This window comes from Oncorhynchus keta, chromosome 23 (assembly GCF_023373465.1).
Source record: "Oncorhynchus keta strain PuntledgeMale-10-30-2019 chromosome 23, Oket_V2, whole genome shotgun sequence".
Lineage (NCBI taxonomy): Eukaryota > Metazoa > Chordata > Actinopteri > Salmoniformes > Salmonidae > Oncorhynchus > Oncorhynchus keta.
This window is the reverse complement of record NC_068443.1, coordinates 31,672,470-32,231,259: the sequence shown is the minus strand read 5'-3', so window position 1 is coordinate 32,231,259 and position 558,790 is coordinate 31,672,470. Positions and strand designations below refer to the sequence as shown.

The following is a 558,790-nucleotide window of genomic DNA, read 5'->3' as shown; positions in this document are numbered from 1 at the left end:
TCATGAGTGTCAAATGCCCCCCTTCTTTTATCTCTCTCTCTCTCTCTATCGCACACGCGCGCAGACGCACTTCCACATGCACGCACACACATACACAGCCACCCCAGCTAACATATATGTTTGTTTTTTTAAGTTGTGGGAACTTATGTTTTGATTTTACATTGGTTGTGGGAACGAATCCACGTTCCCTTACTGGTAAAACTGAACGTTTTTTAAACGTTCTGAGAACAGAAGTGAAAATGTTGCCTGTTCTGCGTAAGTTAATTTTTAGGTTGCAGGGAGGTTCTGAGAACGTTTTACTCTGGTTCTGAGAACGTTTTCCTGGGAGGTTTTATTAACGCTCTGAGAACGGGTTTTGAATAATTCCCTTAATACTTTCACTGAATGTTTCAATATGACTTTTAATAACACTGCTATCTTATTTTGGATTAACTTTTTTTTGAAACTCCAAGCACAGATAGGACACATGGAAATTCATTTCCATAGTCATCAATCATGCAAGCACTTATCTTTTTTATTGTGACACGGAATCACTGAGATTCAAACCTATAATCTTATGTTCGCTATCCATGGAATTAGTCCACTGCACTATGAAGATGGAGATAGCATGCAATGTTCTTTTAAGCATACAATTCTGTTAATTTTTTATCTATTCAAACAGAACCCATTTCAAAGGAAACAAGCACTCATTATTAAGATCAGGTGTGGGCAATTCATGGGCGCAACCGACACACCTGAACACACTTAACAAGATAGAGGATAGAGAGAGTTTCGTTGATGCTGAGGACTGAATATACATGTTTTTAAATAACATTCGTAGAACGTTCTTTGAAAACTTTTCTTGTGGTTTTTATGGAACGTTGTCTTCAAGTTCTGAGAACGGAATGTATGTTTTTAAGTAACATTCTTAGAATGTTCTCCGAACATTACTATAGTTTTCTTGTGTTTTTTTTGTGGAAAGTTTGCTTTAAACGTTCCCGAAATAATTTGAGAACATGACTTTAAATAGAACCATGAGAAAACTGATAGTAAACATTATGCTGAAGTAGCCTACTGAAATTCCCATAAAAGAACATTGTTTCTAAACTTTCTTGGAACAATTTGAGAACATGACTTTAAATAGAACCACGAGGAAAACTGTAGGAAATGGTATGGTGAAGTACTGATATTACCACAGAAGAATGTTGTTGAGAAGAATGTTCTCTGAACCCTTCGAGAACATTCCCAATGTTAAACCAGTTGGTGAATGTTCCTGGAACATTACCAAAATTACAATTTAATGTAACCATATTTTAACTTTTAGGAAACGTTCTGTAAAAATCCATAGGACTCTATTGACACACCTGTGAGTCAATCTAATTAACATGATAAACAAATCCCCTTCAAAATCTGCCAGTTTAAGCTGGAGATACGTTTTTTTTTTGTTACATGGTCTGTGTCCCAATCCACCACATCTGCCTATGTTGGCCTTCAGCATCTGCGGTGGAAAGTGGCAGGGCTACAGCATTGTTTGTCAGACCAGGAGACATCCCTAAAATCTGACATTTGTAGCGACCCCCACAAGCCCCACAGGACTCATCTGAAGTCGGTACCGGTTGATGTGTCAACTTCCGGTTCGTAGCGTCTGAACCGTTTGGGCTACAAACTAATATGACCCCCACTATGGAAACGGGGCACTCCGTTTTGCTCTACGACCCCACAAGTGTCACAGGACTCATCTGAAGGTAACCCGGGTACCGATTTAAAATACGAATGGAAGTATGAAGGTAGTTTTGAAGCAACAAAAGAAATTGGTTAACTATGTGTCCAAAAAACGAAATCCCCCTCCCCGGCTTAGCCTTTTAGTGGTTAAGGTAATGAAATACCCAAGATTTTTTTTGTTTTTTTTTGTCAAGTTCCTTAAGTCCTTAAATGTGCTGAGAATGCCTGCACCGTTCCCAGAACGTTGTGGGAAGGCAACAATAACCATAGGATGACCACGTTCTCACCAAGCTCTAAGAAACATATGGTTCTCAGTACGTTATGTGTGCTAGCTGGGACTTGTACCCCATTCAGAAGTTTTTGTGGAGGCTCATTGAACAAGTCATGTCAGTCAAAAAGCTTCTCCCATTCACCACTCCAATCAATCAAAGGTATGGAGATCATTCCAAGCGAAGCCATTTGAGTTCTAACAAAACAACGATTTTTTCCCCCTCCAAATTCCACATTGATACTTACCCTAATATTAGCCTACCCACCGACTGTTAAGGTCACATTTCCAATCAGTGAACTGAACGAAAATACAGTTTTGTATTAGGATACTTATAAGAGAGGTATAAACTACTTACTTGTGATAGGTCGTGGCTGTTTTACGGCCTGGGATATAGTAACCGATCAACAATTCATAATCACATGGCGAAGTGCATGAAAGGGCAACATGTCAAGGCATGTCAGTTGATAGAAACTATGAATATAGGCTATTCTGTGTGATTTTACAGGCCTATAGGAATTTAGTCAATCCCAACAGATTGAGCCCTACAACATTACTGTGGTTGACATTAACCACAGTTTAATTTTGTTGCCAAGAAGACTTCTATGTATAAACAACAGAAAAGTTCTAGAGTGGTTTTCCTTTGGAATATTGTATGGCATCATTGCCATCTTCACGTCTATGTGTGCGCACGCGGGCGCGCCGCGACCCTTAATAACCGGTGATTATGGAGCGTTTCGGTCCCAGGTGCTCTGTAACCAGATTAGGGCCGCCACACCACCGGGCAAACTGGAAGCTCTACAAGGGAGAGCGTCATTAGTTATGATTTTAATTGACATTGCTGGAATAGCTGAACAATAATAAATGCTTCTGATGAGAAGGCCCTATGCCTAAAGCCAATCATAGCCTATTTGCATAATGGTGTCACCTTTTTATTAATGGAAATAATTTAGTCCTGCGTCGTTTTTAGCAATGTCCTTGAGTTGTTCAAAAATAGCAACTTATTGTTTCTTATTCATATTTCTATATATGTATAAATAAAGTGGCTGTTATTGTTATTATACTTATAATTAATATTATTATTGTAGTCCTTATTATTATTTAATAATAACCATTTGTATTATTAACTTTATTCTCACAATGATAACAACGGAGATAAACTAGTCTTAATAATAATCGTTAACATTCATATTGAATAACCATTACCTCTACTACGTTAAAATCATTAGGTAAATATTTGGACCATAATAAAGTTCGTTTTTCACTTATATCTTTTAACCATGTGGCTGTCGTGTTTCTCACCTGAAATCTAATACATCTAACAGGCGAAGAATTATGGTAAGCCAAACGACATTTTAGAGATGGAAATGTGGTATCCCACAGTTAATGAAGGCCTGCATTGACATTCCGCTTTTTGGTAACCGAAAAGTCTCTTCCAAATGTTTTCTTTCTACAGGAACGCACGGACAACGGAACGCAGGAGGGAAATATGGTTTGGACACGGGAGTCCTTTCACATGCAAAAGGAGGAATTGCTCTCTTTCTCTCAGTTCCAACACACAAGTCTACATGCGGAACTTCTTCCATGGTCGCCTAATGTTCGCCTAATTCAACATTAGGACCATGCATGACCCGCGGTTCAACCACACGTTGGTGTAACACATGCGTGCAAATGGTCGATTATTGACACAGAGACACGAGAGTTCATTTGACTGTAGCCTTGTTGAACTGTGACAATTAGCCATGTTTGATGGTCAGAGACACATGCTGCTCAGGCATAGGGCCTATTCCAAATAGGTCAATGGAGAGCGTTAGGCTATTTGTGATCATGAGGATTGTTAGAGCATTTGTTGGTAGGCTACAATGTACTAATATGGTAGAAGTTATATAGAATTGTCACAATATCTGATAATACATTATTGATATTTTGGCATAGGCCTTCAATTAGAAGTTGTAAAAAGTGACCTTCTGACGTTGCATTACCAAAACAATTTGGACTGTTAATTAAGTAAGATGATACAATGATAATGATATACCTAATAATAGGCCTAATAATACTAATAATATGCCTAATAATAAGAATAAGCATACATTGTAAATCAAAACAAATGTTAAAGAAAATAACAACCTAACTAGAATTATAATCGTAAACATCCAGCGAGATAACTAAAACTGTATCTCTGCAGATTTAAGAAATGGTGTGGCTACTTTTTACAGAAACAACCCCATCATGCAGCCTGATAATGTTTTTCTTCACAGGGTTTGAGGTGGGATACATTCCCCTTTCCTCCTACAAAAATACGTCCACGGGACATAAATGACTTGCTGAAACTCTATATCGTCATAAAAGAGGGAATGGGGCAAAAACAAAGTTATGATACGAATTTTGATTATCATGAAAGGGATACTGGATATCCGTGTCAAATCAATTAGTGAAGGGGAAAATCCAAGTCAGAAACTCGCTCGATCAGTGAGCAAAATGCATCGAAAAATAAAGACCAAAATGCCTGTGTAGAAAAGAAAACGCAGTCGCGTTCAGTGTCCTCAGAACCAAAATAACCTTAGGATGTATCAGAGAGCAAAATAAGGACGAGCAGGCCTTATCTCTGTCACTTATAGGCCGGGAGTAAAGAAGATCATTAGAATACCGGATTCGGTCTGGTTCTGGTTTAAACATTCTGTAATTTTCGATAGGTCCACATCTCAATGGTATTTTGATTAAGTTATTTCTTGACGAGTTGTTCTTTTAATTATGAATGCTGACTCGTTTGTGGACATCATGGCCAATTGCAGCCTAATATAAATATTATATTGTTCAAAGGTCTAGTGCAATTTTATCCTTTTATAGCAACATTAAATCAGTATAAATCAGAAAGATGTCGCTATTGGAGGTTTGGAGTTTTTCTTTTTGTTTTGATGACCCCTCTAAGTCAGTATTTACAATGTGGGAATCCTGTCATTCCCACATTACGATGACAGATGACAACTGAATGCCCTGCGTTTACAGTGGGCACTTGTTGCTGTGATTGCTTTACAAACTGTTTTCAGGTCATTCAAATAACTCTGGAATGGTTGTAAAGCCATTTCCCATTTACTTTGAGTGTAAAACCGATTAATTAGCCCACAGAGACATGTTTGCCACTGTGACAGGGGACGTAATTCCCACAGGAAATAATAACATTATCTTATCTACACCAACTCGCAGCCTATTGTTGTGTATACTGTCCTCGAGATATGAAAATATATTAAAACGATAGCATATAGACCTACCAGCATAGTCCAGTCAGAACGTTAGCTATATATGCAGACGTGGGATCTTTTCAAAAAGATTGCAAACAAAGAATAGTTTCTAAGGATTAAATAGTATTATGGTTACACTGTATTTGAACCATTTGGTCATTTGTCAATTAGTTACCCATATAGCCTGTAAGCTTATTCAACAATGGCTAATTTATCTCTGATTCTTTGAAATGGTCAATTATATGCAATCTGAGGTTCTACAATCGAAGCTCATATTTTGCATCAGTGAGCCTAAAGTGCCTTCAGAAAGTATTCATACCCCTTGACTTATTCCACATTTTGTTGTGCTGAATTAAAAAATGGATTAAATGTATGCTTCTCTCACCTGTCTACACACAATACCACATAATGACAAAGCGACAACATGTTTTTAGACGTTTTAACACATTTTATAAAATACATAAATATCTATTCACACCCCTAAGTCAATACATGTTAGAATCACCTTAGGCAGCGAGTCTTTCTGGGTGTCTCTAGGTACCTTGAACACCAGGATTGTACAATATTTGCACACGTTCTTTTTTAAATTCTTCAAGCTCTGTCAAGTTGGTTGTTGATCATTGCTAGACAGCCATTTTCATGTCTTGCCATATACTTTAAAGACGATTTAAGCCCCAACTTTAACTAGGCCACTCAGGAACATTCAATGTCATCTTGGTAAGCAGTTCCAGTGTAGATTTGGACTTGTCTTTTATATTATTGTGGTGCTGAAAGGGGAATTCATCTCCCAGTGTCTAGTGGAAGCAGACTGAACCAGGTTTTCCTCTTGGATTTTTACTGTGCTTAGCTCAATTCCATTCATTTTTTTATCCTGAAAAACTCCCCAGTTCTCAACGATTACAAGCATACCCATAACATGATAAAGCCACTACTATGCTTGAGTATTTGGAGAGTGGTACTCAGTAATGTGTTGTATTGGATTTGACCGAAACATAACACTTTGTATTCAGGACAACAAGTTAATTGATTTGCCACATTTTTTGCAGTATTACTTTAGAACAAGATGCATGTTTTTTAATAGTTTTAGTCTATACAGGCTTCCTTCTTTTCACTCTGTCAATTAGGTTAGTATTGTGGAGTAACTACTTTCTGAAGGCACTGTATGTGGGACTAAGTGAGTGGGAGAAAGAGAAGAAGAGAGGGAGATGGGTAGAGGGGCATTTGTTACCCCAGAGCCCTCAGGCCATGCAGCGGGATGATTAAGGATGATGACTGGCGACAGTGGTGAGTTTGTAGTTTATTGTCCCTATGGTGAACTCATATGGCTACCTACATCCCCCATTCATAGCCCTCCATCCCTACCCCCAGGCTACTGTGTGAGCCCCTTGGTCGTCCTCCTGTACCCTAAACTAAACCATAAGCCCTCAGGTGACCTTTAGCCCAGTAGGAGCCTGAGTCATTCTCTCTCTGATGTTGGCACCTTGATGTCAAATGTCATTGTTAACTGGTTAACTTTGGATTAGTGACACTACTGTAATACTGAATCACATTCTGTAGGCCAATCACGTGCTGTATGTCAATTTTATTCAGCAAATGGGCTAGTGTGTGTGTGTGTGTGTGTGTGTGTGTGTGTGTGTGTGTGTGTGTGTGTGTGTGTGTGTGTGTGTGTGTGTGTGTGTGTGTGTGTGTGTGTGTGTGTGTGTGTGTGTGTGTGTGTGTGTGTGTGTGTGTGTGTGTGTGCGTGTGTGGTGGATAAGGTCAGCTCTTGCCTTTTGGGGACCCTAAGCGAGATTTGGTTGGGGGGCCCACCAAGCTGGTAAAACATTACTGTGGCCCCTCTCTTGATTGTGGAAGGAAAAATCTAAGTTTAGCAATTTTATAACAAGTTTTATGCAATTCTACTCATGTTGTCATGGGACAAAGATACATTTTTGTAGTTTTAAAGCTAACTTCATGCAATTATATTGCAGCCTCATTATTTTGGTCTCCTGAGTGGCACACTGGTCTAAGGCACTGCATCTCAGTACAAAGAGGTGTTGCAACAGTCCCAAATAGCCCAGCATTGGCCGGGTTAGGCCGTCATTATAAATAAGAATTTGTTTTTAACTGACTTGCCTAGTTAAATAAAGATTACAAAAAAATACAAATGTCAATTTTGCCATGGGGTGGAGAGATTTTTTGGCAGTTTTAAAGCAAATTTCATGAAATTCTACACATTTTGCCATGACTTATGCCCTGTTAATGATATCTGAGTGAGAGTGACTAACAAAATCAATGGGGCCCCCGGGCACGTGCCCTGCATGTCCGGTTAGTATTCGGCCAATGTTACTACAAGTTTAGATAATGAGCTAGACTAAATTACCAATCTAAAAATTGTTAGCTGGGTGACTGTCAATGACTGACAAAACAAGAGAAAAACTGCTGAAACACAACCAAAATCTACTATTCTCACTCTCAACAGTAAGTTGAGTCTCCGACTGAGTTCCTTTGGGTCTGGAGCCACCGGTCACTAAGCGACCATTTACGACACTTATTCCTGGAGCCGGCCCTGTGTGTGCCTGTGTTTTCTTCATTTGTGGGTGCACATGTGTGTACAAAAAATACTTATGTGTTGAAGTGCAAATGGAAATGCCCCACCATTTAACCAGTTCTGCCTCTCATTGACCTGTAACCTCATACCTTTCACCATTGTGGGAGTAGATTTCCTCCCATCAACACTGAACCCCATATCTCTCCCTGATCTGATTGTGAATAATGTCATTATTACACCTCTCCACCTAGGGATCTCCATGGAAAACGTGTTATAATGTTGACAATATTGACTTTGACAGGGAATTTATTTCCCACCATGAGAATGATAAATGATATCAAGTAAACAATGTGGGTAGCCTACAATATGTGCTTGATGATGTGGAAAACCCTACATTCACAGGAGGTTGGTGGCACCTTAATTGGGGAGAACGGACTCGTGGTAATAGCTGGAACGGAATGGGTGGAATGGCATCAAATACATCTCAAACATGCCATTCCATTAACTCTGTTCCAGCCATTATTATGAGTCGTCCTCCCCTTAGCAGCTGCACTGCCTGCATTGGTCTCTTTAGAAGACCAGATCATGGGGCCTCCTGAGTGGTGCAGTGGTCTAAGGCACTGCATCGCAGTGCTAGCTGTGCCACTAGAGATTCGGGGTTCGAGTCCATGCTCTGTTACAGCCGAACGGGAGACCCGTGAGGCGGTGCACAACTGGCCCAACGTCGTCCAGGTTAGGGGAGGGTTTTCCTGGCAGTGATATCCTTGTCCCATCGTGCACCATTGACTCCTGTGGTGGGCTGCTGACACAGTTGCCAGGTGTTTCCTCTGACACATTGGTGTAGCCAGGTTAAGTGGGCATTGTGTCAAGAAGCAGTGCAGCTTCTTGACTTTCTGATCTTGACCTTTGCCTCTCCTGAGTCTGTACGGGAGTTGCAGCGCTGAGACAAGACTGTAACTACAGTACCAATTGGATACCATGAAATTGGGGAGGAAAAAAAAGGGATTTTTCTTTTTATTATATTAAAAAAAGAAGTCCAGAACATAAAACAATGCATTCTGTCAGTGTGATAAGCACATTGGGATTCATGCAGCATCACTGAGCTGGACAGGATTCAGTAGTTTTATTTTCGAATGTTGTAAATGTATGAGCCACCGGAGGGTGCCAGTGGTAAGCCTAATTCTTATGTGAGCCTGAGATTGAGGGTGACAATGTAGACATACCAATCAATATGAACTACAAATACACATTCCCTTATTCAATAATGCCAGATCAGAAAGGAGAGAACGGACTTGCAAGCCATGACTCAAGGATCACTTTTATTAAAACGATAACACTTGAGCTCTGACGGAATCAGTGTCATCTGAATGGCTAAATGTACTCTTAAGTCTCCAGCCGGTACAGCCAGGGACTGGCTACCCCCCTGGAGCCTGGTTCCTATCTAGATTACTTCCTCGGTTCCTACCATCTAGGGAGTTGTTCCTAGCCACTGTGCATCTGCATTGCTTGCTCTTTGGGGTTTTAGGATGGATTTCTGTAAAGTACTTTGTGACTACTGCTGATGTAAAAAAGAAAGAAAAAAAGGGCATTATAAAATACATGATTGATTGATTGATTGATTGATTGATTGATTGATTGATTGATTGATTGATTGATTGATTGATTGAAGGGCTACAGACCAGGGTTCGGCTGACTGAGAAACTGCTCTAAAACCTTTCTGTCATCAAGTAGTACATAACAGTCAGGACAGAGGAAACATTATTCTTTGTTTAATGTAAATATGGGTGACACATTTGCGTTTAGACAGGCAACCCAATTCTGATATTTGTTTCACTAATTGGTCATTTGACCACTCAGGTCAGCTCTGAAAAAGAGCTGATGTGAAAAATCTGATGTGATTGGTCAAAAAACCAATTAGCGGAAAACATATCAGAATTGTGCTGCCTGTGTAAACACAGCCAGAACACGCAATCTGAATATGAGTCATGATGACCTAGCCTACATTCATAGTGATATGACAGGCCCACCAGAGGCGGAACACAATACCTGCATTTACACAGGCAGCCAGCCCAGTTCTGATCTTTTGCCCAATTATTGGCAACATATCTGATATGATTGGTTAAAAAGGCAATAATTGGGCAAAAGATCAGATTTTGGCTGCCTGTGTAAACGTAGCTAATGTGATGCAATACTAAATAGGGCAGACATACAACATATTATCTAATTGGTACAATTATGAAGTGGAATCACTAGCCTGTGAATCAGGCTACCCAAAGGAGTGTATAACACACCTAAGCATATATAATAGGCTATAGCCTACACTTAAACTGACCCCTCAATACATTATTACATTGAAGTGAATACATTTGAAAGGTAATCTCATAAAACATTTAAATGTCTCAGGTTGGCATTGGACATTGGACAAGGAAGAATGTCCGGGTTCCGGGTCAGGTCTGTATCTCAGCCAGCACACCAACCACGTGATAACAACAGAGAACATGGTCATGGTGCTGGCAACACTGGTGCTTTCCACCCAACATGGTGCTGAAATATGTAACACAGTGGTGCGCAGCCTGATCACAATAAAGAAACGGAGACTCTTGACTATTTCTAAAAAAAAAAGAATAGGTCCATTGTTTTGGTTTGTGCAAATAAACTAGGCCATGCAAATATGCACCTGGCAGGAGGATAGATTAGGTGTTATGCAAGGGTTATTCGTTTAAGCATGCAACAGATCTAAACGGGTTTATTAAACCTGCATAATCTGATATAGCCTAATCTGGCACTATTTCCAGGTTGTGCCAGTGCTCCAGTTGAGCCCCAGATCCAAACAGCTCTACCGGGGAAACGACTCTAGTCTAGATTCTGGTTCATGCCAAATTGAAGCAGCGGGAGAACCGTGAATGAATGCAGTTCTGTCCTATCCGCTGTGTGAGAGAGAGAGAGAGAGAGTTCCAGGGGCCGCTTCCTCTTTACCGCGACGGAATTACCACATTAAATGACCCTCACATCGTAGACCTATTATCGTATTCTAGCACTGTTCTGGTATTTGATGCTGTCAAAACCACGCAGAATGGCGGGAATGGAGTTCCCTGCGTCTGTGTAAACCCGAGGGAGAGGCGTTGGAAATCATCTGGTCACATCATCAATTATTTTGAGCAGCCGAGGCTTTAAAGCATGTAGGCGAAACATGCCCTCTCTGTCGCCACCGGAGTACCGGATACACAACCTCCCCAACAACATTACAGCCACCGACGCGTATCCGTTCTACATCCAGGATGACAGTCTCCCGCAAGACAGCCTGCCACCGTATCCTCCTCCTCTGCACCCAGTGCTCACCGCGGCGTACCACAGGGAGGAGGCGAACGCACGAACCATACGAAATAGCCGGAATGTCGCTGTGTCTAGAGGTAAAGCCGCTTCCGCGGAGTTGTATGACAGTGCAGGATACGAGAGCTGTCAGAACTGTAGGCGCATCGCACTGACTACAGGCTGTGTGAGCGCCATTTCCGCCTTCGTCTCGACGCTTGTGCTGCTGTTTCTGGGACTCATAATCTTACATAACTTCAGCAACCCCACATCTCCAGTCGGCCCTGTCTGTGTTGCTAATCAGCACAATGCGATAACACCTGTGATGTGTAATGAGGAGCAACCAGATGCTGCACTTGACACCTTTATGGAATTGCTTATTCCGTTTACTAATAATGCACCCATTAAGACATTTACTGTAAAAACTGTTAAATCTGCGTGGATTGATGATGAATAGAACAATTTGATGATTGAGAGGGATGAGGCAAAAGGAATGGCAAATAAGTCTGGCTGCAAGGCCAAGTGGTAAACATACAGTAAATTGAGAAATCATGTGACTTAACTGAACCAAAATAAGAAACTATGAAACAAAGATAATTATATAAAGAATGATAGTGAAAAGCCTTGGAGCACCTTAAATGAACATTTTCATTGAATCAGATGGCTCATTCATCTCAAAACCCATTAATATTGCCAATGTAACGGATGTGAAACGGCTAGCTTAGTTAGCGGTGTGCGCTAAATAGCGTTTCAATCGGTTACGTCACTTGCTCTGAGACCTTGAAGTAGTATTTCCCCTTGCTCTGCAAGGGCCGCGGCTTTTGTGGAGCGATGGGTAACGATGCTTCGAGGGTGACTGTTGTCGTTGTGCGCAGAAGGTCCCTGGTTCGCGCCCGGGTATGGGCGAGGGGACGGTTTAAAAATTATACTGTTACACCAAATACATAAATAGTTTTTTCATTGGCAAAATTAGCAAACATAGGCATGACATGCCAACAACAAATTCTGAACATAGAAATCCCTGCATAACTGATCCAATTATGATCGACCAACATTAGAATTTTGAATACTGTAAAGTGAGTGTGGAAGAGGTGAAAAAATTATTGTTGTCTATCAACAATGACAAGCCACCTTGTCATGGAAAATTGCAGAGGATGATAGCGGACGATATTGCCATCTCGTCCATATAAGCCTACAGGAATGTGTGTGCCCTCATGCCTGGAGGGATGCAAAAGTTATTCTGCTACCCAAGAATAGCAAAGCTACCCTTTACTGACTTAAACAGCCTACCAATTAACCTGTTACCAAAAAAAAAGGTTTTTGACCAGATACATTGCTATTTCACAATAAAAAGATTTTCAGCATGTTTATAGGGAAGGGCATTCAACATATACGGCATTGACACAAATTACTGATGATTGGCTGAGAGAAATTGTTAATGCAAAGATTGTGGGAGCTGTTTTGTTAGACTTCAGTGCATCTCTTGACATTATTGATCATAATCTGCTGCTGGAAAAACGTGTGTGTGATGGCTTTATATCTACTGCTATATTGTGGATTGACAAAACATACACTGTGTTATTTTTTACATTTATTTTTTAAATTTTATTTTTGCATTTTCCAATTAAGAACATTCAAAACAAAAGTGAAAAGATATTAGACAACGATAGGACAAAGTGACAGTAACAGACGAACGTAACAAAAATAAATTATAATTATAGTTATATAAACAAACATACAATAATAAAAAATAAATTTAAAAAATATATTAAAAAATTTAAAAAATAACGAGACATTGGATCACCTGCCGTAGGCTACATAATATACATTACGTGTGAAACATTATGTGAGGATTATATATAGATTCAATCAATGAGATGTGGGGGGAGATTCTCCATATAGTCAATAATAGGTTGCCAAATTCTGTAAAATGTCTTTAACTTATTCCTCAAGCAGTAAGTGATTTTCTCCAAAGGGATACAACTATTAACTTCCTGTAACGGCGTTCTTCGTTTGTTGAAAGAAAGTCGGACCGAAATGCAGCGTGGTGGTTACTCATGTCTTTAATGAATGAATCGCGGTACATGAAATAACTGATACAAATACAAAACAACAAAACGGAACGTGAAACCTAATTACAGCCTATCTGGTGAAACTACACAGAGACAGGAACAATCACCCACGAAATACAAAGTGAAACCCAGGCTACCTAAATACGGTTCCCCATCAGAGACAACAAGAATCACCTGACTCTGATTGAGAACCGCCTCAGGCAGCCAAGCCGATACTAGACACACCCCTAATCAACCACAATCCCAATGCCTACAAAAACCCCAATACGACAATACAATAACCCCATGTTACACCCTGGCCTGAACAAATAATTAAAGAAAACACAAAATACTAAGACCAAAGCATGATACTTCCGAAAGCCACATTGCAACTGGCAGGGAGGAATCCAATTTCCATTTCAAGGCAATACATTTCTTGGCAATCGCTAGCAATATTTCTGTTAGCTTTATAGTATGGCTTTGCCTAAGATTGGTGTTAGTAAAGTTACCCAGTAGACAGACCTCCGGGTCTAAAGGGAATGCAACCCCGTGAATTGAGGATATGGTATCGCATACCCCCTGCCAGAAACCGTGTAGTTTTGAACACTGCCAAGTGGAATGGAGGAATGTTCCTTCATCTGAGCCACATCTAAAACATAGGGAGGAGATATCTGGGTTGAACCTGTGCAGTCTAGATGGGGTGATATAGAGCTGATGGAGGAAATTAAATTGGATCAGTCTGTATCTGGAGTTCAATGTGGATGTAACCCCATCCCTGCACAGGTCACTCCATAGATCCTCATCAAGATAAATACCCAGATCTCTCTCCCATCTAAGTCGGGGTTTATCTAGCCCAGGCAGTGTTAGTCCTGACATAAGAGCATTGTAAACACGGGAAATGGTCTTGAACAGTGGTTGGTCTGCGTGGCAGAGTTGTTCAATAGGTGACATCTTAGGTAGGTTCCATTGTCCCTTGAGAGTCACCCTAATAAAGTTTCGTAGTTGTAGGTAGCTAAAGAAGTCCCTGTTAGGCAAGTGGTATTTCTGTTTCAGCTGATCAAAAGACATAAGAACTCCCTCCTCGTAACAATGTTCCAGAAGAGTGATCCCCTTATCAGACCATGGTCTAAAGTTACTATTCTGGAAAAACATAGGGATCAATCTATTGTTCCATAAAGGGGTTTTAGGGGAACGGAATCCCCTCGTCCGAACAGCTCATGCAGTTTGCACCATGCCAGGACAGAATGTATGATTAAAGGGTTGTCTGTGATGGTTTTTATAGATTTTCTGTCCCATTTGTAAAACAAATCTGCCCCAGTGTCATCATTTACCTCAAGCTTTTCAATGTTCAACCATGAGGGAGAGGGACCATTGTCAAACCTCTGAGCCAGAAACCTAGACTGTGCAGCCCAGTAGTACATTCTAAAATTGGGGAGGTTTAAGCCCCCTTGACTGTAATCAAGGGTCAGTTTATCCAGGCCAACCCTAGGGGTTTTGCCGTGCCAGATAAACCGTCTGGTCAGCTTGTCGAGAGAGGAAAAAAATGCTGCGGGAACAGGGATAGGGAGAGATTGAAACAGATATAGAAACCTGGGCAGGACATTCATTTTAATTACATTGATTCTACCCAGTAGAGTGATAGGTAAGTCCACCCATTTACAAAGGTCAACCTCCACCTTTTGCAACAAACTGGCCAGATTGAGTTTATAGAGGTTGTTCAGATTACCATCCACCATTATGCCCAAATATGTGAAGCCCATAGGCGACCATCTAAAAGGAAATTTGTGCTTGATGGTATGATGGTCAAAGACAGACAAAGGTAAGATTTCGCTTTTATCAAGATTGACCTTATATCCAGAGAAAAAACTATAACACTGTAGTAGGATCTGCAAGTGAGAGAGGGAGTGTTCTGGGTTTGTTAGGAATAAGATAAGGTCGTCCGCAAAGAGTGATAATTTATGGGTATGGGGGCCCACCTCATGTATGTCAGGGCACGTTCTAATAGCCTCAGCCAACGGTTCGATGGCGAGGGCAAAGAGGTGGGGGCTAATTGGGCAACCTTGTCTGTTCCCCCTATAAAGAGGGAAAGAAGAGGAAGTAATCCCATTGGTAGCAATCCTAGTTTTAGGAGATTTGTAGAGTGATTTTATCAAATTTACAAACACGGTACCTAAACCGAAGACGCGAAAGAGGTATGGCCATTCAACCCTATCAAAGGCCTTTTCAGCGTTGAGGGAGACTGCGACACCAGGTATTTTGTTTTTGTTAGCAAGGTGAATTATATCAAAGAACCTTCTGAGATTATTGGAGGACAATCTATTAATTATGAAGCCAGTCTGATCTGGGTTGACCAACAGGGGAAGACATGACTCCAGTCTCTTAGATAGCATCTTGGTGACCAGTTTACAATCTGTGTTAAGGAGAGAGATTGGTCTATAGGAGGCGCACTTTAGCGGGTTTTTACCTTTCTTGTGGATTACAGTAATCACTGCTTGAGAGAAGGACTCTGGAAAGCAGTTGTCTTCTATGGCTTTTTAAAGTACCTCCATAAGGTAGGGGACCAACAGCTCCCTAAATTCTTTATAGAACTCTGGAGGGAAGCCATCCTCCCCAGGAGATTTATTAGAAGGTAAGGATTTAATGGCTTCCAACAATTCAGGGACTGAGAAGTGTTCACTCAGGCGCTCGCTGTCTTCCCCTGACAGGCATGGGAGGTTGAGAGAGGAGAGAAAGGAGTCTATCTCTGATAGATCATCGCTTGATTGGGAAGTGTAGAGGTCTTCATAGTATTTCTTAAAAGTATTATTCATTTCAGTAGGGTCAAAGATATCTCTTTAGTGAGAGTTTCTATGGCATTAATTGTCCTCTTACTTTCCTCTGCTTTCAGTTGCCATGCCAATACTTTGTGAGCTTTCTCTCCAAGCTCATAATAACGCTGTTTTGATTTAGTGATGGCCCTCTCAGCTTGATATGTGTTCAGAATATTATATTTAAGTTTTTTATATACCAAAAGCCTGTATAGATCTTTAGTCGGGCCTCTTTGGTAGGTTTTCTCTAGCTCGGAGATTTCAGATTCAAGGGCACTCAGTTCTGCACCGTGTTTTTTCTTCAGCCCTTTAGTATAGGAAATAATCTGTCCCCTCAGGTAGGCCTTCAATGTGTCCCAAAGAATGAAGCTGTCAGGAGCAGAGTGTTTGTTTGTCAGAGTAAAAATATTGATCTGCTCTTTGATGAATGCACAAAATTCAGGTTGCTTTAGAAGTGTAGAATTTAGTCTCCATCTATATGCTCCATTTACCTTGGTAGGAATGGAGATTGATAATACCAGAGGAGAATGGTCACTAAGCAATCTGGGGAGATACTCGACATCTAACACTCTATGAAACAGTTGTGTCGAAAGTAAAAAGTTATCTATGCGTGTGTGTGTCTTGTGTGGGTGTGAATAAAAAGAGTAGTCCCTGTCCTGTGGGTGCAACTGTCTCCAGATGTCTAGTAAATTGAGATCTTTCATGAATGACATGGTGAGCTTGCCGGCTTTGGTAAGAAGTGAGGGTTTATCAGAAGACCTATCAAGAACTGTATCTAAGCAAAAATGTAAATCTCCTCCAACCAGTAGCCATCCTGGTGGTGCTTGAGCAACCTGAAGGAAGACATTCTGAATAAACATATGGTCATCGAAGTTAGGAGCATAAATATTCAATAGGGTCCAAGACCCTGAAAACATATGCCCCTGCACCAAAACAAACCTGCCAGAGGGATCAGAGATGGTGTTGTTGACGCAGAAGGGGATGTGTCTACAAAATTGCAGTTCCTTTTGCTTTGGAGTTAAAAGAGGATGCAAAAACTTGTCCTACCCATTCCCTCTTCAATTTCTTGTGTTCACTGGCTGTAAGATGTGTTTCTTGTAAAAACACAATGTCAGCCTTTAATTTCTTAAGGTATGTATAGACTCTTTTCCTTTTAATCGGGCTGTTAAGACCTTTTACATTGAATGTGACATATTTTAGTGGATTAAGCATAGGTTGGGTTTCAAATATGTAACTGAATAGAAATCTATCATATGCAGATAATTAGGAAATGTTTCAACTTTGGTTTGAGCACAAAAGTGACCTGTGTGTCTCTTTAAGGAAGGAAACAATAAACATAGAACAAAGGGGGAAAAAAATCCCACCCACCCCGATTGTCAGACTAGAACAACAGTCCCAACAATCAAACATGAATACACTTGTAGAGATACGTTGCTGCTCGCTTTCCATCTTGCTCTTACTAGCTAAACCTTGGCGTAAACTAAAACCTGCGAGCTCTCTAAATTGAAATCAAACGTTGTGAATAGATATTTATGGCTGAATATTTACTGCCCACGGTAAGGGCTGCTTGAGTCTCTTTACGAAAGATTAACATAAATTAGGGGGAAAGCAGTGGGCCTAAACCCACTTATTGCTTCGCCCAGTAGATATGGACTAAACCAAAATATACTCTCCTGGAAATGTAATAGAACTCACCCCGGGAAGATACGGTTAGTTGAAAATGTACAAATCAATGAAAGTAACCGGGAGATACCAGCAGTTCAATCCGGATAAGAGAAAACAAACAAACTGCATTTTATCCCCCAGAGAGACCGTCCTGGCTCAGACTCAGACGTTGCTCAGTTCTTTGAGAAAAGTGTGCACTTCTCCCGGTGTGTTGAAGAGATGGCTTCAGCCTTTGTACTGAACTTTCATCCGCACAGGGTGGATGACGTAGCCGGTGATGTTCTTCTCCTTCAGTGCTTTGGCGGCAGGTCTGAACTGCTTGCAGCGTCTGGCGAGGTCCGCGCTCATATCCGGGAAAAGGCTGACCCTCTTCCCATCGATGGCGATGTCCCCTTTGGCTCTTGCGAGTTGCAGTATCTTCTCTCTGTCTTGGAAACGTAGGAACCTGATCAGGACGGCTCGTTCAATCCCACCACACGGATATTACTACGTCTACTCTGGTTCTCCATCTGATCTACTTTGTTTTTGAGGTAGGCATTGTCCTTTTGCAGTTGTGTCAAGACCTGGTCATGTCTTGAACTGTGCTAATGCGCAGCTCTGCCTCAGTCGTTCTCAAAAGGAGATCATTCATGGAGGATTTCAGGTCGTCAATGGAAGAATGGAGTTCAGCCGATTTCTTAGTGATTTTCAGAGAAAGACCTCTGTTACCATACTGAATTTCCCGGAGGAGAGTAGCCAGCATGTCGGCAGGCTCGCAAGAGGCTGGAACTGTCGTCTGAGTTATGACTCTTTGGGAAGGTAAGTACTTGACAATTTATCAGCCGATGTTAGAATATTGTTTCAACGTTGTTATTTAGGTAAAAATAGAATAACTTTGAAGAGCTCGGTTTGTCAACGTCTGCTCAGCTCCACGGCATCACGTGTCTCCGACTGTGTTCTTTAATGGAATCCTCTCCAAACATAATCCAGGTAGAGTCAGGCATTCCCCAGGAAAGCTGTCTCGGCCCCTTACTTTTTAAAATATTTACTAATGACCTGCCATTGGCTCTGAGTAAAGCCTATGTGTCTATGTATGCTGATGACTCAACACTATACACGTCAGCTAGACCAGCAAGTGAAATCACTGCAACACTTAACCTCTCTAGGGTACGTGGGACGGTAGCGTCCCACCTGTCAACAGCCAGTGAAACTGCAGGGCTTCAAATTCAAAACAACAGAAATCCCATAATTAAAATTCCTCAAACATACATGTATTTTACACCATTTTAAAGATACACTTGTTGTAAATCCAACCACAGTATCTGATTTTAAAAAGGCTTTACGACGAAAGCAAACCAAATTATTATGTTAGGTCAGAGCCAAGTCACAGAAAAACACAGCCAAAGAAAGGAGTCACAAAAAGCAGAAATATAAATCAAATTAATCACTAACCTTTGATGATCTTCATCAGATGACACTCATAGGACTTTATGTTACACAATACATGTATGTTTTGTTCGGTAAAGTTCATATTTATATCCAAAAATCAGAGTTTACATTGGCGCGTTATGTTCAGTAGTTCCAAAACATCTGGTGATTTTGCAAAGATTTATTTACAGAAATACTCATAATAAACATTGATAAAAGATACAACTATTATACATGGAATTTTAGACCCACTTCTCCTTAATGCAACTGCTGTGTCAGATTTTAAAAAAACGGAAACGGAAAAAGCACACCATGCAATAATCTGAATAGGGCGCTCAGACGACAAAATCAAGCCATACAGATATCCGCCATGTTGGAGTCAACAGAAGTCAGAAATAGCATTATAAATATTCACTTACCTTTGATGATCTTCATCAGAATCCACTCCCAGGAATCCCAGTTCCAACAATAAATGTTTGTTTTGTTCGATAATGTCCATAATTTATGTTCAAATTCCTCCTTGTTGTTAGCACATTCAGCCCAGTAATCCAACTTCATGACGCACGAGCAGACGAAAAGTCCAAAAGTTCCGTTATAGTGGGCATGCTTTTCATCCAAAATTCCCAATGCTGCCCCCTACCCTAGAGAAGTTAAGAGCTGCAGTCAGTTTCAGAATGGGTGGCAAGAAATAGATTAGTGCTAAATATTTCAAAAACTAAATGCATTGTATTTGGGACAAATCATTCACTAAACCATAAACCCAAACGTAATCTTTTTATGAATAAATTGGAATTTGACCAAGTTAAGGACACTAAACTGCTTGCAGTGACCCTGGAGTGTAAACTGTCATGGTGAAAACATATTGATGCAACAGTAGCTAAGATTGGGAGAGGTCTGTCCATAATAAAGCACTGCTCTCTTTTCTTAACAACACTATCAATAAGGCTGGTGCTACAGGCCCTAGTTTTGTCACACCTGGACGACTGTCCAATCCTGTGGTCAGATGCCACAAATAGGGACTTAGGCAAATTACAATTGGCCCAGAACAGGGCAGCTCACCTGGTCCTTAAATGTACATGGAGAGCTAACATTAATAATACGCATGTCAATCTCTCCTGGCTCAAAGTAGAGGAGAGATTGACTTCAACACTACTTGTATTTGTGAGAAGCATGTTGAATGCACCAAGCTATATGTTTAAACTACTGGCACACAGCTCAGACACCCATGCATACACCACAAGACATGCCACCAGAGGTTGCTTCACAGTTCCCAAGTCCAGAACATAATATGGGAGGCGCACAGTACTACATAGAGCCATGACTACATAAATCCAGTGTTTCTTTGGAGAGGGAATCCCAGGCAAGGCCGTTGACAGACGGCGCGGTGACGTCAGAGACTACCCAGAACAGGTTACCCTAACTCCACACTCGAGGGCATCTTCTCTTGATGCAGATTTGGATTAGTTATGATTCCCATGGGAGTGGATGATTTTTTTTTAGGACGCACGCGAGGGAGAAGAGGATACCCTCAATGGCCTAACAGGGATCAGCAGCACCGCCGACATGGAAGAAGTGTCAGAGGGGCAAGAAGAACAGAGGAGCAAGGCCCCTATTGGACACGCAGTCAGAATGCCTGAGTGTGATCAACCGTTCTTCACGTCCCATCACCACTTCATGTGAGTTGGCCTTGAGTAAAGGTTTATCTTTCGTCCCCACTTTATCGTGTAATGACTTTGACACCACAACAGCGTTTCAGAAATTATTTTGCACATTGAGATTTAGGGAGACTTAAGTGTCCAAATGTGGATGTGTCAACTATGTCACACCCTGATTTGTTTCACCTGTCCTTGTGTTTGTCTCCACCCCCTCCAGGTGTTAACCATCTCCCCCATTATCCCCTGGGTATTTAAACCTGTGTTTTCTGTCTGTCTTCGCCAGTTCGTCTTGTATGTTCCAAGTCAACCAGCGTGATTTTTCCCGTTTTTCCTGCCTTTGCTATTCTCTTTTGTTAGTCCTCCCGGTTTTGACCCTTGCCTGTTTTCTGGACTCTGTACCCGCCTGCCTGACCATTCTGCCTGCCCCGACCTCGAGCCTGCCTGCCACACTGTACCTCCTGGACTCTGAACTGGTTTTGACATTTTGCCTCTCCACGACCGTTCTCTTGCCTACCTCTTTTGGATTATTAATAAATATCAAAGACTCAAACCATCTGCCTCCCGTGTCTGCATCTGGGTCTCGCCTTGTGCCCTTATAAACTATGGGTGAGACAAGTGTTCAGACTATGGGTGACACAATAGACATGAAATGACATTTCCCACAGAACAAATACCCCTTTTCAAGCCAAATACAACTTTTGTCCACCCAGATACAGAAATCCCTCCCTAGAAACATACTGCAGATTGGTGTAAAAAGATGTATTTTGAATGAGAAATAAGAATACAGACTCTACAATAATCTCCCTAAAGAACAGAGGCAAGCACTGGATGTTTTAAAAAACTGATTCCACTTTGTTAGTGCGTAATGTTGATAAGGTGGAGTTGTGGTGTTGTTAAACCATGATGACTACGTGAATGAGATCTGGGGACAATTGAACGACACCAATTTCTATCAAACATTGTCACGTGAACCCACACCACTGTTCAAAAATGACATTCACTGCAAGCTAAAGTCTCTTGAGGAAAGTGGAGACATTATGCAAAAATAATATGAGTTCATGAAAGTATATATCCAATCAGGAGCGTTATTTATGCCTTACCAAGAATCCACAAACAACTGGATAAGCCACCAGGGAGTCCTATTGTGGCCTCCATTGGCTGAAAATATTTCTACTTTTGTATATTTATTTCCAAAACCCAGTGTGGTGTCCCTCCCTGCATATGTACGCGATTCTATGGACATGATTAACACCCTCAAGACAATGCACTATATCAATGGAGAGATGCGTATGGCTTGCTTTGATGTTGAATCCCTGTATACTAATATCCTCCATCGGGGAGGCCTAGAAGCCATGGTACACCGTCTTAGTCAATGACCCACTGGCACACTGTCTTAGTCAATGACCCACAGGCACACTGTCTTAGTCAACGACCCACTGGCACACCGTCTTAGTCAACGACCCACTGGCACACTGTCTTAGTCAATGACCCACTGGCACACTGTCTTAGTCAACGACCCACTGGCACACTGTCTTAGTCAACAACCCACAGGCATACTGTCTTAGTCAACAACCCACAGGCACACTGTCTTAGTCAACAACCCACAGGCATACTGTCTTAGTCAACAACCCACAGGCACACTGTCTTAGTCAACAACCCACAGGCATACTGTCTTAGTCAACAACCCACAGGCACACTGTCTTAGTCAACAACCCACAGGCATACTGTCTTAGTCAACAACCCACAGGCATACTGTCTTAGTCAACGACCCACTGGCACACTGTCTTAGTCAACAACCCACAGGCATACTGTCTTAGTCAACAACCCACAGGCACACTGTCTTAGTCAACGACCCACTGGTACACCGTCTTAGTCAACGACCCACTGGCACACTGTCTTAGTCAACGACCCACTGGCACACTGTCTTAGTCAATGACCCACTGGCACACTGTCTTAGTCAATGACCCACAGGCACACTGTCTTAGTCAACGACCCACTGGCACACTGTCTTAGTCAATGACCCACTGGCACACTGTCTTAGTCAACAACCCACAGGCACACTGTCTTAGTCAACGACCCACTGGTACACCGTCTTAGTCAACGACCCACTGGCACACTGTCTTAGTCAATGACCCACTGGCACACTGTCTTAGTCAATGACCCACAGGCACACTGTCTTAGTCAACGATCCACTGGCACACCGTCTTAGTCAGCGACCCACTGGCACACTGTCTTAGTCAACAACCCACAGGCACAATGTCTTAGTCAACGACCCACTGGTACACCGTCTTAGTCAACGACCCACTGGCACACTGTCTTAGTCAAGACCCACTGGCACACTGTCTTAGTCAACAACCCACAGGCACAATGGCACCCACTGGTACACCGTCTTAGTCAACGACCCACTGGCACACTGTCTTAGTCAACGACCCACTGGCACACTGTCTTAGTCAACAACCCACAGGCACAATGTCTTAGTCAACGACCCCCACCGTCAGGACCCACTGGCACACTGTCTTAGTCAACGACCCACCCACTGGTCAATGACCCACAGGCACACTGTCTTAGTCAACGACCCACTGGCACACTGTCTTAGTCAATGACCCACTGGCACACTGTCTTAGTCAACGACCCACTGGCACACTGTCTTAGTCAACAACCCACAGGCACACTGTCTCAGTCAACGACCCACTGGCACACTGTCTTAGTCAACGACCCACTGGTACACCGTCTTAGTCAACGACCCACTGGCACACTGTCTTAGTCAACGACCCACTGGCACACTGTCTTAGTCAACAACCCACTGGCACACTGTCTTAGTCAACGACCCACTGGCACACTGTCTTAGTCAACGACCCACTGGCACACTGTCTTAGTCAACGACCCACTGGCACACTGTCTTAGTCAACGACCCACTGGCACACTGTCTTAGTCAACGACCCACTGGCACACTGTCTTAGTCAACGACCCACTGGCACACTGTCTTAGTCAACGACCCACTGGCACACTGTCTTAGTCAACGACCCACTGGCACACTGTCTTAGTCAACGACCCACTGGCACACTGTCTTAGTCAACGACCCACTGGCACACTGTCTTAGTCAACGACCCACTGGCACACTGTCTTAGTCAACGACCCACTGGCACACTGTCTTAGTCAACGACCCACTGGCACACTGTCTTAGTCAACGACCCACTGGCATACTGTCTTAGTCAACGACCCACTGGCACACTGTCTTAGTCAACGACCCACTTGCACACTGTCTTAGTCAACGACCCACTGGCACACTGTCTTAGTCAACGACCCACTGGCACACTGTCTTAGTCAACGACCCACTGGTACACTGTCTTAGTCAACGACCCACTGGCACACTGTCTTAGTCAACGACCCACTGGCACACTGTCTTAGTCAACGACCCACTGGCACACTGTCTTAGTCAACGACCCACTGGCACACTGTCTTAGTCAACGACCCACTGGCACACTGTCTTAGTCAACGACCCAGTGGCACACTGTCTTAGTCAACGACCCACTTGCACACTCCCTAGCACTAAGTGTATTGAACTTGCTGAGATTGTTCTGACTAAGAACTTTTTCATGTTTGAAAATGACATGTTCATTCAACAGAAGGGAACTGCTATGGGTAGTAAAATGTCACCGATCCTTAACGATCCATTATTGTGCCATATCAGACTCTGGAAACGCGTCATTGATGACGTATTCACTCTGTTCCAGGGCACAGCAGAGGATCTTAATCAATTGCACTCCTTCATTAATACAAGAAGTGAACATTTGAAATTCACCCTCACCTTTGATGCGGATTACATTTTGATTAAGAGGGAGGGGGGTTGATTTTAGCACGGATCTATACAGGAAGTCGATGGACAGGAACTCTCTGTTACGCGGCGACAGCTTCCACCCTACACCCCTAAAAAAGAGCCTCTCCGTTAGCCAATACAGTCGCATATGCATGATTTGTAGTACACAGCCGACTATATGGATTTTCAGACAGAGGAATTACCTAGAGGAATGGCTGCATTCATATATGCATAGTCACTTTAACCATATCTACATGTACATACTACCTCAATCAGCCTGACTAACCGGTGTCTGTATGTAGCCTCGCTACTTTTATAGCCTTGCTACTGTATATATCCTGTCTTTTTACTGTTGTTTTATTTCTTTACTGACCTATTGTTCACCTAATACCTTTTTTGCACAATTTTTTTATTTTAAATTTGTAAACATTTTTTTACCCAGTTTGTCTCCCCAATTTCGTGGTATCCAATTGTTTTTAGTAGCTACTATCGTGTGTCGTGGAAGAATCAGAATTTGTTGGTAACATATGTAAGATGTTTTATATTCATCAAATGTGTGTAAGTTACTTCTCATCAGAATGGTATTTTTGTATAATACTGTGGCGAGGTTGCAGTTATCTGCTCTATGTCAAGACTAAGTTGCATGGGCCGCAGAGAGGGGAGAGGTCAAAGTGTCATCATGTGTAAACATATCTTTTGCTCCACAATGTCTGTGTGCCAGTCAGTGTGTCTCTGTGATCTTGTCCAGGATTGGTTGTATTTAGAATTGGTTGTATCTAAATGACAATTTGATATATGCCTGTTGATATGGAGGATTGGTTTATGGTTCTGAGGTTGAGAGAGGAGACAAAGCTGAACAATGAATTATGCCGATGCTGTCTTATCCTGTGTATCTTTGCTATAAAGGATCCCATTTGCCATTGTGTTGGGACTCTCAACTTTTCATTAGAGATACTGAACTGTTCAAAGTCAAAAGGCAATGTGGAAGGGGCTCTCAGAGAATTCACTGAGAGACACTGAATTACCACAGGATTGTGATAGAGCTCATATAATTAAAGATGGACTTTGATAACTAACTCTGACACATTGGTGCGCAGTGTGGCTTGGTTGGGTTGTGTATCAGAGGACGCATGACTTTCAACCTTCGACTCTCCCAAGCCCTTACAGGAGTCGTAGCGATGAGACAAATGTCGTGGAAATTTCCTCTATTTACCAAATCATGGGAGCAAACCATGCTCCCCACTGGTTAAACAGTTTGACCACATCATTAAAAAACACTGGCACATCTTGAACACTGATCCATAACTGGAAAAGACGTTTAAAGAACCCCAGCGGGTTGTCTTCACACGCGCCCCCAACATCAGTCCAATGGTGATGAGGTCTGATCTTCCGCCAGTGCCACGTATTGCCTTTCTAGACAATGTGTCGGACTGTAACTATAGACGTGGCGGATGTACCCAATGTAACTGAACAAACAAATGCGCAAGGCAAGGCTATTAAGATGAAGGGCTTCATTAAAGGTTCCACAAAAAAATGTGATATACCTGATCAAGTGTTTTTGTGGTCTATGCTATGTAGGAAAAACAAAACAAGCTCAGAAAACAAGAATAGCAGGACACAGGAGTAAAACCCCCACTTTGAGACCATTGCCCTCTTTGGGTACAGCAAGCCCCATCCCCCTCTCCCTGTCTCCTACACACAGGCTGCTGTGGTTAGAGAGAGGTCGTATATTCCTGGAGGAGTTTATCTGCTCATGGCCACAGTATAGAGACAGAGTGAATTTTCATAGAGAACAAAGGAATTTCTTCCACCTCACAGAACTTGAGGTCCGAACAACATTTATGTTCTGGAGAAGGTATAAAAGATCGGTGAAGAATCCAGCTACGAACTGGTCCGTTTGGTACAATTTGGTGAAACTCATGTGAGACAATACGACCACATTACCATTATGCTGTTTATATAATAGCCTCAGATATGAGGTTTACATCTAATTGTTGTATAAGATGAATGAGTGAGGATGATACTGTTTGTAAAATTGTGTAATGTGATTTTGGACTGTTTAATGAAGGAAACTCCAATTCCCTTTTGAGTTTAACTAAATCAGAGGACCGCCCATGAGCCCAGTTAGGGTCTGGCATCCTGGGACAGGCCCTTTTCTGCAACTCCCGAATAAAACCCCCACTTTGAGAATTTCTCAACAGACCATGTTTCTCTCCATTACGAGAGGACAAAGGTTGCAGACCAGCTTACCTCGATAACGAGAGGGCCAAGGTTTGAGACCAGACTGCTGAATCTTTTAACCATCCCACGTGGTTAAAATCTTAGACTATCGATACCGACCGAATAAGAACAAGTCTTTGATATTAATTACTAGTCTGCAGCTAGGAATTCGGTATCATTGAACGCAAAGACCGACAACCGCCGAAACATCTATCCATAACGACATAAATGAATGTCACTCTGAACTATCCATTCTAACCACGACAGAGAGGGCGGACAAACTCTCCAACAGAAACAAACTTTTCAACAGAGACCCCGACAACACACGGAGCGTAAATATATATATTGATTGCAGTTATTCCCGAATGAGTGAGCGTTCATGTGCAAAGGATTAACATTTCAATTGTTGTAATTATCAACTGTGTGTTGTCTTATCTCAGCCCCCACTCCCCTTTTGTCTAACAAGCCGCCATGCTGGTTTAGCCCACTGGGGCACATTCCCCTATCATTTCTTGAAACCTTATTTACTTTGTTTGTTTGCGTGTGCACTTTAGTTAGTTAATAAATAAATGATTTAAGACAATTGATGTATGGATGACTCATAGTGAAGACTGGGTTTGTGCAGATAACCAACAATTTACGACGTTTGGAATGAGACTAACGTGAGGTAAAATAAATAAGTCATTAATCAGAAGACTAATCGATCATAAATAAAATATCTGAAAAGTTATATTAGGAAAATGATAACTTTGTAATCTGAATATTTTCCTTGGTGCCCCCTACTTCCTAGTTAATTACATTTGCCTGATTAGTTCATCACAAAATGCTAATTACAGAGAATCTTTGATAAAAAACGAAGTCTTCAGTTAATGATAGTAAAGACACGACAATCAGGGCCCTTGACCAGAGAAACCCTGTGGCTACGCATTTCATGGAGGCTCATCACAACATTAGCTCTTTGAGATATAATGGCATCGAACATGTTAAGACTCCTAGGAGAGGTGGACATACTGATCATCTAGTATTCAGAAGAGAATTGTATTGGATTCACCATTTGTGTACCATGTCTCCTAGAGGTCTGAACCAAGAGTTTGATATCAGACCATTTCTTACATGAATATGTCACTTTGATTGGTCTTGCCTTCCAGGTTACCCACTTTTTGTAAATATATATTCTTTTCTGGAACTACTACATGTACCTATCTCATTGTTATTAAATGATTAGAGATACACAAATTGTTTTTGCATCCACCATGTGTCATGTCCGTAATGGCCATGTTGGGTGAAATGTGTATTTTTTGGGATGTCACCACTCAGTTTGTTTGTCCGGAAGAAGATTGGTTGCGGATCGAAACGTTGTCAATAAATCGGTGAATTGGGAGCTTTAACACGGTGCATGCCTTCTTGTTCTATACTAGTATTCTTCATTAGTCTAGCACTTGTGTTTTTAAGGATGTGCGTATGACCACAAACTTAACATACGCACTACAACACACATATACACATGGATTTTGTGTTGTAGATACAGTGCCTTTGGAAATTATTAAGAACCCTTTACTTTTTTCCTCATCAATCTACACTCAATAAATACCTCATAATGACAAAGAAAAAAGAGGTTTTTAGAAATTTTTGCTAATTTATTAAAAATGAATAAATTGTAGAATAATAGTGAATACATCCAAACTATGAAATAACACATATGGAATCATGTAGTAACCAAAAACTGTTAAACAAATCAAAATGTATTTTAGATTTTAGATTCTTCAAAGCCTTGATGATAGCTTTGCACACTCTTGGCATTCTCTCAACCAGCTTCACCTGGAATGCTTTTCCAACAGTCTTGAAGGAGTTCCCACATATGCTGAGCACTTGTTGACTGCTTTTCCTTCACTTTGTGGTCCAACACATCCCAAACCATCTCAAATGAGTTGAGGTCGGGTGATTGTGGAGGCCAGGTCATCTGATGCAGCACTCCATCACTCTCCTTCTTGGTCAAATAGCCCTTACACAGCCTGGAGGTGTGTTTTGGGTCATTGTCCTGTTGAAAAACAAATGATAGTCAAACTAAGAGCAAACCAGATGGGATGGCGTATCACTGCAGAATGCTGTGGTAGCCATGCTGGTTTAGTGTGCTTTGAATTCTAAATAAATCACAGACAGTTTTATCAGCAAAGCTACCCCACACCATCACACCACACATGCAGAGATGATCCGTTCACCTACTCTGCGTCTCACAAAGACATGGTGGTTGGAACCAAAAAGGAGAGATTTCCACTGGTCTAATGTCCATTGCTTGTGTTTCTTGGCCCAAGCAAGTCTCTTCTTCTTATTGGTGCCTTTAGTAGTGGTTTCTTTGCAGCAAATCGACCATGAATTCTATCAGGTATGAAGGTAAGACCCAGATGCAGAGAAGGTCGAATTAACAATGGTTTAATAATTCAACAGGGGCAGGCAATAGACAGGTCAAGGCAGGTAGGGGTCAGTAAACCAGAGGTGGGGGCGAAGGTACCGGTCAGCAGGCAGGCTCAGGCTCAGGGTCAGGGGCATGCAGAGTGGTCAGGCAGGCTCAGAGTCAGGACAGGCGAGGGTCAAAACCAGGAGGGCGAGAAAAAGAGAGATGATGGGACCAGAGATGCTGCCGCGTTCTGTCTCCTAGAGATTAATGTCCTTTGTGCGAAAAGTGCAAATCAATCCCAGAACAACAGCAAAGGACCTTGTGAAGTTGCTGGAGGAAACAGGTACAAAAGTATCTATATCCACAGTAAAACGAGTCCTATATCGACATAACCTGAAAGGCCGCTCAGCAAGGAAGAAGCCACTGCTCCAAAACCGGCATAAAAAAAGCCAGGCTACGGTTTGCAACTACACATGGGGAGTCTTGGCTGATTTCTTTTGATTTTCCCATAATGTCAAGCGAAGAGGAACTGAGTTTTAAGGTAGGCCTTGAAATGCATCCACAGGTTCACCTCCAATTGACTCAAATGATGTAAATGAGCCTTTCAGGAGCTTCTGAAGCCATTACATAATTTTCTGGAATTGTCCAAGCTGTTTAAAGGCACAGTCAACTTAGTGTATGTAAACTTCTGACCCACTGGAATTGTGATATAGTGAATTATAAGTGAAATAATCTGTCTGTAAACAATTGTTGGAAAAATGACTTGTGTCATGCACAAAGTAGATGTCCTAAACAACTTGCCAAAACTATAGTTTGTTAACAAGAAATTTGTGGAGTGGTTGAGAAACGAGTTTTAATGACTCCAACCTATATATGTAAACTTCCGACTTCAACTGTATGTATAAATGTGCACACATTCACGCACGCACACACCCCACACACATACACACACACACAAAGAGAAACACTCCATCAGCCATCCTTATCAATGGGAATGAAACCACACAACTGATTATTCAAATTCATATCTAATATTAGGTTGTATCTGACAATTTCGAGGTAAATTAACACCATACTTTGAATAAAGACTTTAAGACATAATTGTATGCTTTCATTGATGTTCTTAATATTGTATTTTGCCAATATCACAGTGCTGAGTAGCCATCTCTTTGATAGGTGAACCTCAGGTACAGATCATTATCATGATGTCAGTCAGCCTCCCTGTCAGCTTGGAGTGTTGGGTCAAAGTACAGGTTAAGTGTTAAGATTCTGACCGAGCCTCTGAAGGAAGTGTGTGTGTGTGGCATACTCTGTGGGATGTTGTAAAGAAAGCTGTGTGATGTGTGTGCATGCATGTTCATGTATCAAATCAAATGTTATTTGTCACATGCGCCGAATACAACAGGTAACATTCAGTAACATTCTTACTTACAAGCCCTTAACCAACAATGCAGTTTTAAGAAAAATTGGTGTTAAGTAAAAAAATAAAAAATTATAATAATTAAAGAGCAGCAGTAAAATAACAGTAGGGCGGGGTACCGGTACAGAGTCAATTTGAGGGGGCACAGGTGAGTTGAGGTAATTGAGGTAATATGTGCATATAGGTAGAGTTAAAGTGACTATGCATAGATAATAAACAGAGTAGCAGGAGCGTAAAGGGGGGGGCAATGCAAATAGTCTGGGTAGGCATTTGATTAGCTGTTCAGGAATCTTATGGCTTGGGGGGTAGAAGCTGTTAAGAAGCCTTTTGGACCTAGACTTGGCGCTCCGGTACCGCTTGCCGTGCGTTAGCAGAGAGAACAGTCTATGACTAGGGTGGCTGGGGTCTTTGACATTTTTAGGGCCTTCCTCTGACACAGCCTGGTATAGTCGTCCTGGATGGCAGGAAGCGTGGCCCCAGTGATACGCTGGGCCGTATGCACTACCCTTTGTAGTGCCATGCGGTCGGAGGCCAAGCAGTTGCCATACCAGGCAGTGATGCAACCAATCAGGATGCTCTCGATGGTGCAGCTGTATAACTTTTTTAAGAATCTGAGGACCCATGCCAATTCTTTTCAGTCTCCTGAGGGGTAAATAAGCTTTGTCGTGTCCTCTTCACGACTGTCTTAGTGTGTTTGGACCATGATCATATGTTGTTGATGTGGACACTACAGCCTGTAGATGAGAATAGGGGCGTGCTCGGTCCTCATTTTCCTGTAGTCCACTATTATCTCCTTTGTCTTGATCACGTTGAGGGAGAGCATGTTATCCTGGCTCCACACAACCAGGTCTTTGACCTCATCCCTATAGGCTCTCTCATCGTTATCAGTGATCAGGCCTACCACTGCTGTGTTGTCGGCAAACTTAATGATGGTGTTGGAGTCGTGCCTGGCCATGCAGTCATGAATGAACGGGGAGTTCAGGAGGGGACTGAGCACATACCCCTGAGGGGCCCCCGTGTTGAGGATCAGCGTGGCAGATGTGTTGTTACCTACCCTTACCACCTGGGGGCGGCCCACCAGGAAGTCCAGGATCCACTTGCAGAGGGAGGTGTTTAGTCCCAGAGTTCTTAGCTTAGTGATGAGCTTTGAGGGCACTATGGTGTTGAACGCTGAGCTGTAGTCAATGAATAGCATTCTCACATAGGTGTTCCTTTTGTCCACGTGGGAAAGGGCAGTGTGGAGTGCAATAGAGATTGCATCATCTGTTGATCTGTTGGGGCGGTATGCAAATTGGAGTGGGTCTAGGGTTTCTGGGATAATGGTGTTGATGTGAGCAATGATCAGCCTTTCAAAGCACTTCATGGCTACAGACATGAGTGCTACGGGTCAGTAGTTATTTAGGCAGGTTACCTTAGTGTTCTTGGGCACAGGGACTATGGTGGTCTGCTTGAAACATGTTGGTATTACAGACTCAGTCAGGGAGAGGTTGAAAATGTCAGGGAGGACACTTTCCAGTTGGTCAGCCCATGCTCAGAGTACACGTCCTGGTAATTTATCTGGCCCTGCGACCTTGTGAATGTTCACCTGTTCAAAGGTCTTACTCACATCGGCTACAGAGAGCGTGATCAAACAGACGTCCGGAACAGCTGATGCTCTCATGCATGCTTCAGTGCTGCCACATCCAACAAGCGTCGGAGCCGGTGTAGTAAGATTCAATCTTAGTCTTGTATTGACGCTTTGCCTGGTTGATGGTTCGTTGGAGGGCATAGCAGGATTTCTTATACGCTTCCAGGTTAGAGTCCCTCTCCTTGAAAGCAGCAGCTCTACCCTTTAGCTCAGTGCGGATGTTGTCTGTAATCCATGGCTTCTGGTTGTGGTATGTATGTACAGTCACTGTGGGGACGACGTCATCGATGCACTTACTGATGAAGCCAGTGACTGATGTGGTGTACTCCTCAAAGCCATCAGAAGAATCCCAGAACATATTCCAGTCTGTGCTCCCAAACAGTCCTGTAGTTTAGTACCTGTGTCATCTGACCACTTCTTTATTGACTGAGTCACTGGTGCTTCCTGTTTTAGTTTTTGCTTGTAAGCAGGAATCAGGACGATAGAATGGTCAGATTTGCCAAATGGAGGGCAAGGGAGAGCTTTGTACACGTCTTTGTGTGTGGAGTAAATGTGGTCTAGAGTTTTTTCCTCTGGTTGGACATTTAATATGCTGGTAGAAATTAAGTAAAACGTATCTAAGTTTCCTTGCATTAAAGTCCCCGGCCACTATAAGCACCACCTCTGGATGAGTGTTTTCCTGTTTGCTTATGGCCATATACTCATCGAGTGCGGTCTTAGTAGCAGCATCGGTTTGGGTGGTAAATAAACAGCTACGAAGAATATAGATGAAAACTCTCTAGGTAGATAGTGTGGTCTACAGCTTATCATGAGATACTCTACCTCAGGCGAGCAAAACCTTGAGACTTCCTTACTATGAGATTTCGTGCAACAGCTGTTATTTACAAATAGACACAGAACGCCACATCTTGTCTTTCTGGAGACAGCTGTTCTATCTTGCCGAAGCACAGAAAACCCAGCCAGCTCTATGCTATCCATGTCATCGTTCAGCCACGACTCTGTGAAACACAAGATATTACAGTTTTTAATGCAGGATATTTGTGATCGTAGTTTGTCTATTTTGTTATCCAATGATTGTACGTTGGCTAATAGGACTGATGGTAGATGCAGATTACCTACTCGCCTTTGGATCCTTACAAGGCACCCCAACCTACGTCTCCAATATCTCTGTCTCTTTCTCATGCGAATCACTGGGATATAGGCCTTGTCGGGTGTCTGAAGTAAATCATTTGTGTCCGACTCGTTGAAGAAAAGATATTTGTCCAGTACGAGGTGAGCAATTGCTGTCCTAATATCTAGTAGCTATTTTCGGTCAAGAGAGACAGTGGCAGAAATATTAAGTAGAAAATAAGTTACAAATAACATGAAAAAACACACACATTAGCACAATTGGTTAGGAGACCGTAAAACGGCAGCCATCTCCTCTGGTGCCATTATACTGCATGTATCTGTGTGTAGTTTATAGCCTGAGGCTGGGATTAAAGAGTATAAGTATAACATCTTTCAACTCAACTAGCTCCACCACCCCCAATGTAGCCAGGCTAATAACAGCGAGATCTGGCCCCTCCTACAGTAGTCACAACCTCATCTCATTTGGGATTAACTCTACCTCAGTTCACCATGGGGTTGCCTGGGCCTGTGGAGACCATAGTGGAGATATAGGCTGATGACCCTAAGGGTATGTGAGCAAATAAAGTCCGCCTTAAAACTGAGGAGTAGGAGGTCAGAACAAAGGGTGTAATAAAGATCTTAGACAATATAGGAGGAGTAGTAGGCTAGGACCTCAGCACTACTCAAAAGTTCATCTGATGGAATTGTGTCAGATCTTCAGAGATACAATGCTCCCCTACAGGATTTTTCTGATGGATATTTTGTCATCTGGAACAATGTTGTTTCAGTGTAATGTGTTTTTTTTTCATGAATTTGCATGGATCCATTCTCTTCCCAAATTATTGGACTATGTTTTGTGTGAGGGGAAAGTCAGATGTTTGAATGAAAAAAGACCGCAACATTTTCCTAACTCTACAGCAGCCCATATCACTGTGGCCTCATGGCTCATGGCTCTGCTGCTGTTACAACTAGTGCAATATTAATGAGACCATGGAAAGGGATCTCTCTCGGTCTCTCTCTCTCTCTCTCTCTCTCTCTCTCTCTCTCTCTCTCTCTCTCTCTCTCTCTCTCTCTATATATATATATATATATATATATATATATATATATATCCTATATATATATATATCTTTCTCTCTCGCTCTCTAACTCTCTCCCTATGTATGTGTGTGTGTGTGTGTGTGTGTGTGTGTGTGTGTGTGTGTGTGTGTGTGTGTGTGTGTGTGTGTGTGTGTGTGTGTGTGTGTGTGTGTGTGTGTGTGTACAAATATTACATAAAAAGTGTTGGTATGACTGTGACTTGTTAGCAAAGTTTCTTGTCCATGTTTGGGAGGTAAATGGTGGCGATTTTCAACTTGCTGAAGTGAAAACACAATTTGTTGATCTTTGTAGTCTGTGTGAAACAAATGTTAAGTCAAACAATCACGATTCATAACAAATATTAAACAATACATCTCCATCTATTTCCATATCATATATCTCCATTGACTTCAAGGAATAACTGAAGCCCAAACTCCTTTCATTCCTCTTTTCTCTCTGACTGAGTCTGATATCGAACATGCCTAAAAGAATTCTGGCTACAAAGTGTGTTTTTGTTTCCCGTTTGGTGTTGTTTTAAGAGGAGACACCGGGCTGAAAAGTTAAAGCCTGTCTCATTCAGGTCCCTCAAAGGAGCTCCTTCATTTGGTCATCTTGTCGGTGAAAAATGCCACTTAAATGTCACCGTGACAAAAGCGTGAGAAGGAAGAGAGGGCGGCTGGCAGGCCACTGGGCTGCCATTGGGGAGCCATAGACATCATGGTGTCTGGGACAGGGGGCTTCGTTTGGGAGAGACTGCAGGGCTTAAAGTCAAAGATTACTTTGAAATCGGTACTCCCCCCTCCTCTCTGTCCTCTCTCATTCCCTCCCTCCATTCCTCTCTCCACCAGCCACCACTCCCTCCCTTGGAAAATAAAACCTGCCGCCAGAGAGCAGGGGATGAGCCAGGAGAAGATCCTCTTTGATGACAGAGAAGGATCCCTTTGTTTCACTAATCCTCTTCGCCCCTCTCCCCCCTCCTTACACCCCTCCCTTTGCCAAATGTTAAGCCCAACTGGACGTCAAAGGGGCCGCATGCTCAGGCAGGGACTCAATGGTTGCATTCTTCATCCTACTACATCACTCAGAAGAATGGGATAATTCGAGGGTTCTTTTTATAAGGTAAAAAAAGACATGAAAAACATGTATGGTGAACAGACAAAAGTTGTATTTGGGACTTCAGTTGTTTATCTTCATAATTCTGAACTGGTCTCAACTGGAGCTGGCAGTCTGATAGAATGTAACCAGCATTTAAGTTAATAGGAGCTTGGTCTTTGCACTCTTGCTATGGAAACCATACGATCATCTATTTAACACTGCCACTATGAGAACCCCCCCCCCCCACACAATATCTTGTAATGTCATCTAATTCTGTTTATTCACACAATTCCCCATTGACACTTCACCATTCATCGTGTACTTTGGAGGGAATTAGAGAAATGACAAAACACATTACCCATCGCCATCATCATGAAGCGATCCCATGACATGGGTCAATATTGGTGTTGCTCAGGGAGACTCCCAAGGGAGAGTCCGCCAGCTAGTCTAAGCCTGTCAGGGAGAAGAGGTCGTCACCTATGGTTAGGTCTCAGGATATTATGCATTTCCCTCTCTTCCTCTGTCTGCCTTTAGGGTCACCACTAAGTGAGGACCCGGGCACGAGGGCAAGCAGCTCAAGTGTGTGTCGGTGTCATTATCAGATGGGACACACATATTTACAGAGGAGATGAAAGTGCTTCCTCGGATTATAACATCTGCCCTCTGATGGTTACTGTCTCATCTTGATGACCTCAGAGGTCTAGATGAGAAAGGAAGAGCCTGGGGACAGCTATTATTTCCTCTCCTTGTACACACAGATTGTGTGTGTGTGTGTGTGTGTGTGTGTGTGTGTGTGTGTGTGTGTGTGTGTGTGTGTGTGTGTGTGTGTGTGTGTGTGTGTGTGTGTGTGTGTGTGTGTGTGTGTGTGTGTGTGTGTGTGTGTGTGTGTGTGTGGTTTACATGTGTATGATGGGGAACCTAACACCGCTGGACATATGGTCAATACATATGAAGTGAGAGGATGATTGTCTTTTTTTCAACAAATATGCCAATACCCTGGAGATGTTTGGTTGTGTTGAGTGGATATCACTAGTCCAGGGTCATGGGGTCAAGAGGGGCTAACCTGGCCATTTCACTTTCATGTCATTTTTAAGGTGAGTACATGCTCCCCCCCCACCCCCTCCCCCGTTCTCTCTCGCTCTCTCTCACCCTTCCTCTTGCATCCCTCTTCCGCCATCTTCTGTTCCCTCCTTCCCCTTTCCATTTCCTCTCTCCCAGCTTAAATAAAAAAATAAATGAGGCCCTCTTTTTTTTGGAGGAGCCACACTGCAGGAGTGAAAGCCCAGCTTTCCTAGGGGAAATGAGGGCAGGAGAGGGGAGAATAGGGAGAGGATGGAAGGGAGAGGATCAGGTCAGGGGCCTCTGGCCATCAATCGATGGGCTGATGGTTGGTCAACAGGATCTCTTCTTTCAGACCTTGTGCTGGCCATTACCAGTGAGTTACTGCAATAGCTCCTCTCCTCTCCTTCCATCTCCTCTCCTCTCCCACTCCCACTCCCACTCCCATACACCAGAGGAGGCTGGTGGGAGGAGCGATAGGATGACGAGCTCATTGTAATGGCTGGAATGGAATCAATGGAACGGTGTCAAACATGTCAAACATATGGAAACAACATGTTTGACTCCGTTCCAAAATGCCATTCCAGACTTTACAATGAGCCCTTCATCCTGTAGCTCATCCCACCAGCCTCCTCTGCCCTACACCCCTGGTGTCTGTCTCCCTCTCGCTTTCTGTTGGCCACTCAACAGCGTATCCCCATTGTATGACCATCAGCTGTACAGCTGTAACAAGGAGGGAGCATGCCACCTAGAGGTTTGAGAGATTCATTGCTACATTTCAAGCACTTAAGCAATAGAAATGGAAATCGAATTACATTTCCAACTATCATCTCATAAATCCTTATCTACTCTTAATGGATTGGATAAAGACAACAGTTTGATGACAGCAGGAGGCTTGGGAGTATAGTTATTTTGGGCTGTTTTTGCTCATTTAAATACAACTTTTACTTTATGCCTTGTCTTTCATTACATTTTGAATGCTTAGCAGGACAGGAAAATAGTCCAATTCATGCTCTCATCAAGAGAACATCCCCGGTCATCCCTATTGACTCTGATCTGCCTGATTCTAAACATATGTAAATGATGTCTGAGTGTTGGAGTGTGCCCCTGGCTATCCGTAAATTAATAAAAAAAGAACATGGTGCAGTCTGTACGTTTACTTTTGATACTTAAGTATATTTAAAACCAAATACTTTTAGACTTTTACTCAAATAGTATTTTACTGGGTGACTTGAGTCATTTTCTATTAAGGTATCTTTACTTTTACTCAAGTATGATGATTGGGTACTTTTTCCACCACTGATTAACAACAGCCTACAGTCAGATAAAATAGATTTGTAACGTTCAATCTTGTTATCCATTTGTTTCTTTCAGCCCTGTAAATAGCCCTAGCCGCCTAGCCCCATAGACAAATTATATTCCATGCACTTAAACATCCCACACAAAAGATTGTAAAAAATGAAATGAAAGAAAATGAAAGACACCAGCAAAAGATAACGTGTTTGAAAAGTCATAGCCTACTGGTATGAGGTAATGGATAGCATTATAACTCACTCTCCAAAACCTTTAAAACTGTGGGCACCGCCTGATGTCGTCATGAATCTATCAGGCATGGACAGCTGCATCAACTGGTTTGTGCTATAGAAGGCCAAAATGGCCAATGATGAGAAGATTACATCAACCTTAGATGAGAAGGCAATTGATAATAAGACTGCCCAGCCCCAAGAAAGCCCTGCTGATAGCATAAACGAGATTTACATTTACATTACATTTAAGTCATTTAGCAGACGCTCTTATCCAGAGCGACTTACAAATTGGTGCATACACCTTATGACAACCAGTGGAACAGCCACTTGCATCTAAATCTTGTTGGGGGGGTGAGAAGGGGGTGAGAAGGATTACTTACCCTTACTTACCCTATCCTAGGTATTCCTTGAAGAGGTGGGGTTTCAGGTGTCTCCGGAAGGTGGTGATTGACTCCGCTGTCCTGGCGTCGTGAGGGAGTTTGTTCCACCATTGGGGGCCAGAGCAGCGAACAGTTTTGACTGGGCTGAGCGGGAACTGTACTTCCTCAGTGGTAGGGAGGCGAGCAGGCCAGAGGTGGATGAACGCAGTGTCCTTGTTTGGGTGTAGGGCCTGATCAGAGCCTGGAGGTACTGAGGTGCCGTTCCCCTCACAGCTCCGTAGGCGAGCACCATGGTCTTGTAGCGGATGCGAGCTTCAACTGGAAGCCAGTGGAGAGAGCGGAGGAGCGGGGTGACGTGAGAGAACTTGGGAAGGTTGAACACCAGACGGGCTGCGGCGTTCTGGATGAGTTGTAGGGGTTTAATGGCACAGGCAGGGAGCCCAGCCAACAGCGAGTTGCAGTAATCAAGACGGGAGATGACAAGTGCCTGGATTAGGACCTGCGCCGCTTCCTGTGTGAGGCAGGGTCGTACTCTGCGGATGTTGTAGAGCATGAACCTACAGGAACGGGACACCGCCTTGATGTTAGTTGAGAACGTCAGGGTGTTGTCCAGGATCACGCCAAGGTTCTTAGCGCTCTGGGAGGAGGACACAATGGAGTTGTCAACCGTGATGGCGAGATCATGGAACGGGCAGTCCTTCCCCGGGAGGAAGAGGAGCTCCGTCTTGCTGAGGTTCAGCTTGAGGTGGTGATCCGTCATCCACACTGATATGTCTGCCAGACATGCAGAGATGCGATTCGCCACCTGGTCATCAGAAGGGGGAAAGGAGAAGATTAATTGTGTGTCGTCTGCATAGCAATGATAGGAGAGACCATGTGAGGTTATGACAGAGCCAAGTGACTTGGTGTATAGCGAGAATAAGAGAGGGCCTAGAACAGAGCCCTGGGGACACCAGTGGTGAGAGCGCGTGGTGAGGAGACAGATTCTCGCCACGCCACCTGGTAGGAGCGACCTGTCAGGTAGGACGCAATCAAGCGTGGGCCGCGCCGGAGATGCCCAACTCGGAGAGGGTGGAGAGGAGGATCTGATGGTTCACAGTATCGAAGGCAGCCGATAGGTCTAGAAGGATGAGAGCAGAGGAGAGAGAGTTAGCTTTAGCAGTGCGGAGCGCCTCCGTGATACAGAGAAGAGCAGTCTCAGTTGAATGACTAGTCTTGAAACCTGACTGATTTGGATCAAGAAGGTCATTCTGAGAGAGATAGCGGTAGAGCTGGCCAAGGACGGCACGCTCAAGAGTTTTGGAGAGAAAAGAGAGAAGGGATACTGGTCTGTAGTTGTTGACATCGGAGGGATCGAGTGTAGGTTTTTTCAGAAGGGGTGCAACTCTCGCTCTCTTGAAGACGGGAGGGACGTAGCCAGCGGTCAGGGATGAGTTGATGAGCGAGGTGAGGTAAGGGAGAAGGTCTCCGGAAATGGTCTGGAGAAGAGAGGAGGGGATAGGGTCAAGCGGGCAGGTTGTTGGGCGGCCGGCCGTCACAAGACGCGAGATTTCATCTGGAGAGAGAGGGAGAAAGAGGTCAGAGCATAGGGTAGGGCAGTGTGGGCAGAACCAGCAGTGTCGTTTGACTTAGCAAACGAGGATCGGATGTCATCGACCTTCTTTTCAAAATGGTTGACGAAGTCATCTGCAGAGAGGGAGGAGGGAGGGGGGAGGATTCAGGAGGGAGGAGAAGGTGGCAAAGAGCTTCCTAGGGTTAGAGGCAGATGCTTGGAATTTAGAGTGGTAGAAAGTGGCTTTAGCAGCAGAGACAGAGGAGGAAAATGTAGAGAGGAGGGAGTGAAAGGATGCCAGGTCCGCAGGGAGGCGAGTTTTCCTCCATTTCCGCTCGGCTGCCCGGAGCCCTGTTCTGTGAGCTCGCAATGAGTCGTCGAGCCACGGAGCGGGAGGGGAGGATCGAGCCGGCCTGGAGGATAGGGGACATAGGGAGTCAAAGGATGCAGTAAGGGAGGAGAGGAGGGTTGAGGAGGCAGAATCAGGAGATAGGTTGGAGAAAGTTTGAGCAGAGGGAAGAGAAGATAGGATGGAAGAGGAGAGAGTAGCGGGGGAGAGAGCGAAGGTTGGGACGGCGCGATACCATCCGAGTAGGGGCAGTGTGGGAAGTGTTGGATGAGAGCGAGAGGGAAAAGGATACAAGGTAGTGGTCGGAGACTTGGAGGGAGTTGCAATGAGGTTAGTGGAAGAACAGCATCTAGTAAAGATGAGGTCAAGCGTATTGCCTGCCTTGTGAGTAGGGGGAAGGTGAGAGGGTGAGGTCAAAGAGGAGAGGAGTGGAAAGAAGGAGGCAGAGAGGAATGAGTCAAAGGTAGACGTGGGGAGGTTAAAGTCGCCCAGAACTGTGAGAGGTGAGCCGTCCTCAGGAAAGGAGCTTATCAAGGCATCAAGCTCATTGATGAACTCTCCGAGGAACCTGGAGGGCGATAAATGATAAGGATGTTAAGCTTGAAAGGGCTGGTAACTGTGACAGCATGGAATTCAAAGGAGGCAATAGACAGATGGGTAAGGGGAGAAAGAGAGAAAGACCACTTGGGAGAGATGAGGATCCCGGTGCCACCACCCCGCTGACCAGAAGCTCTCGGGGTGTGCGAGAACACGTGGGCGGACGAGGAGAGAGCAGTAGGAGTAGCAGTGTTATCTGTGGTGATCCATGTTTCCGTCAGTGCCAAGAAGTCAAGGGACTGGAGGGAGGCATAGGCTGAGATGAACTCTGCCTTGTTGGCCGCAGATTGGCAGTTCCAGAGGCTACCAGAGACCTGGAACTCCACGTGGGTCGTACGCGCTGGGACCACCAGGTTAGGGTGGTCGCGGCCACGCGGTGTGGAGCGTTTGTATGGTCTGTGCAGAGAGGAGAGAACAGGGATAGACAGACACATAGTTGACAGGCTACAGAAAAGGCTACGCTAATGCAAGGAAATTGGAATGACAAGCGGACTACACGTCTCGAATGTTCAGAAAGTTAAGCTTACGTAGCAAGAATCTATTGACTAAAATGATTAAAATGATACAGTACTGCTAAAGTAGGCTAGCTGGCAGTAGCTGCGTTGTTGACACTACACTAATCAAGTCGTTCCGTTGAGTGTAATAATTTCTACAGTGCTGCTGTTCGGGGCTAGCTGGCTAGCTAGCAGTGTTGTTTACGTTACGTTGAGTTAAAAGAACGACAATAGCTGGCTAGCTAACCTAGGAAATCGGTCTAGACTACACAATTATCTTTGAAACAAAGACGGCTATGTAGCTAGCTATGTAGCTAGCTACGATCAAACAAATCAAACCGTTGTACTGTAATGAAATGAAAAATGTGATACTCCCTGACCGGTGATTGAATTCGAATCAGTAAACGTGTGGTGACGTTGGCTAGCTGTTAGCTGTTAGCTGTTGGCTAGCTAGCAGAGTCTCCTACGTTAAGGACGACAAATAGCTGGCTAGCGAACCTCAGTGAATTAAGATAATCACTCCAAGGCTACACACACTAAACTACACAATTATCTTGGAAACAAAGACAGCTATGTAGCTAGCTAACACTGAACTAATCAAGTCGTACAGTTGAGTGAATAGCACTACAGTGATGCTAATCTGTGTGCGTTAGCTAGCGTTGCTAGCTCCTGGGCGAATAGCAGTGAAGGCTACGTTAGGGCGACGAAATACGAAATACGATAATTAATGCAATTATCTCTGATACAAGGACGGCTATGTAGCTAGCTAAGAAGAATGGCTAAGATTATGTAGCTAGCTAACAGTAAACTAATCAAGTCGTACAGTTGAGTGAATAGCACTACAGTGATGCTAATCTGTGTGCGTTAGCTAGCGTTGCTAGCTCCTGGGCGAATAGCAGTGAAGGCTACGTTAGGGCGACGAAATACGATAATTATGCAATTATCTCTGATACAAGGACGGCTATGTAGCTAGCTAAGAAGAATTGCTAAGATTAGACAAATCAACCGTTGTACTGTAATGAAATGTAATGAAAAAGTTATACAACCTGCAGAGCGAAGTGCGAATGCGACCGCTCGCTCCAACCGGAACCGGAACAACGTTGGTGTTCAAGATGGTGTTCAGAATTGTGGGGGCCGCCCTGAAGAAGAAGAAGAGGAAGAAGAGGAGGAGGAAGAAGAAGCCTCGGGAAGAAGCTCACTCTCGACACCCTCCTGAAGATTTAGACTCTTGCAGCACTGGCAAACGGCCTGCGGGTGAAGAAACCAGAGATCTATGAGCAGATAAGATACACTAGTGATGCGCGCCTTGAATCATAACCCGCAGTCGGCGCAGGCGTGTTTAGGATAATGAAATATTCTGTGCGTGAAGGGACGGCGGGTGGAAAAGCATTGAATAAAGAGAAAACAATACTTTTCAAAATCCATAGGCCTCAATGTTTATTATTGCGAAATACACAGTGGGGCAAAAAAGTATTTAGTCAGCCACCAATTGTGCAAGTTGTCCCACTTAAAAAGATGAGAGAGGCCTGTCATTTTCATCATAGGTACACTTCAACTATGACAGACAAAATGAGGAGAAAAAAAATCCAGAAAATCACATTGTAGGATTTTGAATGAATTTATTTGCAAATTATGGTGGAAAATAAGTATTTGGTCACCGACAAACAAGCAAGATTTCTGTCTCTCACAGACCTGTAACTTCTTCTTTAAGAGGCTCCTCTGTCCTCCACTCGTTACCTGTATTAATGGCACCTGTTTGAACTTGTTATCAGTATAAAAGACACCTGTCCACAACCTCAAACAGTGACACTCCAAACTCCACTAAGGCCAAGACCAAAGAGCTGTCAAAGGACACCAGAAACAAAATTGTAGACCTGCCCCAGGCTGGGAAGACTGAATCAGCAATAGGTAAGCAGCTTGGTTTGAAGAAATCAACTGTGGGAGCAATTATTAGGAAATGGAAGACATACAAGACCACTGATAATCTCCCTCGATCTGGGGCTCCATGCAAGATCTCACCCCGTGGGGTCAAAATGATCACAAGAACGGTGAGCAAAAATCCCAGAACCACACGGGGGGACCTAGTGAATGACCTGCAGAGAGCTGGGACCAAAGTAACAAAGCCTACCATCAGTAACACACTACGCCGCCAGGGACTCAAATCCTGCAGTGCCAGACGTGTCCCCCTGCTTAAGCAAGTACATGTCCAGGCCCGTCTGAAGTTTTTCTAGAGAGCATTTAGATGATCCAGAAGAAGATTGGGAGAATGTCATATGGTCAGATGAAACCAAAATAAAACTTTTTGGTAAAAACTCAACTCGTCGTGTTTGGAGGACATAGAATGCTGAGTTGCATCCAAAGAACACCATACCTACTGTGAAACATAGGGGTGGAAACATCATGCTTTGGGCCTGTTTTTCTGCAAAGGGACCAGGACAACTGATCCGTGTAAAGGAAAGAATGAATGGGGCCATGTATCGTGAGATTTTGAGTGAAAACCTCCTTCCATCAGTAAGGGCATTGAAGGTGAAACGTGGCTGGGTCTTTCAGCATGACAATGATCCCAAACACACCGCCCGGGCAACGAAGGAGTGGCTTCGTAAGAAGCATTTCAAGGTCCTGGAGTGGCCTAGCCAGTCTCCAGATCTCAACCCCATAGAAAATCTTTGGAGGGAGTTGAAAATCCGTGTTGCCCAGCAACAGCCCCAAAACATCACTGCTCTTGAGGAGATCGGCATGGAGGAATGGGCCAAAATACCATCAACAATGTGTGAAAACCTTGTGAAGACTTACAGAAAACGTTTGACCTCTGTCATTGCCAACAAAGGGTATATAACAAAGTATTGAGATAAACTTTTGTTATTGACAAATCTGTCGTTCTGCCCCTGAACAGGCAGTTAACCCACTGTTCCTAGGCCGTCATTGAAAATAAGAATTTGTTCTTAACTGACTTGCCTAGTAAAATAAAGGTAAAATTTAATTAAAATTAAAAATTAAATTGACCAAATACATATTTTCCACCATCATTTGCAAATAAATTCCTTAAAAATCCTACAATGTGATTTTCTGGATTTCTTTTCCTCATTTTGTCTATCATAGTTTAAGTGTACCTGTGATGAAAATTACCTGCTGTTGTTGTGCTCGGTGATTAGCTGTTGTTGTCTCACCTACTGTTTTAGCTAGCTCTCCCAATTCAACACCTGTGATTACTGTATGCCTCGCTGTATGTCTCTCTCATATGTTAATATGCCTTGTATACTGTTGTTCAGGTTAGTTAACATTGTTTTAGTTTACAATGGAGCCCCTCGTTCCACACTTTATACCCCTGATACCTCCTTTGTCCCACCTCCCACACATGCGGTGACCTCACCCATTACAACCAGCATGTCCAGAGATATAGCCTCTCTCATCATCACCCAGTGCCTGGGCTTACCTCCGCTGCACCCGCACCCCACCATACCCCTGTCTGCGCATTATGCCATGAATATATTCTACCATGCCCAGAAATGTGCTCCTTTTATTCTCTGTCCCCAACGCTCTAGGCGACCAGCCTTTAGCCGCACCCTCATACTACTCCTCCTCTGTTCCGCGGGTGATGTGGAGGTAAACCCAGGCCCTGCATGTCCCCAGGCACCCTCATTTGTTGACTTCTGTGATCGAAAAAGCCTTGGTTTCATGCATGTCAACATCAGAAGCCTCCTCCCTAAGTTTGTTTTACTCACTGCTTTAGCACACTCTGCTAACCCTGATGTCCTTGCCGTGTCTGAATCCTGGCTCAGAAAGGCCACCAAAAATTCTGAGATTTCCATACCCAACTATAACATTTTCCATCAAGATAGAACTGCCAAAGGGGGAGGAGTTGCAGTCTACTGCAGAAATAGCCTGCAAAGTAATGTCATACTTTCCAGATCCATACCCAAACAGTTCGAACTACTAATTTAAAAAACTACTCCCTCCAGAAATAAGTCTCTCACTGTTGCCGCCTGCTACCGACCCCCCTCAGCTCCCAGCTGTGCCCTGGACACCATTTGTGAATTGATCGCCCCCCATCTAGCTTCAGTTTGTTCTGTTAAGTGACCTAAACTGGGATATGCTTAACACCCTGGCAGTCCTACAATCTAAGCTAGATGCCCTCAATCTCACACAAATCATCAAGGAACCCACCAGGTACAACCCTAAATCTGTAAACAAGGGCACCCTCATAGACGTCATCCTGACCAACTGGCCCTCCAAATACACCTCTGCTGTCTTCAACCAGGATCTCAGCGATCACTGCCTCATTGCCTGTATCCGCTACGGAGCCGCAGTCAAACGACCACCCCTCATCACTGTCAAACGCTCCCTAAAACACTTCTGTGAGCAGGCCTTTCTAATCGACCTGGCCCGGGTATCCTGGAAGGACATTGACCTCATCCCGTCAGTTGAGGATGCCTGGTCATTCTTTAAAAGTAACTTCCTCACCATTTTAGATAAGCACGCTCCGTTAAAAAAACGCAGAACTAAGAACAGATACAGCCCTTGGTTCACTCCAGACCTGACTGCCCTCGACCAGCACAAAAACATCCTGTGGCGGACTGCAATAGCATCGAATAGTCCCCGCGATATGCAACTGTTCAGGGAAGTCAGGAACCAATACATGCAGTCAGTCAGGAAAGCTAAGGCCAGCTTCTTCAGGCAGAAATTTGCATCCTGTTGCTCCAACTCCAAAAAGTTCTGGGACACTGTGAAGTCCATGGAGAACAAGAGCACCTCCTCCCAGCTGCCCACTGCACTGAGGCTAGGTAACACGGTCACCACCGATAAATCCATGATTATCGAAAACTTCAACAAGCATTTCTCAACAGATGGCCATGCCTTCCGCCTGGCTACTCCAACCTCGGCCAACAGCTCCGCCCCCCCGCAGCGACTCCCCCAAGCCTCTCCAGGTTCTCCTTTACCCAAATCCAGATAGCAGATGTTCTGAAAGAGCTGCAAAACCTGGACCCGTACAAATCAGCTGGGCTTGACAATCTAGACCCTCTATTTCTGAAACTATCCGCCGCCATTGTCGCAACCCCTATTACCAGCCTGTTCAACCTCTCTTTCATATCGTCTGAGATCCCTAAGGATTGGAAAGCTGCCGCAGTCATCCCCCTCTTCAAAGGGGGAGACACCCTGGACCCAAACTGTTACAGACCTATATCCATCCTGCCCTGCTTATCTAAGGTCTTCGAAAGCCAAGTCAACAAACATGTCACTGACCATCTCGAATCCCACCGTACCTTCTCTGCTGTGCAATCTGATTTCCGAGCCGGTCACGGGTGCACCTCAGCCACGCTCAAGGTACTAAACGATATCATAACCGCCATCGATAAAAGACAGTACTGTGCAGCCATCTTCATCGACATCGCCAAGGCTTTCGACTCTGTCAATCACCATATTCTTATCGGCAGACTCAGTAGCCTCGGTTTTTCAGATGACTGCCGTGCCTGGTTCACCAACTACTTTGCAGACAGAGTTCAGTGTGTCAAATCGGAGGGCATGCTGTCTGGTCCTCTGGCAGTCTCTATGGGGGTGCCACAGGGTTCAATTCCGTGGCCGACTCTTTTCTCTGTATATATCAATGATGTTGCTCTTGCTGCGGGCGATTCCCTGATCCACCTCTACGCAGACGACACCATTCTATATACTTCCGGCCCGTCCTTGGACACTGTGCTATCTAACCTCCAAACGAGCTTCAATGCCATACAACACTCCTTCCGTGGCCTCCAACTGCTCTTAAACGCTAGTAAAACCAAATGCATGCTTTTCAACCGTTCGCTGCCTGCACCCGCACGCCTGACTAGCATTACCACCCTGGATGGTTCCGACCTTGAATATGTGGACATCTATAAGCACCTAGGTGTCTGGCTAGACTGTAAACTCTCCTTCCAGACTCATATCAAACATCTCCAATCGAAAATCAAATCTAGAGTCGGCTTTCTATTCCACAACAAAGCCTCCTTCACCTACGCCGCCAAACTTACCCTAGTAAAACTGACTATCCTACCGATCCTCAACTTCGGCAATGTGATCTACAAAATAGCTTCCAACACTACTCAGCAAACTGAATGCAGTTTATCACAGTCCCATCCGTTTTGTCATTAAAGCACCTTATACCACCCACCACTGCGACCTGTATGCTCTCGTTGGCTGGCCCTCACTACATATTCGTCGCCAAACCCACTGGCTCCAGGTCATCTATAAGTTTTTGCTAGGTAAAGCCCCACATTATCTCAGCTCACTGGTCACCATAGCAACACCCACCCGTAGCACGCGCTCCAGCAGGTTTATTTCACTGGTCATCCCATGAGCCAACACTTCCTTTGACCGCCTTTCCTTCCAGTTCTCTGCTGCCAATGACTGGAATGAATTGCAAAAACCACTGAAGCTGGAGTCTTATATATCCCTCTCTAACTTTAAGCATCAGCTGTCAGAGCAGCTTACCTGTACCTGTACACAGCAAATCTGTAAATATCACACCCGACTACCTCATCCCCATATTAATACTTACCCTCTTCCTCTTTTGCACCCCAGTATCTCTACCTGCACATCTATCAGTCCAGTGTTAATGCTAAATTGTAATTATTTTGCCTCTAGGGCCTATTTATTGCATACCTACCTACTCTTCTACATTTGCACACACTGTACATAGATTTTTATATATTTTATCTATTGTGTTATTGACCGTACGTTTGTTTATGTGTAACTCTGTGTTGTTGTTTTTGCCGCACTGCTTGGCTTTATCTTGGCCAAGTCGCAGTTGAAAATGAGGACTTGTTCTCAACTGGCCTACCTGGTTAAATAAAGGTACAACAAATATAGAAAGTTGCACATCATCATCGGCACATTCGGCATCGGCTCTTTTTTTTCGTTTTATTTTGTTCGTTAATTTTTTAATCAAAAAAAATCTCACTCCTTTTTTTTGTATTCATAATACAGATCAACAACTTACAGTGCTACATCATACAAAACAGAATGCAGGTATTAACAAGAAAATACTAAAACATACAAAACACATCAATGAAATAATAAAAGAATAAACAATTGTAGTGCAATTGTAATCACTCTGAAAAAATTTTTTTTATAATGATTCAGGAAAATGTTATTTTTGCTGTTATTCACGAGGGTTAATGTTTAAATAAGATAGTTAAATTCAATCCAAAATGAGTGCAATTTTGGTATATAATTTTGTAATTTTTGTTTGTATTTGGCAACAAGAATAAAAAAAAACACACAATAATTTCAATGGTCTTGTTATCATTGCAATACTAACATATTATATCCCCCATGTCAAAAACATGGGTAGTGTTCATAATGGTAAATAGGTATTCTGCAAGGTTTTCCCAAAATTCTGACGCAAATTATCAAAGAACAAGTGAGACAGATTCTCACCTTTTTTCACAGAAAACGCAGGTATCATCAATAGCCACAAATTTGGACAACATATAATTACATGAATATATCTTGTCAAATTTTAAAGTGCACTTCCTTAAATTTGTATGGTATACAATATTTGTAAGGCCTTAACCATGCATTTTTCTAGACAATGTCAAGAATAAGCATGTTCCAGAAAATGTTTCCTCTTGGTGTACGTTGGTTTTGTGAATGGAGAATTTGTCTTATATATTTATTACAACAAGATTTCTCAAGCCTTCCAAACGAGGCAGGAGCTCTTCCTCTGACCGCCAGTAACCCTGTTGACATCACAGTTACCTCAAGCACGCGCCACCTTCAGCGATCCAATCGCAGGCAAGCGAACTGCCTTGACAACGTTTCGTTTCCCCTTCACTTCCGGGCTGATAACAAGGGCCGTTGATGCCCGCAGATTTTCATTAAAATATCTTAGTTTAATAAATACATTGGCGCCATAGCTGTGATGTTTTGGGAGTGATATGGTCACAAAGCCTACAAATGAGGTTGGTGTATTGACGAAATTATTCCAAGAGACGCAGGAATAGCGGATGATGAAGAGGTGAGGTTGTATTGTCTGGGCTCTCGATTCTTGCAGATGTGCTGCGATGTTAGCTAACGTTAGCTGGCTAGCAAATTATATTTGGTTGCTTGCTACCAGTAGCTCTCTCGACGGATAATCCAATGCTATTTGGTGTAATTGAAATGAGACTCAATGGGTTACTAGCTAGTGTCGGCTTGCTTTTCTCGAAACTTTATTTATTATTTTTGTATTAGTTTGTGTGTGTCATCCACAGCTTTAATGCCGGGCTGTTGATTGTAACGTTAGATATATTTGATTGGCACTTTCCTGTCTGGTGACGTTAGTAAGCTAGTTCACTACGGTAGTTAACGTTATCTTACTGTGGTGTTGACAAAAGGGTTTCAATCATGACATTTTGAGTGTGTTGATCTCCCCATTTATATCACGTTGTATTACACGTTATCAGGACCTGGGTAACTGTTAGTTACCTAACTATTTGGTTTGTTTGTTATATTTTTAGTTAGTGAACGTTAACTATGTACGTGTAGCATATTTAGTTAGCATAGCCTATTTTTGCATAGATATGGAACAATTGTTCATCCAGCAATGTGGTAACGTTATTGTCTTTTGGCCTGCCACACTATCTAGCATTATAGACCCTGCTAAGTAGGACTAACTGTCCTCGCCATACCCGTAACGTTGCTCAAACAACTGCGTCATGGCAACAGACAATCACAAATGTCATATGACACATGTCTGGAGACGAGCCTGTGGTGTCTCCTTTCTGGGAGAAGGAGATGGTGTGTGCTGTGCAGATAACAACGACAACTAGAATATAATGATAGAGTGAAACCTTTCAGATAGGAGGAGATGACAGATTTGGAGTCTCGTGGGTATGGGCTGACTGAACCAGTTCAGGATGTAAGGTGCTTTGATTTGATTAACTTATGCCAATACTGCTATGGCATCATTCACATCTTGTTCGTTACAAATACTTTAACTGTTGTGCAAACTGTGTTTGTTATGACACTGGTGGACAGAGTGGTGGATTCCTCCAGATGATTTAACAACACATTCTCTCTCTATCTCTCTCTGTGTGTGTCTGTCTGTTTCAAGGACTCTAGGAATGTTGTCTTTACTTTGGGGTCAAGTGGAAGTAGAGTTTACACAGCAGAGGATGTCTTCTGGGTGATTGAGAGTTCTGTTTTCCAGAACCAGGCTTGACCTAGAGTCTAGGTCCTAGACTATCCCTAACAATAACGGAACAACAACTAATTTGTTTACAATTACAGGAGTAGAACTAGCTATATGTCGTTAGGCCTACATTTCAGTTTCATAGTTCCCGTTCAGCCATGTGGTCTGCAAGCCGTTAGTACTCTGCGCTATGACTCATTTAAGTGGAGACTCAGAGTGGCCTAAAACTTGACTGGGAGATCTTTTGAGGTGTGTCCTTAAGCATTTATTAGACTCTCTACCATAGAGGCTGGGCCTGTATTTCTGGTCTTATTTGTCAAAGCCTTTGATGAAGAGCTGTGAGACTTTGCATTAGTGGCTGTACTAGTTTAGACTAGTCTGACTTGGTGACCTCTGTGGGTTATTCCACCTCAAAAGGGGATTTTGACACCCACCATCTCAGATTTCTGAAATAGTTTCTGTAGTTAGTAACAGATACGATTAGCATTCCAGAAACAACATTTTCTTGAAATATAATTTAATCTCAGAGAAATTAAGCTAATTGATTGCACCCAAATTGGCCATTTTAATTTATAGGATTCAGATAATATTCATATATTAAATATAGTACCCAACATCCGATTTACACCAAAGTTCTTCCAACCAATGAATATACACATCTAAAGCGGCTCCCCCACACCGCATTCCAATCCCACCCAACAACCAGTTCGCAGTTCTCTATGTTTGACAAGTAGTATGAAACTGTGGCTTGGAGTATTGCTTCTCCATAATATTTAACGTATTCCCCGTGAATCTGGTGATGTTTTTTTTCTCCCTTTTTTAGAGAAATTTCTAATTCAAGTCACTGGCATTATTTGCCAAAAAGTAGTGTGAAAGTACAAGGTTTTGACCACTAGATGCAGCTGTTCCTGCTATACCGCAACACTATTTTATCAATTGTGTTGGTCTCTTGTGTTTATTAAATTGATCACAACATTTCCTTTGCGACTTTGGGTAGAAAACCAATGGATTTGTCTCATTATGAAAATAAATGTTGTGGTCATACTCACAATTCAAGCCAGCAATTCAGTTTGTCCTAATAGCAACCTAATGCGTCAAACCAACTCTCCTTGAGTAGTCCAACAAGTGTCTGTTCTCTAAGGCTACCCCTATGCAATTCTCATACAAAGACTTTTCCTGGAAGCCCAAAACTTTGATGGTGAAATGTGCTAAGGACTTCATTGTTGTGACAACCCTAATAAAATAATTAATTGCATGGCAGTCTTATGTTTGTCAATACAGTTATTAGGAAACAACTCTATGTATCTGTGTCAGTCACCCATGGTATTGGGTTGGGTTTAATTCACACTACTTTCCCGAGTGGCGCAGTGGTCTAAGGCACTGCATCTCAGTGCAAGAGGTGTCACTACAGAACCTGGTTCAATTCCAGACTGTATCACAACCGGCCATGATTGGGAGTCCCATAGGGCGGCGCACAATTGGTCCAGCGTCTACCGGGTTAGGGTTTGGCAGGGGTAGGCTGTCATTGTAAATAAGAGTTTGTTCTTAACTGACTTGCCTAGTTAAATAAAGGTTCAATTAAAAATACATTAAAAAAAACACATTACAAAACACTATACAGTGTGTGTTTTCAACTATTTCCATTGAAGACCATTTGAGACCATGACATTGAGAACATTAGAACTGCTGTGGCCTAATGGTTTGCTTGTTCATCAGGAATGGTCTAACCATAACTAACCCAGACCTTTTTTTGAAGGGAATAAACCACACACAAAGTGGCCATTTCCTGGACACTGATTAAGCATAAAAGAAGGACAAACTGATTTGCTTTCACGGAGGACTGGCTTGAATTGTGAGGATGGCCACACAATTTATTTTTGTCATGGGCCAAATCTATTGGTTTTCTACCCAAAGTTACAGTTGAAACGGTGTGATCTCTTTAATAAACACTGATACCAGCAAAAATGGATAAAAGAGTGTGGCTGTATGGCTGAAACAGCTGCATCTCGTGTTCAAAACCTGGTGCTTTCACACTACTTTATGGTAAAGGATGCAAGCAACTTCAATAACTATTTTCTCTGAGCAGGAGGAAAACACTTCACTGAGAATACATTACATAGGATGAAGAAACAATATCCGAGCCGCAGCTCTATCCTACAAACATAGAGAACTGATACTATATACTGGTTGTTGGGGTGGGATTGGCATGGGGTGTGGGGGCTCCGTGGATGGCTTTTGACTATTTTGGGGGGAATCCTCATGTCTTACTTACTCATTGTTTAAGAAAAAGGTTTGGTCCAAATCAGATATTAGGTACTATATTTATTGAATATTATATGAATTCTATAAATTCAAATGGACGATTTGGGTGCAATCAATTAGCTTAATTTCTCAGAGATAAAATTATATTTTAACAAAATAGTGTTGCCGTAATGCTAATCTTATCTGTTTCTAACTAAAAAACGATTTCAGAACAATCTGAGATGGTGGGTGTCATTGTTTTCTGAAATTACATGGAACAAACCTGTGTCGGTGTCAGAGTCATAGGCTGCAAGTTTTGAAGTCAAGAATGCATGACCATTGATCAGAGTACAGTATTCTCCTTTGAAAGGTCATGGGTTAGTCTAGCTTCCCACACAACCTAGAAAAATGTTTTCAGGGAAGTGTGTGTGAGACAGGGTGATTCTACTTCCCTATGCTCAACTAGGCCTATAGTCTCCCTTGAGATCAATTAATTTCTTTGGAGCTAAATCTATTGGGAGGAAATCTAGATCAAGTCTTGCCTGCAGTTACTATCAGCGTAGTAACAAAGCTCAGTCTCAATTTGTTATCTATAACCCAATCCTAGTTGTGAATAGGGCTGTTGCGGGAACATATTACCGCCACACCGGCAGTCATGGGTCATGACCGCAGTAAAATGCCATGTGACTGAGTCACGGTATTCCCCTTTTATGCACTCTGGACATGCTTTACTAGTACCCAGCTTGCTAACTACCATCAGGTCCTGATGGTCTGGTATTCAGGACTCTATTGTTCCTCCATCAGGTCCTAATGGTCTGGTACTCATGGCTCTATTGTGCCTCCATAAGGTTCGAATGGCCTGGTTCTCAGGGCTGATTTGTCCCTCCATCAGGTCCTAATGGCCTGGTTCTCGGGGCTGATTTGTCCCTCCATTAGGTCCTAATGGTCTGGTACTCAGGGCTCTGTTGTTCCTCTAACCACTCTGACAGTAATGCAAGTGCAATCAAAAATCACATCAAACACTTATCATCATAACAGTATGGTGCTTTTAAAACTCAGCTCACTGTGATTGATTTGAAGAAAGAAGTTCAACAACAGGTTGAAACAGTATAACACATGGTTATTGTGGATGTTGTTTCAAAGCCCAACACAACGAAATGGACAGCGCTTTCTAAGGTGGTGATTCTTTCAAAACAGCCATACGCATGTTAGAGCTTATACATAGGCTTATGACCCCAAGCCCGAAAACAAACAATCAACCCTGAATTAAAATGATGATTGTGCCGTTATACAATATATAACCTACTGCATATTACGCATGGCTGAAAAACATCAAACAAAACTGATTTAAGATGTCTTTCGTGTATATAATGGGTCTAGCCTATACTCTAAAATTTAAACAGATTCTAGTAATTGCCTTTGAGTGTGGACTGTATTAATATGCATACTAGATGGACTGGTTACCTTATGCTAGGAATGGGCCAACATTCTTACTGTGGGAAGCTTGTGGAAGGCTACTCGAAACGTTTGACCCAAGTTAAACAATTTAAAGGCAATGCTACCAAATACTAATTGAGTGAACTTCTGACCTACTGGGAATGTGATGAAAGAAATAAAAGCTGAATTAAATAATTATTTCTACTATTATTCTGACATTTCACATTCTTAAATTAAAGTGGTGATCCTAACTGACCTAAGACAGGGAATTTCTACTCGGATTAAATGTCAGGAATTGTGAAAAACTGAGTTTAAATGTATTTGGCTAAAGTGTATGTAAAGTTCCGACTTAAAGTGTACGCAGCACAAATTGCTTGCTAGCTAGATAGCTAAGCTAACTACCTTGCTGGCTAGCGAGCCAGCTAACATTATCTAAGTGAGAGTGTGATGAGGACAGGGCAAGCTACTCACCTTCAGACCACCATGCCATCTCTCTCTCTCATATAGTTACCGAGGGCTGAATGATGTCCAATGAGCAGCAAGCACGTAGAGCGCCCTCTTCTGGCAACCGTTGAACATTCTAGAAATGACAGCAAATGAGCAGATGTATCTGTTTATTCTATGTATGTAATGTCAGTGCTTTGTCTGTGTAATAAAGACCGATACAGATATTTCTGGGAAAGGCTGATGTCGGCCGATAAATAAAGATACTGGGGGTGGGGGGGGGGGGTTAAATAAAAAATGTGACTAAATTTAAAAATAATGTTTTTACTGACTACAGTTTTGTTCATGAATTACTAAGGGATTAAAATGCATCACTGTTGCCAAGTCCGTGACTGAAAAATCTGTAACAGAATGACTTCAATGGAATTTGCTACAATGGGAAATCATAGTAGTCCCAACCCACAGTTGCAGTGTAGTACAGTAGAGTACATTACAGTAGAACACACGTAGAGTACAGTATAATGTAATATACTGTACTGAACCATACTCTGCTTTTCTTTACTGTACTGTGTGGACTGTACTATATTGCAGGGATCGCGTTAACACAGAATTTAGCTTTTTTTCAAGCAGACCCCCCAAAACGTCTCTTCCATCCTCTAGACCACTCGCTCTCTGCCTTTCTGCGGTGGATGGTGTGGGAGATGAGGAAGTAGGAGATTAAGAGCACATTTTACGTTGAACATTTTATGTGGCTATTTTCACACTAGTTTGTTTGCTAATGTTCGAAGTAGAGTTCGATTATTTGTTACATTGTGGTTACATCGAAGAATGGAAAAAAAAAACATATTTATAATGATTTATTCAGATGAGTGTCGCGAGCTTGTCATTTTTCCTACGCACTTATAGCTCAACAAAGTTGAGTACTTGCATATTGAGGCTATATTATCGTTCAGATGAATGATTATTGTATGTGAGTATAATAACACTATGTTTTCACATAGCACCCTCTTGAACTGACCTGGATTTTCCTGCATTCTAGAACATTGAGTGGACCCATGTATTTATTGTCCATTTGTTTAATTAGAGGGCAGGGGAATCTATTAAAACACAGATTTTTGGCGGGTCTGTGTTTTGAAAATGCAGACTTTTTAATGCTAACGCGACCCCTGGTGTTTTTAAATTATTATTATTATTTTTTTTTACATAGTGGTGCAGCCCAACCACAAGGGGGCGCAGCGGCCCTCTTACATTCTTTTGAGAGAACCCTGGTCTGATGGAGATTACACTACTTGCCTAATTTGACTATTATTCCAAGGAGATTAGAGCCATGTAGCCTAAATTCATTGCTGGGTGGTCTAACAAATGGTACATTACTAATGTGTTTCATTTTTAAAAATGCATTTGCGCTTTCTATCCCTCCCTCCCTCTCCGCTATGCCTGTCTTCATCTCTAAAATGTTTTCTGTTCTCTCACTACAGGTGAACTGACTAAAACCAAGCTGTCTGTCAGTACATCCATCAAGCGGATCTATCAGAGGAACCACCAGTGCATGAGAAGGAACACAATCAGTTTTCGAAAGAAGTGTTGGGGTGTATCCCTCACTTCCTGCCCCACCCACCTCAACTCAGACTCCACCCCGTGACCCTTGACCCCTGACATCCAAGATGAAACTAAAAGAGGACATGAACCCACTGCTGCTGCAGGTCTTCCGCTCGGTTGTCTGGGTCTACTCTGTCATCACCTTCCTGCCCTGGTACCTGCTCTCAGGCGCAGGAGCCAACCTAGACCGGGCGCGGCGGGTCAAGGCACGGTCAGTGAGCGGTCGCCCGGCGGGCCCTTACCGGGCGACCAACCATGAGGATGGTAGCCAGCAGAAGCTGGTGTCTTCCTTGCACCCAGGAGTGGACACCCTGGACAAGGTGATGGAGCATGGAGCGGCCAGGTTCCCAGAGAGGAACTGCCTGGGCACGAGAGAGGTGCTGAGCGAGGAGGACGAGCTCCAACCCAACGGGAAGGTCTTCAAGAAGGTGAGGGAGAGGGAGAAAAGTGGATTTAATTATCTTTCTTGATACAGTGCCTTTGGAAAGTATTCAAGACCCCTTGACTTTTTCCACATTTTGTTACGTTACAGCCTTATTTTAAAATTGATTTAATAAATAAAAATCCTCAGCAATCTACACACAATAACCCATTTCTTAAAAATAGAAAACAGAAATACCTTATTTATATACGAATTTAGACCCTTTGCTATGAGATTTGAAATTGAGCTCAGGTGCATCCTGTTTCCATTGTTCATCGTTGAGATGTTTCTACAACTTTATTGGAGTCCACCTGCAGTAAATACAATTGATGTGACATGATTTGGAAAGTCACACACCTGTCTCTATGTAAGGTCCCACAGTTAACAGTGCGTGTCAGAGCAAAAACCAAGCCATTAGGTCGAAGCAATTGTTCGTAGAGCTCAGAGATAGCATTGTGTCGAAGCACAGATCTGGGGAAGGTTACCAAAAAATGTTTGCAGCATTGAAGGTCCCAAGAACACAGTTTCCTCCATCATTCTTAAATGAAAGAAGTTTGGAACCACTAGGACTCTTCCTAGAGCTGGCTGCTCAGCCAAACTGAGCAATTGGGGGAGAAGGGCCTTGGTCAGGGAGGTGACCATGAACCCGATGGTCAATCTGACAGAGCTCCAGAGTTCCTCTCTGGAGATGGGAGAACCTTCAAGAAGGACAACCATCTCTGCAGCACTCCACCAATCAGGGCTTTATGGTAGAGTGGCCAGACAGAAGCCACTCCTCAGTAAAAGCCACATGACAGCCCGCTTGGAGTTTGCCAAAAGGCACCTAAAGTCTCACAGACCACGTGAAACAAGATTCTTTGGTCTGATGAAACCAAGATTGAACTATTTTGGCCTGAATGCCAAATGTCACGTCTGGAGGAAACCTGGCACCATCCCTACGGTGAAGCATGGAAGTGGCAGCATCAGGCTGTGGGGATGTTTTTCAGCTGCAGGGACTGGGAGACTAGTCAAAACAATTTAATCCATTTTAGAATAAGGCTGTAATGTAACAAAATGTGGAAAAAGTCAAGTGGTCTGAATACTTTCCAAAGGCTCTGTATAATTTGTATGGGAAAGGCCTCTTTGCTATGGTTGCAGTAGAAGGACATTAGATGTCACTGTCTAACCCTGTTTGAAGGCAGCTGGTTTTTATAGGTCATTCTGGGGTAATACTGTTGTATAAGGAGACCTACCAGACATCGGTGTGTGACAGTTTAGTGGTGCGTACTTCTAGTATTAACAATGGTATTTTTATTTTTTGGGGGTCAGCTATGAAACTAGCAGACAGATGCATAATTTCTGATCCCCCTTTTTTGCCCCTACCATCCCCTACCCTGGTTGGAGGACCTGGTGGAAAAACATTACAATTTAAAATATACAGTGCCTTCAGAAAATATTCACACCCCTTTTTCCACATTTTGTTGTGTTACAGACTTTTTTTTAAATTGACATTTTTTTTGTCACTGGTCTACACAAATAGGGCTGACCTCAGTCGATTATTCAGTCAATAGGCTGTTGGCCGCCCGAGATTTCTTTAGTTACGTTTTTTTATTGTGCACAAGACACCCACCCGCCTGTTTCTCACCTGCCTCAGTGGACTAGTGCTTTGCGGAGGCCACGGGGATGGCACAATCCATCACTCTAAGATGCTACTGAAATTGTGTATGGTTATATTATGTATGGATAATGATGCATCACCAATAAATATAATATTATTTGATATCAAATGCGCCTCTCCCACATTGAATAGTGGTTGCTGTCCGCGGTTCTGAAACACAATCTTCAGTGCCCCGTTGAATTGGCGCCTTTCCCTATATGTTGCTTTGTGCATAATAGCAAAATTATCCAGCATATTGGTGTTGAGAACAATGTGACGGAGGCAGCAGCGGTGTGAGGAGACGAGAAAACAACCCTAGCCTTAATTGTCTAAATTAAGGAGAGAGGAAACCCCAACCCAATTAGGTATATAATCAATAGCCTAACTGTTTAATGTGCCTGGCTTTATAAATCATCCATATATACATCATATACATACTAAAGTATGTGGACAGCCCTTCAAATTAGTGGATTCGGCTTTTTCAGCCACACTCATTGCTGACAGGTGTATAAAATTGAGCACACCGCCATGCAATCTCCAGAGGTAAACATTGGCGGTAGAATGGCCTTACTGAAGAGCTCAGTGACTTTCAATGTGACATCGTCATAGGATGCCACCCTTTCCAACAATTCCGTTCGTTAAATTTCTGCCCTGCTTGAGCTTCTTCGGTTAACTGTAAGTGCTGTTATTGTGATGTGGAAATGTCTAGGATCAACAACGGCTCAGCCGTGAAGTGGTAGGCCATACAAGCACACAGTGGGATTGGCGAGTGCTGAAGCGCGTTGTGAATAAAAATGATTTGTTCTCGGTTGCAACACTCACTACCAAGTTCCAAACTGCCTCTGGAAGCAACATCAGGACAATAACTGTTTGTCAGGAGCCAAATCTGGGTTTGGCGGATGCCAGGAGAACGCTACCTGCCCCGATGCTCAGTGCCAACTGTACTGTTTGGTGGAGGAGGAATAATGGTCCAGGGCAGTTTTGAATTGTTCAGGCTAGGCCCCTTAGTTCCAGTGAAGGGTAATCTTAATGCTACAGCGTACAATGACGTTCTAGACGATTTCAGCATGACAATGCCCCTGTGCACAAAGCAAGGTCCATACAGAAATGGTTTGTCATGATTGGTGTGGAAGAACTTGACTGGCTTCACCGATCCCTGACCTCAACCCCATCGAACACCTTTGGGATGAATTGGAACGCCGACTGCGAGCCAGGCCTAATCACCCAACATCAGTGCTCGACCTCACTAATGGTCTTGTGGCTGAATGGAAGCAAGTCCCCCCCAGCCATTTCCAACATCTAGTGGAAAGCCTTCCCCGAAGAGTGGAGGCTGTTATAGCAGCAAAGGAGGGACCAACTCCATATTAATGAACATGATTTTGGAATGAGATGTTTGACGAGCAGGTGTCCACATACTTGTAGTGTATTACATAAATAAATAAAAAATGGATTCGAACCAGGGACTGTTGTGACGCCTTACTGAGATACAGTGCCTTAGACTGCTGTGCCACTCGGGTGCTCAATGTAGTGTATCTACAGAAATAAGAAAGGTCCTGCTTCTGTTGCCTGTTTGGGTGTTTTGTTTAGTAGCCTACTGATTCTGTTAGTGCCAATCATTGCTATGCTGCATCACCAATCATCAGACAAGCTTATTCAAACACATAGGTGGTGTCTATGGAAAAATGCATGCATTTAAAATGTAGACAGATAGACCGACAACTCTCGCTCGCCAAAGGTTTTTCTTAGTCGGGGAGAACAAGTATTTGATACACTGCCGATTTGGCAGGTTTTCCTACTTACAAAGCATGTAGAAGTCTGTAATATTTATCATAGGTACACGTCAACTGTGAGAGACGGAATCTAAAACGAAAATCACATTGTATGATTTTTAAGTAATTAATTTGAATTTTATTGCATGACATAAGTATTTGATCACCTACCAACCAGTAAGAATTCCGGCTCTCACAGACCTGTTAGTTTTCTTTAAGAATCCCTCCTGTTCTCCACTCATTACCTGTACTAACTGCACCTGTTTGAACTCGTTACCTGTATAAAAGACACCTGTCTACACACTCAATCAAACAGACATGCTTTGTAAGTAGAAAAACCTACCAAATCGGCAGTGTATCAAATACTTGTTCTCCCCACTGTAAATGGATGTCGTACGAGGAGGCCTACCAAGCTGCAGTATATTAGTGTTAACAGTGTATGTGGTTGTGTTATCTCTAGGTGATCCTGGGGGAGTATCAGTGGATGTCGTATGAGGAGACCTACCAGGCAGCAGTGTGTTTTGGCAGTGGGCTGGCCGCGCTGGGCCAGAGGCCTCAGTGTAACATCGCCATCTTCTGTGAGACCAGGGCCGAGTGGATGATAGCAGCACAGGCCTGCTTCATATACAACTTCCCATGTGAGTGTTTATGTTAGACAGAAGGACACCATTGCACACACACACACACACACACACACACACACACACACACACACAATGAATCTCTAACTCCAGTCTGTGTCTTTCTGACAGTGGTGACGTTGTACTCTACTCTGGGCGGAGCGGCCATTGCCCACGGTTTGAACGAGACTGAGATCACCCACATCGTCACCAGCAAAGACCTGCTACACAGCCGTCTCAAGGTCAGCTCTGCTCGCCTTGTCCTGATCACTTTCTGCAATGCCATATGAGACAGTACACACTCCAGCCAGATAATACAATTTTCCCACATTTTAAATAGTCTTGCCTATATATATTACGCGTTGGAACAGTTGCCCACTTACAGCACTTGAGCAGACAGTCTAAGTGTTGACAGTCAGTGTGTTTGAGGGGATCCGTTTGTACAAGGCAATGCGTAGAATTGCTAGTCTTAATGGCATAATGAGCAGTTATTTGGAATGCGAGATGATTTGTAGATCATAGACTACATTGATTCTATTCAGTCCGACTGCAATCTCCAGTCAATAGCTACTTTCTCTCCCCCTCTCTCCTCCCTCTCCTCCTGCCATCTCCTCCCAGGACATTCTGTTGGAGGTGCCTCGGCTGCAGCACATCATCGTGGTGGACAGTAAGCCAACCAGTTGGCCCGGCTTCCCCCGCGGCATCATGGTCCACAACATGGACGCCGTGCAAGAACTGGGCTCCAGACCCGACAACAGTAAGGAGGGAGAGCGTGGGTGTGTGAGGGGCTTGTGTGTGTTTGGGTCTACGTGTTGTCTGACTTGGTACAGTACTTCTGCCCTGTGGTCTTAGCAACTCAAATGTAATCTGACTTCCAGAATCACAGTTTTTTTGTACCTGAATAGCCCTCTCTGTCATATCCTATTAGCCCTGTGCTATGTACATGCCCTCTCTTGAAAGAAAGATCGATAGCTGTTCTCTGATGCCCCCGCATTGTGCAATGTTCTGACCCAAAAGTCTCTTTGTGTGACCTCTTTAACGTCCCTGCTGCCTCCCCCGCTCTCTCTCTCTCTCCCTCTATCTCTCTCTGCGCGCGTCTGTAGTGGCGGTGGCGCGCCGGCGGCCCGTGCCCTCTGACATCGCTGTCATCATGTACACCAGCGGCTCCACGGGCATCCCCAAGGGCGTCATGATCTCCCATAGCAACATCATCGCGGGCGTCACAGGCATGGCAGAGCGCATTCCAGACCTGGAGTACGTACAGAGAACTATGGTCTCTTCTAGATTGACTGCTAATTGTTTTTGACTTTTCTCTCTCTCACTGCCACTCTCTTTCCCCCCCTGTGTGCCCTGATCACTGTTTTTCTCCTTTTCTCTTTTCCTCATTCATCTGTTTTCAATGTCTCTCTCTCTCTCTCTCTCTGTCTCTCTCTCTCTCTGTCTCTCTGTCTCTCTGTCTCTCTGTCTCTGTCTCTGTCTCTCTCTCTCTCTCTCACCATTTGCCCTACAGAATGTAAACATATCTCTTTCTTTTCTCTCTCTCTCTCTCTGTCTCTCTGTCTCTGTCTCTCTCTCTCTCTCTCTCTCACCATTTGCCCTACAGAATGTAAACATCTCTTTTTTTCTCTCTCTATCTCTATCATCTCATGAATATCTCTGAGTGTCCTGCTCTTCATCTTCTCTTCTCTATATTAGTACCAGTCAAAAGTTTGGACACCTCCTCATTCAAGGGTACATGGAATCATGTAGTAAGAAAAAAAAGTGTTAAACAAAATCAAAATATATTTTATATTTGAGATTCTTCAAAGTAGCCTTGATGACCGCTTTGTACTCTCTTGGGCTTTCTCTCAACTCGCTTCTTGAGGAATGTTTTTCCAATAGTCTTGAAGGAGTTCCCACATAAGCTGGGCACTTGTTGACTGCTTTTCCTTCAATGTGCCTTCAATTTGAAATAAATCACCACAGCGTCACCAGCAAGCACCATCACACCACCTCCTCCATGCTTCACGGTGGGAACCACACATGCAGAGATCATCCGTTCACCTACTCTGCGTCTCACAAGGACATAGCGGTTGGAACCAAACATCTCAAATTTGGACTCATCAGACTAATGTCCATTGCTTGTGTTTCTTGGCCCAAGCAAGTGTCTTCTTATTATTTGGTTTCCTTTAATAGTGGTTGGTGTATTTGCAGCAATTCGACCATGAAGGCCTGATTCACGCAGTCTCCTCTGAAGAGTTGGTGTTGACATGTGTCTGTTACTTGAACTCTGTGAAGCACTTATTTGAGCTGCAATTTCTGAGGCTGGTAACTAATGAACTTATCCTCTGCAGCAGAGGTAACTCTGGGTCTTCCATTCCTGTGGTGGTCCTCATGAGAGCCAGTTTCATCATAGCGCTTGATGGTTTTTGCGACTGCACTTGAAGAAACTTTCAAAGTTCTTGACATTTTCCACATTGACTGACCTTCACGTCTTAAAGTAATGATGGACTGTCATTTGTCTTTGCTTATTTGAGCTGTTTTTGCCATAATATGGACTTGGTCTTTTACCAAATAGGGGTATCTTCTGTATACCACCCTTACCTTGTCACCCTTACCACCCTTACCTTGTCACAACACAACTTGATTGGATCAAACGCATTAAGAAGGAAAGAAAGACACACCTGCTAAGTGAAATGCATTCTAGGGGACTAAAGCTGGTTGAGAGAATGCCAAGAGTGTGCAAAGCTGTCAAGGCAAAGGCTGGCTACTTTGAAGAATCTCAAATATGAAATATATTTTGATTTGTTTAACACGTGTTTTTGGTTACTACATGATTCCATATATATATATATATATATATATAGCTTCTGTATGTTTGGCAGTTGATTAAAATGTTTTTTTTGTTTATTTCCATTCGTGCAGTGAGACAGACACCTACATTGGGTACCTGCCACTGGCCCATGTTCTGGAGCTGAGTGCAGAGATGGTGTGTATCTCTCACGGCTGTTGCATCGGATACTCCTCCCCACAGACGCTAGCAGACCAGGTGAAAACACACACACACACACACACACACACACATACACACACACAGACAGAACGAGACAGTAAACCAAGGCTCAACAACACATGCGGTATGTAGGAACCCTCTATTGGAGCTCCTCCTCTATTAGAGAACAGGCCTAGCTGTGCTTTACTCCTAGTCTGATCCATCTCTCTCTCTTCCTCCCCAGTCGACTAAGATTAAGAAGGGCAGTAAAGGAGACACCAGTGTTCTAAAACCTACACTCATGGCTGCTGTACCGGTAAGCACTAAAGCTACCGTAGAATATATATATGCATTTAATATTCTGTAAGATGCGCACAGATTTTTACATTTTTTATTTGAAGTGGTGTTTTGTCCTCTTTCCTTCTCTGTCCCTCGTTCTCCCTCCTGTAGGAGATCATGGATCGGATCTATAAGAATGTGATGACAAAGGTGGAGGAGATGAGCAGTGTGCAGAGAACCCTCTTTGTATTGGCCTACAACTACAAGATGGAACAGATCACCAAGGGCTACAAGACCCCGCTCTGTGACAGGTCATACACACACACAGTCACACACACAGTCACACACACAGTCAATGGGTAATGATTGATAGAGTCTCCAGGAGGTTGAACTAGGACTGTGGCGGCCATGACATTGTGTCAGCCAGTTATTGCCATGCAAAAGACTGCCGGTCTCAAGGTAATTGACCGTTAATTGTGCCATTATTTTATATTACATGGTTTTATAGTAAGAAGAATATAATTGAACTTGGCTGAATAAAATAGAAAGTATATTTTTCCCTTTCCGGAGCGAGTGCGTAGATGAAGTGGCTCTGTTGAGCGTAAAAGTGATCATTTGAAACAGGTCCTATACGCTAGATTGAGTCATTTGGCAACTTGTGAGAGATACAAACCTTAGAATGTCTTATAAATCAAAACATGTAATGGGGCCTCATGGACCGGCTAAAGGCTATTGGTGATTTAAGAACGTCGCAAAGAAAAGCTTGCGCTCTGTTCCTTGTCTCAGGCTACACAAACCGTTCTCTCATCAAGTGATCATATTATCACCCATCAGACTATTCTCAGTGTAATATTGTCTTTACTAATATATTACTTAATATTTAGAGTGGCCCATTATCAAATGGGCAGGAAGAAAAAAAGACTATGCACACGAATAGGCCGCTTTCCCGCCTGTTGGTTGGGGTAGGCTACTGCAGTTATTTCACTCCAGGCATCAACCACTGTTTGAGGAGCATGCAGCCTCTCACTGCATGACAGGTGATATTGCGCCCAAACCCTATGCCATGGGCTCTCCAACCCTGTTCCTGCAGCTACCCAGGGCTTTATTTAGGAAACCTAGTGAAATCTGTTCGAGAACATCGAAAATAACACGTTTTCACAATGAAATATAGAGTATTTAATGAAACTGTCGACAGCCCCTCTCTCTCTGCGCGCTTGAGAAAGGAATGAAGGAGATAGAGGATGGAGATGGAAAGGTACGGTGGTGAGATATTCTGTAGCTGAAGGTAATTGAAGGTAATGGATCACCCCAAAAAGATCTCTATTACTTAGGCTATTCAAAATCAAATACAAATTCACTATTGTAGGTGAACTGCAATCCGCCCTGCACAATCAATGCACCAACAGCATTGCCTTGGCCTCTATGTTCTTTCCCAGACTCATGGATAGAAATGTTGGAGCATAGCATAAGGTAACCAGTCCATCCAGTATGCACATTAATACAGTCTACAATCAAAGGCAATTACTAGAATTTGTTTAAGAAGTCTTTTTTTCTGCGGTGCGTAATATGCGGTAAGCTATGTAAAGGAATACTGAATGTCATAATCATTATTTTAATTCTGGGTTTTTTTCAGGCTTGGGCTCATATATAGGCATATGCAATAATGCAACGCAACAGCCTTAATGGAGACTCGCACACCGACATTCTCGATATTGCTGTGGCGGTGCCTGCGTTAAACAGAAACCTAAGGTTCACACAGAGGTTATTATGAATGACTTGTTGTTTACCTTGGTGTTATTCTCATCCTCTGACTCACTGTCATCCTCTTCCCGTCTCTCCCCAGTCTGGTGTTTAGGAAAGTGCGCTCGTTGTTGGGGGGTCACATGAGGGTGCTGTTGTCAGGCGGAGCGCCCCTCTCTGCTGCCACCCAGCGCTTCATGAACATCTGCCTCTGCTGTCCCGTGGGCCAGGGCTACGGCCTCACCGAGACCTGCGGAGCTGGCACCATCAGCGAGAGTAAGAGAGCGGGAAGGAGAGAGGGAAGGTAGGGAATGAGTAAGGGGGATGGAACGGAGTGAAGGGGACGGGAAGGAGGAAGTCAGCCGGGGCTACGGCCTCACCGAGACCTGCGGAGCTGGTACCATCAGCGAGAGCGGGAAGGGGACGGGAAGGAGGAAGTCAGCCGGGGCTACGGCCTCACCGAGACCTGCGGAGCTGGCCCCATCAGCGAGAGAGGGTGAGGGAGGGAGGGTGGATGGAGGCGGTAGGTCCAAGAAGAAGGGAGGGAGGGTGGATGGAGGCGGTAGGTCCAAGAAGAAGGGAGGGAGGGTGGATGGAGGCGGAAGGTCCAAGAAGAAGAAGGGAGGGAGGGTGGATGGAGGCGGAAGGTCCAAGAAGAAGAAGGGAGGGAGGGTGGATGGAGGCGGAAGGTCCAAGAAGAAGGGAGGGAGGGTGGATGGAGGATGAAGGTCCAAGAAGAAGGGAGGGAGGGTGGATGGAGGCGGAAGGTCCAAGAAGAAGGGAGGGAGGGTGGATGGAGGATGAAGGTCCAAGAAGAAGGGAGGGAGGGTGGATGGATGGAGGCGGAAGGTCCAAGAAGAAGAAGGGAGGGAGGGTGGATGGATGGAGGCGGAAGGTCCAAGAAGAAGGGAGGGAGGGAGGGTGGATGGAGGCGGAAGGTCCAAGAAGAAGGGAGGGAGGGAGGGTGGATGGAGGCGGAAGGTCCAAGAAGAAGGGAGGGAGGGAGGGTGGATGGAGGCGGAAGGTCCAAGAAGAAGGGAGGGAGGGTGGATGGAGGCGGAAGGTCCAAGAAGAAGGGAGGGAGGGTAAAAGAGAAGGAAATGTGTAGACTTCTGCTGCCTGATGGAAGAGAGGAATGGGGGTCACAATAGAGAAAGCCAGGTGATTGTACACAGTAATGTGATATGTCGTTCTATGTCGTTCTCACGTGTATTATTTTCCTCTCTATTTGTCAGTGTGGGACTACAGCACAGGCCGGGTCGGCGCTCCTCTGATCTGCTCCGAGATCACCCTCAAGGACTGGGAGGAGGGTGAGTCCCTCCATAGCACTGTGACTGCAGAATTGGTGATATTAGGGGGAGGGCTGGGAGGGTGGAGGTGAGTGGGGTTGGGGGCTAGGGTGGATGAAAGTTATATTGGAAGGGATGGGCGTGGGGCTGAAGATGCTTTGGGCATAGACCGCGTCCTCTTCTCCTGATCTTCTCCAGGCGGTTACTACAGCACAGACAAGCCACACCCGAGAGGGGAGATTGTAATCGGCGGGCCCAACGTGACTATGGGTTACTACAAGAACGAGGTGAAGAACCGCGAGGACTTCTTCGTGGACAGCAACGGCCAGCGCTGGTTCTGTACAGGAGACATCGGGGAGTTTCACCCAGACGGGTGCCTCAAGATTATCGGTGAGCAGCCCAGAAAAAAGAGCCGTTTTTAGAGAGAGCCCTATGATATTTTGTCTGTCTATCTGTAGATTTAAATACATACAAGTCAGGATGAAAGCGCCAGATCCTCCAAATTTTCCCCAGGTGAATTAACAATGCATACCAGTACAGTTAACTGAGGGTGACCTTGTGGTTAAGGTCACCGCCCTCGGGCACATAGAGGATGATTCCCTTGTCTGCGTGGACACGAATCTACCAGCCATATACTCCTCCCCTTCTCTCTGTATCCACTTCACTTCATACCCATCTCTGTCAAAAACAATCACATATGAAAGGATTCACGTATATAAACGACAGATAAATGCCTCCCAAAGGCAGATGTATATAAATCTACCTTAGCAATCATTTGTGTTCCTTCTGTGTAGATCGTAAGAAGGACCTGGTGAAGCTCCAGGCTGGGGAGTATGTGTCTCTGGGGAAGGTGGAGGCCATGCTGAAGAACTGCCCTTTCGTAGACAACATCTGCGCCTACGCAAACAGGTAACAATGCACATATTATATACCGCTCGGGTGACTGGAGTCTCTCTCTATAACCCTTGAGTGTACAAAACATTAAGAACACCGTGCTATTATTAAGAACGAAAGCGTCACTCAGAGATGCCGGCCCATGTTGACTCCAATGCTTCCTGCAGTTGTGTCAAGTTGGCCGGTGGTCCTTTTTGGGTGGTGGACCATTCTTGATACACACGGGAAGCTGTTGAGTGTGAGAAACCCAGCTGCGTTGCAGTTCTCAAATCAAGTTGTGGTAGTCACATGCGCCGAATACAACAGTGAAATGCTTACTTACAAGCCCCTAACCAACAATGACGTTTAAAAAATACAAATAAGAATAAGAAATAAAAGTAAGTCATTAAAGAGCAGCAGTAAAAAAAGCGAGACTATAAACAGGGGGCACTGGTCAGTCAAGGTAATTGAGGTAATATGTACATGTAGGTAGAGTTATTAAAGTGACTATGCATAGATAATAACAGAGTAGCAGCGGGGAAGGGGGGGGGGCAATGCAAATATTCTGGGTAGCCATTTGATTAGATGTTCTGGAGTCTTATGGCTTGGGTGTAGAAGCTGTTAAGAAGCCTCTTGGACCTAGACTTGTTGCTCTGGTACCGCTTGCCGTGCGGTAGCAGAAAGAATAGTCTATGACTAGGATGGCTGGAGTCTTTGAAAATGTTTATGGCCTTCCTCTGACACCGCCTGGTATAGAGGTCCTGGATGGCAGGAAGCTTGACCCCAGTGATGTACTGGGCTGTTCGCACTACCCTCTGTAGTGTCTTGCGGTCGGAGGCTGAGCAGTTACCATACCAGGCAGTGATGCAACCAGTCAGGGTGCTCTCGATGGTGCAGCTGTGGAGCCTTTTAAGGATCTGAGGACCCATGCCAAATTTTTTCAGTCTCCTGAGAGAACTGTTTTGTCGTGCCCTTTTCACGACACAAAACGGTGCCTCTGGCACCTACTACCATACCCCGTTCAAAGGCACTTAAATATTCACCCTCTGAATGGCACACAGATACAATCCATGTCTCGAGGCTTAAAAATCCTTCTTAACCTGTCTCCTCCCCTTCACCTACACGATGAAGTGTATTTAACAGGTGACATCAATAAGGGATCATAGCTTTCACCTGGTCAGTCTGTCAAGAAAAGAGCAGGTGTTCTTAATGTTTTGTACACTCAGTACAAAACGTTGATTGACTGTTTCTCCTTGTCAACTTGTTCGGTCTCTAGTCACAATGTCTCCGTCTGCTGTCTGTCACCCACTTTCTACCTCTCTCCTGTCTCTTTGTCTTTCCGACTCATTGCTCTCTCTATCCTTCATCCTATTCTGGCCTGTCTTTCTCTCTCTCCATCTTTGCCTTTCATTATAATAATAACTAGAATGATGATGATGATAATATAAAAAGGAATTATACGAATCAACTGTGTTTTCTAAATAAAACAATAACACTGTCTCTCCATTTCCTTAACTCTCTCCGTCCCAGTGACCAGTCGTATGTGATTGGCTTCGTGGTGCCCAATCAGAAGCAGTTAATGGCGCTGGCGGAGCAGCGAGGGTTACGCGGCAGCTGGGAGGAGATCTGTAACAACCCTGACATGGAGAGAGATGTTCTCCACATCATCACAGAGGCCGCTCTGTCAGGTAGGATGGAGGGATGGAGAAGACGATGAGAGACGGGTGGAAGGAGGAATAGAGGTTTCTGGTTGTAACATATGAGTACTGTTTCTCCATCTTTTTGTCCCTTAGCGTTGAATTGTATTTCTCAACCCCAGCCCATGCATTCGTCTCTAAAGTCCGGTGTTGTTTCCCCCCTCCACAGCCAAACTGGAGCGCTTTGAGATTCCGAGGAAGATCTGTCTGAGTGCAGAGCCTTGGACACCGGAGACTGGCCTGGTGACCGACGCATTCAAACTCAAACGCAAGGAGCTCAAATCACACTATCAGGAAGACATCGAGAGAATGTACGGTGGCAAGTAACACACACACACACACACACACAGGCATACGCAAGGAATCTAACAAGCACTAATGACATGAAAACTGGAGAGAATGTACGGTGGCGGCAAGTAACACACAAACAGACACAGCCCCCCCCTTCCCTTCCCAAGACAGAGGGGCCAAACCAGTTCGAGCAGCATCAGTTGCTTGTCTTCGTCAAAAGTTTTTCGGGGTCTGTGTGTTGCTATGACGACGCTGGCATCACGGCGTGACTCGGCCTTGACACGGAAAATGACACGTTAATCTTGTCCCACTCCTCCGCTCCTCTCCTACGTTTCTCCTTCCCTTCTCTCTCCTATCCTCCATCTAGCATGGTCTTCGGCCTCTGTGTGTAGTCCAGACACCTGTTAGTAGAAAGGATGTTTTTTTTTTTTGTGTGAATGTGGCCTGGATCGTGTTCATTAGGCATCGAACGGAAGAAAACTGACTGAAACAGGGATGGACTACCTGAACTTGTCCAACAAACGTTTTGCTATGTTGTGCACTAATGAATACGACTCTGAAAAATGAGGCCCTTCGGTTTAAACGTTCCACATCCAGGTTTGAATCTATGCAGGGATCCCTTTTATTGTATAAATGTTTTGGGATGTGGTGATGTTTTGTTCATGTTTCGTTGTCTTTCTTTTTTTAACGTAATTGGTTTGTCTTGATTCATTTCCGAAACCTATTGGATGAACATCTTGTAATTAGTGTTTTGCGAAACCATAAGATTTTTGTAACGCAACTCACATTTTTTTTATTTGCTTTCCTTATTTCTTGTTTTTCTCTGAATGGTTTGTTTCTCATTTATCTGTTACCAAACTGACATTTCCCTCGTCTGCCTCTAGGTCCTGAAGGTTGCTTCTATTCTATGGAAGAGTATGTGTTTACTGACTTGACTAGATGAAGTCCTATGTCACTTTGTTACAGTGTGCCAGTGATGGAATCTCCTCCCTGCTCTGTGCCCCTGTGTGTGGCTACGGGCTGATGTGATGTGCCTGGGTTGGCTGGTGGAACCTGTTTCTCGTAATGTAGCCTGATCCTGGATCGGTTTTTACTTTAGCCACCTCCTCTTGACTATTTGTGAGATGTCATGAGTTGACCCAGGTAAGTAATGATGGTGTCCCGTAAAGCTGATCGAAGTTTAGTTTCTCTTCCCTGTGGTTGAGGCTAGGATGGGGAGAGGACAAGCTGATCCTTGATCTGTGCCTAAAGGGCAACTTCTCAGCACGTGACACCAATCCTACTGAGACCCTTATTCATTTCTACTCTGTCACTTAACCAGTAGGAGGCCGTCTCTGCCACTGGTTCATCTTTGAAACATAATCTGTATAGTAATGTCCAAATTTACAGGGGTGTGTATGTGTGATTTGTGTGTGTGTGTGTGTGCGTTCTCTGACCCTGAGCTTGTTCCCTATGTCTCTGTGAAGCCCGCTGCATGCCCACCCCACCTGACCTGTAGAAGTCTGTTACCTTTCAATGTTTCCTCCAGCAAAACGATGTTACATACACAGTGTCCTGCTAAACCAGGTCTGTGGCTCTATAAACCATGTTATCACCAGGACGATCTGGTTCTGTAAAACCACGTAGATTGTCTTTATCGACATGGGCCTAAACCTGCCGTTTTTACTCCCTAAAATGATGACCCGTGTACCGCATGGACGTCTCCTAAGAGAGCCAATGGCTCCCAGTCCAGATCTGTAGCCGTTTGCCTTTTTTAGTTGCTCTTCGGCAGACTGTGTGTTTGTGTCATCCAACGGTAGGTCCCATCTACCCCGATATCCCTGTTCGTATTACAGGAATGCATTGTCCTATTTCTTTGTCATAGCTCTAGTTACTGTTGCTATTATTGATGAAATATGAAATGCCGATTGAATGTGCAATATTTATACGAAATATAAATTTTAAAACCTAAAGTATGTAAAGGAAAAATGCACAGAGAGAGCGAGCCCCTTCACAGTGTATGAATGTGTGGGTGTGGGCCTGTCTCTTTCCAATTAAATGTACAAAGAAAACCTAGAGGACAGGCGGACGGACAGAAAACATTGTTGTAGAAGTAGTAACACATAGCCTCTTTATGGTGTGATATTAGTGGCAACAGAAATGTAATCTGAATTCCATCTTGAATTCATTCAGATTTGTTGGCAGTAATATGACTCTATACTTATTTTTCTGTATTGTGAAAGTGCTGTACCAATTATAGTAATGAAGACTAATATTTTGGCCTTGTAAAAGGAAAAATACAATGGTGAAGAATAAGGCACTACAGGTGAACAGATGTATGTCTCCGGGAAGTTATTAGGGTTGCATGATTCCTTGTGAATGCACTAATATACATTTGTGACGTATAATGTATTCAGAAATAAAGTCCAAGATGAAAAGTCATGTGGGCAATTCCATACGAGATATGTCATCCTTGGAAAGGTACTTTGGGGTAAGGAGGTTTGGCATACCTTTTTTTAAAGTTGAAATCATTGATTTAAAAGTTGGAAAGTTCATGACATTTTTGCTTTGCCCAGGCCTTTTGAAGATATGACCCATTTTATAGTGCAAATCACCAGCAGAGGGAGTTCTGAATCCGTTCCCGCGTGAACTGTGTTGTAGATGCTCCAAAAATAGATCATCATTTCAAAAGTAGCAGAGTGACCACTCTGGAAATGTTATGTACTTGTAGAGTATATTGTTTTCAAACCATTTCCAATACTGAACGAAATTCAAGTGTACTTTTTTGAGACATTTACGATAAGGCCCGGGTAAGGCCAAAATTTCACAGTTATTTCTCAATTATTTTGGGTAGAGATGTCAATGGTATTCCAGACAAAATGAAGTTTTTATTGATTTCATTTCAGGAAGATTAAAAGCATCAAATATCTCTGGGCCAATCTCGTTTGGAATTCCACGTACATTATAGGCTGCCATATATGTATTGTCTGCGTATGAGCAATGTACAGTATATACCGTAGAAGAAGAACAGCTTGGATATTTAGCACAAGGGATATTTCAGCATTTGAAAAGGACCCTCGGTTTTGGGAAGTAGTCCAAAACACTGATAATGTTACGAATGAGGAACCCAGGTGCAGGCTGGTTCCCGTTCTTCTTACAGTTCCTGATATTTCATTGGTTCTTTGTATTCAATTCCCAACCAATGTCTGTCCAGTCTGCTGCTTTGCTATCCCAGGCCACAATTGGTTAAGAAGATTTGTTCATAGGAATATACAAATTGCTGTATCTTGAGTGTTTCTCTGAGGTTATACACATATACACATACATGCATACATACACTACCATTCAAAGGTTTGGGGTCACTGAGAAATTTCCTTGTTTTTGAAAGAAAAGCAAAAGATTTTGTTCATTAAAATAACATCAAATTGATCAGAAATACAGTGCAGACATTGTTAATGTTGTAAATGTCTATGGTAGCTGGAAACGGCAGATTTTTTATGGAATATCTACATAGGCGCACAGAGGCCCATTATCAGCAACCATCACTCCTGTGTTATAATGACATGTTGTGTTAGCTAATCCAAGTTTATCGTTTTAAAAGGCTAATTGATCATTAGAAAACCCTAGAAGGCTAGCATCCCAGAGTCGCCTCTTCACTGTTGATGTTGAGATTGGTGTTTTGCAGGTACTATTTAATGAAGCTGCCAGTTGAGGACTTCTCAGGCGTCTGTTTCTCAAACTAGACACTCTTATGCACTTGTGCTCTTGCTCAGTTGTGCACCAGGGCCTCCCATTCCTCCTTCTATTATTCTGGTTAGAGCCAGTTTGCGCTGTTCTGTGAAGGGAGTCGTACACAGCGTTATACGAGAGCTTCAGTTTCTTGGCAATTTCTCGCATGGAATAACCTTCATTTCTCAGATCAAGAATAGAGTGACGAGTTTCAGAAGAAAGGTCTTTGTTTCTGGCCTTTTTGAGCCTGTAATCAAACGCACAAATGCTGATGCTCCAGATTCTCAACTAGTCTAAAAAGGTCAGTTTTATTGCTTCTTTAACAGTTTATCTGTGCTAAAATAATTGCAAAAGGTTTTTCTAATGATCAATTAGCCTTTTAAACTGATAAACTTTGACTAGCTAACACAACGTGCCATTGGAACACAGAAGTGATGGTTGCTGATAATGGGCCTCTGTACACCTATGTAGATATTCCGTTAAAAAAATCAGCGGTTTCCAGCTACAATAGTCATTTTACAACATCAACAATGTCTACACTGTATTTTTGGTCAATTTTATGTTTTTTTAATGGATAAATTGGCTTTTCTTTCAAAAACAAGGACATTTCTAAGTGACCCAAACTTTTGAACGGTAGTGTACATACATTACATGTCTTAGTAGTGAAGTCATCCACTTTAACTACTGATGTACCTAAAGACAAGGAACAAAGTTTGGTGTACAGATTAATTTGACCTCTCGCATTGTTTCTTAAATATGTTGGAAGGGGAGGGGTTAATATGATCAAATTTCCTAAAGCTATACCAGTTGTGCAGGTGTAAAACCTCATTTAAACCTATTTGGTCTTCTGTTGTTCACCAGTTTTTTGGGGGTGGGTCTTTTTCCTTCTCGTTGAGCGTGGGTTACTGGCCTTGTGATATCATGGGCTATTTGCAAATGTTTCCTTATTTATTTGGCCTTGGAAAATAAAAGTTGTGATTGGTCTAAAAATGCCCATATGTTCATTCTGTTTCATTCATGGATTTATATTGATTCTTAACGTGGATATACCTTTTTTGAATGAGAATGATTTTGATGTGTCTGTGCGTGTATGTATAACATTCCAGACAGTGTGGCTAACACAACGGCTTAATTCAAATCGTGTCCCGAAGCGTGTTATATGGCAACGAAGCCGAGGTGTGTGTGTGGAGTTACTGTGGGGTGTGTAGGATACCAGCTGGCTTGAGAGGGACTGGCTGGGGGAAAGGAGTCTGTAATAGGAACATTCTCTGAGCATTAAGGAGCTGAGACAGAGGCCCCCTTCCTCTGAGATGAAAAAGGACACTCAGAGTTCACTCCCTACCAATTCAAAGGGCTTTATTGGCATGGGAAACGTGTACATTGCCAAAGCAAATTAAATGGATAATAAACAAAAGGGAAATAAACAAATGAACAGTAAACATTACTCAAGTTTCAAAAGAATAGAGCCATTTCAAATGTTATGACAATGTACAGTGTTGTGCAAATAGTTGAAGTACGAAAGGGGAACATAAAGATAAATATCATTTATTTACAGTGGAGTTTGTGCTTCACTTTCCTTGTGGCAACAGGTCACAAATCTTGCTGCTGTGATGGCAAGATGTGTGACCTCTGAGGTGCGTGTCACTATTATTAGGGGGGTACTTATATTTGTCCTGTTAGACACAAGTTTGTAATAAGTGTTTCATACATATCCCAACTCCTCCTGAGACACCTGCAGTGACTTCTCTTACACTCCATTCATTCCAACAGCATGAAACAGTCACAGGAAACAATTGTGCGCAACAATAAGTGGCCAAGGTGCAATACCGTCAACCTACCACAGGATGTCAGTCATGTACCCATGAGTGGAAGAAATGTCTCCTGTGAGTGTGGTAATACAGTTGAAGTCAGATGTTTACATACACTTCGGTTGGAGTCATTTAAACTCGTTTTTCAACCACCACAGATTTCTTGCTAACAAACTATAGTTTTGGAAAGTCTGTTAGGACATCTACTTTGCATGACAAGTCATTTTTCCAACAATTGTTTACAGACAGATTATTTCACTTACAATTTCAGAGGGTCAAAAGTTTACATACACTAAATTGACTGCCTTTAAACAGCTTGGAAAATTCCAGAAAATGTCATGCTTTAGAAGCTTCTGATAGGCTAATCGACATCAATTGGAGGTGTGCTTGAGGATGTATTTCAAGGCCTACCTTCAAACTCAGTGCCTCTTTGCTTGACATGATGGGAAAATCAAAAGAAAATCAGCCAAGACCTCAGAAAAAACGCAGACCTCCACAAGTCTGATTCATCCTTGGGAGCAATTTCCAAACGCCTGAAGGTACCACGTTCATCTGTACAAACAATAGTACGCAAGTATAAACACCATGGGACCACGCAGCCGTCATACCACTCAGGAAGGAGACGCATCCTGTCGCCTAGAGATGAACGTACTTTGGTGCGAAAAGTACAAATCAATCCCAGAACAACAGCAAAGGACCTTGTGAAGATGCTGGAGGAAACAGGTACAAAAGTATCTATATCCACAGTAAAACGAGTCCTTTATCGACATAACTTGAAAGGCCGCTCAGCAAAGAAGAAGCCACTGCTCCAAAAAGCCAGACTACGGTTTGCAACTGCACATGGGGACAAAGATCATACTTTGTTGAAGCAGCTTTGGCAGCAATTACAGCCTAGAGTCTTGAGTATGACACAAGCTTGGTACACCTGTATTTGGGGAGTTTCTCAAATTCTTCTCTGCAGATCCTCTCAAACTCTGTCAGGTTGCATGAGGAGCGTCGCTGCACAGCTATCGGTTTCCGGGCCACTCGAAGACATTCAGAGACTTGTCCTAAAGCCACTCCTGCGTTGCCTTGGCTGTGTGCTTAGGGTCCTTGTCCTGTTGGAAGGTGAACATCCACCACAGTGAGGTCCTGAACAGGTTTTCATCAAGGATCTCTCTCTACTTTGCTCCATTCATCTTTCCCTCAATCCTGACTAGTCTCCCAGTCCCTGCCACTGAAAAAAAGCCAAACTGAAATCTTATCAGAAGCATTTTGGGTAGTTCTCACAGCTGTCTTTTGCCTTACACCCAGTCAAAAGGATGTTAGACATTTTGCACAGAAAATATTTCCAGTTTTTTGTTATTGCGCCGCGAAATAACTTTACCGGTCAACTATTTTGAAGCATTAATTCTATTGATTTATGAGAATGCATGTATACAATGCTGCTGCATGTATACAATTATAGACAAGTTGACAAAACAAATAGCCTACCAACATGTTGGAAAACATAAGCAGAAACATCTAAACCAGACTAAAGAAATATACTACATCCTATAAAAATAAAAATACTTTTTAAAACACTACGCTGTCTTTGACTGAAGCCTACAAAGCATTTTCTATATTATCGGGTTAGGGTTGGGCCTCAGATGTTCACATATAGCCGGGCGGTTATGGATGGGTTATAAGCAACAAAGACACATCCAGCCAAAAGTGGGAGGTTTAAAACAAATATATACTTAGGTCACCAAAGTTCCAGAGCATATGTCTTTAATTGATACCCAGAAATGATTTGATATGGAGATAACTGCTGCATTACTAGGGGAAATATGCCATTTAACAGACCCTTTTACACAAAGCCACTTCGTCAAGCGTGCATACATTTGTACGTATGGGTGGCCCCAGGAATCGTCATGTTCTACCAACAGCTGGAGGCCCAGATAAGCATCAAGGGTTAACTTCACCCTACTCTTTCCCACTCTACTATGACCACAACATGGAACAATGGGACGAGACAACAACAAAAAAGATACATGCTGGTCCAAACACATAATGCCCTGGGTTTTTATTTTTTGTGAGAAGATTTTTTTTTATATCCACAAAATGGAAAAACTAAAAATTGATAAATTATGCCATTGGAATGGGCATTCATATTGGTGGTACAACAACTAACTAGTAGCCTTGTTTAGTACCGTACTCTTCACAGAAGAGAGCTCGTATTTCCAAAGGAAGGCACCCGATACTTGTGGTTCATCTTGGCCTCGCAGCGTTCTGGAGATTGATCCTAAAAGCAAAGAAATCTGCCTTTTTTATACATGTTGTCCTCTGTTATGTATAAACCGGAATGATACATGTAATCAAGATGTTACTACATTCCGCTACCCGATCGCATTTCATCAACAAGTAACAAAATAATGAAGTCTTTCAACGAGGAACATACAATCGTCATCAGAAGGGGGGATACAAAAATAATTACATTTTTCACAAAATAATTGAGGAAGGGGTCTTAAAAAAACAAAAAAGAAGGTACTGATGTGAAAACAAACCAGAGCCCTAAATCATATAAAAGCAGCATTCATCGAAACAAAAATAGTGCTTAGTTAAGCAGCAGTGACTTCTAGGAACAGACTTCATTCCCATTGTGTTACTTTGTCTCGTGAACAATTTAAAATGGAAGATCTTAAGTGATTACCCTGACTGACAAACCCGATGCCTTAAATCCACACCCACCAACTCTCTGTATGAATGCATGTCACCATTTGTTTCCACATGATACAATGAACAAATACAGAGAAGTTCATCGCTACCTAAACCCAGACTACAGCACAGGAACCAATGAGGGTACAGTGGACAAATACAGAGAAGTTCATCGCTACCTAAACCCAGACTACAGCACAGGAACCAATGAGGGTACAGTGGACAAATACAGAGAAGTTCATCGCTACCTAAACCCAGACTACAGCACAGGAACCAATGAGGGTACAGTGGACAAATACAGAGAAGTTCATCGCTACCTAAACCCAGACTACAGCACAGGAACCAATGAGGGTACAGTGGACAAAAAAAAAAACTAACAAAACGTAGAAAAACAAACAAACTGTAAACACGGCACAATAAATAGATAAAACAGCAGGTTCCACACCATGCACTGACGTGATGACACTGTTGTACAACTCACACCCACCTCACACTCCAACCAGCTGCAGTTTGTCTTTTTACATTTTTTTTTTTTTTTAAATCCCAAGTGCAAAACATCAAATGAACTATTTCCGTATTCAAGTAACATTATATACAAGGGGGGTATTACAAATATCTGGTACTGTACAAATAATTGCCATATTCATCATTACAGATGTTGATATTTCTTATCAACAGTAACAAATAGGAAATGAAAAAAGTACGAGACGACCATTGCAATTAAGTCCCGACCGTCACCATGGAGACAGCGGTGTATGCTGTGTGCGCATTCCACTACCCCTTCCTTGCATTCACAACTCTACGATGCACAGCACCTAAATGAGTTCCCGGGTGAGCCCACAGTCCAGTCCGTGTTCCGAGGTCACGTGACCTCCATAGCCACTGTGTTGTCCAAAATGCTGTTTAGTGCTGGCTTTTCTTGATCCTGATTTTCCCTGGAGGCAAGTGGAGAGAATATGTACAAATCAGTCAGACACGGTTCAGTAATACCTACATTAATATTGACTCAGACGGACTCAGGTAATGTTCCTGAATCAGCGGTTTAAGCTACGGTTGTCTGAACACTGTGTAATGGTCCATTTCTATACACTTAATCCGTGTCCCAAATGGACCCTATTCCCTATATACTTCAGACAACAGCCCCATCAGAGCCCCGGTGAATAGTGCACTATAAAAAGGGAGTAGGGTGCCATTTGGAAAAACAAACACTCATCCTGTTCCTCCCCCTCTCTCACCTTGGCACCAGGTCCATTGACGGGGTGTTTGTGGAGACCTTAGGCATTTGACAGTTAGCGGTGGCAGCCAACTTTAAGGCAGATGACGACACGGCAACGGGAGCGTGGCTTAGCGTCCGGGGTATGTGGCGCTTGGTGAGGAGTCCCCCGGGGGAGGACATGCTCAGACGGAGGTTGTTGTTGTTCCCCATCAGGACCTGAGTGGTGGTGCCGTTGGTGCTGGGCAACAGGAAGGGGAAGGAGGGGGTAGTGGTGGTCAGAGGGGTAGGGGTGGGGGCTGCAGGCGACGGGGATGCTGTGCTAGTGAGGTGAAAGCCCTTGTAGACACCTGTAGGAAGGGAAGACAGAAAACAAAACCACTTCATGTGCAGAAGCTATACAAGCAGTTTCTCCTTTGATCAGTCCCAACCTTTTACGTTTGCCTCTGTGAAAGCCCTGCATTTCATTCAAAACGCACTTGCACATCAGAGGTTACTTGTTGCAGGTGCGTGGGAATAATTTGATGATATCTGGAGAGGAAAACTTGCACACTGCGCTTACCAGATTCACTTGTGTTTATTTAGCTTATATACCACGCCTCATGGCCTTTGTCAGAGCGTTCAAAGTTCTATGTGCAATTTTCTCTTCTCTTTGATGCTCTGCTTTTTTTTTTAAAGTGTATTTATTTAACCTGCTAAGGAATGACCCTTTTACAATAACCACCTGACCACAACAAATGCTTGGGTGCAGTGTTAACCTGAGGGTGGAAGGACCCCGTTGACCCCGCTGCCCGGTCCACCCTCATCCTTGTTCTTCAAGGCCAGAAGCTGGTCTGTGGTCACCAGGGCAGAGGCAGCAAACTGGGCACAGGCACAATCTAACGTCTTGGACACCAAAACCTGGTAGAGGAGGAGAACAACGTATTAACACCATCCTGAAAAGACAGACAGATGGAAAGAGCGAGAGAGGAGAGGTCATGGGGCTGTATCAAACATCTCAGAGGAGGAGTGCTGATCTAGGACCAGGTCTCTCCTATCCATTGAATCGTATTCATTTTGATCTAAAAAGGCAAAAGGAATCCTGGATCAGCGCTCGTATTCTGAGCCACTGAGAATACCAGCCCAGGTCAGAGAGCGGGCTAACTAACCTGCGTGCTGTTGGTAGTGGTGGTGGTGCTGTTGGCTTGCAGTTGCTGTTGGATCTGCTCCAGCTGCTGTTTCTGCATCAAGGCCAGCTGCTCCTGATGCTGCTGGTATTGTTGGGCAGTAAAAGCTGCAGGGGAGACAGAGAGGCGAACAGGTTACACACGGACCGGTCACATCAATTTGGGATGCATCCCAAAATGGCACCCTATTAGGAAAGTATTCAAACCCCTTGGCTTTTTCCCTATTTTGTTAAAGCACAGCCTTATTCCAAATGTATTCAATTTGCCCCCCCCCCATCCTCTCAAGCTCAGTCAGGTTGGCTGGGGAGCCACGCTGCACAGCTATTTTCAGGTCTCTCCAGAGATGTTCAAATCAGGTTCAAGTCCGGGCTCTGGCTGGGCCACTCATGGACATTCAGAGACTTTTATCCCAAAGCCACTCCTGCGTTGTCTTGGCTGTGTGCTTAGAGTTGTTGTCTTGCTGGACGGTGAACCTTCGCCCCAGTCTGAGGTCCTGAATGCTCTGGGGCAGGTTCATATCAAGGATCTGGGGGGGCTTTACTTGGCTCATCGCGCTCTAAAGACTCCTTGTGACAGGCTCATCGCGCTCTAAAGACTCCGTGTGACAGGCCGGGCACCTGCAGGCTAACCTCAGGCATCAGGTAAATGGTGTTTCCTCTGACACATTGGTGCGGCTGGCTTCTGGGTTAAGCGGGCAGGTATTAAGAAGCGCGGTTTGGCGGGTCATGTTTCAGAGCTCGCATGACTCGACCTTTGCCTCCCGAGCCCGTTGGGTTGCAGCAATGAGACAAGATTTAAATTGGGGAGAAGGGGGTAAAAAAATCAAACAAAATGGGAGGCCACTGTGTTCTTGGGGACCTGGAATGCTGCTGAAATGTTTTGGTAACCTTCCCCAGATCTGTTCCTCAAAACATTCCTTTAACCTCATGGCTTTATTTTTGCTCTGACATGCACTGTCAACTGTGGGACCTAAAAACCTATTTTCGCTTTGTCATTATGGGGTATTGATGAGGACATTTTATTTAATACATTTTAGAATAAGGCTGTAATGTAACAAAATGTGGAGAAAGTCAAGCGGTCTGAATACTTTCCCAAGGCATTTAGAGCACTATTTGTTTTTTACAAAGGCCTATCTATGCACTACAGGGCTCAACATTTTACGCTCGTCCTCTTGCCGGACAAAAACAATATTAGATTTAAGTTGTCTATTCGAATGGACAAGTAAATTATTTAAAAAAAATATATAGATATATTCTATTTAAATGTTTCATAATTTAAAAAGCCTACGTGCATATTGGCTACAGCCGCATGTCTAAACTGATGCTGACAGGAGGGAGCCGCAACAAAATGTAGCCAAACTTTAATGGGACTTTTAATTACATAAACATAGGCTACCGCCAGTCATGTTTGACAGATATAATGAAGGATAATTAACATTGACGTCGAAAGCCGGGGTGGGCAATTCCAGTCCTCGAGGGCCTGATTGGGGTCACAGTTTTGCCTCAGCTAACACACCTGACTCCAATAACCACCTGATCATGATCTTCAGTTTAGAATGCAATTTGATTCATCAGCCGTGTTTGCTAAGGATGGAGAAAAAGTGTGACAACCAAATCAGGCCCTCGAAGACTGGAGTTGCCCACCCCTGGTCTGAAAGGCTCGATTCTGTTGACATAGGAGGCACGGTGAGTTCAGACCAAAATGGTCACAAGACCGTAGAGTGAAGGACAATGCTTATTGCGCAACGCACATTAACCACCTTGAATCTGAGCGCAGGCAAAGCATTCTGAAACAATTTAACCATAAACTTAATTGTTTAAAACAGCAATGTTTTATATAATTTTATGAAGCATGTTATGTCTTTGCTTGTTTCAAAGTAGCCTAAATAAGACTACAGAAATGTTGAAGGAATTGTATAAATACTGAATGGCATTTAAACCAAAATGTCTCATGCTCCTAGTTATATTAGTAACCCATGCTGGTTGATGCAACATCTGTCACATGATCATGCTCACGTGTGCTGTGCACTTTCGAGAACGCCGTTTTCCCGCTATTGCATTTTGGACAATTCACACGTATCCTATGTGTGCATTGATGAGCTTATAATATGAAGAAATAAAACAACATTTTAAGCTAAACTCTCTGATCTGTTGCGTCAGCCTCAATGCTTTTGCAAAAAGCAGAAATGTATGTGCAGTGGTTGTATTCATTTTGGATCAGTCGTCCCAGTCTGTTTAACCATAGAAATATTTAAATCGGCCCAGGGACGACGGGACGCCCTTAAATTCGAGCCCTGGAGGGGGCATAAAAAGTATTTGGTAGTAATTGTAATGTTGCAATATTTCTAGGAGAAGTCTTGGAGAAGCTTTAAAAAAGGGGAGTGGTTTATTTTGAGACTCTGGCTTGAATAAGCAAAGAGGAGTGTTTTCTACATTTCTTGTAAAAAAGATAATGCATTTTGTTTTGTAAAGTGGCATCCTTGTATCATACAATGAACTTTTGGACAAGTATTTTTTTTTATTTTAAAATCTGTCCTACTTGTCCCAAGTGGCTAAAGGTTAATGCCCTGCATTATAAGGAATAGGGTGGCGTTTGGGATGCAACCTATGGGGGACGTAATAGCCAGGAGTGTTAAGGGACTAGGGGGAAGGGTAGAAGACAGAGCCTGGCTGAAGGTCCATTTTGTGGCTTTTAACGCTCACTGAGGCCCCGAGCTGAGATAGACTTGCTGCTGACCACAGCTGTGTGTGTGTTCTGCCCTCTCAGCACTGACCCTATCCGCCGAGGGGTTAAGATCAGGAGGCCAACCAAACCCCAGACACCACATTTCCCTATAGAGAATAAAGTATTTGATTATTCAACCACACAGTACCATAAAAATCAGTCCATCTTTAAAACCAAAGCGATCCAATATCAACAAATCTGTTCCCAATCACTCAACTGACATGTAATGAAAATTCTGGAAGAAATCAATAGGCTGACATTTCAGAGGGTTTTTTAGATTAAAATAGGGCTTAGGCTGACAGAATATTTTAGATGCCCTCCTGTTGGCCACAGGAGCAAATTTCCTACAATTCCACACATTTTCCAACGGGCTGAAAAAAACATTTTACAATTTTAAAGCTAATGTCCTGCAATTCTACACATAACAAAACCCATGACAAAAATAAGCCTGAATGTATTATTTGGAGAACTTTAGATTCTCCTTGACTGTTTAGCTTTTATTTTGGTGATTGTTAATTCTCAAAGATGATCTTATTTTTTAAAAATGTATTCAAAAAAATAAAAATACACTTTTGTCATTTAACTTTGCACTTTTTGGGGGGGTTTGGACATAGGTGGCCCGAAAATAACCTCGGACTGAGATCACTGTGAGCAGTGACATCAAGCCAACAAAGGGTTACATTTGTATGCTTGTGAAATGGTATTACTCTGAAAACAGTTTGACAAGTGGGGAACTCATTCACACTGATGCCCCAAGACAATAGTAGAAAGGACAATGGCTGCGTCCCAAGCGAAACCTTAATCACTTTATAGTGACCAAGGCCTATAATCGGGAATCGGGTGCCACTTGGTACGCAGACGATACTTTATATTCAGAGCAGCGTCCCCTCCACGTCTGTCCACCCACAGAATATATTTATCACATACATTTTTAATTGACTGTTGCTGGCCGGGGGAAAGGCAACGCTACATGAATTCTAAGCATTACAGCCATTCAAAATGTCACGCTCATGAAGAAAGGAATTGATCACATTATTTCCCTTGTGGTCAACTAAGTTAAGGTCCCAAATGTCCCCCTTTTCCCTATATAGTGACCTATGTTTGACTAGACCTTATGGGTCCTAGTGCATTATATAGGAAATAGGGTGCCATTTGGAAAGTGCCCTTAAATTCAACCCACACACACGGACAGCAGCACAAAAGCAGGGGTGGCTGGGAGAGAGAATTGATCTAACACAATGTCTTCAATAAATTCATGATTTCACAATTACCTTTCTCAAACACCTACCAAAGTAAAGGTTTGCTCTTTTTTTATATAGCTCCTGCTAGCTAGACAAACCATGATTCAGTGCCTTTCATCTGGGATGTGGAATGTATGTGTGTGTTAGAGGTCGACCGATTGGGATTTTTCAACGCCGATACCGATTATTGGAGGACAAAAAAAGCCGATATATATATATATATATACACACACATTTTTTGTAATAATGACAATTGCAACAATACTGAATGAACAATTAACACTTATTTTAACATAATATAATACATAAATAAAATCAATTTAGTCTCAAATAACAATAATGATGAATGTTGGGAAAAAAACACATTTCTATATGGAGGAAATCTTATTTTAATAATGGGCATGGTGAGAATTGACTACCAAAGTGCGGGTCATAATTCCTATGACACCTAGCGGCTCCTTCATTCATTTATTCTATAGGATATTTTTAGATTCACTTAAAATAAGGTCTGTGTTTCGTGTAGGCTTACACTACCGTGCCAATGTTATAACTGTGTAGATATCCATAGGACAAGGTAACTCTGATCAATATTGGCTAAATATAAGCGAAGAGAAAAAAAAAATTGTAGAGTGGATTTATGAAAATATGTTGACAAATGTTACCTTATCCTAGTGAGATTTACACGGGTGTCAAAACGCAGAGGTGGTTTAAGCACGAAACACAGACCTTATTTGAAAGTAGATCAAGACATTCTCGATGGAAGACATGAACGGTAAAATAACGAAGGAACCTCTTTCAAGTTCAGCCGCAAGTTATTACAGGAATTATAACGCGTCGACTATTTCTCTCTAAACCATATACCTTTGACTATTACGAGCCTGCTGCTGCCTACCACCCCTCAGTCAGACTGCTCTATCAAATCATAGACTTAACTATAATAAACACACAGAAATACGAGCCTTCGTTTCTGGATTTGACCGATCATCTCGAAAAAAGAAAAGTTTATTCCGTTACGTATTTTATGTAACGGGTGGCATCCATGAGTCCAAATATTCCTGTTACATTTTACAACCTTCAATGTTACGTCATAATTACGTAAAATTCTGGCAAATTAGTTCACTAAGAGCCAGGCAGCCCAAACTGTTGCATATACACTACGTGCAATGAACGCAAGAGGTGACAATTTCAGCTGGTTAATATTGCCTGCTAACCTGGATTTCTTTTAGCTAAATATGCAGGTTTAAAAATATATACTTGTGTATTGATTTGAAGAAAGGCATTGACGTTTATGGTTAAGTATATCATTGGAGCAACGACAGTCGTTGATTGATTGTTTTTTTATAAGATAAGTTTAATGCTAGCTAGCAACTTACCTTGGCTTACTTACTACATTCGCGTAACAGGCAGGCTCCTCGTGGTGTGCAATGTAATCAGGTGGTTAGAGCATTGGACTAGGTAACTGTAAACGTGCAAGATTGGATCCCCGAGCGGACAAGGTAAAACTCTGTCGTTCTGCCCCTAAACGAGGCAGAACATTCCAGGCCGTCATTGAAAATATGAATGTGTTCTTAACTGACTTGCCTAGTTAAATAAAGGTGTAAAAAAAAAACACTAAAAAATAAAATAAAAAACTTTAAAAAAGAAATAGGCAAAATCCGCGCTCAAAAACACCGATTTCCGATTGTTATGAAAACTTGAAATCGGCCCTAATTAATCGGCCATTCCGATTAATCGGTCGACCTCCAGTGTGTTTGTCTATGGTACGGTGTGTGTGAGTGAGAATAACCCCAGGCTCTACTCACCAGCTGTGGGGGCCGGGGGGCCAGCTCCTCTCAGGGGGCCAGTAGTGCCAGCCAGGGTAGAGGTGATGCGACTCAGGCCCCTGCCCAGCCTCCTGAACAAGGGGTCTGTGACCACGTTGTCCTCGTCGTGTAGTGATAGTGTCCGGGGCCTAAAGTGCCTCCATCGGCTCGACTTAATGTTCAACAGTATCTGACTGAGGTCTGCATAAGAGGCTGAATAAGAAGAGGTTCTGTCCGAGGTATTTGTTTGTGAGGTACTAGCAAACTTGTCTGTGACTGGAGAGTGGGGCGGCAGGTCAAGCATTTCCGAGTCCAGCCCATGAAATACATTGTCAAAGTCTGTGTGCGCCCTGTCCAGCAAAACCCTGGGGGAAAGAGGAGGGGGAACAGTGTTTAGTCATTCTGTTAGCCACGCAATTCATTCATGCTATTGGTCCCAGAAAACTAGAATTTTATTCTCATGGGTGGTCAGTACTAGCATCCATAGCTCGGTCTATGAATTGGAGGCTAGTTGCATTGCTCCTGCCCCATTACTCAGCTTTTTACTAAAATATTGGCGGGGGTGGACTGCTTGGATGTTTGAATCCCAAATTGCCCCTTTAACTCTGAAGTAACCTACCTTCCCCCTCGTCCCAGGCGTCGGCGCGCCATGCCCAGGCAGCGTGGTGGCACGGTGAGGGTGGTGAGGCAGTAGCGGTAACGAGTGTCTCCCAGGCCGCCCTCTGACGGACTGTCCCACGGCCAGCTGCCCCCGTGGTCCAACTGAGACTGGGGACAGACAAGAGCAGCCATTAGACATGACAGGAGTTAGTAACATGGCCAGACAGTATGCCACTGGGACCACTATATGGCAATGTGTGTGCTCACTTCAGCTTTGTTTCTGTTTTGAAGTACGTTGTATTGTAATTGATTGATTGTGCATTTTGTAAAAATGTTCAATAAAGTTACTGTATGGAGTCGTCTATACTCACGGCATAATATTGACAGCCTGCTTTCCTCCGGAAGGCAAAAGAACCGTCTGGGTCGTTCTCCTCCTCAGCTTCTGAGGAACCTGAGTGCATCTAGAGAGGAGTAAAGGGAGAGAGACCAGTCAGTCACAGGTCACCAACAGGGCCATTTTTATGATTAACAGATTTCCACCACAGATGTCCAAGGCCCAATCCTAAAGCGACCCCAAAGCCCTCGTGGAGATCTGAGAGGATTTGTAAGGTGAAAATAATCATAGCCATAGCGCCTCCGTCCTCTTTGATGGGCTAAGTCAGGGTTTCCCGAACTCTGTCCTCGGGACCCCACGGGGTGGAAGTTCTGTTCAAATAATCATCCAGCTTTGATCATTTGAATCAGCTGTGTAGTGTTGCTTACACCAATCAAATCCTCTCAGATATCTAATTTCCTCGGGGTCCGTTTGGGAGACAGCCCGAGTCAAAGCGCTCTGCCTACCTGGGAGTGCAGCTCGTCGTCTGAGCTGGGGAAGTCATACTGGTGGACGTCCTTAGCATTGAACACAGAGGGACCAGAGTGGTGGAGGGCAGCAGCTGACAGGGGTAAGACTTTAGGCTTCTTCTCATACTTCCTCTTCTGCCTGACGACCTCGGTCTTCTCCGGCTAGAAAGGAGATAAGGACCCAGACACATTTTGTCACTCACTTGCAGTCTAATATTTCAGTAGAATACCTTCAAGACATTGGCCCGTATTTACCAAGTATATCCGAGTAGAGCTGCTGATCTAGGATCATTCATTGGGCTCTGAAAGGCCAAACTGATCCTAGCTCTAGCAGTCTGCAGTAGAAGGCGGAAGTTTACATACACCTGAGCCAAATACATTCAAACTCAGTTTTTTAAATATTTTTAATTCCTGACATTTAATCCTAGTAGAAATTCCTTGTCTTCCTTGTCAGTTAGGATCACCACTTTATTTTAAGAAAGTGAAATGTCAGAATAATAGTAGAGAATGACTTATTTCGGATTTTATTTCTTTCATCACATTCCCAGTGTGTCAGAAGTTTCATACACTCAATTAGTATTTGGTAGCCCTGCCTTTAAATTGTTTAACTCAAATCAAATGTATTTATATAGCCCTTCGTACATCAGCTGATATCTCAAAGTGCTGTACAGAAACCCAGCCTAAAACCCCAAACAGCAAGCAAAGCAGGTGTTAGTAGCATGGTGGCTACCACTACTGCTGTCTTTTAACTTGGGTCAACTTGGGTTTAACGTGGGTCAAACGTTTTGGGTAGCCTTCCACAAGCATACCACAATAAGTTGGGTGAATTTTGGCCCATTCCTCCTGACAGAGCTGGTGTAACTGAGTCAGGGTTGTAGGCCTCCTTGCTCGCACATACTTTTTCAGTTCTGCCCACAAATGTTCTATAGGATTGAGGTCGGGGCTTTGTGATGGCCACTCCAATACCTTGACTTTCCTTGACTTTGTTTTTAAGCCATCTTGCCACAACTCTGAAGTCTTGGCTGATTTCTTTTGATTTTCCCATGATGTCAAGCAAAGAGGCATGGAGTTTGCTAACCATGTGTATGTGACAAATAAAATTTTATTTGAAAGTATGCTTGGGGTAATTGTCCATTTGGAAGACTCATTTACGACCAAGCTTTAACATCTCAAGACATCAGTCAGGAAGTTGCTTCAATATATTCACATACTTTCCCTACCCCATGATGCCATCTATTTTGTGAAGTGCACCAGTCACCCCTGCAGCAAAGCACCCCCACAACATAATGCTGCCACCCCCGTGCTTCACGGTTGGGATGGTGTTCTTTGGCTTATAAGCCTCCCCCTTTTCCCTCCAAACAAAACGATGGTCATTATGGCCATACAATTCTACAATTCAATTCAAAAGTACGATCTTTGTCCCCATGTGCAGTTGCAAACTTTAGTCTGGCTTTTTTATTGCGGTTTTGGGAGCCGTGGCTTCTTCCTTGCTGAGCGGCCTTTCAGGTTATGTCGATATTGGACTCGTTTTACTGTGGATACAGATACTTTTGTACCCGTTTCCTCCAGCATCTTCACATGGTCCTTTGCTGTTGTTCTGGGATTGATTTGCACTTTTCGTACCAACGTACGTTCATCTCTAGGAGACAGAACGCGTCTCCTTCCTGAGCGGTATGACGGCTGTGTGGTCCCATGGTGTTTATACTTGCGTACTATTATTTGTACAGATGAGGCGTTTGGAAATTGATCCCAAAGATGAACCAGACTTGTGGAGGTCTACAATATTTTTTCTTAAGTCTTGGCTGATTTCTTTAGATTTTCCCATGATGTCAAGCACAGAGGCACAGAGTTTGGAGGTAGGCCTTGAAATACATCCACAGGTACACCAATTGACTCAGATCATGTCATTTAGGCTTCTAAAGCCATGACATCATTTTCTGGAATTTTCCAAGCTGTTTAAAGGCACAATCAACTTAGTGTATGTACACTTCTGACCCACTGGAATTGTGATACAGTGAATTACAAGTTAAATAATCTGTCTAAACAATTGTTGGAAAAATAACTTGTGTCACACACAAAGTAGATGTCCTAACCGACTTGCCAAAACTATAGTTTTGTTAACAAGACATTTGTAGAGTGGTAAAAAACAAGTTTTAATGACTCCAACATAAGTGTATGTAAACTTCCGACTTCAGCTGTATATGAATATGGGCCATTGAGGTCACCCTCTTGCTCTGTTGCTATCTCCCTCTCTCACCTTGGACTTGTAGTCCTTGAGGTCCATGTGGTCCTGATGTCTGTACTGGTTGCTGTTGGTCAGCGGCACCAGAGGGATAATATGGGCAGGCTTGTCCAGTGCGCGCTGGGCCAGCACTTCAGCCATGATCTCACCACCAAAGTCAGACATGCCATTTCTGGAGGGGCAATGGTCAAAGTCAAGATATAATCAAGCATTTGAAAAACAACTGGATCTCAATCAAACCGTCAGCCACTATCAAAACCCAATTGAAAACATTGTTTAGGAACTAAATGATCGAAGGCGAACTCTCTTAAATGGATCAGAACCATTCCTATACAGTAGTACCAGAGATCCTATAGGTCGAATTGATGGTTGGCTGGCTAGCTAGCTAACAAAACACTGAGCAGACATCTACAAACGCATTGTTTTATACAATACTCTTACCATAATTTGATCAGTTTCTAGAATTGAAAGGTTTCCTGACCAAGATGGCTGGCATCCTAGCAACAACCTGTGTCTCCGAGTAGTACCCACCTCTTCTCTACGATCTCCAGGGTGAGGTGCAGCAGCTCTCTCTTGCTCTTCTCCCTCCTCTTGATCATCTCCAGGATGGTGACTGCTCGGCTCAGGTCCCTCCGCAGCTTCAGCATTTTCTCATAACCAGCCTCCTCGTTCTTACGGTTCTGAGGAGGGCCATTTCACCATTAAATTGACAGTCACCTGCTGTCAACAACCCAGCGTAGGCCTCTATTTAGTTGAAATGGAAATGTGTAGGGGTATTGGTACATACCACACACTTGGGGCCAGTTTCCTGGACACAGATAAAGCCTAGTCCTGAACTAAAAAGCATGCTCCATGGGAATTTCCATTGACCGAGACTAGGCTTTATTCGTGTCCGGGAAACAGGCCCTTAGTGTTTACCTGAGTTGGGTCAACTAGCCCCTATATGCTCTGGTCTAGAGGTGGGATCCTACCTTTCTGGTCTGCATCTTCTCCGTCCTCCTGCGGAAGGCCACGTAGGGGTCTGAGGTGCTGGATCCGTCCCGCTTCTCCTGCTTCACAGTGGGGTGCAGCGTGCCGTGCTTGTTGTTTTTCCTCTTCCTGGTCCAGTAGTCAAACACCTCCTTGATCAGCTCGTCATCCTCCTTCAGCAGCAGCTTGGCCTCCTGCAGGCTCACCGCCTGACAGGGGGAAGAGGGGAGGGAGGGTCACATTTTGGAAGAGGCAGGGTCACTGTCATGACTTAACCCAAAGATTCCCAGGACTCTAGACGCTATTAACTTAAAATTACAACGACTAGGTTCCATTTTAACAACATTTACTTCAGCGTATTTCCACAGTACATGGTTGCCATTGCAATCAGGCCAGGTCCATCAACACCGAGACTACCGCGCAGGCATACTAATAACATAGCACCGTAATAACAGAAATAGAGAGACACTTAAAACATGAACTTAAGACGCCACCATGAGTAACTAAAAAGAGTATCTCATGTACACCGCCTGGACAGGATGCTAGGCTGATGCGACGAGTACCTATTGTGGGCTACTCTCTCTTCTCCCATCTAAGGCAAGTGCATGTGATTGGGGATATGAGGGTTGGGTGGGGGGATGCCCAGATTAGCACTATGTAAGAAATAGTGTGCCATTTGGGATACAGGATCCAAGGCTTACCTGCTGCCCACTGCCTTTCTCCAGTCGGTCGATCATCTCCTCAAACTGTAAAAAGGTGATCTCCATCTTCTTCTTCAGTTTGTGAACAAAGGCCTCATCCTCTGTGTCCAGGTCATAGTCCGGCTGCTCCGTGTCCAGGCTGAAAGCTACAGAGAGAGACCGAGAGAGAGAGAGAGTTTAGACATGAGGATGTCAGTGTCCAGGCTTAAAGCTACAGAGAGAGACCAAGAGAGAGAGAGAGTTTAGAAATGAGGATGTCAGTGTCCAGGTTTAAAGCTACAGAGAGAGACCGAGAGAGAGAGAGAGTTTAGACATGAGGATGTCAGTGTCCAGGCTTAAAGCTACAGAGAGAGACAGAGAGAGAGAGAGAGTTTAGACATGAGGATGTCAGTGTCCAGGCTTAAAGCTACAGAGAGAGACCAAGAGAGAGAGAGAGTTTAGACATGAGGATGTCAGTGTCCAGGTTTAAAGCTACAGAGAGAGACCAAGAGAGAGAGAGAGTTTAGACATGAGGATGTCAGTGTCCAGGCTGAAAGCTACAGAGAGAGACCGAGAGAGAGAGAGTTTAGACATGAGGATGTCAGTGTCCAGGCTTAAAGCTACAGAGAGCGGATAAAGGGAACGTTTTTTTTTAGACTGCTAAAAGCTGGATGAGAGATCTTTAGACATGAGGATGGGAATGAAGCGGACTATCAGAGATCCTGGGAGCCATTTTAAATCCCCATCGTGATGTCAAACCCGCAAGAGATTCATGCTGGAAAAAGCTACGCGTCCATGACGCACGTCCCCAGTGTAACTCTCCCCTGTTACCACTGACCACACATGCTAATGTGAAATTCCATTTCAAGAGTTCAGATGAAGATTTTCAAAATTGCATGTGTCTCAGAGCTTAAATTAGGATCATGTATACTGTGCTAAGGCCGATACCAAAACAATATATCAGTGAACATATTGGAGTCGGACGATATTAGCTGTCTAGTTTAAACGCCGATGTCAAACTGACGTGCATACCAATAGAACATTGGAACATGGCGTAATAACGCAACGTAAAATGTTTCTCTACACGTGCAACACAGCATTCCTAACCTAGCCCACAATGTCTGCTGTGTGGATCGAGCAGTCAACAAGTCGAGCAGTCATTTGAAAGAGTAAGAACATTTCAGCGAGACAACTCTCAGCCAAACGTGAAGAACAAACGGAGCCATTTCGCCTACAAAAATAATATTTTGGGAAAAATTAACTTTGGCTGTCTACCTGAGAGTCTCGTGAGTGAAAACATCCGAAGTTCAAAGGTAAACTATTTAATTTGATTGCTTTTCTGATTTCCGTGACAAGTTTGCCTGCTGCTAGCAAGGCATAATGCTATGCTAGGCTATGATAAACTTACACAAATGCTTGTCTAGCGTTGGCTGTAAGGCATATTTTGAAAATCTGAGATGACAGGGTGATTAACAAAAGGCTAAGCTGTGTTCCAATATATTTCACTTGTGATTTATGACCAGGAAAAGATTTGTCCGTTGCGTTATGCTAATTAGTGTCAGATGATGCTACTGAAACAGATGTCGTGTTGCTATGTTTTTGGGGAAGAACGTTGTTTGCATCAATGAGCAAGCTAGCTTTTCTTATGACCAGCACTGTAGGTGCGTGAGACAACTTAACCAGCATCACAGCATACGTATCAATGACTCGTTGCAACATACGAGTGAGTGTAATCAATGTGAAATAACTACGGAAAAAATGTATGAACGCGTTAAATTATGTGACGTACAGTCATGTTCAGGTCCTGATTGGTCAACAAGTTTATTTGACAAGTCAAATAGTGTTATTTGACGTGCATCTTTTTTGACATGCAAAGACCCAAAAGGCAAAGAACAAAAAGTATTTCCATCGAAATCCTGGTTGAGGATGAACAACAAAACAGCACAGCAAGTAAGTGAAAGAAGTAGGTTTGATTATGTTTTACAGGTAATGGGGACATACAGTTGAAGTCAGAAGTTTACATACACTTAGGTTGGAGTCATTAACCTGTTACTCCTACCCCCTACTTTTTCGAACATGCTGTTAAAAATCGCGCAACATTTCAGCGCCCTGCTGCTCATGCCAGGAATATAGTATATGCATATGATTAGTATGTGTGGATAGAAAACACTCAGACGTTTATAGTACTGGTTAAATCACGGCTGTGACTATAACATAACGTGCGTTTCATCGAAAAGCGCAGGAAAATCTGATCACTGAAAATGGAAATATATATCCATCCGCCACTTCAACCCATTGATAAAGGCGAACCACAATAAATTGGGCTGAGGTTGCAATACCTACAGCTTCCACACGATGTCAACAGTCTTGTCATTTGCCTAGGCTTTGTTTCTTGGTCAAACGAAGAAGAGACAAGCCATTTGTTCAGGTCTCAGACCGGATATTTTGGTTGAGATTTACCCGGACATTATTTCCAGACGGACAGCTAAAGAATATACGTCGCCTCGTGATCAATTTGATTGCTTATTAACACGTACTAATACCTAAAGTTGCATTACAAAAGTATTTTGAAGTGTTTTGTGAGTTTATCGTCGACATTTTTAATTTTAAAAAATGACGTTACGTTATAAGACGCTATTTTTTCCCGTTTATCACACAGTCTTCATAGATCGATATCTAGGCTATATATGGACCGATTTAATCAAAAAAAAGACCCAATAGTGATTATGGGACATCTAGGAGTGCCAACAAAGATGGTCAAAGGTAATGAATGTTTTATGTTTTATTTGTGCGGTTTGTGTAGCGACGACTATGCTAATTATTTTGTTTACGTCCCCTGCGGGTCTTTTGGGGTGTTACATGCTATCAGATAATAGCTTCTCATGCTTTCGCCGAAAAGCATTTTAAAAAGCTGACTTGTTGCCTGGATTCACAACGAGTGTAGCTTTAATTCAATACCCTGCATGTGTATTTTAATGAACGTTTGAGTTTTAACTAGTACTATTAGCATTTAGCGTAGCGCATTTGCATTTTCAGATGTCTAGATGGGACGCCTGCGTGTCAGGTAGGAGCAAGAGGTTAAAACTCGTTTTTCAACCACTCCACAAACTTCTTGTTAACAAACTATAGTTTTGACAAGATGGTTTGGATATCTACTTTGTGCATGACACAAGTCATTTTTCCAACAATTCTTTACAGACAGATTATTTCACTTATAATTCACTGTAATATTAATTCCAGTGGGTCAGAAGTTTACATTCACTAAGTTGACTGTGCCTTTAAACGGCTTGGGAAATTCAAAAAAATTATGCCATGGCTTTAGAAGCTTTTGCTAGACTAATATTGACATCATTTGAGTCAATTGGAGGTGTACCTTTGGATGTATTTCAAGGCCTACCTTCAAACTCAGTGCCTCTTTGCTTGACATCATGGGAAAAATCAAAAGAAATCAGCCAAGACCTCCGAAAAAAATTGTAGACCTCCACAAGTCTGGTTCATCCTTAGGAGCAATTTTCAAATGCCTGAAGGTACCACGTTCATCTGTACAGACAATAGTACGCAAGTATAAACACAATGGGACCACGCAGCCGTCATACCGCTCAGGAAGGAGACGCAATCCCAGAACAAAGCAAAGGACCTTGTGAAGATGGAGGAAACAGGTACAAAAGTATCTATATCCACAGTAAAACGAGTCCTATATCGACATAACCTGAAAGGCCGCTCAGCAAGGAAGAAGCCACTGCTCCAAAACCGCCATTAAAAAAACCCAGACTACAATTTGCAACTGCACATGGGGACAAAGATTGTACTTTTTGGAGAAATGTCCTCTGGTCTGATGAAACAAAAATAGAACTGTTTGGCCATAATGACCATCGTTATGTTTGGAGAAAAAAGGGGGAGCTTGCAAGCCGAAGAACACCACCATTTATTTAACTGTAAATGCCATCAAAATAAGTTTTTGGTCAAAGAGGTGTGTGTATGTAAACTTTATTTAACTAGGAAAGTCAGTTAAGAACAAATTCTTATTTACAATGACGGCCTACCCCGGATGACGCTGGGCCAATTCTGCACCTCCCAATCACGGCCGAATATGATACAGCCTGGATTCGAACCAGGGACTGTAGTGATGCCTCTTGCACTGAGATGCAGTGCCTTAGACCGCTGCGTCCATGCATGTGTGTGTGTTAACTATTCAACTGTACTAGAATGCTTAATAAGGCAGCAACATTTTTTAAATATCAGTATCGGGGGGGGTTTGGCAAGAAAAATATCAGATGGCATGGAGGCCACCATCTTTATCCTCCTTCACTATTCTGACCAAAGCTACAGCTGTATTGATTGGGGGTAAAGTGATTACTTTACATTTGGTCGGTTAAGCAAATCTGAGCAGAATCAAGCTGGAGGAACATACAAATTCATGGCAGTCATTCTAGGCAACTGCATTTCAATTTTGTCAATGACACTTTCAAAGTCCAAGACGGACAAGAATCCTGAATCCTAAACACGCACTCTTTCATTTAAATAAATTACAATGTCATTAGAAGTTTGATTTGAGCTCTGGCGGCTTCTACTGCTAGACTTGCAGCAAAAACGTCAAACAAGGTGACATGAATGAACTCCGTGCTGATCATAGAAAATATGTCTCACATTGGACAAACGGCAGCAGGGACTTCTACTTTTAAACAATGACAAAAAGACATGACCAGGAAATTACATTTAGCCTAGCTCTTATCTGAATCAATCACAACAAATAATGTCATTCATGGACGATACGATAAGGTCTACTAAGGCCAAGATCCCCCCTCCCCCTACTATCTCAAATGCCACAAAATGGACAAAAACATCTTGCCATTGCCTAAGAAGCTACACCCGCAAATGTAGATGGTTGATCAACACCTCCACAATGGACACCTTGACCTAATGCCCTGTGCACTTAGGCAGATCTAAGAGGATCTGACTGCTGCAATCAATATGGAAACAGCTTCACTGTGTCTTCTGATAGGCTGGGTGGAAGTTTCATCATTGCTTATACCAATCAGATCCTGTCAGATGTCCACAAGTGACACAGGGTGTTAGGGTCGATTTGGTTGAGAGCCGTGAGAAAACGAGTTTTGATCAGTCATGGAAATAAAAAGTGCTGAAAACACGTTGGCTCACTATTTATTAAGAAGATGGAGGACAAGCTATAGCACCCGTACTTAATAGACGGACCATGGGCTGGCTCCAGGCACAGAAACGTGTTTTTATTAGATCAGGATTCGACTCCTGGTATCATACGAACACAAAAACTACATGAAAAATGTGTAGAATTACAGGAAACAAGCTTTAAAACGGCTATTTTCCCTCTCTGCCAACAAGAGGGGTGAGAACAGTTTTAACAGTTCGGGATCGCATGGGCTGCGAGGTGGGGGTTGTTCCTACGCAGACAAATGGCAATATCCATCCGGATCTTTACCACCTAGGAAATGTGTGTGACCGGACCTTCTTCAATAGTATTTGAGTACCCCTGAGCTCTAGGACGAGAAAGCATTAGCTAGCACTAGTCATGTTTTTTTAGTTATACAAATCCATACTTAGGAGTCAAATTATCAATATAATATCATCTAAACTAATACTGCACCCTCCCCATATCATTAGCAGCCAGGGCCACTTTACTCACGCTGTATGTGAATAAGCTGCTTTGGCATCTTGAAGTCCCCGGGGTAGAGGGACTCGTAGTAGGCGATGTTGCCGTCTGCCTCCGGGACGGGGATGACCATGTTGTGTTTCTCTCCATACACCGACTGGGCCGACATGGCTCTCTGGAGATGGTGTTCCTAGAGAGACCGAGAAAGAGTTTAGTAATATAATATATGCCATTTTAGCACTCTTATCCAAAGTGATTTCTAAATCATGCTTACATTTTTGGGGTGTGGCCCAAGCAGGAAACCAACCCTCCGTTGCAATCGCCATGTTCTACCGACTGAGCCACACAGGACCACAGGGAGAAGTTCAGAGATGAGGGCAAATGATTGAACAACATACCTCTGCCCAACAGGCCCTACATATGAAACAAAGTCCAAGCACTTGAATAGCTAAATTGACAGGGTCAGCTGGGAGTCTGAGGTAACGGATGCCTGGAGAGAGGAGTACTTATGTCAGAGTGAACGTCAATCACGGCCAACTGCTGCCATCTGATCCGTGAGGCCAGGAACAAATCAAGTGTCAAATCAGTACCGACAGAAACGGCAGACTTTTCAAGGAGATTTCAGGTGACAAAACTAGTCATTGTTTGAAAGTACTAGAAAAAACAACAAAGGACTGGAAAAATCAAAAGTACACAGCAGGACTTGGCAAGGCAGGAGTAAAAGTCCTGGAATGGTTAGCAGTCACACACTGACTTATTAGGTTTTTCCTCCAGGTGCAGAACCCACGTACACTCCTCCACTTATAGCAAAGGCAATTTGTAGGCTCACTCGCATTCCTGCTCCTGTTCCAAAGTCTGGGGACTAGTTTGGACGAGGCACCTTGCAGATGCACTTTACAACAACCAAATAATGACAGTCCTTTGAAATAACTACAAAACACCAGTGGATAAAACAACAGTGTATCAAGTTTGAACAGTGTCCTCTGGCATTGAAAACAGGGCCTGGGGCAGTGCTCGTCTGAGCGTACTGGCCAACAGTACTAAAATTAAAGGGCCTCTGGCTCTCAGACAAACGTGGGCACCTTGCCCTTGGCAGCCTGTCAACACAGCACAAGCACAGCGTAGGCCCAGACTTGTACATCATCTCGGCGGAGTGTGTGTTTATGGTTTCACTGCTCTGGGGGCCCTCGGCAAACTAGAGTTGTTTCCTCTGCCTTCTCACCAGCTGTGTCAAATGGAACCCCATTCCCTATTTAGTGCACTACTTTTGCCCAGGTCAAGAGATTACTTTGGCCTGATTAAAAGTGCACTATGTAGTGAATAGGGTGGCATTTGGGATGCACATTCCACTCCCATCTGGAGTCCTGAAGTGTTCCCTTGTCAGCAGCTACGGCTGTGACGATAGCAGTATTGCAATGTTTTCTCCATGCAAAAAATGAAAACAATGTAGACCAAACTCTTTGGTCCTTTAAAAACCAGCTGCATATAAAAGTGTGTGCTCATCTTAGAAACAAAATATAATGGGACTCTGGAAGTGTTTGTTTCTAACAGTTGACTAATTTTCCTAAAGAATCCGCTTCATGTTGCGTTTCCTTGCCACGATACTATCGAGTATCGCAATACTGGTATCGTCCCGGCTCTATCAGAACCAGTCAAGTCTCTCTTCATAGGCACAATGATTCATTTATGGAACAATTAGTTACCGGTTTTGAAAGAAAAAAACTATACAAAAACAAAAATGCAATAAAATATTTCCCAATGACCATGGGAAATAACCAATATATAAATAAATTTGATTCAATAGGAGGCCGACCAATATCGTTTTCCCGATATCGCCCGATATTAGCCTTTTAACGACTAGGGCCATGACGATACCAGTATCGCAATATCTTTTCAGGTTCAAACATGAAAACCTGAAGCAGACCAAACTCTGCTTTTTACAGAGGCCCAGAACTGCAGCCTTAGAAAAACACACAGGCTGCCAAACGTAATCAAACACCATTTTTATAGGCTACTTCCCTAGCGATGGCAAAGGGCTGGCAAATAATAGTCTAGTTGAACTGCAGCTACGACCACAACAAAAATAGCCAACCTGGCCTGAACCATCCACCATCGGTCTCTTCCTCCTCCAGACTGCGACAGTCTAGAAATAGGCTTTAAATTAGCGTATCGATCACTGTCAAGGTCCGTCTGCTCTGGCGGCCCACCATTGCCGTTCCTGTCCCGAATGCCTACCAGGCATCTACTGTCCCGAATGCCTACCAGGCATCTACTGTCCCGAATGCCTACCAGGCATCTACTGTCCCGAATGCCTACCAGGCATCTACTGTCCCGAATGCCTACCAGGCATCTACTGTCCCGAATGCCTACCAGGCATCTACTGTCCCGAATGATTGAGAAATGTGCATATAAAAATCGCGACTGGCACGCAGAATGGTAGGATAAATAGTAAGCCTCCCAAGCTTGAAACTTACTCACCACCTATGACATGTTTATAAAATAATTGCCTCCACATTTCCATGGTGGGATTTTGCCTATAGGCTACTTTGAAGCAAGGTAAGACAAGTTGGAATTGTTTTGATGGTCGTAACAAGGATCATTTAGCTATTTGATTTTAAGACCCCTTAAGGTATAAAAAAAACACATTTAAAAAATATTGGCTGAGACATTGAATTTGGCATTACTGCTATTAGCCAATAGATATGAATTGAAAAACAGATTCACTACATGGAACAGATAGTCACCCAAAACAAATCTAAAAGGAAGTTTGTTCTGATGTGACTGTCCTATATCTGTGAGAAGACAGATCAGGAAACTAATAACTACGCATTTATCCCCTTATTTTAGGTACAGCAGGCCACAAACTATATATATATATTTTTTTAAACTGGTACCGAGGACCAGTCTTGAGGCTTGTGGGCATCCTAGAGCAAGACGGAACTTTTGTAGGCCAAACCGTTCAGACGCTACAGATGTTTTTGTGAGAAGACCGATTGTCGGGATGTCTAATGGTCTGACAAACACCCCTCTAGCTCCGACACCTTTCAATGCAGAAGGGCGATATCGGCAGATGCAGTGGATTGAGACGCAGCCCAAGCAACAACAAAAAAACATTGTGCTTAGACAGATTTTGATAGGGCTTTTTTAAAATTATTTTATTATTATGTTAATTCGAATTCCGCAGGGCCACAGAATTGTAGGCTACGGGTTAATGGATAACAGTGCATAAGCAGTTATGCATGCGTGGCGGTGAAACCATTTTACACCGGTTAGCGGTAGCACTACCGCAGAGATTGTGGACATGTAGCCTATTGCACAACACATTCCAGGTGAAGGAGGTCAAAGCAGTAAGAAACTGCTGGTCTGCCAACATCTGTGTCTTCCGAAGGAAAACTGGCACGCAGACAAATCAACAGAGCCCACCCAATTCCCTCTGCACCCCGTCTCAGACAATGACCCAGTGATGGTGAGTTCACGTAACAAACACTGGCTGTCTGGGCTGACACACAGTTCGCACCTGTAGAAGGAAGAAATGGGGAGTCCCAAGCCCTCCAGCTGTTCTACCCCCACTAACCATAACTCAAAGAGAATTCCACTGTGGTAAACCAAAGACAACACAAAATAAAAAGGTAACCATGTATGGTAGATGTCTGTCCAACTGCTGTGCATAAAATAAAAGTGTTACCAAAAGTAGAGAAGCTAGGTTGAAAAAGTCTAATGTGCAATCACCTAGAAGGAATAGACATAGTATTAAAAGGTAGAACAGCCATTCCCTACCCCAACCAAAACATCCATGAAAATAACTGTGTGACATAAGGTGGATACCACACTCATCTCGTTTCCCATGCCAGTCACTGAGAAGCTGTCACTTGCCTGACAGCTCCTCTGACAATGTGCACAGTATTCTACATAAACAAATCACTCCTATCCTTGCGTGCCTCTTACGCAATACTAGTGCTGCACAGCGCAACAAAACTTCAGCACTTGTTAGATACTAGAATGTGAAAAACTTTCCGGTACAAGAACAGTTACTTTCGGGACTTCTGTCAAATGGGTTTCACTGATCAAGCATATATATCAGTGCAGCCAACCCCTTATAATAGCATGCACCATGACTGCTCCACTTACTCATTGCTAGCCTGCACTGGGAGTCTTGGCTGCATCATGTTAGCTCCCAACTCATGGTGCAGATAAATTAATGCACTTGAATAAAGCAACAAAGCATGTGGAAATGTTTAAACTTAATTACTGTTGGCAAAACAATGTCCATTGATTGGAGTCCACTTGTGGTAAATTCAATTGATTGGACATGATTTGGAAAGGCACACAAAAAGGATTGTGTCGAGGCACAGATCTGGGAAAGGATACCAAAACATTTCTGCCGTATTGAAGGTCCCCAAGAACAGTGACCCCCATCATTCTTAAAACGGAAGAAGTTTGGAACCACCAAGACTCTTCCTAGAGTTAACTGCCTGGCCAAACTGAGCAATCAGGGGAGAAGGGCCTTGGTCAGGGAGGGGACCAAGAACCCGATGGTCACTCTGACAGAGCTACAGAGTTACTCTGTGGAGATGGGAGAACGTTCCAAGGACAACTATCTCTGCAGCGCTCCGCCAAATCAGGTAGAGCGGCCAGACGGAAGCCACTCCTTAGAAAAAAGGAACATGACAGCCCACTTGGATTTTGCCTAAAATGCACCTAAAGGACTGACCATGAGAAACAAGAATTTCTGCTCTGGTGAAACAAACACTTAACTCTTTGGCCTGAATGCCAAGCATCACATCTGGAGGAGACCTGGCACCATCCCTACGATGAAGCATGGTGGTGGCAGCATCCTGCTGTGGGGATGTTTTTCAGCGGCAGGGACTGGGAGACTAGTCAGGATTGAGGGAAAGATGAGCGGAGCCAAGCACAGAGAGATCCTTGATGAAAACCTGCTCCAGAGTGTTCCAATGACCCAGAGCCCGGACTTGAACCAGATCAAACATCTCTGGAGAGACCTGAAAATAGCTGTGCAGCGACGCTCCCCATCCAACCTGACAGAGCTTGAGAGGGTCTGCAGAAAGGAAAGGGAGAAACTCCACAAAAACAGGTGTGCCAAACTTGTAGCATCATATCAAATAGGTCTTTAGGCTTTAAATCGCTGACAAAGGTGCTTCAAAGTACTGAGTAAAGGGTCTGAATACTTATGTAACGTGTCAGTTTTTTTTAAAGAAATTTGCAAAAATGTCTAATGAGGGAGTCAAAAAAAATGTGTAGATGAGTGTCAAACTTTGTAATCAATTTCAGAATAAGGCAGTAACGTAAAATAATGCAAAATAAGCTGATTACCACCAAAATCTTTATTAATTCAATTATTTGGTCTCTCCCAAAGATGCTCTATGGAGATAAATAGTAAAGGCGACTTTTTATAGGCACCAACTCCTCCATGATTCGTTGGACAAAGACGAGGCGGAAAATGTATGGCGTTCTTGGATAACCGCCGAAAATAAGATCTGTGATAAACATGGGCTTAGGAGATGTAGGTTTTTTTTCTATGAGAATGTTCATCAGCCAACATCACTTTGTGAATTGAAGAATTTGTGATATATACACACACACACACACACACACACACACACACACACACACACACACACACACACACACACACACACACACACACAGCTCCAAAAAATAAAGGGAACACTTAAACAACACAATGTAACTCCAAGTCAATCACACTTCTGTGAAATCAAACTGTCCACTTAGGAAGCAACACTGATTGACAATAAATTTCACATGCTGTTGTGCAAATGGAATAGACAACAGGTGGAAATTATAGGCAATTAGCAAGACACCCCCAATAAAGGAGTGGTTCTGCAGGTGATAACCACAGACCACTTCTCAGTTCCTATGCTTCCTGGCTGATGTTTTGGTCACTTTTGAATGCTGGCGGTGCTTTCACTCTGGTGGTAGCGTGAGACTGAGTCTACAACCCACACAAGTGGCTCAGGTAGTGCAGCTCATCCAGGATGGCACATCAATGTGAGCTGTGGCAAGAAGGTTTGCTGTGTCTGTCAGCGTAGTGTCCAGAGCATGGAGGTGCTACCAGGAGACAGGCCAGTACATCAGGAGACGTGGAGGAGGCCGTAGGAGGGCAACAACCCAGCAGCAGGACCGCTACCTCCACCTTTGTGCGAGGATGATCAGGAGGAGCACTGCCAGAGGCCTGCAAAATGACCTCCAGCAGGCCACAAATGCGCATGTGTCTGCTCAAACGGTCAGAAACAGACTCCATGAGGGCCCGACGTCCACAGGTGGGGGTTGGGCTTTACAGCCCAACACTGTGCAGGACGTTTGGCATTTGCCAGAGAACACCAAGATTGGCAAATTCACCACTGGCGCCCTGTGCTCTTCACAGATGAAAGCAGGTTCACACTGAGCACATGTGACAGATGTGACAGTCTGGAGACGCCATGGAGAACGTTCTGCTGCCTGCAACATCCTCCAGCATGACCGGTTTGGCGGTGGGTCAGACATGGTGTGGGGTGGCATTTCTTTGGGGGGCCGCACAGCCCTCCATGTGCTCGCCAGAGGTAGCCTGACTGCCATTAGTACCGAGATGAGATCCTCAGACCCCTTGTGCGACCATATGCTGGTGCGGTTGGCCCTGGGTTCCTCCTAATGCAAGACAATGCTAGACCTCTTGTGGCTGGAGTGCGTCAGCAGTTCCTGCCAAAGGAAGGCATTGATGCTATGGACTGGCCCCCCCGTTCCCCAGACCTGAATCCAATTGAGCACATCTGGGACATCATGTCTCGCTCTATGCACCACAGACTGTTCCGGAGTCGGCGGATGCTTTAGTCCAGGTCTGGGAGGAGATCCCTCAGGAGACCATCTGTCACCTCATCAGGAGCATGCCCAGGTGTTGTAGGGAGGTCATATAGGCACATGGAGGCCACACACACTAGTGAGACTCATGTTGACTTGTTTTAAGGACATTACATCAAAGTTGGATCAGCCTGTGGTGTGGTTTTCCACTTTAATTTAGATTGTGACTCCAAATCCAGACCTCCATTGGTTAATAAATTTGATGTAATTTGTGTGATTTTGTTGTCAGCCCATTCAACTATGTAAAGAAAAAAGTATTTAATAAGAATATTTAATTCGTTCAGATCTAGGATGTGTTATTTTAGTGTTCCCTTTATTTCTTTGAGCAGTTTGTATGTGTGTATATATATATATGACACATTTTAAATAAAACAAAGGTATCATAATTCATAAAAAGATCATGTTAATAACCTCTGCGGGATTGGTGTCCCGTCCACAGGACGGTTGAGCTAACATAGGCTAATGTGAGGAGCATGAGTTTGTAAGCAACAACAAAAAATTCCAGGACATAGACTTATCTGATATGGACAGAAAGCTTAGATTAAAAATTATTTAACTGCACGGTCTAATTTACAGTAGCTATTAAAGTGAAAGAATACCATGCTATTGTTTGAGGAGAGAGCACAGTTATGAACTTGAAAATGTATTAATAAACCAATTAGGCATATTTGGGCAGTCTTGATACAAAATGTTGAACATATATGCAATGGTTCATTGGATCAGTCTAAAACTTTGCACACACACTGCTGCCATCTAGTGTGCAAAATGTAAATTGTGCTTGGGCTGGAATAATAGATTGTCTTTCTCTTGCATTTCGAAGATGGTATTATCTTTTACCAGATCAAATGTGTTATATTCTCAAACATAAATTTCACATTTCCACAAACTTCAAAGTGTTACCTTTCAAATGGTACCAAGAATATGCATATCATTACTTCAGGTACTGAGCTACAGGCAGTTAGATATGGGTGTCATTTTTAGGCAAAATTTTAAAAATAAAAATACAAAAAAGGGTCAGATCCTTAGACTGACAAAGTCAAATTGATTGTATGTGATTCATTAATGCATACATGGCTGTCAGAAGCAATATCATTACAATTTATTACACTAAAAAAATGCCCAACTATTGAACAGGGCAGTAGCATAGTTTATGTCTGCATCAAATGCCATTCTGTGAATGGCTAACATACCTTTTTTTTTTACTGTGGTATGTTGATGGTATCAAGAATTGTGATACTAAACCTGGTATCGAAATCCAAAGTCTGTTATGGTGGCAACACAGTCCATTTCAGTTGACTGGAGTGGAGACTTAAAGAGTACCACAGTATGAGTCATAATACCTGTAAAACCTAGCAGCCATTGGAACCATTTTACTGTTGGACCACTAGGTTGTATAGGTATTATGACACCTCCACTGTGGGGCTCTAATTGTTAAGGGGCCCCCTTGCTGGGACTCCTACTGTGCTCTGCATGCCACTAGTTTACCACAGCTGTGGTGGCTGCCTAACACACAAAACCTCTGGCTGTCACCAAGCCTCAGAGAGCAATAAGATACATTGTGTCACAGAGAAATGTCAAGAAGAAATGTCCTGACCTCTGTAAATAAATTAACACATTCAAGTCAAAATGTGCAATTAATGAAAACAGATCTGCAGGGAGCAGAAAAATTTGCTTCACACACACACAGAAGGCTAGCTGAGGAACACTCAACTCCGTTCTCTTATATTGAGGCGGAGTTGAGTTTTGACAACTGGTCGCGGGATTCGCTAGCAACATTGAGTTACCATCAGCCGATTCTTATTAAAATGTCAATTCTGAAAACGCTTACCTGAACCTCCTGTACAACTGTGATCCTTCTGCGGGGTGGTGAAATTCATAATTTAAAAAAATATTTTTTTTTAAAAACTTTTTAGCGAGATTCAATTGGGTATATGCTATCCGGGATCCTTGGGACGACACACCCTCTCCCTTAAAGTTTACATTTTAAATAGTCAGGGTAGGGGTTAATATGTGGATGTCCCAGGGATCCCGGATTGCACTAGCCGATTTAATTGAGTTGAGCAACACAAATTAAGAAAAAAGTCAGTGGTTGTATTCGATAAAAGTTTTTATTTAACTTATGAATTTTAAGCACACGCGGAATGACTGCAGTTGTACAGGACACACACAGAATACATTTTTACAAGAATCGACTGATGTTGATGACTCAATGTCGTTGCAAGAAAATTGACCAGTTATCAAAACTCAACTCAAGCCTCGATATAAAGGAAGGAGCTGCTTGTTCTTCAGCTAACAGACGGCAAAACCCTAGAAATGGATTGACAGAAAATTCCAACGGTCATTAAATAAGGGCCATGTTTCAACTGAAGCACGGCATGTATATAAATACAATATAACATGTTTTTTAAAAGCAGGCTATACAAGTTTCACTGAAATGTAAACACAGACATGGCCCAAGAGGCATGATTTCTTGTTTTTGATAATTATTTGTGTACTTATTTGACATCTTTGCAGCACTGTCAGGAGCTAGTAACACATTTCTCTGCACCTGCTATAATATCTGTTAAACTGTGTACACGACCACTAAACTTGGATTTGATTACCAAAACACAGACTGACTGACATGCAATTTTGACAGGTACAAACCTCCACACCATAACAAGGCCACGTGCGTAGACAACACTCTAGACACATGGAATCTTGGGGCGAGAGCCAAATATTAACCAAGGCGGTAAGACAAATACACATTGTAAATCACCCAATCATACGTTAATTGAAAGTAAAGCAAAACAGTGTACCAATGAGTGATTGCTCATTCGTTGGTTAATACTTCAACATGACCAGAACATGCGAGTCAATAAACAATGCGTAGTTTGAGTGCACATTTAGCTAGCTTTGTTTTATCTAAAAACACGGACCTTTTTCTACTCAAGGCATGCAATGTTTACATGTTTCCGCCAGTATCGTCTTCACACAGGCACATAAAGAATGTCTGATCATTAGCTCCCCCTTGCACCGGTCCTTTGCCATTACGCCAACAGACAAGGCACATCCCAGAGACACAAAACAAAATGTCGGATTCATGGGAGTCACGTGATTCCTTTGTACTTAGAAAATCTCCTCCAGCGAAAATAACCAACTAAAACCAGAATATTGAATAATATATATAAATAATTCATCCTTAGTGATCTGGAAAATGTATCCACTTATTGTTAAGACTATCTACACAACATTTTCGTCGTGTTTTTTAAAATAAAATTGGCGGCCATTTTGTGCAAACATGCGCAGAAAAAAAAGAGGAGCGCCTCAAAATATAAAAATAAGGATAAATGTTTATTTTCATATTTTCGAACTATAAAAACATACCGATTCCTCTTCTTTCTCCATCCCCGTCGGCATTTGCGGCACTGCCCGATTAATAGATGCATATTCATGCAGGTCGGGTAAATCCTCACATCGGAAGACGGGTAGTGGCTTGGAAGCGTCCAGCGCCCGTGCCCGAAACGACAATTTACTCATTTTTTAAAATTCGAGATGCAACATAAATCTATCCAATCTCCTTAAATTCACATCGGTTTCGAGTTGAGCTTTCATGAATGATTGTGCGGTTATTCTGACATATACCGTACGGCTGATTAAAGTTAGGGCGTCGCGAACGGAGCCGGGAAGGCCCGGATCTTGATCGCTCTGTTTCGGTCTTTTTTTCAGAGGCTTCCCTGTCTATCGGTGGTTCAGTACGCCATGGCCAACATGGCGGACATTAAAAAGTCTTTAACGCTCGGTTCGCTCAAAGCAGCCCAACCCACCGATCGCCGAACAGCCATTCCCACGCGGTCCCGAGCGCGTGCGCGCTCGCGACGGTGGGGGACGTGCCCCCCAAAACTAAGCAAGTCAAATAAAACATTTACATCATTTGGGTAAGTAGCTAACCATTATATGTTTCAGGTTAAATTTGGAATCCAATTACAAAAGGGGCATGCTAAATGTCCCTAATTGGTTACAATCTAAAGCCTACATTGCCTTATCATTAGGTCTCTCTTTATGTAGTGTTGTGTCCTATATTTATATTGTATTTTTTTTATCCCAGGCCCCTTATCTGACTTGCCTAGTTAGATTTTTTTTTATCAGTGACTAATAATTCTGAATTATTGTCTCTAACATTATCATGCACCTTTTATTCCTCAGTTGTTTTACATGTGATTTGAACATTAAGGGGGGCTGTTTTTAAATTTGATTAAATATTGGGATTTTGTAAATGTGATTAAATATTGGGATTTAGTAACTTCTATTAAATATTGGGATGGGAAGACATGGATGATAACTAACAAACCATAAATGATGATGCATTTAAATTAAAATGCTCTGGCATGATACCAAATATTTGAAGTTGTTTTGCTACATCATGCATCAAGCCTAGCTCTTACAAGTTGAAACAAAAATATAAAACCCTTGAATCATAAACTACGAGTGTTATTTGAAAATAACAAAAGTAAAATATGACTCGACTTACTAAATTACTCGTCACTACCAGTACAGGGAACTGAACAGCTTCTGAAAATATTTTCAAAGTTTGAAAATGTTGCCCTCTTGTGGTGTGATTAACCCTAGAACTGTGGCCCGCTGCAACCGAACTGTGTGGTCCTCCGTTGACCAGTGTGTAAATCCTATCGTAATTCAACAGTGGTGGCTAGAAAACATGTTTGATACCATTCCGCTCCAGCCATTACCACAAGCCTGCCGTCGCCAATTAAAGTGCCACCAACATCGTGTGTAATTCAAATATTTGGAAATAATAAAAACCTCAAAACAAAGGGTTCTGGTGCCATAAGTTGGCAAGCCTTGTCCGAGCCAGAATGGTCAATATGGCTAGTCCGCTTGACACCAAACTCAGTCTTCCCACCGTCAGAGTCTAAAGGCTCCTTGATATTGTAGTCACAATGTGTCTATAATGATGTTGGCTGTGCTTTACTGATTGGTTATCCTGTGCCAAACACCCACACAGCACCCAAGTCCTACCCCCTTCTCATACAACTTTTGGATTTTCAAATAAAGAGGTCTCAACCCCCCAGAAAAAAATAACATTTGAGAGAACCAATCAAAGCTCAAGCCAATTTTGTTGTGAATATTGCACCATCAACAGGCTCCTGTCCAGACAAGTGTCACAGCTCTCCTTAGCTGTGTACCATCTGAGTCACATCAGCCATGCTACCATAGGGCATGAATCCATCTCCTGTTTCTGTAGTGTGAGGCAGCTTAATGTACAAGTACACCCCCTGGACAGGATGCTAGTCTCTCTGTGCCTTACCCCAATACCTCATGAATGCCAAGCGGAGATGCATCTGGTGCTTTACTAAAGCCCATATAAGGACATTCTCAGGGCTTACCTATAGTAATGGCAGACATTGGGTCTAACCAGGCTCCAAGAGTTGTAGGTTCCACTCGGCGTCGACCATTACAAAAGACAGCATCATTGGGATCTAAGTGGGAATAAAAAAAACAGCTCATCATTCCTTTGAGTGTTTAATTAAAATGGTCATCATGTTGATGGGACTGGGACAGTGGTTCCAATTGCAAAGAGTAACTAAAATCTCAGAGTAGGTTGTGCTTGTGTGTATTCATTACTCAGATTAGAGGCAAAACATTGTTTACGCTAGGAACCAAAAAGGGCGAACATAATGAGACAAAAAAATGTACATTACAGCCTCATTCTAAAATTGAATAAGTTAAAATTCCTCAATCTACACACAATACCCCATAATAACAAACCAAAAACAGGTAGACATTTTGAGCTCAAGTGCATCCTGTTTCCATTTTCCGCCTGCGGTAAATTCAATTGATTGGACATGATTTGGAAAGACACCTGTCTACATATGGTCCCACAGTTGACAGTGCATGTCAGAGCAAAAATAAAGCCATGAGGTTAAAGGAATGTTTCGAGGAACAGATCTGGGGAAGGTTACCAAAACATTTCAGCAGCATTCAAGGTCCCCAAGAACACAGTGGCCTCCATCATTCTTAAATTAAAGAAGTTTGGAAACACCAAGACTATTCCTAGAGGTGGAATAGCTCCCTGGTCAGGGAGGTGACCAAGAACCCAATGGTCACTCTGACAGAGCACTAGAGTTCCTCTGTGGAGATGGTTGTCCTTCTGGAAGGTTCTCCCATCTCTGCATCACTCCACCAATCAGGCCTTTACGGTAGAGTGGCCAGACGGAAGCCACTCCTCAGTAAAAGGCACACGACAGCCCGCTTTGATTTTGCCAAAAGGCACCTAAAGAACTCTGACAATGAGAAACAATATTCTCCATTCTGATGAAACCAAGATTGAACTCTTTGGCCTGAATGCCAAGTCTGGAGGAAATCAGGCACCGCTCATCACCTGGCCAATACCATCCCTACAGCGAAGCATGGTTGTGGCAGCATCATGCTGTGGGGATGTTTTTCAGCATCAGGGACTGGGAGACTAGTCAGGATCAAGGGAAAGAGCAAAGTACAGAGAGATCCTTGATGAAGTCCTGAGCACTCTGGAGCAGGTTCTCAGACTAGGGCGAAGGTTGACCTTCAAACAGGACAATGACCCGAAGCACACAGTCAAGACCACGCAGGAGTGGCCCAGCCAGAGTATCATTCAGTGGCTCAGCCAGAGCCTGGACTTGAACCCGATCAAACAGCTCTGGAGAGACCTGAAAATAGCTGTGCTGCGACGGTCCTCATCCAACCTGACAGAGCTTGAGGATCTGCAGAGCAGAATGGGACAAACTCCAAAAATACAGGTGTGCCAAGCTTGTAGCATCATACCCAAGAAGACTTGATGCTATAATTGCTGCCAAATGTGGTTCAACGAAGTTGTGAATAAAGGGTCTGAATACTTATGTAAATTTGATTTAACAAATAAAATTAGCAACATTTTCTAAACCTGTTTTTGCCTTGTCATTGTGGGGTATTGTATGTAGATTGAAGGAAAACATTTTTTTATCCATTTTAGAATTAGCCTGTAACCTAACAAAATGTGAAAAAAGTCAAGGGGTCTGAATACTTTCCAAATGCACTGTACCTGCATTTGTCCAATACAAACTCGTTTTAAACTAAATGCCGGTAGGTCCCTACGCGTTTGTCAACAAAAACTACTTTCAATTGGACAAATGCAGGTAGGTCCCACTTCCACTGGTTATTAAAGTAAACAGTTTCCATTGCAAAACCTTTTGCAACAGCCCAAACGTTTTGTAACAGAATCCAACTAATGAATACACCCCATGCTCTCTCCCCTGTCCATGTAATCTAACTCAACAAGACCTAAAAGGCAAAACTGATCCTAAAATCAGCATTCTCCGAGACGCTTCGTGATTATGACCCCAGAACAAGTCTAACCCATTCAGAGGCTAACTGCTTTAGTGCCTATTCACGATAGTATCTTCTGGGCGGGGAGTTACGTTCTGAACGTATCGCTTGCTGTACGGGTACCTTTATTGGGTTAGTGTTTCCACATGGTCATATCTCCGTGTTACAGTGCTTGTTTACGGAAGACAAAGGCGGCGACCTGTGCTAATTAGCTCTGTGTGTAAACGTAAATTGGTAGGAAGTGTAATTCATCAACTGGAGGCACACACAGTTTATGGATGTGTAAAACTGCAACTGTATAAAAGAGGCATATCAGCATTTTTTTTAACTAGTGAAAGCAATAATTGACGTTTCTAAATGTCAACACAGCATTGGGAATGTAGTTCGCAAAGCGAATAACCACTGAGGACAAGCCTAGTGTTTTGTCTCTGACATCGAGCCCAGGGCGAGTAACGTTAAGTCTGATCCAGCCACTGATTTATTGTTATTAATTACCTACATGCCAAACAACTTGGCGTAAGTCAACACTTCAAATATGAATGTGCAGTTCCTTTGTTGACCACTGGTAGTTGGTTGGCAGTGTAAGCTATCAAATATTGCCTTCCTTGCCTAGCTAGAACATGACAATTAGTTAGTAGTTATAAACTTATAAGCCGATTTACAATAATAATTGTACAGTTTACACCAGATGTGTGTGTGACACGTTGCGGTCTTTTTTTTTGGTCCGTAACTTAGCATTAGCTGGCTTTCTTCCTGACTCTTTGGACTATAATACATTTAGCATTTCGAAGGTCAGAACATTTGAAAGCAAACGACAATTTATAACACTTAAACCAAACTAAAAACGTTAGCTAACTTACTAGCTAAAAGTGGAGCTGGCTCGCGATTGTAACGTTAACGCAGTTAGTTACTAGTAGCCTAGCATGCTGATTTGACATCGGTGGTTTGCCAACTTAAGCCATTCAATTTAATTGTGATAGCTTGCTATCCAACAAACAAGACGATTTTCACACGACAGTTGTTTCGATCAGCAATACAAAGATATCTGAAAAACTTACCGTAAAATTGACTCCAGGATGGGTGATAACATTTCTTGTGATCATGAGTGATTCCCCAAAAGCCAAGGACAGACGCTGGCGGAACGGTATCGTTTTGAAAACGCCATGCAGTAAAATTATCCTGATAAGACGTCATTCAGATTTTTGTTAAGCATCGGATTTCTCTTGATCGTATCGGAAAGCCTCTCTCTCCGTCGAAGTAATACGTTGAGATCAGATAATTATACTTGTTATTTCCAAGAAGATTAGCTAGCAAAACTAGGAGAGAAGTGTTCTTGTTGGGGGTTAACAACTTTGCAATAGAAGACGCATCCTGATTGGTCGGTGGCTGGCACCAATCTGTAGAGAGCAATGAGGTAGAGAACACTGGGTTGATGAGATCACGCTCAAAAACGAGAAAGTTCCATCTGTTGTACACGGTATTCTAAACCCTCTGTATTACCTTGGGAATAGACCACCTAAACATACAAGATGGAAACAGACGCAGAAACGCAGTCTAGTCTTTCAATTGCAGTACGGAAATGATTATATTATTTGAATGCTGCCTGCTGGTGCCTGACTGCAGGTTGGGAGAGATGTCAATCTGTACACTACTTACAGTTTGATTTAAATCAGTGGAACAAATTATACAATGTATTATTAACGGGATTACAATTTTATTCTGTGATGGAACTATTCACAAAAACAAAAACATTTACCAGAAAGACCCACTAACGTCAAACTGTCTCCCTTGCAAAAAAAGGTCTAACACAACAGAAAACTAATTTTGACCATTGGGCATTCTCCCAACCTGTATTGGAACCGAGCTTCCAACTCCTGATACCAATGTTCGCACCAACTGTGTCCTGTGGATTGGCCTTGTTCCCCTACTCCGAGCTAGTGGCAGTGCTGATGCCATATGACTCAAGTATCTACAAATGCTCATTAGGCAGTGCAGCATCTGAAAACAGTGGCAGCTGTATTTTTGTTGTTCAGATCAGGACACTATCCTGAGATTTATCCGGAGTTGGAAAATGCATGAATTGGCAAAAATAAGAGGTGAAATGCATCTGTTAAACTGTAGAAAACATGTGGGTAGCATAAGATGAACAGTGAGTTGAAAGCTGGATCAGAGGCCTAGGCCACAGTGAGCCAAACATTAATTGGCATCTTTCTAACAAAAAGAAAGCAAGGACAAATGACACACACGCAGCATGGAACATTTTTGGGGTAATTTGTTTTGGAACTTTAATAAATAATTTCAGAAATAAAGTAATGCAAAATGTGAATGTGATGAAATAAAAAGGCACTTTAAAAACTGTGTTCTTACAACTAAGTGGGATGTTTGAAATTCTACAAAGACCTGAATGACGTCACTCCCTTAACACTGATCTTTATAACTGAAATGTAGTCACCATTATTCAATGGAAGAGTTTGATTAAACCATCTAATTAGAAGAGAATTATTCAACAGTAAAGAAAAACACGCTGAGGATACAGGTCAAGTAATAAACCATTCAGAACCCCATTCAGAACTCAATTTCTGTAACTGAAGCAAGACACTTAAAAATAAGGCATATTGTTTGCAAACAAGGCAGTGAGTTCTGTAATATTTGGCATCGCTATTAATTAAGAGTTTAATAGGGACCTGAGTTCTTTAAAACTATAGAATTTAAACCTGGAGCCCATAATACTACTAATGTACATTAATGTCATTTTATTTATAAAGATTTACAAATATCATGACTATCTTTAAAAAATAAACATTTAAATTGATTGTTCAGGTTGAATAATAAATTGATTAACATACCTTTGCTTCCAGCCCTTTTCTGTGACTAAAATATGGCTTTACACAGAATTTCCTACAAACTGTACACATTACAATTTACTGCTGTCCTAATGGCCAGCTCTCTCTACGTATCTTGTCCCGTATCGACATCCAATTTCACCCTCAAAAACAGAAATAATGGCTCCACAGTTCTATGAAAGGCACAACCACACCTTCAATGACCTTGCCAGTCATGTGGCAAAAATAAAATCAGTTTAAACATTCCGCCAAGTTCCACAAAAAAGTAAAAACCAAAGTTTATACATACTGTACAATTTTTCAATTCAAATGATGCATAGAAAAAAAATGGTTAGTAAAACATATTGAAATAGTGGCAAAATGCACTGCTATTATTTGGTGACTACAAAAACAAACCATGAACATGAACCCCCCACAATATTATTTTGCATACAGTGTTGTAATGACAGAGAGGATTCTCCATCATTTGCCCTCGTATTTTGGATTGACAACAGTTGTTACAGCACTCTTGTAGATGGGATTCTCACCCTGCAAAAGACAAGCAAAAAGAGTGAGAAAAAGAGCAATCATGGATACATTGTCTTAGTCCCAAATGGCAGCCTATTTCCTATTTTTTTGTTAACCTTTTATTTAACTACACACATACACACATACATACACACATACATACATACAGTGGGGAGAACAAGTATTTGATAACCTGCAAAATCGGCAGTGTTTCCTACTTAAAGCATGTAGAGAGAGGTCTGTCATTTTTATCATAGGTACACTTCAACTCTGAGAGACGGAATCGAAAACAAAATCCAGAAAATCACATTGTATGATTTGTAAGTAATTAATTTGCATTTTATTGCATGACATAAGTATTTGATCACCTACCAACCAGTAAGAATTCCAGCTCTCACAGACCTGTTCGTTTTTCTTTGAGTAGCCCTCCTGTTCTCCACTCATTACCTGTATTAACTGCACCTGTTTGAACTTGTTTGAAAGACACCTGTTCACACAATCAAACAGACTCCAACCTCTCCACAATGGCCAAGACCAGAGAGCTGTGTAAGGACATCAGGGTTCAAATTGTAGACCTGCACAAGGCTGGGATGGGCTACAGGATAATAGGCAAGAAGCTTGGTGAGAAGGCAACAACTGTTGGCGCAATTATTAGAAAATGGAAGAAGTTCAAGATGACTGTCAATCACCCTTGGTCTGGGGCTCCATGCAAGATCTCACCTCGTGGGGCATCAGCGATCATGAGGAAGGTGAGGGATAAGCCCAGAACTACACGGCAGGACCTGGTCAATGCCCTGAAGAGAGCTGGGACCACAGTCTCAAAGGAAACCATTAGTAACACACTACGCATGGATTAAAATCCTGCAGCGCATGCAAGGCCCCCCTGCTCAAGCCAGCGCATGTCCAGGCCCGTCTGAAGTTTTCCAATGACCATCTGGATGATCCAGAGAAGCAATAGGATAAGGTCATGTGGTCTGATGAGACAAAAATAGAGCTTTTTGGTCTAAACTTCACTCGCTGTGTTTGGAGGAAGAAGGATGAGTACAACCCCAAGAACACCATCCCAAACGTGAAGCATGGAGGTGGAAACATCATTCTTTGGGGATGCTTTTCTGCAAAGCGGACAGGACGACTGCACCGTATTGAGGGGGGGATGGATGGGGCCATGTATCGCGAGATCTTGGCCAACAGCCTCCCTCCCTTAGTAAGAGCATTGAAGATGGGTCGTGGCTGGGTCTTCCAGCATGACAACGACCCGAAACACACAGCCAGGGCAACTAAGGAGTGGCTCCGTAAGAAGCATCTCAAGGTCCTGGAGTGGCCTAGCCAGTCTCCAGACCTGATCCCAATAGAAAATATTTGAAGGGAGCTGAAAGTCTGTATTGCCCAGCGACAGCCCCGAAACCTGTATGGGGGAGTGGGCCAAAATCCCTGCTGCAGTGTGTGCAAACCTGGCCAAGAACTACAGGAAACATATGATCATGGTAATTGCAAACAGAGGTTTCTGTACCAAATATTAAGTTCTGCTTTTCTGATGTATCAAATACTTATGTCATGCAAATTAATTACAACAAAAAAAAAAAATCATACAATGTGCTTTTCTTGATTTTTGTGTTAGATTCCATCTCTCACAGTTTAAGTGTACCTATGATAAAAATTACAGATCTCTACATGCTTTATAAGTAGGAGAACCTGCAAAATCGGCAGTGTATGAAATACTTGTTCTCCCCACTGTACATACATAACTATTTTTGACCAGGGCCCATAGGTGCTATTTGGAATGTAGTCCAAAAAGAGAATCATTTGGTTAGAACGACTTCACATATCACATTGTATGGTTAAAATGAATTCCAGAGCAGCACGTCTCCATTTGGACAATACGATTTTCAACATTTCAATAGGGACTTGCGAACAAAGCAGTCACCTGTCCTATAATCTAGCATGTTAATGGCACACCCAACAACATGCAGTTAAACCATAACCCATTTAAAATAAGGCAGAGCGAATTGAATAGATGTTGGTGAGCTATAGACCACCGTAGTTTAAAAAAATATATATTCCGTTTTATTAAGTGATTCATTTTTAGACAAATGTGTTCTTCAGGTTGCCTCAGACAGTACTAGAAACTTTAAACTCGCTACTGAAATGAGAAAACGGTTATATTACAGCTTATGCTTTTAAGAAGTTGAATATCTGTTTTTTTCTTAAGAATGAAAATATCAGTGAAAAAGGGCGAAGAAAAGATGCAAAACTGAATCACAAAACACCACAAGGGGAAAGTAAAGTACATGCAGGAAAAGGGAAAAGAGAGATAGGCAATACAAACGTAAACTTATAGGACCACGCCTTTACGCCCATAGCTTGGATTCTGGAACTTATTTATAGGGCTCTTGTATATAGGATTCTCTTGCTGTGGTCAACAATGAGACAGACAGGGGTCAGAGAAAAGAAGAACAAGAAAGAGCATGAAAAGAAAGTAAGCAGTAAAAGATGACAGAATGGAGGGAGTAATGGTTGAGGGACAAAGAAAGCAGAAAAGGTTTACCAACTAGGGGTCTATCCATCATTCAGAATACAAACATATCCAACCCCAATGGTTTAGCAATAGCCATGCTCTTTGAGAATGAGGTTGCGTCCCAAATAGCACCCTATTCCATTTATAGTGCACTACCACTACTTTTGACCAGTACCACTATTTTTGACCAGGGCCCACGGGGGTTCTCGTCAAAGGGTAGTGCACTATTTAGGTAATATGGAGCCATTTGGGACTTGACCAGAGGCTATATTCTCTCTCAGCTGTGCACTTTCTCAGCACACAAGTGCTCTGTCATTCTACTATAAACATGGAATACTGTTGCTATGACTGTCAGAGCACACTGAGCAGCTGGATTGAGCTTTATTCTGTTGGTGACCAAGCACACCCGCTCCCTCAGCTTCATTGCCTATTATGGGCATGAAGTACTGATGAGTGGACAGATAGTGGCAGCACTCCTAGCCAGCAAAATGCCCATGGAGGAAAGGCCACTCCCTCAACAGCGTGACAGCACAGAAACCTGGCTCTGCCATTGTTGGCACAAAACAGGAGATGTAGCTAAAGAGATAGCCAAGGCACAAATATAACGGTTGGTTTTCGCACAGATAACCAAGGCAATTAAGTGCATCTCTTGAGATAAGCGTAAAAGGAATGCTGGATGAATGAGCTCTGAAATCACAAGCAGTAAGCTATATATATATATATAATATATAAGTGTGTGTGTGTTAGTTAATTTAGGACAGAAATTCATCTCACATTTCAAGAGTAGACCAGGGGCCGTATGCATCTAGTGTCTCTGAATAGGAGTGCTGATCTAGAGTCAGGCCCCCCTATCCATTCAATCTTATTCATTGTGATCTAAAGGCAAAACGGATCCTAGATCAGCACACCTACTCTGAGACACTTTGTGAATGCAACCCCAGATATCTGAACAGTGAAAAGAAAGCAAATCACTGCTAATATAAAAGTTGATATTCTTATTTGAAAGCCAGCTGTGCTGGTGTGATCCAACAGGATGCCTTACCGTGTCCCATTTGGCGTTCATCTTCTCCTTCTCGAACTTGGCGAACTCTCTGCGGTCGTGGATGATCATGAGCAGCTTCCAGATGAGCAGTAGGGCCAGGCCAATGAGCACAATGCCCGCCACCACGCCAGCCACGATGGGGATGATGTCAGGGCCCGCTGGGCACTCTGGAGCACAGCAGGGAACACACATGGCAACATTATGCATTTACAGTTAATCATATACAATGGACTATGTACTTGTGTTTTGAAAGGCGTCCGCCAAATAAAATGTATAATTATAGGCCTGCACTTTGGCTCTGTCCCAAATGGCACCCTATTCCCTTTGTAGTGCACCATGTCATTTTGTAGTACACTCCTTTTGACCAGAGATTATAGGGATTAAAGGTGTCATTAGGGATGCGGGCTGTAAAATGCCATACAGACATGAAGTCATTAGGGCAGGCTTCTCAATGGTGCAGCACCAGCCATCCACTCACCCAGAGTCTCGACCACGTAGACCTCCCTCATTGTGTCGTTCCTGACGGCGTAGGTGTAGTAGAACCAGCAGTCGTTGGCGTCCCTCTCCTTACAGTGGGATAGGGGGTAGGATTGGTCGGCTGGCTGAGGCAGCTTGTCCCGATCCTTCACTCTGATCAGGTTGAAATAGCTGCAGTCCCTCTGACATGTGTCCTTCTTCTCTCCAGTTTCAAAGGCCCGGCACTGAACACACTCCCTTTTAGAGAGAGGACAATAACATGGTCAGGCTATAGCCATACAGGTATTAAGATGAATAAAAACTGATTTATCATTGTCTGTTTTTAAAAAAAAATTAATACAATTTTTTCCCCCAGGTTATACAGTGCCTTCGGAAAGTATTCAGACTCCTTGACTTTTTCCACATTCTGTTAGGTTACAGCCTTACTCTAAAATGTATGGCCCTCAATCCACACACACACGATAAAGCACATTTTTTAAAGAAATTTCTGCTGATTCATTTAAAAAAAAAAAAGGTATCATATTACATAAGTATTCAGACCCTTTACTCAGTACTTTGCTAAATCACCTTTGGCAGCGATTATAGCTTAGTCTTCTTGGGTATGACACTACAAGCTTGGCACACCTGTAATTGAGGACTTTATTCCATTCTGCTCTGCAGATCCTCTCAAGCTCTGTTAGGTTGGAAGGAGAGCATCGCTGCACCGATATTGTCAGGTCTCTCTGTTCGATCGGGTTCAAATCCGGGTTCTGGCTGGGCCACTCAAGGACATTTAGAGACTTGTCCCAAAGCCACTCCTGCGTGGTCTTGGCTGTGTGCTTAGGGTCGTTGACCTGTTTGAAGGTGAACCTTCGCCCCAGTCTGAAGTCTTGAGCGCTCTGGAACAGGTTTTCATTTAGGACCTCTGTACATCTTTGCCTCCATCCTGACTAGTCTCCCAGTCCCTGCTGCTGAAAAACATCCCCACAGCATGATGCTGCTTTCCTCCAGACGTGACGCTTGGGATTCAGGCCAAAGAGTCCAATCTTGGTTTAATTAGACCAGAGAACCTTCTTTCTAATGGTCAGTCTAGGTGCCTTTTGGCAAACTCGAAGCGGACTGTCATGTGCCTTTTACTGAGGAGTGACTTCCGTCTGGCCACTCTACCATAAAGGCCTGATTGATGGAGTGCTGCAGAGATGGTTGTCCTTCTGGAACGGTCTCCCATCTCCACAGAGGAACTCGGGTTCTTGGTCACCTCCCTGACCAAGGCCCTTCTCTCCCCGAGAGCCTTGGTGGTTCCAAATGTCTTTCATTTAAGAATGATGGAGGCCACTGTGTTCTTGGGGACCTTCAATGCTGCAGAAATGTTTTGGTACCCTTCCCCAGATCTACGGACAATTCCTTCGACTTCAAGGCTTGGTTTTTGCTCTGACATGCACTGTCAACGGTGGGACCTTATATTGACAGGTGTTCGCCTTTCCAAACCATGTCCAATCAATTTAATTTACCACAGGCAGACTCCAATGATGTTGTAGAAACACATTTTCAAGTCTCCTAGCAAAGGGATTGAATACTTATGTAAATAAGCTAAAAACCAGTTTTTGCTTTGTCATTATGGGGTATTGTGTGTAGATTGAGGAATTATTTTTATTTAATCAATTTTAGAATAAGGCTGTAATGTTACAAAATGTGGAAAAAGGTCAATGGGTCTGAATCCTTCCAAAGGCAATGTACAAATCCACAACTCCCTGTCAGCATTGTGGGTGGGTAATAACAGAGATAAAGAGACGATGTTGTCTATGGTTAACACCCTGAACAGGGACTCACTTGTGCTCAGCGCAGACTCCGGGGCAGGTGGGGCAGATCTCACAGGTGGGGCCCTGGAACTTGGGGTTGGTGCATTTGCAGACGCCACACTCGCAGGTGCCCCGGCCATTACATATCTGCTTGTTGGCTGCCAGGCAGGTGGAGGTGTCCAGGGAACAGTCGCAGGCGCTGCCTGTGTAGTTGGCATCGCAGATACACACCCTGCACTCACAACGCCCATGTCCTAGTAGAAGGGAGGAAAAAATAAGAGATTGAATCTATGCTAGGCCTACACAACACAGCCATCCATTTTGAAGAATCATCCAATCAAACATTTTCTTTCAGTAAGTTAGGCCATGGCTGAGGAAAGAGGTGGAGAAAATGGACGATTCATGATATGCTGTACATTTTAAAAACACGTTCTTTCAGTATTTGATTCTCTAGATGTTACAGTATGCAGCAGTGTTGAATGAATACAATAGGTCTACGAAAACTTGCATACATTCAAACAAAGAGGGCCAGCCACAGGTCCTACCTCCACAGAGTTTGTTGTTGGAGCGGTCACAGTTGAAGTTGTCACAGTCGCAGAATTTCCCGCTGTACCGTTCCTCGGGGTTCTCCCTCTTCTTACACTCACAAGTTCCACACACACAGTCTCCGTTGTTGCTGCAGATGTCTGTACCGTTGTCCTTCCGACAGTTACCGTCCAGGTCGTCTGTCCTCACCTCGTCTGTGCTGCACTCACACAGTCTGCCGATACGTCCTTCGTTGCACCTGAGCCAAAGCAAGATCGTATTCATTAGTGCACATGGAAGCAAAAAATGTCACTGCGGAAAACAGAAACAAGCATTTCTTATTGGATAAGTTAATGTAGTCCCTTTTGGTCATTTTTCTACCGTTTGGATCCTAGTGAATATGACCCGTATAGTTTCAGAAGAACATTATGGTAATCCACACCTGAAAATCAGAACCCAAACCAGTGTTTTATGTTGTGGCTACCTGCAGGCTCCACACTCAAAGGTCCCGTTGCCATTGTGGCAGATCTTGCTGAGAGGTTCTCCGCCTTTGGAACATTCACATTCGCAGATGAAGTTGAGGACGATCTCCACATCCTCATTGAAACCCAGCGGCTTGATCCTAATGGTCTCTGACTTGCCTTGAGATGGACACTTCTGGGACTCGATGGTAATGTCAAAGGACACCTAGGAGATAGGATAATAGAAGGCATTAGTAAGCTCCTGGAGACTGGTCTTGAGAAAGACCTCTGAGCTGAAACATTGAGTCAAATATATTCCCTCTTGTTTTTCCAATAGTAACCACCTAAAAATGTCTTGGATGGTTAACAAATTTTTCTAGATGTATTACATTGACAAATGTAAATTCTCCACCCCTATTTCAATAGAGACTAGACCACCAATGACAGGAAGCGCCCGCTCTCACTTACCTCATCTCCAATGGAGATGTTAGAGCATTTTCTTCCGTTCTCTCCCGTACCAACCACACCATTCTTGCAGATGGACTTGTATTTTATGGACACACCTTCTGGCACCTTGTTGTTCTCCAGAATGACTTCAGATGAAAGAGACTACCAAACACAAAGAATGTTAACCAAATGTGTCAATAGAAAACACCTGGTAAAAAGTAGTACACTATTTGGGAATAGGGTGCATTTGGGACAGATCCCAGGTATTGATTTTCTGCACAGTAATTACTAGCTTCACATCAAAACAGCCTTTCCCATTCAAAGCTGGTGTCAAAGCGAGGGGGTTGAACTCACATTGTAAGAATCGATAATGAGCTTGATGACGTTGCTGGAGTTGGAGGACAGGGTTCCTACTGCTGACTTGGGGATGAGATTCTTCAGTTCCTTGTAAACCGGCTGGAATTCCTCAGTAACTGCAAAAATTGTCTGAATATTGTTGTCGCTCAGTTTCTGGACCAAATGGGCAATGGAGGGATAGTCCTATTAATTGAAAAGAAATGCAAGATGAAAATGTCAAAACAAACATCCAACGATCTATACCACAGAGACATCAGCCAGTCATACAGCATATTATACCATATATGATAACCTTATTGTCCGTTCACATGGAAATTCATTTTGTGAGGTGAGCACACAAAATAAGCACACTATAATGCAACAAATGCAATACAAAATGTCTGGAAGGTATAGAGTATATAGTATACAGAGAAACACATACGTAGTAATGGCTCATGGTGTACATGTTGTTTTCCAGATGACACTTTCCATCGTTGGGCAGAACGATGCCGCCCAGTTTGCCGTCTCCAGCAAAGTGGAACCCAGCGTCAGTGGAGAACACCAGCAGACGAGTGACGTTCCTCCAGCCAATGGCATCCTGCAGGGGGATGGACAGAAACAAATACAACCAATTAGAGCTCTCGAAAAATAAATTGTCCAAAATATATACAAATTCCTTGTTGCAATGCTTTGCACTAGGGCTAAACCAATTTAGTCGACTAGTCGATTGTTTGGTTGATAAGCTGTACTTTAAGTCAGGCAGTAGCAACATTTTTATAAACAAATCATGGTGTATAAGACACCTGTCTGATGGACTGATCCATTGGTATTTTATTACGATCCCCAATAGCTGTTGCAAAAGCAGCAGCTACTCTTCCTGGAGTCCACACAAAACATGAAACATAATACAGAACATCATTAGACAAGAACAGCTCAAGGACAGAACTACATACATTTTTAAAAAGGCACACGTAGCCTACATATCAATGCATACACAAACTATCTAGGTCAAATAAGGGAGAGGCGTTGTGCTGTTTTTTGAAACCAGGTTTTCTGTTTATTTTAGCAATATGAGATAGAAGTTCCATGCAATAAGGGCTCTATATAATACTGTACGTCTTCTTGAATTTGTTCTGGACTTGGAGACTATGAAAAGACCCCTGGTGGCTTGTCTGGTGGGATAAGTGTGTAAGTTGACTATGCAATCAATTTGGGACTTTCAACACATTGCATCACTTCTTATTTTTATAAGAAACGTTAGTCTCCTCAACTCTTAGCCAAGAGAGACTGGCATGCATAGTATTTATAAGCCCTCTGATTACAAATAAGAGCAAAACGTGCAGCTCTGTTCTGGGCCAGATGCAGCTTAACTAGGTCTTTCCTTGCAGCACTGGACCACAGGGCTGGACAATAATCAGGATTAGACAAAACTAGAGCCTGCAGAACTTGCTTTTTGGAGTGTGGTGGCCGTGGGGATGGCACAGTCCATCGGTGTAAGACTTTTGCTACTGAAATTGTATATGGTTATATTATGTAAAAACAATGGTGCAAAAATAATATTATTTTATAACAAATGCGCTTTGTCCCGCCCGCGTTAGATAGTGGTTGCTGTCCGCGGTTCTGAAACACAGTGCACTGTTAAATTGACGCCTTTTCCTAGACCATGTTGCAATGTGCATAATAGCAACGTTAACCAGCATATTGGTGTGGAGAACAATGTGGGGAAGACAGCAGCGGAGTTAGGAGATGAAAACAGCCCTTGCCTTAATTGTCGCAGAAAATTGAGGAGAGGGAACCAAGTAGGTCTATAAATCAATAGCCTAACTCTTTAATGTGCCTGGCTTTATAAATCATTATATCTACAGAAATAAGACTGATCCTGATGCCTGTGTGATTAATAGCCTACTGATTCTGTGCGCACCAAGCCTCAGGCAACCACAACATGTCAGATAAAGTACACAAATTCAGCTGTTTTTAATATTTGTTATGCTGTAATAAAGGCTTTACACTTGTTTTCTATTAGACCAGCCTCTCGTGTATTATTTAATTTATTTAGTGTGATTTACACTGTTCTAAATTATTTGTATTTCTATTATTACAATAATAATAATAATAAATAATGTTGTTTTCATTGGTAGGCTTAGTATAGTATCCTTGTATAACCACCATTGAGCTGTAGGCCTAAGAGCACATCCTGTTTAGTCTTACTTAGGCCTATATTTCAATACTTACGTAGGCTACTGTATCAATCAATAATGTATTAGTTCATGTTATCCCAGCATAGGAGTCATTCATGATTTGAATAATTAGAGTAAACAATAAATGGGCCTAAACCGTTCCATTTCGGGAATAGCATTCACGAATGAATGCGACTTTAGTCTTTGCTGTAATAAAGGCTATAAAAAAAACAGACTGGCACACTTATTTATTTAATGTTTACAGTCAGAAAATGTATATTGTAATCTAACAGCACCCGTTTGACACACATAAAATGCACGCAGCGCTTGCGCCTCACGTTTTTCTTGATCTCCAGTATTTTCCACAACTAGTCAAATTTGTTCCACACATCTGACTTCCCCTTTACCTCCTGAGCAACCAGTAAACATTCCCCAGTTTCAAGTTTATTTGTCACGTCCTCTGCATCCATTTTGCTGTCATAGCTTACGGTGTTCAGAGTTAGTAATAACCAATTTATTGATGATATGCTATAGGTCAGGCCCTATTGGTCACATGCATGTGATGCATACGTGTCATGTGAAGAGAGCAAGAGTTGAGGGAATAGGGAATGTTTTAACAAATTGAGGGATTTCAGTAACAACATTTCAGTCAGAAATGGCTGCAATTATGTTGCAGCTTCAGCAACACGGGCAGTGTGAACACACTGTTGGTGTTCTGTGGTGGTCGCTACAGCAGGGAGGAGAGAGAAACAATGGGTGCTAGTCACAGTCACTCGCAGTTTTGTTTTAACAGTCTGAGCCAGGCCCATCACAATCAAATCAATTGCGGTCGGACTCCTGCTAGTCATTTGTGTGTCTTAATTATTTAATCAAACAGGATCGCTTAAAGCATCAGTATTTATCATCATTAGTCATTTAGGTCAACATTGGATCATTCAGAGATCCTCACTGAACTTGTGGAGAGAGTTTGCTGCACTGAAAGTAAAGGGGCTGAATAATTTTGCACGCCCAATTTTTCAGTTTTTGATTTGTTAAAATTTTTTGAAATATCCAATGTCGTTCCACTTCATGATTGTGTCCCACTTGTTGTTGATTCTTCACAAAAAAATACAGTTTTATATCTTTATGTTTGAAGCCTGAAATGTGGCAAAGGGTCGCAAAGTTCAAGGGGGGCGAATACTTTCGCAAGGCACTGTATATATGGAGAAATATATTTTCTAATTTTCAACCAACCGATTGGTCGAATGAACAGACAACTTTAGTTTTTTGGGTACAGCCCTACTTTCCACTGGCTGGTATTATTTCAATCATTCACCATTCTAGCCGAATTGGAACATTTCTGTACTTCTGGGCTGGTATAAAGAGTCTTATATTAGAAGTGCTGATCTAGGATCAGGTCCCCCCTGTCCATGTAATCTTATTTATCTTGATCAGTAGTACTACTGATTGATCCTAGATCAGTCGTACTACTCTGTGCTTTATGAATGCAGGCCCTTAACGGAGACTAGCACACTTAGCCCAGGCCAGGTCACTCACCCCACAGACCGCCACCTGCATGATGGCATCGAAGCCTCCCTCAGGGGAGTCCAGGTTTCCAGAGATCTGCTGCTTGCTGACCAGGCTGTTGAACTGCTGCCCATTCTCGGTCAACTTGAGCACGTTCTTATAGCTGAAAGGGCTGGTGCAGTTCTCATTGCTCGTGCAGGGGTTCAACAGCCTGGCTGGGGTGGTGCTGATGTAGGGCATCACAGTCTTCTCCACAAATGAGCCGAAACCTGGTTAGGAAAACAGTCAAGGTTTAGAAAGAGCTGGCAGAGGAGGCAGAAATGGGTAGCATCTGGCTGTAGCTAAGGAGGATGGACAGGAGTTGGGAAACCAAGATCTAACATCCAAAGACAGGCTAGTGGCAGGGGGAGGCAGGAGAGAAACATTGAGGAGTGGTGTCCCCCATCTTATAACCCTGTAGCTGGCCTACAGACAGGCAGAGATGGCCAACAACTAACTACCTATCTGTATAAAGAAGACCTTTTATAGTCGGTTGAAGAGTTGTTTTACTTTGAATGTTTTAAAGTTGAATGTGTCTTACCAATCTTGAAGTCTGACGTGATCTCCTGCATCTCACGCATCAGGTCAGTCCCCAGGTTCTTGACGTTCTCCAAATCGTCTTTCATGGAGAAAGAGAGGTCCATCAAGTAGTAGAGGTCGATCGGGTAGTCCTCTGCCCGCTTGAACTTCAACTTAAACGTCTGGGCCTCACCTGCATGGTGGAAATAGAATAGAATGGAACAGATTCAGAGAACATGATGACTTCATCATTCCGGATGATACAAACAGCAACAGGATTCTGACTGACAATTTAGATATAGCCATCAATGACTGCATGTTAATGTAAAGTTCAAGAAATATTTAACATCCTAGCAGGAAGCAGGGCCGGTATTCACAAAACCTCTTATTAGAGTAGGATTGCTGATCTAGGATCAGTTCCTCAATGTCCATCTAATCTTATTAATAATATATAATAATAATATATGCCATTTAGCAGACGCTTTTATCCAAAGCGACTTACAGTCATGTGTGCATACATTCTACGTATGGGTGGTCCCGGGAATCGAACCCACTACCCTGGCGTTACAAGCGCCATGCTCTACCAACTGTGCCACAGAAGGACCCTTCATTATGACCTACAAGATAACTCCTGACCTGATATAGGATCAGATTGAAGTTTTTACCAGATCGGAGGTTGAGGCTGAGTTTCTGGGGCTGGATCTGAGTGATCTGGTCAGGCTTCAGCTTCTCGGCCACATCCTTCTTGCGGTTGGTGACGGGCTTGTCCTTGTCGATGGAGATACTGCCCCGGGGGTTCTCTATCTTGGCCTTACTGCAGCCCTTCGTGATCAGGGACTTCAGCTCATCACAGCGAGCTGACTTAGACTCTCCCTGCTTCAGGAAATCCTGCACAGAGAAAGAAAACAAAACACGTCGCCATTAGCAATGACAAACAACCCAAACTTTATTTATCGACTTTTCACAATAGTTATCATAGATACAAAAATACACGGTATGCCTGTCAAGACTGGCCCTTGACTAGAAGTGCCCTGGAGGTTTGGATTTTAATTACTTCTGTCCTCTAGCTATTTAACGTTACCCTGCATGTGCAAGCTATTTGAACACTTTCTCTGCGTCCCTAATGGCACCCTATATTGTTCACTACTTTTGACCATGGCCCTTAGGACTCTGGTCTAAAGTAGTGCACTATGTAGGGAATACAGCGAATTTGGGACACAGAAATAGGCCATTCTCCGTCGGGAACAGGCAAAGTTTAGATTGGATGCACATGATTTTACACAAGGTACTGCAGTGGTTTGCCAAAGACAATGTGCCAAGTCTGAATGAATATAGTACTATGTCTGGCCTCATTCTTAAAAAGGGGATTTTTCTGAATCAAACCATCAACATAATTTTATAATGGGTATTATTGCTGAAGATGTCAGTTTTTGCTTCTGTTTCATCAGTGTTGAACGAGGTACCTGACATTTGGTGTTGCTCATTGAGATTGGTAAACAGGCCAACTGCACTAAGTTCTTCAGCAGCCTGCATTGTTGACCTTTGATAAAGAACAGGCATGCATCCCACATGGCACCCTATTCCCTATATAGTGCACTACACTTGACCCAATAAGGCCCCATAAGGCTCGGGTCAAAAGTAGTGCACTATGTAGGGAATAGGGTGCCGTTTGGAACACAACCCCAGGCAAGCTCTGACAGGAAGCGTCAGGGTGAGTTATGTTCTGCAACGTGACTCACGACGGCTCTGCATTACAATACTCTGAGTTGCCTGCACCCCCCCCCCCTACCATTTCACAGCAAGCTCTCTACCTGGTATTGTAATGATATCCCTGCCATTGTTAACCTCTAAATACAAAACACTGTTGCGGTAACTGCTTCTAGTTCGCTAAGTCGAAACATTCTGCCCCTGTGAGCGTGTGCACTCAAACAACTATCAAAAGACACACTTACAGCGTCTGTACACCATCCACATTTCTCTGCCACCTGGATGCATTCCCCACATGATTGTGCATTCGCCTTGATGCAATCACTGCCCTCTGAAAGGAAGAAGCAATACTTTGTAAGAAACAGCCACAACTATTTGCCAAGAGGCAGCATTCAGAAAGTTTGCGTCATAAACGGCACCCGATTCCCCATCTAGTGCACTACTGTGGTCTACTATGGTCAAAAAGTAGTGCACTACATTGTATATAGGGTTCATTTGGGATGCAGAAATTTAAAGCTGCCCCTCTAGCTGGTTCAACATGCTATTTCACTTCATCCAATATATTCCATTGAAAGCCAAGCAGCTATAGACAATTTTTTGAATACACAACATCCTCCCATTAGGACAGCCGGTCTCCTCAAACCATAATGCAATCCTAAAATTAACTGCCACACAATCATGATCTGAAGAATATGCATCAAAGAGCAACAAAGATAAGTCAAAAGAGCAGACAAAACAGCAAGATGTAGAACATTGTGTGTCTTGTGTGTGTCTCAAATGACCTTACCTTGCTGTGCACTGCAGAAACATAGGATTCCTAATAATGTTGCTATAGAAAGTAGCTTCAGATCCATCTGAAAGGAGAAAACAGACAGTGGATTAATTCAATCTACTGGACATGGATTGAGTGAAGCACATATCATATTCTAAAAGCAAGAAGCCACAAAGGGCTGTAATGGAAAAGATATCGCGATATAGGTATAAAAATTCTCCCTGGTCTTAAAAACCTGCTGTATGTAAAACATTGTGTGCTACAGCTTGGAAAATAAATGTGTCTCTCGATGACAACATACTGTTAGTTTTCCTAAAGAAGTTAAATATGCTTCGTGTTTTGTTTCCTTGCCAAGATACTAAACAAGAATTGCGATACTGGCATCTTCCAAGCCGAACAAAAGGACCTCTTTATAAGTCGCAGTGTAGAATATGCATGTCAGTGGTTATATGAAGCTGTGGTAAAGCATTTGGTGGAGGGTTTTAAGTGTGAGAACATCTAGATAGGTTTCCTGTATGTGACCAAATCTAACTTTTTGTTAGGCCTCTATCATGAGGGTGTTTTTTGAAGTGTGCAAAACATTTAGCACAACACGAACAAAGCAAGTTAATTTCACGTAGGGATAGACGGCTGCTGTTTAAGCACGCCGAAGGTAGTCAGGGATGGGAATATCTAGTCCTTCAGATAAGGACCTACACACCCCCAGAGATACACAGAGGACAGGAGTCAAAGTCCTTGCTTTAAATGTGTTCGTCAGCACTTGAAGACATTGTTTGAGCTGCTGCAGCTTAATCATTTTTTAACATGAATAGGAAACTAATGCAGCACTCAGAACACTACCACCATTGTCACTGAACAGAAAACCCATCAAAAGACTATTTAGGAGAAGAAGAAAAAGTAATCAGCTGAATTCTGATGTCATTTTCGTTTCAAGACCATGGAAACATGGTGGCCAACATTCATATTGGGCTAACCCCGATACAGAGAAGATCTGTAAGCATTGCACTGCCTACATTTCACAGTAAATATCTGCGTGCGCCATTCCTGAAGACTGCACACAAACAAAGAGATTTCTAAAATTGGTGCACGCCATACATACACGTTTCCCCGTTGTAAATCAGACCCGTCCTGAAACTGTGCGAGTGTCAACGAGCATTAAACTATTTTATGGCAACAGTAACGCCCTTATTTGCTGTATAATTTGGAAGTTTTCGAATTAGGCAGAGGAAATAGCAATAACGAACTTGATCAAATGTCTTTGGAGGTGATGGCAGAAAGTTAAACACTTGCTATGAGCCTAGACAAAAAGTTTATGAAAGAACAACAATTGCAAATAGCTGTGGACCTGTAAACAGACCGTTTGAATTTAATGGGGCCTAATGCTTAGCATCAACTTTTTCTCCAACCTATATGCTGCACTGCCTCCGAATTCTGAAACAATGTCTACTCACAGTGGTAGCCATGCACACTTCAATACTAAATATCAACTGTCTGTTCACCTGTATGCTATATTAACCAAACTTAAAATACACTATTTTAAGTATCTAATAGGGCTAAATGATAGATGCGCATGGTGATTTGTTGTAGACTATGACTACTTAGGGAATATGAACCCATCGTGGTTAGAAAAGGCGAAGAAGTTATTCTGCAGTGGTTATGAAAATGTGTGTAAAAATGCAATAGTCTCCTCGATAAATTTGAAATTACAATATTCAGACTTACGCTATAGAAGTAACCTACAACGGTCTGTTCCACGTCAATAAACTGCACCCCGGATCGGATGGCATACGGCAAAATACATGAACTGGCTTATCTATTTAGTACTGTAAAGTGGATCCAATTATACAAGCGATGGGAAGAACGGTATCCTTGTTGTAGGCATATGCTACCTGGTGACTATGAAACCATCACAGAAAAAAGTGAGGAATTGATTACGCATTGATCATGGAAATTAAATAAATAGCCTAGGAAATAGAGGCCTATTCCTAATTATTTTAAAATGCAATTAAATAGATTCTCTATTCTCACTAATGGCAAATGATTGTATCTTGTTATGAACCTGTTCATAGTTATGAATAAGCATGTCCATCATATCTACTTGCAATACAATTAGAGATGCACCAATATGACATTTTGGCCGATACCCAATATTTTCCTTGCCAAAAAACCCGATACCGATATGTAAAAATCTTGCGGCCTCTTAAGCATTCTAGTACAGTTAAATAGTTAACACACGCAGCGGTCTAAGGCGCTGCATCTCAGCCTACAATCCCAGGTTCGAATCCAGGCTGTATCACATCCGGCCGTGATTGGGAGTCCCATAGTGCAGCGCACAATTTGCCCAGCGTCGTCCGGGCCGTCATTGTAAATAAGAATTTTAACCGACTTGCCTAGTTAAATAAAGTTCACACACACACAAAAAAACATTTTTTGTTGGCATTTACGCATGTCCCCATTACCAGTAAAACATCATCAAAACCTATTTCACTTACTTGCTGTGCTGTTTCGTTGTTGAGTCATTTCATTCTCAACAAGGATTTCTATGGAACGCCCTTTGGGTCGTTGCGTGTCAAATAACACAACTTGACGTGTCAAATAATACAACATCTGTTTCAGTAGCTATAGTTAGCTAGCTAACTATATAGCTAGGTGTCATCTAAAATTATCCTAATTTATAAGACAGTTCTTATTCGATTATGGTGATCGGACCCATCTATGTGAAGCTAGCCACAATAGGGATTAGTCACAATAGTGGACTTTGCAGGTTAGCCTTCAAAATAAAAGTATTGCATAATTCGACTATTTGTATTCATTTGCATCACTGTCAATTACATACTTTTACTTAGAAGGCAAACCGCAAATTCCACTATTGTGCCTAATCTTTATTGTGGCTAGCTTTGCAACACATAACTCGGTCCGGTCGGGCCTCACTAGCCAGATTAAGCTAACTTATTATGTTAGCTTTGGGCAACATGGTTAAGTAGCTGGCTAGCTATTTATTTTCATGAACTGAAGTTCAATTTCAATAAGCAAACAACAAGTGGCAACCTAGCTAATACTTACTCACAAGGATTCCTAAATCATTGCTAAGAATAATGAAAATGACTGCAGTTTCTACTGGCCATTGTTTTTCAGGTTGGTTGTATTGGTGCTAGCTAGGTACCAAGCTAAAGCTAGCTACCCCAGAAGTTTCAGCCGAACAAAGTATGCTTTATTACCAACGCGGTATTGTAAAAACATAGTTTGTGGCCGGTGTTTGCTTGTTTGCAGACTCTTTGTACAGCTTTGACAGTGCTACTGTATATTTTTTGACACGCAAAGACCCAAACGACGTTCCATAGTATGCATGTCGTGACGCTAATAGCAGTGACGCTATTACTGTGTTAATTCGGTAGGGCAACATCTGAAAAATAGCGCACTTGGTAGTGTGTACCGGTGCTCGAGCAGTCAGCAAAAGTCAAGATCACCCACGACAGAGAACGGTTGATTGTTAAGGCCAATGAATTCCATCATCTTGCCTAATGGATTTAGCCTTTGAGTTGTCTCGCTGAAATTGTCTTACTCTTTCAAATGACTGCTCGACTTCTTGACTGCTCGATCCACACAGCAGACATTGTGTGGGCTAGGTTAGAAATGCTGTGTTGCACATCTAGAGAAACATTGTACGTGGCGTTATTACGTAATGTACCTACGTTAAAAAGGAATGCACGGTAGCTTTGACATCGGTTTTTAATGTCTGCGTTAAACTAGACATCGGCATCTTTAGCTAATATCGTCCGATTCCGATATATCGTGCATCCCTAAATGCAATACTTCAACCACTAGAAACTGTGCGTACGCATGGTCTCAAGTTTGTAGAAAGGTGAGCACATTTTCACATCAAGTTCAGTTTTTATAAAATGCCAACTTTGCATGAAAAACATGCGTGTACACACGGTTTATAAACGAGACCCCAGGATCCCAAATGGCACCCCATTCCCTATATAGCGCCCTACTTTTGACCAGGCCCCATAGGACTATAGTCAAAAGTATTGCACTATATAGCGAATAGGGTGGCATTTGGAACACATTGCTTGACAAGACCACTGCTTCCTAACACAGAGCAGAGAATGGAGAGGTGTGAGTCCTCTACTCCCATATATGGTCCGGCAGCTACATGCCTCCCCAAAGTCCTCCTCCTTCTCGCTCTCTCTCCCAGTGACACATTTCCTCTGACGGCCTGGAATCTGCCCAGTTCTTCTCACTTATGAAGTCAGCACCTCTCAAGTTCTCTCCCTCTCTCAGCCCGGTAAAAGACACAAAGAATGACGGAGAGAGTCCGCCTTGCCAACAATACTTGGTTAAAGAGAGTCAGAGAGCAGAAATAGCCTTATTGGGTATCTTATACTGTAGCATTACCCACTTCACAAATATCACTGAGATATCTCAAAAGTACACCCAGTACTGTATTTATTTTCTTGACAAAATGATCAGCTTGGGCAGTATTTGAGGGAGTTTTGTCTCTGGAACAGACTCCACATGTAGTTGTACACAAGCACGCACAAACTACCTCAGGCATTTGCGTACGTGAACACAGCCTAGCCTACAGTGCCTTCAGAAAATATTCAGACCCCTAGACTTTTTCCACATGATTAAATTACAGCATTATTCTAAAATTGATTAAACCATTTCCCCCCCTCAATCTACACAAAATACCCCATAATGACAAAGCAATAACTATTTTTAGAAAATGTTGCTCATTTACATTTAAAAATATATATAAAAAAACAGAACTATCATATTTACATACACTACTGTTCAAAAGTTTGGGGTCACTTAGAAATGTCCTCGTTTTGAAAGAAAGGCTATTTTCTTGTCCATTAAAATAACATCAAATTGATCAGAAATACAGTGTAGACATTGTTAATGATGTAAATTACTATTGTAGCTGGAAAAGGACGATTTTTTAATGAAATCTCTACATAGGCGTACAGAGGCCCATTATCAGCAACTATCACTCCTGTGTTCCAACGGCACGTTGTGTTGGCTAATCCAAGTTTATAATTTTAAAAGGATAATTGATCATTAGAAAACCCTTTTGCAATTATGTTAGCACAGCTGAAAACTGTTTTTCTGCTTAAAGAAGCAGCACAACTGGACTTCTTTAGACTAGATGAGTATCTGTAGCATCAGCATTTGACTCAAAATGATCAGAAACAGGGTATTTTCTTCTGAAACTCGCCAGCGTATTCTTGTTCTGAGAAATGAAGGCTATTCCATGCGAGAAATCTCCAAGAATCTGAAGATCTCGTACAACGCTGTGCACTGCTCCCTTCAAAGGACAGTGCAAACGGTCTCTAACCAGAATAGAAAGACGAGTGGGAGGCCCCGGTGCACAACTTAGCAAGAGGACAAGTACATTAGTGTCTCTAGTTTGAGAAACAGACGCCTCATGTCCTAAACTGCCAGATTCATGAAATAGTACCCGCTAAAAGCACCAGTCTCAACGTCAACAGTGAAGAGGCGATTCCGGGACACTGGCCTTCTAGGAAGAGTTGCAAAAGAAAAGCCATATCTCAGGCAGGCCAATAAAAAGAAAATATTAATTGTCGTTCTTTTAACGCAACGTAACGTAATCAACACTGCTAGCTAGCCAGCTAGCCCCCGAATAGTAGCACTGTAGAAACTATTACACTCAACGGAACGACTTGATTAGTGTAGTGTCAACAACGCAGCCACTGCCAGCTAGCCTACTTCAGCAGTACTGTATCATTTTAATCATTTTAGTCAATAAGATTCTTGCTACGTAAGCTTAACTTTCTGCACATTCGAGACGTGTAGTGCACTTGTAGTTCCAATCTCCTTGCATTAGCGTAGCCTCTTCTGTAGCCTGTCAACTATGTGTCTGTCTATCCCTGTTCTCTCCTCTCTGCACAGACCATACAAACGCTCCACACCGCGTGGCCGCGGCCACCCTAATCTGGTGGTCCCAGCGCGCACGACCCACGTGGAGTTCCAGGTCTCCGGTAGCCTCTGGAACTGCCGATCTGCGGCCAACAAGGCAGAGTTCATCTCAGCCTATGCCTCCCTCCAGTCCCTCGACTTCTTGGCACTGACGGAAACATGGATCACCACAGATAACACTGCTACTCCTACTGCTCTCTCTTCGTCCGCCCACGTGTTCTCGCACACCCCGAGAGCTTCTGGTCAGCGGGGTGGTGGCACCGGGATCCTCATCTCTCCCAAGTGGTCATTCTCTCTTTCTCCCTTACCCATCTGTCTATCGCCTCCTTTGAATTCCATGCTGTCACAGTTACCAGCCCTTTCAAGCTTAACATCCTTATCATTTATCACCCTCCAGGTTCCCTCGGAGAGTTCATCAATGAGCTTGATGCCTTGATAAGCTCCTTTCCGGAGGACGGCTCACCTCTCACAGTTCTGGGCGACTTTAACCTCCCCACGTCTACCTTTGACTCATTCCTCTCTGCCTCCTTCTTTCCACTCCTCTCCTCTTTTGACCTCACCCTCTCACCTTCCCCCCCTACTCACAAGGCAGGCAATACGCTCAACCTCATCTTTACTAGATGCTGTTCTTCCACTAACCCCATTGCAACTCCCCTCCAAGTCTCCGACCACTACCTTGTATCCTTTTCCCTCTCGCTCTCATCCAACACTTCCCACACTGCCCCTACTCGGATGGTATCGCGCCGTCCCAACCTTCGCTCTCTCTCCCCGCTACTCTCTCCTCTTCCATCCTATCATCTCTTCCCTCTGCTCAAACCTTCTCCAACCTATCTCCTGATTCTGCCTCCTCAACCCTCCTCTACTCCCTTTCTGCATCCTTTGACTCTCTATGTCCCCTATCCTCCAGGCCGGCTCGGTCCTCCCCTCCCGCTCCGTGGCTCGACGACTCATTGCGAGCTCACAGAACAGGGCTCCGGGCAGCCGAGCGGAAATGGAGGAAAACTCGCCTCCCTGCGGACCTGGCATCCTTTCACTCCCTCCTCTCTACATTTTCCTCCTCTGTCTCTGCTGCTAAAGCCACTTTCTACCACTCTAAATTCCAAGCATCTGCCTCTAACCCTAGGAAGCTATTTGCCACCTTCTCCTCCCTCCTGAATCCTCCTCCCCCTCCCCCCTCTCTGCAGATGACTTCGTCAACCATTTTGAAAAGAAGGTCGACGACATCCGATCCTCGTTTGCTAAGTCAAACGACACCGCTGGTTCTGCTCACACTGCTCTACCCTGTGCTCTGACCTCTTTCTCCCCTCTCTCTCCAGATGAAATCTCGCGTCTTGTGACGGCCGGCCGCCCAACAACCTGCCCGCTTGACCCTATCCCCTCCTCTCTTCTCCAGACCATTTCCGGAGACCTTCTCCCTTACCTCACCTCGCTTATCAACTCATCCCTGACCGCTGGCTACGTCCCTTCCGTCTTCAAGAGAGCGAGAGTTGCACCCCTTCTGAAAAAACCTACACTCGATCCCTCCGATGTCAACTACAGACCAGTATCCCTTCTTTCTTTTCTCTCCAAAACTCTTGAACGTGCCGTCCTTGGTCAGCTCTCCCGCTATCTCTCTCAGAATGACCTTCTTGATCCAAATCAGTCAGGTTTCAAGACTAGTCATTCAACTGAGACTGCTCTTCTCTGTATCACGGAGGCGCTCCGCACTGCTAAAGCTAACTCTCTCTCCTCTGCTCTCATCCTTCTAGACCTATCGGCTGCCTTCGATACTGTGAACCATCAGATCCTCCTCTCCACCCTCTCCGAGTTGGGCATCTCCGGCGCGGCCCACGCTTGGATTGCGTCCTACCTGACAGGTCGCTCCTACCAGGTGGCGTGGCGAGAATCTGTCTCCTCACCACACGCTCTCACCACTGGTGTCCCCCAGGGCTCTGTTCTAGGCCCTCTCCTATTCTCGCTATACACCAAGTCACTTGGCTCTGTCATAACCTCACATAGTCTCTCCTATCATTGCTATGCAGACGACACACAATTAATCTTCTCCTTTCCCCCTTCTGATGACCAGGTGGCGAATCGCATCTCTGCATGTCTGGCAGACATATCAGTGTGGATGACGGATCACCACCTCAAGCTGAACCTCGGCAAGACGGAGCTGCTCTTCCTCCCGGGGAAGGACTGCCCGTTCCATGATCTCGCCATCACGGTTGACAACTCCATTGTGTCCTCCTCCCAGAGCGCTAAGAACCTTGGCGTGATCCTGGACAACACCCTGTCGTTCTCAACTAACATCAAGGCGGTGGCCCGTTCCTGTAGGTTCATGCTCTACAACATCCACAGAGTACGACCCTGCCTCACACAGGAAGCGGCGCAGGTCCTAATCCAGGCACTTGTCATCTCCCGTCTGGATTACTGCAACTCGCTGTTGGCTGGGCTCCCTGCCTGTGCCATTAAACCCCTACAACTCATCCAGAACGCCGCAGCCCGTCTGGTGTTCAACCTTCCCAAGTTCTCTCACGTCACCCCGCTCCTCCGCTCTCTCCACTGGCTTCCAGTTGAAGCTCGCATCCGCTACAAGACCATGGTGCTTGCCTACGGAGCTGTGAGGGGAACGGCACCTCAGTACCTCCAGGCTCTGATCAGGCCCTACACCCAAACAAGGGCACTGCGTTCATCCACCTCTGGCCTGCTCGCCTCCCTACCACTGAGGAAGTACAGTTCCCGCTCAGCCCAGTCAAAACTGTTCGCTGCTCTGGCCCCCAATGGTGGAACAAACTCCCCACGACGCCAGGACAGCGGAGTCAATCACCACCTTCCGGAGACACCTGAAACCCCACCTCTTTAAGGAATACCTAGGATAGGATAAGTAATCCTTCTCACCCCCCCCCCCTAAAAGATTTAGATGCACTATTGTAAAGTGGCTGTTCCACTGGATGTCATAAGGTGAATGCACCAATTTGTAAGTCGCTCTGGATAAGAGCGTCTGCTAAATGACTTAAATGTAAATGTAAGATGGGCAAAGGAACACAGAAACTGGACAGAGGAACTCTGCCTAGAAGGCCAGAATCCAGTAGTCGCTTCTTCACTGTTGACATCGGGACTGGTGTTTTTAGCGGGTACTATTTAATGAAGTTGCCAGTTGAGGACTTGTGAGGCATCCCCACAGCATGATGATGCCACCACCACCCTTCACCGTAGGGACGGTGCCAGGTTTCCTCCAGACGTGACACTTGGCATTCAGGCCATGGAGTTCAATCTTGATTTCATCAGACCAAATAATCTTGTTTCTCATGGTCTGAGAGGCTTAAGGTTCCTTCTGGCAAACTCCAAGCGGGCCGTTATGTGCCTTTTACTGAGGAGTGGCTTCCGCCCACGTCCTGTGGGGGTACTGGCCAGGCCATCTCCGCCAAAGAGCTTCAGTGATAAACATATTTGTGAGTGAGAGGGTAAGAGAAAAAGCTGCCTGGAAATCTAACTGTCACAACTGATTTTAGCAGTCACATCCAAGATGTGAAAGGGTATAAAAAGGTACAAGAGGAGCCCATCTAGACGAAGCCTACATCTAAAGAGAGACACCAGGGTCATATTCACCAGTAGACACTAAACGGAAGAAAATGGACTGAAACATGGAAGGACTTCCTGAACTTGTCCATTAAGAAACACACATTTTCATTTGTTGTGCATTAGTAACGAATACGATCCAGTTGAACATGATACAACACAAATAGCAGCAATCTAACCATCCAGACTCCCCCCAACATTCCTGGACAGGATCTTTGTTTCCAGCTCAGGGTATCATCCTTTACAAAGCACCAAATTGCAGGGGGTTGACTGATCTAGGAGAAATTCCAAATGGCACCCCATTCCCTATATAGGGCACTACTTTTGCCCAGGACCAATGGTTCAAAACTATTACTTTTTCTCTCAGCTCCTTGGAGAAATTTGTAGAATTGCAGGAAATGGGCTTATTTTATTTTATTTTTTTTTACAAATAATCTACCTACACCACCAAGATGGGGCCACTAAAATCCAGCCGTGCACATGGGCTGACCGCGCCCTTCGCAATGCCCCCTGCCACACTGAGCACCTAAGCCCCCTTTTTATCCAGAAAGAACATTGGTAGCCTAGGCTAAAGGCATCAGCATTCATCAGTTTGGCTGGCACATAGCCAAACTCTGCTAGGGTGAACCGAACGAGCGTGCTTGCATACTCCCTTAAAAAGATCTTCACCTGAAAAAACAAGAAGCGGCAATAGTACTGTTTTTCCATTGTGAGACGCCGTAGCCACTATAAACTTCCTCAAAATAGTCAGAATTAATACAAGAAATCTGTCATTAATTGACGTTTTTGCAGAAGATATCTTAGTCATGCAATTTTACATCTAACTAAGAAAAAATGTGCTTGAAAATGAGTCGTCTCTGGTTGAATGACAAAGATTGTTGAAGAATCCCTACTGTTGACCAATTACCGACAAAGGAGCGTAGACTTTGGCTACCGACTTCAGCTTGCCTCCATGTGTGCCTGGACAGCCGGGATAAAAACCCACCAATGTGCAAAAGGAACACAAGTCACAAAATGTCATAATATATGCACAAACTCTTCTGAACTCTTTCGGATTGGAAGCATGTGGACGCCATATGGAAGAACTGGTACTGTGAAACCTGACAAACACAGCTAAGAGAGACAATTCTGCCAATTGAGCAACATTTTCCGGCATTTTGTGTGTGTCTAAACTAGACGTTGACCGATTAATCGGAATGGCCAATTAATTAGGGCCAATTTCAAGTTTTCATAAAATTCGGAAATCGATATTTTTGGGCGCCAATTTTTTCATTTTGAATACCTTTATTTAACTAGACAAGTCAGTTAGGAACACATTCTTATTTTCAATGATGGCCTAGGAACGGTGGGTTAACTGCCTTGTTCAGGGGCAGAACGCCAGATTTTCAACTTGTCAGCTCGGGGGATCCAATCTTGCAATCTTACAGTTAACCAGTCCAACGCAATAACGACCTGCCATTATTGCACGGTCGTTGCACTCCACAAGGAGACTGCTTGTTACGCGAATGCAGTAAACCAAGGTAAGTTGCTAGCTAGCATTAAACTTATCTTATAAAAAAACAATCAATCATAATCACTAGTTAACTACACATGGTTGATGATATTGCTAGATATTATCTAGCGTGTCCTGCGTTGCATATAATCTGACTGAGCATACAAGTATCTGACTGAGTGGTGGTAGGCAGAAGCAGGTGCGTAAACATTCTTTCAAACAGCACATTCGTGAGTTTGACAGCAGCTCTTCGTTGTGCATCAAGCATTGTGCTGTTTATGACTTCAAGCTTATCAACTCCCGAGATGAGGCTCGTGTAACCGAAGTGAAATGGCTAGCTAGTTAGCGCAAGCTAATTCTCATTGTGTTGCTGGTTCGAGCGAGGAGAGGGATGGAAGCTATACTGTTACACTGGCAATACTAAAGTGCCTATAAGAACATCCAATAGTCAAAGATTAAAATACAAATGAAATAAAAATGGTATAGAGGGAAGTAGTCCTATAATTCCTACAACCTAAAACTTCTTACCTGGGAATATTGAAGATTCATGTTAAAAGGAACCACCAGCTTTCATATGTTCTCATGTTCTGAGCGAGGAACTGAAACGTTAGCACATATTGCACTTTTACTTTCTTCTCCAACACTTTGTTTTTGCATTATTTAAACCAAATTGAACACGTTTCATTATTTACTTGAGGCTAAATTGATTTTAATGATGTATTATATTAAGTTAAAATAAGTGTTCATTCAGTATTGTTGTAAATGTCATTATTACAACAACAAAAAATATATCTAAATATAATTAATTAACCGGCATCGGCGTTGAAAAATCATAATCGTCGACCTCTAGTCTAAACCACCTGGGTGTCAGTTAAAAATTTGAGAGGGAATTTAATCTAGGCCCAAGAGTCACCAGATGTCTTTGGCTACATCAAAATACACACTGTCGAACAGTATCCAATCTGATTTGTAAAACTGCATCCAGAGGTAACTTTCTACGGGTGTACAGCTGGTCTGCTGTGGTGGTAAGCCTTTCCCAGGGTGCATCCCAAATGTCACCCTATTCCATATATAGTGCACAACCTTTGAACAGGGCCTATAGGGCTCCGGTTTGAAAGTAGTGCACGCAGCCCCAGTCACCGGTCGGGAAAATCCATTCTCTTAGCATGGGAAACCATGACTCATCTTGGCAGAGGACTAGATCATGGGAAAGGGAATATCCATTTTCTAAAAGCAGTATATCAGTCATGGGATACAATCAGTGATTTGTGTAGGGAAGAAATAACCCAGGTCTACTTTAAGAGATGACAACAGGGGGAAATATGATGAGAAGCGTCAATTCCATGCCCTTTACAGCTACAATTTGCTATAATCTTTGCTCAAACTACTACTATAATGAAAAACCCTGTACAAACCTCAAGGAATTTCAGGGATTTTAAAGTGACGTTTCTGAATCTGTTGCGTTGCAACTATGAACAGACGCCGTCTGTCATGGCATATTTAAGAGCATAATATTTATATTGGTGTGAATAAACTCTGGCAAATCATGGCTTTGTATGGTCAGGTTCAACAGAGAGAGAGAGAGAGAGAGAGAGAGAGAGAGAGCAGTCTAACTGTTGCAGTCGGCAGACCTATCCTTCAGCCCCCACCCCACACATTTCGTTTTTTTGTCCTGGTATTACACAACTGATTCAAATAACCAACTATTCAAGCTTTGATTATTTGAATCAGCTGTGTAGTACTAGGGCAAATACCAAAACGTGCACAAAGGGGAGGGGCCCAGGACTTAGTTTGGTAAACTCTGCTTTAGGCTACAGACTGTCAGTGAAAAATACAAGGTCTACTGAAGACCTAAGGTCATTTAGCAGACACTCTTATCCAGAGCGACTTAGACTCAACTGAGGTAGGGAAGTCAACCACATCTCAGTCACTGCAATGCAAACCGAACTCAAGAAATAACTACATTATATTACCACAGTCTACCACTGACCAAAGAAATTGTTTTCTATAGGTCTTAAAGGGTACCTAGGGAGAACACTAGAGGTAACCCAATCCCCTGCCGGTCATTGGATGCAGACAGGTCATATTGAAGACAGGGTGGTTTAATCTACAGCCTGTCTGAAAGAAGCATGCCTCAGGGGCAGAAATATTATCTCGCTCTGTGATGTAAATTCATCAAAACGTTCCATTGCAGACACATCTAGTTGCCCTGTGAGGAGAATCTGTCCCTTATGCATGTAAGCCTAAAGGGCTCCACCCACTCACTAGCCTTGGGAGTGACATTCTTGACATTCCCATGCAAATCAGACAGTAGAAAATGAGTGAGAATATCTCCGTAAAACTCTTTCCTACTGCTTACTTGACTTGGTCACTGTCAGAGTCTGCTGAGTTGTGTGTAAGAATGGCCTGGTTTTGAATCTAAAAACAGTCTGTAGGTTTCCAGCATAATGGACGCATCATGGAAGCCTCAGGCACACACACAGGTCGCCACGTGTGTACTTGACTCAATGCAGAATGTGTCAACAGCTCTGCTAGTCTGCTGTACAAAAGTCGACAAACTGCCTGCACTCCAAAATTGTATAGTGACATGTAATTGTTTAGAAAAAGTTACTTGCATTATGGATGCTAAAATAGAGAAAATGCATAGGTTAAGATGTCAATACCTCACCAATATATGCAAGATTTTGAGCAAACATCATACCTAGGCCTAATGTTTGCTCAAGGGGCAGCTAAAAAAGGGAGCATATTGCAGTCATTTGTAATGATTAACACAATCCTGTTTTGAGAGGGGGAGACAGTACAAGACCTAACACCTATCCACTGAGTCAGTTGGTTGTGTTTATGGAAGGTTTCATCTTGTTGCTAAGTGGTCGCTAAACTAGCTATGAACTGTTTGAGCTGCATCCGGTGATATAGAAAGAGACAGACCACACCAGTATGTATGGTGCACGCATCTCACGGCCTCACTCACCTCGCTGGTTAACCACATGAAACCACGATTGTCGACAGACCACTTTTGGCTGCACACAAATAGGGATGTGTACAAAATAAGCACATTTCTATGGTACTCCTTATGTCAATTAACGAGTAAAATAAATTTGCATTTGAATCAAAATATTATCAACACATTCAATGAGTGAATGGTGGGATATGAATGATAACCCTACAAAATATGTTTGCATTGTTTGTTCTAGGTTAGCGGTCTGGTTGTCCCTCAATAAGGTGAACGGACACTCAACCCCCACTCTCCTTGTCAACTCCCACCTGCTCGCGTAAGTCACAGTGCACTCTCACCCACCGCCCCTTCTCTCTTTCTCTCCCTCTGTGCATTAGCTCTCATAGCAGAAAATTAATACATTTCTTTGAAGCTGCAGTATGTACCTTTTTGGGTGACCTGACCAAATGCACATAGAAATCTGAGTTATAGATCTGTCAATGTCATCAAAAGCAAGTATAAGAAGCGGCAGATGTGTTCTATGTGCGCTATTTCTATGCGTTCCGTTCTTCAGTTCCGATTTTAATACACCAGCTTCAAACAGCTGAAAATACAACATTTTTTGGTCCTTGAAAATATATTTCAGATGGTATAATGATTCTCTACACTTTGCATTGCTTGTTTTGTCACAAACGAATTTAAGCAAACTATTAGAATTTTAGCAACCAGGAAAAGGCTGAGTTATTTCTGCATATTGCACCTTTAATTCAACTGCGGTGTATGCTGCTCTCCCTTAACAGCACTGTGTGGATGGATCAGAAAGAGCATTGGGTCATACAAGGGAATACTGAGGAAACAACCTAAACTGAGAAATTCCTGCTTAATCCAATTCATTTTTTGACATTGTGTTTTCACGGGGGGCGTCTACAAGCCAGTAGGCTACTCAATGGTGTGAACAATAGCTGCCTTCTTGACATGATCTTAGCCATACTGTATCTAGCGTCTCAGAGTAGGAGTGCTGACCAGGGACCAGCCCCCCATCCATGAAAGCTATTACTTGTGATCTAAAATACTAAACTGATCCTAGATCATCACTCTTACTCTGAGACACTCGATAGCGTACATACAGCCTGTTACAATTATAATATTTTTTATTTTATTTAACCTTTGTTTAACTAGTCAGTTAAGAACAAATTCTTATTTACAATGACAGCCTAGGAACAGTGGGTTACTGCCTTGTTCAGGGGCAGAACGACAGATTTATACCTTGTCCCCTCGGGGATTCGATTTAGCAATCTTTCGGTTAGTGGCCCAACGCTCTAACCGCTAGGCTACCTGCCGCATAAATATATTACCCACAACAAACATGTGTAACTCCTCTCAGAAAAGGAGGTGGGGGTAGGTCTTGATCATGATCTCAGATCGTACCCAGAGAACACATTCCAACTTAGTCATGTTCCAGATCCAGAACACATAAGAGTTAAAACACATAAAATGACTAATGCAAACTTCCACAATGAGGGGTCTAGGGCTAGGCCTATTCATTTTAGTCGTCACTGCCAGGCCTGAGGGGTCTACTCATTTGAGCCTGCAATGTGACTCATATCTGACTAGCAAGCCTGAACAACATGCCATTGAATCAGTACTGGCCAGTCATCTGTTGAATCAGTCGGACAACTCCGGGGGTCGTATGTATCAAGCATCTCACAATAGGCGTGCTGACTTAGGATCAGTCTAGAATTTTTTAATCACAATGAATAACAATGGACAGGGGGAGCTGATCCTAGCACTCCTACTCTAAGACGTTTGACCCCCATGACAGATCAGTCATATAGCCTACTACATACAGTATGATATTATTCGGACACTCCTAGTCTAGCGTCCCAAATGGTACCCTACACCCTTATAGTGCGCTACTTTTGACCAGAGACCATTTTGCACTACTTTTTAAGTAGTGTACTATTGAGGGAATAGGGTGCCAGTTGGGACACAAACCTAGGCTAGCCCGGTGCTATTGTTGCTGTTGAAGGGATTGTTTGGGAAATCCTTTCCCAGAATCAGATTAACACTTGGATACCATTTTTATGACTGAGTTCAGTTTGAATTAAGTTGCCAACTAGCATTAGCACAATGACTGGAAGTCTATGGGAACAGCTAGAATGCCAGCTGTTCCTGTAGACTTCCAGTCAATGCGCTAATGCTAGTTAGCATTGGTTTACAAAACTATGTCCAGTATGAACAAAGTTAGTCATAAAAATGGTAGCGTAGCACCCTGTATTATGGGTATACTCAACAGCATTTAAGAAATATATTACCTTCAACAGTGTTATCTTGTGATCAAGTCATCAATGTTTTGTGATTGGTGTCGTAAAAAAGTTAGCTAACGAGTTAGCAAATAGCATGTTTGACATGCTCCAAAGTGTATACTAGATAGTTGACTAGCCTTCCGGTAAAAAAAAAAATGTTGGCCTGTCAACTTTTCATTGCGTAGCCCGGTGCACCCTCCTGTAGCCCCTTAAAAATGGTTATTCGCCAACATCTTATTCAGTGTTGTAACCAAATAAGTGTCTCATTATTTGTTTTACAGATTAATATTATGTTTTGAATAAGTAGATAACAGTTTAATACTAACATGTATGAATAATTTAGGTAAAACGTTGGATATTAAATTATGTGTGGACTGTCGCACAGCTTAATTTTACAATATACAGCATGTCCCACAAAAGTGTGTGTGTGTGTGTGTGTGTATATATATGACTTTTTTTTTGAAAACTCAAAGCCTAACTTAACTTACATAAACTGATCAGCTAGCTTGAAGGGTGGCTTTAGTCACAAAAAGTACCATTACTTCCCAGGCCATTTGTATGTTGAGCTCGAGGTGATTTAATCCTCCAACCTCTAGAGTGTCCGATGTTGGGGGGAAATTAGCAAACCATGAGTTAATCTGACTTAAGCAGATAAAAGGGCGTTAATGCAAAAATCCTGAACTACCCCATTTAAGTCCTAACAACGTAACTAACAGAAGGCAATGTATGAACATATGACTAAGTCACTTTGGATAAAGCTTCTGCTAAATGGCATATATTGTATTATATAGGGAATGGAAGTGACTCATTGGGTCAGCCCAACACCACTTCTACCCCGTGGTCTGTGTTCTATTATGAAGCATCTGAAGTGACTCTGAGCCAATGTAATTACCACTGTGTGTGTGTGTGCATGTAGGCGCAAGATAAAACGCAAGAGGGGGGTTACTCCTTGACTGCTGCCCTTGAGACAATAATGCTATGTCATCAAACGTTCTAGGTCTATGATATCAGACAAGATCTCCTAATCAAAGACTTATTTCACCCCAATTAATCTGACTAAGGCCATTAAACGAACACACGTTAATCCTTAAAATAAGAAATTAACAAGAATGGCTCAGTCAGACAGCAAATAGCAATTTGGATCGGTGTCAGTGCTTAAGGCGTCTGCATGCTTCCTATCCGAAACAATTAGTGCAAATATTCTGATGACATTTTGTAGCTTTTTGTTTGTTTTGGTCTTCGGCTGTTTGTGAACACACATTTTTTGTGGGTCTGGTCCCTAAATCTACACCCCTTTGTTGGTGATTGAAGAATCCCTGCTGTTGACCAATCAAGTGTTTGTCATTCAAGAGATTAATCATGTTCATGCAAATGTTTTCATTTGAGAAATAGTTATATATAAAATTGCGTGACTAAGATCGTAGACTAAAAACATCAACTCAAGAAATATGTAATTAAATATCTTAGATTAATTCTGACTATTTTGAAGTAGTGTGTACTTGCTACAGTGTCTCAAGATGGACAAACGGTACCATTGACACCTTTTTCTCATTTGTCAAGCTAAGGTCTTTTAAGGGAGTATGCGAGCACACTCGTTTGGTTCACCTAAGGCGCCAGCCGAACCGAAGCATGCGGAAGGCTTTACACCGCTTAACAAATCATTCTGCGCTTTCGCCTTCTTTGCTGAAGAACACAGCCTCTGGCTACACTGTTCTTACAGGAAGTGATTATAAAGGCAGGATCTATCTTGTCAGTCTCAATGCACACAGTCAACTCAACTACATTATGAGTGTAGTACACATAACCTAAATGGCACCCTATTCCTTATGTAGTCCTCTACTACCCTATAGGCCTTGGCCAAAAGTAATACACTGAATAGGACGACATTTGAAACATGACAAAATACTAGCTAACCACTCACAACAACACATTCCTCTCTGGATTGACTCAATGCTAAATGGTGAACCACAGTTTACACACACAGGTATTTTTTGTTGAAACTGACTGAGTTACCATTTGAAAACATACATCAGAATCTATATATCAAAGGCTGCTGTGAGACACTCCCAAATACAATTATAGTTATTTGATACAAACTACCGTTTAATCTGTGAAATGACATTAGAAATATACGTGTACATAGGCTACCACATATTGATTGACATGGTCCATTTTAGACTACCCCAGGGAGAGACACTCGATGGCCAAGAGCCCAGGCCTTCCAACCAATCCCCTTTGGACAATGGAGGCAACAATGTTACAATGTGGTCTGCGAAAACTCTTGACACGATATATATTCACTTCAAAAAACGTTAAGTTACATCATGGCATAGGGGGCTACATTTTATAGTAGACTCACGTAAAATGTCAGCTTCAAATTTCAACTATGGTAGGAAGGAAGGCCTGCTCTGATATCTTGTCTTCTACATTCCCTCCAGACAGTGGACGACAATGGGAGACAAACAAACACAATGCCTACCAACCAAAATGCGTCAAAATGTAATGATACCGGCCTAAAACTGAACAATGTAGTAATTTACCTTGGCAGGCTACAGATAAACACAAAAAAATCGATTTTTAGACCATTTTATACGAGTGAATTCACATAGCCATTCGGTTTTTCGTCGCCCCATCCGGCCGCCGCTATCCCCACCCAAAGTTCCCCAACTCATTCCTCATCATACCCTTTGTCGAATCCCTTGAACATTTCATTAGCCTATACAATCTTGGCATAGCCTAACCAATATAAGCTGGAAAATCATTTGAGAAAATAAAGTATAGAATCTTACCTTGACTCGGGTTTTTGTCTTTGTTTATAATTTCAGAGCAGCATTTACCGAGGAGAAAAAAGTATCCCGTGCGCTTTTTCTAGAGAAAAAAAACTGTTATTCACGGAAGGAAATACGGCAAAGTGTCAGTGATGTGCCTTAACCGTTTAAAATTATGCTTGCCCCGTTCAAAATACAAAAAAAGTCGATGAAAGCGGGATGTAAATTATTTTACTAGGGGCAGCTCGCCCGAACACGTTACAATAGATCCTCAGTCTAGGGCGAAATATTTTTTCCTTCAACAAAGTGGACGACGAATTACAGTCACTTATTCTTATCTAGGACCGCCCACACAGGAAATACCGACTCTACTTGGAGGGCAATGGAGCAGACCTGTGAACCCTTCTATTCCTAAACAACATTAGTGACCCTGAGCACTTCAAACACACACGCAGTCTGGTTTTACTAACCTTGTGGGGACACACAATTGATTGCCATTCAAATTCCTACTTACCCAAACACAACCCTAAACCTAACCATTAACCTAGCCCTAACACTAAAAACCCAAAACCTATCCTTAACCCTAAAAGTAAACACACTAGAAATAGCCTTTTTTCGGCAAAATGTCACCAGTTGGTCAAAAATAAATAATTGACTAGTCTTGTGGGGAATTAAGGTCCTCACAAGTAAAGTTAAAAATGTCCCCCCCCACACACACACACACACTGTAATTTGTTTAGATACAAAGTTGTATTTACTCAGATAAGGATGGTTTAATATATGACACACATTATAACTTGTCTGGAAGGCTTCCGGTCCAACCTACTGATAACTGTGGTTACTAAGTGATGATTCAACGCTCTTACCTCAGAAAGAGAGCAGACATTCTGGAGATCAAACGTGAGACTATACTCTCAAACACAATTGTTTGAATGTTGCTCAGTGAAAAACAATAGTAAACTCTTCCTGAGAGGATCCCAGTGAAACCACTATTGGGTTGTTCATGTTGTGTATGTGATCAGTGACCAAACAGGAAGCTTTAATGACCCTCTTGTTTACTTGGCAGAGCATTGTTTGTTTGTAAGACAACATCATTTAAGCTGCCTTACTTTGAGTCTGCTAAAGAAGTTTGCTCCCTTTTTTCGTAAAAAAATGTATGCAAGCATGACTGTAAGTCACTCGCTTTGGAGTGACTTACAGTGACTTATGGAGTGACTTATGGAGTGACTTATATTATAAAAGAGTTACAATGTATTTTCTAGGTGGTGTAAACTGAAAAACAAGACAAGACATATCACTGACACTGAGTAGGGCTCTGCATAATATAGGTTTAAATGTATTTATTCCTCTGTGAAACGTTATTTTAAAAGATATGATGTGTTCTTGGAATGAGTGTGTGTGCATAGTCAAATGAGAACAGTGACGATAAGCCTCGTGGCATATCCTCAAAAAGGACTTCCGCTATTGAGATACCCCTACCCAACATATAACAAAGCACAACCATGTTTCCATATCTCTAAGTTATCCCATATCCCAAATGGACGGTTGTATAAAAATGTTTTACTGCAAAAGTGGTTAAATTAATAAATATTTGTATCCCAAAATTGCAAGTAGTCAGTTGTCAGCTCGACATATACAAACAAACAACATTTGGATATTTTAATATATATACCTTTAAACACACAGATACAATCATCAGAAATATAAACTCTGAATGTTTATGATGAATGTAAACTTCACTTTTTGGTTGCTGTTAAATAGACAAACTGCTTTAATTCACTGCTGTATCAATCTAATCAATCAATCAAATGTATTTATGAAGCCCTTTTTTACATCAACCGATGTCACAAAGTGCTTCTACAAAATCCCAGCCTAAAACCCCAAACAGCAGCCAATGTATATGTAGAAGCACGGTGACTAGGAAAAACTCCCTGTATGGTCCTGCCTGACAAAAATGCATACAGTCGTTTGATCTTGTGACTATTGTAATCAGCTCTTAGGCAAGTGGGCTCAGACACTGTCATTTTTTCCAGTCTAAGGTGGATTTTATACAGTATGTTTAGCTCCTACTCTTGCAATTATGTTAGCCCCCCTAGATTTGACGCCAAATACAATACGGCGTCCAAAATCCAATATAGCTGAAACCTTAACATAGAATGTTGGGTTAATCGCCTGTATATGTATACGCTAAATGAGATACATTTTTCTGATGTGTGCACTGTACTTATGACCTGTACTCAATACTATTTTTGTGTACTTCAACTATGTTAGGAATCCAATATGCCCACCATATACACTCTAACACCTTTGTCTGGATGTATAAAATGGCAGCAGACTGCTTGGCATGGAAACGCCAAGTATTCCAAGTCACGAGCCTCTTTAAAGATCAAACGAAAGGAACGGGAATCCCACCCTGGACTCTAACACCCTCTTCCATAGCTTAACAACATGCCTCTCCAGGATTGGGATCTTAAGTCACCTCCTTATCATTTAGAAGTTTGTTTTGATTCATTGCTAGTCCAATCGAATAGAAGCTAGCTAGCTTACAAAGAATAACAACAAAAAATATCTAGTTAACAGAAGAAAGGAAGACAAAATAAGGACAAAAGAAGGACAGAAGAAAAAGGAAAAGAAAGAGGACAACAAAGTGAAACAGTCAGCACTTCTATTGCAACTTCGTATTTCGTCGTCCTAACGTAGTCTACACTGCTATCTGCCCAGCAGCTAGCCAGCTAGCAAACGTCCACCGTCTACCGAATAGCAGCACTGTAGAAACTATTACACTCAACTGAACGACTTGATTAGTGTAGTGTTAGCTAGCTACATAGTTGTCTTTGCTGTCTTCGTATCCAAGATAATTGTGTAGTTTAGAGCGTGTAGTCTTAGAGTGATTATCTAAATTTACCGAGGTTAGCTAGCCAGCTATTTGTCGTCCTTAACGTAGGAGACACTGCTAGCTAGCCAACAGCTAGCCAACGTCTACTGAATAGAACTTCCGCACTCAACAACCCGGTCGCATTCCGCTTCGCTCCACAGGTAGTATCACATTTTCATTTCATTTCATTACAGCACAACGGTTTGATTTGTTTGATCGTAGCTAGCTACATAGCTAGCTACATAGCCGTCTCTGTATCAAAGATAATTGTGTAGTCTTGAGCGATTTTCTAGGTTAGCTAGCCAGCTATTGTCGTTCTTTTAACGCAACGTAACGTAATCAACACTGCTAGCTAGCCAGCTAGCCCCCGAATAGCAGCACTGTAGAAACTATTACACTCAACGGAACGACTTGATTAGTGTAGTGTCAACAACGCAGCCACTGCCAGCTAGCCTACAAAGTCAACAACGCAGCCACTGCCAGCTAGCCTACTTCAGCAGTACTGTATCATTTTAATCATTTTAGTCAATAAGATTCTTGCTACGTAAGCTTAACTTTCTGAACATTCGAGACGTGTAGTCCACTTGTCATTCCAATCTCCTTGCATTAGCGTAGCCTCTTCTGTAGCCTGTCAACTATGTGTCTGTCTATCCCTGTTCTCTCCTCTCTGCACAGACCATACAAACGCTCCACACCGCGTGGCCGCGGCCACCCTAATCTGGTGGTCCCAGCGCGCACGACCCACGTGGAGTTCCAGGTCTCCGGTAGCCTCTGGAACTGCCGATCTGCGGCCAACAAGGCAGAGTTCATCTCAGCCTATGCCTCCCTCCAGTCCCTCGACTTCTTGGCACTGACGGAAACATGGATCACCACAGATAACACTGCTACTCCTACTGCTCTCTCTTCGTCCGCCCACGTGTTCTCACACACCCCGAGAGCTTCTGGTCAGCGGGGTGGTGGCACCGGGATCCTCATCTCTCCCAAGTGGTCATTCTCTCTTTCTCCCCTTACCCATCTGTCTATCGCCTCCTTTGAATTTCATGCTGTCACAGTTACCAGCCCTTTCAAGCTTAACATCCTTATCATTTATCGCCCTCCAGGTCCCCTCGGAGAGTTCATCAATGAGCTTGATGTCTTGATAAGCTCCTTTCCTGAGGACGGCTCACCTCTCACAGTTCTGGGCGACTTTAACCTCCCCACGTCTACCTTTGACTCATTCCTCTCTGCCTCCTTCTTTCCACTCCTCTCCTCTTTTGACCTCACCCTCTCACCTTCCCCCTACTCACAAGGCAGGCAATACGCTCGACCTCATCTTTACTAGATGCTGTTCTTCCACTAACCTCATTGCAACTCCCCTCCAAGTCTCCGACCACTACCTTGTATCCTTTTTCCCTCTCGCTCTCATCCAACACTTCCCACACTGCCCCTACTCGGATGGTATCGCGCCGTCCCAACCTTCGCTCTCTCTCCCCCGCTACTCTCTCCTCTTCCATCCTATCATCTCTTCCCTCTGCTCAAACCTTCTCCAACCTATCTCCTGATTCTGCCTCCTCAACCCTCCTCTCCTCCCTTTCTGCATCCTTTGACTCTCTATGTCCCCTATCTTCCAGGCCGGCTCGGTCCTCCCCTCCCGCTCCGTGGCTCGACGACTCATTGCGAGCTCACAGAACAGGGCTCCGGGCAGCCGAGCGGAAATGGAGGAAAACTCGCCTCCCTGCGGACCTGGCATCCTTTCACTCCCTCCTCTCTACATTTTCCTCCTCTGTCTCTGCTGCTAAAGCCACTTTCTACCACTCTAAATTCCAAGCATCTGCCTCTAACCCTAGGAAGCTCTTTGCCACCTTCTCCTCCCTCCTGAATCCTCCTCCCCCTCCCCCTCCTCCCTCTCTGCAGATGACTTCGTCAACCATTTTGAAAAGAAGGTCGACGACATCCGATCCTCGTTTGCTAAGTCAAACGACACCGCTGGTTCTGCTCACACTGCCCTACCCTGTGCTCTGACCTCTTTCTCCCTCTCTCTCCAGATGAAATCTCGTGTCTTGTGACGGCCGGCCGCCCAACAACCTGCCCGCTCGACCCTATCCCCTCCTCTCTTCTCCAGACCATTTCCGGAGACCTTCTCCCTTACCTCACCTCGCTCATCAACTCATCCCTGACCGCTGGCTACGTCCCTTCCGTCTTCAAGAGAGCGAGAGTTGCACCCCTTCTGAAAAAACCTACACTCGATCCCTCCGATGTCAACAACTACAGACCAGTATCCCTTCTTTCTTTTCTCTCCAAAACTCTTGAACGTGCCGTCCTTGGCCAGCTCTCCTGCTATCTCTCTCAGAATGACCTTCTTGATCCAAATCAGTCAGGTTTCAAGACTAGTCATTCAACTGAGACTGCTCTTCTCTGATCCAGACTGATCCTCCTCTCCACCCTCTCCGAGTTGGGCATCTCCGGCGCGGCCCACGCTTGGATTGCGTCCTACCTGACAGGTCGCTCCTACCAGGTGGCGTGGCGAGAATCTGTCTCCTCACCACGGGCTCTCACCACTGGTGTCCCCCAGGGCTCTGTTCTAGGCCCTCTCCTATTCTCGCTATACACCAAGTCACTTGGCTCTGTCATAACCTCACATGGTCTCTCCTATCATTGCTATGCAGACGACACACAATTAATCTTCTCCGTTCCCCCTTCTGATGACCAGGTGGCGAATCGCATCTCTGCATGTCTGGCAGACATATCAGTGTGGATGACGGATCACCACCTCAAGCTGAACCTCGGCAAGACGGAGCTGCTCTTCCTCCCGGGGAAGGACTGCCCGTTCCATGATCTCGCCATCACGGTTGACAACTCCATTGTGTCCTCCTCCCAGAGCGCTAAGAACCTTGGCATGATCCTGGACAACACCCTTTCGTTCTCAACTAACATCAAGGCGGTGGCCCGTTCCTGTAGGTTCATGCTCTACAACATCCGCAGAGTACGACCCTGCCTCACACAGGAAGCGGCGCAGGTCCTAATCCAGGCACTTGTCATCTCCCGTCTGGATTACTGCAACTCGCTGTTGGCTGGGCTCCCTGCCTGTGCCATTAAACCCCTACAACTCATCCAGAACGCCGCAGCCCGTCTGGTGTTCAACCTTCCCAAGTTCTCTCACGTCACCCCGCTCCTCCGCTCTCTCCACTGGCTTCCAGTTGAAGCTCGCATCCGCTACAAGACCATGGTGCTTGCCTACGGAGCTGTGAGGGGAACGGCACCTCAGTACCTCCAGGCTCTGATCAGGCCCTACACCCAAACAAGGGCACTGCGTTCATCCACCTCTGGCCTGCTCGCCTCCCTACCACTGAGGAAGTACAGTTCCCGCTCAGCCCAGTCAAAACTGTTCGCTGCTCTGGCTCCCCAATGGTGGAACACACTCCCTCACGACGCCAGGACAGCGGAGTCAATCACCACCTTCCGGAGACACCTGAAACCCCACCTCTTTAAGGAATACCTAGGATAGGATAAAGTAATCCTTCTCACCCCCCCCCCCTTAAAAGATTTAGATGCACTATTGTAAAGTGGCTGTTCCACTGGATGTCATAAGGTGAATGCACCAATTTGTAAGTCGCTCTGGATAAGAGCGTCTGCTAAATGACTTAAATGTAAATGTAATCGATCTGCCTTAATCCAACATGACCATCTCCTGGCTCACTGCAATTCTGATGCACATTGGGATGTTCCAGTGCACTTTTATCCTGGTTGGGCTCAGCTGGCGCATTGCTTCTTCCAGACCATCCTGGCTGTCTGCCCTGGAGTTGCCATATATGTTGACTTGGTGACAGTTATGGTGCATGTGGAGGATGCAACCACACATGACAACTGCATAAGGCGTTGGTGTTCACTATAATGAACCAACACAACCTGACACGCATTGACAAGAAATCGTCACATTCCGTCACATTTCATAGGAATTGCACTTCTCCAATGTCAATGCCACCCTGAAAATTCCAGAACTGTCCTTGATAGGCCCACTCCCACCGTCAGTCCTCCCCTCGGGCAGTTACTAGAGACAGAGACGCTATGGAACTGGACTGCCATTCAACAGCCAAAATGCCGTCTGGAAATTGCTGGCGTGCATTACCTCATTTGCAACCTATTTCGCTACCAACCATGGCTGGCTAGCCCATGTGACACCTGAACTGGTCTCGCATGTGAAGTATGAGCTTTCATGTTGAGGTGACTCATGCATTGGTCTTGAAAACTGCAGTAATCCCAACAAGGACATATGCCCCATTTATGGCAAACAAGAGGCGCCTTAGAATGGTAAAACTGTATGTAATCATTTATGGTGGATGGAGATTGGCTGTGAGATAGTGGTCTTTTTGCATCATGCTTGATCTGCTCCACCTCCTCTGCAACCCTTTTACTGTCCATCAAAGCCCAGGGATACTCATCAAATGTACATGTATATGTGTGTGGAGCTGTACTATGTCCCTCATAACCAATGCTTCTTAGTCATAGTCTATGACCTAGCTACACTCTAACTATCTTCTCAGTAACCCTCACAGGTTATGTCACTCTCCAGTCCGTAATCAATGCCAACCACCCACAGTTAATATCGGCCAAATTATCATCCTGCCGGACTTCCGAAGGAATATGACCCGAAGGACTTTTGGCCACATTCAACATAATAAACTCCACCCACAGGCCAATTAGGCATTGGAAAGATCTAAAGGCAAGTCAGTCTGTGACAGCCCTTTCACAGACCTTCACAACCAGACAACCAACTATCCCCCCATTACTATCCCTCCATTATTCAGGCTGGGATAACACAACAGTTAGTCAATGGGTCTCATTTGGTATGCAAGCTGCGTCTGTTGACTGCCTATACTGAATTGTAGAAATGGAAACCGATCACACCACAGCTCATTATTCTGCACTGCTAGAGTTAAGTGGGTGTGTCACAACATCTACAGTATAAATGTAACCACGTTTGCAGTCACATATTTTGCCACAACCATTCATTTAATTTATGGGAGACCTTAGAGATATGGTAAAACATGGTTGTGATTTGTTATACCTCGGTTAGGGGTATCTATAAATGTTGGGGGTTTTGCCACCAGCCGAGATCTGCACACATTTAGACATTGTGTCATCAACCTATGACTGCACAGCTGCTGTTGTGCATACTTGAGCCCCCCTGTGGCTAAATAACACTCATATGAAGCAACAGGGATCTCTCCCCCAAATCATCTACCTCCTAATTACCATCCTATAATTAATACATGTTTAACTCAATCAGGGCTAATGTATGAGTCATACATTATAATTCAATTAAATGAGTAAATTATTCATGAATAAGTGATGATAAATGAATCTAGGTTCCAATTAAGCTGTAAGTGAAAGAGATTACATTAACACAGAATGATAGTCCTTTCTATTCTAATCAATGTATTTGATGATGTTAGGATAATGTCATTGTGCAGTCAAATAATTAGTCACAAACAAAACAACATTTCAAACGTTGCTTGTCATATTTGTTTTGTCTTTTGTCGTTTAAAAATGCCCAATCAGGATATCTGTACTTTGTGTTTAGGTCCTCAGTTCCAGTGCACAAGTTATGTTAAAAACATATGTTGTCTAAACCAGGGAGGAATGTCAGGTCACACAGAGTACAGCAAACCCACTAAGAGAAAGAAGCACAAATAGGACATATTTTGGCAGGCCTGCCCTATCAAGTGTTGTCAGTGGGAAGTCTGGTTCTAAAGGACATTCTCAGGAAAATGCCTTTCCCCTATTTTGGCCTTTGAGGACAGCCTTACATTGCTGTACATTCAGCATTCAGTGCTGTCTTTGGTGTGTAATGGTGGAAGAATAAAGCCTTTATTAAGTATAGCTCTATGGTGATATTAAGTATAGCTCTATGGTGATATTAAGTATAGCTCTATGGTGATATTAAGTATAGCTCTATGCCTGATAGCTCTATGGGGGTGATGGCACTTAATCATGGTGGCTTTCTCAGGAAACCTCATCCGAACCATTGCAAGTCTTCGCACATGGTATCTCTCTCTACCTGCAACACATGAACTTTACAGGAACTGATTCGCGCTGATAACTCCTTTATTTGATCATGTATGCCCTCATCTACTGAATGAGAAACTGAGTGACGGTGCTCTTGATGTGTTGCCATTGATTTGGAGGAGGTAATGCTACAGCCTTTGCAATACAAAGCGTTTTATACAACACTGTCCTCCAGTGTTCAATGTAGAAATTCCACAGGCCACACGAGAAAGAGACAAGTCCGGGTCGATGGGGAAAATCCTGACTTCCATTTAAGTCTAATTTATATTGGATTCAATCCATTTAGCAGAAGTTTTGCGGAAGATCCGCGTTATAGCGCGATTTAAATTTAAAGGTAGGGTTCCCGCGTCCGCGGAGACTGCATTCAAGGTAAATGTTGCATATGTCGGGTCAGTATGAAATTACCTTTACATTTTAACGTGGATTTTTTTGCGATATTGATTGAATCCAGACCTAACAGGGGATTTCCACTATCAGCGTTAAATCATATAGCCACACGAGCTTCACCCTCATGTGGGTGCTAACAAACAAAAAGCATGCTAGGTGCTGTTAGGTATCAACAGCCAATCCAGCAGAGGCTGGAAGCCAAAGTGATTGGTCAATGGCAGAGTACTTGCATAAAATTCAGCTATCCTCAATTTTGGCCCTGTTCACGCCCCAGCCCACTTCGCTTCCCTCTGTTGACAATGAAAGGATTTCCATGTTTCAACGTCCCTTGTCGTCTGCTATGGAAACCCACTGTAAATATCAATTAGACGTAAATGGAAGTTAGGATTTGCCCCTTATCTTTGAACTGAACCCACTTGAAAGAATGAATCTTATTCAAACATTTATTTGATCCAATTCTTTGGAATGTAGTAGTCATTGATCAGTCAGAAACTACGTAGGTCTTGAAGCTGACCAGGGAGTCAAATAGCACCCTATTCTCTACATAGTGCACTACATTTGACCAGAGCCCTATGGGCCCAGGACAAAGGTATTGCACAGTATAGGGAATTCGGACATTTGGGTCCAAGTATAGAAACATAATTACCTCAGTCAATAAGGCCTTAACTGCTTAATCATTTTTTCTTTCTTTTTTTTTATATCTGGGATGGCAAATTACATTTAGCAGTATTGAAGAAAAAAAAAACATTTTGTAGAAAAAAATGGCACAGACATTTGTGACAGTACAAAAACACAAGGTGATATAACATACCAACTAAATATAAACATTACGTAAGTAAAGAGACGTGTATAGCTTTTTCAATAATGAAAAACATCTCCATAATTGTACATTTCAGAATTATATCATGTCATCTGAAACCATATAAAATAGTTATCTGTAACACTGTCTTAGCCTTCTCTCGCTTTCTCTCTCTCTCTATTTTTTTTTTCACAAAACAATATCATAAACAACACAAAGTTCTTTTAAATATATCAGTGCAACATTGTTTTCACATCTAGTGCTGCAGCATCCTTTCCTATTGAAGAGGACCACACCAAAACATGAGGCCCTTACATTTTTGAGAGGTGAACCCATAGAAACAGGAATGACTCATTCTAATTTGAGTGATTCTAATCCTGTGGAATATGGAATACCATTAAGAGCTCAAAGCAGAACCATGAAGCATCTGTCTAACTAGGTTCCCTGAATGAAGGAAACATGACAGAGGCGAAACATAGAAGCTCAAATAGACCCCGGCAGAAGGAATAAACGGTATAGCTACATCACATCCATTCATTGAACCTTGGATCCATGTTTTTGCCGTTTTATATAGTACTTTGTTTTGCATGAACACTTTACGTTAGTGTTCAATACAGACAAAAGGAGAGCACATAGGATGTAAGCTACAGTACATGAAAACAGCATGGCAGAAGAGTATCTTTCATTCTAGCAAGGTCCATCATTCCACCATAGACATGTAGGGCCAGTTCCCCAGAACCCAGATTAAGCCTTGTCCTGGACTAAAAAGCATTCTCAACGAGATTCTTAATCTGTGTCTGGGAAACTGGCCCAAGTATTGTCATAGCAGCATTTTTTTCTCTCCTAGAGATGCTTCACCCCCTCCAGTCTGTTGTCTGGTTGCGTCCCAAATGCCACACTATTCCCTATATAGTGCACGACTATTGATCAGGGCACGTCGTGCACTCTAGGGAATAGGGTGTCATTTCAGACACAGCCGATGGGCTCTTCACTCTCTTCTTGTTAGGCCTTTGCAGCGAATATAACCATTGGCCATAATAACACACTCTTTTCCCAGGCAGCATTGTGAGAGCACCAATGGAACATAACAACACAAAATACCCATTAAATACATGAGGACATCCAGACAACATCACCTATGATACAGAGAGCACAAAGAAAGGATACTGCAGCAGTTTGTATTTTTTTTTATATAAAAGGCCGCTCAAATATATTAAAACCTATGTACAATAAGTTGGATGTGTCATGTACTATGGGGATGGCATGAAGTCCTGCCAATCTGACTCCACCAGCCGATGCCTATGTACTGCTATGATGATCAGAACAGAATCAGACTCTAACAGTGGATGCCTACTTACTGCTATGATCAGAACAGAATCAGACTCTAACCAGCTGATGCCTACTCACTCATATGATCGGAATAGAATCAGACTCTACCAGCCGATGCTGATACATAATTATGTACAGAACAGAATCAGACTCTACCAGTGGATGCCTATGTACTGCTCTGATCAGAACAGAATCAGACTCTACCAGTGGATGCCTATGTACTGCTGTGATCAGAACAGAATCAGACTCTATCAGTGGATGCCTATGTACTGCTCTGATCATTACAGAATCAGACTCTACCAGTGGATGCCTATGTACTGCTCTGATCAGAACAGAATCAGACTCTACCAGTGGATGCCTATGTACTGCTGTGATCAGAACAGAATCAGACTCTACCGATGGATGCCTATGTACTGCTCTGATCAGAACAGAATCAGACTCTATCAGTGGATGCCTATGTACTGCTGTGATCAGAACAGAATCAGACTCTACCAGTGGATGCCTATGTACTGCTCTGATCAGAACAGAATCAGACTCTACCAGTGGATGCCTATGTACTGCTCTGATCAGAACAGAATCAGACTCTACCAGTGGATGCCTATGTACTGCTGTGATCAGAACAGAATCAGACTCTACCAGTGGATGCCTATGTACTGCTGTGATCAGAACCGAATCAGACTCTATCAGTGGATGCCTATGTACTGCTCTGATCAGAACAGAATCAGACTCTACCAGTGGATGCCTATGTACTGCTCTGATCAGAACAGAATCAGACTCTACCAGTGGATGCCTATGTACTGCTGTGATCAGAACAGAATCAGACTCTACCAGTGGATGCCTATGTACTGCTCTGATCAGAACAGAATCAGACTCTACCAGTGGATGCCTATGTACTGCTGTGATCAGAACAGAATCAGACTCTACCGATGGATGCCTATGTACTGCTCTGATCAGAACAGAATCAGACTCTATCAGTGGATGCCTATGTACTGCTCTGATCAGAACAGAATCAGACTCTACCAGTGGATGCCTATGTACTGCTCTGATCAGAACAGAATCAGACTCTACCAGTGGATGCCTATGTACTGCTCTGATCAGAACAGAATCAGACTCTACCAGTGGATGCCTATGTACTGCTGTGATCAGAACAGAATCAGACTCTACCAGTGGATGCCTATGTACTGCTGTGATCAGAACCGAATCAGACTCTATCAGTGGATGCCTATGTACTGCTCTGATCAGAACAGAATCAGACTCTACCAGTGGATGCCTATGTACTGCTCTGATCAGAACAGAATCAGACTCTACCAGTGGATGCCTATGTACTGCTGTGATCAGAACAGAATCAGACTCTACCAGTGGATGCCTATGTACTGCTGTGATCAGAACCGAATCAGACTCTACCAGTGGATGCCTATGTACTGCTGTGATCAGAACAGAATCAGACTCTACCAGTGGATGCCTATGTACCGCTCTGATCAGAACAGAATCAGACTCTACCAGTGGATGCCTATGTACTGCTGTGATCAGAACCGAATCAGACTCTATCAGTGTATGCCTATGTACTGCTGTGATCAGAACCGAATCAGACTCTATCAGTGGATGCCTATGTACTGCTCTGATCAGAACCGAATCAGACTACCAGTGGATGCCTATGTACTGCTATGAACAGAACAGCATCAGACTCTACCAGTGGATGCCTATGTACTGCTCTGATCAGAACAGCATCAGACTCTACCAGTGGATGCCTATGTACTGCTCTGATCAGAACAGCATCAGACTCTACCAGTGGATGCCTATGTACTGCTCTGATCAGAACAGCATCAGACTCTACCAGTGGATGCCTATGTACTGCTGTGATCAGAACCGAATCAGACTCTATCAGTGGATGCCTATGTACTGCTGTGATCAGAACAGAATCAGACTCTACCAGTGGATGCCTATGTACTGCTGTGATCAGAACAGAATCAGACTCTACCAGTGGATGCCTATGTACTGCTATGAACAGAATCAGTAGAGAAAGGCAACACAAACTTTCAAAAGGCACTGTCGGAACTAGACACAGGTCTAGGGCCAGGGCAAGCACCCCTCTGGACACACACACACACACGCACACGCGCACACGCACACGCACACACACACACACACACACACACACACACACACACACACACATCGATGCCGACATACAACAGAAACATAACATGGCCAGCTGAATAGCCAGCAGCACGCCAGGATAGTGAATCAAAGTTTTTATGCTCTTTCTTTCTGTGAAACAGTATTGACTTCAGAGAAAAATGAAAAATCATATATTTTCAGAAGAAAAATAACAAAAACATGATAAATACTTTCATATTAATTGGTCTCAACACCAGCATCTGATTACATAAAAACAAAGCACGTCACAAAACATCCAAAAAACTAAATAATCCTTTTTGCTGTACACATTTTCTTTATACACAGTGCCCCCTACTGGTAAATTCCTTTCACTGCAGCCCCTGAGAATATCACGACTCGGTCACAACCTCCTATCATCTCTACGGCTGACTGCGTCCAAAATGGCACCCTATCCCCTACATAGTGCACTACAGGGCACCCTATCCCCTACATAGTACAGTATTATATGGAATACGGTGCCATTAGGGTCCCAACCCTCCGTCCGGTGGTCTAGTTCCTCCAGCTATGAGGCTGCTTGTGCTTCCTTCCCTCAGAGGAAGCTCACGCCTTTAGCTTACGCCTCTGAGTAGCTGTTCTGTGCATTCAGCTTGCTGTCCTTCTTTAGCTTGACTCCGTCCACCAGCTCAAAGTTATAGTTCTCCAGAGCCGACAAGTTCCTGCTGTCGGACATGTGGCCGTGTGAGCAGGCACAGTAGAGGACGACACCACAGATAGCCCCCAGCAAGACCCCCAGAGCGCTCATAGCGATGATGGTGATGAGGATGGGGTCCAGGGTTTTCAGCATGTTGCCTGGGCCACCCAGCTCACTGTTCTCCACTACCGCTGGGTAGTACGGGTCTATTGCTGAAATTGAGACAGAAAAAAATGACTTTAGTGGCCTGGGGTGGTCTATCAGTTCCTGCCGCTGCCTTCGGAACACACATGTATACCAGTGCTGGTGTGGGATTGAATCTGGCCCACGGCCCGTCTAGCACACCATCTCTCTTCCTTCCTTTCCTGTCTCGCTTCACTTTATTTTTTAAGGATGGAAAGAGCCTTAAAGAAGTATGAACAGCTGGATACATATAGGCATAGCATAGGTTAGACGTTAGGAGGCTCGTCACCCACAAGCTCTAACAAATATTACAATCGTGAATGAGCACTGAGGTAGTGTACTTACGGTATATGCAGATCTCTGTTGGCTGGGACGTAGGAGCCTCGCGTATATCTGGATCTAAAGGGGGGAAAACAACACCCATCCAAAATGGCCCCGTTATTTGAGTTGTTACACATCTTAAGCAGGATCAGAAGTGTAATAAAGCACCAAAACCAGAGAGCAAAGAGGGTTTGCAAAATTCCCGTAACTTTCCCAAATGTCTCAGTCTTTCTAGAAATCCTGGTTGGAGGAATCTGCATTTCCTGCTTATTTCCTACTTATTCCAGGAATATTCCAACCAGGCTATGCAGCCCTGGCAGAGAGTTATAGACCAGGGCAGTGACACTTACCCTTACACTCCTCTGTTGTGAGTCCATCCAGGATCTTGATATTGTCCAGCGCGATATGTCCTGTGCTCCTGTCTCCCACTCCCTCAATCACCACCTAGCAACAACAACAGAAACATATAGGTGAAATACTGCTATATAATGCATTACTTCTGACCATAGGGCCCATATAATGCATTACTTCAGACCATAGGGCCCACATATGTCACGCCCTGACCTTAGAGATCATTTATTCTCTATTTTGGTTAGGTCGGGGTGTGACTAGGGTGGGCATTCTAGTTACTTTATTTCTAGTTTGGCTTGGTATGGTTCCCAATCAGAGGCAGCTGTCTATCGTTGTCTCTGATTGGGGATCATATTTAGGCAGCCTTTTCCCACCTGTTTGTTGTGGGATCTTGTTTGTGTATAGTTGCCTTGAGTACTGCATATCTCCACGTTCGTTTTGTTCTTTATTGGCGACATATATGCATTACGTCTGACCATAGGGCCCATATATTGCATTACGCCTGACTGTAGCGCCCATATAATGCATTACTTCAGATCATAACGCCCATATAAGGCATTACTTCTGACCATAGGGCCCATATATTGCATTACGTCTGACTGTAGGGCCCATATAATGCATTACTTCAGATCATAACGCCCATATAAGGCATTACTTCTGACCGTAGGGCCAATATAGTGCATTACTTCTGACTATGGCCCATATAATGCATTACTTCTGACCATAGGGCCCATATAATGCATTACTTCTGACCATAGGGTGCATATAATGCATTACTTCTGACCATAGGGCCCATATAATGCATTACTTCTCACCATAGGGCCGATATAATGCATTACTTCAAACCATAGGGCCCATATATTGCATTATTTCAGACCATAGGGCCCACATAGTGCCTTACTTCAGACCATAGGGCCCATATTGTGCATTACTTCTCACCATAGGGCCCATATAATGCATTACCTCTGACCATAGGGCCCATATAATGCATTACTTATGACTAGGGCCCATATAATGCATTACTTCTGACCATAGAGCCCATATAATGCATTACTTCTGACCATAGGGCCCATATAATGCATTACCTCTGACCATAGGGCCCATATAATGCATTACCTCTGACCATAGGGCCCATATAATGCATTACCTCTGACCATAGGGCCCATATAATGCATTACCTCTGACCATAGGGCCCATATAATGCATTACCTCTGACCATAGGGCCCATATAATGCATTACTTATGACTAGGGCCCATATAATGCATTACTTATGACTAGGGCCCATATGGTGCATTACTTCTGACTAGAGCCCATATGGTGCATTACAAGGGAATGTGGTGCCATTTGGAACCTAACTGAGGTCTAACAGACTCATGACCAAGGTCTAGCCTAGTGCTTTACCTTATAGGGTTTGTTAGAGTGGGGCACCAGCACTCGTCCCTCCCTCCATAGGCTGCCCTGGTGTCCACTGACAGTCCAGAGCAGTGCCTCAGTCCGTCCCTCCTCTGTCTCCTTGTTCTGTTTGATGTGCAGGGTGCCGGCGTGCTCCCCGAACATGTGGTACCAGAAGGACACACACAGGTCTGCGTCAGGGGCGGTGACGGGCAGGCTGGCTAGGCGTGCCACCCTCTCCTCCATCCTCTCCTCCTCTGACTCTTCCTCCTTCCTTTCGGTCTCAGTAGCCAGCAGCATGTAGATGAAATTTCCTGGACCTCCTTTAGAGGGCAGTAAGAGACAAGCTAAGAAGCTATTTCTGAGTCCATGTTCATTGTGATAGTGCTTATTTACTACAGTAATATTATTGTGTGTGTGTGTGTGTGTGTGTGTGTGTGTGTGTGTGTGTGTGTGTGTGTGTGTGTGTGTGTGTGTGTGTGTGTCCGTGTCCACATGCACTCTGTGTCGTGTGTGTGCACTCTGTGTTGTGTGTGTGTGTGTGTGTGTGTTTATGCATTCTCCGTCCTCTCACCTGTGTGATCTAGGTTGGGTCCTCTGTGGACTGTAGGGGTCCCACTGGTATGTATCATCCACCCAGCACCAGCATCCGTCTCCAGTGTCCAGCCGCAGAACGATGGGTTGTCCGCCCAGCCAAAGTCACACGCGAACCACAGGTACTCTGGAAAAGAGGTCAACCTTGTAAGTAACCTAGCTTGTTTCCTCTGGCAAATTGTAACTATTATTAACTTAATGTTACACAACGTGAATAGAGAGTGAGGTAGTAACAACGTGTCATTTCCAATTTCCCTCTAATAAATAAAATATATGAAAATACTTTTGAACAGCTGAAGAAGCAAGCACACCATTTGTATTCAGGAAAATGACCATTTCTTACAGTAACTTGAAGGCACTCAAACTTAGATACGATATTTCATATTAAACAAAAGACAGATTCACAGATCCAACATGTGTTTAGTACCAGGAGAAGGAAGACTGAAGGGACCTTCCAGAGAGAAGGAAGTAGTGCCACGAACAGAACAGTAATGAAGACTAAACCATTTCCAGAATGTGCACTACGAAAAACTTGTTTCTCATCCCCTCTATGCCAGCTACAAATGGGCCCCTATTCCCTATATAGTGCAATACTTTTGAGCAGAGCCCAATGGGCCGTGGTGAAAAGTAGTGCACTATAAAGGGAATAATGAGCCCATTTGGGACAAAACACAACATGGCGGCAGTGGTTAATCACAGCATCCAAATGAATGCTACAGCTATGAGTAAAAATAATGCTTTTTTGTCTCCATCATTTTCAATCCCCCATATACATTTTGAGCTAAATTATTTTAAATATATGTTCCTTCTTTTTTATTTTCCCCTAACCCTACCACCCGTCCCATAATTGGAGTAAACTAATAAAAAAATAATACCCAGGCTTCTACTTCCAGCTTATACATACTATATACATTTTATGGACACATGTTTGACATTAGCTATCTTTTTTTTCCCCCTTTTCTTTTTTTTTTAGGAAGAATGTTTCTTTTGTTGTCAGACACTGTTGCAGTACTCAGAGAATAACTAACTGTTGTTGTGCCCTCTGGTTGTTGTCATATGACTTGCTCGGTTAACTGAGACTCAAGGCTCCTTTTTCTGTTTCTGCAGTTATGTTTTTCCATCTCAAGGCCGAACACCGGCTGTGTTCCAAATGGCAGCCTATTTATTTTAGAGCGCACAACATTAGACCAGGACCCAGCACTGGTCAACAGCACACATCGATCTGGCAACATCTCTGTAGTTTGGATGACATCAATTCTATGGTCAAATCTACCATCCTGTTCTGTATTTCATGTCAAAATCAAACCATGATGATCTGCCTCATTTGCTTTATAGACAGACAACAAAAGAGAGGCGGAGAGAAGGATGGATGCATGAATGGATGGGTGGAGTACATGAGCCGGTAGTTTATGGACGTTCTCACCTGGTATGCGGTCTCCCTCTATGATAGGGTCTGCCACTGTGGTGTCACCTGTCAGACACAGATGGGCACAGTCAGTGGGGTTCATGGATCAGAGGGTGGGTCAAACCCCCAGTCAGGGATACAAACACAATTGATGGATAGATAGATCAGATATATTAGACAGATAGATATTTGTTTATTTGGATCCCCATTAGTAATTGCAGAGGCAGGAGCTATTCTTCCTAGGGACCACAAAAAAAGACAAAACATGAACACACAAGGAGAGTAACACAAATGTAAAATACAATGATATACAAACAATAAATCCTCTAGGGTAGGGTAGAGAAGAGTGCAAGAGACATGATGAGGATGGATAGATAGAGAAAGGGTGGGTGTGAGAAGGAGAGTGGGATGACGAGAGAGAGAGCAAGGGAGGCTGGTGGTCGGCACCTGTTGGGTCGTAGTCCTCCCCTCCTGCTCCTGTTCCTGTTCCACTGTGACAGCTGGCCTGCTCGTCGTCACACTCTTCTGACGTCGGCGCGGGCTTGGTCACAGACGCGGTCGTGGTGGCAGCGAACGTAGTCACAGCAAACGTGATCGCTACAGGCGTGGTCGGCGGGACAGTTGTGGGCTCTGGAGAGGGAAGGAGAGAGGAGAGAGTGAGTGGGGTGAGAGAGGGAGGGAGGGAGGGAGAGAGAGAGAGAGAGGGAGGGAGAGAGGAGAGAGTGAGTGAGTGGGGTGGAGAGAGAGAGAGAGAGAGAGAGAGAGAGAGAGAGAGAGAGAGAGAGAGAGAGAGAGAGAGAGAAGAATCCTTCAGGGAAAGGATACCTCAGCTGTTTGGTTGTAGTAAGCAGCCAGTTTACAGGTCAACCTTTGTGATTGGATTAGGGGATATGGCCATTTGTTTGATTTTAGATGTTAATGACACTGATAGGAAACGATCCGGTAACATGAGACTGTGGAGTGAGGCTGGTTGCTACTGGTAGCAAGATCAATACAGAAAGTCGGAGTGTGAAGAGCCAAGTGTGGAGAGCCTGGTAGCTGCAGAGGGGTTGGAATCAAGGTGTGAAGGAGAATTCGGGAAATAATTAGAGTAGATTGCTTATAGTGGATTTCCCAATGTGGCCCTGTGAGTGTGTGTGAGTTTGTGCTTGTTCCCAAGTGAGTGTGTGTTCGGAAGCTCTCGTGCTCTTTCTTTGATGTGGAGATCATCTTTTTTCCACCTCTTCTCCCCTCCTCTCCTCCTCTTTTTTCCACCTCCTCTCCTCTCCTCTCCCCTCCACTACCCCACCGTCTGGCCTGTACTACTGATCCTCATCTTCCTCTCTACTAGGGTAACCAGACACCCCATACCAGACCTAGAAATCCCCAACCCTCAGTCACTTACTCTCCCACCCCCACTCCCACTTCACCCCCACCTCAGCCCCACTCCCACCTCACCGTCCCACTGTGACTGCCCCCCTGACAGGTAGGGTCCACATTGTCATCAAGCAGAAAAGTCTACACAACTACTCCCCCTACTGCCCAAGGCTTGTCACTCACCCAGGTCTCAGGTCTGTTGTTAGGAGTAGGTGAGTGAAGCCTATTTGGGATTCCATCTGTGTGAGGCCACTATGATTGATGTCTAACTCTAAACCCTGTCAGAGGGGTTCTTTAATCCTAATACTGTCCTTGCTTGGGCGGCTCCAAAGTCGCGCAGCGGTCTAAGGCACTGCATCTCAGTGCTAGAGGCGTCACTACAGACACCCTGGTTCGATTTCAGGCTGTATCACAACCGGCCGTGATTGGGAGTCCCATAAGGGCAGCCCACAATTGTCCCAGCGTCGTCCGGGTTTGGCCGGGCTAGGCCGTTATTATAAATAAGAATTTGTTCTTAACTGACTTGCCTAGTTAAATAAATGTTCAATTATTATTATTATTATTTTTTGGTCCAAGATCTGTTTGTTCACTCTGTTGCTGTCGTTGTTAAGCCAAAACTGTGTGTGTGTGAGATGTTTGCACTATCTCACCCTGGATCTCACAGCCCAGCAGCTCCAGTCTGAGGCCCAGGCCCTCGGGGGTGGCTCTCTCTGGGTAAACCCTGAGGAAGCGAGTAAGCAGAGGGCCCAGCGTACGCAGCTCTGGGGTGTCATGGTTCTGGTTCCCAATGAAGATCTGGAAGAGAGAAAATAAACATTTGTTAGTTAGGATTCACACAGGCACTTGCATGCACACACACACACACACACACACACACACACACACACACACACACACACACACACACACACACACACACACACACACACACACACACACACACACACACACACACACACACACACACACACACACACACACACACACACACACACACACACACACACACACACACACACCTTGAGGCTCCAGTCTATTGAAAAAGAATCGACTTTCTATCAAAACAAAACACATTTCTCTGAAGACCTCTAGGATCTATGAGTTCCTCCTTAATATATTATTTAAAGCGAGAGGACATGTGAAAATGGTTAGCCCGTGCGGTGAGCAGGTAGTGGGAGTCCGGGACACCAGGCCTGCTACCACCATGGTGCCAGGCCCTAGGTTCTTAAGTTTCCCTCTAAAACCCTCAATCAAAGTGAAGCCTGGTGTGGCAGCTTGAAAAACATTCTCTCTGCCTCCCAAATGGCTCACTATTCCCTATACAGTGCACTACTTTTGACCAGAGTAGTACACTGTATAGGGAATAGGGTGCCATTTGAGATGCTGCCGGGATGTATGGCTGAAGCCACTGAAATAGACTTCCTCTCTATTCGTCTTTGAAGATTGGAGGCTGGAAAGGAGCTTTATAAAAAGACACAGGAAACATGGCAGGGGGATATCTAGGGCGGCATCCCAAATAGCACCCCATTTTCTATGCTGTAAACTACTTTGGACAAGAGGCCTATGGGCCCTCGTCCAAAGTAGTGCACCAAATAGGGAGCAGGGTGCCATTTGGGACACAAATAAGATCTTCCTCTGTCTGCCATAAATCAGGAGTCCCACCATCTGGAATAGATGGATGTTCAATGTCTTGCGACCGTGACAGGGAGTGTGAAGAGTACTGCTGGATATTTGGACCAGCTAGGTGCTGATGGCTTCCACACACTGACATGTCATCCTTGACTTGACCAACAGGATATGTTGCGCTCTTGTCAACATCAATCTTGGCAACATCCTATATGATCGGAATGATTTTCTATTGATCAGTGGTTCTCTGTGGGAGGAGGTGAATTCCAAACATGAATTCTCAGGCTGCTTCCCTTACCTTAGGCTTGGCATCGTTGTCTTCATTCACCATGGTCCAGTCAGAGCCGTTGCTGCTGTAACCCACCTTGAACCTCTTCATGAACACATTCTTGTCTCTATAGAATAAAAATACAACTTTATTGATCCAGAAAGACACACAAACACACACAGGTTCCAACTCTCTGGTTGCTGGCCCCCGTCTCTGTCCTCTAGACTACCTACCTGTGGTGTCCTCCCTGGATAACCAGGCCGCTGACCAGCTTGTCCTGGCCCAGGTCCACCTGCAGCCACTCGTTCCTGAAGGGCTGTCTGGTCTGTTGCTGGGTCCATCCCGACCTCCCTGTTAGCAACCTGGCGTTCTCCGGTACCCAGCCACGCTCCGCGTGCGACGACGCAGTGACCTGGGCGTCTGAGATCTGTCCGGAGACCATCCCCAGCATGCCTGAACAGGGGTAGTCTGCGTTTGTGAGTGTGTGTGTGTGTGTGTGTGAGAGAGAGCAAGAGAGAGAGAGAGAAAGTAGAGAAGGGATCAGATTGATGTTGTGTCCTCATGGGCTCTGGCCAAAAGTAGTGCCCCAGATAGGGAATAGGATGCCATTTGGGACACATACACTCAGTCCTGAGATGTTTGTGAGTTATTTTGTGATTTGTCTTTGTGGGAACTACCCTGTGTGTGTGTGTGTGTGTGTGTGTGTGTGTGTGTGTGTGTGTGTGTGTGTGTGTGTGTGTGTGTGTGTGTGTGTGTGTGTGTGTGTGTGTGTGTGTGTGTGTGTGTGTGTGTGTGTGTGGGTGTGTGTGTTTGTGTGTGTGTGCGCCCGCGTTTGTGTGGTCATGTGTTTGTATCATACGAGGTGGCTGGGCTGAACTCACAGAGGCAGTATAACTGGAGGACAGAGACAGACGGTCTACATCCTCCCTGTGTCATTCCAAGCTCTTAATCATCTTGTACAATACACACACACACACAGACGCACACACGCACGCACGCACACACACACACACTGCCCTGCAGTGAGGAACAGAGTAATACCATATTTATAATGTTCTCCTGCTGAGGGAAATAAGAGAGGATGGATTTCTGGGAAGAACCAAGTGCTGCGCTTAGTAATATCGTAAATACTGGATGTACGATGACTCAACTTGCCTTTTTGCTGTTTTCCATTGCACTTTTACAATGAATAACTACCTGGCATGACCCTCGACCGGCTTTGGAAGCAGTGATTATTCTAAATCACAAGGCTGTCTTCTGCACAGCCAAGTACAGGATTAATTAGATTTCTTAGAGCACTGGAAAGCATGGTAAATAGGGTCTAGATTAGAATGAAAATGTGTGTGTATGTGTGAGTGTGTGTTTGCGAGTGCATTTGTGTGTGTGTGTGTGTGTGTGTGTGTGTGTGTACCTGAGGTCTTGCAGCCGTAAACCTCGAAGCGCATGCATATGCCTATCTCCCAGGACATGGGTCTGATGCGGACGTAGCGCGCCAGAGTCTGCTTGGGCAGGAACGACCTGGCCACATCTGTAGGGTTGTGGTTCCCCTGGAAAATCTGGAGGAGAAGAAGAAGAAGGTGATGATGATGATGATGATGATGAAGAAGATGATGAAGAAGAAGATGATGATGAAGAAGAAGATGATGAAGAGGAAGAAGATGATGAAGAGGAAGAAGATGTTGAAGAAGAAGAAGAAGATGAAGATGAAGAAGATGATGAAAAAGACAAAGATGATGAAGATGAAGAAGAAGAATAAGAGGAAGAAGATGATGAAGAAGAAGATGAAGATTATGCAATCGAAAAAGAAGTAGAAGATGAAGAAGATGAAGATGATGATGAAGAAGAAGATGAAGAAGAAGAAGATGATGAAGAAGAAGATGAAGAAGATGAAGAAGAAGATGATGAAGAAGATGAAGAAGAAAAGAGGAAGGAGATCATCATGATGTCCAGCAGAAACACATCTTCTGCTTTATTCCAGAAGAATAGAGACAAAATTGTTTACCTCAGTCACATATGTTAAATATAAATGTCTGAATCTGTTCTGTAAAATAGGACAGATTCCCCTGGTGTTTGTCGTCCAGAGTACAGGAAATCTGCCCTTTTGTGAAATGTGTGGTTTTGATTTCCAAATCAGACTGAACCCAGTCTTTCTATTACTCATGTATATAACCTCTCTAGATTTCTTCCTTCTGGGGAATTTGTCCTGGCCACTGTTCTCTTGCTTCTCCTTTACCTGCTCTTTGGGTTCAAGGCCGGGTGACAGTAAAGACCTTTATGATCATTTAAACATTATGAGTCAGTCTTACCTTCTGCTTTGATCCCTCCTTTATTGTGACCCAGTCCTCTCCATTGGAGCTCACATCCACTTTGTAGGAGCGGACAAAGTACTCCTTCTTGGTTTCCTTGGAGATGGCACCCTGTGTTCCCACGGCTGAGACAAAGCGGAGAAATCCTAGGTCCACCTGGCAACACAAACCAGAAACACCCAGTTAGCTTGAACCCTGTTAGCTCATGCATTAGGCAAAACAGAGATAAAGGACTGAAAGACCTGCACAGGGAATAGTGCTGCTACCCAGTGCTTTATTCCTGCATCCAAAGCAACCACAACTCTTTAACTTCACAGCAGTCTTGCCAGGTGCAAACAAAGAAAATAGCCAATTAGTTAATTGGTTGCAGTATAACTCTCAATGTCCTGCATGTGGATGAGCATCATATACAGGGGGCTTAAAGGCAGGAAGTTGCCAACTAACCTGCTAACCGTGTTAGAAAAGATCTGACAGAAGCCACTTCCAGCTACCTGTCGAGGGGCAGCTACTGACAGAGCCACTCATGATGTGGTCTGTTAAGTGGGTTGTCAGTGTTGACCATGTTAAAACACTCTGTATGAATGAACATAGAGCCTCTGCCTACTTTCTGAGCAGGGCGAGGCCTGTTAGGCCGATTGTGTGGGGACAGGACGGAACCGGTGGGAAGGCCATAATGCCTCTGACGGTGAAAACAGGAGCGTTGGCCCTTCCTCAGGGAGCAGGGGCAGGTCCACAGGAAGTGAGCTCCACCGCCTGGCCTGGCCAGCAGAGCAGAGAGAGAGAGACTCCATTGTCTGTCTGGGGAATTCCTGAGCTGCAGGGAGCAGCTGGTCTCTTTAGGGCTGTGTCCCAAATGGGATGCAACCTATCTCCTATATAGTGCACTATTTTTGACCAGGGCCCTCTATATTGAGAATAACGTGTCATTTGGGACACACTCCCTGGTCTCTCAAGGGCACAGGGAAATGGAAGGCAGGGCTACCTGCTGGCCACCCTTCTGCTCTGGGCTTCATGTATTAAATATTTATGTACTTTAAACTAGGTGGGGCTTAGTACGGTTGGTTGCTTCATGATATTAGTGTGGGTGTGTTTGTGTCTGTGCTTTTGTCTTGAGTCGCTTTTTTTGCGTCATCGAAGTAGAGCATCTTTCTTTCAGAGAACCGTTAGAGAGAGTCTTTGAGATAATATTGATTTATAGCCTAAAAAAAACGGTGCAGCTCCATGCCTTCTACTTTAAGGAGGTTTAAATGATGATTTATGTTTTTGAAGTAGAGGTATTTTGAGGTTGATGAATTTTGTTATGAAGTATGCTATAGTGCGTGGCCCACTCCGCAGCATGGTGCAGCTAGCCAGAGGCTGTGTCACAAATGGAACCCTATTCCTTACAGTGCACTACTTTTGACAAGAGATCCGGTCAAAAGTAGGGCATTTTGTAGGGAACATGGTGCCATCTGGGACACAGACAAGTAGTACTTCATTAGTCTTACTTCAGCTGAATATCATGACTTACCTAATTCATGCGTGTGTGCCATCAATACATACAATTCTATTATTGAGTCAACAGTTAACATTTTATTGATACTATTTCCAGGACACCATTTTTTATTTTAATGTCGCCTGGCAGTAATGTGTGCTTTTGTCACGTTCTGACCTTAGTTCCTTTGATTTGTCTTTGTTTTAGGATGGTCAGGGAGTGAGTTGGGTGGGTTGTCTATGTTCGGTTTTCTATGTTGTGTTTTGAGTTTGGCCTGGTATGGTTCTCAATCAGAGGCAGGTGTCGTTAGTTGTCTCTGATTGAGAATCATACTTAGGTAGCCTTTTTCCACCTGTGTTTCGTGGGTGTTTATTTTCTGTTCTGTGTTTGTATTTCACCGTTCAGGACTGTTTTCGTTTCGTTCTCGTGTTTTGTTATTTCCTGTTCGAGTATTCGTTTTCATTAATAGAGAATATGAATACATACCACGCTGCACCTTGGTCCTCCTCTCTCTCTCCCAGCAGCGAGCGTTACAGCTTTAGGCTCCTTTATGACAAATCTTTGGCTGTATAGGTAGTCTGCTGACTTAATTGGATCATCTTGGCTTTTATATTAAAGGGATATATCTAGGCCCCATGTCGATAGCAAGTTTCCTCCGGATGCCACAGCTATGGATGAAACTGCCAACCCATCACTGTGCGTAATTTATCCCCAACCTGGCCGTTTTTGAATTACAGTGAGATTGACATGTTATTGAAACCTGTGAGGTAAGCTTATGCAGGAAAGGTTTCCTTCCTCTCCAAAGACAAAGTATTTATAGAGGCGTACTGCTTGAGGAGAAACGTTTGTCTCGGGTCCGTGACGTTGGAAACCAGGAAAGGGCCGTACATCTGTAGAACACATTTGGGCCTGGCTGCTCTGCGAGTGAATGTTGTTAGCGGAAAGAGATGAAAACAAAGGAGTCCTCAGAGACTGTTGGAGGAGGTCCCATCACCCTAAGAGACAACATGAAGGATGCGATATTTAGGTCCCATAATATGATCCAATGCCACTTGTCAGGAGAAACAAATCAGAATCATACTGGAAGATTTATTATAGATTGAGCGTGGCATTTTATTTAGGAACGTTGGGCATCATGGTTGAAGGCTGTAGAAGAATTCAATTATTCTGGTATGCTTTAGTCATTAACTAGTTATAAAACTGCACATTTTTTCTCTCTGCCCCATGGCTAAATGAGTAGAATTGAAAGGAATTGCTAAATCTTCTGGTATGGATGTGGGCACGCAGACCCACGAGCCACCACGGCCTCTCATGATGAGTTCTGTTTTTTTTTTTGTGGCCTCCACTCCCGTCAAAGTTGCCCATCTCTGATGTAGAATATGTTGACAAGATCAAAAGCGACAAGCCGCAACCCACAACTGACCTCACCATGAGTGCCTCTGTCACTTTAGAGAACCTTGTTCAGTGAACGTCGTAGATTTATTTCCCCTGCATGTGGTCAGACCCCTTTTCTTGTCCTGATCTTGTCCAGTCCAACCCCACAGTTATGGCACAGCACTTTCGTGACAAAGTGGGTCACAGCAGTCAGTCACAGCAGCCTAGCGCTGGTTACAAGCTCTTTCTCTCCTCGCCAGAAAAACACCAATATCCTGTTTTGAAGGATGTGCCAATGTTTTTGTTCAATCTCATTTAGTCACAGTCCGGCTGATGAATGCAGCCGTGTCTGCATCCCATTGTTTTCTCCATTAAAGGCCTGAGCAGAGGGTTTTATTTTCAGCCACAGAGTGTCAAACGCTGCCAAGTGTTGAGTAATTAGGAATATGGGAGAGTAATTAGCATCAGTCCTTTCATAGAGGACGTCTGGCCAATAGGCTTGGCCGGCCGCTGCAGAGTTCATGTCAGATAGAATAGGAAACGGCAGACAGAGTGTTCAGCTCAGAGGTTTCTATCATAATAAAGGGCTTTGGTTTAGTTGCGAGATCAACTTGAGACCGGGACTGAAGCAGTGCAACAAGGTCTTCCGTGCCAAGACAACCCACTGTCCACAACACATCTCAGCCATTTTTAATTTATACAGATTTGTTGTCAGGCTCTTTAATTACACTGCTGGGCATGATTCTCAATGGTATCACGAATACCATTGAGTACATGGATCAAATGTTCAAGTGGCTCAAGGAGTCTTAACAGCGTGGCTTGTGTGCTAGAAAGGGGTTGCCATGACTTTGTTGAAGGCGGAGGGGAATATATAGAAACTCTAGGGGATTTACCAGGATAGGCTATAAGGAATGTACAGCTCTATGGTAACACACTACAGCTTCACCATAGAGTGCCAGTTCCCAGGGGTTCTCTGTCACTCACATTGCCCACACAAACCCATGCAGAGTCACACACACCCACACACTACAGTAGCAAGTCCATCTGGGGCTTGACGTTCCCAGGGGTCCTCTGTCACTCACACAGCCCACACAAACCCATGCACACACCACACACACACACACCCCACACACACCACACACACACCCCCCACACAAACCCACGGGGAGGCTATTTCTTCCTCTCCCAGAGAGTTTGGGAGTGAGGCCAAAAACAGGACACTGTGGTGCCTTCCCATCCTTTAGACTGTGTTACTGCATTATTCTGTGGTCATGTAATTATATACCCCGATTTACAGACTTCCCATGATTTGAAGTGCGACACATTTGCAAAATGCTTTGGGGTCAAACTATGGGGGAAGTCCATTTGATAAATATGTTTTTTTCATATCAGTTCATATCAGTTATTGCATTTGGTTGTATTAAAATACATGACGTATTATTCTATTCTATTCTATTATTATTATTCTATTCTGTTCTAGTAATGCAATCTTGAAGTACATGTTCCTGCTCAGTTCAGAGTTATTGGAGTGCGATTATATTGAAAGACAATATAACCACTTTACTGCTGGAGTTCTGTTTTGGGGAAAAAAACGCGGTCTGTTCAGTTCATCGTGTTTGGAGTGTTGGTGTAGAGTAGTGTTACAGAATAGTCTCATGTAACAATCTGCATTTACAACAAGAAGCATCCCCCTGAGGGTGTGGCTACCTTTAACAAACTAGATTATAGAAGTCATGTCCCTGTTAGACAGTGTGTGTATGAAGGAGCTTAATCAACCCAAATGCCAACTAGTCTAGTCAGTCTGGCCTCTCGATCACAATCTGTCTTGTTTGTGACTTTATGATGTTTATTTTTCCAAGAATGTCATTCTTGAACATCCTCATGACCTGTGCTGCAAGGATCACACACACACACACACACACAGACACAGACACAGACATACACACAGACACACACACACACACGCACACGCATGCGCACGCGCGCACACACACACACACACACACACACACACACACACACACACACACACACACACACACACACACACACACACACACACACACACACACACACACACATACATACACCTAATGGATCACACACTTCTCATTAGGGATGCTGGCAGACAGCCGTGACATTGATTCAGACTGGTGGAGACAGACCTGAGTCTCCCACACGGTCTGCCTACCGGACTGTGTGGATACGTAGAGAGATGCACTCTTAAAACGTTTCACTATGACAGTAGCTGTCCCGAACTGGTTGCGGTGAAGGACAAAACACACAGTCCGGGATGAGTTTAGAATAACCAACTGTTGCTCAACCCAGGGCTTCATGTGCAGCCATGATGTTTTACACGCACCAAAAGCATTGGTACTGTCACTGACACACATATGTAACTCTATTCACCTATGTAGTGCACTACTTTCCAACTGTTTGGGACGCAAATGTCACACATGTAACCCAGCTGCCCCAGGGCTGTCTCTTACCTGAATCCACTCTCTGCTGGAGTCTTCAGAGGGGGTCCAGCCATTCTCTTTGTAGTTGAGTCTGGAGCGCTCAGGAGACCAGTTAGAGTTGTACTGAGAGGAGGCAGTGATCTGATCCGAGGTGATCGCCCCTGACTCCATCCCCAGGCCCTCCACACACTTAAAGTCTGTCAACAGAGATATAGAACCTGAGTTAGACTTTATCTGGACAGTCTTCTGTTGATCAGTGTTTCTCAATCCTGGTCCTGGGGACCCAAGGGGTTGATGATTTTAGTTTTTGTCCTGGTACTAACACAGTGGTTTCAGCTAATCTACTTATCATTAGGTGTCTGAGGGCTAGGGAAAATGTTTAATGTGCATCACTTTGGGTCCCCAGGACAAGAATTTGAGAGACACTGCTATAAATGTTTGACAGATTAAATCATCAATAGACCATCAATGGCAACTCTGTTGTTAAGCAGCAACTTTTTGGGGTTATGGTTAGAGGGTTTTTTGGGTTAGAATTAGGGTGAGGGCTATGAGCCTCCATCCTCTGTCTTGTCCTGTCAGTCTCTAAAGAGATGTTGTGTGACTCAGGGAGGTCTTGGCCTCGAAGACAACTTGGAAGAGAAATGCAATGGGAAAGAACTGTGTCTTACTGGAACGAAACGCGAACTTCCTCAAGCCTCTCTGAACTGAGTCAGAAGAAAAGAACAGCACGTTCTTGTGTATCTCAGCTGGAGCCATTCAAAGATGACACATCTAGAACCTTCCGTAACGAGCCACACTGAGTACACCACAGAGGTACTGGGTTGACTAACTTTTCTCTAAAAAATCACACACACACAAACTAGAAGCATCCTTTGTTAAAGTAGCTTATATTAATAAGTTAATAATGTCAAATATTATTATGAGATTCCCAAAAGCAAGCGTAGGCCCACACGTTGACACAAACAATGTCATGTATTTATTGAATTAATACATGTTTTTCTTTACTTATTTTAAATGTTGCAGGATGAAAAAAACAAACATAGAACACCATACGAACGCACGCACGCACGCACGCACGCACGCACGCACGCACGCACACACTATTACTTCCCTATCAATCGGTTTGGAAGTAGAAATGTGTGTGCCGAAATGTGCCGACTTTTTTTTTTCATTACATGAGAGGAAGGCGGATGGAATGTAATGTTGTCAGATATCAGTATTCCTCCTGTTCCACTGATGACTTAATCTTATCACTTGGAACACTCCATATTGCGGCTTTGATCACATTAACTGTTGAAATAGTCTCTGATAAGGTCTTTCATTTAGATTGCAATGATATGTGTATATTTTGAGGTTCTGCCGCTGCGTGCTGAGAGGAGCGAACAGGAGTAGACTCATGAATAGAAATGGTAGAATTAACAGAAAGCTGAGAGGAGATAGAAGGAGGGACAGAGACTGTTTTTATTCTCTGGAATGGGGTGTCGTAAGTCCATCCTGGCTCTGTGTGTTTGTGAGGCATTTAGACCCTGTGTCACCAGTCAGCCCCACACACTGTCCTTCCTGACCTGCCCCTCCCCGCCCCCATCCCAGCTAATCCCCTCCCTGCCCCAATCCCACCTACTGTGAGTGCACTTAGAGTTGGACACTGTGGCCCCGGAGTTATATACAAGTACGCCCCCTGTGCAGGATGCTAGTCTGTGGCATGGCAGTTCTGGCTGGGACAAGGTTTAACGTGAGGTAGTAGGCTGTACTAACCCTCTGGTGTCTGTCCCTGTGGCAGGCTCTTCTCTCTGACAGTGTAATTGGCTGAGAAGCCCTCTCTGGCGATGGCGTTGTCAGTGTTGATGGTCATAGACAGGATCCCAGTGTAGGAGATGACCCGTCCAGGACTGCTGTTACCACAGTACCGCCCGATGTGGGGACCCACTGGGAGGGAGGGAGGGAGGGGGAGGGAGGGAGGGGGAGGGGGAGAGGGAGGGAGGGAGGGAGGGGGAGAGGGAGGGAGGGAGGGAGGGGGAGAGGGAGGGAGGGAGGGGGAGGGAGGGAGGGAGGGAGGGAGGGAGGGGGAGGGAGGGAGGGAGGGAGGGAGGGAGGGAGGGAGGGAGGGAGGGAGGGAGGGAGGGAGGGAGGGAGGGAGGGAGGGAGGGAGGGAGGGAGGGAGGGAGGGAGGGAGGGAGGGAGGGAGAGTTAAGGAAATAGGAACAGAAAGAGGAACAGAAAGAGGAACAGAAAGAGGAACAGAAGGACAATAACAAAGAGTTATGTCAACTCTATGACAGTAGGTGCCAAGACAACATCATGATTCAGCTACAGTGAAGCTCCAACAGTATTGGGGCAGTGAATTGTTTGTTGTTGTTTTAGCTCAATACTCCAGCACTTTGGATTTGAAATGACACAATGACTTTGAGGTTATAGTGCAGACTCTCTGCTGTAATTTGAGGGTATTTTCATCCATACAGTATCGGGTGAACCGTTTAGAAATTAGAGCACTTTTTGAACATACTGTCGTCCTCCTATTTTAGGGGGCCAAAAGTATTAGGACAAACTCATTCAAGTGTATTCAAGTAGTCAAAAGTTTAGTATTTGGTCTCATATTCCTAGCACGCAATGACAAACTACAAGCTTGTGACTCCACAAACTTGTTGGAAACATTTCCTGTTTGTTTTGGTTGTGTTTCAGATAAGCTTGTGCCCAATGGAAAGTAATGGTAATATATTGTGTCATTTTAGAGTCACTTTCTACTACTACCATGATAACGGATAGTCCTGAAGGAATCATGAATAATGATGAGTGGTTAGTTACAGACACACAAATATCATACCCCCATTACAATAACAGGGGAGGTTAGCATGTTTTTTTTTTTTTTAATGCCTCTGTAACTTTCTCACTCATCATTTTTCCTGATTCATTCAGGATTATCCGGTATCATGGTAGTATGTATCCACATTAATGTAGAGGTGTTTAGAAACACACTCTATTCTTATGTTCAGTCAAAGTGACTCCAAAATGACAGCCAATATATAACGTGTATGGCACAGAAAAAAATGTCCCTCATCTCCAATTATGTGTCAAGGTAATATATTGAATGTTACTTCCCTATTTTGTCTCCATTTCCCTCTCTTTTTTTTGTCAAATGTATTGTGACAAAGTAAATAACTCTCTGGGATATAGGCTACAGTGTTTTGTCTGCTATCTGGACTTTTACACATCTACACACCGCAAATACAAAGCTTTAGCAGACACCGGGACAGACAACATGTCTATTGAGAGGCCTGGCAGGCATGTATACAGCACTAGCCCAGCTATGAGGAGCCCAGCTATGGGGAGCCCAGCTATGGGGAGCCCAGCTATGAGGAGCCCAGCTATGGGGAGCCCAGCTATGAGGAGCCCAGCTATGAGGAGCCCAGCTATGGGGAGCCCAGCTATGAGAAGCCCAGCTATGAGGAGCCCAGCTATGAGGAGCCCAGCTATGAGGTGTGTTTTAGTTTATAATAGGCTGTGCCAGTCCTGTCTCGAATGGCACATTATTCCCTTTTTATTGTTCTAGTCTGGGACGAAGACCCTAGCCTGGCAAGGCCCTAGTATAGAGGGAGTCTCAGGGAGACAGACAAAGCAGTGTGCCTAGCCAGGCATTTCCTCCTCTTCTCTTCAGACCTCAGCCCAATCACACAACAATGGAGACCGGGCAAGGCATTCCAGTGAAAAACCATCACTGTAGACCATGAATAGTGTAGGTTCTGCCTGTCTCCTTAATGTGCTAAATCAATCTGTGTGGCCTGGTGGGTGAAAACAACAGCACTGCTGGCTGATGAGACAAATCTGTTTTTCTTTCTTCCTCCATCTCTCTCTTTGGCGATCTTTTTCATTCTCTCCCCCTATCTCTTTCTTTTTCAACACAAGCCCTTCACATTTCCCTCCCTCCCTTTCTCACCTGCAGGGAACCCGTCCCAGATCTCCAGCCAGTCGTAGCGACACAGTGCCCCGGGTGGAGGGGCGGTGTCAGGCTCCATGTCGAACGCGTCGAAGTCCACCACGATCTCGGACATCTTGGGGGCGATGACCATGAAGGTGCAGTCCAGGTTGTTGGGGTACTTGTCTGGGAAGCCTGGCGTCTTTATTACGCCCTTGGATGAGGTGAAGTTTCTGGAGCACTCAGGCCCTGTGGAGAAGTTGAGAGAGGAATGTGTATGGTATGTTAAGCGTTGCATGTCATTATCCTGTTTTGATGAATAATATTTGCGTCAATGGCTGTAGGTTTTTGTCTTCAAGCTTGTATTAAATATATTAGTGCTGTTAATAAGCTCCATTCTTATATGCCTGTAACAATAATCATAGTTGAGGATCTGAAAACAAGAAAGGTGTTGCCATAACTAGAATGTTGTAATTTAGGATTATTTGATGGGCCCTGTGGTTCATGGGCCCTGAGTCCATTTACTCCATTATCACTGAGGTGTCCACTGAGCCTGTTCCTATTGGTCATACCCTAGGTGCCACTAGCTGGCTATGTCTGTGTTTTGACTGGGGGGAACTGTCTGGTATTTATTGACTGCTGCAGTCAGACACAAACACTCTGGGTTGTTTTTGGAGACGTCGCCCAACAAACCCCTCACCCCAATTACACCTCACCCCAACAAACCCCACCCCAACAAACCCCTCACCCCAACAAACCCCACCCCAACAAACCCCTCACCCCAACTACACCCCACCCCAACAAACCCCCAACCCAACTACACCCCACCCCAACAAACCCCTCACCCCAACTACACCCCACCCCAACAAACCCCTCACCCCAACTACACCCCACCCCAACAAATCCCTCACCCCAACTACACCCCACCCAAACAAACCCCTCACCCCAACTACACCCCACCCCAACAAACCCCTCATCCCAACTTCACCCCACCCCAACTACACCCCACCCCAACAAACCCCTCATCCCAACTTCACCCCACCCCAACAAATCCCTCACCCCAACAAACCCTTCACCCTCACTCCACCCCACCCCCAATGAGTCTCAGTCAGGAAGAGACCACTCCCCACTGTGAAGACTGAAGAGCTCTTTTCATGGTTGCTCTGCTGAAGAAGTGGCCTGAAGAAACGATCTGGCCCCTGTACACATTCAGCTTCTACAACTAATGTACAACATGTTCAATACAACGGTTCTGGTGACACAACAGAGAGCTTGCGCTGTCTCCACAATGCTTTGTGTAATTATTTTACACAATTGTATAAAAAAAAACATTGCTCAAAATGCATAGTACAGTGTACAGGACCTGTGAGCCTGTTGGTAGACCCCCACATGCCTATGAAGACAGACACAGTTCACCTCAGTCCAAAAGCCAGGGAGTCACTCGACCCTCTTCCCCTTGTCATAAAGGGACATGTGCAAGCCCAGGTTACTGTTGTAACATTGACTGCTCTTTGTAAGGAAGACGAGATGACAGAGGCACACAGCGTTGATGAGAGATTGTCTTCCCTGCACATACGCCCATCAATGAATCTCCTGCCAAACTCCACCCACTTTGATGGAGACCCTTCCCTATCTAAGCCACAGTTTGAAGTGGTTCTGTAAAAATGGCCGTCTTTCAAAACCACAAGACGTGTTTTTGGTTCGAGGAATGGCAGTGAAACGACAGTGAGAGGAGAGAGCTAGACAGATATAGCCTTACGGTTCTGTGGAGGACCTGGTGTGTATCATTTACACAACCATTGATGCATATTATGTGGTCAATGAGAGGAGGAGCTCTGGCAATGGCGGGCAGATGTGCTCCATTTGTTTGTTGTATCCCAAATGACACCCTATTCCCTATATAGTGAGTGCACTGCTTTTGACCAGGTCTCTGGCTGAAAGTAGTGCACTATGTAGGGAATAGGGTGGTATTTGGGACGCAAGCCATATTCATTAGTCACCCTGACGATATGCTATCTTTAACACAAATGGTGCTTGTCGTCATCACGAGAGCCGTTAACGACCAATTCCAGTGTTGCGTTTCTCTCTTTGTAATGGTAGACTTGTAGTCAGCGCCGTAGCTTGGTTTGTCACAGTATATTACATTGGTAAATGGGAGCATAGCCATAGAGGGAACAACAGGGCAATATGCTTTTGCGAATGTAATGGGTTTTTAAATGTGACAAGAGGGGACTCCAACATGTCATGGGATTATGTAGGCGGGACAATTTTTAACTCATACACTTGGGTGTGTCCCAAATTATACCCTCTTGTACCCTATATAGTGCACTACTTCTGACTACAACTTTTCGAAGATACAGTGCACTATATAGGGAATAGGGTGCCATTTGAGGCGCACCTTGGTTAAAACAACCCACATTTGGCTGCCCCCATCCCCCCACCCCATCCCCCCCAACTCCCCCTGCCTCTACCTCCCTCTGCTGTTCTAGATTCAGATTCAGCCTATCCTTGCCAGAGCATCCATTTAATGTGTAGGTCACCCTCAAACCTCCAATGACAAACAGCCCATTAACTAAATGAGCCTGGGGTCTCCTGCACCTGTCTGGTACATCCTCCCTACTCTCTCTCTCTATTTCTCTCTCTCTGTCTCTTTATATTTCTCTCTTTCACTCTCTCCATCTCTCTCCTCTATCAATTCTCTCTGCCTCCTTTCCTCCTCTCCTCCACCCCCTCTCTCCTCTCTCTCTCTCTCTCTCTCTCTCTCTCTCTCTCTCTCTCTCTCTCTCTCTCTCTCTCTCTCTCTCTCTCTCTCTCTCTCTCTCTCTCTCTCTCTCTCTCTCTCTCTCTCTCTCTCTCTCTCTCTCTCTCTCTCTCTCTCTCTCTCTCTCTCTCTCTCTCTCTCTCTCTCTCTCTCTCTCTCTCTCTCTCTCTCTCAGACTTGAGCCTGTAAAACCTTGAACAGAAGACTCAGCCTCTTAGTGCCAAATCCTTACTCCCACTTAAGTCGAATTTACCCTTAGTCTCCCGTTGCTATCAATGAATCACTAAGTGAACATGTGACTTAAGTGGAAGTTAGAATTTGCCCCTAAGACGTTAAGTCTGTATTTGAACAGAGGGACACAAGTAATAACACACAACAGTTAGAAATACTTCACAAACGGTTCAACACCATATCCAAAGAGGCTGACCTGTCTTGAAGACCTCGTAACGTACGGAGAATCCAGCCCCGTGGGTTTCGTAGTCGGACACAAACTTGATGAGAAGCTGGCTGCCGCTTGAGATGATAGGGGAGGGGGCGATCTTCCCACAGAACTTCCCCAGGGTTGGAGCCTTCTCGTCCCCACCGTTAAACACCTCCACATAGTCATACCTGAGGAGAGGACATAGGAGAGGATCAGTGTAAGACTTACTGTACAAAACTGCTGCTGCTATAGCTAACAATAGTGTAGTAGTAGTAGTAGTAGTATAAAGCCTTGTCAGAGCCAGAACGACCCGTAGAAAGGCCTCCCGAGTGGCGCAGTGGTCTAAGACACTGCGTCGCAGTGCTAGCTGTGCCACTAGAGATTCTGGTCTCAGACAGCGGTTTGGGTTAATCATACAATAGCTCTGCTCCTCAAACCCAACTCCTTTGTTAGGTTTAGAGATTTGACCACACGCCCTCAATCTACTGAGATGAAAAGACCGTTGTAGAATGCTATGGATGGATGATATGGGAGTTGAGGTAACTACTGAGGGTCTAAACCCACTGGGAGGGTTATAATAACAAGACAACGAAGATGAGGAAACATGAGAATGTTTGTACTCCCACGGAGCAGTGTGCTCCAGGGGTGACTTCATCTGCCTCTGTTATCAGTGTTCCATGGGAACCTCAGACAATATCACCTCACACATTATCGTCCCATAAATTATCGGCTCATGCATTGTCGCCTCATACATGGTCACTTCATACATTATAACCTCATACATTATCACCTCAAATATTATCAGCTCATTCTTAAATAGACCATTCCCTGTGTCCTACCACTCTGGGTCAGCTAACAAAGATAATTCTCTAATCTCTACAGTACTAGAATGTGCGTACATGTTTGTGTGTGTACTGTAACGTCTGTGTGTGAGTGTTTGAGAACAAGCGGAGGATAACCCAACCCTAATCTTGGTTACCCAGAAGTAAAGTTCTCGCGAAAGTTGTCACTTCCGTTTAAAGTGAATCTGTCCACAAAACATGAACCCGACCCCAACCCTTCTGTTTTATACTGTACCTAATTCAATTAAACGTAATTGGGTGTGAACTGTTAAGGCACTCTCTCTCTCATGTGTGACCGTGTGTATGTGTGTGAAATGCGGAGATGAAATGATGAGCTCATGGTGCCTGTTGGAGAACATACTACTTTTTTTCCAGGCACAGCCGAGCCAACAACCCTTTTCCTTTCTGAGCCAGCTGTGGAAACAGCCTCTGCCTGGCCTGCAAAAATAAGTCTAGGGCTACGCCTCAAATGGCACCCTATTCCCTATGTAAGTGCCCTACTTTTGACCAGGGCCCTTGTCAAAGGTAGTGCACTATATAGGGAATAGGATGCCATTGGGGACGTATCCTAGGCTTTACACACAGCTACTTCATCAGCAAGTTTGCCCAGGAGTTTGATTCTGTACGTAGACAGCCCCATCATGGTACATTGGCAGAGGAATTTCTCTCTGTGGACAAGTTGTTTTCTCATGGCTAAGAACACAAGCCCTTGTAAAAAGCTGTTGACGTGAGGTTTTAGACAATGCCCTTTTCAAGGCAACTACTAGAGGCCAGGTTTGTTCTCTCATTGGGCTCTCAGGCACCTCTCTGGGGTGTGTGTGTGTGTGAGAGAGTATATCTTTGTAACCCAGCCTGCTAACATATGGACAACACGTGAACCAATAGTATCTACTCTAACCACACGAATCAATGTGAACACACTAACCGTTTTGTTTACCCCACGGATCACACATAATGGGATCAATATGTAAAATGAAAACAGCAACACTGCAAGTACTGGATGGTACTCAAGGGTGAATTAGTATTTTCTGAATCCTGTATAGTTGACTCTTCCTAATCCCATGGCTGCTGTCTAAGCAGGCTTGATGACGACGGCTGTCTCTGTCCCACTCCCCCAAAAAACTCCCCATCCTCGGGTGGATTAGAGATCACCAATGAAGGGATCCACCTCTCCTCTTTTTAATTTCCCTGTAGGATTCACTGTGGGTTCTTTTTGCTGCCTGTGTGGAAATAGAGGGGGAAGGATGGGGTTGCTCATCCTCCTCAGCTGCTTGGCCCAATTGAACTGCAAACGGAGTGGGGTTGGGAGGACGAGGAGAGAGAGACAGAGAGAGGGAGAGAGAGCGAAAGAGAAAGACAAAAGAGAGAAAGAGAAAGGGAGGGAGGGGTTGGTGTCTGTCTGCACCAGCAGGGAGGCACAGTGTTGCATTCTGTTCTAAGACACACCATCTGTAGGGTTGCATCTAATTTTAGGGCCGGGGGAGTGACTAGGAGTGAGTGAGTTTGTCCTGGAAGTGTGTCTCTGTCTCTGGCAATGGTGTTACAGCTGTGTCTGGCTAACGGTATGTCTGACTGTGTCTGATGAGACATTTTCCATCTGCCCTGGAGCAGGACCCAGCTGAGACTCAGACAGAGTGTGTCCGTCCATCGACAGTTTCCAGTTTCCAGCCTGTTTGACACCGCAGGCTGAATTAACCCTGAGCGTGGCTTTGCCAGTGGAATCACTAATGACTTGACTTCTCTAGTGAGAGGAGAGGAGAGGATGGAGGGAGGCTGCTAGCCTTGCAGGCACACTGATTTATTCCCAGCGTGTGTGTGTGTGTGTGTGTGTGTGTGTGTGTGTGTGTGTGTGTGTGTGTGTGTGTGTGTGTGTGTGTGTGTGTGTGTGTGTGTGTGTGTGTGTGTGTGTGTGTGTGTGTGTGTGTGTGTGTGTGTGTGTGTGTGTGTGTGTGTGTGTGTGTGTGTGTGTGTGTGTGTGTGTGTGTGTGTATATGTGTGTGTGTGTGTGTGTGTGTGTGTGTGTGTGTGTGTGTGTGTGTGTGTGTGTGTGTGTGTGTGTGTGTGTGTGTGTGTGTGTGTGTGTGTGTGTGTGTGTGTGTGTGTGTGTGTGTGTGTGTGTGTGCAAGTAAAGAAAAAGCTGGCCGGGCTTGTAAACGTTCCCATGATGCCTTCCAGATGATAGATGATGGAGAGAATATAGCCGTGGGGAGGGTAACACAACTAGCATAGTCCAAATGGTAATAAGATATATGATATAGGAGGACAATTGTTGTGTTAGAATATCACATTCAGTTGTTAAGGAAGTCCTTACTTTAGGACAAGAAGGTTACTACTGTTTTAAGCCCCAGATGGACTTGCTATTGTAGTGTGTGTGTGTGTGTGTGTGTGTGTGTGTGTGTGTGTGTGTGTGTGTGTGTGTGTGTGTGTGTGTGTGTGTGTGTGTGTGTGTGTGTGTGTGTGTGTGTGTGTGTGTGTGTGTGTGTGTGTGGGCATGAATAACCTAACCAGCGATTCTACTGGACAATAAGGGGGAAAGTAGTCTATTTAACAAGGGTGTGAGGATAGATTTTTGGTTGGTTAATAGGGCTGTCTCAGTGAGCAATGAAAGCCCCAGGTCAGGCCTGTATTGCCATCTGCATTCTATCTCCCCATGGTGCTGCTTTTACAAGTCCATCTGAGTGGGGCATGATGCAAATGAATAAAAATGGCATACATACACAACATCACTGAAGTGCTAGGCAATAGTGCTTTACAAGAGGCCACTTAAAACGCTTCCCACAGGTCAAATAAAGCCTGCCGTGAACAGAATGAATAGATGTTATAATGCAGTGTTCATTTAAACATTGGAAACACATGTTATGCCCTAAGCTGTGACTGTCTGTGACCAATAAACTAGTCAGGTGCAAAGATTGTCGTCATAATTCATGTATGTTTTATGTTTGGAGTTTGACTGCTGGTATTGTTTGATTATGAGGATCTCTTGGCTGGTGCATTAATGACGATGTGTTTATGTAGGTGATCATAAGCTACACAATGTACATAGGCAGAGGATAATTACATTTACATTACATACATAATAGACAGATTTTTACATGTATAATAGACAGATTCCCTTAAGGACCAGACAGGACATTGCAAATTTCGGCCACGCGCAGGTGATCCTGGGTGTCGACAAACAACGTACCATAATTACCTGGGTCTTCAACAACAGAGCGCCATTTTACAGGTCTAGCTAAGGTGTCTAGAAACAGCGTAAGCCACTGTTAATGAGCACAATGTTACAAAACGCCTGTCTGTTCAGGCCTTGAACAAATACAGTCAAATTGAACCTAGGGGGCCAACCACTTAAATGTGTCACTATACCAAATGCCTCAGTCAGAGTACCGTTTAGGTTAAACAAACATTTAAAGTGTGTACCCAAGTCTAAATACTGGAAATTAAACGTATATACATTTGAGAGTTAACGAGAAAAGAGCCCTTTGTGAGATGACACACCGTCTACCCTTCTGCACATTTAAGTGAGTTAAGCGAAAGCAATAAACACTGTCAGTCTGGCCGCGTTTTGACATGGTTTTAGTATTTGTCACCAAGACAAGTTTATCACCCCTTTCTGCCTGAGCCAGAGGGGACATACCTCACAGAGACGGAACCCACTCCCCCAAAACATATGATGTTAATGAACTCAAACTCACCACCTCAACCTCCTCTCAACCTCCCCTGGTAATGGCCTCCTCTCCGCTCAGCTTGACAGACAAAGTCAGCATCCCAAATAGCACCCTATTCCCTATATAGCGCACTACTTTTGACCAGTACCCTTGCAGGGAATAGGTGCCATTTGGGACGCATTCCGGACAGATAGACAGGCAGGCAGACAAACACTGTCACCTTCTCTCTGAAAGAAAAGCAGTGTTCCCTAATGGGGCTTACTGGGCTGTGTGATTCCAGCCGGCTGTGCCACAAACACCTCTGTTTCAGCCTTGTAGTGTCTGACTGACCCCGAGATGGAAACACAGACATGGTGACTGGAGTCCTCATGATGATTGGTGATCAAGGCTTTTTTTCATCCATATTACAGCACAACAACGTACTTATCAATACATTAATGTTTGTCCTGGCGGTCATTCGAAAAATGTCAATACTCCATTTCTACACAGCACACCTGGAAAACACAAACATCTTTGAGTTGATTCACAAGAGTGAGCAGACCATGTCCACTCTCTTCTATCCACATGGGCAGGCAGAGGACACAGCAGTAACTCTTATTTAACTCTTACAGCCGTACTCCAGTCCACTGCCTGTTCTGTTTTGATACAGGTGTAGTCAGTGGTGATAGATAGCCCTCTAGTCCTTCCTAATTACAAGCCGTTGAGTGGCCGGGGGGACAGGGGATCTGATCTCCATCCCAAACAGTACCCTATTTACGGTTCTAGTGCACCACGGTCCATAGGGCTCTGGTCAGAAGTAGTGCACTATACAGGGAATAGGGTGCCATTTGGGACACACCTCTAATCTCCAACTCCAATCTCCAACTCCTCCACAGTCGTGTGGAGAATGAGTCAAGTATTCAAGACATATGCTGTCCTCTCCAATGATGTATATGAACACTAGATTGCTGATGCTATGTATTGGCCAATGAGATGCGCTTCGAAGCCACTTGTCACCTCAGTAGGAGCAGTCCTCCATAGGAATTAATAGAACTCTAGATGATTTCAATTAAATGTTTCAAGGACAAAATGACATGTATTTAAGATTTTAAAAAAATGTTTACCTCACATTATATAATTTTTGCCGTATGCATTAAGGTGTCTACTGGAATAAACGTGGTAAAAACAAATGTAGACATGAATAAATGCATATCCATAGCTTCCAAAATCTTTTTCACAATGGAGAGGGAGAACCAACATGGGAGACACGGTGGCTTCAAAACAGCGTTTGCTGTATATTATGCACATTATGAACACCTGCTCTTTCCATGACATAGACTGACCAGGTGAATCCAGGTGAAAGCTATGATCCCTCGTTGATGTCACTTGTTAAATCCACATCAATCAGTCTAGATGAAGGGGAGGAGACATGTTAAATAAGTATTTTAAGCCTTGAGACAATTGAGACATGGATTGTGTATGTGTACCATTCAGAAGGTGAATGGGCAATACAAAATATTTAAGTGCGTTTGAACAGGGTATGGTAGTAGGTGCCAGGCACACTGGTTTGTGTCAAGAACTGCAACACTGTTGGTTTGTCACACTCAACAGTTTGTTGTGTGTATCAAGAATGGTCCAGCACACAAAGGACATCCAGCCAACTTGACACAACTGTGGGAAACGTTGGAGTCAGTGGAGGCTCCTCAGGTGGAAAGGGAGGACCATCCTCCTCAGTGAATTTCATAAAAATAAAAATAGAGAAACATTAAAAATGTTATCCTTTAAAGATAAAACTATACTAAATATATTCACATCATCAAATAATTGATTAAAACAATGAAAGTCTACAGTAACTCTGCACCATGGTGTAGCCGGAGGACAGCTGGTTTCCGTCCTCCTCTGGATACATTGACTTCACTACAAAACCTAGGAGGCTCATGTTTCTCACCCCTTCCATAGACTTACACACTCATTATGACAACTTCTGGAGAATGTCCTCCAACCTATCAGAGTTCTTGCAGCATGAACTGGCATGTTGTCAGCCTTATCAAAGGATCAGAGAATCAATCCAGTACTGAAAGCATAAGCTAGCTAGCACTGTAGTGCACAAAATGTGGTGAGTAGTTGACTCAAAGAGAGAGAAAGACAATAGTTGAACAGTTTTGAACAAATGTATTTCTTAACAAATTAAGGAAAAGCAAGAGTGAGAGAGAGATTTCATATTTTGTAAAAAACAAAAAAAAAAACACTTTTACTTAGCTAGCGATGCACCTAGCTAGTTTATCCTACTCCAACACCGATCTGAAATAGAGAGGGGTGCTATGTTAGCTAGCGATGCACCTAGCTAGTTTATCCTACTCCAACACCGATCTGAAATAGAGAGGGGTGCTATGTTAGCTAGCTGAATGCACCTAGCTAGTTTATCCTACTCCAACACCGATCTGAAATAGAGAGGGGTGCTATGTTAGCTAGCTGAATGCACCTAGCTAGTTTATCCTACTCCAACACCGATCTGAAATAGAGAGGGGTGCTATGTTAGCTAGCTGAATGCACCTAGCTAGTTTATCCTACTCTAACACCGATCTGAAATAGAGAGGGGTGCTATGTTAGCTAGCGAATGCACCTAGCTAGTTTATCCTACTCCAACACCGATCTGAAATAGAGAGGGGTGCTATGTTAGCTAGCGAATGCACCTAGCTAGTTTATCCTACTCCAACACCGATCTGAAATAGAGAGGGGTGCTATGTTAGCTAGCGAATGCACCTAGCTAGTTTATCCTACTCCAACACCGATCTGAAATAGAGAGGGGTGCTATGTTAGCTAGCTGAATGCACCTAGCTAGTTTATCCTACTCCAACACCGATCTGAAATAGAGAGGGGTGCTATGTTAGCTAGCTGAATGCACCTAGCTAGTTTATCCTACTCCAACACCGATCTGAAATAGAGAGGGGTGCTTTGTTAGCTAGCTGAATGCACCTAGCTAGTTTATCCTACTCCAACACCGATCTGAAATAGAGAGGGGTGCTATGTTAGCTAGCTGAATGCACCTAGCTAGTTTATCCTACTCCAACACCGATCTGAAATAGAGAGGGGTGCTATGTTAGCTAGCGAATGCATCTAGCTAGTTTATCATACTCCAACGCCGATCTGAAATAGAGAGGGGTGCTATGTTAGCTAGCTGAATGCACCTAGCTAGTTTATCCTACTCCAACACCGATCTGAAATAGAGAGGGGTGCTATGTTAGCTAGCGAATGCACCTAGCTAGTTTATCCTACTCCAACACCGATCTGAAATAGAGAGGGGTGCTAAGTTAGCTAGCGAATGCACCTAGCTAGTTTATCCTACTCCAACACCGATCTGAAATAGAGAGGGGTGCTATGTTAGCTAGCGAATGCACCTAGCTAGTTTATCCTACTCCAACACCGATCTGAAATAGAGAGGGGTGCTATGTTAGCTAGCTGAATGCACCTAGCTAGTTTATCCTACTCCAACACTGATCTGAAATAGAGAGGGGTGCTTTGTTAGCTAGCTGAATGCACCTAGCTAGTTTATCCTACTCCAACACCGATCTGAAATAGAGAGGGGTGCTTTGTTAGCTAGCTGAATGCACCTAGCTAGTTTATCCTACTCCAACACCGATCTGAAATAGAGAGGGGTGCTATGTTAGCTAGCGAATGCACCTAGCTAGTTTATCCTACTCCAACACCGATCTGAAATAGAGAGGGGTGCTTTGTTAGCTAGCTGAATGCACCTAGCTAGTTTATCATACTCCAACACCGATCTGAAATAGAGAGGGGTGCTATGTTAGCTAGCTGAATGCACCTAGCTAGTTTATCCTACTCCAACACCGATCTGAAATAGAGAGGGGTGCTATGTTAGCTAGCTGGCTATGGCTATCCACTGGAACTGTTCTAAGTCAAGGTAAGCTTTTGGTTATATTAATTTATTGCGACCGGGGCCCGACGGTGTAACTGCTAAACTGCTTGCTGACTGTACACTGTGCTGCATGATTGTAGTGGGTTTACTTCTAGTAGCTATGTTGACTAGCTATGATGGTGACAAGGTTACCTAATATGGTGACATTAACGATGTATGCTGTGTGTAGCAGTTAGCGGCTATAATATGACGGGTTGGCTTGGAAGGGTATCAGGAAGGTGTTCTTAATGTTTTGTACACTCAGTGCATATCATTGGTCCTCTCCGGTCCCGCCTAATAAACAATGCTGCTTTATGAGTTCAGACAGACTTGAGGGTCAGCCTGAGGGCCTTGTGTTGCGTGAGGAGCAGATACAAGGCATAGTAGTGACGCCTGATACAGGCGTGCCTTAGACTGCATTCCTCCATGCCACTCGTGATAGAGAGTTATTCTCCGCCAGGGTCCCTGCTGTTGGTGGGCGGCTAACCATAACTTCCTATCTTTCTTCCTATCTGTCACACTATTCCCTATATGGGCCCTGGTCAAATGTAGTGCACTGTATAGGGAATAGAGTGCCATTTGAGACGCAGCCTCTTCCATGCTGAAGTGATATAGACCATCCTCCCTTTAACTGAGGACACTAACTGGGCAACCGTCTGACTCACCTTTGACCCCTTAGAGATCCTGACCTAAGCAGCAAGACGTCTCCCTGCATTCCTATGGACCTTTTGTCCACTCTGAAATCGCCTAAAGCTAGAATCACATGATCTAAACAGAGTCAAAAGCACTATTGCACCATTTTCAGCTTTGTCTCATAGATTAGACATAACATAGTAAAGCTAAATCTGGGACACTCAATTAGTATGATATATTATGTTTGGTAGGATTACATAAGACAGAAGGTTACTAAAGGTAAAAACGAATGGTCGGTGGTTGGTCAGGGTGGATGGGTGGGTGTATAACCTGAACATCTAGCAACTCAAAGGTTGCATGTTTGAATCTCATAATGGACAACTTTAGCATTTTAGCTTAATTAATTAGCAACTTTTCAACTACTTTTAGCTAACCCTTCTGCTTTAACTTAACTCCTAACCTTAACCCTATTCCCCTAATAATAACCCCTAGCCTAGCGAATGTTAGCCACTACAAATTAGAATTCGTAATATATCATATATTTTGCAAAATCGTAGCATATTCTAATTTTAGCAAATTCATAAAATATTGTACATTTAGCAAATTCTTAACATATCATACAACTTTTTATTTTTCATTTATCATACTAAATGGATGATGGACATCCACAAATTAATACAAAACATACAAAACATAACTTAATATCATACTAAATGGAGTGTCTCGGATTTACAAAAAAAAAAAAAAATGAAATGCTCCGAGACCATTTTGCTGTATTTGGCTGTTTGATGTTCAGTGTCTCATGACTGTTGTTAGCACAGACACGCATACACATCATGTTACCATGGTATCTCAAAGTCGACATATTAATAGGACAATATGACTATTCACAGTGAACTTTCACTGTCAAGGGGGACAGGCTTTGTACAAACATGCTGTAGACAGCAGGTCCTGGGTTCAAATACTATTTGAATTCGTTTAAAATATTTTGAATGTTTGATCTAGCCTGCCTGGAGTGACAGCTGAGCTTGGTGTGCTACTATTCTATTGGTCTATTTAAACCAGGCAAGGTCAATCAAGCACAGATTAAGTATTTGAAATCATTTCAAAGAGTACTTCAACCCACGTCTGGTACGCAGTTCTTGTGACTCGAGGCGTTTACTAAGTCCTGAAGACATCTGGAAGTGGGTGCTTTCTGTTCTGTAAATCCAGGGAGGGAAAGCAGCTGTAAGATCGCAGTGCAGCACTGCTCTGAATCTGAGTTTTGTCTAAACTCTCTCCTCGTTAATCTGCTCGTTAGGCCTTAATCTGACATGTGTTTTCATTTGGCTGTGCAGCACTGCAGCCCGCTGATCAGTAGGGAGGCAAAGGACCACTAATGCTCTGATTACTAAAATGCACTTTAGACTGAAGATGACTGAAGAGCACATTTTACATCCATTGTCTGTGTGTGGGTAAACAGAACACACACAGTGTTCCGTCTCAAATGGCACCCTATATAGTGCATTTATTTTAACCAGAGCCCACAAATGTAATGCACTTACAAAGGGAATAAGGTGCCATTTGGGACACAGGACAGTGTTTCGTCTGGTTTAAGCCAATGTGAGTGACTACATTTGCGTTGGAAAACCCATCCAAACAATCATGACAACAGTCTTGAGAAATAACAAGGAACACAATTGCTCAAAATCAGAATTATAGAACAGTTAATACCTATTTATATATCAAGCGAATGTTTTCTGCTTTAAACAGAAGTCCTCTGGAGGAAGTCTTTACTTATACACAGGATGGTTCATTATTTTTGCATCTGAAATGGCACCCTATTTCCTGTTTAGTGCACTACTTTTGACCAGGGCCCATTGGGCTTCTATATAGTGAATAGGGTGCCATTTGGGACTCACTCCCTCCTGTCATGTTGACTCCAAATGATGTGGCTATTCAGTGAAACCCAGTCGTGAAGTTCACAAATAGTGTTCACAAATAACTGCAAAGATCATTGTCCCAAGATGTTAACAGGCTGGCAGTGCCACTGTGCAGGGGGTAAAAATTATTGGAGTGCACTTTGCCCTAATAGAGGAAGGACATGGGTTGTACAGAGTTAAACATACAGTTGAAGTCGGGAGTTTACATACACCTTAGCCAAAAACATTTAAACTTAGTTTTTCACAATTCCTGACATTTAATCCTGGAAAAGCGTGTGCGAGTAAAAAATCCCTGTCTTAGGTCAGTTAGGATCACCACTTCATTTTAAGAATGTGAAATGTCAGAATAATAGTAGAGAGAGTAATTTATTTCAGGTTTTATTTCTTTCATCACATTCCCAGTGGGTCAGACGTTTACATACACTCAATTAGATTGGCCTTGGGTCAAACGTTTCGGGTAGCCTTCCACAAGCTTCCCACAATAAGATGGGGGAATTTTGGCCTATTCCTCCTGACAGAGCTGGTGTAACTGAGTCAGGTTTGTCGGCCTCCTTGCTCGCACACGCTTTTTCAGTTCTGCCCACAAATTTTCAATAGGTTTGAGGTCAGGGCTTTGTGATGGCCACTCCAATACCTTGACTTTGTTGTCCTCAAGCCATTTTGCCACAACTTTGGAAGTATGCTTGGGATCATTGTCCATTTGGAAGACCCATTTGCGACCAAGCTTTAACTTCCTGACTGATGGCTTGAGATGTTGCTTCAATATATCCACATAATTTTTCAGCCTCATGATGCCATCTATTTTGTGAAGTGCAAAGAACCCCCACAGCATAATGCTGCCACCCCCGTGCTTCACGGTTGGGATGGGGTTCTTTGGCTAGCAAGCCTCCCCCTTTTTCCTCCAAACATAAGGATGGTCATACATTTCTCCAAAAAGTACAATCTTTGTCTCCATGTGCATTTGCAAACCGTAGTCTGGCTTATTTATGGCGGTTTTTGGAGCAGTGGCTTCTTCCTTGCTGAGCGGCCTTTCAGGTTATGTCGATATAGGACTCGTTTTACTGTGGATATAGATACTTTTGTACCCGTTTCCTCCAGCATCTTCACATGGTCCTTTGCTGTTGTTCTGGGATTGATTTGCACTTTTCGCAGCAAAGTAGGTTCATCTCTAGGAGACAGAATGCATCTCCTTCCTGAGCGGTATGACGGCTGCATGGTCCCATGGTGTTTATACTTGCGTACTATTGTTTGTACAGATGAACGTGGTACCTTCAGGTGTTTGGAAATTGCTCCCAAGGATGAACCAGACTTGTGGAGGTCTACAACTTTTTCTGAGGTCTTGGCTGATTTCTTTTGATTTTCCCATGATGTCAAGCAAAGAGACACTGAGTTTGAAGGTAGGCCTTGAAATACATCCACAGGTACACCTCTAATTGACTCAAATTATGTCAATTAGCCTAATAGAAGCTCCTAAAGCCATGACATCATTTTCTGGAATTTTCCAAGCTGTTTAAAGGCGCAGTCAACTTAGTGTATTTAAACTTCTGACCCACTGGAATTGTGATACAGTGAATTATAAGTGAAATAATCTGTCTGTAAACAATTGAAATAATGATTTGTGTCAAGCATAAAGTAGATGTCCTAACCAACTTGCCAAAACTATAGTTTGTTAACAATACATTTGTGGAGTGGTTGAAAAATTAGTTTTAATGACTCCAACCTAAGTGCATGTAAACATCTGACTTCAACTCTATACCTTCAGCTACAATGAGAGAGCGAGAGGGAGAGAGATAGAGAGAATGTGTGTAGAGAAGAAAAATGAGAAACCGATGAGTGTACAGAGTTCAGTGAGCATATACAGTAGAGTGAGAAAAGTCAGAAGAAAAAAGAGAGGAGGACAGGAAAGGAAAAGAAAGAAGAGGAAAGGAGAGGAAATGAAAGGAGAGGGGAGGAAAGGAAAGGGGAGGAAAGGAAAGGAAAGGAGTGGAATGGAAAGGAGAGGTAATTAAAGGAAAGGAAAGTAGAGGAGAGGAAAGGAAAGGAGAGGAAAGGAAAGGAAAGGAAAGAAGAGGAAAGGAGAGGAAAGGGAAGGAATGGAAAGGAAAGGAAAGGAGAGGAAAGAAAAGGAAAGAAGAGGAAAGGGAAGGGAATGAATGGAAAGGAAAGGAGAGGAAAGGAAAGGAGAGGAAAGGAGAGGAAAGAAGAGGAGAGGAAAGGAGAGGAAATGAGATGAAAGGAGAGGAACGGGAAGGATAGGAGAGGAGAGGAAAGGAGATGAAAGGAAAGTTAAGGAAAGGCAGAGACGCAAGAGCCTCAGGGCAGAAAATAAGAAATCCAGAGGTCTGTCCAAGAGGTCATAGTGCAACCGGTCATCACGCTAACTGGCCTGTGGCTCTAGAACAGCCACCACCAGCCATCTAACTAACCCCATGTCTTTCATCTGGATGACCACAATGACCACAGAGCCATAGTGGCGCAGTGGAAATTAATTGACCACACTGAGGGGATCCTTCAATTAGAGTTGTATCCATTTCTCCATAGCAGGAGACCCTCGTCCCTACATAGTCTCTACATAGTCCTTGCATAGTCCTTACATAGTCCCTACATAGTCCCTACATAGTCCTTACATAGTCCTTACATAGTCCCTACATAGTCCTTACATAGTCCCTACATAGTCCTTACATAGTCCCTACATAGTCCCTACATAGTCCTTACATAGTCCCTACATAGTCCTTACATAGTCCTTACATAGTCCCTACATAGTGGTGCCATTTGGTACTCAGACAATGTCTTTGGCAAGGTCAACAGCAGCACCACTGCTGGTTGGGAGTCTGCAGGTCTGCAGTTGTGGTTTTGTTTTATATTTGTCATACCACAAAGGTTACGTCAACTACAGACAACAAGGGAAAATGAAGTGTGCCTCATGCAGCCTTTAGTCCTGTAATCACCCTACATCCTGGCATTAAGATTTGATTCAGACACACGACTTGAAGTTCACGAGAGAGTAACTTCAGACAAGCACATCAGTCGTAACTCTGATGTTCGCATTAATCTTCCATAGATGTAATTGGGAGATTTGGGTGAAAATTCCAATCTCAAGCGCCAAAGATCTTAAGTTAGGATTTGTGCGTACAGGAAACTGTCTCTTTGATTTACGAGATCTGTTATGGTTGTTTTTAAAACATGTATCCTAGGCCAATGTCACGAAATGACACAGGATATACTCTTGTGAGTAAATTTGGAGCCACCAACGGTATTTACGTGCAAGATGGGAGGGCAGACTGACCTTCCAAGGCTCTAATATCATCAGTCTGTCAGTTCATTTATCTGTTAAGATTCCTGTCAACTTCAAAGTGGTGAAATAAAAGGAACATGCCTATGGAACCAAGAACAAACAAACAGATTGTTGTAGAAGTTCATGACCCAATTTAGTTCCTTAGAAGCAAAACCACAAACAACCCATGTTGGATCCAATAATACACCTGGCCTTTCCTGATTTTGCCTCCACTGCTGAGGAAAGCAGTTGGAAAGAGCCATTCTGCTTCCATTGAAACGAACACATTGAAGCTAAACACATTGGTGTGTCTGGAGGTTGACACGCTAGGTAAAACCTAAATGCTGATGTGGCATTTCTCCTTAAAGCGTCTGCTAAATGACTTAAATGTAAAATGTAAATGTAAATCATTATGGGTATGATTCATAACGATTCAAAGTACTGTCTGTGATTATGAGTATGATTCAGAACGATTCAAAGTGCTCTCTGTGATTATGAGTATGATTCAGAACGATTCAAAGTGCTCTCTGTGATTATGAGTATGATTCAGAACGATTCAAAGTGCTCTCTGTGATTATGAGTGTGATTCAGAACGATTCAAAGTGCTCTCTGTGATTATGAGTGTGATTCAGAATGAATCAAAGTGCTGTCTGTGATTATGAGTATGATTCAGAACGATTCAAAGTGCTGTCTGTGATTATGAGTATGTTTCAAACCTCCTTCCTAACCTTTCGCTCTATCGCTCTCTCTCTCTCCCTCTCCTCTCTGTGTCATGGTCTCACGCTCGAGGAAACTGTTGAAACAAATTTAAAAAATGGTCTTGCTATTTTAGTGTCAGTGTGAGATAAGTCTGTCTTTGGTTAGATTTAGGATTACATCCCAAATAGCACCCTATTCCATATGTAGTGCAACATTTTGACCGGGACACACTCTGTCTTTGATGCTTCTCCACATTGGCCACAGTCATGCTGGCATATCGACTCAAGGCACAGAGCATCTCCACAAAAGCCTTATTGATGTTATTTTGATATCTGACCACTCCATGAATGTTATTGTGTCAGTTTCAACTGTGATTTCAAGGGAAGAGTTCAAAACTGCATTTCCCCAGCAAACCTCCTTTCTAACCTTTCCATTTTAGCGCTCTGTCTGTCTGTCTGTCTGTCTGTCTGTCTGTCTGTCTGTCTGTCTGTCTGTCTGTCTGTCTGTCTGTCTGTCTGTCTGTCTGTCTGTGTCTGTCTCTGTCTGTCTGTCTGTCTGTCTGTCTGTCTGTCTCTCTCTCTCTCTCTCTCTCTCTCTCTCTCTCTCTCACACAATAAAATAACAATAACGAGACTATACACAAGGAATACCGGTACTGTCACGACTTTTGCCGAAGTTGGTCCCTCTCCTTGTTCGGGCGGCGTTCAGCGGTCGAAGTCACCGACCTTCCAGCCATCGTTGAACCACTTTTCATTTTCCATTGGTTTTGTCTTGTCTTCCATCACACCTGGTTCCAATTCCATCAATTCCATGTTGTGTAATTAACCCTCGGTTCCCCCCGATGTCCTTGTCCGTAATTGTTTCTTGTAGTACAACGGTATGCTGTTATTTACAGGATTTCGTTTGACCCATTTATTGTATTGTTCTGTTGACGGTGGTTTATGGATATTAAACCGTTGTAAATCAGCTTTCACTCTCCTGCACCTGACTTCTCTGCCACCAGTACACACCTCACTACAGGTACCGAGTCAATGTGCAGGGGTACGAGATAGTTGCGCTAATTGAGGTAAAATGTGCATGTATGTAGGGGTAAATGTGACTAAACATAGTCGGAACTAGAAGCACAAACATTTCGCTACACTCGCATTAACATCTGCTAACCATGTGTATTTGTGACCAATGAAATTGTATTTGATTATGACAATCAGGATAGATAACAAACAGAGTAGTAGCAGCGCATGTAAAGAGTGTGAAAGAGCGTGATTGTGTGTGTGTGTGTGTGTGCATGCGCGTGTGTGTGTGTGTGCGTGTGTGTGTGAGTGTGCGTGTGTGCGTGTGTGCGTGTGTGCGTGTGTGTGTGTGTGTTAGACTGTCGGTGTAGTATGTGTGAGTAGAGTTCAGTGAGTGTGAAGAGAGCCAGTTCAAGAGGGTCAGTGAAAATAAAAAAGGGGGTCGATGCAAATAGACAGGGTAGAGATTTGATGAACTGTTCAGCAGTCTTATGGCTTGGGGGGTAGAAGCTGTAAAGGAGCCTTTTGTTCCCAGACTTGGCACTCTGGTACTGCTTGCCGTGCGGTAGCAAAGAGAACAGTCTATGACTTGGGTGTCTGGAGTCTTTGACCATTTTTATGACCTCCCTCTGACACCACCTGGTATAGAGGTCCTGGATGACATGCCATTGAGCTCGGCGCCAGTGACACACTGGCCCATATGCACTACAATCTGTAGCGCCTTATGGTCAGATGCCAAGCAGTTGCCTTACCAAGCGGTGATGCAGCCAGTCAAGACGCTCTCAATGGTGCAGCTGTATAACGTTTTGAGGATATGAGGGCACATGCCAAATCTTTTCAGCCTCCTAAAGGGGGAAGAGGTTTTGTCGTACCTTCTTCACGACTGTGTTGGTGTATTTGGACCATGATAGATCCTTAGTGATGTGGACAAAGAGGAACTTGAAGCTCTCAACCCCCTCCACTACAGCCTCTTCGATGTGAATGGGGCGTGCTCGGCCCTCCATTTCCTGTAGTCCACGATCAGCTCCTTGGTCTTTCTGATGTTGAGGGAGAGGTTGTTGTTCGGGCACCACACTGAAAACATAATTATAGACCTCTCGTTCGAAGGAAAAAAACGAATGTTTTGGACTAATGCTTGAAGGCAAAAAGAACCATCACGTTTAAAATTCTTTGGTTGGGTAGTTACAGACATGTTCCATGGCACAGGGACATGTATGTTCTATTTGGCTCTGTAATTTCATTAAAATATAGGGGAGTGATGGCAGACACCTAGTGGTCTGCATCCCAAATGGCACCCTATTCCCTATATTGTGTAATACTTTTGACCAGAGGTGTCAAAAGTAGTGTAATAGGGAATGAGGTGACATTTGGGATGCAGTCATGCACCGGACATTCTATCTGATAAGGGAGGAATTCAGTTCGGACAATACATGTCTATTAGGATGAGCCATAAGAAAGTCAAACTGTGGCTGCCATGCAAGTAGAACGACATCCGCCTCCTTTCCAGTAGATTCCGATGGATGACCCCTTAGTTATGTACATTACCGGTGAAATGTTTTAGAACACCTACTCATTCAAGGGTTTTTCTTTTTTTCACTATTTTCTACATTGTAGAATAATAGTGAAGACATGACAACTATGAAATAACACATATGGAATCATGTAGTAACCAAAAAAGTGTGATTCTTCAAAGTAGCCACTCTTTGCCTTCTTGACAGATTTGCACGCTCTTGGCATTCTTTCAACCAGCTTCACCTGGAATGGTTCCCACATATGCTGAACACTTGTTGGATGCTTTTCCTTCACTCTGCGGTCCAACTTATCCCAAACCAACCAGATGAAATCATTTGATGCAGCACTCCAACACTCTCTTTCTTGGTCAAATATCCCTTACAGAGTCTGGAGGTGTGTTGCGTCATTGTCCTGTTGAAAAACAAATGATAGTCCCTCTAAGCGCAAACCAGATGGGATTGGGTATTGCTGCAGAATGCTGTGTTAGCCATGCTGGTTAAGTGTGTCTTGAATGCTAAATAAATCACAGACAGTATCACCAGCAAACCACCCCCACACCATCACACCTCCTCCTCCATGCTTCACGGTGGGAACCACACATGTGGATAAACTGCATTGCCGGTTAGGGCTTGTAAGTAAGCATTTAACTGTAAAGTCTACACCTGTTGTATTTATTCGCATGTGACAAATAACATTTGATTTGATTTGTTGAGATGTGTCTGTTACTTGAACTCTGTGAAGAATTTTTTTGAGCTGCAATTTCTGAGGCTGGTAAATCTAATGAACTTATCTTCTGCAGCAGAGGTAACTCTGGGTCTTCCATTCCTGTTGCGGTCCTTGTGAGAGCCAGTTTCATCATAGCACTTGATGACTTTTGAAACTGCACTTAAAGAAACTTTCAAAGTTCTTGACATTTTCCACATTGTCTGACCGTCATGTCTTAAAGTAACGATGGACTGTCGTTTCTCTTTGCTTATTTGAGTTGTTCTTGCCATAATATGGACTTGGTCTTTTACCAAATAGGGCTATCTACTTTATACCACCCCTACCTTGTCACAACACAACTGATTGGCTCAAACGCATTAAGAAGGAAAGAAATTCCACAAATTAACTTTTAACAAGGCACACCTGTTAATTGAAATGCATTCAAGGTGACTAACTCATGAAGCTGGTCGAGAGAATGCCAAGAGTGTGCAATGCTATCATGAAGGCAAATGGTGGCTACTTTGAAGAATCTCAAATATAAAACAACTGTTCAAAAGTTTGGAGTCACTTAGAAATGTCCTTGTTTTTGAAAGAAAATCAAATTTTTCATCCATTAAAATAATATCAAATTGATCAGAAATACAGTGTACACATTGTTAAAGTTGTAAATGACTATTGTAGCTGGAAACTGCAGCTTCTTTATGGAATATCTACATAGGCGTACAGAGGCCCATTATCAGCAACCATCACTCCTGTGTTCCAATGGCACGTTGTGTTAGCTAATCCAAGTTTATCATTTTAATTAGAAAACCCTTTTGCAATTATGTTAGCACAGCTGAAAACTGATTTGCTGAATAAAGAAGCAATACAACTGGCCTTCTTTAGACTAGTTGAGTATCTGGAGCATCAGCATTTGTGGGTTCGATTACAGGCTCAAATTGTCCAGAAACAAAAAACTTTCTTAAATCTCGCACAATGCTGTGTACTACTCCTTTCACAGAGCAGCACAAACTGGCTCTAACCAGAATAGAAAGAGGAGTGGGAGGCCCCGGTGCCTAACTGAGCAAGAGGACAAGTACATTAGAGTATCTAGTTTGAGAAACAGATGCCTCACAAGTCCTCAACTGGCAGCTTCATTAAATAGTACCTGCAAAACACCAGTCTTAACGTCAAAAGTGAAGAGGTGACTCTGGGATGCTGGCCTTCTAGGCAGAGTTCCTCTTTCCAGTGTCTGTGTTCTTTTGCCCATCTTAATATTTTATTTTTATTGGCCAGTCTGAGATGTGGCTTTGTCTCTGCAACTCTGCCTAGAAGGCCAGCATCCCGGAGTCGCCTCTTCAGCCATTTCCAGCTACAATAGTCATTTACAACATTATCAATATCTACACTGTATTTATGATCAATTTGATGTTATTTTAATGGACCAAAAAATAGCTTTTCTTTCAAAAACAAGGACATTTCTAAGTGACCCCAAAGTTTTGAACGGTAGTGTATTTTGATTTGTTTAACACTTTTTTGGAAACTACATGATTCCATATGTGTTATTTCATAGTTTTGATGTCTTCACTTTTATTGTACAATGTAGAAAATAGTAAAAATAAAGAAAAACCCTTGAATGAGTAGGTGTGTCTAAACTTTTGACTGGTACTGTACATATATATATACTACATGACCAAAATGATGTGGACATCTGCTCGTCGCACATTTCATTCCGAAGTCATGGGCGTTAATATGGAGTTGGTTCCCTCTTTGCTGCTATAACAGCCTCCCCTCTTCTGGGAAGGCTTTCCAGTAGATGTTGGAACATTGCTGCGGGGCTTGCTTCCATTCAGCCACAAGAGCATTAGTGAGGTTGGGCACTGATATTGGCGATTATATGCCTGGCTCGCAGTCGGCGCTCCAATTCATCGCAAAGGTGTTTGATGGGGTTTAGGTCAGGGCTCTGTCCATGCCAGTCAAGTTCTTCCACACCAATCTCGACAAACCATTTCTGTATGGACCATGAGACTGCCAGATGGTGATTCATCACTCCAGAGAATGTGTTTCCCCTGGTCCAGAGTCCAATGTTGGCAGGCTTTACACCACTCCAGCCAACGCTTGGCATTGCGCATGGTGATCTTAGGCTTGTGTGCAGCTGCTCGGCCATGGAAACACATTTCATGAAGCTCCCGACGAACAGTTATTGTGCTGATGTTGCTTCCAGATGCAGTTTGGAACTTGGTAGTGAGTGTTGCACTTCATAATAGCAGCACACAACAGGACTTGTTGGAAAGGTGGCACCCTACGATGGTGCCACGTTGAAAGTCCATAGTATGGGTCAACCTACTGCCAATGTTTGTCTGTGGAGATTGCATGGCTGTGTGCTCGATTTTATACACCTGTCAGCAACGGGTGTGTCTGAAATAGCCGAATACAGTAATTTGAAGGTGTGTCCGCATACTTTTGTATATACATATTAAGGAGTGAGGCAGTGAGGCAGTCACACTCCTTTTGTATTTTCTATGTTTTTTACTGAACAGATAAGACAGTAGAGAGAAGACAGGAAAGGTAGGAGGAGGTGGAGTCAACAGTGGGCCGGATTCGAACCCACGCCGACATGTGTGCCGGGGTCAGTGCCACCCACTGTAGGACAACGACCCTAACCGTTCCAAGTCATATTTCTTTATAGGTGACACTGAAATATCACGTTTTGGAGTTTGGTTCGCAGATGTTGTTGATGAAAGGAAAAGGGGTACGTTTTCTCGTAGGAATCTGTGGTTTTGCCACGGCCCCTCATTTGATTTTTTTTTTGTTTAATAGCCAAAAACAACATTCACATTAACCAAACCGTGACTATGAGCTATAAAATAAATCCTCACAACAAATATTACAGTAAACCTATCATCAAAGTAAAAAACACCGGCTCGGTTGGCGTTACAACTCGGAGACGCAATGTCAACAGTGATTAATTTACTGGAGAATCTGGCAGTGTTCCAATGGTTCCAATGAACTACATCTCTCCTTATAGATCCGATACACTATATACAGAGCCTTCAGAAAGTATTCAGACCCCTCGACTTTTTACATATTTTGTTACGTTACAGGCTTATTCTAAAATGGATTAAATTAAATCAAAATCCTCATCAATCTATACACAATACCCCATAATGACAAAGCGAAAACAGGTATTTAGAAATGTGAGCAAATTTATGCAAAACTAAAAAATAAAATATCTTATTGAAATAAGTAATCAGACCCTTTGCTATGAGACGCGAAATTGAGCTCAGGTTCATCCGGTTTCCATTGATCATCCTTGAGATGTTTCTGCAACTTGATTGGAGTGCACCTGTGGTGACTTCAATTGATTGGACATGCTTTGGAAAGGCACACACCTGTCTATATAAGGTCTCACAGTTGACAGTGCATGTCAGGGAAAAAACCAAGCCATGAGGTCGAAGGTATTGTCCGTAGAGCTCTGAGACAGGATTGTGTCAAGGCACAGATCTGGGGAAGGGTACCAAAAAAATGTCTGCAGCATTGAAGGTCCCAAAGAACACAGTAGCCTCCATAATTCTAAAATGGAAGAAGTTTGGAACCACCAAGACTCTTGCTGGAGCTGGCCGCCTGGCCAAACTGAGAAAAAGGGGGAGAAGGGCCTTGGTCAGGGAGGTGACCAAGAACCCGATGGTCACTCTGACAGAGCTCTGAGTTCCTCTGTGGAGATGGGAGAAACTTCCAGAAAGACAACCATCTCTGCAGCACTCTACCAATCAGGCCCTTATGGTAGATGGATGCCACTCCTCAGTAAAATGCACATGACAGCCTGCTTGGAGTTTGCCAAAACTCACCTAAAGACTCTCAGACCATGAAAAACAAGATTCTCTGGTGAAATGAAACCAAAATTGAACTCTATGGCCTGGATGCCAGGCGTCACGTCTGGAGGAAACCTGGCACCATCCCTACGGTGAAGCATGGTTGTGGCAGCATCATGCTGTGAGGGTGTTTTTCCGCTAGTCAGGATCGAGGCAAAGATGAACGGAGCAAAGTACAGAGATCCTTGATGAAAACCTGCTCAAGAGCGCTCAGGACCTCAGACTGGGTTGAAGGTTCACCTTCCAACAGGACAACAACCCTAAGCAGACAGCCAAGACAGCGCAGGATTAGCATCAGGACAATTCTTTGAATGTCATTGAGTGGCCCAGCCAGAGCCCGGACTTGAAAAGGATCGCACATCTCTGGAGAGACCTGAAAATAGCTGTGCAGCAATGCTCCCCATCCAACTTGATAGAGCTTGAGAGGATCTGCAGAGAAGAATGGGAGAAACTCCCCAAATACAGGTGTGCCAAGCTTGTAGCATCATACCCAAGAAGACTTGAGGCTGTAATTGCTGCCAAAGGTGCTTTAACAAAGTACTGAGTAAAGGGTATGAATACTTATGTAAATGTGACATTAGATTTCTTTCTCTTTAATAAATTAGCAAAAATGTCTCAATAACTTGATTGCTTTGTTATTATTGGGTATTGTGTGTAGGTTGATGAGGGGAAACAACAATTCAATCCATTTTAGGATGAGGCTGTAACCCAACTAAATGTGGAACAAGTCAAGGGGTCTGAATACTTTCCGAAGGCACCGTATTGTAGTGTATGTCAGAATGAATATTACAGTAAATCTATCATCAGATTCAAAAACACAGACTTGGTTGCTCTCTAAAAACCTATAGGGATGCAGTAGCAAGGAACAGAAGGCATTCCCAACATGGTTCCCAAGAACACCTCTCCTTAGAGAAAGCTATACACTATCCAGTATCTGCCAGAATCCTAAAGAGTGCTCACATTTTATAGGTCCCTTTGGTGGTGAAATGTGATCTAATAGTAGTCAAGGACCCCATGTGCAAGACAGTCAGTGAGCCTGTGATTTACACAGACAAAGGGATCATTATACCAATGGGGTTATTTATGGTAGATTGTGAACATATGGGCGTTAGTGAGAATGCACACTTATCCTAAGGTGCCGAATGCATGTGTGTTGTTGTTGTGTGTGTGTGTGTGTGTGTGTGTGTGTGTGTGTCTGTCAGATACTGTATGTGTGACCCAAAACATAATCAATGATCAGCACTAGGTAGCACAGCTAAAGACAGGGACTAGGCAAAATATAAGTGATCTTTGACCCAACAATATTGTAGACAGCACTACAGAGCAAATCAAATAATGAAACCAAAACACATCGATCCAATTATATTTCCTCTCAAATGACAACACCCTTAAGTAGGTAATGGTTGGTGCTCCAGTCTAGTCCTCTTCCATGTCCGCATCAAGCATCTCACAGTAGGAGTGTTTATCTATGATCAGTTTTGCAATGTAGACCTAAATTAATAAAAAACATGGGGGTGTGGGGGGGAATCAGCACTCTAACTCTGATACCTACGGCCCCAGAAGGAGTCCTTGGAATATAACGTTCTTATATTGACCAATAGGTGGCAGAGTCACACACTACGTCCAGAAAAAGAGCGCTTTACGTACTTGCATTCTCGGTCCTCCAGATCAAAATGTGGGTTAAAGTTGATGAGTATCTTCTGGCCCGGTTCTGGGGCTGATATCACCCACATACATTGCTGTGATGGAGGGTATGAGTTCGGATAGCCAGTCGAGGTGAGATAATCTGCATTGGTTATCTCAATGTTATCTCCACATTTATCTGCAACTAAAACAGACAGAGATAATTATTTAAGAACGAATTCCGTGAGCGAGAAATGACATCTGATTTTTGAATGAACAGGAAAAAACAAGATGATGTTGTAGGCGACCCTTTAAAAATATATATATTTTATCATTCAGAAAAAAAGAGTAATAACGCTCTGCCAATCGTCGGTGGAAATTATTAACAGAAGATGCAAAAACACACATTTTACCAGTGTACTTGTTTCAAAACTAGTGAAGCATGAGATATGAGTCAGAAATAAGCAACTTTGTGTCATTTTTGTATCTTTTTTTATGTTATTTACTACATGAATAGTAAATAACATAGCACATATGAAGAAGACATGCTCTCACAAGTGCCCATTTACCGACACCATAAACAATACATGAGAACGAACACCTTGGAACAAAAATCATGTATTCCGTCTCCCTACTGTTGAGGGAACGATACCTTTAGATAAATACATAACCAAGCAACTCTACCGTTTTGGAAAGGTTGACTTTCAACTGATTTAGACGAGAGAGCTTAGGCTTCAGATGCGTCTTGCAAACCCATGTACTGTAGCCTATGTGCACCTCCGTAGACGTGACGAAAACAGGTGAGTCGTGATTTCAAATCGTCCAAATTAAGGCTTTTAATAAGGACAATGTTAGAAAATATGATATTTCAACAGTCTACACTTACCGCTTTGAATCAATGAAGCCACAACAATGAGTTGGGTTGAAAATAACAGTATAAATCCACAATACATCATTGGACTGTAAAATACACAAATCTGTAAAAAAAAAAGAAAAAGATAAAAAATAAACTTTGATATTTCCACGGTTTTATAGTCCTCAAAGCAAAACAACAAATGTCTCAGAAATGTAGGATAAATGTGTCTGACAGCTTCAGGTTGCCAGCATCCTTTAGTAGCCTATTCAGCTGCTGTTTCCTCTTTCCTCGGAAAGTCGTGTTTCTCTCGCAGAATAAGAACTTGCCATTTCCCAGGAAAATAAAAATAATAATAATCCAAACGCAGAAAACAATTGTTGATTCCGAAAATCCAGACGCCTAAAGTGCCCCAACAGTTAGCCTATCAATCGATAACTGATAATTGTATATCAAAAGTGGAATAATAAACTTAAAAGATTCAATAATATCTCATACACTCACTACTACCCCGTCTAAAATCCCCAATACCTATTCCTTTTGACTGCGTTCGTTCGGTAACGGTTCGGCCCTTTTCCGATGCGCGCTGTCTGACCGACACAGTAGAATGTCAGAGGGTCACTCTCATTCGACTTGACGCCAACTGTGAAAGTAACAGTGGCCTTTCCACTCACAAAATTCCAGCTCCAAGACGCACACAGGCACAGACAGATGACTACGAGAAGAGTGGGCAGGAGCGAAAGACACTGTGCGCCCTCCTCCCGCTGGCGCACAGCAGAGGGAGATGTTCTGGATTGGAAGGAATGAAGATAATATACAATTCAAAGTTGAACCATTCATTTAGATATACTAATCTTACGCTACCTGTCGCAAATTTAAAAAACAACAAGCGTTGACCGTATAACAATAGGCCCTTATAACAATGGAATAAGGGGTTTTGCGGAATAATCACTTTAAGCACTTCACTTGATGCCTTGCTTTTGGTAGATCCTTGTTTCTGCAGTAGGCTACTATATTCTTATGCAATTACAGTATTATATATTGTTTTAATGGCACTTCAATTCTAAGAGGAATATTTTGCTATATGGAAAGCTGTCTTCTGTTCCAATTAAGAACGCATTAAGAATGCTGCCATGTCTGTAACAGTTTTCTGTAGCCTATTGCTTATTAAAGCAGAGTGTGTTGGCCAACTGTTATCTAATGATCACACAACATTCTAACAGTCTGTTAAAAGATCAGGCTGAAGGGAGTGAGAAAGAAAGTAACTCAATCATCAACACACACACACACACACAAATAAAAACATTCTGCATTGACAAAATATTTGACTAAAGGCAGCACATTTCACATAATCTCTCGCCATTGCTAGCTCCCGTATGATAAGTAACATCCACATTTTGTAAGAATACATCTTAAACCCTAGCACCACCTGGTGCAACTGTGCAAGCTCAAGTCCCACCTGTCCATACAATCTTGTTCATTAGGATGTCAAAGGGAAAACGGATCCTAGATCAGTACTCCTACTCTGAGATGCATTATGAATAGGAGCCCAAATCTCTCATTTGGAAGTAGGAACGATTGACTCTGTGCATCTGGGTTGAGGTTGGTAAGTTTCTGAAGAGGATGTCAAGGGCTCTACCTCTGACTGCCAGTCACACCGGACTGAGTGTGTCGAGTTAAGTTGTGTCATAGTAACAGGTCTTATGTGACAGAACCACACGGTGTGTGTGTGTGTGTGTGTGTGTGTGTGTGTGTGTGTGTGTGTGTGTGTGTGTGTGTGTGTGTGTGTGTGTGTGTGTGTGTGTGTGTGTGTGTGTGTGTGCAGCCAGGTCACCCATGATACAAGTCAGTATTCGACGTCCATCCATGTCTGAGGACGTTGGGATATGACGTGGAAACTGGCCACTAGGGGCAACAATGAGCGCTGTTACCTTCAACTAGGTTTTGGTTTTGCTAAGGCGTAGTAAATAGTGGACGGATGTCAGCATCTGCTTCTGATTCCAAAGGTTGGAGGTTCAAATACAATGACAGAAAGTTATTTGGTTTTAAGCCTACCCCAAACATTAACCCTTACCTTAACAATTCAGAGTTCATGCCTAAACTTAACACTTTGCGTGTTAATGTGTGGGTGGGTGGGGGTGGGTATGTATGTGTGGGTGTGTATGTGTATGTGTATGTGTATGTGTGGGTGTGTATGTGTGGGTGTGTATGTGTGGGTTTTGGTGTGTATGTGTGGGTGTGGGGGTGTATGTGTGGGTGTGGGTATGAGTGTGTATGTGTGCGTGTTGGTATGGGTGTGTATGTGTGGGTGTGTATGTGTGGGTCTGTATGTGTGGGTGTGGGTGGGGGTGGGTATGGGTGTGTATGTGTGGGTGGGTGTGTATGTGTGGGTGTATATGTGTGGGTATGGGTGTGTATGTGTGGGTGTGTATGTGTGCGTGTTGGTATGGGTGTGTATGTGTGGGTGTATATGTGTGGGTGTGGGGGTGTATGTGTGGGTGTGGGTATGAGTGTGTATGTGTGCGTGTTGGTATGGGTGTGTATGTGTGGGTGTGTATGTGTGGGTCTGTATGTGTGGGTGTGGGTGGGGGTGGGTATGGGTGTGTATGTGTGGGTGGGCGTGGGTATGAGTGTGTATGTGTGGGTGGGTGTGTGGGTATGGGTGTGTGGGTGTGTATGTGTGCGTGTTGGTATGGGTGTGTATGTGTGGGCGTGTATGTGTGGGTGTGGGTGGGGGTGGGTATGGGTGTGTATGTGTGGGTGTGTATGTGTGGGTGTGTATGTGTGCGTGTTGGTATGGGTGTGTATGTGTGAGTGTGTATGTGTGGGTCTGTATGTGTGGGTGTGGGTGGGGGTGGGTGTGGGTGTGTATGTGTGGGTGTATGTGTGTGTGGGTGTGTATGTGTGGGTGTGTGTGGGTATGGGTGTGTATGTGTGGGTGTGTGTGGGTATGGGTGTGTATGTGTGGGTGTGTGTGGGTATGGGTGTGTATGTGTGGGTGTGTGTGGGTATGGGTGTGTATGTGTGGATGTGTGTGGGTATGGGTGTGTATGGGTATGGGTGTGTATGTGTGGGTGTGTGTGGGTATGGGTGTGTGTGTGTGGGTGTGTATGTGTGGGTGTGTGTGGGTATGGGTGTGTATGTGTGGGTGTGTATGTGTGGGTGTGTATGAGTGGGTGTGAGTGTTTGTGTACAGTGATAAATGATCTTACTGTCAGAGGAGGGAGGAGGATGTCGGTGTTTGCTTAGTATTTATTGAGGCACTTCACAGTAACAGGGCTTGAATTCCTGTAAAAAGTTATCATGTGTTCGATGAACTTGTCACAGTATATTTTTCTCATTGAAGTTGGGATTTCAACTGTATGCCATTCCTATGTATCATGGGGGATCATGCGCAAGTCAAGGGAAAACAATGTGTTTGTGTGTGTTTACGGTAATAAATTATTTTACGTTGGGGTTTCAACCGTGTAACATTCATCATAGTGGATCACACACTACTCAAAATAATCCCAAACACAACCGAAATAGCAGCAGTCATGAGGGGATGATATGGTTATGCTGTAATTTGAACCCGCTGTTGTTTCACACAAGACTTATGGTAGCTGTAGATAACCATGTGTGAGTGTTTATGTGAGTGTGATTGAGAGTAGTAACACAGAGGGAAAGAGAGAGAGTTACACAGAGAGACAGCAAGTGAGAGAGATAGATTTACAGAGAGATATAGAGATAACAAGGGGTGTGTATGTTTGAGAAGAAGCTCACTATTGTAGCTAGCTAGAGTAGCTAGAGTAGCTCTAAAATGGCTACCCCCCCCCCCCCCACCACCCAGCCAGCATCAGAGCACTGAGAAAGAGATGAGAGAGAGAGAAGAGATAACAGCAGAGTGAGAGAGAGGGTCCTCTCTGTGGGGAGAGTAGATCTAAGAGGCGAAGCAAGACGGATAATTTGGCCCAAAATCTGTCTTCTCCAGCAGGTGGCGTTTAAAAAAACAAAAACATTTTTGCTCACCAAACAAGGAGTTTTTGTAGGAGGTCAATGAGAGAGTGTCAAATTTGGTTACCAAAGAAATGTAATGGCTTATTACGTGTGCGTGCATGTGTGCATTTTCCTCTGACAGGTAATAAGCCAGGAATGATGGAGGAGAGGAGCAGTTTCTGTAATTGCACAGTAATATCACTGTAATTACAGACTGAGTGACAGTGATGCATTACACAGTTATGGCGAGACTTGAGGTGGAACGCCATTTTGAAGGTACAGTGCATACTGGTGTATAGTATTGTAAACACACACATCCACACGCAAGCCTTCACACATGGAGCAAATCACACTAATTCCACATTGGAAGAAGCCATTTTTGCCACTGCCAAGAATGACCTCTTGTTTGATCTCAGATACATAACCTAGTTAAATCACACAATTTCTAGCAGAGGAAGACATTTGGACATATTGAAATATAACTAATTATATTTCTATGGTTGGACACATCATGAGGTCATATAGCCATGATAAGAACATGGTGCTGGAGATGAATCGCACCCATGGAACTGTCATCGTTTTCCACCCAGCTCAAACAAAGGCCAAGCTGCCAGTGGTGCTGTCTTTCGGGTGAACCGCCCAGCCAAGACGAGTGCTTTACGTCCCAAATGGCACGCTATTCCCTGTGTAGCGCACTACTTTTGACAAGGGCTCTGTTGAAAATAAGTGCACCACACAGGGAATAGGGTTCCATTTGGGACGCACACCAGGTCCTCAGGGACTAATGAGGGGATCAGATAGTGGAGAAATCATCTGTTAAGGCTAAATACCTTTTTGCCACAGGATCCAGATTTAGCTCACTATTACGTTGTCATCGTTGACCCATGCAGGGTCCCTTTTACTGTTCATTTGGGACAACCTTTTCTTGGCTGCTGTCTTTTTGCTGTCTCATCAGTTTGCTTTGAATGCGAGGTGGGTGTATGAGTCTCTTGTCTCCTCTGCTGTGTCGAGAACAATGGTACCATCAGGCCTCAGCTCTTTTTCAAAAGTTTAATACCACTGAGTGAATCGGTGCCAAATATTCTGTAAATACAGTCATTTCAGCTATCACCACGACTGAGATGTATTTCTTACCTCGTCACATCATTTACATGACAGGTCTAACAGGGTGATATATTAACGCTTCTCATGTCTGTGACACATTCCTGTGCATGATTCAGGGCATCTCATGAATTTTTAGCAAAAGCTGTTTTAAATTCTCCTTTTCATTCGCATAGCCTTTGTTATCAACATTGGTATGGTGTATTTATCATAAGGTCTTATATGACATGGCTTTTGTGTTTGAAGATGTTTAAGTGCTCTAGCTACTGTATATCTATTTTCCTACTACAGAACTTGCCCACCAACACTCCTAAACCATATGACTGTCACGCCCTGACCATAGAGAGCCCTTGGTTCTCTATGGTGTTGTAGGTCAGGGCGTGACTAAGGGGTGTTCTAGTCAATTAATTTCTATGTTTGGGATTGAGTATGGTTCCCAATTAGAGGCAGCTGATTATCGTTGTCTTTAATTGGGGATCATAGTTAAGGTGTCCCTGTTCCCACCTGCATTTTTGTTTTGTGTTAGTGTTTTGTAGCACTGCGTTACTTCACAGTCGTTGTTTGTTTATTGTTTTGTGCCAGAGCCCGTTTGGGAGTCGGTGGAGGAATTCAATGAAAGTTACCGTGGTAGCAAGGAGCATGCTGCAGCGCAGGCGTGCTGAAGTGCGTGTCAACAGTGCGGTGCCACCTGTACCGGCTCCACGCACTAGGCCTCCAGTGCGCGTCCCCAGCCCGGGGCGTCCTGTGCCGGTTCCACACACTCGACCTGAGGAGAGTGTCATCAGTCCGGTGCAACCTGCGCCGATGCCCAGTCCAGGCACTGTGTCAAGTCCCGCTCCATGGCAGGAGCCTTCCTCTGTGCCGATGTCCAGTCCAGGCACGGTGTCCAGTCCCGCTCCCTGCAAAGAGCCTTCCTCTGCGCCGATGCCCCGTCCAGGCACTGTGTCAAGTCCCACTCCATGGCAGGAGCCTTCCTCTGTGCCGATGTCCAGTCCAGGCACGGTGTCCAGTCCCGCTCCATGGCAGGAGCCTTCCTCTGTGCCTGTGCCTGTGCCCAGTCCAGGCACGGTGTCCAGTCACGCTCCCTGGAAAGAGCCTTCCTCTGTGCCTGTGCCCAGTCCAGGCACGGCGTCCAGTCCAGCTCCAAGGCCGGGGCCTTCCTTCAGCGCTGGTGCCCAGTCCAGGCCGGATCCGGGGTCTGGGCGGGGGCCACCACCCGCACCGGAGCCGCCACCAACACTAGGCACCCCTCTACCCTCCCCATTTGGTTTCAGGTTTTGCGGCCGGAGTCCGCACCTTTGGGGAGCCCTTGGTTCTCCATGTTGTTTGTTGGTCAGGGCGCGACTAGGGGGTGTTCTAGTCAATTTTTTTCTAAGTTTGGAATTGAGTATGGTTCCCAATTAGAGGCAGCTGATTATCGTCGTCTCTAATTGGGGATCATACTTAAGGTGTCCCTGTTCCCACCTGCATTTGTGGGATATTGTTTTGTGTTAGTGTTTTGTAGCACTGCGTTACTTCACGGACGTTGCTTGTTTATTGTTTTTGTAAAGTTTCACTAAATAAAAGATGTGGAACTCTAATCACGCAGCGCCTTGGTCCATCCATTCTAACCGCCGTGACAATGACATGATCAATGACTCATGTTAGATGGTTTCGATTAACTTGTTCCAGACAAGACATGTGTGTAACACATTCAAATTGCTATGGAAATATTGATTGTTCTTTTAGGTGGTGTTTTATTACACCATCATGATTCTGATTTCCCCACTCGCCAGAACTACAGTATGTGTTTTCATAGAGGACTATCAGGGTTGACACAGCATGCCCAATTATATCTGAGTCATTTGCATGTTGACAGTAGCCTGCTATACCACACCACCACAGGTCCTGAGTCCCACATGGCACGCTATTTCCTACATAGTGCATTGATTTTGACTAGAGTCCTATAGGCCCTGGTCAAAAGTAGTGCACTATATAGGAAATAGGTGCAATTTGGGATGCAGCCTGGTTGTTTCAACTGATGGGCTGGTCTCCCTTCCCAGATCCCTGGTAATAAGGTGAGCGGTTACTGAACATAGCCCTGCTGTCCTAGACCCACAGACGGACAGGCTCAGAGAAGAGATGATGTCTTTTGACCAGAGACCAAAGTGGTGGATTACATTGAACCACATGGGGAGGACACATCGTGACATTGGGAACGTCCAGCTGTCTTGTTTGGTTCAAACCTAAACAGTGCTGGGGATCTCCAGAGGCAGGACTTCTTAAGTGTGTGTGTGTGTGTGTGTGTGTGTGTGTGTGTGTGCGTGCAGGTGTGTGTGTGTGTTAGTGCATGTTCCAAAGGGGTTGCTGGCAAATCAACTGTCTGCAATTACCTCTGTGTTTTTAAGAGGGCTGTAGCTGTGAGAAAGTTAGAGTTCCTCTGGGTTCCTGTCTGAAGTCTCTGAAATTTCAGCGTATTTTATGGCCCGAAGTGAAGTTTCTCACAAGTTCTATACTACTTATCCAAAATGGAACTCTGTATTGGAGGAAATAACGGCAGTATGGGCACATCTTCTCTGCCTGTACAAAACATACAATCCATATTGATCATGTTACCTCCAACTAACTAGTTGGTTTGAAAACATCAGGGAGGATAAGACGAAGCCTACAATAACTTGGCATATGACATGCCTGAATTTAGGGACAAAACTTTTTTTGTGCTGTGTCGACAATGTTTTTAATAGAAAAGTCTATTGTCAGGTATAAGGGGAGAAAGGCTCCAGACCAACCAGAAGCTTCTAGCTCAAAGGTTAAAGTTTGTAAGTGACAGTGTAATCAGTCAGGCAGAGCTCAGCGGTCTGAGACATCCTGGGCGTCTGACAGCCTGAGCCACTGATTGAGTGTGTTTACGCTGGTCAGATACTGTGGCCTTACTATGGAGGGAATTGGGTGCCATTTGGGACACAGAGTCTGTGGGAAAGGGCCAGGAGGCCAGGAGGGCAGTGAAGACACAGACACACTATCTCTGTCTGTCCTCTCAAAACATGCCCCGACAAGCACAAAGGGTTCAACAAACCAATTACTGTGTTATGGCGTAAGAGCTCAGAGATAAAACGGCAGGCCACCATTGTCAACGTCCAACGATCCAGAAGTTACTGAAGACCAAATGCCTTCAGTTTACTAGGAAGGATTTGAAAATATACACAGAATATATCAAAAGTCGTTCCATTAGTTGTTATTAGTCACCAATCCCATAGTATCACAGCTGTGGATTCTCATCTATTTTCCATATCAAACCCAGACAGCAGCGTGATATAAAATGATCAAGACTATCTGGCAGCTGCTCTTATTTGGCTCATCTGCAGAAGAGTGATAAGATCATCTACAGAAATGTGTTTTCATTTGTGTCAAGTCTGAACACAGAGAAGTGGGGGTGGAGGAGATTGTAATGTTCCGTTTGTCATCAGGAGGTAATCTTAACCCAGTTTATTTTTTTCAATTCGGTTTTATACAGCATGACATAGCAAGATAGGATGAGGAAACATGATTTAATGTCGAGTCCATTGAGCTTGTGGTTGTTATTGATACACAACTGATGATATCAAATGTGACAAACAATACAGATGAAATAGTTATTATCAAAGGGGTCAGGCACTCTTGATTGGAGCTTGTGGATGCTCTCACGTTGAGTGACTGAGTAGACACTGTATGTACTGATCCTAAGTTATGAGCAAATATGTACAACTCATTATAAGCAACGGATATCACTCCGATCTTGATGAATTCTTGGCATCCTGTAGAGCAATGCAGAATCGTGTTAAATTTGCACAGTACATAAGTAAAGTAAGCCTTGGAAAAGGAATCATTGTCCGAGCCAGAACGGTCCATAGGGGCAGAAACCTCCTGTTTCTGTAATGTGAGGCAGCTTGATGTACAAGTACACCCCCTGGACAGGACGCTAGTCTGTGTATAACAGTGTATAGCCAAAACACTCGAATTACCATATTTAAGCGTTCATTATCACCAAGCAACTCAGATCATGTTGTAGGAAGACTCCAAACCAAACACGAAATTCAATGTGGAAACGTGATGTGACCTTTTTTTAAAAAAATGTTTTACATTGCAAAGCCTACTAGAGATAGACTCTACACTGCTTGATTTCAATCCACTACCATTCAGAGAATTTCCCCGAGAGGTATGTGGCAGGGTCTACAGTCAATCACGGACTACAAAAAGAAAACCATCCCCGTTGTGGACGCCGATGTCATGCTCCCAGACAAACTAAACAACTTCAACTTCTCGCTTTGAGGACAATACAGTGCCACTGACACGGCCCGCTACCAAAACCTGCGGGCTCTCCTTCACTGCAGCCAACATGAGTAAAACATTTAAACGTGTTAACCCTCGCAAGGCTGCAGGCCCAGACGGCATTCCCAGCCACTTCCTCAGAGCATGCGCAGACCAGCTGGCTGGTATGTTAATGGACTTATTAAATCAAACCTTATCCCACTCTGCTGTTCCCACATGCTTCAAGAGGGCCACCATTGTTCCTGTTCCCAAAAAAGCTAAGGTAACTGAGCTAAATGACTACCGCCACGTAGCACTCACTTCCGTCATCATGAAGTGCTTTGAGAGACTAGTCAAGGACCATATCACTCCTATTTGCTTACCACCCCAATAGGTCCACAGACGACGCAATCACAATCACACTGCACACCGCCCTAACCCATCTGGACAAGAGGAATACCTATATAAGAATGCTGTTCCTCAACTACAGCTCAGCATGTAACACCATAGTACCCTCCAAACTCATCATTAAGCTCGAGACCCTGGATCTAGACCCCGCTCTGTGCAACTGGGTCCTGGACTTCCTGACGGGCCACCCCCAGGTGGCGAGGGTAGGTAACAACATCTCCACCCCACTGATCCTCAACACTGGGGCCTCACAAGGGTGCGTTCTCAGCCCTCTCCCATACTCCCTGTTCACCCATGACTGCGTGGCCATGCACGCCTCCAACTCAATCATCACGTTTGCAGACGACGCTACAGTGGTAGGCTTGATTACCAAAAACGACGAGACGGCCAACAGGGAGGAGGTGAGGGCCCTTGGAGTGTGGTGTCAGGAAATTAACCTCACACTCAATGTCAACAAAACAAAGGAGATGATCGTGGACTTCAGGAAACAGCAGAGGGAGCAGCCCCCTATCCACATCGATGGGATGGGAACTTTTAAGTTCCTCGGCATACACATCACAGACAAACTGAAATGGTCCACCCACACAGACAGCGTGGTGAAGAAGGCATAGCTGCGCCTCTTCAACCTCAGGAGGCTGAAGAAATTCGGCTTGTCACCAAAAACACTCACAAACTTTTACAGATGCACAATCGAGAGCATCCTGTCGGGCTGTATCACAACAGCTCCGCCCACAACCGCAAGGCTCTCCAGAGGGTAGTGAGGTCTGCACAATGCATCACCGGGGGCAAACTACCTGCCCTCCAGGACACCTACACCACCTGATGTCACACGAAGGCCTTTTAACAATGCCACTTTATATAATGTGTACCTACCCTACAATACTCATCTCATATATATACTGTACTCTATACCATCTACTGTACTTATATTAACACATAACTTGCCTTGCCAAGTTAGCACCCATTTGATTTAACTAGGCAAGTCAGTTAAGAACAAATTCTTATTTACAATGACAGCCTAGGAACAGTGGGTTAACTGCCTTGTTCAGGGGCAGAACAACACATTTTTACCTCTACAGGTCGGGATTTGATCTAGCAACCTTTCGGTTACTGGCCCAACGCTCTAACCACCAGTCTACATGCCACCGCATGACTGTACTTGTTAGTGACAGAGACGTAGTTGTTGCATTCATCCAGTTTTTGTCCTATGGACTTCAGCAAGTGAGATCCTAAGTGAATATGTTATCATAAAAAATGAAGGAAATATTTAACACAATAACGTATGTATTTTATAAGGCCTTATTTTGTGGGGTTGATTTACATTTTTACACGTGTGTTTTTGGGTGTACATTGATTGATCAATCTTATGCTACACAAAGATAAATGACGTATATTTTTCTAAACGAATCCAATCAAGTTAGTTTGATTTGTTGCACCCGTTACTGGAATGGTTGTTCCAGTTTAAATGGCTTATGTAGTCTCCTCACAATGTTCCTGACCTTGCCAGTACTTCTGAATTCAGGTTCCAGGTGAATAAAAATTCCATCTGCTGGATATTTTGACTCTGGGTGGATTCCAATAGGAATTACACATCACGTTGCCTTTCCCAAGGTTAGCAAATGTTACTGGAAATACTTGCAGGCTTGATGTTTCCTGTAAAACACAAGTGCCAGGCCACTGTACTAGGGTTATACTAGGCCTTTAAAATAATGTCTTGTGAGATATGTCATTTAGTGCCTTAAGTGCAACTTTAATGATAACATTTACCGAGCAACTCAGTTGGTGAAGACCACAGGATTGAAAGTGAATGAATTCAACAATCATGTTTCTGTCACTAACAAATGCAGTCATGGGTGGTAACTCTACAATTCACTCGAAAAGGCAAGGCACTCTGGGAAATTATATTGATGGTATGGCCTAATGGTGGCATGGCTTTCAGTTAGTTATTTTTGGCCACCCGTGAGTATACCAGTTTAAGTTGTTTTTGTACCCATTTAGGAACAAATCTAAACCTTATTTTGTTATAGTGTAATACATTGGCTTGATTAGGCATTAGGCATTAGGCTTGCAAGACACATTTTATTGGCTTCCAACGTGATGCGTAATTCCTGTTGGAATCCAGCCAGAGTGAGGATATCTGACATTTGGAATTTTTTTGCACCCACAACCTCTGTCAGGGTTGGGAAGACTATTATATGAGACTACCTACAGTAAAGCAGGGATGGGCAACTCCAGTCCTCGGGGGCATGAAATGGTGTCACATTTTCACCCCAGCCCCAGCTAACACACCTGACTACAACAGATAACTAATCATGATCTTCAGTTTAGAATGCAATTAGTTTAATCAGCTGTATTGCTAGGAATGGGGGGGTGAAGTGTGACACCGCTCCGGCCCGCCAAGGACTGGAGTTGCCTATCCCTGACCTAAAGCATCTAAACTGGAACAACCATTTCAGTAATGGGTGCAGTAAGTCCAAATCGTTTAGAAAATGTATGTCATTTATATTTGTGTAATCAATCATAGATATTGCAACAAACAATTCAAAAAATCTGCCTGCGACAGAGCACGCTGCAAAATATGATAACGACAGGCGTGGTTTTGGTTCACAGTGAGTTTCAGGCCCCTGTAGGGTAAAATTAGGACGTCCTAAATAAGACATTATGAAATATGTATGGTATTGTGTCAAATATATATATATATATGATTATGATAACATATTCACTTAGGATCTCCCTTGGTGAAGTCCATAGGACCGAAAATGGATGAATGCAACAACCATGTCTTTGTCACAAACAAATACAGTCATAGGTGGTAACTTTACAATTCACTCGAAAGGCACACTGGGAAATATTTGAATAAGGTTTTACACTAAGCAGTGTGTTCATTTAACACTGGTTCCAGTGTGTATATGGTCTCACTATTTCAGCGTTGATTTAACACTGGAGAATTTTCTGTGCGTGAGAATGATGTTCATTGACCACAGTTCAGCATTCAACACTATTATTCCCTCCAAGCTCGTCAACAAGCTCAGAGCCCTTTGTCTGGACGCTACCCTCTGCTGCTGGATCCTGGACTTCCTGACAGGCAGACCACATGCTGTGAGGATTGGTAACACCTTCTCCACACGGACTCTTAACACAGGGGCCCCCCATAGGTGTGTCCTCAGCCCTCTGCTGTACTCCCTGTTCACCCATGACTGTGTGGCTTTGCATGACACCAACTCTATCATCAATTTTGCTTATGACACCACGGTTGTAGGACTGATAAACAACAACGACGAGTCAGCCTATAAGGAGGAGGGAAGTGAACTGTCATTGTGGTGACAGGACAACAACCTCTCCCTCAATGTCAGCAACACGAAGGAGTTGATTGTTGACTTTGAGAAGCAGAGGAGCAAATATGCCCCAATCCACTTCAATGGGACTGCAGTAGAGCAAGTGAGCAGTTTTATGTTCCTCTGCGTCCACATCACCGAGGACTTATCATGGACCAACAACACCACCACTCTTGTCAAGAGGGCACGATAGCGTCTTTACTTCCTAAGGCGGCTGAATAAATGTGTCATGCACCATTCAGAGCGGCCTGGTATGAGCATTGCTTTGTCAACGACCGCAAGGCCCTCCAGCGTGGTGAAGACGGCCCAGTATATCACTGGGACCATGCTCTCAGCCATCCAGGACATCTACTCGAAACGGTGCCTGAAGAAGCCCAGCAGCATCAAGGACACCACACACCACAGCCACGAGCTGTCCACTCACTTACCATCGGGAAGACGATATCAGAGTAGGAGGTCTGATACCGACAGGCTCAGAGACAAGCCATCAGACTACTAAACACTTGGACTGGACTGAGCACCTGATTCTCTGCACCGTAGCACACATGCACTCGATCATGCATGCTCCCACACAGACATACGCTCACACATATACAGATGTAGGATCTGAATTTGAACCAGTTTGCTATAGAAGGGAATAATCTTGCAGCAACAGGAAATGTGAATTATTATGTAGCTAATAATTATGGGACATTTTTGTAGGGGTTGATACATTTTTCATTAGGGCAAACCAAGTTTGACATTTAAAAGTGGAAAGTCAATTTAAAACTCAAGTACACTACAAGTTTGCAGGAAAATTCTCAGCAAAAAAATTGTGATCAAAGGAAGATCCTACGCCTGTACATTAATTCTACACACACATCACAACTGCTGCTACCAGACTCTGTAAATATTGGACTAGAAATTGTGCCTTCCTGTATTATACTTATGCTAAAATGTTTATTCAATCACACTTGTGAACATAATCCCTAGCTGTGTATTTTCACTTTCCATGTTATCTGTTGCCTGAAGCTTTTGAGGTGTGCAAACACTGTTAGTTGCTGTTATGTATATTGCTCTGTCTGTCTGTGTGCTGTGTGTTGCTTGTCCTTTGTGGCTCTGTCTGCGTGCTGTGTCTTGCTTGTCCTTAGTTGCTCTGCATGTGCTCAAAGCTCATTGTTCATCTGTGTTGTTACTTTTTTAATACCTTGTCCAGGGACTGCGGTTGATATTTAGCCGGCTGGCTAAAGCCGTCACTTGTACTGAAACGTTGATTCATGTGCACTGTCTCTGGAAAAATAAACTCAATAAGTAAAGTATTCTATTGAGCCATTTACTTCATGTTCGTGTTCTTATCTTGTATTGTTTCTTATTGTTGTTGTACTGTTGAGAAGGAACCTGCAAGTAAGCATTTCGTTGGATGGTGGATACTATGTGTATCCTGTACATAAGACGAATACAACTTGAAACTATACATCTAGTACTACATTTCAAAAAACAGAAAATGGGAGGAACACTTTATTTTCCATAACATCTCCCATTCACTTCTTTGGAGTACCCTCAACAGTTCTAAAAGTAGCTCTGGCCAACCACCTGACCAACCTTGTCATAGTATTTACATTAGCCTAATACATGGCATTAATTGACTCCAGCCAAGTTACTAAATCACCCAGAGCAGACATTCCCAGCTGACAACATTTCACATTTTTGCTCCGCCTCACCTCGTTTTTTATTCTGAATGTGATGTGTAGTGTCAAGGTGTCAAGTTACAGCCTCAACACATGGAAGGAGGGCTGGAATGGTTTACAGGACCATACATCTTTCTTACTCCACTGGCTCCAGTGGTTACTGAGTTGGTGGTTTACTGGGCTATGAAGGAGCACATTTGTTCCCTGCTCAGCTCAGTTCTCGAGGGTATGTTATGGGGGTGAGGAGATGGCGAGCTCGCTCACCTTGACTGCATCCCAAATGGAACCCTATTCCCTATATACTGTAGTACACTACTTTTGACCAGAGTCCTATGGGCTTTGGTCAAAAGTAGTGCACTATAGTATGTAGGGAATAGAGTACTACTTGGGATGCAGCCCGGGGTCTACACCTCAATCAGTAATACTGGGAGAGCAGAATGTATTGTAAAAGCCGCTACTGTACATGTATGCATCTCTTCAGTTAAGGCCCTGAAAGCAGTATGGAGTCTAGGTCATATCCTATCCTTAACATCCACTTTCAAGCATTAGGCAATTAAATAATGAATAAACACTACTCAGCTTTGCCATTCTGTTAATTTCTTTTAAACTACAGACCATAGTAGTCCATCAGGAGTTTAGTGTTAAAATCCCTTGTGGTTTATTACATGTACCAGTAAACACCTGTCCTTTAGGAATAGTATTTTCTCCCTACTGCTTTGTAACTGAGTGATGTAACACAAGCCCATTGTTGGAGGTTAATGAAGACAACAGCCATAGACTCCCTCCTCTATACAAGACACATTACCTCATTACGCTGTATCCACACAATCCATTAGGACCCGACTCTTTCAGGCCACTCGTCCGTCTTCTTCTCTTCAACTTACGAAGGGTTAAATGGGTGGAGGTTCAGATCCTCATTTAGTTACTATTTGACTCACTGGGGGCAGGTCCAGAACGAACTGGCCATTGGGCATTTCGGGGAAATGCCAGATGGGCTGGTCCAGCTTTAGCGCAGTGGGCTGGTGTAAATTGTTCGTTTTTTTTGTGTGTGAAGAATTATCATTATTTGACTAATAATGGGGGCCTCAATGAGAACAATGAGCCATGTTTGAAATGCCTGAGCAAATTTTTGGTCACTGTCTCCCTGGGCATGTCTGCAGGGAGAAAACCTTGAGCTGGAGAACTGTCAGTGTTCATAACATTGATTATCCAGAATTTTGTTCAGGGTAGAAAAACACAACAACAAATCAACCTATACCTTCAGGGCTGTAGAATGTAGTTGTCATTTTAATTCTCTGTTGATATAGACATTAGCCCTTGCCATTGTAACAGTTCAGTTCATGGCCATTATTTTTCTCTTTGATGTGCTGTAAGATGTGAATGTGGATTTCAGAAGTGTGAGTGAGTGTGAATGGGAGGGAGCCGTTGGCGTTGGATCAATATTTGAACAGAAGGGCTTTAGTTTCCTCCCCAGTGTGTCCTGCCCTGTGTTGCCCACGGCAGCACTGGGATCAATGCCAGACGACTGTCTGAGAGATGATCAGCGTGGTAATGCTTTATGAGCACTCTCCTTGATACATTATGAATGAACTCGGAAATCCAGCCAAAACTTAAACACATTCGAAGACAAAAAAACACTTGCATAAGTGCACGTACTCACATGTTGCAAGACATACAGGTGTAGGATCTTAATTCGACCTACAGTCAGGTCCATAATTATCGGTACCCTTGATAAAGATGATCAAAAATGACTAACTGAAATAAATAATACAAACACTGAGCTATACTGTATGCTAACATTTTTTTAAAATTATGTTATTTTATACTGTAATAATACAATTGCTCATGACTAATGCGATGTTAGTGATATCTGAGTGAGAGTGACTAACAAAATCAATGGGGGCCACCTGTAGGTCAGGGCCCCTGGGCAGTTTAGATAGACTAACTTACCAATATAAATGTTTTAGCTGACATGGCTAATTGAGTGATTGTCATTGAATGACATAACAAGAGAAACATTTGTGATGCACAACCAAATGTCAAACTTGTACCTACTATTCTAACTCTCACCAGTAAGTTGTGACCCCGACTGAGTTCCTGGGGCCCTAAGCGACCTCTTATATCGCTTATGCCTGGAGCGAGCGGTCCTGCACACACACTAAAATAGACCACAAACACTTTTGACTGAGTTTAATCCTCTGAACTTTCTGTCACACACTAATATTTTCTTGGAGCTGCTCATTATTTGATCATTTGATAACTCGTCTCCCTCTCTCTGCCCAAAGGTTCTGATTTCCCAGCTTTCCCACAGAAGTCGCTCCCACTGATACAGTATTGATTTATAGCCTGCTGTATGACAGATACAGAGAACCTGAAGCAGGGGGATTATTTCTCATTATGGAATGCTTCCAAGCCCTGAGTGATTTTCAAAAGCTGTAAGCTGTTGTTCAATATTTTGAGAATTAAATAATGGACAACTAAACTTCCCAAGGTCTTTTCTTGATGAACATTAATGGCAAATGAATAATTGAATGTGAAAAATGGATTGATTCTCAATCTCAAAGACTCAATTTGACCACCGTGCAGATTTTTAGGAGGTACGCCATTTACCGTAGTTGAAGCTATGACACAGGAGTGTTAGAGTATGTTGATGTTGCTATTCTGTGCCCTGTGTATATTGATTGTCTGTATATGAAGTGCTTTTGTATGCATTTTACTGTAACTACACTGGAAATGTCCACAAGAGAAACCCCTCCCCCCTATCCACCCACCCTGTGCACTCAAGAGGTCATCTAGTCCAACATTAAATTAGGGGGCCTTTTCTCTCTATCTGGTTTCCTTGGTAACCACTCAGAAGTATGAGGGGTTTCCAGCAGAGGAATATCAGCATGCCTATGTTATTTATCACCCGCAGGTTGGAGCACTAATCCTTGACACCCTACTGCTTCCCAAATCGCACCCTATTCCCTATGCAGTGCACTACTTTTAACAAGGGCAGTGCACTATGTCGGGAATAGGGCGCCATTTGGGACACACTAATTCTTGACACCCTCTGTGATGCTATGCCACCTCTCTCTGAAACGTCCACCCCGCCCCGAACATTTACGTTCCAGATCAGTAAGCACGCAACTCGCAGTTTCCATGGCGATATTGATATTTATCACTTAGCCCAACTACGTCAACAGGTGAGTTGTAATTTTGTCACCTCACCTCCCCTTCCCATCCATCAAACTGATAATTACCCAGAGTTCATTTGCATGGTTCCAGTTGAAATGTTTACCAGATGGGTGTCTTTCTGTGGCTAGATTAGATACAGTGCTAGGCTACAGTTCCCTCATTGGCTGGATTTGGGTGAAAGTTTAAAAAAAAGAACAGCATGGTTGTGTCCCAAATGGCACCCTATAGCCTACGGGTACTGCTCAAAAGGGTGCCATTTGGGATGCATACAAAATGAAGGTTGATGTCAAGCATGGAGCCTGTTAGTTCTTGTTACTGTCAGGTCAACCTATCTTGACCAGGTAGTGCTGTACATACAAAAGGATTTCACCCCATGTTTATTATTTTATTTATTTCAGCTACAGAGGCCAGAGACTCCGTTTAGTGGACAACGTTGTCAAGAGATGAAATGTGTCATGTGCCATTCAAAGCATTAGTTTGATGGTGAAAGCCGTCACAACACCCGGTATGCAAAAATGTAAACAAGATTCACTATTTTTTTTTGACACATAACAGTGTACGTTCTCATTCACAGCAGACGTTTCATTGTCACAACAGACTGTTAATGAATGCGTCAATATGGCAGCTTGAATTATGCTCCCATGTGAATTGACTAGACAGCATTTCGACCACAAGGTCTATGTTAAAAGAAAACATGACTAATGTCTTTATCATTAAAGCCTGAGGAACACCTTCTGGTCAAAACGTTGCCCAATGTAACTTGCAACAGTAATACAACCGTTCTCGAAAATGAAAATCACCATATACACCACATGACAAAAAGTATGTGGACACCTGCTCGTCGAATATCTCATTCTAAAATCATGGGCATTAAAATGGAGCTGGTCCACCCTTTGCTGCAATAACAGCCTCCATTCTTCTGGGAAGGCTTTCCACTAGATACTAGAACATTGCTTCCATTCAGCCACAAGAGCATTCGATGGAGTTGTCAGGGCCCTGTGCAAACCAGTCAAGTTCTTCCACACCGATCTCGACAAACCATTTCTGTATGGACCTCGCTTTGTGCACGGGGGCATTGTCATGCTGAAACAGGAAAGGGCCTTCCCCAAACTGTTGCCACAAAGTTGGAATCAAAGAATCGTCTAGAATGTCATTGTATTCTGTAGCATCTAGATTTCCCTTCACTAAAACTAAGAGGCCTAGACCGAGCCATGAAAAACAGCCCCAGAACATTATTCCTCCAGTCCGTCGGACTGCCAGATTGAACACTCCAGAGAACGCGTTTCCACTGCTCCAGTGTCCAATGGCGGCAAGCTTTTTAACACCACTCCAGCCGACGCTTGGCATTGCACATGGTGCAACGAACAGTTCCTGTGCTGACATTACTTCCAGAGGCAGTTTGGAACTCGGTAGTGAGTGTTGCAACTGAGGACAGACAATTTTAAAGCGCTACGCACTGCAGCACTCGGCAGTTCCATTCTGTGAGCTTGTGTGGCTTACCACTTCGCGGCTGAGCTGTTGCTGCTCAAAGACGTTTCCACTTCACAATAACAGCACTTACAGTTGACCGGGGCAGCTCCAGCAGGGCAGAAATTTGACCAACTGACTTGTTGGAAATGTGGCATCCTATGACAGTGCCACATTGAAAGTCACTGAGCACTTCAGCAAGGCCATTCTCCTGCCAATGTTTGTCTATGGAGATTGCATGGCTGTGTGCTTGATTTTATATACCAGTCAGCAACGAGTGTGGCCAAATCCATTCATTTCAAGGGGTGCTTGCCTAGGATTATTGTTCAAGAGGCCCTACAGTGATGCTTCAGCAGTGATGCTTCAGCAGTGATGCTCCAGTGGTGATGCTCCAGTAGAGATGTCCAGTAGTGATGCTTCAGTAGTGATGCTTCAAGAGATGCTTCAGCAGTGATGCTTCAGCAGTGATGCTCCAGTAGAGATGCTTCAGCAGTGATGCTTCAGCAGTGATGCTCCAGTAGTGATGCTCCAGTAGAGATTTCCAGTAGTGATGCTTCAGTAGTGATTCTTCAAGAGATGCTTCAGTGGAGATGCTTCAGTAGAGATGCTCCCGTAGAGATGCTCCAGTAGAGATGCTCCAGTAGTGATGCTCCCATAGAGATGCTCCAGTAGAGATGCTCCAGTAGTGATGCTCCAGTAGTGATGCTCCCGTAGAGATGCTCCAGTAGAGATGCTCCAGTAGTGATGCTCCAGTAGAGATGCTCCAGTAGAGATGCTCCAGTAGTGATTCTTCAGTAGAGATGCTCCAGTAGTGATATTCCAGTAGATATTCTTCAGCAGTGAAGCTTCAGTAGGATTACTAGACTAGTCTACAGGTTTATTATCATCAGGCACCCCAGCGATGTCATTAAAGTAGAGCTTTTTTTAAATACATACATTTCCAATTATCATTTGCATATTGGATTACTGGGGTTTGGTTGAGGAGACGGGAAGGAGGAATCACATACATATATTTATGCTAATTAATAGAAACAAAATTTGCCCAGAGCTGAACATGGGTGGAGGAGTGTCAATGCTTAAACAACACATGTGAGGAATGGGGTGAATGCCTGAACACCTTTAGTAATGCCTGGTGCTGCTCTGAAAGATACAGGCCTCCAGAGATGTGTCTGTGGTGGGGGTGAGAGAGGGGGTCACATGAGTCTAGGCATGGGGGCTGCATGGACTTTGCTGCAAAGCCTGTTCCCCCAGAAAATGAAGATCTGGAACACAGCCGCATAATCTCTCTCGCCTAACTGTTACAATGTACAATAACAGGTGCTGCAAAATGTATAGCTGTACATTGATGTGTAATTGTTGTTACACTACATGTGGAGAGAGAGCCATATAATGTCACATAAACCCCTTGGTGGAAAAGAAAAATGCTGATCCGCTTCACAAGATTTCATCAAAATGATTTTGTCCTTCATATCACTGACACAAAATAGTCGTCCTCCAGGAGGGAATCACATGTTCTGTATTGAGATGAGGAGGAGTAATATGCTGTGATTATTGAGCAATACACTGAACCTGAATGCGAGTATCTCAAAGGAGAATGTTAATGATGCTTCTATTGGATTTTCCCTCCACGCCTGCTGCCATTAATCCTAGCTGCCTGCAATCTAGTGTGATGAAACAACGCAGCTCTTTTGAACATAATTAACTTCTGCAATCACTTTGAACTCAATGCATTGAGTGCTGCGATCGAGAGAAATTACACCCGGCTATTGCCACGTATTTAATAGACCTGGGAGTGCCAATTAATTTTTTAGAACCTTTTCATTAGATTTCTCTTTCTCATGTCCACCATTACTCTTTTTACTACAGGCATTATTCTGAACCTGAAGCATGTATTTTTCTTCAATTCCATTATAACCTTCAAGCAACACTGTTCCCATCCATCGGTCTGGCTCCTACAGCTCCACTGTTTTGTTATCACTAGCCATGGGGATACAGAGACCCACCGTTCTGTTTTTGCCCTCTACTGCTTAACAACTATTACTTCGTCATATGAACATTTACAGGAGGCTACACTACTATTTTGGTTTCGACAAAAGCCCTTGGTGACGAAGATCCCATTTCATACAGGAACATTCCTAATTGCAAAATGTTTTTTTTTTTTTTATGGCCCTACTGGTGATGACTTAGTTTGTGTCATAATGGCACCCTACCATGAAGCTGGTCAACAGTAGTGCACTACAGAGGGAATAGGGTTCCATTAGGGACGCAGGCCTACTGTCAATGTAATGTATCTGTTTTTGTATATGGCCCTACTGATGAGCAATGACTTCCTATCATCTGGCTGAACAATTATTCACTAATACCCAGAGGAGCGTGAGATGATGTTTCCTCCCACTACTGAGTACTGTGTAGGCCCACAGCAGCACAGTGAGCACACATCCCTTTCTCTATCCCCATGGGGAGGGATGTGGGAATGAGACCTGCAGGATACTGTACTGGCTACTGACAACGATTATTGTCAAACAATTATTATTGAATCTACAGGAAGAAGCATATACAGTTGAAGTCGGAAGTTTACAAACACTTAGGTTGGAGTCATTAAAACTCGTTTCTCAACCACTCCACAAATTTCTTGTTAGCAAACCATAGTTTTGGCAAGTCGGTTGGGACATCTACTTTGTGCATGACACAAGTCATTTTTCCAACAATTGTTTACAGACAGATTATTTCACTTATAATTCACTGTATCACAATTCCAGTGGGTCAGAAGTTTACATACACTAAGTTGACTGTGCCTTTAAACAGCTTGGAAAATTCCAGAAAATGATGTCATGGCTTTAGAAGCTTCTGATAGGCTAATTGACATAATTTGAGTCAATTGGAGGTGTACCTGTGAATGTATTTCAAGGCCTGCCTTCAAACTCAGTGTCTCTTTGCTTGACGTCAAATTGTAGACCTCCACAAATCTGGTTCATCCTTGGGAGCAATTTCCAAAAGGTACCACGTTCATCTGTACAAACAATAGCATGCAAGTATAAACAACATGGGACCACACAGCCATTATACCGCTCAGGAAGGAGATGCGTTCTGTCTCCTAGAGATGAACGTATTTTGGTGAGAAAAGTGCAAGTCAATCCCAGAACAACAGCAAAGGACCTTGTGAAGATGCTGGAGGAAACAAAAGTATCTATATCCACAGTAAAACAAGTCCTATATCGACGTAACCTGAAAGGCCACTCAGCAAGGAAGAAGCCACTGCTCCAAAACCGCCATAAAAAAAAAACAGACTACGGTTTGCAAATGCACATGGGGACAAAGATTGTACTTTTTGGAGTTATGACCTCTGGTCTGATGAAACAGAAATAGAACTCTTTGGCCATAATGACCATCCTTATGTTTGGAGGAAAAAGGGGGTGGCTTGCAAGCCGAAGAAAACCTTCCCAACTGAGAAGCACGGGGGTGGCAGCATCATGTTGTGGGGGTGCTTTGCTGCAGTAGGGACCGGTGCACTTCACAAAATAGATGGCTTCATGAGGCTGAAAAATTATGTGGATATATTGAAGCAACATCTCAAGACATCAGTTAAAGCTTGGTCGTAAATGGGTCTTCCAAATGGACAATGACCCCAAGCATACTTCTAAAGTTGTGGCAAAATGGCTTAAGGACAACAAAGTCAAGGTATTGGAGTGGCCATCACAAAGCCCTGACCTCAATCCCATAGAAAATTTGTGAGCAGAACTGAAAAAGTGTGTGTGAGCAAGGAGGCCTTTACAACCCTGACTCAGTTACACCAGCTCAGTCAGGAGGAATGGGCCAAAATTCACCCAACTTATTGTGGGAAGCTTATGCAAGGCTACTCGAAATGTTTGACCCAAGTTAAACAATTTATAGGCAATGCTACCAAATACTAATTGAATGTATGTAAAATTCTGACCCACTGGGAATGTGATGAAAGAAATCAAAACTGAAATAAATAATTCTCTCTACTATTATTCTGACATTTCACATTCTTAAAATAAAGCGGTGAGACTAACTGACCTAAAACAGAGATTTTTACTCAGATTAAATGTCAGGAATGGTGAAAAAGTGAGTTGAAATGTCTTTGGCTAAGGTGTATGCAAACTTCAACTATAGGTTTCTGACACAAACAGGTATACAGCCAATCCATTGAGTGGGCACTTTTCAGTGAGGGGAGTACATTCCTAACACAGAACTGTGAAACAACCATTGGAATAGATATGGCTGGCTGTTTATGTGTATCGGTTTCAGAACGCCCATATCTTGAGGCTCTTGAGTGAAGTCAGTATCAGTATTGGGTTTTTGATCAATTAGCAGTTTTCTGCCCACTGTGAGTCCCTGCTTCATAGACAGATGTGCTCTGCCTTCTGACACAGTGGGGGTCGTCAGTCAGAGAGGCATTGGCTAGCGTATCGGAGCGGACTGTTAAATATTCAGTTAGTCAGTCTTCCGTGATTCGCTCGCCCTAATCAAAAAACGTGGCAGGCATCTTGAGTAATTGACGCATAGCTAATGACTTCGGGATTAATAGCCAAGGCAACGTTGTGCTTTGCAGCTTTGCATCACCGTGTCCCGATGGCTGATGCAAAAGCCAGAGGAGAAATTGAAATGAAGACCCCAATCTTTGTTAGTAGTGTTCGAGGCCGTTGAGCAACGCCTGAACATCGTCACTCGTATAAAAATAATCTCATTAGAGAAGAAAGGCAGCTCAGACGAAAGCAGTTATGTTAATAAGTGATTGATGTTAATTAAGTTTGTCCAGGCATATGGAGGTTTGCTCCCAGGATTAACGCTACATGCTGTGAAGGACGATGGGGGGTTTCTGCTGCAAAAGTAGTGCACTATGTAGGGAATAGGGTGCCATTTGTGACACATCCTACAAGAGCCTGTTTGCTGACTGCCGACTGGACTTGAGGCAGTGAAGCTGGAGCAAAGGCCTTCTACAGTAAAGTAGGTGATTCAAAGGCCCCTGGTGTGTTAAGCCGAGAAATAAACATAGCATTTCCATTTGAAGAATCTTGTTGCTCTTAGAGGGATGCTCTTCACTCACTCCAAATGTCAAGGGTGCTATCTGTGCTACAGTATGACTTATGGTAATTGATGCAAATGTTTTTATGTCGATTTACACGATTAACATTTTTTTAATCCATCCATACTACATTATATAGGATCAGTAACTAATGTGTATTGGAGGGGGATAATGGCAGATATATGATAGCCATGGTTGGAATGAATCCCCCTGGTATTGGTGGCATTATGCCATTATCCCCTGTCTGGTTCAGACAGATGGTCCAAGGGTGAGGGGAGAATTATCGTCCTCCCTGTCAAAAGAAGACTTCAGAGGATTGAGCACAGTGCTAATATTAGCTACTGCTGATTGGACACCTGGAAAGGAAAGCCATTACATTATGGAGATAAAAAAAATAGGGTAATTGGGAAACCTTTATTTCTCTATTTTTAGAACTGAGAATTAAGTGGAGGAACGAACTTCTCTTGAGTCTGAAGCAAAAGCTACCATTTTCCACTTGATTCCCTTTGTGTTGCCTTAGAGGATTACTGTGTGGTTTGGTGTTATAAAGCTTGACTTTCAAGGTAAATAAACTATCTTCAAAGATTGCTAAGACAACCAATGCCACTTTATGTTTTGCGAACGGGATTGTGCACACTCTTGACTTTTTACTTCAAGCCACTGTGCCCAAAAGACCCTCGTCTGAATCGGCTTGGTGCTCTTTATATGGCCGTCAGTAGTCTAAAATTCTTCCTGTCGGTGACCTGCTTTATTTTCTTTCCTACTCTATATAGATATATGTGTGAGAGTGTTCATTAGATCATCTCTGTCTTCCTGCCTGGCTACCATCTCCAGAGGCCACTGAGCAGTCTGGTGGTGCTACGCTGGGTCATCTCTGCCTGTCTGTCTGTCTGTCTGTCTGTCTGTCTGTCTGTCTGTCTGTCTGTCTGTCTGTCTGTCTCACACACACACACACACACACACACACACACACACACACACACACACACACACACACACACACACACACACACACACACACACACACACACACACACACACACACACACACACACACACACACACACACACACACATAAACACACACACACACACACACATAAACACACATACGCACACACATAAACACACACACACGCACACACAGGCACACACAGACATGCACACCCAAACACACACACCGTCTGCTCTCTCAGGAAAGGATGGAGCTGCCAAGATGGATAGCTGCCGTTTTACGGGCTCCTGACCAATTCTACTACTTTGTTTTTTTTACGCTGATCTGAACTTTTTTTTTTTTTTACATAATATTTCCGCCATCATTTCCTATGACCGAAAAAAGATTTTGGACATCAGAACAGCGATCACTAACCTCGATTTAGATGAAGAATAATGCTTCAACGAGTCGGCAGAGGAAGAGACACCCCAAGAGAGGCAAACGAGCCTTGAGTACATAACCACCTCTACCCTCCATTCTATTGGCGAACGTACAATCACTGGAGAGCAAACTGGATGCGCTCCGGTCGAGAATATCCTATCAACGGGACCTGAAGAACTGTAATATCCTATGTTTCTCTGAGTCATGACTGAAGAAGGACATGGATAATCTAGCTGGTTTTTCTATGCATCGTCATGACCAAACAGCAGCTTCGGGTAAGGTTAAGGGGTGTGTGTCCCTTTGTTAATAACAGCTGGTGCACGGTCTCTACTATTAAGGAAGTCTCAAGGTTTTGCCTGCCTGAGTTGGAATTTCTCATGATAATCTGCAGACCATACAATTTACGAAGATAGTTTTCATCTATATTTTTCGTAGCTGTCTATTTACAACCACAAATCGATGCTAGCACAAAGACCACACTCAACGAGCTGTACAGGGCCACAAGAAAACAAGAAAATGCACATCCAGAGGCGGTGTTCCTAGTGGCCGGGGATTTTAATGCAGGGAAACTGAAATCTGTCTTACCTTATTTTTTACCAGCATGTCACATGTGCAACTAGAAGCTAAAAAAAACTCTAGATCACCACACACAGAAATGCATTAAAAGCTCTCTCTCGCCCTCCACTTGGCAAATCTGACCAGAACTCTATCTTCCTGATTCCTGCTTACAAGAAAATACTCAAACAGGAAGTACCAGTAACGCGGTCAATATGGAAGTGGTCCAATGATGCGAATGCTAAAGCTACAGGACTGTTTCGATAGCACAGACTGGAATATGTTCCGGGATTCATGCTTTAACATTGAGGAGCTTACCTCATCAGTCACCTGCTTCAATAAGTGTATCAACGACGTCGTCCCCTCAGTGACCGTACGTACATATCCCAACCAGAAGCCATTGTTTACAGGCAGCATCTGTACTCAGCTAAAGGCTAGAGCTGACACGTTCAAGGAGGGGGACACTAATCCAGAAACGTATAAGAAATTCCACTACGACCTCCGACGAGTCATCAAACAGTCAAAACGTCAATATAGCACTAAGACCGAATCCTACTACGCCATCTCTGATGCTTGTCGGATGTGGCAGGGCTTGCAGACTATCATGGATTACAAAGGGAAACCCAGCCGCGAACTTCTCAGTGGTGCGAGCCTACTAGACGAGCAATATTTACTTCTAAATATTTACTTCTATGCTCGCTTCGAGGCAACCACACTGAAGCATGTATGAGAACACCGGCAGTTCCAGGCGACTGTGTGATCTCGCTCTCCACAGCTGAGGTAAGTAACATCTTTAAACAGGTTAACATTCACAAGGCCGCAGGGCCAGATGGATTACTATTACTCAGAGCATGTGCTGACCAGCTGGAAAGTGTCTTCACTGACATTTTCAACCTGCCCAAGAACGCCAGGGTAAATGACTATCGCCCCGTAGCACTCACATATGTAGCAATGAAATGATTTGAAAGGCTGGTCATGGCTCATATCAACACCATCATCCCAGACACCCTGGACCCACTCCAATTCACATACCGCCCCAACAGATCCAGATGACGCAATCTCTATTGCACTCCACACGGCCTGTTCCCACCTGGACAAGAGGAACATCTACGTGAGATTGCTGTTCATTGACTATAGCTCAACATTCAACACCATAGTGCCCATAAAGCTCATCACTAAGGTCAAGACCCTTGGACTCAACACCTCCCTCTGCAATTGGATCCTGGATTTCCTGACTGGTCCACCCCAGGTGGTGAGGATAGGCAACAAAACATCTGCCACGCTGACCCTCAACACGGGGGCCATCAGGGATGCATGCTTAATCCTCTCCTGTACTCCCTGTATAACTCACTCACTGCGAATGACTCGAACACCATCATTAAGTTTGCTGATGATATGAGGGTGATTTGCCTGATCACCGATGACGATGAGACAGCATATGAGACAAGCGGTCATTGACCTGGCAGTGTGGTACTGGGACAACAAGTAGTTTGGGGATGGGGGTGCTGGGATTATTTTCACGGAGGGGTCTGTTGATATAGGACTAGTAAAGGCCTAATGCACCTCCTATTAAGGTAGGAGGACTTAGGTATTAATAAGATATGGGTCTTATAGCGTACTCTTCAAATCAGAGGAATTGATCATACTCTATATCATTGTTGAGAACTGATGTAAGGTTTTCAATTCCCTTCGCATATGACGTATTCATAAGAGTAGGTTTGACTATGGAAAGTAAGAGAGAGCAGCAAGAGGAGAAATAATGAACAGACCGATAGACAGAGAAAATATGTACAGTAGCCATAAGGGGAGAGATAGAGAGGCAGTTGGGTGAGTATGTTGAGTGAGAGGGCCTCAGTGGCATATGCTCCCTGAGAGTAGAGCTAGACCTGGTGTGTGTGTGTGTGTGCACTGGCAGATAGCAAATAAATGAACAAAATAATAATAATATTTGTCACATGCCATGAAAAACAACAGATGTTGACAAAGTGAAATACTTACTTAAAAATTATAGAAAAAAATGTAAATAATAACACGAGGAATAAATACATAATGAGTAACATAATGATAACTTGGCGATATACATGGGGTACCAGTACCAAGTCAATGTGCAGGGGTATGAGGTAATTGAGGTAAATATGTACATATACAGGGCCAACGGAAAGTATTCAGAACCCTTGACTTTTTCGACATTTTGTTACATTACAGCCTTAATCTAAAATGCATTAAATGCAATCTACACATAATACCCCACAATGACAAAGCAAAAACAAGTTTTTAGAAAAAAAAGAGAAATACCTTATTTACATAAGTATTCAGGCCCTTTGCTATGAGAGTATGCAATTGAGTTCAGGTGCATATTGTTTCCATTCATCATCCTTGAGATGTTTCTACAACTTTAAGTGCACCTGTGGTAAATTCAATTGATAGGTCATGATTCGGAAAGTCACACACCTGTCTATATAAGGTCCCACAGTTGACAATACATGTCAGAGCAAAAACCAAGCCATGAGGTCGAAGGAACTGTTCGTAGATCTCTGAGACAGGATTGTGTCGACACACAGATCTGGGGAAGGTTACCAAAAAATGTCTGCAGCATTGAAGGTCCCCAAGAACACAGTGGCCTCCATCATTCTTAAATGGAAGAAGTTTTGAACCACCAAGACTCTTCCTAGAGCTGGCAGGGAGGCAGGGAGGGAGGTGACCAAGAACCCGATGGTCACTCTGACAGAGCTCTTCAGTTCCTCTGTGGAGATGGGAGAACCTTCCAGAAGGAAACCATCTTTGCAGCACTCCACCAATCAGGCCTTGGTGGCTAGAGGGAAGCCACTCCTCAGTAAAAGGCACATGACAGGCCGCTTGGAGTTTGACAAAAAGCACCTAAAAGACTCTCAGACCATGAGAAACAAGATTCTCTGGTCTGATGAAAACAAGATTTAACTCTTTGGCCTGAATGACAAGCGTCACATCTGGAGGAAATCTGGCATCATCCCTACGGTAAAGCATGGTGGTGGCATCATCATACTGTGTCAATGTTTAACAGCGGTAGGGACTGGGAGACGAGTCAGGATCAAGGCAAAGATGAACGGAGCAAAGGACAGCGAGATCCTAGATGAAAACCTGCTCCTGCTCCAGAGCTCTAAGACTGGGGCGAAGGTTCACCTTCCACCAGGACAACGACCCTAAGCACACAGCCAAGACAACACAGGAGTGGCTTCGGGTCATGTCTCTGAATGACAATGAGTGACCCAGCCAGAGCCCAGACTTGAACCCAATCGAACATCTCAGTAGAGACCTGAAAATAGCTGTGCAAGCAACACTCCTCATCCAACCTGACAAAGCTTGAGAGGATATGCAGAGAAGAATGGGAGTAACTCCCCAAACACAGGTGTGCCAAGCGTGTAGTGTCAAACCCAAGAAGACTCGAGGCTTTAATCGCTGCCAAAGGACATTCAACAAAGTACTGAGTAAAGGGTCTGAATACGTGCTATATGTAAATGTGATATTTCAGTTTCTATTTTGTCAAAAAAAATTGCAACAATTTCTAAAAACCTGTTTTTGCTTTGACATTACTGGGTATTGTGTGTAGAGTGATGAGGGGAAAAAACAATTTAATCCATTTTAGAATAAGGCTGTAACCTAAACAACGTGGAAAAAGTCAAGAGGTTTGGAATACTTTCCTAAGTATGTACATTTTAAGTCAGAAGTTTACATACACCTTAGCCAAATACATTTCAACTCAGTTTTTCACAATTCCTAGTTAAAATTCCCTGTCTTAGGTCAGTTAGTATCACCATTTTATTTTAAGAATGTGGAATGTCAGAATAATAGTAGAGAAAATTATTTATTTCAGCTTTTATTTCTTTCAAAACATTCCCAGTGGGTCAGAAGGTTACATACACTCAATTAGTATTTGGTAGCATTGCCTTAAAATTGTTTAACTTGGGTCAAACGTTTCAGGTAGCCTTCCACAAGATTCCCACAATAAGTTGGGTGAATTTTGGCCCATTCCTCCTGACAGAGCTGGTGTAACTGAGTCAGGTTTGTAAGGCCTCCTTGCTCGCACATGCTTTTTCAGTTCTGCCCACACAATTTCTATGGGATTGAGGTCAGGGCTTTGTGATGGCCACTCCAATACCTTGACTTTGTTGACTTTAAGCCATTTTGCCACAACTTTAGAAGTATGCTTGGGGCCATTGTCCATTTGGAAGACCCATTTGTGACCAAGCTTTAACTGATGTCTTGAGATGTTGCTTCAATATATCCACATAATTTTTCAGCCTCATGATGCCATCTATTTTGTGAAGTGCACCAGTCCCTCCTGCAGCAAAGCACCCTCACACATGATGCTGCCACCCCCGTGCTTCAAGGATGGGATGGTGTTCTTCGGCTTAAAGCCTCCCCCTTTTTCCTCCAAACATAATGATGGTCATTATGACCAAACAGTTCTATTTTTGTTTCATCAGACTAGAGAACATTTCACCAAGAAGTATGGTCTTGTCCCCATGTGCAGTTGCAAACCGTAGTATGGCTTTTTATTGCGGTTTTGGAGCAGTGGCTTCTTCCTTGCTGAGTGGCCTTTCAAGTTGTGTTGATACAGGACTTGTTTTACTGTGGATATAGATACTTTTGTACCTGTTTCCTCCAGCATCTTCACAAGATCCTTTGAACGCGTCTCCTTCCTGAGTGATATAACGGCTGTGTGGTCCCATGGTGTTTATACTTGCGTACTATTGTTTGTACAGATGAACGTGGTACCTTCAGGCATTTGCCAATTGCTCCCAAGGATGAACCAGGTCTACAATATTTTTTCCGTGGTCTTGGCTGATTTATTTTTATTCTCCTATGATGTCAAGCAAAGAGGCACGGAGTTTGAAGGTAGGCCTTGAAATATATCCAAAGGTACACCTATTGAATCAAATGGTGTCAATTAGCCTATCAGAAGCATCTAAAGCCATGACACATTTTATGGAATTTTCCAAGCTGTTTAAAGGCACAGTCAACTTAGTGTATGTAAACTTCTGACCCACTGGAATTGTGGTACAGTGAATTATATGTGAAATAATCTGTCTGTTAACAATTGTTGGAAAAATTACTTGTGTCATGCACAAAGTAGATGTCCTAACAGACTTGCCAAAACTATAGTTTGCTAACAAGAAATTTGTCGAGTGGTTGAAAAACAAGTTTTAATGACTCCAACCTAAGTGTATGTAAACCTCCGACTTCAACTGTATCTACCTCAATTATCTCATACCCCTGCATGTCGACTTGGGACTGGAACCCCATGTATATAGCCAAGTTATCATTACTCATTGTGTATTTATTCCTTGTGTTATTATTTTTCTATCATTGTTGGGAAGGGCCCGTAAGTAAGCATTTCACTTTGTCCACACCTGTTGTTTTTCGTAGCATGTGACAAATATTATTATTATTTTGTTCATTTATTTGCTATCTGCCAGTGCACACACACACACACACCAGGTCTAGCTCTACCCTCAGGGAGCATATGCCACTGAGGCCCTCTCACTCAACATACTCACCCAACTGCCTCTCTATCTCTCCCCTTATGGCTACTGTACATATTTTCTCTGTCTATCGGTCTGTTCATTATTTCTCCTCTTGCTGCTCTCTCTTACTTTCCATAGTCAAACCTACTCTTATGAATACGTCATATGCGAAGGGAATTGAAAACCTTACATCAGTTCTCAACAATGATATAGAGTATGATCAATTCCTCTGATTTGAAGAGTACGCTATAAGACCCATATCTTATTAATACCTAATTCCTCCTACCTAACACTATATAGGCCACTGGTGATCGACTACTTTCCACTGGCCTCCAATCAATAACCCTCGCAAGCTTATCCTCAAGAATGTGTCCGCCCTGTCTCTCTACCACACACACACACACACACACACACACACACACACACACACACACACACACACACACACACACACACACACACACACACACACACACACACACACACACACACACACACACACACACACACACACACACACACACGAATAATGAGATACACTAACGTTTGACTAAGACTTTGCCTCTCCCCATCTCTTGAGATTATGCTGGAGGGCTCAAGCAACTGTTGAGAGTAGAGGAGTGATGGAATGAAAAATGTCACAAAAGATTTTTTAACATGACATGAAAGGTCATGGCTGTTGCATTAGCTTGTGATTACCTAGCTAGCCACACAAGATTAAGGAAGAGAACAAATTTCTGCATCCCAAATGACACCATATTCCCTATATAGTGCACTACTTTTGACCAGAGCCCTATGGTCCCCGGTCAAAGGTAGTGTACTACATAGGGAATAGGGTGTCATTTCGGACACAGACATTCTAAGTGTAGCCAAACGTAGAATTACCATTACCAGTCTGACACACTCATCCTCAACACCAAACATTATGAGGAGAATGACATTAACAGATGCTTATGATGGCCAGGGCAATTTTTTTTTAGCCACACCTCATACCTCTTTGTGCCTAAACAAAAGCCAATTAACAGTCATTTTGTGTGTGATGCCAATTGACATTGACTGGACGCATCGTAAGTGCAAATGTGTTCTATGGAGCCATATTGCTGACTACACTACCAATTACTACCATTGGCAGTGATGGACAAGCAGTAAAGGTTTGTGGAAAGGATCGTCTACATTCTGAAAGCAGATGGCATTCTTGACTATAATGCATTCTACTTTGGCTAGTTCCCCAGGAAGACAAACCGTTATACACACTCAGAGATCGTCATACAGTGCTAGTCCACATTGGATATGTGCAGCCTCTATTTACTTGCGGTGCAGCTTACAGTCCCAATTCAAATACATTATTTTTCCCTTTCCCCAGAGTATACACCCATTCACGACAGCACCGTATCACTGTCATCAGTATTCAAGTGTATTCAAGCCTGTGACATTTACGTGACATTTCCGTCCACTTCCATGACGTTTAGATATTGAACTCACGAGCTAGATCACACACCCACGGTGCGATGGTTGTCATCTTGTTAGCAAAATATTCACTTTCAAAATAATCCCATCTTCAGGTTTTGGTGATTGCTACTTCTAATCTTGTTATATATCAAACATATGACATCCCTTGTTTATTCAGGAAGAGGGGGATGAAGAGAGGGAAACAGAAAACGAGTGAGAGGATGTAAGTGTGTCAACTAATCTCCTGTGTCACCATGTCTGCGTGTCATCTTGGCATTGTTCTACAAAACAATGGATTGTGTCCCAAATGGCACCACAGGGGACCTTGAAATGGGTTTCTGGTACAGAGAGGATTGAGAAGCTTTCCCCTCTCAGTCTCTCATTGTCTCAGCTTCAGAATGCAACAGTAGCAAAGCATCCCCTGCTCTCTCTCTGGTCAAACATGAAGCTCATCAGTCGATTCATTAAGTGGAGAGGAAAATATCATTTTGACTCCCCAAAAAGTCATGACAAATCACGAAAAAACAAAGCTGTGTGTGTGTGTGTGTGTGTGTGTGTGTGTGTGTGTGTGTGTGTGTGTGTGTGTGTGTGTGTGTGTCGAGGGGTATTTTGAGGCATGAACAGCATCAAACCATTTCTTCCTTGCTCTGTTTCACTCTGTCAGACAGACAACATGACTTATGACACGACAACACAGACATGTTACCCCTGAGTACAGACAGGATCTGTAACAGCAGTGTATTCCTCATCCATCAAATTAATGGACACAAAGAAAAAGAGATGAACCAACAAGTCATTGCAGAAAATAATATGTCAAAACAAAACACTTTCCTCTCTTTTTTATTTCCTCAAGGCCAATGTTGTGAAAAGTGCCAAGCTAGAGAAAGACTAGCATTTTTTCCCCAAATGTATAAAATGGTCGAAGTTTATCACATATAACTTACATGGTCATAAGTTTGTGCCCCGTGATACATTTGAACGACCAGTTTTTGTTACATAACACCCTCGTTCGTATGCAATAGTGAACATTCTCACTCAACCACTAACGACGAAGCCAATTTATCAACCTGTTTCTGTCATGTATTTTCATGAGCCCGATATGACAGCGTTGAAAATCCAAACCAAGGTTACATGAAACATATGTTACATATTTCACATCTGACGTTGTTCTAATGTCATTACATGGCTATTAACTATCATCTGAGGTTAGAGAGATGCAGGCTAGTTTATTGGAGCAGGCCAGCACATCAAGGGTAAAACCCAGCATGAGTTCAAAATGACACCCTAATTCCCTATATAGTATACTAGTCCTATGGGCCTTGGTCAAAAGTAGTGCACTACATAGGGAATAGGATGCCTTTTGGGACATAACCCCAGCCAAAAATCCATTCTCTTGAGACTGACAGTGTTCCTGTCTGGATAAACCCCCCTATGTGACAGACCTCTGCTCTGGGCTTTTGGACTTTCTGTTGTGTTTGTCTCCACTTTCTACTGAACCTCCTAACATCACAACCACACACACACACACACACACACACACACACACACACACACACCCTTCCATCACACTCCCTTATAACAACATCGCCTCTTCCACACCGTGGAACACAATCCTGTCCTATGATACTGGGCAGTGATAGAAATGAGAGACAGCTAGAGCTGCCCGAGCCAAAGAGCCAGAGCCCGGGAGAGTCATGATGGGCTAGGTTTCACCTTCTCATTGTGTATCAATCCAATACCAATGAAGCCCTTCTCCCTGGCTGTCTACACAGTTTTCCCTGAATGTCACGGCACTCAGAGTCACGCACGCCACACTGAAATGTCATTCTACCTTTTTCATTAGTTCACTTTCTCTCGTTCGTTGTAGATCAGGGATGTCAAATTCAGTTTGCCCCAGGGGTTGCATTTGGTTTTCAACGAGGTCCGGAGGACAGCACTGGAAATGTGTTATATTTCTTTGCTTTCTTCTTCTATCTATCGTTTTTTGGCATTTCTGATGCTCCCTGACTGTCTAGCTTTCATTTAACTGATTATTAGGTAGCTGGCCACAGTCAAGAAACTTATGAATGTACGTCCATTACAATTTCTACACAGTTTAAATTTAGTTTTAGTCATTGATTATATTGAGTTCGTCCCCCCTCCCCCCCAAAAAATTGTTTCCAAAGATTTCATTTTTTATTTTACTTAAACCATCCATGGGCCAGATTGTACCCCCTCGCGGGCCAAAAGTTTGACATCCCTGTTCTAAATTTAAAGCTATTTTTTACTAGCTAAATAACCCACAAACCTGGTCTCAGAGCAATCTGTATTATTCTGTACGTAAATCTGTACGTAAATACATTTAGTATGATATGTTTTGTATGGTGTGTAGTATTTTGTGGTTATCCATCACCCATTTGTACGAATTACAAATCGGATTACATGTTACGAATTTACTAAATTTACAATATGTTACGAATTTGCTAAACGCATGATATGTTACGAATTCTAGCTAGGCAGCTATTGTTACCTAGCTCGCTAAGTTTGGGAGTTAGTTTGAAGGGTTAAGGTTAGCTAAAATGCTAAAGTTGTCAGGGATGAGATTCGAACACACAACCTTTGGGTTGCTAGACATTTTTGTTATAGCATCTGTCTTATGTAACCATACCAAACGTAACATATCGTACTAAATGGAGTGTCCCGGATTTACTTACAGAATAACACGAAAAGCCCTGAGACCGGGTTGCACCCATTGACTGCTTTGTCAGCCTGCAAGGAGCTTTACCTATGAAACAGCCTACAAGGCAGAATCCTGATTTATCAGACTCTGAGGCTGCTAACGAATCTGATCAAGCTCTGAGGCTGAAATTGAATCCGATCAGCCTGTCGGGAGTTGAGCTGACTCACTGTAAATGTAAACATTATCAAAAAACCATGAAATGCCACTTATAATTATACACATATCAGTTATGCAAGCTAACAGGCAGCATAGATAACAAGATAGCATACTAGCTAGCTCACAAGACTAGCCAAGTTAGGCTGTGTTGTTCCTTGCATGTGATTGGCTGTAGTCTTGGGGAGGGGGCACGCAACCTGGGAAACAGAGCTCCCTGTAAGGCATCGTTCAGTGCTTAAATGCCCCACGAGCGCATTGCGATCATTCTTGATGAGGGGGTTATGGTACATTTGAACAAATGAATGGATACTTTTAATTATCTTGTGATCACGAGAAAATTATGTTGTGATCTCGACAAAACAACTTTCGTTATGTTGTGATCATGAAATAAATAAGTTGTGATGTCGACAAAACAAGTTAATTATTTTTTTATTTGTATGTCCTCTCTGGACTTCCATAGATTTAACAGTTTCACAGTGGCTGAAGGACAGAGCTGCACAGACAGTCGGTTACTAGTCTAGATATTATTGTCCTCCACAATAGAATCGGGGACAGGACTGTGGATTGGTTTCCGTCCGTTTGTTCTTACGTAGTCACACGCAATATCTTAGACTGCACTGGCCCGATTTTGATGAAACTTGCGGTGAATGATGCATCATTCCATAGAGATACAGCATTTACAAAATTACACTGATTGGCACAAGGTGGGAGCTGTAGTAACTAACTGAAATGTGTGAGTCCCACCAGAGAGGAATATGGTGAAGCGAGAGGAACATCTGTCTTCTCCAGTCTCTTTAGCTAACGTTCCACTCCTTACCGTTTCTTGTCATTGCCTTTGAAACATGACATGGACAACAGAGAGTGGATTAGCTAAAGAGACTGGTACCCAGGCTAACTGACTTCCATTTTTAATATTATTAGTTTTCATTGTTAGAGCGACCATTGAGTATCTGGTCAATACAACGGATAATCTGAAATTTGTTTGTCACATGCGAGATCTCAATTGGCCCAAGCGGGGGCGCTTTATCATTTGTGGGGGACGACATGTTTACTGTTGCCTTGTTATCACTATGTGTTCAGATCTCTTCTTCTCTAGCTCTTCCTAAAGTTGACCACAGCGGTTGTGCTCAGTATCATCCTCCAAGCATCCCACTGTTTCCTCTTTAATCTTTCTCTTCGGGTCCCCATTAGGACAGCTAGTCTTTCTGGGGTCCCTTGTCATCTCACATTAAGGCAGTCCATTGCTCCAGGGTTGAGGCATGTTCAGGGCCGGCCCTAGCCTTTTGGGGGCCCTAAGCGGGGATTTTACCATGGGGAGTAGAGAAAATGTAACGGTTTGAAAGCAAGCTTTCTGCAAGTCTACACATTTTTCCAAGACTTATGCCACGTTATTGATATCGGAGTGAGAGTGACTTACAAAATCAGTGGGACATCCCTGGAGGTCAGGGCTTCTGGGCACATGCCCTGCAGGCCCTTTCAGTATTCGAGCATGATTACTACACCTTTAGATGGCTGGCTAGAATAACTTACCAATCAAAAAATTGTTAGCTGATATTGGTATTTATTATGGATAGCCCACAAGACATGCCAAGGCAGCAGCTACTCTTCCTGGGGTCCAGTTTATATAATAAAAAAAAAAATTATAATACATTCACAGACTGTGTGCCCTCAGGCCCCTACTCCACCACTACCACATATATACAGTACAAAATCCATGTGTACGTGTGTGTATAGTGCGTATGCTATTTTGAGTGTGTGTATGCATGTGTCTATGTTTGTGCTGCTTCACAGTCCCCGTTGTTCCATAAGGTGTTTTTTAATCAGTTTTTTTTTTTTTCAAATCTAATTTTACTACCGTCAGTTACTTGGAATAGAGTTCCATGTAGTCATGGCTCTATTTAGTACTGAGCGCCTTCCATAGTCTGTTCTGGACTTGGGGACTGTGAAGAGACCTCTTGCGGCATGTCTTGTGGGTTATGCATGGGTGTGACATGACAACAACAACAAAAGTATTTGGGGCCCCCCTAGCAGCTGGGGGCCCCAAACGACCACTTATATCACTTATGCCTGGAGCCGGCCCTGATGTTACAGGCTACAATGAGTGGGGTTATGGCATGTTATAGGGAGGTCTTCCATATCATTAAACTGATGTACTAAAACAACAGAGTCTCTTAATGGGGAAATTCTCATGAATACATTTGCATGCTTGTGTTTTATGATCCTTGCAATAATGATCGTACTGTATAACAGTGTTGTAAGATGTTCTTAATGAACGAGAGAGATTAAATCATATAGAGTAGAACTTATAGCGGCATAAAAATACAAATTCCAATGTAATAGAACAAAGCCCCCTGATGAAAAATGAATCGTAATCTAATTAAACAACTGTGTGTCTAATCCTTTTTGTTGTTGTTGGTTGGTACCATTTTGTCACACTATGAACAAAGAAATGACACATGGTTAAATCATCTGCTGAAGGCATATCATTGTGGTGATCCAGGGACTTATTGTGAACTCTTTTCTTTCCCCTGGGGTGATAAGATTGCAAACGGAGCATCCCCACACTGCCTTACTCTGAGCATGCATTGTTTCATGGGTGAGGGACTACACCGTGTCTACGTCCGAAATGACATCCTATCCCCTACATCATAGCCATGTTCAACCAGGATTCAATAGGTTATGGTCAAAAGTAGTGCACTTTGCAGGGAATAAGGTGCCATTTGGGACCATGAAAAGTCATCATGATCACCCGGGGAGGCTCATATTGGTTCCCATCCTCTACTGCTGGGCCTGTGAAGTCATTCAGGAGCCAAAATCTGTGCTGCTTCTGCTCTGCCACGTGTCAAGAGGGTGAAACAGGCGGGAGAGTGGCTTTTGTCATCTGGTCGCTAGGCAGCTGAGGGTATGGCAGCCTGGCAGGGCACCCGCAACTTTCACGTGATCAGATGGGGGGGATGGAGGCTTTGGGCTGGGCTACACTGCTACACTTGCTGTGCTCAAGCTGGGAGACAGCGAAGTTAGCCTACAACCTAATGAAAATAATTATCAACAATCAAGCATTCATCTCAACGAGGCCTCCTTCACTCAGACACTTGTCATCAAGGATAACCTCAACCTGCTTTTGGAAATGATTATTTTACATGACAAATTTCAGTTAGACTGTATAGTACTCCCTCCCTCCGTACTCTCATTTGGAGGTTGAAGAGATTAAGGGCGCTGGAGGCCCAGTGTAGGTGATTAAAACAGATTGAGATGACTGACTGGGGATGTTGGTGGTGGTGGATGGTTGCGCTGCATAATGCATCATTGCGAAGTGGAGTGTTAGCAGCAGCAGCTCAGTGACGAGCTACTGTAGATGTACAGCATGGCTGTCGGTGGAAGCAGTGTGTTTGTCCCAAATGGAACCCTATTCCTTACATAGTGCATGGGCCCTGTTCAAAGGTATTGCACTATATAGGGAATAGGGTGCCATTTGGGATGCAGACTCAGAGTGGAGTTCCAAGAGGCATTTGTCTCGATGCGCTGGGCCTGTTGCCATGGCAGCAGTGGGGCACTCATTAGCAAATATTACCCGTGGCCAGGCCGTGAGAGACAAAAGACAGAGAAAGCAGGGCAGATGAACTACTGTATGTGATATACACTGAGTATACAAAATGTTAGGAATACCTGCTCTTTCCATGACATAGACTGACCAGCTGAATCCAGGTGAAAGCTATGATCCCTTATTGTTGTCTATTGTTGTCACCTGTTAAATACACTTCAATCAGTGTAGAATATGAATGGGAGGAGATGGGTTAAAGAAGGATTTTTAAGCCTTGAGGCAATTGAGACATGGGTTGTGTATGTGTACCATTCAGAGGGTGAATGGGCAAGAGAAAATATTTAAGTGCCTTTGAAAGGGGTATGCTAGTAGGTGTCAAGAACTGCAATGTTTCTAGGTTTTTCACGCTCAACAGTTTCCTGTGTGTATCAAGAATGGTCCACCACCCAAAAGATATCCAGCCAACTTGGCACAACTGTGGGAAGCATTGGATTCAACATGGGCCAGCATCCCTGTGGAACGCTTTCACACCTTAGAGTCCATGCCCTGACAAATTGTGACTATTCTGTGGGAAAAGGGGGTGCAACTCAATAATTAGGAAGGTGTTCACAATGTTTTGTACGTTCAGTGTATTTATATCATTGTGCGTTTCAGCTTTTTGTTTCTGTACTCAGGAGGATAATACTCAGGAGGACAGGACTGTACATTAGTGAAGCTAGACTCCTGTGTGAGTGTCCCAGTACACTGAGGACTGAATAACAGTTAAACATATCGGACCTGCTCTTATTAACCAAACAGTATTCAGATATTACACCTTCTGCAGACTGGTGTTTTTTAGGCCAAACTTGCTTCCATGGTTCAGTAGCTGAAACTACACCAGAGAGAAAGGCCTCTTAGCCTACTGTACATTCCAAAAGGCACCCCATTCCCTTCATAGTGTCTATGCTTGTGCACTATACTGTATAGAGAATAGGGTGCCATTTGGGACACAGGCATATAGTTGGTTCTTTCACTATGTCTTCAGTTGCTGAAACGAAACGCATTAAAGACGAGGAATGCCGTCATCAATCACAATTCACCAGCGCTAGACATTGGACTGTTGCCTTGTGAGTCTGTACCAGACCTCAGCTTGCTTTCTCTGCACTCAATCGAGAATCTGTTGACTCCCATAATCCAAGTCATCCCACAAGGATGCAGTGCCAGCCTTTGATGGTATCAATTATAAGGTCAGAAAAAAAGAGCAGAAGACGCTGGCTAATTTATATGGCTGTTTGGAAGAACAGAGTCAGAGTCTGTGTTCATTAGTCCACACTGTCAACGAGTTCAGAGCACCAGGGGAATTAGCTAGTGTTGTGTGTCACTGTTTAGTCTTTTCAAAACAACACAGCCACTCTCTAGTTGGTGCTACTGGCATTTTCTCACTGGAGTAAGATAGAACAGGCAACTTTGGAGAAAGAGAAGTCTGGGCTTATGCTGTGTAGCTCACTGAACTCTGCAGAGGGGTCTCTTGAACGTAACAAATAACCGTTTTTTTTATAGCCTTTTTTTTATAGCCCAAACCTTCCACCAATCTGTTCATTTGAGAATGTGCTGCTACTAAGATTCATTTAAGAACTTGCTAGTGCTACATAACACTGGTCTCATGTCATCAATATTGAGTGGCTGGTCATTTGAAAGTATAACGATACTTACTATATGTTGAGATAGGACCATATTCCCTATATAGTGCACAACTTTTGACCAGGGCCCATAGAGCTCTGTTAACAAATAGTGAACTAAATAACGAATAGGATGCCATTTGGGACGCAAAAATGACAGTATGCCCATATACATGGTTACATCACACAGGTAGTGGAGTTCCCCATGGTTCCCATCCTCATTGTTTCACAGCCAACTTTTTCAAATCCAACACTTCCTCTGTTTTTTTTATTGGAACAGGAAAAGGTCTGGATGCTTTGAGATGAAAAACATGCATCCACTGCTTATCAGGTCTGGTGAGAAGCAAGGATACGGGAAAATATTCTCAGTTGCAGGAAGTGTTGCAGACAGTGCTTCTAAGAAAAGGGTCAAAATGGTTGACAAAAAACTGCTTATGTAGATCAAGAGAACAATTCTTATTTATGGCTGCCAAGGCCACTTGAACCCTGTTTGATAGCTGACTTGGCTGTGGACGAATGGCCTTTCATAGGAGAGGCTGTGGAAACCAGATAGAACTCTCAGGGCCTGGTATACAGTAAGAGGACAAAGAAAATAAGAAGAAAACAGGAAGTGGCCTATAGAGTCTAGAGAAATAGAAAACCGATAGAGAAATCTCAGGACCTGGTATGAAAGAAATATCAAATGAAGTAGTTTTCAAAAAGAAAGGGGGGAAAAGGAGGAATGGTATTCTTGTAAGAAAAACAAAAGAAAAACTAGCAGGTTGGGAGTGGTCTAGATTGGAGTCTACCATAGAGTCAGCAATTAAGTCTGCCGATGGGTGGGACAGGAGAAGGGTTAGAATCCATCCCAGTTCTGATGTCACACTGGGCTCACAATATGTTCCAACTGCACAGGAAGCTGTTGCTGGAGGGCTCCCGGCACATAAGCCAATCAGTGATAGAATCATCTTATATGACAGACAGATGCGGTCTCCATATTAGAACATATTCAGTCTCAGCAATCAGTGAGACTGATGCTGTCCTAATTTGGACCCCATAGCCACGGTTGTCTGGGCTCTGATGCTCTCTGTTTTAGGAGCTAGACATCTAATTTAGAATTTTGAATCCATATATTTTTTTAACTGCTTCTAAGAGTTATATATTAGGCCATACAGGATTTATAACGAACAGGTAAAATATTTATTGAATTAAAAAAAAAAAAATCAAAACAGGTTTTTGCTAATGATACAATATAGGCATATAAAATGAGCCTACATGACATTAGTAAGGCTACTCCTGTGATAAGGCCGTTTCTGCAGTGGGCTACTCAGACAGTTATGAGCGGCTGTTGAGGGTCCAATGGAAACAGTGAGATATGGCTAGCTGCTGGTCTGTTTAATACTGCTGCTTGACACAGTGACAGTTTCCTGAACTGGCAGGATGATAACATTGTCGCCAACAGCGTGAAAGCTTCCCTCTTAAAGACCGCCTTGCTATGCAACTCTTTCAGTGTTATTTAACATCAAGCTAAAAATATCCCCAAAATGTATGTTGTCTGAAATGTAGATTTTAGAGGCAATATGGCCTTTGAGAGTCAAACAATGGCCTAAACATAGTTCAGGGTCAAACCCCTAGAAAACAACAAAGCACCCCAATGACCTTTCAACACTCTAGTATCAATTTCCTTATTTTCCTTAGCATTCGTGAACTCACAAAGGTTACCTTAAGAAAACACACTGAGGAGAAAACACAAACTGCTGGACTGTTGGACGACCCCTAAACCACCACCGTTTCTAAAGCAAACAAGAGCAATAATGAAACAATCACAGCATCTGAAAGTGAAACGTACTAACTTCACTATGTTCTCTCGCTAGCTCCCAGCTCCTAGCGCCTTCTGGATCTGCATAATACGGTCCAAAGTTAAACCGAGCCAGCCAATCATTTCACAGCTGAGACATCTCTCCATCTGCAGTAGTCCCATTTCCCGGCCTGGGCACATCACACAGACGGCTGATTGTGAAAGATGATGCACTCACACTGACTCCGTTAACAGGTTCTCCAAAGCCCACATGCTTAAGCCTATAATTTAATTGCAGTGCCATTCCAGAGATACAGTAATGGAGTGTGCCAGTACCTACTTGTCTTGCATGTAGCATGGGAAGGTCTGCTACTCAGGGCTCGTATTCATAAAATACATCTAGGATCAGGTCACTCCTGTCCATGTAATGTTAATCATAATAATCTAAAAGGGAAAACTGATCCTAAGTCAGCACTCCTACTCTGAGCTGGAGTATGAGCGGCAGATGTACGGGACGATAGTCATTTAGACAGGTTACCTTGGAGTTCTTGGGCACAGGGATTATGGTGGTCTACTTGAAACATGTAGGTTCACACTGTCAACTCCCACCTGGGCTAGAGGAACACCTACAGTGCTTTCAGAAATTATTCACACCCCTTGACTTGTTGTTGTGGTACAGCCTGAATTTAAAAATGATTACATTGAGATGTGTCACTGGCCTACACACAATACCCCATCATATCAAAGTGAAATTGCGTTTTTAGACATTTTTACAGGTAGTGGGTGTTGGCTCCCACTTCAGAGCCTGGTGAATGTCCACATAAACGGCCCAGACCACAAGGGCTACAACTCGAGAGGAAGGGACTATGGGTGCATTCAGGACCCTCTCCAGAATCGTAGAGATTGGACAGGGCATCGGCTTTGGTGCTATTTGAAACTAGGCTGGGTCAGCGTGAAGTCAAATCTCGTAAAGAAAAGGGCCCACCTTGCTTGGCACGGATTCAGCCTCCTCGCAGTCTGTATGTTCACCAGGTTCTGATGGTCGGTGAGGATGATTAATGTGTCCTTGGCGCCCTCCAGCCAGTGTCTCCACTCTTCTAATGCCAACATCACCGGCAGGAGCTCTCGATCATCGACGCCGTAATTCCTCTCTGCAGGGGACAGCTTCTTAGAGTAATACGCACATGGATACAATTTTTGTGGATTTCCTTGTCGTTGAGACAGAACTGCCCCCACATCTGAAGCGTCCACCTCCACCACAAAGGGTATTGTGGGATCTCGTTATTTGAGCAACAGAGCGGAGGTGAAATGTCCCTTCAGTAGGCGGAAGGCAAGAGGAAAGAGGTGAGAGGAGCAGCGGTAGAGCTCAAGTTCCTGATGAAACGGTGGTAGAAGTTGGCAAACCCCAAAAACCATTGCAAACCCCAAAAACCATTGCAACCCCTTTATGGTGGTTGGGACTGGCCATGACCTGACGGCATCTACCTTCTTGACGTCCATCTTCACTCCTTGCAGGCTGATTTGGTAACCTAGAAAGGAGACAGACTCCTAATGAAACTGGCACTTCTCTACCTTGACAAACCTTTGGTTAGCCAGGAGGCATTCCAGAACTACTCGGACGTGAGCGATGTGATCCTTCACGGTTGCGAGTACACCAGGATGTCGTCGATATAAATGACTACCTGGTGTCCGAGTATGTCCCGGAACACCTCGTTAATGAATGCCTGGAACACTGACGGAGCATCGGCTAAGCCAAATGGCATCAGTTAAAAGCGGTCTTTCATTAATTTTGGTCCAATTTGGTAAAAGAACCGGGCCCTGCGGAGGTGTTCGATGGCTGCAGGCACCAACGTGAGAGGGTAATGGTATTTGGTGGTGATCTCATTAAGTCCTCTGTAATCAATACACGGGCGTAACCCTTCATCCTTCTTGACATAGGAGAGGTGGACGTGCGGATGAAACCTTGTTGGAGTGTCTCATGGATGTACTCCTCCATGTCCTTGGTTTCAGCCACCGACAGAGGGTAGATGCATCTGCGCAGGGGCACAGGTCATGGTATCCCTCTGGGATGTTGGGCTGAGGGGCAACCACAGGACTTTCAACCGACATAGAACCACAGGGGACGGGAAAGCAGGTCCTCCGGCATTCGGGTGCCCAGTCTGTAATTTCATCCCTGAATCAGAAATGCCCTAAACTAAACTGTTTTTCTGGTTTGTCCTCTCTCGAAGTTATGGCGAAGGTGACCACAGATGTTGTCAAGAATGGAAGGGATAATTTGACAAAGAACAGTGTGGTCAAATTGAAGTAATGGCTACAATGGGATTCAATATGGTCCTTGACCATATTGTGTGAGCCAGCAAACTGTACACAGCATCCAGTCAAAGCTATCAACTGCCTTTTCTCTCAGGAGTACGACATGAGTCCACGTGGAGTGAGCATGGAGAGAGATACTGACTAAACTTCTCTCATGCTGCTGGTGTACTGGTAGGAAAATGGACAAGACGTAATGGCCTGGAAAGGACGTGGCGGCTCAGGTGAGAAGCATTATCAAGGGCCATCCACTTTGAGCATGTGCCATTGAGAGGACGAACTCAAACACTATCTGAAGAAGAAGATGAAGAAACTCCAGAATGATGAGTGCTGGTAGGGAGGCGGGTGGTCAACAGTGCCCGTAATTTATTTAGGCTTGTCCAAAATTGTTTATTTGTGGTATCAGGTTGATTGTGGAGGTCTGAACACTGCAAAAGGTATAGTAATTTAGACTAAGAATGGATTGAGATACCAACCTGTCATTACCACAAATGGGGCCGTGATGAGACAATTTTTTATTTAAAAAAATGTATTGAACCTTTATTTAACAAATTCTTATTTACAATGACGGCCTACCCCGGCCAAACCCTACCCCGGCCAAACCCTACCCCGGCCAAACCCTACCCCGGCCAAACCCTAACCCAGACAACGCTGGGCCAATTCTGTGCCACCCAATGGGACTCCCAATCCGGTTGTGATACAGAATGGAACTGAACCAAATACAACTTCTCTGTATATACGAGAACTAACGGGACTGCCCCGGGTAGAGCTCCTGATTGACATGTGTACTTGATACATTGAGTTGGTTGGAACTTCTGCAGCACGCTGATAATAAAGAATGATTCATTTAAGATTGCCTTTGAGGGTCCCAGTGTAGAATTTCCACTACACCAGTTACAGAGTTTAATAGCTGTGATAAGAGAAAACTGAAAATGGATCACGACAGTGGTAGGCCTGATCAAGACAATGATGAGATAGTGTGTTGCCAAGTCAACAATTTCTCCCTCATCGTCAGCAAGGAAAAGTATCTGATCGTGGACTACAGGAAATTAAGGGATGAGCACGTCCCCATCTACATCGATGGGGCTATAGTGGAGCGGGTCGAGAGCTTCATGTTCCTCGGTGTCCACATCACCAATGATTTAACATGGTCCACACACACAAACACAGTCGTGAAGAGGGCACGACAATGCCTCTTCCCCCTCAGGACGCTGAAAAGATTTGACATGGGCCCTCAGATCCTCAAATAGTTTTACAGCTGCACCATTGAGATCATCTTCACTGGTTGCATCACCGCTTGGTATGGCAACTGCTTGGCATACAACCGCAAGGTGCTATAGAGGGTAGAGCATATGGCCCAGCACATCACTGGGACAGAGCTCCCTGCCATCAAAGACCTCTATACCAGCCGGTGTCAGAGGAAGGCACTAAAAATTGGCAAAGACTCCAGCCATCCAAGTCATAGACTGTTCTCTCTGCTACTGCATGGCAAGGCGGTACCGATGCATTAAGTCTGGAACCGACAGGACCCAGAACAGCTTCTACCCCCAAGCCATAAAACTGCTAAACAGTTAACCAAATAGCTACCCGGACTATCTGCATTGAACCTATTTGCACTAACTCTTTTGACTCCTGACATATTCTGCTGCTACTGTTTGTTATCTATCCTGTTGCCTAGTCACTTTACCCTTACCTATATGTGCATATTACCTCAATTACCTCATACCCCTGCACGTCGACTCGGTACTGGTACCCCATGTATATAGGCAGGTTATCGTTACTCATTGTGTAGTTATTATCTTCGTGTTGTAATATTTTGTATTCGCTTTTTTATGTTTCTCTCTGCACTGTTGGGAATGGCCCGTAAGTAAGCATTTCACTGTTAGTCTACACCTGTTGTTTACAAAGCATGTGACAAATAACATTTGATTTGAACCCACTTGCTGGGAACTGTAACGTGGCTCACATAGCAAGGATCTCTACAATATACAAGACTGTCACAGAGAAAAGATCTCTATCCATTCACATGTCAGGCTTGCTTTCAAATCCCAAGCCTCTGTGTTTAATCCAGTTATTTTACAAAGACGCAGGCATGGCAAAATGCAATCTCGGGAAAATGACTGAAATGGGCCCATGAGTGGACATCAAGCCACTACAGTGCTAATCGTCGCCACATAAACACCAGTACATTTCCACTAAGAGCTCATGCCTACTCACCTGACTACACACTATGGTCCCATCCCAAATGGCACCCTATTCCCTATATAGGGCACTACTTTTGAACAGAGCCCTATAGGACCCGGTCAAAAGTAGTGCACTATAAAAGGAACAGGTTACTATTTGGAACTCCGTCAGAATGCATCTCAGGGTATAATTGGGAACGTATACTTTTTCACAATGGAACCAGGAAAATAAAGATCCAGTAACAAGCTGTAAAGCACATGCTTTGCACATGATATGGACGTCAACATTACTTTGAAAATGATCTTGATCCTGACCTGAAAACATGTAGCTTACCCTTCATGGATTTTTTTGTTGTCTAATAAACCTGATGTAAAGGTCTCTTTTCTCATTCAGTGGTCATGTGTACAGCTTGATGAGCAGTTTATCATCTTGGCCTGATATTCAAGCTTGACTGAGGAGCTGTTAGCAGGCTGTGAAACCCTCTGTAATGAGGGTGAAGGACGTTAGGCTGTTTAGCACGTCACATAAACCTTCATTGTTGGGGCTTCCGTACAGCGCGCGGGTAAGGAAGCCATTGCTTATTGAATTCATTATTCTATCTAATGGTTGGGGGAACAAACATGTCCGTCATAAAAGCTTCAACAAAATGATGCCTGTTATCCCATTTTGGCAGCGCCGTGGGTAACACAAGAAGACATAAGGGTAGCAACAGGGGGGAGAGAAGGGCGTAGACCCCTGATGAGTCCGATGTTCTGTCGACATAAATTACAATTATTTCCGGCTGGATCCTTTTGGAGTGCCACTTAGCATCAGTCTGTCCAAATGGCACGCAAATGGCCACCTGAAATGGCTTGCGTCCCAAATTGCACCCCTTTCCCTACATAGTCCACTACTTTTGACCAGGGCCCATTACACTATGTAGGGAATGGGGTGTTATATGGGACACAGCTTGGTCCCGGGAACTGACTGGAAGTGATGGACAAGCATCACTAGTTCTTATAATAAGCCTCCAGTTTTCTTACATCCCTGTTAGGTTAACTAACTCTGTGGGGAACTCATCTGAATGATAAATGGTGTTCTTTGGTATCTAATCAATGACCCAGATCCACATCTTCAATTGGAAGGAGTCACGAAACATGAAACATGAAACATGCAGGACTTGTGGCATGGATTTAGCATAAAACCACCATCACTTGAAAGTAATGATACAAATAGTTTTAAACCAGGTCATGTCAGACCAACAGAATTAAGAGGTAAAATACTCATGTTTACAACAGGATTAGTCCCTAGGATTTGTAAGAGTAAAAGGCAGCAGAGCACTATGCTATGATAATGTCATGTGCACAGAAGGAGAACATAGAGCCACTCTTACCTTGATACAAGTGATTAAACACTCACTTTACTCCAGGCATTAAGAGAGAGGCCACGGCACCACACATTTACATAATCTGTTGAAGCATTGCAATGCAGTATGACATCAGCAAATGGCAATTTCAAATACAAAGGAACCAATTCCTCAGCGCTACACGTTTATTTAACGAACACAAAAAAAACAAGGGAAGCTATGTCTGAATCGAGTTGTATCACTGCAGTCTTTTGGTGGCCGAAGAATCTAAAAAGAAAAGGTTCCTTGAGTATCCTTCGTGGGTTCTTCAAATTGAAACTGCGGGGGAACCTCAATAAGTTATTCAAAGAACCCATTTTAATGGATCCTCAAATAACCTTTTGAAGAACCTTTTGTTGTTCATTTTTGAACCCCCCGCCAATATTGTTATCATGAAAAGTAATAATACGCATAACAATAACAAAAATAACACAATATTTTAGTTCTCAGTGTTCAGTATTAATTTAGTGGCAAAGCAGAATAAGAAAATCTAAATATGAGGTCAACTCCCAGTAGAGTCCAATGGGTTTATCCTCTGGTGTGTTGATGTTATTGTGTTGATGTTCTCCGTATCCACAGCCAGAATGATTTTGCAGTGCATGGTGATCAAACAGGTTGCCTGCCTACATGTGACTTCTTCCAATTGAAGATGTGGATCTGGGTCATTGATTAGCTACCAAAGAACACAGAGGTGTTCAGGAGGGTGAAGTCTGTGAACCCCCCCCCAAATTTTTTTTTGTAATTATACAGATGGTTAACAAAACATGCACACGACAGTATTCATACCTTGGTTTTGTGGTGAATGTGAATGAATAAAACTGTTTTGATAATGGTTTTCATACACATACCTTGTCCATAATGTAGAGGCCTATGGGACATACCTTTGTATGCCTCCTCGTCTGTATACCTACAGACACAGACACAAAAGTGAGCAGTTCAGTCATCTGTACCCAATACAGCCGGCCTTCAACATATTCTTATAGCCTACATAGCCTTACCTCTTTGTTGATTGTTAACCATTGAATTGTGTCCATTTTCTACTTTAGAAAGATTTGCACAAATCTGAAAAGATAGATGGTATCATCATAAAACAATATACATTGAGACCATACAAGGGAGAAACCTTACCTTAAATTGAGGAGATCTTTGCATTATTCTGTTAAGTGCCTGCTGTCCTTTCAAATGCAAATACAAATGTTTCAGTTGGGCAGTTAGGTTCCTGCAAGAACCTGCACCAACTAAGGAGGTTCCTCTATGAACCCCACCTCCAATGGGGTTTTTGGAGGCAATTTTCAGTGCCAAGAACTCTAAGGTTCTTCAAAGAACTTTGAGGATTTTAGAAGAACCCTTGTTGAACCCATACTTTTTTTGAGTGTAGGTCACAGTTGAAATTGACTTTGTGGAAAAGAAGACAATGGCGATACAGTCAGTGTGAGCTCATTGCAGAGTGGCCCTTTGACCATAGCCACTACTCGTCATGTGCTAATGGGTGCCAATGCAAGAGACATTTGATCTGCAACCAGCTAAATGGTCCATGTCTCACACACTATTGACTGGCCAACATGGGAGATGGAGATGTGTGTCAATGGGGTAGTGTTCCCATGGTAGATGGGGTTGGGGTGGAGGGACATGTATATCTTCCCAATGCACATGCATTTCCCCCACACGGCCAACACAGGGCGATTAATGATTGCCCCCAGGGCATGCAAACGTAGAGTAAAAGCAGGTTGGATGACAAATTCTAACCTGGTTGTCAGTCATCATTCATAACATTACCTGATGTTGAAGTTCATGACTGTGTGAACAAGAGTCCCAGTACTTCTGGATTGGTTTAAATCAGCTTAGAAACCAGGCATTACACTGTGGCTACACTCACTCACCCAGCCAGGGATTCATGTGGCAATTTCATTAGTCAGCTAATGTTCTGGCTTGGTGTGCTTCCATATGGAACCATCTGAAAGAAGCCCTTGGTTTTGTTTTCTGGGGGAAAATGAGCAGCTTGTCTTCTGAGTTAGCGTTGAGCTAATTTGGACCTCCACGCCTTTTCATAAACAATAGGAGCGATTGTTTACTTCGATTCAACTCCTCCTTGTTGTCATGCCAACTGCTGGGTTTCATCCGAGTCAGCCTTTGTGTTGTGAAGCGTTGGGGAATATGCTTCTTGAAAAGTAAAGGTGGAAACTGCAGCTTCAAACAGTGTACCTCCGTGTCTGCTGGTGTGTGATGGGTTTGAACTACAAAAACCAGGTAACAGATTGCACATCACAGAGTTGACGTTCAGACTGGGCGTGTGGTGCCTTCATCTGTCACACATTCAGGATGCTCGGCTCTAAAGCGTTCCTCACCGGAGGACTCACTCATTTATCTTTTGCAAGAGACAAAAAGGCCGTGTTGAAGTTGTTGTTTACTTTAACGTTGTCGTTACTGTACTTAACGTTGTCGTTACTGTACTTAACGTTGTTTTTTTGTTGTTGTCATGATTTGACCTAGTGTCATTTACTCTGAGAGGGACTTCCATGCAGCGCGTCAGTGGGAAGCGTCGAGGTAGACGGATTGATACTCGAACGAGACACAACGTGTTCTATTTAAGTATGTCTGTCTTTATCATCCCCTTGAGAATACCTCCCGTGTAATCTATCACAGACGTGTTTCATTAGTCAGTGTGCACGGAACGTTCAGAAGACATCTCTCACCTGGGAAATGGTATAAACTGCAGCATCAGTCTGCCATGTGCTTGGATCAGGGGGGAAGGAGAGGAGCAATTAAAACACTTTTGATCAGTATCTTTGTTCATCTCAAGGTAAACCATCCATGGGCACAGTCTTATGATGGTGTGTTGAACATGCTGTGTTACATGTCTTTTTACACAGTGCTTTATCCTTTGCCTTCTTCTTTTTCTTTACACCCAGAGAGAGTAAATGTCAATGACTTCTTTCAATATGAATATTCCGGGCCTTGGAAAATAGCTGTTATCAACAGTTGTCATGGAAACACACATTCATGCCAGGGTAAGAAAAATAGATATATTCCGCCATTGGCGTTTAATACTTTGCATCTAGCAAATTCTGTTTGAATGTTTTCTTTTAAAACCCCCCCCTTTTTCAATGTTCAACCGCACATCGAATTAGAGATTCCATCATCCCCCAACTGTGCATTCTGCTGTTTAGGAAATGAGAGAGAGGACATTAAACTGATGTTCTGTCACAGGGATCTGCCTGCATCCCCAAAATAGTACCCTACTCCCTGCTACTGTAAATACAGGTAGGTCCTGGTCAAAAGTAGTGCATTAAATAGGGAATAGGGTGCAATTTGGAATGCAGACCTGATCAAATGGGCTTTGGCTGCAACAGGTTTCAGATTTGTTTTTTATGCAGCGGTTGGATGGTAGTCCGTGCACAGCACCACAGGTGGGGAAGCCTCCATCAGTTTCTCTATTCCAGTTAGTCATTATGTGGCCTCTGGCTTCACTTACTCCTATGTTCATGCTTAACCAGATCCAAAATGGCTTCTCTGTGTTTCAATAGAAGCACCCACTTTTCCTTCAGAGAGGGGGCTCAGGACAGGTGCATGACGCATCTCTGGGTTTGGTCCCGAGTTGAGATGGATGTAAAGGGCATCCTATAACATTTATTCAACAGCGCATTGAGGGAATCACAATGTACCTGCAACACAAAGAAGAGTACCTGTCATACACATAATCCATTGTGCAATTTATATCTACTGTATCTATTTTGTGACCTCTCATTCTATTCACAGATTAGGCAAACCTGTAGGGACCCCTGGTTTACTTTCAGCCGTGTGCAGCACAATTCAGAACGTTTATACTGCTTGCCTCTTGCTTTTGTGGTTATTTGTTCCATAGAGAGCCTCACAAAGTAGTGTCATTAATCACAAAGTACAACTTGCCCTGAAGTTACAGATGTAGGATCTTAATTTGAGCCAGTTTGCTACTTAATGGAATTGATTTGTAGGGGTTGATATATTTTTCATAACAAATCAAGTCTGACATTTTAATGTGGAAATTAAAACATTAGAAGCATTTTTTAAACCTTGAATACGCTATAAGTGTCACGCCCTGACCTTAGAGAGACGTTTTATTTCTCTATTTGGTTAGGTCAGGGTGTGATTTGGGGTGGGCATTCTATGTTGTCTATTTCTTTGTTTTGGCCGAGTGTGGTTCCCAATCAGAGGCAGCTGTCTATCGTTGTCTCTGATTGGGAATCATACTTAGGCAGACTTTTCCCCACCTGTGTTAGTGGGTAGTTATTTTCTGTTTAGTCTCTGTCACGTGACAGAACTGTTCCCTTTTGTTTTGTTACTTTGTTTGAGTGTTTTTTGATAATAAAATAAATCATGAACACTTTTCACGCTGCGCTTAGGTCCACTCCTTCTGACAACAGGCGTTACAATAAGTTGGCATTTCCTACCGTGCAGGAAAAATTCTCAGCAACAAAATATTGATCAAATTAAGATCCGACACCTGTACTTAAGACTCCAATTTACAGTTTGAACACAGGGAAAGTTTGCCCAAGTTTTTTTCAGTGTAATTATTCTGTTTTTGCTAAGATGAGCATCTTTTACTTTTACTGCAATTTAGGTTAGCTCAACACAGCATGAGCTCGTTCATTTGACATTCTCTCATAAATGGGAATCGAATTTGAATGGCTTGGCTGTAATTGAGCTGCTTGGCTGTATTTGGGGTCTTCTAATACATATTATGAGAATTGATGATAGTCCCTCTGTGACGTATTGTGATCGAGTAAAGGTGGCTCAGGGTTCCAGTAATGACATCGAGACCTTGACCTATGACATCATACAGCATACGGTGGCCAAACACTACTGCCACACGTGCTTGTGAAGTGTTCTTGTGTGAGATCATATTGCTATTTCAGACAGAGTTTGCAACCAGTCCAAGCTGTTTTTTTTTTTCAATTCTAGTCTTTCATAATCATACAGCCCATGTTTGTCTAAATTCACATCGTCTGTATGCACATTCAAACACTTCAAACCTAATGCCTTACGAAGTAACACATCCTTACTCTTCACCAGCGATTGCTTGCCAATAATGAAAACAATTAAGTGGGACAAAATGAAGCCATCATAACTAATGATGCTGCCACTTTATCGCCTTTATATTCTACAAAGCGGTTTTGAATCCGTCGCTTTGCCACATGATCACACTGTCAGCCCATTGTTTAGGAGGGAAATGGGATATCCTCTTTCACTGAACTGTTGTTCTGCGCTGAGACACAGACATAGGGACTGGGCAGTGGTGGAGAGAAAAAAATATATATTGTGGCGTATTCTTTGCTTCAAATATCATTCTTTTTGTTTACAATGCTAAGAATTTTGTTCTCGACTTCAGAAGTTTCACTTAATATCAATGGCACAAAAGTACCTCACTGACTAGAGGATTGCACCTGGTGTAACACTATGACTCTATTAAAGGTGTTTAGCAAGCAGTGAACTTCATGCAGCAGTACTATGTTGCCATTTGAACATGATCCATTATTAACCTGCCCGAAAATGTTCTGTCCACTGTTCCGCGAATGTCCTGCAAAATCGTTCCTTTGTCCCACATTTGTGCTTTTTAGATGTGGTCACCCTAATTCTGCTGGTGGGAACATTGCTACAGCAACATGATAACACCATCTATTCACATGGGAGGAGAATAACATCATTTCAACCACACATGTGAACTTGGCAATTCCACGTGTGAAAGTGAGTGTAGTTTTTTTTTTTACATGTGAGATGGCAAATTGGATTTTCACATGTGAAAAACAATCACGTGTATGTTTTACACGTACAGTATGAAACTGAAAACGTGATTTTCATATGTGAATGTTTTTAACGTGTGAAACCACAATTCACATACGAGGTCAAAACGTGATTCTCCTCACATGTGAAAAGGTGGTGCTAACATGTGAACTCTGAATTTAATAAATGTGAAAATATGGCTTCATGTGTGAAATTTAAGCTCAACATATGAAAACAGCTATTTCACGTGTGAAATCGTTTTCACACGTTGAGCTTAAATTTCACACTTGAAGCAATATTTTCACGCATTTAATTTAGCACCAAATTTGACATGTTTTATTTTATAGGGGTATGTTCCTAGAGGAATTGTATTCTCCGTGGGGATCTGGATCATCATTCAGGTTACATTGAATCAGGACACTTTCTGATGTTAGACTTGGTTAGGCAGAAAGTTACACACACACACACACACACACACACACACACACACACACACACACACACACACACACACACACACACACACACACACACACACACACAGTTAAGCAGAATGTGAACTTTTCCCCCTTCATGGTGTGAGCACTGTCCCCAATTAGAAACAGAAAAATGTAATGTAATGTTTGCTGGTTTGTGTAACTGTCCTTCTGGTTGATGAAGGTTATCTCTTCATTGGTGTTAGGAAAAAGAGGGAAAGAGGGAGAGAGAGGGGGGAGTTATGTGTGTGTATACTGTCTTGTGTGTGTGTGTGTGTGTGTGTGTGTGTGTGTGTGTGTGTGTGAGAGAGACAGAGTTAGGGAAAGAGAAAGAAAGAGGGAGAGAAAGAGAGAGAGGTCTCTGAACTATTGAATGTCATATCAGGCTGTGTTCAGACAGAGCAATCTGTATGCGGTGGATTGAAGCCATTTAAATTCAGGACGATTGCAGTGTTTCTCAAATCCTTCAGAGGTGAATGAGTTTCTACCCTGCAGACAGGCTTCTGAAGCTGAGACCGACTATGAGTAAGAATAAACGCACAACAAGACACTGCCAGTTCCCTGGGCACTCTCTCACTCCATCCTCCTTGCTTGCTTATCAGTGCAACTTTTACCAGCAGGTTTCAGTTTTACATATGCAATTGCATGATCTCCAAAATTATTCCATGTGCATTTTATAAGCCGTTTTGCTTCATTTAATTCCAGCAGCGGTCTATGCAAGTTCATATAGTATGCTGAGATTGAATCAAAGCCCCAGACGCACAGACGCAATGTAGAACCATTCTCACTCCATATAAAATACATGTAATGCATCTTGTTGTTGTCCATAATCCCAAAGACAATCAGCCCCTGCATGTAAGATCAGTGTCTTCTCATCTATTTCATCATCACCGGCTCTGTGTGTTTCTGTGAGATTCCTTAGAACGAGGCATCTTATTTACTGCTATGATGGATGGCTAGATGGTGTGTATCTGCCTGTGTGTAGATGTAGACATGCAGTGGATGGTGTGTGATGGTGATGAACCCTAATCATTGTGCTCCTCCAGGGATTGTTATCAATGGCTTGCTTCCTGAAACATCTGCTGCATGGTTATCAGTCATCAGATGACCGCAGCAGAAGCCCCATGCAGGAAATGGCTGTACAACTAGGCTGTAGAATAACAGACTATAACCAAATGGCACCCTATTCCCTATGTAGTGCACTCGTTTTGACCAGAGCCTAGGACTCTGGACAGAAGTACTGCCCTATATAGGGAATATGTTGCCATTTGGGACACATCGAAGGCCTCAACAACACCAGACCTTCAGATGTTCAATTACCACAGCATTTAAATATCCCGAATCATGCTGAAAGAGACTGTGTTTTCCCCCACGTAGTTGTTGAGTATGTTCTAATGTTGAGTATACCTAAACCTATAATCTGCACTGATTGCCGCGCAATGATGCCGTCGGTTATGTTTATAATGGTTTATTTTGACAAATAGTTTGTGGTGGCTGCCTGTGATTATGCCAGATGTTGTCCCTAATCAAGTTGACAAAAACAGGTCACGATGTAAGTGATGAGCGTTTAACGTCCAAGCAGCCACGAGTCCAAACATTGCTAAGTGTCCCATACAGTAGACTGTGTGAAGAAAGTTACTACCCTGAACCTTTATTCATCAGATTTGTCCCCTGAACTCTAAACCTAGGGTTGTAAAATTCCAGTAACGTTCCCAAAATTGGTTTTCCAGAAATCCTGGTTGGAAAATTCCTGGAATCAGGATGGAATCAACATAAGCAGGAAATCCAGGAATCCTCTACCCAGGATTTATGGAAACCTGGGAAAGTTAACAGAATATTGCAAACGTAATACTTCCACATCCACAAAGGCTGCTAACTGAATGGCACCCAGTGTGGTGTTATGCGTAATCCTTCCAGATGCAGCCATGCAGCTTTTTCTGGTGTGAAACTAATGAGTTCTGCTCCACCTCACGTCAGTCTGAAGCTTCTGCTAGGCTTTGAAACCTGTTTACCCTTCTCCCTGATGCCCGGGAGGCCTGGCTTATACCTGCAACACAAATGAAATAGCTGTGTTTGGGAATTACAGGGGCTGGCGGCCAGCGATCAGAGGGGTTAGTTAGCTTGCGTGTCAGGGTAAGGAGGAGCAGACCCAAGCCATTTCAGCCATGAGGCAGCCAGCAGTCGGCCAGTAGAAACCATCTGGAACACATGACATTTTTCACCACAGAGCTGCTGTTGTGTGTTGGTGTTCACCAGTCTGATAATCAAACAGACATAATGTAATTTTAACCATGTTTTTATAAATAAAGCAGAAGACAAGTTTCTTTTTGACATCCGATCGTCTTCCGTTTCTTCTTCTTCTTGAAAAGTTTTCACCAGACACCAACCAATCAAAGTTAACAAGCTGCGGTAGGCTCTGTCCTGAGACGTTGCCCTATTATTAGTGTGAGTGAGTGAGGTAGCTCCAGCATCCATCTAGCATCTAGCCTCAGCTCTGGGACAGGGAGGGAGGAAGTTTGTCTGGACTCTCAGCTAATGGGTGAAATAAGGGTCTTTCACTTCTGGCAGTGCATGGGATGTTACAGCAAGTACTGATATGTTCAATTTAAAGCCATACAAAGACTAGGTGTTGTTTTGATAGTCATCTTCTTAAAAATAGTTGGGAACTCCAAACCCAGTCTTCAGTTGTGGAACAATATTGATTCCAGGGGCATAATTGCAACCCAAAAATCTGAGAGGGCACTAAGTATGCAAGGATGGCTGGCGGGTAGTCCAGCGGGGGAGGGGGGCGAGGCCCCCAGTCCAGAAATTGGAGAGTTTTGCTCTGTTTGTCCGGTATACTTTTATCAAATTCAACCACCAACCTTTTCCTCATTTGTGTTGCTTAACTGGACGGGTGGTGGCCTTGATGTACTACGGAAGCTGAGATTCAATTGGCACATGTGCATTTGAGTTGAGTTGAGCAAGACAAAAGGAAGGGAAAGTCGGTAGTTGCATTCCATAAACATTTTTTATTCAAACTAGGAATTTCAGCACCCAACAAAAGGACCGGGGTTGTACAAGACAAACATAGGTACAGCTAACCGTTTTCAGAATTGACATTACTACAATCATCGGCTGATATTGATTTAATGTTGTTACTCGCAAATCTCGCGACCAGTTATCAAAACTCAACTCCACCTTGATTTAAGAGAACGGGGTTGAGTGTTCCTCAGCTAGTCAGACACAATCCTCGTTACATAAAGTCTAGTTGAATTCTGGCTTTAAGTTTCAGTGTTCTAGTTCCAGTGTTGATGGGAAACAAACACTAAAGTAAGTGATTGACATTCATCATGTTGCAATAGACCGCACAATGTCCTCCTGGGACGCCCAATGACAATTTTAGTCCTCTAGCAGCTAACCATTAAAGTCAGGGACACCCTAGTGGATCAGGACATCAAAGAGTGACCCAGTAATGACCGCAGAGGCGACCAGTCCTTCCCCTGACCCCTGACCACTTGGGGGACATGAATTCAGGTGATAATCCCTCCTTTCACAATCACACCACCACATGAAGAAAAAGAGATTGAAGGGACAATGTGTAGAGGTGCGTGGTGTGTGTGCGAGCGTGCGTGTGTGCGTGCGTGCGTGTGTGTGTGCGTGCGTGTGTGTGTGTGTGTGTGTGTGTGTGTGTGTGTGTGTGGAGGTCAAGTTTGCCTTATCACACCTGGCTGAAGAAACACAATGTACAAAACAGATAAAGAGAAGGAAGGAGGGATGAGGGAGGGAAAGAATCTGTTGGAATGAATAAGAAATCCCCAAGAGGATGGAGGGATTTTGTGTGCCCTCCTTGAGGGGAGTGAGGCGAGCGAGGGGAGCAACAGACTGAGTGGACTGAATGGAAGGGGTTGATCTTGACCTTGAGATTCTGGGTCCGTGCTGTTTCCGGGCAACATATTGTTGCCTTGACTGTTGAGTGTAAGGGACAGAGACTGATATAAGGAGGGTAAAAGGCTAAGCAGCAGAGACGGCGTGTCTGAAATGGCACCCTTTTCACTATATGGTGCAATACTTATTTTTTTCTATAAGTAGTGTAAAATATAGGGAATAGAGTGCCATTTCAGATGCAACCACAGATTATTTCATACAGTATCTGGTATTGGAGTGATGCAGCAGTCTCTCCCCTCCCCAAAGGGCTGCCCCACCCCCTCCCTTCCTCTTGGGAGAAAGGTCAGAGGCCACAGGTCAGCCAATGGCCTTAGCTCTAGCGGAGGTCATTGCTCTGAATCTGAGCTGAGTTCTGAGGCTCCGCTCATATCTGACCCTGGGGAAGCAGCATGTCAGCAGTCAAGATCAAAGTCATTCTCTCTGGACACTGGTACATATGGTCTGGGATGAGATGAGCCTCAGCCCCCACTGCCAGCCTTAGTAAAAGGGATGTAATACCTCTCTCTGTGAGCCTGTGATGTGTCTCAAATGGCACCCTATTCCCTATGTAGTGTGCTACTTTTGACCAGGGCCCAGTAGAGTTCTGGTCAAAAGTACTGGACTTAATGGGAAACAGGGTGCGATTTGGGATGCAGCCTTGATGTAACATCTCCCTCTGTGAGCCTATTTGTGTGACCTCAGGGGTCAACCTCTTCTCCTCTCATTAAAGACACAATGAAGCGTCCCTCATAATCTCAGTTAACAGGAACAGTTAACAGGAAACGATAGAATGGTCTGTAACTCCCGTGTCAGCGTTTAATAGGGAAACTCGAGGAATGGGCAGAATGAAAATGTGGAGAGCGGAAGGAGCTCAACAAATGTGAGACATAAGAGAATTTGGAAGAAATACGCGTGACTCTCGCTCACAATTAAAATTGTGATGCGGTTAAAGAAAAAATCCAATTCAAGTTAAAATCATGATGTTTCAGCCGCCAACGGCCTTCATCAGAATTGGAAGAATGACGGAGAGAGATAAACGAGAGGGGATGGTACAGCTCCAAACACAGACAACTATTAATCAGTATGCATCTGGCGTTGCACAAGGAATGAGAGCAGGACTTCTTTGTACAGGCATTTTCTGTATGTGATGGAGGGATGATTGAAAAGGAAAATGACAGCTATTCAGACAGGACAAGAGGCCTTTCCAGACAGATGCCACCTTTTCGTACATATCTGAGAGATGTTATGCTATTCTTTCTGATTGGTATTGTGGACTTCAGCATCTGAGGCATATTAAATAGGTGACAGAGGAACAACTTTGGTGACTGGGTAGTGAGAAGAATTTGATATTTGGATGCCATCTACTGTTTTCAACTGAATTCGGGAACATTTTCTTTAGTTGTGATTTGTGTGCTGGCCAGGACCAATTTAAAAATAGATTTGACCTTGTCAATTCAACATCAAATAAAACATGTCATTTTGTACTTACACTACCGGTCAAAAGTTTTAGAACACCTACTCATTCAAGGGTTTTTCTTTATTTGTACTATTTTCGACATTGTAGAGTAATAGTGAAGACATCACAACTATGAACTAACACATAAGGAGTCATGTAGTGAAAAAGTGTTAAACAAATCAACATCTATTTTATATTTGAGATACTTCAAAGTAGCCACCCTTTGCCTTGATGCCAGCTTTGCGCACTCTTGGCATTCTCTTATCCAGATTCATGAGTTAGTCACCTGGAATGCATTTCAGTTAACAGGTGTGCCTTGTTAAAAGTGAATTTGTGGAATTTCTTTCCTTCTTAATGTGTTTGAGCCAGTCAGTTGTGTTGTGACAAGGTAGGGGTGGTATACAGAAGATAGCTCTATTTGGTAAAAGACCAAGTCCATATTATGGCAAGAACAGCTCAAATAAGAAAGAGAAACGATAGTCCATCGTTATTTTAAGACATGAAGGTCAGACAATGCAGAACAATTCAAGAACTTTGAAAGTTTCTCCAAGTGCAGCCACAAAAACCTTCGAGAGCTATGATGAAACTGGCTCTCATAAGGACCGAGTTACCCAGAGTTACCTTTGCTGCAGAGGATAAGTTCATTAGAGTTACCAGCCTCAGAAATTTGCAGCCCAAATAAATGCTTCACAGAGTTCAAGTAACAGACACATCTCAACATCTACTGTTCAGAGGAGACTGTGTGAATCAGGCCTTCTAATAATAAGAGACTTGCTTGGGATAGGAAAGACAGGCAATGGACTTTAGACCAATGGAAATGTGTCCTTTGGTCTGTAGCCCAAATTGGAGATTTTTGGTTCCAACCGCTGTGTCTTTGTGCGATGCGGTGTGGGTGCACGGATGATCTCCGTTCACCCACACTGTATCCCACTGTAAAGCATGGAGGAGGAGGTGTTATGTTCAATACATTTGTTTAGTAACTATTAGAAACCTGTGACATTATGCTGAAGGCAGATGGAATGACATAGTGGATTCTAAACACATGCCTTTCTTTTCAACTGCATTGTCATTTTTGCATACCAGATAGCACACACCACTGCATTCTCTTTGCATATCTTAAAGAGTACACCCTATTCTGCTCAGTCAGCGACATTGCGTTCCAACAGATCTAGGAAGTATCCAGGGTTATGTCATGCACCAGCCTGCATGTCAATAGACACACAGGTTAAGTCTCTAATGGAACCCTATATGCCCATAGGGCGCTGGTCAAAAGTAGTGCACAATATAGGGAATAGGGTGTCATATTGGACACAGCCACAGTCTGATCCATGGTAGGACAGTTACATGTCCAGGAAATCAATAGTATCGACAATCGATTGACTCAACGAGATGTAAACAAAGGTCATGGTAGGAAGCATCAGAGATCACACTGCTATTGGTTTGTAAATCTATCACACGGTGGTGTTGTCACGTCATCTGAGTGCTGTAAAGCAGGTCAGTGGAAATCAGGAATATTCCATGTCACAGTGCAGTAAAATGGTTCATTTGTTATTGATAGGCTAGAGACTGGTAATTTTTGGTAATTGGCTGAATCCAGATTAGGCCTATACTGTCAAGCAATTACATTCTATGTCCAACATATTCTGTGTGGATTGACAGTATTTTAAAATGTCAACTGATGAAATTGTATGTGAATGAGTTCTACATTGTTCTGTAAGGAAGAGCTTAGCGAAGTGAGAGTGCCTTTAAAATGGTTTGGTGAAATAAAAATGAAAATACTCAAGACTTAAAAAGGCACCGGTGCTTGGCAGCTTTGTTTATTAGTCTGGACATGAAAGGGGAAAAGTTAACTGGCCTGTATCACGCCACATTCTCCCTTTAAACCCTATTTGAACATTCTTCCCACAATCCAGTATGTGGAATTCCCTTTTTGGATGAATAGGCATATCTCGTAAAATGAGAATTCAGCATGAGTTGGACTGTATTTGGAAATCGAATACAAATGATGAGTCTCTACTGTGAGTCTCTCTGTGAGAATTGAAAAGCTGGATGTCTCTCAAAAGATACCCAGTTGAAAGGAGGTGGAGAATGTTCATTCAATGTACCAATACCAATGTAACAATTCTCCTGTAACGTCATTCTTTTATGGCTGCTCTTGTGAATTGGCTTGTTAGTTTATTGTCTCACAATTGGCTCGTCTGAATGCTGGCGGGCCGGCAGTAGACACAACAATTAGCCATTTTACAATCATGTCTGACCAGAAGATGTGTAATTGTTTCTGGTGATGGCACAAAAAGCCCTGCACACATTCAATGTTAATAAATGAATAAGTAGGAAGGGAATCCCACCAAAAGTCATTTTCACACCCTTCATAACACATACATAGATTATAATTTCCCTCAGTTGCAATAGTTTTATCCGTATACATTTAACAGAGTTTACCATTGTCTTTCATCCTGTCTATTCCAGTCATCCTGTCAGACTTCTCATCACATCATGAACCAGGTGCTAAAAAGCAAAGATAGAATACAAATACATACAATTTACATAAAAATACAATTAATGCATTGAAGGACTCATTGGTTTACTGGGCTCTCTGCCCCAGACAGAGTGGGTGGCCGGGTGGCCGCTGCCTGGGATGGCCTTTGTCCCAAATGGAACCCTAGTCGCTATATACCGTGCACTACTTTTGACCAGGGCCTATGTAATTGGAAATATAATAAAACGGATTTAACTACTGTGAGTCTCTCTGTGTGAGAACTGAAATGCTGGATGTCCTTCAAAAGATACCCAGTTGAAAGGCGGTGGAGAATGTTCATTCAATGTACCAATACCAATGTAACAATTCTCCTGTAACGTCATTCTTTTATGGCTGTGAATTGGCTTGTTAGTTTATTGTCCCACAATTGGCTCGTCTGAATGCCGGCGGTAGACACAATAATTAGCCACTTTACAATCACGTCTGACCAGAAGATGTGTAATTGTTTCTGGTGATGGCACAAAGAGCAGGTCAGTGAGACATAATGAACCAACATTTGGGTGGCCTGGGACCCAAATGGCCCCAAAGTCGCTACACAGTGCACTACTTTTGACCAGGGCCCATGGTCAAAAGTAGTGCACTATATAGGGAATTGGGTGCCATTTGGGTCAAAACCATGGAATTAGAGAGACATTTGTTACAGGCCTGGGCTGCAGTGATTGTGTCACTAATTGATTTGAGACTCTTCTATATTATTTCCATTTCCTTTTCTTAGATAAGCCATCACCCCCAACCTTCCAGTGGGGATCCACAGCTGGAGCTGGTTCAGAGAGGAGCAGCTGCTGGCATCAGACCAGACCGGGAGCCCAGCTGGCCCAGCGCTGCATGGTACCATCTGCCATCCAAATGGTACCCTATTCCCTACATAGTACCCATAGGGCTTTGGTCAGAAGTAGTGCACTGTAAAGGGAATAGGGTCCCACTTGGAACAACCCCTCTATCTGCCTCTGTCTGGATGGACACCGCATGGGATCCACTGGGCGCTAGCTGCTGGGGCATACAAAGCTTTCTCAATATGGTCTTCTGTTTTTGTTTCATTTGGTCTCTGTGGTCACTGATAAGCTGGAAGGAAGGATGTGCGTACTGAGTGCATCCCCTCTCTTAGCCATCACCCCCTATCGCTGGTGGCTAATCCTAAAGCTGGTCAGTCAGTGAAATAGAAGCAGTGACACCTCCAGATGCATTCAGCCAGTTTGGAATTAAATCCTCTAAGGCTGTGGCTGCTGACTGGGCCATGGTTAGGATACAGCCCACAGAACATTGACTCCCTGGAAAACAGTGGCAAGTGTTGCTGAGTGGACTAGCCTAGCTAAGTAAATAAAATACAACAAAATGAGATGAAGCATGATACTCACCATTCCTATTGAGGTCCTCGATTTCTCCATTCTGATGCATCATCATGTCAGAGATAATGTTGCTAATGTTGTCTAAGGTATCAATGTAACAAAATTCTCTATAATTGCAATTCAAATGCTTTCTATAAATATAAATGCATATAATATATGTCTGATTTCAAATCAATACAGTAGAGTCACACTCGGCTTCGCAGAGACTTAAACATGGTTGTCTCTATGATAGGCTAGTGCAGTATTTTTGACTAGTACCCATAGGGTAGTGTGCACTATATAGGGACTGCACTATATAGGGAATAGAGCCACGTAGGGCTCTGATCAAAAGTTTTGCACTGTAAACTGAATAGGGTGCCATTTGGGACGCAACCCTGGTCAGCAGCTGCACCAGGCGGAGGAGATGGAAAGGCCTCGGCCCTGGGTCACATGCTCCATGCTTTTCATTTAGAGACTCCATCTTGGACACTCCCCAGTCTTTATTTTCCATTACGAGCTGAAATGGGTTTCAATCACATAGCAGTTTGAGGCCAGAGGTCCCCTTTTATTTCTTATTTAGCTCCTTTTATTTCATGGCATCTCTTTTATCTTGCCCGAGGCATATGGTTGTGGGCACTGTAAAGTGCTTTCAAATGACATAAAATAAGTTGTATATAATGGGCAGGTTTCAGACCCTTTGTGATGCTTATGTATTAAAATACAGTATACACACAGTGGACACAAAAGTATTCACATTACGTATACAGAAATGTAAATACACTCATAACTGTATGGAAGGCACATCAACACAATACAAATACACACTATACATGTAGGTTCTGTTCCAGAATATTTATTCATATTTTGAGATAACGTACTGCAGCTGTTAATTTCTCCAACATGTCCAGTGTGTGTGTGTGCGTGCGTGTTTACTGCAGGGGTAGGCAAATAAATGTCCCCTTTTCAGGACCCTGTCTTTCAAAGATAATTTGTAAAAATCCAAATAACTTCAAAGATCTTCATTGTAAAGGGTTTAAACACTGTTCCCCATGCTTGTTCAATGAACCATAAACAATTAATGAACATGCACCTGTGGAACGGTCGTAAAAGACACTAACAGCTTCCAGACGATAGGCAATTAAGGTCACAGTTATGAAAACTTAGGACACTAAAGAGACCTTTCTACTGACTGAAAAACACCAAAAGAAAGATACCCAGGGTCCCTGAGACGCCTAAGACAGCTCTACAGGGAGACAGGACGGACAGCTGATTGTCCTCGCAGTGGAAGACCACGTGTAACAACACCTGCACAGGATCGGTACATCCGAACATCACACCTGCGGGACAGGTACAGGATGGCAACAACAACTGCCCGAGTTACACCAGGAACGCACAATCCCTCCATCAGTGCTCAGACTGTCCACAATAGGCTGAGAGAGGCTGGACTGAGGGCTTGTAGGCCTGTTGTAAGGCAGGTCCTCACCAGACATCACCGGCAACAACGTCGCCTATGGGAACAAACCCACCATCGCTGGTATCAGACAGGACTGACAAAAAGTGCTCTTCACTGACGAGTCACGGTTTTATCTCACCAGGGGTGATGGTCTGATTCGCGTTTATCGTCGAAGGAATGAGCGTTACAACAAGGCCTGTACTCTGGAGAGGGATCAATTTGGAGGTGGAGGGTCTGTCATGGTCTGGGGCTGTGTGTCACAGCATCATTGGACTGAGCTTGTTGTCATTGCAGGCAATCTCAACGCTGTGCGTTACAGGGAAGAAGACATCCTCCTCCCTCATGTGGTAGCCTTCCTGCAGGCTCATCCTAACATTAACCCCCAGCATGACAATCCCACCAGCCTTACTGCTCGTTCTGTGCGTGATTCCTGCAAGACAGCAATGTCAGTGTTTTGCCATGGCCAGTGAAGAGCCCGGATCTCAATCCCATTGAGCATGTCTGGGACCTGTTGGATCAGAGGGAGAGGGCTAGGGCCATTCCTCCCAGAAACTTGCAGATGCCTTGGTGGAAGAGTGGGGTAACATCTCACAGCAAGAACTGGCAAACCTGATGCAGTCCACGAGGAGGAGATGCACTGTAGTACTTAATGCAGCTGGTGGCCACACCAGATACCTACTGTAACTTTTGATTTTGACCCCCCTTTTTCCAGGGACACATTATTCCATTTCTGTTAGTCACGTCTGTGGAACTTGTTCAGTTTATATCTCAGTTGTTGAATCTTGTTATGTTCATGTAAATATTTACACATGTTAAGTTTGCTGAAAATAAACGCAGTTGACAGTGAGAGGACGTTTCTTTTTTGCTGAGTTTAGATTCAGCTGCGGGCCAATTTTTGCCGGAGTGGATGGCCGTGGGGGCGGAACTTAATTGCTAGAATTTGTACACTGCAAATTGACCCAAACCAAGTCCCCAAAAGATATTGCATTTGAAAATCTAATTTCATACCTGGATTACATTGGAGACACGAGCATGTCTCTTTTTATATTCGTGGGAATACTTGCAATTCAAATAATAACAAACTGTCTACCAAGACACTGTTTTGGTAAAAAGCTGAGGGATGGCCTCCTGAGTGGCGCAGCGGTCTAAGGCAATGTTACGGCATCACTACAGCATGGGGTTCAATCCCAGGCTTTGTCACAACCAGCCGTGACTGGGAGTCCCATAGGGCAGCGCACAATTGGCCCAGCGTTGTCCGGCTCATCGTGCTCTAGCGACTCCATGTGGCAAGCCAGGCGACTGAAGGCTGATTTCAGTCGTCAGTCGAACAGTGTTTCCTCCAACACATTGGTGTAGCTGGCTTACGGGTTAAGCGAGTGGGTGTTAAGAAGCGCGGCTTGGTGTGTCATGTTTCGGAGGACGCACGATTTGCCTTTTGCCTCTCCCCAGCCCGTTGGGGAGTTGCAGTTATATGACAATATAAAAATTGGGGAGTAAAATTATTATAATTTTGTTTTTTTGTAGCTGAGGGATAGGGCTGGAGAACTGTAAATATTTAAATTCATAGACAGAGCTATAGATGCAAGGACCATCCATGATGTCAAAATGATGGTTGTGAACATGTTGAGGCTATAGTGTTCATTTATATCATTGTTTACACACATTGGAGTATAACAAGCTTTTATTTTGGGTTCAAATGGGTTACGTATGTTGAACTAAGCCCATGAGGCATTTATAAGTTATATTCTTCAACAATCAAATGGGTATAATTAATGTAAGTCAAAAAATGGATGTTGCAACTGCTGATTGCCTCTTCATCCTACACTCTATACATTATTTGGATCCCCATTACCACTTTACAAATATACTGTAACAGATATTACAAATATACTATAACAGATATTAAATATACTGTAACAGATATTACAAATACACTCTAACCGATATTACACTTTCACACTCCTTACCCACCCAGGACATCCAGTTGTCGATACAGGAGGCCTGTTTGGGCCAAAGCCACTGCCTGAGTATGAAATCTGTCACAGAGTTCATGACCATGACATTAGTTAGTCAAAACTCTAGCCATCTTTTGGGAGGGAAACTCTCTATAAACTACCCAGGCTGGGTGGGCACCCAAAATGGCACCATATTCCCTATGTGGTTTTAACTAATTTTGACATAGTACTGCCCTATATAGGGAGCCATTTGGGACACTATGACTGGAGAACATGCCAGCCAGTATCTGAGAGCTCCAATGTCCGTCAGACAGCGATCCAGGGCGGAAGGATTTCATTCGCTAACTGGGGCATGTCAGAGCCATTTCATGGTGCATTTGACAGAGAGAAGCTGGGTGAATCGTATTGGAGTATAAATGCCTTTACGATTCAGGGAGTCATTTATCCGCCCTGTCCTTGGCTAGTGCTACCATGTGCCTTTCTTACTTCCCCACTAGTCAAGAACAGTAGGCATACAGTAGGCTGTGCAAACAAGATACCTCAAATTGCTTCCACCTATTGGTTTCCTTTGTCTGAGCCCCAAATAGCACTCTATTCCCTATGTAGTGCACTACTTTTGACCAGTGCCCATAGTGCCCTGGTGAAAAGAAGTGCTCTATATAGGGAATACGGGTGCATTTGCGACATTTCTTTTGTCTCCTTCAGAATTTATGTTCCAGTTTCCTCCCGTGACTAGGACAGCTTCCTCTCGGAATTCCTGAAGGATGCGTCATCCATAAAGACACCATCCTTCACAGAGAAAACATAGGCAAGAAACAGGTGTCACATTTGAACAGCCCTTACTGCAGCGACCCACCCGACCTACAAACATGTTCCAAACCTGGGTTCAAATATTATTTGAAATCTTCCAAATACTTCTGAGCGTTGGCTTTAGCCGGCATGGAGTGCCAGGCGTTTGCACTGTTGAGACTTTTACATTGGTTCCATTAAAACAGGCAAGCTCAATCAAGCACAGAGACAGTATTTCAACTTTTCAAAGTGTATGAACCCAGGTCTGACATGTTCATCAGCGTAACCGTGTAACAGAATAACGGTGTAACAGCGTAACAGAAGGATGGGGTGTAATCAACCCCACTAACTCTACCATGACATGAGAATAATGGTGAAATAGGCCATTTTAGAGCCCAGTGTATGTTCTACAGCTCTTCATAAAGAAGCGATCCATGACTTGATCTGTGGCGTGGCTGGGGGTTATGGGGAGAGGAGAGCATTAAATGCTCAGCGATAGCTCTTAAGAGTATGAGTAATGATGTGGCAGCACCTGCGGCTGGGATACAAACACTTTTATAACCCTCAGTCCACACCAGACTGCTGCTGCGTGAGCCTGGGCTGAAAACAGCTACAATATAGATATAGAACAAGAAAGAGATAGACCTATCGGATGGTCCCTTGCATGTGGATTAGCACTTTTTGGATACTCCCCTGCATGTGGATGAGCCCTTTTTGGATACTCCCCTGCTTGTGGATTAGCCCTTTTTGGATGGTCCCATGCATGTGGATTAGCCCTTTTGGATGGTTCCTTGTATGTGAATTGTTTTTGGATGGTCCCTTGTACGTGGATTAATTGTTTTTGGATGGTCCCTTGCATGTGGATGAATTGTTTTTGGATGGTTCCTTGCATGTGGATTAATTGTTTTTGGATGGTGCCTTGCATGTGGATTAATTGTTTTTGGATGGCCCCTTGCATGTGGATTTATTGTTTTTGGATGGTCCCTTGCATGTGGATTAATTGTTTTTGGATGGTGCCTTGCATGTGGATTAATTGTTTTTGGATGGTCCCTTGCATGTGGATTAATTGTTTTTGGATGGTCCCTTGCATGTGGATTAATTGTTTTTGGATGGTCCCTTGCATGTGGATTAATTGTTTTTGGATGGTCCCTTGCATGTGGATTAATTGTTTTTGGATGGCCCCTTGCATGTGGATTAGCCCTTTTGGATGGTCCCTTGCATGTGGATTAATTGTTTTTGGATGGTCCCTTGCATGTGGATTAATTGTTTTTGGATGGTCCCTTGCATGTGGATTAGCCCTTTTGGATGGTCCCTTGCATGTGGATTAATTGTTTTTGGATGGTCCCTTGCATGTGGATTAATTGTTTTTGGATGGTCCCTTGCATGTGGATTAATTGTTTTTGGATGGTCCCTTGCATGTGGATTTATTGTTTTTGGATGGTCCCTTGCATGTGGATTTATTGTTTTTGGATGGTCCCTTGCATGTGGATTAATTGTTTTTGGATGGTCCCTTGTATGTGGATTAATTGTTTTTGGATGGTCCCTTGCATGTGGATTAATTGTTTTTGGATGGTCCCTTGCATGTGGATTAATTGTTTTTGGATGGTCCCTTGCATGTGGATTAATTGTTTTTGGATGGTCCCTTGCATGTGGATTAATTGTTTTTGGATGGTCCCTTGCATGTGGATTTATTGTTTTTGGATGGTCCCTTGCATGTGGATTAATTGTTTTTGGATGGTCCCTTGCATGTGGATTAATTGTTTTTGGATGGTCCCTTGCATGTGAATTGTTTTTGGATGGTCCCTTGTATGTGGATTAATTGTTTTTGGATGGTCCCTTGTATGTGGATTGTTTTTGGATGGTTCTTTGTATGTGGATTAATTGTTTTTGGATGGTCCCTTGTATGTGGATTGTTTTTGGATGGCCCCTTGTATGTGGATTGTTTTTGGATGGTCCCTTGTATGTGGATTGTTTTTGGATGGTCCCTTGTATGTGGATTGTTTTTGGATGGTCCCTTGTATGTGGAATGAACTGCTTTTGGATGGTCCCTTGCATGTGAATTGTTTTTGGATGGTCCCTTGTATGTGGATTAATTGTTTTTGGATGGTCCCTTGTATGTGGATTGTTTTTGGATGGTTCTTTGTATGTGGATTAATTGTTTTTGGATGGTCCCTTGTATGTGAATGAACTGCTTTTGGATGGTCCCTTGTATGTGAATGAACTGCTTTTGGATGGTCCCTTGCATGTGAATTCTAGAATATTGTAAAATGAATCATTGCTTGCCTCATAAGAGACAGTGCTCATTAGCTGTTTTATGTCCCATCTAAAATGTATCCTATTCTTGTTCACTAGGTATGCAGGTGTAGACCTCTGATTGTTATAGTCTTCTCGCCATACTGCTCCCATGGCAACTGTGTCCTGGAGAGGTCAACTCTGTTAACCAAAGCCAGCCTCTGAGCTGAAACCTGAACACCAGTGTTAATCAATGTCATATATTACATTATACCATATACACGCCAAATGTTCATTTATATTGTCTGTATATTTTTATACTTGTGATGAGATGTAATATGATGTGTATACATACGAATGTAAAGGTATGATGTGTATCAAAGGTGTTTAATCAAAGCAGGATGTGTATCCGGTGAGCTAAACACCAGCTGAGGGTGAACCATGTGACCTCTCTGGGACCCTGGACGACCTTTACCTCAGCATGGAGATGTTGGGCAACACTTGGAATGTTGGAACTCGGGAAAAGGCATCTCTACCACACATAGATATACCTTTACTATCATGGACAAGAATGTGTAAGGGCAAATTCTACTACAGGTTTGGAAACTATAGTGGATGTTTTTTACACAGGCAGGGTCCATTGTCATTCAGCTGTCTATCATCTGGGTATTATTCATTAGTGCACACACTGTGAAATGTTGTTACGTTAGTCTTATTTTAAAATTGATTGAATTACAAAAGACATCTGCAATCTACACACAATACCCCTTAATGACAAAGCGAAAACAGGTTTGAGAAATTTTTGCTAAAAAAACATACTTTATTTGCATATGCATTCAGACCCTTTGCTATGAGACTCTTAAATTGAGCTCGGGTGCATCCTGTTTCCATTGATCATCCTTGAGATGTTTCTACAACGTGGAGTCCATCTGGGGTAAATTCAATTTATTGGACATGATTTAGAAAAGCACACACCTGTCTATATAAGGTCCCACAGTTGACAGTACATGTCAGAGCAAAAACCAAGCCATGAGGTCAAAGGAATTGTCCGTAGAGCTGAGACAGGATTGTGTCAAGGCACAGATCTGGGGAATGGTACCAAAACATTTTTGCAGCATTGAAGGGCCCCAAGAACACAGTGGCCTCCATCATTATTAAATGGAATGAGTTTGGAAACACTTTTCCAAGAGCTGGCAGTCCGGTCAAACTAAGCAATCAGGGGAGAATGGCCTTGGTCAGGGAGGTCACCAAGAACTCAATGGTCACTCTGACAGAACTCCAGAGTTTCTCTGTGGAGATGGGAGAAACTTCAGGAAGGGAAACCATCTCTGCAGCACTCCACCAATCAGGCCTTTACGGTAGAGTGGTCAGACGGAAGCCACTCCTTAGTAAAAGGCACATGACAGCCAGCTTGGAGTTTGCCAAAAGGTGTCTAAAGGACTCTTAGACCATAAGAAATGAGACATTTTGGCTTTAATGCCAAGTGTCACGTCTGGAGAACACCTGGCACCATCCCTACGGTGAAGCATGGTGGTGGCAACATCAAACTGTGGGGATGTTTCTCAGTGGCAGGGACTGGGAGACTCGTCAGGTTCGAGGATAAAAATGAACAAAGCAAAGTACAGAGAGATTATTGATGAAAACCTGCTCTAGAACGCTCAGGAACTCAGACTGGGGCGAAGGTTCACCTGCCAACAGGACAAAGACCATAAGCACACAGCCAAGGCAATGCAGGAGTGGCTTCAGGATGAATCTCAATGTCCTTGAGTGGCCCAGTCAGAGCCCGGACTTTACCTCAATCAAATATATCTGGAGAGACCTGAAAATAGCTGTGCAGCGACACTGCCCATCCAACCCGACAGAGCTTGAGAGGATCTGCAGAGAAGAATGGGAGAAACTCCCCAAATACAGGTGTGCCAAGATTGTAGCGTCATACCCAAGAAGACTCACGGCTATATTGTTTGCCAAAGGTGCTTCAACGAAGTACTGAGTAAAGTGTCTGAATACTTATGTAAATGTTACATATACTTTTGTCATTATGGGGTATTGTGTGTAGATTGATGAGGGGGGGTCATCCATTTTAGAATAAGGCTGTAGCGTAACAAAATGTGGAAAGTTTTCCATTAATAGAAAAATCCAGGTAGGTCCCTCCTCGTTTTGGCCCGTTTGCTTCCTTTTTGGCTCCTAGTAAATACGACCCAGTAGTCAGTCCTGCGTTTGAAAATGAAGCAAAATACCGCGTGAAAGTCTCATCTCATAACAACAAAGTCAGTCATTGTCGTGACACATCCATAGCAGGGGATCAAACAGACCTGAGCTACGCAATAATACATATTTCGGTTTCCTGTAGAAGTGTCAAACAGGAAAAAGACTGAAGGTTGAACGACAACTCCTTCTCTGGCCGGAGGCGTAGACAACAGCACGAGGACACGGCGCTCTCTGTGGCTTATTTCTTCACTCAATGAAAGAGCACACAAAGCTATGAAGATAAAAGAACAGGATGAGATGGAAGGATCTCTTTCCTTCCACTTCTTTCTTTCCTCTGCTCTCATCTCTCCGTTTCAAGAGAGCCCCCATCAGTGGCTGAAATGACTTAAATGGTATTTGTTTAGAATGTCAACTTAAACCCTAGTAACACACACAGTAGCCACTGTCATTCAACACGTCCCTTATGAGAGACAATAAGAATGACTACAATTAACAACAGAAAACACAGGGATTTCGGGATTATTAAAGCATACGAACTGCATTGACAATGCAAATGCGGACACGCAGGCACTAAGGCATATACACAAAATCACATGCACAACCATTCAGGGACATACATATGCACAGAGCTCTATTCAAATTCAAGATTTGAAGCTAAGAATTACAATAGCCTAATGATAAAGAAGGCCAAAAGCCTATTAAAGATTCAAGAGTGGATGAAACCAGACTTCGCTGCTACTAATGAGGATTCCTGAACCTGACACCACTTCCAGTTCATTTTTCAAAAGGACAGGATGAAGAATGGAACACATCCCAGACAGACAGTTGTAAAACAGGTTGAAACCACCCTCCTTTTATTTTAAATGTGATATGTACAGGAAAAAGGTCTGTATACATTTCTAAATATATCAGGTCAAAGTCTGAAAAACAATTGCACTGTGCTTACAATAGCTTTATACTTTAAACGTCATGATACATCGATACAGCATTGTGAAGTCAGACGGGATACAAATAGACTGATCCCCTAACGCAGAGGCTTATTTTAACTTTCACTGTAAAAAAAAAAACTAGAACCAAACAACGAAAGCTTTGTCAGGGAAACAAAAGTACCCCAAAACAATCATGACATACTGTACCGAAGAGATTCAAACGGTATGTGAAAAATACTTGGTGTATTGGTGTGTCAGTTAGCTACAAAAACGATCTGACCACATTGTTTTCCCTCCTCAGGCACTTATTATAGACCTCTGAACCTAGCCATGAACTAGCCAAGTCCCAGGTCTGTTTGTGCCATCTTGTTAACTGCATCCGGGCTCGAGTTTTCCCTAGGTACAGATTTAGGATCAGCTTTCCTCTCCCCCAATCATAACCATTAGTGGGGGAAATGCAAAACTAACCCAAGATCAGCGACTAGGCCGAGGGAACTTCATCCTACACCCTTGTTAACAACGATGACCGTAGACGTAAACTCGACAGCACAAACAGATCTGGAACCAGGCTAGCAATGGACACCACACAACAGATTCCCACCAGACTGCAGACATTGGCGAAGTACTGCAGAGCAGACGACATAACACTCTTATTTCCATGTTAGACATGTTCAACAGCTGATACAGGGAGTTCGCTCTCTCACACCATGGCCTGAGTCCCAAATGGCACTCAAACTATTTAGCTCAACCATAGGGATCTGGTCAAAAGTAGTGCACTATGTAGGGAATAGAGTGCCATTTGGGACGCAGTCCGCGTTAACTCACAAATGGAAGCTAATGCATTTCATATGACTGTACTTGGCGTAGGGAGAACACGTTGAAGCGCATCTCCAAAGCAGCGAGGTGCCAGACACTTCTGTTATAGTATTACCACGAGGCGACAGAGTACATACGCCAGTCATTTTCCCCCCCCCCCTTTTTGTGTGTTCACCACACTCTCCTTTGTTCGGTTGCATTCATCTCCACCATTCTGTACATTTCATAGACATCCGAGCATCGTCACATTAAAGGCCCATTATATACAAGAGGAGAGTGACTCACTAGTTCCCAGCTATACGGCAGCTGAACGCAACTACCACTCAAACACAATTTCATATTTTTATTAACAAAGGAAGATGGGTCGATTAAACCGAAATCTTGCATCAGTATTCCGATTGTCTCTCTTTCTGTTTCTTTGTGGAGCGAAACAGTGATGTGGCCCTCCACTCCGGAACAGCCTCTTGCGACTGTGTTCTGTTCTTTGGCTGTGGCAGGCAGCAGGTGGCTTGTGATGAAAAATTCAGTGCAGGGCTGACGGGGGAAGGGGAGAGGTGGGGAGGAGGAGAGGATGGAGCCAGAGACAGGCAGACAGGCAGGCCAGGTTAGCCGTGCCCAGAGCAGAGAGGCCAGGCAGTGGATCAGAGACCTCTCTCTCACTCTCTGTGGAGACGACACACACATGAATCATTTATGAGGGGCCTTCATTAATAACCAGTGCTATGCCCTCCTTCTCCCTCTCTTTCCACTCTCTCTCTCTTTTCTCGAACCCTCTGGGGACTACTGAAGGGGCTTCTCATAAAGACAAAAACGGTTAAAACAGATAAATAGAATACTGAGAGAAGCTCAGCGTTGTTATTTTGATTTAGTGTTAGAGTAGTACTGTCTAGGCAGCCCAGGGGTTTTTCCTGGCCAGGGGTGGGCAAGGGGCAGGGGTGACAGGTCATGTAGGAGCCATGGTTAACAACACCACACCACAATGGAAGTGTCAATGATGGAGACCACACCACACTCGCACATCGCTCACTCACATTCAGACACACGGTCTCTCTCACATGCACGCATGCACAAAGGCACACACACCCACACATACGCACTTGTCCATGGCTTAAAATAACGGCCGTTTGCCTATCTGTTTGATTGTCAGAGCGTGAGGGTAACAGATGTCTGTGAATCACACAACACTACTACCCAGAAAGCATTGTGACCATAAATACAGAAAGTCTCACTTAACAACAAGCCGTCTGTAGGAGGGGAACATGACTGACTAGGACTGAATGGAAGACTAAGGGGTCACATCCAGGGTAAGCCATTAATTCAAACACCCATTGTGCAGTCCCTAACTCTTCTTAGATCAATCTCGGCCAATCAGCTCCTCAAGTTGTCCACATCTTCCACAACTGTGGCCCCCTCTTGCCTGTCCCTATCCTTATCCCTATCCCCTCGGGAGTAGAAGGAGCTTCCCCATTCTATGCTAAGCAGCTCCTCAAGTTGTCCACATCTTACACAACAGTGGCCCCTCTTGTCTGTCCTGTCCCTATCTCCTCAGGAGTTGCTGCTAAGCAGCTCCTCAAGTTGTCCATATCCAGCGCCACCAATTGTGGCCTCCTCTTGGAAGCCCTGTGGCCTCCTCTTGGATGCCCTGTCCCTTCCCCTATACCTTCCCCTTTCCTCTGTTCCCTCAGGAGTAGAAGGGCCTTCCCTTCTCGGGCCCCTGCAGCTTGTTGAGCCTGGCCAGCTGGGAGGGCGAGGGGGGTACGTCCTGTCTATAGGGGCCCTTAGGCGACACAGGGTCCTTGTGAGCCGAGTACCCGTCATAGGTGTTGTTCCCGGGGTGTTCCTGCGGGGGCGCTAGCAGTAGCTGCTTCCCTTTGGCCTCCTGCTCCCTGCGTCTCTGCTCCTGCCTCAGCAGCTCCTGGGCCTCCAGGAGGACGCGGGCATTCACACCGCTCATCCCCGGGTAGCCGTTTCTGGAGCCCTTGTAGCTAGAGTAGCGAGGGTTCTCCTTGGCCGTCTGGAAGCCATCACCCGGCGGGTAGACCTTGTCCCAGGAGTCCTGCGAGATGGAGCTGGGGTTCTTCCTGGGTTGCCTGTGGAGGGAGGGAGAAAGCGTGAATGAAAGGAAGTGCGAGACACGAGTGAACGGAGCGTTTTAAAGAGGAAGAGTGCATTGACTCAGAAAGAGAAGGGCGAGAAAGTGAGAGAAAAGGTGAGACGACAGAAATAGAATGACTAGAATGGGATTCCATATTCAAGCCAATAATTCCATAATGGGTGGACTGGACTGGTGTCTATTTATACTGTACCCATGGGAATAAAACAGGCTGCCATTTAGAGTGTGCCAGTGGTGATGCTATTTCTACGGGTGAGACACGAGTGAAGATGTTAAGAGGGTTTTAAAGAGAAGGGGTGCAATGACACTGAAAGAGGAGATTCCACAGAGAGAGGCCGGGCCAGACAAAGCCCAGCAACACCCATAACCAATAGGCAATTTAGCACACAATAAAAACATAGAAACACATCAACCTAGAGGGACAGTGACATAGCCATTTCCATCCATATAACCCTTTTGTGAAGGACAGACCGGCCCATTGGGTTTGACAGGCAGTAATAGCAGCCCTGCTGCAAATGAGACTCAACCGGACCCACTATGTCACTCTGGCGGTTTCACAGTAGAAATCTGACATGGTATTTAAAAAGGAGGAGCTGTCAGCCTCCTTCTTCCATACAACATACAGTCAGTCAGCCCTGCAGATGTGTGTGTGTGTGACATCACCCCGACCCATGCTTGACTGGGCACTTTGTGAGCTCTCTGTGTTCAGCCCATATGATATGCATGAGTGTTCAGGCCTAGAGCACTGCTTATCTCAGGGGCAGGATAAATGGAATAGACTGAATAACATCAACGAACCAGACCTGGGTTCAAACACCATTTGAAATAATTTCAAATCCTTAATCTGTGCTTGATTGAGCTTGTCTGATGGACCAATACAATAGTCACAAAACTGTAAACCCCACCCACCTGGCACTCTAGGCAGGATAGAGCAAACACTCAAAAGTATATGAAAGATTTCAAATAGTATTTGAACCCAGGTCTGCAACTAACAGGCTTTTGTCTCAGAGCCATGCATAATTAGTGGATTTATCAACCAACTGTGAAGAAGAAACCATATTATTTCTGTATTTGAAGAATCATTTGAAGAACCACTATAATGAAAAATGTGTGTGATTACCAGACCTTTGTGTGAAGATGACTGGTTAAAAATATACTGACCAAAAATATCAACTCAACACACAACAATTTCATTGATTTTACAGAGTTACAGTTCATATGAGGAAATCAGTCAGTTTAAATAAATAAATCATGCCCTAATCTATGGATTTCACATGACTGGGAATGAAGATATGCATCTGTTGCTCATAGATACCTTAAAAAAAAGGGCCTCACAATCTCGTCATAGCAATTTGAATGCAAAGAGATACTATCGATAAAAATGCAATCGTGTTCGTTGTCCGTAGCTTATGCCAGTCCATACCATAAACCCACCACCACCACGGGGCAGTCTGTTCACAAAGTTGACATCAGCAAACTGCTCGCCCACACGACGCAATACACGTGGTCTGCGGTTGTGAGGCCGGTTGGATGTACTGCCAAATTCTCAAAAATGGTAGAGAAATTAGCATTCAATTGGCAACAGCTCCGGTGGACATTCCTGTAACCAGCATGCCAATTGCACACTCCCTCCAAACATTGTGTTTTGTGACAAAACTGCACATTTTAGAGTGGCCTTTTATTGTCCCCAGCACAAGATGCACCTGTGTAATGATCATGCTGTTTAATCAGATTCTTGATATGCCACACCTGTCAGGTGGATGGATTATCTTGGAAAAGGAGAAATGCTCACTAACAGGGATATAAACACATTTGTGCACATCATTTCAGAGAAATAAGCTTTTTAATAATTCGGAAATCTTTTATTTCAGCTCATGAAACATGGGACCAACAATTTAAATGTTTCATTTCTATTTTTGTTCAGTGTAGATATGCTTTCTTTCAACCCACAACATACAGCACCAGTCAAAAGTTTGGACACACCTACTCATTCAAGGGTTTTTCTTTATTTTTACTATTTTCTACATTGTAGAATAATAGTGAAGACATCAAAACTATGAAATAACACATAAGGAATCATGTAGTAACCAAAACAAGTGTTAAACTAATTTTATTTTTGAGATTCTTCAAAGTAGCCACCCTTTGCCTTGATGACAGCTTTTCACACTCTTGGCATTCTCTCAACCAGCTTCATGAGATAGTCATCTGGAATGCATTTCAATTAACAGGTGTGCCTTGTTAAAAGTTATTGTGGAATTTCTTTCCTTCTTAATGCGTTTGAGCCAATCAATCTCAGTCAGCTGTGTTGTGATAAGGTAGGGGTGATATACAGAAGATAGCCCTATTTGATAAAAGACCAAGTCCATATTATGGCAAGAACTGCTCAAATAAGCAAAGAGAAACTAAAGTTTCCTCAAGAGCAGTCGCAAAAACCATCAAGCGCTATAATGAAACTGTCTGTCATGAGGAACTCCACAGGAAAGGAAGACCCAGAGTTACCTCTGTTGCAGAGGATAAGTTCATTCAAGTTACCAGCCTCAAATTGCAGTCCAAATAAATGCTTCACAGAGTTCAAGTAACAGACACATCTCAACATCAACTGTTCAGAGGAGACTTCATGAATCAGGACCTCATGGTCGAATTGCCGCAAAGAAACCACTACTAAAAGGACGCCAATAAGAAGAAGAGACTTACTTGGGCCAAGAAACACGAGCAATGGACATAAGACCAGTGGAAATCTATCGTTTGGACTGATGAGTTCCCACAGTGAAGCATGGAGGAGGTGGTGTGATGGTGCTTTGCTGGTGACACTGTCTGTGTTTTATTTAGAATTCAAGGCATACGTAACCAGCATAAGTACAAAAGCATACTGCAGCAATACGCCATCCCATCTGGTTTGCGCTTAGTCGGACTGTCATGAACCCAATTGAAATTATTTGGGATGAGTTGGACCGCAGAGTGAAGGAAAAGCAGCCAACAAGTGTTCAGCATATGTGGGAACTCCTTCAAGACCGTTGGAAAAGCATTCCAGGTGACTACCTCAAGCTGTCATCAAGGCAAAGTGTGGCTACTTTGAAGTATCTAACATCTGAAATATTGTTTCATTTGTTTAACACTTCGTTTGCTTACCACATCATTCCATGTGTGTTATTTTATAGTTTTGATGTCTTCACTATTTTTCTACAATGTAGAAAATAAAGAAAACCCCTTGAATGAGTAGGTGTGTCCAAACTTTTGACAGGTACTGTACATTGAAACACAAACCCAACTATCTACATTAAACCCCAGGTTGAACAATTCCAATGTCTAAAGACGGGTCTCTTCATCCTCCACATATGATTTTATTTCATTGACATAAAAGGACAATTGGGCCGTTTCTCTGTGAGTAATGTAAACCAGATATCTCTTCTCCATTAGATATCATGCCAGTACTGTACATATGATGTAAAAAGAGAAAGCGAGAGGAGGGATGGAGGAGGAACATGTGCCATTAGTGACATTCTCTATGTCCCAAATGGCACACTATTCCATTCCCTCAGTGCACAACCATAGGGCTCTGGTCAAAAGTAGTGCACTATATGGGGAATAGGGTGCCATTTGGGACGCAGTTAGACAGTCAGTGTTCTAAAGAGACCAAAGCTACGGCAGCTGTTGCAGTGGGAGGCCCTTTGGTCCTGCTGTAAATGGCATGCCTTTTGCTGTGTGATCAATGCTGTTTCATTGATGAATATCAATATGGGCTCTCAACAACAACAAATGATACATTTGAATTGGAACCACTTGTTTAGCAAAGCTTCCCCAAGAGGAAACGGACCTTTATCTGAAACGAAAGCTGTTTTTGGACGCATAGGCCATGATTCAGCCATTCAACCAACGACAGCAGTTGTGTGTGTGTGTCTGGGGCCATATGAAATCCATCAAAATCACACAAGCTGATACCAGGCCCCATATTACTCCAAGGCTGTGGTCTGGTCATCCAATGGCATTTTGAAGGTAAACAATCAGATTCTTAAAATAATACAAAACAGGTTTATCCAAACAACTGGCCTTAATAGAATTACAATGAAATTACACCACAAAGCCACAGGATGTTTCTTTGACCAGGCATCGGAGACATTGGTACAATAAATATCCGCTTTAAACAGATCTGCTTCTTCAAATATTTAACAAGCGGGATTCTGTATCAACAACCGAGGATTAAGCAGCATTGATGAAGTACTAGCTCGGAGACTAGGAGATTACATCTTGGTGATAAGTCATTGCTGACTGGAGAATGTAGGGTCGAGAGCATACGGGGGATTTACTGTCACATACACAAAAGTATGTGGACACCCCTTCAAATGAATGGATTTGACCATTTCAGCCACACCTGTTGCTTACAGGTGTATACAATCGACCACACTGCCATGCAATCTCCATAGACAAACTTTGGCTGTAGAACGGCCTCACTGAAGAGTTCAGTGACTTTCAACATGGCACTGTCATTGGACGCCATCTTTCCAATAAGTCAATCGTCCATTTTCTGCCCTGCTAGAGCGGCCCAGGTCAACTGTAAGTGGTGTTATTGTGAAGTGGAAAGGTCTTGATGCAACAACGGCTCAGCCGCAAAGTGGTAGGCCACACAAGCTCACAGAACGGGACTGCAGAGTGCTGAACTGCGTACAAATCGTCTGTTACAAACTGCCACTGGAAGCAACATCAACCCAATAACTGTTCGTCGGGAGCTTCATGAAATGGGTTTCCATGGCAGAGCAGCCGCACACAAGACTAAGATCACCATGCGCAATGACAAGCATCGGCTGGAGTGGTGCAAAGCTCGCCGCCATTGGACTCTGGAGAAGTGGCAACTCGTTCTCTGGAGTGATGAATCACGCTTCACCATCTGGCAGTCGACAGACTAATCTGGGTTTGGTGGATGCCAGGAGAACTCTACCGGCCCAAACGGACAGTGCCTTCTGTAAAGTTAGGTGGAGGAATAATGGTCTGGGCTGTTTTTCCATGGTTAGGACTAGGCCCCTTAGTTCCAGTGAAGGGAAATCTTAAAGCTACAACATTCAATGACATTATAGATGATTCTGTGCTTCCAACTTTGTGGCAACAGTTTGGGGAAGGCCCTTTCCTTTTTCAGCATGACAATGCCCCCGTGCACAAAGCGAAGTCCATACAGAATTGGTTCGTCGAGATCGGTGTGGAAGACCTCGGCTGGTCTGCACAGAGCCCTGTCCTCAACCCCATCAAACACCTTTGGGATGAATTGTAACGCCGACTGCAAGCCAGGCCTAATCACCCAACACTAGTGCCCAACCTCACTTATGCTTGTGGCTGAATGGAAGCAAGTCCACGCAGCAATGTTCCAACATCTAGTGGAAAGCTTTCCTAGAATAATAGAGGCTGTTATATCAGCAAAGAGGGGACCAACTCCTTAGTAATGCCTACGATCTTGGAATGAGCAGGTGTCGACATACACTACATGACCAAACGTATCTCCGGTTACTGTAAAATGTGTCTCTTGGTTCAAACTCAACACTGACTGTACTAGTTAGCATATAGTATCATGGTTCAGCTGCAGAGCAGTTCGACCACACGCTTCCTTCAGTTTCTATGGTCGCTCGCAAGGTATGCAATTTGATGTGGTTGGACCTACTTGTTTTCAACATCTACTAGGCCTTGACAGTTTAGTGTATTGTAATTGTGGAGGGTCTGAGGAAAACCACCCCCTAAAGTTAATTAAAATGATTACAGTTTGCCCCCCCCCCACACACACACACCTGTACACACACACTCATCGCTACCACAAAACATCTACCATTCACAGTCCAGTCAAACTAATTTAGCAGCTTCCCACTACACAAGCATGACCTATCCTATAATCCCTCAGCCAATCACAAGCATGAACTATCCTCTAAACCCTCAGCCAATCATAAGCCACAGACGGACACACCACTTCCTGTAATAACACACATATCACATAGATCAAAGGTAACCACATTATCTCAGATTAGTGTGATCATGTCAGATTACTGGGGCTGGTAACGCAATACAGCCTGGCTGCATCGCAAATGGCAACCTATGCCTTACATCGTGACTACTTTGACCAGGGCCTATAGGGCTCTGGTCAAAAGGGTACTTTATGTAGAGAATAGGGGGTAATTTGGGACGCAGCCCCAGACTATGGTTTCACAACACATCACTGGGGGCACATTGCCTACCCTCCAGGACATCTACAGCACCTTCACAGGAAGGCCAAAAAGATCATCAGAGACATCAACAACCCAGTTACTCAACCCTGCACCTTAAAGGCTGCTGCCCTACATACAGTTGAAGTTAAAGTTTATATACACCTTAGCCAAACACATTTAATCTCAGTTTTTCACAATTAATCCTAGTAAATATTCTCTGTTTTAGGTCAGTTAGGATCACCACTTTATTTTAAGAATGTGAACTGTCAGAATAATAGTAGAGAGAATTATTTATTTCAGCTTTCATTTCTTTCATCACATTCCCAGTGGGTCAGAAGTTTACATGCACTCAATTAGTATTTGGTAGCACTGCCTTTAACCTCTAGTGACTTCCCATCCCGCATGAGGGAAAGTAATTATCGACTGACACTAATTAGCATAACGCAACGGACATAAATATTCCTAGAAAATATTCATATTCATGAAAATCACAAGTGAAATATATTGAGACACAGTTTAGCCTTTTGTTAATCATCCTGTCATCTCAGATTATCAAAATATGCTTTACAGCCAAAGCTAGACAAGCATTTGTGTAAGTTTCTCAGTTTTTCACAATTAATCCTAGTAAACATTCTCTGTTTTAGGTCAGTTAGGATCACCACTTTATTTTAAGAATGTGAACTGTCAGAATAATAGTAGAGAGAATTATTTATTTCAGCTTTCATTTCTTTCATCACATTCCCAGCGGGTCAGAAGTTTACATGCACTCAATTAGTATTTGGTAGCACTGCCTTTAAATTGTTTAAGGGCTGCAATACCGTTAACGGGATTGATATGACAACAGCCAGTGAAAGTGCAGAGCGCCAAATTCAAACAACAGAAATCTCATAATTAAAATTCCTCAAACATACATGTATCTTACACCATTTTAAATGTAATCTTTTTGTTAATCCCACCAACGTGTCCAATTTCACATAGGCTTTACAGCAAAAGCACCACAAACGATTATGTTAGGTCAACGCTAAGTCACAGAAAGATTCTGCCATTTTTCCAGCCAAAGAGAGGAGTCACAAAAAGCACAAATAGAGATAAAATGAATCGCTAACCTTTGACGATTTTCATCAGATGACACTCATAGGACTTCATGTTACACAATAGATTTCAAAAAAACTTTACGGAAAAAGCAAACCATGCAATAATCTGAGAACAGCTTCCAGACAACAAAGGAGCCAAAAAGATATCCGCCATATTGGGTAGTCAACAGAAGTCAGAAACAGCATTAGAAATATTCACTTACCTTTGATGATCTTCATCAGAATGCACTCCATCGACCTACATTTCTTAGCACGTTTGGTAAACAAATCCAAAGTCATGAAGAGCGTTCCCTAGTTGCAGACGAAATGTCAAAAAGTTACGTTACTGTCTGTAGAAACTTGTCAAACTAAGTATAGAATCAATTTTTAGGATGTTTTTAACATATAACGTCAATAATATTCCAACCGGAGAATTCCAAGGTCTGTAGAAAAGCAAAGGAATGGGAGCTACCTCTCTCGTGACCGCGCCTAAGAGCCTGTGGCAATCGACCAGACACCTGGCTCAAACAGCCCTTATGAGCCCCCACTTCACAACAGAATCATCAAACAAGTTTCTAAAGACGGTTGACATCTAGTGGAAGCCTTAGGAAGTGCAACATAACCAATATCCCACTGTGTATTCAATAGGGGCTGGGTTGAAAATCAACTTACCTCAGATTTCCCACTTCCTATTTGGATTTCTTCTCAGGTTTTTGCCTGCCATATGAGTTCTGTTATACTCACACACATCATTCAAACAGTTTTAGAAACCTCAGAGTGTTTTATTTCCAATACTAACAATAATATGCATATATTAGCAACTGGGACTGAGGAGCAGGCCGTTTACTCTAGGCACCCTTCATCCAAGCTAGTCAATATTGCCCCTGCAGGCATAAGAAGTTTTAACTTGGGTCAAACGTTTCAGGTAGCCTTCCACAAGCTTCCCACAATAAGTTGCGTGAACTTTGGCCCATTCCTCCTGACAGAGCTGGTGTAACTGAGTCAGGTTTGTAGGCCTCCTTGCTCGCACAAACTTTTTCACTTCTGCCCACAAATGTTCTATGGGACTGAGGTCAGGGCTTTGTGATGGCCACTCCAATACCTTGACTTTGTTGTACTTAAGCCATTTTGCCACAACCTTTGAAGTATGCTTGGGGTCATTGTCTGTTTGGAAGACCCATTTGGAAGACCAAACTTTAACTTCCTGACTGATGTCTTGAGATGTTGCTTCAATACATCCACAATTTCCTTTCCTCATGATGCCATCTATCTTGTGAAGTGCACCAGTATCTCCTGCAGCAAAGCACGCCCACAATATGATGCTGCCACCCCTGTGCTTCATGATTGGGATGGTGTTCTTCGGCTTGCAAGCCTCCCCCTTTTTGCTCCAAACATAACGATGGTCATTACGGCCAAAAGGTTCTATTTTTCTTTCATCAGACCAGAGGACATTTCTCCAAAAAGTACAAACTTTGTCTCCATGTGCATTTGCAAACCGTAGTCTGTTTTTTTATGGCGTTTTTTTAGCAGTGTCTTCTTCCTTGCTGAGCGGCCTTTCAGGTTACGTCGATATAGGACTCGTTTTACTGTGGATATAGATACTTTTGTACCTGTTTCCTCCAGCATCTTCACAAGGTCCTTTGCTGTTGTTCTGGGATTGATATGCACTTTTCACAGTATGCGGTATGACGGCTGCGTGGTCCCATGGTGTTTATACTTGCGTACTATTATCTGTACAGATGAATGTGGTACCTTCAGGCATTTGGAAATTGCTCCCAAGGATGAACCAGACTTGTGGAGGTCTACAATTGTTTTTCTGAGGTCTTGGCTGATTTATTTTGATTCTCCTCCCATAATGTCAAGCAAAGAGGCACTGAGTTTGAAGGTAGGCCTTGAAATACATCCACAGGTACACCTACAATTGACTCAAATGAAGTCAATTAGCCTATCAGAAGCTTCTAAAGCCATTACATAATTTTCTGGAATTTTCCAAGCTGTTTGAAGACACAGTCAACTTAGTGTATGTAAACTTCTGACCCGCTGGAATTGTGACACAGTGAATTATAAGTTAAATAATCTGTCCGTAAACAATTGTTGGAAAAATTACTTTTGACATGCACAAAGTAGATTTGCCAAAACTATAGTTTGTTAAATTCTTGACGCTACCAATCCCTGTAGCGAGATCATTTTCGTCTGCAACCGCTGAATAGAATAGCGCAACAGTCAAATAATATTACTAGAAAATATTCATATTCATGAAATCACAAGTGCACTATTTTGAAACACAGCTTAGCCTTTTGTTAATCACCCCGTCGTCTCAGATTTAGAAATTATGCTTTACAGCGAAAGCAATCCAAGCGTTTGTGTAAGTTTATCGATAGCCTAGCATAGCATTATGTACACTTAGCATCAGGAAGCTTGGTCACGAAAATCAAAAAAGCAATCAAATTCACCGTTTACCTTTGAGGATCTTCGGATGTTTTCACTCACAAGACTCCCAGTTACAAAGCAAATGTTCCTTTTGTTCCATAAAGATTATTTTTATACCCAAAATACTGACGTTTCTTTGTCGCGTTATGTTCAGAAATCCACAGGAAAGAGCGGTCACGACAACGCAGATGGATATTCCAAATAGTCTTCATAATTTCCACAGAAACATGTCAAACGTTTTTTATAATCATTCCCCAGGTAGTTTTTAAAATATATATTCGATAATATATCAACCGAGTGTGTAGCTTTTTCCATAACAGCGGGAGGAACAATGGCCGCTTCACTCAATTGCGCACCATCTCACTCTGAGAGCCCCCACCTCTTCACTTACACAATGTGATCCTTCACGCTCATTTTTCAAAATAAAAGCCTGAAACTATGTCTAAAGACTGTTGACACCTTAGAGAAGCCACAGAAAATGGAATCTGGTGGATATCCCTTTAAATGGAGGACAGGCATGCATAGGAACCCAGAGGTTTCAAAATAAGAGGCTCTTCCTGATTGGTTTATCCTCAGGCTTTCGCCTGCAATATCAGTTCTGTTATACCCACAGACAATATTTTTACAGTTTTGGAAACTTTAGAGTGTTTTCTATCCTAATCTGTCAATTATATGCATATTCTAGCATCTGATCATGAAAAATAGGCCGTTTATTTTGGGAACGTTATTTTTCCAAACATAAAAATAGTGCCCCCTAGCTTCAAGAGGTTAACAAGAAATTTGTGGAGTGATTGAAAAATTTGTTTTAACGACTCCAACTGTACATAGACATGGAATCAATGGTCTCTTTAATAATGGAACACTAGTCACTTTAATCATGTTAACATACTGTATTCTATTCTACTGTATTTTAGTCGATGCCACTCCGACATTGCACTTCCTAATATTTATATATTTCTTAATTCCATTCTTTTACTTCAGATGTATGCATATTGTTGTGAATTGTTAGATCCTACTGCCCTGTTGGAGCTAGGAACACGAGCATTTCGCTACACCCGCATTAACATCTGCTAAAAATGTGTGAGACCAATAACATTTTATTTGTGCTTGACAGGAATTACCCATTTGTATATGTGGACTGATAATATCAGGCTGATGTTATGTATATGAATGCATAATACCATGGTCACGGCGGTCAGCCAAATGGTTAAGAGCATTGGGCCAGTTACCGAAACATCTCGTCCAAATCCCTGAGCCGACTAGGTGAAAAGTCTGCCGTTGTGCCCTTGAACAAGGCACTTAACCCTAATCGCTCCTGTAATTCGCTCTGGATAAGAGCGTCTGCTAAATGACTCAAATGTAAATTGAAAAAATATAGGGATTATGTTGAACGAGGAAAACATTGTATGGCCTATGTGTGTTCTCTCTCCCTCACTGTTACGCACGCACGCACGCACGCACGCACGCACACAAACACACACCCTCACTCACCGTGGCAGGGAGCTGTACTGTCTCTGCGCCTGTTGGAAGGCGTCTCTCTCCTCCTGCCTCTGTCTCTGTCTCTGCACCTCTACAGACACAGAGTGTCGGCCTGTCTGTTGTCCGTCTGTCTGGTACGGGCTTGGGCCTGTGTTGGTGTTGTTGGGCTGAAAGAGGGAGGGGCCAACATCCTGGTTATTCAACACACACAACTATCCGACACATACAATGCACCAGAGCCTTACATTTAAGAGTGTGGACATTGAGATTCGACCAAATGTATTAGGATGCATTTACAGTGCATCTGTGAATCTATGAATAAATAGAAGGGACTAAAAGTTGGCCAAACTCTCTAAATATATGGCTCTGCAATACTTACCAGGAGCCATCAAGACATGGCCTGGTCTTGTCCTTCACCGTGGCCAGGTCAAACAGAGGTTAGACTGACAGACAGAGAGGAGGACGGAGGAGCATGCTGGTGACGCAGGGTGGACGGAGATGAGATGGATGTTAGTACTGCAGGTGTATACGAAGCCTCTCAGGCGACGCCCTAGCGCAGGTCATTAACCGTCCTGAACAGCCAGAGCAGAGCGCACGCCACGGAACGCCACGGAGGAACAGCGTCGTCATTCACTTATCTCCAGCTCCTCCTGGCATGTGACTGTGGATGCCTCCCAAATGGCACCCTACAGTATAACCTACATTTTTGACCAGGGGCCTAGCGCACTGTATATGGGAATAGGGTGCCATTTGAGCCACACATCCCATATATCCTCCACGGAACACATTGAAACACGTCGAGGAACGACTAACTACCACGCCTTCTTTCTCCTTCCCCATCTTTCATCAGCGAGGAGGTGGGTGTAATGGCTGCGGATCAGTCATAACACAAAGGCTATCTACTATTACTTTGATGGGCCATGCCAAGTATTCATACAGAGTGCCACGCTCTAGTGGTGGAAGGGCCATAAAGCAATTTGTCCCGTCATCGCAGGGAGGACCTCCGAGACACCCACATTAAACCTAATGAATCCTTTTAATCATCGGGGATTGATTGGCATAACCTGCGCTGTCGCACTCTGTTGCCATGGCGACACCAGCCAAGCCATGGACACCTAAAAGGTAGCTCATCTCCATCCATATCGCTAGCGAGATGTGTTCCAGATGTGAATTTCACTGTGCATATTACATATTGCATACGTAAATTACAGTTTGCAATATGGGGTGATTGGATATACTTGATCCCTTTAGTGTCTTGAAATAATAACTTTGTAAGACAAGGAAACAAAGCTAGAAAACCACAACCTATAAAGCTGATCAAGGTATTAAAATGAACGCGGAAGGCGCTAAAATAAAATACAGAGAGGCAATATAAACGCTTCTGGCTGGCGAAAGCAGCCCCCGTGGACGCACTGCTCTTAGTGTGGTAAATGACCGCAATAACGGTTCCCCAACGCAGAAGTAACACAGTCGATCAGTCACTGTGATCGAATTAGCCCAAGGAAACCGTGGTCGTGTTCAGTAGGGCACACCGTAGCAAAAGGTTTTGCAACGCAAAGTGACAATCTGTGTTGTTATTGGACGAGTTTCGGTAGTACCCATTGCCAAAACGTTTCTTCCCTACAGAATTCAAGCCAGATTCCGCCGCTCTCCTCTGGACCATAGTACTACAGTGAGAAATATACCATCCAAAGGGGTAGCAATCAGAGGTAGAGCTGTCTAACCTCCGCTAACCAGGAACACCTAACTAAACAGCATGCAGGACAGGATCATTAGGGAAGTGATTTGCAGCACAACTACAGACATGCTGGATTCCAGACAGCAGGCCCCAGCGGGCTATAGGGGAGATAATGCACAGGGCTGGCCTGACCTGTAATATCAAAGCCTGCTAAGAACACTCACAGTGACAGGGTCAGTGCTTCCACATGGCGGGACTCTCCCTTCATTGTTTACCCTATGGGCCCCAGAATGGAATTCCCAGAACTCTTTTCACCTTGTGTATGTAGAGAAGTCATTCTTCTTACTGACTTGACCATAGAAATAGAATTACTAGAACGGTCATTCCCATTCAAGTCAGCGTTCTGTAATGGGTGGGCCAGCGGCCATATTGAGTGTGGTCTACCCCTTGTGTAATTCTATTTCTTTGGACTTGTGACACTAGTCTAGACCGAACACTATGGCCACTACAGAAGATGTTAATCGAACGTTATGTGCTGAGTCGGTCTCCTCACGCTAAATGGAATGGAGTGGGTGGGGCTGGACTGATGGGGTTAATGTTCTGATATATAGGGCCTCTTAGTCTGATCAATTCACTCTAATAATGAGACGGCTGCAAATGCATTCTGCGTCCCAAATAGCACCCTATCCACTATATAGTGAACAAAGCATTGCACAATGAATGTTCAAGTGCATGACTTTTTCCACATTTGGTTATGTTACAGCCTTATTCTAAAGTTGATTAAATAAATAAAAAACCCTCAGCAAAAAAAAAACAGAAATACATGATATACTTGGGTATTCAGACCCTTTGCTAAGAGACTCGAAATTGAGCTCAGGTTCATCCTGTTTCCATTGATCATCCTTGACATATTCCTACAACTTGATTGGAGTTCACCTGTGGTCAATTCAATTGATTGGACATGATTTGGAAAGGCACACAAATAAAATCACCTGTCTATACAAGTCCCACAGTTGACAGCGCATGTAAGAGGAAAAACCAAGCCATGAGGTTGAAAGAATAGTCCGTAGAGCTCTGAGACAGGATTGTGTCGAGGCACAGATCTGGGAAGGGTACCAAAACATTTCTGCAGCATTGAAGGTCCCCAAGAACACAGTGGCCTCCATCATTCTTAAATGGAAGAAGTTTGGAACCACCAAGACTCTTCCTAGAGCTGGCCGCCTGGCCAAACTGAGCAATCGGGGGAGAAGGACCTTGGTGAGGGAGGTGACCAAGAACCTCATGGTCACTCTGACAGAGCTCCAGAGTTCCTCTGTGGAAATGGGAGAACATTCCAGAAGGACAACCATCTCTGCAGCACTCTACCAATCAGGCCTTTATGGTAGAGTGGGCAGCAGGAAGCCACTCCTCAGTGAAACGCACACGACAGCCGGTTGGAGTTTCCCAAAAGGCAACCCTCAGACCATGAGAAACAAGATTCTCTGGTCTGATAAAACCATGATTGAACTCTTTGGCCTGAATGCCAAGCGTCACGTTTGGAAGATTCCTGGCACCATCCCTACAGTTAAGCATGGTGGTGGAAGCATCATGGAGATGTTTTTCAGTGGGAGGGACTTGAAGCCTACTCAGGATCGAGGAAAAGAAGAATGGAACAAAGTACAGAGAGATTACTGATGAAAATCTGCTCCAGAGCGCTCAGGACCACAGACTGGGGGTTAAGGTTCACCTTCCAACAGGACAAAGACCTTAAGAACACAGCCAAGACAACGCAGGAGTGGCTTTGGGACAAGTCTCTGAATGTCCTTGAGTGGCCCAGTCAGAGCCCGGACTTGAACCCAATCTAACATCTCTGGAGAGACCTGAAAATAGCTATGCAGCAACGCTCCCCATCCAACCTGACAGAGCTTGAGAGGATCTGCAGAGAAGAATGAGAGAAACTCCCCAAATACAGGTGTGCCAAGCTTATAGTGTCATACCCAAGAAGACCCAAGACTGTAATTGCTGCCAAAGGTGCTTCAACAAATGATTGAGTAAAAAAGTATTTAAAAAAACTGTTTTCGTTTTGTCATTATGGGATAATTGTGTGTAGATGGATGAGGGGGAAAAAATGATTTAATCAATTTCAGAACAAGGCTGTAATGTAACAAAATGTGGAAAAAGTCAAGGGGTCTGTATACTTTCTGAAGGCACTCTATATGCACAGGGAGCATAATTGAGTTTTCAGCGACATATGTTACCATTTTCCATAATTTGGCAATCAGTATGGCAGAGGAAAAAAAAATCTAAGAACACAAAATTACTGTTGATTACTATGTGGTTCTGTAAGACGTTGGTTATTCTGTTATTTAGAAATCAATTGTGATGGCAATTATGTCTGACTCCCTTCAATGGTGCGGTCATGGGAACAGGGTAACTTTGCTTTCTATCAGTAATGTAAATAAACAACGTGATGGTATTATCAAGGACTTTAAATCGGCAATCAGCAGTTGAAACAAAGTGATTTGGTAAAAAGCGGAGTGTAGGGGCTGGAGAAATGTGACCGCTCTCAAATTCAGACAGCTCTGGATGCAAGGACGAACCATCCATGACATCAAATGTATAGTTGAAACCATGTTTTGAGGCTATGTAGTGTTTGTTACATTTACATTGTTTACAAACATTGGAGAAAAACAAGCTTATATTTCGGGTTCTGATGGGGTACGACAGCTGAACTAAGCTCATGTGGCATTTATAAGTAATATTCTTCAACAATCAATGGGTACATATCATTTATAAGTGGGAAAAAAATGGATGAAGCAACTGCAGATTGCTCCTTTAATGACTATGCCTGAGTCCAAAATAGCACCCTATTCCCCTAAGGCGCTGGGCAGTAGTGTACTATACAGGGAATAGGGTGCCATTTGGGACACAACCGATATGTACATGCTTGACTGTGTAGAGCAACACAGCGCAGCTTGAAAGCCCTTCCCCACACACATGGCACACTCAGTGTCTCAAAACAAGACCAAGCTTTTTATTTGATTTATCATCATCACCTCTAAATGAAGCCCAGGGCCCGTACGCATGAATCGCCTCAGGGTAGGAGTGCTGATCTAGGATCAGTTCTGCATTTTAGATCACAGTGAATGATCCTAGCTCAGTACTCCGAATCTGATACACCTGATTCATACAGCCCCAGAGGTCAAATGGAGTCTGTTCATGAGCTCTCCGTTTACAACTGTTAGAAAACTCATTCAAATCAATCCTTAGACAACGCCATACAAAAGATTAGAAAAAACGGTACATGTTGACAGTCTAAAAACAACATCACACGCATATAGAGGCCTAAGAGACGAAAATTGAATTAGTACAAATGTACTGCATAACAACGTATAGGAGTAATACAGCCAAATATTTAAATACACACAGCAGTGGTTATAGGACAAAAGACAGGACACAACAATATATACATATTCTCGAAATATTAAAAAGTAGTGACTTTGAAACATTAGGCAAATTATTTTGCTGATCATTCATAATTTGACGTTGTAACAGACAGAATGTAAAATGTATACTTAAGGCATACTGCTGGTGTGGAAGAATAGGACATAGTGTAGTCTTTACCTAGGAACCAGAGACCTTCAATTACATCATAGAAAGGTATTCTGTAAGAATTATCAAGGCATTTCCAATGTTTTCCAATTGTAATTGCTTGAATTATCACTCATCCTATTTTGGTGGCCATGCCAACAAAAGAGAACAAATTCAAAAAAATCCACAACGCCCAAACCTCTTCTCTAAAAAGGCACAGTTAAAAACCGACAATTGCGGGGGTGCTTTCTTATCACACAGAAAGCACCCCCACAATCAGACACACAGATAGGAGTCCATTGGTCCTTGAGAAGGTGGGCGGGTCCTTGTTTTGTGAGAGACAGACAGACAGACCAACAGATGGCATTGATGGCAGATGGGATGAGAAGGGTGGTGCGACGGGGTTGGTGGTCGTGACGGGTGGGGTTAGAGGTCAGGTGAGCGTGCCAGAGGGTCACATGCTCCTAGACGCATGCAGGTGGAGATGTTGGTTGCAACCAAAAAGGCACCCTATTTTCCATGTAGTGCACTACTTTTAACCAGGTCCCATAGGCCTCCAGCCAAAAGTAGCGCTCTAAATAGGGAATAGGATGCCATTTGGGACTTAACCGTTGTTGTAAGAGTTATTGGGTCGTTCCATATGATTTGAAACCCTTTCTGCATCCTTTTTGATTTGAATTTAACCTTTCATACATGTTTGCGGTGGTAGACTTTTCGGACCTGAATGCCAAAACATTCAAGAGACCATTTTGCATACCCCACCGTAACATGAGAAATCCATGTTTTCATCACTGAAAAAGAAAAAATGTTGAGTTTGATATGATTTAAATGCTTACAAACAGGATTGTCAAAGTATTTTATAATTTTAACTTTGAGCACTTCTGGGTCACTCCACAAAGCGTGCCTTTTGCGTGCATCCCTTTGATATTTTATGTAGAATTTGTGCGCCAATATTGGATTTTAAAAGCCTGTTATATTAAATGAAGTGCTCTTTAATATATACCACATGGATAATTAAATAAATCTGATTTTTATATTAATAAACACTAAAGTACCAAAATTCAGCATTTTGACATGTCCCACCATACACCCTCTGACTTCTAAGAAGATTTTTTACCCATTTTACCCGAACATTTCTCTACTTAACACCAACATTTCTACATGTTTTCAGCATCATTCTAAAGCCCTAGTTATTTAGTTGCTGTGACAAAGTAATTTCTGAATATTATTATTCATTTTATGTTATTAGTGATTCTTTTAAAAGGTCAACCCTGTTACACTGAACTCTCGTTTTAATATAGTAAAGAAGAAAAAAAAGACTTTGAACTAATAGTCAAATCATAGTGTAAAAGCAGATGAGCTGGTCCTACTCATCTTCTGGTGTATTGTGGTAGAAAACTGAGCGGGTTGAGCACAACACCCTTTAACCAAAATAGATAAATAGACAGGCTAGAAATGTTTTTAAAAAATACAAAAATTGTGAAGCTAGAATGACATTTTCCCTCCCAGTTGGACACAACAAGCTTCCATTGCCCCTGTAACAAGTGTATTTATGGCTGATTTAAGATGAAGTCGCCAAACTTGTTACGGTCGTTGAAATCATATGGAACAACCCTATTAGAGTAGAGCCTGGGTTAGGTGGGAGACTCAGAGGAGTTAATGAGAAGAAGCTCCACAGGCTGAGCTCGATCAGTCAGTGTCATACTGGACAGTCCATACTCAGGGCTGGCCCTGGTGGTTGTGAGGTTAGTCGTAGTAGGAGGCTCCACGATGTAGCCAGCTAGCCAGCCAGCTAGCCAGGGTATTAAGCAGCCCTCCTAGGCTGGCAGTGGTGGGGAGGTTGGTGGTGGTTAGTGAGGGGGTCCATGGAGGAGGTCCATGGAGAGCCAGGCAGGACCGACCTGGTTCTCAGCCCGGTCTCAGACACTCACCCAGGGCTGCTCGAAGCTGTAGGTGCGTCTCCGGTCGTCAGGGTCGTCGTCTCCCTTGGCCTGCTGGAACTCGTGTCTCAGCCGCTGTATCCGGTCGTGGTTGCTAGGCGCTAGTCTGTTGCTGCAAGGGGTTGAGAGTGAGAGAGGAAATACTACATGAGCATGGTGGTGGCCCATTTGGAACAAGTCGATGTCTCAAAATGGCACAGCATTTCCTATATAGTACACTACTTTTGACCAGAGCCTACAGTGCATTACATTAGGGAACAGTGTACCATTTGGGACTGTTTCTATCAGCATAGCTGGGAAATGGTCCAGACACTGGACTGTAATACACAGTAGAGCAGCGTTTCCCAAACTCGGTCCACAGGACCCCAAGGGGTGCACGTTTCGGCTTGTGCGCTGATTCAAATCAAATCACTCACCAACTTCCGTCCATTGTCTCTAAGCACACTCAAACAACCACGGCCCACTAAAACACATCACCTGGCACGTCTGCATACTTATTGAACTGACCTTGACCAGAGAGAAAGAGGTCCTTTGTAGCTTAGTTGGGGGAGCATGGCACTTGCCATGCCAGGATAGAGGGTTCGATTCCTGGGACCACCCATACGTAAAATGTATGCATGCATGATTGTAAGTCTTTTTGGATACAAGTCTCTGCTAAATGGCATATATTAAGTCTCTGCATTATACAGGAAAGCAGCCCTTGTCCCAGAAGCAGGGATGAAGATTGGAGTGGTTGCGGTGACCGTATTTCCGCCACAAAGGCAGTCAGGACGACAATAAAATTCCATGTGAATTGTTAAGTCACAGTAATCTCCTCTTATGCACTCTGGACATGCTTAGGTAGTACCCAATTTGCTTGAGAGAGCAATAAGAGAGCCGCACACTCTTGGAGCTCAGATGCAAAAACGTAATACCAACGTTTCGACAGCCAAACTGTCTTCATCAGTGTGGTACCCAATTTGCTAACTACCATCAGGTGCTCAGGGCTCTATTGTTCCTCCATCAGGTCCTAATGGCCTGGTACTCAGGGCTCTATTGTTCCTCCATCAGGTCCTAATGGCCTGGTACTCAGGGCTCTATTGTTCCTCCATTAGGTCCTAATGGTCTGCTACTCAGGGCCCTATTTTCCCTCCATCAGGTGCTAATGGCCTGGTACTCAGGGCTCTATTGTTCCTCCATTAAGTCCTAATGGCCTGGTACTCAGGGCTCTATTGTTCCTCCATTAAGTCCTAATGGCCTGGTACTCAGGGCTCTATTGTTCCTCCATTCGGTCCTAATGCCTTGTACTCAGGGCTCTGTTCTTCCTCCATTAGGTCCTAATGCCTGGTACTCAGGGCTCTGTTCTTCCTCCATTAAGTCCTAATGGTCTGGTACTCAGGGCTCTGTTGTTCCTCTAACCACTCTGACAGTAATGCAAGTGCAATCAAAAATGACATCAAACACTTATCATCATAACAGTATGGTGCTTTTAAAACTCAGCTCACTGATTGATTTGAAGAAAGAAGTTCAACAACAGGTTGAAACAGTATAAAACATGGTTATTGTGGATGTTGTTTCAAAGCCTAACACAACGAAATGGACAGTACTTTCAACACCCATACGCATATTAATTCGACACCCATAAGCATACCAGTTCAACACCCATGCGCACATTAGTTAAACACGAAGACGCATATTAATTCAACACCCATACACATTTAATTCAACATCCATACGCATATTAGAGCTTATGCATACACATATATCTATATACGCCCAAGCGTGAACAAAAAAAACTGAATTAAAATTGAGATTGTCCTGTTATAAAATACATATTACGCAAAGGCAGAAAAACATGACAAAAAAAGTTATTTAAGATGTCTTTGGTACATAATTGGTGTAGCCTTTACACAAAATTCAAACAAATTATAGTAATCGCCTTTGAGTGTGGCCTGTATCATTCTGGATGGCCTGGTTACCTTATGCTATTCTCCAATCTTTCTATTCATGATTTGGGAGAGAACGTCGAGGCCTAGCGGCTAGGCCTTCAATTCCAGTGAAATAACCCGAGTGGTCTATTCAGCATGAGTGGGACAGTGACCTCCATTTGCTATTGGAGTGCATACGGATGACCTTTTCCCCTTGCCCCTGTTCCTACCCATTTAATAATAATACCTGTACATATTAGGAAAGACAATATTACACTGAGAATAGTCTGATGGGTGATAGATAATATGATCACTTGATGAGAGAACGGTCTGTGCAGCCTGAGACAAGGAACAGAGCGCAAGCTTTTCTTTGCGACGTTCTTAAATCACCAATAGCCTTTAGCCGGTCCATGAGGCCCCATTACATGTTTTGATTTATAAGACATTCTAAGGTTTGTATCTCTCACAAGTTGCCAAATGACTCAATCTAGCGTATAGGACCTGTTTCAAATGATCACTTTTACGCTCAACAGAGCCACTTCATCTGCGCACTCGCTCCGGAAAGGGAAAAATATCCTTTCTATTTTATTCAGCCAAGTTCAATTATATTCTTCTTACTATAAAACCATATGACATAAAATAACAGCACAGGACTTATGAGCATAACTTGTCTGCTAAACGAACAAGCCTACAGCATGCAGCATAGCCTTGATATAACATCCAGTAGACCGACTCATACTCTGTCCTTCTGATATACATTTTCTCCATTATGTTTCTTTAGAGCTGCCTAAATGAAATCCTGGATATATGGTGAATATGAAACTGATTCATTGCACTTGTTAAATGTAGATGTTCCACAGGCACATCAGCGGCTTGTAATGAGCGGAGGCACGGAGATGCCAAATGTGTTTATGTTAATTAGGGTCAATTACCGTGAGACCGGCCCCCCCTTTTAGCATGACAATAAGAGAGGCGGAGAGAGAGAGAGAGAGAGGGGTGGGAGAAAGGACGCCCAGCTATGTACGTGGAGGTCATCTGTGGTCCCCTGGAGTAAAGCTAATTCAAAACCTGACTTCTCTGTTAAGACTACCACTCTGAACAGCCCTGTCAGGTGACTAGAGAGCATCAGCAGGAGAGAGATCAGAAGTTGACTTTTCAACTTTCAAACACAAGCCAGTAACTTTCCTGGACATCCTTTTATGATCTCTTTAAAGCCCAGCTCTTAAAACTCTCCTGTCTCAGGAGTTCCTATGAAATAGCCTTACAACATCCCAATCATTAACAACAAAGCATTGCTTCCAAAAAAACCAGACAACTGAAACAGACAGACACATCGAAGGCCGTTTGGGGATCTATGAAACAACCGCAGACGTTATCACAATCATTTGCAAAAAAAAAAAAAAAAGCATTGGATCAATACCTAAATCATTACTGACAAACATTGGATCAATACCTAAATCATTACTGACAAACATTGGATCCATAACCACAGACCATATCCATTAAGCCTGTTTAGGGTAGGAAACTGCCATGTGTGAACTGTCAAATCACTGTGATATTTCACTCAGCCATATCCCCTTTGATCACACATGACCCCGGGGCACCATGTGTGACCCTGCCTATAGGTCACAGCATCCTCAGCGTTCAGGATAACAGAATGCCTTTATTAGATATTAGCCTGCCATTCATCTGTTCACAGGTTGCCTCTCAACAGAGCACTGGGCTATTCCTTATGTAGTGCACTACCTATGACCAGGGCCTATTAGTGCATTGTTTGACCAGAGACTAAGTAGGGAATAGGGTGCAATTTGGGAGCACGGTAGGATTTTTTAAAGTGTACATTTTCTAAACAGTTATTGCTTGGAATTATAGTTTGATGCACTGACATTTTTCATAATACTGGGGCTGGCTAATATTGAATTGGAAAAAGTGTGTGTGTCTCAGTGTGTGTCAGTGTGTGTGTGTCCCCTACTCTTCTACATCAGAACACTATGAAATGGAACAGAAATGTTTGGATGTTTCAATGTACCCCTCGGTATCACCCAATAAGCCTTTAAACAGGGATTTAAATGATTAAGGAACACAGGATTTTGAAAAGGCTTTCCTTCACTGACATTAAATCAACCATAGAAAATAAGAAAATAACAAAAGAGAGATAAGGACATCTCCTGCAGTGAGGTGAGGGAGATTTAACGTTAGATGAGTTTCATCCTATGGACAAGCTCACTCAATATCTGCTGCTGTGTCTGGCCTGAAAGGTCAGCGTTTACAGACTTTGGCCTCTGGGGCTCAATAACAACAGACTGGGGCCCGCATCCCAAACGGCACCCTATTCTTTACGTTTAAATCCCGGGCAGTAAAAGCCATGGGCCCTGGTCAAAAGTAGTGCACTACATAGCAAGCCATTTGGGACTCAGCCTTGGCCTGGCAGGTGACTGGTAAGATATTTATTTCATGTTATGATAGGATGTGCCCTTTAAGTTTTGTCTGTGGCTTTAAGCTTGGTCAGGACTAGGACAGTAAAAGAGGCTACGAACGACTTCAGTAGAACAAAATAATGCCTACAGCCAAAGAAAACAACTTCAAAAACACGATTGGCGGCCCAGAGAGTCACACCAGTTTGGAGTGAATAGTAGCCTAGGAATAGGGCCACGGCCTTGACCGGGGCGAGTCGGTGGAGCTGTCCCCCAGGTGCCGACTCACGTCTGTGTGGCTCTGGGTGAACGTAAAGATGTACAGGACTCATTATTTCCACTCAGAATGGACAGCAGATGTTCGCAGCCATAAATCTAAAACCTAAAACTCTGGTTTGGGAGCTACAGAGAAAAGTGACGGGTCAAACTTGGAGCCATTGACCAAAACTCAACTCCTTGAGCTTTGGTCAAAAGGAGCCGTCACATGAGCCTGGTCACAGATTTGTTGGTGTTGTCTTGTCAACTCCAATGGGTGGCTATGCAACACAAACAGGTAATGACCATAGGAAGTTGGCTAGACAGAACAAACAGACCATGAAACCAGGCTACTGTCACATTGCAGTCCCTATTAATTCTCCCTCCCCAAGGAGGTCAAAATCAAAGGCTGTCTATAGGGGAGCCCCTACAGTAGAATGTAAAGTGCAGTAAATGACAGTAGCAGCTGATCCAAAGGCTCCTAATCCCCTGGATTCAATCCGAATGGACTCTTTCAGAGCTCCTCTTCATTCCCACCCCTCAGGACATAACGGGAGCATCTCACAGATAGAAATGGTACAAGACAGCAACGGAAAACACCCATCCTGATCATATTAATATGTGGGGGAAGTTGGAGACCAGGGTTCTTACTGGACTCCAGTGGGAAGGAAAGAGCACCACTGGGAGCGACGGAGGCTTTCCGAATCCATCCCTGGATGAGCAGATCATCCCCGTTCAAATCCCAGGCTGTAAAAGCCAGCTGCTGTTCTGTCAATCTCACCACCAGCAGTCAGCCTATAAGAGGGCTCTTTCCATGCACTTGTTCTTACATGACAAATTAACTCACTTCTTTTTTTTTTTTTGTCTGCGTTGTGCGTGTAAATTAACGTATGCTATTTTCTTGGCCAAGGCTCACCTGAAATAAATCCTCAAACTAAATGTGGCTTCCCTGGTGAAATGAAATGTAAATACAAAATGAAATAAAAGCAGACCACGGGAGTCGCATAGGATTATGGGATCCTTAGGACGGAGACAGACATTGTTATGATGAAGACCCTTGTGGTGAGTGGTGTGCCCTTGGTTTAGGGGGAACGCAATTAGGGACCTTCTTAAACTGAGAGGAAGTAAACACGTATCTCGTTTGCTGCGCTCACATAGGGAGCCCAATTCTGATATTTTGCCCAATTATTGGCAACAGATCTGATCTGATTGGTCAAAACACCAATTAGTGGCAAAAGATCAGATTTGGGGTACCTGTGTAAAACATAGCCTTTGGCAGACTAGCTCGATAAGAACCAGTGTGTGCATTTTGGCCCTCGCTCTACGACATGTTAGAGCACCACCACAAGGGGAAAAAACATGGTGAACTAAAATCTTTATCATTTTGGTATTTAATTCGGATCCCCATTAGCTGTTGCAATAGCAGTAGCTACTCTTCCTGGAGTCCACACACAACATGAAACATAATACAGAACATCATTAGACAAGAACAGCTCAAGGACAGAACTACATACATTTGAAATGTCACATATAGTCTACATATCAGTACATACAAACAATATCTAGGTCAAATAGGGGAGAGGAGTTGTGCTGCGAGGTGTTGCTTTATCTGTTTTTTGAAAGCAGGTTCGCTGTTTATTTGAGCAATATGAGATGGAAGGGAGTTCCATAATGCTGAAGTTTTCTTGAATTTGTTCTGGATTTGCGGCCTGTGAAAAGACCCCTGATGGCATGTCTGGTGGGGTAAGTGTGTGTATCAGTGCTGTGTAACACTGAAAATAATTAGGAATTTTCAACATATTAATGTTTCTTACAAAAGCAAGAAGTGATGTAGTCAGTCTCTCCTCTACTTTTGGCCAAGAGAGACTGGCATGTATAGTATTGATATAACACCAAGGTAACACCAAGTCATTTAGTCTCCTCAACTTGTTCAACAACCGCACCGTTCATTACCAGATTCAGCAGAGATCTAGAATTTACGGAATGATTTGTACCAAATACAATGCTCTTATTTTTTTTAGAGAGATTAAGGACTAGTTTATTATTAGTTATGATTGGTGGGATCATAATCATATTATGGGGCGGTATATATATATATTACAGTAAGTGCCTTTCTGACAGCCGTGATTGGTCCATTAACTGATTGACTGATTTGAGGTGATGGATGGGGGCTCCCATGGACCCTTGGCCTAGAGAGACAGGAGTGTGGGCGGTGCATTCAGCCATGTTCCACCCAGCCCCTTACTTTTGGCAGCGTCACAAATGTCACCCGCTTCCCTATATCCTACACTACTTTGGGCCCTGGACAAAAGTAGTGAACTATGAAGAGAATAGGGTGCGATTTGGGACGCAGGCTTTATCTCTCTGTTACGACCCCCCCCCCCCACCACCACCACCACCACCACCACCATCAATCACACACGACATCTCACCAGTCGATCATGGCCTTGACAGCAGGCCATTATGGCAGAGCTCTATGACTGTGATGGTGCACAGTATGGGTTGAGCAGTGTTAATACTGTATTCACATGCTCATTTGGCACCTCTATCGTTGCCTGTGCTTTCCAGTGCATTTATCTAGTGATGTGTAACAGACCCCTAGGGCCTGAAGGCTACTGTTCTATGAACGATTTTTGGAGGCCTAGATATTACACTATTGTCTGCTTTGGTGAAACAGTAGACGTTACGTAGCAACATGAAACATGCATGAGACGCACTGTCTGTATGGGACAGCAGGGATCTGAGATACGGCACTGAGGAGACAGCGATCACAAGGCATGATTAGAATGCTCCCTTCCTGGTATAAGGAGAGACGGTGTTACCAATGGAGGACATGCAGTCCCATGTATTTGCTTGTCGTAACCCAGCACACCGTTGATAGGTTGGTTTGTAAAGCATGACATTGGCCAGAAATTAAAAGCAGACCTACACCATGTTACACACATTATTGCTCCTGGCGGCGCCATAAGCCTGAAATGGAAAACCCACTTCACCATCTCTCTCCATGACGGTACAATTTAGTGCGAGATGGCTACTGTTGGACATTTACATGTGTTTTGGTTAATTGTTGGGTTGTATAGCCATTGCTTTGTTTTGCCATTTCATAACTAAATGAAACTGGTACACTGAAATTAATAGCTGTGATGACAAAAAAACAAAAAGGTGACATTTTGAATATGGTTGATTAAATAAACATAGCTTTCTAAAAGTAGTAAATAATTCATCACGTTCAAATGACGACTTCTTGATTCACGTTGGGCTGAAATGTCGCCTGCTTTGAATCTTTCAAGGAGCTCCCGTGGAGCTGGGTGGTAGTTGTGCCAGTGTTTGGCCAGGAGAGGCAGAGCCAGTGTCCAAAATGGCACCCTACATAGAGTACTACTCATGACCACAGCCCTATGGGCCCTATAAAAGGAATAGGGTGCCATTTGGAACGCACAGGGTATTTTATCAGTGTGTGTATGCTCTCTCCGTATTTTATTCTGATGTACACAAATAAAGACGGTTGGCAGTGTGTGTTGGCTCTTGGCCAGAGGCACTGCCCTTTGAGGAGAGGGTATGTTTTGAGCTGCGTCTGCGAACGTTTGGAACGTGCATACAGAGTCTAATTTGGCCTGGTTCATGGACACTAGCTGAATCCATTAGCCTTGGGTCCTCTGGCCCACTGAGCAAGTAGATATATCAAAATACTCAGCTGTCCATCTCCCTCTCAATGGAGAACAAACTAGACCAAACACATTATGGCCTGGGTTTCTACCTCAAATGTACTGCATTTGATTGAATAACTCCTCTAGGCCTGTGTTGCGATGACTTTGGTATTGATCAGTCTCTACTGCAAACAAAGACTCAGTGCAACTTCATCACCGTAATTATCCCAGATAATCCCGAGGTGGTCTTTTATCCCAGGAAGTACACTGACGTAATGAGTCAAAGAAAATCCCTAGTTTTTAGCGACATCGTGCAGAATACAGACAGAGGCGTACGGAGTGTCTAATCTACATGGAGTATCGACAGGCCCGAAACAGCGGTCTTCGTGAGGACTCAAGGATTTAAACTACTCTCAGCTCGGTCCCAGTAGCAGATAGTAGGGAGCGTGACTAACATACTGACTAAGGGCATCAGTCAGTGAGTCTCTCAGTGTATGTTTTGAGTAGCGCTCGATCAATACAAATGGATTTATCAGATTTTGCATCTCGCCTCATTTTCCTTGGCGAGAGGATGTAAAGGCCCGCTTCCCTCCATCTGATAACATGACTCAAACAACTGCTACAGCTGCCGCTGGCTATGGACCTATACTGGTTTCCTCATCATCTGTGGAACATCAGTAAGTACAGTACCTCAGCAAATGTTTGTTCTATACTCGTATTGTAGTTAGCAAAACAGTCTCATCTCCGGGGATACATCGCAGAGAATTCATCTGTTTAATTAAATGTTTAATTCAAATGGTGAATTTGAATTAAGAATCAAGTCGATGATTTTATTCGAAATTCACATTTAAGGATTATTCTCCGATGTGGTAAAATAGCCATCAAACCACACATTGAGACCCAATGGAACATTCCCCTGTTCTACCGGCTGTACACCTTCCTTCATCTCCATGCAAACAGAGGTCTGTTTTCAGTAAATCAGATACTGTAAATCCATTTAGATAGACTTTTTGCTTTTAGGACAAAAATAGGGATGGTATGTTTCCCTAAGGACTTGCTGTCTTAAACAGATACTGCAGTGGAGAAGGTCAAGAGAATAAGAAGGGTTGTGAGAAAGGGTACGCCACTCTATAGGGCCCTGGTCGAGAGTAGTGCACTATATAGGGAACAGGGTGCCATTTGGGACACTTTCGCGAGCCCTCTCCGTGCATAATGTAATGGTGACCATTCTAGTGCTGATTGAGAGACAGACAGGAGCACATAGGTGGCTGGTCCGTTTTGGAGGGCAGTTTACTAAGACAATGAGTATGACTATGGGTGCAGGGACATATGTTTCTTCTACTGGATCACGGAATGCACATATGACTCAATGGGGAAGTCATTATAGAGAGATGTTCAGATGGACATTCTGTGGACAACCTAAGTGGACACTCCCGCGTGGACACTCCAAGCAGCACAATCTGACAGTCAAAGGGAGAGGGGACCACAGTATGAAGCCTACGTTAGCCATTCCATATATCATGATCTGGGCTTTGGCTGAAGCTTATCTGGAAATACTCAGAAGAAGGGCGACATTATTAACATAAATGAAAAGCGGATTCCAGTCATCAATACTGTGCAATGAAAGAGATGATCCCTTCCAAAGCAGCAACAGATGAGAGGCTCATATGTCTGGGCTATAAGGCGACCGAAGCCAAAGGAAATATCAAGAGCGAGGATAACGGATAAATAGAACTCTAATGTGAATTCTGGAATGGAATGGGGGAAGGCCTGACTGATAGTGTAATTGTAATGCACACTGATAACTTCAGCAAGCGGCGGGCGGGTGGGCGATGGTGGCAGAGGAAGGAAATCAAATTGAAGCTGTCCAATTTCCAGGCTGGATCATCAGGGCTCTGAACACGATGGCTTTTCCCTTTCTCAGTCAAAATAAAACATGTGACTGATGGCACTTTCAGGGTAATAGTTCCCCATTTCAGAAACTTTAAAGGAAGACTTCAGGACTTTAGCATGTCTCTGCACGCAGAAAAAAAAACAAAAAAACGTATCCCAAGAGTTAATCTGACTCTGGGGAAGTAGACAATGGGCTTCATTGGCAAAATCCTGAAGTATCTCTTTAATGTCTGCAGAGTCTGAGAAAGCCTAGCTAGCATCTGATAAATAACGATTTCGTCAAATTATAGGACATTACGGGGCATTATCTGATTGTCATATTTTGCTGATGATTGTTAAATACAGTTGAAGTCGGAAGTTTACATACACCTTAGCCAAATACAAATACATTTACACTCAGTTTTTCACAATTCCTGACATTTAATCCTAGTAAAAATTCCGTCTTTGGTCAGTTAGGATCACCACTTCATTTTAAGAATGTGAAATGTCAGAATAATAGCAGAGAGAATGATTTATTTCAGCTTTCATTACATTCCCAGTGGGTCAGAAGTTTACATGCACTCAATTAGTATTACGTAGCATTGCCTTTACATTGTTTAACTTGGGTTAAATGTTTCGGGTAGCCTTCCACAAGCTTCCCACAATAAGTTGGGTGAATTTTGGCCTATTCCTCCTGACAGAGCTGGTGTAACTGAGTCAGGTTTGTAGGCCTCCTTGCTCGCACACACTTTTTCAGTCCTGCCCACACATTTTCTATAGGATTGAGGTCAGGGCTTTGTGATGGCCACTCCAATACCTTGACTTTGTTGTCCTTAAGCCATTTTGCCACAACTTTAGAAGTATGCTTGGGGTCATTGTCCATTTGGAAGACCCATTTGCGACCAAGCTTTAACTGATGTCTTGAGATGTTGCTTCAATATATCCACATAATTTTCCTGCCTCATGATGCCATCTATTTTGTGAAGTGCACCAGTCCCTTCTGCAGCAAAGCACCCCCACAACATGATGCTGCTACCCCCTTGCTTCGCAGTTGGGATGGTGTTTTCGGCTTGCAAGCATCCCCCTTTTTCCTTCAAACACAACAATGGTCATTATGGCCAAACAGTTCTATTTTTGTTTCATCAGATCAGAGGACATTTTTCCAAAAAGTATGATCTTTTTCCCCATGTGCAGTTGAAAACCGTAGTCTGGCTTTTTTATGGCGGTTTTGGAGCAGTGGCTTCAGGTTATGTCGATTTTGGACTCGGGTTAATGGGGATATAGATACTTTTGTACCAGTTTCCTCCAGCATCTTCACAAGGTCCTTTGTTTTTGTTCTGGGATTGATTTGCACTTTTTGCACCAAAGTACGTTCATCTCTAGGAGACAGAACGCGTCTCCTTCCTGAGCGGTATGATGGCTGCGTGGCCCCATGCTGTTTCTAAGTGCGTACTATTGTTTGTACAGATGAACGTGGTACCTTCAGTCGTTTGGAAATTTCTCCCAAGAAAGAACCAGACTTGGGGAGGTCTACAATTTTTTCTGAGGTCTTGGCTGATATATTTAGATTTTCCCATGATGTCAAGAAAAGAGGCACTGAGTTTGAAGGTAGGTCTTGAAATACATCCACAGGTACACCTTCAATTGACTCAAATGATGTCAATTAGCCTATCAGAAGCGTCCAAAGCCATGAAATCATTTTCTGGAATTTTCCAAGCTGTTTAAAGGCACAGTCAACTTAGTGTATGTAAACTTCTGACCCACTGGAATTGTGATACAGTGAATTATAAGTTAAATAATCTGTCTGGAAACAATTGTTGGAAAAATTACTTGTGTCACGCAAAGAGTAGATGTCCTAACCGACTTGCCAAAACTATAGTTTGTTAACAAGAATTTTGTGTGGTTGAAAAATGAGTTTTAATGACTCCAAACTAAGTGCATGTAAACTTCCGACTTCAACTGTAGTAAAAATCACCTCTCACAGTTCTGGGCGACTTTAACCTCCCCACGTCTACCTTTGACTCATTCCTCTCTGCCTCCTCCTTTCCACTCCTTTCCTCTTTTGACCTCACCCTCTCACCTTCCCCCCCTACTCACAAGGCAGGCAATACGCTCGACCTCATCTTTACTAGATGCTGTTCTTCCACTAACCTCATTGCAACTCCCCTCCAAGTCTCCGACCACTACCTTGTATCCTTTTCCCTCTCGCTCTCATCCAACACTTCCCACACTGCCCCTACTCGGATGGTATCGCGCCGTCCCAACCTTCGCTCTCTCTCCCCCGCTACTCTCTCCTCTTCCATCCTATCATCTCTTCCCTCTGCTCAAACCTTCTCCAACCTATCTCCTGATTCTGCCTCCTCAACCCTCCTCTCCTCCCTTTCTGCATCCTTTGACTCTCTATGTCCCCTATCTTCCAGGCCGGCTCGGTCCTCCCCTCCCGCTCCGTGGCTGGACGACTCATTGCGAGCTCACAGAACAGGGCTCCGGGCAGCCGAGCGGAAATGGAGGAAAACTCGCCTCCCTGCGGACCTGGCATCCTTTCGCTCCCTCCTCTCTACATTTTCCTTCTCTGTCTCTGCTGCTAAAGCCACTTTCTACCACTCTTAATTCCAAGCATCTGCCTCTAACCCTAGGAAGCTCTTTGCCACCTTCTCCTCCCTCCTGAATCCTCCTCCTCCCCCCTCCTCCCTCTCTGCAGATGACTTCGTCAACGATTTTGAAAAGAAGGTCGACGACATCCGATCCTCGTTTGCTAAGTCAAACGACACCGCTGGTTCTGCTCACACTGCCCTACCCTGTGCTCTGACCTCTTTCTCCCCTCTCTCTCCAGATGAAATCTCGCGTCTTGTGACGGCCGGCCGCCCAACAACCTGCCCGCTCGACCCTATCCCCTCCTCTCTTCTCCAGACCATTTCCGGAGACCTTCTACCTTACCTCACCTCGCTCATCAACTCATCCCTGACCACTGGCTACGTCCCTTCCGTCTTCAAGAGAGCGAGAGTTGCACCCCTTCTGAAAAAACCTACACTCGATCCCTCCGATGTCAACAACTACAGACCAGTATCCCTTCTTTCTTTTCTCTCCAAAACTCTTGAACGTGCCGTCCTTGGCCAGCTCTCCCGCTATCTCTCTCAGAATGACCTTCTTGATCCAAATCAGTCAGGTTTCAAGACTAGTCATTCAACTGAGACTGCTCTTCTCTGTATCACGGAGGCGCTCCGCACTGCTAAAGCTAACTCTCTCTCCTCTGCTCTCATCCTTCTAGACCTATCGGCTGCCTTCGATACTGTGAACCATCAGATCCTCCTCTCCACCCTCTCCGAGTTGGGCATCTCCGGCGCGGCCCACGCTTGGATTGCGTCCTACCTGACAGGTCGCTCCTACCAGGTGGCGTGGCGAGAATCTGTCTCCTCACCACGCGCTCTCACCACTGGTGTCCCCCAGGGCTCTGTTCTAGGCCCTCTCCTATTCTCGCTATACACCAAGTCACTTGGCTCTGTCATAACCTCACATGGTCTCTCCTATCATTGCTATGCAGACGACACACAATTAATCTTCTCCTTTCCCCCTTCTGATGACCAGGTGGCGAATTGCATCTCTGCATGTCTGGCAGACATATCAGTGTGGATGACGGATCACCACCTCAAGCTGAACCTCGGCAAGACGGAGCTGCTCTTCCTTCCGGGGAAGGACTGCCCGTTCCATGATCTCGCCATCACGGCGAGAAGTAATCCTTCTCACCCCCCTTAAAAGATTTAGATGCACTATTGTAAAGTGGCTGTTCCACTGGATGTCATAAGGTGAATGCACCAATTTGTAAGTCGCTCTGGATAAGAGCGTCTGCTAAATGACTTAAATGTAAATGTAAATGTAAAAAATGACACATTTCTTGCTAAGAAATGTATAATAATTTGTCCATTATGATCCCGAGGCAGGCAGGGCCGTCTCAGTTGAGGTCTGCGTCCCAAATGAACTATATGGTAACGTCAAAAGGTGGGTTATTGGTCAAAAGTAGTGCATTACGTATGGAATGCCCTCAGACTTCTCACTGGGGTGACAATGGAGGAAGAAAAGTAGACAATTCTTTGCTCTGGGACTGCAGTGATGTTTAGGAAAAGTAACACCTTTTGATGCTGTATGATAACTATGTTAATGTGTGTCCAATATGCCACAGAAACAGTTCAGTGTCAGATTGTATCCCAAACAGCACCCTATTCCCTACATAGTGCACTACTTTTGACCAGGGCCTATTGGTCTCTGGTCAAAAGTAGTGCACTATATAGGTAATAAAGTGCCATTTGAGACGCAGCTACAGTGCCTTGCGAAAGTATTCGGCCCCCTTGAACTTTGCGACCTTTTGCCACATTTCAGGCTTCAAACATAAAGATATAAAACTGTATTTTTTTGTGAAGAATCAACAACAAGTGGGACACAATCATGAAGTGGAACGACATTTATTGGATATTTCAAACTTTTTTAACAAATCAAAAACTGAAAAATTGGGCGTGCAAAATTATTCAGCCCCTTTACTTTCAGTGCAGCAAACTCTCTCCAGAAGTTCAGTGAGGATCTCTGAATGATCCAATGTTGACCTAAATGACTAATGATAAATACAATCCACCTGTGTGTAATCAAGTCTCCGTATAAATGCACCTGCACTGTGATAGTCTCAGAGGTCCGTTAAAAGCGCAGAGAGCATCATGAAGAACAAGGAACACACCAGGCAGGTCCGAGATACTGTTGTGAAGAAGTTTAAAGCCGGATTTGGATACAAAAAGATTTCCCAAGCTTTAAACATCCCAAGGAGCACTGTGCAAGCGATAATATTGAAATGGAAGGAGTATCAGACCACTGCAAATCTACCAAGACCTGGCCGTCCCTCTAAACTTTCAGCTCATACAAGGAGAAGACTGATCAGAGATGCAGCCAAGAGGCCCATGATCACTCTGGATGAACTGCAGAGATCTACAGCTGAGGTGGGAGATTCTGTCCATAGGACAACAATCAGTCGTATATTGCACAAATCTGGCCTTTATGGAAGAGTGGCAAGAAGAAAGCCATTTCTTAAAGATATCCATAAAAAGTGTTGTTTAAAGTTTGCCACAAGCCACCTGGGAGACACACCAAACATGTGGAAGAAGGTGCTCTGGTCAGATGAAACCAAAATTGAACTTTTTGGCAACAATGCAAAACGTTATGTTTGGCGTAAAAGCAACACAGCTCATCACCCTAAACACCTTATCCCCACTGCCAAATATGGTGGTGGCAGCATCATGGTTTGGGCCTGCTTTTCTTCAGCAGTTGTAGCACAGTTGGTAGAGCATGGCGCTTGTAACGCCAGGGTAGTGGGTTCGATTCCCGGGACCACCCATACGTAGAATGTATGCACACATGACTGTAAGTCGCTTTGGATAAAAGCGTCTGCTAAATGGCATATATAAGATGGTTAAAATTGATGGGAAGATGGATGGAGCCAAATACAGGACCATTCTGGAAGAAAACCTGATGGAGTCTGCAAAAGACCTGAGACTGGGACGGAGATTTGTCTTCCAACAAGACAATGATCCAAAACATAAAGCAAAATATACAATGGAATGGTTCAAAAATAAACATATCCAGGTGTTAGAATGGCCAAGTCAAAGTCCAGACCTGAATCCAATCGAGAATCTGTGGAAAGAACTGAAAACTGCTGTTCACAAATGCTCTCCATCCAACCTCACTGAGCTCGAGCTGTTTTGCAAGGAGGAATGGGAAAAAAGCTCAGTCTCTCGATGTGCAAAACTGATAGAGACATACCCCAAGCGACTTACAGCTGTAATCGCAGCAAAAGGTGGCGCTACAAAGTATTAACTTAAGGGGGCTGAATCATTTTGCACGCCCAATTTTTCAGTTTTTGATTTGTTCAAAAAGTTTGAAATATCCAATAAATGTCGTTCCACTTCATGATTGTGTCCAACTTGTTGTTGATTCTTCACAAAAAAATACAGTTTTATATCTTTATGTTTGAAGCCTGAAATGTGGCAAAAGGTCGCAAAGTTCAAGGGGGCCAAATACTTTCGCAAGGCACTGTAAAGTTGAGTAAAGGCTAGCTGTGCCTGCTGTTTTAGATGGCTTATCTATAGCTACATGCAAGAACAAAAACAACATCTGTATTCAATTCACCCTGGTGTAGGTTCCCATGTGTAGTTTAGAAACATTGACTCACTCTCCTAACACTTAGAAGATACACATTCTGACTGGGGTGTTATGAGGGCATTGCACGGGAACACACCATGGTTTTGACCCGAAAGGCACCCAATTCCCTATATAGTGCACTACTTTTTTACCAGAGCCCTATGAGCACTATATAGGAAAGAGGGTGATATTTGAAAACGCAAACCATGAGAGCGTTCAGGGTAGGCCTAATACCCCCCCTTTCAAAAAAATCCAACGCACATTTATGAACTAAAAATTAAACAAAAACAGGAATGAATTAAATGTGATTTGTGAGAGGAAACAAGCAGAAAGGGTACAATCTTCAATGAAACATCCTGTTTAGGAAACTCCAAGGGAAAATGAGGCAACTCACTCTCTCTGAAGTCCAGCATCCCAAATGGCACCCTGTTTCTTTTATAGTCCACTACTTTTGACAAGGCGCCATAGGACTCTGGTCAATAGTAGTGCACTATAAAATAAATAGGATGCCATTTGGGACGCATCAAAGAAAATGTTCACATGAAGGCACCAAAACACATGTAGTAAATCAATTAAGTGAAATAATCCTATTTTCATTTAAGGTCCAGGGACTACGGGTGACTTTGATATAATTATTTCTGAAGCTTAGAGATCACTGAGGGACTGTTTGTATTGGATAAAACAACGCATATGGACCACACTCATCTACTCATATTTAAACAGACAGCAAACAGGAGAGCAGATGTTGTAGCTGAACCAAGGTTGAGTCCCAGATGGTGTGCTCTTCCCTATATAGTGCACTACTTTTGACCAGGGCCCATAGAAGTGCACGATATCGGGAATAGGGTGCCATTTGGGACATATTCCCTGTATCTCCCACCAGAGCAGAGAGCTTCAATCCAGGAGCACCATGGGAACCCTCTCCTTGGCCCAGAGGGGAAGGACCAGACCATGTGCTGAGGAGTGAATCAGGCTTAATCCGTTTTCCCAGGATGCAGCGCAAACACTTTCCTGCCTTAGTTTCTCAAGACAGATATTTCAAAGGAGGCCATCAAAATATCCACCCCATCGGTGGGGCAGAGCAGTTTCCTCTTCTCTGCCTCCCCACTAAACTCCTTCCTGGCTTTATTGGCAATGTTGCCATTCTAATTCTTTCATTGTACTGACCTGCAAGGACTGCCCTTAGATACAATGCTCTACTCTTTGTGCTGCCATGTGTGTTGAGAGATGGGCCTTGGTTCATCCAACCCAATGCTGTTCTTACATATAGTTTGTAAGGCTGTTCATTCTGGGGTTGACTGCCTTTTCCCCTGTGTAGGTGTGCTGTAGAAAGATAGAGTAAGCTCACCATGTTAACAATGTATACTACAGTATTCTATACCTGTCCAGCTGACATGGCTGTCCTACTATATGAGCAGTATATAGTATTTCTAGAAATGTATTTAAAAGTGCTATATGCAGAAATCGCGCCGCAATTTCCTGCTTGCTAAAATTAAAATAGTTTGACTCATTTCAGTTTGTGACAAAACAAGTAAAACAAGAGAATCCTTGCACCATCTAAACCACTTTGAAATATATTTCCATAACCAAAAATATTGTATTTTCAGTTGTTTGAAGCTGGCGTACAAAACACAAAGACACACAAAAATTTAACTTAAGAACAGGAAGCATAGAAATTGCGCACATCTATAACTCACATGTGAATTTGTTCAGGTTGCCCAAAAAGTTACATAATGTAGCTTTAATTAGCATTAGGTTCAACATAGTAATAATCAGAAAGGCACCATCTTATTTGAACATGTCTCTAAATGTAGGTGAAAAGATGAACCTGACCAGTAAACCTATGGTATAGGGGCATTTCCATCAAAAAGGTCCCATGAGCACCAACATGTGAGGTTCAAAGAAGCATATCAAATTGGTTGTGAAATGAAAGCTAAGAGTCTATATTTTTGAGAAATTAAGGCGTAGATACGTTTTTTAAATCTTAAAAATTAGGCATAAGAAGTAAAAGGCTTTGATTTCTGGATAAACAGATGGAAAATGGGTCTTAAATATTGCCTTGTAATTATAAAAAAAAAACAGTTATGAGCTGAACATAACAGTATGCCAATGGAAGAGAGGAAAGTAGCAAGTGACCCAACTGTGGTTTGTGACTTAAGATTTCACCATTATTAAAAAAGTTGAGTCTGGACAACCTCTCTCCCTCTCTGCCTTTCGGTCCAGTTAATGCCACCTCTCCCAGCTCTTACTGACACCTGCCCATGAGCCCCCCTCTCTTTCCATTTACTGTAAAGAGCATCCTCACCCACTGAGCACCGACCTACACCGGACGTCGATGAACATTGAAAAGTAGTTGAAATTGTCATTCAACCCTGGCCTTGATGTTAACGTCCACAGGTGGACACGACTGGACCAAATCTGTACCTCCCATAGATGTATGATTGACAAGTTTGAATAGTACAGTGAGTAAAGTACAGTGCAATACAGTGAAGTAAAGTAGAATAGAGCACAGTATATTGTACTGTACTCTACTGCGCTGTCCAAACGTGAAACATGAGGAGAATGACATTCATATCCATAATGATGCATTTCTGTATAGTACAGATCAGGGACCCGTGATGTCATAGTGTAAATCACCTACTGCGGTTCAATAACCATGTCATAGCTGACACCATTCTTTCTGCAGACATGTTTGAATCTTAATTCGGAGCAGATAGGTAACAAACGTTCTGGAAAACGTGGTCGCATAAAAACCAGAGGGAGATTTTACCGTAATTCTGAAACCAAAGTTTGCATCTCCACATTTTTCCCCCACTAAATTCGTTTTTGAAAAATGCTCTGTGGAAATGGTTAAAAGTAGTCCTTGTGTATATGGTTTGTTGAACGTTAAAATCAATGGTTTTTGTTTGGCATACATTTTAAAGTGGAAACACTGAGTCAAAGCGTAATTCCGTTACCGTGGAATTGCCCGTAGCTATCACACAACAACCTTGAAAGGGTAGGTGATAAATTCATACCATAGCCAACCAAATACTTCCCCTAGCCTAGTCTTTTCACACACTCACCTCTCTGACCTCACTTCAAAACATGTTGAATCTAGGCCTTAGCACAGCTGTCTTGAGTCTGAAAGTTCAGAGGGCTACCTGGTGTGTGTGTGGACTCAAAGCCCACCAGACAGACACGAGATGAGACAAGTGCAGCGCATCAAAGAGCACGACTGGAAATCATGTCGGGTTTTTTCTTTTTTTTTTGGCAGACACACGTCGCACCGTCTCCACGGTTCAAATCCCTACAGACAACCAGACAGAGAAGCAGCATGTGAAGTCCCTGAGTCCCTGACAGGACTCCCTTAGTAGGGCTGGGGGTTAGTGGGGGGCGGGGGTAGAGGAAGGAAGGAAGGTAGAAAGGGAGTCAGTGAAGGTAGGGCTGGGGTGAAAGAGTCAGTAAAGGGAGAGACTAATGGTGAGGGAGCTGGAGGAGAGACCAAGGGTAGAGGAGAGAGAGGGTTCGGTGGAGGTAGGGCTGGGGTGGAGAGAGGGGAAAGGTCAGTAAAGGGAGGAGGGAGAGGAGGCCTGGGGAACAGTAAGACTGATCCATGCAGGCTGTTCAGGGCAGCTGCTGACACTGGCCTGTTTCATACACCGCTTACAGGGTCCCATAAATAACACCCCTACTAGGAGGGGCCGCCATGGTGCTCTTAAGTGTGCCACTTTAAAAGGACTCACTGTCATTACATCTGTTAGCATCCACAATGGCACCCTATTCCCTTTATAGTGCACTACTTTTGATCTGGTTAAAAGTCGTCGACTATATAAGGAATAGTGTTCCATTTGGGATGCTGCCAGAAACCTAAGTCCAGGGCGTTTGAAGTGACAGCAGGCCCAGCCTGGTGAGGAACTAGAGGTGGTGACCTCACTATAGTATGCCTGTAACACTGACACTGGGCCAGGCATAAGTCACAGGCCCTTGGGGGCCGACTCGCCCCCCTGGCCTAGGACCATAGCCACAGAGTCCGTCCCAAATGGCACCCTGTGTAGCCCATAGGGCTCAGGTCAAAAGTAGAGCAGTATATAGGGAATCGGGTGCATTTGGGACACAACCCTTGAACCTACAACCCCATCCCCTCTTTCTCCCTGCCCTCTCTGTAATGATCACCCCCATCACTCCACCTTTTTGAGCTGCCAGCTTCCAACACCTATGGGACCACCTGCCAGCCACACTGGACCACAACCAGACAGCAGAAAAACAACACAGCTAACATTACAGAACATTGCAGCAGCTGAGTTGGTTTATGTTTTTGCGTAATTTTTCTCCCAAATTTCGTGGTATCCAATTGTTAGTAGCTACTAATATCTTGGCTCATTGCTACAACTCCCGTACGGGCTCAGGAGAGACGAAGGTTGAAAGTCATGCATCCTCCGATACACAACCCAACCAAACCGCACTGCTTCTTAACACAGCTCGCATCCAACCCGGAAGCCAGCCGCACCAATGTGTCGGAGGAAACACCGTGCAGCTGGCAACCTTGGTTAGCGTGCACTGCGCCCGGCCCGCCACAGGAGTCGCTGGTGCGCAATGAGACAAGGATATCCCTATCGGCCAATCCCTGCGCCACCCGGGAGGCCCCGAGTTGGTTTATGTTGCTGCTGATTCAAGCAGCCTAGGAGACTGCGGAGATGTTTATTTCTCAGAGTCCGTATTCATAAGTGTTTCTCAGAGCAGGAGTGCTGATCTAGGATCAGTTTTGCCTTTTAAATCATAATGAAGACAATGATATGGACAGGGAGGAGATGCTTGATACATATGGCCCCTGGTCTGAGGAATACCTGGATATTTTGTTTCTATTCACAATAATGCATAATCTCTAAATACATAAACATTATTTAGCACAAATGTCTTATTATTCATGTACTCTTCACTTGCCTTCAGGGTATGGAGGAAAGGGGAACACTTCCATTAGCAAATAGTCAAATAATGTCAAGCGCAGTATTGCTACTTCCATGAAGTGGATGGTATAGTCATTCGAAGAAACTACATGTGCTCGTCATATACATATACAGTACTAATACAATACCACTACAGTACTAAAACAATACCACCACAGTACTAATACAACACTACTACAATACCACTATAGTACTAATACAATACCACTACAGTACTAATACAATACTATTACAGTACTAATACAACACTACTACAATACCACTATAGTATTAATACAATACCACTACAGTACTAATACAATACCACTACAGTACTAAAACAATACCACCACAGTACTAATACAACACTACTACAATACCACTATAGTACTAATACAATACCACTACAGTACTAATACAATACTATTACAGTACTCATACAATACCTTCTTTGTGTCACTGAGTTGTCACATCCAAGCAGCATGCAAAGCCACAAGGGCAATGGGTGGAAACCAACACAAGTATTATTTTAATTGACATGAAGCTTTAGGGCAACATTGACACAAATACCACTAAGAAAGGAACCGGGGGGGATATGATAAAGGTTTTAATAAGCATTAGTAAAGCTGATGGATGTTCACACCCAAATCCACTCCTTTTTGGAAGGATTATACAGAAAAGCAGTCACCAAATACATATGGAATTAAAGACCTAAAATACATTATAAAAGGCATAAGCTTCTCTTTTATTTAAGCAATCAGTAAGGCCTGAGGGGGTGGGGTATATGGCCAATATACCATGGCTAAGGGCTGTTCTTAAGCACAACAGGACGTGGAGTGCCTGGACACAGACTTTAGCTGTGGTATATTGGCCATATATCACGAACCCCTGAGGTGCCTTATTGCTATTTTAAACTTGTTACCAACGTAATTAGAGCAGTAAAAATACATGTTTTGTCAATCCAGGGTATACGGTCTCATATCAGCATTCAGCCAATCAGCATTCAGAGCTCGAACCACCCAGTTTATAATAAGGATTATATCACACACAGCATTGTTCAAATCAAATTTCTGATTGACTAAAAGGGCATTCGAGAATGGACATTAAAACCAGATAACAGGACAGTTGGAAAATATATCGGGACAATATGCACCTACACATGCAGACTGTACTTGCTACAAAGTTACAGAAAGATAAACCATCTACACAAACCGAAAACGGATACATTGTAAACGCAAGTCCAACAAGGAAAAAACAGCTAGTTTGCAAAAACAAATCAATGCGGAGGCATTGTTTGGAGCATCTGATGACCTAAAAACGTGGTGAGTGACGAACGTGAATTTCTCCTTCCCCTCTGCGGCGAAAGGTGTCAAAATCCTCCCGCGTTTCTAGTTTGACCAGCTGTTTTCAGTAAGCATTTTTATTTTATTTACATTTGGTTGTCATATTGGCGGGTTGCTAGCAACCAACTATTTAGCTAGCTTCTAGCCAAGTGTTCGTTATGCAATGCGATGTCCTCGTAATGAACAGTGTGGAGTGTTTCCCGACGATGTTATTCTGGATGCAGAGGTCGTAAATCTGTGGCCGTAGCTAGCTGGCAAGCAAGGGATAAGAATGTTGCCACTGAACATGGCAACGGAACATTAAAAAAACTAACGCCAGGGTCGCCCGTCAATATCGAACAAACCGAACAAAGGGCTGGGACGCGACTCTAGCAAGCAAAAAAAAAGAGAAAGTATTACATCTGAACTATAGTAGTCATCGTAGTAGGTTCCATTAAATAGACACATATTTCCTGTGGTCAAAAACTGACCAATTCCCACTGAGAAAGGAGATTTTTGCTTTGAATGCTTGGTTTTCATGGCGGTTTCCTGTATAAGCCTATGGAACCAGAGCCGAGAAAGCCAGGGTAGCCCCCCAGTAGCCCTGCCTGACCCACAATACAGCCACTGGGAGACCCCTCTGGGGAGGAATCACATGCCCTCCATTCTCTCAAAGAGCACCCTAATTCCCTTTATAGCGCACTACCTTTGACCAGGGTCCATTGGGCTCTGGTCAAAAGTTGAGCACTATATAGGGAATAGGGTGCTCGGACGTACAGTATGACCCCCATCCACCCCCCCTTTAATGTATCTGACTGATGGGGGATCCATATAGCATCCAATACCCGTGTCGTTCAGACACAGAAAGACAGTGACTGATGGGTATTTAGTCGAGAAAAAGCATACATCAATGCACCACTCTGTCGCTAGCAGTCTAGCTGACTACAGTGAGCTATCAATATTCAATAAGCACACATACCATATATGGGAGGACAGAGGAATAATATCCCCCAATCAGGTGTTATTGAGGTCACATCTGCACAGATATGAGCCATGGAATAGTGAATGGACCAATAAAAATCCACAGAACATCTTAAATGACTGGATATGACTAAGGGCCCCTTAGTTGATTGGCTAAATTGATTGGCTGGTAGCGGAGTGACAAACTGCTCTGTGCGCTACAATGTGTTTGTGTGGTATAAATCATGTATTAAAAGGATGTTCACCGGGACTCCAGTGCATATTGATTAGTCATTATTTGTGCTAACAGACCAGCGGTGGGGGCCAGCAGCCATCCATTAATCAGGGGGGGACGACGACGACGACAAATCAATAGGTCTGGGGCAGCATCCCAAACGGCAACCTATTCCCTAAAAAGTGAACTACTTTCGGCCAGGGACCATAGGGCTCTTGTAAGTCGCTCTGGATAAGAGCGTCTGCTAAATGACTTAAATGTATATGTAAATGGTCAAAAGTAGTGCACTATTTAGGGAATAAGGTGCACTTCCGGATACAGAGAATATCAAGGATAGGTCTGGCCATACATCTACACGCACGCACACAGTTTGGAACCACCAAGACACTTCCTAGAGCTGGCCGCCCGGCCAAACTGAGCAATCAGTGGAGAAAGGCCTTGGTCAGGGAGGTGACCAAGTACCAGATGTTCACTCTGACAGAGCTCCAGAGTTCCTCTGTGGAGATGGAAGGACAACTATCTCTGCAACACTCCACCAGACGGAAGTGGCCAGACGGAAGACATCTTAGTAAAAGGCACATGACAGCCCGCTTGGCCTGAATGCCAAGCATCACATCTGGAAGAAACCTGGTACCATCCCTACGGTGAAGAATGGTGGTGGTGGCAGCACCATGCTGTGGGGATGTTTTTCAGCAGCAGGGACTGGGAGACCAGTCAGGATGGAGGGAAAGATGAACAGAGCAAAGTACAGAGAATTCCTTTTTGAAAACCTGCTCCAGAGCGCTCAGGAACTCAGACTGGGGCGAAGTATCACCTTCCAACAGGACAACGACCCTAAGCACAAGGCCAAGACAACGCAGGAGTGGCTTCGGGACAAATCTCTGAATGTCCATGTGTGGCACAGCCAGAGCCCATACTTGATCCCGATCAAACATCTCTGGAGAGACCTGAAAATAGCTGTGCAGCAACGCTCCCCATCCAACCTGAAAGAGATTGAGAGGATATGCAGGGAAGAATGTGCCAGATGTGCCAAGCTTGAAGCATCATACCCAATAAGATTCAAGGCTGTAATTATTGCCAAAGGTGCTTTAACAAAGTACTGAGTAAATGTGATATTTCAGTTTAGAATTTTTTATAAATATGCAATTTATACAAAACCTGTTTTTGCTTTGTCATTATGGGGTATTGTGTGTAGCTTGATGAGGGGGAAAACAACAATTTAATCCATTTTAGAATAAGGCTGTAACAAGAAAATGTGGAAAAAGTCAAGGGGTCTGAATACTTTCAGAATGCAACGTATGTATTTTTACAAGTTCAGTTCCTGGTTGTGTAACCTTGAGTTGATTGTAAGAGTTAAATATCTACAGCCATGACCATAACATCTGTTATACATTCATCCACAACCACCCCTGGAACCTCTGGTCTGCGTCCCAAATGGCACCCTATTCCCTACATAGTGCACTACTTTTGACCTCGCTGGTCAAAAGTAGTGCACGGTTTAGGGCATAGGGTGCCATTTGGGACGAATTTCTTACTGTACACGCTACAGATTAATCAAATACTTGGTTCCGTTGTGGACCCTGTCAAGTCCGACAAATACTGCCTTTTTCTCCCAGCCTATCCTTCTGTAAAGGCACGTAACATCAGCACCTGTCCCTCTCAGCTACTGAGGGCCTACACCAGCCTGTGTGTCAGTGATCACAGATCAAAGAGAGTAGAGAAAGAGGGAAAACCATGCTACAACCAGCAACTACACACGTGTGCACATACACAGGAAAACACCCTGGACTCCAACCGACAGACCTGTCAACACTATGCCTCTAGCTGGCCCTGCTCTCCAGTCATGGGCTCTCATTCTCCCAACCACCAACCAAAGGGCCTCTGTAGCCCATTCTGAATTGGACCAGGGGGCCCCTCCTCAAGTCCCTTCTCTCTCACACAGGAGGCCTGGGATGCATCCCAAATGGCACCCTATTCACTATTCAATCTGGTCAAAAGTAGTGCACTATAAAGGGAGTCGGGTACCATTTGGGACGCAGCCCCGCTTGTGACAGCAGCCGTCAAACCTCTGCAGTGAAAACTGACCTGTTCTGGGTCTGGATCTTCTCAGCAGTGAGACAGGAAATGGATATTCATCTTAATAGCCCCCACAATCTGAAAGACCTTGGAAATGTCACAAATTAAGACTAATTATGATTCCTTTAATCTTAGGTTTCCTATGTGGAACTGCTGGGTTATGACAGTGACTGATGATCTAGGCACACATGACTCAATTTGTGCTAGAATACTAAATGCTAACAGGTAGTGTTATCTCTTTCTTTACATTTCTCCAAGGGCAGAGCGGGTGCATTTAAAAAAAATGCTGTTGACGTTATGAAAACTACAAGAGAATCGACACGGAGCTTATCAGTTGCGATTAACAAATTAGTTTAATATATTTAGAGTTTTAAAACAACCAACTGGCCCACATTGGTTGAATTATTTTAATTCCATTTAGTTCCTTTTTTTGTGTGAGCTCAATATGCAGTTTCTCTAGAGAGAAATCAGATCATGCCCCAACTGTGCGATGCAGAAGGGAGTTGTAGTTTCCAACAGGCCAACATTCTACATAGTCTAGTGCAGAAAACACGGTAATTACATACAATGACCATAATCCATTGCGCCTCTACTTGTCCGGTCTGTGTGGGGCAAGACACTGAGAGAAGAGAGAACACGTGATCGAGAAGGACAAAGTGCAGTGGCTTCGCGAGGTACTGTATCTCTCTACCTGAACATGGATGATCTAAGTGATCGATAGTTGGTACTGCAGTCATACAAGTATGCCTTATTTACTTTGAAGAACTACTAAAATATTGATTTTGTCAGACATCACAGGAAGCAGCTCCAGAGAGATGAGATGATGAATTGGAATGAGATAATAAAGTCATCAAAACAAAAAAAATGTAATATGCATAACTGAAATACTTAAGTGATAAGCAGTAATGGGCAGTCACTATCATGAGACTTTAATTCATTGTTTTCTTCTGTGTTGTTACAGCATTCAACCCACATAATGCATTTGTTTAAAAAAAATATCGAAACCGAAAACGTGATTATTTTTCTCATAATCTAACCAAAACCGAGCTGACCTCAAATTGCTTAGCACTAATTGATTTCATGTTTCAATGTCAAAACAGGTTCCTAAAACTGAATGCTTAATCATGTCCTTTACTTTGAACTAGACATACTTCAGACAATACCAGATTAGCATAGCAAATGAGTGATTTGAAAGGAGTGATTGGGTTGTGTGGTATGTTTAGGCAGTTATTGCCTCAGCAATCTCCCAACAGCAGATGCTAGCTTCAGAACCTTTCATTCACCCTCCTGCTAACACATTTCTAAGGCCTCACAAAAGAAAGCAATAGATTCTCAGATATCAATACATTCAAATTCAAGACAAACATTCTTCAAGTCAAAATCCAAAACAAGCTTGCTACGCCAGATAGGCTTCTTTTATTTATTCAATCTTCTGAATGAAAACCCACTGGGCCTTAGATTCTCTGTCTTCAGCCCTAATTAAAAAAAAAAAGAATTTTCAGTTTAAATCATCTAATTTAATTAAATAAAGAAGAAAACTACTTTTTTGAGGGAACTTTTGTGGGCAACAGAAGTAATTACTTTGAAGTGAGTGGGTGAAATGGCAGTCCCCTAAGCCCACAACAGTTAGGTTCCATCTCAAACGGCACCCTATTCCCCATATAGTGCACCATAGGGCTCTGGCCAAAAGTAGTGCACTATGTAGGGTATACAGTACCATTTGGGAAGCAGCCTTATTTTCATTAGAGGAGGGCTCTGAACGCAAACAACCACCAGGGCCATTTCAATTCCGTTTGGAAGAGAAACACACACAACACACACCAAATCATTTTGGAAGGAAATGTTACGTGATTTATCTCCACTGCAAACCTGTCAACTCATTTCACATGTTGAACAAATTTGACTGCTTTGCACAGCTCTGCCACGGTGAGTGAAATACACCAAATAGCACAGTCTGCTTTGGGAGTGAGTTTTCATTAAGTTGAAAAAAAAAAAAAACCAGACTAAATAATCAGTGAGTTATAATAAGAAAGATCATATCTACAGAGCCAATATTTCCCTCAATTATTAATATTCAAATGAGAACCTTTGTGAGTCAAATGGGAGAATTTGAGACTGTAAAGAAACTTTCACTGCAGACCTGGAATGAATTCACCAGGTAAACGGGGGAAAAAATGTCACAAATACAATAAGCCCTTTTCAACATGTAATGTGCTTTAGGGAGACAGATGTCTTAGCTGATTTGGTTCTGGAGCAAGAGATTAGGGAGACAGCTCTTTTCTCCTTGTAATATCCACAGACTGATGCCACCTAACACCCCCCCACCCCACAGCCAGGAGTTTGGAAGATGAGGTTGAATTAAATGCCTGGTTCAGACGCAGGGCTTTCTGACTGCTGATGTGAAGAGGAAATTCAGCAACTCTGGGAGGACAGTGGAAGTTGATCAAATTGTTTCTTGTTAAAACGAATGCGTTTTGGCCTGTAGCAGTCATGTTTTTTAATTGGCTGACTGCAGAGGACAGCTTAAGCGCTTACGTCCCCTCTCGACTGCTGGGCGAAGCCTGAGGCCACGGAGAGAGGGAGGGAGGCTACGCTGGGGCACTGGGCTCACAGATCTGCTCCCCATTTCCTGTAAGGGTACACCGCACACAATGCACTCCCTGGCTCTTTCTCAATTCATCTTTTCTCAATCACTTGTATGTCATCTCCCTCAACTCCTTCTCAAAACGCATCGGAGAAGGTAGTCTGGGTGGAGGGACCATGAGGCCTTTTGCTTCAATATGGTTAAGGAGGATGTGAGGAATTGTGGAAAGACTAATTGCGATAGAGGTCCTCTCCATCTCCCCCTTTGGCGACTGCATCCAGCCCACAACATTACACACCACACTGCAGTGTGCCAATCATTGTGTCAGCGCGCCCAAAAATGTTGACGACAGAATTCACAGAATGACAGCTGCAAAGAGTCGGGTTGGGCAAAGCTGAACTGCATCCTTGAGCATGGAATTGGAACATCAGCCAACGATCCTGAAAGCGTAAACCCCCTGCAGTGCAGGAAATGTTTCCGGGTGTATCACTGCAAATGGGAGGCATTGTGTGGATTCAAGCCATTGGATCATACACATGTGCCAGGTACATATACAAGTCTAGTAGAGTGGGATTTGAATACAAGTCAGTCCCATCAATAACAGTATTAATTGTCCCGGACCTGCCGTTTTTGACTCTCTCTCACTACCACACCCGCTGTCTCGAACTCAATGCTCGGCTATGAAAAACCAACTGACATTTACTCCGGAGGCGCTGGCCTGTTGCACCCTCTACAACCACTGTGATAATTATTATTTGACCCTGCTGGTCATCTATGAACGTTTGAACATCTTGGCCATGTTCTGTTATAATCTCCACCCGGCACAGCCAGAAGAGGACTGGCCCCCCGTCTCAGAGCCTGGTTCCTCTCTAGGTTTCTTCCTAGGTTCCTGCCTTTCTAGGGATTTTTCGCTAACCACCGTGCTTCTACATCTGCATTGCTTGCCGTTTGGGGTTCTAGTCTGGGTTTCTGTTCTAGTCTGGGTTTCTGTTCTCGTCTGGGTTTCTGTTCTCGTCTGGGTTTCTGTAGAAGCACTTTGTGAAATCTGCTGATGTAAAAGGGCTTTGGAAATACATTTGATTGATATACAATTTACTAATAGCATCAACTCTAATATCACACAAAGAAGCTTTACCTTCCCAGAGCTCCCCTGAGGCATCATGACACAGCTGATATGATCCACAAGGCAGTAGACATCACATGGTGCGAAGGGAGAGGGAGAACACTCAGCGGGCTGTTCGTTTAAAGAGGCCCTTTCATTAATGATTAACTAGTTGGCATCACAGTGATTCTCTTCTCAGAACATTTCAAACAGAGACAAATTCAATTTATTTGAATAGTCGGGAAGCTACTGTACTGTACTAGTGAACACACTTCAAACAATCAATACATGTCAGACTACCGTTGTTAAAATGTAGTGGATGCAATTCATAATCATTTGTTGGGGGGAAACGTAACCAACAGTTGGGACGCTTTTGATGTATAGACCAGAACGTTTGAATACCAAAACATAAAAAGATGAGATGAGCCAATAGAACTCTTTGCTTACATAATTGAGTGTTACCTACCTGTGTTTCTGAGGGAATACCAAGACGGTTCCCCCTCCAGTTGACGGGAATTGCGGCCAACAGGAGCTGATGAAAGTGTGCGTTTCATCCTCAGATTAATTTTTCCCCTTTCCCATTTCCCAGGGTCTCCAAACACACGGGTTGCGTCCCAAACGGCATGCTATTTCCAAAAGTAGTGCACCAAATAGGGAATAGTGTGCCATTTGTGACAGCCACTTTGATCTAATAATCTAGGAGCCCATATGTGACAACTTCTCATGTGAGAGACGTATTGAGAATGAAGGGGGATGCCTGCCAACGTAGGAATGGGCCCGTCTCTAGCATAATAATGGTCTCTCTCGCTGGTGATCTGACAAAACTGTCACCACCTGCCTGCGTGTGAGTGATTTAATCGAGCAAGCTTTTCTTACACTCCGCCGCTCCAGGTATCTCGGTAGGAAGAGGAGAACATTTGAAAGATTACGCAGTGTGTTGGAGAGATAAACAACCACACAAAACACATCCATATGGAGCGCCGTTGACGGCTGGGTGGGCCGACCGAGAGAATATACACAATGAGATCGGACGAAGTGTGATCGAAAAATGGTGAAAACAAGATGGGGTCTTTTAACTCGGTTTAACTAACTCTCACGTACTCAATGTTCTGTCGCATCTAACATCGATGACTTTTTTACTACAACTAAACTGTAATCATCTTCCAATCTTTCCTTAAATAATATTCATGATAACATTTCAGATCAGTAAGGTCTTAACCTTGAACAGGGGTCACACATCCATGTCAGAATGCCATTCCTGAGTGGCTAAATATGACAGCCATCCATCCACTCCTAGTCTCAGAACAGTGTTCATCAAAAGGCGGTCTGTCCCAAACTATGGATGCATCCCCAATGGCACCCTATTGCCTATATAGTGCACTGCTTTTGGCCAGGGTCAATAGGGCTCTAGTTCAATATATAGGGCAGGGGTCCAGAGCCTGCTGGTATTCTGTTCCACCTGATAACTAATTGCACCCACCTGGTGTCCCAGATCTAAATCAGTCCCTGATTAAAGGGGAACAATGAAACAAAGCATTGGACACAGAGCTACATTCAACATTGTGTCACCATCAAACACCCTGTGTTCACCTCGTACTATCTCCCTATGATCAGGTCCAGACATCTAGCCAGAGAGGAGAGCAGACCTGGTCGTTTTAGACATCTACACATACATTCAGCGTTTCCTTTAGCCTTTTTGGGACTTTTCCATTGGTCCCATTTCTCCAGGCAAGCTCAATAAACAGGGGAAAAACAAGTATCTGAGCCCAGCTCTGGAGCTGGGGCCTTGTGAGTAGAGATGAGCCACAGCCCTGCATGGCCTGGCCTCTGAGATGTGTACAGTGTTGCCTGGCAACAGGAGTCCACAGTTCAAAGGTCTTTAATCGAAGAGTTTATTCGATTGTTTATAATCCTTTCCTCTCCCCAGCTAGTTGCCATAACACAACCCAATTTAAGGCGAGCTAATGCTGGAGGAAAGAGTAGGGCAGAACATGCACCCAATTCCCTATATAGTGCACTACTTTCGACCAGCACCCATAGGCCGTCTCCGGGGCATACCCAACCGGGAGATTTTTTTGTAGAACAACAGTGAGAAGGTCACTTTGGGTGACTTATTAAAAGGGTATTCTACACCAAAAGTAATTGAAATTAAATTATGTTGACACCATCTGAAATAAAACGCTCCATTTAAAGTCATTATAACCAGTAACCAAACTGATGAAGCATAGTGGCTTTAAATAAATAGTCTGAAGCATGAGATTGCCCATCTACATTTAACCTCAAAAGACTCTGAATGCATCAAATTCTACAAATATATGTTGCAAAATGTCACTCTGATCTTAAAAGCGCAATTCGGCATAAATTACATTATTATAAAATTGATTAAATAAAAATGTTTCCTCAGTCTACACACAATACCCCATAACGAGAAAGCAAAATATTTCTTTAAATACATTTTTGCAAATGTATAAAAAAATGAAATAAGAAATACCTTATTTCCATAAGTATTCACACCCATTGCTGTGATACTCGAAATTGAGCTCAGGTGCATCCTGTTTCCATTGATCATATATATATATATAATTTTTCTATTATATTTTTTGGAGTAGCGGCGAGGCACCGCTTCTATATGTATAAAGGGGAAACACTGTAAATGTGGGTCGGCATGCTGCCAGGGTTAAAGGGTCAGTGGTAGTGTGCAAAGTGAACCTAGTCAGTCCACAGGAGAACTCAAGCCAAACGTCAAAGAGTTCTCAGCTGGATGGATCCAGAACTGATGGGGCCAAAGGGGAGTTTCTGGAGGGAATTATGTAAAAAAATACATGGGGCCAGCACCATTAAAGGTTCATGTGAAGCACATACTGTTTGTGTAAATCACTGCAACAGCTGTCTAAGCTCTTTTACCAGTAATGCAATGTAAGTGCATTACAGATGTTGATGGACCTAAGAATGTTCAGTGTTTATGCTGGATAAAAAAAAACACATTGTACTTTGTGATACGATTGTATTTATAGTGCCAGGGTTACGTGCTTGTCACAGACCAAGGCTTCAACCAGTGACCTCAGAGGGAAGCCCATAGAATTAAATATAACACTAATGTAATGCATCTCTATGGAGAAGCCCCTGTTGGTGGGATTCAGCTCCAATTAGGACTACGCCCGTCTGGCACCAGATATGAGAGGAGAGTGGATGACATCATTCTGACAAACACCAGACATGGTCAATACGAGGCAGAACAGACGGCTAGACGGCCATCCAACTGTCCCTGAGTGACCAGGCATACGTTTAACAGGCAATTTACCATCATTTGGAATCTGCGGTGCTGACCTGTCTCTATTTCCTCTGCCCTGTAGTGTGTGTGTGTGTGTGTGTGTGTGTGTGTGTGTGTGTGTGTGTGTGTGTGTGTGTGTGTGTGTGTGTGTGTAACAGACTGAGCCACAGGTTCTATAGTTCTCTGCTAATCAGTTTGGTGCCGTTGTCTGTTGTGTTCAGATGCAAACCAACCCCCAGAGGAGTTCATGAACATTTAGGGTCATGAACATTTAGCCACATTATTCACAAATGGAGCAGCCTCTAGATAAAAAGACAAGCTACAAAATGCATGGGCACATTGAAGGAATACATTCTGCAATGGTATTCCGCCATTTTGTTTCAGTGAGGCAATATATGCAGTGTGTGTGTGATAAACAGGTGTAATCCTAATCCAGCATACAAACAGGCAGACAGATACAGTAAAGAGATTGGAGGCTTATCATATGCTAGTAGTGAAGGATAGGAGGCAAAGGCTGCATCCCGAATGGCAACCTATTCCCTATAAAGTGCTACTACAGGCCAAAAGTAGTACACTATATAGGGCATAGGAAGCCATTTGCCACTAATATCACTTATTCAACCTATTGACATCCTCACCCACCTCATCCCACATCCAACTCACATTCATGCAACCCTCTTTTCAGTTTAAAACCTTTGTCAAAGCAGCTAAGAGCAGCAAAAACGTTTTAGGAATGTTTTGTTACTTGACTGACTGGAATTGAGCTGTACACAACACCAACGACCTAACCAATGAAGGCAAAGGGGACTAAAGCCAAAGGGGGCTAAGAAAATGGCCATAGAGGCATAGAGGCACATTCAGGCACGATTAGGGTTGACCAATTCAGATAACTTTCACAAAATTCCCAGTTTTTCTAGAAATCCCGGTTTGGAAGAACCCCGGAATTAGGGGTTGGGGGGGAATACGGAGGAATACCTGAATCCTACTATTAGGAATTCGGGAAAACCTGGGAATTTTAGGCAAGTTAACTGCCTCCCCCAAACCAAAGCCCCATAGGCTGTTGCCAGGACCCCTGGATTAAGGAGAGAACAGGACAGTATGTCGTCCTTATAGATTAAGTAAGAGATGACTCTCCGTCACAGAGAGGAGCAGATGGGAAACGGTAGTTGATCGTTAAAATCTAAAGCCACATATTTAACCAACAGTAACATATTACATCATGGTTTTTTTTAAATATTGACGAAACACCCTGTAATAAACTGTTAGTAACGAGTCCGGTAATCCATCTACTATACTAAAGAATTACATATCTACAAAGCAGCTTGAGAAACACAGGCTCCATCCCAAAGGGCTCCATCCCAAAGGGCACCCTGTATAATGCACACATTTGACCAAATGGGCCTATGGTGCAAAAAATAGTGCATTATAAAGGGAGCCATTTGGGACGTAGCCACTGCATCTAAAAAGCAGAAATGGACATCTGTAAAGCAGATCAAGATATTAGCAAGAGGTCAAACACAGGATTAGGGTTTATCACATATACATATGTGGATGGAAAGGTGGATTAACTAACTGGTGCCAGTCTGATATATCTGGCCTGGTTTTTGTGTATGTTATTCAATCTGCTCTTTCAGAACAGCACTTCCTCTGTCTTGCAGAGGCTTTTCTATCTCAACACATTATCATCTTACTATTTTAACCATTCTCCTTTCCTTGAAACCAATATTTTTTGTGTCAACATCGTATGTTGCTGAATCTGCCTTGCGTATGACTATGTTTATGTGTGTGTGTGTGGGAGTGTGTGTGATTCCTGCTGGGTATCTGAAAGCCCTCTGCCTGAATGGAGGGGGATTAGCCGTGTGTTTACTCACACTGAATGTGGGAATTAATTGCCCTCTGGTACATGCATACACACACACACACACACAATCCTGAGTGGGCCCACATTCAATTGCCTTTTCTATTCATCTGCAAACCAGTAGACCGAACAAGGTTGACGCGACCCCCTGTGGTGTGATGTCACTCACTGTAGCTCCAGAACCTCATCGTGTGTCCTAAATGGCACCTTCTTTCCTATATAGTGCACTACTTTTAACCAGAGCCCTATATGGAATAGAGTGGCATTTGGGAAGTAGACTCAGAGACGCTGCTTGGCTAGCTGTTTCATATCTTCTTGTGCGTTTGTGATACGATGTGACCGATATGTTCCTTTGGAGCGGAGGGCTTTTTCTTACAGGCCTAAATGAATATAATGGAGCAGATTTAATAATAACAGCCTCAGAGCTGGGGAATCAAATCACATGAAATCCCACAGAGGGAGCATTCAACCCAGGTCTCTATTCTCCTAGAGGGGGATGAAACAATACAGATACAGGAGTTAATTAACTTGTTTTACCCTCCATCATGTGATGGAACACTGCATGTGTGTATTCACGATATATACACCAAGAAAAGAACACGCTTACTCATCTGAAACATGTTAAAAGGGTACATCGGGGATTGGTACATCCATTTTTGGATTGGGGGGTATTTTTTGATCTCGTGGATGGTCTAAGATTTGAAGAGTTGCTCAATTTCTCCAGCCCCATCACTCAGCTGTTTACTAAAAACTTGTCAGGATCCTGAATCCTCCCAATGCTCTGTGGTTCTGTCTCTAGAATATAGATACACCTAGTCAGTATCAGGTAGAACGTCGCAACCCTGCCAGCCTGGGGAAAACAACCGGTGGTTACCAAGGTTACCCCATTGGCTCACAGCATAAACTTGACCTTTTCAAACGTTTTCTTGATGTATGCTTGCTTTAGTCAATTACAAAACTCAATTTAATTAAAGCACAACATGTATAAAGCTTCCTTTTAAACATTGCCTGCTCCCTAGCATTCTCAAACGTAATATTTTAGGGCTTCCCTCTTGCCCCTTTTCATGACGATGCTGGCAGCCACTTGTGTTCCCCAAGACCTACAACACAAACAAACCGACTATACTGTTACAAGTAGAGAGTGGAATTACAAAACGGACTGTACAACACAAGTAAAATGTCGCACACGTGATGAAATGTTTTCCACACACATAGCTAGCTTACGTGCAGCCATACCAGGACCCCACATTTCTCACACCGAGCCACAGGGCTTATCTCGCAGGCTCTATTTCCATACGTGGGAGCGTTGCGAACCGAAGGTCGACATTTTTTGTACAACACATCAGCTTTTTGTTATGTTTTGTTATTTTTGTAAAAAATAAAAATAAAATTGCCTCTTTTACAATGGGGGTCAATGGGAAAGAATGTTGGTTTTCCCCAATTTGTGGGCGTAGAATCCCTTATTAATACGCGACGAATACCGACAGGGACTAACTATAGTGATGGCCGACACCACTGTTGCCAAGTATGCTAGAACAAAGCATGAAGTCCTCTGTGACATTCTATTAGCAGTCTATCTGGGGGCTTAGGAGTCACAGGATTATGACAAATGTTACCAGATGTCAAACGTTAACTCAAGACCTTGTGAAATATACACAGTAATTGTGGGAAAAAGGTTACAGACGGAGAGGGCAAGTCGGACCAACCACAATATCCAGGAGAGGTTATGAAATTTGGCAGAGGACCATGATGGACTAGCCCACAGAGAGAGCGAGAGAGAGAGGGAGAGAGTATTCTTAACTTAAAGCTACAGCTACGACACCACCAACGCAATAAACATAGAAATGCCCTTAAAAAAATACCAATTACAGCACGATAAACCCAATTTCAACATAAATCATTTTCTTTCACTTGCTCTCTCCATAAATACTGTTACAAGGCTGCCCATATGAACCCAGCCGAGTTGCATTTTCACAGTGTAACACAGTATCAAAGCCTGTAAACTCCACAAAAAGCTCAATGCTGTTTCAACGATGTCGCAACCAGGGCTCTAAATTAAAACGTTTCATTGGTAGCACTAGTGCTCCCAATTTAAAAGTTAGGAGCACCACATGACATTTAGGAGCGCCAGAAATGACGATTTATATTATGGATTGAGATACCGCCTACAGTGCATTCAGAAAGTATTCAAACATCTGGACTTGTTCCACATTTTGTTATGTTTCAGTCTTATTCTAAAATGGATTAAATAAAAAAGAATACATCTCATTCGACACACAATACCCCATATGGACAAAGCGAAAACAGGTTTTTGGAAATGTTTGCAAATGTATTAAAAATAAAAACAGAAATACCTTATTTAAATAAGTATTCAGACACTTTGCTATGAGATGGAAGCCACTCCTCAGTAAAGGCACATAAACAGCCCGCTTGGAGTTTGCCAAAAAAATGAACCTAAAGGACTCAGACCATGAGAAACAAGATTCTCTGGTCTGATGAAACCAAGATTGAACTCTTTGGCCTGAATGACAAGTGTCACATCTGGAGGAAACCTGGCACCATCTCTACAGTGAAGCATGGTGGTGGGAGCATCATGCTGTGGGGATGTTTTTCAGAAGCAGGGACTGGGAGACCAGTCAGGATGGAGGGAAAGATGAATGGAGCAAAATCTGGAGAGAACCTTGATGAAAACCTGCTCCAGGGCGCTCAGGACCTCAGACTGGGGCGAAGGTTCACCTTCCAACAGGACAACGACCATAAGCACACAGCCAAGACAACACAGGAGTCTCTCAATGTCCTTGAGTGGCCCAGTCAGAGCCTGGACTTGAAACCGATCGAACATCTCTGGTGAGACCTGAAAATAGTTGTGCAGCGATGCTCCCCATCCAACCTGACAGAGCTTGAGAGGATTGGGAGAAATTCACCAAATACAAGTGTGCCAAGCTTGTAGCGTCATACCCAAGAAGACTCGAGGCTATAATCGCTGCCAAAGATGCTTCAGCAAAGTACTGAGTGAAGGGTCTGAATACTTATGTCTAAAAACCTGTTTTTGCGTTGTCATTATGGATGTAGATTGATGAAGAAAGAAAACTATTTGTGAAAAAAGTCAAGGGGGTTGAATACTTTCCGAATGTGCTGTATATCGGGCCTATTATGAATTCTAGCTACTTTTGAAGTACATCTTGTGCCCTAGAAACAAATATGTAACACTGTGAAGACACTTGTTTATTATCAAAGCTAAAACGCTGACACAAATACCAGTCACATCAAAATCAAATAAAATGTTATTTGTCACATGCTTTGAAAAACAACAGGTGTAGACTAACAGTCAGATGCTTACTTACAGGCCATTCCCAACAACGCTGAGAAAAACAACAGGTGTAGACTAACAGTCAGATTCTTACTTACAGGCCATTCCCAACAACGCTGAGAAAAACAACAGGTGTAGACTAACAGTCAGATGCTTACTTACAGGCCATTCCCAACAACGCTGAGAAAAACAACAGGTGTAGACTAACAGTCAGATTCTTACTTACAGGCCATTCCCAACAACGCTGAGAAAAACAACAGGTGTAGACTAACAGTCAGATGCTTACTTACAGGCCATTCCCAACAACGCTGAGAAAAACAACAGGTGTAGACTAACAGTCAGATTCTTACTTACAGGCCATTCCCAACAACGCTGAGAAAAACAACAGGTGTAGACTAACAGTCAGACTTACAGGCCATTCCCAACAACGCTGAGAAAAACAACAGGTGTAGACTAACAGTCAGATGCTTACTTACAGGCCATTGTACAGGCCATTCCAACAACGAGAAAAACAACAGGTGTAGACTAACAGTCAGATGCTTACTTACAGGCCATTCCCAACAACGCTGAGAAAAACAACAGGTGTAGACTAACAGTCAGATGCTTACTTACAGGCCATTCCCAACAACGCTGAGAAAAACAACAGGTGTAGACTAACAGTCAGATTCTTACTTACAGGCCATTCCCAACAACGCTGAGAAAAACAACAGGTGTAGACTAACAGTCAGATGCTTACTTACAGGCCATTCCCAACAACGCTGAGAAAAACAACAACGCTGAGAAAACAACAGGTGTAGACTAACAGTCAGATTCTTACTTACAGGCCATTCCCAACAACGCTGAGAAAAACAACAGGTGTAGACTAACAGTCAGATTCTTACTTACAGGCCATTCCCAACGCTGAGAAAAACGACTAACAGTGAGAACTGAGAAAAACAACAGGTGTAGACTAACAGTCAGATGCTTACTTACAGGCCATTCCCAGACAACGCTGAGAAAAACAACAGGTGTAGACTAACAGTCAGATGCTTACTTACAGGCCATTCCCAACAACGCTGAGAAAAACAACAGGTGTAGACTAACAGTCAGATTCTTACTTACAGGCCATTCCCAACAACGCTGAGAAAAACAACAGGTGTAGACTAACAGTCAGATGCTTACTTACAGGCCATTCCCAACAACGCTGAGAACAACAACAGGTGTAGACTAACAGTCAGATGCTTACTTACAGGCCATTCTCAACAACGCTGAGAAAAACAGAAGATAACAACACCAGGACAATGAGTAACGATAACCTCGCTATATACACAGGGTACCCGTACCAAGTCATTTGTGGATTATTAGGATTTCTACATTGTGTAAAAGCACTACTTTCCAATTGCGATGTTATTTACATTGACAATTGTACACGCTCTCTTTAAAAACGTAAGGTTTGTTAATGACATGCAAGATATCCATCGTGAATTCATCACTAGGATCATTGATCTCATGAACAAGATATCCCCCTTCCCTTTCTTTCTATGCCACCAAAATGTTTGGACACACTGGTCAAGTTGCCAGGTTGTTTCGCTAGCTAGCCAATGAGGTACTGTAACACGACTGAAGAAAGTGTAAACAAATGGTTAACGACGGGCCAAGTGGTTTTAGAGCTGGGCGGAGGGAATGGTGCTGTCATTCCGCAGTATCATTAAGTTGACAGAAGTCAGTCATGGCTCTCAGGGTGGAGGAAATGGCTGACTTCTCCCCTGGGTTTCACGAAGCTTCTGGCAGACTCATTTTACGCTGCACAGTTAAATTGACATTTTTGATGGGCCGTAGTTTTTGAAAGCGAAGGCAATTAGAAAATGAATTCCGCAGTATATTTATGCAGCTGCAGGTTTGTTTTCCTTCTCAGTCAAGCGGCCAAAAGGGCGCTGGGAGATTTTATAGCTCTGAGAGGAATTAAAAAGAATATTCCGTCTCTCTCATTTCGAGACAGACTCGGGCAGTTCAGACAGCACATCTCCCCCCTTGGTATGATAATAATAACACATACTGTAAATACTATAGGGCCATGGACATGAGTCGGTCACATACTGCGGGTCATATCAATTACTTCATCTATTTTATGACATTAGCCCTGAACTACATAGTAGAAGTTATACTTGGAGCATAGAGATATGGTCAAAGGTAGTGCACTACTTAGGGAATAGGGTGTCATTTGGGATGAAGCAAGGATAAAGGCGTTCACATGCTTTCCAGCCGAAACCGTTCGGTAGTGTGTGGAAACCCCTTCGGATTGGTGGATTTGGTTATGTCAGCCACACCGGTTGCTGACAGGTGTATAAAATCGGGCACACGGCTATGCAATATCCACAGACACACGTTGGCAGTAGAATGGCCCGTACTGAAGAGCTCAGTGATTTTCAACGTGGCACCATCATAGGACGCCACCTTCCCAACAAGTCAGTTCGTCAAATGTCTGCCCTGCTAGAGCTGCCCCCGGTCAACTGTAAGTGCTGGAATTGTGAAGTGGAACCGTCTAAAAGCAACATTGGCTCAGGAGCGAAGTGGTAGGCCACACAACCTGACGGAACATGACTGCCGAGGGCTGAAGCGCACACTACCGAGTTCCAAACTGCCTCTGGAAGCAACGTCAGCACAATAATGGTTTGTTGATGAATCACGCTTCACCGCCTGGCAGTCCAACGGAATAATTTGGGTTTGGCGGATGGCAGGCGATCGCTACCTGCCTGAATGCATAGTGCCAACTGTAAAGTTTGGTGGAGGAGGAATAACGTTCTGGGGCTGTTTTTCAGGGTGCGGCCTAGGCTCCCTGAGTGAAGGTAACTCTTAATTAACGCTACAGCATACAATGACATTCTTGATGATTCTATGCTTCGACTTTGTGGCAACAGTTTGGGGAAGGCCCTTTCCTGTTTCAGCATGACAATGACCCAATGCACAAAGTGAGGTCCATACAGAAATGGTTTGTCAAGATCGGTGTGGAAAAACTTGACTGGCCTGCACACAGCCCTGATCTCAAACCCATCGAACACCTTTTGGGATGAATTGGAACACGAACTGCGTTCCAGACCTGATAGCCAAACATCAGTGTCCAACCTCACTAATGCTCTTGTGGCTGAATGGAAGCAAGTCCCTGCAGCAATGTTCCAACATTGAGTGGAAATCAACTCCTTATTAATGCCCATGATCTTGGAATGAGATGTTCAACGAGCACATGTTCACATACTTTTGGCCATGTAGTGTATTATGCCGACTGTGTGACATTTTTGTTCGTTTTGGACTTGGATTTTTTGGCCGTTTGGGCACATAACATTTTCTTGGAGGCAAGCCGAAGTCTATGCCCCTTCGTCGATGATTGGTCAATAGTAGGGATTCTTTAATAAAGTGTATCATTCAATGAGAGACTACTTGTTTTCATGCACATTTATTTATTGAGAAATATTGGTCCAAACATCGAAGATGTAAAATTGAAACTAAGATCCTCTTGGCAAAAACGTCAAAATGAGTGACAAGACTTCTTGAGTTATTTCGGACTATTTTGAGGAAGTGTATAATGGCTACGGCGTCTCAAAACAGACAAACGGTACTATTGACACTTTTCTTTTTTTCATTTTCAAGCGAAGGTCTTTTAATGGAGTATACGAGCACACTTGCTCAGTTAGCATCCAGCCGAACTGAAGCATGCTGGCGCCTTCAGGCTTACCAAAGACGATTCTGCCTGTGCACAAGCTACCAGGGCATGTATGCTCTCCTTTCCCCGCCAGAACTCTTTCTTTCTCCCTCTCAGCTTCCTGTTCTGTGTATAATGTCCACAGCAGCAAGGCTCTTATATCAGTCCTTACTGCCATACAGGACCTTAATGACAAACATTCCTGCTACTTGACTTGGGAAAAGCTACAGGGCTCCCACCTCTCCCTCCTATGGTGGGCTGTTAATAAACTCCCTGCTCTGTATAGAAGTCCTGAAGGAAACACACTTCCTGGTTTTCTCCAGTTAATATAACAACCTCCCCCGAGGTGTATTTTCTTATAGTTTGAGGTCTACGCAAAAAACCTAACATCTTAGATGTGTTTATTGTTACATGTACCAATTTTCAACAGAAAGTTACTGACACAAACGCTTGTTTAAATCTTAAGTAAATGTTGCCCAGTATTGAGTAACAGATATATAAACACGAATTCTATCGCACCAGTTCTGCTTGACATGTGCAGTGCCCCTTGGAGCATAGTGTACAGTAATCAAGTTGAACTGACGACATATAAATCCCTATAAAGAAACAGGAAAGTAGTCCAACTTATACATCTTCAACTTGCAATAAAAATCCTCTACTTCTAAAAATTCCCATGGTGTAATACACTGTGCCTCTACTTCTAAAAATTCCCATGGTGTAATACACTGTGCCTCTACTTCTAAACATTCCCATGGTGTAATACACTGTGCCTCTACTTCTAAAAATTCCCATGGTGTAATACACTGTGCCTCTACTTCTAAAAATTCCCATGGTGTAATACACTGTGCCTCTACTTCTAAAAATTCCCATGGTGTAATACACTGTGCCTCTACTTCTAAAAATTCCCATGGTGTAATACACTGTGCCTCTACTTCTAAAAATTCCCATGGTGTAATACACTGTGCCTCTACTTCTAAAAATTCCCATGGTGTAATACACTGTGCCTCTACTTCGCAGTGGCATTATTTCCAAACGCTTTCCAAGGGAATAATGATTTTCAGAAATCAAATCAAATCTGCGTTCAAAATGGCACCCTATTCACGAGATACTGCACTACTTCTGATCAGGGCTCTTTGTCAAAAGTAGTGCACTATATAGAGAATAGGGTGGCATTTGAGACGTGAACACATTTCTAATAAAGTTGTAGGTTTGTGATGGTACATCTGCTTATGATTAATGTCTTCGGGGGGAGGGGCAAGTCTTTCACAAACCTCATCTCCCCCCAAGAGATGCACAGCACAACAAAACAATGTCCGCTCTAACTTGAAAAAAAAAAAAACAATACCATTACCACCTGTGACCCGACATAATGCTGAAGTAGCACCGAAGAGCCAAACGCAAGCAAAGATGAAACCGATTGCGCCAGTGGTTCTGATGCAACGGGGTCATGAACACGCACCATGTCCCAGACTATGTTTATTGAACGAGTGCTCTGTGGTATTGCTAGTCTCTTAACAGACGCAGTGCATGGGAATGCTATTCATTCCTTCTTCACACATCCCCTCTCTAGAACTATATCCAAACCTTTACACTGCGGCAGCACAATGAATTATACATCAATACTACGTACAGTATTAATACATCTACACACATCTGAGTAGAGGGATGTGAAATAACACCCAGGATAACTGTATTCACTCTGGCTTGGGAAATCATCCCAGGTTATTCATCTGTACTGTGCTCCAGGCCATACAGTTCTACAGTGGAATAGTGAGGCTTCGGCTCAAATGGCACCGGGGCACATAGGGATCTGGTCAAAAGTAGTGCACTATATAGGGAATAGGGTGCCATTTGCTGTAGATAGAGGGCCTACGGGCTGATGGTTTCTCGTCACAGCCTTCAGTGTGATGTAAAGTACTGTCACTGCAGTGGCCCCTGTGTTCACTATGGCATCACAGGGACACTGACTATGAATGAATAACATAGTAGGAATAAAGATTTGTCAATATACGATTTGATGTATTTCATGTATGACCATTGCTGCGAAACCAATTTCCTCAGGGACAATACAGTTGAAAGTTGAAGTCAGTCTTGGGAATGGTGTGAGATGATTGACAGACAGCCAATCCCAAAGGAAAGTGAACAGTCAGCCTGAGGATATATGTTTCTTTATGTTTGCACCTCAAATTACACCTTTTATCCCTATTAAGTGCACTACTTTTGACTAGGGCCCAAGTAGTTCCTATTCCCTATAAATGCCGAAGCAATCTATGTAGGAAATAGGGTGGCATTTGGGACGCATACTATGACATGAACATGTAAGAGACGGGGGAAGTAGATCAGGAGAGCAGAAGAGAAAATGTAGAAATGCTGCCTTCCTTACCCCCCCCCCCAGGAGGAGCAAGGTAATCACCAGTGAGTCCCAGTCAGTAGAGTGGTGACATTTAACTGCCTGCACTTGTCTTCCTGGGGTGAGATTTGATGGCTGGACTAAGACACGAGTCAGAGTATATCAGCCTCCTATACTGTAGCTACTCAGTGCTAGGATGTAGAATACTTATAGATGAAAGTGAGTGACGCAGCGTAAAAATGTGGAGGTACTGTATGCGCAACGGTGTTTCTCCTAGCATTACTCAGGCACGGCAAGGCACGGCACGGCAAGGCACGGCAAGACGCTAATTCTCTCAGGAATGAGTTCTTCAACACCTCAGAGGCTTGAAGCTGGAATCCATAATGGTGAAACAGCCACGTCCGTTTGTGATATTACAACACCAAAGAAGTTACTGCAAACCATGACCACTGTTTTCCCCCTTGGCAATCACTGCAGGCGTGATAGCAGAGCACAATATGTACTGACTTTTAAAAAAAATAACATTTTGTGAGACACTTCTCATCTCGGCAACAAAAACAACAGTGGTTGGGCTGCCAGTGGCGCCGTGCCCCATACTGCAGATTCCATCTTTACATGATGGTCTGTCTATAACACAAGTATAAAACCAAACTGCCATGCAGAAGTGCTACTTAATAGTGCTTGATATTACTACCACTCTTCATTTCAGACCTGGGTTCAAATAGTATTTTAAATCATTTCAAATACTTTACCCGAGCTTGCCTGGGTTAATGGACCAATATAATAGTCTCACAATGGCAACCTCTGCCCAATCTGGCACTCCTGGCAGGCTAGAGACAATGGCCAAAGTATTTGAACGATTTGAAATAGTATTTGAACTCAGATCTGCTCCTCATAGCGTGGGATAGACCCTTCGAGCCCCTACCTGTCGGCGGAGGGAGGGCGTCCATTTGCATTGCGGGTTTTGCCGACTTGTGTGTACAGGGAGGAATCTTGATGGTGGTTGTCTCGGGGGCTCTGGGGCCGGCTGTGCCCGCTGTCCAGGGACGTGTCCAGGGGCCCGATGCCTGCGTAGGGGTGCTCCTCGTCTCGGCTCAGGTTGACATCTAGGATCTCAGCGTAGTCCCTCTCCCGTGCCTGGCGCTCCCGCAGCTCCCGGGTCTTAGCCTGGATCCTGGAGGAAAAGAATGTTTCATCATTGATTCCTCAAAAAGAAAACTGTGGATGAGTCCCCAATGGCAGCATACAGTACCCACGGAAAGTATTCAGACCCCTTGATTTTCCCCCTTGATTTTGTTACGTTACAACCTTATTCTAAAATGAATAAAAACATAAAAAATCCTAAGCAATCTGCACACAATACCTCATAATGACAAAGCAAAAACCGAAAATTTTGCAAATGTATTCAAAATAATAACCAGAAATACCTAATTTACATAAGCATTCAGACCCTTTGCTATGAGACTCAAAATTGAACTCCGATGCATCCTGTTTCCACTGATCATCGTTGAGATGTTTCTACAACTTGATTGGAGTCCACCTGTGGTAAATTCAATGGATTGGACATGATTCTATAAAAGGTCCCACAGTTGACAGTGCACGTCAGAGCAAAAACCAAGCCATAAGGTCAACGGAATTGTCAGTAGAGCCCCGAGACAGGATTGTGTCGAGGCACTTCCTTGAGCTGTCCGCCCGGCCAAACTGAGCAATTTGGGGGGGAAGGGCCTTGGTCAGGAAAGTAATCAACAACCTAATGGTCACTCTGACAGAGCTCCAGAGTTCCTCTGTGGAGATGGGAGAAACTTCTAGAAGGACAACCATCTCTGCAGCACTCCACCAATCAGACCTTGATGGTAGATTGGCCAGACAGAAGCCACTCCTCAGTTAAAAAGGCACATGACAACCCGCTTGGAGTTTGCCAAAAGGCACCTAAAGACTCTCAGACCATGAGAAACAAGATTCTCTAGTCTGATGAAACCAAGATACTGAACTCATTGACCTGAATGCCAAGTGTCACGTCTGGAGGAAACCCGGCACCATCCCTACGGTGAAGCATGGTGGTGGCAGCATCATGCTGTGGCATTGTTTTTCAGTAGCAGGGACTGGGAGACTAGTCAGGATCGAGGCAAAGATGAACAAAGCAAAGTCTAGAGAGAGAGATCCTTGATGAAAACCTGCTCAGACTGGGGCGAAGGATCACCTTCCAACAGGACAATGACCCTAAGCACACAGCCAAGACAATGCAAGAGAGGCTTCGGGACAAGTCTCAATGTCCTTGAGTGGCCCAGCCAGAGCCCAGACTTGAACCCGATCGACCAAATCTGGAGAGACCTGAAAATAGCTGTGCAGCAACGAGCTTGAGAGGATCTGCAGAGAAGAATGGGAGAAAATCCCCAAATACAAGTGTGCCAAGATTATAGCGTCATACCCAAGAAGAACTGATGCTGTAATCGCTGCCAAAGGTGCTTCAACAAAGTACTGAGTAAAGTGTCTGAATACTTATGTACATGTGGAATTTCCATTTTTTATTTGTATTCAAATTGCAAAAGAATTATATAAACCTATGTGTCGATTGATGAGGGGGGAAAAAACAATGTAATCAATTTCAGAATAAACCTGTAACGTTACAAAATGCGGAAGAAGTCAAGGGGTCTGAATACTTTATATATTCTTCACCCTAGTCCAGAGCCCTATACAGGGAATAGAGTGCCATTTGAGATGCAAACCCTATTTTCACAGGCAGCTGCTGCTCCCCTCTCTAGAACACTTAAGATGTCTTTTAATAAACCCTCTTCTAGTGGAAAGCTTCCACGACTGCAATGAAGTACTTAGACAATCTGTGGAGGTTTAGGAGTAGGGTACCCTGGGAAAAGGTGCAGAGGCAGAAAATTCTACCTAATCAATGTCTGATCTATAATGGCAGAGTTCCTTTCCCAAGGACCAGTTGAGAGTTACAATTCCTCCGGCAAAACACATATTGATTGGTCAAGGCCAGAGGCCAGAGAAAATCTACCTCTGATTGACTGAGTGGATGAATTTACTCAGGTGAGGGTCAGGGACCAGGGCCTGCATTTCACAGATAGACAGAAAAACCTAATTGTTTTGTGCCGTCCAAAAGGCACCCTATTCCCTATATAGTACACGTGGCCTGGTCAAATGTAGCACACTATATAGGGAACATAGTATCATTTGGGACACAGACAAAAGGCAAGCATCTGTCTGGTGAATCAACTGTCTGGAATATAAAGTGATCAGATTTTATGTCACAGGATTACGTGTCGCTTATCCCACAGGACCTTCCATCCGAGTTTCCTTTCTTTCACCATGTTTTATCATTATTGTGTAGCTGTCAGTTGCCACCAAGGGACATTATCATTACACAGTGGACACAATGGCACATTGTTATGTGTGGAAGCTGAGGAAAGGCCACTCATCATCCCTGGTTCTGATGCCACCCCCCCCCCCTAGTATAAAATCCATTATAGCTCCTATACTCTATGCCAAGTACAGATGTTTCCATCTCTCATCAGGGCCAATCATTAAGACCTCGGAGGGTTTCCTCACAGAAACATATCAGGGCTGAGACCATTGTTTGGTCCAATGGTTGATCTAGCCCTTCTTCCTGCCTGGCCCTCAGGCTTATGACCCGTGTTGGCACTTGGCCTCATCTAGATAGAATATCTCATTGAAGGGTGTTGAGAATATTCTGCATTTTTGTGGTAGTAAGTAAACAAGAGGCGGCATTTAAGGAGGCTGTGCTGTAGCAGTGCTATTTGTTTAGAAGACGTAAGGTATTGACATTGTACCGGCTTTCACGTCAAGGCAGCTGCTTTTGTAAGGATCCAATTCACAGTCGGTCGCTCGAGCTAGCCTGCGTCGGAAATAGCGTCGGTCGACCCCTCCACCTCCTCTCAATGGAAAGGCGGCTGAGCCAAACAAAGCGAGGGAGCAGATTGGTATGTCTGCTCTTATCTTATCAGCAGCACCGTGCTTACCATCAGTAGCCCACTAAACACCCCCAACACAAACCTCGGTTTCCCCCCACGGTTTAAAGCTAGGTCTCTCAAGGACCCGTTTCCTTCTGGTAATATAGATATTCGCTGAGTCTACAAACAAGCTTTAGCTGGTGTCTGCACTCAGGGCAGGCTGCAGTGCTAACATCTTATAAGAGGCATAATGTTTCCATTAAGAAAATCCTCAAAATAGTCAAGAGACGGTTCAGTCTACTCAACGACGGCCTGGAATCTGCGATGTCTTCTCAATCTCATCAGGGAAAGATTATTGCCTTTTCGGATAAATATTTCCACCTATAATGACTTTATTTCCTTTCACACTTAAATGGGAAACCTGTTTCCTTGATGTATTATTTCATTATGTGGCTTAATGCACATTTCTTGGGGCATATGTAGATTTCCCAGCTGAGTGCTCGATGAGGAAATGCTGTCCGTCCTCCCTTCTCTTTCCCTCGTTCCCGGCAGTAAAGAGGCCCAGAGAGAAGCGAGGGGATGATAATTGCAAGTTGAAAGGCTGATAATTGGCAAAACTGTAATTATGTGCTCGGTGAGGTACTCCCTCCATGCAGTTAAAATGACTACCTTAGCTGTTCACCAGGTAATGGTTTGTAGAGAGAGAGAGAGGGAGGGTAGTTAGCACACTGGGAATACAAGGGTTTCATCAGGACAAAGAATGAAGCAGCATGACTGATGGGGTGGCAGGGAGCCTAGTGGTTAGAGGCATGTAGCCTAGTGGTTAGAGGCATGTAGCCTAGTGGTTAGAGCGTTGGGCCAGTAACCGAAAGGTTGCAGGATCGAATCCCCGAGCTGACAAGGTAAAAATCTGTCGTTCTGCCCCTGAACAAGGTAGTTCCCCGGTAGGCCGTCATTATGAATAAGAATTTGATCTTAACTGACTTGCCTCGTTAAATAAAAAATAATAATAAAGAGATATACCCATATGGACTGTACCTAGAGATCCATCTAGAGATTAGTAATGAATGTGATCAGAAATGTTCCATTGGTGTGCCTAATGCAGAGACCAATAGAACACAGTAAGGGAGACATACCTTCGATATTGGCCAGATTGGCAGATGATGATGATTCTCTATCAAGTCAAGTCCGATTTATTTACACAAGTGGTTTGATCATAATAAGTATAGTATTGACTTATGATCTACATAACAAGTGCATACATTCACCTTATTCCTTTCTGAATCCACAATTTGCGACACTTATTAGCCGAGAGCCCGAAGCAGAGAGAACCATATTGTTGATGGCGTGATTTCATAATGACAGTTCCTTTGATTTGGTCTCCATGTCCAAGTGATTGGCTGTGCATCACAGTAAGGGACAGCGCGGTAATGACAGCGTGGTAATGACATGGTACGTAGAAATCGAAGTGTGCCGTGATGAATGTTATGATTGCTACCCCGCAGCCAGGGCTCGAGATATCTGGGCTTGAAAAGAAGCTCTCATGTTGTCACAGATTGCCCCCAAACCTTTCACTCCTCCTTCAATAGAGGGTAAATCAAAGGAAACACTCAGTGCTTCAGTCGGGTGGTGTAAATCAAGCGCCAACCAAACACACCCTCTCTCTATTCTTTGTCCCGCGTCCCAAATGGCACCACATTCCCTATAGAGTGCACTGCTTTTGACCAGGCCCCACTATTTAGGGAATGGGGTGCCATTTGGGACACAAACCCCTGCCTCTAGTCTGTGTGTGGATGTAGCTATTAGTTGACCTGTGGGATCACAGAAAAGGACGAGGGTCATTGCCAGGGCAAGCAGAGCAGGCTCTGTCAGCGAGGTGTCCTAATAACGCAGACTTCTGACATTCCTACAGCTCTGGGTGGAAACAGAAGACATTGGTCGTGCTCCTCTGCTCAGACTTTGCACGCATCAACCAATGGTTGTGTTCCACGTGAGAGACTGTGCCGTTGGGCAGCAGATTTCTATAGCATTTGATGTGGTAAGCTGACACCCAAAATACCTAAAATACCAGTTTTGTTTTGCATCAATGGTACATTACAGTGATAGCAGTGTCTCGCGCAATATCCTATTAGCATGATTCACGGTAAGGAGACAATAGCGAAGCACTGCTAGAACAACAGTTTTGCTTTTGAGGAATCCATGGTTGTGTCCCAACTGCAATAGTCTTTCAGCGGAAACAGCACAGTCATACAGGAACCTTTCAAAAATAGGTGACATCACAATTGTCAGTCGCATATTGTCAAACCAGTTACGACTCAACATTTTTTTGCGTATGTAACTTTCATAATGTGAATAATTGCCCTCAAAACCAGTCTGAACTGTCTAGGAACGATGAGAAACAAATTCTAATATTGTGAAAAATAAGACTTGAATGCCATGACGGAGTCCCGAAAACACAAGCAGAGGAATTAATTAAACATAGTGTTGTAGTGTGTATATGTATATATATATATATATATGTGTGTGTGTGTGTGTGTGTGTGTGTGTGTGTGTGTGTGTGTGTGTGTGTGTGTGTGTGTAGTAATAGCTTTGGCATTTACAGTCTGGTGCCCAAATTACTGTCACATCCCCCACCTGCCACCTCCTTCATTCGGCAGTGTGTAGCTCGTAGCCTGGGGTTGGCACCAATGCCTTTCAGCACATACACACCAGTGTGTGTGTGGGGTCAAATCCCAGTCCCAGAGCAACACTGTGTGAGTGTCTCTCTGTAGACAGACATACAGACACTCACCTCTCCTGTTCTAGTTTCATCCTCAGTGTCTCTTCTTCTGAGGCTTGCAGCTCCTCCAGCCTCCCTTTGCGCTCTAGTTTCTCTCCGTCCTTGCGGTGTTTTCCAAACCTGAAACATTGGGGCAGCAGACAAAGAGTGCACCCCTGGTTAAAAGCAGCATACCATATAAAGGGAACAGGGTGCAATTTGACAGACCCCCCAAAAAAATCGTATAAATTACTAATGGCGATCAACTCTGTCATTCTCTCCAACTCCCTTCTAACAAACATGCCATCAAATATTTTGCTTTTAAATTGTACTTGACTGAGTTTTCCTGTGATCAGGTCTGAAGTTGACAGGAGACAAGATCATATTACCATCAAAGTAATTATATTCATGGGAAGGGAAATAGTACTAAACCAAATGGGAACTACTTGAAATTATATTTCAGCTTGATTGACTCCACATAAAAAGGCACCCTGTTGATTAAATTACTTTGCAGACCTTATTTATATGATGGACCTAGGCTTATTCAGAGGGAAATTGGCCTGCAGAGAGTTGAGTTTAATCAGCTATAAGGAAAACCAAGAACTTCTCAGCACACACATAGAAATAGAGAGATATATAGAACAAACTAAAGGAGCAAGAGAGAGTGAGTGACCGAGAGAGATAACGAAAGGAGAGAGAGGGTGCGAGAGAGATAACGAAAGGAGAAAGGGAGAGAGATAACGAAAGGAGAGAGAGGGTGCGAGAGAGAGAGAGATAACAAAAGGAGAAAGAGTGAGAGAGAGAGAGGGGGGTGAGCGGGAAGTCCATTAGTCCATTACCTGATAAATTGATCAACAAATGGCCTCAAATGTAGCATAAAGCCGTTGAAAGTGTTAATATGAAGTGCAGCCCTATCTATCACAGAGACAGCGGGTGACAGTTTCTTTCCACTCCGGTGACTTCCATTAAATCTCCTTAAAATCACCAGCCGCGTCCCAAATGGCACCCTATTATATACAGTATATAGTGCACTACTTTGACCAGAGCCCCTATGGGCACTGGCCAACTGTAGTAAACTATATATAGGGAATAGGGAGCCATTTGAGATCCCCCCCAGTCTCCTTCAGAAACACTGGCAGGAAGAACTAGTGAAACTTCCAGAGATCAGAACATTCATCATGACAGAGGGGCATTCAATATTCTGTGTACAGTTAAGCACAGAACCCTCCTATCCTCTTCCGACTTCTACACCACTTATAAGATGGGGATTTAACAAGAGGTTATTTTAGTTAAAGAAGCAAGCGACTGGGAAACTAACAAGTTCAAGGGCTCTGTTGACAACGCAACAAAAAAAGTATAAAGTGAAAGTGTCATAAGAGAAAGACAAATATTTGAGGTGTTTATTTCCGAATCTCTTAGAACGTCCATGAGAAGATTCCATGCTGTTTTGATATCAAATGCTAGGGATATGAGATGCACAGGACCAGTCATGTATTTCAAACTCATCTCAACAAGTATGTGTAACCTTTATTTAACAAGGCAAGTCAGTTAAGAACTAATTCTTATTTACAAAGACGGCCTACACCGGCCGAACCCGGACGACGCTGGGCCAGTTGTGCACCGCCCTATGGGACTCCCAATCACGGCCGGTTGTGATACAGCCAGGATTTGAACCAGGGTGTCTGTAGTGACGCCTCTAGCACTGAGATGCAGTGCCTTAGACCGCTGTGACACTCGGGAGCCCCAGGTAAAGTGATACGGTCTGGCTTGACAGCGGCAGCACTGTCAAAATGTCATTACAAGTCTCACTGACTCTAGCATAATAATAATAATATATGCCATTTAGCAGACGCTTTTATCCAAAGCGACTTACAGTCATGTGTGCATACATTCTACGTATGGGTGGTCCCGGGAATCGAACCCACTACCCTGGCGTTACAAGCGCCATGCTCTACCAACTGAGCTACAGAAGGACCATTCATTACCGATTAAGCACAGCTTCTTGAAACCTTTCATAAGCTACAGCACTGAAGGGAAGGGAAAGGAGACACCTAGTCAGTTGTAAAACTGAATGCATTCAACTGAAATGTGTCTCCCGCATTTAACCCAACCCCTCTGAATCAGAGAGGTGCGGGGGAGGGGGGCTTCCTTAATCGACAGCCACGTCATTGGAGCCTAGGGGAGCAGCTGTTGTGGGGGTTAAGGGCAGAATGGCAGATTCTTGCCGGATTGGGGATTCTTCACTTTAACATACTGTAGCAGTGAAAAAAACAACCATACTGATGCTGTCACGTGTGTGTTTCTGGGCAGTGGCCATCTGGAGGATGCTGCCAAGTGAGCAGATTGGGTGTTGCTTTGAGTCCAAGTGGTGATCAGAGTAGAGTAGGTGAGGGAGGCTGCTGTGGTCTAGATGGGGCTCTGATGGTAATGACCGGGCTTTGATTGGGCTGCAGTGTGTGTGTGTGTGCGTGTGCGTGTGCGTGTGTGTGTGTGTGTGTGTGTACGCGTGCGAGCCCAGTGAGATGAGAGGGTCTAACTAGCGTCTCGGTTTGAGAGCAGCGAAACACTCCAACCAGACCTGGGTTCAAATACTATTAAAAATCATTTCAAACTACAGCAGTAGTTATATAGGATGAGCCATGACTAGAATACAGTATATACATATAAAGTGGGTAAAACAGTATGTAAACATTATTAAAGTGACCAGTGTTTAATGACTATGTACATAGGGCAGCAGTGCAGGGTAGAGTACCGGGTGGTAGCCGACTAGTAACAGTTCAGGGTAGGATACTGGGCAGAGGTCAGCTACTGGGGATTGTTTAACAGTCATTGCCTGGAGATAGAAGCTGTTTTCTATTGTCTTGGTCCCAACTTTGATGCACCTGTACTGTCTCCGCCTTCTACAAGGTAGCGGGGTGAACAGGCCGTGGCTCTGGTGGCTGAGGTCCTTGATGATCTTCCTGGCCTTCCTGTGACACCGGGTGTTGTAGATGTCCTGGAGGACAGGAAGTGTGCCCCCGGTGATGCGTTGGGCTGCCTCTGCCACCCTCTGGAGAGCCCTGCGGTTTCGGACGGTGCAATTGCTGTACCTGGCGGTTGATACAGCCCGACAGGATGCTCTCAATGGTGCATCTGTAAAAGTTAGTGAGGGTCTTAGGTGCCAAGCCAAATATCTTCAGCCTCCTGTGGTTGAAAAGGCGCCGTTGTGACCATTTCCGGTTGTCAGTGATGTGCACTCCGAGGAACTGGAAGGCAATATTGAGCAGCGGTTTCACAATGCTTTCAGTCAATGAAAGAAAATGTTTAAGTCATTATCGAATGAAACCAAAAAAGGCAAAGCTCTGAAGTGCGTACTGTATGTGTGTGTTTGCAAACAACCACTGATAGTGCTCATCTCAATGGGAGGAGCACACCTCCGTAATGATTTGATCCTGCAGTTCCCTGGGACTATCGCAGACAAACAATTCGAGCTTCCAGCAACCTTTAGGCCAAAGACACACACACACACACACACACCCCCCTTTAGGTCAAACATCTGATCTGCATGTCTGCCAGGAGATCCTTCTCCTTCCCACTGGATCTCATTATTCTACACTGTTAGAAATCAGTCAGCATTCTCCTTGACACAACCACTTCAGCACACTATTCCTTATTTGCTGCACTACCTTTACAAAAGCAGTGCACTATACAGGGAATAGGGTGCTATTTGAGACAGAGCCTGTGTCAGAACCATTTAAGTAAATATGACGTTTGAATGTATCATTGGCATCCCAGACAGCTCAGATGAAAGGCATGACCCAAGGACCCACTGATAATGGTGGGTGAGACACTGGTAAAGGATGAGGGACAGTTTTTGTGTCTCCTACCTGAACATGTCGCCCAGTCCTTTCAGCATGCCTTTCTTAGCCCTGTTCTTGCTGTCCTTCTCTTTGTCCCGGTCTGGCTTCTTTTTGTCTTTCCCTCCTTTGTCCTTCTTCTTGTCTTCATTGGCGCGGTTGCCGTTGGCCAGCGGTCTCTCTGTGTTGGGCAGTGGGGTCAGGTCTGCCACAGTGGACACAGAGTCGCGCCCGGACCGAGAGCTCTCCTCGGTGTCCTCCTCCACTAGAGAGGTGGAGAAATGGAAAGAGATTTATACATGGGGTAATTATTAAGTCCTCAAATTCTGACCTTATTATGCAGGCATAACTTGAAATGCCGGGTAAATTCTTCAGGCAGAGATATCAACGAAAGATGTGCATTAACGTTTGCTCGACGGCTCCAAAGTAGTTAGATCTGTCCAATAGAAGTCCTGCTTCGTCTTACATGTCTCCATGCCCTCGTCGTCCTCCTCGGTGGCTGCTGGCCTGTCGTAAGACTTGTCAATAGCGGCCCGGAAGCTCTCGTTACAGCCCCGCCCCCTGATTATGCGTGGGCGTGGCCTGTGGAAGGGCATGTCACCGTTGAGCGTCACCTCGGCAACGGCGGTCTGTAAACTCTCCAGAGAGCTGGACTTCTTGAGGCCAAGGGAGGGACCCACGTCCCTGGTGGAAGACCCTACGAAGGAGCAACAGTATCCAAAGTTAGTTGATTGATAACACAGCTGTGAGTGAACTAAAGGAGCTTTTGTATTTGCAAATGCACTGTTTAACGAAAGCATTTTGTTATTTTACTTTACTGCCTGTGAGTTGAAATGAAAACTTGGATAGAGCTCATTTCCTAACATTATGTGACACAACCAAAACAGGTTAAGTTGCATTTGGAAAAAGAAAATAAACTCAATTCTGATACCAGAAAGGCCAAAAAAAGTATTGTTTTGTTTTAGAGAGTAGGTATAAAGTACATATTTTTTTCCATCACTCACAGGTTGAAGGGGTATTGTAGAGAAGGTAGAGCGGTAATGGAGGTGAAGAGAGAGGGTGCATCTGAAGTGACCAGGGCCCATATAAAAGTAGTGCACTATATAGGGAATAGGGTGCCATTTGGGATGCATGCAAAGAGAGGGATGGATTACCTCAGGGGAAAAGCTCAGCAGGCTCGCTCTCCCTCTAATCCCCAGGGTATACTGGAGCAGAGGTACCGGGTAAACAAGAGGCCCAGTGTACATCCCAAATGGCACCATATTCCCTATTTAGTGCACTACTTTTCACCCTATTAAGCATTTTCTGGGAAGCAGCTCACACTAATGTGGGTGGCCATGGATATGGTGGCTGCTTGCCTAGGAAGGAGTGGGAGTGAGGAGAAGTGGAGCGGAGAGGAGGAGGAGGAGTGGAGCGGAGAGGGGTGAAACCTGAACAAGCAGGGCTGGTGACTATTCATGTTCATCAGTCCTTCCTGTCCTCTTAACGTTTCACTGAAGCGGCAGCTGATAGGCTTTCATTCATCAAAACCCATTCATTTGGTTTTAGCGTTCAGCCAGAGGCCCCACCGCACGCTTTCCAGTCACACCTCAGCGGTAGTCTTCAAAATTACACCAACTCAGACCTCTGACAGACGGCGGGAGTCAAGAACAGCAGGCAGTGGTTTATTTGAGAAAGAGTTTTGGGCGTTTCAGAGAGTCAGACCTGGCAACCTCCAGCCTCCTACAGCTCTGCACTGGCATGTTTGTTTCATATATTCCGCCCTGGCAATTGAGCCTTACGTAAATACATGGCTGTTGTTTCAGATAGCAACCTCCAGCTTCTCCGTTTCTGCACTAGGCATGGTTGTAGGTTTCAGACAGTCATACCTGGCAACCGATCCTTCTACAGATCTGCACTGGCATGTTTGCATGTTTTAGACAGTCAGACCTGGCAACCCAGCTCCAACATATCTGTACTATCGATGCATGTTTGTACAGACTGACACCCTATTCAAACAGGAAAAAACCCGTGTCGTACAGAGATCTGAGATGGTGCCTTAATATAACAAATACAGCGATCAATCACCCTGCAGTCGACTGGCAGGTCGAACAGGGAATACCCTGGAAGCGTCCTAAACAGCACCCTTTACCTTATATAGGGCCCATGGAGCTCTGGTCAAAAGTAGTGCACTATGTAGGGAATAGGGTTCCTTTTGGGACGCAGCCCATTTGTGGCTATAGGACCAACTGAAGCTGCACATATCGAGTGCCTTCAGAGAGTATTCATGCGCCTCGACTTACTTCCCAATTTATTGTGTTACAGTCTCACACATCTACACAAAATACCTCATAATGACAAAGTGAAAACATGTTTAAAAATGGTTTGCAAATTTATTGAAAATGAAATACAAAAACATCAAATTTACATAAGTATTCACACCCCTGAGTCAATACATGTTAGAATCACCTTTGGCAGTGATGAATCTTTCTGGGTAAGTCTCTAAGAGCTTTCCACACCTGGATATTGCAACATTTGCCGATTATTCTTTTAAAAATTCTTCAAGCTCTGCCAAATGGTCTGGCCATATATGTTCAAGTAGATTTAGGTCAAAAATGTAACTCAAGACACTTAGGAACATTCACTGGTATTGGTAAGTAACTCCAGTGATTTCACATTGTGTTTTAGATTATTGTCCTGCTGAAAGGTGAATTAATCTGTCAAGTGTCTGGTGGAAAACAAACAGACAGATTTTCCTCTAGGATTTTGCCTGTGGTCAGTTCCATTCCACTTCTTTCTTTATCCTGAAAAACACCCCAGTCCTTAACAAGCATACACATAACATGATGGAGCCACCACTATGCTTGAAAATGTGGAGAGTGGTAATCAGTAATGTATTGGATTTGCCCCAAACATAAAACTTTGTATTCATGACAAAATGTTAATTGCTATGCCATTTTATTTGTCATTATTACTTTTAGTGCCTTGTTGCAAACAGGATGCATGTTTTGAAATATTTGTATTCTGTTTCCTTCTTTTCACTCTGTCAATTAGGTTAGTATTGCTGAGTAACTACAATATTGTTAATCCATCATCAGTTTTCCCCTATCACATCCATTAAACTCTAACTGTTTTAACGTCACAATTGGCCTCATGGTGAAATCCCTGAGTGGTTTCCTTCCTCTCCAGCAACTGAGTTAGGAAGGATGCCTGTATCTTTGTAGTGACTGGGTGAATTGATACACCATCCAAAGTGAAATCATTAATAACTTCACCGTGCTAAAATGGTTATTCAATGTCAGCTTTTTTTTTACCCATCTACCAATAGGTACTGCATCTCAGTGCTAGAGGCGTCACTACAGACCCTGGTTCGATTCCAGGTTGAATCATAACCAACCGTGATTGGGAGTCGCATAGGGAGGCGCACAATTGGCCCAGCGTCGTCCGGGTTAGGGTTTGGTCGGGGTAGGTTGTCATTGTAAATTAGAATTTGTTCTTAACAGACTTGCCTAGTTAAATAAATAAAAATTAATTGACAGATAATTGTATGTGTGGGGTACAGAGATGAGGTAAGTCATTAAAAAAATAATGTTAAACACTATTATTGCACACAGAGAATCCAATTTATTATGTGACTTGTTAAACGAATATTTACTCCTGAACTTATTTAGGCTTCCCATAACAAAGGGGTTGAATACTTATTGACTCAAGACACTTGATTTGTAATTAATTTGTAAAAATGTAAAAAAATATATATATTTTTAAATTATTCCACTTTGACATTGTGGGGTATTGTGTGTAGGCCAGTGACCCCCCAAAAAATCTACATTTAATAAAAACATTTATTCAGACTGTAACACAACAAAATGTGGAAAAAGTCAAAGAGTGTGAATACTTTCTGAAGGAGCTGCAGGCACATAACAGACTGGAAACTACTGAAGGAACTTACGTTGCTATTTGCCATTAGGGAGCCCTATATGCATTGCCCTCTCCTAAACTAGTGAAGTCCTTGACAAACATGTGGCTACAGTCTGTGTCAACAAGGCCCTATAGCCAATCAGTGGAGAATAAGGCCCACTGGGCCAGGCTATCTAAGCTATCGTGTCCCATCACTTCCCTCTCCCAGGCTGTCGCTGCCTCAGTCCCAATCGGCACCCTATTCCTTATATAGTGCACTGCTTTTGACCAGAACTCTTATGTTCCCAGGTCAAAAGTAGTGCACTAAATACTTGGGATGTTACTCCCTCTCCTAGGCTGTAACTGTCATCAGTTTCCCCAGGATCGGGGATTTGTTTTGGGCCTGCTAAATGGACCATGCCCCATTTAGGGAGTGGATGTATATATTAGAAAGGGAGAGTGTAGCACAGGGGAGAGAAAATAAACCCTGAAACACTAAAGATAACAGCCTGAAATCTATTAGCCTAGCTACAACAACAGAGTTATTAGGGCAAAATTAAATAGGGAGTTTTTTTCCCCCCAAAGCTGGGAAAAACCTAAAACATCAATTAAATTGTAGGTGGGTGGTGATCATGTATTTTTCATATGAACATACACCTAGTTGAGATATTTTGTGGATATCATTTCACAGAGAGGCTAATAAAGTACATATGTGGCCTCTTCTTTGCCAAGTCTTGAATTGGAGGTTAGAAACAACAGGTGTGCGTTCCAATTGGCACCCTGTCCCCTATATAAACACTACTTTTTTGACCATGGCCACCCTATGAGCCCTGGTCAAAATGAGCGCACTAAGGGAATAGGGTGCCATTTGGGACACCGCCCTGGTATCTCGTTAGTGACTGCTCAGACACCGTTTGGAGCCGACAACAATGTCCTAACAAGGGACATTAATGACATATTTAGTCTCATTTATGCACAGTAGTCTGACTGCGACACTACCTCTATTTTCTGTTGTTTCCCTTTCTTTCTCCAGCTTTCACTGTGCCTTTCGGCTAAATCCCATCCTTCAAAGGACCTGCTATTCAGAGGTGGCTGTGAAAACACACACGGCTGACAATGACGGATGACTTGCTGTCAGTTTGCAGCCCCAGCCAAGGACAGAGCGATTTCGCTTTCTCTCAATCCCTCCCGCCCGCTCTCCTCCCATTCCCTTCCACAGAACAATTAGCAGTGCTGCTGCATCTTAAGAAGAATCACTGCCTAGTCCATATTCACCAGCCCACAATTCCACTGCAATGACCTCAAACTGTCTTCACGTTCTACGTAATTCTCATTGTGATTAGTGTATTCTACATTCTAAAGCAGGTCTGGAATCTCACAATGAAATGGGGAGGGGGGGGGGACTGCGGAATGGATGAGGTGTCCGTGTTCTCCCTCAGTGACGTGTCACTCCTTACCTGGTGTGTTCTCTTTGCGAGGGGTGAGGTTAATCTCGTCGGCTACTGTTAAAGGGGGGCAATAAACATGTCGGATCGGTCAGTGAGCACATTCCACATGCAAACATTCCAGCAACGTTATTGTACAGTCAGTACATCATCACATCTTTAGGCAATTTCAAGGGCAATCAGAAAACATGCGAGACAGACAGACTGACAGGGAAATGTAGAGATTTAGGATAGCAATCAGAGCTATTGTGATATAAACACGTGCAGGACTACAGTAATTCAGTAGGGATAAGAAGCAGATTAGGTATCATCGGCTGGGTCCCAAATGGCACCCAATTCCCTTTATGGTGTACTATTTTGACCAGGGCCCTATGGGGAGCCCCATTTGGGACGCAACCATAGTGTGGGTGAGAGGGAAGATTACTGTCAGCCAAAGCAATCAGAATGGTTTCATGCCACCTCAAGTGAGCTGAAACGTTGTTCTGAGGTGTGACAGGAGACACAGTACTTAAACCTGTTTGATGTCACACAAAAGACAGAATTGCATCACATTTCGATGACATACAGTAGAAGCCACAAATATTAGGCTGTGCAACGCAAGTCTTACAAGATGCAATTTACAAGCAGGGGGGTATGTATGTGCCTAATGTGGGGATTCCTAACAACTCACAGGGCCGGTTTCACAGACATAGGGCTAGGCTTCAATCTGTGTCTGGTAAACCAGCCAATAGCGTCTTGCCATTGGTTCCAGGCAGGGCGGACTTAAAGGGAGTCAAATGAGAGGGAGGCAAGGGACCAGATGGTTTCCTTCAGTACCTAGATCCATGCTCTTGGACTTGCGTGTCTTGATGATCTCCAGCTGACTGGCATCTCCAAACTGCTTTGTCCGTTTCTCTGACATGCTCTGTCTGCCGAAACCCTCCCTCTGAAAGGCTCCGTCTGGGTCGGTGTCATCAGGGCTCAGAGGGCTACAGGAGAGGGAGTGATGGAGATGGAGAGACACACAAAGACACAAAAAGGAGTGGGTGGGAGAGGAAAGAGAGTGGGGAGGGAGGAAGACAGAAAAAAGAGACAAAGGGATGCGATTATTTCAGTGGTTCTAGTGTAAATCAAACTGTCACTGTCAGTGAGCTTCAGTGGGTCATCAAATCAAGCCACACCTAGAATCTAGGCCATACTTGATAATCCACTGATTAAGGTAGAGACTGATTAGGGCTGGACCAGCTACAATCACCACACACACTCAGCCCAACCCACTCAAGCCCACTGACGAGAACTCAGGCTGGGCCTCAGCATCACGGACGCTGCAATGCAAATGGCAACCTATTCCCTATATTTAGTGCACAACTTTTGACCAGGGCCCATAGGGTAGTAGGGCACTATATAATGAATAGGGGGCAATTTGGGACGTATCCAGGGTTACAACGGCCCTACACACCCAGTTAAGTATGCAGCAGGTGGGTGTGCCTGTGTGCCCTTTCAAAAAAACATATGGGACACATAGACCTTGTCCTTGTGTATGCGTCAGTGTAGAATTAGCCATATATTTACCTTGTTTATGTGTCACTATTTGTAGAACGCAACATACAGCGGAGTGAAACAGCCTTAGACCTACTCTACATCTTCGCTGGTTCAGCGAAAGGAAAAACAGAGGAATCTTTTAAATACACAGTATGAGGTGTAATTTGCAGCAACTGAAATAACATTCCGTCGAGAAAACTTAAAAATAAAAAAAACATGGTCCTGATTATCAAAAGGAATGTCAAGTCTTAAGACAAGTACTATATGAAAATCAGTCTAGATGCAGAAAAAAAACACTTGATTCAGTGGGATGGGATTATCTAGTCCCAAGTTATGGAAAGACGTGATTTCAACAAAGTGATACAGGGCATCAAAACACTGCATTCATGTCCGACAGCCAGAATAAAGAGAAATGGACATTATATCAGGAACGCTAAGTTTAGAACGAGGAGAAAGACGAGGCTAATCTTCCACCCACGCTCTTCTCCTTGTATGCCGAGCCGTCAGCACAGGCAATAAGACAGGACCCCAACCTTAGAGGGAATAACAATAAGAGGCAGTGAACATAAGATATGCATGTATGCTGATGACGTTCTGTTATTCCTTTAAGCCCCAGGTTCAAGTGTACCTAGATTGATGGATGTTTAACAAACATTTTGAACACATTCAGGGTAAGCGCTTAACGTACACAAGACCCAAGCCCAAGTATATTCAGCAAGAGCTTTACTTCCAGTGGCCTTCATCTATTAAATAGGTTCTGCAGCCAAGCTCTGTGTCAAGAATTACATTCACGTCAACAAGAGCATCTATGATGACCTGGACAGGTGGAATTCACTTCCTTTGGATCTTAGTAACAGAAGTGAAACAATCAACATCCTGCTGTATTTCTTCTAATCACTGCCCATAGACATCCCACCTAAACAGTTTAGGGATAAACGGATATCAAGGTTTATCTGGAACAGGAAGAGACCAACAATGAGATTAGGAGCATTACAATTACCAAAAAAACAGGGGGGGTATGGCCTTACCAAACCTAAAAGCTGATTTTGTGTCCGCCCAATCAATTGAGACCTCGTGTGTTTGTGCACTTCAGAATACGAATCCAAATGGAAAGCCATTGAGACTACTTTGACAGAGACACCCATACAATCAGTTTTAGTTAATAAGGAAATGTTAATAGAAACATACAGACACAAATCAGTGGATTAATTTCTCTTAAGACACGCTTTAGACAGAGGTCAAACTGCTGAGCTGGCCCTCATTCGACCCCAGCTTCATTCCTGTTGTAGAGGCAAAAAGGCATCACATCATTTTCTAGAGAACTTCCAGGACCGAAGTAAAAAAAACATGGCTTGGATAAACAAGATTTTTACAGGTTTTTATTTCACCTTTATTTAACCAGGTAGGCCAGTTGAGAACAGGTTCTCATTTACAACTGCGACCTACAGAGGTACCTACAGGTTCGATACTACTTTTTTAAAAGATATAAAACTGATTGACCCTCAGGCACCTCAGAAATTGATAAAATAATCTACTAACGCATACAACTTGGGGAGTATTACAAAAAAAAAACGATTTCAAGTCTTTACATGGATATTTCATCTTCAAAGAAACACTCCTCAAGCAATATTAAACGGAAATGGGAGGAGGAACTTAACATGGAATAACTGATGAACCATAGTTGAACATATTTGAGACTCAATTAAGCTCTACCAACTCAAGGACTTGGAGAGAATTCTGTTGGAAGATTGTTATAGGTTTCTTCATAACACTCAAACAGACTGGCCTCCCAACACCCCTGTTGGAGAGAATGTGGGCTATCAAGGGCGGATCACACATTGAAACTTACTGGGGAGAAATAGGACAAAACATTGGAAAAATGATGGGTTTGAAAGTAGAACAAACATGAATTTCTTTGTATTTGAGTGAAATACCTGATACTGGTATGCAGTAAAAGGGCTGTCACTAGGAAATGGTTTCAAAAAGACCATATTTAAAGAAACACATTATATGGGGGCGTATGACCTTTTGCTTTAAGAACTCACGAGGAGAGAGGCCAGGAATACTGGGAAAAATGGGGTTCGTACTTGAAAATGGTCTAATTCAAATGTTACTGTAACTAGTATGATGATATGTGCTGTACCTGCCAGACCATGTTTTTTTGTTTTATATATTTTTTTAAATGATGTAATCTTCAATAAAAACAGAGTCAAAAAAAGCAGTGTCAAGTCTGATACAATAACAGTTGATTTGAGATTCACACACAGTCGCCATCAGACACACTGGAGAGATTTATGACAGGAGGAACTAGTGAAACCTGAGATGAGGAGAACATTCACCATGACACAAGGGCATTTACTGTAACATTCTCTGGTCAAGTAGTGCACTATGTAGGGATCAGGGTGACATTTGGGATTGCCCTCTGCTCTCACCTCTCATTCTGAATTGGAGTATCTTTGGCCCAAGTTGGAGGGACCTCCACATGGAACCCCATGTCGTCATGGGAACTGGAAGACGATTGGTCAGAGAGGTGGGCAGGAAGTACAGGTGGCCGATCGTCTTCGATGATGACAGTGTCGTCCTGGGGCATGTTGACCGTTGGGGAGAGCTGGTAGTTACCTGAAGGACAACATGGAGGAGCAGATGTATTTATTAAACATGACTTAAAAAAACACAAGCCTATGCAACATTAAGCAATTAAAAACAGTTCTCCATTGTAGCAATGAGGTTTGTGCAGTAGGCCAGGGGTTCCCAAACTTTTTCACTCCGGGGCCCACCTTCCAGCATTGGGGAACACCCCCCTACTGCGCACGTGCCACGTCAATTTCTATGGCCACAGGCACTGTTCATGACAGTTCACACCTCTCTTGTTGGCGGAGAGAATTTTGCAGGTTTAAAGCTTATTGGGTTAACTGCCTTGCTCATATACACACACATTTAAAGTGTTCATTTAATACTCGACATTTGATATATTTAGTTGATATTTATTGGACATTTGGATCCTATGATATCGCAACATAACTTACCACAATCAGTGTTGAATTTAAAAGCAGACCCAGACTGAAATTCTCAATCAGCGTCTGTCATGACATTCTTAATAAGAGTCATCCGAGTGGGATTAATGCAAGCTGCACCATTGTGAAGAAGACACAACTACTTTCTTTGGCACGTTCACGGAGCGAGGCAGAAAGAAGAAGAAGAAGAAAAGTCCCATTTCTTTGTATCCAATTGAGGGATTTAAAAACCACATTGATATGCAATGCAGGACTTTCTGCAACACTATCCTTAATCTGTCTTTGTGGGTAACTGACTGTCTATAGAAGGATGGTTTCTATGCTGTATAAGAGCCCTACACAATAACGGAGAGAATAGTTCATTTGTGTTAGGAATCTGTTTGGGTCTCATGGCAGGAGAACAGGACTTTCTACCCAGGACCTGAGGCCAGGGTTAGTGTTGTTTCTCATAGCCTTTCACACAGAATATGTGTGGTACCAATTACATCCACAGTTCCAACTGCCTGGCCAACCTGCATGGCTGGATGAATAGTAGTGTGCTTAAAGTTCAGGCCGTGACCAATCTTAATAGAGCCGAGTGTGTGTGTGTGTGTGTATATTTAGTGTGTTGTTGATCCTGTGTTCCCTAGTCCCTACCCCTGCTATGCGTCTTCTCAGGGAACTCTGTGGTGTCAGTGAGCCCTCAAACCCAGTAGGGGGCTTTTCTCTCTCAGCCCACACACACACACTGTCCCTTAACAGACCAATGGACACTGAGAATGGTTCTATGGTTCTTTAAGTAAATGCCACTGTCGATGAGTTTGAATGAAGGTGGCAAGCACTGAGTAACCCAATGAATAAATCAACTTCCATTCATGCTCTTTTTCTGGAAGCAAATCAACTTTCTGGACGGACATCCATCCATACGTAAGAGTGTTATTATGGGTAACAAATGGCACCCTATTCCCTTATCAGTGCACTACTAACCAGGGCCCATAGGGCTCCGGTAAAAGGTAATGCACGATAAAGTGAATAGGGTGCCATTTGAGCCTCAAATGTATTTGGTGGACCAAGCCAAGGCCACTCATCTATCAACAACAATGGTGCTGACAGGTGAGCAGAACTCACAGCTCCTGACTTGGTGGGATTCCCTTAAAATGAAGGCTGTTTACACTAGCCCTAATACAATCAGACATCGGGACAAAGGACCAATAGGTACAGCTTCTTTACAGAATTGCCTCGTCTTCAATAGAAGCAATTATCAGAGACTATGTGGAAACAGGCGGGTGAATTTTGAGAGGGGCAGGATTTAATAGCCGAGAAGTAGAAATGCAGGCTGGCCAGATGAAACGAGAGATGGCGAGAGGTGAGAATAATTGGGCGAGAGACGAGGGATGCAGAAGAGAGAAGGTTTTTTTTCTCCTCCACTGTCCAAGTCCATCTCCCTAATTAGCATAAGCAGGGGAATTGCCTGCAGTGCACTTCTTGAAAAAAAACGAGCCGTTGCCTAAAGAGGAGAATAATTTACTGAAGTCTCTTATCCTCTGTAGCTAATTGTCATAGCAGTGGGGAAGGTCTGCACAACAATGGGGAAGTGATCAGAGAAATTCGGCAAAGACAAAACCTTTGTTCGCCCCGATCATGACCCGTCTTAACTAAAACAATGCGACTTTAACTCATGTTGCCATTGTATTCTCAGGGGCAAGCAGCATCACAGAGTCTAGCGAAACAGTGTTGAGGTTCAAAGTGATGTACTTATTCTGTTTTGAATTTTGGATGTAAAATAGCATGTTTTTCAAACCGGCAAAACTACTGCAACAAGCCTGGGTTGTGTTGTTATACCTTGCACGGTCGTGATTTATTGGGCTTGGTTTATATGAACTGAGCAACGGTTTCCTGGAAATTATGCGTACTCCCCAAAACAATAGAAGAACAGCAATCCAGGTAGGTCGACTCTATAATTTAAAAAAAATGACGGCGGGTGTGCACGCTGTCAACGCACATTCAACTGAGGCGACCACTTAGGCCACAAGGAAGAAAGCCGTGCGACTGAATGAAGAAGTCAGCCATATCTCATCTCTGCCTTTGTTGTACAGAGCCTTAGGGGTGGTTTATGCTGGTTGAAACAACTGGTGCCTCAAGGGAGACAGCAGGAGCAAACCACTACACTGCAGGGGAGGATGCATCTGGCAAAATGGCAAGGGAAGATGTGGATGACATGACGAAGTACAAGGACATGGTCGATAAAGTGTGATATACACCCAGCTATAATCTGTAGGAGAGTGGGTGGGAGAGCTATAAGGGCCACGGACCCCCCAACGAACCCCCAAACCAGGCTGGGGGGGACTATGGAATGGGTCTCTGGGCTTGTGCCCCAAGCGGTGGAGAACACCTGAATCCTAAGGGGGAATGGGACAGTGAGGGAAATCTTGAAGAAGCCACTGGGTATCTCATTGAATTCGCCGTATAAGATAAAGGAAAAGTTCAACTGGAACAGAGAGAGGACTCTGAAAGGAGGAATAGCAGCCTACAACGTGGGGGTTGGAAATATCCATTCATATAAGGAGGTGGATGTGAAAACCACTGGAGGGGACTATTCCAACGATGATGTTGCCAGAGCTAGATGGTACCACATATATTGGTACCAAGACGGAAATCCGTATTGCCAAATCTCATGAGCAAATGGCTTATTACACCACTGAGCGGGGCTAGTCCAACAACGTAACTCTAACTGCAATCATAGAGATGAATGAAAAGAACATGTTGAGCCGACATGTTCAGCCTGGTGATTAATTATCGGCTGACATTTTTAATCTCCACGATTACAGTTCACGTCGGCTTTACAATTCACATGAATTGATATACGGTATAGTAATGTAGCGCCACACTAACATCGTCTAATAAAACATTTGGTTACAAAACTGAATCTATGACATGTGAAATGGTTAGTAATGCCCTGTCTAGTAGCACACTTGTACGTGTAATCTAATAGACAGAACGGATACTTTGTTTTCTCTGTAACCAGGAGTGATGGTACAACTAGGAGCGGGGCTAGGTATAACTGTGCCAAGCTCATTTGATCTCAAAATAACTCCCTGTCTGAATCTATGACATGGAAAGACATTGGATAGGAGACGAAGTGTGACAGATACTGTTTAAAACCCCTTAAATGTAAAGTCCCCATAGTCCCCCTAATAGATTTTTTTTATTCATTTCAATCTGGTATGAGAACAGTAGCCCCTATCTGGAAAAGCAGGGTGTCTGCGGAAAGTGGAGTATCTTGGCTATCGATCTGCGCCTTAAAATCATTGGTGTGACTTACTACCATATATGTGCATACAAATGTATAAGGGCAGGCCAAGCCAATGACCTCACTTGAAGATGGCTGCCACCTACATTTTGGTTAGTGTCGTGAAGCATAATCAAAATAAACATGAAATACGTTGATTCACACTGAAAGCCGGGACTCCACAGAACATGAGGATGTCTTATTTGTCTGCCTGTGACCTACCGTTATTGGTCACCAGGCCTGAGAGTTAAAATGTTCATTTAACACAACGTTTTCACCAAACATCTTACGCGGTAAGCTTCGATTTGGTCTGTGTTTGAGCTATAGCCACAAGGTTTGGTATGAAATGAATCCTCAGGTTGGTAGGAACAGCCTATTGCTGGATGTGATCTGTTATCTGATGATAACAGATAACTTTGCAGACAGAGTTCAGTGTGTCAAATCGGAGGGCATGCTGTCCGGTCCTCTGGCAGTCTCTATGGGGGTGCCACAGGGTTCAATTCTCGGGCCGACTCTTTTCTCTGTATATATCAATGATGTTGCTCTTGCTGCGGGCGATTCCCTGATCCACCTCTACGCAGACGACACCATTCTAATGTTTCGGCCCGTCATTGGACACTGTGCTATCCAACCTCCAAACGAGCTTCAATGCCATACAGCACTCCTTCCGTGGCCTCCAACTGCTCCTAAACGCGAGTAAAACCAAATGCATGCTTTTCAACCGATCGTGCCTGCACCCGCATGCCCGACTAGCATCACCACCCTGGATGGTTTGAAATGTGGACATCTATAAGTACCTAGGTGTCTGGCTAGACTGCAAACTCTCCTTAACAGACCACATCAAACATCTCCAATCAAAAATTGTGTTTTATTCCGCAACAAAAGCCTCCTTCAGGGATTGCCAAATTACCCTAGTAAAACTGAATCCTAGATTTCGACAGACGATGTCATTACAAAATGGTTTCCAACACTACTCAGCAAACTGGAAATGTCTATCACAGTGCCATCCGTTTTGTCACTAAAGCACCTTATAACCCACCACTGCCCTTGTATGTCTAGTCGGCTGGCCCTCACTACATATTCGTAGCCAGACCCACTGGCTCCAGGTCATCTACAAGTCCATGCTAGGTAAAGCTCCGCCTTATCTGTTCACTGGTCAATGGCAACACCCATTAGCACGCGCTCCAGCAGGTTATCTCACTGATCATCCCTAAAGCCAACACCTCATTTGGCCGCCTTTCGTTCCAGTACTCTGCTGCCTGTGACTGGAACAATCCAAAAATCGCTAGTTGGAGACTTTTTATCTCCTCACCAACTTCAAACATCAGGAGCAGCTATCGATCGCTGCAGCTGTACATAGTTATTGTAAATAATCACCTACCTCATTCCCATACTGTTTTTATACTGTTTTTATTTATTTTTTTCCTGCTATTTTGCACACCATCTCTACCTGTACAGCCCATCTGATCATTTATCACCAGTGTTAATCTGCAAAATTGTATTATTTACCTCCTCATGCCTTTTGCACACATGTATATAGACTGCCCATTTTTTTCTACTGTGTTATTTTGCTAAATTGTTTACCCATGTGTAATCTGTGTTGTCTGTTCACAAACTATGCTTTATCTTGGCCAGGTCGCAGTTGCAAATGAGAACTTGTTCTCAACTAGCCTACCTGGTTAAATAAAGGTGAAATAAAAAAAAATAAAAAAAGTGTGACTTAACGGCAACATCGAATGTCCATCCAGTGACTATCTTTGCGCATGACAAAATATGATGAAAACACTTGGATATCCCCGGTATGTCCCACGACACCACCACAATGTTTGAGAGAGGTCGGTGTTGTAGAGATGTAGTTTTTTTATAGTGAACAATAACTTTTAGCCAAATCCAGTGTGCAATTACCACATTCGGACACATTTGGTGAGGTTGAAAGGACACTTGAATGTAGCCTGGATAACCCATAACACCACCACAATGAGGTTGATATGGTAGAAATGGTGTTTTTATACTTTTTATTTAGGGATTGAACAAATATGACATTTAAAAGCGTCTGCTAAATGGATTGCAAATATGTAATAGCACTGTAATGACCTAATTTACAGACATATGTCACTTTGGAGAGGTTTAGGGACACTTGGAAATGTCCCGTGACCACCCCTGACACCACTTACTAAAACATCTGCCCATTTCTAGTTGTTAGGTCAATCAATCCCATTTCTAGTTGTTAGGTCTATCAATCCCATTTCTAGTTGTTAGGTCTATCAATCCCATGTCTAGTTGTTAGGTCAATCAATCCCATGTCTAGTTGTTAGGTCAATCAATCCCATTTCTAGTTGTTAGGTCTATCAATCCCATTTCTAGTTGTTAGGTCTATCAATCCCATGTCTAGTTGTTAGGTCTATCAATCCCATTTCTAGTTGTTAGGTCTATCAATCCCATTTCTAGTTGTTAGGTCAATCAATCCCATTTTTTTCCTGATATTGTTCACATGTTGTGGAAGCCCTCTGATGTGTTTCCAGCTCTGGGAATCAATCATTTTCTTAAAGCTTGTCAATGAAAGATTACTTTCAAAATAAAAAAAGGTTATTTTGTGTGACCCTGATCTTGTGTATTCTGAACTATGTAACTCCTATCTATCTCCTGATCATTTCCTCCCAGATGTCTTCTTTCCAGACATACCAAGTTTTGGCACATCAGAATCAGGTAATTACACATGAACAGCAGTTACTTTTGGGTATGTCTCTTTATGATGAAATGTACATTTTGCCATGACATCCAAGTTAGTCTACACAACAGATCATGATAAAGCGTCTTCCAAAATTATTTTAGGGAAAAACTTAATAATTAAGTGATAGTAATTTGGGTGAAGTCTCCCTGTAATAGTTCATAAGCACTGTGGGAGGAGAGGGATTTGAAAGGGTAACGGAGGGGAATAGTTGAACTACATTGAAAACATTTTATTCGCTGTCTGTTCCTCAAATTGCACCCTATTCCCTTGATAGTGCACTACGTTTGGGAATAGGGTGCCATTTGGAATTCAAACACGGTTCTTCATCCTCTGTTAAATGACGCCAGTGAATGAAATACTGGTTTATAAACAGGGTTGGGCGGGATTACTTGTAATTAGTTACTGATTACAGTTACATGAAAAATAAAGTAACCAGTAACGTAATCCTCCGGATTACTCAAAAACGAGTAACGTAATGACTTTGAACACCCAGGCACATGAGAAAAAACACAAGAAACCCGCACACTGTTCTTGCTAGTATCACTGCTCTTTATCAGACTTTACGCATCAGAGCTGTTGTGATTGTTTGTAATTTGCACCCCTCCTGTTGACATTGCTCTACCCACATCTGTATTACGCATCAGATGAGGTTGGAGTTGAGGGAAAATAAACATGTTACCAAATATTACAATGTACATACATATGTACATAGAATACATAAGTGTTCTCATGAAGTGTGTACATAATGCATTAAACAGGTCTGTAAAACCACACAACCAGGACATCGACCTATCAAGTGAGTTTTCATAAATCATTGGGTACAGTGCAAGAAAGAACGTCAGAGTAATGAAAGCTCAGTTTTTTGTACATTTTATTTAGAGATCTCACATTTAGAAATATCACATTAAGATAATTCATGTGGGACTAATTCACCATCTGAGGTATTTAACTCTAAATGTAGCCTAATTATTGCTGATCGTTTGCCATGTAATTGACAGGCCTATATCTAACAGTACATTTCATGTATAGGCCTATATCTAACCGTACATGTCATGTATAGGCCTATATCTAACCGCACATGTCATGTATAGGCCTATATCTAACCGTACATGTCATGTATAGGCCTATATCTAACCGCACATGTCATGTATAGGCCTATATCTAACAGCACATGTCATGTATAGGCCTATATCTAACAGCACATGTCATGTATAGGCCTATATCTAACAGCACATGTCATGTATAGGCCTATATCTAACAGCACATGTCATGTATAGGCCTATATCTAACAGCACATGTCATGTATAGGCCTATATCTAACAGCACATGTCATGTATAGGCCTATATCTAACAGCACGTCATGTATAGGCCTATATCTAACAGCACATGTCATGTATAGGCCTATATCTAACAGCACATGTCATGTATAGGCCTATATCTAACAGCACATGTCATGTATAGGCCTATATCTAACAGCACATGTCATGTATAGGCCTATGCACTCACAGTGAATGGCTGACATGAGTGCCCCTTCGTTCAATATAAGAGTTGATGAATAAAATGTCAACCTACAGAGAACCATCGTTTTTTCAACATTAACAACTGTTATAACTGTTTTCCCCACATTCACGGTTTGACATTTTGCGCAATCAGAAAGTGCACTGTAAATACGCTACAAAGCAGTAGGCAGAACTCTATGGAGTCCAGACAACTGTATGACTGACCAGTGGGCCAGGTTGAAATGGTTTGGCAGCCTTACCTACTCATTCAATCAACTGGAATCCAAAAAGAAGCCATCCACCCTTGAGGGCGATCAACCAGACAACATTTTGCCGAGTTGAGTGCATGTGAGACGTCCTGAGGGTGTGCGAAATGACAGCAAGGCTGACAAAGTGGTATCAAATCTTCTTATTGATATTAGTTGAAGTAATACTAAACGTAATCAGCGGTTTAACATTTTTTTTTGAAGTCATCCGAGCTGATTACAATTAGGTAATCCCTGTTGCATGTAATTTGTTACTACCCAATACTGTTTATAAACGGCTTTAACTTTATTCCAACCACTTTAAATCTGACATTGACACAAAGCCTGACAGAAAATTCCTAACTGCTTTGAGTTCTCTAGGTATGCAAAGACATAATGAAGAAATAAACTCAGCGTGCTATGAACCAATGGGATTTTGGGGATTTTTCTCACCAGAATGACTCGAAATTAAGGCACACAAGTGAGTCACGCAACCAAGATGAAAATCTAAGACAGAACCGTCAAGCTGTTGTTCACAATGAACATTTTGTGACACTTTAATCCTGTAACGTCAGCAGTTACACGCTCTGTCTCTAAAGATTACATTCAGGCCATTGTTCTGATGTTAAAATGGGCTCACAGTGCAACAACAATCCTGCTTAGGATACATTACACTGTGTCAATATGTTGGTATTCTGCAATAGGTTCACAGTGAAACACTGATCAAGGAAGTGGATGGACGCCGAGTGATGTAACGACGTATGAATGGGTCTCATACGCTACCTATATAGATGAGCGTGATGGCAATGTAAGAACAACAATCGGTTTACTGTAATAGCGAAAGTAGCACCTTCCCCTGCGGTCCACGTCTGTTTTGTGGATTACTTGATCTGCGACGATGAGGTTTGTCAACACAGGAAATGGCGTAACTGACTGCGCTTTGAGTTTCCATTCAACTTTCAGCTGATCTTAATGTCTCGGAAAATGTCAAGGAAAAGGTTGCGTATGATTTACAGCTCAGGGGCCCTTGTATGGTGCAGTGCACCTTCCGATTGATTCAGTGGTGCGTGTGTGTGTGTGTGCTCTGTGAATCCCTGAGTTTGCCTGCTCTGACAGCGCCTCAGGCCGACCCCAAGAGAGAAGACCAGGTGTGTGTGAGGGCCTTGGTCTGACAGACAGCGAGACAGGACGGCAGGCAGGCTGTTTGACGGGAAGACAAGGATTTTAACGGTCCGGCCACGACTGAGCGGCAGAGATTCAATCAATCATAGAATTGAGATGGCAACCAGCCAGCCGCTAGGCCAGATGTTACAACACGAGGTAGTGGTGCACCTATTCTAGTCCACTCACGGTCCACCTTCTCTAGTATATAAAATGGCTAAAAGTGAATACTTTTTATCAGTAGGAGTCATCAGAAATGGTGTCTTCTTAGTTTAGGCCCAGAACCATCCAGCGAGTGATTTTTTTGGGGCCACCCCAAAGTTTTTAGTAAAACAAAATTAGGGGCCATTTTACTTTTGGGTAAAAAAAAAGAAGACTTAAATCACCAGGAATTGTGCAAAAAAAAGGTGTTTTATTTAAGAAAGTATTTCCACGAATCGACACGATCGTGTCTCACTGTATTCAAGGTATGAAATTATTGTTATTTTCAAATACAAATCTCCTTTTGGGCTTAGTTGTGGTCAATTTGCAGTGTACAAATTACTATAATTATGTTGCGCCCGGACCATCCGCTCCTACAAAAATGTCCCACGGCTTAATCTAGTTGCCTACCCCTGATATAGTGAGTCACCCATAGAGTAAGACATAAGACTCAACTTCGCCAATGTCCATGCTAAAACGGGTTGTATCCATCTAGAGTCCTCCATCTGTATCTATGGGGTCACCCGACTCACCCATCATCCTGCCCATCAGAGCCTGCTGTGGCATCAGGTTGTCGTCCAGGCCCTCAATGCCTCCGTACAGGGAGTGGGAGATACGACGCTCCCTGTCGTCCAGCAGGGAGCAGTTCAGGAGGGTCTGCTCCGGTCCCAGGGGGCTCCCAGGGGCCTCCAGCTACATACAGATGGGTGAGAAGACGGGTACAGTCAATACATGACATATCGGAAGAAACAATCCTTATTATAGTGGGAAGGTGTCGTATGAGACAAAATTCTCCCTTTGGTACATTGGGATTAAATCTTGAATCCTTATAGAGTTTGAACTAGCTCAATGCCACAACCCCATTATTGCCCTTTCACGCTCACAGTAGGATAGCAGCAACAATGACAGTTTAATTTATAGATAACAATAATCCCCTCTGTGAGGGACAGGCAGACCGGTAGAGGCAGGCTAGCCTGGTGCTAACATTCGCCGCAGCACCACCACAACCACGGCTAGCGAGATAAATTACCATGGATTTCCAATAGCAGTTAAGACACCGGATGTCAACATTCCCCCCACAGGAGAGCAGCAGCAGTGACATTTCCCTCCGGTGTCTATCGGACACACTGCTGCTTAATGGACAAACAGGCCATTTGCTGACTATGTCACCTTTAAACACACATGACTGAGGAGGAAGTGGGGTTAAATGTATATGGACCATAGAATTCCATCGTATCAGTAGAAATGACAGGATCTCTATGGTGTGGATGGATCTCTATTGTTTGCACTTAGAATCTCCTATATCATTGATTTGAAGTATAGGGAGTGCTTCCTTGAGCAATTATGCCTTGTCCAAGTCTAAGAAGTATTCTCAATGGAGATTCTCCATTGAAATAGCATTCGTTTTGTCCAGAATTTGGGTCTAGGAAAACCAACCCTTTAGTGGTGTTGGAAACTTACTTGAACCCATTTGAATGACATGAGCCCGTTTATCCGCATAAGCAGCTTCTTAGTAGCAATAACCTGTCATTGGTTAGGATGTGTGCATTGTTGCAGAGACAAGGGGAAGGGCAGTAAGTGTCCGTCCGCCCAGACATGTTCTTGCGTTTCTGTATATGATTATTTCTAAAGAAGTAGGTAAAGCGCAACAGTTGAGTCTCAGCTCCTGATAAACTAGCCTAGTCTCAAGGAGCGATGTGGAACTCAACATCGCGGGACAACATCGTGAGGACAACAGTTGAGTCTCAGCCCCTGATAAACTAGCCTAGTCTCAAGGAGCGATGTGGAACTCAACATCGCGGGACAACATCGTGAGGACAACAGTTGAGTCTCAGCTCCTGATAAACTAGCCTAGTCTCAAGGAGCGATGTGGAACTCAACATCGCGGGACAACATCGTGAGGACAACAGTTGAGAGAAGAAAAACAACAAACTCTGGGAGAGGGGCCAAAGGGGCCCACCTAACAACACTAACTGAATACTTCTCACAAAACACACATCCCTGACCAAGAAGGTTCTGGGCTCAGGCTGGGCCACAACACCACCATTAGAGGATCAATTCTTGCCCAGCAACAGAGAATGACTGTTTATCTTAGACATACAAGGAGATGACTCCGCCAAGTCAGATATTATAAATATGGGCTTGTTTTAGTTGTCAAATCATATCAAATGTATTTATAAAGCCCTTTTTACATCAGCAGATGTCACATAGTGCTAATACAGAAACCCAGACTAGAACCTCAAAGAGCAAGCAATGCAGATGCACAGTGGCTAGGAAAAACTCCCTAGATGGTAGGAACCTAGGAAGGAACCAGGCTCTGAGTGGTGGCCAGTCCTCTTCTGGTTGTGTCGGGGGGGAGATTATAGCAGTACATGGCCATTAAGAACAGACCGTTGTTCAAGATGTTCAAACATTCATAGATGACCAGCAGGGTCAAATAATAATCACAGTGGTTGTAGAGGGCGCACCAGATCAGCAACTCAGGAGTAAATGTCAGTTGGCTTATCATAGTCGAGCATTCAGAGGTCGAGACAGCAGGTGTGGTAGAGAGGGAGGGAGAGAGAGATGTACACTACCGTTCAAAAGTTTGGGGTCATTTAAAATGTCTTTGTTTTTGAAAGAAAAGCTCATTTTTTGTCCATTAAAATAACATAAAATTGATCAGAAATACAGTGTAGACATTGTTAATGTTGTAAATGACTATTGTAGCTGGAAAAGGCAGATTTTTTATGGAATATCTACATAGGCGTACAGAGGCCCATTATCAGAAACCATCACTCCTGGGTTCCATATGGCATGTTGTGTTAGCTAATCCAAGTTTATCATTTTAAAAGGCTAATTGATCATTAGAAAAAAAAAATTGCAATCATGTTAGCACAGCTGAAAACTGTTGAACTAATTAAAGAAGCAATAAAACGGGCCTTTTTAAGACTAGCGGAGTATCTGCGGCATCAGCATTTGTGGGTTCGATTACAGGCTCAAAATGGCCAGAAACAAAGCACTTTCTTCTGAAACTCGTCAGTCTATTCTTGTCCTGAGAAATTAAGGCTATTCCATGCAAGAAATTGCCAAGAAACTGAAGATCTCGTACAACACTGTGTACTACTCCCTTCATAGAACAGCTCAAACTGGCTCTAACCAGAACCGAAAGAGGCGTAGGAGGCCCCGGTGCACAACTGGGCAAGAGGACAAGTTCATTAGAGTGTCTAGTTTGAGAAATAGACGCCTCACAAGTCAAATGGCAGTTTCGTTAAATAGTACCCGCAAAACACCAGTCTCAACATTGACAGGTAAGAGGCGACTCCGAGATGCTGGCCTTCTAGGCAGAGTTCTTCTGTCCAGATTCTGTGTGTTCTTTTGTCCATCTTAATCTTTACTTTTTATTGGCCAGTCTGAGATAAGGCTTTTTCTTTGCAATTCTGCCTAGAAGGCCAGCATCCCGGAGTCGCCTCTTCACTGTTGACGTTGAGACCGGTGTACCTATGATACCTTTGTAGATATTCCATAAAATAAATCTGCCGTTTCCCAGCTACAATAGTAATTTACAACATTAACAATGTCTACACTGCATTTCTGATCAATTTGATGTCATTTGAATGGACCCCTCCCCCCAACAAAAATTGTGTTTCTTTCAAAAACAAGTACATTTCTTAGTGACCCCAAACTTTGGAACGGTAGTGTGTGCTCTGTCCAACTGGATCAGCACCAGAACTTAGAACCTATCATTAGTATAAGAATCGCCAAACAACAGATGTGCGTCACAACATGAGGAAATGTAATCAGTGAATAATCAACCCACAGCCCCTTCATTTAATTTCCCAGGTGTTTGAGAGACGTGATAACACAGAGCGAGACCGGAGTGATACAGAAAGGTTCCGTTCTATTCGTGCAGAAACAGCTGAACAATCACCAAGCAGACTACTGCCAGTAAAACCAGGGTAAGTGAGAATGACTCAGGCTGGAGACCTGGAGAAGGATTTCAAGAGAGCGGCCATTTGGCTTCAGACTGTTGGAAGTCAGCCTCTACTTTAAAATGGGGGTAGTTCATGAAACTGGCTGCAACAGAGAGCCTATCTAGCCTGCCTTAATAACAGCCAAGGAGATTTGCCATGCTGAGGTTAGTCAACAAATCACCACTCTACCCACTGCATATTCAGTCCTATAATTAAACTGGTGCAGGGCTGAACTCCATCGGGTCTGAATTGTGATGAGGGAAGAATCTGTCAGAATAGCCCTGTGGGGGCGGGGTTTAATATTGAGGAAGTTTTAGTTCAGATTCAGAATAAGGTTTGCCAATGATTACTATCCCAAAAGAAGTCATCTCAGGAGGAGATGACGAGGAAAGCGAGGGTTGGTGTGAGGTGATGAGTGAAAGGACCACCACCTGTCCATGAAGCTGTGCCACCTGAACGGCTGTGCCACCTGAACGGCTGTGCCACCTGAACGGCTGTGCCACATGAACAGTTGTGCCCTTGGTAGACTTTAACTGTGGTTCATATATACAGCATCTTCAGAAAGTATTTTCCACTTTCTGTTGTGTTACAGCCTGAATTTTAAATAGATTCAATTGAGATATGTCACTATACCCCATCATGTCAAAGTGGAATGTTGTTTATAGAGAAGTTGACACATTAATACAAAATGTCTCGGGTCAATAGGCAGTCAAGCCTAAATACATTCACTCTGTGTGCAATAATAGTGTTCAACATCATTTTTGAATGACTACCACAGCTCTGTACCCCACACATACAATTATCAGTAAGGTCTCTCTGTCAAGCAGTGAATTTCAAACACAGATTCAACTACAAAGACCAGGGAGGTTTTCCAATGCATCACAAAGAAGGGCACCTACTGGTAGAAATAAAACAAGCAAGACATTGAATATCCCTTTGAGCATGCTGAAGTTATTAAATAGATGTCGGATGGTTTATCAATGCAGCCAGTCACTACAAAGATGCAGGTGGCCTTCCTGACTCAGTTGCCGGAGATTAAGGAAACCGCTCAAGGATTTCACCAGAAGGCAAATATTGACTTTAAAAATGGCTGTGTGAGAAAACTGAGGATGGATCAACAACATTGTACTTGCTCCACAATACTAACTTAAATGGCAAAGTGGAAAGAAGGAAGCCTGTATAGAATAAATATATTCCAAAACTTGCATCCTGTTTGCAATAAGTCACCAAAGTAAAACTGCAAGAAATGTGGCAAAGAAATTAACTCCATATCCTGAATATAAAGCGTTATGTTTGGTGCAAATCCAACACTCACTGCACACAATGCTTCATATGTTCAAGCATGGTGGTGGCTGCATCATGTTATGAATATACTTGTCAACGGCAAGGACTGGGGAGTTTTTTTTCTATAAAAATAAACTGAATAGAGCTAAGCACAGACAAAACCCTAGTGGATAACTTGGTTTAGTCTGCTTTCCAACAGACACTGGAAGACAAATTCAAAGGAGCAAGATAAATAAATAAACAAATACAGTATGGGGATGAGGTAATTGGATGGGCTATGTACAGGTGCAGTGATCTGTAAGCTGCTCTGACAGCTGGTGGAAAAAGCTAGAGGGACATACGAGTCTCCGGCTTCAGTGATTTTTAGTATATGGGGCTTTGGTGACTAAACGGATGGCACTGTGATAGACTGCATCCAGTTTGCTGAGTAGAGTGTTGGAGGATATTTTGTAAATGACATCGCCGAGGTCAAGGATCGGTAGGATGGTCAGTTTTACGAGGGTATGTTTGGCAGAATGAGTGAAGCCAATTCTAGATTTAATTTTGGAATGGAGATGCTTAATGTGAGTATGGAAGGAGAGTTTAAAGTCTAGCCAGACACATAGGTAACCTAAAACACCAGGCCAAATATACACTGGAGTTGCTTACCAAGAAGACAGTGAAAGTTGGATCTTCTTGTCCTTTGAGGCTTTAAAAAAAGTGTTCTCACACGATGATTTTGAACCTTCAAAGCAACTGGGGAACGTCCATGGCAGGTGATGCTGTCACCGTCGCCTGCTACTTAACTTCTGAGTGACAGGAACCACGAGCACCAAGTGTCAAACTCTTTCCAAGGAGTTCTGCGGGTTTTCGCTCCTCCCTTGCACGGCATTGATGAATTAAGGTCAATAATGAGTGAGGCACTCCTCTCACCTGGTTGTCTAGGTCTTCATTGAAAGGAAAAAAACTAAAACCAGCAGACACTAGGCCCTCCGTGGAATGAGTTTGACACCCCTAACCAACACCAATCAGCCTACACCACTGCGCACACACCTGTTGTTACTATGACAACTAACATAGCCATGCCAGCAAATGACTGCTGTCTGAACACACACTAATCTGATTTGATCACTTGTAACTTGCTGTTTGGACAGTCATTATGGGTATTTGTGTGTAGTTGGGTGAGAAAAAAAAAAATATTTAATCCCTTTTGAATACAGGCTGTAACAACAGAATGTGGAATAAGTCAAGGGGTACTGAAACGTTCTGAAGACACTGTACATCACATCCTCTGTGGACCGCGAGGGAAATGGATCAATGAAGTATAATTCCTCTTCTACATAGACACCTAGAACCATACTGCTCTAGTCCAAGCCATCCTTTCAGCTGTATCTGTGACGCAGATATCGATCAGTCTCCCCTGTGTGTCTGTACCTCACTCAAGGCCAGTGCTCTCTGCTCTCACCTCTGGCTCCTCCACAGCACAGCCTGCAACACACAGCTCAGCCCTTAGCCCCTGCTCTGCTTTCAATTACCAGCTGCGCCATGGGCATCTCAGGTCTGACATGTGCCGTAGCAAGAGGCAGAGGCAGGGATGGAAGGCCTACAGTACAGTTCACACTACAAACAACACACTGCTGGAAAGTGAGCAGTGCAGTACACTAGATAGAGAAGTGATCGAGCCAGGAGAGTCTTGAGTATGTACCAATATCATGACACATTAGACCCCGGGGCATGGAGGCTAAGACGAGAGCATGCCTGCGTCCCAAATGGCACACTATTCCCTACATGGTGCACTATTTTGGAGCAGAGCCCCTGTTCAAAAGTAGTGCACTAAATAGGGAAGAGGGTGTCATTTGGGAAGCAGATCTTGTCGTGTGAACTGCTGTGACCCACCTGACTAACTGTTCTTTAAATCACATCCATAGCAGAGCTCTCCAGTCCAGAACGTGCCCCTGGCTTTGGAATTTAACACGGGGACTACATGTGGGAGGGTGTTAATGATAGCTGAACAACTGTTTCAAGTGTTTTTGGAAAAACTTCAAATTTCAAGGCATCTTCGTGACGGGTTGTCAGTGGTCACAGAGTGACGGGTTGTCAGTGGTCACAGAGTGACGGGTTGTCAGTGGTCACAGAGTGACGGGTTGTCAGTGGTCACAGAGTGACGGGTTGTCAGTGGTCACAGAGTGACGGGTTGTCAGTGGTCACAGAGTGACGGGTTGTCAGTGGTCACAGAGTGACGGGTTGTCAGTGGTCACAGAGTGACGGGTTGTCAGTGGTCACAGAGTGACGGGTTGTCAGTGGTCACAGAGTGAATGGTTGTCAGTGGTCACAGAGTGAATGGTTGTCAGTGGTCACAGAGTGACGGGTTGTCAGTGGTCACAGAGTGACGGGTTGTCAGTGGTCACAGAGTGAATGGTTGTCAGTGGTCACAGAGTGACGTGTTGTCAGTGGTCACAGAGTGACGGGTTGTCAGTGGTCACAGAGTGACGTGTTGTCAGTGGTCACAGAGTGAATGGTTGTCAGTGGTCACAGAGTGAATGGTTGTCAGTGGTCACAGAGTGACGGGTTGTCAGTGGTCACAGAGTGAATGGTTGTCAGTGGTCACAGAGTGACGGGTTGTCAGTGGTCACAGAGTGAATGGTTGTCAGTGGTCACAGAGTGACGGGTTGTCAGTGGTCACAGAGTGACGGGTTGTCAGTGGTCACAGAGTGAATGGTTGTCAGTGGTCACAGAGTGACGTGTTGTCAGTGGTCACAGAGTGAATGGTTGTCAGTGGTCACAGAGTGAATGGTTGTCAGTGGTCACAGAGTGACGGGTTGTCAGTGGTCACAGAGTGACGTGTTGTCAGTGGTCACAGAGTGAATGGTTGTCAGTGGTCACAGAGTGACGTGTTGTCAGTGGTCACAGAGTGAATGGTTGTCAGTGGTCACAGAGTGAATGGTTGTCAGTGGTCACAGAGTGACGGGTTGTCAGTGGTCACAGAGTGACGGGTTGTCAGTGGTCAAACTGATGGGTTGTCAGTGGTCACAGAGTGACGGGTTGTCAGTGGTCACAGAGTGACGGGTTGTCAGTGGTCAAACTGATGGGTTGTCAGTGGTCACAGAGTGACGGGTTGTCAGTGGTCAAACTGATGGGTTGTCAGTGGTCAAACTGATGGGTTGTCAGTGGTCACAGAGTGACGGGTTGTCAGTGGTCAAACTGATGGGTTGTCAGTGGTCACAGAGTGACTGGTTGTCACGCACACGTGTGTTATTCAGTGGAAGCCGGTGAGAGGACGGCGGCTTATAGTAATGGTTGGAATGGAATCATAAGGAATGGTATCAAACGCATGGAAACCATGTTGGACACGGTTCCATTCATGCCGTTTCCAGCCACTACTATGAGCCCGTCCTCAGACTGGTGTTAGTCCAATAATCTCCACGGCTGTCCCAAAGGGAGGGTTAGGCTTACCTCACTGCGTTTGGTGACCCTCCTGGCCACTATCAGCTGAATCGTCCCGCGTTTGTTGCCCTCCACCGACATGGACTTCCTTAGCGTCTCCATGGCCTCCTGATTGGTCTTGCCTATCAATGACTCGCCGTTCACCGCTATCAGCTGGTCGTTGACCCGCAGCCGTCTATCCTGTTAACACAGCATGTGACACGCAGAATCAGAACACCCACGATCAGGCTGTTCAACGCAATAGCACTGGTGCTGTTAACCTGGTCCCAGATCTGCTTGCGTCATCTTGCCAACTCCTTGTCACACCGAACAACGAGTGACACCCAGGCTACTTCATTCCCTAGAGAGTAGGCTAGAGTGCAAGAAACAGACTGGCACCAAGGTTACTGCACTGTCAGTGGAATAACGAATAGCAGACAAAGCAATGAAGTTCACTGTCAAATCAGAACAGATAGACAGAAGATGCCAACAGGCAGATTAGTATATAAACTCCAGAAAATACATAATTACTTATATGACCATGAACATCGGAATCCTTATGAGAGGGGCAAGACTCACCTTGCAGGCAGCTCCTCCATTGATTATGGACTTGACAAAGATGCCTAGGTCAGCATGGTTCTCCTTGGAGCGGTTGCCCTTGACGCTGACCCCTAAACCGGCCGACCCCGAGTCACTCAGAGGGATCTCAAAGGTCAGGAACTCCCTGGTACCGTCAGGGGTCAACACCAGGTCATCCTCCTCAACCTTTTAGAACGGAGAGTGAGCGAGGGAGGGAGAAAGGACGGTGTCACTGATCATTTCTGCTACTGATAGGCAAGTACAAGATTAGTGTCACAAATGGCACCCTATTCCCTCCATAGTGTACTACTTTTAACCAGGGCATGGTCAACATTTGTGCACTATACTATATACAGTACCAGTCAAAAGTTTGGACATACCTACTCATTCAAGGGTTTTATTTTTAACTATTTTCTACATTGTAGAATAATAATGAAGACATCAAAACTATGAAATAACACATATAACATCATGTAGTAACCAAAAAGTGTTAAATAAATCAAAATATATTTAATATTCTTCAAAGTAGCCACCCTTTACTTTGTCACAACACAGCGGATTGGCTCAAACGCATTAAGGAAAGACATTCCACAAATTAACTTAACAAGGCACACCTGTTAATTGAAATGCTTTCCAGGTGACGACCTCATGAAGCGGGCTGAGAGAATGCCAAGAGTGTGCAAAGCTGTCACAGAGACAAAAGGGGACTTTGATACTTTGAAGAATCAAAAATATATTTGGATTTGTTTAACACTTTTTGGGTCACTACATGATTCCATGTGTGTTATTTCGTAGTTTTGATGTCTTTGCAATTATTCTACAAAGAAAATAGTAAAAAATAAATAAAAACCCATGAATGAGTAGGTTTGTCCAAATTGGGACGCAGCTATGCCGATTCCGACGCTCTTCAGAATCAGGAGCTATGGGATGACCGACCCACAACTATGAGTTTAGTTACAGATTGCAAAGGTTTGTGTCGGGGGGCTAGGGTCAGTTTGTTATATCTGGAGTACTTCTCCTGTCCTATTCGGTGTCCTGTGTGAATCTAAGTGTGCGGTCTCTAATTCTCTCCTTTCTTTCTCTCTCTCGGAGGACCTGAGCCCTAGGACCATGCCCCAGGACTACCTGACATGATGACTCCTTGCTGTCCCCAGTCCACCTGGCCGTGCTGCTGCTCCAGTTTCAACTGACCTGCCTTATTATTATTCGACCATGCTGGTCATTTATGAACATTTGAACATCTTGGCCATGTTCTGTTATAATCTCCACCCGGCACAGCCAGAAGAGGACTGGCCACCCCACATATGCTCTCTAATTCTCTCTTTCTTTCTCTCTCTCGGAGGACCTGAGCCCTAGGACCGTGCCCCAGGACTACCTGACATGATGACTCCTTGCTGTCCCCAGTCCACCTGACTGTGCTGCTGCTCCAGTTTCAACTGTTCTGCCTTATTATTTATTCGCCCATGCTGGTCATTTATGAACATTTGAACATCTTGGCCATGTTCTGTTATAATCTCCACCCAGCACAGCCAGAGGAGGAATGGCCACCCCACATAGCCTGGTTCCTCTCTAGGTTTCTTCCTAGGTTTTGGCCTTTCTAGGGAGTTTTTCCTTGCCACCGTGCTTCTACACCTGCATTGCTTGCTGTTTGGGGTTTTAGGCTGGGTTTCTGTACAGCACTTTGAGATATCAGCTGATGTACGAAGGGCTATATAAATTTGATTTGATTTGATTTCATCTGACCATATGACATTCTCCCAAACTTCTTCTGGATCATCCAAATGCTCTCTAGCAAACTTAAGACGGGCCTGGACATGGCTTAAGCAGGGGGACACGTCTGGCACTGCAGGATTTGAGTCCCTAGCGGCGTAGTGTGTTACTGATGGTAGGCTTTGTTACTTTGGTCCCAGCTCTCTGCAGGCCATTCACTAGGTCCCCCTGTGTGGTTCTGGGATTTTTGCTCACCATTCTTGTGATCATTTTGACCCCACGGGGTGAGATCTTGCGTGGAACCCCAGAATGAGGGAGATTATCAGTGGTCTTCCATTTCCTAATAATTGCTCCCACAGTTGATTTCTTCAAACCAAGCTGCTTCCCTATTGCAGATTCAGTCTTCCCAGCCTGGTGCAGGTCTACAATTTTGTTTCTGGTGTCCTTTGACAGCTCTTTGGTCTTGGCCATAGTGGAGTTCGGGGTTGTGGACAGGTGTCTTTTATACTGATAACAAGTTCAAACAGGTGCCATTAATACAGGTAACGAGTGGAGGACAGAGGGGCCTCTTAAAGAAGAAGTTACATGTCTGTGAGAGCCAGAAATCTTGCTTGTTTGTAGGTGACCAAATACTTATTTTCCACCATAATTTGCAAATAAATTCATTAAAAATCCTACAATGTGATTTTCTGGATTTTTTTTCCCATTTTGTCTGTCATAGTTGAAGTGTACCTATGATGAAAATTACAGGCCTCTCATCTTTTTAAGTGGGAGAACTTGCACAATTGGTGGCTGACTAAATATTTTGTTGCCCCACTGTATATAGCCTAGTTATCGTTACTCTATATTTATTCCTCGTGTTATTATTTTTCAATATTTTTTTTTATGCATTTTTGGGAAGTAAGCATTCGACAAATCAATTTTGATTTGATTCGGTGATCACCTCACAGGCCCCCAAAACACACTAGAATGTATACAATTAAGAGCATTATCCACACACAGAAGCAGACACATACAGTATATCAGAAAATGCAACAGGTGTCTGAGCCTCATTGAATAACAAAAAAGCTATTCTCTCTGCCTTGTCAATTGACAGCTGTCCTCTGAATAAATCTGCACACTAAACTACTAGCAATTATGTGCATGTGTAATGAATGCAGTCATAATCAAGCTCAGTGTCATACATTCATTAGCTCCCATTGTTTGCAGAGAGAGATTGAATTACTTTGTGGAGAGACCGAAGGAGAGAGAGCGGGCGGCGGAATAGAGAGAACAGAGAAAGAGGAGAAAAAAAAGACAGAGGAAGAGAGAGACAGTGCGAGCGATAGAGGGAGAGGAGAGAGGATGAATCCATGTGGAACACAATTACAGAACTGCCTTCTCTTCCCCTCCTCTCCTGAGCAACCCAGGCTGCAGGGTGCTTTGTATTCCACAGAGTGAATAAAATGGCACCTCCACTCCCATCCCCGATCTCAACCCCTACAGCCCTGGCTCCCTACACACCCCTGGCCTACCTCACGCCCCCCGATCTCAACCTCTACACCCCTGGCCTACCTCACGCCCCTCGATCTCAACCCCTACAGCCCTGGCTCCCTACACACCCCTGGCCTACCTCACGCCCCGATCTCAACCCCTACAGCCCTGGCTCCCTACACACTCCTGGCCTACCTCACGCCCCCCGATCTCAACCTCTACACCCCTGGCCTACCTCACGCCCCTCGATCTCAACCCCTACAGCCCTGGCTCCCTACACACCCCTGGCCTACCTCACGCCCCCCGATCTCAACCCCTACAGCCCTGGCTCCCTACACACCCATGGCCTACCCCACGCCCCCCAATCTCTACCCCTACAGCCCTGGCCTACCTCACGCCCCCCGATCTCAACCCCTACACCCAAGGCCTACCTCACGACCCCGATCTCAACCCCTACAGCCCTGGCTCCCTACACACCCCTGGCCTACCTCACGCCCCGATCTCAACCCCTACACCCCTGGCCTACCTCACGCCCCCCGATCTCAACCCCTACACCCAAGGCCTACCTCACGCCCCCCGATCTCAACCCCTACAGCCCTAGCTCCCTACACACCCCTGGCCTACCTCACACCCCGATCTCAACCCCTACACCCCTGGCCTACCTCACGCCCCCCGATCTCAACCCCTACAGCCCTGGCTCCCTACACACCCCTGGCCTACCTCACGCCCCCCGATCTCAACCCCTACAGCCCTGGCCCCCTACACACCCCAGGCCTACCTCACGCCCCCCGATCTCAACCCCTACACCCCTGGCCTACCTCACACCCCCCGATCTCAACCCCTACACCCCTGGCCTACCTCACGCCCCCGATCTCAACCCGTACAGCCCTGGTCTACCTCACGCCCCCCGATCTCAACCCCTACACCCAAGGCCTACCTCACGCCCCCCGATCTCAACCCCTACAGCCCTGGTCTACCTCACGCCCCCCGATCTCAACCCCTACAGCCCTGGCCTACCTCACGCCCCCCGATCTCAACCCCTACAGCCCTGGCTCCCTACACACCCCTGGCCTACCTCACGCCCCCCGATCTCAACCCCTACAGCCCTGGCCTACCTCACACCCCCGATCTCAACCCCTACACCCAAGGCCTATCTCACGACCCCCGATCTCAACCCCTACAGCCCTGGCTCCCTACACACCCCTGGCCTACCTCACGCCCCCGATCTAAACCCCTACACCCCTGGCCTACCTCACACCCCCCGATCTCAACCCCTACAGCCCTGGCCTACCTCACGCCCCCCGATCGCTCCCAACAGCATCACCTGAAGCGATTAGAGGCGTGCTCTCAACTTTCCCAAACAAACCTGTCGATTTGATTGAATCAAAAAGTCACTTGAAACGAATTAAAAGCGCAAAGAGGAGAGGAGAGATGAGGAGGCAGTGGAGGATGTAATTGCTGGAGGGAGCCCATGTGGAGAGCGCTGAACGCTTCTGAGGCTCTTTTTTTTCAAGCAGCTCTCCTCTCTCTCTCACTATCTACCTTAGACCGCATGCTGATAGACCATGAATATCAAACACCTGGGGGATAGACAGAGGAGTCCAGACAGACTGATGTGGAGGTGTGTGCGGTGCACAAAGAGAGACCCGCACGCACACACACACACACACACACACCATCACACTCCTCATGGAGGAGGCAGCGAGTCATTAAACACAGTGGAACTGTGAGCAAAGAAAAGGATGTCACCTTTCAGCCCTTTATAATCACCGTCATACGAGGTCATGTGTTTCTTAATTTGAATTGTATTCTTTTTATAAATAACTCCCATCTCTGAGGCATAGTCGCAAAGAGCAACAGCCCCTGCCTCATCCGCCTAAACATCCACACATCTCACGCAGTACACACGAGATCAGAATGGCTTCAGATTAGAATGAGACTCCAGATCCATCCGTGTCCTCTTCCTCCTCTATACTGTGACTGTGTGATGGCAATTACCCAGCTAGCAGCTGCTCCCAGCCACAGCGTGCTGTATACGCAGAAACAGGTGGCAGCTTGAACCATCACTTTAATTAAGGCAAGAGCTTGTTCTCCACTAGAGTCACTGGGCCTTCTGATTGACTCATACATTCACACACTAGAGACATGAATGCAGTCGCATCTGCACGGGGGCACAAATAACACTGTGTGTGCGCGCGTTGTGTGTGTGCGCGCGTTGTGTGTGTGCGCGCGTTGTGTGTGTGCGCGCATGTGGCAGAGAGCGGGGGCAGGAAGAGCCACAACAATTATTCAACGGAGTCGAGCGAGTCGAAAATGTGTCTGTGTGACCGTAGATCAATGTGGCTTGGCTTTACATTACATTACAGGGTAACTGGCACTGATGCCTTCTCAATATCAACTTGCAGTCATTTTCTGTAACTCAGTATAACTAATAGCACCACCAGAACAAGAAGTTCACAATGATATCAGCTATTACGGAGACTATTTGCAGTGGATTTACACTAATGTGTATTCCAAATGGCACCCTATATAATGAACTACTTATACATTTCCTAATGTCCAACATACTGCTTGCTTAACCCGGAAGCCAGCCGCGGCAACGCCGTACAACTGGAGACCGAAGTCAGCGTGCATGTGCCCGGCCCGCCACAAGGAGTCGCTAGAGCGCGATGGTACAAGGACATCCTGGACGGTCTAACCCCTCCCCCCTAACCCGGACAACGCCGGGCCAATTGTGCGCCGCCTCATGGGTCTCCCGTCGCGGCTGGTTGCGACACAGCCTGGGATCGAACCCGGGTCTGTCCTGACGCCTCTAGCACCACAATGCCTTAGACCGTTGCAACACTCGGGAGGCCATAATGCACTACTTCTGACCAAAGCCATATGGGCGAAGTGCACTATATAGGGAACAGGGTGCCATTTGAGACGTAGCCAATATGTATTAGATCAGTGCTGCCCTGCGACGGCAGGTGAAAAGGCAGTTACTTCCTCAATCAGCACAGAGTGACAGAGCGTATAGACCACAAGGCATACCCACCCACGGCCACATTTACTGTTACTTAGGCAGTCCCAATGAACAGCCCAACTGACTCTCATTCAGTCTGCTGCACAACAGTCCAAAGTGCTACCTTTGCTTCACGGCTCCTGGTTGACTCAGTCCCACAGAGCAGAGGGATGATGTCATGCGGAGGCACTTTAGTGCATCCCAAATGGCACCCTTTGCCCTGTATGGTGCACTACAGGAGTACACTATATAGGGACACGGGTGCCATTTGGGACGCAGTCACTGCTGTGGGTGGTTACCTCAGTCAGCCAGTGGGGATCCGTGGCCGACACGGCCTCCCCCCCCGAGCGACGCTGGAGAGGGGAACAGTCAGACCCGTGGTTACATTCCACACACACCAGAGACCACCGCAGGCCCGTCCTTCCATGGTACCAATGCCACACAAGCAACAACCCCCAGAAATGTCAGCAGGAGTGGCAATTAACCTTGTCCATGGTTGCATCTCAAAGGCACTTTATTGGCTATATAGTGTATTACTTTTGACCAGGGCCCATAGTGTCAACAATAGCATGTACCTCTGGGTAACGGAAACACCCCCCCACACACAGAGAGATAATCAATTATTAACAGCGATTATACGTTTATTAATTATTAACGTTGCCAAAGTGCTGAGCTAATTTATGTGGAGGGTCAAGGTGATGTTGCCTATTGTCTCTGTGTGTTCGACCTGTTTTAGTGTGGGGGGGGAATCGGAGAGTGGCTGCAGGCTGCTATGGCTTCAAAGTGAGGCCTCAGGTTAATTGGTCCAGTACAGAGAGAGCGTGCCATTTGTTCCCCTGTCCCCCAGTCTCCCTCCATCTCACCCTGCCTTCCTCCCGCCATCCAGCTACTGGAAGAGGGCCATTCAGATGAGATGGGGGGGGGGGCTAATGTGCTCTCCTACCGGGAATCACAGACTGGTTCCCAAATGGCACCCTATTCCCTATATAGTGCACTACTTTTGACCAGGGCCCATGTTCTGTACTAGTATCAGAGCCTCAGTGCTGCTGTCTGCCTGGCACAACAACAGAACAGTGAAGTTCATGTGTTGTTGAGAGTTGTGTGGAACAAAGCCTCTAACAAGAGATAACATCTGCTGGGTATAATTGTGGAGCCCATTATGGAGGGAATATGCCGGGAAGGAGAGAACAAAGGGATTCATTGGCGAGGACTGTAAAATCAACCACGAGAGAGAGAGAGACAGAGAGAGAGACAGAGAGAGAGACAGACAGAGAGAGACAGACAGAGAGAGACAGACAGAGAGAGACAGACAGAGAGAGACAGACAGAGAGAGACAGACAGAGAGACAGACAGAGAGAGACAGACAGAGAGAGACAGACAGAGAGAGACAGACAGAGAGAGACAGACAGAGAGAGACAGACAGAGAGAGACAGAGAGAGAGAGACAAAGAGAGAGAGACAGAGAGAGAGAGAGACAGACTTGAGATCTAAGGTGTACAACGTGTAGACCAACTTTATGAAGGAGTTCATTGGCGAAGGTTTGTAGAATCACACAGGAGTGAGCGATTACTCAGGGATCTAAGGTGCCCGATTCTGGCTTGTGTCTCATCCGAGCACAACGATAACACTCTGGAGCCGTTCCACATGAGGCCGTTCTAACAGCAGCCATGACACACCTCCTGGTCTGGTGTGAATGGTTTACTGGAAAGGGAAGGGCCACCCTGATGTATACCCGTCGTGGAACGCCCACTCTGGGCTGCTACCTCGCTCGCCAACCGAGGAGCGTGAATTGAGGAGCAAACTGAACACGTCACAGAAGCAACAAATTAGCTGGTCAATGAAGCTGGAGAATGGCTGGCTGGCTGACATAGTTCATAATGAATCACCTTGATAGTATAACGACCCAGTATAACAAACCCTCTGCCTCGTTAAACAAAGGTTCAACAAAAATACAAATGGGTGAAAACAACAAGGACCCCATTCTATGTTTAAATACAGTCCTACGACACAGTGGGTCAGTCAACCATGAGCTTTCCTCTCATCAGTTGAGAGCAACGTTTAAAGGCCATGTAAATGGTCTCCTCATGTCCCCAAACAAGGTCAAATAGCACAATGAGCATTCGAGCCCATTCAGAGAAAGTCATCTATGAGCGTGGCCAGGTTATTAATGGCACTGCATCAATGGGCGTGTCCCTGAGCAGATTATTCAAGTAGTGAAAACACACCCTTCTCTACGGTACTCCACTGAACTCCGACATCAGCGCATCACGGGACATGCAGAATTGTGCAATAAAGTACATTTCGTTTTTGACTGCACGCCATCATACATTAATCACGTTTGACAACGGCCGACGCTCGACATTTACACACCGGAAAATATCTACCACGTTACTAACAGGCACAGCAGAGGACAATCTGAACCTGCACTAGACGTGACGTGCACAGTCTTGGGAGTTTTGTATGCTGTATTAGCGAAGAACAGGCTCAAAGTACTGGCTGGAAGAGAACGAATGGTTTCTTGACATTTGCTTCCAACCACTATCATGAGCCATCCTCCTCTCACCAGCCTCCACTGACTCAGTGTAGGGGACAGGTAACAGGTAAACACAGGGTTTGGGTGACTCTTACCAAATCTCTGGGGCTTTGCATCTGAGGCTCTGCATTCTAGAGGAAACAGGGTGTCAGAAGATACAACAGTAGTCAATGACACATGTTTGCAGCAATACTGTACATCAAATCTAACTGAGGGAGGAGCACATCGGGCTAATTCAAATCTGGACCCTCGAAGCCAGTTCCACTGCTGATGTTCATGTTCCTCCTCTAATTAAGGACTGATTTAGACCTGGGACACCAGGTGGATCCAATTAATTGTTCAGGTTGAACAGAAAACCAGCAGTTCTCTGGACCTCTAGGCTCACATTTGAATACCCCTGGAATAGACTGACAGAAATCCAAACTACCATCCATTGACTATTTTATTTCACTTTTATTTAACCATGTAGGCTAGTTGAGAACAAGTTCTCATTTACAACAGCGACCTGGCCAAGATAAAGCACAGCAGCGACACAAACAGCAGCACAGAGTTACATGGAATAAACAAGCGTACAGTCAATAACACAATAGAAAAAAAGAGAGTCTATATACAGTGTGTGCAAATGGCGTGAGGAGGTAAGGCAATAAATAGGCCATAGTAGCAAAGTAATTACAATTTAGCAGATGAACACTGGAGTGATATATGAGCAGGTGATGATGTGTAAGTAGTGATACTGGTGTGCAAAAGAGCAGAAAAGTAAAAACAATATGGGGATGAGGTAGGTAGATTGGGTGGGCTATTTACAGATGGACTATGTACAGCTGCAGTGATCGGTTAGCTGCTCACACAGCTGATGTTTAAAGTTAGTGAGGGAAATGTAAGTCTCCACCTAATGTAGACTGTGCAGTAGAAGTGGGCTACCCAGTGTTCACACACTCCAACAGAGTGCATTTCTTTACCAAACTACATGCTCACATGTACCACTACAGCCCATCTATGGATATTACCAGCATATCAGTAATCATTGCCTGGGGGCGGGGAATAACTCAGAGTAGCTGCTCCAGCTCTCTTCCCCACTACTGGAGTCAGAAGAACCAGGCCTGTGTTTTCCCCCTGGGGGTAGAAGCGGTTCTCTCCGCTGTGTAATATTTATACCCTCCCCCCGTCATGTGTGTCAGACGAGATAGCAGACAGATACCTCTGGCTTGCATCCCAAATGGCACCCTATTCCCTACATAGTGCACTACTTTTGACCGGGGCCCCATAGGGAAAAGGGTGTTCCATTTGGGACACATCCTCCTGAGTGAAAGAAAGGCTCTGGACTAATCAAAAGATGAGTATTGATCCCGATGAGGCCTGGATGAACGCCCCTGGGCTCAACATCTAACTCAGCCCGGCCAGAATGATTGGCCCAGAGTGACAGCCAGCCAATAGGGTGTGTGCGTCTTCAGTTGTAATAACTGTCACTGTTGGAGGGGGTTGGTTGAACCTGCTGTTGGTTGCTGGTGGCTGTGATCCACTAATGGTGAGAGGAGAACACACTGGCCCATTATTATCACAACAGGGAGGGGGGGGGATTTAAGTGCTACTCTGTTCTATAACTCAGCCTGGCGCAACATCCCGGGTGTTAAAGAAGCATACTGGCGGTTTGGTTGAGAGATCGATTAGTAGCCAGTGACTTGGGTAGTAAATACTGATCAACCTCGGCGGGACTGCCTGCGCACCAAATGGCACCCTACTCCCTTTATAGTGCACCACTTTTGACCAGGGCCTCTAGTCAAAAGTAGTGCACTTTGTAGGTAATAGGGTGCAATTTGGAACACATCCACTATGATTTAGACCTCAGCACTAACCCCAGCATTAACTCTACCTATTCCTTTCATCAGACACTTTAACAGAGCCCCAGATGTGTTGTTTCATAAAAAAAACATGTGTATTGACAAAACCTTTAAATTAAAACAAATTAAAACACACTGCGTGTCTATATAAACACATTACATGGCATTTTAAATTTTAATTAGATTTTTTAATTTTACCTTTATTTTACTAGGCAAGTCAGTTAATAATTAAGAACAAATTCTTATTTTCAATGACTGCCTAGGAACAGTGGGTTAACTGCCTGTTCAGGGGCAGAACGACAGATTTGTACCTTGTCAGCTCGGGGATTCTAACCACGCTCTAACCACTAGGCTACCCTAGTGCCATTATAATCTCAAACTGAGTTGTCACCCTCTAGTCACATACCATGGCTGCGTTTCAAATGGCACCCTATTCCCCATTTAGTGCACTACTTTTGAACAGGACCTATTGTGTGGGTTCTGAATCTGATTGATATTCCACCCAACAACAAGTGCATTTCTCAGTCTGTCCCTCACCTGCCCGCTTTCTCACCCATCCATCAATCAATCTATCCAATTTGTTCTGAGGGAGCGGAGCGCTACAGGTTCCCACCGAGAACACTTGGATCAGGGCCTACGTCCCAAATGGCGCCCCACCCTCTACATAGTGCACTACATTTGACCAAGATCCATAGGGCTCTGATCAAAAGTAGTGCACTATGTAGGGAATAGGATGCCATTTGGGACATAACCACGGATAACAGAGAGTAGCGCCGTGCCAGAGTAGCACAATCAATCTGCATGCTGCATTGGCATGTTGTGTGAGGAGGAGAATGGAAGGAAAACACAACACTTACTGGGGAACTTGGGAGATTAACCGTGACAAGGTATAAGACGCACACAACCACAGGGCCCCATGACATGCATATTGATGTACACACACACTTTCCTGAGAGTAGGGGACATTATGACAAACGGGGACTCTAAGCATCCTAGAGAGGATGGTGCTAGAGTTTGCAGTGTTAGGGGAGCAGAGAGACCTACCAGGAAGGTCTCCTCCTGTCGTAGCACCACCAGCCCCACAGCTCCTCCCATAGGCGTGGCCCTCAGCAGAGCGACCACTTCCTCCTGGGTCCGACCAACCAAGTCCACTCCATTCACCTGGAACACATACGGCAATTAGAAACATACAGATTCACATTCAGATTTTGACCCCTAAATCCCACGCCGAGGAACCCGCCGCCATTCACTTGAACTGATCCCACCAAGACACTATTATGAGCCTAAACAACATGTCCCTACGTTGCCAGAAGTCACACCGTATTAGAGGCTAACACAACATAAAACATTGGGAACAGAGATCTAGAAACAGGGTGACCAGACAGACAATGAGATCGTTTTACTGAAGCATCCCGAGTCTCGGGTCTCACCTCCAGCAGCCTGTCTCCGGCCTTGAGGCGTCCGTCCTGGATGGCAGCTCCTCGGGGCAGGATGTTCTTCACGTAGATGGGCGCCGAGCCGCCGATGGGGACGTCGCGCGAAGTGATGCTGAAACCCAGACCCTCTGGACCTAACGGATGAAACAGGAGGATGTGAAAAGCGCGAGAACGCCCGTCACATTTGGACTCCCCTCATGTCACAGGTACAGTCAGGTCTACACAGCAGCAAGACATTGTGGCTGTGTGTGAAATGTGTCTTGCCTACGACTTACCAAAACGACACACTGTGTATTACACATACTACATACCATTTAGAACGTACCGTTTAGTGGAAATGTATGCAGTAAGCAACAAATATCAACATACTAGGCTCACCCATACCAAGAACGTGTCATCTCATTTGCAATTGCCTTGCTTCCCGCTATCTGTTCATTTCGCGTCCCCTTCTCTTGATTATCAGCTGTTGTCAAACACGTGGGTCGGAAAAGACAATTCTCTCCCTCAATAGCATGCAGCGATTTCTAGATGTAAAGCCAAAATGGCCATGACATCCTGGCATTTAACGCATACTTAAATGTTTGGAAATTTCACTTACTATAAAACGTGTTCAATTCGCATACCCCAAAAAGCCTATTTTCAACGCAAGTATGGGTATTCAGACATGGCCATGAGGCATTCCAAAGTGAACATGCAACATGGGAAGGATTCTGGACAGCTAGTATGAAAGGCTGAGACAAAAGGTGTTGACCTGCGGAACCCTCCCGGCCTGAATCAGAGTCCAGAGGTTGAGGATGGTATCTCTCTCTCTCTCTCTCTCTCTCTCTCCTCTCCCGTCGGCACCACAGTCCGATCATTAGGAGAATGTCTGCCAAGCCTAACCCCTCTGTCTCTGTCTGAGCTGCGTATGGTAATGTAAGCAAGGCAAACACAGAGAGGATTCCAGAACACTCTGAGGACTCTGTTTCAGTGCAATCTAAATCCCCTCCATGTCAATGAGCCAATCAACTTCCCACCATAGGACGGGCACGTATTATAATTACCGGTAAATCGCATTAGCATTAATGTGTTTCATTTGGTACACGGGATCTTTCAAGACAAGTTAGATCAGTCTTGTAATATCCCAGAATGATTGTGTTAGAGATTTGGGTTTTGTGAAAAGGCCAGTGAGTTTGTTCTGTTGACATCTGAAAGGGATACGCCGGGATTTCTGCAAAAAAGCCCTCTTTTTACTTCCCCAAAGTCAGATTAACTCGTGGATACCATTTTCATGTCTGTGTGTGCAGTTTGAAAGAAGTTGCTAACTAGCATTAGCACAATGACTGGAAGTCTATGGTAAAAGCTAGCTGTTACCATAGACTTCCAGTCATTGCGCTCAAAGCTAGTAAGCAACTTCCTTCAAACTGCACACACAGACATAAAAATGGTATCAGACTCTGGGGAAGTAGATAAAGGTCTTCATTGCCAAAATTCTGAAGTATCCCTTTAAGATGTCGACAAACCAACTAAATCTATCCACCAAATAAGGTTCAGTCTGCTGCACTCAAAACACAACAAACAAGCCAAAGGCTGTAGATTTTATTAACAGTGCTATGTTTATATAGGCCTCCTTTCAAAAGAAAGTGAATAAAAACCTAATAGTATGATACACACCTGGATGTGGTCTGTGGGGACTGTATAAATGGCACCCTATTCCCTACATAGTGCACTACTTTTAACCAGAGCCCTATGGGCCGTGGTCAAAAATAGTGCACTATAGCGAATAGGGTGCTGTTTGGGACACATACATCATACCTGGCCAAGGCAGTGAAGAGATCCCTACGCAGTGCTAGTGTGCCATACGGAGCGGCCCGTTGATTTTCAACATGCCTTTTGACATAGTGTACACTACACAGACGATTGGCTGCCTAGCAACAAGCCCTCTGTCTCTCCCGGTTGCCCGTGCCGGCACACACAACTGGTCTCCTATGGCCTGCCTACCTGCCTGACTGACTGCGTGTCTCCTATTGCAGAGGCCTGTGCTGTGCCAACTCTGTCCAGCTGTCAGTCACTACATACACTCCAGAGATGTGTTGCATTTGGAATGAATGGATCAATCTGGATCTGCAACACATTTTCTCTCTACCGTTTCAGGCAAAAGTGGGAGGCCTTTTGGCCATCTTTATTGACATTTAAGGCAACATTGACTGATTCTGATGTGTGTGTCTGTTCATTAAAACAGCAATGAGAAGCGTACTGTACCAGTCAAAAGTTTGGACACCTACTCATTCCAGGGTTTCTCTTTATTTTCATCTATATTGTAGAATAATAGTGAAGACATCAAAACTATGAAATAACACGTATGGAATCATGATAATATGAATATATATTTTGAACCAAACAATTTGACAATGTCTTCTTTGAAGTCCTAAATATAAAAATAATTTATTCATACAACTTCATCACACAAACCTAAACACTAGTTATTTTTCTTCTGAGGCTGAGAAGCTAAATTCTTAGAATGAGGGAAGGAAAGAAGGCAATTTTCTCAGACCCACCATGGCTGGAGAGGATTACAGCGATGCCTTCTCTGTCGGGCTAATCACAAACCACCTCTGTGAAGAATGGATTCCAACCATTCAATATGTAGGACCAGGAGCTTTTCCTGACCACATGAACTGACCTGGGGGAAAAAAAACCTCTGGGCCTTGCAATGGCCATAGTCAGGAAAAGCTCACGGCCCTCCTGAGGTTAAACAGATGGTGAGCTTTAGGTGTGTGTGTGTGTGTGTGTGTGTGTGTGTGTGTGTGTGTGTGGGTTGGATGCTGACCTTTCTTGAGCTGGATGTTGAGTCTCCTGCCAACCTTTTTGGTGAAGCCCGCCGTGGGGGTCGAGTTTAGCACCCTGTGAGGGGAGGGGGCGTGTCCGGATGGGGGCTTGCCCATGGAGCCCCCATGGGGGTGGGGTAGAGGGGTGTAGGCGTCTCCCTGCTCCGGGTGAGGTTGGGGATGGGGACCACGGGACTGTGAATTAAGATAAGACAGTATTTTATTGTCTGTTTTCACAGGAATGTGCCTTGCATTCTAAAAGCAACGACAGCGAGTATAGAAAAATAGTGAGAAACCTGTGGGGTGTGGTCCAGGCGGTGGTCCAGGCAGGTGGTGCTGCCTCTCTCGCTAGCTAGAGAGTCGGGGCTGAAGCGTCCAGAGGAGTAGGCCACGTTGGGGTTCCTCTCGCTGTGTGACAGCTGCTCGTACTGGGCCTTCATCAGGTTGGGAACCACGTGGAACATGATGACCGGGGAACGCATGGCCTGGCGGAACATGTTCTGGGCTCTGAGGGAAGGCAGAACCAAAACAACAGTCAACCAGCGTGGCAAAATCGCAGGTAATTTCCCCAACATTCCTTTGGTGTTCTGGAAATCCTGTTGGACGATTCTGGGAATCGAGTGAAATAAAAGCAGGAAATTCTGAATCCTCCAAAACCAGGAGGTTTAGGGAAAGTTACTGGAATTTTGCGACCCTACAGTCAAAACAGGGCTGGTGGATCACGCAGACACACTATACACTAGTGGTGGTCCACCTGCACTGTGTATCAGTGACTAAAGCCTGTTGAAAGTAACCATGTACAGCTTTAGAAGAGGTTTGCCAGGTTTTATCATGTAATCCCACAATTGGCTACAGATGAAAGGAATGGGGCTTTTCATAGAATTATTGGAGAGAAATCCTTTTAAACCCCTTCAACATGAGGTAAGGTAGGTGTGAACTGAAAACATCTAACGAGTGTATTGTTGCCGTAGCAGTAGTCTTGTTAGCCACACCTGTTACAGTACAGTAAAGGTGACATTGCCAGTCATCTCAGATGCGCTCCCAATGGCACCATAGGCCAGGGGCTATAGGCTCTGGGCAAAAACAGTGTACTATATACAGTGAGGGAAAAAATTATTTGATCCCTTGCTGATTTTGTACGTTAGCCCACGGACAAAGAAATGATCAGTCTATAATTTTAATGATAGGTTCATTTGAACAGTGAGACAGAATAGCAACAAAAAAATCCAGAAAAGCGCATGTCAAAAAGGTTATACATTGATTTGCATTTTAATGAGGGAAATGAGTATTTGACCCCTCTGCAAAACATGACTTAGTACTTGGTGGCTAACCCCTTGTTGGCAATCTCAGAGGTCAGATGTTTCTTGTAGTTGGCCACCAGGTTTGCACACATCTCAGGAGGGATTTTGTCCCACTCCTCTTTGCAGATCTTCTCGAAGTCATTAAGGTTTCGAGGCTGACTTTTGGCAACTCGAACCTTCAGCTCCCTCCTCAGATTTTCTATGGGATTAAGGTCTGGAGACTGGCTAGGCCACTCCAGGATCTTAATGTGCTTCTTCTTGAGCCACTCCTTTGTGCCTTGGCCGTGTGTTTGGGTCTTTGTCATGCTGGAATACCCATCCACAACCCATTTTTAATGCCCTGGCTGAGGGAAGGAGGTTCTCACCCAAGATTTGATGGTACATGGCCCCGTCCATCGTCTCTTTGATGCAGTGAAGTTGTCCTGTCCCCTTAGCAGAAAAACACCCCCAAAGCATAATGTTTCCACCTCTATGTTTGACGGTGGGGATGGTGTTCTTGGGGTCATAGGCACCATTCCTCCTCCTCCAAACACAACAGGTTGAGTTGATGCCAAAGAGCTCCATTTTGGTCGCATCAGCTGTTGTCACCTTCTCACCAAGCTGCTTGGCGATGGTCTTGTAGCCCATTCCAGCCTTGTGTAGGTCTACAATCTTGTCCCTAACATCCTTGGAGAGCTCTTTGGTCTTGGCCATGGTGGAGAGTTTGGAATCTGATTGATTGATTGCTTCTGTGGACAGGTATCTTTTATATAGGTAACAAACTGAGATTAGGAGCACTCCCTTTAAGAGTGTGCTCCTAATCTCAGCTCGTTACTTGTATAAAAAGACACCTGGGAGCCAGAAATCTTTCTGATTGAGAGGGGGTCAAATACTTATTTCCCTCATTAAAATGCAAATCAATTTATAACCTTTTTGACATGCATTTTTCTGTATTTATTTTGTTGTTATTCTGTCTCTCACTGTTCAAATAAACCCACCATTAAAATTATAGACTGATCACTTCTTTGTCAGTGGGCAAACGTACAAAATCAGCAGGGGATCAAATACTTTTTCCCTCACTGTAGGGCATAGTGTACTATTTGGGATGTAGACATCTCCACTCTCATATAAAAGATGAACAGACATAACTCCACTCCCAATGAACCTGCAATTCCTTGCCAAAATTTCTAGCTGTTTTCCCAGCCACTGATAATATTCCCAAAGGAAATGGATATCGCCCAGTGACTTCCCAATTTCAGGCTAGATCAAGTCCCAGACAAGATGTAATCGGTTTCCTACCCCAGGTTATTTACTGGGGTTGAATTAAATATATGAAAACAGACAGTTTTACACATGCTAAATGTCAGAAGAGCGTATTTGTTATATCTATAAGGAAGGGGCTGGGAGGGCTGTAGTATAGCCATAGGTTTATTGTGAGTGAGTATGTGCGCACAGAAAATCCATGACAGATGCTTCTGAAAAGCACAAAACCTGGAGCAGCCCGTTGATGTTGACATAGACATACAGTAGACCACAGAGGACAAAGAGAGACTTCACATTGTATTCAGAAGCTTTAGCTAGAATGAATAGAATGGGCTCCCCATTCAAGCCAATGACGCCATAATGGCAGGCCATTTTGAGTGTACCCACAGGCGTAAAGCAGGAAGTACTCATTCTATTTCTATGGAACAGTATCTGCAGCAGAGTGGGATGGGAGGCAGCAGCAGCAGTTAGGGTGTTAGGATCTGGTCAGACAGAGGAGCTGAGGGCGAGAGAGAGAGAGAGCGAGAGAGAGAAATCACTGAAAATCAGAAGCTATGGAAGTTAAGCAGGGGTAGCAAGGGAGCTGAGAGACAAAGGAATGGATGCTGAGTGGGTAGCACCTACTGAAGGTAGGCTTGACCTAAGAGTCAAACAGGGAGGGGTTAGTATTCACAGCAGCCGATGGAGCTGATAGATATATGGGGATATAGAAAGGATTGAAGGTATGGAGAGGACAGTAGCCAGTCTCCATTTTACCAAGACGCAACAGTATGATCAACCTAGGAGGAGTCGAACAGGAACGAGGTTAGCTTTGCAACAGAACAGCGGCGGCAGCAGAGGCCCTGCTTCGGTTAGAAGACAAAGCCGTGGAGAGGAGATGGAGGGAGAGGAGCAGGGGAGGGACTGGCGGGCAGGGGGCTCAGGACCGGTGGTCCACCCCGGCTCGGTAGATACAGGTGTCTTACTGTTCAAAATGGATGTTCCGCAGGTCTCCATTATTAATGCGTACGATGCAGTCGTTCTCCTGGAACAGACCCTGCTCCTGCGCCTTGCCTCCCCTCTCCAGGCGCTTGACCAACAGGCCTAGAGTCCTGGAAACATTCAGAAGCAGACGTTGGTTTAATGCTGCTGGCAGCCGTGCAAGAGCCTTCAGGGTTCAAACTGAGACTCAGAGCAGGCCTGGGAAGAGATCTACTGAAAAGCTTTACAGCAAACGTCTAGGCTCTACATGACCAACACTTTACTATAGGAACATGTCCTTCATGTCATCTGCATCCTCACTGAGGCCACTGGCTGGTGTATGGTTTTAATTTCCATTTTTGGCATTTTAGGCATCTTAACCAGACTTAAATTAGTGAGTGCATACATTTTCATTCTGTTTTTCTGGCTAAGTGCGTGTGAGATCGAGGGACTATTTGTGGCGTCTCTCTTACCTGAATTCAGCTCCCGACTGAACTGCCAAATGCCAAACAGTATCATTCTGACAGGAGAAATGGTCAGGTCGACAGTAAGACGGAGGACTTAGAGAAATGCTGCTCAGTCACATTTGAGTTCGGGAAGCCTTCAGATGTGACGGCTGTGAGTGCAGTAATCCGCCATAGTAAACCTCCAGGCTTCCTGACTGCTAAACAATGCTGACTTCGCGGAAATATTGAATACCGAGTAGGCCAGGGTTCAATGTAAATCAAGCAAATTACCATAAATGTGCTAAAACTATTCAAAGATAACTGATTATTCACAGGTATGTAGACACACTGTGAGATGCCGCGCCTTTCCCAAAATCCCCCGCTTTTCCAGAACTTCGGCTGGAAGATTCTCTGACTCTGGAGGGAATAAGCTAGCCTGGGTACCAGTCTGTTTATGCTATCATGCCACTCCTTGCCACTTCTTGTCCTGTTTGGCATGACAAGGAGTTAACATGACAGCACAAACAGATTTGGGACCAGGAACTGTAAACCTAGGTATGTGCTAGTGGACATAAATGCAAGACCAGTAAATAAATGATTCCTTTACATCTTCTGAGACGCATGTGGACTGAAATGTGTATGACGCAACCTTCAAATCATGTCAAATCCTTCAGACGGGAGTCACGGAGGAACATGACAGTCACCTGCAAACACGGGAACAACCATGATTGATCACTGTAAACTAGCTAATCGCTTCGTGATGTGTGAGCATGACGTGTATGAAGTGTAGGTCCATGTGTAGTGGGTGTGTAGTACACTGGGGCACACGAGGAGGATGCAGGGGCCATGGCAGACTAAGCTCTCTCCCTCCCTCTCTCTTTGTCTGCCCCCCCCCTCTCAGTGTCAGGCCTGCATAGCGTCAGTGAGCCTGCTGCCTGTCTGTCAGGTGCTGTAATAGTGGGAGGGCTTTACCTGCGGTCCCGGGCACTGAAAGGTACTACATGGATCCCCAAGGGCCCGCCATCATTGGAGACTTCTACCAGCTTTACAATGTCACTGTGAGACAATGATGGATGAGGAGGGGGTGAGAGGGTGAAACCACATACGGGCAAAACAACTGGAAGTAAGGAAGGGGGAAGAAACCATAACAAACGGAGCAGGCAGAAATTAATAAAAAAAACATGTCTGTCTGAAGCACTAGGGATGAACGTCACACCAGGGGCTTCTCCCCACATCCCAGGTCACAGAAACGCATCATTCAGAACCCAGTTCTAAAGAGTGTCAAGGTAGGTTTCCATAAATACTATGTATACAATATTTGTACATGTCATATATATCTATACATATATTTCTAAACCTTCAGATGGTCTTTCAGATTCCGCTTTTCCCCCCAGATGTTATTAAGATTTAGATTTGATAGTTCTATTCAGTAAATGGTATCAAATGTGTTTTTAAACATGGTTGATCTTGTGTTCTTTGACCTGTGACCCATTGACCTTCCATAACCTTCAGACGTGTTTCTGTTTCCTGTAGGATAAAGGTACTACGCATACGAACCGTCCTTACTGGGTGAAATGATATCAACGACATACTGTACCTGCAGATTAGACTGGAGGCATGCAAGAGAGTTAATGACAGTTAGAAAACAATGAGAGTTATTAATATCGCCAAGACAATGGATCAGCACATGGGTCAGTTTTATGGTTGATGATGATGCTGGGTTCACCAGAGTTCCAACAACGAACGTTAGCCAGGGGTTTAAAAATATTTTCTCCAAACCTGTTGAACGAAATATTACCTGTCCTGAATCTAGAAATATTATTGACATGAATTACAACATGGAGAAGAAACGATAGCAGCAGTGGTGTGGGGTTAGGTTCAGCTCAGAGGTTTTAGGTAGTTAACTGGCACTCATTCTCCTGCCACATGTGAATGCTACTTCCTTTACTTGTTAGTGATCAACATCAGGTGATCAGAGAGGTAGTTTGAGGAAGAGGCAGAGCCAAAAGCCCTGTATATATCCCAAATTGCACGCTATTCACTATAGAGTGGGCTATATTCCATAATTCTATATAGGGAATAGGGTGCCAATTGGGACGTATAGTCCTCTATCTGTAATTGGACAACTTTCTGAGGAACTTACTCTAGGGACCTCAGAGGGGTGTGGTCCATACAGGAATCAGCTCGGCCAATCGGCTCGATCCTGCTATTCTCCTCCTCCTCATCCTGCAAAACACAAGACAACAGCCATAGAATTACATTATAGAACTCCTGTATTGATTAAAAGGATCTCGGTGACAGCACATGGACATCCCATCAAACCAAGCTTCTGGAGTCCTATCGGAACAGACGTCGAACGCTGTTCCATTCCACGCCGAAATGAGTGGTAATGGTTTAAATCATTCAAAAGCGGTAAGTAGGAAAACAAGACCCAACAGACAGGTAACCTACATAAAAGTCCCTATTAGAGCCTGTGTATTTGCTGCTATTCAAACCTGGGGGGAAAAAAATGGCCAGGCAGACATGACAGGTGCTGCTCTCCTTTGAAAGCCCTCTATAACCCTCAGTCTGCCATCTCTCACTGTGCCCTGACTCTGGACATTCCTCCTATTGTACTGTATATCTTCTGTCTCAGTAGAGCCAGGACTCCGGAGTGACTCAGGAGACCTAGAGAGCGCCCGCGAGAGAGCCGACAGCGACACCGGAGAAGGCGGAGGAGCCACGGCAACAGCAGCCACGGCAACAGCTCGCCTCAGTATTAAAAACGATGGCTGTGTCGGCCATGCCATTTTATTAGATGGCGGTTCTTTTTCTTTACCCATCATGACTTGTTTTATTTTCGGTGACGTTCGTCATCCATAACCGTCGGTTATACGGTTAGATTGTCATTGTTGCCATGACAGTGGACTGTTTGCTGCGGAGAGGGGGACATACAGTGGTGGGGGGCTACGCTGCCTGTCTGAACCGCGGTCCTGTTGTCCTTCAGACGAAGCGCACAGTGGCTACAGAGCATGTCTCGTAGAAACGTGTCCTATGCTTAACCGGAGCTATGGCCTGTTAATTGGTTTCTGAGCGCGACAAACGGGTTTGCGACGCCGTGGGTTACACGTAAACGATATTGTGTAGACAGAGAAAGGGGAGGGCAGCCTTTCTCCAAAGAAAGAAACAGACAGGGGCAGATATTTATGAAAAGGTAAAGAAAAGTACAATATTCACATTCTATTCCCCAAGACAACACGATGTTCCTTGAAAGGGTTTGTGAATCACATTCACCATCACAGATGCCTCAGGCGAGTCCCACTGCCACCTTTCAATAGCAGCTCCTCTAAGGACTTCCGTTTTATTCATTGAGTGACAATTCCATTTTCCTAACCTGCGCAGTGGGCCCTGGTCAAAAGAAGTGACTTTAAAAAAATGTAATAGTGTGGCATTTGGGATGCAGACATCGTCTCTCCCCCCAGGCAAGGCACAGGGACAGGGAGCGAATGTTGAGGGGAAAGTTGCAGACACGGTCTGTTCTCCATCATTAAACTATTGGCTCGGGGGCAATAGGGCCCCACAACGCACCCACCCACCCAGCATCAAGATGCGAGTGATTTGAGTGACTCAAATATGTTGTCTGCAAAAACTAACATAATTTGATCAAACTACAGTCGATACACATTCTGCTGGCTATTGCTGGCTCAAGATGGCGGCAGCGTAGCCTAGTGGTTAGAGCGTTGGACTAGTAACCGGTAGGTTGCAAGTTCAAACCCCCGAGCTGACAAGGTACAAATCTGTCGTTCTGCCCCTGAACAGGCAGTTAACCCACTGTTCCTAGGCCGTCATTGAAAATAACAATTTGTTCTTTAACTGTCTTGCCTAGTTAAATAAAGGTAAAATAAAATACTTGATAGTGATAGGAGTGTCTCAAATATGACAGTTTGCACTTCACACAGCGTACTCAATAACCCTACAGCAACTAAAAGAGAGACTTTCAAGACTTCACAATAGATTTAACTGTCAAAAGTCACTTAAAAACACAACATGGCACTAAACTCCTCCTGTGACAACAGGACGTACATTTCCTCCCAATCTAACCAAGTGGTTAGAACACTATATGTGCAAGTCGGGGCTGGGGTTTAATGGCTACTGGGAAGACAAGACAGGCTACGCGCAGGCCGTGGCTGAGTCCCAAATGGCACTACTCCCTTTATCACAGGACAGGCCGCGGTTTCTTTTTCAGCCGAGTCATTGTTCGTTTCCTCATCTTAGTGATCTACCCCAACGACACTTGGGCCTGTGGGCTCATTCAATTTGAATAGTAAAATCAATCCAAGTCCCCCCTTATAGCTCTGTGTAAATGAAGTGGCCTGTGTAGCAGAAGGACAGACTGTACTTAATGAAGTGTGCTCCTGCTGGAAATGGACTGCTGATTGTTTACGGGGACACACAGACACGCACCCGCAGAGACACGGAAACACACACACAAACCTTCAAATACCTACAGGAGTCTTTAATATATCTCAGAGACCTGACAAACAGGTCCTGTGTCACTGGCTTGGTGACCCCTCCCAGGAAACCCCTCTTAAAGCTGGAATCTGTAGTCGCTACATTCATTTTTTTAAACTTAAAAATGCCCATTAAAGGATATAACTTATAACTTAACTTACCTCACGAGCTTAGGTCAACTGTCATACTTCATCAGATCCCAAAATAATAGCTTGTTTAACAACGTTTGTAAACAAAGACTGTATAGCCTGGTTGAAACTATCATGGACGGTCAGTCCTTGTATCCATAGCTGTGTCTATGAATTTGAGAGTGGTTGCATTCCTCCAGGCCCATCCCTCAGCTTTTTTACCACAACACAGGACGGGGTGTCCGCTTTGCTATCGTTTCAATTGAGGATTCTAGCTTTAAGGCAAGATTTGGTTCCATTTCTGGGGAAGTTTGACAGTATGCATACAGAGAGCCCCAGGTGTCCTTAGGATCATTAAGGAGCACTATATCCAATTACAACTACTAGTGAATTAAATTAAGTCTCATAGTCAAGCAGACTGCCAATACCGCACACATCATTGCCACTGCTACCATCTTAAACAGGCCTCATTTTTACTGCTAGACAGGCAATTATGAAGGCAACATACCAAGCTGTTGACTCCTGGCTAGCTAGGGACACACAGCGCGCATTTGGGAAGTATTCAGACCCCGTGACCTTTCCCACATTTTGTTACGTTTACAGCCCTGTACCCCGTAATACCCCGTAATGACAAAGTGAAGACAGGTTGAGAAATGTATAAAAAAAAAAATACCTTATTTACATTATTCAGAGCATTTGCTATGAAACTCAAAATTGAGCTCAGGTACATCCTGTTTCCTTTCATCAACCTTGAGATGTTTCTACAACTTGGAGTGCACCTGTGGTAAATCCAATTGATTGGACATGATTTGGAAAGGCAAACACCTGTCTATATAAAGGTCCCACAGTTGATAGCGCATGTCAGAACAAAAAAAACAACTCATGATGTCGAAGGAATTGTCCGTAGAGCTCAATTTTGAGTCTCGTAGAAAATGCTCGGAATACTTTGCAATGTTAAAAATATTTCAAAAATCTATAGTGTGTAGATGGATTAAATGTGTTTTTACTCATCAATTTCAAAATAAGGCTGTAACATGTAAAACGTTTTGAAAAAGTCAAGGGATCTGAATACTTTCGATTTTGCACTGGACACACTTTCCTGTCGGCTGGCTGAAAACACACAAAAAACACTGACAGGATGACGTTGACAGGATACGGGGTGTCCTTAGCCCAGTCTGAGGCAGACCGTGTAAAGCAAAGGAAACTCTGACTGCCTGGTGTACTGTCTGTATATAAACAGGCAATGAGAGTGGAGGGCCAGCCCAAAGAAAAACACCCAGCTAAGCCGTTTTTCAGAGCAGCCAGCAGAGCAATAACAATACGGAGGGGCAAAATGAGATCTCCAGTCTCTACTCTCAAAAGCTCCATCTGCGATCCACTTAATTCCCGAGCAGCCATTTCCGATATCCAGACAATCACTGACAGAGCAGCGAAGGGACGGAGCACATATCAACATGACACACAGACTACTGATCTGCATAGCAATGACTTCTTGCAGTAAACAAAAACCAGCCTAAATCATAGAATGTGGAGATACGGAAAGTTTGGGAAACGTTCAGATACTGTTCCCTTTTTCCCAGAAAGTGAGAGAAAAGGAGGATATTTTAAACAGTGTTTTAATGAGTGTAGATGAGAGGGGATATATGTAAACGACCTGCAACAAGTGAAAAGAGAGGTTGTAAGTGTTCCTTGCTGAGGTCAAGCTAAACGTAGCTTAGTGGTTTCCTCCTCTGACCTAGTCGGACTACCACTCCAGAGTCCCGGTATAGTATATACCCCTTCCCTTGAGGCCTGCTTAGCTTATTTTTTTTACAGGAATCCTGAGTTGACATAGGCGCTGGTCCAACAAATACCGGCAGTTGTGATGTTTGGTGTTAAAACACAATCATTTGATCATCTCAAAGTTGGGTAGGATCACACACACCTCATATGCGCAGTACATATAAATACCAGAATCATATGCTTAGATGTTATGCTGTATTTTTCTAGACCTGACTGACTACGTAATATTGCATTGTTTCGACCAATTTAAGGTGTGAATTCCAAGAAGTGATTATGGTCTCCCCATTGAGCGGCAGTGGTTACGACCCAAATGGTACCCTAGTCCGTAGGGCTCTGGTCAAAAATAGTGCACTACAATGGGAATAGGGTGCCATTTGGGACGCATAGTGTGTCTACTGTGGCTCGCTGGGGGGGGGGTAATGAAGCTGTTGTGAGACTGTTTGCATGGAGGGAGCTATTTCTCACTCCACTGAGCACATCAAACCCTAAACAGGAATTAACAGGCTTGTATGTACTAGCCAAGGTGAGGACGAATCAGAGAACAAAGGATGCATAGTTTCACACATTGGAGACGAGGAATTTATATATGTAAGCAGAGAATCTCACACACACACACACACACAGGAAATTCCCACTGCATGTTCAAGAAATTCCTCTACAGATAAGCTGTGGAGCAACGAAGGTCACTTCAGCATTAGACTTGATTTACATGAAGCATTTACTAAAGGCAGATTGAAGTGATGTTTCAGAGTAACTGCATTGTGATGCTGGCAGGAACACTTGTCAGGTTAACTGAGCATTCCCTGTGTGAATAAGAGACCAAATAACCATAAAAACTGAAAGCTGAGAGAGAGGGGGAAGAGAGGAGAGAGAGAGATTATGTGAGAGCGAGAGAATGAAAGAGAGAGAGCAAGAAAGAGAGTGAAAAAGAGAGATAATTGTCACAAGACGCCCATTACCCACACAACCTGTCTTGTGGCTGAGGGAGAAACAAGTTATGCTGCAAGATGGCTGCCTTTGGGCTTGCAGGGAAGAAACATGTCGGTCTTGAGACTAGTGGGAGATCAGAGAAAGTACAGCTTTGTCCCTCAGAGAGAAGACTAGTGGCTCCACACTTCTCCTAGGTCCTTCTCATTCCGTGCTATCGATAGCACTGCTTTGTTTGTGAAAGACGTCAAGGAATTTCACCTTTGTGGCGCCTTACTTTTCAACAGAGTCAGTCTGTTCTGTTTCACTGTAGCATCTAACACCAAGCCAGAGAAAACACAGAGAGGCCAAGGAGTCACCAGTAGTTGAGACAAAGGACTTTGTGAAACATGCACTCGTCTGATTACTCAGATTATATATATCGAGACAAACTTTCCGTCAAGAGCCAATCCAACAGCTCTAACAGAGGGTTTTATAACCCTGCGTTAGTTTTGTCTACACTGGCTTCCTGTACATGTCTATGGCTGGTGATGATGCACACAGCTGTGCTTAAGGAGATATAGGTCAGGAGAGTTCAGCAAGGATACGTCCCAAATGGCATCTTATTCCATACATAGTGCACTACTTAGAACACGGTTTATAAAGAGAGGACCAGCCACATCGTGGACACCGACGTCTTGCTACCGGACAAGTGAAAAAACTTATTTGGGATAGGGGGCAGTATTTACACGTCCGGATTAAAAGCGTGTCCACAGTAAACTGCCTACAACTCAGGCCCAGAAGCTAAGATATGCATATTAGTAGATTTGGATAGAAAACACTCAGAATTTCTAAAACTGTTTGAATGATGCCTGTGAGTATAACAGAACATATTTGGCAGGCAAAACCCAAAGGACAAACCATTCAGTTCCTATCGCTTCCACTGGATGTCAACAATCTTTAGAAATTGGTTGAGGTTTTTCCTTTGAGAAATGAAGTTGCACTGTTCAGAACGAGGGTAGAGAGAAGTGTACTATTCGTTAGAGGCGCATGACCTGAAAGCTCGCTACACATTATTTTCCTCCGGTATTGAACGCAGTTCATCCGGTCTTAAATTTGATAAATTATTTACGTTAAAAAATATCTAAAGTTGTATTAGGAAAGTTGTTTGAAATGTTTGGACAAAGATTACAGGTAATGTATGAGATATTTTGTCGTCATGTTGCGCGAGTTGGAATAGGTGTTTTTCTGGATCAAACGCGCCAAATAAATTGACATTTTGGATATATATCGACGGAATTAATCGAACAAAAGGAACATTTGTGATGTTTATGAGACATATTGGAGTGCCAACAGAAGAAGCTCGTCAAAGGTAAGGCATGAATTATATCTTTATCCTCAGATAATAGCATAGTTTGTAAAGCCTTTTTGAAATCTGAGACGTTGGCTGGATTAACAACAAGTGTAGCTTTAATTTGGTGTATTGCATGTGTGATTTCATGAAAGTTTAATTTGGCGCTCTGCATTTTCACTGGATGTTGGCCAGGAGGGACGCTACCGTCCCAACTATCCCAGAGAAGTTAACACCTTCTTCAGCCACTGAGGATAACACCGTGTCGCCGACACAGGCCGCTCCGGAGGACTTTGAGCTCTCGTTCTTCGTGGCCGACGTGAGAAAGCCATATAAGCGTGTTAACCCTTACAAGACTGCCGGCCCAGAAGGCATCCCTAGCCGCATCCTCAGAGCATGTGCACACCAGCTGGCTGGAGTGTTTACGGACATATTCAATCTCTCCCTATCCCAGTCTGCTGTCCCCACTTACTTGAAGATGTCCACCATTGTTCCTGTACCCAAGAAAGCAACTAAATGACTAACGCCCTGTAACACTCACTTCTGTCATCATGAAGTGCTTTGAGAGGCTAGTTAAGGATAATATAATCTCCGCCTTACCTGTCACCCTAGACCCACAGCAGATCCACAGATGATGCAATCACCATCTCTCATCTGGACAAGAGGAATACCTATGAAAGAATGCTGTTCGTTGACTATAGCTCAGCCTTCAACACTATAGTATCTTCCCAAGCTCATTATTAAGCTCAGGGAACTGGGTATGAACCCCGCCCTGTGCAACTGGGTCCTGGACACCCCCATGTGGTGAAGGTAGGGAAACAACATCTCCACTACACTGACCCTCAACGCAGGGGCTCCACAAAGATGCATGCTCAGCCCCCTCCTGTACTCACTGTTTACCCATGACTGTGTGGCCACGCACGCCTCCAACTCAATCATCAAGTTTGCAGACGACACCACAGTTGTAGACCTGATTACCAACAATGATGAGGGAGGAGGTGAGGGCCCTGGCGGAGTGATGCGAGGAATATAACCACTCCCTCAACGTCAACAAAATGAAGGAGCCGATTGTGGACTTCAGGAGACAACAGAGCAGATCACGCTACCCATCCACATCAACAAGGCTGCAGTGGAGAAGGTGAAAAGCTTCAAGTTCCTCGGCGTACACATCACTGACAATCTGAATTGGTCCACCATACACATAGTGCGGTGAAGAAGGTGCAACAGCGCCTCCTCAACCTCCGGAGGTAGAAGAAATCCGGATTGGCCACTAAGACACTCACTAATTTTTACAGATGCACCATTGAGAGCATTATGTTGGGCTGTAACAACCGCCTGGGAAAGGCAACTGCACGGTCGAGGAAGGCCAAGGAGATCATCAAGCAGCCCGCTATCACCCAAAAGGCGGGGTCAGTAGAGGTGCATCAAAGCTGGGGCCGAGAGACTGACAAACAGCATCTATCCAAAGCCCATTAGACTGTTAAATAGCAGTCACTAGCCAGCGTCCACCCAGTACCCTGCTTTGAACTTAGTCATTGCCACTAGCCGGCTACCACCCGGTTACTCATCCCTGCACCTTAGAGGCTGCTGCCCTATGTACATAGACATGGAACACCGGTCACTTTAATAATGGCACATTGGTTACTTCAACAATGTTTACATACTGTTTTACCCATTTCATATGTACTGCATATAATGTATTCTAGTCAATGCCATCCTATTCAACTCTTGCTGTATATTTATTTATTTCACCTTTATTTAACCAGGTAGGCAAGTTGAGAACAAGTTGAGAACAAGTTCTCATATACAATTGCGACTTGGCCAAGATAAAGCAAAGCAGTTCGACACATACAACACAGAGTTACACATGGAGTAAAACAAGCATACAGTCAATAATATAGTAGAAAAATAAGTTTATATACAATGTGAGCAAATGAGGAGAGATAAGGGAGGTAAAGGCGAAAAAAAGGCCATGGTGGCAAAGTAAATACAATATAGCAAGTAAAACACTGGAATGGTAGATTTGCAGTGGAAGAATGTGCAAAGTAGAAATTAAAATAATGGGGTGCAAAGGAGCAAAATAAATAAATACATAAATAAATAAAATACAGTAGGGAAAGAGGTAGTTGTTTGGGCTAAATTATAGGTGGGCTATGTACAGGTGCAGTAATCTGTGAGCTGCTCTGACAGTTGGTGCTTAAAGCTAGTGAGGGAGGTAAGTGTTTCCAGTTGCAGATAAATTCATTAAAAATCCTACAATGTGATTTTTTTTGATTTTTTTCTTCTCATTTTGTCTGTCATAGTTGAAGTGTACCTATGATGAAAATTACAGGCCTCTCATCTTTTTAAGTGGGAGAACTTGCACAATTGGTGGCTGACTAAATACTATTTTGCCCCACTGTATATATATATAAACTCAGCAAAAAAAGAAACGTCACTTTTTCAGGACCCTGTCTTTCAAAGATAATCCGTAAAAATCCCAATTATTCCACGTCTTCATTGTAAAGGGTTTAAACACCGTTTCTCATGCTTGTTCAATCAACCACCTGTGGAACGGTCGTTAAGACACTAACAGCTTACAGACGGTAGGCAATTAAAGTCACAGTTATGAAAACTTGGGACACTAAAGAGGCCTTTCTACTGACTCTGAAAAACACCAAATGAAAGATGCCCAGGGTTCCTGCTCATCTGTGTGAACGTGCCTTAGGCATGCTGCAAGGAGGCATGAGGACTGCAGACGTGGCCAGGGCAATAAATTGCAATGTCCGTACTGTGAGACGCCTAAGACAGCGCTACAGGGAGACAGGACGTACAGCTGACCGTCCTCGCAGTGGCAGACCACGTGTAACAACACCGGCACATGAATGGTACATCCGAACATCACACCTGCTAAATGTCTATGCGACCAATAACATTTGATTTTGTCCATAGCCCTATGGGTCACTGTAAAAAGGGAATAGGGTGCCATTTTGGACACAACCCATCATTTGGGCCTGTCGTTTGGGACGCATACACAGATCACTGGGCTCGTCTCATCTGTGCAGAGTCACAGTCTGACAAAGGGCCAAACGACTGGTAATGCTCTCATAAGAATGGAAATCTGAAGGATAGAATGGCAAGCAGAGTTTTTCCTATCGGTGTTACACACTAAGTGGTATCATGCCAGGGCACTGCATCGCCTCAAAGCGGGTAGGATTTCTAATGATATGGATGGCATGTTGTTCCGGTCCTTTGATAGCACTACACTCATGTTTAAACCACAAAGCGATAAAGGACATATTCTCTCACTCCCCCTGTTCACATTTAAGGCTGTCCTTTTCCCTCACTCAGATATTGCTAATGACAAATCTGAAGAACGGTTGTTGGAAATCTTGCAGACTTTTACAGAGTATCAATGTCTAACAAGGTTGTATAAGCAAGGGTACATTTTCCTTGTAATTAGCAGATTGTGGGGTTGAATTATGCAACAATATGTACAATGCCTCTGGGAGAGAAGCATTCCCAGGTGCTTTTCCTTGCTAGAGAGGCACCCTGAGCCTCTCAACTCCTCATCTCTCTCAGCGGGATGTCAGCGCCAGCAGGCAGCTCTCTGTCACATTAAAACAAAAGAGAACAAAGATCACAGAGAGAGAAAAGAAGAAAGGAGAGAGATACAGATGAGACAGAACATGAGAGTGATGCTAGTACGGTCGGTGTAGCCATGGAGAGAAGAGAGAGATTAGAGAGGTGGGTAGGAAAGGAGAGGTCCTATTTGAGGGAGAAAAAAAGCAAGGGGGGGCAAGATGCAGCACGGAGGAAACACAAAGAGAGCGAGAGGGAGAGACCGTGAGATGGTGTGAGTGAGTGAGCGAGAGAGAGGGGAAATGAAAAAGAGAGTGAGGGTTACACAGTGAGTGACGGTCACCGGGTTACCCATACAGTACCTGTCCCCAATCCTGAGGCCACAGCAGCACCTACTGGTGAGGCTCATGCAGAGGAGCACTCTAGTCATCTCTACGGAGAGGAGCGCTCTAGTCATCTCTACGGAGAGGAGCGCTCTAGTCATCTCTACGGAGAGGAGCGCTCTAGTCATCTCTATGGAGAGGAGCGCTCTAGTCATCTCTATGAAGAGGAGCACTCTAGTCATCTCTATGGAGAGGAGTGCTCTAGTCATCTCTAGCTCCAGTCATCTCTACGGAGAGGAGCGCTCCAGTCATCTCTACGGAGAGGAGCGCTCCAGTCATCTCTACGGAGAGGAGCGCTCCAGTCATCTCTACGGAGAGGAGCGCTCCAGTCATCTCTACGGAGAGGAGCGCTCCAGTCATCTCTACGGAGTGGAGCGCTCCAGTCATCTCTACGGAGAGGAGCGCTCCAGTCATCTATACGGAGAGGAGCGCTCTAGTCATCTCTATGGAGAGGAGCGCTCTAGTCATCTCTACGGAGAGGAGCGCTCTAGTCATCTCTATGGAGAGGAGCGCTCTAGTCATCTCTATGAAGAGGAGCACTCTAGTCATCTCTATGGAGAGGAGTGCTCTAGTCATCTCTATGGGCATATGGAGCTGTGGTCCCCAGTGGCCAAGACAAGAGGTGGACCACTCGCACTCAGCCGTCTTATTAAGCCTCATACAAACATACCTCCACCGCTAGCAACAAGGAATCTAGAAGCACATCCTCCAGAAGCAGCTCCACCAGACATGATTTATGGCTCTACTGCTTGGGTTTACATGATTTATCATACTAAACCAGGCGACTGTAGGCTCAGTTCGGCTCCACCGCCACCTGAGGGACTTCCTCATCTTTGTTGTAGTGTGCAGGAAATCAGGGAGCGCTGGAGGGACCCTAGCTAGCGGCTCCTAACCGTATCCACAGGCTTCTTCTCCCCTGTGGTTTAGTAATGCACAGATCCAAGTCTAACCACGACAAAGAACATGGATACACACAATGGACAAGGACATACCGGACAGAAAATATCTTAGAAGGAGGGAAAGCAAAAAAATGATTATTCAAGGTAAAAAAAATCCAGGGAATGGATGGTGGTATCTTTTCTCCTGACATGGATACAAGTGTAATGTGAATTCAGGAGCTGTGTGAGGCAAATGCAGCCCTAGGACAACCAAGCACATCCAAGCCAAACTCAGACAATACTGCTAGAAGTGAGAATTGAGGCCAGGCTAAGGCTCATTGGTTCATTCATTTAGAACGCATTCCAATTACGGTGGCCAACAGGATACAGGAGAGAAAATGAGAAGAGAGATTCTCCCACCTAAAAAAGCCAATTAAGCACAGAAGTATATGTCCCTGGCCCCTGCTCGCTAGTTCCAGCTCGTGTGTGTGTGTGCGCGCTCTGGAGTAGATAGCTAAAGCTCAGAGTAATGAGGGGAAGGTTGTCTTGCCAGGCATATCCTCTCATCTGCAGGTAGAGGGCTGGGAGGGAGCCCGAGGCATGCTTCAGGGTGGCTCCACTCTACACAGTACAAACCTGTGATGCTGTGATAAAGCGTGTGTGTCAAAGAGGGGGAGGCTTATACAGTATTTGTCCTGTTTCACATTTGTACAAGTGTGTAACTTGTACAGTTTATGGGGAAATGGAAATGTGGTTTTTGCATATCCCACGCCCCTGAGACTCACTCGGAGGGTAAGGTCACAGCCAGGGATCAACCATTATTAGTGCTTAGCGATTAGTGCTTTTTGAGGTTGGTTTCGTTTAGATTATTTTAAAAAATAATCACGGTTTTCGATTTCTGTTATTTTTTTTACATTAAATGCATTATGTGGGTTGAATGCTGTAACACAGAATAAAACAATGACTTAAAGTAATGTTAGTGACTGCCCATTACTGCTTATCACTTTTTAACCATCATTTATTCACATTACTTTAATAAAATATTTATGTGCCGAATACAACAGGTGTAGTAAACCTTACAGTGAAATGCTTACTTACAAGCCCTTAAACAACAATGGATGATGAGAACACCAAGAAACTTGAAGCTCTCTGCTGCACACCGTCCTTATTATGGCTCAGTGCGCCACACAGACCGGACAAGTAAACGTGCACGCAATGGATTATGATCATTGTAGTTAATTATCACGTTTTCTGAACTCAACTATGTAGAATATTGGCCTGTTGGAAACTACAACTCCGTACTACATCGCACAGTTCAGGCTTAACCTGATTTCTATCTATTGTATTGAGCCCTCAGAAGAAGAAAAAAATGAAATGAAATTCAAATTATTGAACAGACGTTGGTCAATTAGTTGTGTAAAAACCAAAACATAACAGACATTTTGGTTAATTGCTCAGGACCAGTCATTATTGACAGCGACCAGGGTTAAGGGTTAAGTGTCATGCTCAAGGGCAGATCAGCTCTTTGATTAGAACTCTGTTCTTCCTCCATTAGGTCCTAATGGTCTGGTACTCAGGGGTCTGTTGTTCCTCCATTAGGTCCTAATGGTCTGGTACTCAGGGCTCTGTTCTTCCTCCATTAGGTCCTAATGGTCTGGTACTCAAGGCTCTGTTCTTCCTCCATTAGGTCCTAATGGTCTGGTACTCAGGGCTCTGTTGTTCCTCCATTAGGTCCTAATGGTCTGGTACTCAAGGCTCTGTTCTTCCTCCATTAGGTCCTAATGGTCTGGTACTCAAGGCTCTGTTCTTCCTCCATTAGGTCCTAATGGTCTGGTACTCAGGGCTCTGTTGTTCCTCCATTAGGTCCTAATGGTCTGGTACTCAGGGCTCTGTTGTTCCTCTAACCACTCTGACAGTTTTTTTTATTTTTATTATTTTACCTTTATTTAACCAGGCAAGTCAGTTAAGAACATATTCTTATTTTCAATGACGGCCTGGGAACAGTGGGTTAACTGCCTGTTCAGGGGCAGAACGACAGATTTGTACCTTGTCAACTCGGGGGTTTGAACTCGCAACCTTCCGGTTCCTAGTCCAACGCTCTAACCACTAGGCTACGCTGCCTCCCCAAATGTAATGCAAGTGCAATCAAAAATCACATCAAACACTTATCATCATAACAGTATGGTGCTTTTAAAACTCAGCTCACTGTGATTGATTTGAAGAAAGAAGTTCAACAACAGGTTGAAACAGGATAAAACATGGTTATTGTGGATGTTGTTTCAAAGCCCAACACAACGAAATGGACAGCGCTTTCTAAGGTGGTGATTCTTTCAAAACAGTCATACGCATGTTAGAGCTTATACATATGTATAGGCTTATGACACCAATACTTATTTTCTGGATGTGTTTTCTCATTTTGTCTGTCATAGTTGAAGTGTAGCTATGATGAAAATTACAGGCCTCTCTCATCTTTTTAAGTGGGAGAACTTGCACAATTGGTGGCTGACTAAATACTTTTTTGCCCCACTGTATAAGATCACAGAAACACACACAAATATAGTGTTTTCTCCATGCAGTCCACCATCAGGTTTCCCTCCCTCAATGTGAGAGTGAGGTGGTCATTACCCTCCCTCCCTCCCTCCCTCAGTGTGAGAGAGAGGTAGTCATTACCTCCCTCCTTCCCTCCCTCTGTGTGAGAGAGAGGTGGTCATTACCCTCCCATGCTCCCGTGCTGCCAGCTGTGGCTCATTAAAACACATGACAGATCTCTGAGCACACACCTCTGCGCTCTCTTGTTGCCATAGCTACAGCACCTGTTGCCAGGGTGGGTGATAAAGGTTCAAGTCTTAGGATTCACTTCACAAGCCATCAGGTTGAGTTCTCCGAGCACTCTCTCAACTTCAATGACCTCAGATATATCGGCAGAATATATTTTCGGTGAACCCCGATGGTGTCATGACTTTCAGGGCGTTCCATCACTGGACAAACAAGATATTTCTCATCTTATAATAGAGTTGCGTCATCCCTCCATTCCTCCCTCCCCTTCAGAAGAAGCAGAACAAGCACTTACAACAGTGAGACAAAGCAGAGACAATGCATGCTTCCCAAATGGAAGCCTTTTCCCTATGCAGTACACTACTTTTGACCTAAGGACCCTGGTCAAAAGTAGTGCACAAGGGAGCCATTTGGGGACACAATCTATGTGGCCCATTTCAGTGATGTCTACTACAGCTCTATGCAACACAGACCTCCAAACATCTGTTGCTGTAGGATATAAATTCCTCGGTCAGGGTAATTGAGTGACTAAATCCTTCATCGCGCCAAATGTCCTTTTAATATCAGCTCATATCCCACTCATGTCACCAAGCATAAAAGGAGTGATTGGTCGAGAGAAAGAGTTACATGATGATCACCACCATTATATGAGAAACATCCCAGGCCACGTCACAAATGGCACCCTATTCCCTACATAGTGCACTTATTTTAAGAAGGGCTGGTCAAAAGTAGTGCACTATGTAAGGAATAGGGTGTTATTTGGGACGAACCCCAACCCGTCATCGTCAGCGTAGCTGCTCCAGAGCAGCCCAGCCACCCACAGACGGATGAACTGCTGAACTCATTCTGTCAGCTAATGCAGTGGTTCACATGGAGAAGAGAGGCAGCGGAGAGGAGGGGCAGCGGAGAGGAGGGGCAGAGGAGAGGAGGGGCAGCGGAGGGGAGGGGCAGCGGAGGGGAGGGGCAGCGGAGGGGAGGGGCAGCGGAGGGGAGGGGCAGCGGAGGGGAGGGGCAGCGGAGAGGAGGGGCAGAGGAGAGGAGGGGCAGCGGAGGGGAGGGGCAGCGGAGAGGAGGGGCAGCGGAGAGGAGGGGCAGCGGAGGGGAGGGGCAGAGGAGAGGAGGGGCAGCGGAGGGGAGGGGCAGCGGAGAGGAGGGGCAGCGGAGGGGAGGGGCAGCGGAGAGGAGGGGCAGGGGGAGGGGAGAGGCAGCGGAGGGGAGGGGCAGCGGAGGGGAGGGGCAGCGGAGAGGAGGGGCAGCGGAGAGGAGAGGGGCAGCGGAGGGGAGGGGCAGCGGAGGGGAGGGGCAGCGGAGAGGAGGGGCAGCGGAGGGGAGGGGCAGAGGAGAGGAGGGGCAGCGGAGGGGAGGGGCAGAGGAGAGGAGGGGCAGCGGAGGGGAGGGGCAGCGGAGAGGAGGGGCAGGGGAGAGGAGAGGCAGCGGAGGGGAGGGGCTGCGGAGGGGAGGGGCTGCGGAGAGGAGAAGGGCAGCGGAGAGGAGAAGGGCAGCGGAGAGGAGAGGGGCAGCGGAGGGCAGGGGCAGCGGAGGGGAGGGGCTGCGGAGAGGAGAGGCAGCGGAGAACAGAGGCAGCGGAGAACAGAGGCAGCGGAGAACAGAGGCAGGGGAGAACAGAGGCAGGGGAGAACAGAGGCAGGGGAGAACAGAGGCAGGGGAGAACAGAGGCAGGGGAGAACAGAGGCAGGGGAGAACAGAGGCAGGGGAGAACAGAGGCAGGGGAGAACAGAGGCAGGGGAGAACAGAGGCAGGGGAGAACAGAGGCAGGGGAGAACAGAGGCAGGGGAGAGCAGAGGCAGGGGAGAACAGAGGCAGGTGAGAGCAGAGGCAGCGGAGAACAGAGGCAGGGGAGAGCAGAGGCAGGGGAGAGCAGAGGCAGGGGAGAGCAGAGGCAGGGGAGAACAGAGGCAGGGGAGAACAGAGGCAGGGGAGAACAGAGGAAGGGGAGAACAGAGGCAGGGGAGAACAGAGGCAGGGAGAACAGAGGCAGGGGAGAACAGAGGCAGGGAGAACAGAGGCAGGGAGAACAGAGGCAGGGGAGAACAGAGGCAGGGGAGAACAGAGGCAGGGGAGAACAGAGGCAGGGGAGAACAGAGGCAGGGGAGAACAGAGGCAGGGGAGAACAGAGGCAGGGGAGAACAGAGGCAGGGGAGAACAGAGGCAGGGGAGAGCAGAGGCAGGGGAGAACAGAGGCAGGGGAGAACAGAAGCAGGGGAGAACAGAAGCAGGGGAGAACAGAGGCAGGGGAGAACAGAGGCAGGGGAGAACAGAGGCAGGGGAGAACAGAGGCAGGGGAGAACAGAGGCAGGGGAGAACAGAGGCAGGGGAGAACAGAGGCAGGGGAGAACAGAGGCAGGGGAGAACAGAGGCAGGGGAGAACAGAGGCAGGGGAGAGCAGAGGCAGGGGAGAACAGAGGCAGGGGAGAACAGAGGCAGGGGAGAACAGAGGCAGGGGAGAACACCGGCAGGGGAGAACAGAGGCAGGGGAGAGCAGAGGCAGGGGAGAACAGAGGCAGGGGAGAACAGAGGCAGGGGAGAGCAGAGGCAGGGGAGAACAGAGGCAGGGGAGAGCAGAGGCAGGGGAGAGCAGAGGCAGGGGAGAACAGAGGCAGCGGAGAGGAGGGGCAGGGGAGAACAGAGGCAGGGGAGAACAGAGGCAGGGGAGAACAGAGGCAGGGGAGAACAGAGGCAGGGGAGAGGGAGAAGTCTTTACCTGTGCCGTTAATCTTTACAGGCTGACATATAGACCTTTTACTCCTTCCTTCTCCCTTTCAACCTGCTCTACCAAGTATCTGCCCAAAGTCACACCCCATTACCTTTAAAGTGCACTACTTTTGACCAGGGTCCATCTGGGCCTCTGCCGGGGCCCCATTGGTCAAAAGTAGTGCAGGAAATAGGGTGCCATTTGAGACGCATGTCTGAAGACGTCTGGTGAAAATACAACAGGTCTTGTAACACAGGCCTGTGAGATGATGCTTAGAGATGATTACTCACATGTGTGTCATGTAAAATGTGGCTGGTAATACCAGGTTGCGTGACAGGTTTGCGTGTATGGTTGTGTGTGTGTATCCGCGTGTGTGTCTTGTGTGTGTGTCCGCGTGTGGGTCTTGTGCATGCACGCTTGTGTGTGTGTGTGTGAGTGTGGTTCTACCTGCTCCCGTCTCTCCAGCCAGCGGTCTACCATGGGGTGGTTGGCGCTCAAGGAGGAGCGGGCCGTCTCTCTCTGGAACTCTCTCTGGTTGGCACACGTGCCTGCATCCCGGGGAGACTACGGTACGTGTCCGGACCATTACCCTGAACAGACACAGGAACAAGGAAAGGTTTACCAGATTATTCCTATCATTCCTAAAAAAAAAAAAAAACATTTTCAATGGCGATTATCCTAGGTTTAACCCATGTCTGGGAAACCATTCCTTCAAGATACAGGCTTTAGACACAGTATAGATGGCACATTGCAAGTGCTCAATATCCACCTTTCAGTAATATATAATATAATAATATATGCCATTTAGCAGACGCTTTTATCCAAAGCGACTTACAGTCATGTGTGCATACATTCTACGTATGGGTGGTCCCGGGGATCGAACCCACTACCCTGGCGTTACAAGCGCCATGCTCTACCAACTGAGCTACAGAAGGACCACTAGTATAACGACCTCTACTATGGATCTCAATGCTTTAAACCTTCAGGATAACATCCTGGGACCAGGCTACCTACCGACTGCACATGTTTAAATTAAACATAGCAGGTTGTATTGTTGTAGAATATTCCTGGCTCATCTGTCATGACCAGGGGAGTGTACTACAACTTCCAGGAAGTATCTCTCAGCTCCATGACAAATATGACGCGCACACACACCAGAAGGAATATGTTAAAGAAGTGGGTATATCAATGGCATAGTCTACGTCCCAAATGTCACCCTATTCCCTTTTCAGTGCATTTGGAAAGTGTTCATACCCCTTTGACCTTTTCTGCATTTTGCTACGTTACAGTCTTATTCTAAAATGGATGAAATAGTCCCCCTCCCCCCCTCATCAATCTACACACAATACCGCATAATGATGAAGCAAAAACATGTTTTTAGATTTTTTTTTGTGCAAATAACAAAAACAACATATCACATTTACAAGTATTCAGACCCTGTAATCAGTACTTTGTTGAAGCACCTTTTGCTGCGATTACAGCATCAAGTCTTCTTGGGTATGACGCTACAAGATTGGCACACCTGTATTTGAGGAGTTTCTCCCATTCTTCTCTGCAGATCCTCTCAAGCTCTGTCAGGTTGGATGGGGAGAGTCACAGCAAGGCTATTTTCAGGTCTCTCCAGAGATGTTTGATCAAGATCAAGTCTGGGCTCTGGCTGGGTCACTCGAGGACATTGAGACTCGTCCCGAAGCCACTCATGCGTTGTCTTGGCTGTGTGCTTAGGTCGTTGTCCTGTTGGAAGTTGAACCTTTGTCCCAGTCAGAGGTCCTGAGCGCATTGGAGCAGATTTTCATCAATGATCTCTGTACTTTTCTCTGTTCATCTTTCCCTTGATCCTGACTAGTCTCCCGGTCCCAGCTGCTGAAAAACATCCCCACAGCATGATGATGCCACCACCATGCTTCACCGTAGGGATGGTGCCAGTTTTACTCCAGACGTAACGCTTGCAATTCAGACCAGAGTTCAAGCTTGGTTTCATCAGACAAGATAATACTTTTTCTCATGATCTGAGAGTCTATAGATGCCTTTTGGCAACTCCAAGCCACCCCTATTTGCCAAAACTTCAATTTTAGCCTACAAGAGAGCGTGTGCCCTCAGGTCTGGAGGGAAACTAACGTTATTCCGCTACCCAAGAATAGTAAAGCCCCATTTACTGGCTCAAATAGCCGACCAATCAGCCTGTTACGAATCCTTAGAAAACCTCTGGGAAAAATTGTGTTTGACCATACAAAATGCCATTTCACAGTAAACAAATTGACAACAGAATTTGTTTATAGGGAAGAACATTCAACAAGAACAGCACTTACACAAATGACTGGTGATTGGCTGAGAGAAATTGATGATAAAATGATTGTGGGGGCTGTCTTGTTGACATTATCGATCATAGTCTGCTGCTGGAAAAATATATGTGTGATGGCTTTTCACCCCCTGCTATAATGTGGATAAAGAGTTACTTGTCTAACAGAACACAGAGGGTGTTCTTTAATGGAAGCCTCTCAAATATAATCCAGTTAGAACAGGAAATCCCCAGGGATGCTGTTTAGGCCCCTTGCTTTTTTCCATTTTTACTCACGAAATGCCACAGAATTTGAGTAAAGCCAGAGTGTCTATGTATGCGGATGACTCAACACTATACACGTCAGCTACAACAGCGGCTGAAATGACTGCAACATGAAAAAAAGAGCTGCAGTTACTTTTAGAATAGGTGGCAAGGAATAAGTTAACCGTAAATATTTCTAAAACTAAAAGAACAAAACACTCACTAAACCCTAAACTTCAACTAAATCTTAAAATAAATGATGTGGAAATTGAGCAAGTTGAGATGACTAAACTGCATGGAGTAACGCAAGATTGTAAACTGTCATGGCGAAAACATATTGATGTAGAAGTAGCTAATATGGGGAGAAGTCTGTCTATAATAAAACGATGCTCTGCCTTCTTAACCTATCTTGGGTAGGGGGCAGTATTTTCATGTCCGGATGAAAAGCGTGCCCAAAGTAAACTGCCTGTTACTCAGACTCAGAAGCTAGGATCTGCATATAATTAGATTTGGATAGAAAACACTCTAAAGTTTCTAAAACTGTTCAAATGATGTCTGAGTATAACAGAATTGATATGGCAGGCGAAACCCCGAGGACAAACCATTCCAAAAAATAATAATTTTAGCCTTCCACTGTTTCCAATAGCTTTCATGTTTATTTTGAGCCGAAGTCCTCCCCACTTGCAGTTCCTAGGGCTTCCACTAGATGTCAACAGTCTTTGGAAAGAGTTTCAGGCTGTTTTTTTTTCGAAATGGCTCCCATTTTGGCTGTAGTGTTTCCATGCGCGTGGGTGAAAGCTCGTTTTGTTATTTATCTCCGGCAATGAACATACAATTTAAGACAGAGAATAGTATCGTTTATTTACGTATTAGGGTACCTGAGGTTTGATTATAAACGTTTTTTGACTTATTTGGATAAGTTTATTAGTAATGTTTGGGAATCATTTTGTGTGCATTTTGAAGGAGAGAAACCGGTGGATTATTCAATGAAGCGAGCCAGCTAAACTGAGTTTATGGATATAAAGAAGGACTTTATCGAAAAAAGGGACCATTTGTGATGTAACTGGGACCTTTTGGAGTGCCAACAGAAGAAGAAGATCAAAGGTAAGGCATTTATTATATCGCTATTTCTGACTTTCGTGACGCACCTGACTGGTTGAAAAATGTTTTTCATGTTTTTATATACGGGGCGCTGTCCTCAGATAATCGCATGGTGTGCTTTCACAGTAAAGCCTTTTTCAAATCTGACACAGTGGCTGGATTAACAGGAAGTTAATACTTGTATTTTCATGAATGTTAAATATTTATATTTGTCATTGCAATTTCACCGGATGTTGGGCAGGTGGGACGCTACCATCCACCTGGGTCCTGCAGGCTCTAGTTTTGTCACACCTTGACTACTGTTCAGTAGTGTGGTCAGGTGCCACAAAAAAGGACTTAGGAACATTGCAATTGGCTCAGAACAGGGCAGCACGGCTGGACCTTGGATGTACACAGAGAGCTAATATTAATAATATGCATGTCAATCTCTCCTGGCTGAAAGTGGAGGAGAGTTGACTTCATCACAACTTTTATTTATGAGAGGTATTGACATGTTGAAATGTTACCGAGCTGTCTGTCTAAACTACTGGCACAGTAGTTGGAAAAATTGTTGTTGGAAAAATTACTTGTGTCATGCACAAAGTAGATGTCCTAACCGACTTGCCAAAATTTTTGTTTGTTAATTAACAAGAAATTTGTGGACTGGTTGAAAAATGAGTTTTAATGACTCCAACCTAAGTGTATGTAAACTTCCGACTTCAACTGTACATACATACTGAACAAAAATATAAATGCAACATGCAACAATTTATATGATTTTACTGAGCCTGAGCCGACTGAGCCTGATTTTAGCTAAGCCTGAGAGAGGATAGAGGTCGCTAATGTCATACACTGAAGACACTGTACAGGGGACATCACATGAAACTGTTCAAATGCAGAGAAAATAGTTGTTTGATCATTGGCTACCTTTCTCTCCAGGCTATTGGTGCCAGTGCCAGTGCCTCCTACAGAGCGCCGTGGTTTGAGGAAGCCAGCCGTGGTGGACCAGCGGGTGGGGTTCTTCCTGGACGGTTTCTCTGGCGGCAGGGTCACGCGGGGGTCGCTGAACGGCCCGTTGATCGTCGCCAGGGCCGGGTCACTGCTGCGACGCACATGGAGGGGCATATCTGGAGGAGAGAGAGGGGAGGAGAGGAGAGAGGAGGAGAGGAGAGAGAGGGGAGAGGAGAGAGGAGGAGGGAGAGGAGAGAGGGGGAGAGAGGGGAGGGAGAGGGGAGGAGAGGAGAGGAGGAGGAGAGGAGGAGAGAGGAGGAGGAGGAGAGAGGGGAGGAGGAGAGAGGAGAGAGGAGGAGAGAGAGAGGAGGAGAGAGAGGGGAGGAGGAGAGAGGGGAGGAGAGAGAGGGGAGGAGAGAGAGGGGAGGAGAGAGAGGGGAGGAGAGGAGAGAGGAGGAGGGAGAGAGGAGGAGAGGAGAGAGGAGGAGAGAGAGGGGGGGAGAGAGGGGAGGAGAGAGAGGGGAGGAGAGAGGAGGAGGAGAGAGGGGCGGAGAGAGAGGGGAGGAGAGAGAGGGGAGGAGAGGAGAGGGGAGGAGAGGAGAGAGGAGGAGAGAGGAGGAGAGGAGAGGGAGGAGAGAGAGGGGAGGAGAGGAGAGAGAGGAGAGAGAGGGGAGGAGAGGAGAGAGAGGAGAGGAGAGAGAGGGGGGAGAGAAAAATTGAGAGATGGAGGAGAAGAAGTGGGAGACAGGCTCAAAAGGAGTGCACCTGGGGAAGTATGTACTTACACCCATCACTCCACCAAACACCTGGGATTCCAGCCTCCGACATGACATTAGCAAAGTGTTTGTTTCCTCCTATGTCACTTCATTAGTTCTGTGCATTGGTCAATATTCAAATTGGCTTCATTTTTGGCCACATGATTACATCTAGGTTGGTTTCTCTGGCTAATTCCCTCCTCACAGTAATCATTTGCCTATTCTTAATGAGGTGTGTGTGTCATTAGAGCTTATAGCTATTGCAGCCCGGATACTCAGTGTTATCAAAACACACATCAGCTAAATAAATAACAGGAATGATTATTTAGAATCCAACACTATTACAGCTGTAAATTATTAGGGCCATTATTAGGGCCATTATTAGGGCTATTCTCAGTAATGATCTGAAGGAGGTAAGTGATTGATCCAGTAGTCTGGGAGCGGTTTCACATTAGATTGCAATGAGCAGGTCATCCAACTCCTTAATTAGATTTTTTTTAATAGATCATATGCTATAATGACTAACTTTCTGCATAATTATACCAACCAGGGCCCTAATTTATACCCTGTCAGAGAAATACATTCGAATCTCTCCTAACTATAACTAACGTTACGAAATTCCAGCGTCTGAATTTTAATGTTTTTTAACAGGGCCCAACTTGAAATCTCTATAGCTTGCGAAACTACAAATTGAATTCATCTGCACAGGGTCCTCTATGTAGCCTCTGGGAGTTGGAGTCTGGTCAGTCAGCGGTCAGGACCCGTCGTTAGACCATGTGTTGATACTGTGTTGCTCTCTGATCAGCTTTCTCCATTAAAATCTTACCTCATCATGACAATTATTCCACAATACTGAGAGTGGGATCAGCTCCCAGAGAGATATCATCACCTTACGACTCCAAATATTGAGGTGGCTAATACTAATGCTAACCCTGTAATAATGTACTGAAACACAGATTCATTTAGCACATCATTTCACACATTTAAGATTAAGTTGACTTTACTGGTCAATTGTACACAAGATCCAAGTGAACTTTAACTTCCGCTTTTAACCCAACCTCTACGAAAGACAAATACAGGTTTTGGAGAAGTGTGGAGGGTTGCCACACTGGATGATCTGGGAGCTGTTGTGGGATTTTAATTGCCTTGCTCAAGGGCACAACGGCAGGCAATGGCATCTAGGCAGCTCACTTCCCAACAGATTTTTCACATCGGGCCCTGGATTCAAATTGGCAGCCCTCCCATCGGGAGCCGGATCGCCTCTCTGAACGCTAGGCTACCTGCCATTGTTACTCGTCAAGAAGTATATTGAGGCAAAAATTAAAAAGACAGTTTTAGCCTACAAATAGAACTCAATTGACCTAACATGAAATGACCTTTACCAGTCAGTAAACGACAAGCGTTTTCAAGTGCAACTTTAGCAATGATGGTTTTGGGAACAAGAGCTCTGAGATTTGGACAGTGTTCCATCCTCGCTCCTTGTACTGCCCTGTCCCATGAGTAAGACACAGAGTCACAGGGAGAATGTCAATTGCATTTCCTTCATTCCTCACATCCTCGCCTCCTCCTCAAAACCAATTGGATGAGAAGGTCAGAGGTCCCTCCCTTCTGAACTTCTCAGGACAGAGGACGCGAGGAATCAGGGAAATGCAATTGGAGATTCTCCCATGGCCTTCTTAGGTCTGAAAATGTTTCCCACGCGTCTGGTATCCTGGTGGCCTCATTGTCAACGCAGCAGTGGAACCCCATGGGACGCCTGCTCAGCGTTTCCTGTTTGGATGAAGGAGCTCGTCATAAACAGAACCCTGATGCCGATGTGTCACTGAATGTTCCGGAGCACAGGCAGGGAGAAGAGTCAGTGGAAGTAGCACTTAGTAACGGCTACATTGCAGTTCCCACCAGTCAGAATATGGGAATGTGAAGACTTGGCGTCTTCAGAAGCCATGGAGAGAGAGGCCTTTAAAAACAGCGGGTACTACAGTCTCTCTTGAAGGGTCCATTCACTGGGCTCGTGTCAGTGAGGCAGCAATTCAGAGGCTGAACATGCATACAGGAGCTAAACGGGATACGACACGATTCTTTTTCTCTACTTCCCAGAGAGTCAGATTGACTCTCGGAAACCATTGTGATGTCTCCGCGTGCGTCCGTACGAAAGGAAGATAAGAGGTCGTTTCGATGCTAACCCATGCTAACTCGCGTATGCTACTGTACCTATAGACTTCCAGTCATTGCGCGAACAATAGTTAATCGCCAGAATCTAGCGGTATCACTTCACTGTGTTGCTCTTCTGTTTGTGCTGCACCCTATCTAATATTTGAAGAATGTGCCACTTTGTTTGCTGTTAAAGACATATTGCTATTCTGACCTCGGTGCTACAGCCCTCCCACGCAACAGTTACAACCCAAAAAGGCCCACTGACACTGATGCTTGTTAATGGTCTCTTCCTGATGTTTCTGTACCCACTCAGACCAAAAGGGGCGAAAACATTTCATGTGATCATTTTATGTGACTAAAGAATTGACAGCACTACTCTTCCCACATTGGAAACTATCTGCATATCCACATTAGATCTATCGGTCTGCTCCGTAATTACCATCAAGGGCATATGTTCCTTGAACCCAGTGCAACTTTGTGCCACGTCCTGATGCCAAACGTTGCATACAGTAATGTAACTAACAGTGCTGACGTGGTTCCTTGGTCGACATGTTTGTTTTACGTAACATTTTTCCATATCTGAATGTTACAAACTTGTTACAAACTTGTTACAAACTTTTTTCTTCTGCTGAACACACCCCAGGTGTTTGATTTGTGAACTTACTGGATCGAAGGGCGGACGGAGTGACCTCTATCTCGCTGGCGGCCTGGTAGGGCTGGAAAGCGGACATGTTGCTGGAGTTGAGCTCTGTGGCGAACAGGTCGGGGCTCTGGGTTCCCGTGGAGCTTGCGCTGGTGCCGTCGCCTCCATGGTGAGGGTCCTGTTCATCATACACAGCCACCAGCTGACAAGAGAGAGGAACGAATATTACGTTATTGACCATTACATGAGCAACAGACATTTGTCTTTTTCATACTATCTCACTGCTCTGTCTCTCTGACAGAGAGATAGACAGAGAGAAACAGAGAGAGACAGAGAGAGACAGAGACAGAGACAGAGACAGAGAGACAGAGAGACAGAGAGACAGAGAGACAGAGACAGACAGAGACAGAGAGACAGAGAGACAGAGAGACAGAGAGACAGAGAGACAGAGAGAGAGACAGAGAGACAGACAGAGAGACAGAGAGACAGAGAGACAGAGAGACAGAGACAGAGAGAGAGAGACAGAGACAGAGACAGAGAGAGAGAGACAGAGACAGAGAGAGAGAAACAGAGAGACAGAGAGACAGAGAGACAGAGACAGAGAGACAGAGAGACAGAGACAGAGAGACAGAGACAGACAGAGAGAGAGAGACAGAGACAGAGAGAGAGACAGAGAGACAGAGACAGAGAGACAGAGAGAGAGACAGAGAGACAGAGAGAGAGAGACAGAGAGACAGAGACAGAGAGACAGAGACAGACAGAGAGAGAGAGACAGAGACAGAGAGAGAGAAACAGAGACAGAGACAGAGAGAAACAGACATTGGAAAGAATTAACAAAAAAACAGAGTAAACTAGAATGCTATTTGACCCAACAGAGAGAACACAGTGGCAGAATACCTGACCACTGACTGACCCAAAATTAAGGAAAGCTTTGACTATGTACAAATTGAGAAAGGCCACCGTAGGCAGACCTGGCTCTCAAGAGAAGACAGGCTGTGGAACTTCTGTGAATGTAATGGTTACTGTTAATTTTTTTATGTTTATTTCTCTTTTGTTTATTATCTATTTCACTTGCTTTGGAAATGTTAACATATGTTTCCCATGCCAATAAAGACCCTTAAATTGAGAGAGAGAGGAGAGACATACCTGCTAATGATCAAAATCCAGAAAAGAGACGTTAAATTCTACAACCACATAAAAGGAAACAATTCCCAAACCTTCCATAACAAAGCCATCACCTACAGATAAATAAACCTGGAGAAGAGCCCCCTAAGCAAGCTGGTCGTGGGGCTCTGTTCACAAACACACCCCACCGAGCCCAAGGACAACAACACAATTAGACCCAACCAAATCATGAGAAAACAAAAATATATTTACTTGACACATTGAAAGAATTTACAAAGAAAACAGTGCAAACTAGAATGCTTTTTGGCCCTAAAAAGAGATTACACAGTGGCAGAATACATGACCACTGTGATTGACCCAAAATTAAGGAAAGCTTTGACTATGTACAGACCCAGTGAGCATAGCCTTGCTATTGAGAAAGGTCGCCGAAGGCAGACCTGTCTCTCAAGAGAAAACAAAATGAGGTGGAAACTGAGCTACACTTCCTAACCTCCTGCCAAATGTATGACCACATTAGAGACACATATTTCCCTCAGATTACACAGACCCCCAAATAATTAGAAAACAAATACAATTTTGATAAACTCTCATATCTATTGGGTGAAATACCACCGTGTGCCATCACAGCAGCAAGATGTGACCTGTTGCCACAAGAAAAGGGCAACCAGTGAAGAACAAACACAATTGTAAATACAACCCATATTTATGTTGATTTATTTTCCCTTGTGTACTTTAAGTGTTTGCACTTCATTACAACACTGTAGAAATATATATATATAATTTGACATTTGAAATGTCTTCATTCTTTCAGAACTTTCGTAAGTGTAATGTTTCCAGTTGATTTTCATATGGTTTATTATCTATTTCACTTGCTTTGGCAATGTAAACACGTTTCCCATGCCAATAAAGCCCTTAAATTGAAAGAGAGGAGAGTGAGACAGAGAGACAGAGAGAGAGAGAGAGAGAGCGCGTGTGGTGTTCGAGGGAAAGAGGAACTCGAACGGTTAAGAATTCAAAGTTGACGTCTGATTTTAGTTGACCGGATCTACTGTTATGATTCAGGCTTTTCATTCCCAGAGTTCATTACATCCATAAACATTTGTTACCCTTCCCCCTGAGAATGACTCCATCTTTTCCTGAATCTTCAAAGCTTCCAATCCTACAGAGGCCTTATTAATTCCAGGGACAAGAACGCCTCCAGGTGTTTGAATAGGATATTCTAGCCATCACTCTGAGGCCACATGTGTTCAGCTGGTTTGTGTTACGGGTTCGGTGGTTTGTGTTACGGGTTCGGTGGTTTGTGTTACGGGTTCGGTGGTTTGTGTTACGGGTTCGGTGGTTTGTGTTACGGGTTCGGTGGTTTGTGTTACGGGTTCGGTGGTTTGTGTTACGGGTTCGGTGGTTTGTGTTACGGGTTCGGTGGTTTGGTTTGTTTGTTACGGGTTCGGTGGTTTGTGTTACGGGTTCGGCTGGTTTGTGTTACGGGTTCGGCTGGTTTGTGACGGGTTCGGTGGGTGTTACGGGTTCGGTGGTTTGGATACGGTGGTTTGTGCGGGTTCGGTGGTTTGTGTTACGGGTTCGGTGGTTTGTGTTACGGGTTCGGTGGTTTGTGTTCAAACGGGTTCGGTGGTTTGTGTTACGGGTTCGGTGCTGTGAGGAAGGATACGCATCCTTCAAAAAGGATATTAACACGAAGGCAGCCACACTACATCTTTTATTCACTATGTACTGTGGAGTACAGTCGAAGCCAAAAGGCAACCAACCGTAGCCCTAACACAGCCCGTCTCGGACTCCAATCCCCTACTGCCCACGACAGACAGACAACAGAGGGGGGTCAGGCAGAGTTTGAGGTCACAATGACTTACTATGGCGGGATCTGTCCGCTGGAGGTAGGCTATACTGTCTGCGTACCAAATCGCACCCCATTCCCAATATAGTGCACTACTTTTTACCAGAGTCCTGCTGAAAAGTAGTGCACTATATAGGGAATTGGGCACCATTTGGGAAGGCCCACTACCTTCATTGTATGATGAACGTCTGATTCTGCTCTATATAGCCCACCCTGCTCCGAGCCCTGGTCTGTTCCCGTGTATTAAAGCAGCTAAATCCTGTGAGCCTGTGGTTTTGTAGAGCAGCGCAGAGAGCAGACACCCTGGAGAGACTAACAATCTCTAGAGGGCATAGAGAGAGGTCCAACACAGGCACAAACCTCCCTTCCCAAATGCCACCCTGTCCCCCCCTATAGAGTGTTCTCCTTCTGACCAGAGCGAGTTGTACCCTGCCCCGCTCCCCCTCCTCTCTCTCGCCATCTCATTACATCAGTACCCTAATAAAAGGCAGAGGTATAAAGCAATATTCATCATAAGACATCTCTGTGACCTGGGGTCAAAAGTCAGTTTAGAGAAGGCCGGCAGACCGCCACTGACAGACCACTCTATAAGAGGACAGACGGGGATGTGTGTACGTGCGTATACGTGTGTGTGTGCAGATAGATAGATAGATAGATAGATAGATAGATAGATAGATAGATAGATAGATAGATAGATAGATAGATAGATAGATAGATAGATAGATAGATAGATAGATAGGTAGCCCATAGATAGATAGATAGATAGATAGATGGATAGTTCCCCTCTAGATCCAGATACAGAGGTAGGGCACATAGATAGATAGATAGATAGATAGAATGTCATCCCAGGGCTAGATAGATAGATAGATAGATAGATAGATAGATAGTAGATGAAAAGATAGATAGGTACATAGCATACATACTAATAGCACCGTTTCATTTCTTTCCCAGACATCATGTAGGTACTGTGCCCAGTAGAGTCCGCGAGACTCATTCCCACAGTCAAGTCCCTAAGGGTTCCATAATATTACGTAATGGAACTAGACTGTTCCCCTCTGGGATCCATCTGGTGGTGAATATACAGAGGTAAGCAGGGCACATGGACATGGTGTGTATGTTTAGACAAGGGCCCCTGTGTCCAGAATGTGTCACCCTCCCAGGGCTATTCGATCCCAGTTGAAACTATGACAGAGGATCAGTGTTAAAACTACTAGTAAGTTAGGTTCCATGGTAAGGATGTGAAAACCACTGAAGGTACACTTAGCATACATACTAATCACCGCACCGTTTCATTTCTTTCCCAGACATCATGTGACGAGGGAGGGGTGACGCGGTACCGAATCCCGGTATTAAACGGGCCCTGGGGCTAAAAGATGAAAGGCCGTATTAGCGATAAACTCCGACGTTATCGGGTCTCCTTTCGGTACTGGAGAAGAAAATACATTTCCTATTTATTATTGGTACATAAAGGTTATCTTGCACATTCTCACCAACCGATTCTAATTTCCAATAAGATGAAGACATTCGTCTATGATGCTTTTTCGCTGTTCTCTCACACGGAGCCTGTGTCTCTCACACGGAGCCTGTGTCTCTCACACGGGGCCCTGTGTCTCTCACACGGGGCCCTGTGTCTCTCTCTCACACGGAGCCTGTGTCTCTCACACGGGGCCCTGTGTCTCTCACACGGGGCCCTGTGTCTCACACGGGGCCCTGTGTCTCACACGGGGCCCTGTCACACGGGGCCCTGTGTCACACGGGGCCCTCTCACACGGGGCCCTGGGCCCTGTGTCTCTCACACGGGGCCCTGTGTCTCTCACACGGGGCCCTGTGTCTCTCACACGGGGCCCTGTGTCTCTCACACGGGGCCCTGTGTCTCTCACACGGGGCCCTGTGTCTCTCACACGGGGCCCTGTGTCTCTCACACGGGGCCCTGTGTCTCTCACACGGGGCCCTGTGTCTCTCACACGGGGCCCTGTGTCTCTCACACGGGGCCCTGTGTCTCTCACACGGGGCCCTGTGTCTCTCACACGGAGCCTGTGTCTCTCACACGGAGCCTGTGTCTCTCACACGGAGCCTGTGTCTCTCACACGGAGCCTGTGTCTCTCACACGGAGCCTGTGTCTCTCACACGCTACAGTACACGCTCTTAATTAGTGACGATGGCGGAGAGAGCTAAGCGTTCAAAAGTGTGTCGATGCTGACAATGGTCGTTGCCACAAGTGCAACAAGACTTTTGCTATTAAGGGCGGAAATACGAACAATCTGTCCAAATATCTATGGAAAGTGCATCATGTACAGGCAGAGAAATGCAGTTTGACTGCCCAGCTCATAGTCAATCTTTCGTTGCCTGATCTACGTTAGGTATCTATGCTAGCAGCCTAGAACCCACACACGGAGATAACTAGATTATGAGAACATGGGTTCCTGATCAAAAGGAACCATTAGCCAGCGGATTGTTTAGCTATGGGTGCGTACAGAAATTCATTCACCTTATTGAAAAGATAATGCAACATTTTTGTTAAAGTTGCAGCTACAATGAACCAACCCACTCCTCCCTCCAATACCGCTGGTACAGGCCAAAGACAAGACCAAAGACCCTTCACGCTGGCAGCGAGTGGGAGGATGACTGAGGAGGGGGTGAATGAGTGCCACGTAGCCATGACCAAGTTCATAGTGAAAGGCCTACACCCCTTTGCAACAGTGCAGTCCAAGGGCTTAGGTAACAGTCTGTCAGTATTAATGTTTAGGATATAGTAGTATAAAGTATAAAAGAGTTGTAAATTAGTCCCATCACGCTACAATACACAACAATAACGATAATCCAACACATGAAAACTTGTTTTATTTCACTCTAGGGAGATGAGCAAGGCACTCAACCCCAAATATACCCCTCCCCCCAGGAGTTAACTCAGTGACACACTCATTCCTACCTGGTGTGGTGTAGAAAAGGCCAATGTGATCACTGAGCTGAAGGACGTGCACCGGGGCAGTGTAAAACAGAAGGTCCTCCACACCAGGACAGTGTACAAATCGCAAGATTGTAGCTGCGACTGTTGATAATGCTGGCAATATAGATGTTGCCATCAAGAGGCTACACATCCTAAAAATAGGATGCTTTGCACACACATTGAAACTGGCAGCGCAGAAAATATACCAAATGACTTCCATTGATAAATGTCCAGCCTGAATCAGAGCAGTGGGCGTGTGGTTCAAGACATCCTCGATGTCCAAAACAGTATTGAAGGAAGTATTATTTTGAAATTGCCACAATTTAATTCAATATTCAAGTGTGCGGTAATTAAATGTATGTTGTTTTTTAGTTGTCGTTTCAGACCTTCCGCAACAACACTCATCCTTGATGTCAAGACCAGATGGAACTCTATCTACTGATGGAGAGATTCATGGAGCAAAAAGCAGTGATCCAAGCAGCAGCCTTGAACCCACGACTGCAAAAAGCAACCACCAAGGACAACCTGGACCGACTGAAGGACGAGGACTTCCATAAGGCCGAGGAGTTTGTCCAGCTCATCAGAATCCTCTATACATCCACAGTGTGTGTGTCATGTGAAAAGAACGCCACCTGTGGACAGATCATACTCATCCTCCACAAACTGGAAGAGCTCTTCACTGTGAAGCATGAAGATACTACGTTTGTGGCAACCATCATAGAGAAGGTGTTGGGAGAACCTCTCCGAGTGCTATCAGGATGAGCACATTCAAGCCTTCCTGCATGAGGCCACAGCAATGGACCCCAGATTTAAAGGGAGGCCGGTGAGTGACGCCACCTGGGACAGACTGAGGAAGGCAACTGTTGTGGCCAATGTGACAGGAGCAACACCAGGGCTGTCAGAGGAGCAGGAGCAGACAGACACAGAGCACCAGCAACAGGTGGAAGGAGAAGGAGAGGAAATGGAGGAGACAGTACCTCCATTGTACAAAACAAGGAGTGCCTTGGAGGAGGACAGGGAGTTGAGGGTGACGATCCAATGGGACACCTCGTCCCTCACCCTCAGCGAGCGTGTTCACCTAGAGGTGGAGCTCTACAAAGGCCTGCCTCCCATCCCCCGAAGATCCTGTAGTGGTGTAGTGGTGGGAGAACAGAGCTACTCTGCCCCTCCTCACAAACATTGCAACAAGCTACCTCTGTGCTCAAGCCTCCTCCACCCCTAGAGAGAGGGTATTTTCGACTGCAGGGAACACAATAAGCCAGGAGAGGTCCCGACTTCTGCCAGAGAAGGCAAATATGTTGATCTTGCTCCAGAACAACTGTTAGTCCTTTTGCAGCCTACCTGCAGCCTACCTGCATGCCCCACCCGTGTTGCTCTATACAATACATCAACCAATTATGATTTTTCAACGCCGATACCGATTATTGGAGGACCAAAAAAAGCCGATACCGATTAATCCGCTGGTTTATATATATATATATATTTGTAATAATGACAATTACAACAATACTGAATGAACACTTATTAACTTATTAGTAGTAGATTTGGATAGAAAACACTGAAGTTTCTAAAACTGTTTGAATGATGTCTGTGTATAACAGAACTCATGTCAGGCAAAAACCTGAGAAAACTTCCAACCAGGAAGTGGGAAATCTGAGGTTTGTAGTTTTGAAGTCATTGCCGATTGAATATACAGTGTCTATGGGGTCCTATTGCACTTCCTAAGGCTTCCACAAGATGTCAACAGTCTTTAGAACCCTGTTTGAAGCTTCAACTGTGAAGGAGGGGGGAATGAGAGCTGATTGAGACAGGGGTCTGCTCACGTGAGAGTGACCTGCGTTCCATTGCAATTCTAAAGACAAAGGAATTTTCTGGTTGGAACATTAATGAAGATTTAGGTTTAACATCCTAAAGATTGATTCTATACATCGTTTGACATGTTACCAAACGCGCAAACAAAAAGGAGGTATTTGGACATAAATTACGGACTTTATCGAACAAAACAAACATTTATTGTGGAACTGGGATTCCTGCGAGTGCATTCTGATGAAGATCAAAGGTAAGTGACTATTTATAATGCTATTTCTGACTTCTGTTGACTCCACAACATGGCGGGTATCTGTTTGGCTTGTTTGTTGTCCGAGCGCTGTGCTCAGATTATTGCATAGTGTGCTTTTTCCGTAAAGTTTTTTAAAAATCTGACACAACGGTTGCATTAAGGAGAAGTGGATCTAAAATTCCATGCATGCCTCCCGGGTGGCGCAGTGGTTAAGTACTGCAGCTATAAATGAAGAAATGGTCTACTGCTGCATATACCATGACTCTGCTTGCACAGAACGAAAGAAAAGAGACAATTTCACTAGTTAAAAGAAAATCATGTTAGCAGGCAATATTAACTAAATATTCAGGTTTAAAAATATATACTTGTTTATTGATTTTAAGAAAGGCATTGATGTTTATGGTTAGGTACACATTGGTGCAACGACAGTGCTGTTTTAGCAAATGCGCTTGTTAAATAGGCTGTGATTCAATGAAAAATTAACACTGCATCGATTATATGCAATGCAGGAAAAGCTAGGTAAACTAGTAATATCATCAACCATGTGTAGTTAACTAGTGATTATGTGAAGATTGATTGTTTTACCTTGGCTCCTTGCTGCACTCGCATAACAGGTAGTCAGCCTGCCAAGCAGTCTCCTCGTGGAATGCAATGTAAACGGCCATAATATTGTTAATTTCATTGGTTTCTTTGGCTGTAAATCATTCTTTATTTGATTTATTTTACATGTCAGAAAATAAAGCAATGTTAATACTGTTCTTAATTTGTTTCGTTTTTCCCCCCGTAAAAAAAATAACAAAAATAACCAATAAGAATATGGTGAAAGAACTGGATAAGCAGCATCGATAAGAGTAGTAATACCGTTAAATTCTTAACGATACCCATCCCTAGTGGGGAGTGACGCCCCCCCACACAACCAGGTGTGTATGTGTGTGTGTGTGTGGAGGGGGGGCGTACTAATTGCTACCTGTGTTGGCAAGCACAGACTTGGCCCAGTCACAAAATAATTACTCGTCCACACACACAGGCTTACACTCAACAGGGTTGGTCTTCCCTGAGAATGACTAGGTACGCAATTGCTAATGTGTCCTGAGAGACCGTATAAGTGTGTCGGTCTTCCTGTGTATTTGGCAGGATCGGTATGTCAAAGTTCATTGGTCGCGTACACAGAATTACAGGTGCAGTGAAATGCTGGTGCTTCTAGCTCCAACAGAGCAGTAATAATACCTAGCAATACAAAACTATACGCACATAATCCATTTTTTAGGGAATAGGGTGCCAATTGGGACGCATCCAACATGTATGGACCCAACCAGGCCAATAACATCGTCCGAACTAGCTGAGTAACTGTGAGGTACTGTTCGTATTGGGTCTAGACCATTTCATGAGTTTTATTTGATTTGTGGCATGAGAGGGGAGAGGTGAGTTGTCTGTAGTTTTTTACTATAAGACATGGTCAGCAACACACACACACAGCCAAACACTCAACCACATCAATCCGATCCAATCCACCCATTAAATCATGTAGACTTGACAGATGATTTGTAAATTATGTAGAAACACATAGAACCCCTGTGGAAGTGTTCATCTGTTCTCAAGACCGATGTCAAAGTGGTTTGAAGTCTGGTGGGTGTCAGGGAGATGGAATGTCTGACCGGGGTGCAACCCCACACTCCCACTGCTGTAACCACGAGTCCACCGAGAGCGAGCCGAGCCAGAACACTGCCAGCGCCTCCGTATTGTCCTTGACCCGATGAGCCCTCAATCACCTACCCATGCACGCACGTGCACGCAGACACAAGGTGCATATTTCAGAGCGACAGAGAGACAAAGTCTGACTAGCCCGGGAATGTAGGATCATGTTCAAATGTAGAACAATTGTGACTAGAAATAGAAGGAGCAGTTTGAGCGTAATGACCCCTATCCATTTCACTTAATGGAAAACAATAGACAGATGTGGGAAAAGGAAGGTTTCTCTGAATAAGACCTACATTGAATTATAGGGACAGAATGGAATAGTAATTGGGGACGGCGCTATAGTCATTTAAATGTATAAAGACGACATGAACCATTTCCGGGAATAAAGGTCAGACGTGGCTGGCTGTATACTACACATTTCATTCGTCAAAAGGGAAACGACACGTAAGCTTGTAGGAAATTGAAACTAAAACTACAGTCCACATCTTTCATCGGACACATGAAACCCGGATAAAGCTTGTTCTCACATTAACTACGAGCCTACATCTGATGGTTGTGTTAACCTCCCTCACCGAGAATAGGTAACCTTCGAGACCTGTTCATATCCCAGGGGAAGAGCTGCTGACAACATTCCCACTCAATAAAAGTTGGTGAGCACATGGTGATGAAGGAGAGGAGAAGAAAAAGGTACAAGACGCTCTGCATACAGGTAACTGCCAGAATAAAGGTAACACCAACCTAAAGTGCCATAATGGGGGTTGGGCTGCCACGACCCAGAACGGCTTCAATGCACCTTGGCATAGATTCTACTAGTTTCTGGAACTCCCATCATTTGGTGTTCTGTTGACGTTGGTGGAAAACACTGTTCCGGCGACGCCCCAGAATCTCCTTTTAGTGTTGAATTGGGTTGAGATCTGGTGACTGAGACGTCGATTGGCATTTGATTTACATTGTTTTCATGCTCATTTGTCACGTCATTTGGCCTATCCAGCATTTTAATTCATGGAATTTTAATTGCTTAATTAAATGCAGGAACTGCGCCTGTGTGGAAACACCTGCTTTAAATATACTTTGCATTCCTCGTTTACGTAAGTGTTTCCATTATTTTGGCAGTTACCTGTACCTCCAATAACAATAGGCCTACTTCCAACAGAGCTATTCAATGTGTGTTGCTGTTGACCTACAGGTTAATCCAATAGAATACCATCCAATAAAGCACCTCGGTATAGTCTGAAGAATTAGGATCATTGGGTAGTCTGAAGAATTAGGATCATTGGGTAGTCTGAAGAATTAGGATCATTGGGTAGTCTGAAGAATTAGGATCATTTGGTATAGTTTGAAGAGTTATGAGCACTTGTACTAGAAAGACACCAACTAACTTCCAAAGCCTGGTGGGAGAACAGTTAATGAGAATCATTCATCACACAGTATCACCCTTAATCACATTGAAGCTATATTTATTCTGTTTTCCTCGATTAACGGCTTCTCAAGCCAATCAACACTTAACCAGATATCCTGGGCATATTTTACAATGTGGGTGTTCAATTAACTGTGAACGACTTGTGTCGCGGAGGAAGAAGAAAAGCTTAAAGACGCGAGTGTGTTTGAACGGCTCAGTGACGACGTCTACGACGGAATAGCGTCCCGGCGCGCTTGACGCTGCACCACAGAGATAAGTTTGTCAAGAATACAGTCTCCCTCCCCACTCGTAAATCAAATAGAGCCAGTAAAACCCACTCAGCCTGGCTGATACTAATGTCCACTTGGCAGACACAGGAAGACGGAAATGGCAATAAATACCTTCAGTTGCAGAAGGTTTACATGGCGACTAAACGCAGCGGGGCGAAGACATGTATTGTTTCTCCATGTCCTAGTCCCAAATGGAACCCTTTTCACTATATACTGCACTACGGGCTCTGGTCAAACGTAGTGCACTGCATAGGGAATAGGACATGGAGACGGTTTGTTACTCCTTCTCCCAGCATGCATGGGCTGAGGTGTTTAAAGACACAGTACACTAATCATTCTATTTCCATGTAGCTTCATTTCCTGCACAAGGAGACACTGGGCCTTAGTTGCAGCCATTTCAGAGAACGTGCCAGTATAATACGCCAGTTCTTTGTAGGGGATGCGACCTCTACCCTGGACGGTAGGTGAGGTTGGTGTTATTCCGGCAGTGATGTAAACAGACACTTGTTTGTCTAACCTTTCTGACCGGACAGCGGAAATCTGAATGCCATGTGTGCTAAATCACTTTTCCCCTAGCTCCTTAAAACAAAAAGCCAGGGACAGCTTTCCAGAAAGAAGCTAGAGACATCCTGAACTCCCTCCTCTCAAAAACCTCATTCCAAGAGATATTTTGCAAAACCAACTGTAATAAATGATGTTTTAAACAATGCCAGTCTTTCTCCATAGCATCTGTCTGGCCAGTGAACAACACACACTTGGCCAAAGTCATAACATCTTAAATTGAGTTAAGATGCCTTCTGACTGTTGTTTCCTGGCCCGGCCGGGCCGAGTAGAGGGAAGTTGCATCGTTCCTCACGATACAGCTGGCTGAGCTCAATTGTATCAACATTGAGCAATTCTATTGTTTCACAATGTGACCAACCCAACGCTCGTGTAGAGCGCAGCAAAGGAAACAAGGGCTCCCTTGCTTTTCGCAATAAAACTGCACAATTAAAAGCGAGCAGCAAGAAAAAAAAAGGTCTGAAGCAGAAATGTGTTTCATCAGACAGCGTCTGGAGGAGTCCCGGGTGTCCAATACCTCCCCTTCCTGTGATGCCAGCTAAGCATTTCCCCCAGTAAAGAACTGCTTCATCCTAAATGGCACCCTACAAAGCACACTACTTTTGATCAGGTCCTAATAGGGCTCTGGTCAAAAGTAGTGCACTACATAGGGAACAGTGTGTGATTTGGGAGTCACTCTGCTCGCCTTTCAACGGCTCGGCGTTTCTCATCTCATCCAGTAATGGGGCCCCTGATGACACCTAGACCTACACTAGTACTCACTTAATGAAGAATCATCATCTAGCTTTATGGCTTATAGAGTACCAACACCCTAAGCCAACTGAGCTACAACTAAATAGCTCTGTCCAATAAGGTTCTGGCCAGGTGTAGATCACCATGTCGGTTGCCATTTGGGGCGCAGCATATTATATGTGAGCTGACAGCAGCCAATGGTCATTGGTCAAGGAGGATGAATAAGGCCTCGTCCTGGACCACGATGCATCTGGAAGAGCTCAACGCTATATTATTGATGAGTGCTGACACTGATGTGCCCTTAACCCTTAACAACCCTGTCAACAGGTCACATAGTTAAAAATGGGGGTGGGGGGGCTGAGACTGACAATCCATGGGGACCTACAGGGTCCTAAGGGGAACTGGACCGATCTTTAATTGGAGTTTGAGGGAACATTTGAGTGGGCGGAGTGACAGTTTGGTAATGAGAAATTATAGTTCTGCTGACGTCTTCAGAAATAGAACACCGCCCGACTCCAGTTTGATAAGCAATTACTTATCCCCTTGGTTCCATTACATTGGGAGGGATTTGGATTAGAAAACATTATAATTCAACTACATGGAGATCTCAGAGGAGATTAGCGCTCATTAAAGGTCTTGACAAACCATGATAGATGAATTAGGTTATCAGGTGGTTCAAGAGAGGACCTACTCCAGATAGTCATCTGATATGTTCATTTTTTTATAAAATCACATAGCTATTCCCAGAAAAATAAATATTTTCTCAGCAAAAGGTCATCTTCTTTCTCTCTTTCTCACGGTCTGTCTGTCTCTCTCTCTCTGCCAAAGGTTCTCTTCCTTCTCCATTTTGTTCTCTCTGACAGACCACTATTAGCATTAAAAGCCCTCAACATACTTAGTCACATCGCTCTTCCTTTCACCACCGTAACCCCCCAGAGCGCAGCCACAAAACCGAATTAAACTCCAATAAGCAGAGCACAAATGAAACTGTCAAATTCATGTCTTTGGGAGTTTGGCACAAATCAATAATATGGACAGGCAGTCTATGTCCCAAACAGCAACCTATTCCCTATATAGTGCACCATCCTGCCCTGGTCTAAAGTAGTGCACCATGTTGGGAATAGGGTGCCATTTGGGACGAAGACAAAGTCTTTGAGACCTGAAGACTCCCCGGCAACACTGACACACATGGTGGGAGCATAACACAAGATGGTTTTCACAGGACTCATCAGTTAAAGTCAGTGTGTGCAATTTTGGCATTGGGGGAGGGGTATGAGGACGTGACACTGACTATGGATCACAGTTCCTACTCTGCTCTTTTACAAAAACTAGAAGCCTACTTCTCTGCTGACAATAGTTCATATTTAGCATCTCTGCTGACATTAGCTCATCTTCAGCATCTCTGCTGACATTAGCTCATCTTCAGCATCTCTGCTGACATTTGCTCATCTCTGCTCACATTAGCTCATCTTCAGCATCTCTGCTGACATTAGCTCATCTTCAGCATCTCTGCTGACATTAGCTCATCTTCAGCATCTCCGCTGACATTAGCTCATTTTCAGCATCTCCGCTGACAAATCAAATCAAATTTATTTATATAGCCCTTCGTACATCAGCTGATATCTCAAAGTGCTGTACAGAAACCCAGCCTAAAACCCCAAACAGCAAACAATGCAGGTGTAAAAGCACGGTGGCTAGGAAAAACTCCCTAGAAAGGCCAAAACCTAGGAAGAAACCTAGAGAGGAACCGGGCTATGTGGGGTGGCCAGTCCTCTTCTGGCTGTGCCGGGTGGAGATTATAACAGAACGTGGACAAGATGTTCAAATGTTCATAAATGACCAGCATGGTTGAATAATAGTAAGGCAGAACAGTTGAAACTGGACATTAGCTCATCTTCAGCATCTCCGCTGACATTAGCTCATCTTCAGCATCTCCGCTGACATTAGCTCATCTTCAGCATCTCCGCTGACATTAGCTCATCTTCAGCATCTCCGCTGACATTAGCTCATCTTCAGCATCTCCGCTGACATTAGCTCATCTTCAGCATCTCTGCTGACATTAGCTCATCTTCAGCATCTCTGCTGACATTAGCTCATCTTCAGCATCTCCGCTGACATTAGCTCATCTTCAGCATCTCCGCTGACATTAGCTCATCTTCAGCATCTCCGCTGACATTAGCTCATCTTCAGCATCTCCGCTGACATTAGCTCATCTTCAGCATCTCCGCTGACATTAGCTCATCTTCAGCATCTCTGCTGACACTAGCTCATCTTCAGCATCTCCGCTGACATTAGCTCATCTTCAGCATCTCCGCTGACATTAGCTCATCTTCAGCATCTCCGCTGACATTAGCTCATCTTCAGCATCTCCGCTGACATTAGCTCATCTTCAGCATCTCCGCTGACATTAGCTCATCTTCAGCATCTCCGCTGACATTAGCTCATCTTCAGCATCTCTGCTGACATTAGCTCATCTTCAGCATCTCCGCTGACATTAGCTCATCTTCAGCATCTCCGCTGACATTAGCTCATCTTCAGCATCTCCGCTGACATTAGCTCATCTTCAGCATCTCCGCTGACATTAGCTCATCTTCAGCATCTCCGCTGACATTAGCTCATCTTCAGCATCTCCGCTGACATTAGCTCATCTTCAGCATCTCTGCTGACATTAGCTCATCTTCAGCATCTCTGCTGACATTAGCTCATCTTCAGCATCTCTGCTGACATTAGCTCATCTTCAGCATCTCTGCTGACATTAGCTCATCTTCAGCATCTCTGCTGACATTAGCTCATCTTCAGCATCTCTGCTGACATTAGCTCATCTCTGCTCACATTAGCTCATCTTCAGCATTAGAATGAGTTCTAATACTATATAATCCTCTCTAATTTACAGTATCATAAACCCATATCAAGTTAGTCAATAGGGTGGTTAGTTCCCATTGTGTTCCGAGATGCATATCACAACCGTGTCAAAGTCAGACACCCTGTCAGAAAATCCATTTGTTTAAAATCCAGTTACATGTTGCTGGTGTAGTTTCAAGATTTACAGAATTTTGTAGAAGGCCAGTGCAGTACCCACAGTTACCCACAAGGAACAAGTTACACTTCGTCAAGCACAATGCGGTTCATCGAGTATGCGATGCAGTCAAGAGGACCCAATGCAGAAAAGACTGACTGGCAGTTTGAAAGTAGGTCTAAAACCTTGGCCTTGCCTGACGAGGAATGGGAATTGACTTACCTGCATGGTCACATCAGATCCTAAACCTTCAAAAACACATGTTCTACAGTGCACTGAGTACTGAGAGATGACAGACAGAGCAAAACAGGAAGACCAAAAGAGAGCTGAGGACACTTCAGTCCAACAGATAAACCACCACAAACATTCACCCAGAGACAGCACACTGTGCAATCTGTTGATGGTAGACTGGCACAATGAGTTTGGCCTTCAGTATGTATCATTCAATGATTGAGGTCAAGTCACTGAACACTTAGCTTTGGATGCCTCATGGGCAAAACTGTTTAAAGCAAGATGTTGCTGATAATATTAATACTATACTGCCCAAAAATAGAATTGCAACATGCGACAATTTCAAAGATTTCTGAGTGACAGTTTATAAGGAAATCAGTCAATTGAAAAATTCATTTGGCCCTAATCTGTGGATTTAACATGACTGGGAAAACTTATACATATTGGTTGGTCTCAGAACACCAGCCAGTATCTGGTGTGACCATTTGCCTCATGCAGGGCAACCAATCTCCTTCGGCATAGAGTTGATCAGGCTGTTGATTGTTGCCTGTGGAATGTTGTCCCAGTCCTCGTCAATGGTTGTGCGAGGTTGCTGGATATTGGCGGGAACTGGAACACGTCGACCCAGAGCATCCCAAACATGCTCAATGGGTGACATGGTGAGTATGCAGGCCATTGAAGAACTTCAGCTTCCAGGAATTGTGGAAAGATCCTTGCAACATGGGGCCGTGCATTACCATGTGGAGGAATGGCAGAACAATGGGCCTCAGGATCTCGTGATGGTATCTCTGTGCATTTAAATTGCCATTGACAAAATGCAATTGTGGTCTTTGTTTGTAGCTTATGCCTGCCCAAACCATAACCCCACCATGGGGCACTCAGTTCACAACGGTGACATCAGCAAACAGCACGCCCACACAACGCCATACACATGGTTTGCGGTAGTGAGGCCAGTTGGATGTACTACCACATTCTCTAAAACAACATTGCTGGCAGCTTATGGTCGAGAAATGAACACATTAAAAGTTGCCTTTTATTGCCCCCAGCACAAGGTGCACCTTTGTAATGATCATCCTGTTTAATCAGCTCCTTGATATACCACACCGGTCAGGTGGATGGATTGTCTCGGCAAAAGATAAATGCTCACTGACATGGGTGTAAACAAATTTGTGCACAACATTTTCAAAAAAGTACGTTTTTTTGTGCGTATGAAACATTTCTGGGATCTTTTACTTCAGCTCATGAAACATGGGACCAACACGTTACTTATTGCGCTCCTATTTTTGTTCAGTGTACATGTACACACTGACTACAATTCAACGTCAATACTTAGCATCCAAATGGAATGGAATCCTGTTGGAACAGGGGAACGAATTCCTCCCTGACTAAATCATGTTCTCGCAAAGGACAGACACTTTCTCTGATCCCTCACAAGGCCACAGAGTACGAGACTCCTACTGTGGCACCATGGTGGAAGTGGAAAAGCTATACATCCTAAACAGGAGACTATTACCAAATGAAAGAGCCGGGAGAGTAGAACAGGCATTCAGGCTTTCCCCGTGGAGACATTTTTATTAAGAGGAAATGGACACTTTATCCAGTATCTGGGGAGAAGGAGAGGTGCACAAGGCTGGCCTTGTACTTGCATGGAATAAGCACTTTTGCTTGCAGCGTAAGACAGCAGAAAATCCACATGATACAATACACATTGTCCCAAAGAATAGAACAAGGCGTGAAAAAGCTTATCTAAGAAAATGAACAAACTAGCTTCATTTGTGGTGACAAAGAATGTCTGTGTCAACACTGTGTCCCATATCACAGTAGCCTACATTCACAAGATCCCCGTTTACTTGCTTTACACTGCGTAGGCATTGTAAAAAAAAAAAACACCACAAAATGCTTACACAAGTCATATTTCACTCTAACAACTATTTTAGACGTTCATCCGTACGAGCAAGGATTGTAAAAAGCACAGTTAACAGGCCGTCGACTGAGCAAGTCATCAGAATTCACAGGGCCAACAGCATTTGACCATTTTTATATTGGGCATAGCTTCAGTACATTTTTTTCACTGTCTGGCTCAAAAGACACGGTCATAATAAACGTGTGTGTATTTACCTTTATTTAACTAGGCAAGTCAGTTAAGAACAACTTCTTATTTTCAATGACGGCCTAGGAACAGTGGGTTAACTGGTCTAGGAACAGTGGGTTAACTGGTCTAGGAACAGTGGGTTAACTGGTCTAGGAACAGTGGGTTAACTGGTCTAGGAACAGTGGGTTAACTGGTCTAGGAACAGTGGGTTAACTGGTCTAGGAACAGTGGGTTAACTGGTCTAGGAACAGTGGGTTAACTGGTCTAGGAACAGTGGGTTAACTGGCCTAGGAACAGTGGGTTAACTGGCCTAGGAACAGTGGGTTAACTGGCCTAGGAACAGTGGGTTAACTGGCCTAGGAACAGTGGGTTAACTGCCTTGTTCAGGGGCAGAACGACAGATTTGTACCTTGTCAGCTCAGGGGTTTGAACTTGCAACCTTCCGGTTCGTCCTACTCTCTAACCACTAGGCTACCCTGCCGCCCATGTATGATGTCGCTATACACATAAATAACTCCCAGACAGACTTGTCCCTCCCGACCGGACACTAACAGATCTACGTCACACCACAGGATTTGGTCAAAAGTAGTGCACTATTGTAGGGAATAGAGCGACATTTGGGACGCATACAGGAAAATGGTCTGATAGGCTACCAATATTTGTTTCTACATCCCAGGGACCCAAATGGCTGATATGAGTCATATCTTAGATGAACTTCCCATGACCAAGATACTGTAGGCGCCTCCAAAATGAGCCTGTGAGTAACCATTTGAAATAATTGCATTCGTTTCATCATTTTATAAAAATGACCTAGATAAACCATCTCAGCCTGATTTGTCAGAGGGGTTTGTCAGATGACTGTTCAACAGAAGTCCCAGTAGTATCGACACCAATTGGGCAGCTCCACCCAACCTATTACAACCTGTGGCACAGGCAAGACAGTCGGGTTGTGTCTCAAATGGGACCCTATTCCCTACGTAGTGCACTAATTTTAACCAGGGCCAATAGGGAATAGAGCACCAATTGGGACAAAGCTGAGGTCTCTGTTCTGCTGCCTTTGTTCTGTGCTTCAGTTCAAAGGATATTGTCTGTTGGGGTTTAATATTATTCAAGAGTGAGTGGACAACAAATCCAGCTCCCCTCGTACAGCAATTAATCTTGTGTGAGCCCTGGTGTACCAGATTTCAAAAGATAAAGAAGTCTGCATAATTTCTGAGCCAATTACCATGACAGGCAGGGAGGAGAGAGGACTGGAGGACGTTGACAAATGCTGCCTGGAATGGGACTCAATTTACACAGCGACCTCTCCTCCAGTAGACCAAGTCTGACACTAAAGGCGTCTGCATGCCTCCCAGCCTAAACACTTTGTGCATATACTGTATTCTGATGACATTGTGAAGTTTTTGTTCGTTTTGGACTATAAGGGTTTTTTTCAGCTTTTCGGGCAAACAACATTTTTTCTTGAGGCAAGCCGAAGCCGGTAGCCAAAGTCCACGCCCCTTCGTAGGTGATTGGTCAACAGTAGGGATTCTTCAATAAAGTCTTTGTTGTCATTCAACAAGAGACTACTAGTTTCCATGCACACTTTTTCATTGAGAAATACTTCACCGAAAATCTGCGAGACGAACATGCTGACCAGACATCGCAAAATAAGAAATCCATGTTATTCAATTATTGCGTGCCAACGAGCGTCTGCATTGCCAAGGGCTAAAATAGAAGCCGTTCCTATTTCCGACGCAGATCGCGCTGCAAGTCCTGCCTCTCTCATCTCCTCGTTGGTTTATAGAAGCAGGAACCCATGTGCCATCTCCTCATTGGTTTTACCCACGTGGATGATTGAAAGACTAAATGTTTTTCCGGTTGTCGTGGTAATACTATGAAAGTGTAGATGCCAATCACCATATAAGTTCAGAGATGAAAAAGCCTGGAAGGAGGAGAGATGACTAGAAACGATTCAGTTGGCAGAGTAGAGGACCTTGTGCATTTCAGGTCAAATAACACTTCAATGTTTATATCCCAGGACAAATTAGCTAGCAAGTGCAAGCTAACTAGCTAAATTGCCACACATGTTTAATGCTTTTCGACCCGTTCCCAAATGAATGTCATTGGTTCAGAGCTTGTTTTGATATTTTAACCTGAGTGGCGTGATCGTGTTTGGTGTAGGGGGACAAAATAAATGTATGCACAAAAGCCACGATGGCGCACGCGCGCAGCCGGTTTGATTTCCATGTAAGACCTCCTCTGCAAAAACATCAAAAATTCATGACTGGTTTCTTGAGTCATCTTAGGTTAATTCTGACTATTTTGAGGAAGTCCATAGTGCCTACGGCGTCTCAAAATGGAAAAACATTATTATTGCCACTTTTTTATTGATTTTCAAGCAAAGATATTTTAAGGGAGTATGCGAGCACTCGTTCGTTTCGCCGAGCCAAGTTCTGAAAAATGCTGACGCCTTAAGTCTGCATCCCAAATGGAGCCCAATTCCCTATATAGTGCACTACGTTTGACCAGGCTCTGGTGAAAGGTAGTGCACTATAAAGGGAATAGGGCGTCATTTGTAAAGTGAACCTAAGCCTGTTCACATGGGCCACTATCTGCAGAAGACACCCAGTCTACAAAAACTCTTGGAGAAATGTCCTTCAGTGATGTTATAACTGTAGATCTATTGCAGAGATGAAACCAATAACAGACGTATCATACCGTACACGTGGGTGAAAGGAAATTGTTCTCGAAATGATCCCCAATACCCTTAGCTTGTCTAAAACGGTCCATATTTACTGTAGAATATCTTGAAATGATCTGTGGCACCTCTTTGTCTTTCTTTGGATTTCTTGAATTCCTCTGCAACCCCCAATTTCTAGATGACAACATGAAAAAAAACAGAGAGGGAAAGAGGTGGTGTTTAGAGGTACCTTTGTTTCACTGCCGTAAGGGAGACTGACAGCTAGCTCAAACGTAACAATGGCCAATGAGGGTGGGTACCACAGAGATCCGTATTGACACACTATTTTGGGGTCAAACGTGCACTGGCCTCTGCCCAATCACCCCAGCCAGTTTAACCCTCCCAAATCTCTCATTTCATCTCGTGTACACTCCAACCACTGACAGAAAGGCTGAAATGCTGTACAGGCAATTTGACAATCAGCAGCCTTGTTTGAAGGAGAAGCAAAGTGAAGTGGCCTTGATTTTCCTCTGAGCATGTATCAAGGGTGGCATCCACACACAGAAAATCACTGACAGTCATCACAGGGAGCATAACACTGTTGAAACACGTCTCGCAAGAGAATCAATCTCCTATTGAAAAAAAAAAGACTGCATTATCATCACGATCTGCGCCAATACATTCCTTTCCAACAACACGGTACATAGATCTGAATATGATCTAGCCTACAGTAGACCACACAAAATGCAGTCTCAGCCCACCCTTTACAGTAAGGACAGGGATTCAAACTAAGTTTCCCCAGACAAGATGCCCAACACCATCAAAACACCAGACTTGTGATGATCAAATGGGGCCGTCTGTTGTCTGTTCCGGTAATTCCTTCTCTATTACATAGACGGGCTAATGCAGGCAGCGAGGCACTGCACTGTGGAGAGATGGATTCAGTCAGTGATCCGATCTGTGAGTAGCCTTACAGTCCAGTGAGAGCACGGATAGAGAGCACTGATACGGACCCTTTCAGTCCCATTGGGTGGAGAGAGCAGTGATTAGAGGGTGGCTGGTTGTGCACCTCTGACTCGGTTTCCCCATGTTAAAACCATTAGGCCTAATCAGTCCATGCCAGGCTCTCTGGCGCTCCATGTCCGTCCGGAGGAAAGTGTGTGTTTCTGTCTTTCTTCTCCAGGGAGCAGAGGAACTCTGTCCACATCTCATAATCCTTAAACAAAATCAGCGGATTCTTGAGGAGAAGCCAAAACGCTGCCCACCCCTCTGATTGTGCTATCAGATCCAAACCAGGACTCATTAAAACACTTTAAAACGACCAATCTGCGTCGACGTGTAACTGCCAAAATAAAAGAAACACCAGCAAAGGGCGTTGGGTCACCATCAGCAGGCAGAAAAGCTTCAATTGCGCCCTGGAATAGAATCTAAAAGTGTCTCAAACTATTGGGGGGAAATTCCGGCATTTGGTGTTTTGTTCACGGCGGAGGAAAACGCCGTCTCAGGCGCCACTCCAGAATCACCCATAAGTGTTGGGTGGAGATCTGGTGACTGAGACGGCCATGCCATACGGTTTACATTGTTTTTACGCTCATCAAACCATTCAGTGACCACTCGTCATGGGGGCATTACATGGGGGCAGTAGCATCCTGGAAGAGAACACTCCCACCAAGGTGATCACTGCCCACCCCTCCCTCCCTCCCCAGGTGCTCCGTTTGGTTTTTACCCTGGCACTACACAAGGAGATTCAAATAGCCAACTCGTGACCACTCGTCATGGGATTGAAACCCTGCTCTAAAAGGGATTGAGAGGACCTAAACCGTGCCAGGAAAACACACCCCGCACCACAGCCGCCAAAACTTGTATTTACTCGGGTGTTTCCTTTATATTGGCAGTTACCTGTAGATGACCGAGCCTTGTCCGAGCCACGAACGGACAACAGCGCAGGAGCCCTCTCTCATGTTTCTGTCGCATGAGGAAAACGTACGTACACCCCCTGGACAGGACGCCAGTCTATATTAACGAGCCTATATGGTAAGAATGTCTAAGACATTAAATCAAGTTGTGTATGTGTGTTACGCCCCACATCCCATCCTCCACTCAACACACACTTGATCTGCGATGATCCCAGAACTGCGTGCTTGTCGGGCGTCCACCGCCCTCACCTGTACCCCTCTCCGTGCGTCAGCGCTTTCTAAATGAGGTACGGTTGGTAGCCACAACAGAGACGGAGGCGGAAGCAGCAGTGGTTAATGAGGATGATGCGAGTACGTAGCTGACCCCCAAGCACAGCCATGGTGGCGGGCTGGCTGGCTTCCTCTGGACTCTCCTCACCTACGACCTCATTACCAATCAAAGCTCTTGACCCGGCTCGCACTTGTGCTGCAGCAGCCCATGAATGTAAATGTCAGAAACTTAAGCGCATAATGTATGCAATGGTGGTAAACCATATATACACACCGGGGCATTATGCAATACAGTCAACAACTAAAAAGTTTCAAAAAGGTTGGGGGGGTAAGGGGGTGCTTGAAACGACCACTGATTATAGCTACAACTCAACTACAGTGCTTTCAGTATTCACACCCCACGGACGTTTTACATTTTGCTGTGTTACAAAGTGGAAATAAAACAGATTTAATTGTCATTTTTGTCAACCATCTACACAAAGTACTCTGTCATGTCAAAGTGGAAGAAGAATTGAATTGTATTATTATTATTATTGGAAAATAAAAAAACACTAATATATGTTGATTAGATTATTCTTCGACCTCCTGAGTGAATACATGTTAGAATCACCTTTGGCCGCGATACCAGCTGAGAGTCTTTCTGGGAAAGTCTAAGAGCTTTGCACAACTTGATTGCATAATATTCGCCCATTATTCTTTTTTTAAAGTACACAAGCTCAGTCAAGTTGGTTGTTGATCAAGGCTAGACAGCCATTTTCAAACCTTGCCATAGATTTTCAACCTGATTTAAGTCAAAACTGTAGTTCGGCCACTTAGGAACTAGGCCACTGAGGAACATTCAATGCCATCTTGGTAAACAACTACCGAATATAAGCTGAAAGGTGATTTTGTCTCCCAGTGGAATGCAGAATAAACCAAGTTGTCCTCTAGGAAACGATGCAGGCACCACCATGCTTTGAAAACATGAAGAGTGGAACTCTGATGTGTGTTGGGATTAGTGATGTGTTGGATTTGTCCCAAAACTAAAGTGTTGTATTCAGGACAAATAGTTCATTTCTATGCCATTCGTTTTTTGCAGGATTACTTTAGTGCCATGTTGCAAACAGGATGCATTGTTTTTCAATATATTTTTAAAGACTTCCTTCTTTTCACTCGGTCATTTATGTTAATATTGTGGAGTAACTACAATGTTGATCCCCTATCACAGCCATTAAACTCTAACTGTTTTAAACTCGCCATCGGCCTCATGGTGAAATCCCTGAGCGGTTTCCTTCCTCTCCGGAAGGAGAACCACTGGAAAACCTCCCGGGTCTTTGTGCTTGAATATGTGCTTGAAATTCACTGCTTGACTGAGGGACCTTGCAGATAATTGTATGTGCAGGGTACAGAGATGGTGTAGTCATTTTAAAAAATGTTGTTAAACACTATTATTGCACACAGAGTGAGTCCATGCAATGTATTATGTGACGTGTTAAGTACATTTAGTCCTGAACTTATTTAGGCTTGCCAGAACAAAAAGAGTTCCACACTTATTGACTCAAGACGTTTAAGCTTTTCATTTCAAATTAATTTGTAAAAATGTCTAAAAACACAACTCCACTTTGACATTACGGGACATTGTGTGTGGATCAGTGACAAAATCTCAAATGTAATCCGTTTTAAATTCAGGCTGCAATTAGGAAAAAGTCAAGAGTTGTGAATAGTTTCTGAAGGCACGGTATCTATGTTCTGCCAAATAAATGAATCTCCAGCTCAGGGCTCCAGCTATGCATTTGCTTTGCCAACTTGCTCCTGTGGCTAGCTTGCAGGATCAAGCTTCCCGATTACAACAGACGCAATCAATACCCTTCCTGGATCAAGATCCCTGCTGCCTAAATTATTTGAGAGTCCAAAATGGTTTTATCTATATGTTCATTTGGACAAAAACAGCGCTCCTCGTGTGTACTGTCGGTAATACCATACACCTCAGGTATGGTACAGGAACGGTTTGAAAGCATGAATATCTGGATAGTGCCCAACCCAAACATAATGTGCATGTTTTACCACCCTGTTTGTATGAGATTAACATTTCATTAAAGGTGATGGTGAACTGTGAGCAGCTAGCAAGGTTACCGTAGCTACTAGCTAACATCACAACAGCAGAGGACATCGGTGGGGCTTCCCTGTTTAAACCCGAACGGAGATGAAGGGGACCCCGGCAGTTGGTGGGTGAAGGTTGAGGAGGAAGTACAGTATTGGGTTAGTTCATAGTGCCCTCTCTCCTCCCCTGTTCCTCCTCAGGTGGTGTGTAGGTGTGGGTGGGTCAGCGGAAGGTCGTTCCTCTCTGGCTGGAGGAGCTGGTGTATCGATGGAACATGAGAGATGAGATGAGGGACAGGGCCACCGGTACAGCGTTGTCTGGAGTGCCTCTCCTCTCCAACTCTGACATTAGGCTTCATCTCTGGGTACAGACCCATCACAAAAACGGTTGCTATTTCTAAACACTGGGATCCAGGTACTGTATTCCCTACCCTGACAGTTCCACGCTGAGAGGCTCCGATGGACTACATGTTCAGTCTTAATTAAAGGACAAGACACACCGCAACGATAGGACAGTCACCCGCTGCTTTTAACTGGGCATTGGTCTGTTATGTCCGTTATTCTTCTTATTTGATGTGCAACGCGGATGTGTTTGTGCCACTGTAAACCATACGTATAGAGGAGGTCTTTACCTGACAGGGCTATATCCTGTCCGGGCGCACACTAAACTCATCCTAGCTGGACCACCAGGTCTCCGGAGCCGTGCCGAAACGCCATTCTGAGCCATTCTAAAAGACTTCAGTCATTAAAGCCAGAGGGGAAGGAACTGCTTCTGGAAAAGAGTCGGCACTTCTGACCGACTCTGCCGCCTCCTCCGCCACATGACCACATCCTGTTGGCCAGAATAAGTCCACTTCCTGCTCTGTTACTTCCTGTTTATTCCAAGGTGCAGCCGCTGTGACGGGGGAAAAAAAGCAGGAAGTTTTAATGGGGGGGGGTTGTACAGGCCCAAGACCACAACAGTGCTACTGTTGAGATGACATGTAGCGAGATAGTGAGTTGACTAACATCCACCCAAACGCAGGGCAATAAACATTGAGAGGCACAAACAGCATAGCAATTGCTTGCCTACCTGTATTCTATTGTCCTGCACAGATCATGTAAGTCTACGGGGGTTTAGAGCAGCGCCGGTGCTCTCCTCCCAGCTGACAGAAGGAGAGAGAGAGGAGCCGACTGTCTCAATGCTAACACCACAGTGCCCCCTTCTGGAAGAGAAGAGTATTAACTGTGGGAAAAATGCCCAGCATCAACAATGGACAAAACCTATGTCTATTCAAGGAAGGCTTTGGCAAGCAAGCAGCACACAAACACTCCCACATTGTGGGATTCATTTCCTCAGAGAAGCGAGCAAAAGCTGGTGGAGGTCGATTGAGCGGTTGCATGATTTAATACGACACTGTAGAGACAAGTGCTTTCTGTCATCAGGTCCTCTCTCTTTAGAGATACAGTTCCTAGAAGATGTGGTAGTGGCTGCAGGCAACTGAGGGCGACCTACAGTATGTCCCCTCTAGCCAGTGGTCGCCCGAAGAGAACACCCAGTAAGGACGTCTCAGTGTGTGGCTGTGTAAACAGAACGCGCCGCCACGGTGTCTGTGATTGTGTGCCGCGTCGGCCTAGCAACCACTTCCTGAATCCTCCCTGGACCAAGAGGCTACTCCTTCCCACAGACGAACTACAGCTGGCTGGCATTGGTGACTCACTGTGGCAAACCCTGGTGGCTGGACACCACGCTGTGTGTGTGTGTTCCGTGTGTAAGCGAGGGAGAGTGTGTGTGTGTGTGTGTTTGTGTGTGTGTGTGTGTGTGAGAGCGAGGGAGAGTGTGTGTGTGTGTGTGTGTGTGTGTGTGTGTGTGTGTGTGTGTGTGTGTGTGTGTGTGTGTGTGTGTGTGTGTGTGTGTGTGTGTGTGTGTGCGAGGGAGGGAGGGAGAGTGTGAGCGAGGGAGGGAGGGAGAGTGTGAGCGAGGGAGAGAGTGTGTGTGTGTGTGGTGTTCCGTGTGTGTGCTCTCTGGGCACGGGAGCAGAAGCAGCCTCCTGGGATTAACATGGAAGGTCCAGTGTTTGCGGTGTCATAAAACCAGCCTAGTGGTTTCCTGTTTGACTCGGCGAGATGTTGAGATGAGCTGTTACATAGAAGACAAACCGCCCGATGAAAGACACACAGTCTGCCACTACTGACCGAATGAGTCCAGCAACGCCAGAGCAGGACAGTCTCAAAGACTATGTACCAAGAGAGACCTCTGCTGGTCAAAGGTAGAACGTTCCCTGACAGAGAGAGGACAGAGGACACAAAACTGTGGCAGCATTCAGTGCTGACCTAGGATCACACCCCCATCCATATGATTCTATCCATTATGGTCCCAAAGAAACAAAAACTGACCTCAGAGCAGCACTTCTATTCTGAAATGCTTCATGAATATGGGCCCCTAAAAACTTGGCGACATCAGACAGATGGCCTCTCTAACCAGTGTCAACCACACAGTACATGTGTATCCTGTTGTCAGATGTCATTTTTTTACAACCTTTATTTAACTAGGCAAGTCAGTTAAGAACAAATTCTTATTTACAAACCGGCCAAATCCGGACAATCCTGGGACAATCGTGCTCCGCCCTACGGGACTCCCAATCACGGCCGGTCGTGATACAGCCTGGATTCAAACCAGGGTGTCTGTAGTGACGCCTCAAGCACTGAGATGCAGTGCCTTATATACCGCTGGGCCACACGAATCATGTTCTGCTTCAGTTGGGGGCTCAGGGTGAGGCTAGACTTCAAATAGCCCAGAGTTCAAAGTGTATGCAAGTAAGCCACATCAGATAAGACCACACAGCTGTATCAGGTTTGGGTTTCTATAGCGGTTGCTGGGTAGTTGTGGTCGTGGTGCTCGTAAAAACATGTAGGTCAACAACAGCTGCTCTTAAAAACCACTGCGTTTGAAATGTTTCACTAACACAGACACCTTCAATTTAAAAAAAAAGGTTGGAATATCAGCTGATATGAATCATCTGAGAATCACTTGACGGCGCCTGCATCCTCCGAGACAAATCATTATGAAGAGGCGCGTTGTGGTGACGAAACAGGCCGTTGTTCTTTCACTGACTTCTAGCTGAGGGGAAAATAATGTAGTTACACCAAGCTTCAATAAGGCAGGACAAGTCATCAATACGCGATTTCAAAAAGCAACAAATAAATCAAACAAAAGCTAAAAGTATTACAGTCGGCCAGATTGGGAGTTGCGCATTCAACCATAGTTGAGAATGAGATGTAACAACAAGAGGGGAGAAAGTAAGGACATGTTGCACTTACAGGTGTACACCACAGGAGGACAGCGGTGTTCCTCTGTACTTTCACCCTGTACTTTAAACCTGCACTTTAACCCTGCACTTTAACCCTGCACTTTAACCCTGCACTTTAACCCTGCACTTTAACCCTGCACTTTAACCCTGCACTTTAACCCTGCACTTTAACCCTGCACTTTAACCCTGCACTTTAACCCTGCACTTTAACCCTGTACAACTTCTACTACTACTTCATCAACTTCACAAACGCACACAAAAAGGTCTGTTTTATTGCGACTGTCCGAGTTTGGTATGAAATCAGTCTTCATTTTCAGGAAATACAGGAGAAAAGGCCTTTTTACCGAAATATCCTCAGTGCGCAACAAATACTCAGAGCTAGAGGGGGGGAGTGCAACAAATACTCAGAGCTAGAGGGGGGGAGTGCAACAAATACTCAGAGCTAGAGGGAGGGAGTGCAACAAATACTCAGAGCTAGAGGGAGGGAGTGCAACAAATACTCAGAGCTAGAGGGAGGGAGTGCAACAAATACTCAGAGCTAGAGGGAGGGAGTGCAACAAATACTCAGAGCTAGAGGGAGGGAGTGCAACAAATACTCAGAGCTAGAGGGAGGGAGTGCAACAAATACTCAGAGCTAGAGGGAGGGAGTGCAACAAATACTCAGAGCTAGAGGGAGGGAGTGCAACAAATACTCAGATCTAGAGGGAGGGAGTGCAACAAATACTCAGATCTAGAGGGAGGGAGTGCAACAAATACTCAGAGCTAGAGGGAGGGAGTGCAACAAATACTCAGAGCTAGAGGGAGGGAGTGCAACAAATACTCAGAGCTAGAGGGAGGGAGTGCAACAAATACTCAGAGCTAGAGGGAGGGAGTGCAACAAATACTCAGAGCTAGAGGGAGGGAGTGCAACAAATACTCAGAGCTAGAGGGAGGGAGTGCAACAAATACTCAGATCTAGAGGGAGGGAGTGCAACAAATACTCAGAGCTAGAGGGAGGGAGTGCAACAAATACTCAGATCTAGAGGGAGGGAGTGCAACAAATACTCAGATCTAGAGGGAGGGAGTGCAACAAATACTCAGAGCTAGAGGGAGGGAGTGCAACAAATACTCAGAGCTAGAGGGAGGGAGTGCAACAAATACTCAGAGCTAGAGGGAGGGAGTGCAACAAATACTCAGAGCTAGAGGGAGGGAGTGCAACAAATACTCAGAGCTAGAGGGAGGGAGTGCAACAAATGCTAGAGGGGGGCGTGAAAGAGGGAGAGAAGGGAGGGTTAAATTCAATATGATTTACATACCCTTCGATCTGTGAGCACCCTATTCCCTTTACAGTGCATTATTTTTAACCAGGGCCCATTAGAATCTGGTCAAAAGTAGTGCACTATATAGGGAGTAGGGTGCCATTTGGGATGTGTATTTCTAGACTCCTATTGACCTCTCATACATTCTCTTTGTCTCGATCTCACACCTCTGTAAGATAACCACCAACACAACCCTGATAGGCCCTTTGTGTTCATGGTGACAAGATAAAGCAGCAGATGGGGGGGACCACTTGAAGGGCAAACGGGGCAAATAATCAGATTTGTCCTGTAGTTTTAAAACAGCATAAACCAACCATGTGTCTGTGAGGGGATACAGCCTGCGCGATAACCTCCACACAACGGCCGCGAAGAAACCGTTATTACGCTAAACGCAAAATAGAAGACAGAATTCTTTCCTTTATGTGATATTCCTTGGTACTAAATTTCAGGAAAATCACAAACTGCTTAAATATCGCAAGTCTATTTCCACACTGAATGACCCGGATGACAAATGAGGCAGGGCCTACTTGAGCGGCGCAACAAAATGACTTCAAGAAGGAGCGAAGAGCTTGTGTCTGAAACGATCTCTGACTGATCTTGGCCTCCATGTACAGATCCTCACTCGGAGAGTTTTGCCCCTAAAAAGACTTGTTACATTATCATCAACAGTGCTCTGGCCACAGACCCATGACAGAGCAGGAGAGCCAGCCAAAAGCCTCATCACCACAGAGCAGATCAAAGGCTCGGCTCAGCGCACATTGTCTCATTCTCTCTCGCTCGTTGCAGTCCTGCTCACCTTCCCCCTGACTGCATGAATAACCATGACTCAGGTTAACGTGGTGAGTGTTCCTCTAAATGGGGGGGGGGGTTGAATGTAGGTGTGACAGACTGAACTGTTCCCGACACACCACCGTTACAATGCTCTACTTTCTGAGATTCATACCAGCTCCATGGAAACCAAGGCCAACAAGGAATACTGTCACTAAGGCACTACTAAGGCACTAGTAAGACACCTAGAGTCACTGAGTGTGTGTGTGTGTGTGTGTGTGTGTGTGTGTGTGTGTGTAAGGCTGGCTTTCATTAACACACTGACTACGCCCACTGCTTGGGAAGTACAACATCTGGCTTGTAAAACACACAAGGAATATTCCGTTTTAACTGAAGGGAACTCTCCCTTAACATTTGTTACCCTTTTCTGTACATAGTTCTAGAAAAATCAGTCAGTGATTCTCTTGACAAATGTTGTTCACGGGAGTCCTAAATGAGCAACGTGCCCAAATGACGAATACACAGGGCCAGCTCGCTTACACGACGTTCCAATCTAAAAACACATTAGACGCAATGGAACACAATTCACATCGAATGTTCCGCCTCTGTTCAGAATTTAAACCCCTCTTCCAAGTGGTGAACTGGTCCAATGTTTAAAATGGACACTTGTCCTTTGCACCCAGCAACATACACACGGTATGATTCATGTACTTGACTTAGCCTCCACAGCTGAGACCCACCGCAAATAAATAGTCTGTCTGACATAGCCGAGACACTCCCCTGGGTACCACCACAGAGACCTAACAGAGTCTCTAGACCTTTCTACCAGGTCTTGGGGGAAAAAAATGTTGGTAAAAAAAAAGGTGCGAGTGAGTGTACATTTTGGGCCAGTAACTCCCAGCACCACTAACGGCAACAACATAGCAGTTTGTGTGTTTAAGCGTCTCCTATAGATCTTTCTACAAAGCACATCTTGATGGTGTCCGTACAGCCTCGTATAGAGGACATGTTGTTGTTCCTGTTAGGGGCGGGGCCCAGGAGGAGTAGCGTGGAATAAACGAGGTCATCCGTTAGCAGCTCTGAAGGGCGTCTTTGAGGATGGAGACCGAGGCAGATAAATTATATTCCCTGTGTGTGTGTGTGTGTGTGTGTGTGTGTGTGTGTGTGTGTGTGTGTGTGTGTGTGTGTGTGTGTCACATACATACTCTAAGCAGACAGCTAGGTGCATGACCTGTTGATATGTGTCTGGGGCATTCGCTATGGTTTCAAATCAAGTGATAAAAGCAGCCCAGGCATGGTCTAAGTCAAGTTTTGTATCCAGTTTGAACAATGTAAAAACCCCACAAGCTCATCGTTTTTCTTTCTGCATAACTGTAATAAATATCAGTGTGTATTATAGCGGGGGTCAACATTCTTAAAATGTCTGTGTCCCGAAAATCAATGCACTCGTCAGACAAACAAGTGGGCCAAATATAGTATCCCCAAAATCAATGCATGTAAACATTTGTGTTTTCGTGGATATAACACGATCAAACATCCCCCTCCCAACGGCGAACACTGAGGGTTTGCCGATAAGGGTTGACTGGCTCGATTTCACAAACGTCTGTTTAACTCGTCGTCCTTGCTCTCTACGGAGCACAAGGCCACATTGTTTATTTTAACCAGGAAGGATGGAGAAACCAAACCCTGGGTCTGGGACTGGTATAGCGGGTAATGCCGCCTGCAGCACATGGACCTGATACGGTCAACCCTCAGCGTGGGTATGCATCCCGGAGCCACATCTCCCTCACACCCTCATTAGCACATATCTCTGTCTCAATAAGATAAAAATACTGTTCAAAATTATATATAAAAAAAAATGTAAAAAAAATCCCCGACCTCTAGTCAGTATATCACATTCAGATAGGGATTCCAGTCATAGGCAAAACTGAGGCACTTGACAGTGGTTTGACTGGGGTGCATCCCAATAGCTCCCTGTTACCCATATCCCTATAGGCCCTGACATTTGAGATAGAGTATTTTATGACGTGTTGGGACAAGCAGGGCCTTTCAAGTCTCCCCTGGGTTTATTTAACCTCCTGGCCCTCCTGTCTGTTGGTGTTTGTTGGAGTGTTGGTCTACACACTGCATACAGACATGTCTATTGGTCCCTCTACACACTGCAGACAGACATGTCTATTTCAGATCTGGGTTCAAACACCATTTGACATCTCTGCTGTAGCTTGCATAAAGTGCCATATGGGCAGGGTTCACAGTTTTGGGAGTATGATAAATGGTCCTTTAAGCCAGGCAAGCTTAATCAAGCACAGGTCATAAAGTATTCAAACTCAGGTCCAGCCCACTGGTCCATCCACCCTGGGTCTGTCACTGTCAAGCACTGACATATGTGCAATATAGGAAGGCACAATTTATAGTCAAATAGTTCCACGTATCAGGGAAGGAGGGATTGGGGGGGTGGTGTTTAAATTGTGCAGTATTAGTAATAGTAAATAAGAGTCTGGTAGCAGCAATTGTGATGTGTGTGTGTGTGGCATGAGTGTGTGTGTGGGCGCATGTGAGTGCAAAGGTACGGACAGTCAGTGCAGGTGGTCAGTCCAGTTCGAGTGTTCAGCAGTCTGATGACTTGTAGATAGAAACTGACTCTGAGCCTGTTGGTATCAGACCTCAAGCTCCAATACCATCTGCCCGACGTTAAGCGACTGAACACCTCTTGGCTGGGGTGTGTGGGGTCCTTGATAATGCCGCAGGACTTCTTCAGGCAGTGTTTCAAGTAGATGTCCTGGATGGGTGGGAACACAACCTCAGTTATGTACTGGGCTGTCTTACATTTACATTTACATTTAAGTCATTTAGCAGACGCTCTTATCCAGAGCGACTTACAAATTGGTGCATACACCTTATGACATCCAGTGGAACAGCCACTTACAATAGTGCATCTAAATCTTTGTCTAAGTCTTCACCACCCGCTGAAGGGCCTTGCAGACGTGGACAGAGGAATTCCCGTACCAGGCCGTGATGCAACCGGTCAGGGTGCTCTCAATGGTGCAGTGGTAGTATTTGGAGAGGACCTGGGTGGCATCCCAAATTTATTCAGCCGCCTTAGGAAGTAGAGACACTGTTGCGGCGTCTTGACAAAACTGGTGGTGTTGTTGGTTCATGTCAAGTGCTCAGTGATGTGGACGCCGAGGAATTTGAAACTGCGGACTCTCCCTACTGCAGTCCCAATGACTTCCTGAAGTCAACAAATCAACTCCTTTGTTTTGCCGACATTGAGTGAGAGGTGTTCGTCCTGGTACCACAATGCCAGTTCACTTACCTCCTCCCTATAGGCTGACTTGTTGTTGTTGGTTATCAGGCATACAATTGTGGTGTCATCAGCAAACTTGATGATTGAGTTGAAAAGCCACGCGGTCGTGGGTGAACAGGGAATACGTACAGCAGAGGGCTGAGGACACACACCTGGGGGGCCCCTGTGTTAAGAGTCACTGTGGCAGAGCTGTTGTTGACAATCCTCACAGCTTGTGGTCTGCCCGTCAGGAAGTCCAGGATCCAGTTGCAGCATCCAGACCTAGGGAACTGAGCTTGGTGACGGGCTTGGAGGTAACAATACTGTTGAATGCTAAACTGTAGTCAATGAACAGCATTTTCGCATAGGTGTTCATCTTATCTAGATGTGTTAGGGCCGTGTGAATGGCATCTTCTGTGGATCTTTTGGTGCGGTAGGTTCATTGGAATGGGTCCAGTGTACCTGGCATGCTGGCCTTGATGTGGGCCATGACCAGCCTCTCGAAGCACTTCATGATGACCGGGGTGAGTTCAGCGATAGTCATTTGGGAATGTCACCTTGGTTCTTGGGCATGGTGGTGTCCTTGACGCAAGTGGGGACTACAACCTCCGTGTGCACTGGCCGGTGGACAGGGGACAGGTTTAAGATGTCCCGGAAGACACCGGCCAGCGCACACGGAGGTCGTTGCCAGGGATGCCATCTGGGGCGGCGGCTTTGTGAGTATTCACTCTTGAGAGTTTTCCTCAAGTTGGCCATGAAGAACGAAAGCACCTGGTCATCCAGAGCATTCCTGGATGCCTCTGTGTTGTCCGCCTCGAAGCGAGCAAAGAATGTGTTAAGCTCATCGGGGACGGAGGCTTCGTTGGGCACCACACATCTGGATTTGCCTTTGTAGTCCTTGATAGCCTGTAGTCCTTGCCACATGCATCGTGAGTCAGTTGTCGAACATCGATTCTTGTATGGGAGTTTGTACATGTCACCTGGGTTCGATCAATTGATATTTAATGCTGCACTATGGCCACTCAGCATGTAATGTATTTTTCTGTTCACCCAGGGCTTTTGGTTGAGGTCTGCCCGGATTGTTATTGTGGGTTCAAAACCAACAACCAATTTCCGAATGAAGCATATTCCTCAATGTTGATGGATGAGTCCTGGGTGGATGAATAGTCCAAATCAGTATTGTCAAAACAATCCTGCAGCATTGAGTCTGCCTCCTCTGTCCAACGCCTCACTATTATCTGTGTTGGTGTCTCCCTCGAGGTGCAGGTGGTCGGCGGGGAGTAGGAACAGAGGATTTGTAAACGTCACAGATGTTTGTGCACACATGGTCCAACACGTTTCCTCTCGTCGGGCAGAATACATGGTGATACTTTGGACGAATTTGTTTAAATTTACTTGGTTAAAATCTCCCGCGACAATGAAGCCTGCTTCCGGTGAGAGGATGCTTGCGGGCTAATGTTTTTGTACAGTTTGCAGAGTGCTGCCTTGATGTTTGCTTGTGGCAGTATGTACACAGCTGTGCTAATAACACACATGATCGGGTGAGCAGGAACTCAAGGGGTTCTGAACTTCAGTACAACAAGAATTGTTGATGAGGAAGCATACACCCCCCCCTAAGCTTACAAGAAGCGGCCGTTCGAACCATATGGAAAACGTAAAAGCCGTCTGGCTGAATAGCAGAGTTGAATGAATTGTCCATAATCCATGGCTCTGTAAAAACAAAGACACAGCATTCCCTGAAGCCTCGCTCGAAGCCTTGCTCCGAGTTCAAAGTCTATTTTCCAGCGATTGGGCATTCGCCATCAGGATACTAGGAAGAGGAGACCGTGTAGCCTGTCTTTTCAGCCTAGCTTGGAGACCCCTTTTCCTTTTTCATCGCCGGCGTTGCCTTCGGTCGTCTCGGCCAGGAGCAGCGGGTTGGAATCGGAACGACGGGTACCATCCTTAGCGCCACTATCTTAAAATATATCACATAGTTTGCTGTGTGTGTGTGTCCAGGGAAGTGATTGAGTGGTAGTGGTCTGTGCAGCTGTCTGCCCAGACACACAGAGTTCGCTGTGTGTGTGCGCTCCTCCCAGACACATGGAGAATTTGGGGTTAACACAGCATGGCCCTGTAGAGGTCACGACCCCAGGAGTGTGCAGGGACATGCCAGTCACCTGACACCTTGGATATGGTGGAGTGTGTGTGTGTGTGTGTGTGTGTAGATGTGTGTGTGAACGGCCTACTATCCTCCAGCTCTCTGGGTAAATACTAGGCAGGGTAACGAGGGCATTGGCTGACCGTTAAAGGGATACTTCAGGATTTTGGTAATGAAGCCCTTTGTCTACTTCCCGGGAGTCAGATTAACTTGTGGACGCCATTTGTATGTCCTTGCGTGCAGTTTGAAGAAAGTTGCTAACTAGCGATAGCGCCATTGCTAACGAGCATAAGTGCAATGACTGGAAGTCTATGGTAACTGTCGAAAGTGACTGCTAGTAGATTTACCATAGACTTCCAGTCATTGGTACGTGAAACTACCTCATCCTTCATACTGGATACAGAGACATAGACATGTGTCCATGAGTTCCATCCAACTCTGGGGAAGTAGATGAAATCCAGACGTATCACTTTAAAGACAGGAATGGCATCAAGGCTCAAGGCTGGACTGTGGGCCATAGGACAGGACAGGGAACAGAGGGAAGGAAAGATGCACAGCATGTGGAACAACACTCAGTGAATCCCTGAGCCGTCTGCCACTATTCCTTGCAGCAACAATGACACACATTGCTCATAGGTCCAACCACTCATTCCCCACAGTCTTTAAAAAGCATCTAACACATGTCAAAGATGCGGTGAGAGTTGCCAGGAGAGTACGAGTCATGCAAAATGGTTTTAGGCCTTGCGGCCTAGTACAGCAACGTACAGCTACAGAAATAACTTGAGGTCAGATAAATGCCGTAGCCACAGAACTGGAATGAGTAGAACGGGCGTCCCCATTCAAGTCAACTCATTCGGGTCAACTCATTCTATTCCTTCGGCTGTAGCCTTGAGTACCAGTCTCAATTAGAGGTAGACCCAAAGTAAACAGCATAGTGGGTCAATTTCCGCAACAGCTACGAGCGCTGAAGCGCGAGGCCAAACCTCTCCCCTGTTCAGGTCATGATGCTACCCACGCAGTAACAGCGTCAAGCTGACTTGCACGCCTGTGCAGATGCTGTGTGTGACTGTGCGATAGCGAAATCTTGCGTCTCCCGCGTCGTAATATTTGCGGTGCGGCTCGTGGAAACATCATTGCGACGAGTCCACATTTAAGTAACACTTCAAATGGTCAACAGACAGCCGGGTACGCATCGCGTTCATTGACCACGGCACTGACGTATAAACGTTTAACCCCTTCATTGTAGAGAGAAAGCAGCTCCTAGGCCAGCTACTATGTTTACTTAATTCACCCATGACTAATCAAAACCACGCCCCCACCCCCCTCCCTTCCTCTTCTGATTAATTCAGTAGGGTCAACATGAGAGCAGGGAAAAACAGCTGTCCCTCCCTCCCAGTAGCCACCCATCCATTCCCCTTGAACAGAATCCGATCCTGTAATACTGCATGGCCATAATCTAATCGACACCAGCGAGGCAACACAAACGCTAGAGCCAGTTTTATTTCCTGCAACAGTTTACGTTACATCACACAGTGACAGCGAGCGGGAGAGAGGAAGGAGAGGGTAAGGGAGTCACCCACATGTCACTGTCCCCAAGAGAGGTTAAACACAACACTTCTCTACCTCCACAAATTGCTGTTATCAAACACACCCACAGTTCAAAACACTTGATGTTGTTTCTTTGTTTATTGCTCGGTAGCGTTAGTCGGCGGTACCTGCGCCAAACTCCGGTATTTCCCAGCCGACAGCTTGTTCTCCATCCTCTTTTTAAATAGTGAGCCAAAATGTTCTCCGCACTTTCTATTTCCATGACTATTTCCAAACGGGTTGTTAGCATGTCTCTCTCTCGTCTCTCTGCAGCAGACATACAGCAACCCATTGGGGAGGCAGGGAGCCTAGTGGTTAGAGGCAGGGAGCCTAGTGGTTAGAGTCAGGGAGCCTAGTGGTTAGAGTCAGGGAGCCTAGTGGTTAGAGGCAGGGAGCCTAGTGGTTAGAGGCAGGGAGCCTAGTGGTTAGAGGCAGGGAGCCTAGTGGTTAGAGGCAGGGAGCCTAGTGGTTAGAGGCAGGGAGCCTAGTGGTTAGAGGCAGGAGCCTAGTGGTTAGAGTCAGGAGCCTAGTGGTTAGAGGCAGGAGCCTAGTGGTTAGAGGCAGGGAGCCTAGTGGTTAGAGGCAGGGAGCCTAGTGGTTAGAGGCAGGGAGCCTAGTGGTTAGAGGCAGGGAGCCTAGTGGTTAGAGGCAGGGAGCCTAGTGGTTAGAGGCAGGGAGCCTAGTGGTTAGAGGCAGGGAGCCTAGTGGTTAGAGGCAGGGAGCCTAGTGGTTAGAGGCAGGGAGCCTAGTGGTTAGAGGCAGGGAGCCTAGTGGTTAGAGGCAGGGAGCCTAGTGGTTAGAGGCAGGGAGCCTAGTGGTTAGAGGCAGGGAGCCTAGTGGTTAGAGGCAGGGAGCCTAGTGGTTAGAGGCAGGGAACCTAGTGGTTAGAGGCAGGAGCCTAGTGGTTAGAGGCAGGAGCCTAGTGGTTAGAGGCAGGGAGCCTAGTGGTTAGAGGCAGGGAGCCTAGTGGTTAGAGGCAGGGAGCCTAGTGGTTAGAGGCAGGGAGCCTAGTGGTTAGAGGCAGGGAGCCTAGTGGATAGAGGCAGGGAGCCTAGTGGATAGAGGCAGGGAGCCTAGTGGTTAGAGGCAGGGAGCCTAGTGGTTAGAGGCAGGGAGCCTAGTGGTTAGAGGCAGGGAGCCTAGTGGTTAGAGTCAGGGAGCCCAGTGGTTAGAGTCAGGGAGCCCAGTGGTTAGAGTCAGGGAGCCTAGTGGTTAGAGTCAGGGAGCCTAGTGGTTAGAGTCAGGGAGCCTAGTGGTTAGAGTCAGGGAGCCTAGTGGATAGAGTCAGGGAGCCTAGTGGATAGAGTCAGGGAGCCTAGTGGTTAGAGTCAGGGAGTCTAGTGGTTAGAGTCAGGGAGCCTAGTGGTTAGAGTCAGGGAGCCTAGTGGTTAGAGTCAGGGAGCCTAGTGGTTAGAGTCAGGGAGCCTAGTGGTTAGAGTCAGGGAGCCTAGTGGTTAGAGTCAGGGAGCCTAGTGGTTAGAGTCAGGGAGCCTAGTGGATAGAGTCAGGGAGCCTAGTGGATAGAGTCAGGGAGCCTAGTGGATAGAGTCAGGGAGCCTAGTGGATAGAGGCAGGGAGCCTAGTGGTTAGAGGCAGGGAGCCTAGTGGTTAGAGGCAGGGAGCCTAGTGGTTAGAGGCAGGGAGACTAGTGGTTAGAGGCAGGGAGACTAGTGGTTAGAGACAGGGAGCCTAGTGGTTAGAGGCAGGAGCCTAGTGGTTAGAGGCAGGAGCCTAGTGGTTAGAGGCAGGGAGCCTAGTGGTTAGAGGCAGGAGCCTAGTGGTTAGAGGCAGGGAGTCTAGTGGTTAGAGGCAGGGAGACTAGTGGTTAGAGGCAGGGAGCCTAGTGGTTAGAGGCAGGAGCCTAGTGGTTAGAGGCAGGAGCCTAGTGGTTAGAGGCAGGGAGCCTAGTGGTTAGAGGCAGGAGCCTAGTGGTTAAGGCAGGGAGCCTAGTGGTTAGAGTCAGGGAGCCTAGTGGTTAGTCAGGGAGCCTAGTGGTTAGAGTCAGGAGCCTAGTGGTTAGAGGCAGGAGCCTAGTGGTTAGAGGCAGGAGCCTAGTGGTTAGAGGCAGGAGCCTAGTGGTTAGAGGCAGGAGCCTAGTGGTTAGAGGCAGGGAGCCTAGTGGTTAGAGGCAGGGAGCCTAGTGGTTAGAGGCAGGAGCCTAGTGGTTAGAGGCAGGGAGCCTAGTGGTTAGAGGCAGGGAGCCTAGTGGTTAGAGGCAGGGAGCCTAGTGGTTAGAGGCAGGGAGCCTAGTGGTTAGAGGCAGGGAGCCTAGTGGTTAGAGGCAGGGAGCCTAGTGGTTAGAGGCAGGGAGCCTAGTGGTTAGAGTCAGGGAGCCTAGTGGTTAGAGGCAGGGAGCCTAGTGGTTAGAGGCAGGGAGCCTAGTGGTTAGAGCGTTGGGCCAGTAACCGAAAGGTTGCGAGATCGGATCACCGAGCTGACAAAGGTAAAAATCTGTCGTTCTGTCCCTGAACAAAGCAGTTGACCCACTGATCCTAGGCCGCCGTTGTACGGTCATACAGGACACACTACACCCGGTCATACAGGACACACTACACCCGGTCATACAGGACACACTACACCCGGTCATACAGGACACACTACACACTGTCATATAGGACACACTACACACGGTCATACAGTACACACTACACACTGTCATACAGGACACACTACACACGGTCATACAGGACACACTACACACGGTCATACAGGACACACTACACACGGTCATACAGGACACACTACACACTGTCATACAGGACACACTACACACTGTCATACAGGACACACTACACACTGTCATACAGGACACACTACACACTGTCATACAGGACACACTACACACGGTCATACAGGACACACTACACACGGTCATACAGGACACACTACACACTGTCATATAGGACACACTACACACGGTCATACAGGACACACTACACACTGTCATACAGGACACACTACACCAGGTCATACAGGACACACTACACACTGTCATACAGGACACACTACACCCGGTCATGCAGGACACACTACACACTGTCATACAGGACACACTACACCAGGTCATACAGGACACACTACACACTGTCATACAGGACACACTACACCCGGTCATGCAGGACACACTACACCCGGTCATACAGGACACACTACACACGGTCATACAGGACACACTACACACGGTCATACAGGACACACGGTCATACAGGACACACGGTCATACAGGACACACTACACGCGGTCATACAGGACACACGGTCATACAGGACACACTACACACGGTCATACAGGACACACGGTCATACAGGACACACTACACACGGTCATACAGGACACACGGTCATACAGGACACACTACACACTGTCATACAGGACACACTACACACGGTCATAAAGGACACACTACACACGGTCATACAGGACACACTACACACGGTCATACAGGACACACGGTCATACAGGACACACTACACACGGTCATACAGGACACACTACACACGGTCATACAGGACACACTACACACGGTCATACAGGACACACTGCACACTGTCATACAGGACACACTACACACGGTCATACAGGACACACTACACACGGTCATACAGGACACACTACACACGGTCATACAGGACACACGGTCATACAGGACACACTGTCATACAGGACACACTACACACGGTCATACAGGACACACGGTCATGCAGGACACACGGTCATACAGGACACACTACACACGGTCATACAGGACACACGGTCATACAGGACACACTACACACGGTCATACAGGACACACTACACACGGTCATACAGGACACACTACACACGGTCATACAGGACACACTACACACGGTCATACAGGACACACTACACACGGTCATACAGGACACACTACACACGGTCATATAGGACACACTACACACGGTCATATAGGACACACTACACACGGTCATACAGTACACACTACACACTGTCATATAGGACACACTACACACGGTCATACAGGACACACTACACACGGTCATACAGGACACACTACACACGGTCATACAGGACACACTACACACGGTCATACAGGACACACTACACACTGTCATACAGGACACACTACACACTGTCATACAGGACACACTACACACTGTCATACAGGACACACTACACACGGTCATACAGGACACACTACACACGGTCATACAGGACACACTACACACTGTCATATAGGACACACTACACACGGTCATACAGGACACACTACACCCGGTCATGCAGGACACACTACACACTGTCATACAGGACACACTACACCAGGTCATACAGGACACACTACACACTGTCATACAGGACACACTACACCCGGTCATGCAGGACACACTACACACTGTCATACAGGACACACTACACCCGGTCATGCAGGACACACTACACCCGGTCATACAGGACACACTACACCCGGTCATACAGGACACACTACACACGGTCATACAGGACACACTACACACGGTCATACAGGACACACGGTCATACAGGACACACTACACGCGGTCATACAGGACACGCGGTCATACAGGACACACGGTCATACAGGACACACTACACACGGTCATACAGGACACACGGTCATACAGGACACACTACACACGGTCATACAGGACACACGGTCATACAGGACACACTACACACTGTCATACAGGACACACTACACACGGTCATACAGGACACACTACACACGGTCATACAGGACACACTACACACGGTCATACAGGACACACGGTCATACAGGACACACTACACACGGTCATACAGGACACACTACACACGGTCATACAGGACACACTACACACGGTCATACAGGACACACTGCACACTGTCATACAGGACACACTACACACGGTCATACAGGACACACTACACCCGGTCATACAGGACACACTACACACGGTCATACAGGACACACTACACACGGTCATACAGGACACACGGTCATACAGGACACACTACACACGGTCATACAGGACACACGGTCATGCAGGACACGGTCATACAGGACACACTACACACGGTCATACAGGACACACGGTCATACAGGACACACTACACACGGTCATACAGGACACACGGTCATACAGGACACACTACACACGGTCATACAGGACACACGGTCATACAGGACACACTACACACGGTCATACAGGACACACGGTCATACAGGACACACTACACACGGTCATACAGGACACACTACACACGGTCATACAGGACACACGGTCATACAGGACACACTACACACGGTCATACAGGACACACTACACACGGTCATACAGGACACACTACACACGGTCATACAGGACACACTACACACGGTCATACAGGACACACTACACACGGTCATATAGGACACACTACACACTGTCATACAGGACACACTACACCCGGTCATACAGGACACACTACACACGGTCATACAGGACACACTACACACGGTCATACAGGACACACTACACACGGTCATACAGGACACACTACACACGGTCATATAGGACACACTACACACGGTCATATAGGACACACTACACACTGTCATACAGGACACACTACACACGGTCATGCAGGACACACTACACACGGTCATACAGGACACACTACACCCGGTCATACAGGACACACGGTCATACAGGACACACTACACACGGTCATACAGGACACACTACACCCGGTCATACAGGACACACTACACACGGTCATACAGGACACACTACACACGGTCATACAGGACACACTACACACGGTCATACAGGACACACTACACACGGTCATGCAGGACACACTACACCCGGTCATACAGGACACACTACACACGGTCATGCAGGACACACTACACACGGTCATACAGGACACACTACACACGGTCATACAGGACACACTACACACGGTCATACAGGACACACTACACACGGTCATACAGGACACACTACACACGGTCATATAGGACACACTACACACGGTCATATAGGACACACTACACACTGTCATACAGGACACACTACACACGGTCATGCAGGACACACTACACACGGTCATACAGGACACACTACACCCGGTCATACAGGACACACGGTCATACAGGACACACTACACACGGTCATACAGGACACACTACACCCGGTCATACAGGACACACTACACACGGTCATACAGGACACACTACACACGGTCATACAGGACACACTACACACGGTCATGCAGGACACACTACACCCGGTCATACAGGACACACTACACACGGTCATGCAGGACACACTACACACGGTCATACAGGACACACTACACACGGTCATATAGGACACACTACACCCGGTCATACAGGACACACTACACACGGTCATGCAGGACACACTACACTGTCATACAGGACACACTACACACTGTCATACAGGACACACTACACACAGCCATACAGGACACACTACACACTGTCATACAGGACACACTACACACAGCCATACAGGACACACTACACGCGGTCATACAGGACACACTACACACGGTCATGCAGGACACACTACACACGGTCATACAGGACACACGGTCATACAGGACACACTACACACGGTCATACAGGACACACTACACACGGTCATGCAGGACACACGGACATACAGGACACACTACACACGGTCATGCAGGACACACGGTCATACAGGACACACTACACACGGTCATACAGGACACACTACACACGGTCATATAGGACACACTACACACGGTCATACAGGACACACTACACACGGTCATACAGGACACACTACACACGGTCATATAGGACACACTACACACTGTCATACAGGACACACTACACACGGTCATATAGGACACACTACACACGGTCATATAGGACACACTACACACTGTCATACAGGACACACTACACCCGGTCATACAGTACACACTACACACGGTCATGCAGGACACACTACACACGGTCATGCAGGACACACTACAACCGGTCATACAGGACACACTACACACGGTCATACAGGACAAACTACACACGGTCATACAGGACACACTACACACTGTCATACAGGACACACTACACACGGTCATGCAGGACACACTACACACGGTCATATAGGACACACTACACCAGGTCATACAGGACACACTACACACGGTCATATAGGACACACTGCACCAGGTCCTACAGGACACACTACACACGGTCATACAGGACACACTACACACGGTCATACAGGACACACGGTCATGCAGGACACACTACACACGGTCATACAGGACACACTACACACGGTCATACAGGACACACGGTCATACAGGACACACGGTCATGCAGGACACACGGTCATGCAGGACACACTACACCCGGTCATACAGGACACACTACACACGGTCATACAGGACACACTACACACGGTCATACAGGACACACGGTCATACAGGACACACGGTCATACAGGACACACTACACGCGGTCATGCAGGACACACTACACACGGTCATGCAGGACACACTACACACTGTCATACAGGACACACGGTCATACAGGACACACGGTCATGCAGGACACACTGCACACGGTCATACAGGACACACTACACACTGTCATACAGGACACACGGTCATACAGGACACACTACACACTGTCATACAGGACACACTACACACTGTCATACAGGACACACGGTCATGCAGGACACACTACACACGGCCATACAGGACACACTACACACTGTCATACAGGACACACTACACACTGTCATATAGGACACACTACACACTGTCATACAGGACACACTACACACTGTCATACAGGACACACTACACACTGTCATATAGGACACACTACACACTGTCATACAGGACACACTACACACTGTCATATAGGACACACTACATGCAGTCATACAGGACACACTACACACTGTCATACAGGACACACTACACACTGTCATACAGGACACACTACACACTGTCATACAGGACACACTACACACTGTCATATAGGACACACTACATGCAGTCATATAGGACACACTACACACTGTCATACAGGACACACTACACACGGTCATACAGGACACACTACACACGGTCATGCAGGACACACTACACCCGGTCATACAGGACACACTACACACGGTCATGCAGGACACACTACACACGGTCATATAGGACACACTACACCCGGTCATACAGGACACACTACACACGGTCATGCAGGACACACTACACACTGTCATACAGGACACACTACACACTGTCATACAGGACACACTACACACTGTCATACAGGACACACTACACACAGCCATACAGGACACACTACACACTGTCATACAGGACACACTACACACAGCCATACAGGACACACTACACGCGGTCATACAGGACACACTACACACGGTCATGCAGGACACACTACACACGGTCATACAGGACACACGGTCATACAGGACACACTACACACGGTCATACAGGACACACTACACACGGTCATGCAGGACACACGGACATACAGGACACACTACACACGGTCATGCAGGACACACGGTCATACAGGACACACTACACACGGTCATACAGGACACACTACACACGGTCATACAGGACACACTACACACGGTCATACAGGACACACTACACACGGTCATACAGGACACACTACACACGGTCATACAGGACACACTACACACGGTCATATAGGACACACTACACACTGTCATACAGGACACACTACACACGGTCATATAGGACACACTACACACGGTCATATAGGACACACTACACACGGTCATACAGGACACACTACACACGGTCATACAGGACACACTACACACGGTCATATAGGACACACTACACACTGTCATACAGGACACACTACACACGGTCATACAGTACACACTACACACTGTCATACAGGACACACTACACACGGTCATGCAGGACACACTACACCCGGTCATACAGGACACACTACACACGGTCATACAGGACACACTACACACGGTCATACAGGACACACTACACACTGTCATACAGGACACACTACACACGGTCATGCAGGACACACTACACACGGTCATATAGGACACACTACACCAGGTCATACAGGACACACTACACACGGTCATACAGGACACACTACACACGGTCATACAGGACACACGGTCATGCAGGACACACTACACACGGTCATACAGGACACACTGCACACGGTCATACAGGACACACGGTCATACAGGACACACGGTCATGCAGGACACACTACACCCGGTCATACAGGACACACTACACACGGTCATACAGGACACACTACACACGGTCATACAGGACACACGGTCATACAGGACACACGGTCATACAGGACACACGGTCATACAGGACACACTACACGCGGTCATGCAGGACACACTACACACGGTCATGCAGGACACACTACACACTGTCATACAGGACACACGGTCATACAGGACACACGGTCATGCAGGACACACTACACACGGTCATACAGGACACACGGTCATACAGGACACACTACACACTGTCATACAGGACACACTACACACGGTCATACAGGACACACGGTCATACAGGACACACTACACACGGTCATACAGGACACACGGTCATGCAGGACACACTACACACTGTCATACAGGACACACTACACACGGTCATACAGGACACACTACACACGGTCATACAGGACACACTACACACGGTCATACAGGACACACGGTCATACAGGACACACTACACACGGTCATACAGGACACACTACACACGGTCATACAGGACACACTACACACGGTCATACAGGACACACTGCACACTGTCATACAGGACACACTACACACGGTCATACAGGACACACTACACCCGGTCATACAGGACACACTACACACGGTCATACAGGACACACTACACACGGTCATACAGGACACACGGTCATACAGGACACACTACACACGGTCATACAGGACACACGGTCATGCAGGACACGGTCATACAGGACACACTACACACGGTCATACAGGACACACGGTCATACAGGACACACTACACACGGTCATACAGGACACACGGTCATACAGGACACACTACACACGGTCATACAGGACACACGGTCATACAGGACACACTACACACGGTCATACAGGACACACGGTCATACAGGACACACTACACACGGTCATACAGGACACACTACACACGGTCATACAGGACACACGGTCATACAGGACACACTACACACGGTCATACAGGACACACTACACACGGTCATACAGGACACACTACACACGGTCATACAGGACACACTACACACGGTCATACAGGACACACTACACACGGTCATATAGGACACACTACACACTGTCATACAGGACACACTACACCCGGTCATACAGGACACACTACACACGGTCATACAGGACACACTACACACGGTCATACAGGACACACTACACACGGTCATACAGGACACACTACACACGGTCATATAGGACACACTACACACGGTCATATAGGACACACTACACACTGTCATACAGGACACACTACACACGGTCATGCAGGACACACTACACACGGTCATACAGGACACACTACACCCGGTCATACAGGACACACGGTCATACAGGACACACTACACACGGTCATACAGGACACACTACACACGGTCATACAGGACACACTACACACGGTCATACAGGACACACTACACACGGTCATACAGGACACACTACACACGGTCATACAGGACACACTACACACGGTCATGCAGGACACACTACACCCGGTCATACAGGACACACTACACACGGTCATGCAGGACACACTACACACGGTCATACAGGACACACTACACACGGTCATACAGGACACACTACACACGGTCATACAGGACACACTACACACGGTCATACAGGACACACTACACACGGTCATATAGGACACACTACACACGGTCATACAGGACACACTACACACTGTCATACAGGACACACTACACACGGTCATGCAGGACACACTACACACGGTCATACAGGACACACTACACCCGGTCATACAGGACACACGGTCATACAGGACACACTACACACGGTCATACAGGACACACTACACCCGGTCATACAGGACACACTACACACGGTCATACAGGACACACTACACACGGTCATACAGGACACACTACACACGGTCATGCAGGACACACTACACCCGGTCATACAGGACACACTACACACGGTCATGCAGGACACACTACACACGGTCATACAGGACACACTACACACGGTCATATAGGACACACTACACCCGGTCATACAGGACACACTACACACGGTCATGCAGGACACACTACACTGTCATACAGGACACACTACACACTGTCATACAGGACACACTACACACAGCCATACAGGACACACTACACACTGTCATACAGGACACACTACACACAGCCATACAGGACACACTACACGCGGTCATACAGGACACACTACACACGGTCATGCAGGACACACTACACACGGTCATACAGGACACACGGTCATACAGGACACACTACACACGGTCATACAGGACACACTACACACGGTCATGCAGGACACACGGACATACAGGACACACTACACACGGTCATGCAGGACACACGGTCATACAGGACACACTACACACGGTCATACAGGACACACTACACACGGTCATATAGGACACACTACACACGGTCATACAGGACACACTACACACGGTCATACAGGACACACTACACACGGTCATATAGGACACACTACACACTGTCATACAGGACACACTACACACGGTCATATAGGACACACTACACACGGTCATATAGGACACACTACACACTGTCATACAGGACACACTACACCCGGTCATACAGTACACACTACACACGGTCATGCAGGACACACTACACACGGTCATGCAGGACACACTACAACCGGTCATACAGGACACACTACACACGGTCATACAGGACAAACTACACACGGTCATACAGGACACACTACACACTGTCATACAGGACACACTACACACGGTCATGCAGGACACACTACACACGGTCATATAGGACACACTACACCAGGTCATACAGGACACACTACACACGGTCATATAGGACACACTACACCAGGTCATACAGGACACACTACACACGGTCATACAGGACACACTACACACGGTCATACAGGACACACGGTCATGCAGGACACACTACACACGGTCATACAGGACACACTACACACGGTCATACAGGACACACGGTCATACAGGACACACGGTCATGCAGGACACACGGTCATGCAGGACACACTACACCCGGTCATACAGGACACACTACACACGGTCATACAGGACACACTACACACGGTCATACAGGACACACGGTCATACAGGACACACGGTCATACAGGACACACTACACGCGGTCATGCAGGACACACTACACACGGTCATGCAGGACACACTACACACTGTCATACAGGACACACGGTCATACAGGACACACGGTCATGCAGGACACACTGCACACGGTCATACAGGACACACTACACACTGTCATACAGGACACACGGTCATACAGGACACACTACACACTGTCATACAGGACACACTACACACTGTCATACAGGACACACGGTCATGCAGGACACACTACACACGGCCATACAGGACACACTACACACTGTCATACAGGACACACTACACACTGTCATATAGGACACACTACACACTGTCATACAGGACACACTACACACTGTCATACAGGACACACTACACACTGTCATATAGGACACACTACACACTGTCATACAGGACACACTACACACTGTCATATAGGACACACTACATGCAGTCATACAGGACACACTACACACTGTCATACAGGACACACTACACACTGTCATACAGGACACACTACACACTGTCATACAGGACACACTACACACTGTCATATAGGACACACTACATGCAGTCATATAGGACACACTACACACTGTCATACAGGACACACTACACACGGTCATACAGGACACACTACACACGGTCATGCAGGACACACTACACCCGGTCATACAGGACACACTACACACGGTCATGCAGGACACACTACACACAGTCATATAGGACACACTACACCCGGTCATACAGGACACACTACACACGGTCATGCAGGACACACTACACACTGTCATACAGGACACACTACACACTGTCATACAGGACACACTACACACTGTCATACAGGACACACTACACACAGCCATACAGGACACACTACACACTGTCATACAGGACACACTACACACAGCCATACAGGACACACTACACGCGGTCATACAGGACACAACTACACACGGTCATACAGGACACACGGTCATACAGGACACACTACACACGGTCATACAGGACACACTACACACGGTCATGCAGGACACACGGACATACAGGACACACTACACACGGTCATGCAGGACACACGGTCATACAGGACACACTACACACGGTCATACAGGACACACTACACACGGTCATACAGGACACACTACACACGGTCATACAGGACACACTACACACGGTCATACAGGACACACTACACACGGTCATACAGGACACACTACACACGGTCATATAGGACACACTACACACTGTCATACAGGACACACTACACACGGTCATATAGGACACACTACACACGGTCATATAGGACACACTACACACGGTCATACAGGACACACTACACACGGTCATACAGGACACACTACACACGGTCATATAGGACACACTACACACTGTCATACAGGACACACTACACACGGTCATACAGTACACACTACACACTGTCATACAGGACACACTACACACGGTCATGCAGGACACACTACACACGGTCATACAGGACACACTACACACGGTCATACAGGACACACTACACACGGTCATACAGGACACACTACACACTGTCATACAGGACACACTACACACGGTCATGCAGGACACACTACACACGGTCATATAGGACACACTACACCAGGTCATACAGGACACACTACACACGGTCATACAGGACACACTACACACGGTCATACAGGACACACGGTCATGCAGGACACACTACACACGGTCATACAGGACACACTGCACACGGTCATACAGGACACACGGTCATACAGGACACACGGTCATGCAGGACACACTACACCCGGTCATACAGGACACACTACACACGGTCATACAGGACACACTACACACGGTCATACAGGACACACGGTCATACAGGACACACGGTCATACAGGACACACGGTCATACAGGACACACTACACGCGGTCATGCAGGACACACTACACACGGTCATGCAGGACACACTACACACTGTCATACAGGACACACGGTCATACAGGACACACGGTCATGCAGGACACACTGCACACGGTCATACAGGACACACTACACACTGTCATACAGGACACACGGTCATACAGGACACACTACACACTGTCATACAGGACACACTACACACTGTCATACAGGACACACTACACACGGTCATACAGGACACACTACACACGGTCATACAGGACACACTACACACGGTCATACAGGACACACTACACGGTCATACAGGACACACTACACACGGTCATACAGGACACACTACACACGGTCATACAGGACACACTACACACGGTCATACAGGACACACTACACACTGTCATACAGGACACACTACACACGGTCATACAGGACACACTACACACGGTCATACAGGACACACTACACACGGTCATACAGGACACACTACACACGGTCATACAGGACACACTACACACTGTCATACAGGACACACTACACACTGTCATATAGGACACACTACACACTGTCATATAGGACACACTACACACGGTCATACAGGACACACTACACACTGTCATACAGGACACAATACACACAGCCATACAGGACACACTACACACTGTCATATAGGACACACTACACACTGTCATACAGGACACACTACACACTGTCATACAGGACACACTACACACGGTCATACAGGACACACTATCATACAGGACACACTACACACTGTCATACAGGACACACTACACACTGTCATACAGGACACACTACACACTGGCATACAGCACACACTACACCCGGTCATACAGGACACACTACACACGGTCATACAGGACACACTACACACGGTCATATAGGACACACTACACACGGTCATACAGGACACACTACACACAGCCATACAGGACACACTACACACTGTCATACAGGACACACTACACACTGTCATATAGGACACACTACACACTGTCATACAGGACACACTACACACTGTCATATAGGACACACTACACACTGTCATACAGGACACACTACACACTGTCATACAGGACACACTACACACTGTCATACAGGACACACTACACACTGTCATACAGGACACACTACACACTGTCATACAGGACACACTACACACTGTCATACAGGACACACTACATGCAGTCATATAGGACACACTACACACTGTCATATAGGACACACTACACACTGTCATACAGGACACACTACACACTGTCATACAGGACACACTACACACTGTCATACAGGACACACTACACGCGGTCATACAGGACACACTACACGCGGTCATATAGGACACACGGTCATATTGGACACACGGTCATATAGTACACACTACACGCGGTGTTGCAAGACCCACGTTGAAAGAAGAATGTCGGTCTACAATTTCAACAGAATAAAAATACACTCATACCAGCAACAGGACACCTAACTCATCACACCACTAGCAGGATTGCAACATCCACGGTGTCAGAGGAACATCCGTCCTTAATTGAATCAGTGTGACTGTAACAAGCCACGCCTACATCCGGTTGAGGTTTCAACTTGCATGCATTCCCATATCCCCGCTCCTGTTCAATACTAAACCCTCGTGGGTCTGTGTTGCGGTGACCCTGACACTGGGATTATGATACAGCCCAGCGGCCCCAGGGCACAGCAGAGCTGACCCAGAGGAGAATGTGACCCCCGTCGACCTCCGTGACCCTGCTGTCACTCAGTCAGAGGATTAGCTCTCCTCCTTCAGTCAGCCTCGTTTAAAAATGGTTGGGAAACAACACTGATACTGAGAGGAGATGAGACGAGGGGTCAGAGGGCAACTGTAGCAGCTCGGGACAATGTGGGTCACTTGAGCTCGGGACTCTGTGGGTCACAGCCAAATAGTACCCTACGGGACCTGGTCAAAAATAGTGCACTTTAGGGAATAGGGTGTCATGTAGAACCCTGCCACCGTGTTTATTCTGTGCAGAAGGGTGAGTGGAGAAGCCCAAGCCTTTGGTACATAAATAAACAGATGTAGAAATAGATGATCCAAACAGTAAACTATGGTATCGATAGAAAACAAATCATATTAACCCAGTAATGTTGTTCAAATATTCGCATGATATTATCTAATAACAAATGCCAGGAAAAGCACTAAGCAGATCTCCAATGGTGTCGTTTCCAAAAGGGTAGAAGTTCACGTACAAGCTAGTAAATGTCAAGTTGAAGCCCTCTGATTCACACCCCTCCATCTCACCTCATCCTTTATGCACGATGGTACCTGGCCTTGACAGACTTCCCTTACAGTCTTTTTTAAAAGGAGAATCCCCCCCCCACTTGTTTATTAGATACGACAGTGACTGACGGGGAAGGTAGGAGGATAGGAGAGAGAGGGCCGCTGGAATAGCAGTGGGTCAGACTCCAACCCACGCACACACTGGTACATGTATTCTGGGCCGGCGGCTTAGACCGCTAGATCAGCCAACGCTTCAGTTCACTTACCCGGTCTTTGTCATCAGCCACATCAGACAGCAAGTCATCCAGGTCTAGAATACCTCCGTCCCCATGCTCCAACCGGTGAACCTGTAACCAGTAGCTGGCATCCTAGAGGAAGAAGAAGAAGATTAATGTGTTGTCCATTTACAACGTGAGCAAGGGAGATGTGTGCTTCTGCATATCCCACTGTCCCCGGTAGACATACACATACATAGAGAGAAGGAGGAGAGTTGGAGAGGGAGGAGAGGGAGTGCTCAGGAGAGAAGGACCAAGAGACAGACAGACAGACGGACAGAGCTAAATTGATACTGGATCTGCCTTCTGATCTACGGGCCTTGATGCTCTCCGCGCCCCCACCACACATCCGACCTGGGGACAGTGTGGCGGGGAGGGGGAGCCATCTCTCCACGGAGAATGACAGTCTGTCAGAGGAAGAGACTACAGGGCAGAGGGGAGAGCAGAGAGCACAGAGCACATTAGCACCCGTGCTGCTCTGCAAATGGATCCCTTAAAGCCAGAATCCTTCATTTAAACAACAACAACACTCCCTGCCTGTGTTTAGGTAGAAAAAAGGGATGGGCCTGAAGAAATGTAACAACTCTCAGAGTCATAGACAGAACTATAGATGCAAGGACTGACCATCCATGATATAAAATTATAGTTTTAATGTTAGGAGGCTATGCAGTTTACAGACATAATATAACAAGCTTATATTATGTACACAGGCACTTAGGAAAGCTAAGGCTAGCTTATTCAAGCAGAAATTTGCATCCTGTAGCACAAACTCAAAAAAGTTATGGGACACTGTAAAGTCCATGGAGAATAAGAGCACCTCCTCCCAGCTGCTCACTGCACTGAGGCTAGGAAACACTGTCACCACCGATAAATCACCACTATAATTGAGAATTTCAATAAGCATTGTTCTACGGCTGGCCATGCTTTCCACCTGGCTACCCCTACACTGGTCAACAGCCCTGCACCCCCCCACAGCAACTCTCCCAAACCCAAATCCAGTCAGCTGATGTTCTGAAAGAGCTGCAAAACCTGGACCCCTACAAATCAGCCGGGCTAGACAATCTGGACCCTCTCTTTCTAAAATGATCTGCCAAAATTGTTGCCACCGCTATTACTAGCCTGTTCAACCTCTCTTTCGTATCGTCTGAGATTCCCATAGATTGGTCATCCCCCTCTTCAAAGGGGAGACACTCTCGACCCAAACTGCTACAGATCTATATATCTTCTACACTGCCCTTTCATTGTATTTTTTATTTATCCATTGTTTTACCAGGTAAATAGACTGAGAACACGTTCTCATTTGCAGCAACGACCTGGGGAATAGTTACAGGGGAGAGGAGGGGGATGAATGAGCCAATTGTTAACTGGGGATTATTAGGTGACCGTGATGGCTTGAGGGCCAGATTGGGAATTTAGCCAGGACACCGGGGTTAACACCCCTGCTCTTACGATAAGTGCCATGGGATCTTTAATGACCTCAGAGAGTCAGGACACCCGTGTAATGTCCCATCCGAAAGACAGCACCCTACACAGTGCAGTGTCCCCAATCACAGACCAGAGGAAAGAGTGCCCCCTACTGGCCCTCCAACACCACTTCCAGCAGCATCTGGTCTCCCATCCAGGGACTGACCAGGACCAACCCTGCTTAGCTTCAGAAGCAAGCCAGCTGTGGTATGTAGGGTGGTCTTCGAAAGCCAAGTTAACAAACAGATTACCGACCATTTCGAATCCCACCGTACCTTCTCCTCTACGCAATCTGGTTTCAGAGCTGGTCATGGGTGCACCTCTGCCACGCTCAATGTCCTAAACGATATCATAACCGTCATCGATAAGAGACATTACTGTGCAGCCGTATCATCGACCTGGCCAAGGCTTTCAGCTCTGTCAATCACAACATTCTTATTAGCAGACTCAACAGCCTTGGTTTCTCAAATGATTGCCTCGCCTGGTTCACTAACTACTTCTCAGATAGAGTTCAGTGTGTCAAATTGGAGGGCCTGTTGTCCGGACCTCTGGCACTCTCTATGGGGGTGCCACAGGGTTCAATTCTCGGGCCAACTCTCTTCTCTGTATACATCAATGATGTCGCTCTCGCTGCTGGTGATTCTCTGATCCACCTCTACGCAGACAACACCATTCTGTATACTTCTGGCCCTTCTTTGGACACTGTGTTAACTAACCTCCAGACGAGATTCAATGCCATACAACTCCCCTTCCGTGGCCTCCAACTGCTCTTAAATGCAAGTAAAACTAAATGCATGCTCTTCAACCGATCACTGCCCGCACCTGCCTGCCCGTCCAGCATCACTACTCTGGACGGATCTGACTTAGAATATATGGACAACTACAATTACCTAGGTGTCTGGCTAGACTGCAAACTCTCCTTCCAGACTCACATTAAGCATCTCCAATCCAAAATTAAATCTAGAATCGGCTTCCTATTTCGCAACAAAGTATCCTTCACTCATGCTGCCAAACATACCCTCGTAAAACTGACTATCCAACCGATCCTCGACTTCGGCGATGTCATCTATAAAATAGCCTTCAACACTCTACTCAGCAAATTGTATGCATTCTATCACAGTGCCATCCGTTTAGTCACCAATGCCCCATATATTACCCACCACTGCGACCTCTATGCTCTTGTTGGCTGCCCATCGCTTCATACTCGTCGCCAAACCCACTGGCTCCAGGTCATCTACAAGTCTCTGCTAGGTAAAGCCCCGCCTTATCTCAGCTGACTGGTCACCATAGCACGCGCTCCAGCAGGTATATCTCACTGGTCACCCCCAAAGCCTATTCATGCTTTGGCTGCCTTTACTTCCAGTTCTCTGCTGCAAATGACTGGAACGAACTGCAAAAATCACTGAAGCTGGAGACTCATATTTCCCTCACTAGCTTTAATCACCAACGGTCAGAGCAGCTCACAGATCACTGCATCCAACTACCTCATCCCCATACTGTATTTATTTATTCATGCTCCTTTGCACCCCAGTATCTCTACTTGCACATTCATCTTCTGCACATCTATCACTCCAGTGTTTAATTGCTATATTGTAAGTACTATGCCACCATGGCCTATTTATTGCCTTAACTCCCCTATCTTACCTCATTTGCACTCACTGTATGTATGTATATATATATATATGTGTATATATATATATATATATATATATATATATATATATATATATGTGTATATATATATGTATATATATATATATATATATATATATATATATATATATATATATATATATATATATATATATATATATATATATATATATATATATATATATATATATATATATATATATATAGATTTGTCTTTTCTCTTGTGTTATTGACTGTATGTTTGTTTATTCCATGTGTAACTCTGAGTTGTTTGTGTCGCTGCTTTGGCCAGGTCGCAGTTGTAAATAAGAACTTGTTCTCAACTAGCCTACATGGTTAAATAAAGGTGAAATAAAATAAAATAAATATTTTGGGTTCTGATGTGGTACGACAGTTGAACTAAGCTCATGACGCATTTATAAGTTACATTCCACAGCAATCAATGACTACATATCATTCATGTATAAGTCTAAAAATAAAAGTAGCAACTCGGGAATCCAGATTTAATGTAATGACCAGTTAGTTTGACAGACTGGACCATGTCAATGTAAATCACTACTCTGTGCAGCCATAAAGAGTAATTCCCTCAGTGGTCACATGGCTCAGGGCAGGAAATGCATTATGTGCAAACACTGAGTGTACACAAACAAATCACAAATGGGAAATGGGAAAGAGTGGCCCATTTGTTTCCTAAAACACTGAGTGGACAAACAGGATTGAGAAAGAGTGAGAGAGTGTTTACTGTGGATCATAGATTAACCTAACAGTCTACTGTGGCCAGGGCAATCAATCAGTAATTTTCCATCAATATCGACCCATGTCTATTTCCCCCGGGGGGGGCAAGCTTACATTTGGCCTTTAGCGAGTGTTTTGTGTAGTAGTCTGCTGAGGAGATACGATTTGCTTTGGTTAAATGAAACAGTGGCAGCCACATCGGAGAGCAGAGAGCCGTGTGTAAAAGACATTCCGAGAGGCCCAAGTCCCTAATGTAAAAATAACCTAGTGTAAATATCACACCACCACACTTCACAGTGGACTTCTGGAGTAAACAAGGAGAGTAAGCAGACTGTTGATGGAGCAGGGCTGGAAACCAGGGTCATATTCATTAGAACACACGTATCAAGATGTTTTGCAACTGAAACAAGCCTTTCTTACTGGTCAAGTTCAGGTTCACTTCAGTCTGGGCTGTTTTTTTCCCCCGTCTCGTTGAGTATCTTTGGTTCCTGGTGAATATGGCCCAGCTAATGGCCTTACTTACGTCAATAACCAACTCCTAGCCTTGCATAGCCATGGAGGCTACATCAACCCTCACAAACAACAAAAACAAAACCGCTGTCTCTTGAATCAAAATGGCGCTCATTTCCACACAAACTAGGTGGGAATATCTCTGACAGGCTCCAGCTCTGTTCCCAGGAACCAACTCAGGCAGGCCTCATCAATACCCTATGAAGCAACAGGCCTGGAGTCAGGCTCGCAGGAACACCCTCCCTCTCCTGCTCTTGAAAATGTACAGAAAGAAGTATTATGCTTCCATAAAGGTCGGTGCAGGTTCAGAATAGAGAAAGATGTATTACAGTTCTAGGAATGTGTGTTGGGTTCACTGAGAGGTCAATAACTCCGTATGCTATAGATAAGCCTGCGGATCTGATTCTGGGGTTCCCCCTGGTATCCCTCGTTTTCATTGGCTGCATGTTGCCTTTGGCCGGACTCCAGACTTGCACAGAGCTGATGAGCGGTGCAGGAGATTAGTCTTTGTTTTGACTCCAAGCCTGCATCAGAGACCTAGTTTTAAAGCCCTTCTCCGTGAGGATGCGTCCTGGGATAACGCAGAGCACCATGGGCTCTGGGTTCCATCCAAACAGGCAGTAGAGGTTCAGCCTCACTGCACAGTCAGGCCACACAGTCTGACGGCTGCTGTATCGCTCGCCATGCACTGCTGAGCATTACGCACAAAGACCAGTGTTGTACTGAAGGAGCAGGCTGACTGGCTGGAGGGTGATGACTAGGGCTGGTCGATACGTCGTGAATACCTGTATCGATTTTTACAGTACCGTCTATAACGACACTTCACTGTCAGTTTTGGTTGAGAACCAAACCATCGGAATGGAGAAAGCCAGTTCAAATCAGAATTCATTTGTAGCCATTCTAGGGTCATGCAGAGATATAAAATACAGTCAAATAACACCACATCGTAGAAAATGAGAAAAATATTGTGATAGGATTTTTTTCGCCATATTGCCCAGCCCTGATGGACCGTGTGAAGCTAAGCCCCCCGACACGCATACCCGCTCTCGACTGACTGACTCCGAATAGCACTCTCAAGAGGTTTCCATATATCCATGAGAACTTTCGTTGCATCGCTCTCTTTCTGGGAGGAGGAAACACACGCGCGTGTCCTCACGTGCGCGCACACATGCAGGGAACGGAGAGCGTAGTTAAGTGACCGTAGATTTAGGATGTAGCCATATGCATGGCGGGAGAGTCTCTGTGTTGACAGACAGAGAGGACAGAGTAAGTTACTTAGGCAATGTGGTGGGAACTGAAGACAATGCTACTACAACTATCTGGGGAAGGATTTGACAAACAACGTCACAACATAATACATTTCAGAGACAACCCCCTTGCATGCTTCGTTCTGCTCTGCTAGCTGCATGCGAACGCTACTGTAACGTACAAAGCATTCGCAGAACAGAAAGGGCTTCATGCGTGTCCCCAATGGCCACCCTTTTCCATATATAGTGCACCACTTTTGACCGGAGCCCTTTGGAGCCTGCTCGACCAGTAGTGCATTATGGAAAGGGAATAGGCTGCCATTTAGGACAGAGCCCGGGGAGTCTGATATAGGGGGTGGAATAGTTTGGGATTAGACCACTGGGGACGCAGACAGGCTCCAGACCCCAACAGAGAGAGAGCATAACTGATTATGGTCTAGAAATAGCTCAAATTACCGCATAGCCTGTCTGAACTAAGCCAAGTTGAACAGCCTGGCAGGCAAGCAGCAGAGAGACCGTAAATGAGAACCTCTCTTCGAGGTATTTTTTTTTGTTCAGAGAGAGAACAACCATGGTTCAGTTGACTCTGGCTGAAACGTTCCCTCTACTTCCGGACCGAGACTTCCAACAAACTGCGTTCCAAATGGCCCGCTATTCCCTTACGACCACAGTCTGTGCTCACTGCTCGAGTGCTCGATTTGACTGTTTAACTGATCAGAATGGTGCCAATTCAGCCAGTGAGGTAGACTGAGGTTCCCCTAGGACTATTAGTTGCAGACACACATGAGGTGTGAATGTGGATTTGGCCACAACAGATCCAAGGTTAATGCGAGGATTGTGTAAACAGAAAAGTTGCACATCTGATGCAGTAGAAAGGCAGATCTTACTGCATCTATTTTGTGAGTGTAAAAGCAGACGAGGTGTGAAATGGGGTTGAGAAACACCATAAGAACAGTTGAGGGAAGGTAACAGAGCCCTCCAGACACAGAAGCGATGTGAAGGAGCTGCACAAAACCAAATCAACAACATCAGAACAACGTAATGTGGCATGGTTCAAAATCACCCACAAATCAACCTTGACAAATAAGCGCCAGACTGTTTGTGCCATCATGCCAACTCCTTGGGTTTGGCTTGACAATGGGCAAGCGGCACAAACATATCTGGGACCAGGCCGAGAAGTAGGGTCGGGACGATACCAGTATCAGGATTAGAGGTCGACCGATTAATTAGGGCCGATTTAAGGTTTTCATTAAAAAAAATACAGATTTCCGATTATTTTTTTAATAAAAAAAAAACGTTAAATACCTTTTTTTTTTTTACTCGGCAAGTCAGTTAAGAACACATTCTTATTTTCAATGACTGCCAAGGAACTGTGGGTTAACTGTCTTGTTCAGGAGCAGAATGACAGATTTTCACCTTGTCAGCTCAGGGGTTCCAATCTTGCAACCGCACAGTTAACTAGTCCAACGCTCTAACCATTGCACTCCATGAGTAGCCTGCCTTTTAAGTGAATGCAATAGAAGCCAAGGTAAATTGCCAGCTAGCATTAAACTTATCTTATAAAAAACAATCAATCATAATAACTAGTTACAACTACTAGTCCAGTTTAGCAGGCAATATTAACCAGGTGAAATTGTGTCATTCCTCTTGCGTTCATTGCACGCAGAGTCAGGGTATATGCAACAGTTTGGGCTGCCTGGCTCATTGCGAACTAATTTGCCAGAATTTTACGTAATTATGACATACATTGAAGGTTGTGCAATGTAACAACAATATTTAGACTTAGGGATGCCACCCGTTAGATAAAATACCGAACGGTTCCGTATTTCACTGAAATAATAAAAGTTTTGTTTTCAAAATTATAGTTTCCGGATTCGATCATATTAATGACCAAAGGCTCGTATTTCTGTGTGTTATTATGTTATAATTAAGTCTGATTTGGTAGAGCAGTCTGACTGAGCAGCAGTAGGCTCGTAAACATTCATTCAAACAGCACTTTAGTGCGTTTTGCCAGCAGCTCTTCACAAGCACAGCGCTGTTTATGACTTCAAGCCTATCAGCCTAATGGCTGGTGTAACCAATGTGAAATGGCTAGCTAGTTAGCTGGGTGTGCGCTAATACTGTTTCAAACGTCACTCGCTTTTAGATTTGGAGTAGTTATTCCCCTTGCGCTGCAAGGGATGCGGCTTTTGTGGAGCGATGGGTAACGATGCTTCGAGTGTGGCTGTTGTCGATGTGTTCCTGGTTCGAGCCCAGGTAGGGGCGAGGAGGGGGACGGAAGCTATACTGTTACACTGGCAATACTATAGTGCCTATAAGAACATCCAATAGTCAAAGGTATATGAAATACAAATGGTATAGAGAGAAATAGTCCTATAAGTACTATATTAACTACAACCTAAAACCTCTTACCTTGGAATATTGAAGTCTCATGTTAAAAGGAACCACCAGCTTTCATATGTTCTCATGTTCTGAGGAAGGAACTTAAACATTAGCTTTTTTACATGACACATATTACTTTCTTCTCCAACACTTTGTTTTTGCATTATTTAAACCAAATTGAACATGTTTCATTCTTTATTTGAGGCTAAATTGATTTTATTGAAGTTAAAATAAGAGTTAATTCAGTATTGTTGTAATTGTCATTATCAAAAAAAAAAAACACAAAAACTTTTTTTTTTGGTCCTCCAATAATCGGTATCGCCGTTGAAAAATCATAATCGGTCGACCTCTAATCAGGATACTGTGGCAGGAAAACAAAACAAGCATATTTAACTTCTTTAGGAAAACAGCTCTAATGTTAGAAACAAACATATTGTCTTCCAGAGTCACATTTATTTATTTTCCAAACTATTGCACACAATATTTAAAACACCGCAGGTTTTTAAAGGACCAAAGAGTTTAGTCTGCTTTGGCATTTTCATTTTTGCCACAGAAGAAATATCCCGATACTGGCATCGTCCCGGCCCTAGAAGGTAGCAAACTAAGAAGGTCAAGTTTATATGCGAGTCGGCGACCACACAAAGGTCAGGAACGGAGCACATGCCTGACTCGAAGGGTCAAAGTGAGGTAAGTTTGAGAAACAAAAAGCACCTTTCATTCCAGCTCAATGACTCCTCAAGAGGGAAATTGGAAAATGTCACTAGAGCAGCGTGATGCCTATCAGGCAGGGGCTAACTAGTTACTATTTATCCCTCAAAAATGTACAACCCAGACTCCTTTCCTCCTGTGTTACGCTGTGTTAGAGAGAGACCGTGGTCCGAAATAACCCACGTTACACTAAGCTGAGGAAACAGAGAAAGGGAGTAAAAAGAAACAGTAATGTGGCTCGTCTTAAATCACAATGACACGGCACAAAAACACAGCCAAAATGGGCCAGTGGAGACGGTTCTTGTTCTCAGCTGTAGGACTGTCTTCCCAACCCATCTCTCGCTCTCTCTCTCCTCTGTCAACCCAGTCAGCCCCCAGACACTGCCAGCATCCCAAATGGCACCCGATTCCTTATAGATTGCACTACTATTTAGGGAATAGGGTCCCATTTGGGATACACCCTCAGACAGGATTCATTATCTCACAAGACGTACAGCCAGGAGCCAGCCCCTCTATTCCCCTCCCCTCCACCCCAACTCTACTCCCCACTACTCCCTCTCACTTAAACCCTGCAATCAGCCTGGCCCCTGGCCACACGACCCCTCGTTAGGGGAGGGGCATGCAGGGTACACACAAAGCCAAGCACACAGTCTCGGAAAGGGGTCCCACACTCGACACACAACAATGTAAGAGACCGATTAAATGGATTTGTGAATATCTGATCCAATCGAGATTAAAAAGAAGAAAAAAGAAAACGCCTTGTCGTTGTAGATTGAACAAACAGCCATAATTACGTTGGAAGTAATAAGCAGCAAACATCCAGTCTTCATCTTTAGGGCCAAGCAGAGCACTTAGTGAGCACTTAGAAAGATCCTGTTTCACATCAGGTTGGAATGGTTAGGTCTATATTGTCGGTGAGGTGTCGCTGAACTTGAACCTGCAGGAAGAGGCTTGGCAATGAGGAGTAGCTACAGTAGGTCTACTACCCCATAGAAACACATTGGGCTTATTTTGGACAGATTTTGGAGAGAGTGAAACCTTACCTCACCTCTTCCTCTGTTTACACACACACACACACACACACACACACACACAGCCACTCCCCCAACAAAGATGAGAGATCACTTCTTCCTCTCTGACAAGCAGTTTCAAATCGCTATTTGCATTTGAGGTTTGGTCCAACAGAAATCAGTCATATGGACACCAAAACACATTGAGACATTATTTTACTGTAATATGAGAGAATTTAACTTTTCTAATGATACCCGTTTTATGTCTCAAAGTTCACACAGAGCAGACACTACTAAAACGGGAGTATCAACAAACACTGACTCTGGAAAACGAAAGCTCAGTTTGTCGCGTGTGGCATTGCGGTACCGCTAGCACAATTTTACAATAAGCATAAACCTCCATTATAAAAAGTAATTAGTACCTCGTTCTCATTCTGAGAAATAAGGTCGGCCACTTGATTTCAACATCTGAACAAAGTGCTGTTCAACCAGTTGGAGAAGGACAGAACGGTGTGTTCATAACAATTCAGCTGTTCTAACTTGTTAACTAGCAAATAGATCCAAGTTGGCTAAAGTTGAAACATAAAGATGAACTGGCTACTTCCTAGCAGGTGGGCTTGTGCTTGAGAGATGGTTTGCGACCTATGTTCATTTTCTATATAGTCTGCTAGAAGAAGTAGTCATTATTAGTTCATGTGCATTATGCACGGTTCTGGTAATATTTGTAACAAAAGGTCATTTTCATAGACTGATTTGAAAGCCCGATCAGTGATTATTACCACAAAAAAAAGCAGGTTAACCTATTTTGATAAATATAATTACATTATTAGTGGGTCTTATGGTTGTGGAAGGCTTAATATTTAGCCGAGGTAGAATTTTACAAGCCCTGAATTCATTAGGTTATTGCTGACTTTTGAACATGCCCTGAATTTGACCTTTACAACAAAGATTAGAGAAAACATATAAAAAAAACATTTTAAAAACATAGGTATAATTTAGAATTGTTAAAAAAGCTATGATTTTAAGGCCATAATCGCCAAGCCAAACATGTAGAGAACAGCGGAGGTCTTTTCTCACCTTTCACAACACCACGATGTGACAACGGAGGTGGCGGTGTGCGTGTGAACAGTGGAGTATCCCCTCTCTCCCTACAGGAAGTGTGGGTGTTGAGCAGCTTTAGGAGTGTTCGCTAGAGTACTAGAGGACACAGTGAACCCAGTGTTGGAAAGCAGGGAGGAGGGCTAGACTGCTTCTTTCGCTCAGGTCAGCCGGTGTGGGTCAGACCTGGGTTCAAATACGATTTTGAAATCATTTCAAATACTTTCTGTGCTCTTTCTGTGTTTTGAGCTTGCCTGGCTTAAGGGACCAATAGAATAGTCCCTAAAGTGGCAAACTCCGCTTATCGGCGCACTCAAGGCAGGTTAGAGCAAACGCTCATCGAATGAAAAATGTAAAAATAGTACTTGTAGCCGGTCTGGTGTGTGTGAAAGAGAAGCTGGCCAGATGGTGTCACAGGTGAGGTCACGCAGCTCAGACTGCTGAGCCGACACCACCCCACAATCCCAGAATACCCCATTCATCCACATACCCTCATCTGTGCAGGTCAGCGTAAGCACATACAGAGGCACGCACATACTTTGCTTGACCACAACTCCCCCTAAACCAAACGCCATTCACAAACTGGCCATTTTGCTTCTCTCTGCAGCTACAGTTGTCAAATGATGCAGACTCAATTCAAGCAGGCCGACAGAGTTTTGGTTTGGCTTTTTTACATTTTTTTAATGACACTTTGGTAAGAGCCATGTGCCGCATGTGCACCAACTGGGATTCTAGTATTAAATTCATGTTGGCGTTTGGTATTTCACAATTATATAAGTTCATGGCATTTCCACTAGCAAGAACAGCAATTACAGCAAATGAGCGAACAAGAACAAATCTAATCACAATAATGTTCACAAATTAATTCCACGTTATTATCAGACCAAATTGTTCATTTTCATTCCATTAAGCCTACTCTGAAAGATGACGCAGCCAACATTTAATACTAACCAGGGTCAACCAAACTCATTTTAAAAACCGGCAACGTCCCTAATGGCACCCTATTCCCTATATAGTGCACTACTTTTGATCGGAGCCATATGGGCCCATGTCAAAAGTCGTGCACTATATAGGGAATAGGGTGCCATTAGGGACGTATTCAGATAAATGCCCTCTGGATGCCGTAAATGAAGCAGTCAATTCAAAAGCATATTGTGGAGACTGTATGGAGACAGCAAATGCCCTGCACTCAAATACATGTATTTCTGCTTTTCAGGAAACCCAGTCATGAAACAATTACAAGAAATGCACAGTGTGGTATTACCAGACTTGTATAGACGCAGCAACATTTCTGAGAAATCCGTTCAACCAAGTGAACATAAAAATGCATTGAAGTTATGAAATATGACTGACGAAGCCAGAGTACACTTCAAAACAAAGACAAGTGCACAAATCGGCTTTCAACTACAGAACAATGTAAGTTCCAAACTGAAAGAGTTTCGCTGACAGCGAAGGAAAAGGGAACGGAGCAGTAGTCTTGAGATGAGTTTCTGTTTAAGGTCAAATCGAATAGAATTGTATTGGTAGCTTACACATATTTTGCGAAATGCTTATGTTCATCGATCCAACAGTGCAACAATACACGAAAAATCAAAAAAAGTAAATAGAGTCTGGAATATAAATATATACAATGAGCTCCAAAAGTTTTGGGACAGTGACCACATGTTTTGGTTGTTTTGGCTCTTTAATCCAGCACTTTGGATTTGAAATGATACTAAGGACTATGAGGTTAAGGTGTATAATGATGTCCCCCAAGACATGCTAACCTCTCACCATTACAATAGCAGGGGATGTTAGCATTTTATATCATACACCCAAGACATGCTGACCTCTCAGCATTACAATTAGCAGGGGATGTTAGCATTTTATATCATACACCCAAGACATGCTAACCTCTCACCATTACAATAGCAGGGGATGTTAGCATTTTATATCATACACCCAAGACATGCTGATCTCTCACCATTACAATAGCAGGGGATGTTAGCATTTTATATCATACACCCAAGACATGCTGACCTCTCACCATTACAATAGCAGGGGATGTTGGCATTTTATATCATATCCCCAAGACATGCTGACCTCTCACCATTACAATAGCAGGGGATGTTAGCATTTTATATCATACCCCCAAGACATGCTAACCTCTCACCATTGCAATAGCAGGGGATGTTAGCATTTTTGTGGGGGTATGATATTTGTGCGTCTAACTCTCACTCACCTTTATTCACGATTCATTCGGGATTATCCGTAATCATGGTAGCAGCCACATTACTAATAAAAGTGACCCCAAAATGACACAATACATTATTTCCTATTCATTTCTATTGGGCACAAAATCTGAAACACAACCAAAACAAACAGCAAATGCATCCAACAAGTTTGTAGAGTTACAAGCTTGATGTAGTCACTGTGTGCTATAAGTATGGGACCAAATATTGAACTTTTTACTACTTTAATACACAAGTGAATTTGCGCCAATACTTTCGGCCCCCTAAAACAGAGGGACTATGTCCAAAAAGTGCTATAATTGGGAAACGCTTCAATGGATATGGATGAAAATATCCTCAAATTACATCTGTATCATTGTAACATTCCAAAGTGCTGGAGTACAGAGCCAAAACAATAGTCACCGACTCAATACTTTGAGCTCACTGTATGTAAATGATGGTGTGTATAGACAGTATTTGAATAGAAAAGGTGTACAGCAGTAGGTACATAGGATGAGCCAGTATATACATATAAAGTGAGTAAAACAGTGTATAAACACTATTAAAGTGACCAGTGTTTAATGACTATGTACATAGGGCAGCAGTCTCTAAGGTGCAGGGTAGAGTACCGGGTGGTAGCTGACTAGTAACAGTTCAGGGTGGGGTACTGGGCAGAGGTCAGCTAGTGGTGATCATTTAACAGTCTGATTTCCTGGAGATATAAGCAGTTTTCTATTCTCTTGGTCCCTGCTTAGATGCACCTTCTGTAGAAGTTCATGAGGGTTTTAGGGGCCAAGCAAAGCTCAACCCTTTAGAGGGGAATGAGAGGTCAATTGGAGACATGTGTCAGGCAGAGGACTTTAGTTACACTGGCTGTCACACTGCCAACATTACCCCATACTTAGAATGCCTGATGTTGGCGAATAAAAGGAGCTTGAAGTGGAAGAAAAACTATCCCAGAACTGAGAAAGGGGTTTGCCTGAGCCCAGAACTAAGTCTAAACTCAGCAAACATCCACAAGCCTGAATGACAGTCCAATGAAAATAGGGAAAATGGCCCCCCCCCCCACACACTAAAATGAATCCAGCAGAACTTCACAAATTGGGGATAAGGTAGAGTGTTAATTAATAGTGATGTACCGATGACATTTTTTGCCGATACGGATATCCAATATTTTCCCTTGCAAAAAACTCAAATAAAATACTGATAACCGATATTGAATTTTTTTGTGGCCTTTTAAGCATTCTAGTACAGTTAAATAGTTAACACACACACACACACACATGGGCGCAGCAGTCTAAGGCACTGCATCTCAGTGCTAGAGGCGTCACTACAGTCCCTGGTCCGAATCCAGCCTGTACCACATCCGGCCGTGATTGGGAGTCCCATAAGGCGGCGCACAATTATCCCAGCGTAGTCCGGGTTTGGCCAGGGTATGCCGGCATTGTAAATAAGAATTTGTTCTTAACTGACTTGCCTAGTTAAATAAAAAGGTTACACACACACACGGCAAAAAGTTAGCATTTATGTATGTTCCAATTACCAGTAAAACATAATAAAAACCTTTCACTTACTTGATGTGCTGTTTCGTTGTTCATTTGTTAATTCGTTTCATTCTGAACCAGGATTTCAATGGAACGCCGTTTGGGTTTTTGCGTGTCAAAAAAGATACACGTGTCAAATAACACTATTTGGACTTGTCAAATGAGCTTGTTGACCAATCGGGACCTGAATATGACTGTACGTCACATATTTTAATTTTATTTTTTTACCACGTTATTACACATTGATTACACTCACTCGTATTTCATATGTCACAACGATTCATCAATACGTATCACATGATGCTGGTTAAGTTCTCTCGTGCACCTACAGTGCTGGTCAAAATAAAAATCGAGCTAGTTCATTGATGAAAACAATGTTCTTCCCCAAAAACATAGCAAAACGGCATCTGTTTCAGTAGCTATATAGTTAGCTAGCAAACTAGGTGTCATCTAAAATAACTCATTTATAAGACAGTTCTTATTTTATTAATGGTGGTCGGACCCATCTATGTGAAGCTAGTAGCCTAGTGGTTAGAGTATTGGGCCAGTAACCTAAAGGTTTCTGGATCGAATCTCTGAGTTGAGAGAACAAGGCAGTTGTCTCAGCCTCCAGTATTTATGCTGCAGTAGTTTGTGTCGGGGGGCTAGGGTCAGTTTGTTATATCTGGAGTACTTCTCCTGTCCTATTCGGTGTCCTGTGTGAATCTAAGTCGGCGTTCTCTAATTCTCTCCTTTATTTTTCTCTCTCGGAGGACCTGAGCCCTAGGACCATGCCCCAGGACTACCTGACATGATGACTCCTTGCTGTCCCCAGTCCACCTGGCCATGCTGCTGCTCCAGTTTCAACTGTTCTGCCTTACTATTATTTGACCATGCTGGTCATTTATGAACATTTGAACATCTTGGCCATGTTCTGTTATAATCTCCACCCGGCACAGCCAGAAGAGGACTGGCCACCCCACATATGCTCTCTCTAATTCTCTCTTTCTTTCTCTCTCTCGGAGGACCTGAGCCCAAGGACCATGCCCCAGGACGACCTGACATGATGACTCCTTGCTGTCCCCAGTCCACCTGACTGTGCTGCTGCTCCAGTTTCAACTGTTCTGCCTTGTTATTATTCGACCATGCTGGTCATTTATGAACATTTGAACATCTTGGCCATGTTCTGTTATAATCTCCATGCGGCACAGCCAGAAGAGGACTGGCCACCCCACATAGCCTGTTTCTTCCTAGGTTTTGGCCTTTCTTGGGAGTTTTTCCTAGCCACCGTGCTTCTACACCTGCATTGCTTGCTGTTTGGGGTTTTAGGCTGGGTTTCTGTACAGCACTTTGAGATATCAGCTGATGTACGAAGGGCTATATAAATAAAATTTGATTTGATTTGAGTTAACCCACTGTTCCCCGGTAGGCCATCATTGTAAATAATAATTTTTTTCTAAACTGACTTTCCTAATTAAATAAAGGTAAAAAAATATATATATATATATATTTTAAAGCTAGCCACAATAAGAATTAGCCACGGTAGTGGTCTTTGCAGATAGCCTTCAAAACAAAACTGTGTATTTGACAGTGATGCAAATGAATACAAATAGTAGAATTATGCCATAATGGAAAAGATCATGCTAAACAAGGTTGGCATGTTATAGAAAATCAACGAAAGACAATTTGTCAATTTGACAAAAATCTGTTGAAATCACACTGGATGTATTGTACTTTAGAATTGCATTGGGGGCATCCTTATTTCACCGTACAACCTTACCTATGGACTGTGGATCAATGACATGGGGTATCAGTCTACTCAGTGACACCCAGAGAACATTAGAGAGAACGTTAGTCTGAGAACTCTGAGGACTTTGGGAAAAAACATCCTCCTTGGGTATTGAGTAGACTAATAGCTAATTTCATTGATCCACAATTCTTAGGTAAAGCTGTACAGTGCAATATTAATGTCATTACACACATTAGGCTGACTGGGGAGGTGATTTCACACGATCACTGTCCCGCGATAAGAGCTACAACGCTAATATTTGCGTAAACTATTCACAGTTGTGTTCTGTGTGTGTGTCACCGAGTAGACTGATACCACATTTCATTGCTTCACATTCCAACCTTGTTTAACATTATCTAGTCTAAATATGACAAGATTCCACCAATTGTAACCTTCTGCATCACTTTCAAAGAGGTACTTTTATTTTCAAGGCAAACCTCAAATTCCACTATTGTGCCTAATCCTTATTGTGGCTAGCTTCACAACAGATAACCCAGTCTGGTCAACCTTCACTAGCCAGATGAAGCTAGCTGGCTGCTTATAACGTTAGCTTTGGGCAACAGAGTTATTAAGTAGCTATTTTATTTTCATGAACTTAAGTTCAATTTCAATAGGCGAACAACAAGTGGCAACCAAGCTAATACTTACTCACAAGGATTCCTAAATCATTGCTAAGAATAATGAAAATGACTGCAGTTTGGTGCTAAGCAAGGTACTAAGCGAAAACTAGCTACCCGAGAAGTTGCGGTCAAACAAATAATGCTTTATTACCAAAGTATTGTAAACAACTTGCACGTGCAAATTCAAAACACATAACATGTTATAATAGTACTGTGTTAATTAGCGTGCATCTTTTTTGACACGCAAAGACCCAAACGGCGTTCCATAGCATGTCGTGAAGCTAATAGCAGTGACGCTATTACTGTGCAACTCCGGTAGGGCAACATCTGAACAATAGAACACTTGGTAGTGTGTACAGGTGCTCGACCAGTCGCAAAAGCCAACATCCCCCACGACAGAGAACGATTGATTGTCAAGGGCAATGAATTCCATTATCTTGGCGTTAATGGATTTCACCTTTGAGTTGTCTTGCTGAAATGTTGCTATTCTTTCAAATGACTGCTCGACTTGTTGACTGCTCGATCCACACAGCAGACATTGTGGGCTAGGTTAGGAATGCTGTGTTGCACGTGTAGCACAACATTTTCCGTGGCGCAATTACGTCACGTACGTTATATAGATATGCATGTCAGCTTTGACATCGGTTTTGCATATCGGCGTTAAACTAGACATCGGGCCGATAACGATGTTGGCATTTTTTAGCTAATATCGTCCAATTCCGATATGTTCACCAATATATTGTGCATCCCTATTAATTAACCTAACAGAACGGAGAGGAAGTCCAAACAAGAGGAGACTTGGGAGTGCTCTAGTGTTACCTTAAACAAATCCTTACTTCTTTAAAGTCACTCTTTTGTCGAGGGAATTAGGCTATTCTGAATGAATAATATCATTACGATTTGAGACCATATCACTTCTATATGGGTCCATTTGTCTGTCTGGGGACCTGTTTGGCTAGGGGACATGTCCTAGCATGAGATGGTAGAGACAAGCGGCAGAACTAGGCTACGTCCCAAATGGCACCCTATTCCCTATATATAGTGTATAACTTTTGACCAGAGCCGAGTGCACTATATTTATTTAACCTTTATTTCTATGGGGATTCATATAGGGAATAGGGTGCCATTTGGGATGCACCCAGGGAGGCAAATTTGCTGGGGCACTCCTCTGTCCTCACACACTTCATGAATTCAGTCATGTGGAGTTCAACAGGGAACATGATCCTCGGTGGGTGTTGTCGTCGACGACTGGACTGACCTCGTGACTAGCAACAGGGGAGCAGAGCTCACAGTCTGCCCAGTGGAAAAAAGCAGAGAGAGAAGAACAGACAAAGATATGATCAACTGGAAATGAAGATGGCTCTTCCAGAGCAGCGTGTGTTGGGTCTAGACTAGAGTGCGGAGAACACAGAAAATTCTTCAAAAAAAGAAGAATCTGTCATTTAGGCCAAGGGCGTCTGAAAGGACCCATGAACACGAACATGTGAAGTTTAAAGGAGCATGTCGAATTAGGTGTCAAAACAAAGATAAGAGAACAGTAAAGTATAATACAGTAGAGCAGATTTCAGTACAGCACACTACAGTTGAGTACAGTATATTGTACACGTCTACATTAATGTACTGTGATGTAATGTACTTTACATACCTACATTACTGTGCTGTACAGTGACCTGATCGTGGACTACAGAAAACGGAAGGTCAAACATATTCACATTGACAGGGCTGTAGTGGGGTGAGTCGAGAGCTTCAAGTTCCTCGGTGTCCACATCACTAAAGATCTATTATGGTCCTCACACACACACACTAACACAGTCGTGAAGACGGCACGACAACGCCTCTTCCCCCTCAGGAGGTTGAAAAGATTTGGCATGGGCCCTCAGATCCTAAAATAGTTCTACAGCTGTACCCCTGAGAGCATCTCGACTGGCTGCATCACCACTTGACATGACAACTGCTTAGCATCTAACGGCAAGGCGCTACAGAGTAGAAGTCGACCGATTAATCGGCATGACCGATTAATGGCCGATTACATCAAATCAAATGTATTTATATAGCCCTTCGTACATCAGCTGATATCTCAAAGTGCTGTACAGCCTAAAACCCCAAACAGCAAGCAATGCAGGTGTAGAAGCACGGTTAGCACGATTACATTGCATTGCATTCCATGAGGAAACTGTGTGGCAGGCTGACCACCTGTTACGCGAGTGCAGCAAGGAGCCGAGGTAAGTTACTAGCTAGCATTAAACATTAAAAAAAACAATCTTCACATAATCACTAGTTAACTACACACGGTTGATGATATTACTCAGTTAACTAGCTTGTCCTGCGTTGCACATAGTCAATGCAGTGCCTGCTAATTTCTCATCGAATCACAGCCTATATCACCAAACGGGTGATGATTTAACAGAATCACAATTGTTGCACGAATGTACCTAACCATAAACATCAATGCCTTTCTTAAAATCAATACACAGAAGTAGATATTATTTAAACCTGCATATTCAGTTAAAATACATTCATGTTAGCAGGCAATATTAACTAGGGAAATTGTGTCACTTCTCTTGCGTTCATTGCACGCAGAGTCAGGGTATATGCAACAGTTTGGGGCCGCCTGGCTCGTTGCAAACTAATTTGACAGAATTTTACATAATTATGACATAACATTGAAGGTTGTGCAATGTAACAGCAATATTTAGACTTATGGACTTACTTTTTTGACTCAACACATACACTGCTGCTACTGTTTATTCGTTTACAATCTGTCACTTTATTCATAGTTATATGTACATACCTACATCAATTACCTCGTACCCTTGCACATTCACTCGGTACTGGTACACCCGGTGGAAAGCCACTTTATCGTTACTCATTGTGTATTTATTATTTCGTATTTTACTTTTCTATTATTTCTCTACATTGTTGGGAAGGGCGCATAAGTATTTTATTGTTAATCTACACTTGTTCACGAAGCATGTGACAAAGACAATCAGATTTCATTTGTCAATGATTCTTTCAGATTTGGTCTGGAACAACCAAATGTGGTCTTGTTTGGGAGCGGTAGTGTGTAGAAAACCCAAATATGCAATATCCTTCTATTGCCTATTTCTACCTTTGTGTACGTATTCAGGACACATCACCATAAAGATAATTACATTCATATCCATAACTATGTGCTTCCGTATAGTACATATCATGATGAGCCATGATGTCATTCCCGTTAACAGATGTAAATCCACTTCACCTACTGTAGTTCAATAAACAAAATATTTTTTCCCAAACTCAAGTTGTCATGGCATAGCTGACATCCCATTCTTTCTGCTGACATCCTTCAATCTTAAATTCCGATATTGAACCGAGGTTTTGGAAAACAGGGTCACAAACTGGAGGGAAATTTTACCATAATTCTGTTACCAAACTTTACATCTGCTCAGTTAGTCAAGTAAATGTGTTTGACATTTTTCGGTGAAAAATGTTCAAAGTGGTCCTTGAGCATAGAGTTGTATGATTTGTTCTAGAGTTTGACCGATTAATCGGAATGGCCGATTCATTAGGACCAATTTCAAGTTTTCATAACAATCGGAAATCTGTATTTTTGGGCGCCGATTTCCGATTTTTTTAAATATTTTTTTATACCTTTTATTTAACTAGGCAAGTCAGTTAAGAACATTCGTATTTTCAATGACAGTCTAGGAACTGTGGGTTAACTGCCTTGTTCAGGGGCAGAACGACAGATTTTAACCTTGTCAGCTCAGGGGTTCCAATGTTGCAACCGCACAGTTAACTAGTCCAACGCTCTAACCATTGCACTCCACGAGTAGCCTGCCTGTTACGCGAATGCAGTAGAAGCAAAGGTAAATTGCTAGCTAGCATTAAACGTATCTTATAAAAAACAATCAATCATAATCACTAGTTACAACTACTAGTCCAGTTTAGCAGGCAATATTAACCAGGTGAAATTGTGTAATTTATCTTGCGTTCATTGCACGCAGAGTCAGGGTATATGCAACAGTTTGGGCTGCCTAGCTCATTGCGAACTAATTTGCCAGAATTTTACGTAATTATGACATACATTGAAGGTTGTGCAATGTAACAAGAATATTTAGACTTAGGGATGTCACCCGTTTGATAAAATACCGAACGGTTCCGTATTTCACTGAAATAAACGTTTTGTTTTCAAAATTATAGTTTCCGGATTCGATCATATTAATGACCAAAGGCTCGTATTTCTGTGTGTTACGTTATAATTAAGTCTGATTTGGTAGAGCAGTCTGAGCAGCAGCAGGCCCGTAAGCATTCATTCAAACAGCACTTTTGTGCGTTTTGCCAGCAGCTCTTCACAAGCATAGCGCTGTTTATGACTTCAAGCCTATCAGCCTAATGGCTGGTGTAACCAATGTGAAATGGCTAGCTAGTTAGCTGGGTGTGCGCTAATACTGTTTCAAACGTCACTCGCTTTTAGATTTGGAGTAGTTATTCCCCTTGCGCTGCAAGGGCCGCGGCTTTTGTGGAGCGATGGGTAACGATGCTTCGAGTGTGGCTGTTGTCGATGTGTTCCTGGTTCGAGCCCAGGTAGGGGCGAGGAGGGGGACGGAAGCTATACTGTTACACTGGCAATACTATAGTGCCTATAAGAACATCCAATAGTCAAAGGTATATGAAATACAAATGGTATAGAGAGAAATAGTCCTATAAATACTATATTAACTACAACCTAAAACCTCTTACCTTGGAATATTGAAGTCTCATGTTAAAAGGAACCACCAGCTTTCATATGTTCTCATGTTCTGAGCAAGGAACTTAAACATTAGCTTTTTTACATGACACATTACTTTCTTCTCCAAAACTTTGTTTTTGCATTATTTAAACCAAATTGAACATGTTTCATTATTTATTTGAGGCTAAATTGATTTTGTTGATGTTTTATATTAAGTTAAAATAAGTGTTCATTCAGTATTTTTGTAATTGTCTTTATTACAAATCAAAGCATTTTATTCATTTTTTTTAAATCGGCATCTGATTTTTTGGTCCTCGAATAATCGGTATCGGCGTTGAAAAACCATAATCGGTCGACCTCTAATTTGTTCAACGTTGAAATAAACGTTTTTTCCTTATGCTTTTGTTCAAAGTGTAATTCTGTTAGCTCGTAATTCTGTTACCGTGGAATTGATCCCCAATCTATTCTGTAGGCCATTTACAGAGCTCACAGCATAGAAAAGCCAAGAGAGATCTTAAGATGCTCGCCCTTATCTTTACCCCAGGACTGAGTTGTTGCAGATAATAGCGTTTCATCACACTATAAAAAAACTATTATTAATTATTCAACATGTCAGATTGTTTTAGAAGAAATACAAGAACAAGGAAACAAACTAAACCTGAAAGTTAGTGCCAACGTTGCGGCACATCAAACTAACTATACTTAAAAAAATATATAAAACGCAACTTGCAAAGTGTTGGTCCCATGTTGCATGAGCTGAAATAAAAGATCCCAGAAATGTTACATACCAAAAAAAATAATAATTCTCTCAAATGTTGCGCACAAACAAATTTGACATCCATTTGTAAGTCGCTCTGGATAAGAGCGTCTGCTAAATGACTTAAATGTAAAATGTAATGTTAGGGAGCATTTATCCCTTGCCAAGGAAATCCATCCACCTGACACGTGTGGCATATTAAGAAGCGGATTAAACAGCATGCACCTTGTGCTGGGGATAATAAAATGCCACTCTAGAATGTGCAATTGTGTCACAACACAATGCCACAGATGCCTCAAGTTAAAGGGAGCATGCAATTGGCATGCTGACTGCGGGAACGTCCATCAGAGCTGTTGCTAGAGAATTGAATGTTAATTTCTCTACCATAAGCCGCCTCCAACATTGTTTTAAAGAATTTGTCAGTAAGTTCAACTGAACTCAAAACCGCAGACCACGTATAACCACACCAGCCCAGGACCTCCAAATCCTGCTTCATCACCTGCGGGATCATCTGAGACCAGCCACCCAGACAGCTGATGCCCTTTTGTGGGGATTGCCTGGTGTGTGGGCCTATGCCCTCCCAGGCCCACCCCACCCATGGCTGTGCCCATGCCCAGTCATATGAAACCCATAGATGAGGGCCTAATGAATTTATTTCAATTGACTGATTTGCTTATATGAACGGTAACTCGGTAAAATCATTAATTTTAGCATGTTGCATTTATATTGTTTTTCAGTAGATGAACCAAAGAAGAAAAACACATTACCTGAAAGACTGACTGAAGGTACAGATCTACAAAGAAGAATGTCAGGAAGTTAGAGCAGAGCTGAGTAGAGACAGAGCAGGTGTGGAGAAAAGTGAACACACGCACGCACAAACGAACACACAGAATATCTGAAAGTGAACAGCTGGCTGGGAGATCAAATGAACTGGATTCAATTTATAGACCTTCAACAAAGTGAGGATCAAGAGGCAGCAGCTCAAAGCCTTGAAAGACCTGAGTTGGTTAGAGTCTGTCCCACATGGCACCCTATTCCCTATACATCTTTATGTGTGCTGGTCAAACGTAGTGCACTATTTAGGGAGTAGGGTGCCATTTGGGGAGCACTTCCAGTGTCCCGGGAGGTATCTGAAGAGAATATCCATTGGTCACTCGTTGCTGTTTGCGCGAAGGCCAGAAAATCCCCTGACCCCGCGTGTTTAGTGGTCCGAGATACCGCACCAAGATAATCTCTTCATATGTGCAAGCATCAGAAACGACTTAGAAGTGTTTAAATCTACAGGGTGACAGCTTTAGTTCAATCACCATTACAGGAATCTAATACAGTGCCAGAGATCAGAATAGTCCTGTAAAAGAGATCTTTGAAATAATTAGTGTGAGTGCAGTAAAATTTGAAATGCCTTCTCTCGATAGGATCTAGAAACTAGATTAAAGTACAGCTGCAACCATGTGTACTGCAACAGCCCCTCACAATAAAATATCTTAAATAGACACTCAAACCACTGGACTCAACATTGAACTTGGCCATCTTTTCCTTCCAGACAAGTACAGCCAACTTGCAATGGACACAGTGAGTGAAGAAGATGAATGCCTTCTGGCCTTTGTTGTCCAACTTAGTGACATATCCCAGACTGTGTCCTTGTTTACATCCCAAATAGCAACCTATACCCTTTTTGATACACTACTCTTTACCAGGGCCCATAGAGCACTTCGTAAGGTATTGGGTGCCATTTGGGACACATCCTATGTCCTTGCCTTGACATGGCCCCCAGTGTAGTGGCCAATCTGGGGACCCATTGGTGACATCATCACTATGGGCCTCAGGTTCATGAAGGCCTCTGGGAGTCTCCAGACTGGCCAATCTGAGGACCCATTGGTGACATCATCACTACAGGCCTCAGGTTCATGAAGGCCTCTGGGAGTCTCCAGACTGGCCAATCTGAGGGTGAGCCAGAGGTTAATGACGAAATGTTGCTTCCTTCTCTCTGCTCCTCAGGGAGGTGGATGCGGGGACGACAGGATTGTGTCACTAAAATAAAACCATATTCCCTATATAGTGCACTACTTTTGATCAGGGCCCATATGGTTCTGTTAAAAAGTAGTGCACTGAACAGGGAATCGGGTGTCATTTGGGACATGCAGGACTAGTGAAGAGAGCAGAGGCGTCCCGCCCCGGAGCACAGCTGGTGTCATTTAACTTGTGTTGAGCTGATTATGAAGAGGCTTGGGCTTAGTCCCAAAGGGCACCGTATTCCCTTTATAGTGCACTACTTTAGACCAGGGCCTATAGAGCTAGCCAAAAGTAGTCCACTTTATAGGGAATCGGTGCCATTTGGGACACAAACATTGGTTCCTCCTCTCCTCCCTACAGTTAAGAGAGATGAGCCAAAAGCACTCCGGGCGTGTATCTGATGAACTCACTGTTTAATCTATTCCCCTCAAACAAAACAGTCAACACAACAGGACTGGAACAGGGGAATACATGGTGCCACTCCCCAAAATAGGAAGAGACAAAAAAACACAAAAGTTCCTCAAACCAGTTCTTGAATTGCAGCTGAGGCTGAAAGCACAGCTATGTCCATAGGCTTTTCATTTCCATGTATGCAAACTCAAATGATCAACATTAAACTTAAAATGAAAGTGGCACAAAAAAGAAATATAAGATCATTTGTTTCATTATAGGAGTAAGCTTGAGATATTTTGCTGTGATAAACACAGAGAGAGAAACAAATCAGATTTCCTGGAGATGATTTTCTGGTGTTTTTACAGTCATATGACCAACAATGAATATTAAAGAAAATATTATATTTTGTTGTTGTTGCTGCTTAGAACACTTGGGGGGAGCAAATAAAAACCACCCGCAGGCCAGATTCAGCCCACGGACCACGAGTTGGGCAACCGTGCCATATACCAACAACGTAGCGCTTCCTCCTCCTTCACACTGCTGACGGACGGACTTTTATCCTGCATGTCGATTCAGGTCAGAATCAATGTGCATGTCCCAATTGGCCCCCTATTCCCGATACAGTGCACTTCCTTTACCCAGGGTCCATAGGACTCTGGTGCAAGTTTGTGCAGTATATAGGGAATAGGGTACCATTTGCAACGCATCCACTTGAGAAAAGCTCTGCTCAAATGGCACCAACCTGAGTGCAGATCCATGCACGGCACTTCACACTCCTAATCATAAAAATAAAAACTAATTGTGTCACCCATCTTCAAACACAATAAGTACATTATTACCAAATGATGTAGCTATATTGTACGCTTTCCAAAGGTACCCTATTCCCTATATTCCGAGCCCTATATTGCCAGGCCATCATTGTAAATAAGTCAGAGGTAGTCTCGCGAGCGCAATGACTGGAAGTCTATGGTATCTACTCGCATGCTAGTAGTTATGATATAATTCCAGTCATTGTGCTCACACTAGTTAGCAATTGCAATACTGCTAGTTAGTAACTTCCTACAACATGCACGCAGAGACATAAAAATGTTATTCACAAGTTCATCTGACTCAGGAAGTAGATCAAGGGAAGTATCCCTTTAATTGACCTGCCTAGTAAAATAAATATATAGAATTGCCTCTGACCAGAGCCATATGGGCTCTAGTCAAATGTAGTGCACGACATAGGGAATAGGGTGCAATTTGGGATGCAGAAAATGCGTGAGAGGATTTGTGTAAAAGTAGAACAGTCGGTCAACGCAGAGAGTATTGGCTGTCATGCACATCACATCCTTATATCATAACAGGCTAGAAATAGCCTACAAGAACAAAGAGTTAAACCTAACTTCCCATCCTTCAGCCTACATTCAGTTCAAGGCAATTCTACAGGAACATCAGCCTGAGCATGCTCAAATAAAACGCTTTGTCATTACAAACTGAATCCATGTAAACAATAGGTTTACTTTGTAGCCTGTACATTCAGTTCAACGCTCTACCCATAGCTACCGTTCAGTGTACATCATGGTCAAGTGAATATTAACTGACATGTTTATGACAACTGACACATGCCCTATAATAACAGGAAGCAGACTTGCCAAAACAATAACCCTACATTAGCAGCTGTACCGTGTCAGAGCACGGAGGCCTTCCCTCCCTGCAGAAGGGGGTACGACGACATAACATAAACGTCCTTTGTTCTCAAGCCTTTGAATATTAGCGCCAAGGTGTGGATCCAGGTGTCAACATACTGTTAGGAGGGACCGACTGGAGCATGTAGAAACAGACGTACAAACAGACAGGTCTGGACAGGCAGCCAAACACAACAGTCACTAGCTGACAGCTGGGTCCAGCCTTGCTTCAGATTCTCATTCTTGCTTACTCATCAGTCCTGGTGTAACAGAGTTAGATACGTAACCTCACTCCAAACTTGAAATGTCATGGTTGGCATAAGTACGTGGTCATGTATGTGGCGAGCTAAATGCTCCCTTGTTCGAGCCTGGTCAGGGACAGGTAAGGAAGCATTACTGTTGAGCAAGCACTGATCTTCAGGGGCATATGGTGTAGATACTGAAAGGATCTAAGTCTAATATACAGTGGGGCAAAAAAGTATTTAGTCAGCCACCAATTGTGCATGTTCTCCCACTTAAAAAGATGAGAGGCCTGTAATTTTCATCATATTTCTATTTAATTTTCATCATCATAGGTACACACAACTATGAAAGAAAATGAGAAGAAAAAAAATCCAGAAGATTTTTTATGAATTTATTTGCAAATTATGGTGGAAAATAAGTATTTGGTCAATAACAAAAGTTTCTCAATACTTTGTTATATACCCTTTGTTGGCAATGACAGAGGTCAAACGTTTTCTGTAAGTCTTCACAAGGTTTTCACACACTGTTGCTTGTATTTTGGCCCATTCCTCCATACAGATCTCCTCTAGAGCAGTGATGTGTTGGGGCTGTTGCTGGGCAACACAGACTTTCAACTCCCTCCAAAGATTTTCTATGGGGTTGAGATCTGGAGACTGGCTAGGCCACTCCAGGACCTTGAAATGCTTCTTACGAAGCCACTCCTTCGTTGCCAGGGCGGTGTGATTGGGATCATTGTCATGCTGAAAGACCCAGCCACGTTTCATCTTCAATGCCCTTGCTGATGGAAGGAGGTTTTCACTCAAAATCTCACGATACATGGACCCATTCATTCTTTCCTTTACACGGATCAGTCGTCCTGGTCCCTTTGCAGAAAAACAGCCCCAAAGCATGATGTTTCCACCCCCATGCTTCACAGTAGGTATGGTGTTCTTTGGATGCAACTCAGCATTCTTTGTCCTCCAAACACGACGAGTTGAGTTTTTACCAAAAAGTTATATTTTGGTTTCATCTGACCATATGACATTCTCCCAATCTTCTTCTGGATCATCCAAATGCTCTCTAGCAAACTTCAGACGGGCCTGGACATGTACTGGCTTAAGCAGGGGGACACGTCGGGCACTGCAGGATTTGAGTCCCTGGCGGCGTAGTGTGTTACTGATGGTAGGCTTTGTTACTTTGGTCCCAGCTCTCTGCAGGTCATTCACTAGGTCACCCCGTGCGGTTCTGGGATTTTTGCTCACCGTTCTTGTGATCATTTTGACCCCACGGGTGAGATCTTGCGTGGAGCCCCAGATCGAGGGAGATTATCAGTGGTCTTGTATGTCTTCCATTTCCTAATAATTGCTCCCACAGTTGATTTCTTCAAACCAAGCTGCTTACCTATTGCAGATTCAGTCTTCCCAGCCTGGTGCAGGTCTACAATTTGGTTTCTGGTGTCCTTTGACAGAGTTTGGAGTGTGACTGTTTGAGGTTGTGGACAGGTGTCTTTTATACTGATAACAAGTTCGAACAGGTGCCATTAATACAGGTAACGAGTGGAGGACAGAGGAGCCTCTTAAAGAAGAAGTTACAGGTCTGTGAGAGCCAGAAATCTTGCTTGTTTGTAGGTGACCAAATGCTTATTTTCCACCATAATTTCCAAATTCATTCATTAAAAATCCTACAATGTGATTTTCTGGATTTTTTTCCTCTCATTTTGTCTGTCATAGTTGAAGTGTACCTATGTTGAAAATTACCTCATCTTTTTAAGTGGGAGAACTTGCACAATTGGTGGCTGACTAAATACTTTTTTGCCCCACTGTATATAGATAGATAGGGGCGGCAGCGTAGCCTAGTGGTTAGAGCGTTGGACTAGTAACCGGAAGGTTGCAAGTTCAAACCCCCCGAGCTGACAAGGTACAAATCTGTCGTTCTGCCCCTGAACAGGCAGTTAAACCCACTGTTCCTGGGCCGTCATTGAAAATAAGAATTTGTTCTTAACTGACTTGCCTAGTTAAATAAAGGTAAAAAAAAAATATATATAAAAAAAATAGTTGAAGTCTGAAATGTACATACACTTAGGTTGGAGTCATTAAAAGTAGTTTTTCAACCACTCCACATATTTCTTGTTAACAAACTATAGTTTTGGCAAGTCGGTTAGGACATCTACTTTTTGCATGAAGTCATTTTTTCAACAATTGTTTACAGAAGGATTATTTCACTTATAATTCACTGTATCACAATTCCAGTGGGTCAGAGGTTTACGTACAAGTTGACAGTGCCTTTAAACCGCTTGGAAAATTCACTAAAATGCCATGGCTTTAGAAGCAAGGAGGCTTCTGTTAGGCTAATTGACATCAATTGAGTTAATTGGAGGTGTACCTGTGGATGTATTTCAAGGCCTACCTTCAAACTCAGTGCCTCTTTGGTTGACATCATAGGAAAATCAAACGAAATCAGCAAAGACCTAAAAAAAAAACATGTCTGGTTCATCCTTGGGAGGAATTTCCAAACGCCTAAAGGTACCACGTTAATCTGTACAAACAATAGTACACACGTATAAACACCATGGGACCACGCAGCTGCCATACCACTCAGGAAGTAGACGCGTTCTGTCTCCTAGAGATGAACGTACTTTGGTGCGAAAAGTGCAAATCAATCCCAGAACAACAGCAAAGGACCTTGTGAAGATGCTGAAGGAAACGGGTACAAAAGTATCTATATCCACAGTTAAACCTATATTGACATAACCTGAAAGGCCGCTCAGCAAGGAAGAAGTCACTGCTCCAAAACCGCCATATAAAAGCCAGACTTCGGTTTGCAACTGCACAAAGGCACAAAGATCGTACTTTTTGGAGAAATGTCATCTGGTCTGATGAAACAAAAATAGAACTCTTTGACCATCGTTATGTTTGGAGGAAAAAGGGAGAGCCTTGCAAACCGAAGAACACCATCCCAACCGTGAAGCACAGGGATAGCAGCATCATGTTGTGGGGGTGCTTTGCTGCAAGAGGGACTGGTGCACTTCACAAAATAGGTGGCATCATGACGAAGGGAAATGATGTGGATATATTGAAGCAACATCTCAAGACATCAGTCGGGAATGTAAAGCTTGGTTGCAAATGGGTCTTCCAAATGGACAATGACCCCAAGCATACTTCTAAAGTTGTGGCAAAATGGCTTAAGGACAACAAAGTCAAGGTATTGGAGTGGCCATCACAAAGCCCTGACCTCAATCCTATAGAATATTTGTGGGCAGAACTGAAAAAGCATGTGTGAGCAAAGAGGCCTTACAAACCTTACTCAGTTACACCAGCTGTCAGGAGGAAAGAGCCAAAATTCACCCAGCTTATTGTGGGAAGCTTGTGGAAGGCTACCCAAAACGTTTGACATAAGTTAAACAATTTAAAGGCAATGCTACGTAATACTAATTGAGTGTATGTAAACTTCTGACCCACTGGGAATGTGACGAAATAAATAAAAGCTGAAATAAATCACTCTACTATTATTCTGACATTTCACATTCTTAAAATAAAGTGGTGATCCTAACTGACCTAAAGACAGTGAATTTTTACTAGGATTAAATGTCAGGAATTGTGAAAAACTGAGTTTAAATGTATTTGGCTAAGGTGTATGTAAAGTTCCGACTTCAACTGCATGCATGCACGCACACACACACATAAAATAAAACCTATTGCACATGTCTAGATCTAGGCCTATACACAGAAGTTTAAAAAGAGACCCCTACCCCTTCAGACACGGTCCTTCTTCAAATGTACATATTAATCCAGAGACAAGGAACCGATGCTCTGTGTACATTACGGAAACACAAAGCTCCCTGGCTGAAAGGCATTTCACACGCGTTTCTGAAAACTCATTCTCAGACCACCTAATTAAAGAGCAACGCCTAAACGTCAAAGTGATTAGTCCTGAGAGTTATGGTCTCTGCCCCAAGTGGCACACTATTCTCTTTAGGCCACAGGCCATAGGGTGCCATTTGGGATACACACATGAACAGTGAGGAGATGGAGGAGAGTCGGGAGAGAGGAATTGGAGCAGAGTTGGGGGAGAATAAGACTAGGGAGAGGAGAGTAGGGGAATGGTAAGGGTGATGATTAAGATTCATGAGTGATACTGACTCCAACGAGCAGCAGAGTGTTAGCAACACAGACCAACAGTGTTTCCTTTATGCCTCTCACCCACTACAGATGTGAAAAAACTACCAGGTCCAATAGCAAAATGTAGTTGGTGTTGAAAATAACCTCTGAGGCACGAGGGTATTCTTCCTCAAGTAAAACATGACCGAATATGACGCAGACCTACCGCTGCCAAAGTTTAATTTGCTGATGTCACTGAAAATTGCACCATGAAATTGATAATAAAAAACACATGGAAAACTCTGGCCAGGAATGAGAAGGCGCTGCTCATATCCGAGGCCAAAACGCTATCAAATCATTCGTGAGGCATAAATTGTTAATTACATGGAAATCAAAGCCACAGCGAAGGGATGTCGACACATTGCACTATACTATGGCGATGCCAAATTTGACCAACTGACGTTGTTTACTGTGAGGATTACGTGACAACCAGGAAAACAAACGGAGGGAGATCTGTTTGTGTGTGGTGTGTTTAAAGCCAGATGTACTGAGACAGCTCGGCCTTGCTTGCATCTGCTGGCACAACTGTGCCATTTTCCATCCCCTGTGAAAACCTCGGTCAGACTAGATTGAGGTCTTGCTATACATCACACACAAAGCCTTGTCACAAACAGCCTCGGAGGACATGCAGCTGGCAGGGAGAACATCTGTAAAATAGTGATCGATAACAACTTGGCTGTCCGACTCTCGTCAACTCGCTTTTAACAGAGTTGTTGGTCAATTCGAAATGGAAATCCTGAACGGGCCAATTCATCAAAAAATAAATAAGGGCCTTTCTATTTTCGAAGAAGACACTGTTCAGTGAACGCTTGGCAGAGAGAGGCTTTCCCACTGAACTTGACAGTAAAGGAATGATTTACTCAGAGAAGCTAAATGGGCTCCAGACCACAGCGGTAGCTACAGGGCTTTTTAGAGAGGGATCACAGAGAGACAAACCATTGGTCAAACCCCAGAACTGTGCTCTGGTGCATTGTTCTTCTTTGTGGCCATGAGAGTATTTCCATGCTATGAATATTTTTTTACGAGCATGTTGCTGTAAGAGATTTGCACATATTTGCTTGTGGTTCAGAGACAGTTGAAAAGGCTTGTGAATCTAATGCCTTTTCGTTATGAAAGACTGATACGTCGAAGGTTGACTATTACAGTGTGCAGTGTATGTAACGAGTTGAATTGAGGGGGTAAATGAACACATCTATGCAGGTCTTATTATAGATGGGCAACTCCACGGTAAGCGTGGCATTAGCTCGGTTTCCATCCAATTTGATGGATTGTCATGTGAATATGCTCAAATCGGCATTAAAAACATTTATCAAATGGATTTGTGGCAGATAAAAGATTGTGTGTGATGTAGTCCACATAAAAACACCTATTGCGGTGAAATTCCCAATGTACCGAATAAAAATATACAAGTTAATGGGTTTCCATCGCATTTTCAACTCTTGACGGTTCTCTCAGAAATTGGGTCTCGTTTTATTTCACGTGTGCCCACGCTGATAGAGGCACGTGCGCTCTAGCCATGATGATCATGCCACCAGAATAAGACCATCGAGATCTATTGGAAAGGAGCATCAAGCGCATCAGCTTGCACTTTAACCAACCTGTGAAGTTCAATAACTTATTTCATTGAATAGCAAGAAGATCCAACTTAGTGTAGCACATTTTGTTTTTGTCGACATTTGGAAAGTTTACCGACTACATTTCTGTTTCCACCAGGCTGGTCGTGACATGCTTTCTTTATATCCGACGTGCACTTTACGGCTCAGAAAAAAAGGTCAGACAGAATGACTTGAGTTGACATTCGGCCATGTGCCTCTGTATGATCCAGTACGTCAAAGTGATATTTGGAAGCTTCAAGGGCAGAGACTCAGGACGATTTCCCAGTCTAGCCTGGGGACACCACTTCACTGCAGAAGACGGTCCTCGCAATTGAGCACAATGAGAAGTCCAATGGATAAGAGCGTCTGCTAAATGACTTAAATGTAAATGTCCTCTGCCTGTCCTCCTACGTCTCTCTTTGGACTGCATTAAACCAAACAACACGAAGATATAACGCAACAAAAAAACTACTGCAGATTTGATATCGACTAAACTATCAATATTCTGATCACAAGCTGATAAAAAAAAGGGGTTCCAAAATAGAGATTCCGAACAAACAAGTACCTTTAAAAATGCCACTTCGGCATGTTGGTTTCTTGTTTGGCAGTCCTCCTCCTCTTTCCACCCACAGGAGGTTAAACAGCTCCTATTAACACACCATAACAGGTCATTATCCTGTCTGATCATGTCAGGGGGAGAGGCGGGCAGGCAGGAGTCCGAGGCTGAGGCTTGGTTAACACTTCACACAGACCAGGGCTGAGGGCCACGCCTCCGATTCTTCAGCTGGCACAGAGCACTTCCTCAGCACTGACTCAAGAGCACTCCAGTGCATGCCAATACAGAGAGCTCCCTGCTCCACAATACCCAATCTGTCCCTTGCTTCTCTACCAAAACCTCAACTCGGAGCTACTGAACATTGCACAAAGTTGCCATATAATTAGGCAATAAGGCCCAATGGGGTGTGGTATGTTTAAGTAATAAGGCCTGGGAGGGGGGAGTATATGGCCAATATACCACAGCTAAGGGCTGTTCTTACACACGACGCAACGCGGAGTGCCTGGATATAGCCGTGGTATATTGGCCATATACCTCAAACCCCCGAGGTGCCTTATTGCTATTATAAAACTGGTTATCAATGTAATTAGAGCTGTACAAAGTTTGTCAGCATTCAGAGGTCGAACGACCCAGTTTGTTATGGCTAAACTGGGTGGTTCGAGCCCTGAATACGGATTGGCTCTCAGCCGTGGTACATCAGACCGTATACCACGGGTATGACAAAACATTTAGTTTTACTGCTCTAATTACATTGTTAACCAGTTCATAATAGCAATAAAGCTTCTCGGGGGTTTGTGATATATGGAATATATACACACACACCACACCTCCTCGGACCTTATTGCTTAAATATACCACGGCTAAGGGCGATTCAAGGCTGCGAAGCAGAGTGCCTGGACACAGCCCTTAGCCGTGGTGTACTGGCCATATACCACAAACCCACGAGATGCCCTATTGCTATTATGTACTGGTTTCCAACATAATTAGATCAGGAAACAAGTATTGTGCATCATTCCCGTGGTATATTAAAGCAATAAGGCCCGGGGAGGTGTGTATTTTTTTTTACCTTTATTTTACTAGGCAAGTCAGTTAATAACAAATTCTTATTTACAATGACGGCCTAGGAACAGTGGGTTAACTGCCTGTTCAGGGGCAGAACAACAGATTTGTACCTTGTCAGCTCGGGGGTTTGAACTTGCAACCTTCCGGTTACTAGTCCAACGCTCTAACCTCTAACCCTGCCGTATGGTCCATATGGTGTGGTATATTAAAGCAATAAGGCCAGAGGAGGTGTGTATGGTGAATATGGTGTGGTATATTTAAGCAATAAGGCCCGGGGAGGTGTGTATGGTCAATATGGTGTGGTATATTTAAGCAATAAGGCCCGGGGAGGTGTGTATGGTCAATATGGTGTGGTATATTTAAGCAATAAGGCCCGGGGAGGTGTGTATGGTCAATATGGTGTGGTATATTTAAGCAATAAGGCCCGGGGAGGTGTGTATGGTCAATATGGTGTGGTATATTTAAGCAATAAGGCCCGGGGAGGTGTGTATGGCCAATATGGTGTGGTATATTTAAGCAATAAGGCCAGAGGAGGTGTGTATGGCCAATATGGTGTGGTATATTTAAGCAATAAGGCCCGGGGAGGTGTGTATGGTCAATATGGTGTGGTATATTTAAGCAATAAGGCCAGAGGAGGTGTGTATGGCCAATATGGTGTGGTATATTTAAGCAATAAGGACCGGGGAGGTGTGTATGGTCAATATGGTGTGGTATATTTAAGCAATAAGGACCGGGGAGGTGTGTATGGCCAATATGGTGTGGTATATTTAAGCAATAAGGCCCGGGGAGGTGTGTATGGTCAATATGGTGTGGTATATTTAAGCAATAAGGCCGGGGAGGTGTGTATGGTCAATATGGTGTGGTATATTTAAGCAATAAGGCCAGAGGAGGTGTGTATGGCCAATATGGTGTGGTATATTTAAGCAATAAGGCCCGGGGAGGTGTGTATGGTCAATATGGTGTGGTATATTTAAGCAATAAGGCCAGAGGAGGTGTGTATGGTCAATATGGTGTGGTATATTTAAGCAATAAGGCCCGGGGAGGTGTGTATGGCCAATATGGTGTGGTATATTTAAGCAATAAGGCCCGGGGAGGTGTGTATGGTCAATATGGTGTGGTATATTTAAGCAATAAGGCCCGGGGAGGTGTGTATGGTCAATATGGTGTGGTATATTTAAGCAATAAGGCCCGGGGAGGTGTGTATGGTCAATATGGTGTGGTATATTTAAGCAATAAGGCCAGAGGAGGTGTGTATGGCCAATATGGTGTGGTATATTTAAGCAATAAGGCCCGGGGAGGTGTGTATGGTCAATATGGTGTGGTATATTTAAGCAATAAGGCCCGGGGAGGTGTGTATGGTCAATATGGTGTGGTATATTTAAGCAATAAGGCCAGAGGAGGTGTGTATGGTCAATATGGTGTGGTATATTTAAGCAATAAGGCCAGAGGAGGTATGTATGGTCAATATGGTGTGGTATATTTAAGCAATAAGGCCAGAGGAGGTATGTATGGTCAATATGGTGTGGTATATTTAAGCAATAAGGCCCGGGAGGTGTGTATGGTCAATATGGTGTGGTATATTTAAGCAATAAGGCCCGGGAGGTGTGTATGGTCAATATGGTGTGGTATATTTAAGCAATAAGGCCCGGGAAGGTGTGTATGGTCAATATGGTGTGGTATATTTAAGCAAAAAGGCCAGAGGAGGTGTGTATGGCCAATATGGTGTGGTATATTTAAGCAATAAGGCCCGGGAGGTGTGTATGGTCAATATGGTGTGATATATTTAAGCAATAAGGCCAGAGGAGGTGTGTATGGCCAATATGGTGTGATATATTTAAGCAATAAGGCCCGGGAGGTGTGTATGGTCAATATGGTGTGGTATATTTAAGCAATAAGGCCCGGGGAGGTGTGTATGGTCAATATGGTGTGGTATATTTAAGCAATAAGGCCAGAGGAGGTGTGTATGGTCAATATGGTGTGATATATTTAAGCAATAAGGCCCGGGGAGGTGTGTATGGTCAATATGGTGTGGTATATTTAAGCAATAAGGCCCGAGGAGGTGTGTATGGTCAATATGGTGTGATATATTTAAGCAATAAGGCCAGAGGAGGTGTGTATGGTCAATATGGTGTGGTATATTTAAGCAATAAGGCCAGAGGAGGTATGTATGGTCAATATGGTGTGATATATTTAAGCAATAAGGCCAGAGGAGGTGTGTATGGTCAATATGGTGTGGTATATGGCCACGGTCTGTTCTTATGCATGACGCAACGTGGAATGGATACAGCCCTGAGACGTGGTATATTGGCCATATACGACAAACCACCCGAGGTGCCTTATTGCCATTATAAACTGGTTACCAACATAATAAGAACAGTAAAAGGTTGTTTTTTTTGTCATACCCATGGTACAGTCTGATATACCACAGCTTTCAGCCAATCAGTGTTCAGGTCTCTAACCTCCCAATTTATAATGTCTGATATTAGGAGGTCGACCGATTATGATTTTTCAACGCCGATACAGATTATTGTGGGACCAAAAAAAGCCGATGCCATTTTATTTATTTTTTTGTATAATGACAATTACAACAATACACTTATTTTCACTTATTATAATACATCAATAAAATCAATTTAGCCTCAATTAAATAATGAAACATGTTCAATTTGGTTTAAATAATGCAAAAACAAAGTGTTGGAGAAGAAAGTAAAAGTGCAATATGTGCCATGTAAAAAAGCTAACGTTTAAAATTCCTTGCTCAGAACATATGAAAGCTGGTGGTTCCTTTTAACATGAGTCTTCAATATTCCCAGGTAAATCATTTTGGTTTGTAGTAAGAGGAATTATAGGACTATTTCCCTCTATACCATTTGTATTTCATTAACCTTTGACTATTGGATGTTCTTGTAGGCACTTTAGTATTGCCAGTGTAACAGTATAGCTTCCGTCCCTCTCCTCACTCCTCCCTGGGCTCGAACCAGGAACACAACGACAACAGCCACACTCGAAGCAGCATTACACATGCAGAGCAAGGGAAACAACCACTCCAAGTCTCAGAGTAAGTGACGTTTGAACCACTATTAGCACGCGCTAACTAACTAGCCATTTCAATTCGGTTACACCAGCCTCATCTCGGGAGTTGATAGGCTTGAAGTCATAAACCGTGCAATGCTTGACGCGAGGAGCTGCTGGCAAAACGCAAAGAAAGTGCTGTTTGAATGAATGTTTACGCGCCTGATTCTGCCTACCACTGCTCAGTTAGATACCTAGATACTTGTATGCTCAGTCAGATTATATGCAACGCAGGACACGCTAGACAATATCTAGTAATATCATCAACCATGTGTAGTTAACTAGTGATTATGATTGATTGATTGATTTTATAAGTTAAGTTTAATGCTAGCTAGCAACTTACCTTGGCTTACTGCATTCGCGTAACAGGCAGTCTCCTTGTGGAGTGCAACGAGAGAGGCAGGTCGTTATAGCGTTGAACTAGTTTAACTGTAAGGTTGCAAGATTGAATCCCCCGAGCTGACAAGGTGAAAATCTGTCATTCTGCCCCTGAACGAGGCAGTTAAGCCACCGTTTCTAGGCCATCATCGAAAATAAGAACGTGTTCTTAACTGACTTGCCTAGTTGAAAAAAGGTTATATAAAGATTAAATAAAGGCGTCAAAAAAAAATATTTTAAAAGGCGGCCCTCGGTGCGCAAAAATACCGATTGTTATTTAAACTTGAAATCGGCCCTAATTAATTGGACATTCCGATTAATCGGTCGACCTCCATCTGACATACCACGGTTGTCAACCAATCAGCATCCATGACCATGACAGTGTTTCCCCTGTATTCATTTAGTAGCGACGCAACACCAGAAATGTAGAAAAGATAACTGGCCTACATATTTTTTAAATAATAGTATCTTGGAGAACTACAAAACCACCAAAATAAAAGCTAGAGAATCTAAAATTCTAAAAACAAAGAATTTAGGAATATTTTGGGCATGGCGAGACGCAATGAACAACGGCAAAATGCATAGAACTGCGGGAAATGAGCTTTACACTGAAACATTCTCTCAGCTCAATGGAGAAACCTGCAGGAAACACTTCTCTCTGCCGCCAATTCCGGGGGGATTTAAGCCATGCCCCCAACCCCGCAAGCCGCCACCTCCCCCTTCCATGATAGTTGCCACCTCTGCTAAAAATAAATAGATAGGGGAAACACAGGAAATATATTATGTCCATCAGTGATGTGGGTGGCCCATGCTAAAATGTCAATTTGATGACATTTTACTACAGTCTCTACTCTAGACGGTCTCTGCTTCACTCAGCATACTGGCATACATATGTTTACAGGAGCGCAATTTTACAAACAAAACGACAGTACCAGAGTTTATACAAGAAACAAAGTTGGCTGCAGAGAGAAGAGCAGAAACGCTCTCAGGAAGCATTGCACGCAGCTGGTTTTCTGGCAGCTTTGCGGCATGGTACAGTGGGAAGATGACGCACGCTTACATCATCGCCTGGTCAAACAGAGAGAGAGCCGCTTTTCCTGTTCAACAGCATATGCTTTACACAGCATGTCCCATCGGAGAGCAACCAGTAACAGAGCTCTGTTCTGGTCTGTGCTGTTATGAGGACATTTTTGAGGCCGTATGCATCACAGGTGCTGATTTAGAAACAGTTTGACTTTTTAAATCCTAAAGAATAAGAGAATATGGAAAGGGTGGACCTGATCTGTTGTGCACTCACTCGCTCCGAGAGTCTGACATCAGAATTGCCGGCCAGTCACAACACACCCTGGAAGACATCCTAAAAATATATATGGATTTAAATCAAATCCCTCCAAGTTAACCTGTCATAGAAAACCATTCTGCAGATATCAACATGCATTTGTGGTTTTGTACAGATGTCTGGGCTAGGTTATGCTTTAATAACTGCAGTCTGGCCTCAACCTCAGAGGTGCAGTCCCCAGGGAATGAAGCTCAAATCCTCATGGCTGGGTCCCACATTTGATTAGGGCTCATTGGGCTCAGGTCAAAAGTAGTATTTAGGGAATAGGGTGCATTTGGGATACAGACCATGCCTCTGCTGCTCTGCCAAAAGGGCAATCATCAAGTATCTGTCAGAAAGGAGAACTCTGTAGTCGAGCTCCTGCTATATATACAGATGAAGTCGGAAGTTTACATACTGGTAAAGGTTGGAATTATTAACTCATTTTTCAACCACTCCAAACATTGTTAACAAACTTGTTAACAAACTATAGTTTTGGCAAGTCAGTTAGGACATCTACTTTGTGCATGACAAGTAATGTTTCCAACAATTGTTTACAAATTATTTCACTTATAATTCACTGTACACAATTTCACTGGGTCAGAAGTTTACATACACCAAGTTGACTGTACCTTTAAACCGCTTGGAAAATTCAAGAAAATTATGTCATGGCTTTAGAAGCTTCTGATTGACATCATTTGAGTCAATTGGACGTGTACCTGTGGATGTATTTCAAGTCCTACCTTCGAACTCAGTGCCTCTTTGCTTGACATCATGGAAAAATCAAAAGAAATCAACCAAGATCTCATAAAACAAATTGTAGACCTCCCCAAGTCTGGTTCAACCTTGGGAGGAATTTCCAAATGCCTGAAGGTACCACGTTCATCTGTACAAACAATAGTACGCAAGTATAAACACCATGGGACAACGCAGCCGCCATACCGCTCAGGAAGGAAACACGTTCTGTCTCCTAGAGATGAATGCACTTTAGTGTGAAAAGTACATATCAATCCTAGAACAACAGCAAAGGACCCTGTGAAGATGCTGCAGGTAACTGGTACAAAAGTATCTATATCCACAGTAAAACAAGTCCTATATCGACATAACCTGAAAGGCCGCTTAGCAAGGAAGAAGCCACTGCTCCAAAACAACCATATAAAAGCCAGACTACGGTTTGAAACTGCACATGGAAACAAAGACAGTACTTTTTGGAGAAATGTCCTCTGGTCTGATGAAACAAAAATAGAACTGTTTGGCCATAATGACCATCGTTATGTTTGGAGGAAAAAGGGGGAGACTTGCAAGCCGAAGAACACCTTTTTTCAAGAATACCAACCATGAAGCACGGGGGTGGCAGCATCATGTTGTGTGGGCGCTTTGCTGCAGGAGCGACTGGTGCAATTCACAAAATAGATGGCATCATGACGAAGGTAAATTATGTGGATATATTGAAGCAACCTCTTAAGACAATAGTCAGGAAGTTAAAGCTTGGTCGCAAATGGGTCTCTCGAATGGACAATGACCCCAAGCATACTTCCAAAGTTGTGGCAAAATGGCGTAAGGACAACAAAGTAAAGGTATTGGAGTGACCATCACAAAGCCCTGACCTCAATCCTATCGAAAATTTGCAGGCAGAACTGAAAAAGTGTGTGTGAGCAAGGAGACCTACAAACCTGACTCAGTTACAACAGCTCTGTCAGAAGGAATGGGCCAAAAGCCACCCAAATTACCGTGGGAAGCTTGTGGAAGGCTACCCGGAACATTTGACCCAAGTTAGACAATGTAAGGCAATGCCAATCAAATACTAATTGAGTGTATGTAAACTTCTGACCCACTGGGAATCTGATGAAAGACATAAAAACTGAAATAAATCACTCGACTATTAATCTGACATTTCACATTCTTAAAATGAAGTGGGATCCTAATTTACCTAAAACAGGGAATTTTTACTAGGATTAAATGTCAGGAATGGTAAAGTACAGTTTAAATGTATTTGCCTAAGGTGCATGTAAACTTCAGACTTCAACTGTGTGTGTGTGTGTGTGTGTGTGTGTGTGTGTGTGTGTGTGTGTGTGTGTATAGTAGATTGCCTGCGTCCCAAAGGGCACCCTATTCCCTATATAGTGCACCACTTTTGACCAGATGTCTGTGCAAGAAGTCTCTAAAGGGTATTGAATGGAAACAAATCAAACCTCATGAGTGGATTTGTTTTTTTTTTGTGGAAAGGAATCTTTTGTACAGTACATCTGAGCCATGTGGAGATGTTTATTCAAATGGCCAGACATTCCTCTGAGACAATCCTCTCCTTGTGCTCGGTGTTCCACACACTAGGCCTTGACATTTCAGAGAGGGTTTTCGGTTATGGAGAGCTCAGAACAGGCCAGCATCCCCACAGAGACGTGCTTCTGAAGAACACATTCATGGAGCTGGGGGAACAAAACTAGAGATGGGTTCCATCCCAAATGACGTCCTATTCCCTATTACATATCGTTCTACTTTTGACCAGGGCCCATAATACTATAGGTAAAAGCAGTGCACTATATAGGGAATAGGGTGCGATTTGGGACTTATTTATGGAGCTGGGGAACAAAACCAGAGATGAGAATGGAACCTGGACAAAATGTGATTTGATTTATATGATAATTAATAGTTGCCTACATAGTACTGTTGCTAGGCTGGAGCAACCGTCTAACATTATCGAGGATAATACAAAATAAAGACAGAATGCTTATTTCCATTGTGGTCCTCAAAATGTTCATTATGGTCCTACACTCCATACCCACCAAGCCAAACTGACACCTGGTTAAGTTTCATAGTAAGCCAGCTTAATGTTACCCCAGACCCATACGAATAGTCTCATTGACACAACACTCTACCAAGTTTCTGGTCAATTCTGGGAGAAATGTGTCTGAATCCGAAGTGGAACCCTTTTCCCTACATAGGCTCTGGCCAAAGGTAGTGCACTAATGGGTGTAGGTTGCCGTCTGCTGCCACTATCAAGTTATACTTGGCTTCCTCAGAATAAGGATCCTGTTCCGGAACCATTTGAATGTTCTTGAGGCTTGAATAGCAATGATCCTCTGTTTAAATTCAACCTGAACTTAGGCTCCATTTCTTTAGAACCTCAACATGAAGATGTCTGTAGCAAGAAGACCAGTTCCAACACCAATGGCCAATGCTAGACATGGATTGTTGATGAAGAAATAGGAACACCAAAAAAATGTAATCCCACTGTTAATGCTTCAAGGAGACCAAATAACCCTGCTGGAATTCAAGCTTGGGAGTTGCTTCAGCTTCTACAATGGCTGTCTTCTGCATGCCTGGGTTAGGCCAAACAGACCACCAGCTTCAGGAACATACCCGTGGCGTTCCTCAAACACTTTTGTGGAGGCTCCTGGAGAACCTTGTTCTCAAACAAACTCGCTCGGAGCGTCTGGAGATGAGCACCGAACCACTTGCGAGACAGTTATGTATCTGACAAAAGGTGGATGAAGATGTGCAATAACCTCAGAGAGCAAAGCAGGGAGCAGATGTCATAAAAGCTCTTGCTCGGTTTATGGAAGAATACCGTAAAAAAGGTAGAGCTTCTCAGCAGTGGCAAAAATGAAACTTCTTCCCATCTCAAGACAAAGCCTCGTAAAGTGTTATAAGTGTCCCGTAGTGGGGGCTGGTGTGGGGAGGAAGGATCATCATAGTAAATGACTGGAATGTAAATGAATGGAACAGTATTCAACTCACAGAAACCAAGAGCAGTCATGGGATTTAAAAGTGCTACCGGCCACCACTAGACGAGACATGGGCACACACGAAAAGATATGCCACTCATTGGCCTGTTTTGTTTCCCATGGAGCCCTCATGGGGCCATGGACCATATGCAACTAGACCTTGATTCACATGGCGGGCTTGGCGGCCAAGGATGGTGCAAAAACTCAGCTGACTGGATCTCTGCCAGGTTGCAAGTAATCTGTTTACATAGCACTCTGTAAACCACTTACGCACATGTTATGAAGTGTTATGACTTAGATTCCCGTTAACAATGTTCCAGGAGGCCACGAGCGATGCCCTTACAGATGCCCTCTCCTGGAGGAGACCTAATAATCCCTACTACTGGGTCACTTCCTGTAGCATGCCCAGTTCCCATGGCAGTCAAATTGTTTCAATCGGGGCCTGTATTCATAGTCTCAGAGTAGGAGTACTAACCTAGGGTGAATTTGACCTATTAAATCAGAATGAATAAGAAGGGGGACCTGATCCTAGATTATGGCCCCAGGTGGGACTGTTGCGGTGACCGCATTACCACCACACCGGCGGTTACGAGTCATGAAGGCAGTCAAATTCCACGTGACTGTTTAATCATGGCAATTAGCAGTACCTACTTCTTTGTTAACCGCACTCCAGCCATGGAATTCTAAGCCAATCTTGTCTGCTAAATGGATTTGTGTAGCCCACAGCAATTTGGCATAGCCAGATCAGGACCTAACATAAGGACAACTCAGTGTATGCTATTCTGTTCTTCTGAAATAGACTACATTTTCATCACATCATGTTTATTTAGAACTGTCTAAAATAAATAGATTTATTATGAAGATGTAGAATATATTACATGGATTTATTCAACTTTTTTTTTTAAATGTAGAGAGTCTGCATCAGTGGCTAGTAGGCTGAATGTGAAAGCCATAAGATGCTAAATGTGTTTATATTAATTAACGGTCAATTTGCTTGAATATCACCGGTTGACGAAATTGTGTGACCGCCACAGCCCTAGCCCCAGGAGAACTACTGTATGTAAATGTCAATTTTAATAGCACATGCCTAAAGTATGAGCAATGCCTCTCAGGGAAGGCAGAACTAAACTGTGATGCTGGCTATGGCTCATGCCTCACATCAGTACAAATCACCTCTCCATTAGGAGGCCTAGGATACGTCCCAAATTGCACCTTCTTCCATTCATAAAATGCACTACGTTTGACCTGGCCCCACAGGGCTTTGGTCAAAAGTAGTGCACTATAAAGGGAATAGGGCTCCATCTGGGCCATTGGGCCACAGCCCTGAACAGCTGCTGGTTCACTAATGACAACACAATAGAGGTCGGCCGATTAATTAGGGTAGAATTCAAGTTTTCATAACAATCAGTAATCTGCATTTTTTGGACACTGGTTGTTGCTGATTACATTGCAACTCCACGAGGAGACTGCGTGGCAGGCTGACTACCTGTTATGCGAGTGCAGCAAGGAGCCAAGGTAAGGTGCTAGCTAGCATTAAACTTCTCATAAAAACAATCAATCTTCACATAATCATTAGTTAACTACACATGGTTGATGATATTACTAGTTTATCTAGCTTGTCCTGCGTTGCATATAAGCAATGCAGTGCCTGTTCATTCGTCATTGAATCACAGCCTACTTCGTCAAACAGGTAATTTAACAAGCGCATTCGCAAAAAAAGCACTGTCGTTGCACCAATGTGTAACTAACCATAAACATCAATGTCTTTCTTAAAACCAATAGACAAGTATATATTTTTAAACCTGCATATTTAGTTAATATTGCCTGCTAACATTAATTTATTTTAACTAGGGAAATTGTGTCACTTCCCTTGCGTTCTGTGCAAGCAGAGTCAGGGTATATGCAACAGTTTTGGCCGCCTGGCTCGTTGCGAACTGTGTGAAGACCATTTCTTCCTAACAAAGACAGTCATTAATTTGCCAGAATTTTACATAATTATGACATAACATTGAAGGTTGTGCAATATTTAGACTTATGGATGCCACCCGTTCGATAAAATACGGAACGGTCCCGTATTTCACTGAAAGAATCAATGATATGTCATTAATATGGTCAAATCCGGAAACTAAGGCTCGTATTTCTGCGCGTTATTATATTATAATTAAGTGTATGATTTGATAGAGCAGTCTGACTGAGTGGTGGTAGGCAGCAGCAGGCTCGTAATCATATTATTCATTCAAACAGCACTTTACTGCTGTTTGCCAGCAGCTCTTCACAATGCTACAAGTATTGCGCTGTTTATGACTTCAAGCCTATCAACTCCCGAGATCAGGCTGGCAATACTAAAGTATCTATTAGAATGTCCAATAGTCAAAGGTATATGAAGAACAAATGTTATAGAGAGAATTAGTCCTATAATAACTACAACCTAAAACTTCAAACCTGGGAATATTGAAGACTCATGTTAAAAGGAACCACCAGCTTTCAAATGTTCTGAGCAAGGAACTTAAACCTTAGCTTCTTTACATGGCACATATTGCACTTCTACTTTCTTCTCCAACACTGTTTTTGCATTATTTAAACCAAATTGAACATGTTTCATTATTTATTTGAGACTAAATTGACTTTATTGATGTGTTATATTAAGTTAAAATAAGTGTTAATTCAGTATTATTGTAATTGTCATATATATATATATATTATTATTATATATATATATATATAAATATATAATATATATAAATATATAATATATATATAAATATAAATATATAATATATATATAATATATATATATATATATATAAATATATATAATATATATGACAATTACAATAATACTGAATGAACACTTATATATATATATATATATATATATAGCCAATACCGAAAAAAAATATATATATATTTATATATATTATATATATATAAATATATAATATATAATATATAATATATATAATATATATAATATATATATATTTTTTTTTTTCGGTATTGGCTATATATATATATATATATATATAAGTGTTCATTCAGTATTATTGTAATTGTCATATATATATATATATATATATATATATATATATATATATATATATATATATATATATATATATAGCCAATACCGAAAAAAAAAGAAAAAAAAAGTAATATTTGCTTCAGCGGTTATATATATATCGTTTTTTTAATTATCTTCCAATAAATCGGTATCGGTATTGAAAAAATCATAATCGGTCGACCTCTACAACACACCATGTTCTCCTTCACAGGGACCGAACTAGCGTACGTGTGGGCTTTTCATGAACACATCACATGTTCAAAAGCTGTAAATTCAAATATATGACCGCTTTTGTCAGTACCTTGCACGCAGCAGGAAAGTGGTGAAAATCGTCATGGACGCAAAACCTACGCTATTAAAAAAACGCCCTGCAATCAAATATTTAATCATATGACTAATTTTTAGAGCAATAAAGTAATGATTTGAAACCAAAACTTCCACCTCAATGATGTTTGCTCACTTCCCTTCATGGAGTTAAAAAGGAACCTCTGTCACTGGTATAAGATATATGGTGGAAACTATTCAGAGAATGCTTGCCAAAGTCATGCTTCAGTGGTTGACTCCACAGTGAGCCTGTGGTCAAGGACTGTGTCCCAAATGGCTCCCTATTCCCTTTTTAGAGCACTACTTTTGACCAGGGCCCAAAGGACTCTGGTCAAAAGCATTGCATGAGATAGGGCATAGAGTGCAGGGCAGAGTCATTGCCACAGGGATCATCACACATAATCACACAAGCTTTTAATCCAGCATTGTGCCCGTTTTTGGAGCTGGAAGCCAGGCCACTGTCTCACACAGCCCTGCTGTGACAGAGATCAAACAGTTCAGCAACAAAATGTGCAACATCCTAGCCTGGGTACCAGTAAATGTGGCATCATGCCACACCTTACCTGTTTGTTTGGCATGACAGGAAGTGGTAAAATAATACCAACAGACTGGTAGCAAGGCTAGCAACATTCTATGGACTCATAACACATTGTGGACTGTGGGATGTCAATAATTACTCTACGGTATTTGGAGGTTGTGAGAACTTGAGGTCGGCCGATTAATCGGAATGGCCGATTAATTAGGGCCGATTTCAAGTTTTCATAACAATTGGAAATCTGAATTTTTGGACACCGATTTTGCAGATTTTAAAAAGAAAATTACACCCTTATTTAATCTTTATTTAACTAGGCACGTCAGTTAAGAACACATTCTTATTTTCAATGGCGGCCTAGGAACGGTGGGTTAACTGCCTCGTTCAGGGGCAGAACGACAGATTGTCACCTTGTCAGCACGGGGGATCCAGTCTTGCAACCTTACAGTTAACTAGTCCAATGCAATAACGACCTGCCTCTTGTTGCACTCCACAAGGAGACTGCCTGTTACGCTAATGCAGTAAGCCAAGGTAAGTTGCTAGCTAGCATTAAACTTATCTTATAAAAAACAATGAATCATAATCACTAGTTAACTACACATGGTTCATGATATTACTAGATATTATCTAGCGAGTCCTGCATAATCTGACTGAGCATACAAGTATCTAAGTATCTAACTGAGCGTGGTAGGCAGAAGCAGGCGCGTAAACATTCATTCAAACAGCACTTTCTTTGCGTTTTGCCAGCAGCTCTTCATTGTGGGTCAAGCATTGTGTTGTTTATGACTTCAAGCCTATCAACTCCTTTTATACTGGACTACTTTTGAGTGTACTACGTAGGGAATATGGTGCCAATTGGGTGCCAACCTGTGTCAAGTTGGCATTAATACTGACCTTAGTACATCCATGACCAAATAGTTTTGTGACACGGTCACTTGACATCACACTGCTCTCGAACCCAACTAAAATTGCCAGTGTCGGGAGCAACAGCAGCAGCAATAGCTATATACTAAACGACTAAAGTGGGTTTATTTTCTGCTGTGGGTGAGAAGTTCACAGGGAGCTCTGGGTTTTTAGATCAAAGCACAATGCACACATAATGAGTCTTTGATTTTGAGCCTCATTTCCACCCTTGAAGCCCAATTCACTCTCAGCTTGAGAACAGTCAGTATTTCCCCACTTTTCGCTCCCTGCAATCAGGTCGGCTGCTCAGTTAGACTTCTACGCATGTTACAATTATTGTCCGTTTCTTACCATTGCATTGATTGTCAGTTTGGTAAGACCAACGATCACAGAATTTCAATATGAGGGCAAAGGAAAACTTTAACCAATGTGTAAACGACACTGACAACACACTCTGCAAAGTAATTATATTGATATAGAAAAGGCTAAGTGCAGGCTGAATCCCCCAGATATGCCACACCAGTCTGCCTCCCAGTCACAGCCTCAGGATAAGATTAGGCCAATTTTTCTCCAGGACTCCACAGTCAGACCTCACTGAATAATTGAAAAGACATGCACTGCACCATGTCATCTGGGTTATTAACATGAAAACTAATGAGACTGCTCCTCCACACAACGCTGTGCCATGCAGGATTTATTGATGGAATTCTCATGGTCCTGTAGATCTAATATCAATGTAATCAAGTGCAATATGGAGAAATTGCTGTGCCATTTCCTAGTTGCAGTAACTTGAATAGTTCGCCTAATTTCAGTTTGTGTGACAAAACAAGCAGTCATTGTGTAGAGAATCATTGTACCATCTAAACCGCTGTGAAATATATTTTCCATAACCAAAAATATTGTATATTCAGCTGTTTGAAGCTGGTGTAGAAAACTGAAAGTCAAAGTTGCAAAAACTCAACTTAACGGGAAGCATAGAAATAGCGCACATGGAACAGATCTACTGCTTCTTAGACTTGCTTTCAATAAGAATGACAGATCTATAACTCACATGTCTATGTGAATTTGGTCAGGTCGCTCAAAATGTTACATATTGTAGCTTTACATTAGTTAACAATGCTCTTAACCTGTTACTCCTACCCCCTACCTTTTCAAACATTCTGTTAAAAATCGCGCAACATTTCAGCGCCCTGCTACTCATGCCAGGAATATAGTATAAGCATATGATTAGTATGTGTGGATAGAAAACACTCAGACGTTTATAAAACTGGTTAAATCACGGCTGTGACTATAACAGAACGTGCGTTTCATCGAAAAGTGCAGGAAAATCTGATCACTGAAAATGGGAAAATATATCCATGCGCCACTTCAACCAATTGTTAAACGTGAACCACATTAAATGGGGCAGAGATTGCAATACCTACAGCTTCCACACGATGTCAACAGTCTTGTCATTTGCCTACTATTTGTTTCTTGGTCAAACAGACACAAGGCAGCGCAGTTCTTCCGGTCTCCGACCGGATATTTTGGTTGAGATTTACCCGGACATTATTTCACACAGTCTTCATAGATCGATATCTGGGCTATATATGGACCAATTTAATCGAAAAAAAGACCCAATAGTGATGTTTATGGGACATCTAGGAGTGCCAACAAAGAAGATGGTCAAAGGTAATGAATGTTTTATATTTTATTTGTGCGTTTTGTGTAGCGCCGACTATGCTAATTATTTTGTTTACGTCCCCTGCGGGTCTTTTGGGGTGTTACATGCTATCAGATAATAGCTTCTCATGCTTTCGCCGAAAAGCATTTTAAAAATCTGACTTGTTGCCTGGATTCACAACGAGTGTAGCTTTAATTCAATACCCTGCATGTGTATTTTAATGAACGTTTGAGTTTTAACGAGTGCTATTAGCATTTAGCATAGCGCATTTGCATTTCCAGATGTCTAGATGGGACGCCTGCGTGTCAGGTAGGAGCAAGAGGTTAAACACTAAATATATATAAATGTCTTAAGCTTTGCAAAATGGTCTGCACACAGCAGCCATATTCAAAAACAAAGTTTCTGCTCGTCTCCTCCTGTCTTAGTGGGAAAATAAACATTCTGTGGAAATGAATCAAATAGCCTGCTACTGTATCAACAAATTGACATTCCCAAAACTGGGCAATCAAATGTAACCTGTTATCCTGCTCTCAGCTGTCCAGGCATGCCAGTACAACCATCATATGGTAAGAAATTGCACAATGTAATAGTCAACAGTACCATTTATCCCTCCATCCTCCGGGGCTTTTTGCACTCAAGATGCATGAGGCCCAACTAAGCTTCTCCCACTTCCAGTTCAACCACTTGAGACAAAATTAAAACAAACCAAGGCGAGAACCAATGGTCAAGAAGGTGACCATGAACCTGGGAGAACCTTGCAGAAGGACAACGATCTCTGCAGCAATCCACCAATCAGGCCTTTATGGTAGTGGCCAGACAGAAGCCACTCCTCAGGAAAAGGCACGTCTCACAAAGACATGGCGGTTGGAACCAAAAACCAAACATCTGGACTCATCAGAACAAAAAGGAAACATTTCCACTGGTCTAATGTCTATTGCACATGTTTCTTGGCCCAAGCAAGTCTTCTTATTGGTGTCCTTTAGTGGTTTCTTTGCAACAATACGACCATGAAGGCCTGATTCACAGTCTCCTCTGAACAGGTGATGTTGAGATGTGTCTGTAGGGTTGCAAAAGGGTCGGAAACTTTCCGGTAAATTTCCCGGAAGTTTTCCATTGGAAGTTAACCTTGGGATTTTAGGGGGATTTTGCCTAAATTCATTTTTAAAAAGTTAGCTGAAGACAGTGAGCCTTTTTTTGTGGGAGACATGGCAATTCTAGGTCATGTAGCATATTTTGGTTAAACTATCCCCAATTCAATGGAATTGCAACCCTCTGCATGCTCAGTGCATTCTTCCATCACATGTACAGCTGATTCTCAAGATCTTGCACACGAATGAGATGCTAATGAGCCCAAACTACTACACTGTCTGAGCCAAGGACCACATGCGTTCTGGTAAGTTTTGATTAAAATACAGGGTGGGGTGAATGTATTTTATATGACATACATGATTTTTTTGGTGAACTAGTAAATAGTATCCTACAGCAAAGTGTGCTTAAAAAAATGTCTAACCTGTTAGCAATTTCTGCTAGTTAGTTCTTGCTACCATGTGGGTTTCAACTTGCTTGAACCTGCTAACTGAGTGTTAATTCACCTGTTTTAATACATCTTAAAAGGAGTTGTTTAATCAAACTGCTCGACTATTTATCTGTACGTGGAATTGTATTTGTTTTTTTTTTACAATTTTCTTCTTCTAATCTTTACAGGAAAATGCCACGGGCACTATCTGATGTGTGGAGACATTTCACTGCAGCTAATGTAGAAGGAAAAGCGGTGTACATTTGCAAATACTGTGCAAAATCATATGTGAAGAATGCAACAAAGATGCTGTGTATGCAACTGGGTTCACCTCTGATGCACACAGGCAATGTGTATTGGAAGAGATTTCTGAATGTTCTTTGCCCAGCATACACCCCTCCAACCAGACGTGCTTTATCTACTCATTTGCTGGATGCAGAGTTCAACAGAGTTCAAGTGAAGGTCAAGCAAAGCAGACTGTATTGCAATCATCTCTGATGGGTGGTTGAATGTTCGTGGGCAAGGAATAATTAACCACATCTCCACCACTCAACCAGTATTCTATAAAAGCACAGACAATGGACAGACACAACGGTCTCCACATTGCAGATGAGCTGAAGGCAGTCATCAATGACCTTGGATCACAGAAGGTATTTGCACTGGTGACAGACAATGCTGCGAACATGAGGGCTGTTTGGTCTAAAGTGGAGGAGTCCTACCCTCACATCACACCATTGGCTGTGCTGCTCATGCATTTAATTTGCTCCTCGAGGACATCATGGCACAAAAAACAATGGATACACTCTACAAGAAAGCCAAGGAAATGGTAAGGTCTGTGAAGGGTCATCAAGTTATAACAGTAATCTACCTCACCAAGCAAAGTGGGAAGAATAAGAGCACCACATTGAAGCTGCCCAGCAACACCCATTGGGATGGTGTAGTCATCACGTTTCACAGTCTCCTGGAGGGGAAGGAGTCTCTCCAAGAAATGGCCATATCAGTCTGTCGATATGGACAGAACCCATAAAGAGGATTGTCCCGGATGATGTATTTTGGGAGAGAGTGGTAAGCAGCCTGAAAACCTATAGCAGTAGCCATTGCACGGATTGAGGGAGACAATGCCATCCTGTCTGATGTTCAGACTCCGCTTGCAGATGTAAGAGAAGAAATCCATACTGCCCTGCCCACTTCACTGTTGCTCCAAGCAGAGGTAACTGCAGTTCTGAAATACATCAAAAATGTCAGACCTCTGCCTGAAGCCCATACACGCCACAGCGTACATGTTGGAGCCCAAGTATGCTGGCAAGAGCATCCTGTCTGGTGCAGAGATCAACGAGGCCTATGGTGTCATCACTACCATGTCTCGCCACCTTGGCCTGGATGAGGGCAAGGTTCTTGGCAGTCTGGCAAAGTACACTTTCAAGCAAGGGCTTTGGGATGGAGATGCAATATGGCAGTCGTGCCAACATATCTCATCAGCCACCTGGTGGAAGGGACTTTGTGGATCTGAGGAAAATACAAGGGTTGAAAAATTGGTGGCCACCTGGGAAAATTTTAGGATTTTTGAGCCTGACAACAAGCTATCCTCAACAACGTTGGAAAGTGACTGAAGATCACTTTGTTACTGTCTCAGAGCACTACGGACAATTCCTTTGCCCACATGGCTTGGTTTTTGCTCTGACATGCACTGTCAACTGTGGAACCTTATATAGATGTAATAAAATGTAGGGAAAGTGAAGCAGTCTGAATAGTTTACGAATGCATTGTAGATGATTTACACCAGCAGTAGATACTCATCATCATGTACACACTCAGAGAAGCCCAGCTCATGAGCTCCATCATCTGCAGACTTAAATTTAGAATGGAAAATGAATGTGTTTATGCAACAAATGTTACTCCATTGAATCGAATCGTATCGAACCGCATGGATTCATTCCCTAATCAAACCGAATCGTTTCAAACTAAAAAGTATCAGAGTCCATGTATCTAGACACATATCGAATCGTCTTGAAAAGGAAAGCTGCACATCCCTAATAGATATACTATATGTTAAAGCTTTCTTCCTTGACTGATAGTTAGCCTAGTAAGCTACAGCTTCTTAGCCATCTTAACATAATATGATAATTAGCAAGAGGAACAAAGAGAAACGGGTGCAGGTGAAAATGTAGGCTATCCAATAGGCATGAAATCGATACGAAACGTTATGCTTTTTATCTAGTACCCCATTTCAAAAGCTAGAATGCGATCCTGCAGTATGCTGGTGCTAACTAGCTAGCTAGTTAGCAAACAGTCAGCTAGCTAACAACTCTCAGGGAATCAAATCTCGGATTGTTAGCTAACTAGTTAGCTAGCTAGCATCCCTATCCTCTACTTATAGACCACCTCATTAGGTTTGCATTTTATATCCCTGTTAGATCGGTAGTTAACGCTACATTTTAGTAGTCATCTACTATCTTTCCATGCACTATGGTAGGGAAAGGGTGAAGTCCAAAAGGAAGTTTTTCGTGGGGTTTGCAGAGGGCTCGACCAGTTATGACGATGCATCATTCAACATCAACAACTCAGCCGAATTTATAGCAAAATCATTGTTTTAGTTCCGAATCTTTGATGTACATATCGCTTTCATCGATGTTACCAATCTGCGACATGTTCGTTCGACACTCGCTCCAGGCATTTTGCACCATTGTTTCCAATCCGCTATGAACACTTGAAACAAACGCGTGATCCAAAGTAACAGCGACGTACCTTTGCAATGGCTTTTTTGTATCTCATGACGGCTTGCTGGATGAGAGTATGGACTTTGATATTTCCATCTCCGCACGGTACCACCACCCTAGTCCTTCCAAAACACACCGTCACTTTCATAGTTTAATATCCGATATATTTTGCCCAGAATCGGAGGTAAACCGACGATAAATTCTCTCTTTGAACGTCAGCCGAAACATGAAGTTTCTGTGGTTTTTAATCCTTAAAGAGATGAGACCGAACGATCTTTCACCGTATCTCCTGGGACGACATTGTTCGCTTGTATTTCTGACCACCTGTTTAGTCTTTCTCCCTCTATTTCGACGTTCCCAGACGAGACTAGAGCAGGGAGCAAGAGATTCACCCAGGGATTGGGGAACGGCCTCCACCCGTTGGTCAAGTTTGGAACTGTCGAAGTTGATATATTATTATTATTATCTACCTCACTTGCTTTGGCAATGTTAACACATGTTTCCCATGCCAATAAAGCCATTGAATTGAATTGAATTGATATAAAGCGCGGCCAAGGCAAGCACAGCACACATGCCTGCATAAATAATTGGGTCATTTCTAAATATTAGGAGATCTTACCAATATTCGTTATCGAAAGATAGCCCTTATCACCAATCACTCCAAAATCTCACCAATTAATTGAATTGTTATAATTTGTGTGTGTATGTGAGTGAGTGAGTGAGTGAGTGAGTGAGTGAGTGAGTGAGTGAGAATATCTATGTTCTGCAAAATGAAAGTTAATTTAAATAGAACAGCTTCCTGCTTAAATCTGCTTAAATCTAAAAAAGGCCTATTTTGAGAAATCCAACTTTAACAAAGATGCCCATCACTTACAATATAGTGTATTATTATTATTATTATTATTGAATAACAGAAGTCTCAAGTACATGTTCTGGCCACAGAACCTTGATCTCCACCTGCCCAATGACATTTTGGTGATTTGTTCTAGTGCCCAGCCCTAAAACTGAAACCAAGCCCCAATGAAAACCAGAGTAAATCCATGTGTGAAGCTTGTGAAACAGCTGCCTTGGCACATAGACCAGTTCTTCAGAGCATGACTATGTATGTGAGGATCCTCCTCTCACCATGCCTGTGTCCCAAATGGCACCCTATTCCCATGGGGCTTCGGTCAAAAGTAGTGCACTATAAAGACCTATTCCCATAGGGCTCCGGTCAAAAGTAGTGCACTATAAAGACAATAGGTTGTCATTTGGGATGTATCCCATTGGTGTTTCTTTTTTATATGGGCCTGTGCCCCATGAACACTTTGTCCCAAAAGCAGTCGCTCTAAGGCAGAACACCAAAGAGCTAATGAATACCAGGCAGTTTGTGTACCAACTACAGTATGGCTTAAATGACTTTTTTTATACAGTCCTATGCCCCATGATTGATCAGTGTATTTTACTGCCCTAAAAGTCTGCGTTTATGAGTGAGTCGCACAAGATACAAGGCAGGAAAACAATCTATATTATATTGTAACTTTTCTTCGCATAGGTTCATGGACTTACAGTGCAAACAGAAATGTGTCTCTGTGTTCACACTTTATTAAAAAAGGTCATACAAAAGGGAGGCTTCAAATGTTTGCTGTTCCTGTGTGGTTAGATTTGAATAAGTATTTATCAACATTGACCACCTGATAGAGGATCTTGATCAGTTGCTGTAAATGCTTTGAAATTACCTTTAAATCCAATTGTATTTGTCACAGGCGCCGAATACAACAAGTGTAGACCTTACAGTGAAATACTTACTTACAAGCACAATGCAGTTAAAAAATGTAGAGATAAGAATGACAAATGATTAAAGAGCAGCAGTAAATTGAGGTAGTATGTACATGTAGATAGAGCTATTAAAGTGATTAGGCGTAGATAATAACAGAGTAGCAGCAGGGCTAGGGGGAGGGGGCCAATGCAAATAGTCTGGGTAGCCATTTGATTAGATGTTCAGGAGTCTTATGGCTTGGGGGTAGAAGCTATTTAGGAGTCTCTTGGACTTAGATTTGGCGCTCGCTTGCCGTGCGGTAGCAGTGAGAACAGTCTATGACTAGGGTGGCTGGGGTCTTTGACAATTTTCAGGGCCCTCCTCTGACACTGCCTGGTATACAGGTCCTGAATGGCAGGAAGCTTGGCCCCAGTGATGAACTTACTGGGCTGTTCGCACTAACCTCTGTAGTGCCTTGCGGTCGGAGGCCGAGCAGTTGCCATACCAAGCAGTGATGCAACCAGTCTGGATGCTCTCGATGATGCAGCTGTAGAACCTTTTGAGGATCTGAGGACCCATGACAAATCTTTCAGTGTCCTGTGGGGGAATAGGTTTTGTCGTGACCTCTTCATGACTGTCATGGTGTGCTTGGACCATGTTAGTTTGTTGGTGATGTGGACACCAAGGAACGTGAAGCTCTCAATCTGCTCCACTACACCCCGTCGATGAGAATGGGGGCGTGCTCGGTCATCTTTTTCCTGTAGTCCACAATCATCTCCTTTGTCTTGATCACATTGAGGGAGAGGTTGTTGTCCTGGCACCACACAGCCAGGTCTCTGACCTCCTCCCTATAGTCTGTCTCGTAATTGTCAGTGATCAGGCCTACCACTGTTGTGTCATCAGCTAATTTAATGATGGTGTTGGAGTTGTGACTGGCTGTGCAGTCATGAGTGAACAGAGAGTACAGGAGGGGGCTGAGCACGCACCCCTGAGGTACCTCTGTGTTGAGGATCAGCGTGGTGAATGTGTTGTTACCTATCCTTACCACCTGGGGGTGGCCCGTCAGGAAGTTCAGGATCCAGTTGCAGAGGGAGATGTTCAGTCCCAGGGTCCTTAGCTTATTGATGAGCTTTGAGGGCACTATGGTGTTGAACGCTGAGCTGTCTTCAATGAATAGCATTCTGACATAGGTGATCCTTCTGTCCAGGTGGGAAAGGGAAGTGTGGAGCGCAATAGTGATTGCATCATCTGTGGATCTGTTGGGGTGGTATGCAAATTGGAGTGGGTCTAGGGTTTCTGGGATGATGGTGTTAATGTAAGCCATGACCAGCCTTTCAACGCACTTCATGGCTACAGACGTGTGTGCTACATGTCGGTAGTCATTTAGACCCTTAGGATTCTTGGGCACAGGCACTATGGTGGTCCTGGTAATCCGTCTGGCCCTGCGGCCTTGTGAATGTTGACCTGTCTATAGGTCTAACTCACATCGCCTGCGGAGAGCGTGATCACACAGTCTTCCTTTACAGCTGGTATGCATGTTTCAGTGTTATTTGCCTCGAAGTGTGCATAGAAGTAGTTTAGCTTGTCCGGTAGGCTCGTGTCACTGGGCAGCTCTCGGGTGTGCTTCCCTTTGTAGTCTGTAATGGTTTGCAGGCCATGCCACATCCGACGGGCATGAGAACCGGTTTAGTACAACTCAATCTTAGTCCTGTATTGACGCTTTGCCTGTTTGATGGTTCGTCAGAAGGCATAGTGGGATTTCTTATAAGCTTCCCGGGTTAGAGTCCCGCCCCTTGAAAGTGGCAGCTCTAGCTAACATGTTGACAGAAACGAGGTAAAACTGATTTAAGTTTCCCTGCATTAAAGTCCCCGGCTACTAGGAGCGCAGCCTCTGGATGAGCATTTTCTTGCTTGCTTAAGGTGAACTACATCTCATTCAATCCTATCTTGGTGCCAGCCTCTGACTGTGGTGGTATGTAAACAGCTACAAAGAATATAGATGAAAACTCTCTCGGCAGGTAATGTGGTCTGCAGCTTATCATGAGAAACTCTACCTTAGGCGAGCAATGGCTCGAGACTTCCTTAGATATTGTGCACCAGCTGTTGTTTACAAAAATACATTAGACCGCCGCCCCTTGTCTTTCCAGATGCCGCTGTTCTATCCTGCCAGTACATTGTACAACCAGCCAGCTATGTTGTATGTTGATATTGTCGTTGTTCAGCCACGACTCTGTGAAGCTTAAGATGTTACAGTTTTTAATGTCCCGTTGGTAGTTTAATCCTCCCAATAACTTGTCCATTTTATTGTCCAAAGGTTGCATGTTTGCGAGCAGAATTGAGGAGAGTGGGGGTTTATTCAATCGCCCCCTACTCCTCAGAAGGCAGCCCGCCCTCCAGCCTCTCTTTCTCCGCCTCTTCACACAGATCACTGGGGTCGTGGCCTGTTCCCGAGGGAGCCGTACATCCTCCGCCTTGGGCTCGTCAAAGTAGTGGAAGAAGAAAAAAGATTCTGCGAGTCCATGGTGAGTAATCGCAGTCCTGAAGTCAATAACTTATTTTCGGTCATAAGAATTTTTGGACAACATTACGTTCAAAAATTGTTTACATTTTTTTATTAAAGTTACAAACAATAAACGAACAAAAAACACAATCTGTTGGGGGCACGTAAAACGTATGCCTTCTGCTCCGGCACCATTTTGATCAAACTTAACAAATGTGATCTCAAAACATCGATAATAGGACTCATTCCATGAGAGCTTCATTAAGTCAGATGGTTTATTTAGAATCATTTACCCAAGTCAGTCCCTTTTTCTTTCTTCGAGTAACACAAAAATGTCAATTGTTTGGAGGAATAAAATGCATTATATTCAGAAATCACAATTAGGGAAAGACTACGATCGTGGAGGTTTACAGGCTGTTGATTTTGAGTCGTTAGTGGGTGCTTTTAGAATTAACTGGTTGAAATTGTCTATCTAATCCTAGCTCTATGTGGTATCATATCCCTAACAGTCAGTTTAATCAACTTGGACTTGAAATCCTAATGAAATATGATTTCATTCTGTGAAATTGTCTGAGTTTCACCAGCAAATGTTATTTTTCTAGAAAATTATATTCAAGCATCATTTTTCCCCCAACAAAACAATGACTTGGAATAAGAGTTAATCAAATTAATAGGAATTCCATTTTCAAAGGCCTTTGGTTTGACAAGGGTATTCATTTTTCACGTGATTTGGTAGACAACACTGGGGAGTTTTTGACGTTTGATGAGTTCCTCGATAAATCTCAGGTTAATATTACTCAGAGAAAATACATGGTTTGCAAAGAAATTCAACTTCCTTTACTATGACTTAACACTGAGGTTCTCGTTTTTCCAAGTTAACAAATGAATGACTTGAATATTTTGGATTTAAAAAATGCAACAATAAGTGGAAGTGATTGACAATGAAGTCATTTTGGGTGATTATAATTCAACATATTGCTATGGAACTGACCAAACCATGCTATGGTCAAAAGAGACTACCTTGTCATGTTATCCCAAAAGTTTAAGAAACTCATTAAAATATTTTTCCCCATTTACCCTGTAAATGATATCTGGCACAAAAGGTTTTCATTTTTCCCCCCATTGTATTCACAGACATGTCCCTGTATTGATGTGTAATAGTGTTGTTGCAATAATAAGTTAATCAAGTGTTTGATACCATTCCAGACATGAACCATCCTCCCCTAAGCAGCCTCCGCTGAACTAGCTGGAGAGGAACCATGCTCTGAGGGGTGGAGATTAGAGTACATTGCCATTAAGGCCAGATCGTTCAAGTTGTTGAAACGTTCATAGTTGACCAGCACGGTCAAATAATAATCACAGTGGTTGTAGAGGGTGCAACAGGTCAGCACATCAGGAGTAAACGTCAGTTGGCTTTTCATAGCCGAGCATTGAGGTCGAGAGAGACGAAAACAGCATGTCCGATGAACAGGTCCATGTTCCATATCCGCAGGCAGAACAATTGAAACCAGTTGGCTTTAATAAATACATCTTGTACGTACACACGTCTTTAGACAGCGAGTGTGGAAACGCAAAGCTACATTCTGGGATTCGAACCACCAAACAGCTGCCTCACTACATAGTCTACAGGGAACGGCTGAGGTAAGGAAATGTAACACTAATATTCAGACAGCACGCTGACATCCACGTGAAATGTTCTACTTTTAAAGCTACACAGTTTGCGGAGTAATAAACTCACCAAAAAAATACATCCCTTTTACAAGGACCATGTCTTTTGAAGAAAATTGGAAATTTACAAATTAACATCAGATCTTCATTGTAAAAGGTTTAAACACTTTCCCGGCGCTTGTTAATGACTTAATGAACATGCACCTGTGGAAAGGTCATTTGGACATTAACAGCTTACAGGCAAGTAAGGGCAGTCAGGAAATTGCACACTAAAGAGGCTTTTCTGACTCTGAAAGACAAGAAGCCCAGGGTCCCTACTCATCTGCATGAACGTGCCTTAGGCATGCTGCAAGGAGGCATTACGGAGACAGGACCGACAGCTGATCGTCCTTGCAGTGGCAGCCCACGGGTAACACCTGCGGGACAGGATGGCAACTGCCCAAGCTACACAAGGAAGGCACAATCCCTCCATCAGTGCTCAGACTGTCCGCAATAGGCTGAGAGGCGCTGGACAGGTCTTGTAGACAGGTCCTCAGACATCACCGGCAACGTCACCTACGGGCACAAACCCACCCTCGCTGGACCAGAAAGGAATGGCAAAAAAAAAAAAAAAAGAGACGATGTCTCAGAGGTGATGGTCAGAGTCGCATTTATCGCCTAAGTGTTACGAGGCCTGTACCCTGGAGCGTGATAATTGGGAGGTTGAGGGTCAGTCTTAGTCTGGTGAGGTGTGTCACAGCATTGGACTGTGGTTGCCATAGCAGGCAATCTCAATGCTGTACAGTACAGGGAAGACATCCATGTGGTACCCTTCCTGCAGGTTCATCCTGACATGACAACGCCACCAGCCATACTGCTCGTTCTGTGTGTGATTTCCTGCAAGACAGGAATGCCAGTGTTCAGACATGGCCAGTGAAGAGCCAGGACCTCAATCCCATTGAGCACGTCTGGGTCCTGTTGGATCTGAGGGTAAAGTGCCATCCCTGCATTAAAGTCCCCGGCTACTAGGAGCGCAGCCTCTGGATGAGCATTTTCTTGCTTGCTTAAGGTGGAATACATCTCATTCAATCCTATCTTGGTGCCAGCCTCTGACTGTGGTGGTATGTAAAACAGCTACAAAGAATATAGATGAAAACTCTCTCGGCAGGTAATGTGGTCTGCAGCTTATCATGAGAAACTCTACCTTAGGCGAGCAATGGCTCGAGACTTCCTTAGATATTGTGCACCAGCTGTTGTTTACAAAAATACATTAGACCGCCGCCCCTTGTCTTTCCAGATGCCGCTGTTCTATCCTGCCAGTACATTGTACAACCAGCCAGCTATGTTGTATGTTGATATTGTCGTTGTTCAGCCACGACTCTGTGAAGCTTAAGATGTTACAGTTTTTAATGTCCCGTTGGTAGTTTAATCCTCCCAATAACTTGTCCATTTTATTGTCCAAAGGTTGCATGTTTGCGAGCAGAATTGAGGAGAGTGGGGGTTTATTCAATCGCCCCCTACTCCTCAGAAGGCAGCCCGCCCTCCAGCCTCTCTTTCTCCGCCTCTTCACACAGATCACTGGGGTCGTGGCCTGTTCCCGAGGGAGCCGTACATCCTCCGCCTTGGGCTCGTCAAAGTAGTGGAAGAAGAAAAAAGATTCTGCGAGTCCATGGTGAGTAATCGCAGTCCTGAAGTCAATAACTTATTTTCGGTCATAAGAATTTTTGGACAACATTACGTTCAAAAATTGTTTACATTTTTTTATTAAAGTTACAAACAATAAACGAACAAAAAACACAATCTGTTGGGGGCACGTAAAACGTATGCCTTCTGCTCCGGCACCATTTTGATCAAACTTAACAAATGTGATCTCAAAACATCATTTACCCAAGTCAGTCCCTTTTTCTTTCTTCGAGTAACACAAAAATGTCAATTGTTTGGAGGAATAAAATGCATTATATTCAGAAATCACAATTAGGGAAAGACTACGATCGTGGAGGTTTACAGGCTGTTGATTTTGAGTCGTTAGTGGGTGCTTTTAGAATTAACTGGTTGAAATTGTCTATCTAATCCTAGCTCTATGTGGTATCATATCCCTAACAGTCAGTTTAATCAACTTGGACTTGAAATCCTAATGAAATATGATTTCATTCTTATAATTACCTGTGAAATTGTCTGAGTTTCACCAGCAAATGTTATTTTTCTAGAAAATTATATTCAAGCATAATTTTTCCCCCAACAAAACATTGACTTGGAATAAGAGTTAATCAAATTAATAGGAATTACCATTTTCAAAGGCCTTTGGTATTTTTGAGTGCGCGTTGTATTTCGTGGGTGATTGTACCTGTCTTAGTGTTAGTCACCAGATAGGCTGTATTAGTTTCACTCGTTTGTTGTTTTTGTATTTTCAGTTATTTCATGTACCCCATTATTCTTCCAGCGCAAGTGCAGGAGCCCGCCTGGGATTCCCTACAGCAATGCGAAGAGGGCTATACACGTATGGAATCCAGAAGGAAAGCATTGCTATAGGTAGTTGCAATGGGAGAGACTACATCATTTGGAGATTTGGACATGGGAGGAGGAATTAAAGGACCCTGGGAGCAGCCGGGAGAATATCGCCATCCCAAGGAGGAAATAGAGGCAGCTAAAGCGGGAAGGCGCATGTATGAGGAGGCAGCACGGCGACGCGGTTGGAAACCGGAGAGTCACCCCCAAAAAATATTGGGGGGCTAAAAGGAGAATAGTTATGCCAGGTAGGAGCATACTCCCTGGCCAGGAGCTTCAGGAAACAGTCTCCAGAGCCACCTCTACACACCGTTGTGCCAGTGCTTTTCTCCTCCTGCGCTGCCTCCCCCTTTGTTTACCAGTGCTCCCAGTCGGCCCAGCGCGTCCAGTGCGCATCGCCTGTTCAGCACAGCCAGTGCTTTTCTCCCCTCCTGTGCTATCGGAGTCTCCAGCCTGTTCAGCGCAGCCAGAGCCTTTCTCCTCTCCTGCGCTGCCGGAGTCTCCTGTCTGTCCAGCGCCACCAGTGCTCCCAGTCGGCCCAGCGCGTCCAGTGCGCATCGCCTGTTCAGCGCAGCCAGAGCTTTTCTCCTCTCCTGCACTGTTGGAGTCTCCCGCCTGTTCAGCGCAGCCAGAGCCTTTCTCCTCTCCTGCGCTGCCGGAGTCTCCTGTCTGCCCAGCGCCACCAGTCTGCCAGGATCCGCCAGAAGTGCCAGTCTGCCAGGATCCGCCAGAAGTGCCAGTCTGCCAAGATCTTCTAGATCGGCCAGACAACCTGAATCATCCAGGTCCACCAGCCAGCCAGGATTTACCGGAGCCTACTACCTGCCTGAGCTTCCTCTCAGTACTGAGCTTCCTCTCAGTACTAGGCTTCCTCTCTGTACTGGGCTCCCTCTCAGTACCAGGCTTCCCCTCAGTACCGGGCTGCTTCGGTCCCGGGCTGCCCCTCTGTCCCGGGCTGCCCCTCTGTCCCGGGCTGCCCCTCTGTCCCGAGCTGCCCCTCTGTCCCGAGCTGCCCCTCGGTCCCGAGCTGCCCCTCGGTCCCGAGCTGCCCCTCAGTTATGTGGGGATCAGGGTGAGGACTATTAGGCCATGGTCGGCGGAGAAGGTGGATTATCCTAGGACGCGAAGGGGAGGACCTAGGACATTTATGGAGTGGGGTCCACGTCCCGAGCCAGAACCGCCACCATGGACAGACGCCCACCCGGACCCTCCCTATGCTCTTGAGGTGCGTCCCGGAGTCCGCACCTTAGGGGGGTTCTGTCACGCCTTGGTCATTGTATCTTGTGTTTTTGTTATATGTTTGGGTAGGCCAGGGTGTGACATGGGTTTATATGTTGTATTTCGTATTGGGGTTTGTATTAGGGTATTCATTTTTCACGTGATTTGGTAGACAACACTGGGGAGTTTTTGACGTTTGATGAGTTCCTCGATAAATCTCAGGTTAATATTACTCAGAGAAAATACATGGTTTGCAAAGAAATTCAACTTCCTTTACTATGACTTAACACTGAGGTTCTCTTTTTTCCAAGTTAACAAATGAATGACTTGAATATTTTGGATTAAAAAATGCAACAATAAGTGGAAGTGATTGACAATGAAGTCATTTTGGGTGATTATAATTCAACATATTGCTATGGAACTGACCAAACCATGCTATGGTCAAAAGAGACTACCTTGTCATGTTATCCCAAAAGTTTAAGAAACACATTAAAATATTTTTCCCCATTTACCCTGTAAATGATATCTGGCACAAAAGGTTATTTCATTTTTCCCCCATTGTATTCACAGACATGTCCCTGTATTGATGTGTAATAGTGTTGTTGCAATAATAAGTTAATCAAGTGTTTGATACCATTCCAGACATGAACCATCCTCCCCTAAGCAGCCTCCGCTGAACTAGCTGGAGAGGAACCATGCTCTGAGGGGTGGCCAGTCCTCTTTTGGCTGTGCCGGGTGGAGATTAGAGTACATTGCCATTAAGGCCAGATCGTTCAAGTTGTTGAAACGTTCATAGTTGACCAGCACGGTCAAATAATAATCACAGTGGTTGTAGAGGGTGCAACAGGTCAGCACATCAGGAGTAAACGTCAGTTGGCTTTTCATAGCCGAGCATTGAGGTCGAGAGAGACGAAAACAGCATGTCCGATGAACAGGTCCATGTTCCATATCCGCAGGCAGAACAATTGAAACCAGTTGGCTTTAATAAATACATCTTGTACGTACACACGTCTTTAGACAGCGAGTGTGGAAACGCAAAGCTACATTCTGGGATTCGAACCACCAAACAGCTGCCTCACTACATAGTCTACAGGGAACGGCTGAGGTAAGGAAATGTAACACTAATATTCAGACAGCACGCTGACATCCACGTGAAATGTTCTACTTTTAAAGCTACACAGTTTGCGGAGTAATAAACTCACCAAAAAAATACATCCCTTTTACAAGGACCATGTCTTTTGAAGAAAATTGGAAATTTACAAATTAACATCAGATCTTCATTGTAAAAGGTTTAAACACTTTCCCGGCGCTTGTTAATGACTTAATGAACATGCACCTGTGGAAAGGTCATTTGGACATTAACAGCTTACAGGCAAGTAAGGGCAGTCAGGAAATTGCACACTAAAGAGGCTTTTGACTCTGAAAGACAAGAAGCCCAGGGTCCCTACTCATCTGCATGAACATGCCTTAGGCATGCTGCAAGGAGGCATTACGGAGACAGGACCGACAGCTGATCGTCCTTGCAGTGGCAGCCCACGGGTAACACCTGCGGGACAGGATGGCAACTGCCCAAGCTACACAAGGAAGGCACAATCCCTCCATCAGTGCTCAGACTGTCCGCAATAGGCTGAGAGGCGCTGGACAGGTCTTGTAGACAGGTCCTCAGACATCACCGGCAACGTCACCTACGGGCACAAACCCACCCTCGCTGGACCAGAAAGGAATGGCAAAAAAAAAAAAAAAAAAGACGATGTCTCAGAGGTGATGGTCAGAGTCGCATTTATCGCCTAAGTGTTACGAGGCCTGTACCCTGATAATTGGGAGGTTGAGGGTCAGTCTTAGTCTGGTGAGGTGTGTCACAGCATTGGACTGTAGTTGCCATAGCAGGCAATCTCAATGCTGTACAGTACAGGGAAGACATTCATGTGGTACCCTTCCTGCAGGTTCATCCTGACATGACCCTCCAGCATGACAACGCCACCAGCCATACTGCTCGTTCTGTGTGTGATTTCCTGCAAGACAGGAATGCCAGTGTTCAGACATGGCCAGTGAAGAGCCAGGATCTCAATCCCATTGAGCACGTCTGGGTCCTGTTGGATCTGAGGGTAAAGTGCCATTTCCCCCCAGAATTGTCCGGGAACTTGCAGGAGCCATTGTGCAAGAGTGGGGGTAACATCTTGCAGCAAGAACTAACAAATCTGGTGCAGTCCATGAGGAGATGCACTGTAGTACTTAATGCAGCTGGTGGCCACACCAGATACTGACTTACTTTTGACCCCCCCCCCTCATTCAGAGAAACATTCCATTTGTGGAACTTGTTTAGGTCTAGAGAAATTCATTCCATTTGTGGAACTTGTTTAGGTCTGCTGAAGCTCATGTTCATAAATATTTAAACGTGGTAAATTTCAGCAAACTCAACATATGATCATTTTCTACTTATTTTAAAGCTACTTACACTGTTCATTTACGTTAATGTTTGTGGAGTCAGACAACTTTAGGTCCTAAGATAATTCTATTCTTCAAGAAACAATGGATCAACAATATCAAAGAATTTAAATGCCCACTGAACAGACACCCAGACTGCATCTTCAAGAAACAAAGTGAAGCAATGTTTAATAACCACTCATGAGATTAAATACATACACCCGTTTTATTGACAACAAGCTACAATAACTACACAAGTCAAATGTAATTTACAGCAACAAATACCTTCAAAGTAATTCACTATAACATGAAACATTTGCAGTTAGGATGCTGACACCAGAGTAGCATTTTTGGTTTCAATTGACAGTTTGAAGGATTAAACAGGTTCTTATGGAGCACACGGAGGGATAGCTCTCTCCACATGATTCATCGTTCCAGCCGTTTTCAGCTTAAGAGGAAACACGAAATAGAAATTACCTCTCGATGTACACACGAAAAGAGAAAAGTAGGTCACATTTATTTCTTAAACTTACTCAAAAAAGTTTAATTTGATGAATGATAATGTACCTCCAAAGTTGATCTGAATACATGGCTCTCTGCGACCATTGTGGTTATTCGGCTCCCCTTCAGCCCAGCTCTCGTGATCAAATTTGGAGCCGTCACTCCAGAACCATAGCCTGTCCTGTGTGGAAGTAGTGAGATCTCAGTATCAAATGTTACATGTGCTTGCTGAACAATTTCTAAAATACAACACTCATGGGCTTTCCTCCAACAAAACAGTAAAAGCCACCACTACCAAAACATGCAGACTGACAATGGAACTGTTGGGTGAAAAAAAAAAATACACAAGTGTTGATACTACAACCACATTTCTAGAAATCCCCAAAATAGAAAAAGACAGCTAGTAAGTTGTTTCTGCGCCATAGCAAAGAGGAAGAGGCGAAGCGAGAAGGATAACAAAACCCAAAATCTGCCTTCAAGCGGGTAGCGTTTTTCCTGGTCACCAAGCAACTCGTTTTTGTATGGCCGTCAATAAGATGTCGAATTTCATTAACGAAAAACATAATGGCTCATTTGAGCAAATATACGTTTTGTAATGCTTAGGTTGTTACGAGTACTGATACAAGTAGCACACATGACATGCCAGAAACTGAGAAAAACATTTCTCTCAGAGTTGTGCCTGTCCCTCAAATCTGCCCGACATTGCAGACTCTTCACATCGTTAGAGGCCAATGGAGTATCTGGTTCATCTAATGGATTATGTGGGGCAATTGCTCTGGATATTTCGAGATGCTCAACTCAAATCTAGACCTACAACCAACAGTATTTATTTTGCTTTTGACAATGACTTCACACGAGGCATAGGTCACATGCCTAAATACTTAGAATCACATTAATATCAGTTTAAAGAGATGACATTGGTTAAAAGGTCGGCAAGTAACTTCATGCCTACTGTGCCAAAGCAATTTACAGTTATTAAAATGGGAGCGTGGATATAATGGTAATATCCAAATTCCACGTAGAAGTCGAGTTGCGAATGTCAATCTTTCCTCTGCGGTACCTCAAACTGTGGTCATTACCAGCTGAGAAACTGGCGAGTTGATTACTCCTGGCACAGAGTTGTCTGACCAGTGTCTTAACACCTACTCCGAGCTCATGGTTTTATTAGTCTTAAGTCACCTTTTCCACCTTTGCTTGAACAGCATCAAATCCGCCAATCCAGGTAAGAGGGAAACTGCCAGTCGTGATCAACACCACCGCCTGTACAAATTGGGACTCTTCATAGCTGTGCACAGATGCCAGGTTTGCGCCAAGGTACTTTACAGTGTTGTACACAGGCTTCAGTTTTTCTCCAAGTAACTGACAGTGGCGCTAGAGCAAGCAGTACACAGAGACAAAGACATGTCATAATGGAAGTATTAGTCAGTTGTCCAGTCAAGCAGTACACAGAGACAAAGACATGTCATAATGGAAGTATTAGTCAGTTGTCCAGTCTGAGAATTTGTCTTCTGGACTCTCAAATATAGAATTAGGGCCCATGTCACAATATTGTAAACTCAGGTCAGTTGGACATGGTCGCTAGCAGCAAGGCCCAAGACAAAACACACAATAATGAAAAGCCAGTATTAGTCAGTTGTCCAGTCTGAGAATTTGTCTTCTGGACTCTCAAATATAGAATTAGGGCCCAACTCCACACAATATTGTAAAGCCTATAGAAAATTGCAATTGCAGCATATTAAGGCCAAAGCACCTTCAACTCAAAATACTAAGTTGACTTCAATTGTAGAAAGCAAGCATTATACCTCTGCATTGGGCCATGTCCTTGCCGTTTTGACAAACATGAAGCAGCGTGAATTAAATTGGAACCAGCCTCTGGGGCATGGGTTTCTTTGGTCTGCTGCAAATGTCACCAAATCATCTGAAAGGAGAAGACAGGGAGGGTTCCGAAATTGCAGCAGACTTTAAAGGATAGTCCAGACTGACCCTTGCATCAAAAATAACATTTGGAGATCAGTCATGCCACACTACAACAAAACATACACAATCAATGATGTAAAGCACAAACTCATTCCACAGAGCACAGAGTGTCTACAGGTTTTCGCTCCTCCCTCGATTGATCAATTTAGGTCACTAATTAGTAAGGAACTCCCCTCACCTGGTTGTCTAGGTCTTCATTGAAAGGTAAGCCAACTGCAGATGCAAGAGACTCAGTGGAATGCGTTTGACACTCGTGATGTATAGTGTGAGGCTGACTTACTTGCTATGCGCGCAGTCATTCTGTCGCCCAGTGTAAAGGCAGCGCTGAGAAGCAGTAGAAGGGTCAACATCGCCATGGTGATAGTCTCCTGAGAGACACACGAGATAAGCCATCAGTGTTTCCCCAACCTCTCCTCGAGTACCCCAGCAAGTCCACTTAACACATTCAACTAATGAAGGGCTAAGGAATACCAGGCATCATCTCTTCCACCACAGAGTAGATTAGCCTGGCACACGGGAATAAGGAGAAGTCTATGCTCTTGGGTTCTCCCCAAAACAGCACCCTAGATAACTAACCCCGATGAAATTGGCTGGTAAAGTACATTTTTCTAGAGCAGGAGACGCAACTTGCCTGGCATGAGCTACCTTTTATTAATACACACGTCGCAAGTGACTTCTTTCAAATAGGCTCATTCTGCTCTGCCCTACAACTCTTCAGTGTACCGTTCTGGCAATAGACACAGTAAAATGAGTAATAAACTAAAGGGGCCCTATAAAAAAAGCTGTGATTTTAAACCCCAAATTACAGCCATTTTCATAAATGTTCTCAGTTCAATTTCCTGGTTTGCCACTCAATTACAATTGGTAATGGAGAACCAAATGTAATGTTCTGAGTCCAAGGCAGTGCTTAAATCACATCAGAATACCCTTTATTTTATGTCTGGAAGAAAAGTAACACATGAGAAAGCAATGCGTGGTCGAATGTGCCAGTCTAGCGATGGTTCTGTATTGCCAATTGCTGCTCATTTCATGGCAAGGTTTGCAAATAACAATAGATACAATTTCTATACTTTTGACAAGTATACCTTGCAGTTAATACTTAGTTGTGAAAGAATCTGGCAACCCACTAGGCATCAACTGGCTACACAGGGAGTGAGCGACAAGGCAATATTGCTGGAAATTAATTGACAGATATGGTTTTAAATGTGACGTTTTAAGCCAATAGTTGACTAACCAGAGGTGGGATAACGTCAATTAGCGTTGATTTAGTAACTTGCAGTGTCTGATACTTGAGATTTGTTTGACAGTTGAACACAAAAAAAAAAAATCTGAATTGTTTGGCCAACTACTACAACCTGTTGGAGACCCCTGCCCTATGTAACGCACTACATTTGAATAGGGTCACATATGCCCGATGGGTCCTGGTCAAAAGTAGTGCACCACATAGGTTACCATTTGGGATGAAAGCAGATACAGTACTAGATGACTATGTTGAACTCTCACCTGTAGTCTGGTCATGTCAGCGCTCTGTTTGTGAGATGGGTTCTACTGCTTCCTGCTCTCCTTTTTTAAGGACCCATCCAGTCAGACCCCTCCCTCTCTCATCCTTTAACCGGTCAAATAATCAACTAATCATCAAGCTTTTATCATTTGAATCAGCTGTGTTGTGTTAGGGCAAAAACCAAAACGTGTAGCCACGGGAAGAAGTTTGTTGGTGCAGGGTACTTTTAATGAATGTTATTTTCAATTGGGGTGCTGGAAAAATATCTTTGCCTGTGCTACAGGCACTCTATTGGTCCACTATTATAGCACAACTTTTGTGAAAATGTAACAAATCTATAAAAAGTTAACATATATATATATTGGACACACCTACTCATTCAAGGCTTTTTCTTTATTTTCTTTGTAGAATAATAGTGAAGACCTTAAAACTGTGAAATAACACATATGGAATCATGAGGTAACCAAAAAAAGTGTTACACGAAACCAAATATATGTTAGATTCTTCAAAGTAGCCACCTTTAAACTTGATGACAGCTTTGTACACTCTTGGCCTTCTCTCAACCAGCTTCACCTGGTATGTTTTTCCAACATTCTTAAAGGAATTCCCACATATGTTGAGCACTTGTTTGCTGCTTTTCCTTAACTCTACGGTCCAACTCATCCCAAACCATCTCAATTGGTTTGAGGTTGGGTGATTGTGGGGGCCAGGGCGATCTGATGCAGCACTACATCACTCTACCTTATTGGTCAAACAGCCTGGAGGTATGTTGGGTCGTTGTCCTGTTGAAAAACAAATGATAGTCCCACTAAGCGCAAACCAGATGGGATGGTGTATCGCTGCAGAATGTTGTGGTAGCCATGCTGGTTAAGCGTGCCTTGAATTCTAAATAAAACACAGACAGTGTTACCAGCAAAGCACCATCACACCTCCTACTCCATGCTTCACGGTGGGAACCACACATGCGGAGATCATTCGTTCACCTACTCTGCATCTCACAAAGACACACTAATCAGACCAAAGGACAGATTGCCACCGGTCTAATGTCCATTGCTCGTGTTTCTTGGCCCAAGAAAGTCTCTTGTTCTTATCGGTGTCCTTTAGGAGTGGTTTCTTTGCAGCAGTTTGACATGAAGGCCTGATTCACACAGTCTCCTCTGAACAGTTGATGTTGAGATGTGTCTGTTACTTCAACTCTGAAGCATTTATTTGGGCTGCAATTTCTGAGGCTGGTAACTCTAATGAACTTATCCTCTGCAGCAGAGGTAACTCTGGGTCTTCCTTTCCTGTGGCGGTCCTCGGGAGAGCCAGTTTCATCATAGCGCTTGATGGTTTTTGCGACTGAAATTGAAGAAACTTTCAAAGTTCTTGAAATGTTCCGCATTGACTGACCTTCATGTCTTAAAGCAATTGTCATTTCTCTTTGCTTATTTGAGCTGTTCTTGTCAAATAAATGGTATTTTACCAAATAGGGCTATCTTCTGTATACCACCCCTACCTTGCCACAACACAACTGACTGGCTCAACACATTAAGAAGGAATGAAATTCAACAAATTCAGTTTTAACAAGGCACACCTGTTAACTGAATTGCATTCCAGGTGACTACATCATGAATCTGGATATGAGAATGCCAAGAGCGTGCAAAGCTGTCAAGGCAAAGGGTGGCTACTTTGAAGAATCTCAAATATAAAAATATTTTGATTTGATTTAAAACATCTTCTTTGGTTACTACATGATTCCATATGTGTTATGTCATAGTTTTGATGTCGTCATTATTATTCTACAATGTAGAAAATAGTAAAGAATAAAGAAAAACCCTGGAATGAGTAGGTGTGTCCAAACTTTTGACTGCTACTATATATATGTATGCTCTTTACTTGTCAGTGTTCCAAATGGGGACCTTATTTGTATTTTGACCTAAACACGCAAATACAATCAGATAGAATTAATAGCAAGCAGTGCACTGGGTTAGTCAGATTTGATTAAATATAACAGAACAGATGAACTGACGCGACACTCACTCTCATGGGATGGGTTGCCAAAAAGAACTAACTGAAAGCCACACTCCCAGATCTGTTTATGCTGTTCTGTCAATGCTATCACTGTTTTGGTTTACAGCAAAAATACAGTTGAAGTGCAGCTGATATTTTGATGCTTCTATATCCCTGGATATCCCCTGCAGGAATAAGTTAAGCTCATTCCTACCCTGCTCCTGTATTTTTTTCCAAACATCGACCAGTAGCTTTGAGATGATAGAATTTTCCTTTGGAAAAATTTGAGGCTTTTTGACACTGGCTTGAGCGGGTCTTAGCAGAGCATGTGTATATGAGCATCAACAAGCCTTGTTACCATATACCCTTTGAGAATGAATGAACAAATTGTTACTTCACACAAACATATGTACCAGATTCCCTTTGGGAAATTAATTTGGGTAGTTTTCTTTGCACATTGGAGGACCCCTGCAAAACCAAGCATGATGTAATGGCAATGATGTCATGTGTGCTATCCACATCCTGGTGCTGAACTGTGAAAC

At 44.0% G+C, this 558,790-nt stretch overlaps 6 protein-coding genes and 2 long non-coding RNA genes across 17 annotated transcripts; 2 read left to right on the top strand and 6 right to left on the bottom strand.

Annotated features, from left to right (window-relative positions):
* Positions 1 to 49,143: 49,143 nt before the first annotated feature.
* Positions 49,144 to 74,508, top strand: LOC118402176 (fatty acid CoA ligase Acsl3-like). The gene is made up of 15 exons (XM_035800176.2): positions 49,144 to 49,346; positions 56,102 to 56,650; positions 60,509 to 60,686; positions 60,801 to 60,910; positions 61,287 to 61,425; positions 61,772 to 61,922; positions 63,573 to 63,696; positions 63,884 to 63,955; positions 64,090 to 64,229; positions 65,762 to 65,934; positions 66,894 to 66,968; positions 67,146 to 67,337; positions 67,742 to 67,856; positions 69,351 to 69,508; positions 69,687 to 74,508. Exons 2-15 carry the CDS (start codon positions 56,288 to 56,290, stop codon positions 69,842 to 69,844), a joined length of 2,148 nt encoding a protein of 715 aa, XP_035656069.1. The 5' UTR covers positions 49,144 to 49,346; positions 56,102 to 56,287; the 3' UTR covers positions 69,845 to 74,508.
* A 2,845-nt stretch (positions 74,509 to 77,353) lies between these two features.
* Positions 77,354 to 112,688, bottom strand: LOC118402175 (enhancer of polycomb homolog 1). Of its 2 annotated transcripts, XM_035800175.2 has the most exons (15): positions 112,376 to 112,688; positions 109,364 to 109,456; positions 97,140 to 97,296; positions 91,502 to 91,647; positions 90,803 to 91,009; positions 90,363 to 90,511; positions 89,847 to 90,003; positions 87,587 to 87,751; positions 87,118 to 87,207; positions 86,766 to 86,914; positions 86,147 to 86,511; positions 80,362 to 80,486; positions 79,972 to 80,113; positions 79,236 to 79,563; positions 77,354 to 78,935 (listed from the first exon to the last, which is right to left on the bottom strand). In XM_035800175.2, the coding sequence occupies exons 3-15, from the start codon at positions 97,273 to 97,275 to the stop codon at positions 78,863 to 78,865; spliced, it is 2,232 nt and encodes a 743-aa protein (XP_035656068.1). In that variant the 5' UTR covers positions 97,276 to 97,296; positions 109,364 to 109,456; positions 112,376 to 112,688; the 3' UTR covers positions 77,354 to 78,862. The 2 variants fall into 2 exon arrangements, with proteins under 2 accessions (XP_035656068.1, XP_035656067.1); XM_035800174.2 differs by lacking the exons at positions 109,364 to 109,456; positions 112,376 to 112,688 and adding an exon at positions 107,346 to 108,171.
* An 883-nt stretch (positions 112,689 to 113,571) lies between these two features.
* LOC118402174 (integrin beta-1-like) lies at positions 113,572 to 148,277 on the bottom strand. 2 transcript variants are annotated; one of them, XM_035800171.1, is made up of 16 exons: positions 147,992 to 148,277; positions 128,984 to 129,050; positions 128,442 to 128,527; positions 127,155 to 127,377; positions 126,512 to 126,682; positions 125,962 to 126,200; positions 122,691 to 122,846; positions 122,267 to 122,452; positions 121,934 to 122,074; positions 121,489 to 121,691; positions 121,025 to 121,263; positions 120,511 to 120,733; positions 118,703 to 118,938; positions 118,225 to 118,391; positions 116,994 to 117,077; positions 113,572 to 114,688 (listed from the first exon to the last, which is right to left on the bottom strand). In XM_035800171.1, the coding sequence occupies exons 2-15, from the start codon at positions 129,048 to 129,050 to the stop codon at positions 117,000 to 117,002; spliced, it is 2,415 nt and encodes an 804-aa protein (XP_035656064.1). In that variant the 5' UTR covers positions 147,992 to 148,277; the 3' UTR covers positions 113,572 to 114,688; positions 116,994 to 116,999. The 2 variants fall into 2 exon arrangements, with proteins under 2 accessions (XP_035656064.1, XP_035656065.1); XM_035800172.1 differs by lacking the exon at positions 116,994 to 117,077 and having other exon boundaries at positions 147,992 to 148,276.
* Positions 148,278 to 157,706: 9,429 nt separating this feature from the next.
* On the bottom strand, positions 157,707 to 209,634 carry LOC118402173 (neuropilin-1a). Its single transcript, XM_052477038.1, has 18 exons — positions 208,934 to 209,634; positions 208,072 to 208,252; positions 184,423 to 184,604; positions 181,256 to 181,483; positions 179,080 to 179,250; positions 177,355 to 177,521; positions 172,018 to 172,173; positions 171,123 to 171,267; positions 169,945 to 170,179; positions 169,742 to 169,838; positions 168,468 to 168,612; positions 166,909 to 167,091; positions 166,480 to 166,527; positions 165,037 to 165,183; positions 164,472 to 164,785; positions 163,069 to 163,162; positions 162,743 to 162,796; positions 157,707 to 162,426 (listed from the first exon to the last, which is right to left on the bottom strand). Exons 1-18 carry the CDS (start codon positions 209,001 to 209,003, stop codon positions 162,137 to 162,139), a joined length of 2,907 nt encoding a protein of 968 aa, XP_052332998.1. The 5' UTR covers positions 209,004 to 209,634; the 3' UTR covers positions 157,707 to 162,136.
* Positions 209,635 to 282,871: 73,237 nt separating this feature from the next.
* Positions 282,872 to 540,639, bottom strand: LOC118402172 (partitioning defective 3 homolog). Its single transcript, XM_035800167.2, is given in 27 exon segments — positions 282,872 to 285,886; positions 297,083 to 297,237; positions 304,250 to 304,370; positions 349,125 to 349,373; positions 354,917 to 355,024; positions 358,750 to 358,984; positions 359,186 to 359,416; positions 364,053 to 364,097; positions 364,857 to 365,008; positions 367,994 to 368,180; positions 378,214 to 378,373; positions 386,350 to 386,520; positions 386,899 to 387,084; positions 395,713 to 395,748; positions 398,500 to 398,616; positions 398,886 to 399,025; positions 401,701 to 401,893; positions 401,995 to 402,205; positions 405,207 to 405,332; positions 406,620 to 406,703; positions 407,791 to 407,873; positions 425,063 to 425,178; positions 425,181 to 425,205; positions 429,165 to 429,364; positions 432,762 to 432,942; positions 486,943 to 487,044; positions 540,274 to 540,639. Coding segments are annotated over 27 exon segments (4,143 nt in total). The 5' UTR covers positions 540,394 to 540,639; the 3' UTR covers positions 282,872 to 285,477.
* Positions 342,183 to 343,405, top strand: LOC127911043 (uncharacterized). 8 transcript variants are annotated; one of them, XR_008077449.1, is made up of 4 exons: positions 342,183 to 342,305; positions 342,370 to 342,561; positions 342,756 to 342,883; positions 343,245 to 343,340. It is a non-coding gene; the product is annotated as an uncharacterized LOC127911043 (long non-coding RNA). The 8 variants fall into 8 exon arrangements; XR_008077450.1 differs by lacking the exon at positions 343,245 to 343,340 and adding exons at positions 342,965 to 343,028; positions 343,373 to 343,405 and having other exon boundaries at positions 342,189 to 342,561; XR_008077447.1 differs by adding an exon at positions 342,965 to 343,028 and having other exon boundaries at positions 342,189 to 342,561; positions 343,181 to 343,333.
* A 5,303-nt stretch (positions 540,640 to 545,942) lies between the features above and the next one.
* LOC127911042 (uncharacterized) lies at positions 545,943 to 551,592 on the bottom strand. The gene is made up of 2 exons (XR_008077443.1): positions 551,557 to 551,592; positions 545,943 to 546,706 (listed from the first exon to the last, which is right to left on the bottom strand). It is a non-coding gene; the product is annotated as an uncharacterized LOC127911042 (long non-coding RNA).
* Positions 551,593 to 552,489: 897 nt separating this feature from the next.
* LOC118401697 (ladderlectin-like) lies at positions 552,490 to 556,383 on the bottom strand. The gene is made up of 6 exons (XM_052477037.1): positions 556,259 to 556,383; positions 555,036 to 555,123; positions 554,581 to 554,696; positions 553,958 to 554,149; positions 552,845 to 552,959; positions 552,490 to 552,725 (listed from the first exon to the last, which is right to left on the bottom strand). The coding sequence occupies exons 1-6, from the start codon at positions 556,271 to 556,273 to the stop codon at positions 552,634 to 552,636; spliced, it is 618 nt and encodes a 205-aa protein (XP_052332997.1). The 5' UTR covers positions 556,274 to 556,383; the 3' UTR covers positions 552,490 to 552,633.
* Between the last annotated feature and the right edge of the window lie 2,407 nt (positions 556,384 to 558,790).

Excerpts from the sequence above, each read along its gene's own strand:
- LOC118402176 (XM_035800176.2), top strand. The coding sequence starts at position 56,288 with ATGAAACTAAAAGAGGACATGAACCCACTGCTGCTGCAGGTCTTCCGC. Across the intron at positions 60,911-61,286 it reads TGCTACACAGCCGTCTCAAG|GACATTCTGTTGGAGGTGCC; the intron begins GTCAGCTCTGCT and ends ATCTCCTCCCAG. Across the intron at positions 65,935-66,893 it reads AGCTGGCACCATCAGCGAGA|TGTGGGACTACAGCACAGGC; the intron begins GTAAGAGAGCGG and ends TCTATTTGTCAG.
- LOC118402175 (XM_035800174.2), bottom strand. The coding sequence starts at position 107,498 with ATGAGTAAATTGTCGTTTCGGGCACGGGCGCTGGACGCTTCCAAGCCA. Across the intron at positions 90,512-90,802 it reads AGAAGATGCAGACCAGAAAG|AACCGTAAGAACGAGGAGGC; the intron begins GTAGGATCCCAC and ends GGCCCTCCTCAG. Across the intron at positions 90,004-90,362 it reads CTGGAGATCGTAGAGAAGAG|AAATGGCATGTCTGACTTTG; the intron begins GTGGGTACTACT and ends TTGCCCCTCCAG.
- LOC118402174 (XM_035800171.1), bottom strand. The coding sequence starts at position 129,050 with ATGGATCTGAAGCTACTTTCTATAGCAACATTATTAGGAATCCTATGT. Across the intron at positions 127,378-128,441 it reads GTGGATGGTGTACAGACGCT|GATTTCCTGAAGCAGGGAGA; the intron begins GTAAGTGTGTCT and ends TTCTCTGTGCAG. Across the intron at positions 118,939-120,510 it reads GGAGTCTGCGCTGAGCACAA|GGAGTGTGTTCAGTGCCGGG; the intron begins GTGAGTCCCTGT and ends TCTCTCTAAAAG.
- LOC118402173 (XM_052477038.1), bottom strand. The coding sequence starts at position 209,003 with ATGATGTATTGTGGATTTATACTGTTATTTTCAACCCAACTCATTGTT. Across the intron at positions 184,605-208,071 it reads CTGGAGGACCGAGAATGCAA|GTATGACTATGTGGAGGTGT; the intron begins GTACGTAAAGCG and ends TCCTCTCCTCAG. Across the intron at positions 163,163-164,471 it reads ACTCTAACAAACCCTATAAG|GTGGTGATTGAGGGAGTGGG; the intron begins GTAAAGCACTAG and ends TGTTGTTGCTAG.
- LOC118401697 (XM_052477037.1), bottom strand. Across the intron at positions 554,697-555,035 it reads AATGACTGCGCGCATAGCAA|ATGATTTGGTGACATTTGCA; the intron begins GTAAGTCAGCCT and ends TTCTCCTTTCAG. Across the intron at positions 554,150-554,580 it reads GGACATGGCCCAATGCAGAG|CGCCACTGTCAGTTACTTGG; the intron begins GTATAATGCTTG and ends TGCTTGCTCTAG.